Raw genomic sequence first — 469,197 nt, forward strand, 5'->3', positions numbered from 1 at the left:
AAAAAGTTGCTACCAAGAATACTTGGCAAAGTTGTCTTTCAGAAATGAAAGCAAAATAAAGGCTTTACAAACAAACAAAAACTGAGGAGGTTCATCACCACTAGACCTGCAAGAAGTAATTAAAGGAGTTCTTCAAACTGATATAAAAGGATTCTAATTATTAGCATGAAAATATATAACACACTGTTAAAGGCAAGTAAGTATATAGTCAGATTCAGAATATTTTAATACTGTACTATGGTGGTTTGTTAACCACTTAACTCTAGAATAAAGGCTAGAGAACAAAAGTATTGGAAATAGGTATAGTTACAATAATTTATTAATGGATACACAATGTAAAAAGATGTAAATTCTGACATCGAAAACATAAAATGGAGGGGAATAGTAAAAAGGTAGAGATTTTGTATATGGTTGAAGTTGTCACCAAGTTAAAATAGATATTATACATATAAGATAGTTCAAATAAGCCTCAAAGTAACCATAAAACAAAAACAGATGAGATAAAGATACAGATACAGATACAGATGAGCTAAAGACAAGGGAATCAAAATATACCACTATGGAAAATCACCAATTCACAAAAGAAGGGAGCAAAAAGAGAAGAAATAACAAAAGAACTCCAAAAAACAATAATTAGATAGGAATAGTAAGTCCTTACCTATCAGTAATTATTTAAATGGAAATAAATAAAATTCTCTAATCAAAAGGCACAGAATGGCTGAATAGATTTTTAAAGATTTTATTTATTTATTTGAGAAGGAGAGAGAGAGTACAAATGGGGCAGGGAGAAGCAGAGGAAGAGGGAGAAGTAGACTCCGAGCCCAATGTGGGGCTTGAGCCAGGGATCATGACCTGAGCTGAAGGCAGACACTGAACTGACTGAGCCATCCAAATGCTCCTGAATAGATTTTTAAAACCCAATTATATCAGCCTACAAAAGACTTGCTTCAGCTTCAAGGTCACATGTAAGCTCAAAGTGAAGGGATGGAAAGAGATGTTCCATGCAAATGGAAACCAAAAGAGAGCAGGGATAGCTGTACTGATATTAGACAAAATAGACTTAAATCAAAAACTGTAACAAGAGGGGCACCTGGACAGCTCTATTGGTTAACTGTCTGACTCTTGCTTTTGGCTCAGATCATGATCTCAGGGTCATGAGATCAATCCCCTCCTGGGACTCCACACTGGGCATGGAGCCTGCTTCAGATTCTCTCTCTTCCCCTGTCCCTCCCACTCACTCACTCACTCTATATCCAATACTGGAACACCTAAATATATGAAGCAATTGTTAACAGATATGAAGAGAGAAACAGATAAGGATACAATAGTGATAGGAAACTCCAGTACCACATTTTCAACAATGGAACGATCATCCAAACAGAAAAATAATAAGGAGACGTTGGACTTGAACTATACTTTACACCAAATGGATCTAACAGGCATATACAAAACATTCCACCTAATAGCAGTAGAACACACATTGTTCTCAAGAGCACATAGAACATTTTCCAGGAGAGATCATATGTTAGGTCATAAAACAAGTCTTAGTGGGGTATCTGGATGGCTCAGTCAGTTGCAAGTCTGCCTTTGGCTCAGGTCATGATCCCAAGGTCCTGGGATAGAGCCCTGTGTCAGGCTCCCTGCTCAGTGAGGAGCCTGTTTCTACTACTACACCTGCTTGTGGTCTCTCACTCTCTCTCTCTCAAATAAATATATAAAAATCCTAAAAAAATTTTCTTAAAAAAAAAAAAGTCTTAACAATTTAAAAAGATTGAAATCTTACCAAGTATCTTTTCTAACCACAGTGGTATGAAGCTAGAAATCAATAACAAGAGGAAAACTGGAAAATTCACAAATATGTGAAAATTAAACAACACACTCCTGAACAACTAATGGGTCAAATATGAAATCAAAATGGAAGTAAAAAAATACCTTGAGACAATGAAAATGGAAACACAATATACCAAAATTTATGGCATAAGCTGTGATAAGAAGGAATTTTATAATGATAAATGCCTATGTTAAGAAAAAGAAGAAAGATCTCAAATAAACAGCAGATTTTTTTTTTAAGATTTTACTTATTAATTTGACAGACAGAGATCACAAGTAGGCAGAGAGGCAGGCGGAGAGAGAGGGGGAAGCAGGCTCCCTGCTGAGCAGAGAGCCCAATGTGGGGCTTGATCCCAGGACCCTGAGATCATGACCTGAGCCAAAGGCAGAGGCTTAACCCACTGAGCCACCATGGCACCCCTAAACAACATAATTTTACATCCAAAAGAACTAGAAAAAGAAGCACAAACTAAGCCCAAAGTCAGCAGAATGAAGGTAATAACAAAGATCAGGGCAGATACAAATGAAATAGCAGAAAAATAATAGAAAAGATCAATAAAACTAAGAGTTTTTGAAAAGATACCAAAATCAACAAACCTTAGCTAGTTTACCAAGAGAAAGAGAGAGGATTCAAATAAAATTATAAATGAAAGAGGAGACTTTAAAACTGATGTCAAAGAAATACAAAGAATCAAAAGAGACTACTATGAAAAATTACTTGTCAACAAATTGGAAAACCAAGGAAAAATGGACACATTCCTAAAAATATTTAAGCTACCAAGACTGAATCATGGAGAAATAGAAAATCTGAGCAGACTAAAAAGAGACTGAATCCATTATCGAATCCTCCCAATAAAGAAAAGCAATTAATAAATGAAAAAGTAACCTAAAAAATAGGATGAATATTTGCCAACCTTATATCTGATAAGGGGTTACTATCTAAAATATATAAGGAACTCATACAACTCAGTAGCAAAAAAAAAAAAAAACCCCAAATAATCCAATTAAAAATGATCAAGGAAGTGAAGTCACTATCTTGATATCTGCACTCCCATGTCCATTGCAGCTTTATTCAGAGTAGCCAAGACACGGAAACAACCTAAGTGTTCATCAACATATGACTGGGTAAAGAAAATGTGTATGCACACACATACACAACTATATAAAATATTACTCAGCCACAAAAAAATTCTGCCATTTACAACAACATAGATGAATACTTAGTGATAGATAAAGACAAATACTGCATGATCTCACTTATATGTGAAATCTAAAAACATCAGTGTCATAGACATAGAGAATAGACTGATGGTTGCCAGGGGCTGGAGTGATAAAGGCATGGGAAAATGTTAGTCAAAGCATAAGAACTTTTTTTTTTTAAAGATTTTATTTATTAATTTGTCAGAGAGAGAGAGAGAGAGATTGAGCACACAAGCAAGGGAAGCAGTAGTCAGAGGGAGAAGGCGGCTCCCTGCTAAGCAAGGAGCCCAATGTGGGATTTGATCCCAGAACCCAAGGATCATGACCTGAGCCAAAGGCAGATGCCTAACTGACTGAGACACCCAGGCATCCTGCAACGGGTACAAATTTGTAACTATAAGATGAATTAGTGGGGCACCTGGGTGGCTCAGTGGGTTAAGCCTCTGTCTTCGGCTCAGGTCATGATCTCAGGGTCCTGGGGTTGAGCCCCGCATCAGGCTCTCTGCTCAGCAGGGAGTCTGCTTCCCCTCTCCCTCTGCCTGCCTCTCTGCCTACTTGTGATCTCTCTCTGTCAAATAAGTAAATAAAATCTTTAAAAAAAAGTGAATTAGTTCCAAGGACTAATTCCAAGTTTCCAAGGACAAGTTCCAAGGACAAGTACAGCATGGTGACCATAGTTAACAATACAGTATTGTATACTTGAAAGGTGCAGTGAGAATAAATCTTAAATGTTCTCATCAAAAGAACAACATGGAACCATAGATAAAATGAAAAGGCAAACTACTGAATGGAGAAGATAGTTACAAATGATATATCCAAGAAGGGGTTAATAACCAAAACATGTAAAGAACTTTTACAACTCAACACCAAAATAACAAATAATCCAATTAAAAAATGGGCAGAGGACTTGAATAGACATTTTTCCAAAGAGAACTACAAATGGCCAGCAGACCCATGAAAAGATTCTTAACATCACTAATTATCAGGGAAATGTAAATCAAAACCACAATGAAATACCACCTTATGCCTGTGAGAATGGCTAGAATAAAAAAGATAAGAAATAACAAGCATTGGTGAGGATGTGGAGAAAAGAGACCTCTCATGCACTATTGGTGGGAGTGTACATTGGTATAGCCGCTGTGGAAAACATTATAGAGATTCCTCAAAAAATTAAAAATAGAAATACCATATAACTGGGGAACCTGGGTGGCTCAGTGGTTTAAAGCCTCTGCCTTCAGCTCAGGTCATGATCCCAGGGTCCTGGGATCGAGCCCCGGGTCGGGCTCTCTACTCAGTGGGGAGCCTGCTTCCTCCTCTCTCTCTGCCTGCCTCTCTGCCTACTTGTGATCTCTCTTTGTCAAATAAATAAATAAAATCTTTAAAAAAAATACCATATAACCTAGTAATTCCACTACTATTTACCAAAAGAAAACAAAAACACTAATTCAAAAAGATACATGAACCTGTATGTTTATTGCAGCAATATTTACAAGAGCCAAGCTATAGAAGCAAGCCAAGCATCCATGCATAGATGAATGGATAAAGAAGATGGTGTGTGTGTGTGTGTGTATGTGTGTGTATGTATACACACACACATACCATACATATATACATATACATATATACACATATGCACACACACACATATACATATATACATGTACACACACACACACACACACACACACACACTGGACTATTACTCAGCCATTAAAAGGATGAGACCTTGCCATGTGTGGCAACATGGATGGATCTAGACACTATTATGCTAAGTAAAATAAGTCAGACAGGAAAAAACAAATACCATATGATTTCACTTACATGTGAATTTAAAAAACAAAATAGAAGCAGAAACAGACCCTTAAATACAAAGAACAAAATGAAAAAGCTGATGGTTGCCAGAGGGCAGGGAAATGGGGATGGGCAAAATGGGTGAAGGAGATTGAGAGATACAGACTTTCAGTTATGGAATGAGTAAGTCACGGGGATAAAACATACAGCATAGAGAAAACTGTCAATGATATTGTAATAGCACTGCATAGTGATAGATGGTAGCTATACTTGTGGTGAGCATAACGTAATGTATAAACTTGTCACATCACTAAGTTGTATACCTGAAATTAATGTGATATTGTGTGTCAACTATATTTTAACAAACAACAACAACAAAAACAGTAAATATGTAAGGCAAAGGATGTGTTATTGTGGTACACATTTTGCAATATGCATGTATATCAAAGATCAAATTGTACATCTTACATTTACACAATGTTTTATGTCAATTCTATCTCAATAAAGCAGAAAAAATACAATTAAGAATTTAAAACCATAAACAAAGTTTATGTGGAAAGGCAAAAATCCAGAGTAGTCAATACAATATTGAAGGAGTAGAACAAAGAGAACTGACATTACCCAACTTCAATACCTAAGAGTACAACTACAGTAATCAAGACAGTGTGATATTGGCAAAAGAAAGACAAATAGGTCAGAATAGAGAGGCCAGAAATAGATGCTCATATAGTCAAATGATCTTTGACATGAAGTATTGGTGGTATAATAAACAAAATATAGTCTTTCCAATAAATGGTTCTGGAACAATTGGACATCTACAGGACAAAAAATCATCTAGACATCGATCTTACATCTTTCACAAATAATTAAGTCAACATGGATCATAGACCTAAATATGAAATGCGAAAGTATAAAACTCCTAGATGTTAACAGAGGAGAAAACCTAGATAACCCTAGGTGTAGTGATGTCTTTTTAGATACAAAACCAAAGATACAATCCAAGAAAGAAATAATTGATAAGCTGGAATTCATTAAGATTAAAAACTTCTGTTTTGCAAAAGCAATGTCAAAAGAAGACGAGCCACAGACTGGGAGAAAATACTTGCAAAAGACACATCTGATAAAGGACTGTTCTCCAAAATATACAAAGAATTCTTAAAATGCAACAGTAACTAAACAAACAACACAAATTAAAAAAATGGGCCAAAGACCTTAACAGATATCTCACCAAAGAAGATATATAGTGGCAAACAAGCATCAGAAAAGATGTCACCAGCGAAACGCAAACTGAAACAGCAATGAGATACCACTACATACCTAGCGGTATGGCCAAAATCCTGAACACTGACAATACCAAATGCTGACAAGGATGTGGAGCAATAGGAACCCTCATACATTGCTGGTTAGAATGCAAAATGGTTCAGCCACTTTGGAAGACAATTTGGCAGTTTCTTACAAAACTAAATATATTCTTACCATATGATCCAGCAATCACACACTCCTTGGTATTTATCCAAATGAGTTGAAAACTTATGTTCAGAAAAAAATACCTTCATAGGAATGCTTATAGCAGCTTCATTCATAATTTCCAAAACCTGGAAGCAACCGAGATATCCCTCAGTAGATGAATGGATAAGTAAATTGTGGTACATCCAGACAATGGATTATTATTCAGCACTAAAAAACCATGAACAATCAAGTCATGAAAAGACATGGAGGACTCTCTGCTCAGCAGGGAGCCTGCTTCCCTCTCTCTCTCTCTGCCTGCCTCTGTCTACTGTGATCTCTCTCTGTCAAATAAATAAATAAAAATATTTAAAAAAAAAAGAAAAGAAAAGACATGGAGGAAGCTTAAAGCATATTATTGAGTGAAAGAAGCCGATCTAAAGGCGACATACTGTATGATTACAATTATATGACATTCTGGAAAAGACAAACTATGGAGACAATAAAAAGATCAGTGGTTGCCAGAGGCTGCCAGAGGTCAGGAAGAAGGAAGGATGAGTATACACAGCACAGATTTTTTGGACAATGAAAATACTAGTATGTTATTATAATGATGGATATATATATATATCATATAAATATATCATTATACATTTGTCCATACCAGCAGAATATAAATCATCAAGAGTGAACCCTAAGGTAAACTATGTAGTTTGGGTGTTTATGATGTGTCAATATAGGTTCATCTTTGGTAACAAATATATCATTCTGGTGAGTAATATTGATAATGGGGAAGGAGGCCATGCATGTTGTGGGCAGGGGTTATAAGGGAAATCTCCATTCTTTCCTCCTTCCATACCTTCCTTTATTGTACCTAAAACTGCTCTAAAACCATAAAATCATTAAAATAAAAAGAGACTTCCATGAAAGGAACACCATCATTATCATTATGAGAACAAGTTGGCTGAATATCTTTCACTACAAGCAGAACTTAAAGGTCAATAGGATAATTCTGAAATCTTATTTGTGCTAAAATTATCCAAACTGGAAAAAGACAAATTTTAAAGTTAATTTGTCATCTAAATAGTCACAAACTGGGGGTACCTGGCTGACTGTCAGTAGAGCATGTCACTTTTAATCTCGGAGTCACGAGTTTGAGCCCACACTGGGTGTAGAGATTACTTAAATAAATAAATAGATCTTTTATAAATAAATAAGTAAATAGTCACCAACTAGCTTTTTGTATTATAAGGCAAAGTTCTTCATGGTATTCATTAATAAATGTTAACCATTTATTCTTCAATGCATTTATATTACACTTACAATACATTGATGTATAACTCTGCAAATGCAATTTTTAAATATATAATACTAAATATCTACTTTTGTACCAGGTTGGCTAAGAAACTGAGTTGAAATAAAACTAATGGGTATGTGTCTTCCTTTTTAGACATCTAACCCATTAAGAATGAAACTTCAAATTGGCCAAGGCTCATTTCAGATCATTTGAAATGAGCAATGAAGTAGAATACCAAAGTCAATAAGAAATGTGGACTAAGCAAATGGTTGCTCTACCAATACTATAATTCCCTATCCTAAGTAATTAAAAAAAAAAAATTTTTTTTTTTAAGTCAGATCCATGCCCAGTGTGGAGTCACCATGGGCCTTGAACTCACAATCCTGAGATCAAGACCTGAGCTGAGATCAATAGTCAGAAGCTTAATCCACTGAGCCACCCAGGGACCCCTACCTTAAATAATATTTAAGAATCTTGAGCTACTATCCACACTAGTTTCAGACATTGCTTTTGATATTTTGTTCATACCTATGGCTTGAAGCTGTTCATGAAAATTGTGGTATTTGAAAATCTTTGCCAAGAATTTTGGAATCTTAAGAATTTCACAAATGCAGAGGCTCCTGGAAGATGTGTGATTACATAATAAAGTCAACACATTATGATAACCATTACTTTATTTTACCAAATAGCTAAACTTTAAATGTACCTATTGTTTGTATTTATGATTTTTCAGACTAAATCAACTAATATGAAGAATTTGTGAAGAAAGATACAGAAATTGGAAAAAGATCAAGTCATTTCTTGCATACCATTAAGTATTTTTGATTATATTTTATAAACTATAGGAATACAGAAAGCTTTTGTGCGTTTTTTTTAGGGTGGTGAATGAAAGACAAAGACTTTCTAGAAGGCTATTATACTTGTTATGGTGGAGTCAAGCCTAGTCTTACAATTTAGAACATAGGACACTAGGTAATTATTTATAAACATCAGCTTAACTATTGAGTCAAGTGAGAGGGCAAAATAAAGAAAATTTTAGATTTCTCTAAACTCAGAAAGTTGACTACTCTGTGCCCTTGGATATTTTAAAAAATTGCTAAAAAGTTCTTAGCAAGATAAAAATAACACGGCAATAATACCAATGGCATTTCTATATAATTGTTAATTTGTTTAATACTCACAGTGACTCTATGAGATAGGTACCATTGTTTTTTCCAACGATTGAGGAAACTGAGGCACAAAGAGAGTTGTCCAAGGTCACACAGGTTTCTAGAGCAGTATTGTTTCAAATTCCTTGTTCTTAATTACTACAGAGATTACAATGTTAAGAGAAATGAGGAAATCTGAATTTTAAGAAAGCATTATTTTAAATGTTTAAATTTTAAGCTGGAGCTTCCTGGCAAGTAAGTGGAACATGAGGAATCTTAGCTGAGGAAAAATCAGAAACAGTAATTTTGGGAGACTTTTAAAGTGCAAGAATGTGGTCGAGGACAGTTAGGAGTTGAACTGTGGGATGAAGAAGAGGAGCTAGCAAAGGAATAAAACCAGTAAACCAGGTAGGTTGTAGAAATCAGGAATTGTCCTTAAATAAAGGGAAGTAGGATTTTAAGAAGGGTCTAGGGGTTGGATATGCCAAGAAAATGAAGAAGGAGAAAATGGTTAGAAATTATAACTGTCAATCTTAAATTGTAAGTTCATTTTGTTGTTATGAAGTCTGATTAAGCTAAGGAATAAAGTGCAAATGAAGGCGGTGACTGCTTCTTTTCAGAAATATGTGTGAAAGAAAGGTTGATAATACAGTACCTGGAGAGAATAGTAGCACTGGAATTTAAAAAAAAAGACAGCGGTAATGGTGTGTTGAAAAGCAAAAAGTTAGAAGCTGGTGGGTAAGGACATTGAAGAGACAAGACCTGACAAAAGTAGTGGTGGAGGGAAGTGAGAAGGGATGGCTTACACAGTCCAAGGAAGACTGGCTTTGGAAAAAAGAGAACAGGTTGATTTGGTGAGAATTTTTGAGATCAGGAACACAATGTGACTACAGTTACTTCAAGATGGAGAGAATATCAAACTGGAGAATTTATAATCCCATTGCTTTGATCCCTGGAAACTAAATGAAGTTATCTTTTAGTATAGACTGCGCCTGGCACCTTTAATAACAAGGAAAGCTGTAAACAGTCTTTGCAAAGAATATAAAAGAAATCAACCAGAGATTAGTGCGTGTGCCTGTGTTGTGTTTAGGTCGGTTGCGACTTCCTCCAGTCAAAGAGCCACACACTTTGTGCCCTTTTCGGAAAGAAACCAGAAATTGGGGTAATTTACTGGAGATTGGCTCTGAGGACTATAAAGGAATTGAGCGATTCTAAGGCAATATTAAAACAGAGCTGGCTCTAGCAACAGAGAATTTAGTCACAAATTGGGTTGATGAGCTGGGAGATTAAGGATTCACTTTTGTACTGAAAAGTTGTGAGCAGGTAAAAGATAGGAGCCACCGTCACGAAACGCGCGGGTAGGAAGAGGCGACGTTCAAGGGCGTATTTTGATCACGATCTCACGTTAGTCAATTCTCACGTCCATTTCAGAGGCACTGAAAATATCTTGTGGGAAGAGAAATCGCATTCCAAAGCTGAGGCTGTATTTTCCCGGTCTAGCTACATTCCTTTTTCACTAACTAGCCAATGCTGCCGCCTTATGCAAAGCCAGCACTAAGGAGTGGATCTGCTTTACAGAGGCAGGGACGACGCCAATCGGCCTGGAGCAGGCACTGTAGCGTCTAGATTGTCACGGGAGGGCCTGAACAGTTCTCGAAACCTTTTCACCCTTACTCGAGAAAGCGCCTTGCCAACAGTCAACAATAAATATAGCTAACACAATGCTAAGCTCAGAGACCCTCTTCAAACCCAGGAGAGGCGGGAGAAGGCTTTCGCTCCTTTACTCCTTCCCATTTCCGCAACGGGCGACCCAACGTCGGACGCGGACAGCACGACTCAAGCGGAGCGTTAGAGAAGCAGTCTCGAGACCTGGGGAGGGGCCTCAGTGAAGGGGCCGGGGGCGGGTCTCCCTCCCAGGTCTCAGAAAAGCTCCAAAAATGGCGGGCGGCAACTTGGCTAGCGGGGCGCGCAGGCGCCACGGTGGCCGTCCTTCCGCCAGCCTCAGGCGGCCCAAGAACCATCTACAACGTCCTCACCGAGAGGTATCCGCTAATTGCGATTGGCTGAGCTAGGCTACCGCTCTGCGCGGGGGCGGGGTCTCCACGCAGCGGCCACGTTTCCCGTCCCGCTGGTGCGCGTGCGTGCAATCCCCACAGGAAAGCGTTTGCGCGCGTCCCCGCCACGGCCCCCAGCTCGCGCCTCAGCTCCCTCCCTTTTCCGGGCAGGCCCGTCCCGTCAGCTAGGCAGTAAGCGTCGCGGCCAGCAGAGGGCGGTCCGGACCCAAGTCTGCAGCGGCGCCATTGGCGTGTGGAAAATGCCACCAGATGGCGGGTTAGGATTGCAGCTCCGTTGAAGGCGCGGCCCCCGCTCCCGAACCCCCGGCGACCACCCCGTAACAACCCCCCCACATCGGGAATAACACACCGGAGACTTTTGGGGGGAAACTAGGTCGACGGCCAGCGGCGCCCGGATGGGCAGCTGAGGTGAGTGCGGGCGGCGGCGACGGCGGCGGGGGGCGGGAAAGGGGGAATGCGGCGGCAGCGGCGCGGGGGCTGGAAGCGCGGATCCAAGATGGAGGCCGGGCGAGAGCGAGAGAGCGAGGGAGCGCGGGCGAGGAGCGGGCGGGCGGGCCGGGCGCGGGCCCCGCGCGGGGGAGGGAGGCCGCGCGGGCCTGTGCGGGGCGCGGCAGTCGCTGGTTGTCCGGGCGCCCCGGGGGGCGCCTGTGGGCGCGGCGGGCACCCCGGAGCCCTCGTTCCTCCCCACCCCTCCCGCGGGCCCGAAAATTCTGCCCCCGCCTGCTCGGGCACTACAGCGACGGGCGCGGAAGCCTTTGTGGCGCGCTCGGGCCCGCCGCCAAGCCAGCCCTCCGCCCTCCCTCCCCCTCCCCCGCCCGGACTCTCGGGACTCGTCCGCGCCCGACGGGGCCGGGCCGAGGCGGGCTAGTGCGAATGCCGTCCGCCGCCCGCCGCCCTGCGTTTCTGCGGTGTTTTAGCGGCGTCGTCGTCACATGACAACGAGCTCGCCTCCGCGGAGGGGCCTGGGGGTCGCTCGGCGTGGCGGCCGGCCGAGGCTGCTGTTTGGTGGGGTGGGGCAGGGGGTTGGCGACTGGGGAAGAAGGGGCGTCGAAGCCGGGCTTTCCCGCTATCTGCCTTCCCCGCCCCCGACGGAGGCCTCCCTGTGAAACGTGTTCAGGCCAGAGCACTGCCCCGCTAGTTTGCCAATTCCCCGGGAGAAGAGGCCAATAAAAGTTGTTTTCCCTCCTTTCTCGGGGTGGGGGCGGGGTGAAGAGCTGGGAAACTGGATTGCCTGGAGTTGGACCTGGGCCTTGATTGGAGGGTCTGAACTGGGTGCTTCATGTGTGCTCTAGGGACTGAAAAAAAATTTCAGGTCTTAGGATTGTCACGTCACCCTTTCTACCCACATTTGAAATGTTATCGATTCTCTTCACATTGCAGAGAATCGTGCCCGGGGCGTATAAATCGTGGGATGGTTTCGGAAGCTTATAGACCCAAAACAATGCTGTGTGTATGTGACGATAGCGAATTATTTGCTGTTAAAGTTCTTGTTAAGATGATGAATATAGTTTATTCCTAATTGTGGTCGTGACTAGAAAGGAGTATATTTTGCATCTTAGGAAATACAGTGTAAAAGTATTTGAATTCGTATAGAGAAAGTTCAGTGATTTGTGATTTATGTGGAATTTGAGTATGACTCTAGCTTTTAGTTTTCCGTGTGTTTTTAAGAAAACTGCAAATTTTGATGGTGATATACCTAGGAAAGTACACACAACAGTGAAACTAAAAACGATTTATTTATTGTATACATATTGTACTGTATTTTCATATTTATAGTGATAATATTAGATTTTTAAAAAATTGCAGAAGGGGGGATATATTGAAAGATCCGGAAAGGTTGTCTGTTTGCTTTTGATTTTACAACTTACAACATAACTTACACTTACAACACAAATTTTTTGTTTTCTAAATAAAGTTCTGGAAAACCTACAGGTGTTCTAATTTTTTTTCTTTATATTTTTTAGAATGTATTTTAAATTTATTTAAGTGGTTTACCAGTGGTCGTTTTTACAACCCAACAAGCTACTGTGAGTGGAAATTTCTTAGTATCCACTTTAGTTTTTGATGTTCTGACAGCTAGGAGATACTGAAATAGATGGGAAATATGGGAAATTATGTTACTTGGATTCCTTCCGTTGAAGACAGTGATACAATTACTGTTGATTCGAATGGCTCTTTCAAAGCCTTAGGAAGGGCTGTGGTGTAGGGGAAAGAGCCCTGGACTAAAGTTACTTTAATAAACATTCCCTAAGTTTGTCATCTTTTGCATCTTTTGGGGTGTCACTCTTTGAGCTTTACTTTCCTCATCACTAAAATGAAGGTGTTAAATTATATGATAGTTTAACAAGATCTGTATGAAAAAGCCTTTTTTTAGTAGTTAAAACTTCAAACATTTTATGCAGTTTTTACCTTTTCCCCTTGATTCTGGATCTGTATATCTTCATAATCAGTGCTGTGAGGGAGGTCTAATGCAAAAAAATGCATTTGTTTTTAGCCTGGGTTTAGGGGTACAAGAGCATCTGGCTCTAGGGGTCCCAAACAGACTAGGTCCAGGCACTTCCTGCTGACAAAATCCAAAGGCTGAGAGACAAAAGGTGGTGAAACAAGTTTATTTCAGTGAGGCAAACACTGGGAGAACTGTTTCTCCCGAATGCTAAAACTTCCAGGTTTCTGTAAGGAAAATGTGAATCAAAGGTGGGTGGGTACATGCAGGGGGGACAGTGAAGGTCAAGTCAGTCATTGTCCTAGAGTTCCTCACATGGGGTCTTGGTGGCCCAGGGCAGTCCTTATTGGTTGTGGGTGTAGTTTGGTTCTTATCAGGGGATGCTTTGCTGGTTTAAGAGAGGAGCCAGAAAGAAGAGCTTAATTAATAAGAAAGTACAGACTGAGGCAAAATGGAGGTCAAAATGGAGGCAGCTGAAGTCCTGTTTCATCTTCCCCGTTTTTCCTTTGCTGCTTGGTCCTGTACTGAGGGAGTGTATTCATTTTCTTTTGATGTATAGCATTGTACAACTAATTTAGCAGCTTAAACAACATCCAGTTACTGTATCACAGTTTCTATAGGTGAGCAATCTGGGTAGTGGTAGCTGGACTTAGTAGCTGGAGATGTAAAACATCTCACCAGATCATCTCATCAAGATGTCAGCTGTGGCTACAGTTTTTATCTGAGGTTTAGAGTGTTTTTGCAGGCTCAGTACGTGTTGGTACAGTTAATTTCCTTGAGGCTGTAAGGCCCTCTTTTTGCCACCTTTTGGTTAGTTTACCACTAGTCCACATAAGCAGTTCCCATATGATTATGGTTACTTTTATTCAGACAAGCAGGAGCCAATCTCCTTGACTTCCTCCATCTGACCTCTAAACTCTCCTTTCAGACCCTTTTTTAAAGCTCATCTGGTCCAGTCAGACCCACCCAGGATAATTTCCTTTTGGGCCATTCCACTGATCAGGAACCTTAAATACATATGCAAAATCTATTTGCCTTATAACAACCACTGGAGTGATGGTATCCCATTATATTTACAGGTCTCCCCACAGTCAAAGGGAGTGGAATTTATAGGGTGTGGGTCATTGAGGGTTCTTAAAATTTTGTCTGCCATTGGGAAAGAAGTGTTTTTACTTTTGCCTTTTTAGAATCTGGATATACGTAGGAGCAGAGCACAGAAGGAGAGCAATAACTGATGTGATGAGTTTACTTATATGTCTTTAAACCTTTCCTTCCCATATTTCCTGGTATCTCACTTTAAGTGTCTCTATGAAAACATTTTATTGCATTTAGAGGAAATTAAAAACTACAATTATAGTAAACTTTAGGTAATAAGAAAGGCAATAGGAGATTATGTAATTGTCATTATTCCTTGATACCTATTGTTTTAGCCATTTAGAGATGAGATTGAGTCTCATAAGGTAAGAGATTTTAAAGCTCAAGATAACACTCCTATTAAGTGACAGGTAGATTCACACTCATTGCACCAGGCAATTGTTGTGGTATGATTAGTCCACAGTTTGTGAGGAAGAAATTCTTATGAAAAAGAATAGTTATTTGAAAGGGTTAGAGTAGGGATACTATTGGTTGAACAGAGAAGATAGCAGAAGTTGGGTCATGGTATGTGGGATGGTTTGAGTCTAAGAAAAATATTTTCAAGAGGAGGCGATTAGTTTTAGTTAAGGATATCAAGCTTTAATAAATATAACAAGGATGAGGTAGGTGCCTGGGAGGCTCAGTCGTTAAGCGTCTACCTTTGGCTCAGGTCATGATCCCAGGGATCTGGGATCAGCCTTGCATCGGCTCCCTGCTCCACAGGATGCCTGCTTCTCCCTCTCCCATTCTCCCTGCTTGTGTTCCCTCTCTCATTGTGTCTTTCTCTCTCTGTCCAATAAATAAATAATCTTTAAGAATATAACAAGGAGTTGGGGCGCCTGGGTGGCTCAGTGGGTTAAGCCGCTGTCTTCGGCTCAGGTCATGATCCCAGGTCCTGGGTTCGAGCCCCGCGTCGGGCTTTCTGCTCAGCAGGGAGCCTGCTTCCTCCTCTCTCTCTGCCTGCCTCTCTGCTTACTTGTGATTTCTCTCTGTCAAATAAATAAATAAAATCTTAAAAAAAAAAAAAGAATATAACAAGGAGTTAAAATTGTGAGGGAGATACAACTTAATTTCTTAATAGAGAGGGGATGGATATATTAGGGGCTTGGTAAATCTTTGTTAACTGAATAAACATATAAGTCTTTGGAATTAAGATGTCTCTAGTTACTGCGACACTCCTTAGGGAAGAGTAGAAAGCAGAGACCTAAAAGAATACTGTTGTATGAGGCCTAGAATGAGATGAATCTTGAGATGGGAATTATGTCTCAGGAGAAGGAGGGGTCAGTTTTCTGTCACTTCAATAGTTAAGAAAGGATAGGATCCCAGCTTTCTGTCTTAGTGCTAAGAGAAACCTTGTTTATTGAGAAAATGTGATTATTTTTAAGTGAGCTTTAAGTAGGTCATAGATCGGTTGGTTTTGTAGAATCTTTTCTCCATATAATTCACTCCTTATTGCTTCCCTCAAGTTTTTTTCTTTTCCCTCTTCTGATTCTGTTTTTGCCAGTTTATGCTGGAAGGACATCTCAGGTCCTATTTTCATAAAATACATTCCTTTGTGTCATGGTCTGAATGGTGCCCTAATAAGTTGCCCAGATGTCTCTATAGAGTTTTGCTATAAAGAAACAGCTATAAAAATGACTCAACTTGCTAGAAGCATACAGTTAACAAAAATAATTTATATTGTGACCCAGTATAAGCATATACACAATGGAAATAGAAGTTTCACGAAATAACATTTAACCTTTATGCAGTGCCCTCTGATATTTTCTCATTTTGTTTTTTAAATTAAGAATGTTGGTTGCAACTCACCTAAGTGATACCATGAGTCAGAGTTGGAAAAGCATTGAACTTTGGTAATCAGAATAGTACAGAGGAAAACCACAAGAAGAAATAGTTTCACTTTTATCAAATTGGTAAACATTAAGGATTCTGATAATATCAAGTGTTGCTGAAATCTGGAGAAATTATACTCCCATTTTTGGCAGGAGTATAGATTGACAGCCATTTTGCAGAAAAATTTGATTTATCTAATAAGTTGAAGATAACATGTGAATAAAAATGTTCACAGTAACTTTGCTCGCAGTAGCCAAAATTTACTTTTTGTTTATTTCTGAAGATTTAGTTTATTTATTTGTCAGGGAGAGTGTGAGAGAGTGCGTGTGCATATGGCACACAAGCGGGGGGTGGGGTGGTGGTGGCAGGCAGAGGGAAAAACAGTGGGACTGTAGCTCAGAACCCTGGAGTCATGACCAAAGGCAGATGGTTAACCGACTGAGCCACCCAGGTGTCCTACTAGCCAAAATGGTGGTAGAATGAATAAAGAAATGGTGGTTTTCAAGAGTCAAAATAACCTTGATTCCTAGGTTAATTTCATGTTGTCACAGAGTATTATCTTTTTTATATTTAATATTAGGGATTTGGGATATTCATGAGGGATATTGTTTTGTAGTTTTTTTTGTAATGTCTTTGTCAGATTTCAGTGTAATGATTATGATGGTCTCAAAAAATAGGTTGGGAGGTGTTCCTTTATTTATTGAAAGAATTTGTTTAGCATTGATATTCTTAATTGAATGTTTGTTAGAATTCATTGATACTGTCGAGACTTGGAATTTTTCTTTGTGGGACGGTTTTTGGTAGTAGTCCAATTCAGTTTTATTATTAGACGTATGGCTATTTAGGTTTTGTTTCATCTTGTCAGTTTTGGTAAGTTGTATTTTTAAAGATGTTTGTTTATCTCCTTTCATTTATTGAATAATTGTTTATAAGATTCCATTGTAATCCTTCTAATGCCTGTAGGCTCTGTAGTGATAGCTCTTCTTTAATTTCTTGTGTTGTTAGTACACTTTTTTTCTTGACCAGTATCATTCTTAGTTTACCAGTATTGTTACCTTTTCAAGTAATGACATTGCTAGTTTTCTCTATCTTCTCTATCTCATTTGTTCTTTTCCTTATAATTTTCTGTCTTCCACATTTTTGCTCTTTTTTTCTAGCTTTTTTTTTTTTTTTAAAGATTTATTTATTTATTTATTTCACAGAGAGAGAGAGAGAACAAGTAGGCAGAGAGGCAGGCAGAGAGAGAGGAGGAAGCAGGCTCTCCGCGGAGCAGAGAGCCCGATGCGGGACTCGATCCCAGGACCCTGAGATCATGACCTGAGCCGAAGGCAGCGGCTTAACCCACTGAGCCACCCAGGCGCCCTTTTTCTAGCTTCTTAAAGTGGAATCTTAAGTTATATATTTTAGACGTTTCTTGTTTTTGTTTTTTAATTTAAGCATTCAAAACTATCACTTTTCCTGTAAGCATTGCTGTATTCCACAAATTTTGATATGTTGTATTTTTTGTTATCAATTTGAAATAATTTCCAATTTGCTTTGTAATTTCTTCTTTGACATGTGGGTTACTTAAACGTGTATGTAATTTTCAAATATTTGGGATGATTTTAGGTATCTTATTGATTTCTAACTTAATCTCCTTTTGAGGTCAGATAATATATTCTGTATGATTTTAATCCCTTTAAATTTATTGAATCTTGTTTTATGTTCTGTCTTGGTAAATGAACTTTTTACAGTTGAAAAGAATGTATTGTGCAGTTGTTGGGTGTAGTATTCTGTACACATCAATTAGTTTAAGGTGTTTTGCTGGCCTTTTCAAATCATTTCTGTATTTGCTGTTTTTTTTTTTTTTTTTTTTTTTTTGGGAAGGGGTTATCGTTTTATCAGTGGCTGAGAGGTTAAAATATCCAATTTCTGTTTCATGCAGTTGTCTTTTCCGCCTTTAATTCTGTCAATTTTTGGCTTGTGTTTTGAAGCTGTGTTATTAAGCACATACAATATATAATATGTCTTCCTGATGAATTGATCTTTTTATCATTTGAAATATTTATCTTTCTCTTTGGTGATACTTTGTTTTTGGGTCTACTTTATGTACAACTACTTCAATTTTCTTGAGCTTACTATTCCCATTATATATCTTTATTCACTGATTTACTTAAAAACTTTTTTTCTTTGTGTTTCACTTGTATCTCTTTAAGGCAGCAAAAACAGTTGTTTTTCTCTTTTCCTTCTTTCTTTCTTTCTTTTTTTTTTTTTTAAGGTTTTATTTTTCATTTGACAGAGACACAGAGAGAGAGGGAACACAAGTAGGAAGGGAGAGAGACAGAGAAGCAGGCTTCCCCCTGAGCAGGGAGCCAGATGTGGGCCCAGTCCCAGGACTTTGGGATTATGACCTGAGCCAAAGGCAGACATTAATGACTGAGCCACCCAGGCAGTCCTCTCCTTTTTTTTTTTTTTTTTCTTAAAGATTTTATTTATTTACTAGAGAGAAAGCAGAGGCAGGGGAAAAGGAAGACAGAGGGAGAAGCAGGCTACCCATTGAGCAAGGAGCCCAATGTAGATGCAGGACTTGATCCCAGGACCCTGGAACATGACCTGAGCAGAAGGCAGATGCTTAACCAACCCAGCCACCTAAGCATCCCATGTTTTGCTTTTTTCTGATAATGTGGAAGTAGAATCTCTTTTTCGTTTATAGTAAACATTGATTATGTGCTAATGCCTGTCATGGATGGTCAGAGGCCTGAGATTTTATTGTACTTGAAGGCTAACAAGTTAACCTGCCACAGTGTAATGGATACGGGGATGAGGGGGAGGCTCCTTGGTCAAAGAGAGCAGTGCACTACAGCAATAGCAGTAGTGGTAAGTGGTGGTGGTCATACTGCATAGTATCCTTTAGTGTTGTAGACTAATTGTCTCAAGACCATGCAGCTAATAAATGACAGAATCAGCATTTGCATCCGATCTCTGAGCCCCAGTTTGCACACACTATGGTAGTGTAAAGATAGGACATCTGCACATGCATTGGGTTGGGTTACAGGAGATGAATCTTAAGCCTAGGAAAACTTGAGTCTTTATAATGGATAGTAAGCATGGTTCCCCTTTTCTCTGGAGATGCTATTTCTCTTTCCAAGACTGTTCACTATATAGATAATCTTGAAAAGTTTGGGACACAGGCATTTAGTGCCTCTGTTTTCAAGACATCCAGAAAAGTGAGAGACCCATGGAGAACTGTCTCCCAGAACTGCCTGATGAATTTTCTTAATTTTCCCTGTGTTGTTTGGGATTAAGTTTTCCTCGTATTTCTCACATGGCTGCAGTTTGGCTTTTCAGCCCTTTATCTGTACTGTGCTTCTCTTTGAGTTTTATGCTTACAGGAAGTTGGATTACATACTTGTATCCTAGCCCATCTCCCCATGTCTTTGTTCTGGTGTTAATAAGTGTAAAAGAAAATACTCACTGAGTATTTACTATGTACCAGTAAACATCTTACAATAATAAAGCAACAAAACAAACTAATAGGAATAACGTGTGAAATGCTATGGAGGGGGTTAGGTTCAAGATACTTCCGAAGCTTAACTTGCAAAATTAAGGGGAGATGGCTTTCTCCCTGTCAGTTCACTCCAAATAGTAAATACATTATGTTTTGGAAGTGATAAGAGTCAGAAGAGTTCTTTCGCAGAGTCCCTTTCTGATCAAAGTAACATTAATAATTACATATTACCCTTACTGTTTTTAGGCTCTCTGGCAAAATTTCTCTTCATAGTTGTTGAATTCTGTAAAGGCCCAGGTAGATGTTTGAGACACCATTGCCTATCTTCTCAATCTTAGGCAGACAGTGTGCTTTATACATAGTCAAGCATGAACATGACCTTATTGTCTCTTTTGAGGTACTTGATTCCTTCTTTTATTCTAAAGCTCTGTTGACCCTTATTGTATCAGGTTAGTATTTTTCCTATCTCATTTACAGCACTGAGAGGTAGGCTTCTTCTGTTCTCTGGTAGCGATAGTATAAAGTAGCAAATATGCAGAAATTTTTATGACATAAGGCAAGATATAAAAGCTAAAATTGCATAAGTTGTGTTCTACTTTATTGTTCAAACTTAAATTACATTTTGGGAAGAAAATGTTTTACCGTGTATCTTGCGTTGCTGAGGGTAGTGAAAAAGTTCATATGTTTACACCTGAAGGAAGCACTGTCACATGATGAATGACTAAGAAAGACATTGTTCAAGAGAGTTCCTGGCACCTGAGTCACACTGCCTGTGTTAAATTCTAATGCAGCCCCTTCCTAGGTATGTAAACTTGGGTGAGTTCTTTCTTTTCTTTTCTTTTTTTTTTTTTTTTAAAGATTTTATTTATTTATTTGACAGAGACAGTGAGAGAGAGGGAACACAAGCAGGGGGAGTGGGAAAGGGAGAAGCAGGCTTAGTAGCCCAATGTGGGGTTTGATCCCAGGATCCTAGGATCATGACCTGAGCCGAAGGCAGACACTTAACGGAGCCATCCAGGGGCCCCACTTGGGTGAGTTTTTTAATAACCTCTCTTACCTTCAGTTTTCTCATCTCTAAAATGGGAATAAAAGTATACTTCTGTCATGGGTTGTTGTAGAAGTTAAAGAGTTAGCTTTAGACTAATAGACTATTGCATTGCACATAAATTATAAGTTCAGTAATCTTAAATTTAAAAGGTGAATAAAATTATAGGTAAATAAGGAGGTTACTTTCCTGAAGGAAAGCATTTTAATTAATGGTTCTTATCGGCACATAGAACTAGCAGTAGATTAAAAGTTTATTTCATTTTTTAAAAGATTTTATTTATTTATTTGACGGAGACTGAGATCACAAGTAAGCAGAGAGGCAGGCAGAGAGAGGAGGAAGCAGGCACCCTACTGAGCAGAGAGCTGGATGCCGGGCTCAATTCCAGGACCCTGAGATCATGACCTGAGCTGAAGGCAGAGGCTTTAACCCACTGAGTCACCCAGGTGCCCCAGATTAAAACTTTATTAATGAGAATGGTCAGAGGATGAGATATTATGGTTAATTGAGATGAGGGTTATAGCCAGAGTTTTCTGCTTATTGTTAAACATATTTCAAAAGTTGAGCTCTTTTTTCTTTCTTGAGAATGTACTGCATCCTGGAAAGATATTGTAATGTCTTTTTGATAATTGCGAAATTTTGTTGGCTGTATCAGGATTATTATCTATAAATATTGGTTTTGCATATATAATTTTGCAAGTAAAGTCTAGGAATGAATTTTATCAAGAGCAGAATATATGTTTAAAGTTACCTCTTTGAGTAAGTTCCTAGATAAAATGACAAATGACTGATTTTTCCTCTCATAAAAATGGGGTTACAGAGTACAAAACCCTGGTTAATCTACATTTTTAAGTTATGGATATTTAGTATTTTTACTTTTTAATAGGCTCCATGCCCATGTGGGGCTTGAACTTAGGACCCTTAGATCAAGACCTGAGGTGAGATCAAGAGTCAGACACTTAACTGAGTTACCCAAGCGCCCTATTTAGTATTTTACTTTATAAATGTAAAGGAAGCATGGGGTAGGAGAGAGAAAACTAGTGAAGGGCTAGAGACCTGAGTTTTAATTATGGTTCTACCACTAATTAGCTATGTGTCTTTGAATCATTACATCTCTGGACCTCAGTTTCTTCATTGTAAACTTAGTGTCTTGGACCTAGTTTCCAAAATTCCTTTAAGTTTTTTAGTACCTACTGAAATAATCAGGAAATCAGCTCTGATCAGATAATGCAGATGTTTTTATTTGAAAGTCTTTAATTTTGAAAAACCCAAGTGCATTTTCAGCAGGCTTCTTTTGCCTTTGATCTCCCATTGGTTATTAGAAAAATTTGTGTTTTCTTCTAGCTGATAAGTATACAGACCAAAATGTTAATATTTAGGTAGTGTTTATAGTTTTTGGTGCCAGCTGTTGGTGTGTGTTTGCTTCTTTATTTGTTGAGAAAGAGGTAGATTAGCAAGTGGTTTTGTATAAATTTATGGAGAGTCATTCATAATTTATTGAAATCTACAGTAAGCCATACACTGTATATATGAAGACATTGTTGCTCTGTGTACAGAGAAAGCAATTTATGATTCAGAACTTAGGTGATACTTTCTCCACAAGTCCTTTCTTGATAACCTGATTCCTCATTCTTTCCTCTTCCTCCTTTCCTGATAGTCAGGATTGGTTTGAGTGCTCTTCCTTTGTGTTTTATTAGTAATGCTGTGCCAGGGCTATTATGACTGTGGAATTGGTGCTCTACATAAAGGTACCTGGCAAAAAGGGTAGGTGGCAGCTGAAATCCAGATTTTATTCTGCTTGACAGACTCCCCTTTTGCTTTTCACTTTTTAAAAAATTCACCTGTCTAGAGGAGGCCTTTTTCCCTAATTCCTATGAAAGAGTCTGTGTATGCTAGCGTTAGTGTACCACTAAGACCACTAAGAACATTCTGTAGTTTTTTTTTTTTTCTAGCGAAGTTTTATAGTAGATAATAAGTGCCTTGAGGTGGTTTGTTGAAGTGAGCAAATACTTCCTGAAGGTGAATTTTGGAAGAAGAGTGAAAGTTAGCTAGTCAAGAATGGTACGGTGGAGATAGGAATGCCATTTTAGGTGACTATAAAGGAAGCAGGTTGTGATCTAGTGTGGACCAGTGGGTTCTCCAAGTGTGGTCCATGCACCAGCAGTGTCACTGTTATCTGGGAGCTTGTTAAGAAATGCATGTTCTGGGGCTCCTGGTTGGCTCAGAGGGTCAAGCCTCTGCTTTCAGCTCGGGTCATGGTCTCAGGGTTCTGGGATCGAGCCCCGCATCGGGCTCTCTGCTCAGCAGGGAGCCTGCTTCCCTCTCTCTCTGCCTGCCTCTCTGTCTACTTATGATCTCGCTCTCTCTGTCAAATAATTTAAAAAACAAAAATTCTTAAAAAAAAAATGCACGTTCTTGGACCTCTCCCCAGTCCAGCTGAATTAGAAATTTTGCAGAGACCAGCAAATTTTAACAGGTCCTTCTGGTGTCTCTGATATAGGCTGATGTTTGAGAGGCACTACTATAGCCCACTTGTTGATGAAGCATTAGTTTAGTGTGTGTTCAGAGCATTGGTTACCTATGGAGGAGTGATTAAAATACAGAGCTGTAAGTAGTGATGAGAGTTCCTAGTGTGCCAAACTGAAGAGTTTGAACTTTGTCTGTAGGCCACTGGCTGCATATTAGAATCACCTGAGAGCTTTAAAAATTTAACAGTGGCTTGGATCTATCCCAGATCAGCTCACACCAAATCTCTCAGTTTCTGATGCATAGCAAGGTTGGGTACTATGTAATTGTCAGATTTGGTTACTGATTATAATAGTTTATACGTTTATTGAGGATATGTCAAATACTCTGTTAAGTAGTATAAAGTAATTAAATAGCACAGCAGTCTTACTTTGGTATGTTCCCATTTCACAGATGAAGTAGAGAGGTTAAGTACCTTTTCCCAGTATTACTTAGCTGGAAAGTGGTAGGTTTGAGTCCAGTGTTTTGTGACTCTAAAGTCTAATCTCCTAAAGCAAATCTTTTTAAATTTTTAAATTTAATTTAATTTTTTATTTTTTAAAGATTTATTTATTAATTTGAGAGAGAGAGAGAGAGAGAGAGAACGAGCAGGAGGGGCAGAGGGAGAGAAAGAATCCCAAGCAGACTCTGTGCTGAATACGGAGCTGGCTGCAGGGCTTGATCCCATGACCCTGACCCTGAGATCCCTATCTGAGCTGAAACCAAGAGTTGGAGACCCAACTGACTGTGCCATCTTGGTGCCCCCAAAGCAGATCTTTTTAAAAACCAGGGTTCATGAACTTAGATTGGAAAATATCACATCCTTATCTTCACTAACCTATAAGTGAGATTTGGCATTTTGTTTGATTTTGTATGTGAGCAGCAAATCACAATTGTGCTATCAATACCTTTGATTTTGTTATCAATAGAAATAAATATTTTCATATGAAATTACAGATGTCTCAGATGTTCCCAAAACCAGTTATAATCTGTACTTTAAAATGAGGCTGATTGTTAGATGCAGCTGTAGATCTTTTATTTATTGTGTTAGAGAAGCTTATATTCCTATGTCACAAATTTGCTTTTTTAATTTGTTAATAATTAACTAATACAAAATGATTAATAGTTAATTCCTTTTCTAAGGGTGGTACCATTTGCTGAGAGTTTAGTGGGTAGTGATGTGTAGGGTGGAGAGGGAATGAGAAAATCCATTTGTTTGGTTGTCTCTCAGAAAGAGATCCTCAGAGGCCCCCGGATGGCTCAGTGGGTTGGACCTCTGCCTTCGGCTCGGGTCATGGTCTCAGGGTCCTGGGATCGAGCCCCACATCAAGCTTTCTTCTCAGTGGGGAGCCTGCTTCTCCGTCTTCCTTTGCCTGCCTCTCCCCCAGTTTCTGCTCTCTGTCAAATAAATAAATAAAATAAAATAAAAAAAGAGATCCTCAGAGATACTCTCTTCTTTCCCACTCTTTTTTGACTTATTAAATAGGACTGAACCTCAAGTTCTTCATTACACATCAGAGTTAAAAGATTAAAAAATGCTTTGGGCCTAGAATGCTTTTTTTCTAAGAACTGATTAAAAAAATTAGAGAAGAAAATGATACGCATTATCTTACCAGGCATTTTTTTTTTTTTTAAGATTTTATTTATTTTTGAGAGAGAGAGAGAACGCACGTGCGCATGTGCATGCATGTGCACATGTGGGGGGTGGGGGGAGGAGCAGGGGGAGAAGCAGACTGCCTGCCAAGCAGGGGGCCTGATGCATGACTCAATCCTAAGACCTTGGGATCATAACCTGAGCCAAATGGAGATGCTTAAGGGACTGAGCCACCCAGGCACCCTCACCAGGCACTCTGACTTCCTGTGGTCTGATAGTGTTGTTCAGTAGAGCTTTTTGCAGTGATGTATATGTTTTGTATGTGTGCTATCTGGTATGTTAGTTATTAATGAAAGTGATGCAAAGAAGCAAAATAGTATAATAGTAGTTAACAGCAATGTAGTAATACTAAGTAATAGCTACTAGGTTTTCTTACATATCAGACACTGTTCTAAGCATATTCATATGTTATGTAATTCTTAAAGGTAACTGTGAAGTGGGTACTACTGTTAAGTCTCAGCTTGTAGATGAGGAAACCGAAGCACAGAGAAGTTCATTTTTTTTTTTCAAAGGTCACATAGCTAGTAATAGCAGAAGTAGGGTTCAGATCTTGGCAGTTTGGCTTCCTTTGTGTTCCTTGTAATATATTCCTTTATCACTTTCCTCAAACTCCCAGACGCAAATACAGAATACTGTCAGAAACAGATGTTAGAAGGAATTTAAGATAAATAATTTTGTTCAAAATATTGTGTAATATTTTATAGTACTTTGCCCTTCATTATTGAGTCTAATCATGAAGTGAATTTACTATTTTATTTGCTATAAGTAGACTTGTGTTAGATGTAGTAGTAGGTTATTTTTAGTTAAAGGACACTGTTAAACAGCAATTTAGATCCCCCCCCCCCAGGTTAATTTAAAGCTAGGTTCAAAAATGAATATTAATATGGTTATTCTATTTACCGACACTAATTGCAGTGTATTTCGGAGGTCATTTTGTGATGAATTTTGGTTTTGTTCAGTGGATATTTGGCTTTCTCTAGTCAGTGTGTATGAATAACTTAAGCTATGTTACACCCAGTATGTTGTCTGTGGAGGTCCAGAATGGGGAAGGTATCTTTTAGGGACAGAGTTCTCTTCTGAACCATATTCAGAGCAAACTGGTGGTAAAGTGAGATTAAAAGGGGCAAGAGATGTGGCTTTTTTTTGTGGTGCCTGACTGGTTCAGTCAGTAGAGCATGGGACTCTTGATCTCAGGGTTGTGAGTTCAAGCCCCACATTGGGCATGGAGCATCCTTAAATTGACAACAAAATGAAGTGGCATTTTTCATTTCTCTGCTATAGGCATTGTGCTTGGTGCTCTACATACATAGCCATCATTTATTGAATACGGGCTGTTTATCACACCTTTCTAGTGCTTTAGGTTTATTACATATGACATTTAACCTGTACATAATCCTATCATATCAGAGAATATGTTGGTAAAGATATTTTACAAATGAGGGCTTTGTTAGGTTCTTTCTTTCCCTTCCATTCTCCTCCCCTCCACTTCAAGGGGAAACGATGGTAAATACAGGTGGGGAATGAGATGGAAGTGGTGCTGAAATTATCATTGATGTCAACTCACTTGGTTCTTAAGGTTCTCCAGTTATAAATTTGTTCATTTCATTTTGGCTAGGTATTAGAAATAAGATAAGGTGTTTGTCTCTTGTGAGAGACAGTCAGTAATCAGGTAAACATAATCATATACTGATTATGCTATATTGATGCATATATTAATAAATGCTATAAAGGGAATATATTAGCTACTGTGATGGGTAATAATGAGATACATACATACATTTAGTCAGGAAAGGCATTTTCCAGGACGTGAAATTTAAGTTGAGACATGCACAGAACTGGGGAAGAGTGGTCCAGGCACAAGGAAGAGCAAAAGCAAAATTTCTATAGCAGAAAGGGCTGTGGTATTTTAGGAAGTGAGAGAAGGCCATAGTGACTAGAGGGAGCATAATGCGGGGTGTTAGTGGCATCACATGAGGCTTGAGAGGTAGACCAGAGTCTGGATTATGTAGGGTGTATTTGAGTTAGTAAGGGCTCTAATGAGTGCAGATTTTGTTGTAGGTGAGAAACTATTGGAGAGTTTTCAGCTGGGGAACCACTAGAGAACCACTCTAGTTCAGTGGTTCTCAACATGTATTTTGTTTCCCAGAGGTTATTTGGCAACATCTGCAGACAGTTCTGGTTGTTAACAATGGGGGGTGATGGTGTATGCTGCTAGCATTAGTGGGTAGAGGCCAGGGATGCTGCTAAACATTCCCCAGTGCACAGGATGGCCCCCTACAATAAGGAATTATTACCCCAAAATGTTAATAGGTTGAGGAGTTATGCTCCAGCTGCTGTGTGAATATTAGATTGCAGTGGGGGTTGAATGGAGAGGAGAGGGTTAGGTTGTATTGGTGTCCAGATGACAGGTGATAATGCCTTGGACTAAGGTTGTAATAGGGATAATGATGACATGTGTTCTGATTCCCTATGTGTTGTGGGGGTAGAGTAGGTGATGAGGGAAAGGGAGGCGTCAAGAATGATTTCCAAGTTTCTGACTTCAATAATTGAGCAAATGGTGGTGCTATCCTAAGATGCAGAAAATTGGAGGGAAGACCAAGAATGAAGAGTTGTGATTTTTAAAATCTTATTTCACAGAATCTGAGTTACCATTAATAGAAGACACAACACTATTTTACATACAATGAAAAAGAAACATATGCCATAATGCCTGTACAGCCTATAATTGGTCCCAGCAACCACTCATTTGTTGAAAATTTTTATCTATTCTCAGAGATTTGACAGTTTCTTTTGCTTTTGCCTTCATTTGCACTGCTTGGCATGTGATAGCTTGTCCTTTTGTATATATTTTGCAGCAAAATATAATCAGGTTCATCTTCTTGCGGCTGTTCTCATATCCCGTAATTCACTTCATTGTTGCATTACAAGAAAACATGGACTTGGGATTGCTGCTAGCAATAATGAATGTTTGATTTGATCATCTATTTTTGTACTTTTGTACATACTGACTGTTCATTTCAATGCCAAATTATAGAATATTTTTAAAGACGTTTTAAAGGTATTTAAAGTCAACATGCATGAAACAGTGCACATAACTTAGTTGATGTCATGGTGGACATCTATGACGAAGTTCATGGTTGAGCAATGACAACTGTGTTTAATTACTATCTGTCTAGCACAATTATAAAATGCTGTTGATGATGAGATGTATCTTTACCTGAAAAATGTTAAAATAAGGGGAAAAATGTACACGTAGAAGGGCGCCTGGGTGGCTCAGTGGGTTAAGCCGCTGCCTTCCGCTCAGGTCATGATCTCAGGGTCCTGGGATCGAGTCCCACATCGGGCTCTCTGCTCAGCAAGAAGCCTGCTTCCCTCTCTCTCTCTCTCTGCCTTCCTCTCCGTCTTAAAAAAAAAAAAAAAATGTACACGTAGAATGGGTGAAATATACAAGATGGTGTGAAACTTCCTATACCAATCCATTTTACATATGATATGGGTAGAAATGGATGAGTTGCTATTGTTAATAGTGTTATAGTGTTAATAGTATGAATGGTTTTTGTATAATGAAAGCTTAATTTATAAGGAAATCATTGGGAGTTGAAAATTTGCATTTGCAGTGAACTATTCACTGTTGGAATTTGTTGAATGGGTAAAGAGGTCAGCAAGTAAGAAATAGTTCTTAGGCAATATTGTGTAAGCTAACAATTAGTACAGAGAAAAGTTGTAGGAGGCAAACGTATCTTAATTTTGGCCAGAGAACCTAACTGCCATTTTTTCACACCACGCTTTCAAGTTCTAGTTTAATTACATAGCTTTGAAAAACGAATTTGCTAATATTTTTGCTGCATTATGTTAAAAGGATGGTAATCATCACGAAAACAAAAATACTTAAGTTTTATTAACCAAAGCAAAGTTCCTATACGTAAAATGGTGCATGCATGCATGTGCTGGGCAAAGTAATAGACATTGAATAAATAGTACTTAGATTCAACCAAATTGAGAGATTTAGATTTCTACGAAGACTCTGCTTGATTGTTATACTTTAAACCTTTTATTTAAAAATATATTTTTTAAAGAGTGCATGAGTGAGGGAAGGGGCAGCTGGAGAGGGACAAGCAGATCCCTTGCTGAGGGGGGAGCCTGTTGGTGGGGAGCTTGATCCCAGGATTCTGAGATGATGACCTTAGCTGAAGTCAGATGTTTAGCTGACTGAGACACTCAGGCACCCCTACTTTAAACCTTTTAATTAGAGATAATTACATTATAGCTCCAGATATGCTGATACCATTTTTTCCCGAGATTCTTTTATTGTGCTATTTGTTTCTAAATCGTTTCAGTCATCTTTTCTCTCCTTCCTTCCTTCGTTATGTGTTGTTACTGACCAGTTTCATTCTAACTTGGAAACTTGGACAGAACTTGGAAATAGGAAATAATTTTGTCATACGATCTCACTTACACATGCACAAATTCTTCTCTATCAAAGGATATTATATTGATGTGTGGGGCGACTGATTTGATTATAGTAAGGGTTTTGGTAAAGGTTCACTGGGTCACTAAAAATTTGGAAGCTTTTGGGCACCTGGGTGGCTCAGACGAAAGCATGTGCTTTCCTGGGATTGAGCCCACTGTCAGGCTCCCTACTCAATGGGAAACCTGCCTCTCCCTCTATCCTTCTCCTTCTGCCCCTCTCCCCTGCTCATGCTCTTGCTGTCTCTCTCAAAATGAATAAATAACAAAAATCTTTAAAAAAAATTGGAAGCTTCCTTTGTTGATTCAGAATATCATTGGATTTACATAGAAATGTTGAGGAACTATAGATTTGCAATTATAATACTTTAAACATTTGAACCTTTTTCCGTTTGGAAACCTTTCTAGTTCTCTCAAAAAAGGAAATTTGAAGAAGCATTTCATTTTCTAAAATAATAATAAGAAATAGTACTTCGCTATGAAAGACCTCTTAATGAATTTTTGTATATGTTGGACTTCTTGAAAAATTTTTAAAATTTATTTATTTTAGAGAGGTGCATGTGCCGGAGAGGGGGGTGGGGGATGGGCAGAGGGACAGAATCTCAAGCAGGCTCACTGCTGATCCTGGAGTACAAGGTGTGGAAGGGGGCTCTATCTCATGACCCTGAGATCATGAACTGAGCCGAAATCAAAGAGTTGGGTGCTTAACCAACTGAGCCACATAGGTGCCCCTTGAATTTTTTTTTTAAACGTGGATACTGATAGTTTCTTTTCAGTCTCCTAGAGTCTTTTAGTCCTTTGATAGCTTTTGTCCCCCTTCTGCCTTCATTTTCTTATCTAGCCTGGAACCTTATTTAGCTTTTGAAATATGTTGAGCTGCTTTGCACTTTTGTCTCTTTATTGCATTTGTCTTATAGCCAAAGATCAGTTCATCTTTCTTATTTCGGTGTACCTCCTTCGGCGTTACTAAGGACACCTGGAGGAAATCACAACTTTGCAGACTGGAGCCACTAAATATTCATGCTCTCCAATCTTAATTGGACCCCTCAGCATACCCAGTAATCCTTTTTTATTCCTAGTTCTTTCTCATTTCTCATAGCATTTATTAAAAAATTTTTACTCTGTTATAGCACCTTTACTTCATTTCCGTTTCTTAGTAGATGACCGTTATCTGTTCGTTGAGAAACTTGAATTATTATTTTAGTTCTGGACGATGTTGAAATGATTGAAATGAGGCTAGATAGAGATAATCCTGACGTTTGCTATGCCCATCCTATGGAGGCATACAGCCAACCAAAGTATAAATTTTAGAACAAAATTTGAAATATCTATCTTTGGGGTAATTTTGGTTGACTCTACTGTGGGCTAATTTTAGTATAAAATCACTTTTTCAATTACAGTTACATTCAGTAACTGTAATTCAGTTTCAGATTAAAGGAAGTTCTATGTTGTGTAAGAGGTCCCAAACAAACATCTTATGCTAACTTTTTAAAATTACAGTAGAAAAGAAAAATCTTAAAAAAAAAAAAAGGGGGCGCCTGGGTGGCTCAGTGGGTTAAGCCGCTGCCTTCGGCTCAGGTCATGATCTCGGAGTCCTGGGATCGAGCCCCGCATCGGGTTCTCTGCTCTCTTGGGGAGCCTTCTTCCTCCTCTTTCTCTGCCTGCCTCTCTGCCTGCTTGTGATCTGTCAAAAAAAAAAAAATCTCAAAATTACAGTAGAATGTATTAATACATAAAGTACACTGCTTATAAGCTTGATGAGTTTTTAACTGTGTAATTTCCTAGATGAAGATATAAAAAATTTCCAGCACTCCAGGAAGTTTTCTGTCTCTTCTCAGTTATCTCCCCCCAATCCCCCATTCCTATTCCAACTTTTGTAGCCACCAGTTAAGTTTGTACTTTGTCTAGCTTATTTTGCTTTAACATGATTTTTGTGCAATTCATCCAAATTGTGGCATGTATTACCAGTTCCCATTTTATTCCTATATAGTAGTCTGTATGAATATACCGAAATGAATTAATTTATTCTTTTGTGCATGGACATTTGGGCTATTTTCCTTTTTTGGCTATTGTGATAAAGCTGTTGTGAACATTCTTGTTCGAGTTTCTTGGTCAACATAAACCCACATGTCTTTTGGATAGTGATATCTAGAATGGAATGCTGAATTGTAGTATACTTCTCTCTCTCTCTTTTTTTTTTTTTTAAGATTTTATTTATTTATTTGACAGAGATCACAAGTAGAGAGGCAGGCAAGGGAGGGAAGCAGGCTCCCTGCTGAGCAGAGAGCCCGATGCGGGACTCGATCCTAGGACCCTGAGATCATGACCTGAGCCGAAGGCAGCGGCTTAAACCACTGAGCCACCCAGGCGCCCCTGTAGTATACTTCTCAATACCACTTTTAGAGTAGAACCAATCATTAGCTTCACCCTACCTCTCTATAAGCAGTGTTATTCCTTTTGCTAAAGAATACAAAAAGAGCTTTAAATAGATTTTGTAGCAAGATTCTGAAAGAAGGCACTTCTTTGTTTTCATTTACTTATGAAATTAAAATTTTTCATTTGGTTCTAAATTAAATTATTTCCATTAGTACTTCCTTAAGTATTACTTATAAATCTTTTATTCCTTTATTCAAATTTGACATTTTTCTCTGTTATGGTCTGTTCTGATCCCTGTAAGATTGTCTTTTTCTTAGTTCTCAGAGGATTTCTCTGACTGCTCAAAAAACCAGAAAATAATCATTGGTTTTCTTGACAGAAACATAGGCCTTTTTGGTTTAATTGTGTTGGCCTTTTAGAAACTTGAAGTGAATGAAGTAGAAGAATTACTGGATCCAAAAACTAAAGACCTGGATTTTAATCCAGGTCACTGTGTTTATTAGCAGCATGTCCTTTTGTAAATTACTATTACCTCAACTCCTCACTGTATTGGGAATAAATATGTATGTCCTGGTCATTTCAGAGGATGTTGGCTAGTAAATGAGGTAGGTTCTGTAAACTGTGAAATATGAGTATAAACAGTTGTCATTTGAGGGGAATGGTTTGTACATTTGCAGATTTCCAAGCAGCATTCATCCAGTTTGTAAAACAAAATACAAGTTGGGGCGCCTGGGTGGCTCAGTGGGTTAAAGCCGCTGCCTTCGGCTCAGGTCATGATCTGAGAGTCCTGGGATCGAGTCCCGCGTCGGGCTCTCTGCTCAGCGGGGAGCCTGCTTCCTCCTGTCTCTCTGCCTGCCTCTCTGCCTGCTTGTGATCTCTCTCTGTCAAATAAATAAATAAAATCTTAAAAAAAAAAAAACAAAATACAAGTTTCAGTTTTAAGAGGAATGGAGCAGGGCAGTAAGGGTGTCTCTTGGGAAGTTCTAAGTGTGGCAGGTACTGACGAACTATGTACCAAATTCTGGTTCTTGACATTGATAGGTATTATTTATATCTAGGAGTGATGTAGATTTCAGGTGATTTCAAGTCCAAAGAATAAACCAGGGTATCATATTACTGATATGCATTGAGAAATGTAACTTTCCAGTGAAATAGTTCACCTGAGCTCACCTATTAGTGCCTTCTCTTGTAGGAAGGCCTGTATCAGACACAGATTATAATCTGAAGATTGACCAGTAAACCTGGAATGAACCCAGAGCAAGTTGGGTCATTTTAGTTGTCAGTGTTACTGAGCTGTGATAGCCTGACAAATCTGCCTGCACTATAGCAGATCTAGGTCACTACACTCTATCCAGGGACAGTGTTGGAGAGAGACTGCCAAATTTAATTTGTTTGAACACTCCTCACTATTCAGTGAATTTAGTTTCAGCTTTCATAAAGTCATGGATAAGATCTGGATCCTGATTCCCATCATGCCACTTTCTTCGGATTTTGTGTATTTCCTTTATACCTTCTGCAGATGATTTATGTTTAAGTCTTCCTAATTTAATTCTCACCATAACTTTATTTCAGTTTAAGGGAACCTTTTCTGTGTGTCCATATACTGCTTTACTTCACATTCAGTACTTGCAGATTGAATGTATTCTTGCAAAGTTGAGTGATGTACGTTGCTTCTAATGCACTCTTCTGGATGTAGGAAGAATATGGATTTTGTAATCAAGCCTGGATTTCAGTATTGGCTCTGCCATCTATTTTGCTGAGACTTTGGTCAAGTTACTTCTTTAAGATCCTTCAATCTGTTCATCTGTCATCCTAGAGGCACTGTAATCCTCCTCCTCTCAGTGCCTCTTTCCACTTCTCTATTACAGTTATGTAGTTAACATAACATGCAGTACTCTCATTTTTAAATACACAATTTAGAGATTTTTAGTTAATTTGCAAAACTATGCAGTCATCACCACAGTTAACTTTTATAATATTTCCATCACCCCGAAGAGAAATGACACCATTTGCAGTCACTTTCCTACTAAGCTATTTTTTGTATCTATAAATTGCCTTCTTGGGACAGTTCATATAGATGGAATTATACAATATGTAGTCTTGTGTTTGGCTTCTTTAATTTGACATTGTTTTTAAGGATGATCCATGTTATATCATGTTTCAGGACTTTTTATTGCTGAAGAGTATTCTATTTGTTTATTCACCAACTGACAGATATTTGAGCTTCCACTTTTTGGCTGTTGGAAGAAATGGTGCTATGACCATTTGTATACAAGTCGTGGAGTAGACATACTTCATTTCTCTTCCCTTGATATCTAGGAGTGGAAGGAATTGCTGGATAATACAGTAAATTTATTTATATTTGGTGTTTAAGAAATTACCAAAGTTTTTTTTTTTTTTTAATATTTATTTGTCAGAGATGGAGCACGCGGGCACAAGCAGGCAGAGTGGCAGGCAGAGGCAGAGAGAGAACAGGCTTCCTGCCAAGCAAGGAGCCTGATGCGGGACTTGATCCCAGGACCCCGGGATCATGACCCGAGCCGAAGGCAGCGGCTTAACCGATTGAGCCACCTAGGCATCCCAAGAAATTACCAAAGTTTTAAAAATGGTTCTATCACTTTACATTCCTGCTTATCAATGTATGAGGATTTCAGCTTTCCTGTTCTTTTTATTAGAATATTTAGGATGTCTCTTTGATTAGAGTTCAGTATCACACATGACAATAACTGTTATCAGTGAACAAGAATCATAGCATCACAGGATTTTACTCTTCCAGCTAGAAGAAAACCCCCTAAAATTCTGCTTATATCAAATAGAAAAATATAATGCTGAGTATTTGAAAACCTAGATTTTCTACTAGGTGAATGTGAGTACTTTAAAAATTTCAATACAGGAAGAAAAATTTCAATAAAGAACTCCATAAAACAGTGGTCAAGGGCACCTGGGTGGCTCAGTTGGTTAGGCAACTTCCTTTGGCTCAGGTCATGATCGGATCGAATCCCGCATTGGGCTTCCAGCTCCACAGAGAGTCTGCTTCTCCTTCTGACCTCTCCCCTCTCATGCTGTCTCTCAAATAAATAAATAATATCTTAAAAAAAAAAAAAACCAAACACCCAGTGGTCAGAACTTATCACTTTGTTAAAAACAACTTTCTAAAAAAAAAAATTATTTATTTATTTTAATAAACATATAACGTATTTTTATCCCCAGGGGTACAGGTCTGTGAATCGCCAGGTTTACACATTTCACAGCACTCATCATAGCACATACCCTCCCCAATGTCCATATCCCCACCACCCTCTCCTGTCCCCACTCCCCCCAGCAGCCCTCAGTCTGTTTTTTGAGATTGAGTCTTTTATGGTTTGTCTTCCTCCCAATCCCATCTTCTTCCATTTTTTCTTTTCCTAGCCCCCAACCGCCCCCTCCCCACATTGCATTTCCACTTCCTCATATCAGGGACATCGTATGATAGTTGTCTTTCTCTGATTGGCTTATTTCGCTAAGCATAATACCCTCTAGTTCCATCCACGTCGTCGCAAATGGCAAGATTTCATTTCTTTTGATGGCTGCATAGTATTCCATTGTATATATATACCACATCTTCTTTATCCATTCATCTGTTGATGGACATCTAGGTTCTTTCCATAGTTTGGCTATTCTGGACATTGCTGCTATAAAAATTCGGGTGTACGTGCTCCTTCGGAGCACCATGTTTGTATCTTTAGGATATATACCCAGTAGTGCAATTGCTGGGTCATAGGGTAGCTCTATTTTCAGTTTTTTGAGGAACCTCCACAGTTTTCCACAGTTTTCCTGTTTTCCAAGCTTGGTTGCACAAGTTTGCTTTCCCACCAACAGTGCAGGAGAGTTCCCCTCTCTCCGCATCCTCGCCAGCATCTGTCATTTCCTGACTTGTTAATTTGTTAATTTTAGCCATTCTGACTGGTGTGAGGTGGTATCTCATTATGGTTTTGATTTATATTTCCCTGATGCCAAGTGATGTGGAGCACTTTTTCATGTGTCTGTTGGCCATCTGGATGTCTTCTTTGCAGAAATGTCTGTTCATGTCCTCTGCCCATTTCTTGATTGGATTCTTTGTTCTTTGGGTGTTGAGTTTGCTAAGTTCTTTATAGATTTTGGACACTAGCCCCTTATCTGATATGTCGTTTGCAAATATCTTCTCCCATTCTGTCAGTTGCCTTTTGGTTTTGTTAACTGTTTCCTTTGCTGTGCAAAAGCTTTTGATCTTGATGAGATCCCAATAGTTCATTTTTGCCCTTGCTTCCCTTGCCTTTGGCGATGTTCCTAGGAAGATGTTGCTGCATTGAGGTCGAAGAGGTTGCTGCCTGTGTTCTCCTCGAGGATTTTGATGGATTCCTTTCTCACATTGAGTCATCCATTTTGAGTCTATTTTCGTGTGTGGTGTAAGGAAATGGTCCAGTTTCATTTTTCTGCATGTGGCTGTCCAATTTTCCCAGCACCATTTGTTGAAAAGGCTGTCTTTTTTCCATTGGACATTCTTTCCTGCTTTGTCGAAGATTAGTTGACCATAGAGTTGAGGGTCCATTTCTGGGCTCTCTATTCTGTTCCATTGATCTTTGTGTCTGTTTCTGTGCCGGTACCATACTGTCTTGATGAAGACAGCTTTGTAATATAGAGCTTGAAGTCCGGAATTGTGATGCCACCAACTTTGGCTTTCTTTGTCAACATTGCTCTGGCTGTTCAGGGTCTTTTCTGGTTCCATATAAATTTTAGGATTATTTGTTCCATTTCTTTGGAAAAAATGGATGGTATTCTGGGGGGGATTGCATTAGACATGTAGATTGCTTTAGGTAGCATAGACATTTTCACAGTATTTGTTCTTCCAATTCATGAGCATGGAACATTTTTCCATTTCTTTGTGTCTTCCCCCATTTCTTTCATGAGTACTTTATAGTTTTCTGAGTACAGAGTCTTTGCCTCTTTGGTTAGGTTTATTCCTAGGTATCTTATGGTTTTGGGTGCAATTGTAAATGGGATTGACTGCTTAATTTCTCTTTCTTCTCTCTTGTTGTTTGTGTATAGAAATGCAACTGGTTTCTGTGCATTGATTTTATATCCTGACATGTAAGTGAATTCCTATATGAGTTCTGGCATTTTTGGAGTGGAGTATTTTGGGTTTTCCACATAAAGTATTGTATCATTTGCAAAGAGTGAGAGTTTGACTTCTTCCTTGCCTCTTCAGATGCCTTTAATTTCTTTTTGTTGTCTGATTGCTGAGGCTAGGACTTCTAGTACTATGTTGAATAGCAGTGGTGATAGTGGACATTCCTGCCGTGTTCCTGACCTTAGGGGAAAAGCTCTCAGTTTTCCCCCATTGAGAATGATATTCGACATGGGTTTTTCATAGATGGCTTTGATGATATTGAGGTATGTGCCCTCTATCCCTACACTCTGAAGAGTTTCGATCAAGAAGGGATGCTGTACTTTGTCAAATGCTTTTTCAGTATCTATTGAGAGTATCATATGGTTCTTATTCTTTCTTTTATTAATGTATTGTATCACATTGATTTGCAGATGTTGAACCAACCCTGCAGCCCTGGAATAAGTCCCACTTGGGGTGAATAATCCTTTTAATGTACTGTTGAATCCTATTGGCCAGTATTTTGGTGAGAATTTTCGCATCTGTGTTCATCAAGGATATTGGTCTGTAGTTCTCTTTTTTGATGGGATCCTTGTCTGGTTTTGGGATCAAGGTGATGGCTGGCCTCATAAAATGAGTTTGGAAGTTTTCCTTCCATTTTTATTTTTTTGAACAGTTTCAGGGGAATAGGAATTAATTCTTCTTTAAGTGTTTTGTAGAATTCCCCTAGGAAGCCGTCTGGCCCTGGACTTTTGTTTGTTTGGAGATTTTTGATGACTGTTTCAATCTCCTTACTGGTTATGGGTCTGTTCAGGTTTTCTATTTCTTCCTGGTTCAGTTGTGGTAGTTTATATGTCTCTAGAAATGTATTCATTTCTTCCAGATTGTCAAATTTGTTGGCGTAGAGTTGCTCATAGTATGTTCTTAAAATTATTTGTATTTCTTTGGTGTTGGTTGTGATCTCTCCTCTTTCATTCATGATTTTATTTATTTGGGTCCTTTCTCTTTTCTTTTTGATAAGTCTGGCCAGGGGTTTGTCAATCTTATTAATTATTTCAAAGAACCAGCTCCTAGTTTCGTTGATTTGTTCTATTGTTTTTTTTTTTTTTTTTTTTTTTTTTTAGTTTCTATGTCATTGATTTCTGCTCTGATCTTTATGATTTCTCTTCTCCTGCTGAGTTTAGGGTTCTTTCTTGTTCTTTCTCCAGCTCCTTTAGGTGTAGGGTTAGGTTGTGTATTTGAGACCTTTCTTGTTTCTTGAGGAAGGCTTGTACTGCTATATATTTTCCTCTCAGGACTGCCTTTGTTGTGTCCCACAGATTTTGAACTGTTGTGTTTTCATTATCATTTGTTTGCATGAATTTTTTCAATTCTTCTTTAATTTCCTGATTGACCCATTCATTTTTTAGAAGGATGCTGTTTAGTCTCCATGTATTTGGGTTCTTTCCATATTTTCTCTTGTGATTGAGTTCTAGTTCCAGAGCATTGTGGTCTGAAAATATGCAGGGAATGATCCCAATCTTTTTTTTTTTTTTTAAAGATTTTTTTTTTAAAATTTATTTATTTGACAGAGAGAAATCACAAGTAAGCAGAGAGGCAGGCAGAGAGAGAGGAGGAAGCAGGCTCCCTGCTGAGTAGAAAGCCCGATGTGGGGCTCGAACCAAGGACCTGGGATCATGACCTGAGCCGAAGGCAGCGGCTTAACCCACTGAGCCACCCAGGCGCCCCAATCCCAATCTTTTGATACCAGTTGAGACCTGATTTAGGACCCAGGATGTGGTCTATTCTGGAGAATGTTCCATGTGCACTAGAGAAGAATGTGTATTCTGTTGCTTTGGGATGGAATGTTCTGAATATATCTGCGATGTCCATCTGGTCCAGTGTGTCATTTAAGGCCTTTATTTCCTTGTTGATCTTTTGCTTGGATGATCTGTCCATTTCAGTGAGGGGAGTGTTAAAGCCCCATACTATTATTGTATTATTGTCAATGTGTTTCTTTGATTTTGTTATTAATTGGTTTATATAGCTGACTGCTCCCATGTTAGGGGCATAGATATTTAAAATTGTTAGATCTTCTTGTTGGACAGATGCTTTAAGTATGATATAGTGTCCTTCTTCATCTCTTATTATAGTTTTTGGCTTAAAATCTAATTGATCTGATATAAGGATTGCCACCCCAGCTTTCTTCTGATGTCCATTAACATGGTAAATTCTTTTCCACCCCCTCACTTTAAATCTGGAGGTGTCTTCGGGTCTAAAATTGAGTTTCTTGTAGGCAGCATATTGATGGGTTTTGTTTTTTTATCCATTCTGATACCCTGTGTCTTTTGATTGGGGCATTTAGCCCATTAACATTCAGGGTAACTTGAGAGATATGAATTTAGTACCATTGTATTGCCTGTAAGGTGACTGTTACTGTATATTGTCTGTTTCTTTCTGATCTACTACTTTTAGGGTCTCTCTTTGCTTAGAGGACCCCTTTCAATATTTCCTGTAGAGCTGGTTTGGTGTTTGCAAATTCTTTCAGTTTTTGTTTGTCCTGGAAGCTTTTTATCTCTCCTTCTATTTTCAATGATAGCCTAGCTGGATATAGTATTCTTGGCTGAATGTTTTTCTCGTTTAGTGCTCTGAATATATCATGCCAGTTCTTTCTGGCCTGCCAGGTCTCTGTGGATAGGTCCCTTGCCAATCTAATGTTTTTACCCTTGTATGTTACAGACTTCTTTTCCCGGGCTGCTTTCAGGATTTTCTCTTTGTCGCTAAGACTTGTAAATTTTACTATCAGGTGATGAGGTGTGGACCTATTTTTATTGATTTTGAGGGGCATTCTTAGCATCTCTTGGATTTTGATGTTTGTTCCCTTTGCCATATTAGGGAAATTCTCTACAATAATTCTTTCCAGTATACCTTCTGCTCCCCTCTCTCTTTCTTCTTCTCCTGGAATCCCAATAATTCTAATGTTGTGTCGTCTTATGGTGTCACGTATCTCTTGAATTCTCTCCTCATGGTCTAGTATTTGTTTGTCTCTCTTTTGCTCAGCTTCTTTATTCTCTGTCATATGGTCTTCCGTGTCACTAATTCTTTCTTCTGCCTCATTTATCCTAGCAGTAAGAGCTTCCATTTTTGATTGCATCTCATTAGTAGCTTTTTTGATTTCAACTTGGTTAGATTTTAGTTCTTTTATTTCTCCGGAAAGGGCTTTTATCTCTCCGGAGAGTGTTTCTCTAATATCTTCTATGCCTTGTTAAAAACAACTTTTAAAAAAACTTTTTTTAAAAACAGTTTTCAGTTACAGAAAACTTAAAACATGCAGATGAAGATAGAAGAGTTCAGGGATTCCTCACATAATCATCATCTAGCTTCATAGTTGTTCTCATGTCCAATCTTGTTTCATCTATACCCATATCAGCAACCCACTCCCCCATATTTTTCGAAGCAAATCCTAGACATTTTAAACATTGCCATTGTCATATATAAAGCTATTAGTAATTCTTTATTAGTAAGAATTCATTACATTTGAGGGGCACCTGGGTGGCTCAGTGGGTTGGGCCTCTGCCTTCGGCTCAGGTCATGATCTCGGTCCTGGGATTGGGCCCTGCCTCAAGCTCTCTGTTCGGTGGGGAGCCTGCCTCCCCTTCTCTGCCTGCCTACTTGTGATCTCTCTCTCTCTGTCAAATAAATAAATAAAATCTTTAAAAAAATGAATTTATTACATTTGAAGAGTGAAAAGGAGAGGGAAAAATTTAAATATGTCTATATTTAAAAACAGAAACACTTAAAAATAGATTTCTAAAAAAAATAGACTTCCAATCTCAGGGATTGGAATGCTTTTTATATAAATCCATGAGGTGTTTTTTTTTTTTTTTTTTTTAAGAAATATCTTCCTTTTTAGGGGATTTTTAGGTTGTGTTTCTTCCTCTCCTCTTCCAGAGGAAAAAATCATAAAGTTTTGAGGGAGGCTTGGTTATATTATCATTTACATGAGAATGAATATCTTTGGCACATGGGGTGAGGTTGGAAGGAGTTTTGCCACTATTTGTTTGTTTGTTTATTTAGTAGATGCCACACTGGGCATCGGGCTTGACCTCACTGCTGACTCTGAGGTCAAGAGTCATATACTCTACTGACTGAGCCAGCCAGGTGCCCTGAAATATGCCATTTCTAAGAGGAATTAATTTTATTGCTGCTTTAGGGGAATTTTTATCATTTACATTCAAAGTTCAGTTGCCTTATTTTTTTAAAATTTTTTAAAGATTTTATTAATTTATTTGACAGATCACAAGTAGACAGAGAGGCAGGCAGGCAGAGAGAGAGGGGGAAGCAGGCTCCCTGTTGAGCAGAGAGCTCCATGCGGGGCTTGATCTCAGGACCCTGAGATCATGACCTGAGCTAAGGCAGAGGCTTAATAAACCCACTGAGCCACCCAGGTGCTCCAAAATGCAATTGCTTTAAAAAATAAAATTTTCTTTTTTTCAGATTTTATTTATTTATTTGTCAGAGAGAGAGAGAGCGAGCGCGAGAGAGCAAGCACAAGTAGGGAGAGCCACAGGCAGAGGGAGCAGCAGGTTTCCTGCTGAGCAAGAAGCCCTCATGTAGGACTCCATCCGATGACCCTGGTATCATGACAGGAGCCAACGGCAGACACTTAACTGACTGAGCCACCCAGACTTCCCTAAAAATTAGATTCTTAAGTATTAATTTCTATAGCATGATTCCTGATTTAGATTATAGATTGGCCTGATACTCTCAAAATCAAGGTCTGTTTTTTTGGTTTGAAAATGCTACAGTTTTTCTTTTCCTGATATGTAGAATTGATTCTTATTAGTAATGAAGTGTCTATAACATCATAGTCAGTGGTACCTATTTATGGTAAATGTGGCTTTGATTTTAGTTTCACTCTTGACCCAAATGGGCTACTCTATAGTTTTTTGAGCCTCAGTTGACTTGTGACATGGAGATACTATAATATCTGTTCTTTATTTACTCATGATTGTTCAAAAGTTAAAATAAAAAGTTAACTAAATGCATGTGGATTATTTTTTGGGTGTAGTTGTTAGGTTAGGATTAACAATACTGTGTAGCTTTATGTTCCATGCATTTACAAAAAAGAGCAGTGCGAAGTGGAGACAGAGTGCAGCTATTTATTAAGTGCCTGTTACGTACATTTGTGATAAGCCATTTAAACCAATTCCTCCTTAATCCATAGGACGATGCTGGAAGGGATATATTATCTTCCTTCCAAACCAAAGCTCAGAAATGTGAAATAATTTGGGGAAGGTATATATTATTTCTTCACTTTATATATGAGGAAACTAAAGCTTGGAAAAGTGTAATAATTTGGATAAGGTCTTACAACTAGTTAGTGTCAGAATTTGAGCCCACAGCAGCTTTAATTTGGAAGTTTATGCTTCTTTATACTATGGACAGTTGTATAGGAGGGAGAGAATGAACAGATGTTTTTGTCCCCCCTCCCCGACCACGCACCTTAAGTGTTGAAATGTTAAAAGCCGCTGTGGCTAGTTAGTTAGCTATAATAGCTGTAATATAGCCATGTTTGTGGGTGGTCAGTAATTTATTTCGGCTTTCTAGAAGAGTAGAACTTGTTTATGTTTTACCTATGTGGCTAAATTGGGCTTGTAGGATAAGAATCATAGAAGTACATGATCAAAGCTATGGGTCAGAGCAGTATTTTCAGAACTTCAGTTATTCAGGTACAGAGGTCATCAGTTCTGCAGTATGTTATTTACTACTGTTGCTGTTATTTACTTAGTTTCTTCTTAGGTTATAGTTTTCCCCCTGAGTTCATTTCAAAGGGAAACTAGAGTGTGTTTTATAGTGAGTTGGAGACTAGTGTCACTTACCATAAATAGAAAGTAACTGTTAGGGGTGCCTGGGTGGCTCAGTGGGTTAAGCCTCTGCCTTTGGCTCGGGTCCTGATCTTGGGGTACTGGGATCGAGCCCCACATCGGGCTCTCTGCTCAGTAGGGAGCCTGCTTCCTCCTCTCTCTCTGCCTGCCTCTCTGCCTGCTTGTGATCTCTGTCTGTCAAATAAATAAAATAAAAAAAGTAACTGTTAAAATCAATAAATAGCTGTAACATTAAAAATTTGGTTAGTGTAGCACCTGAAGCTATTTTACTTAGCTACCAGGGGTTTGGATTATTGCTCTTGGGAAAACTCAGATTTGAATGATTTAACGTTAAGAATTTTATCATTTTACAAGAAAAAACAAGCTGTCAGGCATTCATACTGTAGCAGATTCAAGCAATGGTCAAGAAAGAATTGTTGAGACATTGTATGGTGCAACTTAGTGAGTTTATTTAAATAGCATGGGGAGAGGGCCCATAAGCAGAAAAGGCTGTACTTTGTGCTGTATGAAGCTGGTGGTTATATGCTTATTGCTCAAGGGGGAGGGGATGTTCAGGGAGTATTAAATCATAAATGTTTCTTCAATTTTCTCCTGATAAAACTACTTTTAGTAAGATTTCTCTGGTGCTTATCATTCAGTTTGATATTAACTATTGGTGAGATATAGAGGAAGTCATGAAATGCTTTAAGGATGTAGCAGCCAGCATGTATTTGATCTTTATTAAAACTTGCAGGTTATAGTTCAGCCTTCCAGGCTAAAGGTGAATATTTCTTTACTTCCATTACTCATCAGTACTAAGCAAGAGGAAGACCAGAGCAGAAGCCATTTGTGACTAGACCAAAAGGGACCTTTTTAAGTGATGGAACTATCATAAGTGGTTCATGTCAACTCATATGCCTTTCATATATTTTTTACCTATGGTAATTGTCTGAAATGTTTAGTAGACTTTACACATTTATATGCCTTTGAGAAGAGCTTTTAATTGTGAAATAAAGCACATAAAGTGGGTCAAACATAAATGTATTTATTTTATTTTATTTTTATTTTTACTTTTTAAAAAGATTTTATTTATTTGTCAGAGAGAGTGAGCACAGGCAGAGTGGCAGGCAGAGGCAGAGGGAGAAGCAGGCTCCCCACTGAGCAAGGAGCCCGATGTGGGACTCAATCCCTGGCACTGGGACCGAAGGCAGCTGCTCAACCAACTGAGCCACCCAGGTGTCCCTAAATGTACTATTAAATAACACATGAAATTCTAATTTGTTCAAGGACCAGAACATTGTCAGCACTGAGGAAGCTCCTCCACTGCTTGCTTATTTGCATTAAAGCTCCATTTCTTTCTCCTAAATGAACCATTAGCCTGACTTTTATGGTTATAATTTTCTAGTTTTGAAAAAACATTTCTACCTCCTAAGTCTATATCTCTAAATGCTATATAGTTTGGCTTTGTCTGTTCTTGAGTTTCATGTAGATAGAACCACTCTCTATTGTTTACGTATTGTTTCTTTCATTCAGTAGCACATTTGTAAGATCTGTGGATCTATAGTTCATTTTTATTACTTTAGTATTAAATTGTGATTTTTACCACAGTTTATCCATTTTACTGTTGATGTTTATTAGATAATTTTCAGTTTCTGACCATTACAAATAATGCTTCTTAAAACACTGCTATGTTTAACACATGTTTTTAATGCACATGTGTAGCCATTTCTGTTGGATCTGTGTCTAGGAATAAAATATCCTGGTCCTAAGGTGTGTCATCGGTAGAAAATGCCAAGTAGTTTCCCAAGTGGTTTTACCAAACTTTATTTTATTTTATGTTTTAAAATTTATTCTAGAGAGGGAATGTGCGCATGAATGAGAGCACAAGCTTGAGGTGGGGTGGGGAGGGAGGGTCAAAAGGAGAGGGAGAAGCAGACCCCCTACCAAGTAGGGTCCCCAAGGGCACAGGGCTCCATCCCAGCATGACCTGAGGTGAAGCCACCCAGGCTGCCCAGTTTTACCAAACCTTAAATCTGCCAGCAGTATTTGAGAATTCCCCTTTCTTCATATTCTCCTCAGCTTATTGCCAGTCTTTTAAATATTTAGCGATTTTTGACCATTTTTATTTGAATTTTTATTGGCTATTAATGATGTTGAGTACCTCAACTTTGGCCATTTTGATATCCTGTTTTGTGGAGTAATTGTTGTCACTTGTCCAGTTTTCTTTTGGATTGTCTGTATTTTGATTTATCGGGGTTCTTTATTTTGAATATGAGTGCTTTGTCAGTTTCAGTAGATTACTAACATCTTCCATTCTGTAGTTGCCTAAGGTGCCTTTTTAAATGCTAACTTTTGGTGCAGAGACGATCTTATATATTTACATGTATCAATCTTTCCTTTTATACTTAGTCCTTTTTCTTGCCGTGTTTAAAAATTTTTTTCCCTACTTGGAGATCATGAAGTTATTCTATGTCATCAAGAAGTATTTTTACCTTTCCCATTTAGGTATGTACTTTACCTGGAAATGATTTTTGAGTGTGTGTGGTGTTAGGTCAAGTTTTAACTTTTTTCCCCATATGGATGGATATCCATTTGTCCCAGCACCATTTACGAATAATGAAACACAATATCAGAAAGCTTTCCTATTGCTGCTGCAGTATTGTCTTTTTTTTTTTTTTTAAGATTTTATTTATTCATTTGACAGAGATGACAAGCAGGCAGAGAGGCATGCAGAGAGAGAGGCAGAGAAAGAGGCAGGGAAGCAGGCTCCCTGCTAAGCAGAGAGCCCAAAGCGGGGCTCAGTCCCAGGACCCTGAGATCAGGATGCCTGAGCCAAAGGCAGAGGCTTTAACCCACTGAGCCACCCAGGCACCCCAATAATACATGTCCATATATGCATGGTCTGTCTCAAGGCCTCCATATTGTTACAGTAATCTATCCTTGCCTTATTTATTGAGGTTAATGATAAGGATGATTGTTCTATAAAGCAAGTCTTCCTGTCCTGTTCTTTTTCAAGAATTCCTAGTCTGTTCTTCTGCATTTCAGTGTGCATTTTAGAATCACCCTATCAGCCCCCCCCCCCCCCCAACAAACCAAATAAAAAACCCCAGCCCAACTACAAAACCTTTTTGGATTTTGACTGGGGAGAAATGATATCCTTTATAGCTTTCTGAATAGAAGTTATCCATATCTTTTGTTAGATTTATTCTTGTATATTTGTTTTTTTTTTATTTTAAAGATTTTATTTATTTGACAGACAGAGATCACAAGTAGAGAGGCAGGCAGAGAGAGAGGGGGAAGCAGGCTCCCTGCTGAGCAGAAAGCCCGATGTGGGGCTCGATCCCAGGACCCTGGGATCATGACCTGAGCCAAAGGCGGAGGCTTTAGCCCACTGAGCCACCCAGGTGCCCCTTGGATATTTGATTTTTTAAAAAAAGATTTTATTTATTTATTTGACAGCACAAATGAGCACAAGCGGGGAGTGGCAGGCTGAGGGAGAGGGAGAAACAGGCTCCCTGAAGAGCAAGGGAAGCCCGATGTGGGTGGGACTCAATCCCAGGACCCTGGGATCATGACCTGAGCCAAAGGCACATGCTTAACCAACTGAGCCACCCAGGCGCCCAGATATTTGATTTTTTAAAATACCATTTTAAGTGCTATCTTTAGTGTTTTTAAGTAGGTTAATAGGGATTAAAAAAAAACTGGGATACTTTATTTTTTAAAGATTTATTTGTCAGAGAACGAGAGAGAGATCATGTGCGTGCACACAAGCAGGGGGAGCTTTAGGCAGTGGGGGATGCAGGCTCCCTGCTGAGCAAGGAGCCCAGTATGGGATTCATCCCAGGATCCTGAAATCATGACCTGAGCTGAAGGCAGACACTTAAACTGACAGAACCACCTAGGCATCCTGAAATTGAGATCCTTTAATCAGGAGTTTTAAAACAAAATTTTTGTGAGCAAAATTATTTGTGAACAAAATTTCATTCTCGGTCCAAGTCAAACTATCCAAGTTGCTCCAGCATTTGTAAAGCCCGAGAGATCCAAGATGCTGCACAAAATAATTGTTTTTGGTACTGTCATTTTTTTTTTTTTTTTTTTTTGGGTTTTCAAAGAAGCTGGACAGTGATGGTTGTGTATTCGAATAGAAACATATTTCACATGGCCATTTCACTTATTTCAGCTTGGTAGAGTTGATTGTATTTTTCTGTATTTGACTTTTAATTGTATTTACGTTTTTAAGCTATTATAAAAATAGTTTAAGCTTAAATAATGTTTATTTACTAATTTTTAGTTTTCTTGGTAAACTTCACTTTGCATTAGTTTCTTCTGGTTCATGGTTACAATGGGGTAAGGGCTATGAGCGAAATAAACATTAAAATGAAATACATGATGTAAATCGGTAGGCTTATTGCAGTGGATAGGAAAATATAAAAAGACTTTGAAATATAAAAAGACTTCGACATTCTAGGACTGTGGAAAGGAAACACAATATAGTAGAGGCTTAATTTTACGTAGTAGTGTGTGTGAGAGAGAGAAAACAATTTGACGTGAACACTGGAATTGGAGCACTAGAATAGAGAGTAGGGAGAAAAGGATCAGAAAATGGAGGGAAAATGAAATATCTTGGAGAAGGGAATGACAAAAATATTTTAATAGCTTAGTTTTTGGAAAACCGTTATGAGTTCATTATTTCAATCGTATAAGAAAATTGATTCCTTAGAAGTAAACATTTTTATAAAAACATTGGAATTTTGTGTGGGGGATCTTTTCTATGCCTTAGAGATTATATTCAGTGAGAAAGGAAAAAAAACAAAACCCCACATATGTGAGTTTACATGTATGTATGTATGTGTGTGTGTATATATATATATATATATGCCAAAAAATGTGTTATGTTTTATCAGTAAATTCTGTGAGACTTATCTGGAGTTCTCAAACCCTTTTTTAATTAGGGGAAAGTTTGTTTAAATGGACAGAAATAACCACATTTTATCTGTGTAAATCATACTGTAATCTGAGTTCCCTAGATCATAAATTCTCCATCAGGTTGGTTATAGAGAAAGTGTAGTGATTTTACACATGATTAAAATAATTGTGATGATTCACCACACTTTTCAAAGAGACTTTTCAAAGTCTCTTTACTACACATTTTGGGGGGGCTTGTATGGGTGAATTAACAATAATATAAATACCAATAGAGGAAACAGTGAAACTATTTATTTCATATTAGTGTTTGATAGTTTGTATTTGTTTCCCAGCAATTAAAAAAAATAGGTGAAATTCATACAACAAACATGCAGTTACCTATCTTAAAGAATACACTTCCCTGGTGTTTAGTATAGTGGTACTGTTGTAGAACCACTGATTTTTTCTAGTTTCAAAATGTTTCCATCACACCAGAAGAATACCCCCATAATTCATTAAGAAATCATTTCATATTCCCCCATATCTTGTCAAAAACCAATCTTCTTGCATCCGCTTACCTGCTTTCTCTATGGATTTGCTTATTCATGATACTTTATATAAATTGAATCATTTATTTTTTTTTAATTTTTTTAAAGATTGTATTTATTTATTTGACAGACAGAGATCACAAGTAGGCAGAGAAGCAGCCAGAGAGAGAGAGGGAAGCAGGCTATCTGCTGAGCAGAGAGCCCAATGTGGGGCTCGATCCTAGGACCCTGGCATCACGACCCGAGCCGAAGGCAGAGGCTTTAACCCACTGAGCCACCCAGGCACCCCTATAAATTGAATCATTTAATATGTATCTGGCTTCTTTCACTTAGTATAATGTTTTTGAGATTCATCCAAGTTGTCATTTATATCAGTATTCCTTTTCCTGGTTGAATGATACTTCATCATATGTATATACCACAATTTTATTTGTTCATCTGATGTACATTTTTGCTATCATCAGTGATACTGTGGTAAATATTTGTGTACAAATTTCTGTGTGAACATTATTTTTTCACTTCTCCTGTGTATATACTCAGAATTGGAATTGCTGGATCATATTATTAATTCTGTGTTTAGTTTTTGAGGAACTGCCAACGATTCTAGAGTGCACCATTTTACATTTTTGCCAGCAATGTAGGAATTGTATTCCTCCTCATCATTGGCAAAACATGTCATTTTTATTGTTTTGATGAGACAAAAAGAAAAAAATCACTGTTTTGATTATATAGTTATATAGTAAGTTTTCGAAGTTGAGACATGAGCCCTCCAATTTTTTCTTTTTAAATATTGCTTTGACTGTTTGGGGCCCTTGCAATTCCATATGAATTTGAGGATTGATTTTTTTTTTTTCCCTACTTCCTTATCCTAGTTGATGTGACATACTATCTCATTGTAGTTTTGACTTGGATTTTCATAATGCCCACTGAGGTTGAGTACTCTGCCATGTGTTTGTTGGCTAGTTGTCTATCATTTTTGGGAAAAAAAATGTCTTTTCAAATCCAATGCTCATTTTAAAAATTTGAGTTTTTTGTCTTTTTGTTGTTGACTTAAACTCTTTTTCTGGGCACTGGGCCCTTCTCAGATACATGATTTGCAAATATTTTCTCCATTTCTGTGAGTTATCTTTTAATGTGCTTTGTAGTTTCTAAAGTTTTTAAGTTTCATGAGGTACAGTTAATCTTTTTTTTTCTTTTAAGTGCTTGTGCTTTTGCTGTCGTATCTGAAAAACAGTTGCTAACTTCAGGGTCATAGATTGCCCTTCTGTATTCTTCTAAGAGTTTCATAGTTTTAGCTCCTATGTTTAGGTCTTTGAACTATTTTGAGTTAAATTTTATATATGGTGTGAAGTAAGAGTCCACCTTCATTCTGTTCCATGTGGATATCAAATTGTCCCAAAATCTTTTGTTGAAGAGACTGCCAGGAAGCTTCCTTTTATTCCTAGGTTTCTTAGTGTTGATTTTAGCATGATAGAATATTGAACTTTGCCCAGTGTTTTTTTGGGCAAATGGTCATTTGGAATCCGCCCCCCCAAACCTTTTGTTCTGTTAACTTGGTTTATTACATTGGTGATACATTGTGTTGAACCATTCTGGCATTCCTGGGATAAATCTCACTTGGTCATGGTATATAATTCTTTCAATATGCTATTGTATTTGGTTTGTTAATATCTTGTTGAGGGTTTTTGCATGTATATTTGTATACTATATAATATACTTATGCATGTATATTATGTTTTTACATTTTGTATTTATAAAGAACATTGGCTTATAGTGTGTGTGTGTGTGTATGTTTGGTGTCTTTGTCTAGATTTGTTATCAGGATAATGTTGCTCTCTTAGAATGTGTTAGAGAGTATTATTTCCTATTGTAATTTATGGAAGAGCATGGATAGGATTGGTATTAGCTCTTTTTTAATTTTTCAAATTTATTAATTTTCTATTGACGTATCATTGACATTAACATATATTAACATAGGTGTACAAAATGATTAGACATTTGTATAGATTGTAAAGTAATTATCATGGTAGGTCTGGCTACTATCTATTACCATACAAAGTTAAAAAATTTTTTTCTTGTGATGGGAACTTCTAAGGTTTACTTTTTTATCATCATTTAAATTTGCAAATAGTATTATTGACTGTAGTCATTATGCTGTGCATTATATCCCCATGTCTTATTTTAAAATCGGAAGTTTGTACCTGTTGATCTCCTACACCCACTTTGTTTATCCCCAACATCCCTTGCCTCTGGAATCCACCAGTCTGTTTTCTATATGTACGAGTTTTGCTTTGTTTTGTTTCGTTTTTAGATTCCACCTATGAGTGAACTCATATGGTGTTTGTTTTTCTCTGACTTAACTTAGCATAATAACCCACAAGGTCCCATCCGTGTTGTCACAAATGGCAAGATTCCATTCTTTCTGTAGCTGAGCAGTATTCCATTGTGTGTATCCACATTTTGTTATTTATTACTTATTTCTTTATATAATGTTATTTCTGTATTTTTTTTTGTGAGGGGGAGGGCCAGAGGGACAGAGAGAATCTTAAGCAGGCTCCATGCGCAGGTGGAGCCCCATGCAGGGCTTGATCTCACAATCCTGGGATAACGACCGGAGCCGAAATCAGGAGTTGTAATTTAACAGCCTCAGCCACCCAGGTACTCCTATATCACATTTTCTTTATCCATTCATCCACCTGTGGACATTTAGGTTGCTTCCGTATCTTGGCTGTTGTAAATAATGCTGCAGTGAACATAGGAATGCATTTATCTTTTCCAGTTAGAATTTTCATTATCTTGAAAGATAATGAAAGAAATGAAAGATAAATATCCTTCATTATCGTCCACAGAAGTAGAATTACTGGATTGTATGGTAGTTCTATTTTTAACTTTTTAAGGAACCTCTATACTATTTTACATAATGACTGTACTGGTTGGATTTCCTCAGCAGTGGACGAGGGTTCGCTTTTCTTCTCACCAACCCTTGTTATTTCTTGTCCTCTTAATAACAGCCATTCTGACAAGTGTACGGTGATATCTCATTGTAGTATTTTTGTTTTGTTTCATTTTACCATTTTAACAGGTCACTTGTATTAAAATGATATGCACCTTGTGTTGTAACTGATCTTCAGAACCTTTTTCATCTAGCAAAATTAAAACTGTACACATTAAACAACAGTGTCCCCTTTTCCTATTCCCAATTCGTGGTAACAACCACTACTCTATTTTCTCTGATTTTGACCACTCTAGGTACTTCATATAGGTATAATCGTGTAGTATTTGCCTTTTGTTTTAAGCCAGCATAGTAGCCTCAAGGTTGATCCAGGTTGTAGCATATGACAGGATTTCCTTCATTTTTAAGAATGGATATGATTCCATTGTGTGTATATGCCAGATTTTCTTTTTGTAAAGTTTTATATATTTTTTTTAAAGTAATCTCTACACCCAGCATGGGGCTCAAACTCATGACTTCAAGTTCAAAAGTCAGATGTCTCTCGACTCAGCCAGCCAGCCAGCCAGCCAGCCACCACATACCAGATTTTCTTTATTCATTTGTTGTTGGGTATTTAGATTGATTCCTGCTTTTGGTTCTTCTGAATCATGTTGCAGTCAACATTGGTGTGCAAATATGCTTTGTAGTTTTGATTTGTATTTGCCTAATAATGAGTGATGTCTTGAGCAGGTTTTTCTGTGCCTTTTAGCCATCTTTATGTCTTCTTTAGAAGATGTCTCCTTAGCTCCTCTACCCATTTTTATTTTTAAATAAAAGTTTTTTTTTTATTTAAAGATTTTCATTTATTTATTTGAGGGAGGGAGAAAGAGAGTGACTGCATAAGCAGGGGGAGAGGCAGAATGAGAAGCAGTTTCCCCTCTGAGCAAGGAGCCTGATGGAGAGATAGATCCCAGGACGCCAAGATCATGACCTGAGCTGAAGGCAGCCACTTAACTGACTGAACCACCCAGGTGCCCCCATGTCCATTTTTTTTTTTCTCAAAGATTTTATTTATTTATTTGAGAGAGAGACAGTGAGAGAGAGCATGAGCAAGGAGAAGGTCAGAGGGAGAAGCAGACTCCCCATGGAGCTGGGAGCCCGATGTGGGACGACTCGATCCCGGGACCCCGGGATCATGACCTGAGCTGAAGGCAGTCGTCCAACCAACTGAGCCACCCAGGCGTCCCCCATGTCCATTTTTAAATCAAATTGTTGTTATTTAGTTGTTTGGGTCCTTTAAGGTATTAATCCCTTTATCAGATACATGATTTGCAAATATCTTCTCTAGATCAGTAGTTACCCTTTTTATTTTGTTGATGATTTTCTTCGCTATGCAGATGTATTTTATTTTGATATAGTCCTGCTTGTGTATTTTTGCTTTTGTTGCCATTGCCTTTGGAGTCAGGTAAAAAAATATTGGCAAGATTGATATCAAGGAGAGCTTAAAGACCTATCCCTTTTTTTATGGTATTATGGTTTTTAATCTTAATCCACGTGAGTTAATTTTTGATTATAATGTAAGGTAGTAGTCCAGTTGCAGTCCTTTGGCAAGTAGCTGTCCAGTTTTTCCAGCTACATTTATTGAAGAGATTTGTATCTTCGCCATTGTATATTCTTATCTACTTTATCTTAAATTAATAGACCATATATGTATAGGTTGATTTTTGGGCTTTCTTTTCTGTTCCATTGCTCTAATGTCTATTTTTACATGAACACCATACTATTTTGGTTACCATAGCTTTGTAATATAGTTTGAATTCAGGGACTATGGTGCCTCTAGCTTTGTCCTTGTTTCTCAAGATTGCTTTGGCTATTTAGAATCTTTGTGGTTCTATACAAATTTTAGGATTTTTTATTCTGTTTCTGTGGAAAATGTCATGGGAATTTTGATGGGGATGTACTGAATCTATAGATTGCTTTGCATAGTGTCGACATTTTAACAGTATTCTTGCAGTCCATGAGCATGAACCATGTTTCCATTTATTTGTGTTTTCTTTAGTTTCTTTCACTGTATGTGTTTTTCATCTCTTGTGTAAATTTATTTCTACCTATTTTATTCTTTTTTATATAATTGTAAATGGAATTTTTTCCTTAATTTCTCTTTCTGGTAATTTGTTGGTGTATAAAAATGCGACCTGTATGTGCCCTGCAGTGTTATTGAATTCACTTATTAATTCTGGCAGTTTTTTGGTGGAATCTTCAGGGTTGTTTTTTTTTTCCCCCCAAGATTTTATTAATTTATTTGAGGGAGGGAGGCGGGGGGAGAGAGAGAGCACGAACGTGAGCCAGGTGAGGGGCAGAAGGTGAGAGAAGCATACCCCCTTCCCCCACTCAGTGGGCAGCCCAATGTGGGACTCAATCCTAGGACTCTGGGATCATGACCTGAGCCAAAGGCAGCAGCTTAACAGACTAAGCCTCCCAGTCACCCCTTTAGGGTTTTCTTTCTTTCTTTTTTTTTTTTTATTTGACAGAGAGATATCACAAGTAGGCAGAGAGGCAGGCAGAGAGAGAGAGAGGAGGAAGCAGGCTCCCTGTGGAGCAGAGAGCCCGATGTGGGGCTCGATTCCAGGACTCTGGGATCATGACCTGAGCCAAAGGCAGAGGCTCAACCCACTGAGCCACCCAAGCGCCCCCCTTTAGGGTTTTCTATATATGAAGTGTTTGCAAATGGTTACAGTTTCATTTTCCAATTTGGATGACCTTTATTTCTTTCTCACATGTAATTGCTCTGGCCAGAACTTCCAGTACTAGTGGTGATTGGGCATCATTGTGTTTCTCATCTTTCTTTTTTTAAAAAAGATTTTATTTATTTATTTATTTATTTTTTAAAGTTTTTTTTTTTTTTTTTTTTTTTGGTTTTTTTTTTAAATTTGACAGATCACAAGTAGGCAGAGAAGAGGCAGGCAGAGAGAGACAGGAGGAGGAGGCAGGCTCCCTGCTGAGCAGAGAGCTCGATGCGGGACTCCATCCCAGGACCCTGAGATCATGACCTGAGCCGAAGGCAGAGGCTTTAACCACTGAGCCACCCAGGCGCCCCAAGATTTTATTTGTTTTAGAGCAAGAGAAGGAGAATAGAGCACAGAGGGAGAGGGACAAGGAGAGGGAGAAGCAGACTCCCCACTGAGTAGAGAGCCTGATGAAGGGTTCAATCCTAAGACCCCGAGACCATGACCTGAGCTGGAGGCAGACACTTAACTCACTGAGCCACCCAAGTACCCCCTTCTTTTAAAAAAGATTTATTTATTTATTTTAGAGAGTGAGAGCACGAGCTGGGGAAGGGGCAGAGAGAGAGGAAGAGAATTTCAAGCAGACTCTCAGCCAAGCACAGAGCCAAACATAGGGCTCCAGCTCATTACTCCAAGATTATAACTTGAACCCAAATTAGGAGTTGGACACTTTACTGAGCCATGTAGTCACTCTATATTCCTCATGTTAAAAAAATCAGCTTTTTGCTGTTGAGTATGATGTTAACTGTGGGCTTGTCGTATATATGGCCTTTATCGTGTGCAACTATGTTCCCTCTGTACACACTTTGTTAAAAGTTCTTATGAATGGATGTTGAATTTGTCAAATACTTATCTGCATCTATTGAGAAGATCATAATATTTTTATCCTTCATTTTGCTAGTAACGGTGTCTCTCATTGTTTTGGGAATGTTGAACAATCTTTGCATCCCTGGAATAAAATCCCACTTAATCATGGTGTATGATTATTTTAACATGTTGTTGAATTTGTTTTGCTAATATTTTATTGAGGATTTCTACATCTGTCTTCACCAGGGATATTGGCTGGGTTTTTCTTTTTGTTTGTGTGGTGTTCTTGTCTAGTTTTGGTATTAAAAATGAGTTTGGAAATGTTCCCTCCTTTTCAGTTTTTTGGGAAATGTGTGAGAAGGGTAGATATTAAATCTTTGAATGTTTGCTAGAATTCACCAGTGAAGTTGTCTGGCCCTGCCTGGACTTTGGTTTGTTAGGAGGTTTTTGATTACTAATTCAATCTCCTTACCCATAATTAGTCTGTTCAGATTTTCTGTTTCTTCTTGATTCAGTCTTGGAAGGTTTTATGTTTTTAGGAATTTATGCATTTCTTCTAGGATGTCCAGTTTGTTGGTGTGTAATTGTTCACAGTGGTCTCTAATGATCCTTTTTATATCCTTGGTATCAGTTATAAGTCCTCTTTCATTTCTGACTTTATTTGAGCCCTCTTTTTTTTTGTTGGTAAGTCTGGCTAAAGTTTGTGAATTTTATCTTTTCAGATATACTATATTCTTCTGTTGGATGGCATTTTCTGTATATGTTAACAAGTTTTTGTGAACTGATGTGTTAAAGCCATTGTTTTCTTACTGATTTTTTGACTGGATGATCTATCCATTGATGTAAGTGGGGCATTAAAGTCTCCCACTATTGCACTGCTATCAATTTTTCCACTTAGTTATTTTTATTTTTATTAAATAGATTTTACTTACTTGAGAGAGAGCGTGTGAATGAGACTGATAGGAGAGCATGAACGGGGGCAGGGAGGGAGCAGAGAGAGAGGGAGAAGCGGACTCCCTGCTGAGCAGGAAATCCCATGCTGGGCTCTATCCCAGAAACCTGGGATCATGACTTGAGCCAAAGGCAGCTGCTTAACTGACTGAGCCACCCAGGTGCCCCTCAGTTTTTCCATTTAGATAATGTTAATATTTGCTCTCTATATTTAGGTGTTCCTATGTTGTGTTTGTGAATATTTACAAATTTTGTAAATATTTCTTCTTGCTGGGTAGACTCCTTTATCCTTATGTACTACCTAACTTTGTCTTTTATTGCAGTCTTTGTTTTAAAATCTGTTTTGTCTGATAGAAGTAATAACTATCCCAGCTTTTTGTTTGTTTGTTTGTTTCCATTTGCATGAAGCACCCTTCTTCATTGTTTTATTTTCAGTTTGCATCCTTTTCCATTTCTTTGCTTTCAGTTGGTGTGTGTCCTCACATCTGAAGTGAGTCTCCCTTAGGCAGCATATAGATGGGTCTTATTGTTGTTGTTTTTAAAGATTTATTTATTTATTTTAGAGAGAGGGAAAGAAAGCAGGGAGAGGGACAGAGAAAGAGGGAGAGAATCCCCAGCAGAACATCCCACCCCCAGCACAGAGCCTGATGCAGGGCTTGATCCCAGTACCCTGAGATCATGACCTGATCTGAAACCAGGAATCTGATGCTTAGCCAAGTGAGCCCCCCCAGCCTGGCTGCCCTGAGTGCCCTGAGTGCCCTGGGTCTTATTGTTTTGAATTTATTCAGGCACTTTGTGTCTTTTAAAGTATTTAGTTTTTTTACATTTAAACTAGTTATTAGTAGGTGTGTACTTACTGCCATTTTGTTGTTTCTCTCTGTTTTGTGGTTCCTCTCTATTCCTTCTCTTGTTTTCTTCCCTTTTGGTTTGATGACTCTCTACTTAAGGCTAGCAAGTTAATTTTCTACTTTCGACATAATGATAGTTAAATTTGAATACATTCTAAAGCTCAGTGTTTTTACTCTTTTCCCCCCATTTTATGGTTTAAATGTAATATGTTAGATTTAAAAATTTTGTATCTCAGCTATTATAATTACAGTTTTTACAACTTCTGCTTTTTAGTTAGCATACTGGCTTTATAAGTGATTAATCCACTATCTTATCTTATATGTACCTTTATCAGAGATATTTTTACTGTTACACTTTTTTTCCTTTTAAAAAAAAAAGATTTATTTATTTATTTGAGAAAGAGAGTGCACAAATCAGGGGGAGGGGCAGTGGGAGAGGGAGAAGTAGAGCCCCTGGCAGGGAGCTCAGTACTAGGACCCTGAGGTACTGACCTGAGCCAAAGGCAGATGTGCTTAACCAACTGAGCTACGCAGGTGCTGCTCCTCATATGTCTTTTTCTTTTTTTTTTTTTTTAAAGATTTTTATTTATTTATTTGACAGAGAGAGATCACAAGCAGGCAGAGAAGCAGGTAGAGAGAGAGAGGAGGAAGCAGGCTCCCTGCCGAGCAGAGAGCCCGATGCGGGGCTCGATCCCAGGACCCTGAGATCATGACCTGAGCCAAAGGCAGCGGCTTAACCCACTGAGCCACCCAGGCGCCCCTCATATGTCTTTTTCTTACAGTGTTTTTTTTTTTTTTTTTGACTTGAAGAAATGCCTTTAACTATTCTTGTAGGGCGTGGCTGTTTCAGTTGTGGTGTACTCCTCAGTTTTTGTTTGTCAGGACAGCCTTTCATCTCTCTTTCAATTCTGAAAGTAAACTTTTTAAAAGAGATTTTATATCTTTAAGTAATTTCCTCACTCACTGTGGGGCTCGAACTTATAACCCTGAGATCAAAAGTCACCTGCTCTACTGACTGAGCCAACTAGAAAACCCCTTCCCCTTCAGTTCTGAATGGTAACTTTGTGGGGAGAATATTCCTTTTTTTTTTTTCTTCATTTTATTTTATTTATTTTCAGTGTTCCAGAAAGTGGGGAGAATATTCTTGTTGGAAGTTTTTCCCCATCAGTGCTTTGAATATATTACGCATCTCCCTTTTGGTATGCAAAGATTCTGCTGAGAAATGTGATAATAGTCTTATGGAGGTTCCCTTGTATATAACAGATTGTTGTTTTTACTGCTTTTAATATTCTCTGTTTTGTGGTTTCTCTCTGGACATTTTAATTGTAATGTGTTGTGGTGTGGGTCTCTGTTGGATTTAATCTTTTGGAACTCTGGGCTTTCTGGATCTGGGTATTTGTTTTCTTCCACAGGTTGGGAAGTTTTTAGCTATTTCTTTCTTTCTTTCTTTTTTTTTTTTTAATTTTATTTATTTATTTGACAGACAGAGATCACAAGTAGGCAGAGAGAGAGGAAGGGAAGCAGGCTCCTGGCCAAGCAGAGAGCCTGATGCGGGGCTTGATCCCAGGACCCCGAAATTATGACCTGAGCCGAAGGCAGAGGCCCAACCCACTGAGCCACCCCGGTGCCCCTAGCTATTTCTTAAAATAAATGTTCTGGCCCTTTCTCTCTTCTTTCTGGAAAGAAAGAAATGTGAATGTTATTCTACCTAATATTGTATAGGTCCCTTAAGCTAGCTAGCTTCACTTTTTAAAGTTAATTTTTTTGTTCTGTTTTCGTGAACAAAACAAAGATTTTTTGCTTTTTATTTCTGCCTTGTCTTCCAGATCATGGATTGCTTCTTCACCTTCATCTAGTCTGCTGTTGAACCCCTCTGCTGTAGTTTTCAGTTTGCTTATTGTATTCTTCAGATTTGGGACTTTGGTATTTTCTTATATTTTCTGTCTCTTGGTGAAGTTTTTGCTGTGTTCATTGATTCTTCTCAGTTCAGCGAGCATCATTATGATCATTATTTTGGACTCTAAATCAGGTAAATTACTTATCTCCATTTCATTAATGTTTTCCTCTGGTTTTTTAATCTTGTTCTTTTGTTTGGAACATATTCCTTTGTATCCTCCCATTGTCTGACTCTCCATGTTTGTGTCTGGGTATTAAGCAAAACAGCTATCTCTTCCAGGCAAGGAGTGACCTCGTGTAGGAGATGAACCTTATCCTTTAAACAAACCTGCTCTAGCGCTTGGCTTTCTCTTTAGTCTTTGTAATTGTCTAGGCAGCCTGATTTATTCTTCATAGGTCCAGTTGTTGAGGAAGTGCCAAGATCTGTGAGTATTCCAGAGGAAGGGATTTCATTCTGCCACTAGTTTCAGGCTAATTAGAAGCTAGACCTGTAGGCAGCAGCTTTTAATTTATCAGAGAGATATACAGTCCAGTGGGATGGCATTCACAAATCATGCTGTACTCTATCCAGACCAGGCAATCTGGTTGTGTCCCCTTGGTGACAGTTGCAAAATCAGGGCTGCTAGAGAGTATGAGCTCTTGTGGGAGATACTGGCAAGCTGTAGCAAGGCTGAGGGAGAATGCAAAGGTGGCATCCACTGGCCTACATTCTCTAAGAGCACTTTTGCAGCCTCTTTGAGTGGTAATTCTGAGTCATTCTCTTTAGGCTGAAGCTTCAGTACAAGTAAATAGACCTCTGCATATAGAGACTGAAGATATGTTTTGTTCTGCTGTCTCTGCACTGCCCTGTGGGTAGTACAGTGCTAAGAACGTGTCTCTGATTGTTTCAGACCCATTGAGGCCAGAAGCACAATCCTTCCAGACCATGAAGGCAAGGCATTAAAGGGCATATCCTGTGTGGAGTATGCACAACCACTGTCTTTGGCAGGGTAGTGAGGGTAATGTGGGAGCAGAGTGCACTTATAAATGTTAGAATGCAAATATGGCTCCTGTGGGAACTGGTGCTAGCAAGGTATGAGGACTGTGCAAAAATGGTGCCTGTCACTGCCTCTGTCCCTAAAGGGAGTTCTAACAGGCTCCTGCTCCTCTGGCAGGTGCTTTACTATTAGCAAGTGAATCATCAGTTATGCTCTAGGAGCTTTTCAAACTGCCTCTTTTGTGATGGCCCCCAGGGCAAGTGAGTCCTTGTGTGAGCCCTTTAATAGTGAATTCTCTGTTCCCTACAACCCCTGTGGTCTTCTTGGATATAAGCCTCATTGGTTTCAGATGACATTTTGGGGGCTTACCTCTGGTGGAGGTCTCAAGAGTTGAGGTGCTTGATGTGGATCACAAATGCCTTGTTACTCAGAGAGAACCTGTTAGATCCTTCCTGATTGTATTTTGTCATGCTCATGGTAGGATTTTTGAGGAGACTCTGCCAAGCCTTCTGGTCTTGATGTAGCCCTTTTATCCTTTGTTGTGGAGGAGCTATTCAGCCAGTTTTTGGATCTTTTTCAGGGGTGATTTTATATGTAGATGTATATTTTTTGTGTCTGTGGGAGGAGGTGAGTTCAGATCTTCCCACACTGCCATCTTGAACCACCTCCAGTATTGTTTTTAAAATATTTGGTAGAATTCACCAGTGAAGTCATCTAGACCAAGCTTTTCTTTGTTGGGAAGTTTTTGATTATTGATTTTCCTGTTGCAGGCATGTTGAGGTTTTTTTCTTCTTGAGATAGTTTAGTAATTTCTGTTTTTACACATTTGTCCCCTTCATTTAGATTATTTAGTTTGTAAACGTATAATAATTCATAGTGTTCTCTTATAGTTTTTTTTTTTTAAGATTTTATTTATTTATTTGTCAGAGAGAGCGAGCACAGGCAGAGAGAGTAGGAGGCAGAGGCAGAGGGAGAAGCAGGCTCCCTGCTGAGCAAGGAGCCCATGTGGGACTTGATCGCAGGACACTGAGATCATGACCTGAGCCGAAGGCAGCCGCCTAACCAACTGAGCCACTCAGGCGTCCCTCTTACAGTTCTTTTATATTCTGTGAGATTGGTAGTATAGTAGTTCTTTGTTCCTTCTTATCCATGGGGATGCATTCCTAGACCTCCAGTGGCTGCCGGAAATTACAGATAATTCCCAACCCTGCATATAGTATGTTTTTTCTCATACATTCACAGCTGAGATATTCCTAGTTTATAAATTAGACACAGTAAGAGATTAACAACACTAAATGCAAAATAAGGCAATTATAGCAATTTACTCTAATGAAAGGTACGAGAATGTGGACTTTCAGAATATATTATTGTATTATGCTCACCTTTTTTCTTGTGATGATGTGAAATGATAAAATGCCTATGTGACGAGACGAAGTAAGGTGAATGACGTAGGTGTAATGATGTAGCATTAGCTATTATTTATCTTCTGATAAGTCAGAAGGAGGATCACCTGCTTTTGGACCATGGTTCACCACAGGTAATTGAAACAGCAGAGAGCAATAAGGATATGCAGGCTGGGGAACTATTGTAATGTCCTTACTTTTCATTTCTGATCTTATTTAATTACATTTGTCTGTTTTTTTCATAGTCTAGTTAAGTATTTGTTAATTTAAAAAATAACTAATTTTTAGTTTCATTGATTCTATTTTCCTATTCTCTGTTAACCTTTGCTTTAGTTTCTTTTTTTTTTTTAAGATTTTATTTTTTTATTTGACAGAGATCACAGGTAGGCAGAGAGGCAGGCAGAGAGAGAGGAGGAAGCAGGCTCCCCGCTGAGCAGAGAGCCCAATGCGGGGCTCGATCCGAGGACCCTGGGATCATGACCTGAGCTAAATAAAGGCAGAGGCTTTAACCCCCTGAGCCACCCAGGCGCCCCTGCTTTAGTTTTTATTATGTCTTTTTTTATGGTGGCTCTGGGCTTAGTTTGCTCTTTTTCTACTTTCTTTAAGTATAAAGTTAGACTGTTGATTTGAGATAGTTCTTCATTTTTAATGTAGGCATTTATAGCTATAAATTATTTTCTGAGTACTGCTTTTGTTGCATTCTAATGTTTTGGTAACGTTTGTATTTTCATTTTCATTAGCTTCAAGTTGTTTTCTAATTTTCCTTGTGATTTATGACTTTGTATTAATGATTTTTTTTGTAAGTATGATTTTTTAATATTTTCTTTTTCCTAGTTTTTATTATAAGAATACAGTATACAGTAAAAAAGCATAAAAATATGTATTAGTTGACTGTCTATGTTATTGGTAAAGCGTCTCATCAGTTGTAGGCTGTTAGTAGTTAAGTTTTGGGGGAGTTAAAGTTATATGTGGATGGTTGGCTATACTGGTAGGTGCCCCAACCCCCATGTTGTTGAGGGATCAGCTGTATTGACATTTTATTTAAACAATTTGCTGGCCAAAGTCTGTGAATGAACCTGAATAATTGAAGTGAATTTTAAGTTTAATTTTAGGTGAGCATATAACTGAATTTATAAAGTTATATTTGCTGATTTTAACTTAACATTTAACTTAATATTGGCCAGTACCAGCTGGAAATAATTTTAACTATTAGTGATTTTTATTTTAAATAAATGTAAAAGAATAGCCACATTAGGTTTGAATCAACAAAATCTACCTTGGATAGTAAAATTATGAGGGTAAGGAAATGGTACTTCATATTTTATGATGTTAATAGACTTCATTTGAAGTTTCAGTTGGTAAAACGAATGGATTTGTAAAATGATGAAAGCTACTTTGTCTTGAGCTACTGCTGTATTCTTAGAACACCAAAAGATGCAGTTAGGTGATCTGTTTTTATCCTTATATCATCCCCACAAAGTAGGTCTTTTATCTTTCTGGTTGAGAAAGTTGATGCCTAGGGAAGTTAAGTGTATCTTTTTGGTGGGGTAAAGGGGTGGGAGCAGCATACCAGGTGTTAAGTCATAGAGGTAGGAAACAAGTTCAGGTGTTTCTGGGTTTTTGTACTTTACTGAGCTGTTTTTGATAATGGTATATAACGACTTTTAGGACTTCTCAGAAAAACTAGAACGAGAACTATTTATTGTGTGTAGGACAGTTTTCCTATAATGAGATATTAGGTACTGATGTTTTCATTGAAGTAGTGATTCTTTTTTTTGCTGAGTTTTTTTTTTTTTTTTTTTTAAACACAGTTGACTTTTGAACAACATAGGTTTGAACTGCATAGGTACATTTCTATACTGATTTTTTTTTTTCCAATACAGATACTGGAAAAATTTTTTAGAGATTTGCAACAATTAAAAAAAAAAACTTGTTCACAAACCACAAGCCTAGAATTATTGAAAAAGCTAAGCAAAGATATGACATACCTTGAGAAAGGTCTGTCATGAATGCATAAATTATACATAGATACCCATCTATTTTATCGTTTGCCACCATAAAATATTCACAGATCTATTACAAAAAGTTAAAATTTGTCAAAACTTGTGTATACAAATACTTACAGACCATACTTGGTGCCATTTGCAGGCAAGAGAAATGTAAATAAACATAAAAATGGAGTATTAAGTCATAACTGCATAAAATTAACTGTGGTACATAAGACTACTCTTGTAATAATTTCATAATGCCCTCATGTTGCTACTGTGGTGAACTCAAGTGTTGTATCTACTTAACTTAAAACAGCGGGTGACATTAATCATCTCTGCGTGATCAGTTCATCTTTCCAGTAAATTGCATATTGCAGTAAAAAGTGATCTTTTGAGGTTCTCATGTGTTTTTCATTGTGTTTAGTGCAAGTGCTGTAAACTTTGAATAACACCATGGGACCCATATGAAGTGCAACTAGTGATGTTGGAAGTGCCCCCAAGAAGCAGAGAAGAGTCATTGTGTTACAAAAAATTCTTGAATTGCTTGATGTGTACTGTGGATTGAGGTCTGCAGCTGGGTTGCCCACCATTTCAATATAAATGATTCTAGCATAAGGGCCATTGTTTCTAAAAAAAGAAAAAACGAAATTCATGAAGTTGTAGTTACGCCACCAGGCATGAAAACCTTTCACTTTTTGCAATTTTCGTATTGAAAATGCAGCTTTTATGAGGGTGTGTGACTGCTGTAAGGATGGTATACCAATATAGCCTCTAATATGACTTAAGAAAAAGTGAAGTCATGACATCCTTAAGCAAAAGGAAGGCAAAGGCTCTGACATTGGAGAATTTAATACCAGCAAAGGATGGTTTGATAATTTTAGAAAGTGATTTGCTTTAAAAAATGTCAAGAAAATAGGAGAAGCAGCTTCTGTTGACCAAGAGACGGCAAACAAGTTTCAGATGCATTAAAAAAAATCATTGAGGAATAAGGATATCTATCTGCCTGAATAGGTTTTTTTTTTTTTTTTTTAAAGATTTTATTTATTTATTTGACAGAGAGAAATCACAAGTAGGCAGAGAGGCAAGCAGAGAGAGAGGAGGAAGCAGGCTCCCCGCCGAGCGGAAAGCCCGATGTGGGGCTTGAACCCAGGACCTGGGATCATGACCTGAGCCGAAGGCAGCGGCTTAACCCACTGAGCCACCCAGGCGCCCCCTGAATAGGTTTTTAATGCAGACAGAAATGCCTTATTCTGGGGTGAGGGGTGGTGGGAAGCCACAAAGGACATTTATGAGTAAGGAAAGCAGTGAGCACCAGAATTTAAGGCAGGAAGGGATAAACTAATTTAACTGCTCAGGACTGTCCTTCTCTGTAAAATCACTAACACCCAAGCCTTAAAGGGAAAAGAGGTACCAGCTGCCAGTCTTGGTTGTACAGCAAGAAGACCTGGATACTGAGAATCCTTTTTCTGGATTGGTTTCATCAGTGCTTTGTCCCTGAAGTCAGGAAGTACCTTTGCCAGTAAGGGACTGCCTTCAAAAGTTCTTTTAATATTGGGCATTGCCCTTGGCAGTCCAGGATGCCATGACTTGAACACCAGTGGTGTTGGAGTGATCTCCTTGTTCCCAAACACATCTCTAATGCAACCTCTAGATCAGGGGGTCATAAGGACCTTTAAAGCTTATTATACACAGCACTTTGTGGAAAGAATCATCAATATTGTGGAAGAGAACCCTGAAAGAGAACATGAGTCTAGAAGGACTTCACCATTACTCAGAAAACTATAAAGTACTCATGAAAGAAATTGTGGAAGATGCAAAGAAATGGAAAAACGTTCCATGCTCCTGGATTGGTAGATGGACTACACCATTGAAAATGGATGGCAAGAACTGTGTGAGATGCTTTTCATCATTATCATTGCCTAAGTATTCACTGTGTAGAACATTGTGTGCAAGATTTGTATAGAAGTGGGTAGCCTATCCTTACATAGGTATAAGGTGAGTGATATTTAATATTAAATTAGTAATGTGGTTTTTTCCCCACTGTTTTAAAACTTTGCTTTTGAAGAATTACATAACTGTAAAATAACGCTTCTCTTGTAATTGGAAAAATCGTGTGTCAGCCTATCATCACAGGTGTTTTTTTTTTTTTTAAAGTAACTATTTTTCCAGTGCTGTGTTAGGGACATGACTAATACTATATGTCATAACAGTTTTGTAATGATTTATTTGTTAGTATATAGGCTAGGGTACCATGAAACAATTGCCCTGATTATGCTAGGCTATCATAAAGAAATCATATTGTTGCTGCTTTGTTATCAATGATGAATTGTTATATCTGTAAATAAATATGAATTTCTTTTTCACATTATCTTTTCATTTTTGATGTCTAGTATTAATACGTAAAACATTTATAGCGTTTTGTCTCATATAAGACAGTATTGATTTAGGTACTGACAGATGATTCATCTTGTGAACAGATGACATAAACTTACAGATGACATAAACTTACAGTATCGATTAATACAGTATAGTATTATGAATGTATTTTCTCTTCCTTACGATTTTCTTAACATTTTCTTTTCTCTAGCTTAGTTTATCATAAGACTAGAGTATGTAATACATATAATGTATGAAATATGTATCAATCAACTGTTTATATTACCAGGAAAGCTTATTAACAGTTCAGTAGGGCATATGTGGATATTTGTGGGAGGAGGGTGAAATGTTTGCTGCCTCTAACTCCTGTATTGTTCAGGGGTCAACTGTATACATAGACATTTGAGGATAAACTGTTGGTGGTGGTTTGTCACCTAGAGGTGAGGATTTAATCAGGAACCAAAGAGTTAAAGAATAAAGAATCAGTTTTTGGGAAAAGTTTAATATACTTTTTTCCAGACAAATTGAATATTTTATTTTATTTTTTTTTAAAGATTTTATTTATTTATTTGACAGACAGAGATCACAAGTAGGTAGAGAGGCAGGCAGAGAGAGAGAGAGGAGGAAGCAGGCTCCCTGCTGAGCAGAGAGCCCGATGCGGGACTCGATCCCAGGACTCTGAGATCATGACCTGAGCCGAAGGCAGCGGCTTAACCCACTGAGCCACCCAGGCGCCCCCAAATTGAATATTTTAAAAATAAAGTATACTTAAACCTTTTTTTGAAGAAGTAGTCACTCAGGATAGGGACTGTTATATCTACTTAAAATATTTGAGATAACATATTTATTTATTTATTTATTTATTTATTTTTACTTTTTCTTGAGAGACCTTGTTTCAATTTCTTGCTCATATCCTGTTATAAATAACAGAATCATTGGCTCATATAGTCCATAGCTGGAAGGGACTTTTGAAATAATTTAGTCCTGTATGCCCATTTTACAGATGAGAAAACTGAGTTTGAAATTCAGTTGAAGGGGTGCCTGCATGGTTCAGTTGTTAAGTGTATGCTTTTGGCTCAAGTCATGATCCCAGAGTCCTGCTCCTTGCTTTGGGCTCCGTGTTCAGTGGGAAGCCTGCTTTTCCCTCTCCCATTCCCACTACTTGTATTCCTTCACTTACTGTCTCTCTCTCTGTTAAATAAATAAATAAAATCTTTAAAAAAAAAAAAAAGAAACTCAGTTGAAAACTGAATTCATTGAGGTTAGAAACCCACAGATCCTTTTCCTTAAGTCCTCTAAATTGCTCAAGGTTAGGAATGGAGGATAGCACACATACCTATAATCATTTTCTGTAAACAATTCTAGTCAGAGCTTTCTAGACAGAGGAAAAAATAGTTTGGCGAGTATACCAGAAACAACAACATTGTCATAGGCATATGGGAGAACATAGTGGCATATCTGAGAAAGGGAAGAATAAACGGTTCCTTTTAAACAACAGTGCACATTTCAGTATTCCAGAGTAGATTTATAGGTATTAGCAGGTAAGAAGAAGAATGTAGGAGGATGTAACGTGGTAGCAAGCATAACATTTTGAGGTAGGTCATATGTAGACATGGTGTGGCTGCTTGGTAGGTTCCTAATTATTTCTTAGGAGTAATCAAACCTATTTGCTATTAATTTCTTACTGGTTCCTCTGAAAATATTTTTCATTTAGAAAAACCTGAATGTAAAGATTTAAAGATCATGAATCAGAAGCTGTAGTTGTTATTTTGTATGTTTTAATTTAGTGGTTGTCAGTCTAGTGGTTGGGGTTTATTACATCAAAAGTGTCTGTAGAATGCAAGCTGGTGCAACCACTCTGGAAAACAGCATGGAGGTTCCTCAAAATGTTGAAAATAGAACTACCCTATGACCCAGCAATTGCACTGCTGGGTATTTACCCTAAAGATACAAACGTAGTGATTTGAAGGGGCACGTGCACCCGAATGTTTATAGCAGCAATGTCTACAATAGCCAAACTATGGAAAGAACCTAGATGTCCATCAACAGACGAATGGATAAAGAAGATGTGGTATATATACACAATGGAATACTATGTAGCCATCAAAAGAAATGAAATCTTGCCATTTGCGAAGACATGGATGGAACTAGGGGGTATTGTTCTAAGTGAAATAAGTCAATCGGAGAAAGACAACTATCACATGATCTCCCTGATATGAGGGAGAGGAGATGCAACAGGGGGGGTTAAGGGGGTAGGAGAAGAGTAAATGAAACAAGATGGGATTGGGAGGGAGAGAAACCATAAGTGACTCTTAATCTCACAAAACCAACTGAGGGTTGATGGGGGGAGGGGGCTTGGGAGAGGGGGGGTGGGATTATGGACATTGGGGAGGGTATGTGCTATGGTGAGTGCTGTGAAGTGTGTAAACCTGGCGATTCACAGACCTGTACCCCTGGGGATAAAAATATATGTTTATAAAAAATAAAATTTAAAAAAAAAGTAAAAAAAAATGTCTGTAGAGAGTTTTTTTTGTTTGTTTTTTTTTTTTGGAAAAGCATATATCCGTTTATGTTACCCTCTGGTAAATCAGTATATTAAATGTGTATGGTCAGAGTAGAGAGGAAGATACAATTTATGTTTTGTAAAAAAAAAAAACTACCCAGGGAACTTATTCTGCATCAGCTTTCTACCTCCTTATAAAAAAAAAAAAAAAAGGTTAAAAAAGTAAAAGAAAAAAGAATCAAACTGAAGTCTTCCATGGAGAAATGAACAAACAAACAAAAATTAGAAACAGACCTATGGAGAACAAACTGAGAGTTGCCAGATGGGAGGGGTGTGGGGAGATGGGCAGAATTGGTGAATGGGAGTGGGAGATACCGGCTTTCAGTTATGGAATGAATAAGTCATGGGGATAAAAGGTACAGCATAAGGAATGTAGTTAATGGTATTGTAATAGTGTTGTATGGTGACAGATGGTGGCTACACTTGTAGTGACCATAGCAAAAGGTATAGACTTGTCATATCACTCTGAAATTAATGAAACTAGTGTACCAACTTGTAATTCAATTAAAAAATTAAATTATTTGGTATAGTCACTTTACTCATTAAAGTATTTAATATAAAAAATCTTAAATAGAAGAGAGTAATTTGGCTGGATTCTGATTGAGCATGAGAGCTTTTGAATAAGGATGGAGGATGGGAGCTTTAAAATATGTTTACTTAAAACTGAAATGGAATGTTGTTTTGGAGAGGAGACATGGAATGATGTGACATGGAATGATGTATTGTAGAGAAGTTGTCCAGTTACCTTTAGGAAAAAAAATAGAAGTGGTCAGTGAATCTTACAGGTACATAGAAGTGAAATTTGGGTAGCGAACAAACTACAAAAGATAGAATGAGGAATGACCTTTTTATTTTAAAAAGTTTTTAAATTAAAAAATTGATTCAAATATGTGTTTACCAAGTGACAGGCTGTGTAGTAGGTAAATCAGTAAACAAGGCAAAGATCTCTATCCTAATGGAAGTTACATTGCAGGTTGGGGAGGAGGGCACAGTATAAACAATAGGTAAGCATAAATAAATGAGAATTGATAAATATTCTTGCGAACGAAAAAAGTAGAGCAAGGTAAGAAATTGAGAGGGTTGTTGGGTGGTGGAAGGTTGCAAAATTTGATTACAGTGGTAAGAATAAACGTATTGAGAACCAAAAACCTGAAAGAGTAAATATGTAGATATTTGGTGGTAAGGAAAGAGCATCTGATAGTGATGTCACTGTAGGAAGTTGCATAATACAAACCAAGAGTTCAGGAAAGATTTCTAGGCTAGAGATACAAAATTGAGATCATCATTTTAGATGATATTGAAAACTGTTAAGACTAGGGTTATCTGTAGGGATTGAATGTAGATATTAAAAACACCATGGTTTTTTTTACGCTGGGGAATGTACTCCAATTTTAAGTGGTTGAAGGGGGCAGGGGGTGGGTGCGAGGCGCTGGGAGAAGAGGATCACCTTAAGTTGGTAGCCCCAAAGGAGCACAGCTAAGAAGAAATGAAAGCCAACAGATGTGTTTAGTTCTGACTATATTGCTGATAGGTAAAGTTAAAATGAGGAATGGGTATTTACCATTGGGTTTAGCAAGAAGTTAATGGTATCCTCACTAGCTTTTTTTGGCGCCGTAGTGGGGAAAATGCCTGAGAGTAGTGAGATTAAGAGGGAATGGGATGACATATGTTGGAGATAGCGAGTGTAAACAGTTCTTTTGAGGCATTTTGTTGTGAATAGGATCAAATAAATAGGGTAATATCCTCAAATACAAAAAGGGCTTTAGAGACTTTTTTATTCTCTTTTTTTCTAAATTGAAGTAGGCTCCATGCTCACACAGAGCCCGGTGTGGGGCTTGAACTCCTGACCCTAAGATAAGACCAGAACTGAGATCATTGTTTGGCTGCTCAACTGACTGAGCTACCCAGGTGCCTCACCAGAGGAGGTTTTGAAAAGAAATTGAAATTGTGTTTGTATACTGAGGTGAATTATTGAGTAGTGAATGAAAAACTGATGTAGTACAAAGATTGAGAAATTGTGGGGACACATATTTCCAAGGTGATGAGAGGAGAGGCAAAGGATGTAAGTGTAGATGCTTGTGTGTGGGTAGGTGTGGGATTTTTGTTTGTGGAACTTTCCTAATGCTTTCAGTTTTCTCAGTGAAGCAGAAGCTGAGCAAAGTTGGGAAAATTTGTAGGATTGGAGAGAGAATTTAATGTGGTGAAATTGTTGTCTAGGACAATGGGAAAGTAAATGGTCATCCCCCCCCCCAGAGGTATATAAAATAGAATATGAGATTCACTTTATTCTCTTTATTACCTCCGTTCTGAAGAGGCAGCTACTGTTAATGGCTTTCTCTGTATTCTTCCAAACTAATTTTTCTAGCTACTTACAAATATATGCTTACACATATATATAGTTAAAAACAAAATATAACTGGGTTGTGTAGGGTTGAATATGTTTAAGTCCTAACTTCTGGAACCTTGAATGTGATTTTTGGAGAAGGGGTCTTTGTACATATAATTGAGGATTTCAAGATAAGGTCATCTTGGCTTAGAGTGGGCACCAAATCCAATGACAAGTGGCTTTAGAGAAGACACAGAGAAGCAGGCCATGTGATGACAATAGACATGGGGAGAAGGTGGTGTGAAGATGAAAGCAGAGATTAAAATTAAACAGGCTACAAGCCAAGGAACACTTGGAGCCAACAGGAACTGGAAGAGGCAAGGAAGGACTTTCCTGTAGAGCCTTTGGAGATAGCACGGCCCTGCCAAACCTTGATTTTGGACTTCTTCCCTCCAGAACTGAGAAAAATAAATTTCTTTTGTTTTAAGTCACCAAATTTGTGATCATTTGTTATGGCAGCCCTAGGGAACTAATAAAAGTTCATACGATACATCTTTATCTACACCTTTTTAACTTTCTGTCTTGAGCATCTTTCATGTTACTGTATATGAATAGAATTTTTTTTTTAAGATGTTGTTCTTATATAACAATTGCATTGTATATCCATAGGATCGATCTATTATGCATGGCATGTCCATGCATTGTGTAGCATGGACATTTAGTTTATTTCTGATTTCTAATCCTTCAGTATACAGTGTTGGTGTGGCTTTGTGTTGCTCAAGTGTATTTCTGTCAAAATCCCAGATGTGCCAAATATGCCCTCATAAAAGACTGTTTGAATTTATATTCCCACCTTTTTTTTTTTTTTAAAGATTTTATTTACTTATTTGACAGAGAGAGATCACAAGTAGGCAGAGAGGCAGGCAGAGAGAGAGGAAGGGAAGCAGGCTTCCTGCTGAGCAGAGAGCTCGATGCGGGGCTCGATCCCAGGACCCTGAGATCATGACCTGAGCCGAAGGCAGCGGCTTAACCCACTGAGCCACCCAGGCGCCCCTATATTCCCACCTTTAGTATGAGTGTTGCCAACACTGAATATTATGAATCTTTAATATATCTGATGGCTAAAATATAGTACATTACTGTTTTCTTTAGCTTACCTTTAATTGCTATTGAAATTAAATATTTTGTCACTCTTGACTATTTGCAAAGCTTCCCCAAAATGAACTTCATTGTTTAAAATACCAGTTACTTAATAGACTTTAAGTGTATTTTTAAAAGACATGAGTAACTTTTCTTTGCAGTTGACAGTTACCTTCCTTTATTAGTTTAATCAAATTCAAGGATAAGCCCTACTCTAACATAAAATGCTGGGGGGGGGGGGAAGAGCTTTGTAACCTAATAAGACAAAAGTAGAACTTGAGAATGTAGTTTGACTTGTTGGACTTAAAATACCAGGGAGTCTTGCAATGATAAAATTGTTTACCTCACAGAAGACTGGCACTTTGTGACCATCAGAAAACCACTTTTGGCATGAACTGCAGCTCTACCACTTAAAATCATGAGTTCTAGATGCAGCTTTCTCACACCACTCTTTGGACCTTATGCCTAGATTTCTGATTTTCTTTCTCTTCCTCCTCTCTCTCTCTCTCTCTCTCTCTCTTTTTTTTTTTTTTTTTTTTTTTTTTGTATTTCAAACTCCACTCTTGTATGTGTGTGTAAATTTAATAGCTGAAAGATAACCTTTTATCTGTTTCTCACAATGTTGGAAAATTATATCTTTTCTTCAGAAAAATTATGGCTTAGTTTATCAATGAAAGGATGGATGTAAACCATGACAGGGACCTTTCATGATAAAAATCCTGTATCTTGTGAAAGTAAAAGAAATCATCATAGTGATCTTAATTAACAAAATGTATTCAGGGCATCTTAGATTATTTTAAATGAGGATAACTGAGGAAGAAAACTTATTGTTCCTATCTGTAAGAATAGATTTAACAGAAAATATGGGTACTGAATTGAGTTTCCACTTGATACCCACTTTGAAACTAAGTAATGAGTTACTTAAGAAATTTCTGTATAAACTATTTCTTCCAACACTGAGGATTTGATTTGTCCCATGGCTTTTTTTTTTTTTTTAAAGATTTTATTCATTTATTTGACAGATCACAAGCAGGCAGAGAGGCAGGCAGAGAGAGAGGAGGAAGCAGGCTCCCTGCTGAGCAGAGAGCCCGATGCGGGGCTCGATCCCAGGACTCTGAGACCATGACCTGAGCCGAAGGCAGTGGCTTAACCCACTGAGCCACCCAGGCGCCCGCATGGCTTTTCTTTTAAAGTCTCTTGTGATAGGCTGATGTCTGTTGATTTGTAGGTCTTTGAAAGATGGCCCAGAATTAGTGTGTTCTTTCTAAAACTATTCTGATATATTTATTTAACTTAGAATACTTAGTAAGTTTTATGAACTTCATTCAAATTTACAAAAATTTTTTATCCTTATTTATTTCTACTTTTTCTTAGGTCTTCCAGAGGAAATAAGGTGAAAAATGGCAAATTTTCATAAAGCTAGGAAAGGCTAAATATAAATAGCATTTTGGGGGCACCTGGGTGGCTCAGTGGGTTAAGCCTCTGCCTTCGGCTCGGGTCATGATCCCGGGGTTCTGGGATAGAGTCCTGCATCGGGCTCTCCGCTCAGCGGGGAGAGCCTGCTTCTCCGTCTCTCTTTGCCTGCCTCTCTTCCTACTTGTGATCTCTCTCTCTCTGTCAAATAAATAAAATCTTTAAAAAAAAATAGCATTTTGGAAATGGGACATGAGGAGGCAAGTCAACAGCCTTTAGGAATGAACATGAATGAAAGAGCTTTGAAGATTCTTGTTAAATGTGAACATAGTTATGAAGGACACTTAAAAACACTGAGGGAAGTGAAGTGCATCAGGCCAGTATAGTCAGAGTAAGACGAGAAAGTGCAATTGACTAATTCTTTAAAAAGGAGCAATTATATGGTTTATTCTCTGCAGTAAGACAAATGGTTAGCAAACCTAGAGGCTGTGAAAACTGTAAGCACCACTAGACAAAGTATTTTTTTTTTTTTTAGGATTTTATTTATTTGACAGACAGAGATCACAAGTAGGCAGAGAGGGAGGCACAGAGGGGGGGAAGCAGGCTCCCCGCTGAGCAGAGAGCTCGATCCCAGGACTCTGAGATCATGATCCAAGCCAAAGGCAGAGGTTTAACTCACTGAGCCACCCAGGCGCCCGTAGACAAAGTATTTTCTAAAATAGGTAGTTCACTTCTGTTCATATGTTTTGGTGAACAAATTAGGAAACAGCTTGATTCTTCAGTAAAGCTCGTGTAATTGAGTTGTTAAATACAGAGGTTCAGGAATGAAGATTTTTTTGCCTAGGTCTCCATGGGACCAACATCTTTGCCAACATTTATTATTCTCAAACCTTCTAAAATGTTCCCTCACAACAGATTTTTACAAAGAGGAACCCCAGTTTTATAGGAGACTCTATATTTCCTGAAGCAATGATTTCCATGCTTGATGTAGGTTAAAATAACAAGAGGAAAAGTGTGTTCTCCACAAACTTAATTTTCTATTTTATGATATGAAAATACATTCCAAGAAGAGAAAATGATATCTTTTTTTTTTTTTTTTTTTTTTTAATTTTTTTTTGAGAAAATGATATCTTCAGGAAGTAAAGGATTACCTTAAGAATTATGTTGCAAGTTTTATTCCAGGAATAAGTCTTAAAGTGGGGGGGGGGGGTCAGTCACTGGTCTTTAGAGATTAATAAAATAGCATTGGAAGGTAGGAGGCTATACGCTTAAGGCTTGACTTTGTTGCTTTTTATTCGATTTTTGAGCACATTATCTTGCTTCTTTAGTTTCCTGTTCTGTAAATTGATTAGTGATGCATGTTAATAGGGCTAAGAGAATGTATCTGAAAGTGATTTGTAAATTATCAAGTGATACCTATGTAAAAATGCTTTGTTACATATACATATATAGCCCACTTTTAAAGATTCTGAATGGAAAGCCAGGGGGCAGTAGAAAAAAAGGAAAAGAAATGTTTAGGGGCACCTGGGTGGCTCATATGGTTAAGCATTGATTTTTGGCTCAGGCCTTGGTCTCAGGGTCATGAGATTGACCTCAAGTCCAACTCTACGCTGCATGTAGAGTCTACTTAAGATTTTCTCTCCCCCTCTGCCCCTCCCCCCTCTTAAAAAAAGGTTTAAAAGTGGAATCTTATACTAAAATTTCAAGTAAAATTTTATCTTAGTTTTTAAGTTTTACAAACAGTAATGCCAAGATGAGCTATTTATAGCAAAAGTTGGCATTTGGCTCAATGATCATTTACTTTTCTTCAACAAATGTTTAAAAAAATCAAACAAAACCCATATTAGTGCTAAATGTCTAATGATTATTGCTGTAGTTAAGTGTATATTCTAAAAGAGTATATATGACTGCAGATATCTGACTTGTGCTAAATGTATCTCATGTTTATTTAAACATTTTCTATTTAGTAATTTCTATAAATATATGCTATAACTTCTGTTAAACAAGATACACATCCAGGGAATGCAGTCAAACTCAGGAAGTTTTTGTCCCTTCATTTTCTATTTCTCTTAGTTGCATAATTCACATTTTAAAATGTCTAGGTTAGGTTGGGTCTAATTTCAAAGAGTTCATGTTGATGTAGTTTACCATAGTAGTGAAAAAAGTACAGTGCATTGTGGTAGCAGGTGGGAGTCAGTATTTGTGATTAAATGCTTATTTTTCAAACCAGAGGTCCTTGGGTTACTGACATTAGAAACAATTGGCGTGCTTGTTAAAAATCTCTGATGCCTGTCTAAGACTTACTGAATGAAAATCAACCTTGGTTATACTTTGGAATTATCTGGAGAATTTAAAGATTTTATTTATTTATTTATTTGTTTGTTTGTTTGTTTGTTTGTTTGACAGAGATAGCAAGTAGGCATAGAGGCAGGCAGAGAGAGAGGGGGAAGCAGGTTCCCTGCTGAGCAGAGAGCCCAACGTGGGACTCGATCCGAGGACCCTGGGATCATGACCTGAGCCGAAGGCAGAGGCTTTAACCCACTGAGCCACCCAGGTGCCCCCTATCTGGAGAATTTAAAAAATACTTTTAAAAAATACTCCTGGGGTGGGTTCAAGCCCACCCCGAGAGAATTTGATTTAATTGGTCTGGGTTGTGGGTTGTGTTTCTTTCTTTCTTTCTTTCTTTCTTTCTTTCTTTCTTTCTTTCTTTCTTTTTTTTGTGGGTTGTGTTTCTTATTAAGCTGTACTAAAATTACTTGGAGAGCTTTTTTTTTTTAATTAAATTTTTAAAATTTTTTATAAACATATTATGTATTTTTATCCCCAGGGGTACAGGTCTGTGAATTGCCAGGTTTACACACTTCACAGCACTCACCATAGCACATACCCTCCCCAATGTCCATAACCCCACCCCGCTCTTCTGGCCCCCCTCCCCCCCAGCAACCCTCAGTTTGTTTTGTGAGATTAAGAGTCACTTATGGTTTGTCTCCCTCCCAATCCCATCTTGTTTCATTTACTCTTCTCCTCCCCCCCAACCCCCCACGTTGCATCTCCACTTCCTCATATCAGGGAGATCATATGATAGTTGTCTTTCTCCGATTGACTTATTTCACTTAGAACAATACCCCCTAGTTCCATCCACGTCATTGCAAATGGCAAGATTTCATTTCTTTTGATGGCTGCATAGTATTCCATTGTGTATATATACCACATCTTCTTTATCCATTCGTCTGTTGATGGACATCTAGGTTCTTTCCATAGTTTGGCTATTGTAGACATTGCTGCTATAAACATTCGGGTGCACGTGCCCCTTCAGATCACTACGTTTGTATCTTTAGGGTAAATATCCAGTAGTGCAATTGCTGGGTCATAGGGTAGTTCTATTTTCAACATTTTGAGGAACCTCCATGCTGTTTTCCAGAGTGGTTGCACCAGCTTGCATTCCCACCAACAGTGTAGGAGGGTTCCCCTTTCTCCACATCCTCACCAGCGTCTTTCGTTTCCTGACTTGTTAATTTTAGCCATTCTGACTGGTGTGAGGTGGTATCTCATTGTGGTTTTGATTTGTATTTCCCTGATGCCGAGTGATGTGGAGCACTTTTTCATGTGTCTGTTGGCCATCTGGATGTCTTCTTTGCAGAAATATCTGTTCATGTCTTCTGCCCATTTCTTGATTGGATTATTTGTTCTTATTATTATATTGTTCTTTGGGTGTTGAGTTTGCTAAGCACTTGGAGGGCTTCTTAAATGGAGATTGTTGGGCTCCAAACTGAGAGTTTGTGATTCAGTTGGTCAGAGATGGGGCCTGAGAATTTTGCAATTCTAATAAGTAAGTTGCCAGGTGATGTTGTTACTAATCCTAGTTGTTGATGTTGTTACTGATCCACACTTTGAGAACTGTACTCTGAGGAGGTAAACCACCTGTTTAATTTGGAGACTATGTAACATTAAAGGAAGAAAGTCATACATTCACAAGGAATGTAGGAAATGTAATAGATTTCAAAGTAAAAACTTAAGTTTAGTAAACTCTTAATTTATAAAGCAAGTGCATTACTGTATTCATAAGTCTAAAATCTTTAGAGTTCATTTATAATGAAAAATCCCGAATATCAGAACCAATAACTTAGCAAAAAGAATATCTTCAGAGATGTTAAAGAAAACAGATGTTATCTCTGTCAAGTTTATGGATTTAAACATACAATAAAATTTACTCTTTCATGAGTTTTCACAAATGGGTCAATTGTGCAACTATCAACAGAATTGAAATGTAGGAATTCTAACAATTCTGTCATGTCCCTGTGTGGTCAGCTCCTTCTCTAACCTCAGTTTCTGGCAGTCCCTGATATCTTTTCTCACTTTAATAGTTCTCCCTCTTCCAGGATGTCATAAAAATGGAATCATCTAATATATAACCTTTTTATTTTGGCTTCTTTAAGCATAATGCATTTGAGATTCATTCATGTTGTTTTTCAGTCCACCTATCCTTCTATCCTTCCCTTCCTCCTTTCTTCACTTCCTTCCCACCCTCCACAATGTAGATTCATAGCAAAATTGAGGTGAAAGTGCAGAGTTCACATACAGCACCTACCCTCATACATACCTGGCCTTGTCATTAGCAGCAGTGGTTCATTGTTTCTAATCAATGAACCTATGCTGACGTGTCATTTTCACCCAAAGTCCATAGTTTAGGTTAGGATGAATCTTAGTTCCTTCTTGCTATTGTACATTATATGGGTTTTGACAAAATTATAAGGGTATGAATCCACCCTTACAGTATCATATACAATAGTTTCACTTCCCTAAAAATCTGTGATTTGCATATTCATCCCTTCTACTCCTTTAATCCCTGACAACCACTAATCTTTTTAATGTTCTCCATAGTTTTGTCTCTACCAGAATGCCATACAGTTGGAATCACAATATGTAGTGTTTTCCATTTGGTGTTTTGTTTTTCTCTTAGTAATATGCATTTAAGCTTCCTCCGTATCTTTTCATGACTTAACTCATTTCTTTTTATTGTTGAATAATACCTCAGTTCATTCACCTGTTGAGGGACATTTTGGTTACTTACAAGACGTAGCAGTTATGAATAAAGCTGCTATAAACATCCATGTGTAGGTTTTTATATGAACATACATTTTCAGTTCATTTGGATAACTTTCAGTTGCTGGATTATATGGTAAAGTATGTTTAGTTTTGTAGGAAACTGCCAAATTGTCTTCCAAAGTGGCTGTATCATTTTGCATTCCTGCTAGCAGTATAAGAGAGTTCATATTGCTCTACATTCTCATCAGCATTTGGTATTGTCAGTGTTTTAGATTTTGGCTATTACAATACATGTGTTAGTATCTGGTTTTATGTGACATTCAGTATCTTGTCATATGCTTATATGCTACCTGTGTATCTTTTATGAGGTGTCTGCTTAGATCTTTTGCACAATTTTTAATTAGATTATTTTTCTTACTGTTGAGTTTTGGGAATTTTTTTTTGTATATTTGCAAATATTTTCTACCAGTCTTGGCTTTGCTTATTTTCTTGACACTGTCTTATGCAAAGTAGAAGTTTTAAATTTAACAGAATCCAGCTTACTGTTTTTTTCCCTGAATTGTGCCTTTGGTACTGTATCTAAAATGTCATCTCCAAACCTAAAGTCATTAAATTTTTTCCAGTGTTAACTTTGGAGAGTTTTATACTTTGGTTATTTTACATTTAGGCCTGTGATCTATTTTGAGTTAATTTTTGCAAAGGCTGTGATTGTCTAGATTCTGTGTGTAACTGTTTGTGCACCTGTATTAATTTATTCCAGTACCGTTTGTTGAAAAGATTCATGTTTTCTCCATTGTATCACCTTTACTCCTTTGTTAAAGTTTGGTTATTTGTTGGTCAGTTTCTGGAGTCTCTGTATTGTTTTATTAACCTAGTTGACTGTTCTTTTGCCAATATTATACTGTCTTGGTTAGTGTGGATATATATTTTCTTAAAGGAGGATACTGTCATTCTCTTGAGTTTATTCTTTTTTTTTATTAAAAGATTTTATTTATTTATTTGACAGAGAGAGAGAGAGAGAGACAGCACAAACGGGGAGCTGCAGGCAGAGGGAGAGGGAGCAGCAGGCCTCCCCCTGAGCAGAGAGCCTGATGTGGGGCTCCATCCCAGGACACTGGGATCATGACCTGAGCCGAAGGCGGATGCTCAACCAACTGAGCCACCCAGGCACCCCGAGTTTATTCTCTTTTTAATGTTCTTGGTTATTCAGAATCTTTGGCCTACCTATTGAGAATTTAGAACTAGTTTGTGGTATACTTGCCAAATTACTTGCTGGGATTTTGGTTGGGGTTGTGTTGAATTTCTAGATTAAATTGGGAAGAGCTGACATCGTGACAATATTGAGTTTTCTTATCCATGAACATGGAATAATTCTTCATTTATTTCATTCTTGGTGTTCTTTCTTCAGAGTTTTATAGTTTTCTTCATATAATGTCTTGTCTGTAGTTTTTAAAGCTGTATACCCAAGTCTCTCTTTGTGTATGTGTGTGTGTGTGTGTGTGTGCGCGCTGATGTAAATGGTATTGTGTTATTAATTTATAATTCTGCTTGCTCATTGCTGGCATATGGGAAGGTGATTGGCTTTTGAATATTAACCTTGTATCCTACAACCTTGCTGTAACTGCTTATTAGGGGTTTTTCTGTTCTTTCAAGTTTGCTACATAGTCATGAAATCTGCAGATAAAGACATTTGTTTTATTTTTCCTATTCTATATACTTTTAATTTCCTTTTGTTGCTGTTGTTAACTGCATTAATCAGGACATCTGGTACACTGTTGAGAAAGAGTGATGAGAAGGGACATTCCTGTCTTGTCCTGATTTTGGCAGGAGAACTTCCAGTTTCTCACCATTAAGTATGTGTTTAGTTACAGGGTTTTTTTTTTGTGTGTGTTAAACATGTAACAAAAATGGATAAGAAAACTCAATATTGTCACGATGTCAGCTCTTCCCAATTTAATCTAGAAATTCAACACAACCCCAACCAAAATCCCAGCAATTTTTTGTTTTATCACTTAAATTTTTCATTTAAATTTTAAATTTATCATTTAAATTGTTAAATGTAAAAATACTAAATACTTCTGCAGTGCACATTCTTGTAAAACCAATGCACATTCTTGTAAAACCAGTCCCAATTCTTTTCATATTGTAAAACTGAAACTATGCCTAAAACAGCTCCCTGTTTTCTTCTCCCCACAGCCATTGGCAGCCACATCCTTTCTGCCTCTATGAATTTGACTAGTCTAGGTATCTTATATAAGTAGAACCATATAATATTTGTATTTTTTGAGATTGGTTTATTTCACCTAGCGTAATGTCCTTAAGGTTGGTCCATGTTGCAGCATGTGTAGTTCATTCCTTTTTAGGGGTGAATAATATTCCACTGAATGTTTATACCACATTGTTATCCATTTATCCATCCATTTGGGTTGCTTCCACATTTTGCTGTTGTGAATAATGCTGCTCTGAATGTGGGGGTACAGGTACCTCTTTGTTACCCTGTTTTTAGTTCTTTTGGGTATATACTCAAACATGGAATTGCTGGATATTTTATGCCATCTTTAATTTCTTCCAATAGCATTTTGTAGTTTTTAGTGTACAAGTCTTTTGCCTCCTTTATTACATTTATTCTTAAATATTTTATTCTTTTTGATGATATAAATAAAATTGTCAGTTTAATTTCAAATTATTCATATTTAGTGTATGAAAACACAACTGGTATTTCTGTATTGATACTGTATCATACAACTTAACTAATTTTTTTTTTTAGTGCTAAAATTTTTTGAGTGTGAAATCTAGGATTTTCTACATATAATATGTCATCTACAAATAGAGGCAGTTTTAATTCTTTTCCAACTTGGATGCCATTTATTTCTTTTTCTTGCCTAATTGCTGTGGCTTCTACTACTTAGGACTTCTAGTGTGGTGTTGAATAGAAGTGGTGAAAGTGTAGTCATCCTTAACCCCTTCCAGGTTGTAGGAAAAACTTGCCTTTCACTATTGAGTGTGAAGTTAGCTATGGGTTTTTTTCATATAAGGTCTTTTAATGTTAATGTATTTCTTTCTATTCCTTCTTATTGAATGTTTTTAATCATGAAAGGATGTTGAATTTTTAAAAATTCTTTAACTGCATCAGTTGGTATGGTCATGTAATTTTTTCCTTTCATCCTGTTAATGGATGGGCACATGGCTGACTCACTACATTGTGTGACTCTTGATCCCAGGTTGTGATTTCAAGTCCCATGTTGGGTATAGAGATTGCTTTCTCTTAGTGTGATGCACTACATTGGTTTTCATATGTTGAACCATCTTTGCTTTCCTAGGAGTAAATCCTATTTTGTTATGGTGTATAGTTCTTTTAATATGCTCTTGAGTTTAATTTGGTAATGTTTAGTTGAGTCTTGAAACATTTAATTTTTTTTATTAAAAAATTTTTTTAAACATTTTGTTTGTCAGGGAGAGCACATGCATGCTCAGAATTAGGGGGGAGTGGCAGGCAGAGGGAGGAGCAGGCTCCCTGCTGAGTGAGGAGTTCATTGTGGGCCTCCATCCCAGGACCATGGACTGAGCCAAAGGCAGACGCTTAACTGGCTGAGCCACCCAGGTGTCACAAGTCTTGAAACATTTTTAAAAATAAAGTTATTTTGGTTGATACAATCCAGTCATAGTCAATGCCAGGGGTTATGTTCATTTTTTATTTTTTTTTTATTTATTTATTTTTTATTTTTTTATTTTTTATTTATTTATTTGACAGAGAGAGATCACAAGTAGACGGAGAGGAAGGCAGAGAGAGAGAGAGAGGGAAGCAGGCTTCTTGCTGAGCAGAGAGCCCGATGTGGGACTCGATCCCAGGACCCTGAGATCATGACCCGAGCCAAAGGCAGCGGCTTAACCCACTGAGCCACCCAGGCGCCCCTATGTTCATTTTTTAAATGGAGAGTTTGTATTGCATGGTATTGCTTATATATCATCTCATGCTTATAAACCGCCTTATTTGGATTATGCCTGAGTTAAGTGAGTTTATGGTTACCCTAAAGCTACAGGCAGGTCCATAATATAACTGAAAGGCTTAATTTCACATTTGAGCAACAGAGATTAATTTCACATATGCTAGTTTAAATCATACAATTAAATATTGGTGAGTTTGATATAGTTTTCAGTTCTAGTATGTAAAATGCGTATTCTAGGGCACCTGGGTAGCCCAGTTGGTTAAGAGTCTGCCTTCGGCTCATGTCATGATCCCAGGGTCTTGGGATCTAGCCCCATGTCTGGCTCCTTGCTCAGTGGAGAGCCAGCTTCTCCTTCTCCTTCTACCTGCTGCTCCCCCTGCTTGTGCTCTCTCTCCAATCAATCAATCTTTAAAAAAAAAAAAAAAGTGTATTCTGCAACTAGAGCATAGGTAAGTTGTCAAAACATTCTGAGTTATTAGATTAACATAATTTTAGTCTCAGGTACTATTATTTGAAATAGCAATTTCTTGTTATAATTCAGTTGATACTTCATTTTTAGCATTATGTATTCTTAACACTAAATTTTTAGTGTGTGTGCTACAACAACCAATGTTTAGTGTTTCTTTAGAATTATTTATGAGTATATTTCTTTCATTTTTATATTTGACAAAATTTATATCTTGATATATCTACTTAAGATGGAAACATATTAGTTTATAATTTTACATAAAGACATAAATGAGAATTTATCCCCTGTGCCATTCTTTTTGGATTGGTTCTCAACTTTTGCTTCCCACTGTATCAGCTCCATCCCCACCTCAAACTAAATCTGGTAAATAGTGTAGTATTCTGTATTGCTCCATATATTTATCTCTCTGCTCATATAATCTTATATAAATAATTGTATTCCCAGTTACGTATATAGGCTTGTTGTCCCAATGAGTTTGGGGAAAAAAAAAATGGGATCATTATACATACTAGTTTGCAACTTTCTGTTTTTATTAATACCTCAGAGAAATCCGCCATCTAAGATGTAATTCTGCTGTTCATCTAATGTATAAGTCTAATTATATTATTTTTATGACTCCATAATGAATGCTTCGTGGTGTGTTGTGTAAAATTTATTTAAGCATTCCCACATTTACAGGAATATTGTTTCCGGTTCTTTGGTATTTTAAACAAGGATGCAGCTTTGAATATGTTCTTAACTTCCAGATGCTTGTATTTCTGTGGGATAGATTTGCAGAAGTAGAATTGCTGTGTTGAAGGTAGGTGTTGCCAAATAGCTCTCAAAAAAATTTTCTAGTAGCAATGTGTGAGAATACTTTTTTTTCCATATGTCTCTGCCAGATACTGGGCTATAGTTTTTAAAACATTTGCCAGTCTAATAGGTGTGATGTTACATTTTAAATCAGAATTTTCCTGATTATTAATGATTTTGAACCTCTTTTCTTGTGTTTGTAGACATTTGTGAATGCTCTTTTCTGAATCATTGTTTTCATATCCTTTGCCCAAATTCTGTTGTTTGTCTTTTTCAAATTGTAGGTGCTCACTGTGTATAAAACATTGATACCCTTTACCTGTGTTGCAAATATTTTTATTTTTCCCCAGAAATGAAACTTTTAATTTATATGAATTACTTTATACTTCTTAGTTTTGAGTTGTGAATAAGATGTTGCCCATACTCTTCTCCCACAGATTTTTATTGTCTTTTCTTTACAATTCATGTTCATCTTGTGTGTATTTTTTTAAGTCTTACAGCCTTAGGGCACCCAGGTTTTTTCCTACAAGATTACTAGCACTTTCTGAAAAATTAAATGGGTCATTCATTTTCCACTGATTTGAGTGACTGCCCTTACTTCTTTCAAAATTTTCATTTTTATGGTATTCTTTTAACTATTTTATTGATAGTATTCTGTTTGTATATTAATACTATGTTGAGTTTTCTTTGATGACCTGTTTTGATACTTTGAAGCAGGTTCAACTTAACTTTTTCATCTTTGGTTGGTCTGTTAGCATTAGTTCTTAAATATAAATGTGGTAATTTCTTCCTTAAAAATACAACAAAACCCTTTGGGTTCTAATTTGAATTACATGAAATTTGTTAGTATAGGGGACAACTGACATTCCTATGATAGTTCTTTCCAAATATATCATAGTGTTTATGCCTTTTAATAAGAATGTATAGGGGTGCCTGGATGGTGCAGTTGATTGAGTGTCTGACTCTTGGTTACATCTTAGGTCATGATCTCAGGGTCCTTTGATGGAGCCCCACCTCAGGGTCCACACTCAGCACAGAGTCTGTTGGAGATTTCTCTCTTCCTGTCCCGTTAACGCACATGTGCGTTCTCTTTCTCAAATCCTTGGAAAAAAGGATTATATATATGAGTGCCAAATTATTTAATCCTTCAAAAGTATTATATAGGTCTTGTTGTTGTAAGAACATTTTAATTTCACTTTAATTTCAATGATTTTTTTTCCTCCAGTATAAAAGCTATCGATTTTGTATATTGCTCTTTTCTCCAGCCTTCAATTAGTGAATGAATAAACAAAATATGGTATATTCATATGATGAAATGTCATTTAATCATAAAAAGAAATGTATATTGATTCATGCTGTAGTGTGGATAGAACTTCAAAGGCATTAATGCTAAGTGAAAGAAGCCAAACCCAGAAGTCACATAATGTATAATTCCATTTATATAAAATGTTGAGAGTAGGTAAATCCAAGGATACAGAAAGTAAATTAGTGACTGAAAGATTAATATATTAGTGATTTGGGATGATGAAAATATTCTGGAATTAGATAGTGGTGATGATTATAGAACTCTGAATAAACTAAAAATTACTGATTTGTATACTTTAAAAGGATATTATGGTATGTGAATTATATCTCAACTTTTAGAAAAAAGTAGTGACTAATTTATGTTAGGGTTGCATTTGGTGTTAGATAACAGAAAACCAGATGACACTGGCTTGATAAAATAAGACTTTATTTTTCTTACATAATTGTTATTATTGATTCATTAATACAGTGATTGATAATAGGACAGATATTTCCATGAATAAATCTTGGCCTCTCTTTCATGTTTGCATATTACTTTTAAGGCTCCAGGGACTGGATTATAGAGGAAAATTACAGACGAAAGGAAGCAACGGTGACTGTACCAGGAACTCCAAAGTCGTTCTTTATGTCTCTTTGGCTAGACTTTTTAAATGATCACTGGTGGCTGGAAGTTGGTTGGGGAAAAGATGGTGGAGAATGAGATTTAGGTCAGAAACTTCCTGGTACAGTGAGCTTTCCTGTCTAGATCCTTATTTTGACTAATATTTAACAGTTGAAAAGGACATTTGTTGTTGGTTTCATAGTCTCAGTTTAAGTGGTTTTCCCAGCTCAAGTTTCTTCTTTTTTAAAGTTATCTACATTTTTAGTGTTTGTCTGTAGCAATTTATTTATGAAAAAGGGAAGAGGGAACTAATTATTCAAGACTCCATTTAGTTTTTTTAAGTTTTATTGAATTAGAATTGACATCCCATAAAGTGTACATATTTACGGTGTATAATTTATTAAGTTTTGACATAAGTGTATACATATAAAACATCCATCACCCCAATCAAGATACTTTTTAAAAAATTAGTGTCCTCTTTTAAATTGAAGTATAATTAACATATAACAATGTTAGTTTCAGATATGTATGTAATGATTTGATATTTCTTTTTTTTTTATTTGATATTTCTATATATTGTGAAATGATCACCATAGTAAGTCTAGTTAACATCATCTTTTTTTTTTTTGATAAGAACTTTTAAAAATTACTCTCAACTTTCAGATATGCAATATAGTAGTATTAACTGTAGTCATATATGTAGCTGTATATTACATCCCCAGACCTTAATTACTTGATAATGGGAAGTTTGTTCCTTTTGATTGCCTTACCTGTTTTACCCACCCCTACACCCTGCCTCTGGCAACCACCAATCCACTCTCCGTATTTATGAGTTCATAGTTTTTTTCATTGTTGTTTGTTTTTGCTTTTGCTTTTGTTTTGAAGATTCCATATTTAGGTGAGATCATGCAGTATGTATCTTTTTCTGTCTTACTTCCCTTAGTGTAATGCCCTCAGGGTCCATCTGTGTTGTTACAAATGGCAAAATTTCATTCTTTTTTTTTTTTGAATTTCATTCTTTTTAATGCCTGAACAATTGTGTGTGAGTGCATGTGCTTGCACACATATGTGCATGTGTCTCTGATTTTTTAAAAATCCCTTCACCTGTTGATGGAGATATCTTAGCTATTGTAAACAATGCTGCAGTGAACATGGAAATGCCGATATCTCTTGGAGATAGTGTTTGTTTCCTTTAGATAAATAACCAGAAGTTGAATTGCTTGATCCTATGGTAGTTCTACCTTTAGCTTTTTGAGGATACTGTTTTCCATAATGGTTACATCATATATATTCTACCAGCAGTGCACAAGGGTTCCCTTTTCTTCCCCTCCTTGCCCGCAGTTGTTACTTCTAGTCTTCTAGTCTAGTCTTCTAGTCTTTTTGATAGTAGACATTCTAACAGGTGTGAGATGATAGAACTCATTATGGTTTTGATTTGCATTTCCCTGATGATTTTTGATGTTGAGTATTTTTTTTAATGTGTCTGTTGGCCATCTGTTTGTCTTCTTTGGAAAAATGTCTCCTCAGATCCTCTGGGCATTTTTATTTTGATTTTTTTTTTTTTTTTTAAAGATTTTATTTATTTATCTGACAGAGAGAGATCACAAGTAGACGGAGAGGCAGGCAGAGAGAGAGAGAGAGGGAAGCAGGCTCCCCGCTGAGCAGAGAGCCCGATGTGGGACTCGATCCCAGGACCCTGAGATCATGACCTGAGCCGAAGGCAGCGGCCCAACCCGCTGAGCCACCCAGGCGCCCCCCTCTGGGCATTTTTAAATCAAACTATATTTTGCTATTGAGTTGTATAAGTTCTTTATAGGTATTGGATGTTAATCTCTCATCAGATATATGATTTATAAATACTCTCCACTATTCACTAGGTTGCCTTTTCATTTTTTTTCCTTTGCTGTGCAGAAGCTTTTTAATTTGATATAATCTGAGTTTTTTACTTTTGCTTTTGTTGCCAAATCAAAAAATTGTCAGCAAGACCTCAGTCAAGTAGCTTACTTGCCAATGTTTTCTTCTAGGAGTTTTATGGTTTCTGGTCTTAGATTCAAGTCTTTAATCCATTTTTATTTAATTTTTGTTTGTGGTGTAAGGTAGTGGTCCAGTTTCATTCTTTTGCATGTGGCTGTCCTGTTTTCCCAGCACTATTTATTGAGGATACTCTTTTTTCCCTTATTGTATATTCTTGGCTTTTTTGTTGTAAGTCAATTAAATATATATATATATATATATATATATATATATATATATATGGGTTTATTTCTGAACTCTACTCTGTTTCATTGATCTGTGTGTTTGTTTTTATGCCAGTGCCATTTTGTTTGATTTCTGTATCTTCATAATAACAGTTTTAAATTGGGAAGGGTGGTGCCTCCTGGTTTTTTCTTTTTTTCTTTGGCTATTTGGGGTGTTTTGTGGTTCAATACAAATTTTAGGATTGTTTGTTCTTTTTCTGTGAAAAATGTTGTTGGAATTTTGATAGGGATAGCGTTGAATCTGTAGGTTGATTTGGATAGTATGTACATTTTAATAATACTCATTCATACATGAACATGGGATATCCTTGCATTAATTGCATCTTCTTCAGTTTCATTTATTAGTGTCTTGTAGTTTTGAGCGTGCAGACCTTTCACTTTCTTGGTTAAATTTGTTCATAGGTATTTTACTCCTTCTAATGTAGTTATGAGTGGTATTCCTCTCTTAATACTTCTTATAGTCAGTTTTATTAGGGAAATAATGTTGTACAGTGTGTGTATTTTAAGTGTATGGTTTTTTGTTTTTATTTTTTAGTATATTTGATGCGCAATGTTACATTAGTTTCAGGTGTACATGTATAATTTTAGTTTTGACAACTGTATGCATTTTTAGAACCACAACCAGCATGGTCAGATAAAACATTACCAGTACTCCAGAAAGTTTCCTCATGCTCCTTCCCAGTCCTTTACCCCACCATTACCCTTGTCTTTGCCAACCACAGTCTGCTTTCTCTCACTATATAGGACAGAATTTCTAAATAGAATTTCATTTAGATAGAATCATATTGTGTGTACTGTTTTGGCTTCTTTTGGTGAGACAGTGTGTTTTAGTCATGCATGTTTGTTGCATTTATCAGTAGTTCATTCTTTCTTTATTGGTGTATAGCATTCCCTTGTGTGGATATACTCAGTCTGTTATTCATTCACATGTTGTTGGACATTTAGGTTGTTATCAATTTAGGCCTATTTTGCATAAATCTCTTCTTTTTTTTTTATTTAAAAATTTTATTTATTTATTTGACAGACAGAGATCACAAGTAAGCAGAGAGGCAGGCAGAGAGAGAAGGGAGGGGGGAAGCAGGCTCCCTGCTGAGCAGAGAGCCCAATGCGGGGCTCGATCCCAGGACCCTGGAATCATGACCTGAGCCAAAGGCAGAGGCTTTAACCCACTGAGCCACCCAGGTGCCCTGAATAAATCTCTTCTTGAACAGTTGTATATAGGCCTTTGTGTGGATGTTAAGTTTTTATTTCCACAAATAACCTCTGTCTACATTACCTAAAATGGGTCTGTATGACTATATTATCATTATTATATTAGGAAGATCACAGTAATTTTTTACTGTAATATTTATTCCATATTCATATTTACCCAGTTGATTCCAGAAGTCTCTCATAGTGCCCTCCCCCACTTGTGTGTGTGGATAATGGACTATGTCAAGGTCCATAGTTGTTATGTGTTTGTTTTCTTTTGGTATAGAATAACTTCCTCTCTTTTTCCTTTAAAATATTGACTTTTTATTTTTATTTTTTAAAGATTTATTTTTTTAGAGAGAGAGAACAAGAGTGTGCTCAAGTGGTGGGGGGCAGAGGGAGAGGGAGAAAGAGGAATTCTCAAAGGGAGCTCTATCTCATGACCCTGAGATCATGACGCAAGCCAAAATCAAGAGGCAGATGTTTAACTGACTGAGCCAGTGGCCCCAAGATACTGGCTTTTAAAATAGATAAACGATGAGAGACTGTGGACTCTGAGAAACAAACTGAGGGTTTTGGAAGGGAGGGGAGTGAGGGGTTGGGTGAGCTGGGTGGTGGGTATTATGGAGGGGGGCACGTATTGCATGGAGCACTGGGTACGGTGCATAAACAACGAATTCTGGAACACTGAAAAGAAATAAAATAAGACAAAATGGAAAAAAAATAGATAAGGTGGCTTATTTTTAAAATGTCCTAACTTGTTTTTTTTTTTGTTTGTTTGTTTTGTTTTGTTTTTAAGAATGAGGAATTTTTTTTTTTCCTGAAGATTTTATTTGTTTATTTGAGAGAAAGAGAGCATGAGCTGGGGTGAGGGGCAGAGGAAAAGGGAGAAGCAGGGTCTCCACTGAACAGGGAGCCGATACAGGGCTTGATCCCTGCACCCTGGGATCATGACCTTAGCCAAAGGCAGATGCTTAACCGACTGAGCCACCCAGGCACCTCTGTCCTAACTTGTTTTTAATTTTTTCTTTAATGTTGCATAGGTGTTCTTTAACTTGTTCTTTTATCTCTGTATTTCTGCTGAGCTGAAAATTAATTTCAGCCTAAATCCTTGATTGATTTATGGTCAGACATTTTTCTTTTTGCAGAGATAGTTTATGGATGATGTAGTGTGCTTTATATTCTGTCACTTCAGAGGAACATAAAGTCAGTATTTTCCCACTGTGATGATGTATCTGATCACTTATTTAATAAGATGGCAAGATTTGCCAGATCTTCCCCTTTGCAGTTTGTAAAGTGATACTGTTACTGATGATATCTTTCCTGTAGTATTAGAATCCATGGATGATTCTACCTGAATCAGTTACTTCATTGAGGAATGAAAAATTATAATTTTCTACTTCTTTTATTTTGCCTACATTTATTGGCAGCTTTTTTTTTTTTTTTTTTTTAATTAAAAAGAATTTTCCTTCTACAACCAGGGGTGAATAATAGCTCTGTCTAAACATGCAGGGGATATGGTTAATTCTTTACCTTTAATTAATACTTTCTTCAGAATAAGTTTTTCTTTTGTACATTCTTATATCAAATCAGTTTCTCTTTGTCTTTCTTGAGTATCTTTGTGGACTTATTTACATTTTCTATGATCAGTTATGGTTATTACTTTTGATGTTAAAATTACTTGAAAGTTAGCCATTGGGTTTCTTTTATGCATGGATACAACAAAATTGGAGACCAAGAAGCAGTGTCATCTAATGCGGAGGCTTTGAAATAAAAACTTTTCTCTCTTCCTAGATATTGGTTATGATAAAAGATAGTACTCTTTTTTTTTTTAAGGATTTTATTTATTTGTTTGACAGAGAGAGAGGGCACACAAGTAGGCAGAGCAGCAAGCAGACAGAGAGGGAGAAGCAGGCTCCCCATGGAGCAGGGAGCTGGATGTGGGGCTTGATCCTGGGACTGTGGGATCATGACCTGAGCTGAAGCCAGATGCTCTACTGACTGAGCCACCCAGGTGCCCCAAAAGATGGAACTATTGAGATAGTAACATTATAGGGTATACATACAACATACTGTAGGGTTCTTGGGCCCAATCCTATTACAGTTTTCTAAACTTTACATCAAGCAGTAATTTCTGATGACCTAAATTCATTTTTATATAACCTTCAACATTTTTTTTATGTCTTATCACTTGTGTGTTCTGTTTGTATTTAGTACCCCTTTTTCCTCCCCAAAATAAAATATAAAATAAGAAAGGAACTTTATATTCATCCTGGGCTCAGTACATACTCAGCTTTATCACAGAGTGAAGAGATTTTAAGGTAAAAACTAGCTAGGACTAAGAATCTTTAGTTAACACAGTCATTTGGTCTGTTTGAAAGCTAGTATTAGTTTTATTGCATCTTATCTTTTTGCATTTATTACAGTTATTTATAATATATAAATAGATGCAATATATTTATTGTAGCATTACATTTCTCTGTTTATTGTCTAAGCCTTTGGTACTTTACTAACTCTTGAGACCCCCCCCCCCCCCACCCCATTTCTGATAGCCCACTTGTGCAGCTTTAACTGGTCTAAATATAATTTTGCTATTTTTAGAAACTTAAGAATAAACTGGTTCACCCTCTGTCTTTAAGGTCACCCTCTATCTTGTTATCTTCCTAATTCTGCTTTACAATTTGGTGGAAAATAGCTATCTCTTCTTTGGGATATACCATCTATTAGGATAATGCTCAAGGTGTAATGCTCAATACCAGTAGTGAATAGATAAGAATAGATAACATCATGTTATGATTTTGGGAGTCATGTGTTCTTCCATCATCTTTCTTTTGGGTTGATGAGCTTGAATACTACATGTTGGTATGCTCTGGGTAGTCTGTTATTTTTCTTAATATCTCAACTACCAGTTTAGGTCACCTCTTTACTATGACCTTTGTCTAACAATATACTTGTTTTTCAAGATCTCAAGTTTACCTGCTATACTAATTCTCTTTGTATCTTATGGTGACTGGCTTGTGGGTGTGTGGGCATGTGTAAATATGTGTGTGTGTGTGTTGGGGTTGAGATGGAGTGGTTGGTACATTTGCTAAATGCTTACCTTGTTCCACGTTCTCTAGTTTTTTATTTTTACATCATGATGCAATGCTTTCTTAATTTCTGGGTTTCACTGTAAACTTCCAGTGGATATGTGTGGATGTCAAAAATACAAAATAGCAAGATTTTGTTGTAGTCTTTTTCTTTCTCAGAATTGTATTGTTTTAAAAATGTACATCCAATATATACATATACACCTGTGTAGGCATGTAATACATCTGGAAAGATACAGACAAAATTGGTCACAGTGGGTCCATTTGGCCTCTGGGGTCAAGGATTGTTAAAGTCTTATTTTTCACTGTATATCCTTATTTACCTTTTAACCCCCATTCCCCAAATTTAAGATCTTCTGTCATGTCAAAGCACACACATCCATTTAAAATGCTGTTTCCACTTTAACTAATTCATTGTAGCTAGAGCAGTAATTTTGTAGGTTTTATTTTTGTGGGATGGTCTAAATTCTCATGACATTTCTGTTATTCTAGTTGGGCACATGTGTGTTGTTTACATTACCAGCTATAGCTTAAGGGAATCCTTGCTTTGGTAAGCAACAACAACAACAAATAGAGAAGTATTTCTGAATATTTATGTGAGTGAAACTGTAGAGAAGTGTTTTGTTGGTGAATGGGTTATGTGAGTCAGCACATATTTCAGCAGCTCAACTTAACTAGAACCTTTTAAGTCAGTCACTCAGGTGGGAACATTAATTTATTCCTTTCTTCGTTTCTGTACGTAAATCAGTGATTTCATTTATATATGTTATTTATATCTGCTCATTTCAGTGTATTTCTTTCTCATTAAAGTCCTTCTTAAGATTCCTATTTTTTAAGTCTTTCTCATTTTATCTTTACATTTTTCTTAATGCTATCAAAGTAGTATCTAGAGATGTGTTAGGTCCAGACTTTAACTTCTAGCCTTTATTTTCTGTGTGCATTTGTGAAGATAGTAGGTTGTATTGAGAACCAAATGCATTATGAGTTACAGTGCCTGTCCTAGGTATAAAAAGCATCTGGAAGAGAAAAAAGATATTAGCTATATGGTATATATACGTTTTTTTTGGTAATTTATTTTAAAGAGAAAAAAATCTCATTAAAAATCAAGAGTTTCTTTGTTTTTGTGTTGTTTCTGGCATAATCTTTATAGGTGTAAATAAAAACATAAAAAATCCACCAAGAGCTGGAAAATGCATCCATTATTGAAACCCTTTACTATGGGTCAATTAACATTTATGCCAGCATGTATTGCTATGTGTGATTTTTCTTGAAAATACAGGTTGATTCAAAAAATTGAGAAATTTTTTTAGCTCTTCAAAGTGAATGTACTTTTGTTCTGGTAAATTTACATTAGTGTCTTAGTAGAATGTGTGAATTTTGCAGTATCATCTAAAACTCACTTAATTATGAATCAGTGTTTTTCCCTGGCTTTGCTACTTATTCTCTTGGTGACTTTGATCTCATACATCACATTCTCCGTTTATTAAATGGTAATACTAGAAGCTTTCTTGGCTACAAGGTTGGGAAAACTAAGAAATAATGCGTAATTATGTGCTTTTAACCATAGTGATGATAATTTTGAATGATTCTATAAAGCTGAAATGATTAGTGAATAATTTGTAAATTATTGCTGACATTTATATATAGAAATCATTGAAAATTTCCTGAAAATTATGGGATATGTTTTGTTATTTTTGTGCCAAGTGCTGTGATTTCATTAGTCAAATGTAAAGATGTTATATGGAATAAAGCATATATTGTGTCTTTTTTTTTTAAGGTTTTATTTATTTATTTGGCAGAGAGAGAGCACAAGTAGGCAGAGAGGCAGGCAGAAAGAGAGGGGAAAGCAGGCTCCCCGCTGAGCAGAGAGCCCAGCCCGATGTGGGGCTCGATCCCAGGACCCTGAGATCATGACCTGAGCTGAAGGCAGAGGCTCACCCGTCATAGCCACCCAAGCACCCCCATATATTGTGTCTTAACAAAGAGAGTGCTCTTTGAAGTAAATGTTATGATTTGTAAATATGATTTTGTTGTTGTTGTTGTTGTTACTAGTTAATAAGAAACTTAAGTAATTTTCTGTAGTAATACAGCTCTGAAGTTTTGAGAGGAATCAATTTGTCAGTTTGGGGCCTTTAAAAAATTTTAATTAATTAAATTAATATAAAGATATATTTATTTATTTTAGAGAGCGTGAATGGGAGGGGCAGAGGAAGAGGGAGAGAGAATCTCAAGAAGACCCCACACTGAGCATGGAGCCAGATGAGCGGCTTGATCTTAGGATACTGGGATCACAACCCCAGCCGCCAAGAGTCAGTGGCTTAACCAACTGTGCAACCCAGGTGCCTTGGCCTTTTTTTTTTTTTAATGTAAATTTTTAAGAGAGTTTTATTTTCCTAATTACCAGAATCTCATAATGTGAGTTGTAAATAGTACAGAAAATACAAGTAAGCAAACAGAAAAAGTAGTTAAGCTCTTAACCACCAGTAGGTAGCCATTATTAAAACATTTTGATGTTTATCCTTTTAAACTTTTTGGTGTATGTTGCAGGCTCAGGCTTATACACAAACACAAAAGTTAATTCTAAACATGTTTGTTACTTTTTTCATTTAAAAGTTACTTTTTGAGGGGTGCCTGGGTGGTTCAGTGGTTAAGCATCTGCCTTTGGCCCAGGTCATGATCCCAGGGTCCTGGGATCAAGCCTGGCATTGGGCTTCCTGCTCAGGGAGGAGGAGTCTGCTGCTCTCTCTCCCTCTGACTGCTGCTCTCCCTGCTTGTGCTCACTGTCTGTCAAGTAAATAAATAAAATCATTTAAAAAAAAAGTTACTTTTTGTGACAGATGATTTTTGGATTCTTGTTAAGCATTACAGTCCTCAGTTCAAACAGATCTTAGGGAGAAATGCGGTAAATGAAACGGATAAATGTGGATCTGCTTTGGTTGAAGGCAGCATGGAAATACAAAGCCTCAGTGTTTGGCTTTCTTCACTAGCCCAAAGAGTCTGCCTTGGAGGTACCTCTTCTGAAGAACTCTATGCTTCCTATGGGATGCATAGTTGAAAACTTCTGCTAGATACTTCTAATAGCTGCAGAGTATTCCTTTCTATGGCACCTGTGTTTCTTGAAGGAAACCTGCTTTGATGAATATCATTAGCTGATACAATCCAGCTAGAGAGCCTTTGGGATTTGGTGCTGCACTGAGCCATGCCACATTCTTCCTGGGCAGCTCCTTGCCAGTAACTGAGCATAGCATACTAAGGGTGTAGCCATTTCTTCTGAACTTGGGACTTCTGTATGGGCAGTCTTTGCATCTGAATCCCCTGTTGGGCTGGCAGACAGAGCTGCAGTGATCTGAGGCTTGACCAAGTGATCAGACCTGCATTGCAGCCAGATGGCTTTCTCTGCTTATTCAACTTAATTCTTCCTTTCATTCTTCATAGGTATTTCTGACAAAGAAGTTCTTACACTTCTAACTCCATTTTGGTTCTACTTCCCAGACAGCCTGACCTGACACACATCCATGTGTATGTGTGGTTTTTTTTTTTTTAATACACATTTTTAAGAGTTCTAGATAATAATGTTGATGGTTTTAAAAAACAGACAAGGGCACAAAATGAAAATTGCAATACATCCTTTCTCCCAATCCTCTTTTTTATACCTGTGCCATATTCTCACATCATTATTTCCTGATTATCATCTTTAGGTAGTATCTATTTTCTTACTTTTCTGAAATATAAAGGGATTCGTGTATCTAGCATTTCTTTTATCTTCCCTCCCCCATCTTTTTCTTTTTTTAATCTTGTCAAGGCTTTGTTTATATTTAATATCTATAACTTGGACTTTGACTATAATTTGACTTTAAAAATTGAAGATCAGCAATAATATTAGCCATATTATAATTACTTAAATGTAATTCAATCCTGAACCAAGTGATTTGGTTGAAACTATAATGGAGGAATGTAAATCCATCTATCTTAGCTCTGCCAAGGAAAATCTTCAGATTTTATTCTAGATGCTTAACTATTTCAAAATGTTCCTTTTGTTCATACTGTCGTCTTTAGTGGGTTCAAAAACCAAGTCATACTGCTTGGGGTTGAATCCCAGCATCAACAGTTACTGGTAATATGATCTTGAATAAGTTAATTAGGCTCTCTGTATTAAGATTTTTGATTGTAAAATTGGTGTAACAGTTCTTGTATTAGTTTTCTGTTACCATTGTAGCAAATTACTGCAACTTAGCATCTTTCGATGTTTGTATGCCAGAAATTCAGTGGGTTTGGCTGAGTCTCTAAAGTCTTACAAGGCCGAAATCTGTTGGTAGGCCTGGTTCCTTTTTGGAAACTTTAGGAGAGAAACTTTCCTTGATCATTCAGATGGTTGGCAGAATTGATTTCTAAGAAGTTACAGGACTGAACTCCCATTTCTTTGTTCACTGTCAACATGAGGAGGGGAGTCATTCTCAGCTTCTAGAGACTGCTCACATTCTTTGGCTTATGGTGCCCTTCATCCCTCAATCAGCCATAAAGGGTTGAGTTTCTCTTAAGCTTCAGATTTGTCTGGCCTCATCTGCTGATCCTTGAAATTCTGCCTTCCTCTTTTACTTTTAAAAAAGGACTCATATGATTATATTTGGGTTTACCTGTGTAAATTATGATAATTTCCCTATTTATTTTTGTTTTTTTTTTTAAACATTTAAAAATTTTATTTGACACAGAGACGGGGAGAGCAAGCACAAGCTGGGGTAGGCAGGGGAAAAGCAGGCTCCTCACTGAGCAAGGAGTACGATTTGGGGTCAGTCCCAGGACCCTGGGATCATGACCTGAGCCAAAGGCAGCAGCTTAACTGAGCCACCCAGGTGCCCCTAATCTCCCTATTTTTAAGTTCCCAATTCTTTTGCCATATAACAAGACATACACAAGAATAAAAGCGGAAAGAGAAGATCATGGTGGAGACAACATCTTGTCTACCACAGTCCCCCCCTCAGGCCTCTCTGATCCATATCTGTCTCATAAAAAAATATGTTAATCTCATCTCAACCCATGGTTTCCAAAGGTCTTAACCTATTATAGTATCAATTCAGAGTTTAAAAATCTCATCTAAATCTTATCAGCTCCTAAGTCCCAAGTCTTGTATCTAAATCAACTCTGGGGGAAACTTTCTGTCAACTTATGTATGAAGCTAAAGAAACTATTTCCCCCCAAAATACAATGGTGGGACAACTTAAGGAAGACAGTTATAGATAATTTGGTTTAGAAAGGGAGAGAATAGAAAAAAGGACTCAAGTTTCTAGTAATTTTAAGGACCAGCTGGGAAACAATACTTGATTTCAAGACCTGGGAATAATGCTCTGAAGTTTGCAGCTTTAAAATTCTGGGCTTACCCTCTCTGGTTATTTTTGTAGGTTTTCATCTTTTGTTTTTCCTCAGATTTGTTAATTCTTGGTTGTCTGTGCATATTAATAAAAGATTAAGTTGGTTAGTTTAGGGTAATTGGCATGAGTTTGCTGCAGGTTTGTTTCATAGGTCTCTTTCTAGACTGTGGCATGTGGTAGGTTTATTTACTCTAAGACATGCATTCTCAAAGGGGTAAAAATTGGTTGGGGGGGTAAATTTTCTTTTATGGATAAGCCACAGATATACATATGGTATGCAAACAGATACACAGTGTATCTGTGGTACTAAAATTTCATGAAGGATATGTTTGGAGAGGGGGAGGGGTATATGTCTAAAAAAACTTCCTGAAGGTCAATAATGGAAAGAAAGGTGGGAAATGGTGCTTATCTGATTGAGGAGGAGGCAGTGTGTTATGTACCTATAATTGTCAAACTAATCATGGCTTATTTGGGAGAATGGGAGTGCTTTAGTGTCTCTAGTGCTACTCTGCTTTTCTTTCAGGCTTCAACATCCAACCTAGGAGCCCTCCACTGAATTGCATACTGTATATAGATCCTTAGCCTTCTAACGTTAAAAACTCTGATCCATAGTATAAAATGATTTACGTTGTTAATGTAGTACACACATATATATGAATTAATAAATGAGCAGATTTTCAGGAAATTATATATTCTAACATTGTATTTTCTGTTCTATTCTAGATTGTTAAATTGCTAGTTTTACCCACCAAAAATATTTCCAACCTACAGACTGAAGAGCATTTTAGATTATTACTTGAGCTTAATCTTGAGGCTGACAGCCATTGCTCTCAGCTCTGACTTTAAGCAGGGAAAGGAGGAGAGATCTAGTTAACTAAGTCATTTGGAACGCAGTTCCTTAATTACTGATATACGTAGTTATATCCTTGATGAAATCCCATGCCCACCTCTTATTATATTTTAAGCTTACAGGCTCTCTTTGGCTTTGTTGGGAAGACCTAAACTACTATCTTGGTTATAATTTATTTGTCACTTTTTCATTTTATTAACACATAATGTATTATTTGCGCCAGGGGTACATGTCTGTGAATCATCAGGCTTACATACTTACCAGCACTCAGTATAGCACATACCCTCCCCAATTTCCATAACGCAACCACCCTCTCCATGCCCCCCTCACCTCGGCAACCCTCAGTTTGTTTTCTGAGATTAAGAGTCTCTTATGGTTTGTCTCCCCGCCGATCCCATCTTGTTTCATTTTTTTCCCTGCCCTTCGCCCTCAAATTCCTCATATCAGAGATCATATGATAATTGTCTTTCTCTGATTGACTTATTTCACTCTGCATATTACCCCCTAGTTCCATCCACGTCGTTGCAAATGGCAAGATTTCATATCTTTTGGTGGCTGCACAGTATTCCATTGTGTATATATACCACATCTTTATCCATTCATCTGTTGATGGACATCTAGGTTCTTTGAATTGTTTGGCCATTGTGGACATTGCTGCTATAAACATATAGTGTGATTGCTGGGTCGTAGGGTAGCTCTATTTTCAACTTTTTGAGGAACCTGCTTGCTGTTTTCCAGAGTGGATGCACCAGCCTGCATTCCCACCAACAGTGTAGGAGGGTTCCCTTTTCTCTGCATCCCCGCCAGCATCTGTCGTTTCCTGACTTGTTCATTTTAGCCATTCTGACTGGTGTAAGGTGGTATCTCATTGTGATTTTGATGTGTATTTCTCTGACGCCGAGTGGTGCAGAGCACTTTTTCATGTGTCTGTTGGCCATCTGCCATCTGGATGTCTTCTTTGTAGAAATGTCTGTTCATGTCTTCTGCCCATTTCTTGATTGGTTATTTGTTCTTTGGGTGTTGAGATTGATAAGTTCTTTATAGATTTTGGATACTAGCCCTTTATCTGCTGTGTCATTTGCGAATATCTTCTCCTATTTTGTCGGTTGTCTTTTGGTTTTGTTGACTGTTTCCTTTACTGTGCGAAAGCTGTTGATCTTGAAGTCCCAATAGTTCATTTTGCCCTTGCTTCCCTTGCCTTTGGCAATATTACTAGGAAGAAGTTGCTGCGGCTGAGGTCGAAGAGGTTGCTGCCTATGCTCGCCTCAAGGATTTTGACGGATTCCTGTTCTCACATTGAGGTCTTTCATCCATTTTGAGTCAATTTTTGTGTGTGGTGTAAGGAAATGGTCCAGTTTCATTCTTCTTCATGTGGCTGTCCGGTTTTCCCAACACCATTTGTTGGAGAGACTGTCTTTTTTCCATTTCCATTTCGTGCTTTGTCAAAGATTATTTCACCATAGAGTTGAGGGTCTATTCCTGGGCTCTCTGTTGAGTTCCATTGATCTATGTGTCTGTTTCTGTGCCGGTACCATACTGTCTTGATGAAGACAGCTTTGTAATATAGAGCTTGAAGTCTGGAATTGTGATGCCACCAACTTTGGCTTTCTTTGTCAACATTGCTCTGGCTGTTCAGGGTCTTTTCTGGTTCCATATAAATTTTAGGATTATTTGTTCCATTTCTTTGGAAAAAATGGATGGTATTCTGGGGGGGATTGCATTAGACATGTAGATTGCTTTAGGTAGCATAGACATTTTCACAGTATTTGTTCTTCCAATTCATGAGCATGGAACATTTTTCCATTTCTTTGTGTCTTCCCCCATTTCTTTCATGAGTACTTTATAGTTTTCTGAGTACAGAGTCTTTGCCTCTTTGGTTAGGTTTATTCCTAGGTATCTTATGGTTTTGGGTGCAATTGTAAATGGGATTGACTGCTTAATTTCTCTTTCTTCTCTCTTGTTGTTTGTGTATAGAAATGCAACTGGTTTCTGTGCATTGATTTTATATCCTGACATGTAAGTGAATTCCTATATGAGTTCTGGCATTTTTGGAGTGGAGTATTTTGGGTTTTCCACATAAAGTATTGTATCATTTGCAAAGAGTGAGAGTTTGACTTCTTCCTTGCCTGTTCAGATGCCTTTAATTTCTTTTTGTTGTCTGATTGCTGAGGCTAGGACTTCTAGTACTATGTTGAATAGCAGTGGTGATAGTGGACATTCCTGCCGTGTTCCTGACCTTAGGGGAAAAGCTCTCAGTTTCCCCCCATTGAGAATGATATTCGACATGGGTTTTTCATAGATGGCTTTGATGATATTGAGGTATGTGCCCTCTATCCCTACACTCTGAAGAGTTTCGATCAAGAAGGGATGCTGTACTTTGTCAAATGCTTTTTCAGCATCTGTTGAGAGTATCATACGGTTCTTGTTCTTTCTTTTATTAATGTACTGTATCACATTGATTGAGTTGTAGGATGTTGAACCAACCTTGCAGCCCTGGAATAAATCCCACTTGGTCGGGGTGAATAATCCTTTTAATGTACTGTTGGAGCCTATTGGCTAGTATTTTGATGAGAATTTTTGCATCCGTGTTCATCAAGGATATTGGTCTGTAATTCTCTTTTTTGGTGGGGTCTTTGTCTGGTTTTGGGATCAAGGTAGTGCTGACCTCATAAAACGAGTTTGGAAGTTTTCCTTCCATTTCCATTTTTTGGGAACAGTTTAGGAGAATAGGTATTAATTCTTCTTTAAATGCTTGGTAGCATTCCCCTGGGAAGCCGTCTGGCCCTGGGCTCTTGTTTGTTGGGAGATTTTTGATGACTGCTTCAATCTCCTTACTGGTTATGGGTCTGTTCAGGTTTTCTTTGTCTTCCTGGTTCAGTTTTGTTAGTTTATATGTCTCTAGGAATGCACCCATTTCTTCCAGATTGTCAAATTTGCTGGCGTATAGTTGCTCATAGTACGTTCTTAAAATTGTTTGTATTTCTTTGGTGTTGGTTGTGATCTCTCCTCTTTCATTCACGATTTTATTAATTTGGGTCCTTTCTCTTTGCTTTTGCAGAAGTCTGGCCGGGGGTGTGTATCAATCTTACTAATTCTTTCAGAGAACCAGCTCCTAGTTTCATTGATTTGTTCTACTGTTCTTTGGCTTCTGTTTCATTGATTTCTGTTCTGATGTTGATTATTTCTCTTCTCCTGCTGGGTTTAGGCTTTCTTCGCTGTTCTTTTTCCAGCTCCTTTAGGTGTAGGGTTAGGTTGTGTACTTGAGACCTTTCTTCTTTCTTGAGAAAGGCTTGTATCGCTATATACTTTCCTCTCAGGACTGCCTTTGCTGTGTCCCACAGATTTTGAGCAGTTGTGTTTTCATTTTCATTTCTTTCCTGAATTTTTTCAGTTCTTTAATTTCCTGGTTGACCCATTCATTCTTTAGTAGGATGCTCTTTAGCCTCCGTGTATTTCTGTTCTTTCCAGCTTTCCTCTTGTGATTGAGTTCTCGCTTCAGAGCTAGAACATTGTGGTCTGAAAATATTCAGGGAACGATCCCATCTTTGGTACTGGTTAAGACGTGATTTTGTGAGCCAGGATGTGATCTATTCTGAAGCACGTCCCATGTGCACTAGAGAAGAATGTGTATTCTGTTGCTTTCGGATGGAACGTTCTGAATATATCTGTGATGTCCGTGTAGTCCAGTGTGTCATTTAAAGCCTTTATTTCCTTGTTGATCTTTGGCTTAGATGATCTGTCCGTTTCTGTGAGGGAGGTGTTAAAGTCCCCTACTGTAATTGTATTATTGTCAATGTGTTTCTTTGATTTTGTTATTAATTGGTTTATATAATTGGCCACTCCCAGGTTAGGGGCATAGACATTTAAAACTGTTACATCTTCTTGTTGGACAGACCCTTTAAGTATGATAGGGTGTCCTTCCTCATCTCTTGTTATAGTCTTTGGCTTAACGTGTAATTTATCTGATATAAGGATTGCCACCCCAGCTTTCTTTTGATGTCCATTAGCATGGTAAATTATTTTCTACCCCCTCACTTTCAAATGGAGGTGTCTTTGGGTCTAAAATGAGTTTCTTGTAGACAGCATATCGATGGGTCTTGTTTTTTTTTAATACATTCTGATACCCTGTGTCTTTTGATTGGGGCATTTATCCCATTCACATTCAGGGTAACTATTGGGAGATGTGAATTCAGTGCCATCGTATTGCCTGTAAGGTGACTGTTACAGTATATTGTCTCCGTTCCCTTGTGGTCTGTTACTTTTAGGCTCTCTCTTCGCTTGGAGGACCCCTTTCAATATTTTTTGTATGGCTGGTTTGATGTTTGCAAATTTTCTTAATTTTTGTTTGTCCCGGAAGCTTTTTATCTCTCCTATTTTCAGTGACAGCCTACCTGGATATAGTATCCTTGGCTGGATATTTTTCTCGTTTACTCCTCTGAATATATCATGCCAGTCCTTTCTGGCCTGCCAGGTCTCTGTGGATAGGTCTGCTGCCAATCTATTATTTCTGCCATTGTATGTTATAGACTTCTTGTCCTGAGCTGCTTTCTGGATTCTCTCTTTGTCACTGAGACTTGTAAGTTTTACTAGTAGATGATGGGGTGTGGACCTATTTTTACTAATTTTGAGGGGCGGTTCTCTGTGCCTCCTGGATTTTGATGCTTGTTCCTTTTCCATATTAGGGAAATTCTCCACTATAATTCGCTCCAGTATACCTTCTGCACCTCCCCCCCCTTTCTTCTGGAATCCTGTTATTCTAATACTGTTTTGTCTTATGGTATCACTTATCTCTGGATATTCTCCCCTCGTGGTCCAGTAGTTGTTTGTCTCTCTTGCTCAGCTTCTTTATTCTCCATCATTTGCTCTTCTGTATCACTACTTCTGTCTTCTGCCTCATTTGTCCTAGCAGTTAGAGCCTCCATTTTTTTATTGCACCTCATCAATAGCTTTTTAAATTTCAGCTTGGTTAGATTTCAGTTCCTTTATTTCTCCAGACAGTGTCTCTAATAATCTTCCAAGCCTTTTTCGAGTCCAGCTAGCACCTGGAGAATCATTATTCTGAACTCTAGATCTGACATATTACCAGTGTCCGTATTGATTAGGTCCCTAGCCATTGGTACTGCCTCTTGTTCTTTTTTTTGTGGTGATTTTTTCCGTCATTTTATCCAGATAAGAATAGTGGAACGAGAGAATAAAATACTAAAAGGGTGGCAAAGACCCAGAAAAATATGCGCTAATCAAGTCTGAGGAGACCTGAAACTGGGGGAAGAGAAAAAGGGGGAAATAAAAAAATTAGACAAAAAAATATATATCTTAGACTGGTGAATAGAACAGATCCACCCACTTGACTTCGGGTATATTCTGTTCACTTAGAAGAAACTTCCTCTGAAAATTTTAAAGAAAGAAAAACCTACATATATATATGTACACAAAAATAAGGGTAAACATGATGAAAGAATGGAATGAGTGTAAAGATGAATATTTTAAAAGTTTCTGAAAAAGGAATTGATACGATAAGTTGTTTGGAAAAAGAAAATAAAAGTGGAGACCATGTGATCAGGCTGGAGACTAGCATAACGCCACATGTTATATTTATGGTATATTTTGATCTGTTAGACAAAATTTCATCCCAAAATTTTAAGGAAAAAAACTGTATATGTATTCAAAAAATAAGGTTAAATGCAGTGAAGGTATAAAATAATAGTATAACAATGAAAAATTAAATTATTTTTAAAATAGAATTTCATAAGATAAATAGTTATAAAATGTTGAAAGAGGAAAAGTTAAAGTAGAATAAAATAAAATAAAATAGTTTAAATTTGAAAGAGGAAAGTATCATGGGATAAATCCATGAATTCTTTGTGTTTCTTTTCCCTAGCTCTGGAGTTCCATGAATCTCATTGATTGGTGAACTTGGTCTTGGCTGAATGTTCTTGCTGATCTTTCGGAGGGGGCCTCTTGCAGTGATTCTCAGACTCCTTTTCCTGAGGCATAATTGCACTGCCCTTGCCAGGGGGTAGGCTAAGTAATATGTTAGGGTTTGCTCTCGGTTGCTTTTGTTCCCTGAATGTTTTCTGTAGGGCTTTGGAGGATGGGAGTCACGATGGTGGCCTCAAATCTCCTGCCCGAGTAGCCGAGAGCTTAGGGTCCCACTACTCATTTTGCTGTCAGAGAAAAGTAGTCAAGTGCTCTCATCTCCCTCGTTTCTGGCAGCACTCCGTGCTCACCTGGCCTGTGACCGAGTGTTTCTCTCTCTGGCGCATGGCCCCTTTTGGAGTCTCCAAACCAAGCAGATTTTTGCTGCGTGCTCCCGAGCTGCTGCTCTTGGAGGAGTAAGGAGAGGGTCTCTCTGGAGTTGCCACTTGGGGGGCCCTGCTTGAAGAGCATTGGTCCGACTGTGCCTTGGATCACGGTTTAAGGTAACCCTGAGCTGAGAGTGCACTCCTCAGCTCCGTCTCTGTAGCCAGCTTCCCTGCTCCAATACGTGGCAGCTCTGCTACACTCAGAAACCCCCTTTTTGTGACCCCGAATGTCCTGAGACCACCCTGTCCCCCTGAGGGCTCCACCCCTGCTTAGCCTCTGGAGCTATGTCCCTCAGTGGAGCAGACCTCTAAAAGTTCTGATTTTGTGCTCTGATGCTTTGGTGCTTGCTGGGAGTCAGCCCCTCCTCCTGTAGTCTCTTTCCTCGCTTGGGATTCACTTCTCTGCCTGTCCTACCTTCGGAAAGTGGTGGATTTTTTGTTCGTAGAATTGCCGTTCTTTTCTTCTGTCGCATGTTGGGTTTTTAGGTGTTCAGAATGGTTTGATAACTGTCTAGCTGAACTCCTGGGACCTGATATTTTAGTCTACTACTCTTCTGCCATCTTGCTTTCTCCTCCTCTAGTCGCTTTTTCTTGATCTGGTCTCATTCATTGTATTTTCATGGTATTACCCAAAATTTCTAATCTGTTGATAGAATGCTTTTTCTCTCATACGTTTATGATTCGAATTGTTTTCTTTCTGAGTTTGTTAAAAATAGGACAAAACAACTTCCTGTTGTTATCTGAATACCAGGAGTGGGAGAAAAGACATTTGTGTGCTCAGTCTGCTATCTTGAATTGGAAGTCCTGTAGGTATTTAGCAGTTCTCAAGTGTTTAATTTTGTTTTCCAGTTTTTCTAAAGCTTATTATTACTAAAGTGGATGCATAGCCATGATTATTTTTAGGAATGATTATAGTATGTTGACTACCTGTATGACATATATCTAGTTACATGTAAAATCTAATTCCTCTTTTCCTTGGTTCTAATTGGTTTGGTCATGGTTAAGGTTTTTCTGGTGATGCTGTCAGAGGTGTTTTGAATTTCACTTCTTCCACTTACTAGCTCTTTGCCTTTAGGCAAATTACCTCATTTCTCTGTAGCTGTTTGCTTATTGTAAAGCAAGGATAACTGTATGGACTTCATAGGGTTGTGAGAATTAAATGTTAGGGCATGTGAAGAAAGTTCTTAGCACAGTGCTTATCATGTAGGAAGCATTTAATAATTGTTACTTGTCTATATCAACATCCTAGCCATACTCGTCCATACACATATATATCCTTTTGCTTAAAATGAAAATCACATATATTTTATCCTCTAGAACATTTTTCATCTAGCTTCATAGGTGAGCTAGTTGTTCCTTTGTTTTCAACCTACTTGATTTTCATTAAAAAATAGTTATTTTTTGTTTCGCTGGAATTATTAAGCTAGGATATTGGTCTAAGAATGAATTGGCTACGCTAAGGGTGAGATGTAACTAGAGAAACATGAGTTTGTTGGGATGAAGCATTGGAGATTGCAAACTATATTCACTTAGATGGGCTTCATAGATAATAGTTAATGGAAAGGGATATATAGTCAGAGTGGGTTAGAACATTGATCGTACTACAACTTACTGGCCATATGACCTTGGGTATGTTTTCTGTGTCTCAGTTTCACCACCTTTAAAGTGGAGAAAGTAAGGGATATTGTGAATATCCCATGAATTAACACATGCAGGTTGCTTAGTTGTACTTAGCTGTTAGTAGTGTTAACATTTTGTGAGAATTTTGAATTCAGTGTTTGGCTGTGTTTAGAGTTTGTATAAGTATTAGGAATGTGGGGTTGAAATAAAGGGTGAGATTTTTATATGGAAAAGAGGAATTTACTATGTACTTTAACTCTAGAGATGGACTAGAATTTAGGACAAAGGAAATACCTAGGTTAAAAAATACTTCATTAATATAATAATACTTAAAGTCATTGGGCCTTCTAGGGTTGTTTGGAGGACTTAGGAGCCATACCTGATTATTGCTATGGTGACTTGTTGCTAGTTCTCTCACTTAACAGCCTTTCAATCAATTTCTGTCTTTCATCCATGTTATACCTTATTTTCTGAATTTCTGCTTTAGTTAAGAGGAGTAGTACTCAGTTTTTTTTAATCCTTCAAAGTTATACAAAATTTGAAGTTAAAATAGATAAGAAATAGTATCTTATGTTTGTTTCTTTAAAAAGAAGTTTATTAGTGGAAATATTTTCCTTTCCAGCTCTTGAGTATTACATAGGTTAGTAGCCATTTCAGTATGCTTTATCTAGTAATCCTATTTGTAGCAATTTCTTCTGAATCACATAACACTCTAATACTTTTTATGCGTTTACTTACATGAGTAGGTGTTTGAGTATAGTTTAAGAAAAGATTTCTCAAGACTGCTTAGTTTTGTTTACTACTTTTCCCTTTAATTATGGACATTCATTTAGTACTAATTGAGGTTACTTTACAGAGAGAAGGTGTTTTTTGGAAAGTTTTCTATTGCAGAATTGCACACTGTTCAAATGACTTGGTTAACCCTGGCTAACTGTGCCATATCTTTATGAGAAGGAATTCCCCCAGGATAATCTTAGAATAAGAGAGATGTCTATCTCTGATAAATTGCTAAAATGATGATTTTTCTTGAAAAAAGTAGAATTTTGTGTTTCATACCTGTCTGTACATCTTTTCATTACCTGTGAAATATGTGTTTCACACACACACACACACACACACACACACACACACACCATATGTACGTTGAAAAACATTTTGGTCTACCACATTTAGGGCCAACTTTTTCATTAGTAAAATTGCATGAAAATTTGGCAGTTTATTACAGCATATGGTCGTTCATTCATTACTCTTGATGGTCCATTGCCAAATGTAGTTCTGATCATTCTTCTTTACTGTATCAGTTTTGTACATTACTAAACATGGTATTCAATCATTCTGTTATTAATTGTAGGCTTGGTTTTGAAATTTACAACTGCAATAGCACTTGGTTCAAGAATATCAAATATCCCTTTTGTTATGAAGTAGTTGCCCTGTTATGGTAGTTGAGTTTTTTGTTTCATTTGAGTAATATGCTATGTTGAGCTTTGGTTGTTAATTGATAGATGTGGTATCCTCTCTGTGAGAGCTTTTAAAATGCATAACACGTATTTCGGAAAGCAGCTGTTGCTATGGCAACTCTCGGGTCACTTGCAGCTCAGCTTACATGATTGGCTGTTAATGGAGTCTAATATGCTTGAGAAGAGAATTGAGCAAATGAAAGAGGGTTTTGAAGGAATCCCCTTAAACCTCTTGAAGTTTAACTGAAAAGCACCTGAAAATTTAACACTTATATTTCTGTTTTATACAACTGCACTGGAAGTAGTTTTATGAATAATGAAGGTGAGAGAGAAGAAATTTTTGGAAAAAATAATTTTCTGAACCCTTTGAAGAATGTTGAAAGCTTGTGCTGTTACTTTTTTTCATTTTACTATTATTTAAAGAAATGTTCTCAATAGCTTTCAGTTACATTTTGTATTCTACCCTCTCTAGCACCTACCTCAGAGGAGTTAATTAGAATGAATCATGAGAAGGTTGTTAATTGTGCAAGGTCAGAACGAATGGTAAACTCAGGAATCATGTCTAAATCCACTCTGGTTATGTGAGTTAGAGTTTGCTCTGACTTGAATTCTTAAGGTAGTCTCATGAACCTGCCTCTCTTTAGGCATGTGAATGGTGTGAAAAGGGGTGGTGGTGGTATGTACTTTGGATTTTGAGGGCTATAAAGTAAGTAAAATGAAGTCTAATTGAGAACTGCCAATGTTAAAATTAATAAGAGCCATGCAGAATGACATAGTAATATGTGCCTTGTTAAATGATGGACTTTTCATCAGTATCTACCACCTCCTTTGTAACTGTGGTACTAATTTTGGCAGTTAAATAACATCAAATGTAATTAAACTGTATTATGAATTTTAAGGTTTAGATTAAATGCATTAAAATAGTAAATTAACATCACGTTAGAGTGATTTTACTTTGTAAAACGCATGTCAGCTGGCCAGTTCAGCAAGCGTAGGAAATAGGACTAGGGCATGTAGATTATTTTAAGTATCTGCTATTTCTAATTTATATTAGGGTTTAAGAAATACTGATTATGGTGATAGTGTTGAAACTGATATACCAAATAAGTTATAGCTATTAGTGTGTATGATTCTATTAGATTTTCTGATTTTGCTAGCAAAAATAACTGGTGATAAAAAATTAATCAGCACTTAATAACACCCTAAATTACCTTTGATTTATTATTTTCTTTATTAAAGAAATACTTTGGAATAGTAAAGATAAACTTTTCATAATAGACTACATATATAAGTATAGAATACCTTCAATTCTATTTTGATAGAACACTTTAGAAGTTCATTAAACACCTTCTAGACACTAAAATCTAGGTTCATCCTCACTGTGACCTTTGGAAATATTTTTAAAAATAATTTTGTTTTTAAATGCCTGGTGACTATAGGTCCTGGTCTGCCTTAGGCAGTTCTGGTAGTACTGGATTAGTCTGTTCCTAATGTAATTCTTGATAGTGGTAGCATTTTATATTTATCAGGAACTAAAAGAAAAGTAGAGAAAGTCACATATAAATCTGTAATTCATAGGTTTCTGCTGTCAACTGTGACATTTCCTTTTCAATCTTTTTGTGCATATGAGCATATATAAAACTTACATAGTAGAGGCCATCCTTTACATGTTTTCCTTTTTAAACAGCTCATTAATTTTCTACAAATACTGTTTTTAGTGATATATAAAAATATTTCATAAGTAAATGCTCTCCATTTGTAGGGCTTAGGTTCTTTCAAGGTTTTCTTTTTTGTTTTTCTAGTTCAGGACAGTTAAACACCTTTACTACATGTAGATATGTTTACTTTTTTTTTAATTTTCGGGTAGAATGATAGCAATCACTGAATCAAAGATTATAGAATTGTAAGGGTTTCAATATGTGTTACTTGGTTTGTAGATGAACTTTTAATATTTTTGACTTTGAAGTTTCTTAAAAATTTAGTTGTTGTGGCGCCTGGGTGGCTCAGTCGTTAAGCGTCTGCCTTCGGCTCAGGTCACGGTCCCAAGGTCCTGGGATCGAGCCCCACATGGGGCTCCCTGCTTGGCGGGAAGCCTGCTTCTCCCTCTCCCACTCTCCCTGCTTGTGTTCCCTCTCTCACTGTGTCTCTCTCTATCAAATAAATAAAATAAAATCTTGAAAAAAATTTAATTGTTGGATTTCAGGTGCAGAGGGTTGAATTAATCTTGTCCTCAGTTCATGAAACATGGTAATTTTTTTTTTTTTTTTAAATTTATTTAACAGAGAGAGAGAGATCGTAAGTAGGCAGAGAGGCAGGCAGAGAGAAGGCTGGGGAAGCAGGCTCCCTGCTGTGCAGAGAGCCTGATGTAAGGCTTGATTTCAGAACCCTGAGATCGTGACCTCTGCCGAAGGCAGAGGCTTAACACACTGAGCCATGAGGCGCCCAAACATGGTAATTCTTGACTTGTTCAAGGTGTTGCTTTCATTTTATTTTTTATCTGCATTATCCACTCTTTTTTATCTTCTCCCATATGTATTCATTTAATACGTTTGATATATATACATTTATTTTTATGCATTCTTACAAAACATGTGTGCATTTTTTTTCAAGTTCTTGTTCATTGAATCTAATGGCTTCCATAGTGTGCATTAGTATTCCATAGTATGCATCTGCCATATTTCACTGAGCCATTACCCCAGTGCAGTAATGAACACTGTGATGCCTCCAGCTTCCTGTATTGTAGACAGTTCTGAATAAGAGCATCCTCATATCATCCCTTCATGGATATGTATTATCCAACTGAGTTAGATATATATATATATATATCCATCCAGTTTCACTAAATACTTCCATATTACTCTTCTGAATAGTTGTACCAGTCTTTACTCCCAGTAGGGGTATATGAGAATTCTTTTATTTCTACTACAGATAAATCCCAATACCAGTATGGTGTGTCCTATCAAAATTTGTAGGAAAGGTAGGCAGAAATTTTTCCATCTTACTGCTTACCTCCAGGTTCCAGAAGTGTAACTGTTCTCCAGTAACTTCTTTTTAATTCCAGGCTTGTATCATTGCAGTGTTTTGTTAAGTAGAATAGTGAAGTGGTTAAGAGCATGTACTCTGGATCCAGTCAGCTTGGAGTTGAATCCTGGCTCTGTTGTTAGTAATTGTGTAACCCTGGGCTTTGCATAGGGTTGCCTCAGTTTTGTAATTTGTAAAATGAAGTTAGGAGTTTTCCTGCCTTTGTGAATATATGTATAATGTTAGAATAGTGGCAGGGGCACACAGTAAATGCTTTATAAGTAGGTTACTGTTACCAAGTTAAAAAATCCAGCTGAAATTTAGAATGGAATTGCATTGAATCGATATATTTGAGGGAGAAATCACATCATAAGTTGTCCCATCCAACAGCATGGAATAGCTCTCTGTCAATCAAAACTTTCTATGTATTTTAGTGAAATTAGATTGTCTTTTGTTTCTTCATGGTACTCATTCTTGATCACTAATTCTTTTTTTTTTTTTTTAAAGATTTTATTTATTTATTTGAGAGAGAGACAGTGAGAGAGAGCATGAGCGAGAAGGTCAGAGAGAGAAGCAGACTCCCCATGGAGCTGGGAGCCCGATGCGGGACTCGATCCTGGGACTCCAGGATCATGACCTGAGCTGAAGGCAGTTGTCCAACCAACTGAGCCACCCAGGCATCCCTTGATCACTAATTCTTAATCACTAGTTCTTAATTTTATCTCGGGGTGGGGACAAAATTTGATGTTTTGGATTTGATCTTGTCTAAAGATACTTTAGGTTGTCAGAGCTTGGGAGATGCTATTGCATCTAGTGGGTGGAAGCCAGGGATGTTGCTAAACATCCTGTAGTGCATAGGCTAGCCTCCAGTTATCCAGCTCAATGTTAATAATGCTGAGGTTAGAAATCCTATTTAAGTATATGGTTTTGCTGCTGTTGTGAATGGTGTTCATTTTATTTTCTAATTGGTTATTGCTGTTTGGGAAATGTTATGGATTTTTCTGTTAAACTTTTGTCTGGCAGTCTAGCCAAACTTTTTCTCATTGTCTGTAGATTCTGATAATATTTCTGTGTAGATGATAATGGTCTCTTCTAATTTCTCTACTTTTCTTTCCTTTTCCTCCATCTTTCTTCTCATAGTATTGACAAAGACCTTTACTGTTATGGCTATTCTCACTGCTACCATTTAACATATTTGTATTGTTCCCAACTTTGTGGAATTAGTTTAAAGTTTCTTAACACTAAGTAACACCAGAAAAAAAGGGTATCAATCTCATTTTATCTTGCCATTATTATTACCACTTACAGTGAGTTCTTGAGGGAAAAATGCTTAACTGCACTATTGAACAAAGAAATGCAATAAAGCAATAATCAAATGGTATACTGTATTTCACTAGTGATAACCCAAGAATTTTTCTACAAGCACTTTAGTCATTTTTCCTCTGTATCTTTGTTTTTCATCAGTTTTTGTTTGTTTGTTTCAGTGGTTTTGTAAGTTATGACTTACTCAAATGTTAACACTTTGGTTTTTTTTTTTTTTGTAGTTTTAGCTTGCTTGTTTGTTTTGATGCTCAGAAATTTAATTTTTAATGAAGTCTAACCTTAAGATCTTTTATTGCTTTTAGGCACAAGAAGATCCTTAATTTACTGAAATTTTCTTCTGTCTGTGACATTTTCCCTAGTTAAACAAGGGTATACTTATCAATCCTTTTTCCTTTGTTCTAAATCATTCACTCACCTGACTTCCGGTGTTACTTTTTCTTCTGAAATGCTAGATTTCCCTGTTCCATGCCCATTGGTTTACATAGAGCTCTGGAATTTTTGGAGGTACCTCAGGTACCATTGGAAATATGGCACTCAGGTTTGGGCTTGATAAATGAACAGGGCTCCATACTTTCTACCCAGATTATTTTTGTGTTGGACATTTATGACTGAATGATCCACGGTTAACTTCCTCTTCTAAGAATGAGCCTATTATCTTCACCCTTTCTCCTGCGGAGGTGCTTCCTTCCCTAATTCTTTCTTCTTCGTCCTTTTTCTTTCCTCCTCCTGTGTTCTTTCACCATTCTCTCATGTGTAGAATTTGAAATATATTGCTTTCAGTGGTACTTTTTGATCCACCTCATCCAGTTCAAGGCTAAGGGTTACCAGTTTGGTCTTTTATATTGGAGGAAATAGTTTGGGCAAAATAGTTTGAGCAAAGGCATGAACGTATGAAATAGAAAGGTGCTTACAGTGAACTACAAGTGGTTAGGCATTACCAGAGACATAAATTAAAAATTAGGGAGAGACTAGGAGTAAGGCTAGGAAGAGCCAGATTGTTAAGATTTTTGCTTCCTGTCTTTAGGAACTTGAATTTTATTCTAGAAGTGATGGGGAGCTATTTGAAATATTTTAAACAGGGATGTTGTTGATTAATATTTCAAATAATCCAGTCAGGTTATAGGATGGAGGATTGAATGGAGGGAAACAAAACTAGGAGATTATGGAATACTGGGAGCCTTTATTAGTGCAGTGTGAGTAGGATTAGAGAGGAAGGGATAGATTTTAGGGTGCATTTTATTGGTTAAAAGTGGGCAAAATTCAAGGGAGTCAAGGATCTCGGGGTTTCTGATTTTCTAGCTTCTGTGACAAGATAGTGAAATGAATAATCAAAAATACATAATTTTAAATTTAATTTTACTGAATTATTTTTTTGAAGGGAGGTGAGGTACTATTCAGAAGAAAAACTCAGTTGATGGCATGTCATGAAAAAAGTCTTAATTTTGCAGCTAAAAATGTACATATGAAGCAGTAGTAAAATCATATCTGAAAAAAAGATTTTTCAGTTTAATTACTTTACAACTTAGCATTAGCAACCTTTTTAAAAAAAGTAATCTCTGCATGCAGTGTGGGGCTGGAACTTTGTAACCCAAGCTCAAGAGTGGCATCCTCCAGCAACTGAGCCAGCCACGTGCCCCACATCAACAACCCTTTTAACTGCCTAACATACCTAAATAATTCATTACATTCACATCCCATTATGTTGCCAGGGCAAGTGTTGGAGAATATTTGGGAGGTTGGAAGAGGGGCCTGCTTCCTCAACCCAGGTGACTTAGTGACTTCAAAGGGTTAAAAACTATGGTCTACAAACAAACAGATCCTTAAATATAGAGTACTTGTTGTTGCCAGAGAGAGGCGGGTAGGGAAATGGGTGAAATAAGTGAAGGGGATTAAGAGGTACAAAATTTCAGTTATAAAATAAATGAATTATGGGCACCTGGGTGGTTTAGTCAGTTAGGTGTCTGCCTTCAGCTCAGGTCATGATCTCTGGGGCCTGGGACAGAGTCCTCTCAGGCTCTGCACTCAGTGGGAAGTCTGCCCTCCCCTGTTAAATAAGTAAATAAATCTTTAAAAAATGAGTTATGGAGATGAAAAGTACAGCATAGAAAATATAGTCCATAATACTGTAATAATGTTTTATGGTGACTGCACTTATTGTGGTGAGCTTTGAGTAACATATAGAATTGATGAGTCAATATGCTATAAGCCTGAAACTAATAGAAAATTGTATATCACTTATAATTTAATAAACATATCTTACAATGTAGAAACAAACCATGGTGTAGTTTAAAGGGATACTGTGATAAAGGTAGAGATCTGTTTTTTATTATCATGCATGTATTAAGGCAGATTTCAAGCATATACAAAAGTAGATGGAATTGTATAGTGAACTACTATGTAACTATTACCCAGCTTCAGTATTTATAAACTGAGCATTTTTTCATGTGTACACTTCCAGTTCTTGATTCATTTGAAGCAAATTGACATCATACCATTTCATATGTAAATAATTTAGTTGGTATCTATAAAAGATAGTAACTTCAGGAAACATAAAAGCATCAATAATAGTTTTATAATACCATAAAATATTTCCTAGTGATTTTCTTGTAAAGGTAGTTTCAGCAGAGAATTAGAGGTAACATAAGATTTTTTAATTTTACAGTGTTTTTGTTTTTTGAGAGAGAGAGCACGCAAGCTGAGGGAAGGGTTTGGGCAGAGGGACAGGGAGAGAGAGAGACTCCTAAGCAGGCTTAGTGCCCAGCATGGAGCCTGATGAGGGGCTCAATCTCATGACTTAAGCGGGATGCTTAACTGACTGAGCCACCCAAGTGCCCCAAGATTATTTTAAACTAGGGGACGGAATGAGAAAATCTGCCTTTCTAGGAAGGAAAACATGGAGTGTGGTACTGACAAGGATAGGGGGCTACAGTCTTTATGTTTTAAGTGATAGGGGACACTTGAATGGTTTGTAGGCTTGGGGAAAGAGACAGTGGAAAATGAAATTTTGACAAGGGGGGATGGAACAAGAACAAGAGGAAGGATATCTTATTTATTGTGATAACATTGAAGGACAAAGAATAAGTGAGGGAGAGGCAAAAAGTTGAGCAGATAGTTCATAACTTATGACTTTTTTTTTTTTTTTAATAAACTTCAGGGAGGGTGGAGGTTGGTCTTAGGAAAGGGTCTTAAGATTAGTGAAAATTTGTAATAGTTGTTGAAGAGAAGGGGAGAGGGAGTCCATCATAGACAAATAAAAGATTGCTTTAGAAGGTTAAGATTCCACCTGAAATTGGAGATCAGAATTTAGAGTAGTATAAATTTTCATGTCTCTGTGATCCTTTTTCCGACACCACTCAGTCTCTTGATTGTTTAAGAGTAGATAGTTCATGAGGGTTATTTTAGGCTTAGACTTTTACATGACAAGCCCTACAGAAGAACCCAGGGGTAAAGTATATTGGTGAGGAAGTGATTTAGGAGATTATTCATGTACATATACATGAATAATATGCTTACTAAGGAAAGGACATGACAAAGGGACAAGTGGACAATGTAAGGAGTGTATGAAATCGAGGAGCAGATACAGGGATTATGTGGGCACAAGAAAGTTATACATATTGGAGGATGGTGTCAGATTGGTGAAGTGTTTGGCTGTGAAAGTTCATAGATGAAGTCCAAAGGCTGTGTGAAGTCTTCAGAATTGATAAGGTTCAGGAGTCTTGAGACTTGGGTTTTAGGTGGTTCTCATGGTGGTAGGACATATTGTAGGACAGAAATCTGACCAAGATGCAGACATCTTCAGTGAATATGAAGAGCAGTGCTAGGTGGTCAGGAAGTGAGTAGATGACACTGGTGAGGAAGATTAGAAGGTATGCAGATAGAGAGTGGGAGTGATAATGGTTTAGGAGAGATGGTGGATAACTAAGAGAATTCAGAGTGTGGGATAATATTTGTCTTAGTTTTCAGCTGTGTTTGAGATGGCTAAGATTTTTCTTTATGAAGATGTCTGCAACCTTTCGCTTACCATAAAGTTCAGAATAGTCATGTGTAAATATAAAACAGGGCAATTTTGTAAGTAATTGCCATGACTGCCATGGTCAGTAAAATTCTAGGAAACTTCTTAAGATTTATCACTTTATTCTGTGACTGTAACATTTGAAATGTTAAAGAGATACAGAAAAATGCAAGAAGAGGGAAATGTGATGATACAGGTGAAATGGAGGTAGGGAGTGGTATGAGCACAGGAAATTGGGGCTGAAGACAACAAAACTCACCACTTTACCTATGATGGAGCATGTGGGTAGGGGTAGTTGGAGAAGAAAGTACATACTAGCACCAAAAAACCTACCTTCATATGTTTAGCCTTTTCACTAGATTGTCTAAGTAACACCTTGCTTTCTCATAAAAGAATATCCCTTATAGACCTTTTGGGGGTGGGGAGATATAACAGTGTTCCTCTGAACAGTGAAATCAAGGGATACTTTAGTATAATTTAGGTTTGCCATTCAGTATGCTTAAGTGTTTAGGGAATTAATGTAAAATATCAGATTTCCTAGATACTTATACATGAAATAATTCATACTCTGCAGATCCTAGTTAGTAGAGGTTTTTCTGTAGTCTCTGGAATACCTAATGTTTAATAAGAGCATGTGACTGAAATATTTCCCGTTTGTAAGAAATGAGTCTGGTAAACTGGTAATGAAATATAATAGCGTGCATTAAACCTGATCATTGTGTTAAACTTTATTAAGCTATAACAATGACAATATCCTAGAATTTTGTCCTTAGTACTGTAGTTTTTGTACCTTCACTAAGTCCCTGAATCACTATCATAGGTAGTAGTAAGCTTGGCACTGGGGAATGCTAGAGAAATAAAGAGAAGAAACCTGACCAGAGTCATCCCTGGAGTATATTTAATCAAGATGATTGCCTAGGGCAACTGGCAGGCATGGTGCTCCAGTGAGTAGTGATAAAAGTGTATAGTTATGATTGTTCTGAGACTTTTATACATATACATCACCTAACTTTCTGCTGTACCCTCAATTTTATAATCAGTGGGATTCTGAAGAGCTTTCTGTTGGAATGCTTCAACCTCCTTGTAAGTTTTTTTTCTCAGGTTAATTTTCTCCTAATAGTGAGCATAGTATTTACTTCAGAGTAAATATACAACTCTATAATCTATGGTTTCATATCATAACAGTACATTATCTTGACTTAGCTTACAATTACTAAGTTAGTGTCATTTGTAACTATGATTTGTGATCAGCAAACTGATAGGATTATGGGCTATCCAAATTTAAATTATCCACAATAAATTAGCATAATATAAAAATTAAGGGTCTAACATTTTGATGTACAAAAATTTTTTTTTTATTTTAATTTTTTATTTTTTTTTCAGCATAACAGTATTCATTATTTTTGCACCACACCCAGTGCTCCATGCAATCCGTGCCCTCTACAATACCCACCACCTGGTGCCCCTAACCTCCCACCCCCCACCCCTTCAAAATTCTCAGATTGTTTTTCAGAGTCCATAGTCTCTCATGGTTCACCTCCCCTTCCAATTACAAAAATTTTTTTTTGGAAGATTTTATTTATTCATGAGAGACAGAGAGGCAGAGGTAGCAGGAGAAGCAGGCTTCCCATGGAGCAGGGAGCCTGATTCAGGGCTCGAGACCTGAGCCGAAAGCAGATGGTTAACTGACTGAGACACCCAGGTGCCCCAGATGTGCAAAATTTGATAGAAGATTCTCTTTAAGTAAAGAAAAGAAGTTCTTTAAGAGTCACATAATTTCCAAGTTGTTATATGTAAATAAATTGTCAGCTCTCTGCACCATTGGCACTTGGCCGAATTACTTAAGTAAACAAATACCTTCATTGTCAAGAATAATCTCTACCCCAACCTGCTACCTTGGCCATTACACTTGTACATCCTTCAAGTCACTCCAGTATTACCACCTTAGAGTGTTTCTGAGACCTCCCTTTAAGATTTTTATTTATTTTTTTATTTTTTATTTATTTATTTGACACAGAGAGAGAACAAGCAGGCAGAGAGGCAGGTAGAGAGGGAGGAGGAAGCAGGCTCCCTGCTGAGCAGAGAGCCCTATGCGGGGCTTGATCCCAGGACCCTGAGATCATGACCTGAGCCGAAGGCAGCGGCTTAACCCACTGAGCCACCCAGGCGCCCCTGAGACCTCCCTTTAAAGTGCTTTATAACCTTATATCACTTCTTACATCTGAAATTGTCATGTATATCCTTTCATTTATTGTCTGATTCTGTGAACTAGAAATACCATCTTCTTAAAGACTGGGATTTCATCTAATTTATTTACCATTCTGTTTAGCACTTAGGATGTTGCATAGCATATAGGAGTTGCTCAGCAAATATTTTAAAGTGGTTTTGAGTTAAGTAATTTCTAAATAACTCGTAAGGAACAGAGGAGTGTTATGGCCTAATTTGTGGTGCCCCCAAAAGTATGTTGAAGTCCTGTGAATGTGCCCATATTTGGAAATAGGGTCTTTACAGATATAATTAACATGAAGTCATTCTCAGGGTGGGCCCCAATCCAGTAGACTGGTATTCCTGTAAAAAGAGAAAATGGAGACATGGAGGAGAACTATGTGAAGACATAGAAACACACAGACATGGGGGAAGACAACCATTTGAAGATGGAGGCAGATTGGAGTTATGCATGCAGCAAGCCAAGAAATTCCTGAGGCTATCAAAAGCTGGAAGAGGCAAGGAAGGAATCTCCCCTAGAGGCTACCAAGGGGAACATGGCGCTACCACCATCTTGATTTTGGACTTCTAGCCTCCGGAATGTGAAATAATAAATTTCTGTTGTTTAAAGATGTGCAGTTTATGGTACTTTGTTATGGCAACCCTAAGGAATGGATATAAGGGAAGGGCTTTCAGAATGCAAAATACAAGCATAAAGGACAAAATAACATACACCTATTGTTGAAGTCTCTGGCTTTTAGCATTCTTTGGTTAGTAATATTTCTAATGGGTTTGAACACTTTGGCATTTTGAGGCATGTAAAAATATCATTGGATTTATCAGATGGTTTCTTTTTTTCCCTGCAAGGATTTATTGAAATTCCATTTGTTCCACATAATAGTCTCATGGAACTCTATGGAATATGAAAATAGTTTTAAGTATGATAATTTGATTATAATTAGGAAAAATAGTTATCATAATCTCAATATTCAAGAGGTAGAGACCAAATTGAGTAAGGGAGAGGAGGAGGAACCTACATAGCACCAGTGCCCAGTTTTTGGTAAGTGAATTAGTAAGAATAAACAGATGTTTTGAACCTGGGGAGAAAGTGGGAAGATCAGTTGTTAAAATGTGTTACCTGGTTTTCCTTCATGTTCTTGGATGTTTTAATGTGTTGCATTTTAGTATACAGTTTGGCAGTTTGGATTTTTATTCTTCCCTCCAGAAATAATTTTAGTCTCTAGGTTGCAAAAATAATACAGAAGTTTCTCCTCTCTATCCTTCACCCTGCTTCCCCAAATGCCAGTATCTTTCATAACCACAGTATAATAATCAAAAACAGAAAATTAACCAATACCATACTGTTAGTGAATATGCAGACCTTATTAATATTGTATCAGTTGACCTACTGATCTCCGTTTTCTGATCCAGGATCCAAGCTAGGATTACAAATTGCATTTAGTTATCCTTTCTCTTCTCTAACATAGCACAGTTCCTTAGCATTTTTAAGTCTTTCATGACCTTGACACTTCAGGAGAATACAGGCCTGTAATTTTGTAGCATGCCCCTCAGTTTGGGTTTATGTGAGTATCCTGTGATTAAATGCAAGTTTTTCTTTTTTTGTCAAGAATACCACAGAACTGAAGTTGTGCCCTTGTTTGTTCATTATATTAATGGGAGTGTCTGCTGATATATCTCAATTATTATTATTATTTTTTAATTTGATATATCTCAATTATTAGTGGTGTTAACTATGATCCCTTGGTTAAAGAGGGGTTTGTCAGCTTTCTCCACTGTAATATTACTATTTTCTTCTTTGTAATTAGTTATCTTGTGGGGACATACTTTAAGACTGTGTGTAAGTTTCTTATTATACTTTTGCCTATCAGTTTTAGTATCTCTTTAATGATTTCTGCCTGAAAAAATTAGGTTTATCAAGTATAAATCTTTAAAATAAATCTTTAAAATTATACTTGTTGGTGGATCAGTAGATTTGAAGAGAAGTTACAACCCTGGGAAACAAAATGAGGGTTTCACATAGCTCTCCTTGGATGTAAAGTAACAATACAAAATTATATACCTTATTATTCATTAACCAGTATTTGTTCAGATTTTCTAATTGTAAATGAACTTTCTAAACCAATCCACAAAGTAATAAACCACTGCAATTTCCTTTCTTTCATCTGGTTTGGACCTCACTTCCTTAAAGTTCATTTAGTCATAGGGATTAATTAAGAACCTGTTTCTTCCTAATCATGGTCCCATAGAATTTGTTTTTACACTGCTTCATCAAACTTAATAAGCATATATTCTTTCTCCATGGAATTTAGAATCTACCTATTGTGGTCTCTGGGTATTTTTTCTCTCTTTCTGAACTTGAAGTTCTTTAAGAGTGGGCACCATAATTTAAACATTTTTGGGATACTAACATTGTGTAACATCAACTTATATTTAATAGATTTTAAGTACCGGGGAGGTTATGGAATGGAGGACTCCAAAACAAGATGGTCTTGGCTTTTTAAGTTTGTGGGAGTTTTTCCCCATGAAACTAAGCATATAGAAAACTATTTCAGAATATCTCGTGAAGACTATAGCTTCATCTCTAGCCAGAAAACAGAAATGTGCATGCTGCAGTGAGAAAGGTTTATCATGTTGTTCTTGTTTCAAAATTAGAATTAGTATTATAGAGCCTGCTTTGCAGATTAATGTTGTACAGAGTTAATAAAAATGGAGACAGTGATTATACAGAAAAAGAATGGATTAGATAAGGCATTAAACTTGAGATATACATTATGGTTCAGATTTTAATTTTTAACTTTTGTTTATTTAAAGTTTTATTTACTGGACTAATAGATTCACATATTTTAAGGGGAGTTGAAAAAAAAAAGTTTGGCTTTTAGTGATGTTTTCTTCATCAGATTAAAAATAATAACCATTTGTGCTTTTGTTAAATCTTAAAATTTTTTCTTAGAGCTGTAGTAAGACAGTGGTACTTTCAACACTTGAAATAATTATTTTAAAGACTTATTTATTTTAGAGAGCGCATGTGAGAGCACAAGCGGGGTGGTTGCAGAAGGAGAGAACTTCAATCTGGCTACCTGCGGAGTGCAGAGTCTGAATAAGGGCTCTGTCCCAAGACCTTGAGATGATGACCTGAGCCAAAATCAAGAGTCAGATGCTTAACTGACTGAGCCACCCAGGTGCCCCAACTTGAAATAATTTTTATACGAAAATCATGGGGCTCTACAAGTTAATTATTTTGATAAGATTTTTTAAGAAGTTTTTTTGTCTTTGTGGAAATTTCTTTAACAATGGATGTTTATTTGTTTTAGCTAGAGGACATATTTGAAATATTTTTATTGTTCCCCATCTGGAGTAACTAAAATGGTGATATATACTGTTTCACATAATGAAGTTGTTAGTTGTCAGACAGTTCTTATTTGTATGAGTCAGTGTATATCCATTAGGAAAATATTTAAATGAATGTAATTTTTTGCTGGGGAGAAGTTAAATGGTGGTGGTTGAATTTTAGAAAAACTTTAATTTTAAAGGATCACAATGCAGTTTTCATATAAAGCACATGGAAATATAAATTTCAGTAATTTTGACAAACAGGTTGTCAGTTTTCTATTCAGTTTTCTGTTTGCACATATTGTTTCTTACATGTATGGTGCAGTGTGATTTAGTGTGAGGCAACTTTATTTTCTTGGAGTTCCTTTTGACTTGCTGCTTATTTGAAAGGCTGGTGGTACTTTTTTTTTTTTTTTAAGTTTTTATTTTAATCATCTGGTGCTCATCTCTGTCAGGGTATGCCTTAACCTCCATCCATCACCTGTTTCACCTATCCCTTTGCCTACCTCTCCTCTGATAACTATTAGTTACAGTTAAGAGTCTATTTCTTGATTTGTCTTTCTTTTTTTTTTTTTTCTGTTTTGTTTCTTAAATTTCATGGTTTGAAATCATATAGTATTTGTCTTCATCTGACTTATTTCACTTAGCCTTATACTTTTCCAACTCCATGTTACAAATGGCAAGATTTCATCATTCCTTATGGCTGTGTTATATTCCATTGTGTATATATAACACATCTTCTTTATCCACATCAATCCATGTTCATTTGGGCTCCTTACTATGTTGGCTATTGTAAATAATGCTGCTATAAACATAGAGGTGTATGTATTGCTTTGAATTAGTGTTCATTGTATTTTTTTCGGTAAATACCCAGTAATGTGATCATTAGATCATAGGGTAGTTCTATTTTTAAGTTTATGAGGAACTTTCATACTGTTTTCCTCAATGGCTGTACCAGTTTGCATTCCCACCAACAGTGCATGAGGGTTCCTTTTTCTCCACATTCTTGCCAGCACCTCTTTTTTACTTTAGCCATTCAGACAGGTGTGAGGTGATACCTGCTGTAGTTTTGATTTGCATTTACCTGATGATGATTGATGTTCAGTATGTTTTCCTTTGTCTATTGGCCCTCTGTATGTCTTCTTTGGAGAAATGTCTGTTCATGTCTTCTAACTCCATTTAATTGGATTATTCATTTTTGGGGTGTTGAGTTTTACAAGTTAATTATATATTTTAGATACTAACCCTTTATTGTTTATATCATTTGCAAATATCTTCTCCCATTTTTTAGGTTGCCTTTTAGTTTCATTGATTGTTTCTCTTTGGCATGCAGAAGATTTTTATTTTGATGAAGTCCTGATAGTTTATTTTTGTTTTTATATCCCTTGCTTGAGGGAGCCTGTCTAGAAAGAAATTCCTATGGCCACTGTCAGAAAAATTACTACCTGTGTTCTCTTCTAGTAGTTTTACATTTTCAGGTTTCACATTTAAGCTTTTAATCCATTTTGAATTTATTTTTATGTATAGTGTAGGAAAGTGATCCAGTTTCATTCTTTTGCATGTTGTTTTCGACTTTTCCCAACATTCTTTGTTGAAGAGACTGGTCCCTCCCCCCGCCCCCCAATTGGATATTCATTCTTGCTTTGTTGAAAATTAATTGACCATTAATTGTGGGTTTATTTTTGGATTTTCTATTCTGTTCTTTGATATATGTGTGTGTGTTTGTACCAGTACCATACTGTTTTGATTACTACATCTTTGTAATATAACTTGAAGTCCAGAATTGTGAAGCCTCCAGCTTTGGTTTTTTCTTTCAAGATTGCTTTGGCTAGTTGGGGTCTTTCATGGTTCCATACAAATTTTAGGATTTTTTTTTCTGTGAAAAATGCTGTTGGTATTTTGATAAGGATTTCATTAAAAGTGTAGATTGCTTTGCATAGTAGAAACATTTTAACAGTATTTGTTCTTCCAATCCATGAGTATGGAATGTGTTCTCATTTCTTTGTGTTGTCTTCGGTTTCTTTCATTAGTGCTTTATAGTTTTCGGAGTGCAGGTATTTCTTTGGTTAGGTTTATTCCTAGGTATCTTACTATTTTGGGGGCAGTGATATAATTTTCTTAATTAAAGATCATTAAATGAGACAATTAAATGAGAATTTTCTGGATTTCTATTTCTGCTTCATTATCAGTGTATAGAAATGCAACGAATTTCTTTACACTGATTTTGTATCCTGCGACTTTACTGAATTTGTTTACCAGTTCTAGCAGTTTTTTGTGAAGTCTTTCAAATTTTCTATATATAATATTGTGTCAGTTGCTTATAGTGAGTTTTACTTCTTCCTTACTGATTTAGGTGTCTATTACTCTTTCTCTTTTTGTTGTCTGATTACTGAGACTAGGACTTTATGTTAAATAAAAGTGGTGAGAATGGACAACTTTGTCTTGTTCCTTACCTTAGGGGAAAGGATCTCAATTTTTCCCTGTTACGGATAATGTTAGATGTGGAATTTTCATATATGGCCTTTATTATTTTGAGGTGTATTCTTTCTAAACCTACTTTGTTGAGGGTTTTTATTATGAGTGTATGTTGTACTTTGTCAGATGTTTTTTCTCCATCTTGTGAAATGATTATATGGTTCTTATTCTCTTGTTGATATGATATATCATGTTATTTGATTTATGAATAATGAACCACCATTGCAACCTAGGAATAAAACACACTTGATCATGGTGAATGATTTTTTTAAAATTTTATTTATTTACTTGAGTGAGAGGGAGAGAGCATGAGAGGGGAGAGGGTCAGAGAGAGAAGCAGACTCCCTGTTGAGCCGGGAGCCCAATGTGGGATTCAATCACTTTCTCGATTCCTTTCTACTGAAGGAGTTCCCTTTAATATTTCTTGCAGGACTTGTTTAGTGATCATGAATTCCTTTAGTTTTTATTTATCAGGAAACTCTTTATCACTTCTTCTAATTGCTGGGTATTCTTTGTTGTTGTTTTTTGCCCTTTCAGCACTTTGAGTTTATCAAGCTACTCCTTTCTGATCTGGAATTTCTGCTGAAAAATCTGCTGGTATCCTTATGGGGTTTCCTTTAAATGTAACTGTCTTTTTTTTTTTTCTTTTTTTCTTTAGTAGTGTATTTTCCTTCTTAATTTACAATATGTTTTGGTGTATAGATCTGCTTTTGTTGGCAGTTTTCTATGCCTTCTGGATCTGGATATCTATTTCCTTCCCCAAATGAGGAAATTTTTAGCTACTATTTTTTCAAATAAATTCTCCTCCTCCCTTCCTCCTTCTTCTGGGACTTTTGTAATATGAATATTATTATCTTTGATGAAGTCACCGAGTTCCCTAAGTCTATTCTTATATTGCCTAAGTCCCTTTTCTCTTTTTTGTTCAGCTTGAGTACTTTCCATTATACTGTCTTCTAGGTTATTAATTCATTCCTCTGCTTCTTTTAGCCTGTTGCTCGTTACAAGTGTGTTTTTCATTTTGTTTTTTTGGACGCTTTATCTCTGTATTATTCCTTATCTTCCTGTTAATGGTCTCATTGATGATCTCCACTCTGTTTTCAAGTCCAGTGAGTATCCTTATGATTATTCCTTTAAATTCTCCATTAAGTATATTATTTACATTTGTTTTGCTTAGATGTCTGTCTGTGGCCTTGTTCTCTTCTAACATTTGGAAGAAATTCCTCTGTCTTTTCATTTCATTTACATCTCTGGGCCTGTTTCTCTCTGTTACGTAAGTCTGTTGTATTTCCTATTCTTGAGCATAATGACCTTATGAAGAAGCGGTCCTGTAGTGCCCTGCATTGTAGTGTCCCCTGTTCTCTAGGGCACTCCAGTGCGTTCTGACTGCTTTATCCTTCAGGCCTATCCTCTGCAGGGGTTTCCTCAGCCTGTTGTGTGCAGTGTTTAGTTCCTGGCCTAAATGTGGTTTAACTATATGTACTCTGATCTGCTTGTGAAATGAGACCTGTGCTGCTGCCACTGGAATGGAGGCTTCATAGAACTCCCAGACTGGGAGATGTGGTGTTGGTAGGGGTTTGGGCCAGTCTCCTGGAGGAGTGAGCCCACTGTGCTGGGACTGAGGCAAGTGTGACTGGGAATGGTAGTTCTTCCACAGTGCTGCGGGGTGGGGCTTGGTGTAATCCAGTTATATAGCAAGTGTCCATGCTATGCTAGTTCCCACAGCATGGCCTTGTGTTTTTGCTGCGGGATGAAGGGCAGGAAATGAATGGCACCTGCCAGTTTTTTGGTTATTTTGTTTTTTCTCTCTCCAGAGGGTTCTTCTCAGGGACACATTTGGAGATGAGCAACTAACCTCCCGTCTATTTCCATACCGTAAGACCATTGGCTGTTTACCCCTGCCTTTTCTCCAAGAGCAGCACGATACCCATAGAACTTTCTCAGGGCCAAGCCCAATGACCTTTAAAACTCCAGTCTTTAAGCCCTGCAGACTGTCAGAATTTGTGAAATTTGGGTCCTCTCACTTTCCAAGCCAGTTGTTACAGGAATTCATTTTCCCCATGTACGCCTCTGTGTGCTAATTTGTCTCTCTTCCTTCCTGCCCGCTTTAGCAGTCACAGTCCATTTCTCTCCCAAGACATGTCTCCACACTTCCCACCTTCTTTGATGAGTCTTCTTCTCTACCTTTAGTTGTAGAGTTTCTTCTGCCCGTCTTCAGGTAGATTACTGGGATATTCAGGATTATTTGATAGTTACCTAGTTGTATTAGTGGGAGTAGTTGAACCCAGAGTCCTCCTACTCCTCTGCAACCATCTTACCCTCTGTCTGAAGAAAAAGTCTGATGGCATTTTTAATGCTCTTTAAATTTAGAGCATGCCAGTCAATGATGTATTTATTTGTGATCATTATTTGTATGCTTTAACATGGTATAAGATAACTTTGGAAGCTTTATATTTAAGTTTACATTTAAATTATGTTTAAATATACATTTATTTAAGTTAAAATTTTTCTTTTACAAATGCTAGTGAATACATATTTATAAATGGTTTCTTAAATTTTGATTGAGTTGGATTAATAATAGAGATACGAGTGAATGTTGAATCTGCCACAGATCTGCCCCTACAGTCTAAACTTTCATTCTTTCCAACCTGCTCTGGTGTTTGATACAGTCCATTTGATTCTTTTCTTTTGCTTCCACTTTGTGTTTATAATTTTACCCCCCCCTTTAAAAAAAAAAGTTTCATTTACTTATTTGAGAGAATGTGAGAGTGAGAGGGCACAAGCCAGGGGGAGCCTCAAAGGGAGCAGGAAAGGGAGAGGGAGAAGCAGGCTGTTTGCTGATCAAGAAGCCTGATACCACCTCAGTCCCAGGATTTTGGCTGGCCTCATGACTTGACCCAAAGGCAGATGTTTAACTGATTGAGCCCGCAGGTGCCCCCAGTTTTACTCCTGTCTGTTAGATTCGTTATTTTGTATCTCACTTTTAATTCTTCATCAAAGCTGTAGTTTGGGTCTATCTAGTTGATGTTCTTAGATTTTTCTGCCTTTTTCACATAGTATACCTGCCCTAATTGTATTCCTGAATCCCAGCTCATTACCTTGGCCAGATGCAGTATTCTGTAGAAAGAAAAGAGGTATGGATCTTGCCAGAACCTGACTTCCTTTTATGGTTCCAGTGTTTTACAGATTTCTGGAAGTCAGAAATTTCAGTTAGATTAAATGGTAAGTTATGTAATAACTATGTAACCAGTTAGAAATCATAATAAAAAAAAAAAAACCATGCACAGTAGCATTAAGAACAGACTTACTAATGAATTGGTATATCTTTATGTTTTACAGTTGTTAATTATTAAGCCCCCTTTCTGGGTGCCAAGTACTATACAATTAATTCTTTAAGAACAGAAAGTGAGGATAATTCTAAAAGTTCACAAATCAAAAAAAAAAGATCATAAATCTTCTGAAGAGGTAGAAATACCAATGATTCACTAAAAATATGTGGAAAATTGCTGTGAACTTGAAACTATTCTTTAAAAAAAGTTTATTAATTAAAAAAAAAGACTAACAGAGTGATAAATGTAAAGAACTGGGGACACTTGGGTGGCTCAGTTGGTTAAGCATCTGCCTTTGGCCCAGGTCATGATCCCAGGGTCCTGGGAATGAGCCCCACATCCGGCTGCCTGCCCAATGGGCAGTCTGCTTCTCCCTCTCTCTGCCCCTCCCCCTGCTCCTGGGTGTGTGCCTGCTCTCTTGCTGTCTCTTTCTTTGTCTCAAATAAATAAAACCTTTTTTAAGAAGGTAGAGAATGGAATAAAATTTGTAACACTCCTAATTACAAAATAATACATGGACACATACAAAATATGTGGCAAAAAGTACTCTCAGTTGTATGTACAAAGTGGTGTGAAAATTTATGAGACCTAACTCTGCCTGGGTTTCAAGGTAAGAGCTTCCCAGTTTACTTCAGGAAGAGTGGGTTGTGTAGCATGAGGTAATATGTACACATGCACAGAAACAAGAGAGTGATCTTACAAGAGAAGTAATAAGCACTTTGGAATTAAGACTAGAGTAATCGAGGAGGAACACCAGAGTTGAGATGTTAGGAGAGTGTTAAGGTTCTTGGTGAAATTTCATGGCTTTGGAGTATAAGAAGATAAAATTAGGGGAATACTAAAAGGGAAAATGTGGGTAGATAAGGAGAAGATGTGGAGGCAGCATTTTTGGGAAAGAAGTTGAATACGTTTATTCATGGGATTGCATTTTCAGAGCTTAATGTATAAAGCTTTTGGGGGAGACTGGTGAATATGGAAAAAATTAAAAGCTTGTTATTTTCTATTAATCCAGAGACATTTCATCTGAGTTGTGGGATTTTTATCTGTATCTAAGATCATTTGTAGGGGCTTTTTCAAACATAACCTTCTGATGTTCTTATGTTCTAATCTTCCATTCTGATGTACCCTACTCTTTGGTCTCATCCTCTAGCTTCTGCTTGGTCTCCCACTTTCCTACTCTACCAGTTTTAGGTGTCACTGCTAAATGAGTTAACTGAGAATTCAACCCTGACCTACCTGTTCTTTTCAGTTTCCTTTTTCTTTTAAAGAAAAATCTCCTATCTTTGGTTAGTTTGTTAACTGAGAGTTCTCCTCACGTCCAGTTTTGCACTCTCTGCTTTAAAAAAAAAAAAAAAAAAAAAAAAAATATATATATATATATATATATATATATATATATATATAGACACACATGGACGCACACATACACATGTATATGCATACACACTTCTTGTTAATTCAACAAATAATTAGTAAGCTTTAGGCATTAAGACTATGGCAGCGAAGAAAAGAAAAGGAAAAAAAAAATAGTTGCACTTATTAACATTCCTTTATATTTTTATTTGCTCCTTTCTCCTGTAGCTATGAGTTAATATTTATTGAAGAGTTACGGGCATTCTGATTACTCCTCTTAACAATCATTTGAAGTTTTCTTCTTTTATTATTCCTCTTTGAGAAATAGGAATATTGAGGCAGAGTAAGTTACAGTTAGAAAGCCTATCTGTTAGAAGCCCAAACTCTTAAACCATTCTGCTACATTCCTTTTGATTTGTAAGGTTATATTACTCAGAAATGCTAAGAAGTATAGCTTTTTGTAATATGTTATTAGAAGAGAAAGCAGACTAATGAACCAGCTTGCTCTTACTAGTGAACCTATCTCTCTGCCATTGAGCATATAATTCAATTTTGGTGTAAATTATCCTTCTGCCTCTTTAGCATTTGAAATTGTTAGGTTAATATTTTCAGAAGTTTACCACTTTGCCATTTCTTGTGTCTTAATGCTACATATTTCCTATTTGGGCCTTGTAGGGTGAATGGATATTATCTTGGAGTATTAATTCTATTTTGGCATTCTTTTTAGTCAATTAAAAGAGGTAGAAAATCTTTCTCGTTTATGGTTGAACTCTAAAAACAACATGGGAGTTAGGGGTGCAACTCCTCTCATAGTTGAAAATCTGCGTATAACTTTGACCACCCCAGTACTTAACTACTATTAACCTTCTGCTGACCAGAATCTTTACCAGTAAGATAGTCTGTTAACACAAATTTTGTGTGTTATATGTTTTCTGTACTATATTCTTACAGTAAAGTAAACTAGAGAAAATAAAGTGTTATTAGGAAAATCATGAGAAGATAAATTTATAGTACTGTGCTGTATTTATGGCAAAAATCCATCCGTAAATGGACTTGTGCGTTTCATACCTGTGTTGGTCAAGGGTCAGCTGTATAATACAGCTAAATTTTACTGGGAAGAGGGTTAAGAACTTTGTTTTCTTGAATAAATGCTACTTAAATTCTGTATAGTATGAAATATACATGTGTTAATACTGGACAAAATATTTTCTTAATATCTTTTATTTGCTTTTATAAAGAATGGGAACAATCATAAATCCAGTAAAAATAGTAAATGAACATATTCCTTCTATTTTGGTACAGGGCAGTAAACTGTTTGTTGAAAAACAGTTTTAGAAATAATATAATTGTCATTTTAATCATTGCTTTGTAAATCATGTGTATGTGTGTATGCATGCGGATATATATACATGCACATTCACTGTTAAGAGATTTTTCTCTTTAAAAAGATTTTGTTTGTGCGTGCATGAGAGAGACAGGGAAAGAGACAAGTAGACTCTGTGCTAAGCATGAATCCTGGTGTGGGGTTCAATCCCACGACCCTGAGATCATGACTTGATCTGAAATCAAGAGTCGGATGCTTAATCTACTGAATCATCCATTCCCCCACTGCTAAGAGATTCTTTAGGACAACTTAGATAAATAATTAGGAATGATAAAAGAAGGGCCTGAATTAATTAGATTGTATTATATGTCTTTACAGAATGATTCTTCTGATTAAAGAATAGAATCTTGTACTATACAGATGAAAATGCATGTAATTGGAAAGAAACTACAGCTATTTCTCTAACCTTTGTTCTTCATTCAGGTAATAAGAATTGATAAAAGACTTTTATGCTAGGAACTGAACAGAGTAGCAGTTATATTCTTCGTTTCCTTTCTCTCATCATTTGTGGCAGTGAGTGCATGACAAACAGATGGAGATACCAAATGTTTAAGAAAGGGCATTGTTCCTCTTATCTGTGTGTACACATGCACTCTTGAATACATGTGCTTAAATCCACATAAAATTATAAGATTGTCCAGAGAAAAAGATATTACAGCATATGGACATAAATTAGCATCTGTTGAAAACATTAAACTATTTATAAGCTATTTACTTTTTTTTTCTTTTTAAGGACACTTTGTTTTTAAGAGCAGTTTTAGGGTCATAGCAAAATTGAGCAAAAGACGCATGAACTTCCTATACCTTTTGTCCCCACATATATACAGCCTCCCCACTATCAGTGTCTTGCCACCAGAATGGTACATCTCTTCAGTACCTCACTGACACATCATTATCCTCCAAAGTCCGTAGTTTGTGTTAGGTTTCACTCTTGGTGTTGTATATTCTGTGGGTTTTGATAAATGTATAATGACCTGTCCATCTTTATGATATTATATAAAAACTTTCACTGACCTAATATTCCTCTGTGCTCTTTTCTTCCCTTCTGCCCCCTAACTTCTGGCAAATCTAAAATTTTTACTGTTTTCATAGTCTTGCCTTTTCCAGAACGCTATGTTGCTGAAATCATATAATATGTAGCAGTTTCAGATTGGCTTCTTTCCATTAGTAACATACATTTAATGTTCCTCCATGTCTTTTTCATGGCTTGATAGCCATTTCTTTTTAGGGCTGAGTAATATTTCATTGCCTGCATATACCAGTTTGTTTATTCACCTCCTGAAAGACAGCTTGTTTGCTCCATGTTTTGACAGTTACTAAAGAAGCTGCTGAAAACATCTATATGCAGGTTTTTGTATGGAGATGTTTTCATTTCCTTTGGATAAATATCTTAGGAGCATGATTGCTGGATTATGGGCATTTTTTTTTTAAGGTTTTATTTATTTGACACACAGAGAGAGAACACAAATAGAGAAGGCAACAGGCCGAGAGAGAGGGGGAAGCAGGCTCCCCGCTGAGCAGAGAGCCTGATGAGGGGCTCGATTGCAGGACTCTGAGATCATGATCTGAGCTGAGGGCAGAGGCTTAACCCCCTGAGCCACCCAGGTGAACCGCTGGATCATATTTTAAGAGTATGTTTAGTTTTATAAGAAGCTGCCAAATTGTCTTCTAAAGTTGCTGTATCATTTTATATTCCTGTTGCTTCACATCCTCACCAGCATTTGGTTTTGTCAGTGTTCTGGAGTTTTGCCATGCTAGTTGGTGTGTAAAGGTAGCTCACTTTTTTTTTTTTTTTTAATTTGCAGTTTCCTAGTGACATAAGATGTTTGAGTATGTTTTCTTGTTTTTCTGCCGTGTATCTTCTTCATTGAGGTATTGATTTAGAAATTATGTCCATATTTTAATAGGTTGGTTTTTTTTTTATTGTTGGGGTTTTAAGAATTTTTTGATACTTCAGAAGTTAGAAAGACAAAATGCTTTTGCAAATATTATTTCCCAGTTTGTGAGTTGTTTTATCATTCTTTTGCGGAGGAGAATTTTAAAATTCTAATGAAGTCCAGTTTGTCAAAAGATTTTTTCATAGCTTTACCTTTGGTGTTGTATCTAAAAACTCATGATCATACCCAAGGTCATCTAGATTTTCTCCTGTGTTACTTTCTAAGGGTTTTATACCTTCTTTTTTTTTTTAAGGTTTTATTTATTTATTTATTTGACAGAGAGAGAGAGAGAGAGCGCGTGAGATCACAAGTAGGCCGAGAGGCAGGCAGAAAGTGAGGGGGAAGCAGACTTCCTGCTGAGCAGAGACCTCGATGCGGGACTCAATCCCACGACCCCGAGATCATGACCTGAGCTGAAGGTAGAGGGTTAACCCACTGAGCCACCCAGGTGTCCTGGGTTTTATACTTTGGAGTTTACATTTAGATCTGATCCATTTTGAGTTAACTTTGTGATGAATGTAAGATCTGTGTTTAAGGGTTTTTGTTCTCGATGTTAGTTTTTTTGTTTGTTGACATCTAGTTTCCTGTGTTGAAAACACTGTCTTTTATCTGTGGTATTATCTTTCCTCCTTTGACAAAGATTGGTTGACTGTATTTGTGTGAGTGTATTTCCAGTCTGTCTTTTCTGTTTATTGATCTACTTTGGATTTTGGTATAGTCTTGATTACTTTAGTTTTATAGTAAGTTGGGTAGTGTCATTCTTCTAACTTTGTTCTCTCTCAGTACTGTGTTGATTATTCTGGGTCTTTTTGCCTTCCCTGTAAACTTTAGCGTCAGTTTGTGATATACACAAAATAACTTGCTGGGATTTTAATTGGGATTGTGTTGAATCTCTAGATCAATTTGGGAAGGACTAATGTCTTGACAATATTGAATCATCTTATCTGGGAACGTGAAATTGGTATCCATTTATTCAGTTCTTAGATTTTGTTCATCAGAGTTTTACAGTTTTTCTTATACAGGTCTTGTGCATATTTTGTTGAATTTATACCTGTTTCCTCTCCTTTTTTGGTGCCAAGGTAAATGTCATTGTATTGTTAATTTCAAATTCCAGTTATTCATTGTTTGCTTATATGAAAGGTATTTTATATATTAACCTTATATCCTGCAACCCTACTATAATTGCTTATCAGTTCCAAGAGGGTGGGGTTTTTCTGGGGGAGGGGTGTCTTGTCTTTTAGATTTTCTGCATAGACAGTTGTGTAGTATGTGTACAAAGAAGGTTTGATTTCTCCTTTCCCAGTTTGTGTACCTTTTATTTCCTTTTCTTGTCTTAACTGCGTTTGCTTGAACTTCAGGATAGTGTTGAAAAGGAATGGTAAGAAGGAGTTGTCCTTGTTTTTTTCCTGTTCTTAGTGGGAAAGTTTCTAGTTTCTCACAGTTATATCGGTTGTTAGCTGTAGGATTTTTTTTTTTTTTTAAAGATTTTATTTATTTATTTGACAGAGAGAGATCACAAGTAGACAGAGAGGCAGGCAGAGAGAGAGAGAGAGAGAGGGAAGCAGGCTCCCTGCTGAGCAGAGAGCCCGATGCGGGACTCGATCCCAGGACCCTGAGATCATGACCTGAGCCGAAGGCAGCGGCTTAACCCACTGAGCCACCCAGGCGCCCAGCTGTAGGATTTTTATAGATGTTCTTTATCAAGTTGAGGAAGTTCTCCTTTATTTTACTTGCTGAGAGTTTTATTAAAATCACAGACGTGTGTTGGATTTTGTGAAAATGCTTTCTGTTCATTTATTGATACTACCACATGATTTTTCTTCTTTGCCTCTTGTATGATAGGTTTCATTACTTGATTTTCATATGTTAAGTAGTTGTGCATACCTAGGGTAAATCCCTCTTAGTTGTGGTAAGTTCTTTCAGTACATTTAAAATTCTTGATTTGCTAATATTTTTTTGAGGATTTTTACATCTTTGTGAGAGATACTGCTCTGCGGTTTTCTTGTAATGTCTTTGTCTGGTCTTGGTATTAGGGTGATGCCCTCATAGATTAAGTTAGGAAGTATTTCCTCTATTTATGTCTTCTGGAAGATGTTGTACAAAATTTGTGTAGCTTCTTCCCTAAATGTTTGGTACAATTCATTAGTGAACCCATCTGGGTCTAGTGGTTTTTTTGTCTTGGAAGGTTATTAGTTATTAATTAAGTTTCTTAAAATAGAACTATTCATGTTTTTTATAGGTAGTGTCTTTCAGGGACTTGGTCTGTTTCCTCTAAGTTATCAAATTTCTGGGAATAGTTCACCATATATACCCTTTTATCCTTTTAATGTCCTCGGATTCTGTAATGATATTTCTTCTTTGATTTCTCATTTTAGTAATTTGTGTCTTATCTCTTTTTTTCTTAATTAGCATGCCTAGAGGTTATTGATTTTTTGATCTTTTTGAAAAAAAAACTTTTACTTTTGTTTATTTTCATTGTTGATTCACTGTTTTCAACTTCTTTGATTTCTCCTCTAATCTGCTGCTTGCTTTTGCTCTTTTTCTAGTTTCGTAAGATGAAAGCTTATTAAATGATTGATTTTAGATTTTCTCTTTTCTATTGTAGGCATGCAATGCTATAAATTTTTCTCTAAGCACTGCTTTTGCTGCACCTATAAATTTTATTAAGTTGTATTTTAGTATTCATTTATCTCAAAATATTTTAACATTTCTCTTGAAATTTCTTTCACTTGTTTTACTTAGAAGTGTGTTTTTGATCTCCAAGTATTTTAGGATTTTCAGCTTTCCTTTTGGTGATGTTTCTAATTTCATTGTAGTGTGAAGTATATACTGTATGATTTTTTTTTTTTTAAAGATTTTACTTATTTATTTGACAGACAGAGATCACAAGTAGGCAGAGAGGCAGGCAAAGAGAGGAGGAAGGAGGCTCTCTCTGAGCAGAGAGTCCAATGCAGGGCTTGATTCCAGACTCTGGGATCACGACCCCAACCAAAGGCAGAGGCTTTAACCCACTGTGCCACCCAGGTGCCCCTACACTGTATGATTTTTATTTTTTCAGATTGTTAATGTGTATTTAATGGCTCATAATATGGTCAGTCTGATCAGTGCTGTGAGGTTGAGAAGAATGTGAATTCTGCTGTTAATAGATGAAGTAGTCTATTGATGTCAGTTATATCCAATTGGTGAAGTTACTGAGTTTACCTAGGTCCTTACTGATGTTCTGCCTGATATTTTCTAGTTTTGCCATTAAAAAAAAAATCTCTTATAATTTTGACAAAATAAGGGAAACTGCTCTTTGTACTTTATTTTGAGAGTGAGAACTGATTGGAGAAATGGAAGTAGTAATCAGGTCAGCATAGAGAAAAAAATTCTTCATCATGAGAAGTATACTTAGATACTAGAAAAAATGCCAGAGAGAGGTGGGGGTGGGGGCAGGAGGAAGGGATGTTCTTTTATGTAGGGTATTTTTGAAACCAAGCTAACTCTGAAAAAATGGGGAATTTTCATTCTTGAAAATAAAATTTAACACAATGCCTAGCATGTAGGTACTACTTAGTAGATACTTATTTAATTAATGTTGGGTGTCCTCAGTAGTAAGGAAAAAAAGACAGTCTGGTTACAACCAGTTTAAAGAAGATGACCTGTAAAAACAGAATAGATTCATATGTGGCCAAGGAGGATTTATAAAATTAATAGAACTTTAGAATAATGTTAGGATGGCTTCTGAAAAATACTAAGTATAAACAAGGCTTTTAAAACTATAGTTAGAACAAAATAATTAGATTAAGGGTTGGCATAATGTTAAGGGGAAGGCTGGAACTCATCATTTATTTATATCTTCTCCACTGAGGGAAATAGTTCTAAAGCTGTACAGAGTACACAAGGCAAAATGTACAGATTTCTAAGACAGAGTTGGATGTGCTCAGTAAAATGAGACACTCAATGAAAACAGTGAGTAGAGGATAAGAATGCACCGGATTATTGTTCTTAAGTAAAATACTCCATGAATTCAAATTTTCAAAATCTTGCAAATGTCCCCCAAATCGTCATTAGACATCTTGGTATATGATCTGAAAGCCTAGGGTAGACTTTCTTTTCAGAGCAAGGTGGTTACAGAGCGGGAAAGGTGTACTGATATGTTTTTCCTTTAAAGGTGTATTGGTATAAAGCTAAATCTGTGGTACTTTAAATAAGCTTCAATATATAGTGAGTATATTTTTATATTTAACTAATTCAACATATACTGGTGAGAGGAGTGTATATTGGTACAGTATTTTTAGAGGGAAATTTGGCAGTAAAAAATTGTATGAATGTTTTATAAATGTTCATCACAAGGAATCTGTCCTACAAATAACGTTTGTGTAGTTGAGAAAGGATAGATGACAGTATTGTATATGGTGGTAAAAAATTAGAGACATGCTAAATTTTCACTGAAAAATGGCTTAAATACTTTTACAGAATCATTTTAAAACATATACGTATTAAGAAATAATTAAAACAAATGAGGTAGAGTGCCCACAGTGCTTTCCTTAGTGAAAAATGCAGATTGCATGGCAATATATAAAACATTCCATTTTTGTGTTTCTTACGTAAAATTTTGTAAGCTTGTATGTTTATAGGAATTAGGTAAAATGAATCTTCTGATTTTGTTCTTTTTCCAGGTTTTGGTTCTTATAGTTCCTTTTTCTTTTCCTATTTATTTGAGAATAATTTCAGTAATTTCAGTAAAAATTCTGGTTGGATTTTAAAGAAAAGTGTTAATTTGTATGCAGCATATACCCCCACTTTCTCTTAAGCTGTCTCTTTTTAGTTAGTCGTCTTCTCCCCCAACCTCTGACAGCCATTGATCTGTTCTCTGTACTTTTCTATAATATCTCATAAGTGGAATTATATAGTGTGGAGATAGTCTATGCACTTGAAATTCATTAATGTTGTGGCATGTTTCAGTCAGTAGCAGTCTTCCTTTTAATTGTATGGTAGTATTTTTTAAAAAGATTTTTAAAATTTATTTGATGAGGGAGCAAGCACAGAAGCAGGGGAAGCAGCAGAGAGAGAGGGAGAGAGTGAGTGAGCGAGAAGCAGGCTTTCCACTAATAAGGGAGCCTATGCTGAGCTGGATCCCAGAACCCTGGGATCATGACCTGAGCCAAAGGCAGATGCTTAACCAGCTAAGCCAACCAGGCGCCCCTGTATGATAGTATTTCATTGTATAGATGTACCATATTATATATCCAATCACTTGCTTTAGGCCATTTGGGAGATGTTTCCAGTTTTGGGGAATTAAGAATAAAGCTGCTATAAACATTTGAATGTATGTTTTTGTATGAATGTAAGCTTTCTTTTTACTTTGACAAATACCTAGGAGAGAGATTTTCTCGGTCATGGTTAATGTATATATAACTTGTTAAGGAATGGCCAACCTTCAATTTTTCATTCCCTTTAGCCATATGTGAAATTTCCTGTTGTTCTGTCCCCTCACCAACACTTGAAATGGTCTTTTTAATTTTAGTCATTCTCACCTCTCACACGACCCTGAGATCACGACCTGAGCTGAAACCAAGAGTCAGAGGCTTTAATTGACTGTGCCACTGGGTGCCCCTCTTTTGCTTTCTTCTTTACTCTCTTGGTAGTGTCCTTTGATGCACAGAAATTTTTGATTTTTTTTTAAACATTTATTTGAGAGGAAGCATGCATGCACTTGTGACCAGGGGAGGGGTAGAGGGAGAGGAGACAGAATCCCAAGTGGACTCTTCGCTGAGTGCGGAGCCTACTGGGGGCTTGATCCCATGACCCATGAGATCATGACCTGGACCAAAACCAAGAGCCAGACTCTCATCCAGTGGACCCACCCAGGTGCCCCCACAAGTTTCTGATTTTGATGAAGTCTGTCTTACCTGTTTTTTCTCTTGCTGCTTGTGCTCTTCGTGTCATATATAAGAAATTAGTGTCACATAGAGTGTCATGAAGTTTTTGCTCTGTGTTTTCTGAAAAAGTTTGATAGTTTTAGCTTTTACATTTAGATGTTTGATCTATTTTGAGTTAATTTTTGTATATGGTGTCTGGTCAGCGTACAGCTTCATTCATTTGTATGTGAAAGTCTACTCTTTCTAGTATCATTTGTTCAAAAGACTGTCCTTTCCATGTTGTATGGTCTTAGCACCTTTGTGAAAATTCATTTGACAGTGTATGTGAGGGTTTATTTCTGGGATCTTTTTCATTGTTCTTTGTCTTTATGCCAGAAACACAGTATTGATTATTGTCACTTTGTGGTTAAGTTTTGAAATCAGGAAGTATGACCTCCAACTGTGGTCTTCTTTTTCAATATTGTTTTGGCTTTTAGGAGTCTCTTCCTTGAGATTCCATATAAATTTTGGATGGAATTTTCTATTTCTGCAGAAATGTAATTGGGATATTGATAGCAATTGCATTGAATTTGTACATTGTTTTGGATAGTGTTGACCTCTTAACAATAATAAGTTTTCCCATTCATGAACGGTGGATATCTTTCCATTTACTGGTGTCTTCTTTCATTTCTTTCAGCAGTGTTTTGTAGTTTTCAGTGTACAGGTCTTTCACCCTGGTTGTTTATTTTTTATTACTATGTTTTTAAACAATTATTTTTTTAAGATTTATTTATTTAATTGAGAGAGAGTGAGAGAAAGGGCAAGGGGAGGGGCAGAGGGAGAGGAAAAAGCAGACTCCTCGCTGAACAGGGAGCCTAATGCCAGACTTGATCCCGGGACTCTGGGGTCATAACCTGAGCCCAAGGCAGACGCTTAACTGACTGAGCCACCCAGGGGACTTGGTTGTTTTTTTTTTTAATTATTTTATTCTTTCTGATAGTATTACAAATCGAATTTTTCCTTTCTTGCCTTCTTGATTTGTTCATTGTTAGTGTACAAAAAAAAAAAACCAACCAAATTGTTCATAGTAATTTTTGTATCCTGCACCATTGGTACATTATTCAGTTCTAATAAACGCAGTGGCTTTTTGTATGTTATTTGTACCCTGCAACTTTTCTTTACTAGTATTTTATTGCTGTTGATTCTCTGAGATTTTCTGTATATAAACTATTATGATGCCATTTGTGAATGCAGATAACTTAATTCTTTTCTGTTTAGGTGTAATTCTTATCTCTTTCTTGACTAATTGTCTCTTGTCTCTTGCTAAAACGTATAGTGGTACATTTTTAAAGGTGTGGTGAAAATGGACATTATTGTTTTCTTCCTGATTTTAGGGGGAATGCTTTCATTTTAGTCTTTCACTATTGATGAAGCTACCAATGTATTCTTCATAAGTGGCCTTTATCATATTAAGAAAGTTCCTTTTTTAGTTTTTTAAAATGTTTTTATTATGAAAGAATATTTGGCTTTTTGGTTTCCCTTGAGATTATGCCAGATGCTTTCTTTCGTAATTTGAGATGGTCATGTAGCTAATTTTTCTTTCTATTAATGTATTAAATTGACCACTGTTTTTAAGTTGAATCACTCTTGCATTCCTGGAATAAATCCCACTTGCCCATGGCATATATTACATTGAATATGTAGTTGGATTCTGTTTGCCAGATTTTTTGTTTTGTTTTGTTTTTAGGATTTTTACATCAGTATGTCTGTTCAGATTTTCTATTTTTCTTGGGCTAGTTTTGGCAGTTTTTATATTTCTAGGAATTTGTCTGTTTAACAATGGGTTATGTGATTTATTGGCATACAACTGTCCATTCTAATAATCTTTTTATTTTCTGTAAGGTGGATAGCAATATCCCACTTTCACCTGTGAGGTGATAGATATGTTAATTAATTTGATGAGAAGGAGTCCTTCACAATGTATATGCATATCAAATCATCATGTATGCTTTAAATATCATGCAATTTTATTTGTCAGTTATACCTCAGTAAGCTGGAAATAAAATAATTTTCTTTCTTTTTCTTTTTTTTAATAACAGGATTGGCTTTGAGGTTATTTAAAAAGTTTTGAGTTGGACAGCATTTGGTTCTTTTGCTGCATTGTGGAAAGACCTCTTCAGCAATGATTACTTCAGAGTTACCAGTGTTACAGTAAGTATTACAGTTTTCTTATTTTTAAAAAAAATACCACATTTTTGTATATGAAATGCTTTTTTAAATGACACACTTCAGATAGGTTCTCTGATAGTTGAGCAGTATGTCTGAAATCAAACAACTGTTAGATTGTGTAATTACCATATCTGTGCATGACCCTTGCTGTAGTAATATCCGTATTTTTGTGTTATTGAGCAAAGATGTTACTCTCCTTATCAGGAGTTAGCATACTATGACCCATGGACCAAGGCTGGCATGTTGCCTGATTTTTATAAAAATTTTTTATAAATTTTTATAAATTTGTACAGAGCCATTCTTACTCTTTTATAGATTGTTTAACTGCTTTTGTGCTACAAGTTGTGATAGAGAATGAAGCGCCTGCAAAGTATAAATATTTTTTTGGACCATTTTGTTGGACCATTCATTATATACAGAAGTGTATAAACTCCTATCCTGTATCATACTGTTTCTCTAACACATACCCTTCCACCTCCCCCACCTTCCTTTGCTGAGATTGTGATTGTTGGGCCATTCCGGTTGCATTGGCATTTTTAGTAGTATCTCATTAGATGTGTTGGAATTGTAGGATGGATCTAGAATTGGGTCTTATTTTGTATTCTTTGGGAAATACAATTAGTGTAGTAGCAGATACTTTCTCTTTTGTAGGTTTCATCAGGATACAAATTAGGAACCTGCATACTGTGATCCTGTATGATAACAGTGGTTTAGATATAATGAGAGTGAACAACGGTTTATGTAATTATTTATATTTTTATTGTCCTGGTTCATTTATATATCTCTTTACTAAGAGATTATAGGCACCTTTTACTTCATTTTCTGGCTTTGTGTTTTTCCTTCAGGTATCTAAGACAAAAAGGTGTCTAAATGTCTTTACCTGCTTGAATAACTATCCATATCTATCTTCCTTTTTCCCCCCAAATACAGGAGATAAAATTTAAGCCCTTTCTAAGTATTTAACTCATGTCTTAATACTTCTTAACATAAAGATTTTTGGAGGTCTCCACATAATATTTTCTTTCTTTTTTTAAATCTTTGTCCTGCCAGCAGTTCTACTTAACTCTGTTCTTACCTGGCAAGCTCACTAATACTATAGGTCTTAGCTGATGTGTCATGCCTCCAGCAAAACTCTTCTTTCCCCTCAGAGTTGGGGTAGGTGTCCTCCTGTGGTTTTGTAATGTTCTTTGCTTTTCTTCTAGTACCATACTTTAACATAATGTTTTATAATCCTTGTTTCTGCCTAAACTGCACTTTTTTATCTTATACTATTAGTTATTAGGTAGGCCCAATAGAAATACGTCTGATTAAATATGGAACAGAGATTGTATGTATGTATGTATGTATTTATTTTTTTGTTTATTTATTTATTTATTTAAAGATTTTATTTATTTATTTGAGAGAGAGACAGTGAGAGAGAGCATGAGCTAGGAGAAGGTCAGAGGGAGAAGCAGACTCCCCATGTTGCTGGGAGCCTGATGCGGGACTCGATCCCGGGATTCCGGGATCATGACCTGAGCCGAAGGCAGTCGTCCAACCAACTGAGCCACCCAGGCGTCCCCAGAGATTGTATTTAAATACATGTTGCTTTTAAGGAGAAGTTACATTGACACAATAGTATTTAACATCATTTTTTTGGTGAGTAACTGAATTTTTTTCATTAAAATGTAAGCCTGTATAATGATTATGGGTAGTGGATAGTGGTGATCTTTTAAGTGGATAAATGAACTTTGCTTTCAGTCTGTCAGTGGGAGATTGTACTCTTGGTCAAGTTGAGATCTAAGGAACATATGTTGGGGGCATACAGTTCTCTGAGTATTTTGACAGATATTATAACAGCAATATGTTACCTTCTTTATTCCAGCCAGCCAGCAATACCATGTCTGCATTGTAAGTGAAAGGAAATATATTTCTTAGTATTTGTAAACTTCAGTTTCCATCATTTGTAAAGTGAAGACAGTATATTAGAAATTGATCTTGGGGTGCCTGGGTGGCTCAGTCGGTTGGAGTGTCTGACTTTTGATCTCATAATTTTGAGTGCAAGCCCCATGTTGGGCTCCATGCCATCTTTTTAAAAAAAGAGGGAGAAAAAAAATGATCTCTAATGATCTCCTCAAAAACAAAAATATTTCGACCCAGTAGTTCTTAATGTTTAGTTCAGTAATGATTTTTTTAAGTATACACGAGAACCAGTGAATGACCTTTTAAAAAAAATTTTTTTGTGACCTTGTTATTTCTTAGCTTATTTAGATAATGTTATCACTGATGAATTTGTCACCTTTGTGGTGTTTACTGTTAGGCATTGTGAAATATTACCAGTTACCACATATTTTTATATTCTGCTACATAGTACAGTATCTGAAGGTATGTTAGGTTCTTGAGAGAAAGAGCATGTAGTAGAGATTCAGTCCATATTTTCATGAAACTTATATAAATAGGCATTAGTGAAGTAATCACAAATATATAGATCTGCCATTGAGGTGCTAGGACGATAAATTAGAGAATTTTGTGAGAATTTTACCACGAGCCTTGATTTAGTCTACTCTTCTCTGGAAAAGAGTTGAGCTTAACTCTGAAGCAGAGGAAAGGTTTGGGAAGAAGAAGAGATCAGAGTATTAATTTCGGATTGAAGGAATGGCATGTACAGAGACCCTGAGTTAGGAGGACTCATGGTATGTTTGAGAGACTGAAATAAAGCTCTTCTTTCTCTTTTTTCTTTTTTTTCAGGGTTGGGGATGGAGATTGACATGAGATTAAGGCTTGTGAGTAGAGTGGGGCTATATCATACAGGGACCTGCTTAAATGATATTCGGAATTTTGAATTTTTCTTTTTAGGGACAGTAAGAAGTCAGTTTAGGATTTTAAGCATGGAAGAGATGCATGGGATAGATTTAGAAAATCACTCTTGGGTAGTATAGTGATTATTTGGGAGGGACAACAGTAGAAGCAAGGAGACCTTTTAAGAGGAGGGTATTGCAGTATGCAAGCCAGTTATATTGACAACTTGAAGTGGTTACGGTGCAAATGAAGAGAGGTAGACAGAATTTAGAGTTTTAGGGAATAAAAATTCATTTTTATAAGATTTAATCTGGTTCTTCCATTCTCTTAACTTCTGTCTAGTAGTAGTATAAATGTGAACATTAAACATTGGCACGGTGTTTGTAGGTTTTTTGCAGCAGTTGGTCAAAGTTTGAATTTTTGATCAAGGATTCTGTGCCTGTCCTAGAGAGCAATTTGTTACTATATAATGAGAGTTAACTGTACAAGATAATTGTTTCAGCTCTTTAGTAGTTTAAAACTAGAGACAGTCTGAGTGCTCACGGATAGGGAAATAATTAAATAAATTTCATATGTATTATGAAGCGTACTGTATTATGAAGCATACTATTCCGGAATTCTGTTTACTTGCATGGAAGATTCCTATTAATTAAAAAATTTAAAACAAATATAGTTAGAAGGAGAAAATAAAACAATGAAATAAATTGTATTTTGATGTGTATTTATATATGCAAAATCATAAATATTTATGGCAGGGTAGTAGTCAAACTGTTATTCTTCAGTTTGGGATTCAGAGTTAGGGAAACTCTTCCTTGTATTCTTATATCCTCACTATTGCTTGAAGTAAAAAAAATTATATATGTATTCTTGTATATTCTAATAAACACACATATACACATATACTAATTGGAATGTATTAGTAATTTTTTTTCTTTTTTTTTTTTTGGAATCTATTAGTAATTTGTTGATAATAGCTATCATCTTTTAAACTGGCTGCAGTTGGCAGAATTAGAAAATATATTGTACCTTTCTCTTTTATCGGTAAAGTGTAGTGCTCAAGGATAAATTATTTTCACTAATGGGTTATGTATTATATGCTAGAACAGACATGTTCCTATAGTTGCTTTCTGATTTAAAGCATCAAAAGCACTAGTAGATTCTGTCCACACAAGAGAAAAAGAAAACACAATATTTGCAGTCTAGTATGCTAGACATAGAGATAGAGAATTCAGGTTTACCTAGAGATCTAAATATACTGTGCCACATACTAGGTATGTGACTATAAACAAGATAATCACATTTTCAGATCTTTCATTTCTTTGTCTGTATTGATATAATGTGTTTTCTTACAAGGTTTTTGTACATGTTTGTTGCAGATAATGTATATAAATAGCACACAGTATATGTAAACATAATCTTTTTGGTCTGTATTGAGGAAAATGCAGTATGATTTATTATTTTTTAGTGGCGATGAATAAGATGAGCTAGATCAGGAATTGACTACTGCTAGTGGCTCAGAGTTCTGTTTTTATGAATATTATTGGACTACAGACTGGTCCATTCACTTACATATTATATGTGGCTGCATTCAGGCTATGATGACAGACTTTAAGACCCTGAAGTGTTACATATTTACTATGTAGTCCTGGATTAGATCAATATTATTTATAATTTTAATTTTATTTTTTAAAAAGTTAAAAAAAAAAAAAACTTTCATTCCAGTATAATGAATATACATTGTTATAGTAGTTTCAGGGTAAAATACAGGGATTCAGTGCTTTTGTGAATCCCTTCACTGACTTCTATAGACATACTTATTTTTACTGCTTCCTACTTTTCCTACTCTTGCTTTATGGTATTTCCCTCCATTTAAAAAGTCCCTTTTAACATTTTTTGTAAAGCTGGTTTAGTAGTCATGAATTCCTTTAATTTGTGTGTGTCTGGGGAACTATTTCTCCTTTTATTTTGAATAATAGCCTTGCTGGATCGAGTATTTGTGGTTGCAGGTCTTTTCCCTTCTGCACTTCCTTTCAGTGACAATATATCATGCTACTCTCTTTTGGTCTGCAAAGTTTCTGCTGAAAAATCAGCTCATTGCCTGATGGAGTTTTCCTTGTATATAATTGTTTCCTTTTCTCTTGCTACTTTTAAAATGCTCTCTTTATCACTACTTTTTGCCATTTTAATTATTACGTGTCTTGGTAGACACCTCCTTGGATTGATTTGCGGGGGAGAGGGCTTTCTCTACCTCCTGAATATGGATTTCTTGTTTCCTTTCCCATATTCAGGAAGCTTTCCACCATATTTCTTCAGATAAATTTTATTCCCCGTTTTCTCTCCTTTCTTTTTCGGGGTTCCCTATAATGCAAATGTTATGCTTATTGGTGTCACTGAGTTCCTTAAGTCTATTTTTTTTTCAAAGATTTTATTTATTTATCTATCTATCTATCTATCTATCTGTCAGGGACAGAGAGAGTAAGAGCGCACAAACAGGGGGAGCAGCAGGCAGAGGGAGAAGCAGGCTGTCCGCTGAGCAAGGAGCCTGATGTGGGACTCCATCCCAGGGCCTGAGGATCATGACCTGAACCGAAGGCAGATGCTTACCAACTGAACCATCCAGGCATCCTGCTTGAGTCTGTTTCCATTTATTATTATTATTATTATTTATTTTTCTTTCTCTCTCTCTCCTGTTCAGCTTCGTTGTTTTTCATTAGTCTGTCCTCCAGGTTGCTGATACATTCTTCTGATTCCTCTTGTCTACTATTTATTCCCTCTAGTGTATTTTTAATTTTAGTTATTGAGTTTTTCATCTCTGAATGGTTCTTTTTTATATTTTCTACCTCTTTGTTAAGGCTCTCTTTGAGTTCCTGTACTCTTTTTTCAAATCCAGTGAGATCTGTTACTTTAAATCTTCTAGGTCTCTAGCTGTGATTTTTGTCCTGTTCTTTTATTTGGGACACATTCCTCTGTCTCCTCATTTGTGTCTTATGTTTTATCTCTTATGTTTTAGAAAAGTTAGCTACATCTCCTCCTATTGAAAGTAATGGCCTTATGAATAAGATGTCCTCTAGTTCCCTACAGTGCATTGTCCCCTAATTATCCAAACCTTTGGTTTCAGGGGTGTCTTCTATGAATGTTGTATGCACTTTGCTGTTGTGGGTGAGCTGTATTTGCCTTCAGTTTGGTCCTCTGTAATGGTTCTTCCTGCCTGTTGTGGGCAGAGTTTAGTTCTTTGTTATTAGTGTGCCTGTCTGGGTGGCCTTGGGATTGAGTTAGGTTAGACCAGGCATTTGCCAGAGCTCCAGTAGCATCAGACTGCAGGTACTATCCCTGTGTTGACCCATGAGAAGCTTTCATTGGTGGGAAGTGCCTGCAGGGACTTCCAGGGACTGCAGGTGGGAAGTGCCTGTAGTCAGATCAGCTGTCTGCCCCAAGTCCATTGCCTGTGCTGCAGTCAAACTGGTATGTGTGGTTTTCTTCCCCTTTACCTAGGGCAAGAGTCACTTTGCCTTGTTCCTAGTCCCTGCTGGGGCTGTTAGCACAATTCCATACCTATGATACAGCTTTGTGTAGACTCCTTTGGAGGTGGGCCTTGAGGGGGCAGGTCCACAGGAAAGCATGGGGGTAAGGGTGCTGTTAGCAAGCTAGATGGAGAGTGTGTTCATACTGGTTCTGTATATGTCCATGTATCTAGGCTGAGTAAGAGGGAGGGAAATGGCGCCTGCCAGCTCTTCTGTTCTTGGAGGAGTCTCCCAAACATCCGTACCCCTTCAGCATATTCACTGAGATTAGAAAACAAATCTCCCTTCCTTAACCCAAGTCATTTTTCAGACTGCTGCTTCTGCTCTGTATCTCCCTGGAGCTGTTTGTTACTGCTATTTCATGTGCCCCCCCCCCCCCCCTCCTTTAAGGGCAAGGACTCTGTTTCCCATTGCCCTCCAGCTCTCCCAGAGGCAGCCTGCTAATTTTTAAAGTTTCTGGTATTAAGCCCTGGTGATGGTGAGAACTTGCAAAGTTAAGCCCCTCTGGTTTTTAAAGCCAAATGTTACGGTGATTAGTCTTCCTAGTATGGGTCCTCCATGCATGGGGTGCCTTATGTGCTTGGTGTGGTAGCTATTCTACTCTCCTGTCTGTGCTGGTGGCTTCCTGACCTCCCTTAGACAGCCCTGTGGGTCTGTTTGGCTCCCAGCAAATCTTTGCCTTTCCTATTGTCTTTGATGTGGCCTCTTCTCTAAATTTGCCTGTGGGGAGTCTGTTGTAATAGTCTTTTGGTCGTTTTCTGGGTTATGTAATCTTGATGTGGGTGGTTTCTAGGTGTATCTGTGGGTTGATGTGAGCCTAGGATCTTCCTACTCTCCATCTTCCTCAGAAATCTCAGTCTTTTTTCTTTTTGCAGTTTTAAAGAATTTATTTTTATTTATTTATTTGACAGAGATCACAAGTAGGCAGAGAGGCAGGCAGAGAGAGGAGGAAGGAGGCTCCCTGCTGAGCAGAGAGCCAGATGTGGGGCTTGATCCCAAGACCCTAGGATCATGACCTGAGCTGAAAGCAGAGGCTTTAACCCACTGAGCCACCCAGGCACCCCTCTTTTTACAGTTTTAAATACCAGATCACCTTTGAAGATTTGCAAATAAGGAAATACTGCAATGTTAAGAATCTTACTTGGCAATACGTCATGTAGAATGCCTTGCATGAGGGAACTAGAAGTAGTTAAGTTGAAATTAATTCAGGGTATTATTATTCATGATTATTGTGGTAATAATCATGGAAAGAATTGGAGAATTATTATATGGGGGGATGTCATGGGAACACTTGTTAGCTAATGGCACAAGAGGAAGATTGATATGATTCTAGGAGTATGAGTAAGACAGGATAATGATGACCATGATAAATTTGCATAACAACTTAAAGTACACTTATGCATTAACTAAATAAATCAGTTAATTATATTGCCTTGAGCAGAGAGCTAGAAATAAGTTAGTGTTGCACTTAATTTTATATGTGGTATTTGGTAAATTTGATGTAGCATTCAAAGAAGCATGTTACATGTGACTTAAAAATCTTGAATTATAGATGATCAGATCTGTTTTTAAAACCTTTTAAAATTTAAATTCAATTTAATTAACATATAGTGTATCATTAGTTTCAGGGGTAGACTTTTTGATTCATCACTTGCATATAACACCCAGTGCTCATTACATCAAGCACCCTCCTTAATGCCCATCACCCAGTTACCCCATCCCACCACCCATCTCCCCTCCAGCAGCCCTCCTTTGTTTCCCGTAGTTAGGAGTCTCTTATGGTTTGCCTTCCTCTCTGTTTTTATCTTATCTTTCCTTCCCTTCTCCTATGATCCTCTGTTTTGTTTCTTAAATTTCACATTTGAGTGAAATATATGTATTTGTCTTTCACTGACTGACTTATTTCACTTAGCATAACACCCTATAGTTCCATCCATGTCATTGCAAATGGCAAGGTTTCATTCTTTTTGATGGCTAAGTAATACTCCATTGTGTGTGTGTGTGTGTGTGTGTGTGTGTGTGTGTGTGTGTGTGTACACACATACATACATATACCACATCCTCTTTATCCACTCATCTGTTGATGGACATCTGGGCTCTTTCCATACTTTCGCTATTGTGGACATTGCTGCTATGAACATTCAGGTGCATGTGCCCCTTCAAATCAGTGTTTTTGTATTCTTTTCGTAAATACCTAGTAGTACAATTGCTGAGTCATAGGGTAGTTCTATTTTTAACTTTTTTGGGGAACCTCCCTGTTGTTTTCTAGAGTGGCTGCATGTTTGCATTCCCACCAACAGTGAAAGAGGGCTCCCCTTTCTCCGCATCCTCTCCAACATCTGTTATTTTCTAAGTTGTTAATTTTAGCCATTCTGACTTGTGTGAGGTGGTATCTCATTGATTTTGATTTGTATTTTTCTGATGTTGAGTGACGCTGAGCATTTTTTTCATATGTCTGTTAGCCCTTTGTCGTCTTTGGAGAAATGAGAAATGGGTGATCAGGTCTATTGATAATGTACTGAAGTGATAGAAGTTATACATCAAGTGGGTGAGATCTCCCATTGAGTGTGATATAAAGGGAAGAGTAGCAGACAGTAAAGAATTAAGCTTTAGGCACCCGACACAAAGAGGAAATGATACTGAGAGCATTCAGTGAAGCAGATGGAGAAATAATAGATTGTATGTTGGACTCCCCTTTGCTGTATTCCTTTTATTGTATTTGCAGTTTTATGCATATCCTTTATACTGTTAGTAACATAAAATTTAATGAAGAAGTTGTTCATACTATATATATCTTTTCAGTGGTATGCTAGAGCCAGCCTGTACTGTCTTGGAGAGTTAAATATTAAATTTACAGGAATTTTGTGACCCAGTGAAATTAACATTGTCATTATAAAAAGTTAAGCTTTATGTACTTAAAATTAAATAAATCATATTAAAAATAAATGTAACAAATCCTCAAATTCACCACTTTCTAATTATTTTACATATTACTATTTTATATGTTATTGAAGTTTTTATTTACACCTATTGTATTTTTATGGTAGAAATACTTTTTAGTGGTGTACTATTACTGTTTATTACTTCTCAAGTCTGTTGATACCATTTTGGCAATTTGAAATTGTGGTAGGAGTATTTACATTGCGAAAAGCAGCAAACACTACAGATCAGGTCTCAATTTATTATTTTGTCATTTGTCTGTAGACCTAATGTGATGAAGTTATTGTTAAGAATGTAGGTTAAATTTAAAGGTATACCAGGTTTATAGCCATTATGTTATGATAACACTCATAGTGAGAAGTTTTCTTCTAGTATTTGAGAACTGTTACTTATTCAGTAAAGAAGTTGTGATCTTTCATGTCAGAACTGTGTTTGTTCATCATTTGCAACCAAAGGTTAGGTATGGATACAAGAGTGGTAAAACTATCATTTTATGTGAACGGATTAGCTATATGGAATTTATAATAAAAATATTGTGTATTTTTTTGTCAGTAAATTGTTATATATCCTTTATATTAGTAACATTTTTAATCATATTTTTTTGAAGAGGCAGTTAAACTTTTACTAGCACACTATTGACTTTCCTGATTTTACAGAATGAACAAAATTCCTCTTAAGAGTTAGTTTTTTTGTGTTGATGAATTCATCTTCTACAACTGAATTTTCATTTATATTTTGTATAGCAGCTGCCGTTTCCACAATCATTTCCTTCTCTTTGTTTATCTATTAATTTGGAGATTCATGTCACTCAGAGTTATGGGATACAGACAGGAAGTATAACATTTTCAGTTTCCTAAAGATTTTTTCTGGAAGTGGAAGAAAAAACACTTCTTATCAGCCATATTTCAGGAGGTAAGGAAAGTAGTGGAACAGAACTGCATTGTATATATGAATTAATTTGTTTGCTAAAATAATATATCACGTTTTCTAGGGATTCAACTAATGAAACTACTGCCCATTCTGATGCTGGCAGCGAACTTGAAGAGACAGAGATCAAAGGAAAAAGAAAAAGGGGTCGTCCTGGTCGGCCTCCAGTATGTATTATACTTGTCTTTGTTCTTGTAATCGTTACTGAGTAAAGGGACTTGATACAAGCTGTTTGTTAATTAGTTCTGTTAATACATATTAGAGATTCTTGGAAACTTTGCTTCATGAATTGGATTGACAGTGATCAGGAAAGTAATTTGATTTTAGTATCTTTTTTGCTCTCCATGCTTTGCTTGTAAATAAATTATGATCCATGTAAAGACATGGAGAAGATGATTAATATGAAATGAGATGTAGTTAGTTATGACCTCCTTGCATTTTAGGTGCAGCTCTGATGTGACCTCTTAAGTGTGCATTTTGGTAGTATTATTTGGGATTTTGGCCTAGTGTGAGAATATATTTTCATTGATATATGATTGAGAAGTTTAGAAGTATTCCGGATATCTGTACTTCGAGGGGATATATTTATTTATATATATATTTTATTTGTTTGTTTGTTCTAAGGTTTTATTTATTTATTTGACAGAGATTACAAGTAGGCAGAGAGGCAGGAGGGGCGGGGTGGGGGGGAAGCAGGCTCCCCGCTGAGCAGAGAACCCGATGTGGGGCTCGATCCCAGAACCCTGGGATCATGACCTGAGCTGAAGGCAGAGGCTTAACCCACTGAGCCACCCAGGTGCCCCTCTTTATATATTTTTTGAGTGCACCAGTCAACATTCGGTTTAAGGTAGCCTAAGTCTCAGAGACAGTATCACTCACCATGTCAAGGTTTAAGGTTTGTACTATTCTGCACTCATTTTTATATGATTTGGTATTAGCAATTTTTTCTCTATTTTATGAAAGTTCTTATTATGGAACATTTCACTCTCCTTTTGTGAGAGGCATAATATAATGAACTCTCCATATAACCATTACCCAGCAATAGCAGCTATCAAGTCATGGCTTTTTCATTTCTCCACCCCTTATTTCCTTCCTGTTTTATTTTCAAGTTCATATAGACATCATTCCATCTGTAGATATTTCAGAATCCATTTCTAAAAGATACGAGCTTGCTTTTTCTTTTTAAAATTTTTATTATTGAAGTATAGTTGACATACAATGTTTTATTAGTTTCAGGTATACAACATAGTGATTTGACCATTCGATATATGATGCAGTGGTCACCATGATAAGTGTAATTACCACCTGTCACTGTACAGTGTTAGTACAATATTATTGACTATATTCCCTAAGCTGTATTTTTTATCCTTATGACTAATCTAGTTTATAACTGGAAGTTTGAATCCTGTAGTCCCCTTTACGTGTTTTGTTCATCCAACCCCCCAGACTCTTCCCCTGCCCCTTTGGCAACTACTACTTTTTTCTCTATATTTATGAATCTCTTTGTCTTCTTTGTTTTGTTTTTTTAGATTTCACATATAAATGAAATCATGTGGTATTTGTCTTTCTCCATCTAACTTATTATCAGTGGACAGTTTAGCTTTTTTCCTGTATCTTAGCTATTTTAAATAATGCTGCAATTAACATAGGGGTGCATATATCTTTTTGAATTAGTCTTTTCATTTTCTTCGGCTAAATACCCACCAGTGGAATTACTAGGTCATATGGCATTTCTATTTTTTAATTTTTTGAGACTGGTTTTCATAGTAGCTGTACCAGTTACATTTCCCACTAACAGTACATGAAAGTTCCCTTTCTCCACATCTCTGCTTAGCACTTGTTATTTCTTGTTTTTTTGATACTAGAATTCTAATGGGTGTGATGTGATACCTTATTGTGGTTTTGATTTGCCTTTCCTTTATTATTATTAATGTTCAGCATCTTTTCATGTGTCTCTTGGTCATCTGTAAGTCTTCTTAGGGAAAGTGTCTGTTTAGGTCCCCTGCTCAGGACTTGATTATCTTTATTTAACAACAAATATCATTAGCATATCTCAAGATAAAAATGTTGTGTAAAATCACCAAATAATGACCTTAAAGTTTATAATCATTTCATAAATACGATTTTATAGTTTGTTGGTTTGAATTATGCAAATGAAATTTACTTGTTGCAGTTGATGGTAATATTAATGGCAATATTAACCAGTTATTATAAATATGTCCTTGTGACTTTTTATGTTATTACTATTCTATTCATGTTTCTTAGCCTCAGTTTTTAATTAGCTTCAATGAATCTTTATAACCTTTCATTTTTTAGCACAGTCTTAAATTTGAAGGTTAGAGGGATGACTTGTACTATTTTCTCTACATGCTTACATTCCATCTTTATTTAAAAGGAAAAAATTGGGGGCACCTGGGTGGCTCAGTGGGTTAAGCCGCTGCCTTCGGCTCAGGTCATGATCTCAGGGTCCTGGGATCGAGTCCCACATCGGGCTCTCTGCTCAGCGGGGAGCCTGCTTCCCTCTCTCTCTCTGCCTGCCTCTCTACCTATGATCTCTGTCTGTCAAATAAATAAAATCTAGAAAAAAAAAAAAAAAAGGAAAAAATTGCGGTGGAAAAGGCATAATATTAAAATCACTCTTTATATTACTTACCAGTTTTGTTAGAATATTTGGTGGTATAATATCCATTATGAAAGCATTTTGGGAAAAGAAAAAGAGTTTCATACTCAGATGCTGGAGACTGTCTCGTTCTCCTTACTCTGATTTTTCTGAGGCTATAGGTATGTTACATTGTTTTCACTAGGATTCATGAGTTATAGGTGCAAATTGGAAGTAAGACTAAACTTGCTTGAAGGTAGGAGAATGAACTGCCTATATGATTACTTATCTGAATTTGTTTTCCTCCAGTTGAAGTTCTTAACTTCCTAAGATTCAGATTAAGTGCTTCCTTCTTCAAGAATGCCCTTTTTTCCCCTAAAGAGAATTTATCACCCCTAATAGCGAGCTATTATGTTGTTATTATAGAATGTGTCTTAATTTTGATGTGTCTGTAGCTGCATCCCTATAACATTTTTGCTTTTCTTGTTGAAAAGGTGTTTGCATATCCAGATTTAGCTCCTTGTGGTTAGAAATATGATTTAATTTTTACTAAAATTAAATTTACTAAAATTACTAAAATTTCTATACCATAATCTAATAGATAAATAGTACATTTTCATCTCATGTTTATAGAATTGAAAAAGAGTTTGGAGGGTAGGATAGTGCATTCTGGAAACTTGTGTTAGATTTTAGTCCATATTTTCATACTCCTTAGTTCACATGGGTATCTGTACTTACTTCCACCTGCCTCAAGTCCATTTCTTGATCTTGGAAACAACACAACTTTCCGAATTTCTACCCTGGCTTTTTTGCACTAGGCTGATGCTATTTATGTCATTTAATTGTGATGTCAGTACTATGAAATAGTCTTTTTTTTTTCTTTTAAGATTTTATTTATTTATTTATGAGAGAGTGCGTGTAAGCCCAAGCAAGGGGAGAGGCAGGCAGAGGGAGTAGCAGGCTCTCTGCTGCGGCACTTGATCCTAGGATCATGACAAGAGCGGAAGGCTGAGGCTCCACTGACTGAATCACTCAGGCATACCTGAAATAGTCTTAGATGTAGTTTACAAAGCAGAAAACAAAAGTATGAAGTGGTAATTTGCTGAGGTCCCACACAGCATATAAGTGGCAAAGCTAGGTTTTATTTTTATTATTTTTAAGATTTTTATTTATGTATTTATTTGACAGAGAGAGAGATCACAAGTAGGTAGAAAGACAGGCAGAGAGAGGGAGGGAGAAGCAGGCTTCCCGCTGAGCAGAGAGCCTGATCCTGAGATCCTGAGATCATGACCTGAGGCAAAAGCAGAGGCTTAGCTCGCTGAGCCACCCAGGCACCCCCAAAGCTTGGTTTTAAACTTGTATCTTAAACTCCCGAAGTCTTTCTGTCAAGAATGCCAAAATGCCAACCCATTAATTTATATTGAGAGGTGTCTTTGTCAGATTGATCAGATTTGCATATGCTCCAGTACCTGTTCTGAAGATTGCTTCAGACAGTTTTAGTCAGTTGGCTCCATTTTGGACAATTTTGAGTTTCGATTGATAAATGCTTTGTTTAGCTATTATAATAATACTGTTTACATTTTCTAAGACTTCATGATCTCTGATTTTGTTTGTTTACTCAGCCATATGAAAACAAATAGTGTAAGGATTTTCTGTTATGGGTAGTATTTTTTTCATTTTTAAATTCTTACAGAGCATCACATTATTGGTATTTCTTTTTGGTATACTATTAGGTGTTATTAAACCACTCTTATATTTTAGTTGTCCTAATTCATATTTGTAATTGTAGCTCTCTATTCAAATGATTAGCGGTCTCTAAACAAACACTGTATCATGTTTATACTAATCCTATGATTATATTAACAGATTAAAAAACATCATTTCCTTTGTCAACTGACCCACTACTTCTTTGGTGATCACATCCAGTCTCTTGACTTTAAATACCATATATAAGTTTATGTCTCCCAGATTTATGTCTCCAGGCTGGACTTTACCCTAGACTCCAGAGTTATTCAAATGTCTATTGAGTTCCTTCCTTTAGAAATTTAATGGGGCCACAATGTTTAAAAAGCCAAACTCCCAAGCTGCCTATCCCCCGCCCACCTCTTTTCCATAACCCTGTCTTCCACCCTTTAGTTGCTCAGGCATTAAAGCCGTAGTCATCTTTGATGTTTTCTTTCTCCCCTGTATTCAGTATATCAGCATATCCTGTCTAATCAATTTTCAAATAGAGTCAGTAATTTTTTACTACAAAACTGGCTTAAGCCACCATCATATACTTTTGCTGAATTCTGTTAGGCTTGCACCTTATATTAAGGCCCTGTCTCATCTTCTTGTTGTCACATCCCTTATAGGTGGTATTTTAAATTGCAAATCCTCACTCCTACCAAGGAGACTTATACACTTGGAAGAAGGTGATTGTGTGTGTGTGTGTTCCCCTCTTTCCACAATACTTGATTTCTAACATAATATACATTTTACTTATGTATTTATTGTCTGTCTCTACCTGGTAGAAGATAAGGTAGGGATTTTTATCTGCTTTGTTTACTGCTATGTACTAGTGTCAGACTTTCAGTAAGTATGAATATATGAATGTTAATTTTGTTAAATTATCACTTTTTTTCCCCCTGGTGTTTAAAATTCTTTTATTTTGAAATAATTTCAGATGGAGAAAATTTGCAAGAATTTTACAAAATTTTCTATGCAGATTCTTCATACAGATTGTCTACATATTAGCATTTTGCTATGTTTGTTTTATCCTATTTTTTCCTCTCTCTATATACATATACATGTAAGTATATATTTTTATATATGTAAGCCTGTACAGTATCTCTCCCCCTTATCTACAGGGGAGCCCCCAGTGGATGCCTGAAACTGCGGATTGGAACAAATAGTATATATACTATTCTTTTCCTATATATACATATCTAGGATAAAGTTTAGTTTTCTTTATTTAGTTATTGAGACAGAGCATGTGTGCACGGAAGTGAGGGTGAGGAGCAGAGGGAGGAGGGAGAGAGAGGATCTCAAGCAGGTTCCATGCTCAGAGCAGAGCCCTACACTCTGATCAGTCTCATGACCCTGAGATCATGACCTGAGCTGAAATCAAGAGTTGGATGTTTAACTGACTGAGCCACCCAGGCACCACAGTAAAGTTTAATTTATAAGTTAGGCATATTAAGAGATTAATAACAAAAACAACCAAAAACAATTAAAATAATTTTCTATAATAAAAGTTATATGAATCTCTCACAGAATATCTCATTGTAATATACTCACATTCTTGTGATGATATGAGATGAGAAAATACCTACATGATGTGATGAAGCAAGGTGAATGATGTAGATATTGTTTTACAGTGTTAACCTACTATTGATATTCTGATGATAAGTCAGAAGGAGGATCACCTGCTTCTGAACTGGGCTTGACTGCAAGTAACTCAAACTGAGGAACGTAAACTATGGATAAAGGGAGTCTATTATATTATTTATCTATAATTACTTTTGAAGTGTTTGAGAGGAACAGACATGGTGCCACATTACTCCCAGTGCTTTTGTATGAATTTCCTTAAAATCAAGGACACTCTTTTATACAACCACAGCACAATTATGAAAATGAGGAAAATAATATTGATATAACACTGTTATCTGTACATTTCGTTCAGTTTTTACTGGTTGTCTTAGTAATACCCTAAGGAAAGAAAAAAAAATGTTTCTTCCTGGGTCAGAAATCAGTCCAGGATTTCATTTTGCTGTTAGTTGTCATGTAAATCAACACATCTGTAACATAACCTATCTTTAGTCTCTGGTTTAATGTTTTATTAAGGATTTTGTTTTCTTTGTTCTATTTAAGTGACAGCCTGAACTTGTTCTCAGAATTATTGACTTTAATATTTGCCTTGACTGAAAAGGAAAGGTAACTAAAGTTTTTTTTTTTGTTTTTTTTTTTTAAATTTTTTTATTTTTTCAGCATAACAGTATTCATTATTTTTGCACCACACCCAGTGCTCCATGCAATCTGTGCCCTCCACAATACCCACCACCTGGTGCCCCAACCTCCCACCCCCCACCCCTTCAAAATTCCCAGATCGTTTTTCAGAGTCCATAGTCTCTCATGGTTCACCTCCCCTTCCAATTTCCCTCAACTCCCCTCTCCATCTCCCCTTGTCCTCCATGCTATTTGTTATGCTCCACAAATAAGTGAAACCATATGATAATTGACTCTCTCTGCTTGACTTATTTCACTCAGCATAATCTCTTCCAGTCCCGTCCATGTTGCTACAAAACTTGGGTATTCATCCTTTCTTTCTTTCTTTCTTTTTTTTTTTTTTTTTTTTTTTACAGCTTTATAAACATATATTTTTATCCCCAGGGGTACAGGTATGCGAATCGCCAGGTTTACACACTTCACAACCATAGCACATACCCTCCCCAATATCCATAACCCCACGCCCTCTCCCAACCCCCTCCCCCCATCAACCCTCAGTTTGTTTTGTGAGATTAAGAGTCACTTATGGTTTGTCTCCCTCCCAATCCCATCTTGTTTCATTTACTCTTCTCCTACCCCCTCAACCCCCCATGTTGCATCTCCTCTCCCTCATATCAGGGAGATCATATGATAGTTGTCTTTCTCCGATTGACTTATTTCGCTAAGCATGATACCCTCTAGTTCCATCCACGTCGTCGCAAATGGCAAGATTTCATTTCTTTTGATGGCTGCATAGTATTCCATTGTGTATATATACCACATCTTCTTTATCCATTCGTCTGTAGATGGACATCTAGGTTCTTTCCATAGTTTGGCTATTGTAGACATTGCTGCTATAAACATTCGGGTGCACGTGCCCCTTCGGATCACTACGTTTGTATCTTTAGGGTAAATACCCAGCAGTACAATTGCTGGGTCATAGGATAGTTCTATTTTCAACATTTTGAGGAACCTCCATGCCGTTTTCCAGAGTGGTTGCACCAGCTTGCATTCCCACCAACAGTGTAGGAGGGTTCCCCTTTCTCCGCATCCTCGCCAGCATCTGTCATTTCCTGTCTTGTTAATTTTAGCCATTCTGACTGGTGTGAGGTGATATCTCATGGTGGTTTTGATTTGTATTTCCCTGATGCCGAGTGATATGGAGCACTTTTTCATGTGTCTGTTGGCCATCTGGATGTCTTCTTTGCAGAAATGTCTGTTCATGTCCTCTGCCCATTTCTTGATTGGATTATTTGTTCTTTGGGTGTTGAGTTTGCTAAGTTCTTTATAGATTTTGGACACTAGCCCTTTATCTGATATGTCATTTGCAAATATCTTCTCCCATTCTGTCAGTTGTCTTTTGGTTTTGTTCACTGTTTCCTTTGCTGTGCAAAAGCTTTTGATCTTGATAAAATCCCAAAAGTTCATTTTTGCCCTTGCTTCCCTTGCCTTTGGTGATGTTCCTAGGAAGATGTTGCTGCGGCTGACGTCGAAGAGGTTGCTGCCTGTGTTCTCCTCGAGGATTTTGATGGATTCCTTTCTCACATTGAGATCCTTCATCCATTTTGAGTCTATTTTCGTGTGTGGTGTAAGGAAATGATCCAATTTCATTTTTCTGCATGTGGCTGTCCAATTTTCCCAACACCATTTATTGAAGAGGCTGTCTTTGTTCCATTGGACATTCTTTCCTGCTTTGTCGAAGATGAGTTGACCATAGAGTTGAGGGTCCATTTCTGGGCTCTCTATTCTGTTCCATTGATCTATGTGTCTGTTTTTGTGCCAGTACCATGCTGTCTTGATGATGACAGCTTTGTAATAGAGCTTGAAGTCCGGAATTGTGATGCCACCAACTTTGGCTTTCTTTTTCAATATTCCTTTGGCTATTCGAGGTCTTTTCTGGTTCCATATAAATTTTAGGATTATTTGTTCCATTTCTTTGAAAAAAATGGATGTTACTTTGATAGGAATTGCATTAAATGTGTAGATTGCTTTAGGTAGCATAGACATTTTCACAATATTTATTCTTCCAATCCAGGAGCATGGAACATTTTTCCATTTCTTTGTGTCTTCCTCAATTTCTTTCATGAGTACTTTATAGTTTTCTGAGTATAGATTCTTAGTCTCTTTGGTTAGGTTTATTCCTAAGTATCTTATAGTTTTGGGTGCAATTGTAAATGGGATGGACTCCTTAATTTCTCTTTCTTCTGTCTTGTTGTTGGTGTAGAGAAATGCAACTGATTTCTGTGCATTGATTTTATATCCTGACACTTTACTGAATTCCTGAACAAGTTCTAGCAGTTTTGGAGTGGAGTCTTTTGGGTTTTCCACATAGAGTATCATATCATCTGCGAAGAGTGATAGTTTGACTTCTTCTTTGCCGATTTGGATGCCTTTAATTTCCTTTTGTTGTCTGATTGCTGAGGCTAGGACTTCTAGTACTATGTTGAATAGCAGTGGTGATAACGGACATCCCTGCCGTGTTCCTGACCTTAGCGGAAAAGCTTTCAGTTTTTCTCCATTGAGAATGATATTTGCGGTGGGTTTTTCATAGATGGCTTTGATAATATTGAGGTATGTGCCGTCTATCCCTACACTTTGAAGAGTTTTGATCAGGAAGGGATGCTGTACTTTGTCAAATGCTTTTTCAGCATCTATGGAGAGGATCATATGGTTCTTGTTCTTTCTTTTATTAATGTGTTGTATCACATTGATTGATTTGCGGATGTTGAACCAGCCTTGCAGCCCTGGAATAAATCCCACTTGGTCGTGGTGAATAATCCTTTTAATGTACTGTTGAATCCTATTGGCTAGTATTTTGGCGAGAATTTTTGCATCTGTGTTCATCAAGGATATTGGTCTGTAGTTCTCTTTTTTGTTGGGATCCTTGTCTGGTTTTGGGATCAAGGTGATGCTGGCCTCATAAAATGAGTTTGGAAGTTTTCCTTCTATTTCTATTTTGTGGAACAGTTTCAGGAGAATAGGAATTAGTTCTTCTTTAAATGTTTGGTAGAATTCCCCCGGGAAGCCGTCTGGCCCTGGGCTTTTGTTTGTTTGGAGATTTTTGATGACTGTTTCAATCTCCTTACTGCTTATGGGTCTGTTCAGGCTTTCTATTTCTTCCTGGTTCAGTTGTGGTAGTTTATATGTCTCTAGGAATGCATCCATTTCTTCCAGATTGTCAAATTTGTTGGCGTAGAGTTGCTCATAGTATGTTCTTATTAGAAAGAAAAAAAAAAAAGAAACTATTAAAAAAAAGAAAGCCGATAAAGAAAAAATATAAAAAGAGGAAAAAAATATATATATTAGATAAACTATTTAAAAAACGTTAAAAAAAGAAAACGGTAAAAGTTAAAAAAAATTCAGCAGAAGAAGAGAAAAAGAAAAAAAAATTGAAAAAGAAAAAAAAATTAAATTAACTGCAAGGCTAAAAAATCATGGGGAGAAAGCCATGAGTTCCGTGCTTTGCTTTCTTCTCCTCTGGAATTCCGCCGCTCTCCTTGGTAGGTGAACTTGGTCCTGGCTGGGTTTCCCGTTGATCTTCTTGCAGAAAGTGGTTGATTTTCTGTTTCTGGAATTGCTGTTCTTCTTCTCTTCAATTTCCCGTTGGATTTGTAGGTGTTTACAATCTTTAGATAAGCTATTTAGCTGATCTCCCGCTACCCGAAGTAGTCTCAGCCTGCTACTTCTCCGCCATCTTGACTCCTCCTCCGGTAACTAAAGTTTTTACTTTAATTTCTATATATTCATACACATGGAAAATGGGAGAATATATAGGAAAATATTAACAAGCATCAGAAGAACAGGGTTAATAGGTAAATTTGTAAGAGTTGGATCTTCTAAATTACTTGGTACTTTTATGTAGAATATTACAAATTTCATGACATTTAAATATTTTACATAATTTTTAATGGCTTTGTGGTATTTTGTACCAAATTATTTAAACCCCTATCATCAAACATTTATATTAAAAGTCCTTCATTAATCTAACCCATACTGATGGAAACTATCTCACAAATACATTTTCCATGCTGATATAAACTGTCTCCCAAATAAAATTTGCTAGATGTTTTGATCTTTTTTTAATCCTAAATTCTTAAAATTGGAGTTGGTCAGTCAGAAAGATATGCCATGTTTTGAAAGCTTTGGATGTGTATTACAGGTTGGCCTTTCACACAGCAAAATACACAGCATTGCCCATCTTACTGTTGATTATACTGATTACTAAAACTTTACATATTTCCGAGTGGTGTAAACTTTTAACAATATGTTTTGAAATATTGATCATTTGTGTTTCTTTTCCAAATTGCCTATTTGCCATTTTCTATAGGTCTTCTCTTTTTATTTTTCTAAGAAACAGTAATCTCTTTATAATACGACTTTTGTCGCTTAAGCCTACACACTTGATCACATTCTGAAATGTACTCATCGTTTGGACTTGTATCTCCTTTTTCAAACTAGCTTTGTTACCTATTTTTAATTTTTCATGTAATATTTCTCCTGTTGACTGGTTTTTAGTTTGGACTTCCTTCAGTTTATTAAAACTAGCTCAGTTCTTCCAAGAACTCACAATTAAAACGTGAATCACCATTGAGTTTCTTCATCCTCCCTTCCTTTCCCTCTCTCCAATATCTAATTAGAGTCTCATCTGATAAAATTTTATTTCACAGTGTCTTCTATATCTGTCTCTTCTTTTCCTTTCCCCAATTTCATTTTTTTATGTTTCACTTTATATGGGGTTTGAACTGTTACATTCCTACTTTTAGTAGGAAGTCTTTTCCCTTTTCAGTTCCATTTTAAAAAATATTGTCAAGTTGACCTTTAAAAAAGATTTTACTTATTAATTTATTTGACAAAGAGAGATATCACAAGTAGGCAGAGGAGCAGGTGGGAGTGGGGGAGAAGCAGGCCCCCTGCTGAGCAGAGAGCCCTATATGGGGCTCAATTCCAGGGCCCTGAGATCATGACCTGAGCCGAAGGCAGAGGCTTAACCCACTGAGCCACCCAGGTGCCCCATGTTGACCTTTTTAAAAACTTGTTCAAATAACAAGAAGTGCCTTTTTGTTTGACTTAGGTTCTTCTAACTTAAAACCTACTATTTTATTGTTTCCTTATTCATAACCTTTCTTTCAGTCATATACATTTCTTTGTCCTTCTCTATGTGTAGGTGTCTTGTGCTTTCCCACTTCTGTGCATTAGCTCGTGGTGTTTGCTCTTTGTGGAATCCTTGCTTTCTAAATTCTGGTCATGATAGTTGTACCAATTTTACTGATCCATTAAGTCCCAACTGGCAGCTCATCTCTTCTGTGAAACTCTCTGGTTACCTGTTACTGGAAAGTATTTGTCCTTTCATAGAACCCTTCCAGCATTTGCCTTAAACCAAATTGCCATGAAGTGTTTCTTATATGTATTATGTATTTATATGTATTATGTTACAGTTATTTGTGTTCCTTGTTTTCTTTTAATTATTTGTATATAATTTTGTATTGTTATTCTAAGTATGTTTTATATACACTTTTGTGAAAGGGTAGTTATTATTGTACATTTGGTGCTTATGAGCAAATTCAGGTAAGGCATAAAGCTAATTTAAAACAGTTAGCTTTCAGTTACTGTTAGTTGCTGTCTTTAAAAAGTTTTACCAGAATTGTAGGTATGCATTTAGGTTAAGTAACAGATACTTTCAATAAAGCAATTTCTGATATATGATTACATCATCTTCACAAACATGTAGTGAAGGTTGTGTAGGTTTATGACTTCATGAGCATATTTTCTGTGAAAGTTGTTACTTAGTAATTTAGTCAGGCTTTGTTTCCGATAGTTTTGATTTCCTACATGTAATCATTACCATCTTTTCCCCCCACTCTGTTTCTGGAATGTCCAGCAGTGAAAACATGACTCTAGTTTCCTTTATTATTAACCCTATGGACCATGACATCTCTTACTTACACTATTTTTTAAAATTGTTTTTATTAACGTACATTGTATTATTTGCGCCAGGGGTACATGTCTGTGAATCATCAGGCTTACATACTTACCAGCACTCAGTATAGCACATACCCTCCCCAATTTCCATAACGCAACCACCCTCTCCATGCCCCCCTCACCTCGGCAACCCTCAGTTTGTTTTCTGAGATTAAGAGTCTCTTATGGTTTGTCTCCCCGCCGATCCCATCTTGTTTCATTTTTTTCCCTGCCCTTCGCCCTCAAATTCCTCATATCAGAGATCATATGATAATTGTCTTTCTCTGATTGACTTATTTCACTCTGCATATTACCCCCTAGTTCCATCCACGTCGTTGCAAATGGCAAGATTTCATATCTTTTGGTGGCTGCACAGTATTCCATTGTGTATATATACCACATCTTTATCCATTCATCTGTTGATGGACATCTAGGTTCTTTGCATTGTTTGGCCATTGTGGACATTGCTGCTATAAACATATAGTGTGATTGCTGGGTCGTAGGGTAGCTCTATTTTCAACTTTTTGAGGAACCTGCTTGCTGTTTTCCAGAGTGGATGCACCAGCCTGCATTCCCACCAACAGTGTAGGAGGGTTCCCTTTTCTCTGCATCCCCGCCAGCATCTGTCGTTTCCTGACTTGTTCATTTTAGCCATTCTGACTGGTGTAAGGTGGTATCTCATTGTGATTTTGATGTGTATTTCTCTGACGCCGAGTGGTGCAGAGCACTTTTTCATGTGTCTGTTGGCCATCTGCCATCTGGATGTCTTCTTTGTAGAAATGTCTGTTCATGTCTTCTGCCCATTTCTTGATTGGTTATTTGTTCTTTGGGTGTTGAGATTGATAAGTTCTTTATAGATTTTGGATACTAGCCCTTTATCTGCTGTGTCATTTGCGAATATCTTCTCCTATTTTGTCGGTTGTCTTTTGGTTTTGTTGACTGTTTCCTTTACTGTGCGAAAGCTGTTGATCTTGAAGTCCCAATAGTTCATTTTGCCCTTGCTTCCCTTGCCTTTGGCAATATTACTAGGAAGAAGTTGCTGCGGCTGAGGTCGAAGAGGTTGCTGCCTATGCTCGCCTCAAGGATTTTGACGGATTCCTGTTCTCACATTGAGGTCTTTCATCCATTTTGAGTCAATTTTTGTGTGTGGTGTAAGGAAATGGTCCAGTTTCATTCTTCTTCATGTGGCTGTCCGGTTTTCCCAACACCATTTGTTGGAGAGACTGTCTTTTTTCCATTTCCATTTCGTGCTTTGTCAAAGATTATTTCACCATAGAGTTGAGGGTCTATTCCTGGGCTCTCTGTTGAGTTCCATTGATCTATGTGTCTGTTTCTGTGCCGGTACCATACTGTCTTGATGAAGACAGCTTTGTAATATAGAGCTTGAAGTCTGGAATTGTGATGCCACCAACTTTGGCTTTCTTTGTCAACATTGCTCTGGCTGTTCAGGGTCTTTTCTGGTTCCATATAAATTTTAGGATTATTTGTTCCATTTCTTTGGAAAAAATGGATGGTATTCTGGGGGGGATTGCATTAGACATGTAGATTGCTTTAGGTAGCATAGACATTTTCACAGTATTTGTTCTTCCAATTCATGAGCATGGAACATTTTTCCATTTCTTTGTGTCTTCCCCCATTTCTTTCATGAGTACTTTATAGTTTTCTGAGTACAGAGTCTTTGCCTCTTTGGTTAGGTTTATTCCTAGGTATCTTATGGTTTTGGGTGCAATTGTAAATGGGATTGACTGCTTAATTTCTCTTTCTTCTCTCTTGTTGTTTGTGTATAGAAATGCAACTGGTTTCTGTGCATTGATTTTATATCCTGACATGTAAGTGAATTCCTATATGAGTTCTGGCATTTTTGGAGTGGAGTATTTTGGGTTTTCCACATAAAGTATTGTATCATTTGCAAAGAGTGAGAGTTTGACTTCTTCCTTGCCTGTTCAGATGCCTTTAATTTCTTTTTGTTGTCTGATTGCTGAGGCTAGGACTTCTAGTACTATGTTGAATAGCAGTGGTGATAGTGGACATTCCTGCCGTGTTCCTGACCTTAGGGGAAAAGCTCTCAGTTTCCCCCCATTGAGAATGATATTCGACATGGGTTTTTCATAGATGGCTTTGATGATATTGAGGTATGTGCCCTCTATCCCTACACTCTGAAGAGTTTCGATCAAGAAGGGATGCTGTACTTTGTCAAATGCTTTTTCAGCATCTGTTGAGAGTATCATACGGTTCTTGTTCTTTCTTTTATTAATGTACTGTATCACATTGATTGAGTTGTAGGATGTTGAACCAACCTTGCAGCCCTGGAATAAATCCCACTTGGTCGGGGTGAATAATCCTTTTAATGTACTGTTGGAGCCTATTGGCTAGTATTTTGATGAGAATTTTTGCATCCGTGTTCATCAAGGATATTGGTCTGTAATTCTCTTTTTTGGTGGGGTCTTTGTCTGGTTTTGGGATCAAGGTAGTGCTGACCTCATAAAACGAGTTTGGAAGTTTTCCTTCCATTTCCATTTTTTGGGAACAGTTTAGGAGAATAGGTATTAATTCTTCTTTAAATGCTTGGTAGCATTCCCCTGGGAAGCCGTCTGGCCCTGGGCTCTTGTTTGTTGGGAGATTTTTGATGACTGCTTCAATCTCCTTACTGGTTATGGGTCTGTTCAGGTTTTCTTTGTCTTCCTGGTTCAGTTTTGTTAGTTTATATGTCTCTAGGAATGCACCCATTTCTTCCAGATTGTCAAATTTGCTGGCGTATAGTTGCTCATAGTACGTTCTTAAAATTGTTTGTATTTCTTTGGTGTTGGTTGTGATCTCTCCTCTTTCATTCACGATTTTATTAATTTGGGTCCTTTCTCTTTGCTTTTGCAGAAGTCTGGCCGGGGGTGTGTATCAATCTTACTAATTCTTTCAGAGAACCAGCTCCTAGTTTCATTGATTTGTTCTACTGTTCTTTGGCTTCTGTTTCATTGATTTCTGTTCTGATGTTGATTATTTCTCTTCTCCTGCTGGGTTTAGGCTTTCTTCGCTGTTCTTTTTCCAGCTCCTTTAGGTGTAGGGTTAGGTTGTGTACTTGAGACCTTTCTTCTTTCTTGAGAAAGGCTTGTATCGCTATATACTTTCCTCTCAGGACTGCCTTTGCTGTGTCCCACAGATTTTGAGCAGTTGTGTTTTCATTTTCATTTCTTTCCTGAATTTTTTCAGTTCTTTAATTTCCTGGTTGACCCATTCATTCTTTAGTAGGATGCTCTTTAGCCTCCGTGTATTTCTGTTCTTTCCAGCTTTCCTCTTGTGATTGAGTTCTCGCTTCAGAGCTAGAACATTGTGGTCTGAAAATATTCAGGGAACGATCCCATCTTTGGTACTGGTTAAGACGTGATTTTGTGAGCCAGGATGTGATCTATTCTGAAGCACGTCCCATGTGCACTAGAGAAGAATGTGTATTCTGTTGCTTTCGGATGGAACGTTCTGAATATATCTGTGATGTCCGTGTAGTCCAGTGTGTCATTTAAAGCCTTTATTTCCTTGTTGATCTTTGGCTTAGATGATCTGTCCGTTTCTGTGAGGGAGGTGTTAAAGTCCCCTACTGTAATTGTATTATTGTCAATGTGTTTCTTTGATTTTGTTATTAATTGGTTTATATAATTGGCCACTCCCAGGTTAGGGGCATAGACATTTAAAACTGTTACATCTTCTTGTTGGACAGACCCTTTAAGTATGATAGGGTGTCCTTCCTCATCTCTTGTTATAGTCTTTGGCTTAACGTGTAATTTATCTGATATAAGGATTGCCACCCCAGCTTTCTTTTGATGTCCATTAGCATGGTAAATTATTTTCTACCCCCTCACTTTCAAATGGAGGTGTCTTTGGGTCTAAAATGAGTTTCTTGTAGACAGCATATCGATGGGTCTTGTTTTTTTTTAATACATTCTGATACCCTGTGTCTTTTGATTGGGGCATTTATCCCATTCACATTCAGGGTAACTATTGGGAGATGTGAATTCAGTGCCATCGTATTGCCTGTAAGGTGACTGTTACAGTATATTGTCTCCGTTCCCTTGTGGTCTGTTACTTTTAGGCTCTCTCTTCGCTTGGAGGACCCCTTTCAATATTTTTTGTATGGCTGGTTTGATGTTTGCAAATTTTCTTAATTTTTGTTTGTCCCGGAAGCTTTTTATCTCTCCTATTTTCAGTGACAGCCTACCTGGATATAGTATCCTTGGCTGGATATTTTTCTCGTTTACTCCTCTGAATATATCATGCCAGTCCTTTCTGGCCTGCCAGGTCTCTGTGGATAGGTCTGCTGCCAATCTATTATTTCTGCCATTGTATGTTATAGACTTCTTGTCCTGAGCTGCTTTCTGGATTCTCTCTTTGTCACTGAGACTTGTAAGTTTTACTAGTAGATGATGGGGTGTGGACCTATTTTTACTAATTTTGAGGGGCGGTTCTCTGTGCCTCCTGGATTTTGATGCTTGTTCCTTTTCCATATTAGGGAAATTCTCCACTATAATTCGCTCCAGTATACCTTCTGCACCTCCCCCCCCCTTTCTTCTGGAATCCTGTTATTCTAATACTGTTTTGTCTTATGGTATCACTTATCTCTGGATATTCTCCCCTCGTGGTCCAGCAGTTGTTTGTCTCTCTTTTGCTCAGCTTCTTTATTCTCTATCATTTGCTCTTCTGTATCACTACTTCTGTCTTCTGCCTCATTTGTCCTAGCAGTTAGAGCCTCCATTTTTTTATTGCACCTCATCAATAGCTTTTTAAATCAGCTTGGTTAGATTTCAGTTCTTTTATTTCTCCAGACAGTGTCTCTAATAATCTTCCAAGCCTTTTTCGAGTCCAGCTAGCACCTGGAGAATCATTATTCTGAACTCTAGATCTGACATATTACCAGTGTCCGTATTGATTAGGTCCCTAGCCATTGGTACTGCCTCTTGTTCTTTTTTTTGTGGTGATTTTTTCCATCATTTTATCCAGATAAGAATAGTGGAACGAGAGAATAAAATACTAAAAGGGTGGCAAAGACTCAGAAAAATATGCGCTAATCAAGTCTGAGGAGACCTGAAACTGGGGGAAGAGAAAAAGGGGGAAATAAAAAAATTAGACAAAAAAATATATATCTTAGACTGGTGAATAGAACAGATCCACCCACTTGACTTCGGGTATATTCTGTTCACTTAGATGAAACTACCTCCTAAAATTTTAAAGAAAGTAAAACTTATATATATACAAAAATAAGGGTAAACGTGATGAAGGGATGGAATATGAGTGTAAAGATGAAGATTAAAAACGATTGTAAAAAAGGCACTGAGAAGATAAATTGTTTGGAAAAAGAAAAAAAAAAGAGCATACATGATATGGCTGGAGACTAGAAGAAAGCCATGTGTTAGATTTAGAGTATAGTTTGGTCTATTAGAAGAAATTGTATCCCAAAATTTCAAAGAAAGAAACCTATATGTATACAAAAAATAAAGTTAAATAGAATGAAGTGATAAAATAGGAGTATGACAATGGTAATATAAAAAGACTTTTTAAAAAAGCTATTATTAAGATAAAGTAGTTTGAAACTGTTAAACGAGGAAAGAGGAAATTTAAAAAAATTGAATAAGAAAAAAAAATTTAACTTTGGATGACTAAAGGAGTATGGGGTAAACACCATGAATTACTTTCCCTTAGCTCTAGAATTCTACAGTTCTTGTTGATTGGTGAACTTGGTCTTGGCTGAATGTTCTTGTTGATCTTCTGGGGGACGTGCCTGTTGGAGTGATTCTCAGATGTCTTTGCCTGAGGCAGAATTGCATCAACCTTGCCGGGGTCCAGGCTAAGTAATCTGCTCTAGTTTGTGCTCGGTACCTTTTGTTCCCGGAACGCTTTTGTAAGGCTTTGGAGCACAGGAATGAAAATGGCGGCCTTCCAGTCTCCGTCCCGGAGGAGCCAAGTGGTCGGGTCTCCAGTTCTCATTGCGCCTTCAGAGAAAAGCAGTCAATCCCTCCTGTCTCCCTGGTTTCCGGCCCGCTCTCTGTGGACACCTTGCCTGCAACTGCATGTTTCTGTCCGTGGCCCATGGCCCCATTTGGAGTCTCCAAATTTAGCAGATTCCTGGCACTCTTCTCGGGGGAGCTAGTAGGGGGTCTCACCATATGTGCCATTTGTAGGGTCCCTGCTCAAAGAGCAGTGGTCTGACTGTGCCTTGGATCATGGTTTAAGGTAACCCCAAACTGAGAACTTACTCCTCTGCAGTCAACTTTCCCACTCCAATACCTCGCTGCTCTCCTACACTCAGACACCTCCAGACTTTTTATGACCTTGCAGGTCCTGAGACCACATTGCCCCTGTGCGGTCTCCAACTCTGGTTAGCCTCTGGAATGATGTCTCTCAGTGGACCAGACGTCTGAGAGTTCTGATTTTGTGCTCTGATCCTCTACCACTTTTTGGGAGCTGGTCCCCCCGACCAATCTTCCCATTGCTTTGGATTCACTTCTCCACTTGTATTACCTTCCAGAAAGTGGTCGATTTTTTCTTCCTAGCATTTCCTTTCTTCTTCTTTGCTACCTCTGATGAGTTTGTACGTGTTCGGAATGGTTTGATAACTAACTAGCTGAGCTCCTGCGACCTGATGATATTTCAGTCTCCTACTCCTCCGCCATCTTGCTTACTCCACACTTACACTATTTTTAATGGAATTGGAAGCATGATTAGTTCTCCATCACCAACTGACAACAGTGTAATGGGATGTTGGAAAGTACATCTTAAGTAGTAAAAGTTACTTGAAAACCGTGTGTGGTAGTGTATGGAAGGAGCAAATTTTTTTTATGTATCTGATACATAGTAACTGCATGACAAATAAAGAAGTAAGAGTTGTGTTGAACTGTGAAAAAAAAATCCTTTCTCTTACCTTGTGTTATGTAGATTGGATCAGTTTGATTTTTTTCTTTGCTCATGGTTAGGTTCTAGTTCTGCATATTTGGCAGTAATACCACATAAATGTCACTTGAGGTCTTAAGCAGAACTCTGAAAGGTAGAGTAGGTGAGACTCAATAAAACAAGACGTAGAAACTAGACATGCCTGCTAAGTTGAGGCAGGTATTTGGGAAGAGATTTACTTGCTATTAATTCAAGAAAGATTTCCTAGCCAAGAAATTGTTGGGGTAAATGAAATAAGTGGATCTTGTTCCATCAGGGAGACTGTGTGTGTTCAGGATTAGTAAGTGTTTACAGATGTCTTCTGAACTAGATCTTTGCCATCTATGTGGTCTGGCAGCCTCTTGTGGGAGACCCACTTAATGGCGTGGGATCAAGGAAAGGCCTTCAGTCCCTGGGATAGACTGATAATGGTAGAGCAGGATTCTAGCTTCATAGGAACCAGTTTACTGGCTGGGTTACTTAGGTATAAGTAATTTCTAAATTTAGGCAAGCTTAGTTTATAAGATGGCACAGTGTCAGATCTGAAACAATGAAGGAAAGTTGGTCATGGGACATCATCAATTTCTTTCATTTGAGAGCACCTTGGATCCTTGTTTAGGAATGAGAATACAGCTGTATGTCACCTCACGTATATGGCAGAAACGTGTAGGGAAGGGAGCCTTTCAAGTCACAAGTAATTAAAGGGTTATGTATATATTATCACCCTTTAAAATAACTGTCAAAATTCTTAATTTTAAAATTCCCCCTACTCTTCTGCCCATCCCCCACCCCCTGGCCAAACTCCAGAGAAACGTGAAATTTGAGTGGGACAGTTGTAGTTACATGTCTGAGATGGGGATTGTTTTCAGAACTGCAAAATTGTATTCTTTGGGTATAACCTAAAGATTGTATGTATCCTGTTGTATTATTATATTCTCTGTTCTTACTCTTTTTATTAGGGTCAGTTTTTCTGAACATCTTTTCTGATTTTTAGTTTCTGGATTCAGTATATGGCAAGGTCACTCTTGGGATAGTGGAGATAAAAGCGATAGAACCTTAGATAAGATCAAATGGATTTTTATGTTTTTATCCACCCCCCCCCCCCATCATGACCTGTGCTAAAGGTTCCCATGTATGAGATTTCTGGTTTATTTCTTCTGTATTTATGGAATTTAGTTCATACTGTCTATATTCTATTTGTGTGTGTGTTACACACAGACATTTCTACACATATGCAGGCTTGTCATGGTGTTATTTTTAATTGTAAAGGATCCAGAATAAAGTAAATATAAGTCATTGGCTTAGTGTCTAAAAAAATTATGTCCATCAGTTCAATGCAACACTGCAGCTTTCAGAAAAGAAATAAAGTATTCTCTAGGACATACTATAGATTGAAAATATGTGAAAGTAGAATGGTGCAGAGCTGTGCATAAGTAACATAAAACATTATAGATACATGGAAATATATATGCATTTAGGTTTTTTCCAATTTTTCTTTTTAATTTTTGTGAAATACACCTAAGGTTTGCCAACTTAACCATTTTTACCTGTATAGTTCAGTTGTATTAAATACATTCATGATATTGTGCAGTCATTACCACCATCTCTAGAACTTTATTCATATTTTAAAACTAACTCTAAGAAAAATAATACATGGATATGCAGTGTTGGGCATAGAAAATATAGCTGTTAATACTGTAAAAACTTTGTACAGTGACAGATGATAGATTTATTGTGGTGATCACTTTGTAAAGTGATCGCCAAAATACAAATATGTACTCATTATTTTGTACACCTGAAACTATTATAAAATTGCTATACTTCATTAAAAAGAAAAACATAAATTCTACCCATTAAACAATAACTCCCTACTTCTTTTTTCCCTAGCCTCTGGCAACCACTTTCTGTCTCTATGATTTTGACTAAGTACCTTATTTAAGTGGAGTGATTTAGTACTTTTTTGTTATTGGCTTCTTTCACTTAGCATGATATTCTCAAGGTTCATCCATATTGTAGATTATTTTAGAATTTCCTTCCTTTTTAAGGCTGAATAATATTCTGTTGTGTGTATATACCACATTTTTTCATCCATTAATTCAACAATGGATACTTGGGTTGCTTCCATGTTTGAGCTCTTAATGAATAATGTTGCTGTTATGATTGCTATACAAATAACTTTTTGAGAACCTGGTTTCAGTTCTTTTGGGTATATATATATAGTTGGTTGATCATATGGTAATTCTATTTTTATATTTTTGAGGAACTGACATACTGTTTCCCACAATGGCTATACCATTTTACATTTCCATCAACAGTGCACAAGAGTTCTAATGTCTCCACATCCTCTCTAAGAATTGTTTTCTCTTTTTTTGATAGTAGCCATAGTAATAGGTGTGGGGCTCCATCTCATTGTAGTTTTGATGTGCATTTCCCTAATGATTACTGACATTGAGCATCTCTTCTGTGCTTAATGGTCATTTGCATATCTTCTTCGGAGAAATGTCTATTTAGATTATTTTCCAATTTTCAAATCCGGTTATTTGTTGAGTTTTAGTAGTTCTTTATGAATTTTGGATATTAATCTTTTATCAGATACATGATTTGTAAATATTATTTTCCATTCTGTGTGTTGCCTTTTGCTCTTTACCCATTGTGTGGATTTGTCAAAATCATTAAACCATATATGTGAGGATTTGTTTTTTGGGCTCTTTATTATATTCCACTGCTTTGTATGTTTGCTTTCATGCCAGCACCACACTGTTTTTATAGTGTAGCTTTGCAATAAGTTTTCAAGTCAAGAAGTGTGTCTTCCATTGTTGTTGCTTTTCAAGATTATTCTGGTCGTTTGAGATACTTTTGAGAGTCACTATTACTTATAGAATGGGTTTTTCCATTTCTGCAAAATATGTCATTTGGATTTTGATAGAGATTACATTGAATCTGTAGGTTGCTTTGGGGAGTATTGTCATTTTAATAAAATTAACTCTTGCAATCCATGAACATAGAGTGGGTTTCCATTTATTTATTTCTTCTTTTATTCCATATGTATTTCTTTGTTTATATGACATATAAGGAAAGAGTAGTAGTGTTTGTCTCTTAGGAAGGTAGATTGTGGATTGAGGGCAGGGGTGTGCAAGTTTTCATTGTAGAACTTTAATCACCTTTTGAGTTTTAGACCAAGTGAATGTATTACTTATTTAATAAAGAAATATATTTTCCCACCTGTTTTCAGACACATACACACAGTTGTGTGTAGAGACACTTGTGTGCTTGCACAATACTGAGAAAATACCTGTTCCTCTGAAAAGTGAGCACAGAGACAAGTCTTACTAGGGGCCAAAATCAAGAGTCCAGCTGTAAAGAATGAAAGCATGAAACAATGATGTTTTTAAGCAACTTTAAATGTATCAGCCTGTAAAGAGGGATCTGGTGTGGTAGATGACTGAACAGGTGGTAAATGATAGTCTTAGTTGCTATGCTTAGGAGTTTGGATTTTAAATTGATGGTTAATTAGGGTCACCAAAGATCAGAGATTAAACAAGGAAGTAATGGGATTATGTTACATTATAAGAGTTACTGTGATTATAGAATTAGGATAGTGTGGGATCATTTAATAGAAATAGGATGTGAGCCACATCTGCAGCTTAATATTGTCTAAGTTTCAAAAAATGGGTAATGAAATTAATTTTTGTATATCTAAAGTTATTTCATCATGTAATCACTATAACATTATAAGTGAGAGATTTTGTACGCTATTTTTCATTCTGAACTTCATGTCTTCACAATCTTGTGGATATTTTATGCCTATTGCAAATTTTGTTTTTGACTAGCCATATTTCATACGCTCAGTTAGCTTCATGAGAGTAGTGCTATCATGTTAGATAGTACCAATATAGAGAGTCAGGATGTAGTCAGGAGACAATATTCTAGTAATTGCAGTAGAAAATTTTAATTTGATGAAGAATTGTTAATTATTAAAAATTCGTTAATTATTATTTAGGAATTGCAAATTAAGACAACAATAGAATAACAACTGTATACCTATTAAAATGGCTGAAATCCAAATACATGACAAGGTTATAAAGCTGTCAAGGTTACAGAGCATCAGGAGCTCTTATTCATCACTGGAGGGAATACAAAATGTTATATCTACTTTGGAAGATTATTTGGCAGTTTTTTTTACAGAGCTAAACATAGTTTTATCATATGATTGAATAATCATCCTCCTAGATGTTTACACAATTCATTTGGAAATTATGCCTGCACAAAATGCTACATGTGAATGTGTATTGCAGCTTTATTCCTAACGGCCAAGAAATGGTGACCAAGATGTCCATCATTAGGTTAGTGGATGACAAAATGTGATACATTCATACAATGAAATATTACTTAGAAATAAAAAAAATTAGCTAGTCAGCACTAAAAGACATGGATGAATCTTTTTATATATTGTTAAAGTGAGAGATGCAGTCTAACGAGGCTGCATACTATGTGATTTAATTATATGACTGTGAAAGCCAAAGCTATAGTAATGATAAAAGAATTCATTGTTTGCTGAAGAGAAGTGGGAGGTTTGAATGGGAGAAGCACAGGGATTTTTTTAAGGTGATGAGATACCAGATTGTACATACATGACACTGCATTTGTTAAAACCCATTGAACTTAACAGAAAAAGTGAATTTTAGAAGTACAGATTTTATAAAGTCATGTAAGAGGTTAGGTGGATACCAGAAGGGAATGTAGAATGTAAGAAAGCAGTCTACCTCTGTTTGAAGTGTTTGAAACAATGTTATTGAAGGGAATTGGGCAGGAAGTTGCTGACTTAAATAACTTTTGAAATTAATCTGTAAGACTAAAATCAAAGAAACTACATTGTATATGTAAGCAATGGAACCTAGTTAATTGTTTCTGCTGGGGTGTGATTGAACAGTTTTTTTATGTTATACAGTTAGCCACTGTATAGTACATAATTAGTTTTTGATGTAGTACTCAGTGCTTCATTAGTTAAGTGTAACACCCAGTGCTCATCACAGCACATAAATAGTTCTATTACTGCTATACATGTATACTAGTGGGTGTCAGGTTTGTCACTGTTGGGTTGTGACCATATGGATTAGTAAGGGGGACGATGCATTCATATGGTAATGGTTAGAGTTGGAGATAACTAGTATGAACTTATCTTAATATGGATAATAAATTGTTACATGTAGCAGTACTTACACTCAGTATCAAGGAGCAAAACCAAGTGCCCAGATCTTCATCTTTAATATCATTCTTCAGTAAAAGGAACCAGAGCTCCTTGGAGTATTGGCTAGTTCCAAAAATTGAGGAAGGGAGCATACAAGATAAGCCTGCAGAATATTGTGCTGCCAGAAGGTAACCAGTAAGACCCACACATACACACACACACACAGATGGAAATATGTGAAATGGATGCAGGAGCCAACTAAAAGATCTCCCTACGGCCAGAGCTGAAACAGGTTGAAGAACAGAACTGTGTTGAATTATAACTCAAAGTATAAAGTAAGTTTGGATGAGTCCACATTAGTTTAAGTGATCGAATTGAGAACAGATAAATCTCCCTTACTAAAAAATTCTAGATATGTGTAAATACTCCCCCATGAAAGAGGTGGAGAATAACACCCCACCCCATAAATGTGTAGTGGGATGTATGTAGTGTCTTTCTTCCAGAAATACAGAATGGAAAGGGGTGGAAAAGTAACTTTACAGTTGAGAAACATGACAGACACCACCTCAGTCAACTGATTAAGGTCAGCATCCTCAGTGATAAATCATGTTGTTACTGTATACCTTTGATACAAGGTGGAAAAAAAGTAAAACTTTATCTCTTACATCTTCCTCTCCAAACCCTTAATCCCAGTGTAGTGATAAGAAAAACCCATCAGACAAAACCCAGTTGAGAAACATTCTATAAAACACTAGGCCAGAAATCCTCACAACAGTCAGGGTCACCAGAAAGCCTGTCAAAGCCAAGAGGAGTTTAGAGGCACATGACATAAATGTAATAGGGTGTCCTGAATGGGGTCCTGGAACAGAAAATGGCCATTAGGCAAAGCTAAGAAAATCTGAATTAAGTGGGGACTTTTTGTTAATCTCTCAATATTGGTTCACTAACTGTAGCAAATGTACCATACAACTGGTAAGGAGTTAATAATAGGGTAAGTGAATGTGATATATGTGGGAATTTTCTGTACTGTCTTCACAGTTTTTTGGTAAATCTAGAACTGTTATAAAAATAATTTACTTAAAAATAAATAAGTTTATTACATATTAATCTACACACAGAAATGATTGTAAGATTTTTTTTTTTTTAAAGATTTTATTTATTTATTTGACAGAGAGAGATCACAAGCAGGCAGAGAGGCAGGCAGAGAGACAGGAGGAAGCAGGCTCCCTGCTGAGCAGAGAGCCCGATGCGGGACTCGATCCCAGGACTCTGAGACCATGACCTGAGCCGAAGGCAGCGGCTTAACCCACTGAGCCACCCAGGCGCCCTGATTGTAAGATTGTTAACCAAGAAGAGTTGAAAGAGTACTATGAAGAACAGAAGAATAGAAAGTGAAGGGAACAGGTGCAATAAGTTGGGAGGGAAGCCCCTACATACCATATTTTGTAGTATTCCTCCCATGTCCTTTAGTTAAAAAACTGAACACTGTAGCAGATAACAAAAAAGTTTACAGGTCCGGCTCCAGGATCATAATGTGGGACAAACAAGGGTAGATGTGAAGATGAGGAATAAATTGGGAAGGGAAAAGATATCTGAAAGGAAAGGATGAAATCATGTGGCCTATTGATAGGGTTTCAAAACATGTCTATTACATTTAGCAACACTATTTTCATTGGTAAGTTTGGTAAAGCAGTAACTGTGATGAGTTTATATATGAATGAAATTTATGTGAATAATAATAGTGACTCGTAGGCGATTCTGTCAAATTATCCTTGGCTCAAGGGTTAGACATAGATAAGGTGGTAGCTGGTGTTGACTTTTTTTTTTTTTTTTAAGATTTTTATTTATTTATTTGTCAGGGACAGAGGGAGAGAGAGCGAGCGAGCACAGGCAGACAGAGAGGCAGGCAGAGGCAGAGGGAGAAGCAGGTTCCCTGCCCAGCAAGGAGCCCGATGTGGGACTCGATCCCAGGACGCTGGGATCATGACCTGAGCCGAAGGCAGCCGCTTAACCAACTGAGCCACCCAGGCGTCCCAGGTGTTGACTTTTTAAAAAAAATTGGGGACATGGGCTGGGATGTTAATTGAAGAAAGTAAATTCCATCAGAGGCAAGAATGTTTGTTTATTGTTAGTATTTTTAGTACCTAGAACAGTCTTAAATATGTTCAACATATATTGGTTGCATGACTGGATAAAAAAAAATACTCGAGGACTTCTATAGAGAGAGAAGTTGAATAAGCAACATTTCCAAGTAATGCTTTATTGAATAAGGTTTCTGAGGGAATAGTATCGGGAAGGTATAAAGATGGAGATGTCAAAGGGGACATGGTTAAAATATTCAGCATTTGCATTATTGTTGTGTAAAACATTTTTTTAAATTTTCATGTCTTATATAAATTACACTTTGCTGTTTGCAGTTATTACTGAAAACAAATTGTAAAGCTTCCTTTGCTCAGAAATTACACCTCTTAACCTGTAGTAGTGCTAAGTACTTTCCACAGGATGAAACATAATTGTGGTATTCTGCATAAGCAAAGTGTACCTGTATTTAATTTAATTTTTTCCTCATCTTTTTATTCAGTCTACAAATAAGAAACCTCGAAAATCTCCAGGAGAGAAGAGTAGAATTGAAGCTACCATTAGAGGGACGGGCCGTGGAAGAGCAAATGGGCACCCTCAACAGAATGGTGAAGGGGAGCCTGTCACACTATTTGAAGTGGTGAAATTGGGGAAAAGTGCAATGCAGGTAAATTTTAAGTGTTTTTATTTTATTTATAAAGCAGTACTGTCAGTAATCTATGTGGAACCTATTAAGTGGTATTTATATATTTTTGCTGATTGTATAATGAAGTTTATCTTTAAAAATTTTCTTTGTTTTACTTAGTTGCATCAGGAAAGACATTTTGTTTAATGGTAAAATGCACTTTAGATTACAGCGTACTGAGTTAAATGACTTGTATATAATAGCTGCCTGAGAGAATTTTTATTGCCTTACTATATATTTTTAGAATCTGACTTAGTATAAGTAACATATGTGTACTGAAGAATATTTCAAAGAAGAAAGGGTATAAAAAAAGGATTCTTAAGTAGTGAGCTAGGAATAACCACAATTAATATTCATGGTTATTTGGTGTGTGCATGTGATCTTTTATAACATTCCTATTCTCTCTTCTCTCACCTCATTCACTTAACAAACATTATTAAATATTCTGTAAGAGCATATAATTATTGGCTTCTTACTAATTGGCTATAAGGATAAATCACAGTTATTTTACTGTTCTTTTAGTGTATCTTTTCATTTTTTCAGTTACAGAGTTTATTCATTATTCGTGTTTACCTCTTTACCTCTTTTTTTTTTTTTTTTTTTTTTTTTTTTTTTTTTTTTTTCATTTAAAACACTAGAGTTAGGGGCACTTCAGTGACTCAGTTGGTAAGTGTCTGCCTTCACTTCAGGTGGTGATGCCAGTGTCCTGGGATCGAGCCCCGCTTTGCTTCTCCCTCACCAGCTCTCCCTGGTTGTGTTTTCTGTCTCTTAACTATCTCTATCTATCAAATAAAAAAAAATAATATCTTTAAAAAAAAATACACTAGGGCGAAATTTTTTGGTGAAAGGGTATTTCTTAACTTTGTGATACATAAATATATTACTCTCCAAAAAATTTCACTAATCTGTCTTTCACTAGAAGTGTGCCTAGCAACTGGATACTTTATAGTTAGGAATCAATTGATAATATATTGAAAAATGAAAAATTGAAAAATGATAATATATTGAAAAATAATATATTGAAAATATATTGACATTTATTTATTTATGATTGATTGATTGATTGCTTTATTGGGTGGGGGACGATCAGAGGGAGAGTGAGAGAGAAATCCAAGCAGACTCCACACTGATCATGTAGCCCGACTCAGCTCTTGATCTCACAGTTCTGAGATCACCACCTGAGCTGAAACCAAGAATTGGAGGCTCAACAGACTGCATCACCTAGGCACCCCTGTAATTTATTATTCTAATATGCATTTCTTTGATCACCAATGATTGATAAAAGTCAGATATTTGCATTCTCTATTTATTTGCTCATTTTTGATAGTTCCTTTTTAGTTTCTTTAAAATTAAGGTAATTTATGAAACAGGTTTACTTTTAGAAATTTTCATTGTTTAACCTGTATTTCCTTTTGTATTTCTTAAGGGAGTTCAGCTTTTACTGATTTTTTTGTATATTAACAGATTGATAGGTTCAGGGATCTTGGAATTTGTGTGGGAGGAGAGGTGGGGCAGTGTGATAATGCCAATGGTAAAAGAAATAGAAATTTCCAATTATTTGAAGCAGTGGACAGACTGTAAGTTACATAAATATGATTTTAAAATAATGACCCTTAGCCACAAAGCTTGATAGTTTCCTTATTATACTTTAGTAGAAAAATTGTTACCAAGTTATAAGTATCTTATTTTTGAGGTCTACTTTATGGTTTTCCACATTTAAGTGGAAACACAAGCAGAAAATTGAAGAAAATTTATGTTTTACTATTATTTTATTATATTTTTAAAGGATTTATTTATTTTAGAGAGAGAGAAAGAGAGCATGCTAGTGTGAGCCCAGGGAGGGACAGAGGAAGAGAATCTTCAAGCAGACTGCCTATTGAGTGCACAGCCAGATATGGGGCTTGATCCCAGGATCCTGAGATTGTGACCTGGTCTGAAACCATGGGTCAGACACTTAACCAACTGAGCCACTCAGGAACCCCAAGGAAATTTATTTTTATGTATAAATTTAAACTTTGCATTTCAGTATTTTGCTTTCATTTTTTTCATGTAAAATTTTTTGTAAGATATTTGTGTATATAAAAATAATTTTAATGTATACTGTATTAAAGCTCAATCCAGCTTTTTATTTTTTTAAAATATTTCATTTATTTATTTGACAGAGAGAGAGAGATCACAAATAGGCAGAGATGCAAGCAGAGAGAGGGGGAAGCAGGCTCCCTGCATAGCAGAGAGCCTGATGTGGGACTTGATCCCAGGACTCTGAGATCATGACCTGAGCTGAAGGCAGAGGCTTTAACCCACTGTGCCACCCAGGCACCCTCAATCCAGCTTTTTAAAAATATGAAAAATATCTTTAATATGAACAAAATCTAGTATAGTATTTGAAACAAAACAGTGACTAATAGAAGTTTTTTCTTTTTCATCCACTGTATTCTCTATTCTTCATTCAGATTAGTCTTCCCGAATGCTATTTCATACTATCATTCCTTGCTTAAATTCTTTGGGATCCACATTTTGTGAAAGGTTAAAATAAGTAGTTCAGCCCCTAGTGCTTTCCGTTATTTGGTTTTAATCCACCTTTTCAACTTTTTCTCTCTATTCTTCTGCTTTTCTCTATTCTTGTGTCCCATTTTCTACTTCACTATAATTTTTTGTTAGTCATGTTACATTTTTATTTCCTACCTATATTCACATCTACAAACTTCTGTATATATATATATATATTTCATTGAGCATTCTATTATGGGCATTTTTCCTGTGACATTACCTTATTGTTTCGTAACATGCCTGGGCCATAACTTATTTATATAGTTTTTACTTGGGCTCCTTTGTTCTTAAAAGAAGTAAGATATAAACTACACTACTAAAACTAGTTTACTATTCATGTAAACTAGATTAGTTTTATTCTATTAAAAATAGCACTTCTTTGAGTATTCAGATATCCATCTAAAATGTGTATGTGGGAATGATTTTGTAACATAAATTCCTGAAAGTAGTTGCTGAGTAAAGGGAATGCATGTTTAAAAAAATTGGTGTTTCTTTTATTGAAGGTGGCACACTAATGTCACTGTTTATTACCTCCTCATTTCAAACATAAAGTAATAATAAAATATTAAAAAGAGAATACAGACAGTGAGTTTAAAAACTAAACCTTTCTGTGTTTAAAGTCTAAGATAATCTACAGTGATGAAGAGGATTGGGTTTAGCATAGAGAAGCGGGTCCTTGTAGGCAAGAGTTTGCTTCTTGTATGTTAAAAGGACTAAAACTGGGCGCCTGGGTGGCTTGGTCATTAAGCATCTGCTTTTGGCTCTGGTCATGATCCCAGGGTCCTGGGATCGAGTCCCACATTGGGCTCCCTGGTCAGCAGGAGGTCTGCTTCTCCCTGTCCCACTCTCCCTACTTGTGTTCCCTCTCTCTCTCTCTCAAATAAATAAATAAATATTTTTAAAAAGGCTAAAACTGCTTCATGAAACATAGAGGAAGAGAGTCAGGCTTATACCTACATGAAGCCAGGGCCTAACATTAGTCTCCATGCTTGTAAAGGAGACTGAAGAAAGCCACTGATCACTGCTGCATTAGCTAAAGCTTATGTTTAGGGTGATCATATATCTCAGGTTACGTTTGAGACTCCCAGTTTATGCTTTTTTTTAAATGTAGTTATTAATAGAGACTCTGTTAATACCCAAGAGGGTCCTTGTTTGGATAATAACAATCTAAAACCTCATTTATGGGAAATCAAGGGCTGAGGAAAGGGAGAAGACAGACATAGTTCTTAAAACCAGGACCTGAAATGAGATGTCTTCTTAACTAAGTTGGTGACTGGGTCTATAAAAATTCAAAATATTATCTTAGAGCAAGAAGTTCTAAACCTGAATTATATGATCTAGTTCTACAATGGGGTGACAGGAAAAGCAGAGATAATCACAAAACTTTAGATGGGGAGGGATGAATAATAAATAAATAGCATATTTAAGGTGCCAGAGAGATGAAAGAATAAATTGTATCTGGTACCAAAAAGGGGGATAAATTTAGTAAATTTGTTCTACCAAGGGAAAGAAACTATAGTAGATGTCATCAAAGGGAGAACTTAAGACTTGACATTCATTAGGCATTCATTTAGAATGTAGTCCAGAGAAATAAAGAAGTAATTATGAAAGAGCAATTGCATGAGTTTGGTATGGATTAAAGGGTTCCAAAATATGTCAGAGGAAGATATCAAAGGGAATAGAAGAAACATTGTTTTGAAGAGATAATTTTGGAAAAATTTCTCAGGCACATTTCTTCAGATCCCAAGTTTGTTCTCAGAAGTGAGCAGATAAGTAAAAATAATTACCTAGGTTTTAATAGTAGAGTATAACTGTAGAACATGGAAGATTAAAAGAAAATCTTAAAATATTTCATCAAGGAATACTTGATCCTATTGTCTGACCATAGTGATAGTTGAAATGATGTTGAAATACACAAAATAAATTCCTCTTCTGAATTATACTTAAAAGTATCAGAAGGTCCTTTAATGATGTGATAAAGAGGAAATACACAGGGTTGACATGTGAATGCTAGTGAAAGTACTGTTAGTAAAAATACTGGAGCTAGCTAAAGCACTACTTGGATAAATACACAGTCTTAAATATATTAGTATTAGCAAAAGCAGTAGAAACTAGAAAAAGAGCAGCCTAAATTAATTAGGAAGAAAGAACAGTAATTAGGAAGAAAGGGATAATTAAAGTAGAAATGGAAATTACAAAGAGAAAGAAATTGTAGAAAAGGTCAGCTAAATAAAAATATTAGTGATTAGGGGGTCAATACATTTTTAAGACCTAGAGGTTTTTATCTGGATAAAGGAGGTTTACTATCCAAGGATAGTTTACTATTAACAAATATTTTACTATAATATACCAGATAGTCATGTTATGGTATGGGGAAAACCCATCCTTATCTGAAATTATGTGAAGTGTTTAGAAAAGTCATTTGATAGAGTTTAGGTGATAATTGTGATGAACAGTACTCTTGGTGAATTAGGAACAAGTGGGAAGTTCCTTCGTTTGGTAAGGAAGATAACAAAATTATCCACATTTACAGAATATATAATTGTCTTTGTGGAATTTTCAGGATATAAACTATTAGAACCAATAAAAGTGTTCTGCAAAATTCCTAGAGAGAAAATAGACATTAAAAGAAAAATCAACCTTAAAAAAAATGATCAGCCCTCTGTATAGCAGTAATAGTCTATTAGAACAATGTAATAGGAGATAAGAGCCCATTCAAATAAAGTGCTAAAGATGAAATAATAAAACTTTGGCTGTAACACTGTAAAATACTGTGTCTTACTCATCAGAGTGAATAACATTAAAATGGTGGATGAAGGGCACCTGGGAGGCTTAGTGGGTTAAAGCCTCTGCCTTCAGCTCAGGTCATGATCTCAGGTTCCTGGAATGGAGCCCTGCATTGGGCTCTCTGCTCAGTGGGGAACATGCTTTCCCCCTCCCCCTCTGCCTGCTTCTCTGCCTCCTTGTGATCTCTCTGTCAAATAAACAAATAAAATCTTCAAAAAAAATTGGTGTATGATACTAAGTCAGTAAGACTGTAGGGTGCCAACTATTGGAAGTACAAATCTGTTCTAACCCCTTCAGAAAAAAAATTTGGCAGTATTAAGAAAAATTGAATGACCTGTTCATTTTTCATTCATTTGGAAAATATTTAACGAATGCTACATTGTAAAAGTGACCTTCGTTCTTTTTTTCTTCGTTGTTTTTCTTTGGTTTTCTTTCTTTCTTTTTTTTTTTTACTGAGAATACTTTGAAGAAAAGCAATTCAGTTCCTAGATGTAACCTCTAGAGAGATTTTCGTGTATATAAAGGAGGCAAATACAATAATTTTTATATCTGTTTTGTTTATAATAGCAACAAAATAAAGAAGAGCCTAAATGTGTATGAATAAGATAATTGATAAATGTGGTATATTGAAACACTTAAATTTTCTGTAGTGATTGAAATTGCATGAACTAGAGCTTTAGATACTATTATGAGTATATTTCAGGAATGCAGTTTAAAGGACAAAGCAAGCTTCAGAACGATACATAATACATTGTACCACTTATATAAAGTATAAATACATAAGATAACTTGAAATCAAGTTTATGATATTGTTTACTTAGAGAATGGGATCAGAGAGGGGTATGTGGGGTATGACAATGAAAACTGAAAAAGAAGCAAAAAGAAACAAGTTTGGTTGTAAAATATTAACTGTTGTTGAAGCTGGGTGCCCTTTACCTTGTCTGTCTTGTTTAGTTTATTATCTGAAGTAGAGATAGATAGGTGTTTGTGAAATGCTTCCCCAAACGAAGTCTTTAGTCAGTATGTTTGGGAAATGACTACATCCCTTCCCATTTGGAAAGGTACAAAATGTGAAGGCTTTGATAAGGTTTGTATTAAAGAACCTGATTTCTTGTTTATTGAGCATCCCATAAACCGTTGATTCCTACAACTATTTATGGCTTTCTGTCTTGTCTTCTCTCCCTATCAGAATTGTAAAGAATCCGTTCACTAGCTAAAATAGGTGCTTATGCATCTCCTATAATCAGAGGCTTTATATTCAGAGCTAAAACCACAGTGTCCTCACGGAATATAGTGTCATGGGAAACAGATGTTGTAGAATACTTTAGTAAGACGATATACAGGGTGGTTTGAAAACATGAAAAATTCACTTAGGCCTGTCTAGAGAACAGGGTCATGGAAGGCTTGCTGAATAGATAAAACTTGAACTGAGACTTGAAAGATGAGTGGGAATTAGCTAGGCAGCAGTGAAGCATTTCTTACTGTGGAAACAAGACATATAAAGATAAGATTATACCTTTTATTGTAGAGGGCATATGATACTGTGGTAAAAACAGAGCTCAGAGAAAGGTTATGTTTTGAACATTGAGTGTTCTGATAGGGAAGAAAGACAAAAAGAGCCATAAATAATTGTGGGATGTTTAATAAAAGAAATCAGGTTCTTTAATACAAATCTTATCAAAGGCTTCACATTTTCTCTCTCTTGAAAGGAGAAGAGATATAGTCATTTTATAAACATATTGACTACAGAAGACCTTTTTGTGAAATTGATGGCATTTTAGAAAGAAAAGATGATTATTAGTATTGGATGAGTATTAGATGAGTATTAATTAGCATTTTTAGAACTACTTTTCTGGATGCAGTTTAGATAATAATTTGGAGGTTGTAATGATTTGGAATCAGACTTCTTTCACTGATTCAGTTTTTTACTGATCCAATTAGGAAGAAACACATGTTTAAATTTATAGAGTATCAGGATGAAGAGGAAGTGACAGAGTCTACAAATACTAAGGCTATGAAGTGATTCTGAAAGATAAGAGGAAGGAATCTAAACTCATTGCTAGTTTGACTTGCTGATGTTCACCAAAAGAAAATTTTGCATGAGCATTGGTGTTGGAGGATGGATATGGAAATAATTTGGTTTGGACATTTTGACTTTTAGATACATGACACTGAATACATGTTGAATTTTGGAACATTTATGTTATTTACTTAATCTGTTATTTATTGTTGTAGTTATGGGCTTAGTAAGCATTTAAATGAACTAATCATTGGCATTTGAATTTTGTACCCTCAGGTATCGACTGAAAAAGTTGGATTATAGTTTATTCATTCAAAAATTCATTAAAGCCTATTGTTTAGGCATTGGGTTAGGTGTAAGAGATGTAGATGAACTAAACTTCCCTGATCCCTTGAATTCATAGACTATCTAATCATGGGAGGGAAAGGAAAACCTCGATAGTGATCAAATAATCTGTTAATATGCCATCACAAACCAATGATTAATACTAATTGTCTTAGTATGCTACTACTAATTATAAGTTCTGTGAATAGAAATTGGAATTAGAGCATAAATGAGGTATATCTAATGACAGAATTTAGTCTTATGTTGGCTTTTGACAGGTGACTCTGAAGGGAAAACTGGTTTTGTCCTTTTAATATGATTGGAAAAAGATACAGGTATCTTAGAGGATAGGATAGTCTGTGATGAGTCATTCTCTCTCCCTTAGAGAGGAAGCTTTGTTCTTTTGTAAAGAAAACTTGAACTTTTAAAGGACATTGATTTCTTCTAGTCCCTAGCTTACAAATGGGGTTGTTGCCAAATCTGAACATAAAAAATACAGAGGAATTCTTCCTCAAGATTTAGCTGGGTGCATTTTACTCTGTGACTACAGCAAAGAAAGTGAAAAAGCACCTGTGACTTTATTTAAATCTCACCTGTTAACTTGTGTTTGAACTCATATTATGACTTGTCAGAAATTACATACATTACTAAGTCACTGATAAAATGGATAAAAGTGTTTCATAATAACATTTGAATTTCTACATGTTCATTGCAAAGCTTAAAAGGTTTACTAAGTATTAAAATGGCTGAAGAATATCTAAGAAGTATGAGTAATTGTGAAAATTCTAAGGAGATATTGGGGAAAGAACAAGTATATCATTGACTGAAATGAATATGACAAAGATAGCCAGAAAATAGGAAATAATACAATGAAGATGAGGAGTGTGGAGTAAAACTTTACAGAATTGAGCAGATATAAATACTTGAGTAGAATTAATCAACATATGAGTGTAATGCAAGAAATATGTCTTTATAGCTGTACCCACTACAGTGTAAGATTTTGGGTGTACAGGATTTAAAATCATATAATAAAACACTAAAACGTTTATTCTGATTTTTAACATAATGAAAAATTTAAATTTAACAAACAGATTAAGTTTAGCTGAAGTAGACGGCTAAATAGTAGGTGTTTAAACAAGACTGAAGTTTATTTCTCCTAAAATATCATAGATCGTGTAATCTTTTCCATGGTGACAGGCAGTTGTCAAATAATTGAAATTGTTAATTTTTTAACAGTCAAAATGTACATAATCACAGCTTCAACAGCTGTGTATTTCAGTGTCACTCAGAAATGAAATTTGTACATAGGAAGAAGCTACAGGCAGCACAGTTGTAGACACTCATCCATGCAGCAGACAGAGCTTGGGTCCTTTCAAAGCCCTATGAGTATCTTTCTATGCTGCCAGTTCTCATTCCTCTGTTCTGATCCTGGTGGGGAGTCTGGACTAATGGTGACAGTCAGTCACATATATTTCACATGTCCCATGAATAAGTTGATCATTTAGGGGTGGGGGTAGAAGTGGAGGAGCGCTACTGGTGCCAGGCACTGTGCTCTCGAGGTGAACACTCCATTCTGGAGCTCTTAGTTCCTAAGAAAGGCATGTATGAGTGGCCACAAGAGTGGCTAGAGCCTGGTAATACCTAGCCAAGTGTATGTTTGTTGACATTAATAACCTGTGCAACCCCAGATGTGACAGAAATGGTGGTTGAAGGCCCACTGGTACAACCAAATGTTCTTGTGCTGGTGGATGAACCTGATGGGCATCCATGATTTGGAAAATGAAGACCTGATCCTACAGTACAACACTCTTGTTGCAAAAGCATCACTACCAAGATGCCTTTGCTTTTGAAAATCGGACTGGGAAGCTGAACTGTAGTGGCTCTTTTGTGACTGTGACTTGATAATATTCCATGTACAGGCTGGTGGTACACTCACTATAGGCAGCTAACTCTCTATATTAAGCAATAGTAGAACACTTCTTGGAAGATCCTTGATGCTAGCTCTGCCTATTTTAAAAGGGGGGTTAGGGATGAATTACTCTCCCAGGATGATAGCCTTCCCAGTATGCACTTCCGTGTAGGTAATCCCCTGCTGGTAATTTTTACATGGATAAGAAATCCACTCCCACCCACCATGGACATTTAACAACTAGCCCCAGTGTTGTCATTGTGGTGGTCCTAGTGGTCATTGTTGATAACATTGAAATCCTGGTGATCACGATCAGTAAGAAGAAGGGGAAGGATTCAAGGAATTGAATGGATTTCCTTGGAAATCAAGGAATCAAGGATTGGGGAGTTAAATATATAGTCCAGCATAGGTCCCCTTTGGGGGTAGGTAAGAGGATAAGACTCAGGACCACTTCATGCTAAAACATGATTCTTGGCCCAAGGCAGGTACTCCTCTACTATTCTTCCCTCTCCCCGTCTCCTCCATCTGAAGAGTTGTGGTCCCAGGACCATCTCTCTTTCTGCCTTTATGTCCCCTCCTCTTTTGAAGTATTATTCTAACATTCCTTTTTCTTCTTGGTCCAGAGAAATGTAATCTGACTCTAAAGGTAGACACAAGAGGTTTTTATTGAATGGTATATTTATGTTTAAAATAAAAAGCTAACATGATATCCAGGATCATTTAAAAATGATAGAATACCTTTGAAGGCTTAAATGAAATTAGGTGAGGAAGAGTGTTTTCCCTTTTTGAGTTTAAGTTACTTTTATTGGCTATATCTCATTACAGCGGAAAGATTAACAGCTTAATCCTGAACTATCTACTAGTTCATTGTAGCCTTATTGGTGAGCAGAAAATTTGGCTTTGTTTGGACTTGCATGATAGCCATATTACTCTCTGTTACACCACCACCAAATGTGCTTCTCGCTTAAAGGGAATCTTATTTTAGTGGCCTAAACACCTTTTTTTTTTTTTTTTCTTTTAGAACAGACTATCCAGAAACTGTTAGTGTTTATTTTTTACCTCACCCTTATTACAGTTGATACTAGTAATATCTTATTATGTAAAAATGTTTGTACATGTTTGGTCTTTGGCAATTTGGGGGACTTTCTTAATATAACAGATTTAATGGAATTTAATAAAATATGAAGAAAACATAAGGCAAAAGAAAGAATTGAATTTGTGCCAGATTACCCCCCCCCAACTTAAACAGCTTGGTTTATTTTGATCCTCAAGGAGGATGTACATAAGAAGCAGGTAAAATAAATAGAACTTTACAAATACTAATTGAATGAAAGAGATAGTTATATCAGTCAAGGTATCATCAAACCAAGGCACATACCTTAGAATTGTATCTTAATTTGATCTTTAGAAATGTTCAGATTTTATAGCCATGATTTTTGGTAGAAATGATTATATTTTATACAGTAATCATTGTTGATCCCTTTTAGCTATTTAGCTGAATTACCTTTAAACTCCTTTACGTCTCATCATATGCATATTTTAAATTGAGATTAGGAACTGGTCCAGGATATTTCACAGTCAGCTTAGTGCCTAATTTGAGAAGAGTAAGGAAGTTCTAAACATAAACTTCATTTCTCCCATTTTTTTGTGTTTGATTATATAGTATTTGAATTATTAAGTTTTTAAAAAACAGTTTAGCCCTGATTTCTTCCACTTTCTTAGAATGAAAAGTAATATATAGAATACACAGAATGTTTTAGGACAGAAGATATAAACCGCTCATTTTATTGCATAATTATTTGAAAATCCTCAAATGATAGGTTAGTATTTACTTAGAAGTGGGTTTTGGGCTTTCTTTGTTTGAGGTTTTTACATAATTTCAGTGTCTCTCTGAAATTAACTTTGTGGATGTTTTAACCTGTTCTCAAAAATTCTAGCAACTACATAGAGTAGCTATAAAAATTAAATTTCAAATACAGTGGCTTATCATGATAGACATTAATTTCTTATTGTCTAACCAATCTGTACCAGAATTAGTGGTACCCATCTTCCTTTCATATGATTCAGGGATCATGCTCCTTCCATTATCTGGTCCTTTTTTCCTCTAGAGCCTCAGTGTTGTTTGCATTCAGTGGGTGGAAGGGGAGAGAGAATGGAGCAGTACCTACTTCTTAGAAGCTTTTGACTCCTTTGTTTACATTCCATTGATGGGAATTTACTGCATACTGAGGTGATCTGGGTAATGTAGTCTATGGCTGGGTACTTGCTTTCCCATTTTAGCACATACTGTGAAAAGGAGAACACAGATTTGCATGCCAAAGTTACTTTTAGATAATTAGAGCAAAGATATGTGGTACATATTTTAATTTTTTCAGAAGACAGTACACGATAAAAGCTGCTGGTTAGTGCTAGGATAAGAGCATTGACTGCCTAAAACTGTAGTCCTCAAGGAAGCTGGGAACTCAGGAATTTTCACAGTCTCTATTCAGTTATATCCGGAGGTAACTACTATTTTTCACATGTTTAGCTTTAGGAAAAATACATTGCTGTATTGTTCTAGTCCTTGTTGATGTCAAGCTGTGGCTTTAACTTGGGTGTTTCAGATATTACTAATTTTCTTCATGATACCCTCTAATCTTCCAAAGGCATCATCCAGTTATATCATCTTTTATACAGATGTTCAAGGGCTGATCAAGTAAGTAAAGATATGACTGTTACTATCTGTATGTATGTGTTTGATTATATATATCAACATAATTTTATGAAGTCATTTTTAGGAAAAATGGCCTTTATGTATATACTTGTTTATATTTGTGTTACTGTTTATAACTGTTTAAATACATGTAATTTGGTGTTTTCTACTAGTTTTATTACCTTTATTTACCACCATTACCATAAATTTGGATTGTACAATTTCTTACTCTGTATCCTAACTTTAATCATATGTAAAGCAGAATCCTTTCCCCCATGACCAAAAAAATTTTTAAATTTCTTTTCAAACTGCTGAAGAAAATTATGTACATGTTGATATAATTCTTTACTTGATAGGCTTTGGTCCTAAGTCTTTGAGATAGGAGGACAGAGGAGATTTGTTTCCCTCTGGTGAGGACCTTTGATCCTCGTACAGGATTTCTTAACCTAGAGTCAGTGCTAGAATTTTTGGCAGGCATGAATATAAATGAGGAGAGTTGTGAACGATTTGGAATTTATTTTAAAGAAATAAGAGGATGCCAATCTAGGATATTTAAAAGGATTGTTAATGACATTGAAGACTAAATTTGTAGCAATATCACTTCATGTATCTGTTGATTTTCCTCCTGGAGCTCTGTAACGAAATATTAGGAATACAAATTTACTGTTCAGTAAACAGAACAAAAACATAAGCTGTGATTAGGGTAGGGAACTGTTTTTCAGTAGTTATAGTCCTTTGAGGTTCTGAATTAGTTGAAGCAAGACAAAGAATGATCTGGCATGGATAATCTTAGAAAATATTTGTGGATGTTTTGCTCTTTTCAACATAATTAGGTAGGATATGAATGTCTCTTCACTGGCTGCAGAAAGGACTCACCCTAACATACTTCAAGAAAGATAAAAACCCCATATCCCCTCTTAGAACTCCAACATTCACCCATCACTCAGAGATACTTACCTTGTTGTATTCTTTGCTAGCGTCTTATAAATTCTATCATCTTGTGACATTAAAACTTGATTGTGCGTAGGTCTTTTCATTCATTTTGAATAGATGTGAAAAATATTTTTTAAAGTTTATTTTTTTTTTTAGAAATTTTTGTTTATTTGCCAGAGAGAGAGATAGAGATAGAGAGAGAGAGAGGACACGCACAAGCATGGGAAACGTCAGGCGGAGGGAGAAGCAGGCACCCCCCTGATCAAGGAATCTGATGCTGGACCCTATCCTAGGTTTCTGGGATCATGACCTGAGCTGAAGGCAGATGCTTAACCAACTGAGCCACCCAGATGTCCCAGATCTGACAAATATTAACCTGTATTTTTACTAGGAAATAAATAAATATATAAAGATTGATTTTATTTATTTACTTATTTAGAGAAAGAGAGCACAAGCAGGAGGAGGGCCAGAGGGAGAGGGAGAGAGAGAATCCTAAGCAGACTTTGTGCTGAGCACAGAGCCTTACATGGGGCTTGATCCCATGACCCTGAGATCATGACCTGAGCCAGAATCAAGTATCAGACACTTAACTGATTGAGCCACCCAGTTGCCCCTATTTTATTCCACATTTCAACAAGGAAGAGTATGGTTAACAGGACTGAACGGGGTTACTGTGTGTGATATTATAAAAACTCATTTACTTATTATAACCACAGCCTAATTTTGTTTTTCATGAATGTAGCAGTATTTTGTAATTGCGGTATCTTGATCTCAGATAACACATTAAAGAGAAATACTCAGATTTTGCCAACTTTATGATAATAACTCATGTACTAACAGCAAGATAAGCACATTTACACTACAGTTGTCATAATAATCTGTGCCATCATATCCACACATATTTCCTTCTTAAAAAATTTTTTTTGTTTAAATTTAGTTAACTTAACATACTGTATTATTAGTTTCAGAGGTAGTATTCAGTTATTCATCAGTTGTATACAACAGCCAGTGCTCATTACTTCATGTGCCCTCCTTAGCCCATCACCCAGTTACCCCATCCTGCTACCCAACTATCCTCCAGCATCCCTCCCCTCAGTTTGTTCCCTATAGTTAAGAGTCTCTAATGGTTTGCCTCCCTCTCTGTTTTCCTTTTATTTTATTTTTTGTACCTTTCCCCTATGTTTGTCTGTTTTGTTTGTTAATTCCACATACGAATGCAATCATATGGTATTTATCTTTCTCTGACTAACTTATTTCGCTTAGCATAATACCCTCTAGTTCCATCCACCTTGTTGGAAATGGCAAGATTGCATTCTTTCTGATGGCTGAAGAATACTCCTTTCTCTCTCTCTCCACACACACACACACACACACACACACACACACACACACACACACACAGCTTCTTAATCCATTCATCTGTTGATGGACATCTGGGTTCTTCCCATATTTTGGCTATTGTTGCTGCAAACACTGGGGTGAATGTGTCCTCTTCGAATCATTATATTTATATCTTTTGGATAAATAGTAGTGCAGTTGCTGGGTTGTCCAGTGGCTCTATTTTTAATTTTTTGAGGAGCCTCCCTACTGTTTCCAGAGTGGCTGCACCAGCTTGCATTCCCACCAGCGGTGTAAGACCTCCCTTTCTCCACATTCTCACCAACATCTGTTGTTTCCTAAGTTGTTAATTTTAACTTGACTGGTGTGAGGTGGTAGCTCATTGTGGTTTTGATCTGTATTTCTGTGATGCCAAGTGATGTTGAGCATTTTTTCATATCTCTTGTCCATTTGGATGTCTTTGGAGAAATGTCCATGTCTTCTGCCCATTTCTTACCCGGATATTTTGTTTATTTGTTTTTTGGGTGTTGAGTTTGCTAAGTTCTTTATAAATTTTAGATGCCAGCCTTTATCTGATAAGACATTTGCAAATATTTTCTCCCATTCTGTCAGTTGTCTTTTGGTTTCATCGACTGTTTCTTTTGCTGTGCAAAAGCTTTTTATCTTGGTGAAGTCCCCGTAGTTCATTTTTGCTTTTGTTTTCCTTGCCTTTGACGACTTGTCTATTGGGAAGATACTGTGGTGAACATCCAATAGGTTATTGCCTTTGTTCTCCTCTAGGATTTGTATGCATTCCTGGCTCACATTTAGGTCTTTCATCCATTTGTGTTTATTTTTGTATATGGTGTAAGAAAATGGTCCGGTTTCATTCTTCAGCATGTGGCTGTCCAGTTTTCCTAACACCATTTGTTGAAGAGACTGTCTTTTATCCATTGAATATTCTTTCCTGCTTTGTGGAAGATTAGTTGGCCATACAGTTGAGGGTCCATTTCTGGGTTCTCTGTTCTTTTCCATTGATCTGTGTGTCCTTTTTTGTCCCAAAACCATATTATCTTGATGATTATACCTTTCAGTATAGCTTGAAATCCGGAATTGTGATGTCACCAGCTTTGGTTTTCTTTTTCAACATTCCTTTGGCTATTTGGGGTCTTTTCTGGTTCCATAAAAATTTCTGGATTATTTGTTCCAACTTTTTGGAAAAAGTTGATGGTATTTTGATAGGGATTGCATTGAATGTGTAGATTTCTTTGGCCAGCATAGACATTTTAGCTGTATTTGAACTTCCAGTCCATGAGTGTGAAATGTTTTTCCATTTCTTTATGTCTTCCTCAATTTCCTTCATAATCTCTAGTTTTGAGTACAGATCCTTTACTTCTTTGGTAAGGTTTATTCTCGGTATCATACGGTTTTTGGTGCAATTTTAAATAGGATCGATTCCTTAATTTCTCTTTCTTCTGCCTCAGTGTTAATGTATAGAAATGCAGCTGATCTCTCTGCATTGGTTTTTATATCCTGTGACTTTGCTGAATTCCTATATGACTTGTAGCAATTTTGGGATGGCGTCTTGGGTTTTCCTCATAGAATAACATGTCATCTGCGAAGAGTGAAAGTTTGATTTCTTCTTAGCCGATTTGGATGCCTTTTATTTCTTTTTGTTATCTGATTGTGGAGGGTAGGACTTCTAGTACTGTGTCAAACAAAAGTGCACAGGATGGGCATTCCTGTTGTATTCCCAACTGTAGGTGATAAGTTATCAGTTTTTCCCTGTTGAGGATGATATTTGTTGTGGGTTTTTAACATACAGCTTTTATGATATTGAAGTACATTTTCCCATCCCTACACTGCGCAGTTTTAATCAAGAAAGGATGCTATATTTTGTCAAATGTTCTTTTTCTGTATCTATTGAGATGCTCATATGGTTATTGTCCTTTATTTTATTAATGTAGTCCATCACATTGATTGATTTGCATATGTTGAACCACTTTTGCAGCCCAAGAATAAATCCAACTTTGTTGTGGTGAATAATCCTTTCAGTGTACTGTTGGATGTTGTTAGTTAGTATCTTGGTAAGAATTTTTGCATCCATGTTCATCAGGGATATTGCTCTGTAATTCTCCTTTTTGGTGATTCTCCTTTTGGTCTTTGGTTTTAAGGTCAAGGTAATGCTCATAGAAAGAGCTTGGAAGTTTTACTTCTATTTCTGTTTCTTGAAACATGTTCAGAAGAAGAGGTATTAATTCTTCTTTAAATGTTTGGTGGAGGAATGCCTGGTTGGCTCAGTCGGTTAAGTGCCTTGACTTAGGTCATGATTCCAGGGTCCTGGGATTTAGTCCCACATCTGGCTCCTTGCTCAGCAGAGAGCCTGCTTCTCACTCTGCCTGCCACTCTTCCTGCTTGTGTTCTCTCTCTGACAAATAAATAAAGTCTTTAAAAAAAAAAATGTAGGGGTGCCTGGGTGGCTCAGTGAGTTAAAGCCTCTGCCTTCAGCTCAGGTCATGATCCCAGGGTCCTGGGATCAAGCCCTGTATCGGGCTCTCTGCTCTGTGGAGAGCCTGCTTCCTCCCCTCTCTCTGCCTGCCTCCCTGCCTACTTGTGATCTCTGTCTGTCAAATAAATAAAATCTTTTATTAAATAAATAAATAAATAAATGTAGAATTTGGTGGGAGGCATCTGGTCCTGGACCCTTTGTTTGTTGGGATATTTTTATTTCTGCTTCAATTTCTTTGCTGGTTATGGCTCTGTTCCAGTTTTCTGTTTCTTCCTGTTTTAGTTTTGGTAGTTTATGTTTCTAGGAAGGTGTCCATTTCTTCTAGATAGCCCAATTTGTTGGCATATAATTGCTCATAATATGCTCTTTTATTTCTTCGTTGTCAGTTGTGATCTCACCTTTTTCATTCATGATTTTATTTATTTTGGTCCTTTCTCTTTGCTTTCTGGTAAGTCTGACTAGAGATTTATCAATCTTGTTAATTCTTTCAAAGATCCAGCTCCTAATTCCTTTGATCCATTATATTCTTGATTTCCTTTTCATTGATTTCTGCTCTGATCTTTATTCTCCTTCTGCTGGTTTTAGGCTTTATTTGCTGTTCTTTCTATAGCTCCTATAGGTGTAAGGTTAGGTTGTGTATTTGTGGCTTTTCTTGTTCCTTGAGAAAGACCTATATTGCTGTATATGTTCCTCATGGGTCCAACTTTGCTGCCTCCCAAAGGTTCGGAACAGTTGTGTTTTTATTTTGTTTCCATGAATTTTTTAATAGTGTTCCTCAATTTTCGGGTTGGCGCATTCATTCTTTAGTAGGATGCTCTTTAACTTCCATGTGTTTGTGTTCCTTCTAAATTTTCTCTTGTGATTGAGTTGAAGTTTTAAAAATCTAGTCTGAGGGGCACCTTGATGCCTCAGTTGGTTAAACATCTGCCTTCGGCTCAGGTCATGATCCCAGGATCCTGGGATCAAGCCCCACATCAGGCTCCCTGCTCAATAGGGAGTCTGCTTTTCCTTCTCCCATTGTGCACCCTCTCTCTCTTTGTCAAATAAATCTTCAAAAAAAAAAAAAAACCAACAAAAAACTGGGCCGAAAATATGTAGGGAATCATCAGTCTTTTGGTACTGGTTGAGACCCTGTGTGTGGTATATTCTGGAGAATATTCCATATGCACTTGGAAAAATGTGTATTCTGTAGTTTTAGGATGAAATGTTTTGATATATCTGTGAAGTCCATCTGGTAGAGTGTGTCAAAGTCTTTGTTTCCTTTTTGATCTTCTGCTTAGATGATCTGTCCATTTATTGTAAGTAGAGTGTTAAAGTCCTTTACTCTTACTGTATTATTATCAGTGTGTTTCTTTAATTTTGTTATTAATTGGTTCATATAATTTGCTGGTCCCATGTTACAAGCATAAACATTCACAATTGTTAGATCTTTTTGTTGGATAGATCCCTTTATTATGGTACAGTGTTCTTTGTGTCTTATTACAGTCCTTGATTTAAAACCTAGTTTGTCAGATATAAAGATTGCTACCCCAGCTTTTTTTTTATATCCATGAGCTTGATAAATGGATCCCCACCCCATCACGTTCAGTTTGGGTATGAATTTGGGTCTAAAATGTGTCCCTTGTAGACAGCATATCAACAGGTCTTGTTTTTTTGTTTTTTGTTTTTTTTTTAATCTAACCTGATACCCTGTGTCTTTTGATTGGAGCATTCAGTTCATTTACATTCAGTGTTATTATTGAAAGATAGGGAATTTAGCTATACCTAAATTTTATTACCTAATAATGTCACTGTTTCTCTGTTGTCTCTATTCCTTTTCTGGTCTTACTTTTAGGCTCTCTTTGCTCAAAGGATCCCCTTTAATATTTCATGCAAGGCTGGTTTAGTGATCATAAATTCTTTTAGTTTCTGTTTGTCCTAGAATATCTTTATCTCTCCTTTTATTCTTAATGATAGCCCTGCTGGGTAAAGTATTTTTGGCTGCATATTTTTCTCATTTAACACATTGAATATATCATGCCAGTCCTTTCTGGCCTGCCAGGTCTCTGTGGACAGGTTTCCTGCCAGCCTTATGTTTCTACCCTTACAGGTTAAGGACCTCTTGTCCCGAGCTGCTTTCAGGATTTTCTCTTGATGAAATTTGCAAACTTCACTATATGTCAAGTTGTTGACCGATTTTTATTGATTTTGAGGGGTGTTCTCTTCATCTCCTGAACTTGTGGGCCTTTTTTTCTTCCCCACATTAGGAAAGTTTGGGAAGTTTCAGGTATAATTTTTTCAAATAAACCTTCTGTCCCTCTTTCTGCTTCCTCTTCCTCTGGAACCCAGTTATTCTCATATTGTTTTGCTTTATCATATTGCTCATCTCTTGATTCCTTCCTTTAGAATCCAGTAGTTGTTTATCTCTTTTTCTCAGCTTCCTTATTCTCCATCATTTTGTCTCCTGTATAACTGACTCTTTTGCCTCGTTTATCCTAGCATTAGGGCCTCCATTTTTTTATTGCGTTTCAATAACAGCCCTTTTTAGTTCAGCCTAATTAGATTTTAGTTCTTTTATTTCTCCAGTAAGTGATTCTCTAATGTCTTCTGTGTCTTCCACAACCACAGCAATTCATCCTACTCTTAGATCTCTGGTTAACTTCATAGGTATTCAGAATGATTTGATAATTATTTAACTGAATTCTAGGGACCAGATGAAATTAGGTTTGCCTACTCTTCTTCCACCATCTGAATTCTTCCCTTGAAAATATCTATTTTGGAATGCCAACAAATTTGACAAGATAGAAGAAATGGAGAAATTCCTTGAAACATTAAACCTTGAAAACTGAATCTGGAAGAAATAAGAAAATGTGAACAGATTGATTGCCAGTGATAAAATTGAATCAGTGATAAACAAACAAACAAACAGAAAATAACTCCCACCACTAATAAAAAGTCCACGACCAGATAGTGTCTCAGGCAAATTCTACCAGACATGCAAAGAAGAGTTAATAACTATACTTCTCAAACCATTCCAAAAAAACAGATGAGAAAAAAAGCTCCCAAATTCATTCTGTGAAGCTAGCATTACTCTGATTCTCAAATTAGATAAAGATACAAAAAAAAAAAAAAAGTGGGGGAACATTGTATTCCAGTATTTCTGAGGAACATAGATGCAAAAATCCTCAACAAAATGTTAACAAGACAAGTCTAATAATATATTAAAAAATTCATTCACCATGATCAAGTGGGATTTATTCCCATGATGCAGAGTGACTCAGTATTCACAAACCAATGAATGTGATACATTGCTTTAATAACAAAAAAGATAAAAACCATATAATCTCTACAAATGCCAAAAAAGCATTTGACTAAGTAAAATATCCAGTCATGATAAAAACCCTAAGAAATGTAGGTTTAGAGGGAACATATTTTAACAAAATAAAGCCATGTGTGAATAACCCATAGCTAACATAATACTCAGTGGTGAAAACTGAGGCCCTTGCCTTTATGATAAACAGGACACGAATGTCCAGTCTCACCACGTTCATTCCACTCTCACCACTTTTATACTGGAAGTCCTAGCCAGAGCAATCAGTCAAGAAAAAGAAATAAAAGGTATTTATATTCATAAAGAAATAAAACTTCCAGTATTTGCAGATGACGTGATTCTATATATAGAAAACCCTAAAGACCACCCCAAACTACCAGAATGGATAAGTGAACTCAGTCAAGTCCTCAAATAAAAAATTAGTATGCAGGGGCGCCTGGGTGGCTCAGTGGGTTAAGCTGCTGCCTTCGGCTCAGGTCATGATCCCAGCTCCTGGGTTCAAGCCCCGCATCGGGCTTTCTGCTCAGCGGGGAGCCTGCTTCCTCCTCTCTCTCTGCCTGCCTCTCTACCTACTTGTGATTTCTCTCTGTCAAATAAATAAATAAAATATTAAAAAAAAAAAGAAGAGTAAGATCTTGCCATTTGCGACAACATGGATGGACCTAGGATGTAATGCTATGTGAAATACAGAGAAAAACAAAACTACATTTCACTTGTGTAGTATTTATGAAATAAAACAAGTTAACAAAGAATGGTAAAGAAATAGAATTTAAAAAGACTCAAAAACAGAGAGTAAACCAGTGGTTGCCAGAGGGGAGTTAAGTTGCATCAGTGATGTGAAATCGATACAGGGGATTAAGTGTACACTTACCTTGATGAGCACTGAGAAATGTATAAAATTGTTGAATCGTTATATTTTACACCTGAAACTAATAAAATACTTTGTTAATTTTACTTGAATTAAAAAGAAAAGAACTTATGTATTTTCCAAAGGCTTGGTAACACTAAGAATTAATAATTTTTAAACTTTTAAAATTTGTCATATTGATAGACAAAAATGGTGGCATTTTGAATTCTCAGGAATTTGTTTCCCTGATTAGGAGTAACTCAGGTTACATTTTTTCTGAAATATTTATTGTCCATTTACATTTCCTTTAAAAGTCTTTTAAAATTTATTTATGTATATAATGCAGAAACAATAAAAGTTTTAGAGATTGTTTTTGGTATTGCTAAAGTGAAGTACAGATTTAATTAGGTAAGAAAATCCTAAAAATGAATCATGAGGGGCTCACTTTACTAATTGGTAGACTGTATCATAAAGCTACAGAAAATGTTAATGTATGTCATTGGTTCATCTGCTGGCAGATGGATCAGTTGAACAAAAGCAGACCCAAGTATATATAATAATTAATGTTAAAAATTATGTTCTGCCTCTTTCTTTCTATTCACAATTGACAACTGATTAACAACTTGAAAAAAAGTATGTTACATCATACTGTACCCCAACGTCTAGATGTAATAAAGTATTAAGTAATAATAATAAAATAAAACAATTAGAAAAAAATGTAGATGAAATACTGTTGGAGTTGAGAATTCTAAATCCACAAAAGCAGACTTAAAGTAAATACTTAATATTTACTTTATTTCACATAGCATTATATCCTAGGTCCAAATATTTCTGTATTTCACATAGCATTACATCCTAGTTCCAATATTTACTTGCTTAAATACCATGAATACTTAACCTTTTACCATTATAAATCTTTATTTCCTGTTTAGTGCTTATCTTTCATGTCAATTTGATGTCAATATTGCCACTTTAGCATTTCTATTTCTGTTTATCTTTTGATCTACATCTTTATTTTCTTCTTTTTATAAACCATATTTTATTTTTATCTAAACAATACATGCACATGATTTTTTAAAAAGGCAAAATGGTACAGTGACCAAAATAGCAGCCCCTCCCTTTTCTTGCCCACCCCCAATCCTGCTTTTTAAATTTTTCATTTCTTTTCATTGTTTTCTTCTGGTATTTACATAATTTTATTTCTGACAGCATTGTGCTAATTCAGTAGGATGGTCAGGAAGTAGCAGATACATTTAAAGCTTTATTAAGATATATGCAAAGTAGAGGTTGAGAGATAACCCCTTAAAAATCTGGGGTCCAGTGGCTATCTCACTAAAGTATCTGCCCATTCAGTGGTCCTGGGCATGTCATCAAAATAGTGGAGAAGGATCATGTTTTCTGGAATGTAGAGATGATGAAGATGTCTGTAGATTTTTGTGGTGGACAGATTTCAAGTGTGGCCCCTAATGACTGCTACTTCCTGGTATTCATGCTCTTGACCCCTTCCTTTGAGTGAAACCCGTGGCTTGCTTCTAATCATCAGTTATAGCCATGATGCTATAGGGCTCTTTTGTGATTTCGTTATGTTATGTAGATGCTGTCTTGCTAGCACACTTGCTTTAGGGTTTTTTCTTGTTGGTTATACAAAAAGTAAGTGATGTTGGGGAAGCCTGTGTGTCGAGGAACTTTTCATATCTTTTTGGATTGGAGAGTTGTCTTCAGCCACTTGCTAGCATGAGGTCAGGGCCCTCGGTTCTACAGCCAGTCACAAGGAAATAAATACTTCCAACAATATAAGTTAGCTTAGAAGTGGATTCTTTTCCATTTGAGCCTCCAAATAAGAATATAGAGCAGTAAATACCTTGATTGCAGGCCTGTGAGACCCTAAACAGATTTAGGTGAGCTGTGTTTGGACTCCTGATGTTCAGAAATTGTGCAATAATAGATGGCCAAAACAACTACATTATGGCAGGGATTAGGAGCATTAACATAGTGCAGAAGCAACAGTGGGAAGGTATCCTTATTTGTGATCCTTATACTTTATACACAATAACACCTTACTTTGAGAGGGCCTTTTTATTTGAAGAAAAAAGCATTAGCATGGTTAGTAGCACCACATCAAGTGTTACAAATGCAGTTAAAGTGAAAGTCACCACCTGATTAAGTTTATGATAATCCATAGTAGTTTTCCAGGTTTTTTTTAGTTGCTTTTTTTTAAACTTTTCACTTTGAAATACTAACAAGTATTTTTTTTTTAATTTTATTTTTTATAAACATATAATATATTTTTATCCCCAGGGGTACAGGTCTGTGAATCGCCAGGTTTACACATTTCACAGCACTCACCATAGCACATACCCTCCCCAATGTCCATAATCCCACCCCCCCAACCCCCCTCCCCCCATCAACCCTCAGTTGGTTTTGTGAGATTAAGAGTCACTTATGGTTTGTCTCCCTCCCAATCCCATCTTGTTTCATTTACTCTTCTCCTACCCCCTTAACCCCCCATGTTGCATCTCCTCTCCCTCATATCAGGGAGATCATATGATAGTTGTCTTTCTCCGACTGACTTATTTCGCTAAGCATGATACCCTCTAGTTCCATCCACGTCATCGCAAATGGCAAGATTTCATTTCTTTTGATGGCTGCATAGTATTCCATTGTGTATATATACCACATCTTCTTTATCCATTCGTCTGTTGATGGACATCTAGGTTCTTTCCATAGTTTGGCTATTGTAGACATTGCTGCTATAAACATTCGGGTGCACGTGCCCCTTCGGATCACTACGTTTGTATCTTTAGGGTAAATACCCAGCAGTGCAATTGCTGGGTCATAGGGTAGCTCTATTTTCAACTTTTTGAGGAACCTCCATGCTGTTTTCCAGAGTGGTTGCACCAGCTTGCATTCCCACCAACAGTGTAGGAGGGTTCCCCTTTCTCCGCATCCTCGCCAGCATCTGTCCTTTCCTGACTTGTTCATTTTAGCCATTCTGACTGGTGTGAGGTGATATCTCATTGTGGTTTTGAATTGTATTTCCCTGATGCCGAGTGATGTGGAGCACTTTTTCATGTGTCTGTTGGCCATCTGGATGCCTTCTTTGCAGAAATGTCTGTTCATGTCCTCTGCCCATTTCATAATTGGGTTCTTTGTTCTTTGGGTGTTGAGTTTGCTAAGTTCTTTATAGATTTTGGACACTAGCCCTTTATCTGATATGTCGTTTGCAAATATCTTCTCCCATTCTGTCAGTTGTCTTTTGGTTTTGTTAACTGTTTCCTTTGCTGTGCAAAAGCTTTTGATCTTGATAAAATCCCAATAGTTCAATTTGCCCTTGCTTCCCTTGCCTTTGGCGATGTTCCTAGGAAGATGTTGCTGCGGCTGAGGTCGAAGACGTTGCTGCCTGTGTTCTCCTCAAGGATTTTGATGGATTCCTTTCTCACATTGAGATCCTTCATCCATTTTGAGTCTGTTTTCGTGTGTGGTGTAAGGAAATGATCCAATTTCATTTTTCTGCATGTGGCTGTCCAATTTTCCCAACACCATTTATTGAAGAGGCTGTCTTTTTTCCATTGGACATTCTTTTCTGCTTTGTCGAAGATGAGTCGCCCATAGAGTTGAGGGTCCATTTCTGGGCTCTCTCTTCTGTTCCATTGATCTATGTGTCTGTTTTTGTGCCAGTACCATGCTGTCTTGATGATGAGAGCTTTGTAATAGAGCTTGAAGTCCGGAATTGTGATGCCACCAACTTTGGCTTTCTTTTTCAATATTGCTTTGGCTATTCGAGGTCTTTTCTGGTTCCATATACATTTTAGGATTATTTGTTCCATTTCTTTGAAAACAATGGATGGTACTTTGATAGGAATTGCATTATATGTGTAGATTGCTTTAGGTAGCATAGACATTTTCACGATATTTATTCTTCCAGTCGAGGAGCATGGAATATTTTTCCATTTCTTTGTGTCTTCCTCAATTTCTTTCATGAGTACTTTATAGTTTTCTGTGTATAGATTCTTTTTTTTTTTTTAAGATTTTATTTATTTATTTGACAGAGGGAGAGAGGTCACAAGTATGCAGAGCAGCAGAAGAGAGAGAGGAGGAAGCAGGCTCCCTGCTGAGCAGAGAGCCCGATGTGGGGCTTGATCCCAGGACCCTGAGATCATGACCTGGGCTGAAGGCAGAGGCTTAACCCACTGAGCCACCCAGGTGCCCCCTGTGTATAGATTCTTAGTCTCTTTGGTTAGGTTATTCCTAGGTATCTTATATTTTTGGGTGCAATTGTAAATGGGATGGACTCCTTAATTTCTCTTTCTTCTGTCTTGTTGTTGGTGTAAAGAAATGCATTGATTTTATATCCTGACACTTAACTTAATTCCTGTACAAGTTCTAGCAGTTTTGGAGTGGAGTCTTTGGGTTTTCAACATATAGTATCATATCATCTGCGAAGAGTGATAGTTTGATTTCTTCTTTGCCGATTTGGATGCCTTTAATTTCCTTTTGTTGTCTGATTGCTGATGCTAGGACTTCTAGTACTATGTTGAATAGCAGTGGTGATAACGGACATCCCTGCCGTGTTCCTGACCTTAGCGGAAAAGCTTTCAGTTTTTCTCCATTGAGAATGATATTTGCGGTGGGTTTTTCATAGATGGCTTTGATAATATTGAGGTATGTGCCGTCTATCCCTACACTTTGAAGAGTTTTAATCAGGAAGGGATGCTGTACTTTGTCAAATGCTTTTTCAGCATCTATGGAGAGTATCATATTGTTCTTGTTCTTTCTTTTATTAATGTGTTGTATCGTATTGATTGATTTGCGGATTTTGAACCAACCTTGCAGCCCTGGAATAAATCCCACTTGGTCGTGGTGAATAATCCTTTTAATGTACTGTTGAATCCTATTGGCTAGTATTTTGGCGAGAATTTTTGCATCTGTGTTCATCAAGGATATTGGTGTGTAGTTCTCTTTTTTGATGGGATCCTTGTCTGGTTTTGGGATCAAGGTGATGCTGGCCTCATAAAATGAGTTTGGAAGTTTTCCTTCTATTTCTATTTTTTGGAACAGTTTCAGGAGAATAGGAATTAGTTCTTCTTTAAATGTTTGGTAGAATTCCCCCGGGAAGCCGTCTGGCCCTGGGCTTTTGTTTGTTTGGAGATTTTGGATGACTGTTTCAATCTCCTTACTGGTTATGGGTCTGTTCAGGCTTTCTATTTCTTCCTGGTTCAGTTGTGGTAGTTTATATGTCTCTAGGAATGCATCCATTTCTTCCAGATTGTCAAATTTGTTGGCGTAGAGTTGCTCATAGTATGTTCTTATAATTGTCTGTATTTCTTTGGTGTTCGTTGTGATCTCTCCTCTTTCATTCATGATTTTATTTATTTGGGTCCTTTCTCTTTTCTTTTTGATAAGTCTGGCCAGGGGTTCATCCATCTTATTAATTCTTTCAAAGAACCAGCTCCTAGTTTCGTTGATTTGTTCTATTGTTTTTTTGGTTTCTATTTCATTGATTTCTGCTCTGATCTTTATGATTTCTCTTCTCCTGCTGGGTTTAGGGTTTCTTTCTTGTTCTTTCTCCAGCTCCTTTAGGTGTAGGGTTAGGTTGTGTACCTGAGACCTTTCTTCTTTCTTGAGAAATGCTTGTACCACTATATATTTTCCTCTCAGGACTGCCTTTGTTGTGTCCCACAGATTTTGAACCATTGTGTTTTCATTATCATTTGTTTCCGTGACTTTTTTCAATTGTTCTTTAATTTCCTGGTTGACCAATTCATTCTTTAGAAGGATGCTGTGTAGTCTCCATGTATTTGGGTTCTTTTCAAATTTCCTCTTGTGATTGAGTTCTAGCATCAGAGCATTTTGGTCTCAGAATATGCAGGGAATGATTCCAATCTTTTGATAACGATTGAGACCTGATTTAGGACCCAGGATGTGATCGATTCTGGAGAATTTTCCATGTCCACTAGAGAAGAATGTGTATTCTGTTGCTTTGGGATGAAATGTTCTGAATGTATCTGTGATGTCCATCTGGTCCAGTGTGTCATTTAAGGCCTTGATTTCCTTGTTGATCTTTTGCTTGGATGATCTGTCCATTTCAGTGAGGGGAGTGTTAAAGTCCCCTACTATTATTGTATTATTGTCGATGTGTTTCTTTGGTTTTGTTATTAATTGGTTTATATAGTTGGCTGCTCCCACGTTAGGGGCATAGATATTTAAAATTGTTAGATCTTCTTGTTGGACAGTTCCTTTGAGTATGATATAGTGTCCTTCCTCATCTCTTATTGTAGTCTTTGGCTTAGAATCTAATTGATCTGATATAAGGATTGCCATTCCTGCTTTCTTCTGATGTCCATTAGCATGGTAAATTATTTTCCACCCCCTCACTTTAAATCTGGAGGTGTCTTCGGGTTTAAAATGCGTTTCTTGTAGGCAACATATAGATGGGTTTTGTTTTTTTATCCATTCTGATACCCTGTGTCTTTTGATTGGGGCATTTAGCCCATTACCATTCAGGGTAAGTATTGAGAGATATGAATTTAGTGCCATTGTATTGCCTGTAAGGTGACTGTTATTGTATATTGTCTCTGTTTCTTTCTGATCTACTACTTTGAGGGTCTCTCTTTGCTTAGAGGACCCCTTTCCATATTTCCTGTAGACCTGGTTTGGTATTTGCAAATTCTTTCAGTTTTTGTTTGTCCTGGAAGCTTTTAATCTCTCCTTCTATTTCCAATGATAGCCTAGCTGGATATAGTATTCTTGGCTGCATGTTTTTCTCGTTTAGTCCTCTGAATATATCATGCCAGCTCTTTCTGGCCTGCCAGGTCTCTGTGGATAAGTCTGCTGCCAATCTAATATTTTTTTACCATTGTACGTTACAGACTTCTTTTCCCGGGCTGCTTTCAGGATCATCTCTTTGTCACTAAGCCTTGTAAATTTTACTATTAGGTGACGGGGTGTGGACCTCTTCTTATTGATTTTGAGGGGGGTTCTCTGAACCTCCTGGATTTTGATGCTTGTTCCCTTTGCCATATTGGGGAAATTCTCTCCAATAATTCTCTCCAATATACCTTCTGCTCCCCTCTCTGTTTCCTCTTCTTCTGGAATCCCAATTATTCTAATGTTGTTTCGTCTTGTGGTGTCACTTATCTCTCGAATTCTCCCCTCGTGGTCCAGTAGCTGTTTGTTCCACTTTTGCTCAGCTTCTTTATTCTCTGTCATTTGGTGTTCTATATCGCTAATTCTTTCTTCTGCCTCATTTATCCTAGCAGGGAGAGTCTCCATTTTTTATTGCACCTCATTAATAGCTTTTTTGATTTCAACTTGGTTAGATTTTAGTTCTTTTATTTCTCCAGAAAGGGCTTTTATATCTACTGAGAGGGTTTCTCTGATATCTTCCATGCCTTTTTCGAGCCCGGCTAGAACCTTGAGAATCGTCATTCTGAGCTCTAGATCTGACATATTACTAATGTCTGTATTGATTAGGTCCCTAGTCTTTGGTACTGCCTCTTGTTCTTTTTTTTGTTGTGAACTTTTCCGCCTTGTCATTTTGTCCAGATCAGAGTATATGAAGGAGCAAGTAAAATACTAAAAGGATGACAACAACCCCAGGAAAATATGCTTTAGCCAAATCAGAAGAGATCCTAAATCGTGCGGGGGGAGAAAGGGGATAAAAAGAGGTTCAGAAAGAGAAAAACAAAACAAAACAAAACAAAACAAAAAAAACAAAAAACAAATCAATTAAAGGAAACCAATTAAAAATATAAAAAGGAAAACAATATATATATTACATAAACTAGTTAAAAAACGTTAAAATAGCAAAGGGTAAAAGTTAAGAAAAATTTAGCAGAAGAAGAAAAGAAAATTGAAAAAGAAAAAATTAAATTAACTGCAAGGATAAAGAATCATGGGGAGAAAGCCATGAGTTCCGTGCTTTGCTTTCTCTTCCTCTTGAATTCTGCCGCCCTCCTTGGTATTGAAACAACACTCCTTGGTAGGTGAACTTGGTCCTGGCTGGGTTTCTTGTTGATCTTCTGGGGGAGGGGCCTGTTGTAGTGATTCTCAAGTGTCTTTGCCCCAGGCAGAGTTGCGCTGGGCTGAGTAATCCGCTCGGGTTTGCTTTCTGGAGCTTATGTTCCCTGAGCGCTTTCCGTAGAGTTCCGGAAGGCGGGAATGAAGATGGCGGCCTAGGGGTCTCCGGCCCGGAGGAGCGGAGAGCCTGGGGCCCCACTCCTCAGTGCACCCTCAGAGAACAGCGCCCAATTACTCCTGTCAACCTGGCCTTGGGCCGCGCTCCGAGCTGACCGAGCCTGCGACCGGTTTAAGTTAACCCTGAGTTTAGAGCTCACTCCTCGGCTCTGTCTCTGTAGCCGGCTTTCCCGTTCTAATACCTGTAAGCTCTGCGACACTCAGACACCCCCGATCCTTCTGTGACCCTGCGGGACCTGAGGCCACGCTGACCCTGCATGGGCTTCACCTCGGTTAAGCCTCTGGAGCGATGTCCCTCAGCGGAACAGACTTTTAAAATTCCTGATTTTGTGCTCCGTTGCTCCACCGTTTGCCGGCAGCCACCCCCTCCCCCCCCCCCCCCCCGGTCTATCTTCCCGTTGCTTTGGATTCACTTCTCCGTCAGTCCTACCTTTCAGAAAGTGGTTGATTTTCTGTTTCTAGAGTTGCTGTTCTTCTTCTCTTCGATCTCATGTTGGATTTGTATGTGTTTGCAAACTTTAGATAAGCTATCTAGTTGATCTCCTGCTTCCTGAAGTAGTCTCAGCCTGCTACTTCTCTGCCATCTTGACTCCTCCAGTTTTCCAGTTTTTACGTAGGCCAAACTGGTGAGTTTATTGGGGATATAGTAGTTTTCCCCACCTGTTTTTTGAAGTCTGATTAAACTCTGCACCTACTTCAGAGATGTAGCATTGTTTCTAGTTTACAGTTTTGATAAGGAGAGGAAATTCCATGAACTTTAGACATTCGTACCATTTATGCCCCTTACCTCATGGGTCAGAAAATCCAAATGGGGTTCTACCAGTTGCAAATATGTCTTTCCCAAGTGTATATATAGGAACCAAGGAAATAACCACAGAGTGGGTCCCTGATCTATTTATGTTCACTATCAGTTAGACTTGATTTACAAATGCATGTATCACCTGACTACCGTAAGTCCCTAATTTAACTGGTGGACCACAGTAACATTTTGGATCCCTAGAAATTAAGTTCAGTTCAGAGACGGTGTCTATTTATACATGAAATGTCTAGATAATTCCTTTTCACAGCACATCATACCTCCAATTAATAGCCGCAAATCTCTGAGGAAGGATTAAAGAATGTATGGTATGTGATTGTAATAGTTACTCAAGGTGTTTCTTCAAGGGACGTACCTGGTCTCCATACCCTTTAATGGTCTCTGAGTCTGTGAACTAACTCAGGATTGTCAACTAGCGAACGCTTTAACTCTCCACCATGTTGATTGATACAAGTTAGACTTCTGGCTGTCAGATCTAGATTTTTTTCTGTTATATAAATCAGACAGTATTATGGTAGGCTTTTACCTATTTTATTCCCAGGGGTATTCTAATCATTACCTATTGTCAAAGATCTCTGTAGGGCAAGGCATTCTGATTACCAGTACATCCTTACTGCCCTTAACACATAATGTTCCTACCTTGTCTTTTATTAGGTGTGGCCACTTGGGCTGTTACCTTGGATGCTCTTATCTCCCTTGAAACTGGGAGGTTTTCTTAATGGCCACATACCCTATACTCACACCATGGGAGACTAATCACAGACCTTTACAAGGATGTAGATTCTGCTTTTACCAGTATGGTTCTCATTGTTTTCTGGACTCTCTTGTAGAACACAGTTGAGGAGGAGTAGGGGTATGAAATTCTTACATGATAAATCCAGTTCCATATTCCTAAATCACTGGATTCTTTACTCCCTCCATATCAATGCCAGGGAAGCTTGTTCATCTCAACCTTTAAAGGCAACTTTTAGCTCACACACCAGATAAGGTATTACACTCATTTCTAGCTACATGAACTAATATCTTAAATCTGGAGTCTATAGTTAAGTGTGCTCCTACCCATTAGTTTGGTCTGACATAGCATTATATTTCATTCCCCTTGGTCAGTTGCTTCTAGAACCCACTCTCACATGTGGCCCTTGAGTTTCTGTTGGGTATTTAAGCTTTTTCCTCTTGGGTCATTGTGTATACTTGTCTTCCTGGAGTATATTGAGATTTTACCCTAGTTATGGATCTAGAGGTCATAGGATGGTTGTGGATCTTTTTTTTTTTTTTAAATCATTTTTTTTTTTAAGATTTTATTTATTTATTTATTTGACAGACAGAGATCATAAGCAGGCAGAGAGGCAGGCAGAGAGAGAGGAGGAAGCAGGCTCCCTGCTGAGCAGAGAGCCCGATGCGGGGCTCGATCCCAGGACCCTGAGATCATGACCTGAGCCGAAGACAGCGGCTTAACCCATTGAGCCACCCAGGGGCCCCTGGTTGTGGATCTTAATGAGCATTCCTCTTCAAGGTATCTGCCCCCATGAGATTATCAGAGATTTTTCAAGCCAGAGAAGGCTAGTGTTCTCAGACACTGGAAAGCAAGCTACTTTCACTGGTATTGGAGCCTCCCAGCTATGAGTGGTGTTTACAGAGGGGGGAATAGGGACAGGTTCAAAATTATTAAATTTCATGTAGGACAAACCAGGTATCTCTGTTCCCAGTTTCAGGATCCCATTCTTTTCCTGATCCAGGCCCTAATTTTCAAATGAGAAACTTGATGAGACTGAATTAAACTGTTGTTGTAATTCAGAAACCTATCCAATTAGATTTTTGCCTTGAATTTCAGCAGTGCCAGCCCCACATCTACAAGAAAGAAGAGAATTCTTCTTGGGGAATTCTAGAAGCTCTCTAGTTCTCTCATTGTGGACTGAGTTTGTCATTTTCTAAGTGCTCAAGTATGTACAAAAGGATCTGTCTTATACCACTCTTCTTACAGTTATCATTACTGCCATAATGGCAAATGCAGCAGCCACTTAAACTTTCAAAGATACGCTTGAGTTGTTGCTTCATCGCAGGTGATAGCTTGATTGGTTTTTTGAAACTACTGCATGCCATAGATTACTAGTATCCCTTTTCCTTGGCAAGGAGCTCAGCCCTGTGCTTAATCCCCAAAGCATTATCAAACCAATCCCCAAATCTAATCTTTACTGGTTTATCTTCTTTAACTACTAGTGGGACCAGTTCCAAACCAATCTGTATTTAACCCAGAGTCAGAAACCACACAGTTATTTGAATTGGTAAAATTATATGTAGTTGATAAATTATGGTAAAGGAATAATTGTAAAGATGTAGAGTAGATGTAAATGAGACTCTAGGGTTCAAAGACATTTCTCAAGGGAAGAAGGACTTGGATGAACCGGTTCTCTTCCTGAGACCTGGGTTTGGGCCTTATTGGAGAAGGTGGGTTTGCAGCCTGTTGAGTGACAGAGAGGTTCACTGGATTGCCTTAGCCAGAACTGGTTCACATTTGCTAGGCAGCAGGAAACTATATTCTGAGATAGAGTCGTGTTGCTGTGGTAGACCGTATTACAGTGGAAGATGAGGCACTGCTGCCAGATGTGACTTGGAGCATGCCAGTGTCTGTGTTAGGAGGGCTACATAAAGAGGGTAATCAGTCCCAGGCTGGGGCACAAGATACCAAAGAACTGCACACTCTTAGCGTGAGGATGAGATAGACCATCTCTGGTGGATTATGCAGCAAGAGTAAAAAAACACAAAACTCTAACATCAAAACCAGGAAGAGAAGTCCCCCTTCCTTGAGTATCTTTTCAGAGCACTTTGCTAATAAAGCTTAGCATAGTGTTTACTTTGAAGGAGAAGTGCTTGTAAAGTCTAGTCCATTATTATGGAGCAGATACTGGTGCTAAGGCACAGTACATTGGTAATTGCTGTGCAGAGCTTTTGCTCAGATCTCTGGTGTTTGCAGCTATTTGCTTATCTTAAGAGAGAAGCATTGAATGCAGATGGATGCTTTGTATGTGGAAGTAGAGTTTGTATATGTTGTGTTTAATTGCATCCCGATATTGATGAGATTTTCTCTTTTCCTTGGAATTCATGAATTTTACCTGGCTATGCTTATTTGTGTCATTTTCCCATTCTGGCAGGAACTAGATAAGCCATGTTTATGTTCAGACTCAAATCTTTTATTGATTAGGTACCTCTTGAAATGATCAACTTAATTGTGTTTTTCATTCCTTGTTAAACACTTGTGTATGTTATATCTCCTAAATAACATCTGCCAAGAATTTTACCCCTTTCCTTATGAATTGTTTGTATATTTTTCTTTTATCATGAGATCCCCCCCCCCCCCCCGCACTGAACTTCCAGGACATTAAATTCATTTTCCATAGTGATTATTTTTTTTTTATTTATTTTTTTAAAGATTTTATTTATTTATTTGACAGACAGAGATCACAAGTAGGCAGAGAGGCAGGCAGAGGGAGAGGACGGGAAGCAGGCTCCCTGCTGAGCAGAGAGCCCGATGTGGGACTCGATCCCAGGACCCTGAGATCATGACCTGAGCCGAAGGCAGCGGCTTAACCCACTGAGCCACCCAGGCGCCCCATAGTGATTATTCTTTCATTGAACCAATGAGTATTTAAATTTGAAAGTTTTTTATTTTTTATTTTTTTAACTTTGAGAATGTCCTTTCCATTCTCTAAATTTCCCATTTGCTTAAATATACCCATCTTGGCTGATGAGTGAGTCTTTTAGGCATATTATTTTGCTTTGACTTCTTAAGGCGCTCTTCAATTTGGATGGTCAAGTCAAATTATTAGGATCCCTCCTTTGGCACAAATTCATGTATACTAGATGTTATGGTCTCCATTCCTGTGAGTATCACATAATTAATAATTATGCTAATTGGATGGTACTTTTCCAGCCTTAGGAATAGGAGGGAACTCAGCTTACCCTAGTGGTCCCCTGCAGTTCCTCTGAGGCCATGAATTTATAGCACGCCTTCCTAGGACCACATATCTCAGGTCTTCTACTATCCTAAAGAAGATAAAGTAATCTTTGAAGGCTCTAGTTTTTGAAGGAAGAAGAAGTAGCATTCTTTGCAGGCTTTTGTTTTTTGTTTTTTGGGGGGGGGATTTTGGCTAGTATCCACCTATCTCTTGCTTAGCTCAGAAAAGTACTTAATTTTGTGCTCTTTCTTTCTCTGACAACCCCTGCAAGAATCCATAGCCTTGCTTGTATCCTGCAGGCTTTACTACCTTGCTTGCCCTAGCAGTTGTTTTGTCCTGAATGGAAGTGTGATGACCAGTATATCAGGAACTCATATTCAGGCTGTCATCTGAAAAATTCCTCACATGAGAACCTCTGCAAGATAAATATCACAAGTGCAAAGACATGTTACCAGAAAGAAATATTATAAAAGCTTGACATTAAGAAGGATGCTATTTAAAAAGTGTCATTTTAATTTTTCTATACCATTTTATTTAGACATCATTTTTATAGTATTCAGGCTTATTTACTTGTCAGTACTGTCTTTCTCTTTCAAAAGCAAATACTAACAAAACACAAGAGAAAACTAAGATGAATATCCAGTGAAATTATGAAATATGCTGTGTATGGAACTTTATGTTTATTTGTCTGAAAAATGGCATTGAAGTGATACTATAATCTGTGATTCCATTCCTAACTATGGAATAAAATCTGGCCTATCACTGAAGGGTCATACCATTTATCTGAGCTTAAAAATGAATTTGTACTTATGCAATAGTATTGTATAAAAGGGCAGTGATGGGATCACATTGGCCAGAAACTGCAGTTAGTTAATATAGTAGGAATAGGAGTAGCAGTGAAAGAAATAACATGTGTAGGATCAATCTGTTTTTTTCACCCTTGAAGTTTAAAAAAAAAAAAAAAAAAAGTCTTTGGAGAGCTCTGAAAACCGAAGAACATTTTAGCTTATACCTGAGGGTTAAGTAACAGTCTAGTCTCATGGCGTAATAAAGAACTGTCAGTCTACCTGGATAGTTATTTACATTTACATTCACGGAAAACCTGTATATGATATTGCTAAGAGCTACATGGAAAAATCATCTAAATATTAATTATTATATAGTCATTCTCCGTTTGGAAGAGGGAGGGCCCTTCATTTAAGATTTCTATTAGGGTCTTTAGTTTATAATGTAGTGTGTTATTTTTGCCATCTGCTTGTCTTCCTCTGAAGCAAATGAATCTCTCTTAAGCAACACTACAGAATACTAATTCTCTGTGTCCTTGTCTGCTTAACCAAGGTCTAATCAAATGGCCTGCTGAAAGAGGAATATTTATCTACTAGAATTTGAAGAATATGCACTTAGTGTACTGTACAGAGACCCAGATTGAATTGATTGACCTTTCTTTTAGGTTTAGCTTATAAAAAGCTTAGAAGAAGATTTAAAACTCATTTTTAACTACAACATTGACTATTTGTATTTTCTCCTTGAACCCTGACTTTTTTGCTTTTGTTTTAGTTTTTCTTTCCCAATTTTTAAAATGTTATTTTTCTAAATACCTCAAATTCTTTATTATACTCTCCTCTATTAGAATATGATAAAATCTTACAGCAAATGCAATGATTTTTTCTCCTTTTACTGTAAACTGATTCAAATGCTGCATATGGTTTTCTTATTGAGGATCTGTGGCTAAGTTCTTAGAGTTTTTTTTTTTGTAGTGAAGTCTTATATTTAAATGTTTTGAGAGGAATTGAGGACAAGCCTATCAGTGTCACAGTTTGAAGTTTTCATACCTTTTTCTATGTGATATATATGTGTGTGTATATGATATAACTTATTTTAAATTTAGAGTCATATACCTATTTTTTTACTTAGTATGTCATAAACAACCTTTATATCATTAGTGTTAACTTACAGATACAGCTCATTTGTATTAATAGCTATATTTTGTTTAACTGTGTGTGTATATATATATATATATATATACACACACCATAATTTAGTGAAACATTTCTTTGCAGACATTTAGATTGCTTAGCTTTTTTGCTCCAGTAAATAGAATTAACAATATTCATGCAGGTGAGTATTTCTTCTGAGGGAAGAAGCCTGCATATAAATAGCTTAAGCCAGAGGGGCAGCTTTTGGCAGACATGAATGGCCACTTACCAAAAATTTATCTTTTCCTTTTCATAGCAGAGAAAGTTTAAGGAGAGTACTGGAGATTGTGTCTCCACTCCCCTTGCACTGAGATGTGGCTGGTTAACAAGTTCTTGCCAATGAAGTATTACCAAAAGTGATAATGTGTGACTACCAAGTCTGAATTACAAAAATCTGCCATGTATTTCTGTGATTTCCTCTTGATCAGCTGGGTATTGGTTTTCCAGGTCAACATTGGAAGCCTTTTATAGGTGATCATAGAGCTTCTGTCAGCTTAGGTCCTTGCGAGATCCTGTGACTTTAACTTACAATTCAGATACTTGAAAGCTGTGACCTTCTCTTTGAGAGACTGTAGGTTTGTTACCAGAAGTGTTTTTTGTGGGGTGCCTGGTTGCTCAGTCAGTAGAGCATTTGAATCTTGATTTTGGGATTGTAAGTTTGAGTCCCATGTTGGGTGTAGAGATTACTTAAAAAAAAAAAAAATCTTCTTACTGATAATCTTGAAATTGTATTGCTTATCTTTCCCTACTCCCTAATGAGGGCAACTCATATTAAAATGTAATAGAGTTTCTTTTTATTGAATTTTTAAAATATTTTTCTTTATTTATTGTTTTATTGACATATAATGTATTATTTGCCCCAGGGGTACTGGTCTGTGAATCATCAGGCTTACATACTTACCAGCACTCAGTATAGCACATACCCTCCCCAATTTCCATAACGCAACCACCCTCTCCATGCCCCCCTCACCTCGGCAACCCTCAGTTTGTTTTCTGAGATTGAGAGTCTCTTATGGTTTGTCTCCCCGCCGATCCCATCTTGTTTCATTTTTTTCCCTGCCCTTCGCCCTCAAATTCCTCATATCAGAGATCATAGATAATTGTCTTTCTCTGATTGACTTATTTCACTCTGCATATTACCCCCTAGTTCCATCCACGTCGTTGCAAATGGCAAGATTTCATATCTTTTGGTGGCTGCACAGTATTCCATTGTGTATATATACCACATCTTTATCCATTCATCTGTTGATGGACATCTAGGTTCTTTGCATTGTTTGGCCATTGTGGACATTGCTGCTATAAACATATAGTGTGATTGCTGGGTCGTAGGGTAGCTCTATTTTCAACTTTTTGAGGAACCTGCTTGCTGTTTTCCAGAGTGGATGCACCAGCCTGCATTCCCACCAACAGTGTAGGAGGGTTCCCTTTTCTCTGCATCCCCGCCAGCATCTGTCGTTTCCTGACTTGTTCATTTTAGCCATTCTGACTGGTGTAAGGTGGTATCTCATTGTGATTTTGATGTGTATTTCTCTGACGCCGAGTGGTGCAGAGCACTTTTTCATGTGTCTGTTGGCCATCTGCCATCTGGATGTCTTCTTTGTAGAAATGTCTGTTCATGTCTTCTGCCCATTTCTTGATTGGTTATTTGTTCTTTGGGTGTTGAGATTGATAAGTTCTTTATAGATTTTGGATACTAGCCCTTTATCTGCTGTGTCATTTGCGAATATCTTCTCCTATTTTGTCGGTTGTCTTTTGGTTTTGTTGACTGTTTCCTTTACTGTGCGAAAGCTGTTGATCTTGAAGTCCCAATAGTTCATTTTGCCCTTGCTTCCCTTGCCTTTGGCAATATTACTAGGAAGAAGTTGCTGCGGCTGAGGTCGAAGAGGTTGCTGCCTATGCTCGCCTCAAGGATTTTGACGGATTCCTGTTCTCACATTGAGGTCTTTCATCCATTTTGAGTCAATTTTTGTGTGTGGTGTAAGGAAATGGTCCAGTTTCATTCTTCTTCATGTGGCTGTCCGGTTTTCCCAACACCATTTGTTGGAGAGACTGTCTTTTTTCCATTTCCATTTCGTGCTTTGTCAAAGATTATTTCACCATAGAGTTGAGGGTCTATTCCTGGGCTCTCTGTTGAGTTCCATTGATCTATGTGTCTGTTTCTGTGCCGGTACCATACTGTCTTGATGAAGACAGCTTTGTAATATAGAGCTTGAAGTCTGGAATTGTGATGCCACCAACTTTGGCTTTCTTTGTCAACATTGCTCTGGCTGTTCAGGGTCTTTTCTGGTTCCATATAAATTTTAGGATTATTTGTTCCATTTCTTTGGAAAAAATGGATGGTATTCTGGGGGGGATTGCATTAGACATGTAGATTGCTTTAGGTAGCATAGACATTTTCACAGTATTTGTTCTTCCAATTCATGAGCATGGAACATTTTTCCATTTCTTTGTGTCTTCCCCCATTTCTTTCATGAGTACTTTATAGTTTTCTGAGTACAGAGTCTTTGCCTCTTTGGTTAGGTTTATTCCTAGGTATCTTATGGTTTTGGGTGCAATTGTAAATGGGATTGACTGCTTAATTTCTCTTTCTTCTCTCTTGTTGTTTGTGTATAGAAATGCAACTGGTTTCTGTGCATTGATTTTATATCCTGACATGTAAGTGAATTCCTATATGAGTTCTGGCATTTTTGGAGTGGAGTATTTTGGGTTTTCCACATAAAGTATTGTATCATTTGCAAAGAGTGAGAGTTTGACTTCTTCCTTGCCTGTTCAGATGCCTTTAATTTCTTTTTGTTGTCTGATTGCTGAGGCTAGGACTTCTAGTACTATGTTGAATAGCAGTGGTGATAGTGGACATTCCTGCCGTGTTCCTGACCTTAGGGGAAAAGCTCTCAGTTTCCCCCCATTGAGAATGATATTCGACATGGGTTTTTCATAGATGGCTTTGATGATATTGAGGTATGTGCCCTCTATCCCTACACTCTGAAGAGTTTCGATCAAGAAGGGATGCTGTACTTTGTCAAATGCTTTTTCAGCATCTGTTGAGAGTATCATACGGTTCTTGTTCTTTCTTTTATTAATGTACTGTATCACATTGATTGAGTTGTAGGATGTTGAACCAACCTTGCAGCCCTGGAATAAATCCCACTTGGTCGGGGTGAATAATCCTTTTAATGTACTGTTGGAGCCTATTGGCTAGTATTTTGATGAGAATTTTTGCATCCGTGTTCATCAAGGATATTGGTCTGTAATTCTCTTTTTTGGTGGGGTCTTTGTCTGGTTTTGGGATCAAGGTAGTGCTGACCTCATAAAACGAGTTTGGAAGTTTTCCTTCCATTTCCATTTTTTGGGAACAGTTTAGGAGAATAGGTATTAATTCTTCTTTAAATGCTTGGTAGCATTCCCCTGGGAAGCCGTCTGGCCCTGGGCTCTTGTTTGTTGGGAGATTTTTGATGACTGCTTCAATCTCCTTACTGGTTATGGGTCTGTTCAGGTTTTCTTTGTCTTCCTGGTTCAGTTTTGTTAGTTTATATGTCTCTAGGAATGCACCCATTTCTTCCAGATTGTCAAATTTGCTGGCGTATAGTTGCTCATAGTACGTTCTTAAAATTGTTTGTATTTCTTTGGTGTTGGTTGTGATCTCTCCTCTTTCATTCACGATTTTATTAATTTGGGTCCTTTCTCTTTGCTTTTGCAGAAGTCTGGCCGGGGGTGTGTATCAATCTTACTAATTCTTTCAGAGAACCAGCTCCTAGTTTCATTGATTTGTTCTACTGTTCTTTGGCTTCTGTTTCATTGATTTCTGTTCTGATGTTGATTATTTCTCTTCTCCTGCTGGGTTTAGGCTTTCTTCGCTGTTCTTTTTCCAGCTCCTTTAGGTGTAGGGTTAGGTTGTGTACTTGAGACCTTTCTTCTTTCTTGAGAAAGGCTTGTATCGCTATATACTTTCCTCTCAGGACTGCCTTTGCTGTGTCCCACAGATTTTGAGCAGTTGTGTTTTCATTTTCATTTCTTTCCTGAATTTTTTCAGTTCTTTAATTTCCTGGTTGACCCATTCATTCTTTAGTAGGATGCTCTTTAGCCTCCGTGTATTTCTGTTCTTTCCAGCTTTCCTCTTGTGATTGAGTTCTCGCTTCAGAGCTAGAACATTGTGGTCTGAAAATATTCAGGGAACGATCCCATCTTTGGTACTGGTTAAGACGTGATTTTGTGAGCCAGGATGTGATCTATTCTGAAGCACGTCCCATGTGCACTAGAGAAGAATGTGTATTCTGTTGCTTTCGGATGGAACGTTCTGAATATATCTGTGATGTCCGTGTAGTCCAGTGTGTCATTTAAAGCCTTTATTTCCTTGTTGATCTTTGGCTTAGATGATCTGTCCGTTTCTGTGAGGGAGGTGTTAAAGTCCCCTACTGTAATTGTATTATTGTCAATGTGTTTCTTTGATTTTGTTATTAATTGGTTTATATAATTGGCCACTCCCAGGTTAGGGGCATAGACATTTAAAACTGTTACATCTTCTTGTTGGACAGACCCTTTAAGTATGATAGGGTGTCCTTCCTCATCTCTTGTTATAGTCTTTGGCTTAACGTGTAATTTATCTGATATAAGGATTGCCACCCCAGCTTTCTTTTGATGTCCATTAGCATGGTAAATTATTTTCTACCCCCTCACTTTCAAATGGAGGTGTCTTTGGGTCTAAAATGAGTTTCTTGTAGACAGCATATCGATGGGTCTTGTTTTTTTTTAATACATTCTGATACCCTGTGTCTTTTGATTGGGGCATTTATCCCATTCACATTCAGGGTAACTATTGGGAGATGTGAATTCAGTGCCATCGTATTGCCTGTAAGGTGACTGTTACAGTATATTGTCTCCGTTCCCTTGTGGTCTGTTACTTTTAGGCTCTCTCTTCGCTTGGAGGACCCCTTTCAATATTTTTTGTATGGCTGGTTTGATGTTTGCAAATTTTCTTAATTTTTGTTTGTCCCGGAAGCTTTTTATCTCTCCTATTTTCAGTGACAGCCTACCTGGATATAGTATCCTTGGCTGGATATTTTTCTCGTTTACTCCTCTGAATATATCATGCCAGTCCTTTCTGGCCTGCCAGGTCTCTGTGGATAGGTCTGCTGCCAATCTATTATTTCTGCCATTGTATGTTATAGACTTCTTGTCCTGAGCTGCTTTCTGGATTCTCTCTTTGTCACTGAGACTTGTAAGTTTTACTAGTAGATGATGGGGTGTGGACCTATTTTTACTAATTTTGAGGGGCGGTTCTCTGTGCCTCCTGGATTTTGATGCTTGTTCCTTTTCCATATTAGGGAAATTCTCCACTATAATTCGCTCCAGTATACCTTCTGCACCTCCCCCCCCCTTTCTTCTGGAATCCTGTTATTCTAATACTGTTTTGTCTTATGGTATCACTTATCTCTGGATATTCTCCCCTCGTGGTCCAGCAGTTGTTTGTCTCTCTTTTGCCCAGCTTCTTTATTCTCCATCATTTTCTCTTCTGTATCACTACTTCTTTCTTCTGCCTCATTTGTCCTAGCAGTTAGAGCCTCCATATTTGATTGCATGTCATCAATAGCTTTTTAAATTTCAGCCTGGTTAGATTTTAGTTCTTTTATTATCCAGAATGCGCCTTTATTTCTCCAGACAGGTTTTCTCTAATAATCTTTCATGCCTTTTTCGAGTCCAGCTAACACTTTGAGAATTGTTATTCTGAACTCTAGATCTGACATTTTACCAGTGTCCGTATTGATTAGGTCCCTAGCCATCGGTACTGCCTCTTGTTCTTTTTTTTGTGGTGAGTTTTTCTGTCATTTTATCCAGATAAGAATAGTTGAATGAGAGAATAAAATACTAAAAGGGTGGGAAAGACCCCAGAACAATGTATGTTAACCAAATCAGAAGAGACCCCCAATTGCGGGGTAGAAAAAAGGGTTCTAAAAATGAAAAAAATATGTATGTATTAGATTGGTGAATAGAACAGTTCCACACACTTGATTTTGGGTATATTTTGGTGTCTTAGAAGAAACTACCTCCCAAACTCTTAAAGAAAGGAAAACTTATATGTACACCAAAATAAGAGTAAATATGGTGAAGGGATGGAATATGACTATAAAGATGAATTTTTTTTTAAAGATTTTATTTATTTATTTGAGTGAGAGACAGTGAGAGAGAGCATGAGCGTGGAGAAGGTCAGAGGGAGAAGCAGCCTCCCCATGGAGCTGGGAGTTCGAAGTGGGACTCAATCCTGGCAATCCGGGATCATGACCTGAGCCAACTGAGCCACGAAGGCGTCCCAAGATGCAAAGTTTTAAAAAAAATCTAAAAAAGGAATTGATAAGTTGGTTGGAAAAAGAAAGAAAAAGAACGTGGAGAGAATTTGATCAGTCTGGAGACTAGAACAAAGCCCTGTGCTGGATTTAGGGTATATTTTGATCTGTTGAAAGAAATTGTATCCCAGAATTTTTTTATAAGGAAAAAACCTATATATATACAAAAAATAAAGTTAGATACTATGAAGATAAAATATGACTATGATAATGAAGGTTTAGAATGATTTTTTAGAAAGTTATTGTTAAGATAAACTAGTTAAAAAACATTAAAAGAGGAAAAATTTTTAAAAATTTGAATAAGAAAAAAATAAAATTAAAATAATTAACTTTGGAAGACCAAAGTATCATGGGGAGAAAGCCATGAATTCCATGCTTTTCTTTCTCCTCTTCTGGAATTCCGTTTTTCTCCTTGATCAGTGAGCGTGGTCTTGGCTGGATGTTCTTGTTGGTCTTCTGGGGGAGGGGCCTGTTGCAGTGATTCTCAAATGGTTTTGCCGGAGGCGGTATTGCACCGCCCTTGCCAGGGGCCGGGCTAAGTAATCTGCTAAGGTTTGCTCTTGGGAGTTTTTGTTCCTTGAAAGCTTTCCTTAAAGCTCTGTAGGAGGGAAATGAAAATGGTGGCCTCCCATCCTCCACCCGGAGGAGCCAAGAGTTAGGGCCCCACTTCTCACTGCGCCCTCAGAGAAAATTGGTTAATCTCTCCTGTATTCCTGGTCTCCAGCCGTATTCTGGGCTCACCCGGTCCCACGTGTTTGTGTCTCTGGTGCACAGCCCCATTTGGAGTCTCCAAACCAAGCAGATGTCTGCCTTCCGACAAGGAAGGTGAATCTCCCCAGACATGCCACTTGTGGGGTCCCTGCTCAATGAGCAGTGGCCCAGCTATTCCGTGGATCACAGTTTAAGGTAACCCCGAGCTGAGAGCACACTCCTCGGCTCCATCTCTGTAGTTGGCTTACCAGCTGTGATACATGCAAGCTCTGCTCTACTCAGACAGCCTCGATCCTTTTGTGACTGCAGGAGACCTGAGGCACCATGTCCCCGTGAGTGCTCCATTCCCGCTTAGCTTCTGGAGCGATGTCCCTCAGTGGAGCAGACTTCTAAAAGTTCAGATTTTGTGGTAGCTGCTCCACTGCATGCCAGCAGCCGGCCCCTCCCACCGTGAGCCAGCCTCTCCCCCCGCAGTTTATATTCCTGTCCCTTCGGATTTGCTTCTCTGCACATCCTACCTTTCAGAAAGTGGTTGATTTTCTGTTCCTAGAATTGCTCCTCTTCTTCTCTTTGCTGCCCTGTGGGGTTTGTAGGTGTTCGGAATGGTTTGATAACTATCTAGCTGAACTCCTTTGTCTGGATGTCATCTCAGCCTGCTACTTCTCTGTCATCTTGTCTCTTCTCTCTGTAACATAGTTTCTTAAGGTGGACATTTAAATCATTGAATTAGACCTTTCTTTTATAAATATTTAAATATTTATATTTAAATAAATATATATATAAATATATATAAATAAATATTTTATATATATTTTTCTCTAAACACTGTTTTAGCTGTATTCTATAGCTTTTAATAATGTGTTTTCTTCATAATGTGTATCTTCATAATGAATTTACCCCTTTATTATTATAAAATCATTCTTTTAATATTTGTAAAACTCCTTGTCTTAATTTTTTCTTTTATCTGATATAAGTATGTCATAACAGCTTTTTATAGTTAAGGTTTGCATGATACATATTTTTTTCATTCTTTCAGTAGAACCTATTTAAGCTCATTCTGTATGTAAAGTGTGTCTCTTGTAGATATCGTGTGATTGGGTTCTTTTATCCAGTCTAAATGGTCTTTGTCTTTGAAGAGGAATGTTAGTCCATTTCCTTGGTTTTGTTTTAGTTTTCTTAGTCTGAAAAGTTTTTATCTTGCTTTTTTTTTGGGTACATTTAAAGTGTATAACTTTGATATATTTGTATGTTGCAAAATGATTACCATTATAGCATTAGCTAATAACATCCCATCCCCTTGTATTATTTTTTTTTTTTTTTTTTTTTTGTGGTGAGACATTTAAGATTATAGCATACAGTGTGATTAGCTATAATCCTCATTCTGTACATTGCCCCCCCAAACTTTTTAATCTTATAATTGGGAGTTTATATCCTTTGACAGATTCCTTCCCATTTCCCCTATCTCCCAGTCCCTGGTAACTACCACTCTATGTCTGTTTCTCTGGATTTGCCTTTTTTTTTAAAAATTCCCTGTATAAGGGAAATCATGGCAGTATATTTTTTTCTCTTACTTATTTCACTTAGCATTACGACTTGAAGGTTCATCCAGTTGTCACAATGACAGGATTTCCTTCTTTGTGTTGGCTGAAAAGTATTCCAGTGTATAGATACTGCATTTTCCTCATTCATTCATCCGTTGTTTGGCACTTAGGTTGTTTCTGTATTTTGGCCTTTGTGAAAAATGATGCGGTGAACATGAGCATGCAGATATCTCTACAAGATTCCCCTCAGTCTGATGTTTATGTTTCTGATGTCACATTTACATTTTCTATATTGTGTATTTATTAAAGTTAAAGTAATAACTAGTTTTAATATTTAATATTTTAATGTTTTTGTCCTTTATCCTTTATACTAAAGTAATTAACACACTACCATATTATAATACTAGGGATTCTGAGTCTGACTGTGTGCTTACGTTTATAGTGTGTCCTGTATTGTCATTTTTTTTTTTTAAGATTTTATTTATTGGGGAGAGAGAGAGTCAAGTGGGGGCAGGAGGAGAGGGTGAGGCAGACTCCTCCCTGAGCAGGGAGCCCGATGTAGGGCTCAATCCTGGGACTCCAGGCTCATGACCTAAGCCAAAGCCATATTCTTTTTTTTTTTTTAAGACTTTATTTATTTATTTGACAGACAGAGATCACAAGTAGGCAGAGGGGGAAGCAGGCTCCCCGCTGAGCAGAGAGCCCGAGCAGAGAGCGGGTTTTGATCCCAGGACCCTGGGATCATGACCTGAGCCGAAGGCAGAGGCTTAGCCCTCTGAGCCACCCAGGCGCCCCTCGAAGGCAGATTCTTAACCAATAGCCACCCAGGTGTTCTGTATTTTGTCATGTTTTCATGTTACGAACAATGTCCTTTTTTTTCTGTTTAAATCTCTTCTCAGCATTTCTTGTAATGCAGGTTTTGTGGTGATGAAGTCCCTCAACTTTTGTTTAGCGAAGTTGTTTATTTCACTTGTCAGTTTTGAAGGACAACATTACTAGGTGAAGTATTCTTGATTGATAGTTTATTTTTGCATTTTGAATTTATCTTTCCATTTTCTCCTGTCTGCATGGTATCTTTATCTTGTTTTGGTATCAGGGTAATGCTTTCCTCATAGAGTGAGTTTGGTAAAGTTCCCTTCTCTTCTGTTAGAAGGGATTTTTATTAATCCTAATTTGAATGTTTGGTAGAATTCTTCAGTGAAGCTGACTTGTGTACTGTTTTTTGTTAGGAGGCTTTTCATAACTTACTTAGCCGCCTTACTAGTACATGTTCAGGTTTTCAATTAGATAATGGTTTGGTCTTGGCAGGTTTATTTGCTAAGAATTTATCCATTTCTTCTAAGTTGTCCATTTTCTTAGCATATGGTTATTCATAGTATTATGATCATTTCTATTTCTGTGGTATCAGTCATAACGTCTTTTATGTCTGATTTTGAGTTGTCTTTCTTCTAGACGAGTTCTAAGGTTTGTCAGTTTTGCTTAACTTTTAGGAGAAGCAGCTCTTAGTTTCATTAATCTTTTCTGTTATCTTTAGTTTCTATTTCACTTATTTCTACTCTCATCTTTATTATTTCCTTCTAACTTTGGGCTTTATTCTTTTTTCTTTTCTCCCTAGTTCCTTTAGGTATATAGTTAGGTTATTTATTTGAGGTTGAGGTTTTTATCGTTTCTTTATGGAAGCATTTATCATTGTGAACTTCCCTCTTAGAATTGCTTTTGCCCCACCCCATAAATTTTGGTATGTTAAATTTCCATTTTCCTGTTTTTTAAGCTAAGAAGAAAATAATAGAGAAGAACTACAAAGATTTAGGGAGGAGATAATTAAGAAAATGGCATTAAGTACCTAGTTATCATTAATTACTTTAAAATATAGATGGACTAAATTTGCAAATCAGAAGACGGTGAAGAGACTGAATGGATAACAAAAAGAAAATCCATCTACATGGTGAGAGACTCTACTTAGATATAAGGACTCTCATGCCTTAAATCAAAGAGAAGGAGACAGGTATCCCATGCAAATGAAAACTATAAGAAAGCTGGATTAGCTCTGTTTATACCAGCCAAAGTAGATTTTAAAAACAAGGATTGTAATTTGAGATAACAGATCATGTTACATAATGATAAAGGAGTCAATCCAATAAGGTAATGTAGCATTTGTAAATATTTATACACCCAACATAGGAGCACCTAAATATATAAAGAAAATACTAATAGACCTAAAGGGAGAAATGTATAGCAATCCAATAATTGTGGGGGACTTTAATACGCCACTTACATCAATTCGTAGATCATTTATACAGAGTAAGTAAGGAAACCTTAAATGACAGGTTAGGCCAAATTAATAGTCCTAACAGATATTTACAGGATATTCCATCCAAAAGAACAGAATACACATTCTTCTCAAGTTCACATGGAACTATTTTCCAAGATAGATCATATGCTAGGCCAGAAAACAAATCTTAATGATGATTAAATTCATATCAAGCATATTTATTTTATGTCCACAATAGTATGAAACTAGAAATTAATTACATGAAGAAAACTGAAAATCCATACATTTGTGGAGATAAAACATGCTATTGAACAGTGTTTCAAAAGAAATCAAAAGAGAAATAAAATAATTTGATCCATTATTTTTTAAAATAAGCTTTCTACATTTTCTTCTCCTTTTCCCTTTGGGACTTCAGTGATGTATATCTTATTTCTCAGTATGCCACAAAGCCCATACGCTGTCTTCATTCCTTCTCACTCTTCATTTTGCTCTTATGTTTAGATATTTTATTTGATCTGTGTTCTAGCTTACTGATTCTCTCTTCAGTTTATTCAAGTTCATTGTTGAAAATCTTATTTAATTCTTTTATTATAGTCATTGTATTCTTTAGTTCCAAAATTTCTGTTGTTCTTTGTTTTCTTTTTCTTGTTAAACTTCTAATTTTGTTATTATATAGTTTTTCTGATATCTTTATCTTTGTTGTCTTATAGCTCTCTGACTAGGTGTATAATTTTTTTTTTTTTAATATGGAATGCTTAATGAGTTTGCATGCCATCTTCGCATAGGGACCATGGTAATCTCTGTGTCATTTCAGTTTAGTATATGTGCTACAGAAGCAAGCACAAAAAACTATTTTGAATTTTTTGTCCAACAGTTTCTGGATCTGGACTTCTTTGGGCCTTTACTGGAGGTGTACTGCATTCCTTTTGTGGAGACCTATTTCCTTGATTCTTTATAATCCTGAAGCTGTGTTTTCATGTCTGTGCATGAAGAAGCAGTTACCTCTTCCATAAGGGGAGCCTTTTACCTGTGTGTGAGGGCACACTTAATCATGCAGTGACCTTGTTCTGCTGGTGTAGGGTGAGAAATGTGGCATGTGGTGGCACTCGGTCCAGGAAGGCATGATGTCTTTTTGGTTCAGGCCACCATGTTCCACTGCATTGACAACTGCGTAGATTTTAGGGGGAACTGTGGAAGATCTGTACTGGCTGCAAGGGCTGTTTGGGTTCTAAGTAACACCTTCAGGTTTGGTATCTAGGGACTTAGGCAGACAGTGATCGTGGCCAGAGCCAGTGGTGTGCATACACTCAGCCGTGGTGGGTAGCTGCAGTTGTCTATGCAGTGGAAGAGACCTGCCTCAGACACAGTTATAGTAATAAGTATCAGTGCAGGTCGCAAGGGCTAGAGCCAAATGTGGACTCACTGGTAGCTGTAGAGGCCCTGGCTGGCAGTGTGGTCTCCTGTGGTTGCATACTCCTTCCAGGCACTCACACTGTGGGAGGCCATGGATGGGGCTTGGGCTGGGGGAGAGGGGTTGTGGGAACATGGTACCAGACAGTGACAGAAGGCAGGGTCTGATCTGAGCCTACCAGTAGCTACAGGGTTTCTTGGCTTTTGGTACACTCACCAGTGGCTGCATATTTCTCTAGCCTTGGGCATTCATGCTGCAGTGGAGACCAGTGATGAGTGTTAGGCCAGTGGTACATAGCTAGAGAGGCTACCTCTGAGAGTGGGAACAGCGCTGAATAATGGGAAGTGGCACTAGGCTGGTGTCTTATACTCACCTAGCTGATGCTCAGATTGGCTGCATATGTGGTTCCTTGGCTCCCATTGGACTGCAGAGGGACTCAGGTGACTGGCCTCTTACACTTCTGCAGCCATAGAGATCCTGCATGGCTGTGGGGCATATCTGGTGGTGGCAAGAGAAAGTTTCAGGGAGAGACTCAGGTAGCTGATTTTGGCTAACAGAAATATCTGTGGGGAGAAATCTGGCAAGATCCACTGGAGTCCACAGTGGCTGTGCCAACGTTTGGCTTTGCCGGTAGTAAAATATGCGGAGTTTGTCTGCAGAGTAGATCTCTGTGAACCGTGATTGCTCTTGGTGCTTGTCTGGTATTAATAGGTTTTGCTTTTATTCTTTGTTCTTAGCTAGCTCAGTACATCTATGGGTTGCTGATCTACGGGTGAAACCAAAGCTAGACTTCTGCACACTGCCCTACAAGGCTGGGGGAGCTGGATGTTCACCACATTCTTCCTCTCCTAGCACACAAACTCTTTTTAGTTGGGAAGTTCCTTCTGAGCACCGTGAAGGGGTGTTAGTTTGGGAGATGGGATTATGCATGCAAAATGAAGTTGCCTTCCTTCTTGTGTGATGATTTCTCACTTTTCTTGTTGTTTAAACGTTCTAAATGGACTCTAGGTATCTCCTGGAGTTGTTTGTGGACTGCTGTCCAGTTATTGATCTTTGTGGGATTACGGGAAGCTGGGTTTTTTCACCAAATGATGGGCAGTTTTTTTTCTTTCAGTATTTAAATACGTCTTTCCATTATCCCTTGGCTTTTATTCTTTTATTCTTTTTGATGAAATGTGTGCCATATTTCTTAGCCTTTTGTCCCCTGTATGTACCATATGGCTACTTAAAAATTATTTTCTCTAGTGAAGATTCCCCACAATTTAATTTTGATGTGTCTTATGTAGTTTTCTGTTTTATTCTGTCCCCTAGACCAAGCCAAGGCCTTATATATTGTGAAATGCTATGTAATCTACCAACCTATGCCCATACTTGGCATTGCCTCTGAAAACCACCAATGTCTGCTAATTCAAGAAGGATTTATCTCTCTGGAGTTTAGTTCTTAAGATTCTTTGGCTTTTACCCCTCTCTGATAACTTTTAAAATCTTTCCTTTCAGAAGCATTAACCAATTATACCAGAATCATTTATTAAATTAACCACTCCTTTTCCTCAAAAATTAAAGTATCTCTTTTGTCACAGCTTTAAGTTCTGTATATACCTGGATTTATTTCTGCACTCTATTTTCTTATGTTTTCTAGTCCTGTATTACATGCTGTCTATGTTGTTTTTAATATCTTTGTGTTAAATTTTACTACTTTAAGTACTTAACAGGACTTTAAGTCCCTGTTTACTCGTTTTATTCAGAATGTTTTTGGACTCCTCACATATAACTGATAGGATTATCCATTCATACTGTCACTTTGGGAATTAAAATGTGTTCACCATGTTCAGAGTGTTTTCGCAATTATGGGCCTCATGTAGAAGTAGAGAAATGGCTTCCTCTTTAGCTTTGTGCCATACTTCCTTACCTTGGTCAGAAAGCATTTCTGCTTGGGTTGTGAGTCTTAAAATCACTTGACCTGCTTTATCCATTCTTTATCCTCACCACCATTATTAGCCAATGTGTCCTTGACACGTTATTCAGGAGAGCTGAACCTTGAACAGATTTCATGGTAGCCTCTTTTTCTTTGTATCCTCTTCTACAGCTGTAATATTCTCTCTGATTTTCTCTTTACTTTTAAAGTAAAACCTTGCAGACACTAATGTGATGAGACAGAGAAACAGAGTGTTGTATACATTAGCAATTAAAAAAAGTCCTCTCTTTCACATGGAAAAAGGGAATGTGGTTGCTCCTCAGTAGTAAGAAGTCATTAAAGAAGGCATATGCTCAGAGTGGTTAAATTAATAGTATTGATGACACATAGTATTGGTGAGGATGTGGAACACCCAGTCTCATACATTGATAGATTTCATAAATTGCTGATGGAAGTATAACTTAGTACACTTGTTTTGGAAAATTGTATAGCATTATCTACCAACCATCTATACACATGTATTCTATGTGTTAATAAGTTTGCTACAAAGTTTATGCCCGTCAAAATACGTACAATCATGTTTATGGCAATTTTATTCATGATAGCCTTAAAATGGAAACAGTAGTGTGTCCTTAAATAGTAAAATGGATAGTAAATTATGGTATGTTAATACAATCAAATGCTACCCAGCAATGCAAAAAAAAAAAAAAAAACTAATACACATAACAACTGATACAGCTTTGATTAAAATAAATCAAACATAAAAAATGATACTATTTATATGAATTTCAAAAACATGTCCACTGTTGGGGAATAATAGTTAAACCCTTTGAGCTGGGAATGTTTTTTAACTGGAAGGGAGCATCAGGGAGCCATTTCCGTTTTGGAAATGTCTTATATTTTCATGATGATTAGGATTACCCAGGTGTATGTATTTGTAAAATTTCATCAAGGTGTAACTGAAGTTTCATACATTTTACTGTATATAATTGTATGTTCATATAGAAGTAAAAATATAAGAGTGTTTAAAAATTGCTGTCACACATTTTCTCTGATACTCTATACCCACCAAAGGAAACCTCAAACAGTATTGCCTACAAGTATGCTATATGGAATCAGTATAAATTTGCCTAACAGTTTAGGAAGACTTTATTGATAGACCTATAAGGCTTTTATTTTTTTAACTCCATATATGAAACTTATTTAGGTGGTTTCCCATATCCTTTGAGTTTCCATAATTTTCTGCAATAACATTTATACCTTTCTTGAATTTATTCCTAGATAATTGTAGTTGTGAACAGGCTGCTCATCCGTTTATATTTCTTACATATTGCTAATATCTAAAAGTTGTTTTATACATTTATCTTTTATCACCTGTCTTGTCAGATTTTTTCCATTGTAAATCTTTTTAGTCATTTTAGTAGAGACTGTTAGGTAATTTTTTCAAAATTCAAAAGGGAGAATTTTCTTTAATACTATTTTACTAATTTTTGTTTTAACTAAAATCTTAAAACATCCTTGCCTTGTTCCTTTTTGAGTTGAAATGTCTTGAGCAATTCAACAAATATATCTTAATCTTTGTCTTTACCTTGTTTGTATATTAATTTCATCTAACTAGTTTTTCTAGGAGTTGTTTACTAAGCTTGGTTGCATAATTTTATCAGATACCATTTTGAAATCTAGTAATATGATCATTTAATTTCTCTCCTTTACTTCATAAATTGAATTATTTGATTTCCTACTACTGACTCATTCTTGCATTCCAGACAAAAATTCATTTGGTTATATATGGTGTGTATTCTTTTTATGCAGTACTAATGAAATAGGTTTTTTTTTTTGATACTTAGAAAATTTCTATCTATGTATAAGTGTACTTAGTGTAGCTTTTGTGTTATTTTCACAGTATGGTTTGAATATTGGTATCTATAGTTGCTTAGTAATAGACTTGTCATATATATATTGTGGTCTAAACAAATTTTTGAAACCTAGTAACTCATATTTTTAATTACCTTTAAAAATAAAGGAATCTTTAGTTTTATTTAGCTACAGAGAAAGATTAAGTAGACACACACAGATAAAAATCACAAACTTTTAAAAAAATTTATTTGCTGTAATATCAATTATTTTGAAGTTTTCATTTTTATATATTTTTTTTCTACAGTCCGTGGTGGATGACTGGATTGAATCATATAAGCAAGACAGGGACATCGCACTTCTGGATTTAATCAACTTTTTTATCCAGTGTTCAGGATGTCGAGGTACATAATGTTGGGATAAATAATTACATTGAATCTGTCAGTCCAACAGTGTTAAATTTACTTCATCTTTCTTTAGTTATGTATAATCCATCCTATAACTATGACCTGATCTTTTTCTGATAAGAAAAGTTATTCTTATTTAAGGATATTTCATCTTGTTTTTGTTCAGTTTTGCTATGAAATAACAAGAGTTCTAAAAATTTATGAAAATTTGAAGGAAATCTAAAATTTGTTTCAATTTGTGAACTGACTTTTTAGATCACAAGCTTTTATAATTAATATTTACTGATCTTATTTGTACTTATGCTCCACATTAGGAATTTTGCTATCTGCTAATATTCATTACTTTATATCCTTGTTAATATTTTGGTCCTCAATGTATAGATGAAGTACTTGAAGCTTAATAATTTGCTTTAAGTAACATAAGTACCAGAATCAGGTTTCTTAAGTTATTCATCCATTGGGAATCTGTAGACAGTTTTTAAAAAATAAAATGTAATTTTATTTTTATCATATTGATAGATATTTTTCTTCTCGCGAATAGATAAATCTTAACAGATTATAATGTGTTACATGGGGGAAATCAGCTGGTAAATTAGCATTCTTTGCTTTTCAGCACAGAAAGTACAGTGATCTTAAGATCACTAATACAGTTGATAGCTTGAAGGCTTTTTTACTTCTGTTTGTCACTCACAGTATTGACACAAATAGTTTATCAAATATTTACAGAACACCTATCCTGTATTAAGCACTCTCCCAGAGTATACTCAAGACAGTCTCTGCAGTATTAGAGTACGTGTAGTTTTCAAAGGAGGTTTTATTACAAGGAGCAGAGAGGAAAATATACCAATAGTGCCTTCTTAAGAATAACAACACTGGTTACAGTTTAATGACAATATGTGTTTGGCTTTGTGTTTTACAAGAATTTGCTCATTTAATATATTATTTAATAGTCAGATCAGGCAGTTATGATTTTATAGATCACGAAACTGAGATTAAAGGGTTGATGTGAGTTTTTGGATATCATACAGTTAGTTTAAGTGCCAAACTCAAGATTCAGAGTCAGGCTTGTCTCAGTCTGGTCTCTGTGTCTCTAAAGACAAGACACTATGGTAATTACAAAGAGAGACTTCTGATTTAGCCCAGGCTTTGTATCTCTGTGTATGTGTAAATGTTAGAATATTTGTAAGAAAGTGCATCTCAGAGAAAGAAACTCCATGGTGAGACTGAGGCTGAGAAAAAGAAAGTTAAAGGGGATGAGAAAGGTCCAAGTTAACACATTATGTATAACTGCCTTAAGACAAGAAAACAAGGTACACTCTTAGGCATAAATAGAGGTTGAACCTTAATCTGAGAGCATTGAGATTGGTGAAGAGTGGCAGGAGATTATGCTATTTGGAAGAAGGTGACTTTGTTAATTTTGTAGTTTTAAAGGCAATAACTGAGTGATAAAGTAGTTTAAGTGTATTATGTAATCTGTGGTAAGTGTTCTGTTTGATTTGGATTTGATTTTAAATCAACTGGCAGTCTTTACATTTTTTCCTTTTTTAAAATTTTTTTTTCCTTTTTTAATTCATTCCCAGTTTTCAAAAGACCAAAAAGCTTTAGAATATATGAAACAAAAAGTCTTACCACCTCCTGCCTTCCCATCTATCTCCATAGAGTTAACTGCGTTTAACTACTTTGTATATTCAGTTATCTGTCTGTTGGCATTATTTATCTAATTTCTGTATGTTTAAGTAGGAATATATATTCTTTCCTTCTCCACCACTGTTACACAAAAGATACTCATGTATAAGGAGCTTTTTTAATATAGCATCATAGCATTCTTTTGTGTGTATGTACAATAATTTAACTGGTTTTCTATTAAAACCCATTGCATTATTTGTAGTCTTTTGCTATTACAAACAGTACTGTAATGAATTAATTTGTGTATACCTTATTTGCTCTTTGTGGAAGAATGTAGAAAAATGTGTTTGTAAAATTATATCAGATATTGCCTAACTTCTATAGGAATTGTACCTATTTTTATTCCCATTAGTAATACATGAGAATGTTTCTTCTTAGTTTCTTCAGCAATGTTTTTATCAAATTTTGGGATCAGCCTTATGAAAGATGTAAAAATGATGTGCCGATGTGATTTTTTTTAATTGAGGTGAAATTCACTTAACATACATTAGCCTATTTATTTATTTATTTATTTATTATAATTAACCATTTAAAATTGTACAGTTCAGCTACTTTTACCATGTTCACAATGTTGAATGTTGAGCAACAACTTCTCTCTGGTATCAAAACGTTTCATCAGACCAGGAGTGTACCTCATATTTATTAAGTTACTCATTCCCATTCTCCTCTCCTCCTTCAGCCCTTGGCAAATTCTAATCTCCTTTCTGTTCCTATAGATCTGCCTGTTTTGGCCATCCTATATAAAAGTAGTTCTACAACATCTGACCTTCTGTGTCTGATTTCTTTTACTTAACCGTAATGTCTTCAAGGTTTATCAAGGTAGTGCCATGTATCTATAATTCATTCCTTTTAATGGCTGAATAACATTGTGATATAGATCACAATTTTTAAAATTTATTCATCTGTTGGTGGACATTTGGATTATTTCCACAACTATAAACATTTATGAAAAAATTCTGTTTGAGTACTTGTTTCTTGATTTTGGGGGTTAAATACATAGGAATGGAATTGCTGGATCCTATGGTAATTCTATTTTCCTTTTATAGGGAACCATCAAATTGTTTTCCACGGCAGCTGTAGCATTTTATATTCCTGTAAAAAATGTTAAAAGGATTCTTATTTCTTCACCTCCTGTCCATATTGTTTACCTCAGTGGCTGCCCCAGTTTACGTGCCCACCAACCGTGCTCTAGGGTTCCCTTTTCTCCATGTCCTTGCCAACACTTGCTATTTTCCAATTTTTTTTATTTTAAGTGTCCCTAGTGGGTTTAGAGTGGTATCTCGTTGTGGCTTTGATTTGTGTTTCCTCAACTATCAGTGATCTTGAACAGATTTTCATGTGTCTATTGGCCTTCTGTATATCTTTTTTTAAGAAATGTGTATTCAGTCACTTCTCGGCCTTTTGGCTAAGATCAAGTGAAGAAATGTGTATTCAAGTCATCTGTTCATTTCTAAATTAGTATTCCTTTTATTGTGCATTGTTAAGAGTTCTCTGTATATTCTGAATACTAAGCCCTTATCAGATATATAACTTGGAACTACTTTCTTCCCATTTTGTAGCTTGTCTTTTCACTTTCTTAAAGATATCCTTTTGTGCTCATTTTAAATTTTAATTTAGTCCATTTCATCTTTTTTTAAAAATTTTTTGCTCATGCTTTTAGATTCATAAACCTAAGAATCCATTACTAAATAAAAGAGCATGAAGATTTATCCTTTTTTTTGTTTTCAAATAAAGACAGTCCCCAACTTACTATGGTTCAGCTTGTGATTTTTTAAAAATCTATTTTTAAAGATTTATTTATTTATTTTAGAGAGAGGTGGCGGAGAGGGGCAAAGAGATGAGGGATAGACAGTCTTATGCAGGCTCGACGCTGAGTATGGAGCCCAGGGTGGAGCTTGATCTCATGACACCGAGGTCACGACCCTAACTGAAACCCAAGAGTCCCATGCTTAATTGACTATGCCACCCAGATGCCCCTCAACTTGTGATTTTTTTAACTCTGTGATGTTGCAAAAATAACATGCATTCAATGGAAACTGTACTTTGAATTTTGTATTTTGACCTTTTCTTGGGCTTAGAGATAGGTGATAGGATGCTATCTCCTGATACTGAGCAGAAGCAGTGAGCCACACCTCCTAGTCAGTCAGGTAATAACTGGTGGTAAACAACCAATACACTCATAACCATTCTTTACCTCTACGATCATTCTGCTTTTCACTTTCAGTACAGCATTCAGTAAATTACATGAGGTATTCAACACTGTATTATAAAAATAGTCTTTGTATTAGAAAGTTGTACCCAACTGTAGGCTAATGAAGTGTTCTGAGCACAGTTAAGGGAGGCTAGACTAAGCTATGATATTCAGTGGGTTGGAAGTATTAAGTGCATTTTTGACTTAATATTTTCAACTTATGTATGTTGGGCTTATCAGGTTGTAACCCCATCATAAGTGAAGGAAAATCTGTATTATAGTTACAGCTTTATATTTAGGTTGTTGATTGTGGTTAATTTTTGTATATGGATGATTTTAATTTGTATTTCTCTTTTGAGTGAGACTTGAGAGCTATTTCTATTACTTTTTCTTTGAATTCTCTGTTTCCACCCCTTGCCAATTTTCCTATCTAGTATCTTCTTGGTTTCTGAAGAGGCATTTGAAAAAATGGATTTTAGAACATTTTGATAAAAGTCATAGAATGATCTTAATATGATTAATGAAGAAAGCACACTGTCTTTCTCATCAGTGGAATATAATAAAAATCCAGAAATATACCCAAATACTAATGAAAATTTAGTAAGCATATCTTAAAACATAGGAAAGAAGAGAAAGGCAAATGACATCTACACTGAGATTCACCTATCAGATTGATAAATTTGAAAATTACAATACTCTGTTGGTTAAGCTATTAGAAAATAGACATTGTTACATTGTTCCTTGGAATAAAAATTGATACATCTCTGATGGAAAGAGATTTGGCAATAGCTACCAAAACTACATTTGTTTTTATCCAGCCAGTCATCCTACTTCTGTAAATTTGCCATGAAGATACACCTCCAGAATTAAGAAAATAAAGGCACATTGTTACTTAATATAATATTATTTGCTATGGCAAAATGTTGGGAACAACTTAAATACTCATATATGGGAGAGTGATAAAGTAAATTGTCATGGAGGTATACAATGGAATTTTGTAAAATTCCACTGTAAAAAAGATTGAGGAAGATCTCCATGGACTGATGTAGGGAGATTTTCAGGATACATTTTTAAGGGCGAAATGCAAAGTGCAAGAGTGTCTACAGTGTGCAACTTTCTTTGGAAGAAAGGGGAAAATGGAATACATATATGTACCTTCTCTAGAGCAAATGGAAACAGGAAAGACCAAACAGAATATTGACTGGCTACCTGCAGGGTGTAGTGTGTGTATGTAAATGAGGTGGAAAGTCTAGAGGGAATTGGGGTGAAAGGATGACACTTAATTTGAATATACGTTCTTTTAAATTGAAGTGTAGTTGATATACAATATTAATTTCAGGTGTATGACATAATGGTTTCACATTGATATACACTATGAAATGTTCCTCATGATAAATGTAGTTCTCTCTCACCTATACAAAGTTATTACAGTATTATTGACTACATTTTCTATGCTGTATTTTTCATTCCTGTGACTTATTTATTTTATAACTAGAAGTTTATACGTCTTAATCCCCTTCTCCTATTTCACCTAATTCCTCCCTCCACCCCTTTGGCAACCGTCAGTTCTCCATATTTACAAGTCTGTTTCTGTTTTCTTTGTTCATTTGTTTTATTTCTTAGGTTCCACCTGTATGTGAAAACATAGGGTATTTCTCTTTGTCTGACTTGTTTCACATAGCATTATACCCTCTAGATCCAACCATGTCATATGGATGTCCATCAGTTTGCCATGCTGATGGCAAGATTTCATTCTTTTTTATGGCTGAGTAATACTCTGTTGAGCATGTGCACATGTCTGTGTTTGTGTGTGTGTGTGTACACATATACCACACACACACACACACACACACACACACACTCTCTTTACCTGTTCATCTATTGATTGATGTTTAGGTTGCTCCTATATCTTGGCTATTATAAATAATGCTGCAGTAAACATAGGTGTGCATATCTTTTCAAATTAGTGTTTTCATTTTCTTCAGGTAAATACCCAGAAGTGGAATTACTGGATCATAAGGTATTTCTATTATTAATCTTTTGAGGACCCTTCACAGTATTTTCCTTAGTGGCTCACCAGTTTATATTCTCACAGTGCAATGCGGCTTCTTTTTTCTCCACACTCTTGCCAATACTTGTTATTGCTTATCTTTTTGATATTGGCCATTCTGGCTGGCGTGAAGTGATACCTCATTGTGGTTCTGATTTGCATTTCCCTGGTGATTAGTGTTGAGCATCTTTTCATGTTCCTTATGTATTCAAGGGAAAAGTGTCTATTCACGTTCTCTGCCCATTTTTAAATCAGATTATTTGGGGATTAAATTTTGTAAGTTCTTTATATATTTTGGACATTAATCCCTCATCAGATATATAATTGCAAATATTTTCTCCTATTTGTTACACTGCCTTTTTGTTTAATTGCTGGTTTGCTTCAATGTGCAAAAGCTTTTTAGTTTGATGTAGTCCCAGTTTATTTTGCTTTTGTTGCCCTTACCCAAAGAGATAGAATCCAAAAAGTACTGCTAAGACTGGTGTTCAGGGGTTTACTGCTTATGTTTTCTTTTATGAGTTTTATGTTTTCAGGTCTTACATTTAGGTCTTTAATTCATTTTGACTTTATTTTTTATATGGTGAAAGAAAGTAGTCCAGCTTTCTCTCTCTCTCTCTCTCTCTCTCTCTCAGCTAAGTAAATCTTTAAAAAATCTTTAAACAGAGAAAGTGGTCCAGTTTTATTCTTCTGCATGTAGCTGCCCAGTTTTGTCAACATGGTTTATTGAAGACTGTCTTTTCACCATTGTATATTCTTACTTCCTTTGTCATAGATTGATTGACCATATATGCATCAGTTTATTTCTGTACTCTTTGTTCTCTTCTGTCGATGTGTGTATATGTTTTTGTGCCAGTACTATACTGTTTTGGTTACTGTTGCTTTGCAGTATAGTTTGAAATCAGGAATTCTGATAACGTTTGCCTTTGTTCTTCTTTCTCAAGTTTGCTTTGGCTATTTGGAGTTATTTATGGTTCCATATGAATTTTAGGGTTATTCTAGTTCTGTAAAAAAAAAATGCTATTTATATTTTGATAGGGATTGTATTGAATCTGTGGATTGCTTTGGGTTGTATGGACATTTTAACAATATTAAATCTTTGTATCTTTTCATTTGTTTGTGTTGTCTTCAGTTTCTTTCCTCAGTGTCTTATTGGTTTTCAGGGTACAGGTCTTTCACCTCCTTTGGTTAGATCTATTCCTAAGTATTTTATCCTTTTTGCTGCAGTTATAAATTTCTCTTTCTGCTAGTTACTTATTAGTGTATACAAACATAACTGATTGTTTATATTAATTTTGTATCCTGCAACATTACTGATTTTATTTATTCTAATAGTTTCTGGATGGAATCTTTAGGTTTTCTATATATAGTGTCATGTCATCTGCAAATAATAACAGCTTAACTCCATCCTTAACAATTTGGATTAACAAATTAACAATTTTCCTTCTTTTTGTTGTCTGATTGCTGTGGCTAGGATTTACAGTGAGAGTGGAGATCCTTGTGTTGTGCCTGATCTTGAAGGAAAAGCTTTCAGCTGTTTACCATTGTGATGTTAACTGATTTATTATATATGACCTTTATTATGTTGAGGAGTGTTTATTCTGTATTCTCTTCAGAGTTTTTATCGTGAGTGGAGTTTGAATTTTGCCAAATCCTATTTCTGCATTTCTTGAGAGGATCATAAAGGTTTTTAACCTTTTATTTTGTTAATGTGGCTTATCACATTGATTGATTTGCAGATATTGAACCATCACTTGCATCCCTGGAATAAATTCCACTTGATTATAGTGAATGATCCTTTTAATACATTATTGAATTAAGTTTGCTAATATTTTGTTCAGGATTTTTACATATATATCCATCAGGGATATTGGCATATAATTTTCTTTAGTTTCTTTGTCTGGTTTTGGTATATATGTAATGCTGGTCTTGGAGAATGAATTTAGAAACATTATTTTCCTCCTGAACTTTTTGGAATAATTTGGGAAGGGTAGGTATTAACTCTTTTTTAAAATGTTTGGTGGAATTCATTTGTGAAGCTATCTGATTCTGGCCTTTGGTTTTTGGGGAATTTTTGATTACTGATTCAGTTTCATTGCTAGTAATTACTGATTCAGTTTCATTACTACTAATTGGCCCAGATTTTCTTTTTCATTCCCAAGTCATTCTTGGAAAATTTTGTGTTTCTAGAAATTTATCCATTGCTTTTAGGTAGTCCAATTTGTTGGTATATAGTGTTTTGAAGCAGTCTCTTACTTTTTGTATTTCTATGATGTTAGCTGTAATTTCTTTCATTTCTGGTTTTTAAAAAGTCCTCTTTCTTTTGATGAATATGACTAAAAGTTTATCAGTTTTCTTGATCTTTTCAAAGAACCAGATCTTAGTTTTATTGATCTTTTCTATTATTTATTTTGTTTGTAATTAAGTTTTTTCCATTCTTGTTCTTATTTTTTCTTTTTATTAACTTTGTGCTTAAAATTGTTCTTTTTCTGTTTCCTCTTGGTGTAAGTTTAGATTATTTGAGCTTTTTTGTTGTTTGTTTCTTGAGGTAGGTTTGTGTTGCTATAAACTTCTCTAGCACAACTGGTTTTTCTTTTCCAAATATTTTGAACTGTTCTGTTTCTAATTTCAATTATGTCAGTTTATTTTCTGATGTACTTTTTGATTTCTTTCTTGACCCATTGGTTGTTTAGTAGAATGTTTAGAAATGTCTAGGTGTTTGTGTTTTTTTCAAGTTTTTTTTCATAGTGTTGTGATTGGAAAAGATGCTTGATAAGATTTCAGTCTTCTTAAATTTACTGAGACTTGTTTTGTGGCCTATCATGTAATCTATCCTGGAGAATCTTTTATTTTGCACTCAGAAACTGTATTCTGCTAAATTTTGATGGAGTGTTCTGTATATAACTGTTCAGTCTGTCTCATCTATTATTGTGCTGTTCAGAGACAGAATTTCCTTATTGAATTTCTGGTTGAATGATTTATCCAGTGATATAAGTGAGGTGTTAAAGTCCTCTACTATTATTGTATCAATGTCAGTTTCTCCTTTTATGCCTCTAAATATTTACTTAATGTATCAAGGTATTCCCATGTTCAGTACATAGATATTTAAAATTGTTATATTTTCTTGCTGGATTTATCCCCTTACCGTTAGGTATTGTCTGTCTTTGTTGTTTTAGTCTTTGTTTTGAAGTCTGTTTTGTTTGATCTAAATATTGCTATCACAGCTTTTTTTTGGGGGGGGGTCTTCTATTTGCATAGAATATCTTTTTCTCTTTATTCACTTTCAGTGTGTAGCTGTTCTTAGGTCTGAAGTGAGTTTCTTGTAGTCACCCTGTAGATGGGTCTTTTTTTAGTTTACATTTGCCCTTTTGGTTAGATCATTTCAGTCCATTTATGTTTAATGTGTGGTTATTGATATGTATGTACTTAATGTTGCTTTGTTAACTGTTTCCTGATTGTTTTGTACTTCTTTTTTTTCCAGATTTTTCTTTTTTATTATTATGTTCTGTTAGTCATTATATAGTACTTCATTAGTTTTTGATGTAGTGTTCCATTATTGTTTACATATAACACCCAGTACTTCCTGTAGTACGTGCCCTCCTTTTTTTTTTTTTTTTTTTTTTAAAGAGTTCATTTATTTGACAGAGAGAGAGACAGCCAGAGAGGGAACACAAGCAGGAGGAGTGGGAGAAGGAGAAGCAGGCTTGCCACAGAGCAAGGAACCTGACGTGGGGCTCGATCCCAAGACCCTGGGATCATGACCTGAGCCAAAGGCTGATGCTTAACGACTGAGCCACCCAAGCGCCCCATGTGCTCTCCTTAATACCCATCATTGGGCTAACCCATCCTCCCACCTACCCCTCTGAAACTCTCAGTCTGTTTCTCAGAGTCCATAGTGTCTCATGGTTTGTCACCCCTTCTCATTTCCCCTGCTTCCTTTTTCCCTTCCTTCCCCTAATGTTCTCCGTGCTACTCCTTATGTTCCACGTATAAGTAAAACCATATGATAATTGTTTTTCTCTGTGTGACTTATTTCACTTAGCATAATCCCCTCCAGTTCCATCCATGTCAAGATGCAAATGGTGGGTATTCATCCTTTCTGATGGCTGAGTCATTGTATGTATGATTCCATTGTATGTATGGACCACATAATCTTTATTCATTTGTCTAATGAAGCATCTTGGTTTCTTCCACAGTTTGGCTGTTGTGGACATTGGTGCTATGAACACTGGCATGTATGTGCTCCTTCATTTCATTACATCTATATCTTTGGGGTAGATACCCCGTAGTGCAGTTTCTGGATCATAGGGTATCTCTGTTTTTAACTTTTTGAGGAAACTCCCTATTGTTTTCCAGAGCAGCTGTACTAACTTTCATTCCCACCAGCAGTATAAGAGGGTTCCCCTTTTTCCACATCCTCTCTAACATTTGTTGTTTCCTGCCTTGTTGATTTTTGCCATTCCAACTAGTGTAAGGTGGTATCTCAGTGTGGTTTTGATTTGAATTTCTCTGATGGCTAATGATGTTGAACCATCTTAGCTATTTGTATGTCTTCTTTGGAGAAGTGTCTGCTCATGTCTTCTGCTCATTTTTTGACTTGATTATTTGTTTTTGGGTGTTGAGTTTGAGAAGTTCTTTATAGATCTTGGTACCAGCCCTTTGTAGTGTCATTTGCAAATAGCTTCTCCCATTCCGTGGGTTGCCTCTTTGTTCTTCTGACTGTTTCCTTTGCTGTGCAGAAGCTTTTTGTTTTAATGTTAAGTCCCAAAAGTTCATTTTCGCTTTTGTTTTCCTTGCCTCTGGAGACCTGTCTTGAAAGAAGTGGCCGATGTCAAAGAGGTTACAGCCTATGTTCTCCTCTAGGATTTTGTAGTTCTGCTTTGTACCTGTCTTCTCTTACTCTCTTGCCTTTTGGTTTGATGACTTTCTTAGCATTATGCTTTTTTTCTTTCTCTTTATTTTTTATATTTGTTATAGGTTTGGTTTGTGGTTGTCATGACGTTCATATATAACATCTTATGTATATAACTGCTTATTTTATGTTGATGGTTGCTTAAGTTTGAACACATTCTAAAAGCATTACATTTTTACTCCCTTTCCATGTTTTATGTATACGATGTCATATTTTATTATCTTTGTATTTTGTGTATTCCTTGATGAATTATTGTAGGTAAAGTTGATTTTAGTATTTTTGTCTTTTAACCCTCATGTTAGCTTGATAAGTGTTTATCTACTTCATTTACCATGTTTTTACTTGTACCAGTGAGATCTTTTCACAGTTTTTTTTTTTTTACTTCTAATAATAGTTTTTTTCTTTTCCAGTTAACAAAGTTCTTCTAGAATTTTAAAGCCCATTTAGTGATGAGGAACTCCTTTAAACTTTTATCTGGGAAACTCTTTATCTTTCTTTCAGTTTTGAATGATAATCTTACCAGGTGGTATACTCTTGGTTGTAGGTTTTTTTTCTTATCAGCACTTTGATTATATCACACAACTTCTTTTGGCTTGTGAAGGTTTTTTTTGAAAAATCAGTTTATGGTCTTGTTGGCGTGTCCTTGTATGTAACTAATTGCTTTTCTCTTATTCCTTTTAGGATTTTCTTTAAATTTTGCATTTTAGTTATTTGTCTTGCTGTGGATCTCTTTGGGTTCGTTGTGTATGGGCTCTCTTTTCTGTCTACCTAGATGTCTGTTTCCTTCTCCAGGTTAGGAGGTTTTCAGCCATTAATTTTCAAATAATCTTTTTGCCTTTTTCTGTTTTCTTTTGGAATACTTATAATGTGAATGTTGGTACTCTTGATGTCTCCCAGAGTTCCCTTAATTTATTCTCATTTTCTAATTTGGATGTCTTCCAGATCACTGATCCATTCTAAATCTTCTAATCTGTTGTTGATAATCTCTGGTGTATTTTTCATTTCAGTTATTGTATTCTTTGGCTTTGATTGGTTCTTTTTTATATTTTCTCTCTTTGTTGAAGTTCTCACAGAGTTCATCCACTCTTATCTCAAGTCTGGTGAGAATCTTTATGATTGTTATTTTGAATTCCTTACCAGGGAGATTGTTTATCACCATTTCATCTAGTTGTTTTTCTGAGATGTTGTCTTGTTTTTTCGTTTTTCTGTCTCTTCATTTTGTCTTATTCTGTGTGTTTGTTTCTATGTATTAGGTAGGTCAGGTACAGCTCCTGGTCTTGGAAGTAGTGACCTTACGTACAGGTATTCTGTGGGGTTTATTAACTCAATTTCCCGAGGTCACCAAAACTAGGAAATTCAGGGTTTACCCTACATGGATTGTGTGCGCCTTCCTGTTGTGACTGTGCTGCGTCTGCTGTGGTTGTGCTGTTTTGGTGTGGCTGGTCTCTAGCCCAACTGGCTGTAATGAGCATTTTTAGCTACTGTGGGCACACTAGTGGACAGGGATGTCCCTTGACTTGGTGGGCTTGGTGTTCTGGCTGCAGCTTTAGAAGTTGTTTTGTTGGATGTGGTTAGCCCCCAGCCACAGCTGGCTGAGAGACTTAGCTGCAGCTTTTGTGCTGGTAGTGGTGGTGGTGGTGGGGTGGCTCTTTAACCCCTCCCAGGGCAGGAGCTGCTTTGGAAGAGTGCCAGTCCTGGCCAGGGCTGTCTGTCAAGTATGACAGGGCAGTAGCCACTTTGGGGGAACACTGGTTTCAATTGAGGTTGGCTGCTGGGTGTGACTGACCAAGAGGAGCTTTGCTGGATGCCAGCTGGTGCCAGTCCCCAAAGGATCACCAGGGCATGACAAGGGGTGCCAGCAAGACAGATGGCTAACATCAGAACTGTCTTTTGTCATCTCATTGGTCTACCTAGGCTGAAGGAGAGCAAGAAAAATGGTGCCTGTCAGCACTTCACTTCTGAAGAAGGTTCACAGATTCCTGCTGTTTTGGCACATGCCCTAAAATTAGTCAGCATGTCATCTTTGTTAGGGCACCAGGGTGGCTCAGTGGGTTCAGCCTCTATCTTCGGCTCAGGTCATGATCTTAGGGTGCTTGGGCTCAAGCCCTGCATTGTGCTCTCTGCCCAGCGGGGGGTGCCCCCCACCTCTCCGCCTACTTGTGATCTGTCTGTCTGTCAAGTAAATAAATAAAATCTTAAAAAAAAAAAAGTCGTCTTTGCAATACAGGTGCTTTGCAAACTGCTATCTCAGGGCTGGCTCTCAGAATGAGTGATACTGTGTACTATCCCATTAGAGCATTTTCTCAATTTCCTGTAGCACTCTTGCTCTTCTTGCAGTTAAGCCCTGTTGATTTTCAAAGCCGGACACTAATGGGGCCTTATCTTTCTTGTGTAGAGGACCAGGGTGGTGATGGTGCCTGGTATGGGGCTTGATCCACTCACTCCTCAGGTAATCTATCTGTTTCTGTGATATCTTTCTTGCTTGTTGGGCAGTTCCACTATGTTTTTTGTTTGTTTGTTTTTTGTTGTTGTTTGTTTCTGATTGGTTCTCTGCCCCTCCTACCCTTCCTAAGGTGACTTTTTCTTTATTTCTTTAGCTCTGGAATAGCTGTTCAGGCTTCAGGTTTTTTTCCAGAGTGAGTTATAGTATATACAGTTGTAACCTTGGTATGTCTGTAGGATGAAGTTATCTCAGGGTCCTCATACTTTTGCATCTTCCCAAGCTCCCGAAATGTACTTTGAGATAGTCCTAACTTCTGGAATTACCTTAATGCTTCACATTTTCAGAAAAACCAAAAAACAAAGTTGTAAGAAAAATCCTAAATTGTTTGCAAATGAAATATACAAAACCATTTACCATGCCATACCATAAATAACATACCCAAACTGAAGAGTGTAAAAAGTACTAAGTAAAGTAACTTTTGAATTCAGTTGTTGGGCTTTAAAACTAGTAGGACAATGCTTGAGGTAGAACACAGTATTTGCCTAGTTTCAGAATGTCTTCTTGCAAGATGTCTATTATTTATAACAGGTAAAAGAGTAACCTTATAGTATGTAAATATAGATTTGACCATAATCAAATGATGAAAGCAAATATTTCCAGTTATTTACCTAGTTGGTAGCATGTGCTTCCCAGAGTGCACTTACAAGAATTCAACGTCATTCTTTTCCATAGTTTTCTTGCCCAAAGTGCAGAGCATAAATCTATTCATGGGGAAACATCAGGCAAGCTCAGATTGAGGTATATTCTTTAAAATAACTGTTCTGTACACCTTAAAAAGTTAGTTGTGACGTACGACTTACTCAGAAACTTTTCTAGATTAAAGACTGAAGAAACATGGCAACTCAATGCAGTGTGCAATACTAGATTTTTTCTTTTGACACAACAGATATTATTGAGACAAATACCGAAATCAAATTAGTTCTGTGGATTAGAACATATGTATTTTACATCAGTGATAATTTTATGATTATGGGATGGTTGTGTAAGAAATTGTTTTTGTTGGGGGAATTATACACTGAAATATTAAAGAATAAAGATACATGAGGAGTGAAAGGATGAATCAGATACTTACATATGGGAATTTAGAAATTCTTTGTATCCTTCTTAAACCTTTTGTGTAAAGTCTGAAAGTAAAATTAAAAAAAAAAAAAAGAAGGGAAAAAGTTTTTTAATCATAAAACCAACATTATGTTCCGGGGAAACTGCTAGAGTCATTTTCACAAAGTCAAAGGAGGCAAAGTAGCCCACTCTCACAACTCTTTAATATTATTTTGGTGATACAAGTCAACACATTTAGACAAGGAAATGAAGTAAGTATGATATCTAATTCAAAATACTACCGAATGTTTAGAAGGTTCAGGAGACCAACAGTAAAATAATTACGTAAATTATTAGGCTTATAGAGTCAATATAGATAAATTAAAATGTTTAGTTTATATAAGAATAGTCAGTTAGATAATGGAATAAAAGACCTCCCCCCCTTTCTTCTTAAGATTTTATTTATTAGATAGAGAGAGAGAGAGAAAGCAAGAGAGTGAATACAAGCACGGGGAATGGGGGAGGGAAAAGCAGGCTTCCCACTGAGTGGGAGCCTGATGCAGGGCTCAATTCCAGGACCCCAGGATCATGGTCTGAGCCAAAGTCAGACGCTTAATGACTGAGCCACCCAGGCACCCCAAGACCTCCCCCTTTTTAAGTTTTTATTTAAATTCCAGTTAATATGCAGCATAATACGAGTTTCTGATGTATAATATAGTGACTCAACACTTCCATACAACACCCAGTGCTTATCACGTTAAGTGTACTCCTTTAATCCTCATCACTTATTTCATGCACACACACCCCCCTCACTTCATAACCATCAGTTCTCTGTAGTTAGGAGTCTGTTTTTTGGTTTACCCCCTCTCTCTTTTCTTTACCTTTTGCTTGTTTGTTTTGTTTCTTAAATTCCATGTATGAATTAAATTATGTGGTATTTGTCTTTCTTTGACTGACTTGTTTTGGTTATTATAATACTCTCTGGCTCCATTCCATGTTGTTGCAAATGGCAAGATTTAATTCCTTTTTATAGCTGAGTAATATTCCATTGTATATATAGTATCACATCTTCTTTATCCATTTATCAGTTGATAGACACTTGGGCGGTTTCCATAATTTGGCTATTGTAGAAAATGGTGCTGTAAACAAATGGGTGCATATATCCCTTTGAATTTGCATTTTTGTATTCTTTGGGTAAATCCCTAATAGCGTAATTCCTGGATCCTTAGGGTAGTTTTATTTTTAACTTTTTGAAAACCCTCCATCTGTTTTCCAGAGTGGCTACACCAGTTGCATTCCTACCAACAGTTCAAGAGGGTTCACCTTTCTCCACATCCTCGCCAATACCAGTTGTTTCTTTCTTTTTGTTTTGTTTTTTTTTTTTAAGATTTTATTTATTTATTTGACAGAGAGGTTGAGAGAGTGCACAAGTAGGAAGAGCGACAGGCAGAGGAAGGGAGAAGCAGGCTCTCTGCTGAGCAGGGAGCCTGATGCGGGACTCGATCCCAGGACCCTGGGATCATGACCTGAGCCGAAGGCAGCCACCTAACCCACTGAGCCAGCCAAGGCGCCCCTGTTGTTTCTTCTGTTGCTGGTTTTAGCCATTCTGACATGTGTGAGATGGTATCTCACTGTAGTTTTGATTTGTATTTCCCTGATAAGGAATGATGTTAAGAATCTTTTCATGTATCTTTTGGTCATCTGCATGTCTTTCTTTTGGAAGATGTCTGTTGTCCATTTTTTAAATTGGATTATTTATTGGGGTATTGAGCTTTATAAGTTCTGTATATATTTTGGTTGCTAACTCTTTATCTGGTATGTCATTTGCAAATATTTTTCACCATTCCATAGTTGCCTTTTAGTCTGATTGTTTCCTTTTCTGTGCAGAAGCTTTTTATTTTGATGAAGTCCCACTAGTTTATTTTTACTCTTGTTTCCCTTACCTTAGGAGACATACCTAGAAAGAAGTTGCTATGGCTGATGTCAAGAGGTTATTGCTTGTGTTCCCTAGGATTTTGATGGTTTCCTGTCTCACATTTTAGGTCTTTCATCTAGCTTGATTTTATTTTTTTGTATAGTGTGAGAAAGTGGTCCAGTTTCACTCTTTTGCATGTTGCTGTCCAGTTTTCCTAAAACCCATTTCCATTGAATATTCCTTCCTGTTTTTTGAAAATTAATTCACCATATAGTTGTGGGTTCATTTTTCTGGGTTTTCTATTCTGTTTCGCTGATCTGTGTGTTTCTTTTTGTGCTTGTACCATACTGTTTTAATTACTAAAGTTTTGTAATATAGCTTAAAGTCCAAAATTGTGTTGCTTCTAGCTTTGTTTTTCATTTTCAAGATTGCTTTGGCTATTTGGGGTCTTTTGTGTTTCCATACAAATTTTAGGATTGTTTTCATTCTGTGAAAAATGCTGTTGGTATTTTGTTAGGGATTGTGTTAAATGTGTGGATTCTTTGGGTAGCATAGACATTGTAATATTTGTTCTTCCAATCCATAAACATGGAATGTCTTTCCATTTATGTCATCTTCAGTTTCTTTCATTAGTGTTTTATACTTTTCAAAGTACAAGTAATAGAATCTGACACACACACACTTTTTAAGGATGTTTTTTATTTGAGAGAGAGCGGGAGAAAAAGAGTGCACACACAAGTGTGGTGGTGGGCAAAGGGAGAGGGACAAGCAAGCAGACTTCCTCTTGAGCAGGGAGCCTGACTTAGGGCTATCCCATGACCCCAAGATCACAACCTGAGCCAAAGTCAGACACTTAACTGAATTTGCCACCCAGGTGCCCCTAAACTCCCTTTTTAAGATAAAAATGAGGAAAGTGTTGAAAATGAGTCCGTTACATTCCTCACTTGATTGTATATATGAGGATGAATTCCCAGTGCATCAACAATTAAAAAAATCAACAAGTAGCAAAAACAAAGACAGAAACAATAAATACCAGTAAGAAAGAAGGAAAACACCAGAAGGAAACATGGAAGAATTCCTTTATTAAGTGGGAAAATATTTTATTAATGTGACTCAAAATTAATTTTGCCTCAAAATCTGTTAAAAAAACTATATATAAAAATATATAAATAAAAATTGGCAATATAAAAGAACACTAAAAAATATACTGCAGACTTTACATGGAGGGCACAGTATAGGGAAGGTCAAAAGATAGAACAAATGGGGAAAAACTGTTTTTTATTACCAAAGCCAATTACTTTGTTATTATATATTTGAAGTAAGGCTTGTGTTGAAATCCTTTTGTTGGACTTCTTGTATTGAAAAGGGCTTCACAAATCTAGATTGGTATTCTGTTGCATCAGCCCATTTTTTTCCTAAAGCTATGGTGTCTAGTGAATGTTATTGGCTTCCTACTTTAGGTATCTTAAGTTGCATCAGCACCCCTATTTGTTTCCTTAATTCTGCCCACAGATCTGTAGTCTCCTTGTTAAAAATCTTCATTTGAACCATCTGGAGTGAAGTGTATTTATTGCTGGGAATCCTCAGAATATAGTGACTAATTCAGTGTGTAATAATAGGATGTATTCAGTACCAGTGGAGTAGGAAGGATGGGTTTGGAATAGTTGATTTAAATAATATTGACTTAGGGGCACCTAGGGGCTCAGTGGTTAAGCATCCTACTATTGATTTTGGCTCGGATCACAATCTCAGGGTCATGAGATGGAGCCCCACATTGGGCTCCAGGCTCAGCAGAGTCTTCTTGTCTCTTTCTCTCTGTTCCAACCCCCATCCCCCTGGTCACACACCTGTGCACGTGCTCTCTCTCTCTCAAATATTAAGTGAATGAATGAATGAATATATAAGTAATACTGACTTAGGATTGCATTTTAATGCTGTAAAACTATAAACTTCATAGGAATAAATTCTGAGGAAGCTAAGACAACACAGATTGATGGGACATATTCATGATATCATGCATGACAAAGTAAAGATAGCCCTATATTTAGAATACTATTTTGTAATTTATCTTTGGTATAGGATATGTATTCAGGTATATGCTAATGCCAGTATATAACATATTTCAGAAATATACCAGGGATATTGATAGTTTTTTTTTTTTTCACAAATGTGCTTATTTTTACTTAAAAAATAGTACATTTATGAAATTGTGATGTGTTGGTTAGAAGTACCTTCTTTCGGGCACCTGGGTGGCTCAGTGAGTTAAGCTGCTGCCTTCGGCTCAGGTCATGATCCCAGGGTCCTGGGATCGAGCCCCGCATTGGGCTCTCTGCTCTGCAGGGAGCCTGCCTCCACCTCTCTCCCTGCCTGCCTCTCTGCCTACTTGTGATCTCTGTCTGTCAAATAAATAAATAAAATCTTTAAAAAAAAAAAAAAAAAAGAAGTACCTTCTTTCATTGTTGCTTATAACAAGTAATGGCTCCATTTTGTAGTGTTTTTACCTGCCAGTGGGCTTCCAAATGCATGAGGGTCTTCTAAGAGTGCAAGATTGCTAGAGAATTACCAGGGATCGCCTCCTAAGGTCCAGTGATCCTGAAGTTCTTGAACTTTACCGTTTTGTGGGCCAGTTAGTGTCTCAGTAATATTTTCATGGTATCTGTACCCAAAAGAAATACCTAACAATTCCTTTTTGAGGTAGTTCGTTCCAACCAATTTACGTCCTAACAACTTAGGAGCTAGTTGGTAAAATAAATATAATGGAAATAATAAGAAAAATACTATCCTTAACCATGGTTACTTACTAAAGGATATAGGTACCCAATGGGCACTGTACAGTTTCTTAAATGTTCGAATCACTCTCCTTTTTTGTTCTGTATTGTTTTTCCAGCAGTATTTGTAAGATCTCAAAGATAGAATATGGTTATAACGAATAAAGTGTGATCTGATATTGAAACTTTAATTTCCTCATGCTAATAGTTTCTGTCATGCTTGACAAATAATTTGATTTGCTGTATTTCCCTTTGAAAATTTAAAATACCCCACAGTTCTATCTGAGTCTTCTTCAGTGACCAAGGGCATCTCAGTACACAATTTGGGCACTATAGCTTTAACCATTGTCTGCCTGAGAGGTGGTGTATAGATACCGCAACTCCTTTGCCCCTCAGGTGTGATAACTTTAAAGTACATGGCCTTCTCAGACTTTGAGAGTTTCCCAAGGTGTTTAATTAGGTTTCAGTTATCCATGGTAGTGATTGGCTAAATAACACACTTCTTACTGTCTGCCTTTCTTAATTTGTTTCATTTTCCCATTCCATTATCAGTATTATAGGGGATCTCTTCCCCAAGTTATTTTTACTGGTTTCCTAAGTCTCAGTCTCTTTACAAGATAGGAACCAGTGTTTGTTATATATTAATCAAAATGCCGTTTCAAAGTCTGCTTTAATGAATTTTGTCTCCTTCTATGCACAGTGTATATAGATAGATCAGTACTGTTTCTCTTAAATCCTTTTTAATTGTGACATCCTGTATATACAAATGGGTAAATAAACTGTAGATACACAGGTTAAATAATAATTTATATTATGAATCCCAGTGTTACCAGTACTCAGCTCAAGGAGTATAACTTCAGAAGACTCCTCATATGTGGCCCTCCTCTATCACAACCACATCCATTTTCCACAGAGTAAGAATACTGCTTTAATTTTGTGATAATTATTTCCTTGCTTTTCTTTGTAGTTTTACCACTAGTGGATCTATCCTTAAAACAGTTTAGTTTTGCCTATCTTTTTTAGATAATTAACTGTACACAATGCTAACTACTCTTTTTCTGCCCAAATATTCATTCTATTTTTGAGATTCATTTATGTTTCCTGTACCATATTTCATTTATTTTCATTGATGTAAAGCAAACAATTCATTGGTGTGGTGGGCTTTCCTGTGCATTGTAGCATGTTTAACAGCATCTCTGGCCTCTACCCATTAGATGCCAGTTGCACGTACCTGTCTCTCCTCCCATACCTGCTTCTCTTGTTTTGACAACCAAAAATGTTTACAGACAGTGGTAAATGTCCCCATGGGTGCAAAATTTCTGTCCTATGAGAACTGTCCTAAAGTATTTACTATGTGAAAATACTAGTTTATTTAAATTTACCACACTTGAAGGACATTGGGTTGTTTCCAGCTTTTGGATATGATGAACAGTGCTACTCTAAGCTCTCTTTGACAGATATTAATTCAGTGTCCATGTATACAAGATGCTTTGTGTACTGAGAAGTGAAATTGCTGGAGTGTAAGGATGCAACTTTTCGAGGTAATGCCAGACTATTGTCTGAAGTGGTTGTAGAAATTGCTTGTCCTTTTGTATTTTCATGTGTATTTTAGAATTAGATTGCCAAGTTCTACTTAAAAAAAAAAAACACACAAAAAACCCAAACTTGGAGTTTTGAATAGAATTAAAATTAATTTGTGTAACAGATTTCTCAAACTCCATCATAATGTTGACATTGGGGCTGGATAGTTATTTATTGGGGGAAGCTTTCTTGCATTGTAGAATATTTACCAGGATCTCTGGCTTCTACCCTTGAATGACATTAGCATCCCACCCTAACCTTCAGTTATTCATATCTGTGGGGAGTGGGAAGCAAAAGTTGAGAACTACTGCTGTATAGAAGGAGGATGAATAACGTCTTTATAAAAGCAAGTCTTCGGAGCACCTGGGTGGCTCCGTTAGTTAGCCTCTGCCTTCAGCTCAGGTCATGATCCCAGGGTTCTGGATGGAGGCCCACATTGGAGTCTCTGCTCAGCGGGGAGCCTGCTTCCCCCTCTCTCTCTGCCTTCCTCTCTGCCTGCTTGTGATCTCTGTCAAATAAATAAATAAAATCTTAAAAAAAAAAAAAAGCAAGTCTTCAAATTGATGATCATTTCATATATTTATTTATTTAGATCTTTATTTTTTTCAATATTTCAGAGGGTATTTTTATACATGAGTGAAAAGGTTTTATATATCTGTTATTAAAATCTGTATTTTTGGACTTAAACCTTTTAAAAAATTATTATAAATAGTATCTTTTGAGTAGGCTTTTTTAAAAGAGGACTTTCAGATTTACATAAAAATTGAGCTAAAACTATGCAGTGTTCTCTATTCTCTCTGCTAGTGTCCCCTATTATTAACATCTTATATTAACTTGATACATTAGTTAAAATTGGTAAACCAATTTTGATACATTATTAACTAAAGTTCATAGTTTACAATAGGGTTGTCTCTTCGTGCTTCAAATTTCTAGGGTTTTTACAAACGTATGATGTTATGTATCCACTATTACGGTATCAAATGAATAGTCTCATTGCCCTAAAAATCCCCACTGTGCTCCTTCTGAACATCTCTATCCACCCCAAGTCTCCACCCCTCATTCCTAGGGTCCCCCTGATTTTTTTAATGTTAAATCTAACATGCCTTTCTGAAATGAATTCACCTTGATTGTGATATATCTTATTTATTAAATTATTGGTTGGTTTGGTCGGCTAATAATTTGTTTAGGATTTTTTTTATATTTGTATTCATTGATGAGATTGACCTGCAGTTTTCCCTTGCCATTCTTTCCATCTCAGGTTTTATTATCAAGGCTTTGCTAACCTCATAAAATGGATGGTAGAGAATACCTTTTTTGTTTTGTTTTGTTTTGTTTTCCTAGAAGAGTATAACATTTCGTAGAATTTGCTATTGAAATTATATGGGCCTGAATTATTTTTGTTTCTTTGTTTTTGTTGGAATATTTTAAACTACTGATTCAATTTCTTTAGCTGATTTAGCACTGTTCAGGTTTATTTGTTTTTAACAAGCTGTATTTTATAGGAAATTACCATTTCATTTGAATTTTCAAATTTATTTAATATGGTTCTTTTTAATAGCATCTTATATTTTTAATGTGCATAACTTCTTGTGATATTCCTTTTCATTAGATCAAAATGTTTTCTTTTTTGATTATTTATTTTCAGTTAGCCAGCATATAGTACTCATTAGTTTTTGATGTAATGTTCAACTTCATCACTTATTAGTTGCGTGTAACACCGAGTACTCATCACATGTGCCCTCCTTAATACCCATTACCCGGTTACCCCATCCTCCTACTCCCCTTCCCTTCTGTAATCCTATCCTCAGTTTTTTCCCCAGAGTCTAGAGTGTCTCATGGTTTGTCTCTCTCTCTGATTTCTTTCCATTCAGTTTTCCCTCCCTTCCCCTGTGGTCCTCTGCGCTGTTCCTTGTATTGCTGGTATGAGCAAAACCATTTGACAATTGTCTTTCTCTGCTTGACTTGTTTCACTTAGCATAATCCCCTGAAGTTCATCCATGTCAGTGCAGATGGTAGGTATTCATCCTTTCTGATAGCTGAGTAATATTCCATTATGAACAACATCTTCTTTATCCATTTGTCTGTTTAAGGACATCTTGGCTTCTTCCATAGTTCCGCTTCCATAGTTCATTTTCTAAATGCGTTTGTGTCCATCAGGTTAAGGTTTTTTTATAATTGTGTTAAAATATTTTACATTTGTTTTATCTTTACCTTTCTAGCAGTTACTGAGAGAAAAAAAATCCACATCAAGATTATAGATTTACATATTTCTTCTTGATTTCTCCTGGAAGACTTTTCTCTTCCCTCATCCTCTTTTTCATGTCACATGCCTCATTAGGTGCATATAAATATGTATTTCTTATAACTAAAATATTTTACATTTATTTAATGATCCACTTTATCTCTAGCAGTGATTTTTCAATTTTTTTAATTTAAACTTTATTTTTTCAGTGTTCCGAGATTCATTGTTTATGCATCACACCCAGTGCTCCATGCAATATGTGCCCTCCTTAATACTCACCCCAGGCTCAACCAGTTCCCCAGTCCCCTCCCCTCCAAAACCCTCAGTTTGTTTCTCAGAGTACACAGTCTCTCATGGTTTGTCTCCCCCTCCGATTTCCCCCAACTCCCTTCTCCTCTCCTCCCAATGTCCTCCTTGTTATTCCTTATGCTCCACAAGTAAGTGAGACCATGTGATAACTGACTGTCTCTGCTTGACTTATTTTACTCAACATAATCTCCTCCAGTTCCATCCATGTCAGTAAAAGAGTTGAGTATTCATCCTTTCTGATGGAGGCATAATACTCCATTGTATATATGTACCATATCTTCTATATCCATTTGTTTGATGAAGGGCATCTTGGCTCCTTCCACAGTTTGGCAACTGTGGCCATTGCTGCTATGAACATTGGGGTGCAGATGGCCCTTCTTTTCATTACATCTGTATCTTTGGGGTAAATACCCAGTAGTACAATTGCAGGGTCATAGGATAGCTCTATTTTTAATTTTTTGAGGAATCTCCATACTGTTTCCCAAAGTGGCTGCACCAGCTTGCATTCCCACCAACAGTGTAGGAGGGTTCCCTTTTCTCTACATCCTCTCCAACACTTGTTTCCTGTCCTGTTGATTTTGGCCATTCTAACTGGTATAAGGTGGTGTCAGTGTGGTTTTGACTTGAATCTCCCTGATGGCTAATGATGATAAACATTTTTTCATGTGTCTGTTAGCCATTTGTATGTTTTCTTCGGAGAAGTTTCTGTTCATGTCTTCTGTCCATTTTTTGACGTGATTATCTGATTTTTGATTGTTGAGTTTGAGGAGTTCTTTATAGATCTTGGAGATTAGCCCTTTGTTTGTAGTGTCACTTGCGAATATCTTCTCCCATTCCTTGAGTTGCCTCTTTGTTTTGTTGATTGTTTCCTTTGCTGTGCATAAAGTTTTGATCTTGATCGGGTCCCAAAAGTTCATTTTCACTTTTATTTCCTTTGCCTTTGGAGATATGTTTTGAAAGAAGTTGCTGTGGCTGATGTCGAAGAGATTACTGGCTATGTTCTCCTCTAGGATTTTGATAGATTCCTGCCTCACGTTGAGGTCTTTTATCCATTTTGAGTTTATCTTTGTGTATGGTGTAAGAGAGTGGTCAAGCTTCATTCTTCTATACATAACTGTCCCAATTTTCCCAGCACCATTTATTGAAGAGACTGTCTTTTTCCCACTGGATAGTTTTTCCTGCTTTGTTGAAGATTATTTGACCATAGAGTTGAGGGTCCATACCTGGACTCTATTCTGTTCCACTGGTCTATGTGTCTGTTTCTCTGCCAGTATCATGCTGTCTTGGTGATCATAGCTTTGTAATAAAGCTTGAAATCAGGCAATGTGATGCCCCCAGCTTCGTTTTTCTTTTTTAGCATTTCCTTAGTGATTCAGGGTCTTTTCTGGTTCCATACAAATTTTAGGATTGTTTGCTCCAGCATTTTGAAAAATGCCAGTGGAATTTTGATCAGGATGGCATTGAAAGTATAGATTGCTCTAGCCAGTATAGACATTTTAACAATGTTTATTCTTCCAATCCATGAGCATGGACTGCTTTTCCATCTTTTTGTGTCTTCTTCAATTTCTTTCGTGAGTGTTCTGTAGTTCTTCAAGTACAGATCCTTTACCTCTTTGGTTAGGATTATTCCCAGGTTATCTTATGGTTCTTGGTGGTATAGTAAATGGAATCGATTCTTAATTTCCCTTTCTATATTTTCATTTTTAGTGTATAAGAAAGCAACTGATTTCTGTGCATTTGGTTTTGTATCCTGCCACATTATGAATTGCTGTATGAATTCTAGTAATTAGGGGGTGAGCCTTTTGGGTTTTCCATTTAAAGTATCATGTCTTCTGGCAGTGCTTTTTCTCTGAAAAATTTTTTTTTACTTGAATTTAATGAAGCTCCTTCTATGTTTTTTGTGGCCTAACTTTTTCTCTTCTCTTTTCATTGTTTTTGAATCCTCGGCACTTAGATGCCTTTTGTAAACAACATATGGACAGTAGTTTTTCATTCAGTTGGAAAACTATTTTAATTGTATCACTTAATCTTTTTCACAATTAATGTAAACATTTGATGTTTGAATTTATATTGAACTAGTGTTTGTTGTTTGTCGTGACTGCTCTGTATGTTTTCTTTTTTTTTTCCTTCTTGCCTTTAGATTCTTTGAATTCAAAAGAATTCATTTTCTCCCCTCTACTTATTTGGACATTTTTATACTCTTTACATGTATTTAATGGTTACCCTGAGGATTGTAAAAGTCACACTTTCGTGTGTATAATGTAGTGGGTATAAAGTAGCACATTTTTTGTGTGTATAAAGTAGCACATTTTTTATGTGTATAATGTAGCACATTTTTGTGTGTATAATGTAGCACAATCCAAAAGTAATTACCACCTCCATCCTTTTCCCAGACAGGACAAGGATCTAGAACTGTAAATATATTTACTTCCTTCCTTCTGTTGTAATTCAAGTCTATTTCATTTTCCTGTAGTCATTAGTATTTCAAATAATTAAATTATTATTGTTTTAGCTTTACCTATAAACACACTACTTTATTTGTTCTTTTTTTTAACATGTTATATATATCTGAGGTGACTTCTGCCTAAAGTGCAGCACTTAGAAATTCCAGTGAGGTTCTGTTGGAGATTCTGTAGACTCTGTTGGACTTTGTCTGAAGATTTGTTTAACTTGTCTTTATTTTTTTAAATATATTTCGATGAGTATATTGTATAATATTGGCAGTTTTTTACATTTAGCACATTGCAGATATTTCACTGTCTTCTGGCTTGTATTGTTGTTGAGAACTGGGAATTATAGTTTTCTTCTCTTTCAATACTAGTTTTCCCAACGTTTAAGGTTTCTCTTTGTTTCTGGTATTCTCTAGTCTGTCTATATTATGTTCTATAGAACGTATTTCTTTAGATTGGTGTTTTCATCAGTTACCCTTCTAAAATATTGTGCTTCTCATTTTATTTCTCTTCTGTTTCAGTAACTTTGTTTAAATCTTGAATATTGTTTTCTATATACCTATTTGCATTTTTAACTTCTGTGCTGCATATATCTGTACAGAATATATACAATATATTGTGTGTGTGTGTGTGTGTGTGTGTATATCATAAGAGAGTGTCTGTACAATATATCCCCTATCTTCATTTACTTACTTTTTTTTTCATCTGTGGCAGTCTATTTCAGTTACTGTTCTGGTCTTTCTAGAAATTATAATTAACATGGGTCTCTCTTTAAATATTATTTATTTGAGAGAGAGAGGGAGAGAGAGAGAGAGAAAGAGAGCACAAGCAGGGGGAAGGAGCAGAGGGAGAGGTAGAAGCAGACTCCCAGTTAAGCAGGGAGTCAGATGCAGGGCTCCATCCCAGGATGCAGAGATCAAGACCTGAGCTGAAGGCACACACTTAACTGACTGAGTACTGAGCCACCCAGACACCCCATGTGGCTCTCTTTTTTACAGAAAAAGAAGTCCATGGACTTGTTCCCTATCGATATTCATTCAGTTTTGTATTTTCCTTTTTTAACATGGAGAATTTTTTTTCACAATCTATATCTAATACTTTAAGTCTTAGTGAGTTTATTTCTGGGGTCTTTCTTTTTTGCTTGTTCATGTCACCTTTCTTGTTGATAGTTTAGTTACTTTTTATTCCCAGCTCTACATTTCCTCTCATGTTTATTTGAAGCATAGGATAAAGGTATTTTTCCTATAGAGAAGATTTAAGATTTGCTTGACAGGTGCCCAACAGCACTTCCAGTTGAGGACTGTTTCCAACTAAGTTCCATCTGAAGTTTTCTGTATCAGATTTTAGGATATTTGTGAGAGCACTAGTGTTTGATTACTACCTCTCAGGTATCTGTCTCCTTCTACACAGTATTAAAAAAGCTTTCTTTATAGACCACAGAATATGAGGTGTTAGATTTACTGCTGGTTTAATCTTAACTTACAGATGAAATCCTTTAAGCCCCCACTTCATAAAAGAGTTGTTCTTTTAGACCCTTTACCTAGGAAGTCCCAGCTTGTGCATTGTATTTTAGTCCCAGTAAATATTATCAGAGAAGTGATTTTAGTGCTCTTTTTGTATTTTGGTTTCTACTTTTAGTTTGTTTTTACCCTACTAATTCCCACTACTTCATAAGGGTTCAGATTCTTTTCAAAGTGTTTTTCGTATTTTCATTAACATTTAGGAAGAGGGTTTATATAAAAATACTGTTTATAATACTACCCTAATCAAAAGTTTTGTGTGGTTTTTTTTAAGATTTTTTTTTTTTTTGAGATAGAGAATGAGTGAGAGAGAGCCTAAGAGAGGGGAAGGTCAGAGGGAGAAGTAGACTCCCCAAGGAGCTGGGAGCCCGATGCGGGACTCGATCCTGGAAGTCTGGGATCATGACCTGAGCCGAAGGGAGTTGCTCAACCAACTGAGCCACCCATGCGCCCTCTAATCAAAAGTTTTATATGCCAATTTAAAGTGATTTCTTCCTTTGGGTAACTGTGTGTGTGTGTGTGTGTGTGTGTGTGTGTGTGTGTGTGTAAATGTAATTCATAATTTTGAAACTTCCACACTTAGGACATATTTTGCTTATTTATGTTTTATATTGTTATAAGATAATTTCTACATTCATGGACTTCTAAACTCTTGGGATTAAAGTCTCAATTTCTCATTATTAGGGTTTTAGAAGAGCTTTCAAATGTAGAGACACATAGCTACTATTTTAAGGAAGAGTGCAGTGAAAACCACGGATAATCCTGATGGGCTCATCATTTAGGAAAAACTGTTGGATGTGTGGAGTATAAGATAAAAATTATTAAAATAAGAGAATGGAACATGAAATATTTTGGTATATTTTATCTTCCTTTTTCTAGGTCTAGTGGATTTCTGAGGAGTTGTGTGTGTGTGTGTGTGTGTCTGTGTAAAATTTATGTACCCTAAATTATTCTTTAAAAATAATATAATCACATAAATATAGTCAACTGTGTTTTTTTTTTTTTTAAAGATTTTATTCATTTAACAGACTGTGATCGCAAGGAGAGGGAGGGGAAGCAAGCTCCCCTCTGAGCAAAGAGCCCAATGCGGGGCTCGATCCCAGGACCCTGGGATCATGACCTGAGCTGAAGGCCGAGGCCTTAACCCACTGAGCCACCCAGGCGCCCCTGATTTTTTTTTTCTATGAAGCTACAAAGGCAATTAAATAGAGAAATAATCATCTTTTCAACAAATCATACATGAACAATTAGATATCAATGTGGAAAAAATTAACTTAAGCATAGATCTTACCCCTTTGCACAAAACTTAACTCATGTAAAATGTAAAATTCTAATTTCTAAAATAAAACATAAAGTCTTTGTGACCTTAAGTTTAGTGATGAAGTTTTTATTTTTTTTATTTTTATATATTTTTAAGATTTTATTTATTTATTTGACACAGAGAGAGAGATCACAAGTAGGCAGAGAGGCAGGCAGAGAGAGAGGGGGAAGCAGGCTTCCTGCTGAGCAGAGAACCTAATGCCGGGGCTCGATCCCAGGACCCAGAGACCATGACCTGAGCCGAAGGCAGAGGCTTAACCCACTGAGCCACCCAGGTGTCCCGGTTTTGAGGTTTTTAAAGTTGTAACAGCCAAGAGCACGATCCATGAAAGAAGCACTTGGGAATTTGGACCTTACTGAAATTAAAATTTTTTATGCTCTGCAAAAGATATTGTTAAGAAAATTAGAAGAAAAGTCACAGACTGGGAAAATATATTTCCAAGACACATGTATGATAAAGGACTTGTAGTCAGAATATACAAAGAGCTCTAAAAACTGAATGATAAGAAGTAAATACCTCAATAAAAAAGTGGGCAAAGACCTGAACAGATAATTCAGCAGCAAGGTATACAGCAGCAAGATGGCATATAGATATGTAAAAAGATGCTCAACATGATTTGTCGTAAGGGAAGTGCAAATTAAAACAATAAAAAGATATTACTACACAGCAGTTAGAATGGCTAAAATACAAAAAACTGGCAATACCATTCACTGTCAAGGATGTGAAGCTATAGAAAATCATGATTGGTGGAAATGCAAAATGGTATAGCCACTTTGGAAGACAGTCTGACAGTTTCTTACAAAAATAAACATAGCCTTACTGTAAAATACAACAAAAATAAAGTATTTACTAATTGACTTGAAATATGTCCACACAAAAATCTGCATGTATTTATAGTAATTATATTCATTATTTACCCAAAACTAGAAGCAATCTAGATGCCCTTCAGTAGATGAAATGGATAAACTGCTACATCCATACCGTGGAATACTATTGGTGATAGAAGGAATGAGCACTCATGCCATGCAAAAAGCATAGATGAATCTTAATAGGTATTGTGGAGTGAAAAGCTAGTCTGAAAAGGCTACATACTGTAATTCAGTTTATGTCACTTTCTGGAAAAGGGTAAATTGTACAGATGTTAAACATACCAGTGTTTGCCAGGGTTTTAGGGAGGAAGGAGAGTTGAATCACAGGGCATTAGGGTGGTGAAACTCTTCTGTAAGATTATCCAGCTATAATGCTGGATATGTGATATTATGAGTTTCTCAAACCCATAGAACTTCTAGCACTAAGAATGAACATTGATGTTTGCAAATTAAAAAAAAAAAAAAAAAATCCCAGGTCACCTGGGTGGCTCAGTGGGTTAAAGTCTCTGCCTTTGGCTCAGGTCATGATCCCAGGATTCTGGGATCGAGCCCCGCATCAGACTCTCTGCTCAGCGGGGAGACTGCTTCCTCCTCTCTCTCTGCCTGCCTCTCTGCCTACTTGTGATTTCTGTCTGTCAAATAAATAAATAAATAAATAAATCTTAAAAAAAAAAAAATCCCTAATGAGGTCATTCTGGGATGAATTCAGACTGTAACAAAAGAATCAAACTGTATTACAAATACGTGAAAGAACCTTGATGAAGAGGTTTGGGGAAAAGTGCTGTCCTAAATAACTGAAGAGTGGAAACTCTAAAACTAAAGGCAAAAGGAATTGTATAAAAAGCATGGTACTCTAATTGTAGTTATTTTCCACTGGGATATGTGCTGCCAATTCTGAAGTCATGTTATACACGTATACCAGAATTGAAAATTTTAATAAATAGGTGGTTGATGGTGAGAACCAGAGTTTTCACTGTAGGAAATCATGGAGAAAAGCAAGGAAAGGGGAGGACTCTAGAATATTCCATGTGGTAATACAGTTAAAAGATATATGTATAACTTATTTATAGCTTAATATAGATACATATGGCTACATATAGAAATAGCTATGTTTGTATACACACATATATACTTACCATTCTTTAAACTGAGAAGGCTTAAAAGAAATTACATTCCACCAGCAGTAATACACTTAACACATAGATCTTGGTTTCTAATTCCATTCTCTAATAAGGAACTATTCTTTACTGTCACCATTTAATTTTTCTCTTCAGTTCTCTAAGACTAAAACTCTTTGGCTGATATTTATCCTCTAATGTGTAGTTTTTACCTTTTGAAGTTCTCAAAGTCCTTTAATAAAAGCCTGAAAATTTGGGTCTTCACAAAAGTGCATAGACCTAAATTTTCAGTTTCAAAAGGTCCATAGATATTTAACAATCTATATGCCACAGATTAAGAAGCCCTGCTCCTCTTGAATCATGTTAGTAGTAGTTCCCTGAGGTAGCAGATGGATGTTTTAAAAAGTAAATCTATTTTTTCTCTTTGACCTTTCCTTTAATTCTTGTCTTTTGTGGACTGAAGATGAGATTATTTTAATAGTTTTTGAAGATTGGTGAAAGTGGTCTGAAAAATTAAAGCCCTAGGACAATGCTTGCTTTTGGCCCTTGGCTATACTAGCGTGGTTCAACCAAGCTCTAAATTTGAAATTAAAAAAAAAAAAAAGATTTTATTTATTTATTTGACAGACAGAGATAACAAGTAGACAGAGAGGCAGGCAGAGAGGAAGGGAAGCAGGCTTCCTGCTGAGCAGAGAGTCCTATGCAGAGCCTGATCCCTGGACCCTGGGACCATGACCTGAGCCAAAGGCAGAGGCTTTAACCTACTGAGCCACCCAGGCGCCCCTTGAAATTCTAATATGTAGTAAATTTATCTGTTCTTGAAATGGATGAAATGTACGTTATGCCATCTTGAAAGACTAGTCAGTTGGTACTCCTATATCATGTGCCAAAATGTGAGTTTTCTTTTTGGAACAGTTAGTTTGATATTTCACCTATCTTTTGTTTTTACAGAGGAAGAAGTATACAAGCTTTTTAATAAGGAATGTTACCAAGTGCAGTTTGCCATTTAGAGACAGACTCATCACTGGAGATAAAATCACAACAATTTCTTTTTTTTATTTGTGCAGGGTATCTGTGGAAGCCTATAATTTCATATATATATATATATATATATATATTTGAAATATAATTTCAACATTTTTTTTTAAGTAGGCCCCACACCCATTGTGGAGCCCAGCATGGGCCTTGAACTCATAAACCTGAGATCAAGAATCAGATAACCAACTGAGCCATCCAGGTGCCCCAGCAATTTCTATTTTAATATATTCTGAAAGATCTGTTTCCCAACATGTATATTTACAATAACCTATGAGGTTATTTTTTCCCACTTGTGTGCATACTACCTAGATAGACAGCATGTATCAAAATATATTTATAATTAAGCTTAAAATGCTCATTAAAAAGCAACCAAAGTATCTGTCTCTTTCTATTCCTTTCTGTCATCCTTCTCCTCGAATCTTGAGAAAGATGTATGCAGTCACTGAATCTTAGGTAACTGCTAAGTTCTGTTTTCTGGTATGTAATGTTTCTTTAGTAAATACTTCTGAATTTGAGTAGCCTCAGCATTTCTTCTCCTTTTCTGACTTAGACTTTCTCTAGTAATTTACGCATATTTATTTTCAGTTTTTCTCCACTTTATTTTGATATAAAATCTGCTGTCTAGTACTTAAAGTAAAAATGAAACAGAAAATAAGGATACCAAAAATTGTCCTGTTACATGCTTGGATTTTCTCTCATTCATCACCAGATTAGATCTTATTTATAAATAAATTTTATAAATAAATTAAATATTTATTTATTTATAAATATATTTATAGACTTTATAATCCACTCTTTAAAAGAAAATCCTTAAAATAGAAAGTTGTTTTCTGTATGGAACAGCTAGTCAGAAGCCTCTGAGGAAGGTTCTCTGCTAAGTGCTCGTAGGCAGTGTTAGTATATTTCACCTATAATGAGGCTCACTAATTTTGAAGGTGACAGAATGTTACTGTGTCATAGAAGGTAAAAACCCAAAAGGGCCTTCTGTTGTTTTTTGGATAAATTGATTTGTCACTAAATAAAGTCTTGTATGCTTTCAGTTTTCTCTTCTGTCTGCTTCTGTATCTAGTTGGAAGGATACAGAGAAGGCTAGAGTTCTTGCTTTGGCATTAAAAAATGAGGAGGATGAGGTGAGACAGTTCTCTAAACCATGTGGTTCATGTAAAATGGGGTTAAGAGTTCGTGGGTTCCTACTTCTTTGACAGTGACTTTTTTATCACCTTAACTCATCTCTCTGGTGGGTTTTAGTCATTTTGGACAGAGATGTTTAGTGTTTATGTAATTGTTTCCACTCTGGAAGTGGAGGCTTTGGTCTGGTTGACGGGGAAACTGCTGGAATTACTTTGCCTGGTTCTTGAATAAAAGATTACTGGTCTCATTCTTCAGATGGCATTAACCTGGTAACATGTGCAGTTAGGAGTCTGGCTTTCAGTAGAGCTCAACTAAGAAACTAGAGGTTTTAGCTTCCCTCTAAAATGGGCAGGCTAATCTACTAAAATAATGAATGCTCAAAGTAGGTGAGCATCTTACCTGCTCCAAGTATAATATGTTACCTTATTTTGTTTTCATATCCTTAGATGTTTAACAAACATTTTTTTCAGTGCCTCCTATGTACTAAGCACTATTCCAAGCACTACAAATTATGGCATTGAACAAAAAAAAAGATTCCTAGGGGTGCCTCGGTGGCTCAGTGGGTTAAAGCCTCTGTCTTCCGCTCTGGTCATGATCCCAGAGTCCTGGGATTGAGCCCCGCATCAGGCTCTCTGCTCAGCAGGGAGCCTGCTTCCTCCTCTCTCTCTCTCTCTCTGCCTGCCTCTCTGCCTACTTGTGATCTCTGTCAAATAAATAAACAAATCTTAAAAAAAAAAAAAATCCTACACTGAAGTGTGGTATTCTCACCATTTTAATAGAAGTCTGAATTTCATAGAGAACAATTGATTTTTTTTTTTCAGTGTCCTATAGCTTGGTAACTCGTGGAACTGAGATTTAAATCCTACTATGTCTGATGCCAAAGATTTTAAACGACCTAGAATGACTTCTTGAGGGTTTTGTTAAATGTATTGGTTACTATAACCATGATTACAGCTTCTTTTCATTGTTGTCCATAACACTAATTATGCCAGGGGTATGTTCTCCAGCCCTATTTTCAACTCCATTTTTTTGTATTCTGTAATAGCTGGGAAGAAAAACATAAAATTTTCCATTTTGGGCAAGCTTATGTCAAGCATTCTTAGCTTACCCTCCAATGAGTGCATATTGGTAGTGACTACACAAATGCTTGATAGGCAGAGTTTAATAGCATTCTGTCTTTCAGTTTAGTTTTTAACATTTTATTTTTTATCGGAAATGTATTAATTCCTTATTTTGAGTAATCATATAGTTCAAATTTCAAGAAATGCAAAGGGTATGCAATATAATATCTCCAGTATATCCCTAAATCTCAACCACATATTTCTCTTTCCCTGAGATAACCAATTTTGCTAGATACTTGTGTATCTTTCCATAATATCTTAAAGCATATACAATCGGGCGCCTGGGTGGCTCAGTGGGTTGGGCCACTGCCTTCGGCTCAGGTCATGATCCCAGGTCCTGGGTTCGAGCCCCGCATTGGGCTTTCTGCTCAGCAGGGAGCCTGCTTTCTCCTCTCTCTCTTACTGCCTCTCGCTGCCTACTTGTGATTTCTCTCTGTCAAATAAATAAATAAAATCTTAAAAAAAAATAAAGCATATACAATCAAATACATACATGTTCCTTTTGTCATGTATGAATATGTCCTGCAGATCTTTCCATATCCAACACAGATCTGTTTATTGTTTTAGATAGCTCCAGGATCCCATTGATTTTAGTCAGTTAAGAGTAGTGGTTAGTCATGGACCCTCTAGCCAGACTATGCATATAGACCACAAATCTACTGGGAAACCCCTTTTTCAGGTTGCTAGGTGCCTCAATTTCTCTTCTGTAAAATGAGAGAAAAATTGTATATTCTTCATAGGTATTGTTGTGAAGATTAAATATGTTAACTTCCAGGGCTTATTTCTTAGAACAATGCCTGGCAGATAATGAGCATCCCAGTGTTAGTTGCTACCACCATTATTATTATCATCAGCACTTTTAGTTATTAATCAGAATCTTATTTATGGGTATACATATTTTTCCTTTTGCCTTTGCAAACAGTGCTTCAGGGAATAATGTCATACCTTCATTATTTCATGTGTGTGAGTTTATGGATGCTTTGCAACAAGTACAATATCAAGGCCAAGGAGTATATGAGTTTGTAATTTCAGTAAACAATTTCCAAACTGCATACCATAGGGATTGTTTAAAGTTATGTTCCTCCAGCAGTTTGACATAATTTAAATGATTGAGAACTTGATGGTTGCTTTCTGATGTTATTGTTTCTGGAATTATTCATGGTTACCAATGACAATTTTGAAAGTTCTTCCTTCACATTAGAAGTATAATCCTGTCAGGAGGGCCTGCTTAAAGAACTTTTTTTTTAAGAAAATATAAAATATATATGTGAGGAATCTCACAGATAGTGTTTCAGAGAGTGGAAGATAATCTTTTTTTTTCATTCTTGAAATAGTTATGTTTCTGTGAATCTGAATTATTTCAGTTCTTTATGTTTATTATCCTTTGTCAAAGAAAGCTTAAAATAGGAGAGAGAAGACTTAAGATGTCAGACATTTTTTTGAGAAACTGGGCTAAATAACAAAGATTAATAAGTTGTAGTCTCTGCTAAACTTTTATCTAGTGGGAGAGATAGGTGGGGGCCATATGCAGAGAAACTGGGCTAAATAACAAAGATTAATAAGTAGTAGTCTCTGCTATACTTTTATCTAGTGGGAGAGGTAGGTGGGGGCCATATGCAGGCTCAGAAATGTAGAATGGGACAAAGAAAAATGTGTTGGACAGAACTTTGGAAATTACCTGTATTTATTCAGGTAAATGACTAAAAGCAAGTAAAAGAAATCAAAGTAAGTCATCAGAGAATACAGTATAAGGATATAGTGTTAACAGAAACCAGTATCATGAGGAAATGTTTTAAATAGAATAGGTCGGGTATTACTAAAGAAAGACTTTGGTGTAACAATCAGCAGATAATAGGTGTGAGGAAGCAGTTGGAGTAGAGTTGTGGGACTGGGCTGAAGAAGAATGAACAGTTAACTGTAAGTAAATAGGCTAGTGTTTTGAATAGTCATTGTGGCAGCAGCAGGATTTTCTTCTTTTAAAAAACCTTAGTGACAAGCTTCTGTTCATTTTCAAAGTTATAGCTTTAAATATCTGATTTTATTTTATTAATAATTGTTACTTATATATGCTAGTCATTTTTAGAGATGCTAAGCATGCAGCTGGTTTTTATTTTGCTTTTAAGACTAGTTACTGTTTTGTTGTCTTTCACTTTATGATACTAAATAGAGCAAAAACAGTCCTCTGTTTATGAGCTAGTTGCTAGTCCATTGGAATTACAGTTAAGACTCCACTGTATATGAAAACTGCTATGTCAGTCATGGAAATAGAATTGAACTTTATTTATACTCATATTTAACAATGACACATGTAACTTTTTAAGTAATCTCTAAACCCCTGTGGAGCTTGAACCTACAATTCTGAGATGAGAGTCGCATGCTCTACATACTGAGTCTGCCAGGCACTCTTTGACGTTTGTAATTTTTTACTGAACGACTATGATTAGCATTGTCCTTTTTCTTGATTTTTTAAAAATCAATTTTACCAAGATACCAAGTTTCCAAATGCACACATTTTAAGTGTACAGATAAATGACTTTTGAGAAATGCATATAGCCATTTAATATAAATGCTACTCTGTGCAAAATATAAAATATTCCCATCTCTCCAAGAACAACTGATTCTTCTCGTGTTTAATAACTTAAAAATCTAATTTTATTTCTTTTGCTTGATTAGTACTTAAAGAAAATAATTTTGCTTATCAAGAGTACTGTGAAACAACTTCTAAAATTACATGCTTTTTATATATGGGACTCTATTTCAGGTGGACAAAATGCTTGATAATCCAAGCAAGGTTAAAACAGTTAAAACAGTTTTGTGTAATTTGAGTGATTTTTATTTATTCATTTATTTTTGAGGAATGGGTAGGGGCAGAGGGAGAGAGATAATCCCAAGCAGGCTCTATACTTGGTGAGGAGCTGGATGTGGGGCTCGATCTGAGGACTCTGAGATCATAACTCAAGCCAAAATCTAGAGTTGGACACTAAACTGACTGAGCCACCCAGGCGTTCCTAATTTGAGTGATTTTTTAAAAATTAATTAGTTTAATTATTTGTTTCAGGGGTACAGGTCTATGATTCATCAGTCTTACACAATTCATAGCACTCACCACAACACATACCCTCCCCAGTGTCCATCCCCCAGCCACACCATCCCTCTACCCCTCTCCCTTCCAGCAACCCTCAATTTATTTCCTGAGATAAGAGTCTCTTTCGGTTTGTCTCCCTCTCTGATTTCATCTTGTTTCATTTTCCCCCTCCCTTCCCCTATCCTCTGTCTTACTTCTCAGATTCCTTGTGAGATCAGTGAGATCATATGATACTTGTCTCTCTCTGATTGACTTTATTTCACTTAGCATAATACCCTCTAGTTCCATCCACATTGTTGCAAATGGGTAAGATTGCATTTCTTTTGATGGCTGCATAGTATTCCATCATATGTGTATACATGCAGGTGCACATGGCCATTCGGATCACTACATTTGTATCTTTAGGGTAAATACCTAGTAGTCCAATTACTGGGTCATAGGGTGGCTCTGTTCTTAACATTATTATTATTACTATTATTTTATTTCTTTTCAGCATAACAGAATTCATTGTTGATGCACCACACCCAGTGCTCCATGCAATACATGCCCTCCTTAATACCCACCACCTGGCTTCCCCAACCTCCCACCCCCCTGCCCCTTCAAAACCCTCAGGTTGTTTTTCAGAGTCCATAGTCTCTCATGGTTCACCTTCCCTTCCAATTTCCCTCAACTCCCTTGTCCTCTCCATCTCCCCTTGTCCTCCATGCTATTTGCTATGCTCCACAAATAAGTGAAACCATATGATAATTGACTCTCTCTGCTTGCTATTTTACTCAGCATAATCTCTTCCAGTCCCGTCCATGTTGCTACAAAAGTTGGGTATTCATCCTTTCTGATGGAGGCATAATACTCCATAGTGTATATGGACCACATCTTCCTTATGCATTCGTCCGTTGAAGGGCATCTTGGTTCTTTCCACAGTTTGGCAACCGTGGCCATTGCTGCTATAAACATTGGGGTACAGATGGCCCTTCTTTTCACTACATCTGTATCTTTGGGGTAAATACCCAGTAGTGCAATTGCAGGGTCATAGGGAAGCTCTATTTTTAATTTCTTGAGGAATCTCCACACTGTTTTCCAAAGTGGCTGCACCAACTTGCATTCCCACCAGCAGTGTAAGAGGGTTCCCCTTTCTCTACATCTCTCCAACACACGTTGTTTCCTATCTTGCTAATTTTGGCCATTCTAACTGGTGTAAGGTGGTATCTCAATGTGGTTTTAATTTGAATCTCCCTGATGGCTAGTGATGATGAACATTTTTTCATGTGTCTGGTAGCCATTTGTATGTCTTCATTGGAGAAGTGTTTGTTCATATCTTGAGGAACCTCCATACAGTTTTATTTTGAATGATTTTTAAAGAATGTTGGACAGAGCGTTACTTTTACTTGAGATAATTTATAGTTAGCAATTCAATGCATTTTTTATTTATTTTTTTTTAAAAATTCTGAAAATAATGGCTGTATTGTAGTGCATAAGCAAGCTGCCTACAATGCTTTTAAATACTGTCTGTGATACTGTTTTTCCCATAAAAAAATAAAATCACGGTGTAAAAATTTCCCATTGTGTTTAGGAAATTGCCAGTTGGGGAGGAACTCTAAAAATACTTTCCCTTCTCATTCAGCTTCCAATCTAGATTCTCATCTCTATAACTGGGTGTATGTGATACCTGTTGGTGGTACTAAATGAATTCAGCATCCTGAAAATGAACAAGAGAGCTGTACATCAAGTAATTAAAACATGCTTAGAAATGGTTGTGATTAAAAAGATGAGGGAGATACCATTTTTCTCATTTATATTAATAAAAACTAAGTCAAATTAAGTTTGATATGCCAAATGTGCCACTGCAGTTTTTTATTAGCCCTCTCAATTAAGAGTGTACTTGACTTTTAGTGACTCTCTACTGCTTTATACTGTTTCCTGTAAGAGTACAGTACACTTCAGAGAATTTTTCCTCTTGTATACCTAAATGTGATTTGAGTAGGAGCTGGTAATCACTGGCGAGGAACCTGTTAAAGGTTATAAAATATTTTCTTATTGATTCATTGAGTCTTATTCTTGTGATTTTTTTTTTTTAAGATTTTATTTATTTGTCAGAGAGAGAGGAGAGCGAGCGAGCACAGGCAGACAGAATGGCAGGCAGAGGCAGAGGGAGAAGCAGGCTCCCCGCCAAGCAAGGAGCCCGATGTGGGACTCGATCCCAGGACGCTGGGATCATGACCTGAGCCGAAGGCAGCTGCTTAACCAACTGAGCCACCCAGGCGTCCCTTATTCTTGTGATTTTTAACTTGGATATTTTACATGTGTACAGTTGAAACTGAACCTTGTGTAATTATTAGACCAGTATTCTCTGTAACTCCAGATTGATTTTGAACCTTATTTTGAACCTTATTCAACCTTTGTGAGTGGTTCAAACCTTATTTGAACCTTATTTTACTTAAATTATGTTAATTTTTAATGCATTTTTGATATAAACTCTTACTACTTTTAGAGTGATAATATTTATGTAATCATGATTGAGATAAAAATTATGTTGCTAATAATGGTAGTACTAAAGAATGGAATGAGAAAGGGGGTTAACTTTTTCTTTCTTTGATGCTTATGTTGAAGTTACCAAGCTATTTTTCAGGTTCAAATAAAACAATCTAATCGACAGGTGTCACTAGATTAAGGAACATTTACTTTTAATTTATAGAAAAATATTCTGTTGATAACAAATATCAGAAAAAGGCATGAAGAGAAATAATATTCTCTATGCTTGGTTGTTTTTCATACTAAGGCAGTCAGCTGTATGCCTGAATAGCGCCAGTCAATCCTTAGGGCCCTCCAAACAATCTAAATTTATTATTTTATGACTCCCATCTTTTCCCTCCCTAACACTCCTCGCAGTTTTTTTCCTCATACTTATCTAATTCACAGAATATTTGGGTTTTTAGTCTACGGCCATACCACCCTGAACGCGCCCGATCTCGTCTGATCTCAGAAGAATATTCGGGTTTTTAAAAAATGTCTAAAGAACTTTGAAGTTCTTAAACAAGGGATTCCTTTAGGTAGGAGTTCAGGGGAAGAAAAAACTCCAAACACTTTGATATAAAATTTTTCAAACGTAAATTTTTCAAACAGTGGTCAGGTTATATTTAATGTTAAGGATGGGATAGGAAAAGATTAACGGTAAAATCTGTTGTTCCACAGGTACTGTGAGAATAGAGATGTTTCGAAATATGCAGAATGCAGAAATCATCAGAAAAATGACTGAAGAATTTGATGAGGTATAACATTTCAGTATTTATACAAATTGCCTAATTATACTTTAAAAATGGTAAATATGTTGACTATTTCAAGTTTTATTTTGATTTGGTGTTTAAGAGAAGATACACTTTTTCTTCATTTATATATTAACCCATGTTACTAATTCTAAAGGTAACAATCTTTGTCAATTTCATTTCATTGCATGGAGATATGAGTGGTAAGTGATAAGGATAATAAAATCAGTGATATGAAGTAGAAGTTGATTTTTGACATTCATTCTTGAAGACCACCTAAATTCCCAAATTTATAAATGCATCTCCAGTAGTTTTATGTTCTGCAGAATCAGTCATGTTAAATCCTTTGGAGAAAAAAGGGTTTAGAGGTCAAATAAGTGTGAGTAGGCTGCATATTATGTTTGTTTTAGAGATTGTCAAAGCACATTATCTTATTTAAGGTTCTTAGAAATCCTGATGGAAAAATAACCTGCTTAACTTCGTTTAATCCAGCATTCCTGAAATTTTGTTATGTGCATCTCTCCCTACTACCCCCTCCCCAACCCCACCCCCATTTTGTTTGTTTGTGTAAAACTTAAAACTTCTATTTGGGACAGTCTACCTGAGAATATTCTGATTTCTACTTAGAATACATGTTTTCTTTGCTAGTCTTCATAAATTAATCAGCTTTACACTGATTGTACGTGTTGAAACACCTTCACAATTTTATTTATGTATTCTGTTTATGGTAAATTCATTTTATGTCATGCTTTAGACCACCATTAATTTTAGTTTTAATATTCTGCCTTTTGATTTAAATAAGATTTCTATCTCTTTTCTGGACTTTCAACACTAACAACAAAGATTGTTTGTGGGGTTTTTTGTTTTGTTTTGTTTTATTAATATATAATGTATTATTTGTTTCAGGGGTACAGGTCTGTGAATCATCAGTCTTACACCATTCACAGCACTCACCATAGAACATACCCACCCCAATATCCATCACCCAGCAACCCTATCCCTCCCCACCCCTCCAGCAGCCCTCAGTTTGTTTCCTGAGATTAAGAGTCTCTTATGGTTTGTTTCCCTTCCAATCCCATCTTGTTTCATTTTCCCCTCCCTTCCCCCCCCAAACCTCTACCCTGTCTCTCAAATTCCTCATATCAGAGAGCTCAGATAATTGTCTTTCTCTGATTGACTTATTTCAGTTAACATAATACCCTCTAGTTCCATCCACATCATTGCAAATGGCAAGATTTCGTTTTTACAACAAAGATGTCTTTTTTTCCCCAGGTCCACTCTTTCAGTGGGGTGGGCTTAGATTTTTCTTTTTTTATTAGTAGTAGTAGGAGTATCTATATTTAATTGAAAAAAGTACTACAGATACATCATAAAACATACACATGTTGCAATACTATGTATCTTTTTCACCACGTGTTCACCTTTATTCTAATGGCACACACCAAAACATTTTCATAAGCATCTTTTTTTTTTTTTTTTAAGATTTTATTTATTTATTTTTGAGAGAGAGAGAGAAGAAAACATGAGCAGGGAGCCTGACGTGGGGCTTGATCCCAGGACTCTTGATTATGGCCAAGCTGAAGGCAGAGGCTTAACTGACTGAGCCACCCAGGCGCCCCTCATGAGCATTTTTACAGAAACATTCTGTCAGTGGCTTTCAGACTATTTAGTCACATTCCATGGGAGGTAGGGGGAGACCTTGCATTGTGACCCATGTATATAATGCCATAATTACTTATTTTCATTTCTGTAATCCAAAACATTCTGAAATTCCAAAGGACTTCCCCCCCACCCCCAATTTAATGGTGGCACAACTGGCCCAGCTAACCTCAAGCTATTAAAATTTTTATTTATCTCAGTCATTGCGAATATTTACATGTCTTTCTGGTGAAATATTAATGTTCTTGATGACAGGGGGCTGCCCCAGATTCTCTTGGATTGTGATGGGATATAAAGTATATGCACTATATTAACTTCTAAAAAAATTTCTGTATTCTGAAACATTTCTATGAAATTACTTTTCATTAAAAAAAGGGTTTTTGTTACAACTTCATGAGTTTATATGTGACAAATAGAAGATAATGAAGCCAAATTAAGGGGAAAGTGGTGGGTTTACTCACCAACTACTATACTAACTACCATGCCAGGCTTGCAATACTGGTGATTGAGATCACAGATTAAAAAATAGTATGCATCTTGGAACTTCAGGAACTACTAAGAGTTTAGGACAGGAGTTCCCAAACCTTGCTGCATATTAATATCACCTAGGGATATTTAAAAACTAATGCCTGACTCTCTTCCTTATCCCCAGACCTTCTGATTTAATTTGTAAGGCATGTAACCTGAACTTGGGATTTTTAAAAGTTCAGCAGGTGACTCCCATGTATAGACAAGGTTGGGAGAAACTTTGAGAGAAAATGAGATTTAAGCTATAAAAACACTTTATATAGGAGAACAGAATGAGAGGAAATACAATTTGGATACACATGAAATTTCAAAACAGGATATCATTGCTTTGTAGTAAGATTCTGAGATAAATACAAGATGAGGAATTCAGCAAAATGAAGATCATGATGTATCTGAGAAAATAGTCCTATGAATATTGTCAAATATTCAGGTATATTACAAGAATAGAAAACTGTTACCAAAAGTGATAATGACTTAAATGTAGCAAATGAAAATTTTTCAAAAGGCATTTATTTCATAATCTAATATTCTAATCCTGATACGTGAGAAAACTGATTAAATCAAAAAAGAATGTTTTGAAAACCACCATTTTTTGAATAAGTCATGAGGATAAAAGATACAGACAGCATAGGGAATATAGTCAGTGGTATTGTAATAGTGTTATAGATCTGACACTTGTGATGAGCATAGCATAATGTCTGAACTTGTTGAATCACTGTATTGTACACCTGAAACTAATGTAACCTTGTGTATCAACTGTTCTTCAAATAAAGAAAGAAAATATTCTAAGGGAAAACATTCCTTTTTTCCTCTTTGACAGAACAACTAACAGTTTTATTATTAGAATACATTCATTTAAGGCAGAATTACATTAATTATTTTCTAAGGCTATTTTATCTTAAGCATTTTAGCAAAAAACTGGATTTACATGCTTACCTATTGTTGAATATATATAGTATCTTAATTGTTTTTGTTTCTTCAAAATACTTTGTGGGTCTTTTAGTCCCCAGAAGTGGAGGGAGGTTACTTTTGGTAAATTGTATTTTGTGGCAAAATTCAGAAAGATGTGATGATAGGATCCATTGGATCCCAAGAGTTTAGAACAATATCTGGTTTATAGGGAATAGCCAGTAGATATATTTAGTTTCTGTTGGAGCCAGGCCCTGGTACCTAAAGCAAAATGTAATAGTATCTCTTCCCCAGGTTATTAGAATCACATCTCCAAATGTAAACTCTTAAGTATGTTTTCCAAAGGTCAGTTTGGATAGTTTTCATATCATATATTGAAATGTGATATCTATTTGGGGAAGCTTTGCAGCACAGTACATATAATGTATTCACTTAGTGCCTTTTTAATTATGGTCTATATTATTTTGTATTGCTCACAACTATAGAGTTTTATACATTGTGCTCTTCTGTATGTGCTTCTATGAATTTGTTTATTTATACTGAAGTATAGAACTTCTCATTTGTTTATCCATTTGAGCATTTATTAATCATAGGATTAAAAATTTAAGAAAAGTAAAAATAGTTAAATATTGTACAAACTGAGAAAATATGAAGAAAATGCAAAAAAATGGTAGAAGAAAACTCAAATTATCTCATCCCAAATTAAAGTTTAAATTTATATTCCATCAATAAGACATTTTTTAGCCTATTTTCTTCATAGTGATTACCTATGATAAAGCTAAAAAATTACTCTCTTTTTTTCCTCTCCCCCAATGTCCTTCTCAGAAGGCAGGAGTTCTTATCTTATGGGGAGAATGCTTAAGAAGTAACTGCCTGGTGATTGTTTCACACTTTCTTAGTTTTAAACTAAGTCTTATTTTCTAAGTATGTGATAAATAAAAATAGACAAAAGGCTTTTTTTCCTTCTACCTTTGGTAATCAGACCAAATAATAAATCAGATAAATAAATAACCACTTATTATGTTACATTTATGTATTATGTTCTTTATATATTTATTCATACTTATAATACTTGATTACATTTATTATCTGACTGTAGTTTGTAGCATATGTTTATTTACAGCTTAAATGTATACATAACTCGATCAGTTTCTTCTCAGATGTCATTAGATCATCATGGCTTTAACTTAGTGGTCTAAGATGAGCTTGTGCAAGAAGTGTTAGTGCCTCCATATTTATTATTCACTTGTGATTACATACTCAGATTTTTCTTTTTGTTTCTGTTTTTCCTCAAAATCTTTCTGTTAACATTTAGTGACGAGTTAAAAATAAATATTTTAAAATATATTTAAATCTATTGCATTAATCATATGCAACTTACAAAATGAATAAACCAGTGAAGAATGCCATTTTTTAATATCAGCCCCTTGAGCATTGAGCTCTTCTGATTGTTCTCTTGGGATACCTCAGATACTCTTTGTGATATAATACAATCTGAAATATGGACCTAGTGAGGGCATACAAAGCTTATTCTACATACTAAATATTACTAATAACTTATTTTTTAATTTAATTAAAAATAAAGAGAAGTTTTAATATTTTTTTGTAGGACACCACTCAGTTGGTGTTGTAAATATTGCTTTGGAAACTTTCACATTGCAGATGTAAACAGAATATTAAAGAAAGGAAGCAAAGTTGGAAGTAAGAAGTACCGAGGACAAGGGATTAATCACATAGAAAAACTCATGAAGACTCAAGAAACTGTAATCATTTTGTATTTGTAATGTGAAAAGGTACAAAATAGAAATAATATTACAGCTGTGTACTTTGCAGTGCAAAATATTAGAGGCAAGGGGAAACATGTTGAAGGATAATAATAAATACTTGTCTTTACTGTGTGCCAGGCTATTGCACATTCTTCACATATATCTAATACTCATGACATTTCTATGAGGTAGGTCTTTTATATTATTATTATCTCCATTTTACAGATGAGAAAATGGAGACAAAGAGGGTTAAGAAACTTGCTTGAGGTCACATAATTAGTAAATGATAAAGTCAGGAATGAAGCCCAGAACATCTGGCTCCTGAGTTCATACTCATAACCACTACCCTGTTTACCTCATACACAACTGCAAGTGTATAATCTGAAGTAGCTTAAAAAGAGTTACTCAGGTAACAGTTGTACTCTATCCACTTAGACAACTTCAGTCATATAATAAATTTCTGGCTATTTTTATTACCAAATGTCTTACAGCTGACCAAACAAGTTATGGAATTAAATTAGTATCTTTTTGAAAGGACCAATTATATTCCATTGATATATATTGAATCTTTCTAGAGTTAATCCATTCCATTATATTGTTTAAGACATTTACTCTCATTATGAGAAATGCTTAAATGAGATAAGCCAACAATAACATTTATATCTCTGGGCACTGGGTTAAATCCCCATGTGATTTTGATTAGATATGATGAACTACATATTTAAGATGTAATTACACCCTGGTCATTTCAAGATTTTTATTTTTCAGTTTTAAAATATATCTATAGGGCACTGGGTGGCTCAGTCGTTGGGCATCTGCCTTCGGCTCAGGTCACGATCTTGGGATGAAGTCCTGCATCGGGCTCCCTGCTCAGCGAGGAGTCTGCTTCTCCCACTCCTACTCCCCTGCTTGTGTTCCCTCTCTTGCGCTCTCTGTCTCTCTCAAATAAATAAAACCCAATAAATAAATAAATAAAAATTCTATAAAACATGCTTTTATAGTGATATGGAATCACATTTATATTTGCTAATCATTATGAAGACCTTTTAAATTATTTAGCTAAAGCTAGGTATTAATTCTGTATCTTTTATGGATTTTAGGTGTAACTTTTTTATTATAAAAACTGTCAAATGAACTGTTGTCTTTTTTTTTTTTTTTTTTTTTAAAGATTTTACTTACTTGAGAGAGAGCAAGAGAGCACAAGCAGCGGGAGGAGCAGAGTGGGAGGGAGAAGCTGGCTCCCTGTTTAGCAGCAGGGCTCTATCCCAGGACCCTATGATTATGACCTGGGCGGAAGACAGCAGCCTAACCGACTAGGCTACCCAGGTGTCCTGAACTGTTTAGTTTTTCAAAGGATTATTTGTGTTTATTCAGTAAACGTTTATTGAACACTTAATATTTGTCTAACTTTCAGTTAGGAAGTATATACTTAGAGATTAACAAGGTTATAGCTCTAGAAAATGATTTTGTGTTCTAAATGGGGAAAGAATTTGTGAACTGATAGCAATAGTACCTTGACAAGTTCAATAGTTAGGAAATACAAGACCTTATGAGAACCCAAAGGGTGAGGTTAATTATTTGAGATGTGAGAGCTTCACAAATTATTTAGCCCTAAAACTAGTTTTTAAAAATGAATAGAAGTTCACCAGAAAAACCAGGAAGGAGTTTATAGGGAAGATGGAGTTTAGGATGTATAGGAGAAAACATAAAGGTACAAAGCTAGAGAAATTAGACTAGATAATTGATTTAATACAAGTAAGCCATCCCAAAACCATTGTTGTCCTCCTAAGCATACCAGACAGTGTTCTAGATGGATGCTGGAGATACAGACATAAGATAGGGGGTTGAAAAATGTGACACAATTTTTATAGCATTGACTTGTGGAATTTTTCTTTCCAAATGTATTTTTATATTACTTCTTTAATTGATGTATATATGCCAGTTGAATTTCCTGATACTTTAAGGCTGAGGTTTGTCAGAGTTGAAAAGGTTACCTTAGACTTAATTAGCAGAGGTCTGATAATAAACAGCATTTTCTCTTTAATGCCTTATGACAGCCAGCCAAAATAATCTATGACATAATTAATCTTTATGGCTATTTTAACTTAAAAACAAAAGTTCAAACAATATATTTAATAATAAATTTTATTTAGCTCACTCAGAATTTGGTTTTTAAAAATGGATCTTTCAGTGGATCTTTCCAAGAATAAGGAATATTGTTTTCTTTGTTCCCTTGACACACGGTTCTTATGCATTCTGACTTTTTGAGGGAAAATAGAAATGAAAAACTCTTCAGTCACTGTGATATAGAAATGCATAGATGTGATTTTACATCTTAAGTACTGACTATAATATTTTTAGATAATGGTATTTCAGAATTTGGAATTTCTTTTAATGATTGCAGGAACTTGGTATTCTCAAGGATGTAAATTTGGTAGTTTCAGATACTTTTTAGTATACTTTTTAATATACTCATTAAAAAAATCATGTGCCATTTGATAGAACAAAGCATATATGTAACATATATGGATATGTATATAACTCCCCAACTTAAGAACTGAAATGCTTGTGTGTTCTTCCACTCTCCCATTCTAATCCTTCTCCTGAGAGGTAATCGATATCTTGAATTTTGTGAACTTTTCTTTTATTAATAAACTATTTACCACTCTTAATGAAATGTTTGTGAAGGTTCATGGATGAGTAGGAACCAGACATTTTATGGTACTCTATAACTTACTGATGCCAATTTAGAGGAGAACATATTTAAAAGGACTGATTGGCAGTCCCGTTGCTGCTTTGACCTCACATATTCTCATTTCTATTTGTGGCTAAGGAAACAAATATTGTCAAAATTTATGATCGATTAAGGAGAAAACTATAGGGATCATTTAGATATCCTTCCCATTATTTCTGACCCTTATTGACAGTATCATTTTTGTAATGACTCATTTCATTTGATGAAGAAATAGTTGAGTGTTAAACATTCCAAGCATTGAGGGCAAAGCACTGAATAAACCAACCAAAAATTCCTTCCCCCATGGGATTTACATTTTAGCTGGGAGAGAAAGCCAATGAATAAAATACATAGGCAAAATATTGTAGTATGGTAAATGACAATAAATTAAATAAATGACAATAATGAATAAAGAAAAATAAAGCAGAGAAGGGGGGGAAGAGATTGGGAGTGAAAGGATGATTTTAAATTGGATGGTCAAGAAAACCTCTCTAAGAATGTGAGCTTAAGTAAACACTTGAAAGAGGTGATGGAGCAGCCTTGCGTATATCTAGAAGAAGAGAAAATTTGAACTGCACAAATGACCCTTAGATAGAAATACACCTAGGGTATTAGACAACAAAGAAGCCAAGGTGGCTAAAGCACACTGGTTTATATATTGGCCTTTGATTGTTCTGTTGTCAGTAGTTTTTCAAAATATAAAACACTTCCTCGACATTCTTTTCTTTGCATGACATTAACTTTTAGTTGACAACAACCTAGTTGTCTTATAAAGTATCCCACATTTTTGTTTCTCTTTCTTCCTCATGGTTATCATTTAGCTTATTCCTAAATCTCCTGTATTTTGTAACTGAAAGTTAGGTCTAATGGCTTCCTTCTATTACATTTACATATTTTTTGCAAGGAAATTTCATAAGTGATGCTGTGTACTTCATATTGTATCACAGTAGATAGTACATAATGGCAGGTTGTCTGTTTATTAGTGATGCTACAATAGATCACTTACAGTGTGATGATCATTGAACCTTTTTGTGAAAGTAGTTTTCCCTTTGCACGTATCAAATAATTTGGTACGTTGTTAACATTCTGCTTATGCCACTCAACTTGCTATTCAGTGGTTTAAATATCTATTGATTATCTGTTTCTGAAAATTTGAATTTATTTTGAATGTAGAAGCCAGTGTGGCCTGAAGTCTGGAAATAGGATATTCTATACCAATCATTTATGAGTTAAAGGGTGTTGGTCTCTTATGGGAAATAGTAATTAAGCATCCCTAAACAAAAGGAGTTAGGCCTCAAGAGAGTGATGGGCAAACATTTTTTTTGTTTTTTGTTTTTTGTTGTGAGTAAATCCACCAGTAAATCAAGCCAGAAATAAGTCATTTTTGTCCAGTAGTTACGTCAGTAGATTTTATTTTTTCAATATTTGAGTATACATCATATCTCCTGTTTTGTCCATCGTCATCATTACTATCTTAGTTAGGCGCTCTCTGCATTCCCCCTTCATTTTTGGATCCATTGCAGTGATAAGTCTCCTTGCTCCATTTCCTTTGCCTTTACCTCTGATTATTCTCCGTGGTAGAACCAGAAATATTTTTTATTTTATTTTGTTAAAGATTTCATTTATTTATTTGACAGAGAGAGATCACAAGTCGGCAGAGAGGTAGGCAGAGAGAGAGAGGAGAAATCAGGCTCCCCGCTGAGCAGAGAGCCTGATGTGGGCCTCAATCCCAGGACCCTGAGACCATGACCTGAGCTGAAGGCAGAGGCTTAACCCACTGAGCCACCCAGGCACTCCAGAAATATTTTTAAACCTCTCATCTGTTTATGATCCTTACTTGCTCAAAAATTTTCAGTGGCTACCCGTTGCCTCCAGAATAAAGCTTGGCTTTATTTTAATGAAGACTTTATATGAAAAGAAGGTGCCCTATAATCTGGCCCATCTTTTCTCTTGGTTACCACCGCAAAATCTGGTTTAGGTTGCCAAACTTAAAGCAGTTCTATACTCTCTTTCTATCTTTGTTTTATAGGAATTTGCTAATCTTACTGCTTAGAGTGCTGTAGACCCTATTTCTCTTGCCCAGTTGCCCCTTCAGAAAACTGGCATTCCTTCCTAAGTAGTACTGTCTACCCTCATAACGTTCCTATCATTGTACTTAATTCACTTGTTTATTTTTTATACGTCCTTCTTTTCAACTAGAAGTTCTTTGGATGATGGGGGAAATGGGAAGAAATTGTCTAAAGAGTATAAACTTCCAATTATAAGATGAATAAGTTCTAAGGATCTAGTGTACAGAATGGTGTTTATAGTTAATAGTACTGTGTTATATACATGAAAGTTGTTAAGAGAGTAGATCTTTAGTGTTTTCACCAAAAAATAAGAAATGGGTAATATAATGTGCTGGGATGTGTTAAGCTAATGCTCTGGTGTTAATCATTTTGCAATATATAAGTGTATTAAATAAACTTACACAGTATTATGTATCAATTAAATCTCAGTAAGTCTGAAAAAAATAAAGTAGGAGTTTTTAGAAGCAGATTCTTGGTGTGCTCATCTTTGTATGCTAGAACTAGTGCCTGGATCATATTTATTGCCCAGTAAATATATGAATACATGAATGGTTGAGTGGGTGGATACTTTCTCCAAATAAGTATTTACAGATCTCTGGTAATAGTAGTATAGCAATAGTAGTATATATCCTTGGGTATATCTATTGAAATTAGGTAACCAAAAGCCAGTGTTTCATCAAAAATAGGTAATTTTGTGTGTGTGTGTGTGTGTGTGTGTGTGTGTGTGTGTGTGACATTGTCCATCAGTTGAGTTAAACAATTCTCTTGGATTTTCTCTTAAAGAGTATTTTATCTCTTTTGATATCTGTAGTTTGTGACCAGATGGGGTTCCCAAATATCAAATGCTTAGGAATTATGCAGTTAGCCTTCCACCTCTGTCACCTGCATGAGCTCTACCTTGCAGTGGACCTGTTATAAGATTGTTCTCATTTTAGAAGCTCTAAATTTTGTAGTTTTTGTTGATGGCTCTTATCTCTGAACCTTTTTTTTTTTTTTTAAAGATTTTATTTATTTATTTGACAGACAGAGATCACAAGTAGACAGAGAGGCAGGCAGAGAGAGAGAGAGGGAAGCAGGCTCCCTGCTGAGCAGCGAGCCTGATGCGGGACTCGATCCCAGGACCCTGAGATCATGACCTGAGCCGAAGGCAGTGGCTTAACCCACTGAGCCACCCAGGCGCCCTCTCTGAACCTTTGTATCCTTTACCTTTTATTCTTCCGTCAGTGTCCCCAAAACTTCTAAAATAAATTTTTCTATTAGTTGCTTGTCAATGCATTTGGGAACAGAACCCCAAAGTTCTTCCTTGGAAGAACATTCACTAGACTCTACTGTCCTCCAGGGTTCCTGTAGTAAACCATTATAGAGTTAAGAATTCATGGACTTGTGACGCCTGGGTGGCTCAGGGGTTAAGCTACTGCCTTCGGCTCGGGTCATGATCCCAGGGTCCTGGGATCAAGTCCTACATCAGGCTCCTTGCTCGGCAGGGGGCCTGCTTCTCTCTCCGCCTCTGCCTGGTTGTGTGCTCTCTCTCTCTCTCTCTCTCTCTCTCTCTGTTTCTCTGTCTCTCTCTCTCTGACAAATAAATAAATAAAATCTTAAAAAAGGAATATACTTAAAAAAAAAAAAAAAAAGAATTCATGGACTTTACAATCCCAGAACCAGAACCCTGTCAGTGGATGAGTGGATAAAGAAAATGTGGCATATATGTATGATACAATAGAAAATATATAAAAGTATAAATACACACACACACACACACACACACGATACACACAACGGAATATTACTCAGCCATTAAAAAAGAAAGGAAATCTTGCCATTATGACAACATGGATGGACCTTGATGGTATTATCCTAAGTGAAATAAGACAGAAAAGGACAAATACCATATGCTTTCACTTATATGGGGAATCCAAAACAAACAAACGAACAAACAGACTCACTCCACGGAACTCACATAAAGGATTAGTGATTGCCAGTGTAGGAGGTTTGGGGGCAGGCAAATGGGTCAAAGGTACAAACTTCCAGTTATAAAATATGTAAGTCATAGGGATATAAAGTACAGCATTATGACTGTAGTTCATCATGCTGTTTTGCATATTTAAAAATTGCTAAGAGAATAGCTCTTTAAAGTTTTAATCACAAGAAAAAATTTCTGGACTGTATGGTGAGAGATGTTAATTAGATTTATTGTGGTGATCATTTCACAGTATATACAAATACTAAATCATTATATTGTATACCTGAAACTAATAAAATGTTATATGTGAATTATACCTCAAAAAATAAATCGATAAATAAAATATTGTAGTTCCTTCGAATTTTTTAAAATTTTGATTGGTTTTGTGCTACATTTGAATCTTTTGAAGTATACTTAGTTTTCTTTTATTTACTTCTAAGTGCTTATTTTTCTGCCTTTTCTTTTGCTGTTGGGTTATTTAGATAAATTACGTTCTTTGATGTTGTGGAGGAGTACTACATGGCTGAATCTCACAGTTGGTATAAAGCATGAGAAGCTCTACCCTAATGAGCTTTTATGATATAGAAGCAGCAGCAGCCTCTTGAGATACCTTTGAGAAGAAGCTCTCACTTTTCTTTTACACTCTCCCGTCTAGCCCTGACACTCCTAATCTCAAGGACTAGGAAGATTCAGCCAGCCCCATCAGTTCCTTTTTTATCTTTTTGAGGCTTAGTAACCCCCTAACACTCATATAGCACCAAAATTTTAACTACCTTTTGTGGTATTTGATCTAGTGCTAAGAGCTCTTACCTATCTCTGCTTTCTGTTGTGTTTTCTGCTATTCTAAGTATTACACTAATTCTCTTTTCTAAGATACCAGCACAGCCCAAGCCTTCCCTCATAACCAATTTTGTAGCAGCAGTTTGATCTAGAAGAAACAAACAGCCATAAATTGAGAATATTCAGATACTGCGTTCACAGAAGTTCTCACTCTCTCACTTGTGAATTTGTATTTCTCCACCAAAATGTTTTAGGCTAGAGTAGGAAACTTCTAACTAATTGGGTTCAGTGTGATTTTCATGTTGTTTTTTTTTGTTTGTTTTGTCTTATTTCAATTCAAATAGTTAACATACAGTGTGTTATTAATTTCAGGGTAGAATTTAGTGTTTGGCCTGTTGCATATAACACCCAATGCTCATTATATCATCTGCCCTCCTTATTGCCCATCATCCATTACCCCATCAAGTTTATGTTTTTAAACAAGATGACACAAGCTGGTAATACCAAGAGCCCATATTAGATTTCTTTTCTTTGCAAAGTTAATAAATTTGCTCTATAAAACAGAGTTAATAGAACATTTATAGTAAAATTGGAAGAAATAGGGTTGCAGTTTCAGTGTAAGGAATAGTTTTGGACTTCTTAATGAAGTATTTTTGAAATTCTCATTTCTTAAAAATTCTATTTTAAAGAATTGGAAGATGCTATGTGATACCGAAATCCTGATTAGTTTGATCTGAATTCAATCACAAATATCATTTCCAGTCTTAACTTTCATTTTTTTTTGTTTTTACTTCAAATTATCTCAACTAAGACCCAAATGTAACAACATGGGAACTGGTTTTTTTTTTAATGTCGGTTTAGAATAATGAATTAAATAGTTGTTCTAAATAACAGATTTGAGCACATCATGAATTATTTAGTTGTGAAAGATCAAAAGAAACAAACAATAAATATAAAGCTATCAGTGTATCTGTGTAAGTCACTTTCAATATCTGTCCACATCTACTTCTGAGAAGAAAATGTTCCTTTATAGGTAAGAAAGAAAACTTGGATTAAATTGCTATTATATGTCAAATTTAATATGTTCTTTTTATTCCTTTTAGGACAGTGGTGATTATCCCCTTACCATGCCTGGACCTCAGTGGAAAAAATTTCGTTCAAACTTTTGTGAATTTATTGGAGTCCTGATTCGACAGTGTCAGTATAGCATAATTTATGATGAGTATATGATGGACACAGTAATCTCCCTTTTGACTGGTTTGTCAGACTCCCAGGTCAGAGCTTTTAGGCATACAAGTACCCTTGCTGGTAAGTAACCAACATTTTATTCCTTTTCATTTAGTTTTGTTAAATATGTTCTATTGCTGTTTAAGTGTATTTAGATTAAGTATTTAATTACTGTGCTCCTGAAAAAATACCATCCTTCCCCTCCCCCAAATTCATCTGAATGGCTTCTATTATCTGTTTAGGTAAGATGTATGTCAATTTAGTAACTGGCATTTGATTGCCTTGATTCAATGGAAATTGAAAATTTTTTTTAGGCTAGCTGATCTGAAGAATTGAAGGCTTAGTTTTCACTCTTATTTAGAGAACTTCTCAGCCAAATGTATTTATTTTTTCTTGTTTCTTCATAATAAGGCAATTTCATTAATTTAGCAATTGTTCTGTTTTCCCTCAATTACTTTAACTATGCTTACCTAAAATGATCGTTTTTTTTTCATCGGTGATATAGAGCATAAACACATGTGTGTAAATAATCCCAGATTATATCCTTTTTCGTAGCAGTAACTTTGTATTCATCTTACACAATTATATTGACGAACACCAGATTTAATTTCATTAATTGCATTTCATCTTCCATTTAATTAAATTTATTATTTATTGAATATATTTAAATCATTGGTTTTCAAACTTTTGCATGCATCAGAATAATCTACAGGGCTTATTGAAGCAGCTTGCATGGTCTTACCCCCAGAGTTTCAGAGATTTTGGTTATGCTGATGCTGATACTTTGGGGAATATACGTTGCAAATGCGTGATTTAAAATCTTGTCATTTTCTGGCTTAATTTGTTGCCTGAAGCCAAAATGATAATATTATCTAGAGTCATCCATATTTTTTCCCCACTCCTTTTTTTTTCATTCCTCCCCCCCATTTAATATAGTTGATCTATATTAGTGTCCATTATTCTCTGAGTTACATGTCTATATGAAACAAACATGAAACACAGTTTTTCGAGAGTAACATTTTCCTTATTATTAGGAAAAGAGGAAGATTATCCAATTTTATCTTTTTTTATAAAGGTAAAATAAAAATATACTTTATTGCTGAAAAAAATTTCTGTACAGAACAAACACCAAACAGTTTAAATTCTGTGTTTTGAGATATCTTCTTCCTCATTATTGGGAAGAAGAAGAGATCTTTTAAAAGGTAGTACAAATACACTATTTATTCTTTTTAAATTATCTGATCATTATACCTTTCTTTCTAATTTCATGACTTTTAGTATCTTAATTTTTTTTTCTTTCTCTTTATATATTCCATTTAGTGTTCATCTTATTTTCCTCCATGTACAGTAATGCCCATTTAGCTGGTTGTTAGATGCATAGTAAATGCAGCAGTTTGAAATAAACAGAACTTAAACATGAGATAGAAATTGCTTCTGAATAGCCAAACTTGCTCTCATAAAAAGTTAATTTTTGTTTCATAAGACTAGAAGAGAAAGGGAAACAACAAGTGAATGAAGGGCAAATATGAAATGCTCTCCTGCTTTTAGAATTATGAAATAACAACTCATACCAAAAAGAAGACAAAAAATTTTGCTTACAATGTCAAGAAAGAACAATGTAGGGCTTCTCTGCTGGGACAGGATACTTTATTTTTCAGAGTACTTCTCTTTAATCCAGAAATCTGTGTGCATTCTATGTAAAAGATTAAACATATGCCACATACTGTGTTTAAGTACACAAGGGAAAGAATGATATAGAAATAAGCAGAATACTTTTACTTTTAAAATGTCTCAGTTGCCTAAAAAATGCACTTTAAAACATTTGCATTTGTCCCCACTGCCATGTAAATGAAGTATTACTGTATTTTACTGACCTCACAGTATATTTTACTGACTTCATTTCACCTCCTAACCATTGGCCCATTTTCAGTGGCTTTATTATTATATTGTTTCTCTATATTTATCCTTCTGGCAATCTATATTTGCTAGTTTTACATTTACTTAAATATATTTTAATTATAGCTTTTCTCCTATTCCTTTTGAGTTGTGTAGCTTCCTGTTCCTTCCAGTGCCTTTCTGCTTTTCTTTTCCCAGTTTACCTGTGATCATGATAGCTTTTAAACTGCTTGATAAATGTCATTTTGTTTTCACTTATACTCTTTGTATATCATCATCTAGTCTATATGAATCTGAAGTTATTTTTAAAAATTAGATACCAAGAAAAATGGAAAGAAATCAACATTATGTTTATTCTGATTTTTTAGAAATGATAACTTATTTTTCAGGTCATTTTAAATTTACTTCAAAATATTACTATAATTGCTATGTGTATTATATTCATGATCGTATCTTCCAAGGCTCAGTTTCATCAAATGTGGGACTTACCAGTCACCTGCCCTTCAACTAAACACAGAGATCTTGCTGAGTACTTAAGTCCAGACTAGATAATAACTATCCATATTTTCAAGGTTTTTTTTTTTTCTCATCTTTGCCCTCCTGTTTTTTTTTTTTTTTAATGGTATGTATACAAGGGGTAGATTAAAAGATAATCATTTTTATTCACTTTGCAGGACGAGTCTTGGGGACTAGATAAAATGGGCAGGAACATTTAATCCTCTGCTTCAAAGACTATGTGCATGGACAGTTACAAGGCAGTTATGGCCAGATATGATTATCGGCTTTGGAATAAAATGCTCCTTCACATTGCTTATATCTTAGCTGAGAAGAGAGACAATCAGGTTAGTTGTTCTGTAGGGTACAGATGTGATGAGTTCCAGAGCTTCATAAGTCATCAGAGTGGTCTTATCAGTAGTACTTTTAATTGGTTTTCCAAATAACTCATTTTCTTATTCAGTTATATAATGTATCCCTGTTGTCAGTGTTTATGCATTGCATTTAATTGTGTACTTTTACCATATTTTTATTACAAATTCATTATTCAGTAGTTTTTATAGGACTGTTTATTCTACAGTTAATAGTAGTCTCATTTTCCACTGGAGGTAAACTGTGTTTTCCCCTTTTTTTGGAATTCTTTTTTTTTCATTAAACTGAAACAGACTGTTAGTTGTTACATTTTATATTTTCCTTATTTTATTTTTTCTGTTCCCTTATTTGGAATTTTAAAACATACTCTCCCATTTGTTTGACCTTGTGTTTCACATTGTAGTACAATTTTCATTAACTATTAATCTTTAGAATTAAAAACCCATATTTCTGTTCTGAATAGTTATCTCAGTTGGACATATTGTGAATATAATTAAATAAGTAACATTTTGTCATTATTTTGGTATATTTAGAATCTGAGACTGAGCATATTTTACTGCCCATTTTGATGAAATATTCTTGAGGAAATAGTCTCTGTTTTTCCCCAAGGTCAAAATTAGATAGGATTCCCTTTGTTCTACCATTTTGTTGTTTGGTATAATGAAGACCATTCTACTCTCAAAGAGTCTATTTTTTAAATCTGTAGTTAAATTATTTTTTAATGTGTTTTTTTAAGATTTTATTTATTTGACAAAGAGAAAGAGATCACAAGTAGGCAGAGAGAGAAAGGGGGAAGTAGGCTTCCCGCTGAGCAGAGAGCTCCATGCGGGGCTCCATCCCAGAACCCTGAGATCATGACCTGAGCCAAAGGGAGAGGCTTAACCTACTGAGCCACCAAGGTGCCCCTATAGTTAAATTTTTTTAGACATTTGATTTAAAAATGTATGCCAGTACTTTACAGAGTGTTAATTTTAAATTTCTGTTAGATGGCAATGTGCAAGATAAGTAATGTTGATTTAACTTTCTTATTTTTTGCTGTTTTCTCACCTATATAATTTTCTATGTTACAAATAGATTAATAGTGACTGCCACTCACTATTAAGGTGGAAATACTAATTTGAACAAAGGGGGATTAAGAATACAAAAATTGTATTAATAGTGCGGTGATTGACTTTAATTTTTTCTAAGTGAATTCTGAGAAAATTCGAAAATGTGGTTAAGGTCATCATGTGACAGTAAGGTGGCCTCAGTATGCCAGTAAGCCAGTTTTCATCATAGTTAATTATAGGTCACTCTCAGACTCTTAAGGTAGTAAACATTTCTTTATACATTATTGTTTAACATTATCATGTTTACATATGGCTGTGTTTATATTGATATATGATTCATTGTTGATTAATATTTCTAATCAAGTCAGAACCTCTGGACTTTTTTAGTCTGAGGAAAGATACTGTATATGAAATTGTTTTGTTCTCCAGCCGTAGACTGAAAATCATTTTGCTTTAGTAAATTGGCATCTTTTCTTTGGCTCTCAGTTGCTAAAACCATAAAATAAGTGGTTCCAAAAAATGGATTCTGTGCCAAACTATCCAGATCCATATCCTTTACTTGCCTTTTATTAGTTGCGTAATTTGAACAAATCCTTAATTTACCCGGCCTCATTTTATGTACATGCAAAGGGAGGAAGATCATGATAGCTATCTCATGAAGAGAGCATGGACTAGTATCTGACATTTAGTAAGCTGCCCCTATTATTCTGTAATGACAAGAAGAGCTAATAGTGTTGCATTGTTTCACTTCATTCATGTTTTTACTCAGAATATATTGAGCACCTACTCTATTTTAGTAATAAAAGACATTACAAGTGGGGAAATAAGAAACAAATTAGATGTTTCAACAACTACTATTAAGAAAACTAATAGCATGTGTTTTCATTTTACTTATTTTTTAGCTCATAGGTCCCACATTCTATTAATTCAATTAAATATTTTGTAACTCTTGACAGAATATTTTTGGTTTCTGTGGTTAGGGCTTGAAAAATTCAGATCAATCTGGCATCATCAAAAAAAAGGACTATAAAGTGTAGATAATCTCTTCTCCATTTTTTTTCTTGTTTCTTTTTAAAAAATTCTTCTAAAGTCTTTCTTATTGCTTTATACTATTACTGTTGCTTTTTTTTTGTTTTTCTCTATCACTTTTGTTTTTCGTACTTCTCCTCTAGAGATAACACTTTGCAGTTTTCCAGGATTTGTACAGAGTAGACTTGAGGGTTCTCATGGGATTAATGCCCAATAATTACCAAATTCATGAGTGCCATCTATAACTTTACCTATAAAATGCAATTATGTAAATTTTAAAATATTTATTTCCAATATGTAAATGTAGGTATCTATAGAAATTTAAGTTTTTCTTGTTTAAAGAACCTTCTTTTTTTTTTTTTTTTAGATTTATCTCTTTCTTTATCAAGTATGATAATTAGCTTTCTTTTGGGGGCCTGCTTTTATAAAGAAATCATGATTTTAAAATCACTGTACAAACATTGCATATCTTTTATTCATTAGCTTGTTGAGCTTAGACAAATAACTTCTGTGCCTCACTTTTTTCATCTGTATACTATTAATACTAATAGTCCTGTCACATAGGAATATAAAGCTTCAATGAGTTCATGTTAAATGCTTAACATTTACAAATCACTTAGTAATTGTTTGATATTCTAACTAAAATAGAATGACAAAGCTTACTTTGCTTAGTTCTAAAGAAGGCAGAGAAATTGAGAAAATTTTTTGTATGCTTTTCACTAACATATCCATATTGTACATTAAACATTTTCTGTGCATATAAAATTGCTATACTGACTATATAGTATTGAGAAAAGGAGAAAAGTACAAAAATAAAAATTAGCCATAATTATACCACCTCATCATTGTGCCCAGAACGTGTTATTTCTTTTAAGTTTTTTTCTCATATGCATATTCATGAGGATTTTTTAAATTTTAAAACAAATAATAGTATCAATTTTGTAGCATGCATTTTTTGTGCTTTTGATTATTTATAATCATGTCTGATATGGCAGGTTCATTTTCTACAATCAAGATGTCCTTTAAATTATTTAACTTTTCTACCATCGTTTGGATCCTTTGTCTTTTTTTGGAGTCCCTTTCATCTTTTGCTTTCTTTCTTAATTTATTCTCTCCTTTTTAGTTAGCTTATTCTTTGATAAAGGGTTTGGGGGAAGTATGTATTTGAGATTTTACATGCCTGAAAAGTAATTACATCCTCATGCTTAATTTTCTTCAAAGGTTTTCCTCTAGTTTCCAGTGTTTTCTCCTGAGAAGTCCAATGCTGTTTCAACTTCTGATTCTGATCCTGTTGCTTGTCTTTGGATGCTTTTAAATTTTTCTCTCTTCTTGGTGTTCTGAAATATCATGGTGATATACCCTGATGTGTATATACATTTTTTTTCCCGTTCATTATGCTTGGCGCTCTTTGTTGAATATCAGTTGCTTGGTTGTTAGTCTCTTGAGGTTGGTCTTTTTTTAAACATTGTTTCATGGATTTAATGTCTTCTCTTATCTCTTTGATAATTATTACTCTGAAGTTTTTTTCAGCTCCCTACTCTTCTGATCTGTGCTCTTATCCTTCTCTTTCATACTGGAAACTTACCTCAAATATCTGTTTCTTGGTTCTCTACTCTTGCTGAGTGAGAAACTGAAAAGGTAGTTACCAGAGAAGGGAGGACGTGGGACACGGGGCGGTAGAGAGGAGAGTGTTGTGTTTGACAGGATGCAGTGGGTCTGTGTCTTTTTTGGTGAGCTTCGCTGTAAGACAGTCCTGTCATCAGCTATAGTTCCTTTAGTAACTATAATTTTCATTGTAAAAACTATAGTTTTCCTTGTAAAAACTAAAGTTTTCATTATAGACCCTTAACTGTTGCTATTCATAGTTATTTTCCCTGGGGAAGTTTACCTTCTTTGAAGAAAGATCTTTCAATCTGCTTAAGTTTAGTTGCTCTTTACCATTCGGGAGTTGGGCAGGGTGAAACAGCATCCAGCGCAGTCGGTACTTCACATGTATCCATCTTCTGTATCTGATAATTCCAAGTTTCTGGCTCATTTTATTGAGGGAGTAAACTTTCTGGGCTTCCAAGATTGGTGTGTGGTGGAAAAATTCCTTGACTGCCTAAGTAGGAGTAGAGGCTTAAGGTTTTAATTACTTATTGTACAAACATTGAAATAATACTCTTTTCAGACCTTACCTCCCTCCATCTTCTGTGGAACCTATTATTTGTAATTCCTGAACACTTCTGGGTTCTGCAGAGCAAAATCGGTTTTTTATTTTTCTTTTAAATACACATAGTTGTAATTCCTTTTTTGATAATTTGGTTTGATTTGTACGCTCTGCTCATCCTTCTGCTTACCATGAACTTATATTAATATATTGTGGTTTGGGTTTACGAGTATTTTTCTTAATTTATTGAAGATGAAATTTGTTTTTTCTTTGTTATTTTGGTTGGGTTTTTAAGAGATAGAGGGGTTGGTTAAATCTCTGTTGTTTTTGGGTACTGGATGGCTCAGTCAGTAGAGCATGCGACTCTTGATCTCGGGGTTTGAGCTCAAGCCGCATATTGGGCACAGAGTTTACTTAAAAATAAAATTAAAAATTTTTAAAAACCCTCGATCATTTGGAAAGTGGATGTCTGTTACAATCCTTTGTATTTGTGAAAATAAGCTTTTTAAAACTAAAGGAATAGAATCACCCCTCTTTTAAAAACATAGTTTGTCCCATTATCAAACATAGTTCTATGGAGTATAGTGATGGTTTTCAAAAGTATACTAATTATCTTAAATATCAATGAAGTTTTTTAGTTTTAACTTTTATATTTAGGAACACATAAATGTAAATTGTTGGATGTTGATTAAAAGAGTCTACAATCTTAACTTCAACCATTCCATTTGCCAGTAACCACTTCTTTTTGTTTCAGTGTTTTTCTTTTATGTTCCCAATTCCAGAATAGTTTTTCTTCTGTTGGGACTTTCAGTCCTTTGATACTATATTTTTAGTGTTCTTCACACCCTTCATATCTTCACTTCCTGCACTTTCCTAGCTTAGATCCTTTCATCCCGATTTATTATAATCATGTCCTTCTTCATACCCTGAATATTCTTGTTTCTTTTTTCCCTCCATCATACCTCCTTGGAAAACCCTATCCTCCCCATACTGCTCCATACCTGCACCAGAGCATCTGAAAGTGACTGAAGAAAAACACATAATCATATTGGCTAGACTTTAGATTTTTCTCATAAGTGGGATTTTAATGTTGCCTAGCAGTCCTGTTATTCTACTACATAGATATTCCTACTTTGTTACAAAATTATTTCATACCTTCTTCTCAAACTTGTAACACCTCCTGTTCTCTTTTTTTCCACACTTAGCTGATTGTTTTTGCTTCCTTAATAGAGACAACAGAAAATTCTTCAAGGATTAAACCTACTTGTCCAGGTGCAGCTGTACCCCTATACTCTACTTTTTCTATTACCTCTAAGGTTGGTCCTTACTCTTGTCTAATAGATCTGACCCCTGGTCTCCACCTCAAGAACGTTGCTCTTCAGATTGTTTTCTGTCTACTGACTTCAGTTTCCCCACTTTTATGAGATAATTCTTACCATTATACTAATATACTCTGTTAGCTCTTATCTTTTAGAAACATTCTCTCTTGATTAAGGCTCTCCAGAGACACAGAACCAATAGGAGATATACTTACTTCCTGATACACACACACATACATACCAAGATATGTCTATCTTGTATATATGTATATACCAAGATATATTTGAGGAGAGGGAGTTTTATTTCAAGGAGTTGGCTCACACAATTGTGGGAGCTGGCAAATTTGAAATCTGAAGGGTAGAACAGCAGGCTAGAAATAGGCTGGAATTGTGCAGTCCTGAGGCAGAAATTGCTTCTCCAGGAAACTTCAGTATTTTGTTCTTAAAGTAGTCAAGTAACTAGATGAAACCCACCACATTGAGGGTAATTTCCTCTGCTTAAAACCAACTGATTGTAGATGGTAACCATGTCTACAAAATACCTTCACATTAACACCTGGATTAGCATTTGGTTAAATAACTGGGTACTGTAGCCCAGCCAGGTTGACATATAAGGTTGACGATTGCAACCTCCCTTGTTTCCTCATGCCCTTCTAGCTACATTCCCTACATTTTCTTTATGATAAATCTCAACTGTTTCTATTCACTGTCTTACTCTCCTCCTATTCTGTTTAAAACCCACTCCAATCAGTTTTCTGTTTCTGCCATATCCCTGTCTCTGCTCTTGATTTGTCAGCAATTACCTTCTTACTGTCCAAATCACAGGGAATCTCCCAGATGTCATCTTTTTTCTCTCAGTAGACATAGATACTTCTTCCTTCTTGAATCACTATCTTCACTTGTTTCTGGAATATACACTGTCATAGTGGATCTTAGAAAGCTAAACTGTAAATATTGAACTATCTCAAAACTCAATTTTTAGACCCTTTAATCTTTTCTGTCTTTATTCACTCCTTAGTGTGTAAAGTAAAAACCTATTCCATAGTTTTATTATTTTTATTAAAAAATAATGATAGTGGAAGTGGTAATATAGTCATATGATTTAAAATTCAAAATAAAAAACTATGGTAAAATGTCATTTTTCCACCCATGGCTCTCAGCCATCAAATTCTCTTCCTTGAAGACAACCAGTTGCCAGTGTCATATAATTTTTCTGAAGATTATGAATATAATAGCACATACATACTCAGTGAGAGGCAGTATGGTGTAGTGCCTAAGAACTTGGGACTATGGAGCACGACTGCCTATAATCAAATTCTGTCTCTGCGAGTTACTGGCTATGTAACTGGCAAGTCTCATAGCTGATCTGGGACTCAGTTTTCTTCTATGTACGAAAGGAACATTTAAAATATACTTGACAGAGTTGTGAGGTATATGATAAGTATGTGTAAAGAGCTTAGAAGAATGACTGATACATAAATAGTACATTCCTTTTTGCATAAATGATAGCATGATATACATACTGACAGGCATCTTGCTTTTTTTTTTTTTAACATTTTATTTATTTATTTGAGAGAGAGAGAGAGACAGAGAGAGCATGAGCGAGGAGAAGGTCAGAGGGAGAAGCAGACTCCCCGTGGAGCTGGGAGCCTGATGCGGGACTCGATCCTGGGACTCCAGGATCATGACCTGAGCCGAAGGCAGTTGCCCAACCAACTGAGCCACCCAGGCGCCCTTGCTTTTTTTTTTAATCAACAAATATCTTGGTGGGCTTTTCTTTTCAGTACAAAAATTATGCCTCATTTTTTCTAATGGCTGAATAGTTATTCATTGGGTGGATGTACTGTCTAGTTTTAAGTCTCTAAATAATAATGTCTGATGATGGCTTCCATATGTATAGCTATTGGATACTTCCACTTAGATACCTAATAAGCACAAAGCTTTTTAATTACTCTTGCCTTTTCTTTTTATCTTATTTCCTACATTATAATGTATCATGGTTTGTTTTTTTTTTTTAACTCTATCTTCAGAATCTCTCTACCTATTGCAATCACTTTAATCTCAGCCAGCATTGCTGTAGTGAGTTGCTCAAATCCAACAACTTGAGAATCATCATTGTAAACTTCTGGCAAAATATTTTCAGCTTTCAGTGTTCTTCCATGTGGTCGCCTTTCTTCCACTTTTACTCTTCTGTAATCTGTTCACACAGCAGTTTTAAATCTAAATCAGACTGTTTGCCATTCACACCATATTTTCCAGTGGATCTTTCCTCATTTAAATTTAATTCCTGAGTTCTAACTAGATTCTAGTGGAACTCTTATAACCTGGCCTCTTGATTTCTTCCTTACCCTTACTTCCTGCCTCTACCTGTTTCTGTGTTTCAGCCACACTAAATTCCTTGCTCTTTTATGAGTGCTCTCCTTATAACATTTTATCTCATAACCTCTGTACCTTTTACTCCCTCTACCTGGAGCACTGTTCTGTCATATGATCACATGCTCATTCCCTCACTTAATCTCATATGTGAGCTCTGCAAAGTCACAGTCACAACCTGCCTGACTACCCTTTTTATTCTCTAACGTTTTAATCATATTTTTTATGATTTTTTATCATACTTTAAATATGATTTTAAAATCATTTTTATGATTTTTTAAAATCATATTTTAACGTTTTAATCATATTTTTAAAAAATCATACTGTATTTTTCTTTATAGACTTTTCATTAACTTTTTTCATTTGTATATTCTACATTTGTTTGCTGTCGCTCTACACTAGAATGTAATAATTATGAGGGTAGGTACTCTCTGTCTCATTCACTTTTGTACTTCTAATATGTAGAACAGTGCTAAGTACATATTGGATTGATAAATGACTGAAGAAGCACTAAATAAGTGTTTATTGAACTCTCTGTGGTAAAAGACTAGTTTTTTAATTACCAGTCTGTCACAACCTAATAGTTTTGTGAACTGCAATAAAATGAAGTATATGTTTCTCAGTGTCATTTTAATATTAAAGTCAATAGACATAAGATCACTGTCAGATTGTTATAAAAGTTTCTAAAAGCTTACTTTCATGTTTGTACTGATAATAAGCTCTTAACTGACTATTCGTTGTCTGCACCCATTTGTGGACCATAATATGGGTAGCACAACACTAAAACAAGTTTGCCATTCTGTAGCTGGCATTTAAAATTCGAAACCTAAAGGAAGTATTTTTCTCTTTGGTAAACAAGGAGAAGCTGCTTCAAAGACAGTGGCACAGAATCCAGGCAGAATTCTTGTAGGATTATTAATTTTTAAAATAGTTCCTTTAGTAATATCAGTAGAATTAAACTGGTACTCCCTCTATGCTGGAGGGAGTCTTTTTCACTAGACTCAGACATCACAATTCCGATTTTACGTCTCTGGCATTAAATTAGAAGTCTCGGGGCACCTGGGTGGCTCAGGCATTAAGCATCTGCCTTTGGCTCAGGTCATGATCCCAGGGTTCTGGGATCGAGCCCCACGTCAGGTTCCCCACTCAGCGGGAAGCCTACTTCTCCTTCTACTCCACCTGCTTGTGTTCCCTCTCTGGTGCTCGCTCTCTCTCTCTCTCTGTCTGTCTGTCTGTCTACATACATACATACATACATACATAAACACATAAATAAATAAATATAAATAAATAAATCTGTCTTTAAAATAATTTTTTAGAATTCCCTCTTCAGTAACTTTAATTGCTAAAATGTTGGTATGTGAAATGAAAATTCAGCAAAGTTTAAGTTTTTACAGATCAATAAGCAGTGCTTTATCCTATCTAATACTTATGTGAAATTTATGGATCATTTGCTTTTCTGTTTTAGTATGTTGATTTTTTATGTTTATATATCTAGGATGGGAGGAGGTTAATTACAATGGCCGTTGAAGTTTGGGATTTGGGTTCACAAGGAGATATATAGCTAAAAGCAGAAGTCCCTTTGTTTAAAAAAAAAGATTTCATTTATCTGGGAGAGAGAAAGAGTGCCCATGCATGTGAAAGTTGGGAGGAGGGGCAAAGGGAGAAGGAGAAGCAGACTGCCAGCTGAGCAGAGAGCCCAATGCAGGGTTTGATCCCAGGACCCCAAGATCATGACCTTAGCCAAAAGCAGACACTTAACCAACTGAGCCACCCAGTCTCTGCAAAAGCAAAGGTCTTTAAATTGAATAAAACCTGTGTCTTGGCTTCCACTAGTTAATTCCAACCAGCTTGGTATTAATCTTAATGCTTTCTGACTCCTTAATTTACAAGTCATTTTGTTTGGGGATTTAGAAGTATGTACTGAATTAAGCTCCATTGGGTATGATTTTGTATGCTCAGGGAAAACTCTGTTACACTATTATCCCTAACTTGGGTAAGGTGAATGCTGTATATCCCTCCTATCTTTGACCTATTCTCCTTTTTTATACAGATTAATTTAAAAAGTACTTTTAACTTTCATAGTAGCATCAGATATCCTATTGACAATGTATAAAACATTGTAAAATCATTATCCTGTATTTTGAAAGACTATTTCTTAGTTTACTATATTGAGACATTGTATATTAAGAAAAAATTTTTTTATTAAGTGTATTTTTAAGTCTGCACTAACTTAAATACATTTGTTTACATCTTGTTTTACATTTTAGCTTAAAGGCAGTAATCACTATTAATATGGAGTTGGCAAATTCAGATAGTTTCAGGTTGGCAAATTGTATGTGTGTATAGATGATAGATATAGATAGTATTCTGTATATTTATGTGTGTAATTAAAGGGAAATAGTGAAGTTTTAAGAGAAATGCATGTTCATATATAGTTATGGATATGTTTGCAGATAAGTAGATCAGTATTCCAAAACACTGATCATTTCATTTTTTATTAATGTACATTCATTCATATTTGCAGATAAATAAATAACCTAGAAGAAAAAAAAGGGAAGTTGCTTTACCTGCACAAACTCTTATTCCTTTACCGATATTTTCTACACTATCACCATTTCAATAATGAAAATAAATATGAATAGAGAAAAGTTTAAGGTTTGTGTCATACCTGTTTCTCAGATGACTTGAAATAGAAGTTTGAAAATATTTAAAGATTTGCAAATATAGGTGAACATTTAAAAGTACATTGACACTGTGGGAAAAATAGGTCAACCAGAAGTTCACAGTGTACATTTTTAATTAATGAGTTTGGTAGGATCTGTATTTCAGAGTTTGGAGGTTATGCCGTTCATTGAGGTGAGGAACAGCAGGCAGAGAGCCATCTTTCTGGGTAAAGATCATGAATTGATTGTAAACATCGAAGGCGTCTTTGAAGTGTCTGAGTTAAAGGTATTAAAGAAGCAATTGTATATACACAGAATTTGTGGTCAGAATAGAGTTCTAATAGGCTTGGTCAGTATGTCCTCACTAAAGTAAGCATGTTTGAGGGTGGAGAAGAGGGGTTGTTAAATCTTTCTTGCTGATAGTTTGAGGCTGTTTTTAAGTGGGAAATGCCAATGAAACAAGCTATAGAGACACTGAGGCACAGAAAATTATCTTGCAGCCTAAGATGATGACTTTATTTCTATAAAATAAGTTTCTTTTTTTTATTGTGACTGAGTTGTAAACAAAGAAACTGACTAGTTTCTTTCCTTCATCCGTTTCCATTATAAATTTGTAATCTTACGGATGAAGATCTGATTAATGGGTGAATACCATAATATTCCTTTATTTCATAGCCATGAAGCTCATGACTGCTTTGGTGAATGTTGCCTTAAACCTCAGTATTCATCAGGATAATACACAAAGACAATATGAAGCTGAGAGAAATAAAATGATTGGGAAGAGAGCCAACGAAAGGTTGGAGTTACTTCTTCAGAAACGCAAAGAGGTAGGTTTCATGTTTCGTATTCTTTATAAAAAGGTGTATGTGTATTTTTAATCTTATTTATTTAAGTTAGATTTTGTAATCTCATACTTTTCAAATTAACCTGGAACGTCAGCCAGTGATTATCTGAGTGCTGTCTGAGTGCTTTGTCCATGACTTTCATGTGTGTCTGTCTCTGTATTTATTCTTTCTTTAAAGACACCAATCATATTGGATTTGGAGCCCACCTTACTCCAGAATGACCCCATCTTAACTAATTATATCTGCAGAAGAAAATCCTAAAACAGTCCTCCTTTCAAAAGAAGATAGTCTGGGGGTTAGGTAACTGAGGATTATCAGACTATGAGTTCAGGAAACATAAATACTAAGGTCAGAGCTGGGGATCAGCGAAGCTGCATTTCCAAAAGAAAGCCAAAGACTGCTTATTAGTTAATAAATAAGGCATTCCTGTGAATAAGGTTGGTTCTAGGTTTACACTGAAATTTCCATATATATGCTGAAAGTGTTTCAAACTGGCTTTTTAGTAGGTAACAATTTTATTTGCCCATTAGGAAATAAAATTTTAAATCTAGAGTATTAGTCTGTATTTTAACTTGAAAAAAGAATAATACTATATTGCTGCATATAAATTATCAATGAATAATGGGTTATAATAGACATCAGGAAGCAGCAAACTTACGCCTAAATTATTGCCCATACTGTATGAGGGTGTTAAGATTGCTATCACAGATACCACAAACTGAGTGGCTTACAGAACAGAAATTTATAGTCTCACAGTTTTGTAAACTAGAAGTTGAAGATAACTCCAGTTTCTCCATGATTTTATGTGTGTTTGTCTCTAAATTTCTCCTTTCTATAAAGATACCAATCATCTTGGATTGGAGGCCCACCCTACTCTAGAATGACACCATCTTAACTAATTACTTTTGCCACAATCCTATTTTCAAGTAAGGTTTGAGGTGTACTGGGGCATCAGGACTTCCATCATACAGATATTTAAGGAACACAGTTAAAATCATAAATACCACACTTGAAATATTGTGAAAGTAAATTTTGGAATTGTGCATCAGTAAGTACTACTAACCAAACTGTATGCCTCTTATGAATTAATTTTTTATGTAATAAATACAGCAGTGGGGCACCTGGGTGGCTCAGTGGGTTAAGCCGCTGTCTTCGGCTCAGGTCATGATCTCAGGGTCCTGGGATCGAGCCCCGCATCGGGCTCTCTGCTCAGCGGGGAGCCTGCTTCCTCCTCTCTTTCTGACTGCCTCTCTGCCTGCTTGTGATCTCTCTCTGTCAAATAAATAAATAAAATATTTTAAAAAATAAAATAAATACAGCGAAAGTAATTTTTAAAACTTACAGTATGGTACAGTAATTTGATGGTTTAATATGTAAGTATTCCCAATCTTATTTCCATAAACCTAAAATAAAGCATACAGCAAAAGAATAAGTCAGAAAGTATTTTATTCTCACATTCTTATATGTAATAAAAGCAAATATTTCCTTTTTTGTTGTTGTTTTTTAAAGATTTGTTTATTTATTTGACAGAGAAAGAGCACAAGTGGGCAGAGCAGCAGGGAGAGGGAGAAGCAGGCTCTCCGCTGAGCAGGGAGCCCGGTGCAGGACTGGATCCCAGGACCCTGGGATCATGACCCAAGCCAAAGGCAGCCACTTAACTGACTGAGACACCCAGGCGTGCCTAAAAGCAAATATTTCACTGAGTATTACCGCAGAACAAAGTATAATAAGAAATACCACTTGGGATATAATTTTGTATCAGTGCTATTATTCCTGTTGAGCAATGAATAGGCTCAAGCTTTAATTCTAATCAGTAGTATTGCCTGAATTTTTTATCATTGCTGAACTGTTTAATTGTGTTGCTGCATTCCACCACTAATGGCAAAGATCCTTCCTATCTTCTGCTATGCCATCTATATTGGGAACTTGGTCTACTCTCAGTTATGGACAAAACAGTTGGAGAGTATTATTTGGATACTTCAGATAGAATAGTAAGTTTCTTTTACAGTGGCAAATATCATAATTAAGGCTGACCTATTACCAAGAGAGGCAAAACAAGCCAGGGACCTGACTTTGTTGGAAGAGGTATAGAAATTGAAGCTTCTTCCCAAAGCAGGTCATATTTTGGGGATTGGAATCTGGCCACAGTTAGCCACACCACTCCTTGTTAGTCACTGCATGTATATGTAAAGAGAGACAAAGAGGTTCTAAAGTCAGTATAGTAAAGCTGTTGAATTAATACAAGAGTACTCGTAATTTCTGACATCTGTTGAATAATAAGTTAGAAAAAGCATTGATAATTACCAAGAATCAGAAGAACCAGGAATTAAAAATAACTGAAACTGTACATTTCAGATAAAATCAGGATTTAATTTTTTTCTTTTCATTTCAGCTACAGGAAAACCAGGATGAAATTGAAAATATGATGAACTCTATTTTTAAGGGTATATTTGTTCATAGATACCGGTAAGGAATTTTATAAATCACTTTAGATTTTTCACCTAAATAATTGATTGCTTCTTTATAGTCCTAGGTAATTATAAAAATATGAAACTCCCTAATTACTTGCTTTGTTTTCTGATAAATAGTTTTGTCTATAAAGGCTAAATAAATATCATACTGTTGTTGTGAAGGAAATTGTATCACTACCACACTCTTGCAAATTAGAACATATACAGAGGCATTCAGTGTACTTACATTTGTACTAATGGAATAGTAATTAATATGATATTATAAAGTTAATATGGCCTTGGGAAAATGTGATTGTCTTGGTATTTGAAAAAAAAATTAATACCCTACTTCCTGCCTGTGATACTCATCTTATTCTGTGGTCAGATTAACCCAACAGTCTTTTAAAAATACCTCTGTGACAGAAAAGGGCACCTCTGGAAATAATCAAGAGCTCTTCTGTACCTTCAGCTATACAGATGAAAATAGAAACAAAGCATTTACAAAGTATTCTTGTCATATTCCATGACAAACAAGTTTAGTTTATCTTTCTCTGAACTTTAAGATTACTAATACATTATTGAACAGCATATTTCACAATGAATGAATCATATACATATACTCGTTACTTTCTGTTAATTAGGCATGATATGATATATGTTTAGGTAGATACAGACACAGATAGTAGAAGAACTATTTTTAGATAGTTTTTTAAAATTTGAGATTTTAACTGGCAGTTAATTTGAAGTTAGTTAAAACAAGGAAATCTATTTTTTTAAAAAGAAAAATGTAATTTTGATATTTTAACTTTTTTTTTTAATTCAAAACATAAAAAGATGTTTTGATCTTCTTGGTATTGATTCAAAGAAAAACAAAACAATAACTCAAAAAGATATACGCATCCCTGTGTTCTTTGCAGCATTATTTATTACAGACAAGATATACAAACAACCAATAGATGGATGATTGGATAAAGAAATTGTATATGTGGGGCGCCTGGGTGGCTCAGTGGGTTAAGCCGCTGCCTTCGGCTCAGGTCATGATCTCAGGGTCCTGGGATCGAGCCCCGCATCAGGCTCTCTGCTCAGCAGGGAGCCTGCTTCCTCCTCTCTCTCTGCCTGCCTCTCTGCCTACTTGTGATCTCTCTCTGTCAAATAAATAAATAAAATCTTTAAAAAAAAAAAAAGAAAGAAATTGTATATGTGCTTGTGTATATACAATGGAATATTATTCAGCCATTAAAAAATAATGAGATCTTGGGCGCCTGGGTGGCTCGGTTGAGCGACTGCCTTTGGCTCAGGTCATGATCCCGGACTTCCAAGATCGAGTCCCGCATCGGGCTCCCAGTTCCTTGGGGAGTCTGCTTCTCCCTCCAACCTTCTCCTCTCTCATGCTCTCTCTCACTCATTCTCTCAAATAAGTAAATAAAATTAAAAAAAAAAAAAAAATGAGATCTTGCCATTTGCAACAATACGGATGGACCTGAAGAGCATTATGCTAAGTAAAATAAGTCAGGCAGAAAAAGATAAATATTGTGATATATATATGGACTCTTGAAACAAAAAACCAAGCTCATAGATACAGAGAACAGATTGGTGCTTGCCCGAGTCACGATGGGTGGGAGAAATGGGTGAAGAGGGTCAAAAAGCAAGAAGAAAAAAAATATGGTGCACTACTCAACAACCCAGAAAATAGTTGATTTTTATCTAGTAATTTGTGGTTATCTTCTATATTATTAGGGAATTTAGGCAAGTTTAATAAACTTGCACTGAACTTCCTTAATGGGTAATGGAACTTTTAGAAAAAAACCTGGAAGATGAAAATACACCGGGAAATTCTGTTCAATAACTGATTAAAAAAAGATACTGAGACTGTACAACCTGATAGGGACACATAACTTCCCCCCCCCCGCCCCCAACACACACACACACACACACACGTCCTAAAGTTGGAGATATCTGCAATTTGGGGAACTATTTCAACCAATTAAAAAAGTAAAAACCACCTGTCTTTTTAGGAAACTTAAAAATAAGAAAACAGAACTGTTTATATTTACAAATTTACCATATTCAGCTCTCATACTTGAGTTTCTGTTACCATTTTACTTCAGCCTGTTCTAATTTTTGTTTATCTGAAAACTACTTTATTTCACCTAAAAAAAAAAAAATAGAGCCAACGCCTTTACTTCGAGTATGGAATGTTTAGAGTTTCATATCCTCTTTTTTGCATAAACTATACATTCTATGAATTATTGAAAAATTAATTTTTTTGAATTAAAAAAAAAACTTTAATTATTTTTGAGAGAGAGTGAGTGTACATAAGCAGTAGAGAGAGGGGAGAGGTAGAAGCAGACTGCCTGTTGAGCAGGGAACCTGATGCCAGGACCCTGAGATCATGACCTGAGCCAAAGGCAGACACTTACTGCCTGAGCCACCCAGGTGCCCCCTGAAAAATTAATTTTTAAAAATACAAGTTCTTCCACATACCCGTCATGCAGTCTTTTTTTTTTTTTTAATTATAACTTGGTAGAGGTTTAATTTACATAAAACAAATTACACGATGTGATATAGTGATTTATAAGAAATACATATTTGGTCATTTGGAACTTTCAGTCCTATCCCCAGGCTCTGAGGAGTAGAGGAGGGCTGGAGATTGAATCAGCTATTTGCAGTGACATAGTTAATAATGAATATGCACTGAAGCCTCCATAAAAACCCATAAGATTGGGTTCAGAGAGCTTCTGGGTTGTTGAACACATGGAGATGCGAGGAGAATAACACACCTGAAGAGGGCTTAAAAGTTCTGTTCCCCTTTCCCGTGCATTGCCTTATGTATCCCTTAATCTGGCTGTTGATTCAAATTCTTTATCATATCCTTTAATGAATCGGTAAATGTGACTAATTGTTTCCCTGAGTTCTGTGAGCCACTCTAGCATATTAAGAATCTAAGGAGAGGTTGCCTGGGTGGCATAGTTGGTTAAGCATCTGACTCTTGGTTTTGGTTCAGGGTGATCTCAGAGAGGTGAGATTGAGTTGGGCTCCATAGTCAGCACAGAGTCCACTGGTAATTTTCTCTCCCTTCTCCTTGCTCTTGTGTTCTCTCTGTCTTTCCCTCTCAAATAAATCTTAAAAAAACAAAAACAAACCTAAGGAGCAGGTGGTTGGAACCTCCAGTCTGTAGCCCATGAGTCAGAAGGATAGGTAACAAAAGCCTGGGGCTTCAGACTGCCATCTAAATTGGGGGAGTAGAGGATAGTCTTGTAGGACTGAGCCCTTTATCTGTAGAACCTGATACTGTGTTCAGGTAGAGAGTGTCAGAATTGAGCTGAATTCTCAGAAACTAGCAGGAACTATTGGGGTGTGTGTGTGTGTGAGTAAATGTGTGTGTGCGTGAATGAGTGTGTGTATGTGCGCGCAGGGGAAACCCATGCCCCGTATTCAAATTGGGCCCAGAAATACAAAAAGAGTTGGTATCAGACAACAGTTAAGTGCATAAGTTGATGAGTTTTGACATATATATATATAGTTTTAGAACTACTACAGGCAAAATAATGAATATATCCATCATCCTCAGAAATTTTCTCTTACCATTTTGTAATTCCTCTCAACCTTGCCAGTCTCCCCCACTTCCATCCTCAAGCAGTTCTTGATTTGCTAACTGATTTGTTTACACTTTTAAGGATTTCATAAAAATGGAATTGTACAATATGTGCTCCTGATTTTTGTTATTTTTGTCTTTATCTGACTTTTTTCACTAAGCAAAATTAGTCTTTCGGGACGCCTGGGTGGCTCAGTTGGTTAAGCAGCTGCCTTCGGCTCAGGTCATGATCCCAGGGTCCTGGGATCGAGTCCCACATCGGGCTCCTTGCTCGGCAGGGAGCCTGCTTCTCCCTCTGCCTCTGCCTGCCTCTCTGTCTGCCTGTGCTCGCTTGCTCTCTCTCCCTCTGTCCCTGACAAATAAATAAATAAAACCTTTAAAAAAAAAATTAGTCTTTCATCAAGACGGTTAAATGTAAGTTTTCATAGATGCCCTTTGTCAGGTTGAGGAAATTTCCCTTCTATTCTTTTTCTGAGGTTTTTAGTTAGAAATGGGTCTTGAATTTTGTCAGATGCTTTTTTACATCTGTTGAGATTAGTATATGCAGGTTTTCTTCTGTAAGACTATTAATATGAATTGAGTTAGTTGAATTTCAAATGTTAGCCTTAAATTCTTGAGATAAATTCCTCATAGTCCTGTTATATTATTCTTTCTATATATTGTTGCATATGATTTCCTGAATTTTCCTAAGAATTTTGCTTCTTTGCTCAAGAGAGATATATCTCTTAACTTTTTTGTTTTTGTTTTTGTTTTTTTTTTAAGATTTTATTTATTTATTTGACAGACAGAGATCACAAGTAGGCAGAGAGGCAGGTAGAGAGAGAGAGAGAGAGGGAAGTAGGCTCCCCGCTGAGCAGAGAACCCGATGCGGGGCTCGATCCCAGGACCCTGAGATCATGACCTGAGCTGAAGGCAGAGGCTTTAACCCACTGAGCCACCCAGGCGCCCCTTAACTTTTTTGTTTTTATCAAATGTCTCTGACTGCTTTTGAACCACGGTAATGCTGGCTTTTTTGAACAATTTGCAGTGTATTTTCTCCTTTTTAATTTTCTGGAAGAGTTTAATAGTATTGTTACTATTTTTCTTCAGATAGGTGTCATACCATTGGGGCCTAGAATTTTCATTGTAGGGATGTTTTTAAGTGCAAATTAAATTTCTTTAATAGATACAAGGCTCATACAAGGCTGTTCATTTTATATCTTAAAAGAAAATGATACATTGATCTAAGTTATTAAATTATATCCCACAACTGTCAGCATAAAGTTGTTCATAATATTTGTGGTTTCACATCTCTTGTATCAATAGTATTTATTTTTCTTAAAAATTGAGATTTGGGGAGGAAGAGTTAAGGTGGTGGAGGAATAGGGGAACCTTAAGCTTGCCTCCTCCCTTGAACACAGATAGATAAATATCAAATCATTATGAACACCCAAGAAATTAATCTGAGGACTGAGAGAACAAAACTGCAAGTCTTGTCTTACAAGTAGAATCGTGGAATGTAGGAACTCTGAAGAGTTGATTTGGGGGATATAAGAACTATGCGTGTGGCAGAGGGGAGGGATCCCTGCTTATGGAGACTACTACAAGGTATTATAAGCAGCAGAGCGTAAAATCTGAAGTTTTAGAAGCCTGTTATCACAGGAGTCATGCCTGCCTTAGTGGTGCTCCTGTGGGGAGGGAGGGCAGAGACCCATGAGTAGGCAGCATAATCTGAGGATACCCTAGGTCACACAGAGAGAAAGTTTCCCTACTTGGAGTGCATTTGGTACAGGTGCCATTGATCTGCCCTCTTCCCCAACATAGGAACAAAGATACCAGATCAGAGCAACAAACCTTGGCTCCAAGTTTGTGCTCCAGTTTACAATAAACTCCTAAGTACTGCATGGTCAGCTGACTATTTTCTGGGACCAGCCAGCACTGGCCACATCACAATAATACCCTCCTCCAGATCAGCACAGGTCCCTGCCTGGGGGAGGGAGGGTGGTCTCTGAAGTTTGGGTTTTTAAAACACAACTTCACCTGAGGTAAAACACAAGAGTGCGGTGCCAGCTGACATGTGGAGAGCTCAGGCACAGAGAGGCTGAAGGGATCTGATGGAAGCTGGGGACACAGGAGGGGTGATTGTTTGCTCCTCTGTAAGGGCTTTCTGAGGATTGGCTGGCTTGAGTTCTGCTCTCCTCAAACGAGACAGCAGGGTAATGCCATTTCCACCCCACTCCCACAAGCACTAACCAACCTCAGTGAGAAAAACAGTGCCACCAAGGGGAGCCTGAGTCATGTAAACTAAATCCTGCACCCCGCCCCCCTACCGCCCCCACCCCAATTCTACAAGTGCATCTTCACTAGGTCAAGTCCCCCTGAGAATCCAGAGTATCGAGCCCCTCCTTGAAAAGACCAGCACAAACCCCTACCCATATGAAGTCTGTTGATCATAGAGTGTTAGAAAGCTTTAGCTTTGGGAGAAAGAGGATCTAGCTTCCTTTTTTTTGTTTGTTGAAATTCAATTAATTAACATGCAGTGTATTATTAATTTCAAAGGTAGAGTTCATTGATTCTTCAGTCTTACGTGCTCATTATATCATGTGCCTTCCTTAATGTCCATCACCTAGTTACCCCATTCCCCCCCACCTCCTCCTCTCCACCAACCCTCAGCTTGTTTCCTTTTGGTAAAGAGAGTCTTATGGTTTGTACCCGTCTCTAATTTCTTCTTATATTTTTTCCTTTCTTCCTCTATGATCCTCTGTTTTGTTTCTTAAGTTCCATATATGAGTGAGGTTATATGAGAATTGCCTTTCTCTGATTGACTTATTTCATTTAGCATAATACCCTCTAGTTCTATCCACGTCATCGCAGATGGCAAGATTTCATCCTTTTGATGGCTGAGTAGTATTCCATAGATATAGATATAGATATAGATATAGATATAGATATAGATATAGATTCCATTCATTGGGGCACCTGGGTGGCTCAGTGGGTTAAGCCGCTGCCTTCGGCTCAGGTCATGATCTCAGGGTCCTGGGATCGAGCCCCGCATCGGGCTCTCTGCTCAGCAGGGAGCCTGCTTCCTCCTCTCTCTCTACCTGCCTCTCTGCCTGCTTGTGATCTCTCTCTGTCAAATAAATAAAATCTTAAAAAAAAAAAGATATTCCATTCATATATATATGTATATGAGTGTGTGTGTGTGTGTGTGTGTGTGTGTATCCATGTGTCTTCTTTATTCATTCATCAATTGTTGACACGTGGCCTGTTTCCATAGTTTGGCTACTGTAGACACTGGTGCTGTAAACATTAGGGTGCAGGTACCCCTTCAGATCATTACATTTCTGTCTTTTGGGTAAATACCAAGTAGTGCAATTGTTCAACTAGGGTAGGTAAGCTCTATTTTCAGCTTTTTGAAGAACCTCCATACCTTTTTCCAGAATGGCTACACCAGCTTGCATTACCTTCCATAGTGTACGAGATTTCCCCTTTCTCTGTATCCTTGCCAACATCTGTCCTTTCCTGACTTGTTAATTTTGGCCATTCTGACCGGTATGAGATAGTATCTCATTGATTTTGATTTGTATTTTTCTTTCTTTTTTTTTTTTAATATTTATTTATTTGACAGAGAGAGATCACAAGCAGGCAGAGAGGCAGGCGGAGAGAGAGGGGGAAGCAGGCTCCCCGCTGAACAGAGAGCCTGATGTGGGGCTCAATCCCAGGACCCTGAGATCATGACCTGAGCCGAAGGCAGAGGCTTAACCCACTGAGCCACCCAGGCACCCCTGTATTTTTCTAATGTGGAGTGATGTTGACCCATTTTTTATGTGTCTCTTGGCCATTTGTATTGTCTTCTTTGGAGAAATGTTTTATGCCCATTTCTCGATTAGATTATTTGTTCTTTGGTTGTCGAGTTTGAGAAATTCTTCATAGATTTTGGTTACTAGCCCTTTATCTGATAGGACATTTGCAGATATCTTCTCCCATTCTGTTGGATGTCTTTTGGTTTGTTAGAACACTCATGAAGGAAATTGAGGAAGACACAAAGTAATGGAAAAACATTCCATGCTCATGGATTGGAAGAACAAATATTGTTAAAATGTTTTTGCTGCCTAGAGCAATGTACACATACAACCAAAATACCATCAAGTTTTTTACAAAGCTGGAACAAATAATCCTAAAATTTGTATGGAACCAGAAAAAAATCCAAATAGCCAGAGGAATATTGAAAAACAAAACCAAACCTGGTGGCATCACAATTCTGGACTTTGAGGAAAGCTATAATCAACAAGACAGTATAGTACTGGCACAAAAACAGGCACATAGATCATCAGAACCCAGAAGTGGACCCTCAACTCTGTGGTCAACTAACCTTCAACAAAGCAGGAAAGACTATCCAGTAGAAAAAGGACAGTCTCTTCAACAAATGGTGTTGGGAAAACTGGACAGCAACATGCAGAAGAATGAAACTGGACCATATTTTTACACCATATACAAAAATAGACTCAAAATGAACGAAAGACCTATTTTTAAAATTTTCTTAATTTAATCTTTTTAATTTGCATTTAAAAAATTTTTTTAAATGTTTTTTCTTGCGATGAAAACTTTTTTCTTAAGATTTTATTTATTTGAGGGGCACCTGGGTGGCTCAGTGGGTTAAAGCCTCTGCTTTGGGCTCAGGTCATGATCCCAGGGTCCTGGGATCGAGCCCCACATCGGGCTCTCTACTCCGCAGAGAGCCTGCTTCCTCCTCTCTCTCCCTGCCTGCCTCTCTTGCCTACTTGTAATCTCTGTCAAATAAATAAGTAAAATCTTAAAAAAAAAAAAAAGATTTTACTTATTTGAGAGAGCGTGAGTAGGATTGAGGGGCAGAGGGAGAGGGAAAATTAGACTCCCCCACTGAGCAGAGAGTCCAGTGCAGGGCTTGGTCCTAGGACCCTGAGATCATAACCTGAGCTGAAGTCAGACGTTTAACCAATTGAGCCACTCAGGCACCCATATTTTTGTATGTATATTAATTTTATCTTTTGGATCTAGCTTTCTTTAACAAAGCAGGATCTAGATTTGTTTTCCTGAACAAAATGACAAGATGGAGGAATTCACCCAAAAAGAAAGAACAGGAAATAGAAGTAATGGCCAGGGATTTAATTAATACAGGTACAAATAATATTTGAACTAGAATTTAAAACAACAATTATAAGGATACTAGCTCAGCTTGAAAAAAGTATAGAAGACACTAGAGAATCACTTACTGCAGAGATAAACAACCGAAGATCTAGTCAAGCCAAAATTAAAAATGCTATAACCGATGTGCAAACCCAAATAGATGTCATAACAATGAGGATGGATGAATCAAGAGGACTAAATCAGTGATATAAAAGATAAAATTATGGAAAATAATGAAACTGAAGTGATGAGGGAAAGAAAGGTATTAGATCACAAAGGAAGACTCAGGAAACTAAGTGACTTCTTAAAATGTAATGGCATTCATATCATAGATGTCCCAGAAGGTGAAGAAAGAGATAAAAGGGGCAGAAGGTTTATTTGAGCAAATTATAGCTGAAAACTTCCCTAATCTGAGGAATGACACAGACATCAAAATCCAAGAAGCACAGAGAAGTCTTATTAAATTCAACAAAAGCTGGTCATCACTTAGATATATCATAGCTAAATTCACAAAATACACATACAAAGACAGAGTCCTGAAAGCAGCACGGTAAAAATATCCTTAACCTACAAGGGAAGACATGTTAGGTTTGAAGCACATCTGTCCGCAGGACTTTGGCAGGCCAGGGGAGAATGGCAGGATATATTCAGTATACTGAATTCAGTTCAGTATACTGAATCTTACACCTAAGGGGAAAATATGCAGCCAAAAATAATGTATTCAGCAAGGCTATCACTCAGAGTAGAATGAGAGATAAAGAGTCTCCTAGACAAACAAGAACTAAAGGAGTTTGTGGCCCCTAAACCAGTCTTACAAGAAATATTAGAGAGGAATCTCTTAGTGGGGGGAGAAAGAACAAAAGTAACAGACTAGAAAGGAACAGAACATCAGCAGAAACACCATCTTTACAAATAATAGAATAGAATACAAATAAACTAAATTCATATCTTTCAGTAATCACTCTGAATGTAAATAGACTAAATTCTCCAATTAAAAGACAAAGGATACCAGATAAAAAATAAGACCCATCTATATGCCACCTACAAGAAATGCATTTTAGGGGGCACCTGGGTGGCTCAGTCATTTGAGCATCTGACTCTTAATTTCACAATTGTGAGTGCAAGTCCTGTGTTGGGCTGTACCCTGGGTGTGGACCATACTTGAAAAAAAGATAGAGATTCACACCTAAAGACATCTGCAGGTTGAAAGTGAGGGGAGGGAGAATAATCTGTCATGCTGATGGACATAAAAAGAAAACCTGAGTAGCCATATTTATATCAGATAAACCAGATTTTAAAGCAAAGTCTGTAAGAAGAGATAAAGAAGGGCATTGTTTCATAAGGGGTCTGTCCATCAAGAAGATCTAAAAATTATATGTATATATGCTTTCAACTTGGGAGCATGCAAATATATCAATCAACTTGATAATAATACACTAATGGTAGGGGGCTTCAAGACCCTACTTACAGCAGTGGGGTGTTAGATGAACAGATCATCTAAGCAGAAAATCAATAAGGAAACAAGGGCTTTGAAAGACACACTCTACCAGATGGACTTAACAGATACATTCAGAACACTTAATCCTAGAGCAGCAGAACACATTTTTTTAGAGTGCACTTACAACATTCTCTAGGATAGATCACATACTGGATCACAAATCAGCTCTCAGTAAGTACAAAAGGATCATGAACATTCTATGCATATTTTCAGACCAAAATACTATGAAACTTGAAGTCAAACACAAGAAAAAAATTGGAAAGACCACAAATACGTGGAGATTGAAGAACATCCTACTAAGGAATGAATGAGTTAATCAGGAAATTAAGAAATTTTAAAAAGTGCTTGAAAAGAAATGAAAATGAAAACATAACAGTCGAAAATCTTTGGGTTGCAGCAAAGTCAGTCCTAAGAGTGAAGTATACTGCAACACAAGCCTACATCAAAAAGCAAGAAAATTCTCAAATATACAACCTAACCTTACACATAAAGGTGCTAGAAGAGGAACAGCAAATAAAGCCCAAAGCCAGCAGAAGTAGAGAAATAGTAAAGATTGGAGCAGAAATAAATGATAGAGAAACAAAAAATACAGTAGAACAGATCAACAGAACTAAGAGCTGATTTTTTCAAAAAATTAATAAAATTGATAAACTCCTAGCCAGACTTACAAAACGGAAAAGACAATACACCCAAATAAAATCACAAATGAAGGAGGAAAGATCGCAACCAACACCACAGAAATACAAATAATCATTAGAGAATATTATGAAAAATTATATGCTAACAAACTGGGCAATCTGGAAGAAATGGACAAATTCCTAGAAACATACAAATTACCAAAACTGAAAAAGGAAGAATTGGAAAATTTGAACATAACAAGCAAGGAAATTGAATCAGTAATTAAAAATCTCCCAAAACAAAAGTCTAGCACCAGATACCTTCACAGGGGAATTCTACCATACATTTAAAGAAGAGTTTAATACCTATTCTTCTCAAGTTATTACAAAAAATAGAAATGGAAGGCGCAGCTATGTGGCTCAGTTGGTTAAACATCTGACTTAGTTTTGGTTCAGGTCATGATCTCAGGTACCTGGGATTGAGCCTGGCATCAGGCTCCACACTCAGCGAGGAGTATGCTTTTTCTCTCCTTCTCTCTGTCCTTCCCCCTCACTCATGTGCTTGCTCGCTCTTTCTCTAAAATAAATAAATCTTTAGAAAAAAATAGAAATGGAAGGAAAACTTCCAAACTCCTTCTGTGAGGCCAGCATTACCTTCATTCAAAAACCAGACAAAGACCCCATTAAAAAGGAGAATTACAGGCCAATATGCCTGATTAACATGGATACAAAAATTCTAAAGATACTAGCAAATCACATCTAAACTACATCAAAATAATTATTCACCTATTTCATGATCAAATATGATTTATTCTTGGGCTCCAAAAGTGATTCAGTATTCATAATCCACTGACATGATATACCACATTAGTAAAAGAAAGCATAAAAACCATATGATCATATCAGTAGATGTAGAAAAAGCATTTGACAAAATAAAGCATCCATTCTTTTTTTTTTTTTAAGATTTTTAATTTATTTGCGAGAACATGTTAGCATGAGAGGGGGAGGGGCAGAGGGAGAGGGGAAAGCAGGCTCTCGATGAGTAAGGAGCCCCATACAAGGTTTGATCCCAGGACCCTGAGATCATGACCTGAGCCTAAGGCAGTCACTTAACTGACTAAGCCACCAAGGCACCCCAACAGCATCCGTTCTTGAGAAAAACCCTCAATAAGGGGTGCCTGGTTGGCTCATTCGATTAAGCATCTGCCTTCAATTCAGGTCAAGATCCCAGAGTCCTGGGATCAAGCCCCGCGTTGCCCTCCTTAGTGGGGAGTCTGCTTCACCCTAGCCCTCTGCCACTGTCTCCGCTCATGTCCTCTCTCTCTCTCTCTCTCTTCCCCTTTCAAATAAATAAAATTGGAAAAAGTAGGGATAGATGGAACATACCTCAGCATTATAAAGGCCATATACAAAAGACCCACAGCTAATATGTCAATGGGGAAGAACTGAGAGCTTTTCTTGTATAGTTAGGAACGAGAGAGAGGAATGTCCACTCTCACCATTACTATTGAACACAGTACTAGAAGTCTTAGCCTCAGTAGTCAGACAACAAAAAAGAAATAAAAGGCATACAAATGGCAAGGAAGAAGACAAACTCTTTGCAAATGATGTGATACTCTATATAGCCTGAAGGACCCCCCCCCCCAAATTGTTAGAACTGATACACAAATTTAGCAAAGTCACAGGATATAAAATCAACATACAGAAATCTGTTGCATTTCTATACACCAATAATGAAGACACAGAAAAAGAAATCAAGGAATCAATTCCATTTACAGTTGCACAAAAGACAGTAAGATACCTAGGAATAAACCTAATTGAAGAGGTAAAAGATGTACATTCTTAAAACTATAGAACACTTATGAAAGAGATTGAAGAGCACACAAAGAAATGGAAAAATATTCCAGGCTCATGGATTGGAAGAAGAAACATTGTTAAAATGTCTGTACTATCCAAAGCAAGCTACACATTTAATGCAATCCCTGTTACTATACCAGCAGCATTTTTCCAGAACTAAAACAATCCTAAAATGTGTATGGAACCACAGAAGACCCCTAATAGCCAAAAAGCAGTCTTGGAAAAGAAAAGAAAAGCCAGAGGCATCATGATTCCAGACTTCAAGCTGTATTACAAAGTTGTAGTCATCAAGATAGTATGGTACTGGCACAAAATAGACATATAGATCAATGGAACAGAATAGAAAACCGAGAAATGGACCTACAGCTATATGGTCAATTAATGTTTGACAAAGCAGAAAGAATATATCCAATGGATAAAAGTCTCTTCAACAAATTTTGTTGGGAAAACTGGGCAGCAACCTGCAAAAAAATGAAACCAGACCACTTTTTTATACCATACTCAAACATAAACTTAAAATGGATGAAAGCCCTAAATGTAAGACAGGATACCATCAAAATCATAGAGGAAAACACAGGCAGCAACCTCTTTGGTCTCAGCTTTAGCAGCTTTTTACTAGACATATTTCAGGAGGCAAGAGAAACAAAAGCATAAGATGAACTATTGGGACTTCATCAAGATAAAAATCTGCCTGGTGGCAGAAACAACAAAACTAAAAGGCAGCCTATCAAATGGGAGAAGGTATTTGCAAATGACATATCTGATAAAAGGGTAGTATCCAAAATCTAGGAAAAAACTTAACAAGCTCAACACCCAAAAACCAGATAACCCAGTTAAGAAATGAGCAGAAGACATGAATAAACACTTTTTCAAAAAAGACATCCAGATGACTAACAGACACATGAAAAGATGCTCAACATCACTCATCATCAGGGAAATACAAATGAAAACTGTCATGATATATGACCTTACACCTGTCAGAGTGACTAAAATTAACAACACAAGAAACAACAGATGTTGATTAGGATGCAAATAAAGGAGAACTCTCTTGCACTGTTGGTGGGAATGCAAACTGGTGCAGCTGTTCTGAAGAGCAGTATGGAGGTTCCTCAAAAAGTTAAAAATAGAACTCCCGGGGCGCCTGAGTGGCTCAGTGGGTTAAAGCCTCTGTCTTCGGCTCAGGTCATGATCCCAGGGTCCTGGGATCGAGCCCCACATCTGGCTCTCTGCTCAGCAGGGAGCCTGCTTCCTCCTCTCTGCCTACCTCTCTGCCTGCCTCTCTGCCTACTTGTGATCTCTATCTATCAAATAAATAAATAAATAAAAATCTCAAAAAAAAAAAAAAAAAAACCTTAAAAAAAAAAAAAAGAACTCCCTACAATCCAGCAATTGTACTTCTAGGTATTTAACCAAAGGTTACAAAAATACAGATTCGAAGGGGTTCATGTAACCAACCTATGGGCAGAGCCCAAATGTCTATTGATTAATGAAGGGATAAAAAAAATGTGGTATGTATATATACAATGGAATATTACTCGGGCATAAAAAGAATGAAATCTTGTCATTGGCAAGGATATGGATGGAGCTAGAGTATATTGTACTAATGAAATAAGTCCAAAAAAGACAAATACCATATGATCTCACTCTTATGTTGAGTTCAAGAAACAAAACAGAGGAATATATGGGCGGGGGGAAAATAGAAAAAGAGATGGAAACAAGCCATAAGAGACTCTAAGAGAGCAAGCTGAAGGTTGATGGATGGAGGTGGGGGAAGAATGGGCTAGATTAGTGATGGGTATTAGGAAGGTGCTTGTTATGATGAGCACTGTTTGTTATATGTTAATAGATGCACCACTGAATTCTACTCCTGAAACCAATATTGCGCTGTATGATAACTAGAATTTACATAAAAATTTGAAAAGAAAAAAAATGAGATTTTGGTTACAGTGAACTTTTCTATTTTTCTGTTTTCTGTTACATTGATTTTTGATCTATTATTTCCTTTTTAATTCTTAATTTGGGTTTCATTTTCTCTGCTTTTCTCAAGGTGAAAAGTGAGACAATGATTTAAGGCCTATTTTCTAATATTGGAATTTATTCCTATAAATCTCTCTGTTAGTACTGCATTAGCTGTATCCCCTTAATTTTAGTATGTTGTGTTTCCATTTTCATTCATCTCAAAATGCTTTCTAATTTCCTTTTTGACTTGTTTCTTTGACCTATGGTTTATTTAGAAGTGTAGTATTTAGTTTACAAATATCTGAGATCTTTCTGTTACTGATTTCTGATTTAATTCCATTGTAGTCAGAGAATATACTGTGTATAATTTGAATGGTTTTAAATTTGTTAAGATTTGTTTTATGACCCATATTGTAGTCTAGATAAGTGTTCTATTTACTCAGACAAAAATACATATTGTGCTTTTGATTTTAGGTCAAAATCATTTGGTAGTGTTCAGGTCTTTTCTATCCTTTACTGATTTTATCTATTCTTAATCATTAATGAGAGGGTTTTTGTAGGAGTACTTTTTATGCTTGATGCAAGTTATTGTTACATAAATAATTTGAAGTTTTCTTATGCCTTTGGCTTTGTTTTCATTTTCTTAATGATACCTTTTGAAAAACAAAAGTTTTCAATTGTAATGAAGTCTTTTATTCATTTTTCTTTTCTGTACGTGCTTTTGATCTATCTGTGAACATTTTGCCTAACCCCAGATTTTCTTCTGTGTTTTATTCTAGAAGTTTAATAGCTTAGTATTTTAAGTAAAAGTATATGGACCATTGTTTGAGTTAACTTTTGTGTATGTTGTGTTACAAGGTGTACCTCTGCTTTATACATATAGGTATTCATGTGTCCAAGCACCATTTGGTGAAAGTCTCCCTTCCTCCAGTTGAGTTTCCTTGGAGTTTTTTTAAATGGGCTCTAGGGTGGCATGGAGCCCAACAAGGGTCTTTGACTCCCAAGCCTGAGATCAACACCTGAGCCGAGATCAACAGTTGGACATTTAACTGAACCACCTAGGCACCCCCCTTTTTCTTAAGTGATCACTACGTCCAATGTGGGGCTCAAACTCACAACCCATAGATTAAGAGTCCCATGTTCTACCAACTGACCCAATAAGGTACTCCTCCTTGGAGCTTTTCTTTAAAACCAAATGAACACAAATGGAAAGATTAATTTATAGCATTTCTAATCTGTCTATCCTTAAACCTATACCATCCATATTGCTTATAGTAGCTTTAGAATAAATTTTTTTTTTAGGTTTTGAGTAATTGATGTAGAATATGTGAGTTTAAATTTTACAGTGTGATGGTTTGATTTGCATATTTCGTGAAGTTACTGTTACAAGGTTTCCTAACACCTCAGTCATCTCACCTAAATACCTTTTTTTTTCTTGTGGTGGTTTTGATTATATTTAAGCTTACTCTCTTAGCAACTTCCAAGTGTGTAATAAATACAATTTTATTAACTGTAGTCACAATGCTGTACATTAGATCTCCAGAATTTATTCATCTTATAAGCAGAAGTTTCTACTCTTTAACATCTCTTCATTTCTCTCACCTCCCCCAGGCTCTGGCAACCACCATTCTACTATATTTCTATGAGCTTGGCTTTTTTAGATTCCACATATAAGTAGATGTACAGTATTTGTCTTTTAGAGTATGCTTTTAAAATTAGGTTGCGCTAAATCCTCCTACTTTGTTCTTTTTCAGAATTGTGACAATTATAGATTCTTTGTGTTTCTGTATAAATTTTAGGGTCAGCTTGTCAATTTTTACATAAATGTTTGCTGAAATTCTGATGAATATAATGACTCTGTAGACAAATTTGGAGAAAATTGAATTCTTCACAGTATTAAATCTTCCAGCCTATGAATATAGATTGTTATCTCAATTTGTTTAGATATTCTTTAATTTCTCTTAGCTGTTTTTTATGATTTTCAAGGTACAAGTCTTGCATTACTTTTGTTAAATTTCTAAGCGTTTTCATTTTTTATTCTACTGTAAATGAAATTGTTTTCTTAATTTCTGTTCTAGATTCTTCCTTATTAATATATTAAAATGCAGTTCTTTTTAACATTCCTCCAGAATTACAAGATACTTTCGTTTGTTATACCATTTTGAGATTTTGTTTGTTTTACAGGTTATTTAAGATTTTGCACATACAGATCATATGTGAATAAAGACCATTTTTATTCTTACTTTCTCAGTCTAAAGACTTTTTCTGTGTCTTTACTTTCTTTTTTTTACCCTCATTGCATTGGCTATAGAATCTCTAGTACAGTACTGAATAAAAGTAGTAAGAGAGGACAGCTTTCCATTTTTTCTGATCCTAAAGGGAAAACCATCAGTCTTTAATGCCATTAGCTTTTAAGTTTTACATTGTTATCCTTCAGCAGGATGAGTAAATTCCCCTCTAGCCTAATTTTGTTTGTTGTTTTTATCATGATTGATTGATTTGATTGTTTTGTTTCAGTTAAGATGAAAAAACACTTTTTCCTTTATTCTGTTCTATTAATTGATCTTCAGATATTAGGCCAGGTTTGCATTCTGGGAGAAATTCTGCATGATCATGATACATAATCTTTTTATTTTTTTTTAATGCTCCTGGATTCAGTTTGCTAATTTATATTAAGGAATTTTGTGTCTACAATCATAATCTAGTTACTGGCCTTATAAAATATTCTGGGAAGTGTTCCCCTCAGCTCTATTTTCTGAAAGAGTTTATGAAAGATTGGTATTATTTCTTTTTTATAATTTGATAGGATTCACCAGTGAAGCATTTTAAACCTAGGGGCTTTTGGGGGTGACCGTTTTCAATTTCTGATTAAATCTTTTGTTATAGATCTATCCTAGTTTTTCTATTTGTTCATTTTGGTAATTTGTGTCTTTTAGACTATCTGTCCATTTCATGTATACTGCAGATTTGATGGCATAGCTTGCTCATGGTATTTCCTTACAATCCTTTTCATTTCTTCTTTTTTAAGATATTTATTTATTTATTTATTTATTTATTTGAGAGAGAGAGAGAGAGAGAGAGAGAGCATGCATGAGCAGGGGAAAGGGCAAAGGGAGAGAAAATCTGAAGCACACTCTGCACCATGCACGGAGTCTGCCATGGGACTCAGTCTCAGGACCACAAGATTAAAACTTGAGCTGAAACCATGAGGTGGACACTTAACCAACTAAGCTGCCCAGGCACCCCATGATCCTCTTCATTTCTATAGGATTGGCAGTGATGTTTGTTTATTTCTTGTTTGTAATTTGTGTCGTCTTTCTTCTTGTCTTGGTCACTCTAGCTAAGTGTTTATCAGTTTTATTACTCTTTTTTAAAGATTGAACATTTGGTTTCATTAACATTATTTTTAATTTTTTTTGCTTAATCTTTTTTATTTCCTTCTTTCCGATTGCTATAATTTTAATTTATTCATCTCTTTCTGGTTTCTTAAGATAGAAACTCAGGTTACTAATCTTATATTCTTCTTCCTTAGCTAGAATTTTAAGCTGTGAATTTCCCACAAAGCAGTGCTTTTACAACATCCCAGGACTATTGATATGCTGTATTTTAATTCTTATTCTGTATAAATTATTTCCTTATTTCTTTATGGTGATTTCTTCTTTGATGCATGGCTTATTAATATTAAATCTTTTATTTTCAGATATTTGGAGGTTTCCGTTAATTTCTCTTCTTAATTTCTAATTTAATTTTATTATGATTACTAAATATACTTTGAAGGATTTCAGTCATTTCACATTTAATGGGACTTAGTTTTCCCCCAATTAATTGAATCATTGAAAAAAACAATTTCTGTGCCAGAAAGCCATAGATTTCTCCTGTTTTAGAGAAAGGTTAATAACTTTCTATGACTAAATGCATCTCATTTATTTTTGGTTGATTATCAGAAAACTAAAATGATTGTTTTTGTCTTAGTTGTTTCTTTGGTGGAGAACATTTAACAACCACTTAACTCTCCCATTGCCTCATCTTCATTTCTTTTTTTTTTTTTCCTTTAAGATTTTATTTATTTATTTGACAGAGAGAGATCACAAATAGGCAGAGAGGAAGGCAGGGAGAGAGAGGAGGAAGCAGGCTCTCCTCGCAGCAGAGAGCCTGATGTGGGGCTTGATCCCAGGATCCTGGGAATTATGACCTGAGCTGAAGGGAGAGGCTCTAACCCACTGAGCCACCCAGGCGCCCCGCCTCATCTTCATTTCTGAAAGATGTTTTCTCTTGGTATGGAATTTTAGTTTGACATTTTTTGTTTTTTTTTAGGACTTTTAAAGGAATTGATTCACTCACTGTGGTTTCCTTGTTTCTAACTAGAAAGAAATTTTATATATAAGATTATATACAAAGGCTCTGCCTAGGTTCCTGTGCCAGTACTGCTACCTGGCAGGCACCAATTTGGTGCAGTCTTAAGAATTACCTTCTTTGTCTTTTTTTTTTTTTAAGATTTTATTTACTTTTTATTTATTTCAAAGAGACCACAGTGGGGTATGAAGAGGGAGAAGCAGCCTCCCCGCTGAGCAGGGAGGGAGCCCAACACAGGGCTCTATCATAGGAAGGTGAGCCACGATCAGACACTGACTGAGCCACCCAAGTGCTCACGAGTATAATCTTTATTTGTCTTAAGAATTACCTTATTAGGGGTGCCAGGGTGGCTCAGTGGGTTAAAGCCTCTGCTTTCGGCTCAGGTCATGATCCCAGGGTCCTGGGATTGAGCCCTGCATCAGGCTCTCCAACCAGCGGGGAGACTGCTTCCCCGCCGCCTGCCTCTCTGTCTACTTGTGATCTCTAACAAATAAATTAATAAAATCTTTAAAAAAAGAATTACCTTTTTACCTCTCAAAGATTACTTTCCTTCTCTGCCATCTAAACACCATTATTTTATGTTTTATGCGGTTTTTTAAGTGGAAACTTAAATTCTGTCCATCATGACTCAGCCATGCAGTCTTGAGTGCAGAATACGTATTATTACTATTTTACTTTGGTCTTTCAGCACTAAAATAATGTGGTTTTTGTTTTAGAGATTCACCCTTATTGAGTCTTGCCAAAGTATCAACCTGTTATCCTCATAGAAACAACAATTTTTAAATTTTCTGTTATCTTACTGCTTTTTTTTTAATGAGGCCTTAAATAATCTAGTGTTGGATCTGTCACAGCTTACTTTTGATACATTAAAATTTCAGCTGCTCATAACAGGATTGAAACAGTTGAGAATGTGACCTGCCTTCCAGAGTTATCAGTAGAGATACCAATCATTGATTTTTCCAGAAGTATTACTTAATGTACTGATTAAGGGACGATGTTACTGCATATACATACTAGAGATGTTGTGCAGTGATGGCACTTTAACACTCCGAGTTTTACCTGCCACCTTAATGTCAAATAAATACTGAATATTAATCTATACAATGCTAGATGTAACTACTCATTTATAGGAAATATGAAAAATAGAAGAGCCTTTTATTTGACTCAGTCTTCATGGTATTGTTTTAGTCCAGAATGTGATAAATCATATAGACTGTAATTGACCCAGTTCCTTTAACAATTAAATGGCATATAGTAAGAACAAGTGGATATAAAAATAGAATTTAAAATACTGGTTATGAAAAACATATTCACGATAAATACATAGGTAAATATTTAGTGAACAAGATACACTCTTAGACTGTTGAAGGAACATTTAGTGAATTAGAATATAATATTGAGGAATTAAGCCAGTCAAAGGAGATATGTAAAAATGTTTCTAATACATGGGGGATTGTTTGAGAGGCTTCAGAAGTCCTTCACATAGGATTTCAAAAGAAAAGAGAAGTATTGGAAAATAGTATGATTGAGATAACTGAAATTTTATAAAATTGGTTTAAAAAATAGAATTGTCAGATTGGAAAGACTTAACAAGTGTTGAGGGTAAGAAAAATATTTCATGTCTAACCATAATCAGAGTACATAACACCAAAGATTATGAGAAAGTCTTAAAAGCTACCAAAAATGAAAGAGTGTCTATTATTTCAGTGATGGTAAAGAGTTAAAAAGTTATTAGGCCTTAAGAATGAATAATGGAGGGCGCCTGGGTGGCTCAGTGGGTTAAGGCCTCTGCCTTTGGCTCAGGTCATGATCCCAGGGTCCTGGGATCGAGCCCCACATCGGGCTCTCTGCTCTGTGGGGAGCCTGCTTCCTCTTCTCTCTCTCTCTGCCTGCCTCTCTGCCTACTTGTGATCTCTGTCTGTTGAATAAATAAATAAAAATCTTAAAAAAAAAAGAATAATGGAAAAGGAGGTAACTTCGGAAAGATTTCAACAATTTTGAAAAAATGAAAAGTGGATGTCTGTTTTCTAGTGGTCTTTCATTTTATACTATGATGAAACATTTTAAAATAATGTCTTCAGAGCAATTCTTACACAATACTGTGGTATGATTTATTCTGAGCAAATGGCCATTTTTTTAAATGTAGTTGTCTTCCTAATATTTCATTTTTGACCTAACCTATATGTCAGATTGATAGTTAAAATGCGATATAAGTTAAAGATATTGTTCTTTAAAATGTAATGTATTCTTGACATTCAACTCTTAATCTTATGCCTAAACTTCTGTTAATAGTAAAATATTAAGGAGTTATGCAGGGTAGCAGACAGCCATGTCACCTGCTCTATATGATTCTCAGTGATGCAATGCTTTTCTGTGTATTTTGTCACTATTTTCACTAATAGATAATGCTGCAAAATTGAGATGGAAAACATTTCCAACTTTTTATTATAAAGCTATTACATTTCTAGTGCATTTTAAGTAACTCTGATCATCCTGAAATAATTAAGTAAAAGATACAGATTTAACTAGCAAACAGGAAAGTTTCAGCTTTTCAGTTCTTTTAAACATTGCTGCCTCCTAGAAGCCTTCTTTGACCCCATCTTGTCCCTCCCATCAATTTATGTGCTTCTGTGTTCCCTGTACTGTCCTTTACTAACATTTAACATTTGCTAAAGGTGATAATTATTTTAATCATCTTTCTGTAAATTAAGGTCTTTATTCTTAAGTTCTTGTTTTCAGTCTAATAAAGGACACAGTGTATCTTTTCACTAGTTCTTCAGCTGTTCTTTTCTCTCTTGGGCTATTGTTTTTTTATTCTCTCTAGTTCTGTTTTGGAAAATATAATTTTTTTAGCCAAATATTAGTGACAGAGAATTGGTTGAGACATGAATTCATTTTGTGCTAAAATTTAGATAGCAGCCGTCTTGGCACTTGTAATTGTTTCTCACTCTAGAGCTCTTGTGAGATTCCTTGTACATGAGGGATAATTTTAAGTGTCAAAACGCCCATATTAGCCAAGAGTTATTCTCCAAAATTTATATTGCAGTCATTTTAATTTAGTCTACTTCCTTACTGAGAAAGCATCTATAAGAGTAGTACAAGAAACATTTCACTAAAATTCACTAGAGTTAAATTTCATTTTGTTGTACGCAGAAAATAATTTGAATTCCATCTGCCAGGAAAGTAATCCAAAATGAAAATGTAAAGTCCAGATATTAAATTAAAGGGTTACATCTCCCCAAAAGGCACACTAACTCTGAGGATCAGTAAATTAGATAAGTTTTTCATTGAATGAACATAATCATTTTTTATGCTATAAAATAGAGTTACAACAAAGGATGAATTACTACAGAATTATTATTTTCTAGGTTTTCTTTTTCTTTTTGGGTTCAAAAGTAGTATATCCTGACTTCAATCTTAGTTATTCATTTCAAGGCCCATACACTAGAATTAGGAAAATTAGTTCATCTTATGATTGCCTTTATACCTTCCCCTGTTGTACCTTTTTCCCCCTACTTTAATCCTTGCTTTGGAAACTCCCAGATATCTGCAGGTTAAACATTACTTTTCTAAATGGACTGAGGCTGGTGGAAATAGAGATTTAGGTGTTAAAAAGAAATTTTATATGAAAATCAAGGTTTAGAGGAATATTTCAGAACATACTGCATTTTTATTTTACACTTCATCTACTGAAATAGACTCTTACTTCATAGAGGGCAGAAAAGCTATATCTGGTAATAAAAGGATATGACAGAACTAACACCACAGGAGCTTAAAAGAATAATCACTGTTTGTATTTAGAGCAAAATGAAGGCAGTGTAAGCATAGAGATGACCACAGATACATAGATACTGATGCACTTGAACTCTTTGGACTAAGAACTCATTCATAGACCACACTAGAAGTTTAGTTATTGGTATGGATCTTTAATAAAGTAGAAAGTAAGAATATCTTTTGCTATGTAACAAATTATTACAAAATTTGGCAAAACAAAACAACAAACAGTTACTACCTCATAATTTCTATGGGTCGGGAATTTAGGAACAGCCTACCTATGTGTTTTTAGCATAAGTTATCCCATTGGATTGCAGTCAAGACTTTGGTCCAGACTACAGGCCTTTAAAAGTTTGTATAGGGTTGGAGTACTTGCTTGTAAGATGCCTTACTCACATGGCTGTTGGTAGAAGACCCCAGTTACTCATGATGTGGAGTTCTCTGTAGGGCAGCTAGAATGTCCTCAGGACATGGCTTCGAGAGAGTGATCCAAGAGAGAGAACAAAGCACAAGTAAGTCACAGTCTCTTACTTGACCTAACCTCAAGAGTCAAAAATCCATCATTTCTACCACATCATGTTTGTTAGAAACAAATTACTAAGTACACCCACATTTTAAAAAAATAAGAATTTGTCTCCATAAAAACTATTAATAAAGAGTGCGTGGACATATTTTAAAGCTACCACAAAGGAGTTCTACTTTTGTGTATTATCTTTGATTACATAATATAATTACCTGTAGAGAATGATTAATCTCGCAGGACTATATCAAAAGCAAAGTGGGTTGGAGTTTTAGAACCTAAACAGGAGACAGATTACCTAGGGATTTTTAATAGTAGCAGAATGTGTTATCTGACCACATTCAGTCAAATTGTAAATCTAGAAGGAATACTAAAAATTTTAAAGTTAAGGTGGGAGGGGTCAGACTAGCATCTGAAACAAAGAATATGATTCCAAAAAAGACAAGTTGTATCAGAATGTTGGCAGTGCATACAGAGGATTTGTGTTCTAAGAGCAGAGCCTTTAAAAGTCTAGTAAACAAGATTAAAAGTCGTTAGAAATTAGGCTTAGACATAGAGGTGATTATAAAAGATTTTGAACAGTATTTCTCTACTGAAAGCTAAGCCTTTATATTCTCTAGCCTTAGGAATTAGACACTCAATAATCTCAATTCCAATAGTAATGGTATTTGTAATGGTAATATAAGTGGTAATGAGTAGAATGATTGAACTGTCTTTATATGCACTTACCATAGTTAGTAGTCTCTGTAGGTTTGTTGTTTTTCTTTTTTTGTTTGTTTTTGTTTTTGTTTTAAAGGTTTTATTTATTTGCCAGAGAGTGAGTGTGCGTGCACAAGCAGGGAGAGCAGCAGACAGAGAGGGAGGAGCAGGCTTGCCACTAAGCAAGGAGCCCAATTCCAGGATTGATCCCAGGACTCTGGGACCTGAGCTGAAGGCAGACGCTTAACTGACGGAGCCACTTAGTCAGTTAATAAAAGGAAAAATATGGAAATAACTTAAATGTCTGCGAGAGAGAATATATAAGTGGTTTATAATTTCTCTGTATACAGATAGGAAAACTATACATCAGTTAAAATTAATTAATGGCTCTGGAGCTATATAAATCAGTCTGTATGAATTGCAAAACATGGTTTGTGAAAACAAGTTGGAGAGGATATCTACAAGACATTATTTATGTAAAGTTTTAAAATATGTATAACTGTACATAAGAAGTTCAAGCATAAAGGTACAGAAGACAGTGGTAGCCATTGAACCAAGAATAGTCCTATGCTCTTTGGGAGGGAGATTGTCAGTAAGAGGTATACAGGAAGTTTCAACTATAATATTTTATTTCTTAACTGAATAGTGGATACACATATATTCACTATATTGTCTTCTGTATATTCAATGTTATAATCGTCTAGGAACATTCTCTCACAGTTGTAGTAAAGCAGTTTTTTCTGCATTATCTGTAAATGTTTAGATTGATGACACTTAAGAGATTATAATTGTAAACATTTATGGAAGATTTAGTAGGTGCTAGGCATAATTTTGAGTATTTTACTTTTATTACGTGATTTCATCTCTGTGAGCACTAGGCTAGGTACAGTTTTATTCCATATATTATTCCGTATATTATTATTAACAAAATCTAAGAAAGGGAAGTAACTTGCCTAAAGCTACACAGCTTGTAATTAGTTGAACTAGGATTTGAACTTAGTATGTTTTGCTCCAGAGCCGTTAGCCTCGATGCTGTAGAATCTCTCCCTAAGAAGAAGGTATTGGGCGCCTGTGTGGTTTAATCAGTTTAAGCCTCTAACTCTTGATGGACTTCCGCATCAGGCTCCCTGCTTCTCCCTCTTCCTCTGCTGCTCCCCCTGCTTGTGCTCTCTCACTCTCTGTCAGATAAATTAAAAAAAAAAAAGCTTCTGACTCTTGATTTCAGCTTAGGTCATGATCTCAGGGTCATGAGATTGAGCCGTTCATCGGGTTCCATGCTCTTTAAAAAAAAAAAAAAAAGGTATTAAAAAATGTAGGAAATCTAAAAATTGTGATTTAGTAGTATGACTTTGAAAATTCCTTACATTTTTATTCTTGAGCAATGACAGGGACTTAGAAGAAACTGAGATTTTATTATTAGAAATATTAGAGGATTAAATACCAGAATGCTAGCGCCTTACCTATTTTGTCACAAAAGAGAAACTAAGAAAAGCTCCTTAATTAACATTAAAATTCTAGCTAAATTATTGCCAGATTAACAATTTAATTGACAGATGATTGCCTTATATAAATTGGAGAGTTAAGAATTACCTAAAATTTTAAATCATTTATGTATGGTAAATCAGAAACCTTGAAGATCCATCTACAAAAGGAAGTTAAGATTTAACACCATATTTAATAGGATTTTTTAAAAGCTTAATAACCAGTTGAAAGATTAGGTAAAAATAATAAAATTGTATTTGTTCATGTTTCACAGATTTTAGAGTAAGAAAATCATCCAAGGAGGGTTATATTAGATGCTTATAGTGAGACGAAAAGCCATCTGGGCATGGTGCCAAAAATCTGACTTTTGGTACATTTCACAGTATAGTCACCAAGATTGTTCCCATTGTGACTAATTGTGAATTATTAGTATAATTACTTTGAGGTTTTCATTTTGTAACTGTTGTATATTTTCAAATATAGGCTTCTGTCATTTTCCCTTGTAGATACTAATTTGTGTTCCGGTCATATTTTCTCTTAATTCAGTAGATGTATACTAATTTAAATTCACAATTAGAGAAACAATTTTTAAGTTCTGTGTTATTCTGTGGTATGGTGGTATGCTGGTTTCCTCAGATTTAACATGTTTGTTGACTCCATAATAGTTGGGAGGCTTTCAGAAAGGTCCAAGTACCATTTCCTACTCCAGTGAAAATAAAGTGAAAGATTATTTCCAGAATTGTTTTTCAGTTTGATACTGATAATTTTTATTTTATAGAAAACATCTAGGGGCACCTGGGTGGCTCAGTCGGTTAAGCGTCTGCCTTTGCTCAGGTCATGATCCCAGCATCCTGGGATCAAGCCCTGCATCAGACTCCCTGCTCACCAGAGCTCCCTGCTCCCTCTTCTCTGCCCCTCTTCCTTGCTTGTGCTCTCTCTCTCAAATAAATAAATAAAATCTTAAAGAAAAAAGAAAACATTTAAAAAAATAGACGATACTCAAATTGTAGGACTTTTGAGAGTATATTGGATATAATATTTATTACTTGCTGAACATTTGTATGAAGTACATTCTAGTTTGGGATGTTAATCTGAGGTTTGTCTGTTTTTTGTTGTTGTTGTTTTGTTCTCTCCTCTAGTGATGCTATTGCTGAGATTAGAGCCATTTGTATTGAAGAAATTGGAGTATGGATGAAAATGTATAGTGATGCCTTCCTAAATGACAGTTACCTAAAATATGTTGGCTGGACTCTTCATGATAGGGTAAGTTACTCTCTTCCAGACTTTCATAAAAGATATGCTTGTACAAGGTACTAGAATGCTAGGAATTAAGATGGCAGTGGTTGGTTTTTTAGGAGTTGTAATAATAATGGAAAATTTAAGATGATAGATTCATTTGATGGCCATGACAAAACTTGAGACATTGGCCCACATGAAAACTCTGTCTTACTTAGTTGTAATACTGTCTTAAACCAGGTTGACAACATGGTACATCTAAAGTTTTAAGAGATTATAGCATCCTAAGAAACTAATTATAATCCTTTTCTAGTTTGGAGTCAAAAGGAATTCTTTGTTTCTCTTAATATGTAACAATAAAACTTTTCTTTTGAATTTATTAAGGCCATACCATAGTAGAGTGTTTTATCAGAGTTGAATAGATTTATTCGACTTTAAAATATTTGATCTAAAAATCTTTTTATTTCTATGCCTTTACAAAAGGTTCTGATTTTAAAAGGAATCCCACATTATCAAATCCTGAATAAGTAATCCTCAAAATAACCAAGGGTAGGAGTGACAAATTATTGGAATTTTTATATTGAATGACCTGACATTCTATTACTTGAATTGCCAGATATTCACAAATACAGAAATACTACAGTTCATTTTAAACTATTATCATCTATTATTTGAATTGTTAGAAGTATCATAGCTATTAGAAGACATTTTTTAATGCACTTACATCGTTAGACTTTTAAGTCAATTTTGGTAATATTCTAAGACTTATTTTCTATGTATCATTGTTAACAGCCTGTAGAGCATTTACTTTTTTTTTTTTTTTAAAGATTTTATTTATCTATTTGACAGACAGAGATCACAAGTAGGCAGAGAGGCAGGCAGAGAGAGAGGAGGAAGCAGGCTCCCCACTGAGCAGAGAGCCCGATGCGGGGCTCAATCCCAGGACCTTGGGATCATGACCTGAGCCAAAGGCAGAGGCTTTAACCCACTGAGCCACCCAGGCGCCCCGAGCATTTACTTTTTAAATAGCCCCATGATGGGGCACCTGAGTGGCTCAGTCGGTTGAGTATCTGACTCTTGATTTCGGCTGGGGTCATGATCTCAGGGTTTTGAGAAGTAAACCCCTGTCAGCCTCAGTGCTAGGCAGGGACTCTGCGTGAGATTCTCTCTCTCCCCTGACCTCTGCCCCTTCTCTCAGCCCCCCTCACGAGCACGCCCTCTCTCCCTAAAATTAATAAACAAATCTTCCTAAAATAAATAGCAGCATGCTAAGTATTATCAAAGACATTTTGAAAACCACAAAATTACATATATTATAATAAAACAGCCCTTGGGAATTTTACAGGCCATTTTTGCTCTAAGAGTTCAGAGTATAGGGGCACCTGAGTGGCTCAGTGGGTAAGGGCTTCTGCCTTCAGCTCAGGTCATGATTCAAGTGTCCTAGGATCAAGCCCCACATCGGGCTCTCTGCTCAGCAGGGAGCCTGCTTCCTTCCTCTCTCTCTGCCTCTCTGCCTACTGTGATCTCTGTCTGTCAAATAAATAAATAAATAAAATCTTTAAAAAAAAAAGAGTTCAGAGTATAGGGAGATCATCACAAGATGGCTGTTTAACTTCACAATTATTTTTTATTTTTTCAGTATTCCAAGATTCACTGTTTATGCACCACACCCAGTGCTCAATGCAATATGTGCCCTCCTTAATACCCACCACCAGGCTAATCCATTCCCCCAGCCCCCTGCCTTCCAAAACCCTCAGATTGTTTCTTAGAGTCCATAGTCTCTCGTGCTTCATCTCCCCCTCTGATTTACCCGAATTCACGTTTCCTTTCCTTCTCCTAATGTCTCCATGGTATTCCTTATGCTCCACAAGTAAGTGAAACCATATCATAATGTCTCCTTATTTCACTCAGCATAATCTCCTCCAGTCCCATCCATGTTGACACAAAAGTTGGGTATTCATCCTCTGATGGAGGCGTAACATTCCATTGTGTATATGGACCAAATCTTTATCCATTCGTCTGTTGAAGGGCATCTTGGCTCTTTCTACAGTTTGGCAATTGTGGCCGTTGCTGCTATGAACATTGGGGTACAAATGGCCATTCTTTTCACTATATCTGTATCTTTGGGATAAATACCCAGTAGTGCAATTGCGAGGTCATAGGGAAGCCCTATTTTTAATTTCTTAAGGAATCTCCACACTGTTCTCCAAAGTGGCTACACCAACTTGGATTCCCACCAACAGTGTAAGAGGGTTCCTCTTTCTCCACATCTTCTCCAACACTTGTCGTTTCCTGTCTTGCTAATTTTGGCCATTCTAACTGGTGTAAGGTGGTATCTCAGTGAGGTTTTGATTTGAATTTCCCTGATGGCTAATGATGATGAACATTTTTTCATGTGTCTGTTAGCCATTTGTTTGTCTTCTTTGGAGAAGTGTCTGTTCATGTCTTCTGCCCATTTTTTGACGTGATTATCTGTTTTGGGGGGGTTGAGTTTGTGAAGTTCTTTATATAGATTTTGGATATCAGCCCTTTGTCTGTAGTGTCATTTGAATATGTGTTCTCCCATTCCGTGGGTTCCCTCTTTGTTTTGTTGACTGTTTCCTTTGCTGTGCAGAAGCTTTTGATCTTGATGAAGTCCCAAAAGTTCATTTTCACTTCTGTTTCCTTTGCCTTTGGAGACATGTTTTAAAAGAAGTTGCTGTATCTGATGTCAAAGATTACTGGCTATGTTCTCCTCTAGGATTTTGATAGATTCCTGCCTCACATTGAGGTCTTTTATCCATTTCGAGTTTATCTTTATGAATTTTTTTAACAAATTGACTCTGCTGACCGACCATTCTTCTATACATAGCTGTCCAATTTTCCCAGTACCATTTATTGAAGAGGCCGTCTTTTTTCAACACTGGGTAGTTTTTCCTGCTTTGTCGAAGATTATTTGACCATAGAGTTGAGGGTCCATATCTAGACTTTGTTCTGTTCCACTGGTCTATGTGTCTGTTTCTCTGCCAGTACCATGCTGTCTTGGTGATCATAGCTTTGTAATAAAGCTTGAAATCAGGCAGTGTGATGCCCCCAGCTTCCTTTTTCTTTTTTAGCATTTCCTTAGTGATTCAGGGTCTTTTCTGGTTCCATACAAATTTTAGGATTGTTTGCTCCAGCATTTTGAAAAATGCCAGTGGAATTTTGATCAGGATGGCATTGAAAGTATAGATTGCTCTAGCCAGTATGGACATTTTAACAATGCTTATTCTTCCAATCCATGAGCATGAACTGCTTTTCCATCTTTTTGTGTCTTCTTCAATATCTTTCATGAGTGTTCTGTAGTTCTTCGAGTACAGATCCTTTACCTCTTTGGTTAGGATTATTCCCAGGTTATCTTATGGTTCTTGGTGATATAGTAAATGGAATCAATTCTCTAATTTCCCTTTCTATATTTTCATTTTTAGTGTATAAGAAAGCAACTGATTTCTGTGCATTGGTTTTGTATCCTGCCACATTATGAATTGCTGTATGAGTTCTAGTAGTTTGGGGTGGAGTCTTTTGGGTTTTCCATTTTAAGTATTATGCTATCTGTGAAGAGAGGGGGTTTGATTTCTTCTTTGCCAATTGGAATATGGTTTGTTTCTGTTTGTTGTCTGATTGCTGTTGCTAGGACTTCTAGTACTATATGTGGTGAGAGTGGGCATCCTTGTCGTGTTCCTGATCTCAGTGGGAAGGCTCTCAGCTTTTCCCAATTGAGAATGATACTGTGGGTTTTTCATAGATAGATTTATGAAGTTGAGGAATGTTCCCTCTATCCCTATACTTTGAAGAGTTTTAATCAGGAACAGATGCTCTATCTTGTCAAATGCTTTTTCTGAATCAGTTGAGAGAACCATGTAGTCTTCTCTCTTCTCCTATTGATTTGTTCTGTCACACTGATTGATTTGTGAATGTTGAACCATCCTTGCATCCCCAGGGTAAATCCCAACTGGTCATGGGGGATAATTTTTTAGTGTACTGTTGGATCCTGTTAGCTAGGATCTTGTTGAGAATCTTGGCATCCATATTCATCAGGTTTAGGGATCGGGGTAATACTGGCTTCATAAAAAGAGTCTGCAAATTTTCCTTCTGTTTCTTTTTTCTTTTTAAATTTTTATTAATTTTATTTTTTATAAACATATAATATATTTTTATCCCCAGGGGTACAGGTCTGTGAATCACCAGGTTTACACACTTCACAGCACTCACCATAGCACATACCCTCCCCAGTGTCCATAAACCCACCCCCCTCCCAACCCCCCTCCCCCCATCAACCCTCAGTTTGTTTTGTGAGATTAAGAGTCACTTATGGTTTGTCTCCCTCCCAATTCCATCTTGTTTCATTTACTCTTCTCCAATCCCCTTAACCCCCCATGTTGCATCTCCTATCCCTCATATCAGGGAGTTCATATGATAGTTGTCTTTCTCCGACTGACTTATTTCGCTAAGCATGATACCCTCTAGTTCCATCCATGTCGTCGCAAATGGCAAGATTTCATTTCTTTTGATGGCTGCATAATATTCCATTGTGTATATATACCACATCTTCTTTATCCCTTTGTCTGTTGATGGACATCTAGGTTCTCTCCATAGTTTGGCTATTGTAGACATTGCTGCTATAGACATTCGGGTGCACGTGCCCCTTCGGATCACTACGTTTGTATCTTTAGGGTAAATACCCAGCAGTGCAATTGCTGGGTCATAGGGTAGTTCTATTTTCAACATTTTGAGGAACCTCCATGCTGTTTTCCAGAGTGGTTGCACCAGCTTGCATTCCCACCAACAGTGTAGGAGGGTTCCCCTTTCTCCGCATCCTCGCCAGCATCTGTCATTTCCTGACTTGTTCATTTTAGCCATTCTGACTGGTGCGAGGTGATATCTCATGGTGGTTTTGATTTGTATTTCCCTGATGCCGAGTGATATGGAGCACTTTTTCATGTGTCTGTTGGCCATCTGGATGTCTTCTTTGCAGAAATGTCTGTTCATGTCCTCTGCCCATTTCTTGATTGGATTATTTGTTCTTTGGGTGTTGAGTTTGCTAAGTTCTTTATAGATTTTGGACACTAGCCCTTTATCTGATATGTCATTTGCAAATATCTTCTCCCATTCTGTCAGTTGTCTTTTGGTTTTGTTAACCAAAAGTCTTTTGGTTTTCCTTTGCTGTGCAAAAGCTTTTGATCTTGATAAAATCCCAATAGTTCATTTTTGCCCTTGCTTCCCTTGCCTTTGGTGATGTTCCTAGGAAGATGTTGCTGCGGCTGAGGTCGAAGAGGTTGCTGCCTGTGTTCTCCTCAAGGATTTTGATGGATTCCTTTCTCACATTGAGATCCTTCATCCATTTTGAGTCTGTTTTCGTGTGTGGTGTAAGGAAATGATCCAATTTCATTTTTCTGCATGTGGCTGTCCAATTTTCCCAACACCATTTATTGAAGAGGCTGTCTTTTTTCCATTGGACATTCTTTCCTGCTTTGTCGAAGATGAGTTGACCATAGAGTTGAGGGTCTATTTCTGGGCTCTCTATTCTGTTCCATTGATCTATGTGTCTGTTTTTGTGCCAGTACCATGCTGTCTTGATGATGACAGCTTTGTAATAGAGCTTGAAGTCCGGAATTGTGATGCCACCAACTTTGGCTTTCTTTTTCAATATTCCTTTGGCTATTCGAGGTCTTTTCTGGTTCCATATAAATTTTAGGATTATTTGTTCCATTTCTTTGAAAAAAAGGGATGGTACTTTGATAGGAATTGCATTAAATGTGTAGATTGCTTTAGGTAGCATAGACATTTTCACAATATTTATTCTTCCAATCCAGGAGCATGGAACATTTTTCCATTTCTTTGTGTCTTCCTCAATTTCTTTCATGAGTATTTTATAGTTTTCTGTGTATAGATTCTTAGTCTCTTTGGTTAGGTTTATTCCTAGGTATCTTATAGTTTTGGGTGCAATTGTAAATGGGATGGACTCCTTAATTTCTCTTTCTTCTGTCTTGTTGGTGTAGAGAAATGCAACTGATTTCTGTGCATTGATTTTATATCCTGACACATTACTGAATTCCTGTACAAGTTCTAGCAGTTTTGGAGTGGAATCTTTTGGGTTTTCCACATATAGTATCATACCATCTGCCAAGAGTGATAGTTTGACTTCTTCTTTGCCGATTTGGATGCCTTTAATTTCCTTTTGTTGTCTGATTGCTGAGGCTAGGACTTCTAGTACTATGTTGAATAGCAGTGGTGATAACGGACATCCCTGCCGTGTTCCTGACCTTAGCGGAAAAGCTTTCAGTTTTCCTTCATTGAGAATGATATTTGCGGTGGGTTTTTCATAGATGGCTTTGATAATGTTGAGGTATGTGCCACCTATCCCTACACTTTGAAGAGTTTTGATCAGGAAGGGATGCTGTACTTTGTCAAATGCTTTTTCAGCATCTATGGAGAGTATCATATGGTTCTTGGTCTTTCTTTTATTAATGTGTTGTATCCCATTGATTGATTTGCGGATGTTGAACCAACCTTGCAGCCCTGGAATAAATCCCACTTGGTCGTGGTGAATAATCCTTTTAATGTACTGTTGAATCCTATTGGCTAGTATTTTGGCGAGAATTTTTGCATCTGTGTTTATCAAGGATATTGGTCTGTAGTTCTCCTTTTTGATGGGATCCTTTTCTGGTTTTGGGATCAAGGTGATGCTGGCCTCATAAAATGAGTTTGGAAGTTTTCCTTCCATTTCTATTTTTTGGAACAGTTTCAGGAGAATAGGAATTAGTTCTTCTTTAAATGTTTGGTAGAATTCCCCCGGGAAGCCGTCTGGCCCTGGGCTTTTGTTTGTTTGGAGATTTTGGATGACTGTTTCAATCTCCTTACTGCTTATGGGTCTGTTGAGGCTTTCTATTTCTTCCTGGTTCAGTTGTGGTAATTTATATGTCTCTAGGAATGCATCCATTTCTTCCAGATTGTCAAATTTGTTGGCGTAGAGTTGCTCATAGTATGTTCTTATAATTGTCTGTATTTCTTTGGTGTTCGTTGTGATCTCTCCTCTTTCATTCATGATTTTATTTATTTGGGTCCTTTCTCTTTTCTTTTTGATAATTCTGGCCAGGGGTTTATCAATCTTATAATTCTTTCAATGAACCAGCTCCTCGTTTCGTTGATTTGTTCTATTGTTTTTTTAGTTTCTATTTCATTGATTTCTGCTCTGATCTTTATGATTTCTCTTCTCCTGCTGGGTTTAGGGTTTCTTTCTTGTTCTTTCTCCAGCTCCTTTAGGTGTAGGGTTAGGTTGTGTACCTGAGACCTTTCTTGTTTCTTGAGAAAGGCTTGTACCGCTATATATTTTCCTCTCAGGACTGCCTTTGTTGTGTCCCACAGATTCTGAACCGTTGTGTTTTCATTATCATTTGTTTCCATGAATTTTTTTCAATTCTTCTTTAATTTCCTGGTTGACCCATTCATTCTTTAGAAGGATGCTGTTTAGTCTCCATGTATTTGGGTTCTTTCCAAATTTCCTCTTGTGATTGAGTTCTAGCTTCAGAGCATTGTGGTCTGAAAATATGCAGGGAATGATCCCAATCTTTTGATACCGGTTGAGACTTGATTTAGGACCAAGAATGTGATCTATTCTGGAGAATGTTCCATGTGCACTAGAGAAGAATGTGTATTCTGTTGCTTTGGGATGAAAAGTTCTGAATATATCTGTGATGTCCATCTGGTCCAGTGTGTCATTTAAGGCCTTGATTTCCTTGTTGATCTTTTGCTTGGATGATCTGTCCATTTCAGTGAGGGGAGTGTTAAAGTCCCCTACTATTATTGTATTATTGTCGATATGTTTCTTTGATTTTGTTATTAATTGGTTTATATAGTTGGCTGCTCCCACGTTAGGGGCATAGATATTTAAAATTGTTAGATCTTCTTGTTGGATAGTTCCTTTGAGTATGATATAGTGTCCTTCCTCATCTCTTATTGTAGTCTTTGGCTTAAAATCTAATTGATCTGATATAAGGATTGCCACTCCTGCTTTCTTCTGATATCCATTAGCATGGTAAATTCTTTTCCACCCCCTCACTTTAAATCTGGAGGTGTCTTCAGGTTTAAGATGAGTTTCTTGTAGGCAACATATAGATGGGTTTTGTTTTTTGATCCATTCTGATACCCTGTGTCTTTTGATTGGGGCATTTAGCCCATTAACATTCAGGGTAAGTATTGAGAGATATGAATTTAGTGCCATTGTATTGCCTGTAAGGTGACTGTTATTGTATATTGTCTCTGTTTCTTTCTGATCTACTTCTTTTAGGGTCTCTCTTTGCTTAGAGGACCCCTTTCAATATTTCCTGTAGAGCTGGTTTGGTATTTGCAAATTCTTTCAGTTTTTGTTTGTCCTGGAAGCTTTTAATCTCTCCTTCTATTTCCAGTGATAGCCTAGCTGGATATAGTATTCTTGGCTGCATGTTTTTCTCATTTAGTCCTCTGAATATATCATGCCAGCTCTTTCTGGCCTGCCAGTTCTCTGTGGATAAATCTGCTGCCAATCTAATATTTTTACCATTGTCCGTTACAGACTTCTTTTCCCGGGCTGCTTTCAGGATCTTCTCTTTGTCACTAAGACTTGTCAATTTTCCTCTTAGGTGACGGGGTGTGGACCTATTCTTACTGATCTTGAGGGGGGTTCTCTGAACCTCCTGGATTTTGATGCTTGTTCCCTTTGCCATATTGGGGAAATTCTCTCCAATAATTCTCTCCAATATACCTTCTGCTCCCCTCTCTGTTTCCTCTTCTTCTGGAATCCCAATTATTCTAATGTTGTTTCGTCTTATGGTGTCAGTTATCTCTCGAATTCTCCCCTCGTGATCCAGTAGCTGTTTGTCCCTCTTTTGCTCAGCTTCTTTATTCCTTGTCATTTGGTCTTCTATATCGCTAATTCTTTCTTCTGCCTCCTTTATCCTAGCCGTCAGAGCCTCCATTTTTGTTTGCACCTCATTAATAGCTATTTTGATTTTAACTTGGTTAGATTTTAGTTCTTTTATTTCTCCAGAAAAGGCTTTTATATCTCCCGAGAGGGTTTCTCTAATATCTTCCATGCCTTTTTCGAGCCCAGGTAGAACCTTGAGAATCGTCATTCTGAACTCTGGATCTGACATATTACCAATGTCTGTATTGATTAGGTCTCTAGCCTTTGGTACTGCCTTTTGTTCTTTTTTTTGTGGTGAATTTTTCCGCCTTGTCATTTTGTCCAGATAAGAGTATATGAAAGAGCAAGTAAAATACTAAAAGGGTGGCAACAACCTCAGGAAAATATGCTTTAGCCAAATCAGAAGAGATCCCAAATTGTGAGGGGGGAGAAAGGGGAAAAAAGTGGTTCAGAAAGAAAGAAAAAAAAAAATAAAAAAAGAAAACCAATAAAGAAAAAGTATAAAAAGGAAAAATAATATATATATATATATATAGTAGATAAACTAGTTAAAAAATGTTAAAAAAGAAAAGGGTAAAAGTTAAAAAAATTTAGCAGAAGAAGAAAAAAAATTGTAAAAGAAAAGAAAAAAACATTAAATTAACTGCAAGGCTAAAGAATCATGGGGAGAAAGCCATGATTTCCGTGCTTTGCTTTCTCCTCCTCTGGAATTCCGCCGCTCTCCTTGGTATTGAAACTACACTCCTTCGTAGGTAAACTTGTCCTGGCTGGGTTTCTTGCTGATCTTCTGGGGGAGGGGCCTGTTGTAGTGATTCTCAAGCGTCTTTTCCCAGGCGGAGTTGCACCGCCCTTACCCAGGGCCGCGCTGAGTAATCCGCTCGGGTTAGCTTTCGGGAGCTTTTGTTCCCTGAGCGCTTTCCGTAGAGTTCTGGAGGACGGGAATGAAGATGGCGGCCTCCCGGTGTCCGGCCCGGAGGAGCCGATAGCCCGGGGCCCCACTCCTCAGTGCGCCCCCAGAAAACAGCGCCCAATGACTCCCGCCACCCTGGCCTCCGGCTGCGCTCCGAGCTGACCGAGCCTGCAACCGGTTCAAGGTAACCCCGAGCTGAGAGTCACTCCTCGGCTCTGTCTCTGTAGCCGGCTTCCCCGTTCTAATACCTGTGAGCTCTGCGACACTCAGCCACCCCCGATCCTTCTGTGACCCTGCGGGACCTGAGGCCACGCTGACCCCGCCTGGGCTTCACCCCGGTTAAGCCTCTGGAGCGATGTCCCTCAGCGGAACAGACTTTTAAAAGTCCCGATTTTGTGCTCCGTTGCTCCACCGCTAGCCGGGAGCCGGCCCCTCCCCCCGCGGTCTATCTTCCCGTCGCTTTGGATTCACTTCTCCGCCAGTCCTACCTTGCAGAAAGTGGTTGATTTTCTGTTTTTATAGTTGCTGTTCTTCTTCTCTTCGATCTCCCGTTGGATTTGTAGGTGTTTGTAATCTTTAGATAAGCTATCTAGCTGATCTCCCGCTACCTGAAGTAGTCTCAGCCTGCTACTTCTCCGCCATCTTGACTCCTCCCCTGTTTCTATTTTTTGAAACAGCTTCAGGAGAATAGATATTATTTCTTCTTCGAATGTTTGGTATAATTCCCCAAGGAATCCATCAGCTCTTGAGGTCTTGTTTTTTTGGGAGGTTTTTGATCACTCCTTCAATCCTATTACTACATATCAGTCTATTCCTGTTGTCAGTTTCTTCCTGTTTCAGTCTTGAAAGTTTATATGTTTCCAAGAATGCATTTATTTTTTCTTGCTTGCTTAGCATATTGGCATATAGCTGTTGATAATAATTTCTGATGATTGTTTCTATTTCCTTGGTGTCAGTCATGATCTTTCCCCTTTCATTCATGATTTTATTGATTTGGGTCCTCTCTCTTTCTTTTGGATTAGTTTGGCCAGTGTTTTATCGATCTTACTAATTCTTTTAAAGAACCAGCTTCTAGTTTCATTGATGTATTCTACTGTAGCTCTAGTTTCTAATTCATTGATCTCTGCCCTAATCTTAATTATTCCCTTCTTGTGCTTAGGGTTGGCTTAATCTGTTGTTGATTTTCCAGTTCCTTAAGGTGTAAAGAGAGTTGGTGTATTCAGGATTTTTCAGTTTTTTTTGTGTGACGCTTGGATGGCTATCTATTTCCCCCTTAGGACCGCTTTTGCTGTATCCCATAGGTTTTGGACCGAAGTGTCTTCATTCTCATTTGTTTCCATGAATTGTTTAAGTTCTTCCTTGATTTCCTGGTTGATCCAAACATTCTTGAGCAGGATGTCTTTAGCCTCCAAGTGTTTGAAATCCTTCCAAACTTTTTCTTGCGATTGAGTTCCAGTTTCAAAGCATTGTGGTCTGAGAATATGCAAGGAATAATCTCGGTCTTTTGGTATCCGTTGAACCCTGATTTGTGACCCAGTATGTGGTCTATTCTGAGAAAGTTCCATGTGCACTTGAGAAGAATGAGTATTCTGTTGTCTGGTCCAATGTGTCATTCAAAGCTCTGGTTACTTTGTTGATTTTCTGCTTAGAAGATCTGTCTGTTGCTGAGTAGCATGTTAAGATCCCCTACAATTAATGTATTCATATCAGTATGACTCTTTATTTTTATTAACAGGTGGCTTGTGTAGTTGGCTGCTCCCATATTGGGGGCATAAATATTTACAATTGCTAGATCTTCTTGGTGGATAGACCCTTTAAGAATGATGTAGTGTCCTTCTGTATCTCTGACTTAAGTGTTTTGCTTAAAATCTAGTTTATCTGGTATGAGAATCACTACCCTATCTTTCTTTTGAGGCCCGTTGGCCTGAAAGATGGTTCTTCATCCCCTCACTTTCAGTCTGGGTGTATCTTTAGGTTCAAAATGCGTCTGTTGTAGACAGCATATGAACGGGTCCTGTCGTTTTATCCAGTCTGCAACCCTGTGCTGTTTATGGCAGCATTTAGGCCGTTCACGTTGAGAGTGATTTTTTAAAGATAAGTCTTTATGGATATCATGTTGCCTGTGAAGTCCTTGTTTCTATAGATTGTCTATGTAGATTTCTATTCTATGTCATTCTTGGATTCTTCTTCTTACTTATTTTTAATTAATGATTAAAAGGGGCTCTTAATCCCATACTTAATTTGGAGGAATAGTCAGTTGGTACATAGTGAATTTTTTCCTGAATATTTATCTTCCCTAGCATTTCAAAATTATTTTCTCTATACTAATAAACCCCAAGCATAATCCTAGGTTTTCTTTTTCTAATCCTCATGTGGAATTCGGGACTTGCACAGCAAAGCCTCATCTCAGGTTTATACAATTAAATTTTATACATTGTGAGAGAAAGAATTACACAGCATGTCCTTACAGATGTACACACATGGCTAAATCAACAAGACAAACTTTTTAGTAGGAATACATCTAAAGTTCTGCATTTTATTCCCTAGCACTACCCTACCCACTACTTCCTCTGGGAAAAACACTTTTTTTTGGTGGCTTACCAAGAAACAAAACATTATTTTAAAATAAATCATTAAACTCTGTAAAAGCTTTCTGGCCAGATAAAGGAAGAAGGAGGGAGGTTTTATTTATTGTTGATAAAATGACATAAGGATACTGTTTTCAGTAAAATGTTTTTTAAACCTCTTTTACAATCTCCCATTACTTAATTTAGAAAAGCTATAAGCATTAATCCCTTCTCAGCTTTCCTTTTTGTCATTCTAATATCACTGTAATCATATACTATTTTTTTTCCCTGAGGAGTCTAGTCATTTGCTTTTTCTTCTTTTATTTTTTTTTTAAGATTTTATTTATTTATTTGACAGAGAGAGATCACAAGTAGACAGAGAGGCAGGCAGAGAGAGAGAGAGAGAGAGAGAGAGGGAAGCAGGCTCCCTGCTGAGCAGAGAGCCCAATGCAGGACTCAATCCCAGGACCCTGAGATCATGACCTGAGCCGAAGGCAGCGGCTTAACCCACTGAGCCACCCAGGCGCCCATGCTTTTTCTTCTTTTAATCATCAGTTTGAAACTGCTTATTCTATAGACCAAGGCCTGTGCCTTCATACTGTCCTGTGTCTTTTCAAATGAGCTGATAAAATTCCTCTTTTTTCTAAAGTTTACATTGTAATTGTAAATTGCATTTTTTCAGTTTTATGGAGATACAATTGACATACATAACAGTATAGTAGTTTAAGGTGTACAACAAGGATTTGATACTCCTGTGTCTTGATTTTAGAATATCAGTCTACCCTTCTCAGTAAGACATTTTTTGATACTGCCAGTTTATATAAATTTTTATATGTTTTAGTCAGTAGAAAGACAGCAATTTCTAACAACTAAAGGAGTTATTTTTTAGAAATTCAGTTTGTCTTTCTGTTAACCAAAACTTATTTCTAAATTCTCTACCCATTGGTTTTTGGTTCTTTCATTGTTGGTGACACAGAATAGGTCTAATTTAAACACAACAATAGTAATCTCTGTGTTCTAGACCAAATATCTTAGTTTTTTTATTATTTATGCTCATGACACTAGATTACCTTTCTCTTAACTTTATAGTTTGTTGCTATTGCTCTGTATTGCTTTCACTTTTCACTTGGCTTAGGAGTATAGTTCTACTTTTTAAATTTTCGTTTATTTGTGGGGGGCGGGGGCAGAGGAAGAGAGAGACTCTTAAGCAGGCTCCACACCCAGCGTGGAGCCTGACACAGGGCTCAGTCTTAGAGCCCGGAGATCATGACCTGAGCCGAAATCACGAGTTGGACACTTAATAGACTCAGCCACCCAGGCGCCCCCAGTCCTTCTACTTTCTTATATGTGCTTGATTCCTCATATCAAAATCTTTTAGAGCTTGGGTGGGGTTTATTTTCTGTTAGTTCACCCCATTTCATCTTCTCTGTGTTGACTTATCCCATATCCTGTTTCTTTCAAGTTCCCTAAAACCTTTTTAGCTCTGTATTTGCCAAGCAAATGATACCTGATGCCTATCATCAGAGGTAGAAGTTCTAACATTTGTGCCCACTCAATCTTGATATTAGGTTCACCGAGGAAAACACAACACAGTCAAGCACTAGATGACACAATACTTTACTCATATACGATAGGGCAGAGCAAGACTGGTTTCACTAGTGGGCATTGGTCCCCCAGGGACAGCAGTCAACACAGGACACTTTCCCTGCATGCACCTCTCTTATGCTACAGAGCTAAGGACCTTGTCCCCTCCCCTCAGGAGATAGATTTAGTAGTGAGTTTGGCCAGGTGCCATATGACTTAAAATATGTGAGCAGGACAAGAGAGCCCACACTGAGTCTGAAATAGGAAACATATTCCCACACAAGGCAGTTACCCCAGCCATGAATGCAAAAGCTCATTTCTTGATAATGAAATGTTCCAGTCCCATAGCCCATTCTTAGCAGCCAGGTAGAAGTCAAAAAGACTGTATATAGAAGACTGCCTTTCCCAACAGTCCATACCTCACCCCTGCTTGGCCCCTGAAGTGGCGGATAAAGCATATCAAATCCTGTAGGACCATTGCCCACCCCAAACTTGGAGCCAGAATTGGGTCCAGTAGGGTCCTTGAACAACCTATATGGATGTGGATTTCTCATAAAGCTTCCCTGTCATTTGGATGGCACTTCACCAGGATGATTAAGAGAGCCAGACCCAGGAGGATGATTAGGCTTCTTTTGAGAATTATCTTCAAGTAGGAACCTCAGGTGTCTGGAGTAAGCCAACTAAAAAGGTTAAAAACTGAGTCTGAGGGGATTGTGAATGTACTGCTAATAACTATCCCACCTGTGTGTGGGTATTTACCAGCTTATGTTTTAACTTACCTGAATTGTTGACATATACACAGCAGAAAATGCTGGCAGTCACACAAACATCACCCTCTTCTGCCACCATATGATTGAGGGCTATCTATCACCATGTAGGCTGGTGAGTTCACTGAGTCTCTTTGATCTTGTATGGCTTAGACTGTAGCATTAACTACTTCTGCCCATGGTTAAGGACATAATGCCATTTTTTTCTAGGTTATATACCATTTTTTCTAGTGGCCGTACACCTGTACCCAGTATTTGAATTTGGATAATTGAATGAAACCAGTGGTTAATTTGTCTTCCTGGGAGAGAACTGTGTACCACTCTGTAGTGTGTTAGCAAAGTGGGTCCTTTCCACCCCTCTGTGCAGTTCTTGACATGGATAATGAGGCAATAAAATCTTTCCCTTGGAGGCGTAAATTTTGTTGTCCATTAGAGTCCACAGAGAAATATATAACCCAGAGGGATGCAGGTGACATCTGTCAGGGATTTGTTCTCATAATACTAGTTCTCATAATACTAGTTCAGTTATATACAGTCCCAGCCTGTTTTTGCCTTGTGATTGCAGAGAGAGAAAAGTTATGTATTGGACTTCCAATTCCAGAATGTCCGTATAGATCAGTAATAACCATTCTGGTACAGGGGTCTTTTTCTGTCACATCATAGATATTATTAAAGCAGGAGACTCGAGTATGCCTGCATCTGGATCTGTATTGAAGGACTCACCTGGTGATTTGACCCATTGATAGCTTGAGGAACGTCTGAGTTGTTGGGTATTAATCACGTCCATTACAGTGGGAGTGTAGGATAAGAGGAACTTTATTCGGAATGACAAATCCAGCATTGGTTAAGTTTGCCTTCATTCACTATGGATGTACTGATTTTTATCAAGGTGTTGTTATACCAGGCATTCTGTAGAAGAGGATACTGTAGAAATGAGAAGAAAGAATATTATTCCCACCCGTTTTTCACTCCATGAACCTTCTGAGGCCTGAAATGACCTAGTCTACTATTTGGTGTGCTAGTTGCCTGGGTATTGCAACCCATGCTATCTGTCCCAATCCTAATGGTACTTACTGCCTTTTTGAGCACCCAGTGTATTGTTGCTTGACCCAGACTTGTTCTCCTCAGTTGGCCAATCCCAAAAGGGAGGCCATGTGCTGCATAATCTTGACTTGTCCAGTAATGTCACCCACCTGATTTGAAGGGTCAAATGTTCCCAACACTACTAGAAGGACCCTAGCACCATGATACTTCTTGGTTTTGTCTCCCACCCTTGTGGTTTCCCATAGAAGGAAGGTGCGCAAAGGAGGAAACATCACATCCAGATTAGAATCAGGAGGCCATGTCTGGCGTGCTATGACAGCAGAACTGTAAACCACCCCAAAGACATACATTCCCAAGTGACAAAAGGAATGATTTGGTATACTGAAATTGGGATTTTGCAGGCAGTCTAAACACATATCTGTCTACTCTACCCTCACCCCATCCAAGTTCAGTATTTCCCAGTATGCATTGTAGGGCCACGTTTCCCTTGCACTACAGTGCATTGTTGAGTAGCCATACAGCCCTACTCAGATGAGGGTACCAATCCACTAGTAGGCTGTCTTGGTATTCTTTCTTTAGTTGGTGTGTACATCAATCATTTATTCATTTAGTGGCTCTATTGGCATGCTGGTGATAGTGTGCATGGAAAGTACATTTCCATGGGATTATGCCCGTTTGTGGTCTCACTTGGTAATGAAGGATATTCCTCGGTCAGAGTGAAGTCTTACAGGGTGTCCAAAAATACGACATAAGTTTTATTCAGCTGTGAGAATTTCAGCCAGCATTCAAATGTCAGATTGGAATAGTAGTACTGTAGCCTGAGAATGGCCATGAGGCATCATCTGTGTGCATGGCTGTGGTTTGGGGGTACATTGTGATCAATCTCCCAGACCGAGGTTGGTCCCAGTCCTTGATTAATATGTCCCTGTTCTCCTAGATGATATGAGTATATTGAGAAGAATCACAAGATTGCACTGCATCATTAGTCTTGGTGTTTTCCAGGGTCATCTGTTGGGCTTTATCACATTTTTTGGGTGTAGGGGGAGCTATATCACATTTTTTGCATTGGAAAAGACTCCCATGTCCAGTTCACAGATGTACTCACTGGGAGATTGTTGCAGCCTGCAGGCACAAGCTGGTTTGGCACAAGAGTGCTGTTTATGTTTTTATTTTAAAAGGTCTTTTCCCATGAGTATCCACATGAGTGACATACATGTTTTCATCCCAGACAGCAAGCTGCTGCCTTAGTTATTTTCCACACACAGGACATCCCTTAATAGTCCAGTCCTTTAGTTGCCATTCTCCTGACCATTGGTAACAGCCCATGAGTTGGTGAAAATGGATCAGGGAATGGTGGTAGGGGCGACCTTCATGGCCATCACCATAGCATAGGTCTTGGCCCGTTGGGTAGAATGTCCATATCTTGTCTCAGTCAAAAGATGACCATCCATTGGCCAAATGGCATCTGCAACTCTGCAGACCCTATCTGCTTTAGTTTCACAGAGTGGTCAGTAAACCATGGTTTATTGCACATTTTTTAATCTTGTGCCCCAGGTAGCCCTAGGAGGGGCCAAAGCATTCACTGTGAGTTGTTTGTGCCTTTCTGATAAGCTGGCTATTTGCTTTTGGAGCCTGCTAGTCCTTTGGGATGTTAGCCAGGCCTGATCTTGGAAGTACCATTTCCATTTTTATGATTGAACTTTATTGAGCCCTTTTAATTTTATTGGTAGGCTTTGTCATCACCCAAGTGAAAATGGGTAGTTCAGGTTGCAGTGTCCTATGTGGCATTCTAGATGTATAATGCCCCATCTTTTTTAGTACCCAAGAGCAAGCAAAGAAATGTCATTCAAAAGGGGTATATTGCGGGGCTCCTGGGTAACTCGGTCGATTAAGCATCTGACTCTTGGTTTCAGCTCAGGTCTCCACCTCATGGGTTGTGGGATCAAGCCCCACATTGGGCTCTGTGCTCAGTGGGGAGTCTGCTTGAAGATTCTCTCCCTCTTCTCCCCCCAAATAAATAAACCTTTGCAGGGGGTGGTAGCTTCTAGAGGGTTTCAGATTCAGGGTCCATGAGAACAGTGCACCCCAGTGACAATTTCCTGCTGCCACAGACCAATCAGTATGTAGAGGGGTTGTGGAAACCTGCAGTTCCATCAGACTAACAAGTTTCAAAGGTTCCAAAAGCTGTGCCTGGCCCATGGCTTGTTGAACAGCTTCTAAGGCCTGCTGCTGCAAAAGACTTCATTTAAAATTGACTACTCTGCGGGTCATCTCAATGAAAGGAGCCAAGAAAGCACCCTGGTGGGACACATGCTATTTAAACTACCCAAAGAGGCCCTCTAGCAGTTGCGCTTCCTTTTTATTAGTGGGTGCTGCTAGGGCCTGTATTGTTTCATTGTTTCTGGGATACTTCTTTGGTTTCCTACCCAAGTGGCCCCTAGGAATTGCACCTGCTTTGCCAGGCTCAGGACTTTGTCTAGTTTTATATTCAAATTGGCACTAATCATTCTATCAGTGACCAAGTACAGCACTATAGCCACATATTTTTCATCAAGCCCATTCAATAATGGCATATTACAGGCTGTTTTGTATGAATGCAAATTGGTCCTGATCCTCATCCTGCAAAGGAACCAAGTAAAAATCATTAGCCAGAGCAGTAACAGTGTACAAGTTTTCCATATGGATTGCCACCATGAAGTAATGGTGATAATGTCAGGGGCCCAAGCAGGAACTTCCATGTTTAACGTGTGATAATCTGTCAGCCTCTGAGGTCCAGAGGCCTTCTTGACTGGCCAGACTGGGCTATTAAATTTTGACAGGGTGGTTAATAGCACCTCTATCTTAAGTGTTGAATTAACAGAATAATGTCCTTTTTTAGTATTTTTGTTGAACAGTGTGCCATGCTTTGGGCATGGTGTTGGTAAGGAATGTACCTTGTCCATAATGCTTGAGTCTGCCCTTATTGTGGTGCCCACCCCTTGAGGTGGTGATGGTGTTCAGTAGCACACACAGTCAAAATGTTAATACCTATTCATGTACTCAGTGGTGGGAACCACAATCATTAGCATCCAAAATGGTCCAAAGAACCCCATCTAGAAGCTCATGTGGACTTATCTATCATAAGTAACTACATCCTCCTCAAAACTACCCACAGCCATTGTTTTAATTATTGTCATTGGGGCACTAATACCCAAGGGACCCAAAATAAATAAGTAAAAATTGTTAAAAAATTAGTTATTGAGGAGCAGGTATGTGGTAGGCGCTATGTTAAGCAGTATTCACATTTCAGTCGGATTTTGTGTAATGGAAAAACAACAAAGCTTTTAGATGGTATAATAGAAATAACTTGCAGAATATAGTTGAGCCCCAGAATAGAGCAGTTACCTAAAAGGCAACTGGAGTTTTCATATCAGTTATTACACAGTTTTCTGAAGTACTGTCATGGGTACCATCTTATTTAAGTTCCTGTAGTGTAGGCAGGGCATGTTACAGATAAAGAACCAAGATTTAGGAAGAGAGGTAGTTGACCAGGAGGCATCACTGGACAAAGTAGAGATAAAATTCAGTTAATGTCTCTTCTCTACTTATAATTGGGTGTGTGAACTTAGGTAGATGGACTTATTTCATCTTTGATGGCCTTATTTTCAAATCTGTAATTGGAGAGAAGTGAGGAAACTATTTACATGCTATCTTAGATCTGGGGTTGTGATTTTATGTTGGGACAGCTGTCCTTAGGCTTTTGCTCACCCATTGTTGATTTCTTGTAAGTATATGTATCATGTAGTACTTTTGTTGGCTTCCCCCCTATTTTGCCTCCTGGAAGACCATGTCCTGTGAGCCATTTCCATAGATCTCTGTGGACTGCCCTCTGACTTTGCTGTCTATTAAAGTTATTATGCCTCCCCTCCCCCAACCAGCATCTACTAGTTATGAGAATTCTACCTTGTCTATGCTACTCTGTGCTCATATCTCCATTGCTATCAGAAGCTAAAATTAAAAAAAAAAAAAACAAACTAAAATTTTTTTAATGTCTTCTGTCAGCCTTAAACTATAGAACACACTTACTGTGAATTTTCTCAGGAAGGATTATGCCTGTATCACTAGTAGTTTCCTTTAAACAGAGTATTCTCAGAGCCCTTATGAGGAACATATTCAACTGGTAGGTCTTCTGAGTTTAATAATAAATCCTTTCTGGCATGCTTTCCTGTGTCTTTAAATTCCTTCCTTCACAGTCTGCCACAATGATTTTGTCATCTCTATGTCATTTAATGTGCACCATTGCTTTTTCCTAGAGCTACCCAGTAAGATGTTAGGCCATTCCAAAGGCCCTTACAGAGCCTTACATCCTGTTTCAGAGGAGAGTGCCCTGTATCCAAGAACTGTCCCATATCTTGTTTTCTCTAACCACACCCTCAGCAACCACCAGCATATTTTCCTGGTTCTTGCTGGCCTATTCCTGCAGCACTCTGTAGCATATATTTAATTACTGATTTCATATTAAAAGGTTATCTTAGAGGTTGTCCTGCCCTGAAACAAGGAGGTTAGGCTGTTTTATCCTCTATCATTCTCCACTTGCTATGGGCCTCATCCTAGAGGGAGGGAAAGGGTGTAGACAGGGCAGTGTGCAGCGTAACCTCCCAGGAATCTCTGCCAGGTGATTGTTTTCAACCCTGGGCAGATCTCCAGAGAAAAGTGTGGGTATGAACCATTAGCAAGTCAACACAGGAGCAAGCGGGAAGATTAGCCTTGTATAGTAGAATATGGGAATCCAGTTTGGCCATCAAGAGCATCTACTACAAGTATCCCAGGTACCTCCTATGTCCTAGTGACTTTACCAACAAACATCATCTCATGCAGTAATGCACTAGAGAACACTTGATCAGGTTGCAAGAGAGTTATTATGCACATCCCTTTGCAAATACGAGTTCAATAACATTTCATTGGTAGCTCAAAATTGGGGATGGAGTGTTTACATCACAGAAATATGCAAACGCAACAATTCAGGGCCCCACCCCTCAGAACTTGTTAAACTTTGACCAGCACGGGATCTGGCTTAGTCACTCAAGTGTCTGACTTTGATTTTGGCTCAGGGTCATAAGATCGAGCTCCTCCCCCACTCAGGTTCCTTGCTGGGTATGGAGCCTGCTTAAGATTCTCTCCCTCTGCCCCCTCCTTCCTCTCTAAAAAAATAAAATAAAATAATAGAGATGCCTGGGTAGGTCAGTCAGTTAAGTGTCTGCTTTCAGCTCAGGTAATGATCCTAGGGTCCTGGAATGGAGTCCCACATCTGGGTTTTTGCTCAGCAGGAAGCCTGCTTCTCCCTTTGCTTGCCACTCCCACTGCTTGTGTGCTCTGTCCCTCTCTTTCTCTCTCTCTTTCAAAAATAAATAAAATCTTTAAAAAATAATAATAGTAATAATAATCCCTGACCAGCATACATCTGCAGTAATCCTTGCTTATGAAATTGGTTACCATCATTTTATAAATGAGAAACTGAATATCAGAGTGATTAATATACTTGTCATCTTTCTTGTTGCTAATAAGCTGTGTTATTGGAAATAAAATCTAGTTTTGTTTGCTTCTAGGACTTTGACTTCTGTTATAGCACTTTCTTTTTTTTTTTTTTTTAAAGAATTTCCAGTGTCCTTTGAATATGTTGAGCGAATTGGCTAAATTTCTAATAATCGTGATTTCTCATGATCTTCACCAACATTTTCTACTCCAGGTTAATGACTTTATTAAAGATAATCCACTAATAAATAGCAGCCTCACTATTTCTCTCTATCCGTTTGCCTCTGTTCTAAATATAAGAATATTTACCTGTTTTCTTAACTCTCCTCTTCCTAGGTTGTAAAAAGAACCCAGAAAATATTTGTTAAATGATAAATGATGATCCTATAATATGAAATTAGTTTTTCCTACAGGATTTTAGTAGTTATATAAAGGGCAAATCAGCATAGCCTTCTGAAATTAAAATCATAGGTTAAAAATTTTCTTAGAATGTGACAGTACAACATAGGAAATACTCAATATTGAGTCAGAGTTAATAAATATTTGAAAAAGTTGTAGCTTACTCTCAAGGGGTTTTCAGTGCATTTTTAATTAAATAGAAGTACAACACAGACTGTACAATTGCTAAGTTCTACCGTTTGTTGAATTACAGTATGATGTAAATTAAATGGATAAGCTGATAATTAGTCTTCACATAGGCTTAAATCTTTTCAACTTCTTTGGCATGGAATTGACTACTTCTGTTGTGTTTTTATTTGTATTCCTGAAGCAAGGAGAAGTCAGACTGAAATGTTTGAAAGCTCTACAGAGTCTATATACCAATAGAGAATTATTCCCCAAATTGGAGTTATTCACTAACCGATTCAAGGTAAGCATCATGAATGCTTATTTTGTTTTTTATTTTTAAAATGCTAGTTAAAGATAGTTTAGCAAATAACATTACTATAACAAGTGTTTAGTACATATTCTTTACTAGATATTCTTTAAATAAACCTGTCTTAAATAGATGAATGAGTTTCTCCTTTACAAAAGTTATTGCCAACATGAGTTTTTATTTATTGCCTTCAACGGAAGGTTCTCCTGCTTAAAAGAACATTTTCTTTATAAACAGCTTTTTATAGTTAAAATATTTTGCACATTAAGGTTTATTTGTCTTAGTGTTAGGGAGTGCTAGATGATGAGAATGATTTTAGATTATGAACATTTATACTACCACCTCCTTTGTATGACAGTGGTAATAAGGGTTTAAGAGTAAAGCTTTCCATTTAATGTACCATTAATCTTGCATGTACTTCCCAAAGATATTGCCTTAGGTCTGTCCCATCTTATTTTCTGCTCATGTTTGGTTTGATTTTTAATTTTTTTTTCAGGATCGCATTGTATCAATGACACTTGATAAGGAATATGATGTTGCTGTTGAAGCTATTCGACTGGTTACTCTGATACTTCAGTAAGTATAATATTTGTTAATAATTTAATATTGGGAGCACCTGGGTGGCTCAGTCAATTAGGTGTCAAACTCTTGATGTCAGCTCAGGTCTTGATCTCCGTGTCATAATTTCAAGCCCTGAACTGGGCTCCATGCTGGGAGCGAGCCTACTTGGAAAAAAAAAATTTGTTTTCAATAATTTAATCTTGGTATTTTAATGTCTTTTTCTTGGTATTATTGATGTACTTCACATATATAACACTAATGTATGTCTTATCACTTTAGGTTCTACTTTTACACTTAAGGTTAGGTTTGAAACAAACTGTTTACTATTTTTCTCTTTTTCTGTTTTTTATTTTGACTGTTCCATGTAAAAGTTCTCTTATGCAGTCCAGAGAAAATACCAGCAAAGTAACGTATCTTTCTGTTTAAAAAGAGGGAGAGAGAGAAGACCTCAAAAGGGATAGGTTTTTCAAACAGGCTCCTTTGGTATGGTATAGACCTATGAGAAAGGAAATAAGGCATTTAAACTGTGTCATTCAAATAATAGAAAAAGTTAAATAGCAGTAATTATCTATAGAGCTTTGACTAAAAACTGGGAAGAATGAATGTGACAGAATGTAGGTCTTAGTCTTAGCAAAGTCATTACAAATCCTCATCCCAGTTTGTTACACTGTATCTATCACATTCCAAATAACCATTTTTCAGGCTGTTGTTTTGATCTTTTTTTTTTACCTCTTTCTGATCTAGTACCTAATCTTTATCATTATAGCTTTATAATACAGTATATGACATAAATAAGCCCTCCTCTTTTTGGTTGATTCCTTCTTCTTTGCCTTTCTTTTTAAAATCCACTAGCCACTTTTGGATTACTTTTCTTCTGTATGAACTTTTTTTTTTAAGTATATCTGTCTAATTCCTCAAAAACTATGGCTGGGATTTTAAATATTAGGACTGCATTTGTTACTAAAAGATCTGTCTTAACCGCTAACTCAGGAAACAAATGGGCAAGCCTTTGTGTGCCAAACTACTCCTTCCGGGGAATAATGAAAGGGCTGGGCAAATCGAAAACATAGCTCCTAGCTAGGCTTGCCAACACTGTTGCCAAACCAATTCAGATAAACTCATAGCAAGAGAGGCCATTAACTCTCAAGAGATGAAGGTTTGGAAAAGAGAAAGGGAGCGGGGGACATGGTAGTCTCAGGTCTTAACAACCAACCTCACCAGCAAGTGGAAACCTAGAATTCTGTAAAGAGAGGTTCAGGGGTGTATGTGCAAGAGAGCAGACAGAGAGCACACAGTCATTGTTGAGGGTCAGTATGTGTTTAGCCCACATAATGAGCAGGGAAGGGGATGTGAGGGATGTGGTTTTCCAGGCATTCTTTTGCTACCAGAGCTTTTTTGGTTTGCCTATAAGGGATGTTCTGGTCACTACAAAAACACCTTCATCAGTGCCTGAAGAAAGTGTAATAATTCAGCCCATTATGTGGGCTAAACACATACTGATCCTCACCCGTGATTATGTGCTGTCTGCCTGCTCTTTTGAACGTTTGGTTAGATTTAAGCTCTCTTGTCTTGTTTCTGGTTTTAACTGTTGGGGTCTGTGGTTGAGGAACAGGACTCTCTAATAAAACATTGAATTTTATGATAGATTTAGGAAAGAATTCAATTCTTTATATGTCACTTATGTATATAAATGATACATTTCTCTATTCATATCTCATTAGGTATTCTACACAAGGTTTAATTTTTTTCATATGTTAGATTAATAATTAAATACTTTATGGTTTTATAATGTAATTTTGTAATGTAACGTAATGTGATTTATTAAATACTTTATGGTTTTGTAATGTGATTTTGTAATGTGAAGTTTTTAGTGTTAAAGATTACATATTCTGATGGTTTGTTGATTCTCTTGGATTTACTATGTAAATTATTATATATCACCAACAAACAGTTTCAGTTTTGTCTCTTTTTTTAACCTTAAAATTTTTGTTTCATTCTCTTGTTTCATTGCGTTAAGCAGGACTTTTAGCACTATAAATTTACCACTGAGAGTGGATCTTTTTGTTCTTGTTCTAGGAAAGTATTTAAAGTTCTTTGTTGCTGTAATTTCTGAGATAGATTTTTTGATATGATAGAAATTGCATTGTATTCTCAGTTTTCTGGGAATTTCTTTTCAAATCTTGATGAGCCTGAATGAAATTGATATTGTCTAATAGTATACCACCCATGTATTTCTAGAATAAGTCCTGTTTGAACATAATACATTTGGTTTTATTGTGTTTTGCTTGAATACAGTGTTATATATAAGATCTTATTTAGGATTTTCTCATCTGTGTTTATGTGTAAATTTCACAGAATATTTTTTGTCCTTTATCCCACTTTAAAATCAAGGTTATACTTTCTTTGTAAAATTTGTCTTTGGTAGTTTCTTGCCCTTCTGTTTTGAAACCATTTTTTCTGTGGCAGAGATTAATTCTTCCTTGAAATTTGAGAGAATTCTCTTGTTAAAGCCATGTTAGTTTTGAATTTCTTTTAAGGAAAAGGTCTTTGATTACCAATTTTAATTTAGTGTTTATCTAACTTTTATTTCTTACTGTAGTAATTTTGGCTTTTTATAAACTTTCTAAAGTCTTTAAATTTTGAAGTTGATATTTTTATCCTTTTTATTTGTTTTATATTTTTATCTATTTATTTAAAAAGGAGAGAATGAGAGAGAGCTTGAGAGGTGGGAGGGTCGGTCAGAAGGAAGAAGCAGACTCCCTCCCAAGCAGGGAGCATGACCAGGTCCTCCTTGATCCTGGAACTTCAGGATCATGACTGAGCCGAAGGCAGTTACTTAACCATCTGAGCCACCAAGTCGCCCTGTAGTTGATACTTTTATTACTTCATAAAATTGTGCTATTACTTAATAATTTCTCTTCATCCTTTATTTTATTTGTATCTTTTTCTGGATCATCATGTCAGATTTTTGTCTATCTCGTTATTCCTTTTAAAGTACTATCTTCTTTTGCTTCATTTGTTTCTTGTTTTCTAATAATTATACTTAAAGTAGTAAATATACTTTAAAGCACTACTTTACTACTTTCCAAAAATTTTGAATATAAAATATTTTCATAGATACTCAGTGATAAATATTTTCATTACACTTATGATTACTGGTTTAATTATGCATTATTCAGTAGTATGTTTCTGTTCTTTCCAAATCAGATTTTTTTTAAGCTGTCATTTTTTTTTTTTTAATTTTTTTTTTTTTATAAACATATATTTTTATCCCCAGGGGTACAGGTCTGTGAATCACCAGGTTTACACACTTCACAGCACTCACCATAGCACATACCCTCCCCAATATCCATAACCCCACCCCCCCTCTCCCAACCCCCCTCCCCCCATCAACCCTCAGTTTGTTTTGTGAGATTAAGAGTCACTCATGGTTTGTCTCCCTCCCAATCCCATCTTGTTTCATTTATTCTTCTCCTACCCCCTTAACCCCCCATGTTGCATCTCCTCTCCCTCATATCAGGGAGATCATATGATAGTTGTCTTTCTCCGATTGACTTATTTCACTAAGCATGATACCCTCTAGTTCCATCCACGTCGTCGCAAATGGCAAGATTTCATTTCTTTTAATGGCTGCATAGTATTCCATTGTGTATATATACCACATCTTCTTTATCCCTTCGTCTGTTGATGGACATCTAGGTTCTCTCCATAGTTTGGCTATTGTAGACATTGCTGCTGTAGACATTCGGGTGCACGTGCCCCTTCGGATCACTACGTTTGTATCTTTAGGGTAAATACCCAGCAGTGCAATTGCTGGGTCATAGGGTAGTTCTATTTTCAACATTTTGAGGAACCTCCATGCTGTTTTCCAGAGTGGTTGCACCAGCTTGCATTCCCACCAACAGTGTAGGAGGGTTCCCCTTTCTCCGCATCCTCGCCAGCATCTGTCATTTCCTGACTTGTTCATTTTAGCCATTCTGACTGGTGCGAGGTGATATCTCATGGTGGTTTTGATTTGTATTTCCCTGATGCCGAGTGATATGGAGCACTTTTTCATGTGTCTGTTGGCCATCTGGATGTCTTCTTTGCAGAAATGTCTGTTCATGTCCTCTGCCCATTTCTTGATTGGATTATTTGTTCTTTGGGTGTTGAGTTTGCTAAGTTCTTTATAGATTTTGGACACTAGCCCTTTATCTGATATGTCATTTGCAAATATCTTCTCCCATTCTGTCAGTTGTCTTTTGGTTTTGTTAACCAAAAGTCTTTTGGTTTTCCTTTGCTGTGCAAAAGCTTTTGATCTTGATAAAATCCCAATAGTTCATTTTTGCCCTTGCTTCCCTTGCCTTTGGTGATGTTCCTAGGAAGATGTTGCTGCGGCTGAGGTCGAAGAGGTTGCTGCCTGTGTTCTCCTCAAGGATTTTGATGGATTCCTTTCTCACATTGAGATCCTTCATCTATTTTGAGTCTGTTTTCGTGTGTGGTGTAAGGAAATGATCCAATTTCATTTTTCTGCATGTGGCTGTCCAATTTTCCCAACACCATTTATTGAAGAGGCTGTCTTTTTTCCATTGGACATTCTTTCCTGCTTTGTCGAAGATGAGTTGACCATAGAGTTGAGGGTCTATTTCTGGGCTCTCTATTCTGTTCCATTGATCTATGTGTCTGTTTTTGTGCCAGTACCATGCTGTCTTGATGATGACAGCTTTGTAATAGAGCTTGAAGTCCGGAATTGTGATGCCACCAACTTTGGCTTTCTTTTTCAATATTCCTTTGGCTATTCGAGGTCTTTTCTGGTTCCATATAAATTTTAGGATTATTTGTTCCATTTCTTTGAAAAAAAGGGATGGTACTTTGATAGGAATTGCATTAAATGTGTAGATTGCTTTAGGTAGCATAGACATTTTCACAATATTTATTCTTCCAATCCAGGAGCATGGAACATTTTTCCATTTCTTTGTGTCTTCCTCAATTTCTTTCATGAGTATTTTATAGTTTTCTGTGTATAGATTCTTAGTCTCTTTGGTTAGGTTTATTCCTAGGTATCTTATAGTTTTGGGTGCAATTGTAAATGGGATGGACTCCTTAATTTCTCTTTCTTCTGTCTTGTTGGTGTAGAGAAATGCAACTGATTTCTGTGCATTGATTTTATATCCTGACACATTACTGAATTCCTGTACAAGTTCTAGCAGTTTTGGAGTGGAATCTTTTGGGTTTTCCACATATAGTATCATACCATCTGCCAAGAGTGATAGTTTGACTTCTTCTTTGCCGATTTGGATGCCTTTAATTTCCTTTTGTTGTCTGATTGCTGAGGCTAGGACTTCTAGTACTATGTTGAATAGCAGTGGTGATAATGGACATCCCTGCCGTGTTCCTGACCTTAGCGGAAAAGCTTTCAGTTTTTCTCCATTGAGAATGATATTTGCGGTGGGTTTTTCATAGATGGCTTTGATAATATTGAGGTATGTGCCGTCTATCCCTACACTTTGAAGAGTTTTGATCAGGAAGGGATGCTGTACTTTGTCAAATGCTTTTTCAGCATCTATGGAGAGTATCATATGGTTCTTGGTCTTTCTTTTATTAATGTGTTGTATCCCATTGATTGATTTGCGGATGTTGAACCAACCTTGCAGCCCTGGAATAAATCCCACTTGGTCGTGGTGAATAATCCTTTTAATGTACTGTTGAATCCTATTGGCTAGTATTTTGGCGAGAATTTTTGCATCTGTGTTTATCAAGGATATTGGTCTGTAGTTCTCTTTTTTGATGGGATCCTTGTCTGGTTTTGGGATCAAGGTGATGCTGGCCTCATAAAATGAGTTTGGAAGTTTTCCTTCCATTTCTATTTTTTGGAACAGTTTCAGGAGAATAGGAATTAGTTCTTCTTTAAATGTTTGGTAGAATTCCCCCGGGAAGCCGTCTGGCCCTGGGCTTTTGTTTGTTTGGAGATTTTGGATGACTGTTTCAATCTCCTTACTGGTTATGGGTCTGTTCAGGCTTTCTATTTCTTCCTGGTTCAGTTGTGGTAGTTTATATGTCTCTAGGAATGCATCCATTTCTTCCAGATTGTCAAATTTGTTAGCGTAGAGTTGCTCATAGTATGTTCTTATAATTGTCTGTATTTCTTTGGTGTTCGTTGTGATCTCTCCTCTTTCATTCATGATTTTATTTATTTGGGTCCTTTCTCTTTTCTTTTTGATAAGTCTGGCCAGGGGTTTATCAATCTTATTAATTCTTTCAAAGAACCAGCTCCTAGTTTCATTGATTTGTTCTATTGTTTTTTTGGTTTCTATTTCATTGATTTCTGCTCTGATCTTTATGATTTCTCTTCTCCTGCTGGGTTTAGGGTTTCTTTCTTGTTCTTTCTCCAGCTCCTTTAGGTGTAGGGTTAGGTTGTGTACCTGAGACCTTTCTTGTTTCTTGAGAAAGGCTTGTACCGCTATATATTTTCCTCTCAGGACTGCCTTTGTTGTGTCCCACAGATTCTGAACCGTTGTGTTTTCATTATCATTTGTTTCCATGAATTTTTTTCAATTCTTCTTTAATTTCCTGGTTGACCCATTCATTCTTTAGAAGGATGCTGTTTAGTCTCCATGTATTTGGGTTCTTTCCAAATTTCCTCTTGTGATTGAGTTCTAGCTTCAGAGCATTGTGGTCTGAAAATATGCAGGGAATGATCCCAATCTTTTGATACCGGTTGAGACTTGATTTAGGACCAAGAATGTGATCTATTCTGGAGAATGTTCCATGTGCACTAGAGAAGAATGTGTATTCTGTTGCTTTGGGATGAAATGTTCTGAATATATCTGTGATGTCCATCTGGTCCAGTGTGTCATTTAAGGCCTTTATTTCCCTGTTGATCTTTTGCTTGGATGATCTGTCCATTTCAGTGAGGAGAGTGTTAAAATCCCCTACTATTATTGTATTCTTGTCGATGTGTTTCTTTGATTTTGTTATTAATTGGTTTATATAGTTGGCTGCTCCCACGTTAGGGGCATAGATATTTAAAATTGTTAGATCTTCTTGTTGGACAGATCCTTTGAGTATGATATAGTGTCCTTCCTCATCTCTTATTATAGTCTTTGGCTTAAAATCTAATTGATCTGATATAAGGATTGCCACTCCTGCTTTCTTCTGATGTCCATTAGCATGGTAAATTCTTTTCCGCCCCCTCACTTTAAACCTGGAGGTGTCTTCGGGTTTAAGATGAGTTTCTTGTAGGCAACATATAGATGGGTTTTGTTTTTTTATCCATTCTGATACCCTATGTCTTTTGATTGGGGCATTTAGCCCATTAACATTCAGGGTAAGTATTGAGAGATATGAATTTAGTGCCATTGTATTGCCTGTAAGGTGACTGTTATTGTATATTGTCTCTGTTTCTTTCTGATCTACTTCTTTTAGGGTCTCTCTTTGCTTAGAGGACCCCTTTCAATATTTCCTGTAGAGCTGGTTTGGTATTTGCAAATTCTTTCAGTTTTTGTTTGTCCTGGAAGCTTTTAATCTCTCCTTCTATTTTCAGTGATAGCCTAGCTGGATATAGTATTCTTGGCTGCATGTTTTTCTCATTTAGTACTCTGAATATATCATGCCAGTTCTTTCTGGCCTGCCAGGTCTCTGTGGATAAGTCTGCTGCCAATCTAATAATTTTACCATTGTACGTTACAGACTTCTTTTCCCGGGCTGCTTTCAGGATCTTTTCTTTGTCACTAAGACTTGTCAATTTTACTATTAGGTGACGGGGTGTGGACCTATTCTTATTGATTTTGAGGGGGGTTCTCTGAACCTCCTGAATTTTGATGCTTGTTCCCTTTGCCATATTGGGGAAATTCTCTCCAATAATTCTCTCCAATATACCTTCTGCTCCCCTCTCTGTTTCCTCTTCTTAATCCCAATTATTCTAATGTTGTTTCGTCTTATGGTGTCACTTATCTCTCGAATTCTCCCCTCGTGGTCCAGTAGCTGTTTGTCCCTCTTTTGCTCAGCTTCTTTATTCTCTGTCATTTGGTCTTCTATATCGCTAATTCTTTCTTCTGCCTCATTTATCCTAGAAGTGAGAGCCTCCATTTTTGATTGCACCTCATTAATAGCTTTTTTGATTTCAACTTGGTTAGATTTTAGTTCTTTTATTTCTCCAGAAAGGGCTTTTATATCTTACTTTAATAACGTCCATGCCTTTTTCAAGCCCGGCTAGAACCTTGAGAATCGTCATTCTGAACTCTATATCTGACATATTACCAATGTCTGTATTGATTAGGTCCCTAGCCTTTGGTACTGCCTCTTGTTCTTTTTTTTTGTTGTGGAATTTTCCGCCTTGTCATTTTGTCCAGATAAGAGTTTATGAAGGAGCAAGTAAAATATTAAAAGGGTGGCAACAACCCCAGGAAAATATGCTTTAGCCAAATCAGAAGAGATCCCAAATTGTGAGGGGGGAGAAAGGGGATAAAAAGGTGTTCAGAAAGAAAAAAAAAAGAAACTATTAAAAAAAGAAAGCCGATAAGGAAAAAATATAAAAAGAGGAAATATATATATATATATATATCTTAGATAAACTATTTAGAAAACGTTAAAAAAGAAAACAGTAAAAGTTAAAAAAAATTTAGCAGAAGAAGAGAAAAAGAAAAAAAAATTAAATTAACTGCAAGGCTAAAAAATCATGGGGAGAAAGCCATGAGTTCCGTGCTTTGCTTTCTTCTCCTCTGGAAATCCGCCACTCTCCTTGGTATTGAAACTGTACTCCTGGGTAGGTGAACTTGGTCCTGGCTGGGTTTCCCGTTGATCTTCTGGGGGAGGGGCCTGTTGTAGTGATTCTCAAGTGTCTTTGCCCCAGGTGGAGTTGCACCGCCCTTACCCAGGGCCGGGCTGAGTAATCCGCTCTGGTTGCTGGGTTTGCTTTCGGGAGCTTTTGTTCCCTGAGCGCTTTCCGTAGAGTTCCGGAGCACGGGAATGAAGATGGGGGCCTCCCGGTCGGCCCGGAGGAGCCCAGAGCCCGGGGCCCCACTCCTCAGTGGGCCCTCAGAGAACAGCGCCCAATGACTCCGTCACCCTGGCCTCCGGCCGCGCTCCGAGCTGACCGAGCCTGCGACCGGTTTAAGTTAACCCTGAGTTTAGAGCTCACTCCTCGGCTCTGTCTCTGTAGCCAGCTTCCCCATTCTAATACCGGTAAGCTCTGCGACACTCAGACACCCCCGATCCTTCTGCGACCCTGCGGGACCTGAGGCCGCGCTGACCCCGCCTGGGCTTCACCCCAGTTAAGCCTCTGGAGCGATGTCCCTCATTGGAACAGACTTTTAAAGTCCTGATTTTGCTCCGTTGCTCCGCCACTCGCCGGGAGCCGGCCCCTCCCCCTGCAATCTATCTTCCCGTCGCTTTGGATTCACTTCTCCGCCAGTCCTACCTTGCAGATAGTGGTTGATTTTCTGTTTCTAGAATTGCTGTTCTTCTTCTCTTCAATCTCCCGTTGGATTTGTAGGTGTTTGCAATCTTTAGATATGTTATTTAGCTGATCTCCCGCTACCCGAAGTAGTTCAGCCTGCTACTTCTCCGCCATCTTGACTCCGTCTCCTAAGCTGTCATTTTTGTATTGTATTGTCTGAGAATGTGTTCTGAGTGGTTTGGTCAATTTCTGAGTTTTCTAAATATGTTTAAGAATAACTACCTAGGGGTGCCTGGGTAGCACAGTTCATTAAGCCTCCACCTCTTGGTTTTTGCTCAGATTGTAATCTCAGGAGTTTGGGAGATTGAGCCCTGCGTTGGGCTCTCTGCTCAGTGCAGAGTCTGATTGAGATTCTCCCTTACCCCCTGTCCCTCCTACTCATGAGCTCAAGCTCTCTTTTTCTGTCTCAAATAAATAAATCTTTAAAAACACCTCTATAATTGCGTATATAGTTCTTTATTTACATTCATTACTTTGAATTTATTTAAATTACCTATTCCTTTGAAGTGTTTTCCTTTTCAAGTCTGTTTTTAAAATATTTGACCCCCAGTTACTCTTTCCTTGTAAATTTCACAAACTTACCAGGATCTTTCCCTTCAAACAAACAAGCAAACAAGCAAGACACTTTACCACCTGTTTTGTTGGAAGTATCTGAAGTTTAAGATCTCTATTGTTAATGATACACCTGTGTGTCCTTGTTTATTTCATAAATCATTAGTTTTTGATGTAGTGTTCAGTGATTCATTAGTTGCATATAACACTCAGTGCTCATCACAACATGTGCCTTCCTTAATACCCATCACCCATTTACCCCGTCCCCCCAAACCCCCTCCCTTCTGTAATCCTCAGTTTGTTTCCCGGAGTCCAGAGTCTCTCATGGTTTGTCTCTCTCTCTGATTTCTTCCCATTCAGTTTTCCCTCCCTTCCCCTGTGGTCCTCCACACTTTTCCTAATGTTCCACATATGAATGAAACCGTAGGATAATTGTCTTCTCTGCTTGACTTATTTCACTTTAGCATAATCCCCTCCAGTTCCATCCATGTCGATGCAAATGGTGGATATTCATCTTTTCTGAGGGCTGAGTAGTATTGCATTATATAGGGGCCCCTGGGTGGCTCAGTGGGTTAAAGCCTCTGCCTTTGGCTCAGGTCATGATTCCAGGGTCCTGGGATTGAGCCCCGCATGGGGCTTTCTGCTAAGCAGGGAGCCTGCATCCTCCTCTCTCTGTGCCTCCCTCTCTGCCTACTTGTGACCTGTCTGTCAAATAAATAAAATCTTTAAAAATAAATAAATAAATAAAATATTTTTAAAATTCCCCTATATATATGAACCACATCTTCTTTATCCATTCATTTGTTGAAAGGTACAGCAGCAGTGTCCACAATACCCCTTTGCTTCTTAATTTACTATCATGGGTTGCTCCAGTCAGCTTTTCACATTTATACTTTTTTAAGCTCTGTACCAGGTACCATTTCCTAAACCTCCTCACAGTTGTAAGGGATGCTTATAAAATTTTTATAGTGGTTTTCTGAAACTTTGTGCTCCAATTTCACTTGGGGAGGTTTAAGAGTTACACAGTACTCTGACATTTTTCTCTGGAAACATACTCTCTCTTCCATTGTAATGCTCAGTCCCCTAATTTATACATTATTTTGGTAAGTAAAGAGCTAAGGATCACAAAACCAGCTTTCTAGTCTTCTACTGCATTTGCATCATATGATCTGGCCTTGTTTCTTTTGGCTTATGGGATCTTTATCAGAACAACAGATAAAGTCACGTGTAACATCCTGTTAAAGCGCCTTAAATTCTTTTTCTGTCTACGTGCTAATTTCCTTCTTTTGGCATAGATTATTTTCACTTATAAGTTTGGATTCCTAAGATATCTTGTTAAATTTTGTTTCCTGTGAGTTTAACTTTCTCCTGAGGGTTATTAGGTAGTTTAGCTGATGATGTATAATTGGGTGGAGTAAAACTTCGGCCTTAGCTTTGTGCCCCTCCTTGTAATTTAGGGGTATGAGTTGGGCATGGACAAAGAACCCTTCTGCTTTAGGACAGAAAGCCTGTGGTTATAATTTGTAACTGTTCCTCAGCAATCTTAAAACTGTGTCCTTCAGGGGCACCTGGGTGGTTCAGTCAGTTAAGTGTCTGCCTTTGGCTTAGGTCATGATCCCAGGGGTCCTGCTCGGTAGGGAGTCTGCGTCTCTTTCTTCCTCCACCCTTCCATGTGTTTGTGCTAGCTCTTTCTTGCTCTCTCTCAGTAAATAAACAAACAAACAAACAAACAAAATCTTTGGGGGAAAAAAAACCCTGCCTCCTTCAGTGGTAATTTCATGACCCTCAGGATATGGAAGGAAAATACAGGGACAGTGTAGGTCATGGGCTAGCCAATCTACCTACACTTATTGTTAATTTCTCAGTGCTTCTAGGTTCCAGCACAACCCCAATGATAACCTCTCACATTATGTTTGGATACTGTTTTTGCTTCACAGTAGAATTTGAATAGACATTGTTGAGGTGTTAGGGGATCCATGTACTTTAAAAAAGTGCTCTAAACTGTGTCCTAGCCTTGACAACCAGCTCTTTTTTATTCAGAACTATAGTCCCTTACACTGATGGCAACTATCTTCTTTTGCTGCATAGATCACTCTGATTTTATGTTTCTGTGAGATCCCTCAACCTCCTGAGGCATCTCTAGGATTGAATTCTGAGGAATGAACTTATACCCATCCCTTCATCTTGTTAGGCCCAAGAATTCTATACTTTAGTCATTGTTAATTTCTAATCATATGAGACATTTTTAAGCATATTAATAAGAAATAGATGTTCCTTTGGGGAAGAAAAAAACAACACATTCTGCCAAAGTAAGAAATGATTCAAACTTTAAGAATAAATGAGTGACTGGGATGCTTGGGTGGCTCATTTGGTTATGTATCTGCCTTTGGCTCCGGTCATGATCCCAGGATCCTGGGATCAAGCCCCAGTTGGGCTCCCTGTTCAGTGGGGAGCCTGCTTCTCCCTCACCCTCTGCTTGCCTTTCTGCCTACTTGTGCTCTCGCTCTCTCTCTCTGTCAAATAAATAAATAAAATCTTAAAAAAAAAAATACATGAGTGGAAAGATAGGAAATTTGTGTTAGTAAAGAAATGGTATGACCTCTGAATCCACTTTATTCAGAAAGAAGAAGCAGTATTGTAAGTATGATGATAAAATTAATTTAAAACGGACATTTCTCTGGGGGCTGGCTCAGTTGGTGGAACATGTGACTCTTGATCTGGGGTCGTGAGTTTAAGCCCCACATTGGGCATAGAACTTACTTACAAATAAATAAATTAAAATAAAATAGACAATTCTATAAAGAAGAATAATGTACTATAATAATTTAACTGTGAAACAGATATATTCCCAGTGCGTATCAACAAAGATGTTACACATCTTTAAAGAAATTGAGTTGATTTGGGCTATGTATATAATCCGAGGGTACCATGGGTATCCTTTGTGTTGGAAAAAATGTGGACATTTTATTTCCTTATCTGTATTTCCTGAATTTTATTTAATGATTATAATGATTAGGTATCTGTTACAATTAAAGAAATGTCACTTTCAAAGTAAGATTAAAAAGAGATAAAAAATCAATATGCCTTGAGCTTTTATAATGAACCTTACAAAATTTAAATAAAGATAGAACTGAAAATAAATATTTATTTTGGCTCAAATGTTGCTTTGTGAATTTTTCAGTGGAAGTGAAGAAGCTCTTTCCAATGAAGACTGTGAAAATGTTTACCACTTGGTGTACTCAGCACATCGCCCTGTTGCTGTGGCAGCTGGAGAATTCCTTCATAAAAAGTGAGTTAATTATCTTTGAAACCAGATTCTACTTTTGTATTTTTGTTTTATTGTTGTTTTATAATTAGTAGAAGAGAGTAATAGTGAGTAAAAACAGTGTTGGAAGTGGCCACTTCAAATTCTGGAGGTCGTAATATCCTTTCAGCCTATGTGCACATCATGAATCAAATCCCGAGAATGATGTCCCTTCTGACATACTCCTTTTTCCTGAAATCTAAAAGGATGGTTCCCCACTAGGGTGTGAGTGGAGATTGGAGAAGTACATGAATTGTATAAAAGCTTCTGCAAAAATTTGTATTTCATTTAACCAGGTATTTTTCCTTTTAAAATTCTTAGTTCTCATCTTACATTCTCAACATTTGTAATCTAAAATCACTTTCAAAATGCCTTCCAACCTTTCATGGTGGTTGTTGTTTTTTTTTTTTTAACAACTCTTCCTATGGGGGTTGAGGATTATTTTAATCAGTAATCTGTAGTGATTCTAAAAGCTATATATAAAGTCGCAATTTAATTAAAAAGCAAAGCTTCATCTTTTTTTTGATAAAACATAAAAGCTAATAAGAGTTTATGAATATAATTAAGTATTCTTATGAAATACATTTTGATGTTGGTCTTCTGTATGATCTATAATTTATTAGTAAGTAAATTCATTCTTAAAGTTTAAAAATATCTGGGGAGTTTTTTACTGTTTTACTTTGTTTTTGTTTGTTTGTTTGTTTATAGATTTAACTTAGTGACTCTGATTGTTGGCAGGTAAACCCAGAAGTCTACTACATGTAGTCATTTGTGATTATACTAAGCACAGTTATAAGTCATGCATTGGGCAACTGTTGTGCATGGGTGTTAACTTTGATAATGGCCTGGCCCTTCATTTAGCATCTGCATCTCAGTGCTGCAGCAACAAACTGGCTTTACTTGGTGATACCTCTCAAAGTGGGAAAAGTTGTTTCTATGTGAAATATCTTTCTTTAAGAAGGAAGTTGGCTACTAGTGAGTACTGTTAATGAAAGTAAGGAAGAAAGTCAGGATTTTTAGGCATGACTTTTTTAACATAATGTATTGAATTTGCCACTGACGCTGACATCTATGGCTAATAGAATAGTGTTATTTCCATATTTATCTTGAGGTGTTGACTGTCACAGATATCAAGGGGGTACTGTAGTCTTAACGTCTCTTCCTTTTCCAGGACTGTTATAGTCTAGTTAGTCTCTGTTCTTTACTTAAGTTTTCAAAAAGCTTTGTGTTTTTAGAATTTATTGCTTTTATAGTTTCAGTGAAAAAGTAGATTACAGAGGGTGGTTCTCTACATAAACTGGCAGCACTTGCATCAGAAAGGTGCTTGGATATATCTTACTTTATCTGCATTGTATTTTTCTAAGTTTGAAATACTTGCTAAAAAGTTTAAAATTGGAATGTTTTAAATAACAAGCCACAAATACAGGCCTTTGGTATTTCTTTGTGAAAATGAAGCCAACTTCTATTCAAATGGAAGTTTCACTCCATAAGCTTGTTTTATGCCCTTGCCCTGGAGATACTCACAGTTTGAGAACTTTTGATTTCTAATGTCTGAGCATTCTTATCATTTAATATTGTGATCTTTTCAAATCTTAACAAGTAAGCCTTGGTATAGCCTCAGGAGTTCTATGATTAAAAGAAAAACATGCAAGTGTGCACATGCACACTTAGTCTGTTTTGTAGTCTAATTCTAAGCTATTCATAAGCTTAACCACCTGTCTATAAAATAATAAATGTATCTGAAATGAGTATGTTAATAGTCATCAAAAATCTACAGTTTAGTTTTAGAAAAATTAAAATTAAGAAAAATTAAAAATTAAGTTGATTCCTCTTACATTTATATGCAGTAAATGTGATTATCCAATTCTGTACATTTCAGTAATAAAAGACTGTCATTTTTTCCCATTTGTTCCTTCTCTGAAAGCCATCCAAATAAAATTTTCTCTTAAACCAGTCTAATAGCTATGCTGATACAGCTTCAATTGCTCTAATCTTCTTCCCTTGCCATATAGTTTCCCCTGCCCCCAGAATAATCAATTATTCTGTATTCATTTTCTGCTTGAGATTGGCTTATTTTTATGTGACATGAAATTATTCTTACTTTATTCAGTTATTTAGCCTCTCACCTGAAGGGCCCACTGTAATTTCCATATCTAAACCAGCACATACTATATCCCTAGTCCTACTTCTTTGTTTTTCCTTACAACACCTGAGATATAGTACATATTTATCTACTATTTATTTCTGTCCATTAGAGTGAGAGCTCAATGAGAATAGGGATTTTGTCTTTGTTTACTGTTATATCCCATTTACCTAGAGCAATACCTGGGAATAAGACACTTATAGCAGTCCTTAAAATTTTTTAGAATAAATCCTCTTAGCAAATTAAAATTTCCAAGTCATGTCTTTGTCATATTTTAGAAGTTTTGTCACTAAATGATATTTTTAAAAATTTAATGTTTTTGTCACTTTATTCTGTACTGGTTAGTGAGTACTGTTTTTAGGTAATAAGCTGAAAATGCTAGAAGTAAACATTAAAAGTATGAATTTTTATAACCCTTTTTAAGATTCTCTTTATTTATTTGAGAGAGAGAGAGAGAGAAAAGGAGCAGGAGGAGGGGCAGAGGGAGAAGTAGACTCCCTGCTGAACAGGGTGCCAGACATTTAACCTACTGATCCACCCAGGTGCCCCACTTTCTTTAAAACATATGGTTAAATTCTTTAATTACTTCACTCTGAAATTAGTATTTAAGAAAATAGAACTCTTTTTAAAATTATATATGTTCTAGCATCTATCATATAAGATAAAAAGTTTATATTTTTCGTGAATATTTGAACACTGATTAGTCAAAAAGCTTCCTTTTACATTGTATGATTGAATTGTACAAAATTGTTTAGATCTAACCATTTTTAACCTATAAGAACATCAGTTGCATGGTTTGAAATAAATCAGTAACCTGATATCTGATACTGCCTTTTAAATACTAAAATAATTTGTACAATGAAGGAAAAGACTAAAATTCGTATCCATGCAAATTCATAATGCTCTGGTTTTGTTACTTATTTCTAGGCTGTTTAGCAGACATGACCCACAAGCAGAAGAAGCATTAGCAAAGAGGAGAGGAAGGAACAGTCCAAATGGGAACCTCATTAGGATGCTGGTTCTTTTCTTTCTTGAAAGTGAGGTATGGTTTCACTTATTTGTGGAACATAAGGAATAGCATGGAGGACATTAGGAGAAGGAAGGGAAAAATGAAGAGGGGGAAATCGGAGTGGGAGATGAACCATGAGAGACTATGGACTCTGGGAAACAAACTGAGGGTTTTAGAAGGGAGTGGTGGAGGATGGGTGAGCCTGGTGGTGGGTATGTATTTCATGGAGCACTGGGTGTTATAAGCAAACAATGAATCATGGAACACTACATCAAAGACTAATAATTTACTGTATGGTGACTAACATAACATTATAAAAAAATTTTAAAATAATACAATAAGAAAAGAAAGTGAGGTAAATTTTAACATAACTATTTTTTGTATTCAATTACATTTTAAATAAAATTATTATTTAATTCATTGTAATTGATATTTTTTAATCCTATGAAAATAAGCCTGTTTCTTACAAAATTGCCTGCATGGATTGTCTGATTATTGAATCTGTATTCTGCCTTTTGTGGGAGTATTTTTGCAGGTATAGGTCCACACTGAATATAGGCTAGCAATTTTTAAACTTCAATAGTATCATAGTACTACCTAATTGTTTGTTGTTGCTTTTTTCCTTGAATTTTGTGTGTAGATTTTAAATTATATAAAGATCTTGTAAAAGTTGTGAAGGTGTTAAAACCATTAGTTCTAACTTATTTAAAAATTACATTTTTAAGGAGAAATAAATAGGAATTTAAATGTTTTAATTAGTAGATGTACAGTCTCCATTAACAGTATTTTCATGTGACATTTTGATGTCATTTATCACTTAAATGTTTTTGTAATTAACATTCATAATACAGTATCTATCAAAATTTGCTTGCACGAGTGAACTTTGGTTTGCCCAAAAAAATCTAGAGATCTTGGACCCTGAATTAGACTCAGGAAAAGATTTTTGGTTTATGTTGGAATGTCCAGGAAGGTGAAAAACTTCAATGATTCTGATTGCTCAAATTTGAAAATCCTAGAGAAACTCTGTAGGAATGAGAAGTAGACAAACAGGCAGCCTATAGGGAAATTGCAATCAGAGAATTAGGAACTTTGTCAGTAGAATGAGTGGAATTAGGACAAAGCAGAGCAGATGACTTACTGATATTTCTTAGGCAAATTGGAAAGAACAGAGAACGAATAAATCAGAAACAAAACCGTCTGCGGAGTTGCATTTGAATAAAGGATATATGTTTAGGAAGTGTTTTAAATATGTATACAGATTACATGGGGATCTTGTTAAATAACATGCCAGTTCTAATTCAGTAGGTCTGAGGTGTAGTCAGAATGTGCTGCATTTCTAAATGCTCCTAGATGCATTTTGTAATGTTTCTGCCTCCAGTCCAGGGACCGACCACACTTTATGTTTTGAGGGTTTAAAACAATAATTTCTTAAAAAGCAAGTGTGGATTTATTACGGAATAAAATACAGAGTACTTGTGAGGTTTAAGATAAAACATTAATCATTAAATCTCACACTTGTGATAGACCATTTCAAGTATACCTTTAGCTCCTTAGGTTTTAAAGGAATAGGATTAAAAGTATTATGCAAATGTAACTTTAATAGCAAAAATAGTTTCAAAATTTGATAGAGATTAGACATTTAAATATTTAAAAATATTTGTTGAAAACTTTAAGAAATATGATGATCTAGACTAATTGAGTTTGGTTGTTCATTGGAGGAAAATTTTTTGGATCTCTGAAACCCTGAGGACTTTTCTTTTTGATATATTAAAAGACTGTAAGTAGTTAGTTTTACACAGTTCCATCTTTTAATTAAAGCAGTAATTTGTAATGTGTATGCAACTCTATTTTCAGGTGGTATTACTATATTTTTGTGTTTGCTGCTGTGTACTAAAGTGTTAGGAGAACATTAAGATGTATTTCCCAGTTCTCTATGACATTCTTGTCAGATACAGAAGCAACTGTAAATCGTGTTTAAAAGGTTTTAGTAGGTTTGTGATAATAATGTTTTCTATAGTCTCCTGTGTTTCACAAGAAACATCTTTGTTAAAATCTCTTTTCTTATCCTGTAAAACTAGTGTACACCTGGAACTGAAAGCTTATTAAAGCTGTATTCTTATGGTGGGATTCTCATTGTGTTTTACTCTGAATTCCTCTTTATATTACTACAACACATATTAATTACTAATATTTTAGTAATAGACTCATAAAAAATTGAATTGCAAGAGACCTTAGAGGTCATAATGTGGAACAAATCCAGTTTACAGATAAATTACTAATCAGTAGGATTAACTGAAGTAATTATCATCTTTTTTTCTTTGTTTCACTGGGTTTTAACACTAACATTTCAGTAATAGAATTCTGAAATACTGAGATTTATAGTCAAAAGAGGAGTTTACCTCTTTTATATATGAATTACATGTGAAATAATGGAGATTAAGAGATATGTCTAAACTAGTTAATTTTCTTCTTGTACCAAAAAGTGACATTTTAAAGCCATCACAACCTTTATAGCAGTCACTGATTTCAGTAAAAAAAAAACCTTGTGTGCTTTAGATGTGTGACAATTGGTAGGAAAATGGTACTTTAATGTGATGAGTCCAGATTTCCCTATATCTGATGTGACCATAGAACTTACTGTATAAACGGATAGTTTTTAGAGTAACAAAGATACTACTAATAATTATTTAAAACCATTAAGCATAACCCAAAACATTGCTGATGATGTAGAAATATGGTCACCCTCCTTCTAGGCATATGAAATGAAGAAGTTAATTATCACAGTCATATAATATGGAAGATTAATAGACATTATTGACATATCCAAGGAATCTGCCCATAATGCTCATGAATGATAGCTTTTTTTCTTATTTGTTTTTATATGTTCTTTAAGATTCACTGTCAACTGGCTGTGTTTCAACAGAGAATAAAACCCAGTATAGGAGTATTTAGAATTTTAAACTTAGTAACTTGAGGTGATTATTTGCATTGTAAATGATTTTTCATAAAAAGAATCAAAGTAAGGTTTCATTATACAGTCAGCTCCATTCATGTATTTGACTGCTTGATGGAGAAGTCAGCAGGCAGAGAAAACATGTAAAATACTATGAGTAATTTTGAAGCCAATTAAAGATGAATCAGAATGTACCCAGAAAATTGTAATTAAGGTCACCAGAAAAATGAACTTAATTTGCCTTATATACAAGTTTAGGGGACATCCTATGAAATAAGTTACACTTAGATATAGCAGAGTAAAATCCACCTAGATATAAATAAAATTTTATATATAATTTTAATCTATATGTTTTATATAATTTGTAAATAAGTTTAAATCTAATTTCAATTACCTATTTTGTATACAGTGACTCTTTATCTATTGAGTTACCTTTTTTCATCTAATTCCTGGAGAATGCTTGCAAATAACTAATTTTCATGCTGTTTTTATAATATTATGATGCCAAAAACTCCTCTTAGAAAATTTTTGTTTTATTTTTAGGGTTCCAGGTCCTTTTCAGTCCCGGGATTTTCTATAGCCATTGAGAATGCCTCAGGACCTTCCTTCCTATAGTTTTATCTTTCACTACCAATAGAAGGTCATTGGTATAAAGTGTCTGAAAGACAATTATAACCTTTTACCCTTACTGGCCATATTTGAATTTTTTTTTCTCCAACATGGATTTACATGGCATTATTACAGAGATTTGAGACTAGCAAGTTATGTGGTCATCACGTATGCCCCAAGACAGGAAGACTATATCATAAATATTACATCAAGCTAATTTCTGACTAACCATGTTATAATGATTGTTGTTATTTATACTGGTGAATTTGAAACAGAAAATGGGCCAACACGTTCTCATGTCCTTCTGGTATACACATTGAGTTTGAAAAAACCGGTTACTGGTGTTAAAAGAATGGATTCTACTAAGTCACCACCTTAACTAATCAAAAAGATGAGGAAATTGTCAAAGAAGTTAGCATCTACATTGAGAATACTGGCTATCATACAAAAAAAATTTTGGAACAATGACAAAATGCTTGAGCTGAATTTCAATATGCCTTGTTCAAGGCATAGAGAAGTCATCTTTAAATTGTGCCAACAATTCTTTTCACTCACCTGAAAGAAAACCTCATGCTGAATAAGTCAGGATGAAAGAGAACTGTAAGGAATTTGTGGAAGCTATAAAATTAATGATTAATTCTATTAGAGTTAAATAACCCATAGCCATATACAAGGCAACGAAGAGCACGAAAATTTTTTAGATTTCTGTTAGAAATCTGAAATAAACCAAAGATGTGAGCAGCACAGACTGGTGAAAGGATTAAATTATGGGTAGTAATTAAGTGGCTGCCTTAGCTGAGCTTATTCTTCCCTTTAGAAACGTATTTGGGATGTGCGCATTGTTCTGAGAAACAAAGGAGTGGATGAGTGCCCCAGATTATTTATGGCCGTCAGGAGGGACAGGGAACTTTGGCATTCAAAAGAACTTCCATACCTACATTTTAGAGGAAAAGCCTGCCTGATTATAGTTTCCGTCTTTCCACTTCATGCACAATGTAGGAACCAAGGACGTTGCAATCGGACTTAAGAAAGGCATTCTTATTACCAGTATTTTTGAGTTCAGAATATTAACATTATCGGAACTACTAACCAAGAATCACTGAAACTTGAAGCACAAAACCCAGCATTGGTGAAAAAATTTGATTAATTCCCCTGGATATAAAAAGAAGCTATTATGAAAGAGGAGGGGCGTTCATAGAAATTAGAAACATGATTTCCAAAATTTAGGAGTGAAGCAGATCGTTAAATGGCCTGAAGGGACATAACCAAGGATTGGCTGTAGATTAAACCAAGGGACTTTTTCCAGAAGGTAGTACATAAGTAATGTGAGAAGACATACTGGTGAGAACTCATCAGTATGAGTAACAGCAATCATTATAACATGGTTAGTCAGAAATTAGCTTGACGTAATATTTATGGTATAGTCTTCCTGTCTTGGGGCATACGTGATGACCACAAAGTAAAAGACGGGAAGTACACATTATTGTCTGTAGGAGTTCTGTAAAGAGAACAGAGAATAGAGAGGAAGAACTGGTCAAAGGGCATGCAGTTAAAATATTTACCACCTATGTATTCTATATAGAAATTATTATTTGAGGTTGTTTTCTAGCAAAATAAAAAATGGATGCAGTAAAAGGAAAACAAGGAATATAAGTAACATTGGTGAGCAAATAAATCTGAAAAAGACATAAAACTAAGCCTGCATACTATGGCTGTGAAGCTTAAGGCAAATACCTAAAAATTATTCTTAAAATGTAGGAGTGCAATGTAAAATTAAATGAAGTAAATAAATGTGTTAGGAACCTTAGTGATAGAAAAATACATTAGAAAATAAACTGAAGAAACCACGGGTAAGACAAGAAAATATCAGTAGAGCATAGAGAATCAGAATCCAGGAATATTTCCAGTATCAGTTATACAAATTTATAAAAGGTAGATTGTCATTTAGGGTAAAATAAACAGATGAAAAATGTTTATAAAACAAATCAATCAAAACACAGGAAGTTTATACACAGAAAATAAACAATCTGGATAAAGGCTAGATATAATTAACAAATGCTTACAGAAAGTTGAGACAGTACCATATAAGATAAGACAGAATTGAGGGCCAAAAATATTAAGAGAAACAGAGAAGGGATATTAAAATATAATTATGAACCTTTTTACACCTATTTTATGGACATACTTAACATGTACACAGAGTCAGGCATAAAAGCAAGTTTATTTAATATTTAACATAGGAGTTTATTGTGGTGAAATAGACATAGCAAAATCTGTCATTTTAACTTTTTAAAAATACATCGTTCATTCCATTAAATTAAATTACATGGCTGTGCAACAGTCAATGCTGTTCATCTCTAGAACTTTTTAAAAACCTTCCTAACCTGAAACACTATACCCTTTAAATAATAATTTCATTCTAGCATGGGTTTTAATAGCTCCAACTTTGAAACTGTTTTTCTGTTTTCTGCTGCTAATTTCCATTTTTGAAACCAGGTGGTATACTACTTATAGCTATCATTGGAATGATGTTAGTGAAAACCTGGGAATAGTTTCCTAGGATATGTAAATTTGGAAAGTTAGAATGTACCTTGCTATAAACTTTTTCTTGGGTTCTTTCTAAGTAGAGATGCTAATCCATATTATCTACTCTGGAGAAAATCATTGGAAAACTCTCTGTGTGTGCATATATATGTGTGTGTGGTTTTCCTGAGGCACTTGAGGAGCTAGAATGTAAGATTTGAAATGCAGTGGAAATGAAGTATAGAATTAAGGAGTCCAAATGAAGCAGAGCTTTCAATTGATCATCAAAATGCACATAGAAGAATTAATGATAGAATTAAGAATGAGGAAGAAAACTCACTCACTTACCAAATATGTCGTTATATCAGTAAACAACCAGTAGGTCTAGAAAGGAGATTTGCATACATTTGGGGGCCACTATTCATGATGTGAAAAGTATTTTGTCTCACAAGTGGAAGCACATATAACTGAAATAAGAGTTCTATGAAGTAGTACTTAACTTTCTATGTGCCATGTAGGCTTTTCTGTTTTGTTTCATTTCTTTAACTTGGGTCACAATGTATTAAATTATTAGTTCAACAACTAATGAATGGGTTGAAATATATAGTTTGAAAAACTCTGATCTAGAAACTGGTTTATCTGGATGTCATGTGCCTCAAAGGAGGAAGAACTTTTATATAAGGATGGAGAAGTTAGTTGTAGTAGCAGAAACTAGAAACAATGCCAACATCTCTACTTACCTTCTCTGAAGAGCTTTTTGAATAATATTCTAAATACTACCACTTGTAGTAGAAAATTTGGTCTGAAGTGTTTGATGAAGAACATGAGAGTGTTTGTTACTGTGGGAACATGGATTCCAAAGAAAATTGTCAAGAGTAATAAGCAGCAAAAAGGTGAGGGGTGGGATGGGGTGGAATAGGGAATGCAATGAATTAAATGGAAATGAGAATACAAAAGAGAAGAAATAGAGTAACTTAACATTTTGACCTTGACCAAGATGACAGACATAGAAATTACGTAGTACTAGTACCAATTTTTCAAAGGAATTCTGGGAGAAAGGAAGTGATTCCTTTAAAAAAAAAAAAAAAAAAAGCTATTTTAGAAACAAACCAAGAATAATGAAAAGGGACCATGATCCAATTTGTAATTTCAGAAATTCCATTAACTAGTTATACTCTCAGTTTCCTTATCTATAAATAATGTGGTTGGACTGGGAGAGCCTTAACTTCACTACTGCAAAAAAGTAAATTTTTTATTAAGTCTACATATTGCATCCTCATTATTTACAATGGCATAGAAATATATTTGTTGTTTTTGAAGTGGCTCCTGGAATTGTTGTGACCAGGCCATCTCAGTTATAAAGAAAGTGGCTTATTAAATTGAAATAGTATTGGTTTCTTCATTAAATATTCTTCAGTCATAATTGATTTGTTATTTTTAGTTACACGAACATGCAGCCTACTTGGTGGACAGTTTGTGGGAGAGCTCTCAAGAACTGTTAAAAGACTGGGAATGTATGACAGAGTTGCTTTTAGAAGAACCTATTCAAGGAGAGGAAGGTATAGTATTTTGACAAGATGATTTCATGTTATTTTGGATTTCCATAAATAATCATAGTACCCTGTATAGGTCACCTCTTTATAAATATATGTAAATATGCTGTGTGTCTTTCTGTAAAGAGAACAGTTTGTTTCCTCTAATAAGTAAGGATGTGTCTATAGTTCAAAACATCTTTCTGGATTAAGACTGCTACCATGCTGTACAAGTTTTTAAAATTTATACATATTGTATAGTACTCAAAAAAGTTTTCTTTATGCTGATTTGAGACACAAAATACTGATGTACTAAATGTAAAAAATAATGTGCACCCAGAATTTTATTACATTTATGTGTTAGTATGGAAAAGCCTTTGACACTCAAGGATTTAATTAGACCATAACCATCCCCTTTTGTTATGTTTCTTAATTATTAAAACCAGGAAATAAAAAATAAATTCATTTACTGAGCTTCAAAAAATGAGAATTAATTGTTATATGATGACTTATGAGTATGTATCTTATTACATGTTACATAATAACATGAGCAGCAAAATGGATATGTATGTTTAATAAAATGCTTATATGCTAATTCTAAAAGTTTGTATGAAAATGAGTCCTTAAAACAAAAAATGCTTTTCCCTAAATGGTTTGTTTTTCAAACTAACCCTAGTAGTACTTTAAAGAAATGCTATTTCACTTAACCCATGCAACAGACTTGGAATATAGATACTTTGATGTAAGCGACAATTGTGAACTAAACCTGGACTTCAGAATCGAAAGAAATACATTCACATTTTTAACTCTCTATCCTTTGTAACTGGTATCCTCATTTTTCTGATCCTTAGCTTCTTTTTCTTTATGCTATAAAGGTTATTTTCGTTACATAGCTTACATAGTTTTTGTGAAGATTAAATAAGATATTATACTGTTGATTCCCTCCTCTGTTTCCTCTACTTTACTTTGTGATTCAACCCCCTGGTATATAAGAACAGATGAGCCATCCCCTGCAATAGACTTCCCAAACAGGTCACTGTAGGAGAGAGATCATCCCCCAGTGTTCCTTCCAAGCAGAGATGCTAATTGGTATTATCTACTGTGGCTTTGACAAATTCAATGAGAGAAACAACAGGTATGTATCATACACAAATATACCAGGAAAGTGGCCCAAATTGTGTATTTTATTTTTTTACTCATTAATTCATTTTTTAAAATTATTTAATAAATTAACATATATTATTTGTTTCAGGGGTACAGGTCTGTGATTCACCAGTCTTAAACAATACACATCGCTCGCCACACGCATACCCTCCCCAGTGTCCATCACCCAGCCACACCATCCCCCCACCCCCACCCCTCTAGCAACCCTCAACTTGTTTCCTAATAGTAAGAGTCTCTTACAGATTGTCTCCCTCTCTGGTTTCATCTTGTTTCATTTTTCCCTCCCTTCCCCTATGATCCTGTTTTGTTTCTTAAATTCCACATGAGTGAAATCATATAATTGCCTTTCTCTGATTTATGTCGCTTAGCATAATAGCCCCTAGTTCCATCCATGTCGTTGCTAATGTCAAGATTTGGGGGGTTTTGATGCTGCATAATATACCATTGTATATATGTACCGTATCTTCTTTATCCATTCATCTGTTGATAAACATCCAGGCTCTTTCCATAGTTTGACTATTGTGGACATTGCTGCTTTAAATATTGGGGTGCACGTGTCCCTTCGGATCACATTTGCATCTTTAGGGTAAATACCCAATAGTGCAATTGCTGGCTTATAGGTTGGTTCTATTTTCAACTTTTTGAGGAACCTCCAAGCTGTTTTCTAGAGTGGCTGCACCAGCTTGCATTCCCACCTTTCTCTGCATCCTTGCCAACATCTACCATTTCCTGGCTTGTTAATTTTAGCCATTCTGACTGGTGTGAGGTGGTATCTCCTTGTGATTTTGATTTGTATTTCCCTAATGCTGAGTGATGTTGAGCACTTTCTCATGTCTTTTGGCCATTTGGATGTCTTCTTTGCAAAAATGTCTGTTCATGTCTTCTGCCCATTTCTTGATTGGATTATTTGTTCTCTGGGTGTTGAGTTTTATAAGTTCTTTATAGATTTTGGATAACTAGCCCTTTATGATACGTCATTTGCAAATATCTTCTCCCATTCTGTCGGTTGTCTTTTGGTTTTGCTGTTTCCTTTGCTGTTCAAAAGCTTTTTTTTTTTTTTTTAGATTTTTTTTTTTTTTTTTTTTTTTTTTTTTTTGGACAGAGAGAAATCACAAGTAAGCAGAGAGGCAGGCAGAGAGAGAGAGAGGAGGAAGCAGACTCCCTGCTGAGCAGAAAGCCCGATGTGGGGCTCGAACCCAGGACCTGGGATCATGACCTGAGCCGAAGGCAGCAGCCTAACCCACTGAGCCACCCAGGCGCCCCCAAAAGCTTTTGATCTTGATGAAGTCCCAGTAGTTCATTTTTGCCTTTATTTCAGTCGCCTTTGGATATGTGTCTAGCAAGAAGTTGCTGCGGCCAAGGTTGAGGTTGCTTCCTATGTGTTCTCCTGTAGGATTTTGATGGATTCCTAGCTCACATTTAGATCTTTCATTCATTTTGAGTCTGTATTTGTGTGTGGTATAAGGTAATGGTTCATATTCATTCTGCATGTGGCTATCCAATTTTCCCAACACCATTTGTTGAAGAGACTGTCTTTTTTCCATTGTATATTCTTTCCTTTTGGAAAGCTTTGTGGAAGATTAGTTGACCGTAGAAGTTGAGGGTCCATTTCTGGGTTTTCTGTTCTGTTCCATTGATCTATGTGTTTTTGTGCCAGTACCATACTGTTTTGATAATGACAGCTTTGTAATCAAGCTTGAAGTCTGGAATTGTGATGCCACCAGCTTTGGTTTTCTTTTTCAACATTTCTTCAGCTATTAAGGGTCTTTTCTGGGTCCATACCAATTTTAGGGTTATTTGTTCCAGTTCTGTGAAAAAAGTTGATGGTATTTTGATAGGGATTGTATTGAATGTGTAGATTGCTCTACATAGCATAAACATTTTAACAGTATTTGTCCTTCCAGTCCATGAGCATGGAATGCTTTTCCATTTTTTTGTGTCTTCCTCAACTTCTTTCATGAGTGTAGTTTTCTGAGTATGTAGATCCTTTGCATCTTTGGTTAGATTTATTCCTAGGTATCTTACAGTTTTGGGTGCAGTTGTAAATGGAATCAACTCCTTAAATTCTCTTTCTTCTGTCTCATTGTTGATATATAGAAATGCAACTGATTTCTGTGCATTGAGTTTATATTCTGCCACTTTACTGAATTCCTGTAAGAATTCTAGCAATTTTGGGGTGGAGTCTTTGGGGTTTTCCACATCAATTATTGTGTCATTTGCGAAGAGTGAGAGTTTGACAAAATTGCCTGTTTTAAACTCAAAATATTTGCCTTATAACCTCATTCTTAATCTGTAACAGAAATCCTTCCCCAGATTTTCCCAGACCTTCTCTTAAAGGTAGCTGTGATTATAGTATATTTAATCCCACATTATCATTTTCTCTTTTTGCATGTGTTTTTTCCACTGGATATCCTTGGTAAGAAGTCAGGTCTATTACTAAGTTGATGGGGCCTTCTGCTCACTAGGTCAAACTCTCAACATTACTCCAAATCTTTTTTCCCTTTTGTGATCACAGGAAGAACATACATTCTTCATTTTCTCCTTATTTTACTTATATACATTCACAGCTAAATTCACTGACTTTATGCATTCTGTTTCTATTTGAATCTCAGTATTTTCAGTTTCAATAAAATCAATTCCCCTTCCAATCAGTACAGCCCAGGGAACACTTGTGCAAAGTGTCTGGCATAGTATTTAGGAGTACATTCCATTTTTTTTTTTTTTACCCTTGACCATCACCGTAGAATCAGCATATTATTAAAGCTTGTTGTCATGTTTCCATGCCATTTTCTTTTTGTCATTCCATGCTCTGTAAGGTTATTTCCAAGAATAATCTCCCAAGAAGGGAGGCAGGGATGCAGAGTAAGGGAAGAAGAGCCAAAGTGCTGTGCTTTGGTATTTTTTACTCATTTAAGTAAGATGTGCCAGTCAGTAGATAGTAATCACTAAGTCTGTCAGTTGTCAGTGTATTTTGCATGAATTTACTGTGTTGAAATAACTGTGTATTATTAGGTATTTCGTATGATTTAAATTAAGTTGACATTGGGGTTTAACTTCAGTTAAGTTAGTTTGGTTTGGTTTGGTTGCTTTGATTTTAGTTAGATAAGTGTTATAAAATGGGAAGAAGTTCTTAAGTGAACCACAGTTTTAGGATATGAAAGAATCTGGGAACCAAGGCTGAGGAAATTATTCATAACAAGTACAGAACTGTAGTTGTATCATGACTCTACTTTTTACACACATTTGTTCATATGTGTACTGTTAACTCTGGCATGGAATGGCATCCAATGCAATTTTCTGTGCTATTATTTTGCTGTATTTTATGGTAGCAAAATGCCACCAATAACTTTATTTTTCAGACTGATTAAAAATTAAGTTATATTTTATGTAGGTGGAGTATAAAAGATGTTCCAGTGGATGAAAGTTTAGTTAGCAGTTGGAAACAGGACTAAAATTTGGGGAAACACATTGTCAAAGACTTATCAGTATCAATTTAAATCACAGTAGTCTAAGACTGCCTCATAGTGTTTTCAAAGAACAGGGTTTTTTGTCAGTGGTGGTAGTGGTGTTGATTGTGTGTATGTGATATAGAAAAATGTTTAGAATAATATGAGGGCCTTGGTAATAGGTAACCAGGTAACAAGAGCATAAGTAAGTCATTTAATTTATGTGGTCTCTTCTGCTTCATCTGTAAAAAAGAAAATCCCCCAAATTTAATGTGGATAATCTTCTGTGGTCATTTCTATTGGTAGAAATCTATAATCCAGATACTGAATAAAGTAAATGTGGATAAATGGAATTCTTCAAAGCAGGGAATCATTACCGTATTTATAATCTAAAAATATTTATTGATCTCCTTTTAAATGCTAAGTATTCACACTTAGCACTTAGTGTAGTGTCCTAAACAAGTTGAGCTCACTGCCCATATGAAGATTACATTCTCATGGGGAAGGCAGATCAAAACCAAGTAAACAGGATAATTTCAAGGGTGATGTGATGGATGATAATAAGGAGGGGTCTGTCTTCGGATTGAATCCTTAAAGGAAGATTTCTCTGAGGAGGCCACCTATGAGCCAAGAATCTGAAGGATGAGGGAGCTAGCCAAGAAAGTGTCAAAAGAGAGCCATCTAGGTAGAGTAGATAGCAGTTGCAAAGATCTGAAGCATGAATGATATTGTTATGTTCCAGGAGCTGCAATAGCTAGAGTACAGTGAACTAGTAGCACAAGATGAGATAGAGGCAGAAGCCAGATAATGTAGAACATTTTAGTTTGTAAGTAGATTTATTTAGTTCATTCTAAGTAGTAGGGGAACATGGAAGGATTTTAAACGGGAGTGATATGATCCAATTCATATTTTAAGAAAAGTGCTATTGTAAACATGGCTTGGGATAGGCAGAAGACCAGTTAGATAACTGTGGCAATGCTCTCTATGGGAAATGACAATAAAAATATGGAGGAGCAGCAACCAGACCTGGAATAGCCAATCTTGGAGCAACCACTCCTGGAACAGCCAGTCTTGGAGCAACCACTCCTGGACCAGTCAGACCTGGTGCCCCCAAGCTTGGAACAGCCAGCTCCACAATTGTGGAGAGGAATCCCTGCAGCCCCAGATCCAGTTCCAGCAAAATTCTGTCAGCGATTTGGAGTCCCTCTTAGAAACTTCTGGGGAAAGCTATAGTGTAATACAGCAGTCCGCTAAGTATTTTAGTACCCAGCAAATCATGGATTTGTTCCCAAATTACTCTGTGAACATCCAGCCTGAAGATGTGTGACGACGAGTATTACTCGATCTTGGTTTGGGCGATGGCTGTGGCTGTTTCACGTCTCCTAGGCTTTGTTTTTTAGAGTCCTGTATCTTTGCCTTAATATTGTATTTCCCATTATTCTTACTGTATCTATTGAGGGGGTACGATTGGAGTCAAAGCTCTCAGTAGCGTTGGCTGTGCACAACATGGAACAGGTGTTTCTGGCTGTAGCTAACTGGATACAGTCCTACTGTGACTATCTTCAGGCTCTAGAATCTAACCTCAAGAATAGGAAGTAAAGATAGAAAGACATGTGATGAAGGATAATGGTATCTTCTGAGATTGTGAGGCTTTCTTGTTAACAACCTTAGTTTTTAATGGTGAAGGGTAAAACTACAATGTGCTTCATTGATTTCCTCTGCCCCTTGTGAGGTTTTACTAGAACTGTTAATTCTGTAGAAAGATGTTTTGTATTTTAACGTATGATAATAGTACCAGTTTGGCTGGTTGGTGGATAGGTTTAAGTACAAATAAATAAAAATACCCACTTTACCCTTAAAAAAAAAAAAATATGGAGGAGGAAGATGGATTATAAAGAAAGAGCCCATAGTCATGTTTTAAAGATTATGGATAGGAGACAAAAGCAGGAAGAACAAGAGAGAATAAGAGCCTCTAGCAGACTATATAAAAAAGATGGTAAGAAATAATTATACCTTATAGAAGCTCAATAAAGAGGATGTTCAGGAGCTCTATGGCTAATAATATCATATACTGCAGAGGAGAAGAATTGCAAAGATTATTAACTTTAGTGATGATTTAGATTTTTGGTGACTTTGAAGCATTTCTTTTCATTGATAGGCAAAGAGAGAATCCACAGTTCAAGGTGATGTGAATAGGATCAATAGTGAGGAAATGGAGATGATGTGCAAAGAGGTTTGTGAAGGTTTAGAAAGTTGTGTAGTTACCTGATAATTCCTAGTGTGGACAGCTACCCATTTCTTTCTGTCGCTGTTGCTATTCGTCTCTTGTCTGTGACTTACAGCTTGTTTTGCTTTCAATTTTATTACTTGGTTTTGCTCTCATATCTTAAAGGGGATTTCAACTAAATTTCAGCTGTTTTGAAATTTAGTATTTACCATGTCTAAATAGATGTTTCACAATTATAAAATAACAAAATTAATGGCATTGGACACTATATGAGGTTTGGTTATTCTTCAACACTAAGAAGGGTTTTAGAGCAGGGAAAAGCTTCCATACTTGATAAGTTGTTCTCTCTCCTCACTTTCTGTAGAGCAAGATTTTCTTCATAAATAAAAGAAATGCATTTAGTTCATAGACAAACTTGTCATTCCTTTATCTGCAGTGAAATGTGAAAAATTATGAAATCCTAGAATCATAAAAATAGAGACTTAGTTTTATTGAGTGGGACACTTTTTCCTTTTAGGCTCTGGATCGAGGAGTATAAATGAAAAAACAAACTTTCATGTGGCTTTCCTAAGACAGGCTGACGTTCATGTGTTTTTCTTAAGATAATCAAAATGTTAAAACCAAAGAACTGATTAAGAAGAACATACATATTCTTATACAGAATGATTTTAGAATAAAAAGGACAAGATTTTATTATGTCTTTGTCTTTTCATTGCTGTTGCCCAGTTTTTTTAAATAATACAAACTTCTGAAGCTTAATCTCTTTCATTTATATCAAAGTTTGTCTCTATAATCCCCACATCTGTTGGCCTTTAACATAAATAAATATACAGAGAAAGGGGTAGAGACAGAGATAGAATTAAGCTATTCAAATTAGCACTAAAAATCTGTCTTTAAAAATATGTAAGAGTAAATTCAACAAGGAAAGTACAAAACAGTGTGAAGAAAACCGTAACATTTTCTTAAATGACATAGGATAAGATCTCAAAATTAAAAGGCTATGTTATGTTCCAGGCTGAAAAATGTTACTAAAATGTTCTTCCCATGTAATGAGTAACTTTTTAAAAATACCAGTTTGAGGGATGTCTGGGTGGGTCAGTCAGTTAAGTATCTGACTCTTGATTTCAACTCAGGTCATGATTTCAGGGTTATGAAATCAGCCCCATGTCAGGCTCCATGCTGGTCATGGAGGCTGCTTAAGATTCTATGTCTCCTTCTCCCTCTCCCCACCTGCCTTTGTGCTCACTTGCTCTCTCTCTTTCTCTCAGAAAATCAATGAATTAAGAAAAATAAAATAAAAATAAATAAAATACCAGTTCGAATCCAGTGGGTTTGAGAGAGTTCCAGGAGGTGAGATAAGAGGAAGAACTAAGCAAAATGATTTCAAAGTTTAGGGAGAATTCTTTTCCTCTGTTTAAAAGGCGGTATAGCATAGTCCTTAAGAGACCAGACTATGGATCAGACTACCTGGGTTCATTTCTTGACTTTACCACTAGCTGAATACTCAACCCCTCTGTGGCTCATTTTCCCTGTCTATAAAGCCTGAAGATATTAGCTTCTATCTCTTGGAATTGTTTTGAGGATAAAACAAGTTAATACATAGAAATATCTTAGAACATTACCTTACACATAAAAAATGCTTAATTGGTATTAGCATTATAGAAATTAGAAAATATTTAGGAAAAGGACTGGGTAAATGTGTCTTGTTCCACTAAATGTTCAAATTAGTTGAATTAAGTTACATATTAAAGTACATTATAGTATATTTTAAAGCAGCTATCATCAAAACAGTATGGCATTATAATAGGAATAGATCTATAGATTAGTGAAACTAAATAAAGAATCCTATATATGAGAGCCTAAAACATTTTTAAAATGTTTAAATGTGACATTTAAATTCAGCAGGGAAAGCTGGTTTACTTAGCAGTGGTGGAGGCCTAATTGGCTGTTCATTTGGTGGGAAATAAATAGGCCCATGCTTCATGCTATCAGCAGAAATAAATTCCAGACAGATTAAAGATGTAAAAGCTAGAGAGAAGAAAATGAACTAGAAAATACATTTCTCTAATCTCTAGGATAAGGAGATTGTTGAAAGCAATACAAGAAACCCAGAAGACTTTTTATATCTATATGAGATGATGGATGTTAGTTAACTTTTTTTTTTTTAAGTTTTTATTTATTTATTTGACACAGAGAGACACAGCAAGAGAGGGAACACAAGCAAGGAGAGCATGAGAGGAAGAAGCTGGCTTCCCACTGAGTAGGGAGCCTAGTGCGGTGCTCAATCCCAGGACCCTGGGATCATGACCTGAGCTGAAGGCAGACACTTAATGGCTGAGCCACCCAGGCATCCCAGATATTAGTTAACTTTGTTATAATCATTTTACGATATATATGTCAGATCATTATACCGTACAACTTAAACTTATACTATCTATCTATCTATCTATATATCTCTCTCAAGTCAAATATATCTCCTTAATACTGGAAAGAAAAAAAAGCCACAAGCCATAAAACAGATCAGTACAGATATGACTTATAAAAACTAACAATTTCTATTAAAAAGAATTTCTGTCTGAGAAAAGATACCATGAAGAGTCTGACATCAAAAGGACAAAGTGGGAGAAAATAGCTGCCTCATTCAAAAGACAAAGTTAATACTTCTTATTTACAGGAATTCAAGAAAGGTGAATAACAGTAGAAAAAATAGGCAAAGAATAGACAAATCTCAGAAAAAAATTCTAAGCCAATGAACAAAATATATTTCACTAATTAGTAGGAAGGAAGAAGCAAAATGACAATGAAATGCCTTATTTCAGTCACTGAATTGGCAAATATTGAAAGGATTTATGCCATCTAGTGCTAGCCACGGATATGAGGAACCAAACATCATTATTGCAGTTGGAGATTTGGATTGCAGTAAATAACCTTATGTTTATCAGTATCAAGATTTTAATCTTTGACCCATTACCCTCTTGGGAATTTATTCTACAGAAATTAATATCAGTTACATAAATATATGTGTGTTAATGATATTTATTACTGTATTATTTATAGTAATAAAAACTTGGAAACAATTTGAGTAAAGAGTAGAGGTGTAATACTGTTATGCTGAAAAAAATAAAAAAATTTAAAAAAAAAAAAAGAGTAGAGGTGTGATTAAATTGTGGAACACTCATGTAATAACTTGTAATTATTTAAGAAAATTATCTATACATATATGTAGTGACTTGAAAGATAATCAAAATCTATTGTTACTTTTTAAAAATATGTGTAGCACTTTTTTTATTTAGAAAAAGATACCCTATTTTATGAGCTTTAAAATGATCTGCAAGGAAATACAGTAAAATTTTGGCATTGCCTTATTCAGAAATAAGATCCTAGAAGAGACTAGGTAGTAGAAGAAACCAAAGTGTACTCTGTTTTTCTTTACTTTCTACATCTCTTTCTTGTTTGACTTATGGTAAGCATGTATTACTTCATAAAAAAGGAGAGAGAGAATATAGAGCTTAACTTCAGTCTTTAAAATAACCAGTAATAGAGTATGTATGTTTGCAGTTTTTAATAATTGTGTTCTCTTTAATACATGGTTATTGCAAAACTATCTACTCATACTAATGCATTTTGTTTCACTTTAGCAATGTCTGACCGTCAAGAGAGTGCTCTTATAGAGCTGATGGTTTGTACAATTCGTCAAGCTGCTGAGGCACATCCTCCAGTGGGAAGGGGTACTGGCAAGAGAGTAAGTTACATTAGTGAGAAATCTACAGAAAGACTTTTAATGTGTTTAACTATCTTAAATATTTGAAAATCTTAGTGGTATATTTAAACATAAAAACATGGTATTTTTATAAATGATACATGCTGTGGTGCTTTGTCTTTATATCCTATCTACTAATTACACTTAGGTTTCAGAAATAGATTCTTTTCTTTCATGTTCTCAAAGCACCTGTACCTGCTTCTCTTCTAGTATTTTAATAATTTTCACATTCATATCTGTTAAAAATGCAGAAGGCTTTGAAAGAAAATGCCTGTTTTTACTCCTCCCTTTAGCAATTGTTTAATCTTTGGATAGTTGATTATTTTCTTTGTGTGTTAATTCCCTTATTTGTTATATGAGGCTAATAGGTTTTAGTGGTATTAAAGATGAATTGAGATAATCACTGATAGACAAGCTCTGTTGGTATGCAGAGATAGGTAATTCTTATCTGCACCAAAAAGAAAGCAAGAAAGGAAAGAGAGGAAGGGAGGGAGGGAAAAAAGGAAGGGAGGGACAGAAAGGAAAAAATATAAAACTGCAGAATTTGTCCAAAAACCTTATCAAAGGGTTCTGGGAATTCACCAAAGATAGAAGACAAATTGAGAAGCATATATTTTTGAAAATCTGCCAAAGGTTAAGGTAAAAGCAACAGGAGTCTGCTGCATTTTTGCCTGGTATTATAATTCACAAACCCATAGCCATAAACTTGATACAGTTTTACCAGAGTGGTACATGTGTAAAAACCAGCAGCTTTGCTCTCAGAGGGGAGAGACTTATGGTACAGATGGCAAAAGTCCAGAGCTTTTTGAGCCAGAAATGGCAAACATGGTAGAAACAAATAAGGAAAAACCCACAGCTGTGGTATTCAGAGGTTGTAGTCCCAGATGGGAAGAACAGTTAACTGACCAAGAATCTAACTAAAAAATCCTGAAAATGTGAAAGCCATGAAAAGGATTAGATGAGCTCTCCATATATTACTGACTGACTGAGAAACCTGAGATAACCCAATGGACAATAAAAGTCAAAGCAGACTTAAGAACTGGCTGGACTTTGTTTTTTTTCTTTTTCTTTGTTATGTTTTTATTTTTTATTTTAATTCTAGTATAGTTAACACATACTGTTGTATTAGTTTTTTATGTATCCTATCATGATTCAAAAATTCTGTACATTACTCAGTGCTCCATCATGAGTAGGTGTACTCTTAATCCCTTCACCTACTTTATCCATCCCATACCCACTTCCCCTCTGATGACCATCAGTTTGTTCTCTATAGTTTAGTCTGTTTCTTGGTTTTTATATGTGTATGTGTCTCTTTTTTCTTTCCCTTTGCCCGTCTGTTTCTTAAATTCCACAGATGATTAAGATCATATGCATTTTGTCTTTCTCTGACTTATTTCACTTAGCATTATACTCTTTAGCTCCATCTACATCATTACACATGGCAAGATTTCATTCCTTTCTATGGTTGAATAATATTCTATTGTGTATGTGTGTGTTACACACACACACACACACACACACTCCCCACATCTATTGATGGGCACTGCACTGCTTCCGTAATTTGACAATTCTAATAATGCTGCAATAAACATAGAGGTGCATGTATCCATTTGAATTAGTGCTTTTGTGTTTTTTTTTAATTGTACCTAGTAGTGTAATTACTGGATTGTAGCGTAGTTCTATTTTTAACTTTTTGAGGAAACACTTTACTGTTTTCCACAGTGGTTCCACCAGTTTGTATTCCCACCAACAACATATGAGGGTTGCTTTTTCTTCACATCCTCGCCAACACTTCTTGTTTCTTGAAGAACAGGCTGAACTTTGAATATGCTTTCTAACCCAGGTCTCAGAGGGGTGAACCCTTACAGATTTGAAGTTTAAGTTGAAGATTACTTTTTTAAATGTAAAAATTAGAAAAATAAGTTAAAAGCCCATAGTTACTACAGTGTATTACCTTAAAATGTTGACTTTTCCAGAAAAATTTCAGCCAAGCAAAGAAACAATAAAACATGACCATATTTGGGCGGGGGGTGGGGGGGAAGCAGACAATAGAAATGGCTTCTCAGTAGGCCTAATTGTTGAACTTAGCAAATACTTCAGAGTCCTTTTTATAAATATGTTGAGAGAATCAAGGGAAAATATTTCCAAAGAATTACAGGACAATATGGTAACAGAAATAAGGAAAACTTAATGGAAATTCTAGAGTTGAAAAGTAGCAAATTTGAGATGACAAGAAAGAAACATTGAACATGGAGGTAGATTAATAAAAATCATTCATTCTGAAGAACAGAGAAGATTGAAGAAAAATGAACAGAGCCCAAGAAATGTGTGAAACATTAGGTGCATCAAATTTTTATAATGAGAATTCCAGAAAGAAAGGAGTAGGAGAAAGAGACAGGAAAGAAAAACATTGAAAGAGGGGCCCCTCGGTGGCTCAGAGGGTTAAGCCTCTGTCTTCAGTTCAGGTCATGGTCTCAGGGTTCTGGGATCAAGCCCCACGTCAGGCTCCCTGCTTGGCAGGGAGCCTGTTTCTCCCTCTCTCTCTCTGCCTGCCTCTCTGCCTACTTGTGATCTCTATGTCAAATAAATAAATAAAATCTTAAACAAACAAACAAAAACATTCAAAGAAATATTTGCCAAAAACTTGCCAAATGTGATGAAAAACATTAATCCAAAGAACAGGAAGCTTAATGTAATATAAACACAAGTAATGTAAACACAAAAAATTCATTTCCAGATAGGATAGTCACTATCAAAAGCCAAAAACAAAAAACCTTGAAAGCAACAAGAGAAAAACGGGAGTCATCATTTAGAGACCAATTGTAATAAGATTAGCAATTAATTTTTTATCAGAGATAGTGGAGGCCAGAAGACTGACAGAATGACATATACACTGTAAGAAAACAAAATTGCCTACCAAGAATTCTAAATCCAATAAAACTATCTTTGAAATATGAAGGTGAATTAAAAACATTCCCAGGAAAACAAAGATTGACAGACCTGTTTCTTGAAGACCTGCCTTAGAAGAAATACTAAAAGAAGTCCTCTAAGCTGTAAAGAATAATACCAAATGGTAGAATTCTAATCCAGAAAAAGGAATGAACAGAACCAAAAATGGTGAATATGTGGGTGGATAAAAAAGGCTGTGTATATTATATATTTTTTCCTTTTTTTCTCTTTTTTACTTTAAAGGGACGTGAGATTATTTAAAACAGTAATTACAGCACTAAAGTACTAAGATTATAAGATATATAGATATATGTGACAGTAATAACATAAAGAAGGGTAAAGGAAATGGAATTTTATTGGAGCAAAATTGCTTTATTTTGCTATAATTAAATAAAAGCCTGAAGTTGATTATTATAAATGAAAGAGTTTATTAGAACCATCAAAGAAGGTGGCAAAGAAGAAACAAAGAAAAAGACATAATATGTATAGATAGTAGAATGGCTGGCCTAAATTTAATATCAAAACTTAATTTAATATGAAAATACAGAGGCGTGCCTGGATGGCTCAGTCAGTTAACCATCCAATTCTTGATTTTGGCTCAGGTCATGATCTCAGAGTCCTGGAATCAAGCTCCATGCTTAACAGGGAATCTGCTTCTCTCTATACTTTGCTTTCTGCCCCTCCTCCCACTTGTACACACTCTCTCTCTCTCTAAAAAATATGTATAGTCTGTGTTTATAAATATGAAGAAATCCAAAGCATAAAAATTAAGAAAACTGTGGACTGGGTATAAAAAGATCCTAAGAAGTTGTTGTTTCATTTTGTTGGGAGATGGCAAGTTTTATTGTTCTTAAGTCTTCACTGTTAAAAACATACGCTTAAATATTTATGGGTGAGGTAAAATGATATACTAAGAATTCACCTTAAAATGTTACAGAAAAATAAACCTCATGGGAATTAATGAGGCAATAATACAAATGAGTGGTTTTTAGATTTTTTCAAAATAAAAGTCTTAAAAATATGTGTTGTCCCAACTTTGAGATGAGAGCCTATTACTGGCTAAACATTTCTAACCTTTTTGACATATCGTAATCATTTTTTGTATACTTTCTTGCTTTCTTTCTCATAAAGTTTGCTCTTTATCTTTACTGTTTATATTAGTTAACTATTGCCATGTAAAAATTACTTTAAAACTTAGAAGATTAAAACAGTAAGCCTTCATTATCTCAGTTTTTGTGGGTCAGAAACTTGGGAGTGTCTTAGCTGGTTGATTTTGACTAAAGGTTCTCATTGGATTGCATTTAAGATGTTAACAAGGGCTTTAGTGCCAACTCTGAAGATTTGGTTGTTAATTTACTACTTCCATAATGTCTTACTTACATGACTGGCAGGTTAGTTTTGATTGTTAGTGGGAAGCTTTAGCACCTCACCTTACCAACCACTCAGTAGGACTGCTTGAATGTTTTCATGACATGGTTGCTGCCCCTTCCCCCCCGTCCTTAGAGTGAATTATCCAAGAAAGAATAAAGCAGAATGAATGATCCAAAGGAGAGTAAGGTGGACTGCTGTGTCTTTTATGAACTAGTTCTCAGAAGTCACATAACATTTCCATAATCTCCTATTGGTTAACAAATGTCAACCTTAGTCATTGTGGGAAGAGACAATAAGAGCATGATACCAGGAGGTAGTGGTTACTGGAAGGCACTTTGAAGGCTGATTCTTAAATTATTCTACCACAGGAATCTCCAACAAGCCATGGTGCCTTTACTAGAATAGTTTAAATACTATTATTACTTAACTATTAAGTTAAAATCTTGTCACTAAGGGTATTCATTGTCAATTGATTATTATTTCTCGTAGACACTTTGAGTACACAGCTAAGAAATATATGTATATATTTGTATATATCCATATATAAATTACATAGTCATATTGATATTGATTATTTAATTTAGCATAACAAGGTTTTTACCTCTTTGATTTTGTATGTTTTTTTCTCATTTTTATTTTTTGGAAATATGTAAAACATGTACATAGTTAAAAGGTCATAACCTTGTAAAAATATACATTCAGAGAAATCTTTTATATATTTATATCTCCCTTTACATCCATTCCTACTAATAACCATTTTTATTTGTTTTCAGAATATCCTTCCAGTGCTTCAAGTATAGATAAATGTATGCACTCCATCCTCCTCCCTCTCCTTCAAAAGACAGCATATTGGTGTGCCTGGGTGGCTCAGTGGGTTAGGCCTCTGCCTTCGGCTCAGGTCATGATCCCAGGGTCCTGGGATCGAGCCCCACATTGGGCTCTCTGCTCGGTGGGGAGTCTGCTTCCCCTCTCTCTCTGCCTGCCTCTCTGCCTACTTGTGATCTCTCTCTGTCAAGTAAATTAAAAAAAAAAAAAAATCTTAAAAAAAAAAAGACAGAATATTTTGTACAGTGTTCTGTACCTTACATTTTTATTTAGCAGTGTATCCTAGATATCACTCTGTACCTTTATTTAAAGATCTTCATTTTCTTATGGCTGCATAGTGTCCATTATGTGGATACACGGTTGAGAGTCTTTTAGGTTGTTGCCAGTCTTTTACTATTAGAAATAGTGTTCTGTTAGAAATAACTCACTATGCAGCGAATAATATTGTGCATTTCACACTTGTATCTTGTGTGTTGGTGGGGTAGATTGCTTAAAAGTAGGATTATTAGGTCAGAGGAAAAATGTGTATACAATTTTGTTAGATACTGGCAAGTTTCTCCTTCATAGGTAATATGCCATTTTTACCATTCCCATCAGAGGTTTTGAGGATTGAGTAGTTCATGCATATAGACTACCTACCATAATGATCACTTAATCAAATCACTATTTCTCCAAAATCAGTATCTTTAGACCTCTCATACAATGTGAGATGAATTTCATGACTTCTCAATATCCTGAAAGCATTCCTAGACGTATATTCCACATAATATGTAGTCCCTTATATTACTTTGTGCAGAACTAACCACAATACTCCAAAGTGATTATTTTGTATTTTAAGATGTTGAAAAGCAATAAAGTTCTGGGAGAGGAACCAGATAGGAGATCTTATTACTTCTTTCACATATCATCAAACATCTGCTGTGAGAATGAAGACCACTCTCAGCACTCAGACTATTGACAATTCCAGGAAATGTCAACATCACTCTGAAGGGATGCACTATTATTGTGAAGGGGCCCAGAGGAACCCTGGGAAGGAACTCCATTTCCTTAGAAAAAGAAGAGGTGCCAACTTGAGAGAAATAGAAAAGAAATGGATATTGTTTGCACTCTGTAGTCATATATAAAACATGATGAAGGGCATTAGACTGGGCTTCTGTTACAAGATGAGGTCTTTGTATGCTCACTTCCTCATCAGTGTTGTTGTTCAGGACAGTGGTTCTCTTTTGAAATCCAAGATTTCTTGGGTGAAAAAATGCAACCACAGAGTTCGGATGAGGCCAGGTATTGCTTGTTCAGTATCTCAAACCCAGAAAGATAAGCTGATTTTTGAAGGAAATGACAATGAACTTGTATTGAACTCAGCTACTTTTGGGTTCAGCAAACTGTGACAGTTAAAAACAAGACTATCAGAAAATTTTGGGTGGTATGTTTGTGAAAAAGAAACAGTTTAGCAGGTGATGAATAAGATCTAAGTTGTCCAGTTACAGAAACAGCAAGATGCTGGATGATTTTTCAGAGTTATTTGTGATATTTTAAAGATGCAATAAAAGCTGTATTGATGTAAAAAAAAAAATGGGGGGTTTACATTTATAAAGTGGTAATTTATATTGGAATGTTTATATTGGAAACATTCAGCCATTCAACATTAGGGTAATAAGTGCCTTGAAGATAATTACAAAATACCTTGGGGAAATTATCTTTCTTTTTTAAGGCATGAAAAAACATTAACTTCCTTTATTTTGAGAAATATTGCATTACATTTTACTCCCTCTTAGATAAGCAACCTTGGTTGAGTAAATTCCTTTATAAACAGTTACCATTTATTAAGTGCATGTTCTACAAAAGGCACTGGCCTAGCCTGGCACTTAGCAGGCTTATTGTTTCTCTGATGCTAACAGACACCAGACCATGTATGATTCTTAGCAATGGACCCAACCATGCTCAATCTAGAACTTCTACTAACAGAAATAGTGATAAAATGGTCATTTTTACAGAAATGAGACTAAGATTGTGACCTCTGAGACTGTCAAACCTTGAGGAAATTATCTTAATAGAACTTGCATTTTAATATTTTATTTTTGGAACCTTTTATGGTTTAACTAGTTGAATATGGGACAGGGTGATGGGCTTTAACAGCTTCAGTTGGTTCAGTGATGACAGGCTGTACCCCTATGTCTTGATTATTGCCTAACAGACTTAGGACTTAGAAGGACAACTAAATATAACTGAGTCCAGAAACATTCTTAGTATATGCTTTAAAAAATATGTAAAAATTTATGAGCTGCTGATAGTAAAAGAAACATTACTTTTTAAAGTATTTTTAGAAAAGTGTGTTTAATGTATGGGAGATTACTGTTATTAACATACTGAGGTTAAAACTGGAAAAATTATTTCCCTGTTGCAGTATTTTTATATTCGTAACTGGTTTTATAGAAATGTTTATTTTTTTATTTAATCTGAACAAGTAGTAATTTATCTAAACTTTAGTGATTCTTAAGTAGCTATTTAATAAAGCAGTACTGCATATTAACTAGAAATAAGCATAAAACTAGAGACACTTGTTTTAGTAATTAGTTTATTAACCTCCTCAGAAAATTCTTGGGTACATTATCTGCCAATGCTTCATCATTCTGTGTAACTTTCTAGAGTTATAAATAATTATGTGACATTATATTATTTGCCCATTTCAATTTATTTCTAGGTGCTAACTGCCAAAGAAAGAAAAACTCAAATTGATGATAGAAACAAATTGACTGAGCATTTTATTATCACACTTCCTATGTTGCTATCAAAGGTATAATTTCATTTACATTTTTGTGATAATATGCCACTGAGTTTGCTTATTACAATGAACTATTAAAGTAGTTACTTCTTTTTTCTTTGCTTCTCTTTCTAGTATTCTGCAGATGCAGAGAAGGTAGCAAACTTGCTACAAATCCCACAGTATTTTGATCTAGAAATTTATAGCACAGGTAGAATGGAAAAGGTAAGACACTATGAAATCAAAATTCTGTTAGTTTAAATAACTGGGTTATTTTATGCTCATGTAATCTATAGCCTTACTATTTGACAGATGCTTATTTTTATTAATCTAAATATCATTAGTTATTCTTTTTTTCCTCCTCAGCATCTGGATGCTTTATTAAAACAGATTAAGTTTGTTGTGGAGAAACATGTAGAATCAGATGTTTTAGAAGCCTGCAGTAAAACCTATAGCATCTTATGCAGTGAAGAGTATACCATCCAAAACAGAGTTGACATAGCTCGAAGTCAGCTGATCGATGAATTTGTAGATCGATTCAATCATTCTGTGGAAGATCTACTGCAAGAGGTCTGTTTTAAAGTAAACATAATGTATGTGATAATTTTGGCTAATATTAAAAGTTGAATGTGCAAATCATTTCCATTTTAAAATAAAATCTAGTGGAATTCTCTTTCTCCAGATCTTAGCAGCATTATTGCAACTGTTCATCCTGTAAACATTAACCTTGGTTATACCTTATTTTAAAGACCTACTTTGGTGTGCCTGGGTTATTCAGTTAAGTGTCCAACTCTTGATTTCAACTGAGGTCATGATCTCAGGATTGCGAGATCGAGCCCCACATCAGGCTCCACACAGGGCATGGAGCCTGCTTAAGATTCTCTCTCTCACTCTTCCCCATTCCCCCCTTTAAAAAAAAAAATGCAAAAAAAAAAAAACTTGTTTCATAAAAGCTAATTTCTTTTTTTTTTTTTTTAAAGATTTTATTTATTTATTTGACAGAGAGAAATCACAAGTAAGCAGAGAGGCAGGCAGAGAGAGAGGAGGAAGCAGGCTCCCCACTGAGCAGAAAGCCCAATGTGGGGCTCGAACCCAGGACCTGGGATCATGACCTGAGCCGAAGGCAGCGGCTTAACCCACTGAGCCACCCAGGCGCCCCTAATTTCTTTTTTCTTTAAAGAAAAACCTTATTAAGGTCTGGCTTTTCTTAATTCATTTTTTCACTTTCCCTGGAGCCTAATTTACATTTTAATATTATTGAACTATTACAATGTGGTAATGAATAGAAAATAAAAATTAAGTGTGCTTGTAAGGGACAACCACTTACCAGTGGTACGCCCAGGATAACAGCAAACTTCTCCAGCTGGTTATTTTGTAATTATTTTTATGATTCCTGCCTCTTGCCTTCTCCTTCCAAACAGTATAATCAGTTTGGAACCCATACAGTTTTCTATGATCTCATGATCAGGCTAATAGGATTTTCTTTTTAATCCATGTAACCAAATTTTTTCCTACTTTTAACTCTTAATTTTTTCCAACCATTTTTTATTTTTCATTGTAATTTTGAACTACAAAAGTAACTGATAATAAAATCTGAAATAACAATTAAAATCTTTAAAATACATACCTTTTCACTCAGTTTCAGTGAGTTTATCCTTAAGTATTAATCAGAAAAGCATACTATGTTAATGTTTACAATATTGTTTAAAATGCAAAAATGGTTCTGAGTGTTAGAGTTATGGGTGTTCTTTATTTTTTGTTTTTTTGCTCATTTGTACTTTCTTATTTATCAACAGTGAATATGTACTCTTTATATAATAAAAAAGAATTCCTTTAGGCAGTAAGTATTAATATACTTCATGTGAATTTCAGGATAAGTAAAGTTATAGTAATGAAACAATGTCTTTTATTTTTAGGGAGAAGAAGCTGATGATGATGATATTTACAATGTTCTTTCCACATTAAAGCGCTTAACCTCTTTTCATAAGTATGTCATTTTATTTAGATTTGGTTAATAACATATTAGCCAACATAAAATAGTCTGTTTTTCTAATACTTAACATCCTTATAACAATGGAAAATTTTAGACAAATATAGAGATGTGATATTTTTCTTTATTATTCATATTTTCTTCAGATACATTATGTATTTTTATTATCATTTGATTACTTAAGGAGTAAAATTTATCATTCAGTATAACAAATATATACTGTACACTGTACAACCTTGTTAATCAGTATCATTACTGGGCTTACTCTATAAGGTGGAGTTTAGAGGTATAATTTTCATTTGGTGGTTTTTAGAAATCTTACTAAATAAGAAAAAAGATTTTGAGGGAGACATGAAAGTTATTTCTGTGAGCTTTTTTTCCTGAATTGTTCTTGTTTGTCTATTTATTATTGTACTCTTGCTGTATAGACAGAATAGCTGGACCTGAATAAGGAAAAAAAGGCTCTGACTAATGAAATAAGTATTATTTTTAAATTGTAATTTATATGTCCCTTTTTAATGAGGTATGCTTATCTTTTCCACAAAGAAAGGAAAATAGAGATCTTGTTAAAAGAATGTTTAGATGTAGCCCTTACATTAATGAATACTTCAGATTTCAAAAACTGTGTCTAAAATCTAAGACATTTCCTTATACACAAGTACACTGTTTGGAATTCTATGGAGAAATAAACTCTTAGTTTTAAAAATATTTTGACATTTGAAAATAAAAGTTGACAACTAATGTCAAAACTCCTTATTTAAAAAATATTTTGATGTTTCAAAATAAAAGTTAAAAGGCATTCATCTACTATTTTAGTAGCAGAACTCATGAGAAAATAAAATGTCTACATTATTTCAATTAAGAAGCCTAAAGCTACACTAAAGTTTTCGAGCTTTGACATATTTACTTTCCCCTGGTTTTGTCTTCTTGTGAATACAAATCTCTTTCAAAAATATGCATGTATTTATATTTTGAAATTGTAAATGGATTTGTTAAAATGTATTTTAAAATATGCTAAGAAGAATGAAATGGAATACAGGCTTAGATTGACTGTGTAGTAGTAATCTTCATTTAAAGGTATGACTTTTTATTGCTAATTGGTTTCTTTTCTTTTTTTAATTTTATTTTTTCAGTGTTCCTTTTAATTAATTCCTAGTGTCAGCTTAAGTATTATCTGTCTCCACTCCCTGTCTCAGTTTCCTTGTCTCTCTTTCCCTTTTCCCCGTTTTCTTTCTTCGTTTTTCCTTCCTTCCTTCCTTCCATTGTCTTTCCTTATTTCTTTCTAAGTTTGAATACTTGAATATTTATCAGTCTTTTTCAATTCTGTAAGAAATTGAAGTTATTTTATACTTCCACCCACTGAAACTGAGCTCAAATTTAAATTTTCTTCCACTCTAGAATAAATTTAATGCATTTTTGTTTATTTTAGTGCTCATGATCTCACAAAATGGGATCTATTTGGTAATTGCTACAGATTATTGAAGACTGGAATTGAACATGGAGCGATGCCAGAACAGGTGGGAGTTTATTGCTATTCCTTCTTTGTCATTTTAGAAAGCTACCATTCTCTGAAATCACACAGGATTATCAAAAGCCTGACGTAGAAAGTGACTGCTGATTCTTAAATGCAGCTGCTTCCTTTGAGAATTATTGCCATAGTGATTAAATATTACTAATAGATGTTAGTGATTGAATGTTACCAATAGGTGTATTATAACTTCAGTTTTGAGCAGGAAAAAAAGAGAAAATTTGCTATAAAGTATTTCAAACATTCAATGCTAAAGTAAATATTATTACTCTTTTAGGAAAAATAATTACTATAGTAGCAATTTCAGAACTTGATTAATTCACTTTGATGAAAATTCCTAATTATGGTTGTATTCTAGGCACTGTTCTAGATATTGATAATATAAGCTTAGATATGGCTTACTTTTTTGTAATAGAACCATAATTAAGTAAGCTTGAGACCTTTAGCAGATTTTAGACCTTTTTGCATTCATATATAAGTTGGAATAGAAAGAAGATTTCACCAAATTTCTATAATCTGGAAGAGATTGGAAATAGTTGATTTAATTCTACGTAAGAATTGAGTTGTTAATTAATTGTTACTTAATTATAATTATTACAGTTATTAGTGGGTACATTTATTACAGTTAATTTTAATTGACACATATAATTATTGTTACTTAGCAATAATAATCTTTTGTAAGAATTATTTTGTATACTGCATATACTCATTCATTAAACCAAGATATCAACCCATAGTTAGGTATAGGAGGTGTTTAGAGGTGGTCTCATCTTTTCCCATTTGATAATACAGACATTTATTATACTAAATGACACTTTATTATACAAGCAGTAAGAATTTCAACAGATATAACAGTTATGATCTATGATTATATGATCTATTGAAAGTTAATCACAGAAAAAGTGCTTTACCATTGCTCTGATTAATTCTTTTAAGTTGTTTTAATGCAAGGCCACTCTTAATTACAAGTGTCCTTGATTATGATTATGATTATAGGTGTTTATCCTAGTTTGTGTAAAGAAGCTAAATATTTAACTTTGTTGTTTTACTTCATTTATTGCCGACTCTTCAAATTCCATCCTGTCTTCATCTCAGACTTTTCAGTAGCCTAAATACTATTCACTAATAATCCCAAGCTGTTCTTCAGACTTGAAAGGGAATGATAAAGATACTCCTTGTTTTGGTTTCCTCAAGAAAATAATGAAGATTGCTCACCTGTGTTCCATCTGCAGATTCTAACTATGTCAAAATCTCTTTTTTAATTCACTACACTACTTATTGTCATAGAACTTGTGACAACTTCACATCGTTGTCTTCTTTGGTTATCTTGGTTTTCTGTTATTTATTTTCACTGCATATGTATTATTTCTCCCATTTTATTTTAGTTTCTTTGAGTACAAGAACAGTTACATGTGACATTTGCTTAAAATTTGTTAATCTTAGACATGCACTCTTTTTTTTTTTTTAACTTTACTATAGTTAATATGTACTGTTAGTTTAAGGTTTACAGTGTAGTGATTCAGCAATTCTATACATTACTTAGGGCTTATCATGATAAGTATACTCTTAATCACCTTCACCTGTTTCACTCATTTCCCCATTCATTATCAGTTCTCTGTAGTTAAAGAGAGTCTGTTTTTTGGTTTGTCTCTTTCTTGTTCATATGTTTTGTTCCTTAAATTCTACATTATATGGTATTTGTCTTTTTCTTACTGTTTTATTTGTCATAGAATTCTACTCTGTGGCTCCATCCATGTTGCTGCAAATAGCAAGATTTCATTCTTCTTTGTGGTTAAGTAATATTACATTGTGGACACATACATACATATATATCACCTCTTCATTATCCATTTATCCTATCAATGGACACAGGCTGCATCCATAATTTGGCTATAGTAAATAGTGCTGCAATAAACATAGGGGTGCACATATCCTTTTGAGTTACTATTTTTGTATTCTTTGGGTAAATACCCAGTAGGAGAACTACTGGATCATTTTAGTTTTTTGAGGAACCTCCATACTGTCTTCCACAGTGTCTACACTACTTTGTATTCCCACCAACAGTGCACAAGGGGTTCTTTTTCTCCACATCCATACCAACGCTTGTTTTGTGTTTTTGGATTTAGCTAATCTGACAAGTGTGAGGTGGTATCTTAATGTACTATTGATTTGCATTTCCCTGATGGTAGTAATAATGAGCATCTTTTCGTGTATCTTTTGACCATCTCTGTTTTCTCTGGAGAAATGTCTGTTCCTGTCTTCTGCCCAGTTTTTAATTATTTGTTTTTTAGGTGTTGAGTTGTATCAGTTCTTTATTATATTTTGTTTACTAACCCTTTATCAGATATGTCATTTGCAAATTACTTCTCCCATTCAGTGGGTTGCTCTTTAGTTTTATTGATTGTTTTCTTCACTGTGCAGAAGCTTTTTATTTTGATGTAGTCCGAATTTTTCTTTTGTTTCCCTTGCCTCAGGAGACCTATCTAGAAAAATTTTGCTATGGCTGGTGTCAGAGAAATTATTGCCTGTGCTCTTTTCTAGGAATTTTATGGTTTCCTGTCTTACATTTAGGTCTTTAATCCATTTGAGGGTTTTTTTGTGTGTGATATAAGAAAGTGGTCCAGTTTCATTCTTTTGCACCTTGCTGTTCAGTTTTCCCAGCACCATTAGTTGAAGAAACTTTTTCCCATTGCATGTTCTTGCCTTCTTTATTGAAGATTAAACCCAATTTTGGGTTTGCTTTTGGGCTTTTCTGTTCTGTTCTATATATCTGTTTTTGTGCCAGTACCGTAGTGTTTCAATTACTATAGCATTGTAGTGTATCTTGAAATCTGAGACTGTGGTACCTCCAGTTTTGTTCTTTTTTTTTTTTTTTCCTCCAAGACTGCTTTGGCTTCGAGATCTTTTGTGGTTTCACACAGATTTTAGAATTGTTCCAGTTCTGTGAAAAATGCTCTTGGTATTTTGATAGGCATTGCATAATTTGTAGCTTTCTTTGGGTGGTATGGACATTAATGGTGTTTGGTCTTACAGTCCATGATCATGGATTATCTTACTATTTGTATCATTAGACACATTCTTAAAACTGAAATCATGTGTATAAAGTTCTAGTGCATCACTACTAGATTATACTCTTGTTTGTTTTAGCAACTAGAAACTATTTCACATTAAGCAGCTCCTAGAAATATGTCTTTAGATACCCAGTATTAAAAATCTGAAAAGTATACAGGATTCGACCAATTCTTCATAGACCATGGAAGCTCACTCTTTTAGATGGCCATTCTGTACTTTAAATTAAAATTCAAAGAAAATAGCCTTTTAGAGCAGGTATATTAAAATTTGTCTAGAGGTCTAATTTTATTGTCCGTATGCTTTTTACTCTTTGTTTTCCATGGTAACTATTTAACTAGAATTTTCTTTGTCTCACTCTTCAGAGTTAACTGACTTCTTTTTTTTTTTCCCTCTTCTGCTGATCTGTCTTTTCTCATGTTAGTACTGTTTTAACCACTTTAGTTTTAGAATGTGATTGAAGTTTAAAAGAATTTACCTTTTTTAATAATTTTTAAAGTCAAATTACAGAAAAATAATAGTAGAAAAAATAACACTTACCCCTCACCTGATTCATCTACTATCACAGTAATTTTCCATAGCTGCATACTTGCATCCTTTTTCTCTATATATGTGTTTTTATTTTTATATAAATATGCATATATAAAACATTAATAATGTTCTTTATAGCAGGTTTTTCCCAGCCCAGGTATTTAGTTATGTCCTTTTTTTTTTCTTTTGTCTCTTTTGATCTAGAATGCTTTCTTATCCTTTTCTTTGATGATGTTGACATTTTGAAGAGTACAGGCCAGTTATTTTATAGAATGTACTCAACTTAGTTTTGTCTAACCTACATGTTTAGATTCATCCATATAATGAATTCTTGGTAGGAATGCTACAATAACTGATAATTTGTCTTTAGTGTATCACATCAGGAGGCACTTGATACAGTCTGTTCACTATTGATGATATTAACTTTGATCACTTTAGTAAGATGGAGTTTGCCAAGTCTGTCCTCCCTAGTTTCCATTTTCATTTTTAGTGTGGAAAGATTCCTTAAGACTAAATATTCCTCTTTCTTATCAAACTTTGATATAATGTTAGCATCTATTTATGATTCTTGTCTGAGTCATTTATTTCTCTCATGGTCACAAAATGGTAAATGGTGATTTTCTAACTGTCATTTACTTATGTCATTTATTTGTTGGCCCTCTGCTATAATGCCTCTCTCCATTCATTCATTCATTTTTTAAAAAATTCATATGAACTCATGGATTGCTACTTTATTCTTATTGTGTCCAGCTGGTTAAAATTGAGTCCTTTTGTTATTTATTTTGGTGCTCAGATTGTTGCAGAATTAGCCAGAGGGAAATTCTTTAAAACATCCTCCTGTGTACTTTTTGATAATTTTTTGAGCATTTCCATTCATTCTGGAATAAGACTATAGCATAAGGCATCTGTTTGTGCCCTCCCATATGCTAATGAATTTTTAACCTACGATAAGTATTAAAAGTTACTACAATACCTTAACACAGAAATTATTAGCTGGTAAACAACCCACATTTCAGAATGTATTATAGTTTTTCTTCATACAATTTTCTGTGGAATAAAGACAATATTTAAATTATCCTTATTTTGTTTTGTGATTTTGTGCCTATTTCCTGTTGGTATTCTTATTTGGAAGTTTTATACCTTGTCTTAGGTAACATCTAAGAAAAATAAATATTAAACTTCTGGAAGTTATATATTAAAGTAGGATTGTGTGAATTGATTCTAAAAATTGAAAGTCAATGAAGAATATAAATTGTTTTGGTGAATATTTGCTTTATAACAAAACAGTGTCAATAAACCCATAAAGAGGGAATTGTGATCATTTATCACTAACTTTGGGCCTCTCAAGGCATTAGTAATAAAAAAAACTTCTGTTTTTACTTACTATGTATGAGGTAATATTTTAAGTCTTTGAGTCTTTGTATTTATTTGCTTAAACTTTAGGACAGCCCCTAAAAATGTGTCATTATTCTTTTTTATTGATGATGAAATTGAAACTTAGGGGTAGTAAATAACTTGTCTAATGTCATATAGTTATTGCATACCCACTCAGACCAAACTTTTCAATTCTGTTCAGTGTCTCTTCACATTTTTTGTACTAATTTGCTACTGCTCTCTATGATATCCCATCCTTCTGATATTTGCCCCGTGTCAAACTCTTTTTTTTTTTTTTTTTTTTTTTTTTTGGTATTTTTTTCTAACCATCTTTTGTATTTCTTCAGTGAGAATTGTGGGGAGAGATTAAATACTGGTACTTAATCTGCTATCATGAACTACAAATTAACACAGTTCTTTAAACTGAACATAATACAGGGGTTGAGTTTGACTTCAGTCGCATTATTGCTCTTGGATTGGTTATGACTTCTTGTGTTAATAGTGCAGTCATACTTACCTTTGGAAGCATGTTGATGCTTTCCTTAGAAGACTATATACGTATTTCCTTGACTAAACTTAGAAATATTTCAGTTACCCACTTCTGACTCTTCCTTGGGCATGCCATATCAGAATTTTGTCACCACTCACACACACATCCAGACTGCCACCTACCTATTCATTATTGACCAAAAATGTGTTTGAGGGTCAGATCCTGAGGACATAGGGGTATATTTTAGAAGCAGTCCTTAATCTCAAGATGTTTTTAAGTTTTTTTAAAATGCTACCTCTTCAATGTCTCTTTTGCCACTATTCTTTTTAGCCCTATCATTTCCTTAGTTTAACCTTCATATTTTCTCTTGTAAATCACATTAGTAGTTACCTCTTTTGTCTTAGTAACCTTAGTTCCAGCCTCTTTCTAGTCTAGGTTCTGTTCCAGTGATTTTCAACTGTTTTATATGTATCTTAAAACCTTACAGAGTTGTTGGTTTTTTGTTTTTAAATACTGACATACTTTCAGATACCATTGTCAGAATAAATTGGTATAATCATTTAAGAAGGTTGTCAGTTTATCAGAAGTAAAAGTAGACCTGTCCTTAACTGACATTTATAATCTAGGAATTTAGACTACAGAATTATACTTGGACATTTCTAAAAGGATGTAGGTACAAAGATGTTCATCGTAGCATTATTCATAAAAACTTAAAACTTAAAGAAATCTAGATATCGATCAGTAGAGGACCAGTTAGCTTTGGTAGGATAGTTTTGATTCTGTGCACTGCTTTGTAACTATAAAATTAAAAATAAGGTTAATATTATTGATGTTAAATATTCTGTGTGAAAGGAAATTTAATGAAAAAAACAAGGAGCAGAGTGGTATATAAATTTAAAGGGGTGATAAAATCTCCATATGTGGACATTTATTAGTTGATATTATTTCTGGAATGATACATGAGGAAACTGTTCAACAATGACTTTCTCAGTGGAAAACAAGATCTGTAGTGCTCAAGAAGCTTACTTTGAATAGAATACCATTATACTGTTGCATATTTTACTATGTACATCTCTTGCTTTTTAAATTTAAAAATCACTTGCTTAGTAACTGGAAATTGAGATTTTAAGAGCATGTGCCATTTACAGTAGCACGAAAAAATATTTAATACTTAGGTATAAATCTAAGAATATGTGCAAGATCTGTATGCTGGAAACGACAAAACACTAATGAAAGAAACTGAAGATCTTAATAAATGAGGATTTATCATATTCATGAATTAGAAGACTCAATATTGTTAAGATGTCAGTTTCCCCTAAACTGATCTTAGATGAACACAGGTCCATTTAAATCTGCACGATTTCTTGCAAAAATTGACAGCATGATTCATAAACTTTATATGAAAGGACAAAAGAAATAAAATAACCAAAGAATTTTGAAAAAGAACAACAAACTTGAATTTACACTATGTGATTTCAAGACTAAACAGTAAACTTTATAGTATGGTACTGAAGAAAGGATAAACATATAGATCAAAGGAGCAGCATAGAGAATCCAGAAAGAAATACACTCGCATTTATTTGGTCAGTTGATTTTTGACAGAGGTGCCAGGACAGTTCTTTGGGGAAAAGATAATCTATTTAATAACTGTGCTAAAATAGTTGAATATATATATATGAAAAAAAATCTCATTTCACACTTCACACCATATACAAAACTAACTCGAAGTAGGCCATTTAGACTATAAACCTAAGTGCAAAACCTATGAGTATAAAACATCTAAAAAAGAGCACAGGAATTAAAATCTCTGTGACCTTTAAGTTAGTCAAAGATTTCTCAAATACATCAGAAGCATGATCCATAATTTAAAAATTTCAAAACTACACATCAGCAAAATTAAGCACTTCTGCTTTTCAAAAATAGTACCAAGAGAATTGAAAAGACAATCATATAAGACTAGGAAATAATTATAAATCACATATCTGATAACAGACTTGATTCCAAAAGATTAAGATCTTTCAAAATTCAGTAGTAAGAAAAGCAACCAATACTTCACCGAAGAAGATAGAGGACAAACACATGAAAAACAACTTATTATTGTCATTAGAGAAATGCACATTAAAAGCACAATAAAAAAAAAAAGGCACAGGGAGATAATACTACAAATCATTTCAAGAGCAGTGGAACTCATACATTGCTGGTGGAAATGCAAAATGGTACATTTACTTCCGAAAGCAGTTTGGGTTTCTTTTAAAGTTACATAGACACTTTTCTGACCCAGCAGTTCTTCTCCTGAGTGTTTATCCAAGAGAAATGGAAACTTCAGTTCACATAAAAACCTATTCTGGAGGGGCGCCTAGGTAGCTCAGTTGGTTAAGCTTCCAAATCTTGATTTCAACTCAGATCATGATCTCCCGGTCTTGAGATCAAGCCCTGCACTTAGCTCTGTGCTTAGCAGGGAACCTGCGTAAGATTCTCTTTCTACCTCTTCCTCTGCCCTTCACCCTGTTTGTGCTCTGTGTCTCTCTAAAATAAATAAAATCTTTAAAAAAAAAACCACCAAAAATCTATACCAGAATGTGTATAGCAGCTGTATTCAAAATTGCCCAAAACTGCAAACAACTCAAATGTTCAACTGGTAAAGGTATAAAAACAAACTGTTATCATCCATACAGTAGAATAATTCTCAGCAATAAAATGGAAGGTGCTAACATAGAGTCAAAGAAACCAGATATACAAAACCACATGCTGTACAATTTTATTATACATTCTGGAAAAGGCAAAACTGTAGGGTCCGAAAACATATCCAGAGTGGGACAAGGGACTTACACAGAAGGACATGAGGGAATTTGAGGGTTGATAGAGCTCTTCTATTTCTTGATTGTTTTAATGGTTACCTGGCTATATCTTTGTCAGAATTGTATGTTGATAGTAGTAGATTTTTCTTGATATATAAATTATACTTTTGTTTTATCCAGATGCAAAGGATAAAAATAAGAGTAATTATTTCTCATGCTTAATGAAGGCTATTTCAAAGCCTGACCAATATATATTTTGAGTTTTAGAAAGCCCCAGACGAAACACAAGAACAAAACAAAACGTTTATCACATGGTGGAGATTTCAGAACTAGGAGCCATAGATTGATACAGTCTTTATTTTTATTTTTCAGCTCTCTAGCAAAATTACATAGAATGGTTGTAAATATTATTTAAGTTAACTTCAGTTATTTAAAAAGGCTGTGGAATTGTTTCTGTTAGCTCTAAATCATCAGAAGTGGAGCATGAAAATTTGTTTTTGTGTTTTTTAATCTTTATAGATCCTTCAGAGGCATGGCGATGGTGAAGTATATCTTTCCTCAAACAACAACATACAGTGTAACACCATTTTTGAAAAGCTCAAAAACTAGAAAGATTGAAGTGTATTTGTCCAGTGATATGTGTATATAATAAAACTGTATTTTTTTGAGAGCCAGGACATGATATACATGAAATTTAGTAGAAAAGTTTGTCAGCCCTAAGGAATAGGGGAACAGATCATAGGTGGATACGAAGTTATTGGTATCATACTAGTTCTTAAATTTGGTTGTCTCTTAATAGGTTAATCTTATTATTACACTTTATACATCTGTTTTGAAGCATCAAATACTACTTTAAAAAATCTTAAAAAGAAGCACTTCTCTTTGCTGTTGTGAATGGGATATTTTTGAAACACCTGATCGTGTTAACTTTTCTGTTCAAATAGGAACATGTTACTATCTGTGCATTACCTAGTATTTCTAGGATAACGTCCAGATTCTTTTGTCATAGTGAGGTGTCCTTGTTAACTGTCCAAACAAGTGTTCTTCTGAAAGTGGAAGGAGGGGGGTGCTACTCTTAATTATTTCAAGACATCGGCATAAAGCAGGATATATAGTCACCCTCTTAATAAGGCCCTCTGTGATTTGGTTTCTGCTGATCTAGCTTCAGTATATGCTTATACTTATACTGTCCCAGCGTTTTGAGTTTGTTGGTGAAGCTTTTTTTGAAATTTCTGTTCCTTCAACCTACACTTGCCCTTTGTTGCCACATTAAATCTTACATATTTCTTTAAAGATTTAGTCTACACTTTTGCTTCTCTATAAAGTTTTTCTAACCATTATCACTTTTCCTCGTTAAGACAGAGTCCTTCTTCTTGCCCCTCAGTATCTGCTCCTGTTTGTGTATTCTTAGTCACACTAATTACTAAATTGTTACAGTTGGTATTTATGTTCCCATTAGATTCTTCTCTGAGACCCAGGAAATATATTTGTTTTAAGCTCTTATTTTAGCAGAAGACTTGGCTACTGAGTAAACATCTATTTGAAAAATTGAGTTCACATAGTGAACATTTGGTAACTGTTACTTTTTCAGATTACTGTTTTAAAGTCTTGTTCAGGGGTGCCTGGGTGGCTCAGTGGGTTAAGCCTCTGCCTTCGGCTCGGGTCATGATCTCAGGGTCCTGGGATCGAGCCCCATATCGGGCTCTCTGCTCAGAGGGAGACTGCTTCTCTCTCTCTGCCTTCCTCTCTGCCTTCTTGTGATCTCTGTCTGTCAAATAAATAAAACACTTAAATAAATAAATTCTCATACAGTTATATCTCTGATTATTGCTTATATACCTCTGTAAAATTACCTTTCTTTATGTTTCCCCATCTTTTTGTTGTGTTATATTTTTTTGTTGTAGTAAACACATGAGATCTACTCTCTTAACAAATTTTTAAGCATACAATACGATATTGTTAGCTGTTACACAATGTTGTACAGCAGATCTATAGTTCATTTTAATGTATAAGCTTTTTTCCATATTAATGTTCTTAGTGTTATGTCATTTGTTGCAATAATTCATCGGTGGGAATCTTTTTAATTTTAGATATCTTGATGCCTGGATTATAAATGTTCTTTATATAATCACAATTATTAGTTGTTTTCTGTTGTTTTCTCTCTTTGTTGTCTTACTTGGAAGGCCTTTCCCCACATATTCAAGTCATCTAAGTATTCACTTTTTTCTTCTTGTATTTTAATAGTCTTATTTATTACATTTAAATGTTTGGAATCTGTTTGCATAAACCATTCGTTTCACTTTGAATATGTCTTTAAGTGACTGTTCTTTCGGAATTATGGATGTTCCCTACTTTCACCTTTTCATAAGGACATTATTCTGTCTCCACTAAGAATTATGTTATGGCTTCTTAATGATTTCTGAATGGTTGTGATGCTGTATATGTTGCTTACATGGCTGTTTGCCTGTATTACTGTAGCATTTCAAGGTCATAAGCAGAAATTGTTCATTTAGTCTTTTAAGCAGATCATTGAGATGGAAAGTGGCAAGATCTTTTTTGATGTTACAGCCTACACTGTTTGGAGAAAAAAGGCTAGTACACATGAACTGTTTAAGAGTAGGCCTAAGGTGGTATGATGTTAACACCTGTTCTAGTATGGCTTTCCACTATATACAGAGATATCACTAAAAAAGGCTATAATATTTCACACTGGACTTACTGTTGATGCAACACATTTTTCTTTACACTCTTCCTTCTTTTAAATACTGCTTGGAATTCATGAGAAAGCTTAACAGCAAAATTCCAGGGTCCAAAACTATTAATGATTAATGTGTATTAGCTTACTGTGTAGTCCATTCCTTGGGAAATCTGAATTTTTGAGTTACAGAAGTTAACTTTAAACTACTTCAATTTTTTACCTCTTTTTTTTTTTACCCTTCTAATTATTTTTTTAAAAATTTATAGTATAGTATGCCCATTGGCAATACAACACATTGGATGACCCTTCATTACCAAAGCACATGTAGAATTTAGGAATATTTCTTCTTTATTAAAAATTGTTACTTCTTTATCACTATGATTTGCCTTGATGTTTGTACTTTTCTTAGCATTTGCTTAAGAAAAATATTAACTGTACCGCTGCCTTCAGCTCAGGTCATGATCTCGGGGTCCTGGGATCGAGTCCCACATCAGGCTCTCTGCTCAGCAGGGAGCCTGCTTTGCTTCCCTTCCTCTCTCTCTGCCTGCCTCTCTGCCTACTTGTGATCTCTCTCTGTCAAATAAATAAATAAAATCTTTAAAAAAAAAAAAAGAAAAATAACTATAAACTCTGTTCTTCACCATATTACTGTTTTTAAATTATTATCCAGTAAAATTTACTTACTTTCCTTTTATGTAGAATTATGAATTTTAACGTATGTCTAGATTTATGTAATCACCACCACTATCAAGATGCAGAACATCAAGACGCCTCACATCATTTCTGTTTAAAATATCCCCTTTCCTCATCCCTCTTAAAATATCCCCTATAAAAAAAGAAAACCTTTTTCTTCATATTGTCCCTTTTTTCTTCATGTTGTCCCTTTATAGTTAGATGCTTGCCCCACCTACATTTCCTGGAAGCCACCACTCTGTTTTCCATCACCATGGTTTTTGTCTTTTTGAGATTTCCAAATAAATGGAATCATAAAGTATGTAAACCTTTAGGGCATTAAGTCTTTGGGTAAGCATAATGTCTTCACTGACCATAATGCCTTTGAAATTAATCCAAGTTGTTTGAATCAATAGTTGGCGCATTTTTAAATAAATAGTTGGGTCAGTTCTCCTCTGTTGTGTGGATATACCAGTTTGTTTATTGACAGGCATTTGGGTTGTTTCCATCTTTTGGCTCTCACAACTGAAGCTCTGTGAACATGTGTGTACAGCTTTCTGTTTGAAAATAAGTATTCATTTTTCTGAAGTAAATGCTCAGGAGGACAATTATAGGTATTGGGGTATAAGTGTGTATTTAACTTTATTAGAAATTGCCAAACCACTGTTCAGAGTGTCTTTATCATTCTGCATTCCTCCCAGTTGTTCCACATTCTCATCAACACTTGATGTTGTTAGTTGTTTTTAGTTTAGCCAACGTAGTATGTATGCAGTTGTATCTCATTGCTCTTTTAATGTATGTTTCCTTAATGCTAATGATATTGACCATCTTTTCTTGTGCTTATTTGTCAGCCTTACATTCTTTTTGGTAAGCCTTGCTGATCATGAATTTGCATCTAAAGGTTTTTTTTTTTTAAAAGGGGATATTAATTGTCACTCATATTAACCTACTCTATATATGATAGACCAGTATTGGATATGAAAAACAGATAAGTTTATTTCATTCTTTTGTCTTGTACTTATTCACTAAAAAATTTGATCCTCCATTTCCTTAAAGTCTCTTGCAAACAGAAAAGTGAAAGAGCCCCAATTTATCCCACAGCTATTATGTAGATTCTCAGTACTTTAAACATATCCTATATATGTAGATGTGTATCTACACATATATATTACATATGCATAATCATTTTTCCTTATTCTCTAGTCCTATTTTCCATGAAAATTCAGTTTTTCTAAACATAAACATCCTAGGAGCTTATCCTTTGGACTTTTTTTTAATTAACATATAATGTATTATTTGTTTCAGGGGTACAGGTCTGTGTATCATCAGTCTTACACAGCACTCACCATAGCACATACTGCCCCCAGTGTCCTTTGGACTTTATTTACATATAATACTACAATCTTGTTTCTGTAGTGTAGTGGTTATCACGTTCGCCTCACATGTAATACTACAGTTCATTTTCAAGATGTGTGATATCTTTAGCCTGATCTATTAATCCAAGATAGAGAGCTCTGGTTCCTTTAAATAGGTAAAAGTAATTATTAGGAGAAAGGACTAATAACCATTTTTATATTGATTAAGGTAATGCTAACTGCTATAATAGGTTAATCTCAATATTTCAGTGACTTAACACAATAGAAATTTATTTCTCATGCCCATACCTATAAAGTGCAGTTAAGGGACGTGGGATATCACTGCACCACCGACTTATTCAAGGACCCAAGATCTCCTGGGTCATTGATATCCTGCAGGCAGGTAGGAGAATAGAAGATGGAAAAGACACTCCTGCTTCTTAACTACTTTTGCTCGGAAATGTTCAGTACACATTACCGTGTTCTCCCAGGAACAGTGTTAGCTAAGGGAAACAGGAGGACGGAAGGGTAGGGTTGGAAGAAATTCTTTGTCATCAGCGCAGTACTTGCTGTAATTATTCAAAGATCCTCTCTAGGGTCAGGGTATTAATCAAGAAAAGGCAGAAGGACTGTGGTCCTCATTGGTTAAAACAGTTCTCTTTTGGCTTTTTCAGTTAGTTTGTCCTTGTTTGATCTATCTATACTACAGAAAGATGAAATTGCTGAATAAATGACCTCTGGACAAGTTGGAATCGCATTGCTTAGTATGGAGGATAAAATATCAGTATGACTGATGTGTAAAGCCTAGAAAGAAGGGTTCTAAATTTTCTTTTGAAATGTGATCAGTTATATTGTTATATAATTATACCTGAGAGAAGGCAAAATGCTTCCTAGTCAATGAAAAGTGAGCTTTTTATTTTAAAATAATGCAGTGGATCCCTTAAAGTAAATGCATGATGAACACTAGTATATGAAACATTAAAATGGGGATACTGTGTTTGAAATATGTATTGGAGTGATCAAGTGTCTCCATCCCACATAACCACCTCTACAAACTTCTGCAAAACTTTGGAACAGTTTGAATAATTTCCTAGTATATAGGTCAGTAAAAATGTATAAGGAAAGGAAATTAAATTTGTGATGATTAGGAGAAATGGTAACTAAAATTAAGCAATTCTTCAACATTACTTTTTTCTGTATCTTAATTTCTCATTGATAATGTTAATTTGTATGTTACTTTTTTAGTAATTTAACAATTCAGGTTGTTTCAAACTAAAGAGATTTTTTTTTTCATATTCTCTTTTCCTTCCACAAATACCAGCTTATCAATGTGTACCTTATATTCTAAGTTAGAGGTTATCAAAATTTGTCTCAGGACTAGTACATGGACTATACTGAGCATCTTCTAAGTATAGTAAGGTGATTTCTTTAGCATTAAAATTTATAACTTGACAGTGTTTCTATAATCTTGTTTCTGGCATTCTCACTTGAGTCAGTCATTTAATTACTATTATGTTTGATAAAACCCTGACATCATCTCACTGGTGTTGTATCAAAAGTAGGACTACTCATTCTTCTAATTCTGATGATTTATTTTTAGTGCGGAGTAGGGGCATTGGAGATATAATTCTTAATCAATTTTATTTTCCTGAATTCTGTTATTTTATTTGTCTCTGAAAAATAGGGACAAATTTTCACAAAACAAGAATTTTGTGCCAATAAAAAATGAAAACCTGCCCATCTCCATTAGTAAGAGAGAAATATAAGTTAATGTAAGTTAATACTACATTAAAATAGTGCTCTTGGGGATGCGTGGGTGGCTCAGATGGTTAATAAGCATCTGCTTTCGGCTTAAGTCCTGATGTCTGGGGTCCTGGGCTTGAGCACCACATTAGGCTCCTGCCTCAGCAGGCAGTTTACTTCTTCCTCTGCCTCTTCCCCCTGCTCATGCTTTCTCTCTCTCTCTCTGTCTCTTGTCTCTCAAGTGAATAAGTAAAATCTTTAGTAAATAAATAAGTAAATAAATCCATAAAGTTAAACATACACGTACTGTGTAATCCAGCAATTCTGTTCCTCGAGCAGTAACCCTCAGAGTATAGTTTGGAGAGCCCTGGTGTTTTCCAGGGCACACCTATGAAGTCAGGCTATTTTCATAAGAAGAGGAAGATGTTACTTGCTTTTTTCATTCTCATTCTCTCACAAATGTACATTGTATTATTGGTGTAGTGTTAAAGAATATCCACATTTACCTGCAAAGACTGTTAAAATATACCTTCCTTTTCCAGCTAATCAGCGACACTGGATTTCTTCATATACTTGAATCGAAACAACATATTTTAATAAAATGCAGAGGCACATTTGAAACCTGTTTTTTATTAAGTCAGACATTAAAGAGATTTATAAACATGTAAAACTATCATTCTTCCTATTAAATGTTTTTCATTTGAGAAGATTCAGTTCTTTTTCAAAAATATAAATTCTTTATTATACAATTATTTTAATTTTTAAACGAATTAATACATATTTGAAACATTTATTTTAATTTCTAATATGATAAATCTGTTAAACAATTTTGGTTTTTTGAGAGTAATTTTTAGTAATTTTTAAGAGAGAGGTCCTGAAAACTAAAAACTTCAAGAACCTCTGAGCTAGACAAATGCATGCATGGACACCAGGAGACATATATAAGAAAGTTTGTGGCAGCATTTTTCATAACAGCCTAAAACCAGAAACATTATAAAAGCTAATCAACAATAGAATGAATAAAGAAGATATTCTAAATATAGTTCAAGACTGAAAAATAATGAACTACAGCTACATGCCACAGTATATATAAATCTTAACTATAAATGTTTAAAGAAGTCAGATTCCAAGTAATTCATATTGCATGATCCATTTATGTAATGTTCACAACCAGGTGTAATAAATTCAGTATTTAGAAATGCAGACTTAGGTAGTTAAAATATAGTGACTGACTGATAAGTTAAAATTACTGTTACCATCAGAGGGAAAAAAAGACACTTTATTGGGAGAAGTGTTAGCAATGTTCTATTTCTTGATTTGGATGTGGTGGTTACAAAGGTATTTTTCTTTATATTAATTTATCAAATGTCTTATGCACATTTCTGTATAAATGTTCTATTTCATAGTAAAAATGCTTTAAAATAATCATTTAATTATAAAATCTGGATAAAAATGATTTCTTCAATCTCCCTTTAAAAATATAAGCAAAATATTTTAACATTTTTATGCACAGATTTAAAGCACAGTGTTATTTGGGTCCATATTTATCAACATACATTATATCTTAATTCTCTAGACTGATAGGTTGGTTTATCTTTTTTTTAACCAAGTATTACTTTACACATTCTTATTCTACAAAAATTTAGACTTGAAACCATATTATAAGAAAAAACTATGATAAACATTGTTCTCTTAATACTATGCAAACATAAATTATGTCTCATTTGTTTGAATTTTTTTATTTGATACAGATAGTCGTACAGGCACTGCAGTGTTCCCATTACTCGATTCTTTGGCAGTTGGTGAAAATTACTGATGGTTCTCCTTCCAAAGTAAGTAAGAGTTTCTGAAGGCAGAAGAGTTGTGACTAAAATAAATAATCTTGCTTAAATCAGTATTTAACAATTTATTGTTACCAGTTATTTTAATAAATTATAATTTAATGAAATATATAGTAATTATTGTTATCAACTCTTGCTTTATCCTATGAATGAATATATTTTAGCTCTCTGAAGAATAACCAGTTCTTCAAGCAATAGATATAGAGTTGTATAGATACACAAAGTTAAAAGTCTTAAAGAAATAACTGTAGGGGCGCCTGGGTGGCTCAGTGGATTAAGCCTCTGCCTTCGGCTCAGGTCATGATCTCAGGGTCCTGGGATCGAGCCCCGCATCGGGCTCTCTGCTTGGCAGTGAGCCTGCTTCCTCCTCTCTCTGTCTGCCTCTCTGCCTACTTGTGATCTCTCTCTCTCTCTCTGTCAAATAAATAAATAAAAATCTTTAAAAAAAAAAAAGAAAAAAGAAATAACTGTAGTAGAAATCACAGGATCTCTAGCAGGTGACATGCTATTAAAAAGAGAATAACATTGAAGGTAATGCTGTGTAGCTCTTGGGGAATTATGGCACCTTGGGGCCCAAACTGAATAACACTCTCGTTAAAAACAAATTGTTAGATAATTTTTTTAAATTTTAATCTATCCATGACCATTCGAAACAAAAAGGAAAATACAAATCAAAGATCAAATGAAAGTAGGATCCAAGAGAGTGAAGCGGAGCCTAAAGCCTACTATCCTTGAGGATATCGTCCAAGGCCCTTCAGGGGTGGAATACCATGTAGGTAGCATATCTCTAAGTTGGGATACTAAAGATCTGCTTCCAGCAGGAAGGATAAATTAGCACAAGGATAAATTAGAAATAAACCTACAACAGCTCCATTTATGGGGGAATATAAGGGAAATAGCCTGTCTTAAAATTTGTCATTGAATAAAGGAGAGAAAATAGATCTTTCCTAGAAATTTATAACCATGAGCAGGCTTTCATGTAGGTTTCCACTCTAAATTCATACTACTTCAGTGGTCCATTAAAAAATTTAAAAAGCAAGTAAAGATTTTGATTTAAAATATTCTGTATTGATGGTATCTCACAATGTTTACATATCCTCATCTTAACAAAACAGAGGCTGTTTAACCAGTAAAAAAGGTTAATACATTATAGAACCAACAGCATGATATGGAGCATTCTTTCTTTGCTGATTAATAATTTGAGGATTTCTCTGCCTTTAGAAAGTAATTGGGGTTTTTATTTATTTTCAGTTAGAGCAACAGTAATGTATTGGTTAGCCTCCTGGTTTTTATATTCTGTTGACAGTTTCAGTCTTGAAACACAAAAATCAAAGTTCACCTTTTATTAGTAACTAAAGTCACTTTAAAGTTTATTACAGTTTTGTGTTTTTGAAATGTTCCTTAATATGGTAAAATTAAAGGATATTGAATATATAGAAGTTAAAATTTGATAGCAAGAGTTTATATATTACACATAATTACTTTTATTTTGATTTTTTCGTCTGGTTGATTTTGCTATTCCTTTTTTTTTCTGAGATCATTTAGGTTATCTGAGCTATTTGTTTTTTGGCTGAATATTGATTCTTGCATTTATTAAATTTGGAATGTATCCATGCCCCCCAAATTAGCATAATTAATTAATTACTCTATTAAATTTAATTTTAATTTTGTTCTTTGCAATTATATTCCATAATTGGAGTGAGAATCTCTATTCTTGAATCCACTTCTTTGAATATTTTCTATATTTTTAGCCCTCTTATAGTAGAATTATTTTGAAATTTCTTAGCTTTCTGTTTAATTTTGGTCTGACTCATTCTTCTAATAAAAGATACCTTCATTTTTTATCATTTCTCATAATACAGATTTCATAGTTGTCCTTGCCACACTGACAGTGCAGCTTTTGTGGTTAACACTGATTTTCTTTATGCCAGAAAATGCAGCATCTTTTAAATGCCCTCTTATTCAGTTGATGTCTATATAAAGTTTTGTGTGCATTTATATCCTATGTGAAATTCTTCTTACTAAAGTGTCTCTCAAATTATTACTTCTCATTTTGGAGTTGTTGGTAATTTTTTTTAACCAAAGTATATTCAATAATCATCATGTGCTAGTTATATCTGTCATTGAAAAGTGGTTCTCTAAATGATAATCTTGAAAAGCATGAATCTGTAAGACTCAAGCAAACTTTAAAAATTAATCTCTCATTGCTAAGGTTTCTCCTTTTAAAACATTTATTTTAATGACTCTCTATATAATAATTACTAGATCAGTAATTGCCAATCTTTCTGATCCCTTATGTGATACAGGATATCTTTGAAAATTTAAGATCCATATGCATAAGCTTTGTATGCATTTAATCTATATTATTCCTATCCCCCCTGATAAGATATCAACTTCCTAACTGTAGTTCCAGCCACATCATTAGCTTTTTGTATAAATAACCTTAAGGCAAGTCACTTGAATAATTTTAAAACAGATAAGGTATGTCAAAGCATTTTATCTATTGTGAAATATATTCCAGATATTAATAACAACTAAAATACCCACTTATCTATGTCAGGTTACTTATTTCTAAAATCGAAAGTTGTATTGGGCCAATCATTTCTACCTCTAAAATTCTTCAATCTGCTAAGGTTAATAACTGCTATAACTGCATGTATGTGGATAGATACACGAGAATCTTAACAGTAGGTTAACTCTGGGAAAGAGATTCTTCGGGAGCAAGCATAAGAAGGAGAGAAATTCATTTTTGCTTTATGCCTTTTGATACTGTCTGAGGGGGTGTTTTTGTTGATGATGATATCTAACAGTGATAATAATTTCATCACAAAAATTTCAAAAATAACTTGATTCTCCCATCCTACTCTTAGGTTTTGACTTATCACACATAACTTGAGCTTGGATGAATATTAGAAAAAAGCCTAGTGTCCTGTATCTTATTTGCTGTAGCAGTATTATTCTGTTGTTTATAAATGTGATATTAAAGCTATAAGGAAATTTGGGAGTGATTTGATGAGACCTGTTTGTTTTAGATAAGGCCTAGAAGGGGACATTGTTGTTAATATTACCTTGTTAGTATTTTACATTTTGTAAATCACTTTAATTAAATGCTTTAACTTAATTAAAGCTTCCTCATAATTCTATAAAGTGGATTTATGATAATCCCATTGTACGGAAAAGGAACCTGATACTTAGAAACATTGGAATATGATTAAGATCTGAAACTTAAGAGCTCTAGTCTTTTGAATCTCAATCTAGTTTTTCTGTTAACACTTTTGAATTCTTCCATTGTTAAGCTTTTAATACAGCTAGTTCTAGAGAGTTTTGTTGTTGTTTCTAAACAAAATTCCTAAAGGCACATTGGTTGACTCCTTGCTGAATACAAGCTAACAATGTCTGTTAATCAGTTGTGTACTGACAAATTATGTAAGTTATGTCACAAGTCAGGTTTTTTTTCATCATTCGGTATCCCCAATGGGATACATTTAATGAGAAATTACTGTGATTTTAAATACCTCAGTTTGTAATGCCAGTGAGTTACAGTTGAAGTATATAGAGGACTTTAGTAATGTACTCTATCCTTTTTTTCTTTTATTTTCTGAAAATTAAATTTAATACAGTAGCCTCCTGGGGTCTATATATTTAACGTGAGTAATGTTCAGCATTTAGAGACAACTTGAGAGTGTTCTTACATGAATTATTTTTTATTTTGTTGTTGAACAATTAATATGTTAATGTGAAATGAACCATTTTGCTAGTGAGAAATTAGACAGCTAACCACTGTTTTTCTCTACTCACTATTATATTTATAGAAATTCATTTAAATCTCTGAGGAGTCACTTACATTTTTAACTAATAAATTATACTTACTAGTTTGGGTGTAAAATATAAATAGATTGGTTTTCATAAATTCAGGCTCTCTTACTTGAGCACTTGTTCATTGTAAAAAATATATAAATAAAATTTCTGAATCTTACCACCTGTGGATTAACTACTGTTAACATTATGGTATATTTTCGTGCAGTACTTTTTTCTAACTTATTTCAGTCTCATCACAATATATTTACGGGTGCTTTACAAAATTTTGTGTCTCATCTTCAGTCAACATGTTCTTCAGTTACTAATACCTGTTGGTAGATAGTATTTTTAATGTATGCATGATAGTCCATTGTATAGATATACCATAATTTCTTTTACCACTCTTATCTCTTGGATATTTAGGTTGTTTAAACATGTTAATAAATAAAATTAATGCCATGATGGGCATTTGGGTGCAAATCTTGTTCTGTATTACATTGTTTCATCTCATGTTATATTCTTAGAAATGGAACTGCTGGGTCAAAGATGGTACATACTTTTAAGGCTTGATATATATTGCCAAATTGCTTTTAGAGAGTACTTTCTAAAATTTATTTTTCTTCCCTTTTGTCATGAACACTGTCATTCAGAAAGTTATGAATGGTAGTTATATTTGGTTTAAATTCAAGTTATAATTAACAGTGAAAACTTTCATAAAATAAAATATATGAAAAGACTATATCAAGAACAGGATTAGATCTTTATTTGAATTGGAAGTGCATTGGGTTTTACCAATGGGTATTTCCTCTGTTCCCCCTAATTTCCAGAGTTGAAGCTCTTTGGCAGTCACACAGGTCATGCTCAGTATACTTTGCTCCGGTGCCCCCTAGTGCTGGTCCTGTAGAAGCAGCCTTCAGTTTCTCTTCTCTAACAGAAAACATCCTTCTTCCTTCAGCTCCTTCTGGACATATACAAAGACATTTAAAGAGCCAGGTAAATAAGAGTTAGGGCTAATATAATGCCCCTATTGCCGTTTTTGGCCTGGGGAGCTAGAATTTAACTTCAGTATTTTTTTTCCTCCTGGGAGGAGCTGTCCTAATCTCTATAATCTTAAATTTGTAGCTCTCTGCCTTACCCTGCATGTTCCTATTGTAGATAGCAGTAGGGAGGGCCTGGGGCAAACATCTCTGCCTTCTGGACCCTGGCCCTATTCCTAGTCTTCTAAGTTAAAATCAACATCCCTTGGGTGCAAGTCATAGAAGTACCTCATACAAATACCTCAATTATTATTGAGGTATTTAGCTGCAAAATTTATTCCTCCATTTCCGTCTTGACTAAAGGGTATCCTCTGAAAATTCCAACTTGTTTACTTACAAAAAGACTGAGGAAAGGAAGAGTTAAAATGAAGATGGGACTGATGGTGGCCAAACCCAGTGAAGAGATATGTATAACCTTACTATTCTTCCTAAAAATGTACATTTTTAGAAGTGTACTAGAAAAAGACTCAAATGTGTAAAAGTCTACAGGCTGCTTTCTACACCTGTTTCTTTTCTCTTCCCTTCCCAGTCCTTTAATAACAATGAATAAGAAAGATAGCTCACTTGGGACCTTGCCCCAAATTCCTGTAGTAACAAAATACAGATAGTACCTCTCCATCTGCAGATTTAACTGCTTTGTAGGGAAAGGGAGTGGTGCCAAGAGCAGGAAATAATAGCTGTCCTCTAGGAACAAATTTTTAGTAGTGTATAACCATTTTACTTTATCTTTTTCTTCTTGAATGTTTCCCCCTACCTTTTATTTCCTGAGAATTCTATCCTGAGTAACTATGCAGTTAATTTAAAGCCCTTCCTTTTGATTGTCCATGACTTCAGAGTCATTCTTTGATAGCTGTGTTTCTATTAATACTATGTCCTATCTCAAGTGCCTGATTGGTTGGTCTAGGAAAGTTAGGGGAGAAAGAGACAGGTCTTGTTTAAATCCATTTCTTGTTCAGGCCTCAGAATATTCCTTTAAAAAAAAAAAAAATCTGGAATACTGAAGTAGATAGCTGTTTATACCAAATTCTAAGCTTCTCCAAAATTTTATCTAATTCTAACATTCTAAAAACCTCTGAAAACCAAAAGTTAAATATGTTCAATTTAGAAAAGAACTTAGAAGTCATGAGTCATTAAGAATTGCATGTTGTGGGGTGCCTGGGTGGCTCAGTGGGTTAAGCCTCTGCCTTCGACTCAGGTCTTGATCTCAGGGTCCTGGCATCGAGCCCCACATTGGGCACTCACATCGGGCTCTCTGCTCAGCAGGGAGCCTACTTCCCCCTCTTGCTCTTCCTACTTGTGATCTCTCTCTCTCTCTCTCACTCTCTGTCAAATAAATAAATAAAATCTTAAAAAAAAAAGAAAGAAAGAATTGCATGTTGTTTGCAACTCTATTCCTGGGATTCCAATTTTAAAAATTGCTGTCTGGTTGGGAATGACAGAATATGGCTTCTTCAGCTTTACTAGCCTATTCGGATGCTGTTTTTACTTACCCAGGGATAGTGGTCTTTAAAGGACTCACTGAAACTCCTGAACATATTTAATAATTTATGATATTAAAAAATAAGCCAGGACTGAGAAAATCTATTCTAAGGAACAATTATTATAATTTAAGAGTGTGTTTAAACTGAGCTTATCAGAGGTCTAAAGCAACCGTAAGAATATTTAAACAAACATAACACTTCCACTTTCTAGTACAGAAATTGGAGACTTGCCTCACCATAATTAATGATAAAAGTTTACTTTCTTGTCCATTTATTTAATAGGAAATGGGTGGTCCATATTGTACTTAATATTCTCTGATATCATAATGCTTTTTCCTTCCTAAAGTAGGTTTTTTGTTTAAAAAAATGTTTTCCAGCAGCTATTGTAAAAATCACTAGGTATTTGTTAAATGAATTCTTCTTAGAAACCCAATTTATAAATATAAGAAGCTCCTAGCTAATAAATAGGGTGTATTTCCAACATTTTTTGTGTTGGAGCATGATCTTTGGAGTTAAATCTAAGTTCAGATTTTGTTGCCATTTTTACCATGAATGGCAAAGAAAAGCAAGTTACTTCTTCTTTGGAAGAACTTCAGTTTCCTAATGTATATGTGATATTTACTGTTAGATAAGGTTTTGAAGAAGATTGAATTGAAGGAAATGTTTTAGCAGGCCACAGCTATTGTTTTGATAGCATTAAATTACAGTCCTAGTCTGTGCTTTCCTAATCTTCCCTTTCCAAACCAAGAATTGATACTAAATGAATTGTTATCTAAGGTGGTGGGAGTGTGTAAACATGCTCAGTAGCTAGTGTAGGTTTGAGAAAGAGCCTGGTAGATTTTTGTTCTCCATCTGTATCTTGGAATAGTTCGGGAATTCAGGTCTCTCAGTTTGGTCCTAACAGGCATTACTTTTCCCCTGCCCCTCTGACTCCTCCTCTAACTTCCTTCATCTTTGTACCCTATAGGAAATAAGTCAGATGCTTTGGAACTATAGTGGGCAGCTTAAGGGTTCCTGGATCCTAAGTAGATTTAGTCTGAGGCAAAGGCATGAGTCAGCAGATGGGGATTCAAACTCAAAGCAACAAAATTGAAAACTAGGTATTATGTTTGGGGTTTAAATATTCAGTAGTTATTTTAATGTGTATTCAAAAAAGTGGCACACCCTCTCCCCACCCCCAAAAGAGAAGCTAGTAGCAGCAATTCATACAAGAAAGCAATATTAAAGGTATTACATAGGGTTTACCCCATCACAGTGGTGATGCTTTTTACTACGTCTTTTGCTCACTGATGTGTCCCAAGTAAATGAATTTAGTTCCATTTGTTTTTATCATATTTAATGTGGACAGTGACTTAGTTGGGCTGAAAAATAATGTAATGAGCCTCATTATATGTTAGTAATGGTGTTGAAAACAGGTAAAATAACACAGTTTATGCTCCAAAGAGCTGTATAGCCCAGTATAGCCCATGAGCCAAATTTGGCCTGACCTCTGTTTTTATAATAAAGTATTAATGAAACAGCCATGCTCATTCCTTTATGTTCTGTCTAGGGCTCTTTTATACTACAGTGACAAAGTAGTTGGGACAGAGACTGTATGACCCATGAAGCCTAAAATATTACTGTCTGACCTTTTACACAAAAAGTTTGCTAATCCCTGGCCTCACAAGGTAGCCACCTGCTCTTATTACCAGACTTTGTCAGTAATTCTATTTGTCTCTTCTGGGTAACTAGTTTTGTGCCCTTTCTTTATCATGAACATTGATCACTAATTCATCACAGGCTTTATTTTCATATTCTGACACCTTTGACCTAGTCTTGGTCCTTATTTTACAACTTTTCTGTTCTATTCCTCCCATTCTTAAAATGTGTATTTGTCAGATAATGTTGAACTAGTTTATGTGTGTACTATTAGTTTTTCTATGGCTTCAATATCCAACTGTGATTATCTTAATGGTATTTCATAGTTGTAGATAAAAAGACAGCTAAATTTTGGTCTTTCTCTAGACACATAATATTGTGATACATAATAAAAATGTACAAAGATGAAGTTAAAGGACAAGTCAGCGGTACAGGGGGAAAATAGTGACTGTTATGACCAACTTGACTTACCTCATCACTCCAAAATACAGATAGAGCACAAAATCTGCCATGCTGTATCTCAGACCTACACTAGATACATATTTGTGTGTGTGTGTGTGTGTGTGTATAGGAACTAAACTCTGACCTTTCTTCATTGATTATAGTCATATTGAGATTCTTGGTTCTTAAGGGGCAGTTTACACTTAAGATCTGTTTTTCTTCTCAAGATGTTAGAGTGAGTCAACTTTGAGCCTTTGTGCCTTTTGAGAAAACTTCTATGTGGCTTATATGATAAATTCACCATCTTAATTATGCCAGCCTTATTCAGGGTTTTTCTTTTTTTTTTTTTTTTTAAAGATTTTATTTATTTATTTGTCATAGAGAGAGAAGCGAGAGTGAGCACAGGCAGACAGGGTGGCAGGCAGAGGCAGAGGGAGAAGCAGGCTCCCTGCCAAGCAAGGAGCCCGATGTGGGACTCGATCCCAGGACGCTGGGATCATGACCTGAGCCGAAGGCAGCTGCTTAACCAACTGAGCCACCCAGGCGTCCCATTCAGGGTTTTTCATTGTGAGATTTTGCCATCCACTTGTAAAACATCTTAATTCCTTAAAATTCTTGGTTTCAGTAGATCTACCAGAAAGAAAAAAACAGAAAAAGCAAAAAACTTTGGCCAATCTAGTGAAACAACTTCCAGAATGGATACAAAAGAATCTAGCCCCAAGATATTATAACTTAAATCTTGGGAAAATCTTACCACCTGACCCATTGAAATTCCTTTCCACAGCTACCTGGGAAAAGTGTTCGTGATATCAAGCTGCTTTCTGAAAAGAAGAGAAAACACTGGTTTCATTTAGGAAAAAGCATTTGAAAAGAAGTACCATATAGTTAGTTCATATATAGCTTGTACTTACCTAAGAGAGAATAGTAAATTACTCTTTTTTTCAGTCTGTGTCTTTAGTTCTCACCTCTACAATTTAGGTACTCTGGCTAGAAAGGGGATTTGTAAGTAAAATAAGTATTTAGAGTTGTAGAGGTTCTCCCTAAACATTCTAGTTTCTTAAAATTGCAGTCTGGATAATCAGCATACCTTGTTCTTGGCTTGTGTCCAGTGGGTTAATGAGCTTTTTTGTTTATATATATATATATAAACAAAATTTTTTGTATATATATTATTTATATATAAATAATATATATTATTTATATTATTATATAATAATATACTTTAATATTATAATATTAAAGTATAAATATAATATATATTATATTATATATAATGCATTATATATTATTATATTATATTATTTATATATATAATATATTTGACTAATTTGAGTTTCAAATTTCTTATCTCCATAATGTCTTTCCTAAACATATTAATTTTCTCACTTCGTAGTAAAGAGTCATTATAGCAAAATGGTTAAGAGCACAGACTAGAGGCAAACTGCTTGGTCTTTGGGGCTGCATTTAACATCTCTGTGCCTATTTCTTTGTATGTAAAAATGGAGAGATAATAATATCAGTACCCATCACAGTTATGAGGATTAGTTAATTCACAAAAAACTTAGAGTAGTGCTTGGTACACAGTAAGTGCCAGCAGATGTTAACTTTATTTTAATTGAATTCTAGCCCAGAAAAAAGCTACATATAAAAATGTTCGTTTTATTCAATGTACGTTAAGCATATTTAATTTTTTCATAATTACTACAGCTATTACAGCAGGAGAGAATGTTTTTCATTCCAGAATATACAGAATGTAACAAGTTTTCTCAATTTTAAAATAACCAATGGTTTATATTTAAAGGAGTTCAGGTAAATGTACTAACTTTTAGTGGTTTAAACTAAGCTCTTGTTATTGGCCCTGTTTAAAATGTTTTTATATTTCTTTTTCTATCATTTTGAGTATCATCTGTTACTGTTTTTCAAAGGACATTAAGAATAAAGCCCACTTTATGAAACTTACCTTAATACTGGAGTTTTAAACTTGCAAACCCCAAGCCTCTTTTAAATTTTTGATTTAACATCCGGAAAATTTCTGAAGATATTTACTACCCTGAATCCCATAATGGCTGCCTGCCTTAACTTGAGCACAATCACAGTCTTGGGAATCATGATGCCAGCTATTTAAATCAAATGAAATATAGTAAGATGCCCACAAAATGAACTGGGAAATTGAAGAGTGAATAAAAGTACTGTATTCTGAAATCCACAAGAACCTAAATTCTGTTCCTGGCTGTTTAAAGGGATTTATCATGTAAGATTAGTTAAAATATATAGTATCTCTGCCCATTTACCTTAATCTTTTGGTATTTATGTTTCTTTTAATGGAATCTAATTGACTACAATAAAACTTTCTTGAGCACTCAAATAATATTTAAATTTTTATCCAAATCTAATCCAAACTTTACTGTTAAAGGCCTTTAGCTTCTGTTTCTTGATTACTTCCCATTTCCAGTTTCTTCTTAAAATAGTTCTGATTAGTCATCAGTAGGTTGCTTACTTAGTTGCAATGTTCAGTTTACAACTCTTCAAATGAATTGGCAAGTTGTCATTTTTTATCTGCTTTATGATTGACCCTTAAAGGAATACTTTGCCTCAACTCCAAAGATAGCTGGTTCCCTAGACTGCTTCTTTGCACACTGAGAAATTTAAGGACATAAAGGATCATTAATACCTCCTAGCATCATTTTTTTTAAAACTCCGTTCATAGTTTGATAAAATGAATATATGACACATTTGACCCTAGAATTGTAGTATCATCTGTATTATTTATACTGACATTTCATTCAGTAAATATTAATTAAACACCTGCCATGTGCCAACACTATTCTAGGTACTAGCAAGGGAACAATGAACATTCATCCTTTGAATACTTAGAAGTTTTACCAGTTAGCACCTATCTGTTCCCATCTGAGTATCTAGGAGTTAATTCAGGAGAATCACAGAATGCCATAGAACCTCATAGTTAAGATTCAGTTACAGATTTTTAAACACTGTAATCCTGAGACATAAAATTAATTTTCTAAGGTCACACTGCTGGTCAGTAGCCTGGCTTGCTCTTTGTTTTTTGTTCAATTATTGATTCAACAAAATTCTCAAAATTTTTCTGTTAAAAAGATCAGTAGGGGTGCCCGGGTAGACTCAGTCAGTTAAGCATCTGCCATCATGATTCTGGGGTCCTGGGATCAGAGGGCATCGGCCTCTCTGCTTAGTGAGGAGTCTATTCTTCCTTCTCCGTCAGCCCGCCCCCCCAGCTCATGTTCACTCTGTCTCACACTCTCAGATAATAAAATCTTAAGAAAAAAAAAAGATCAAAAAAAGACCCCCCCCCCCAAAATCCTCCATCAATCTCAAAAGACTCTCTAGAAGTCATCCTATTTTTTTGACTCTTGGTAAACTTTTTTGAGAGTTGCCTTCTTCTTTTTCTTCCTTTGAACCCACCGCTGTCTGATTCAGCCCTTTTTATTCCACTAAAAGTGTTCTCCCCACGGTCACTCACAACCTTACCATTGCTTTAAATGGGATAGTTTCTTTTTTTTTTTCCTAATTTTTTTTTTAGCTTGTCTTTTCTCTTGTGACATTTGTGAATTACTGTATCCATTTTTTAAATTTTTTCCTTAACATTTTTTAATGTTTTCTTTCCAAAAGATGCCGTATTCTTCTGGTTTTTATTCCTACTCAGACCATTTCTTAGACTTCTTCACATGCTCTTCTTTCTTAGCCATCTGTTATATATTAGTGTTCCCCAAGATACTTTTGTCCCCCTTATCTGCATATCTTCCTTGAGTAATCTCATTTACTTCCATCTCTTCTGTTGCCATCTAAATGCCGAGGATTCCCAGGTATTTATTCCTACTCAAATTTTTTCCCATGGGCTTTGAACTCTTATATTGAACTGCCTACTACACATCTCCAGTAGGATATTTTTCAGGGATCTCAGATCATCATCTCCAAAGTTGAACTGTTGTTAGCATTTTTGTATGTGTTAACTATTTCAGTGACTTACACCATCATACATCTAGTAGGTGACTACCTAAAAACTTAAGGATGAATCAACAGCCCCCATTCTGATTAGTTTGTAAATTTTGTCCTGCTGCTTTAATTTCTCTTCAGTCTCTTCACATCTTTATTGCCAACATTTTATTTTCAGGCCCTCATTCTAAATTATTCCTGTGACCTTTGTTTATATGTAAGGAAACATAGAATAATGATTAAGAGCATGGACTTTAGAGTCAGAAGAGTCAGATAACCCCATATTTGGATCTTTACTCTATCACTTAGAATGTATGGGTATTCTGAAGTTCAGTTTCCTCATCCGTGGAAAAGGAATATTAACACTTACTTCATACAATGGTTGTGAAATTTAAATTTATGGCCCTTAGAACATAGTACTGGGTACATAATAAGCATTCAGCAGAAGATTATATTTACCATTAACTAGCCTCCCTATTCCACATCATTCTCCATCTGCTTAGAATATGATTCTTGAAAACAAAATTTTAGCACTCTTCTGATAAAAATTCTTCTGCAGTAGTTCCTTATTGCCATTAGGTTAATATCCAGATGATTTAACATGGAATTTTAAATGATCTTCCATTTAAATGGAAATGTATCCTGTTTTCCTTTTCAGCTTTCTCTCTTGCTCTCTCCTCCCTATTTGTGCCCCAGGTGCAGTAAGTTAACAGTCTCTCAAAAGCAAGATCAGGCTTTTGAACATTTCGTGCCCTCTGGGTACCTTTTCCTATAGCTAGATAATTTTTAGCTGTTCAAAACTCAACTTACATGTTATCTTTTTGGGAACTCTTCTGTGACTACTTTTGACTCTGGATTAAGCTTTCCCACATAGTACTCCTTACATTCTGTTGCAGCTGCCTGTTCTCTTGTCTATTTCCCCTAATGTATAATTAATCTTTGAAATTAGAGAAGGTCAAAGAATGTTGAGTTTTGGTTATTAGATGTTCATCTGCAGGAACAATAAAGTTTTCAAGACAGTGTTTTTACTGTTCTGCACAAAATGAGCTTATTCTTTCTTCCAAATACTACACTGGTGTTAGTAAAAGGAAATGTGCATACTTTTTTAAGTTTATCTTTATTTGGGATGTGAAGATCCCAGAAAGGAATAAGTGTTGTCATCTGTTAAAAAAAAAAAAAAAAAAAAAAAAAAAAAAGTAGCTTCAAGAACTTTAATAAAGTACTTTTTAAAAGTGATTTCTACATCGTCAGCCTTTGCTAATTTGATAACTCTTCAGTACTATCTTAAATATCAGTGTAATACTGAATTATCTTCATGTGTCTTCCTCATTAGTGAGAATATGACCTCTGATGTCAGACAGTAATGGTTTCAGACCCTTGCTAATAATGACTACTTCTGATCGATATAAATACTAAATTATGTAGCAGTATGCCCTCAAACCAGTACCTGACACATTTAGGTGCTTGATAAATTTAAATTTCCTTTTATACTTTTCAGATGTTTCACAATGAATGTTATGTGGCCATCTAATTAAATCCTGTTCACTCAATTTTAAAAAGGCTATCCTATTCTGAAGGTCCCTCCAGCTCAGCTCTCTCTGCTACAGTTAGAGTTATTACAAAAAAATTTGAACACTTGTTTACTCTGATTGGCCTAATTCCTTGCTAGGATGTTAACTCTTTGAGGGCATAGACACAGTCTTAAAATTATTTTTCTTCCCTTGACATTTTACAGAGTGCTGAGAATATGGCAGAAATTCAGTACATATTTGTTGCTTAATTGATCTTTTTCGGTGTGCTGCTGTGCTCCCTCACCTTATTACCAACAAGCATTTATTTAGGAAGATTAATAATATCAACCCAAGTAAACCAAATTTATAAAGGAAAATATATTGGAGGAAATCATACTGAGCATTCCATAGCTAAATAGAATTGAGTGTTTGGGATTACCAGTTTTGCTGCCCCTTCCATTAGGATAACTAGGAAATAACTATATAATTTGGTTCTCAAAAGTAAGTTTGGTTTTATGAATTTCCTTAACAATAAGCCAGTTGTCTATTTTCCATTTATTTTTTCTTTTGCATTAGTGTTCTATGATATTTTAATTCATGTTTACAAATTTGAATGTGTCTTATAGGAGGATTTGTTGGTATTGAGGAAAACAGTGAAATCCTTCTTGGCTGTTTGCCAGCAATGCCTATCTAATGTTAATACTCCAGTGAAGGAACAGGTAAGAAATTATCAGTTAAGAGCTCTCAATAAAAAATTACTAAATACATTGAAGAACAATGAGATTCTGAGGTAATTTTTTATGGCAGTTCTTAGCATACAGATCAATCCTCAACATTTATGGAATGTGGGACAAGAGTACAGATATCTGAATATATAATATAACAGAGCAAGCTAACTAACTTGTTACAGGTCTTTTACCTAGACAAATACACTGCCATAATGACCTGGTTCCATAATTCCTGATTCCTAAGAATTCTTTCCTAAAACTGGGAGGGTTGGAGAGCTGGCCTGTGGTCCAACCTCTTCTTATCACACCAGGAAGAACTTTTAACACACACGTGTGTAAACACTCCAGCCCATATGTCCAAACTCTTGTCAGTGTTATAGCCTCAAACATCCGTCCTGGGACCTAGGAGTATGCACACAGGTGATATGCCTAGGGAGGAGCCAGTGCAGCCTTTTGTAGCAGAATCAGTTTTCTTAGGGCAAGGAATCCTTGAGTCCCTGCATAGTCCCTGAATAGTAGGGGTGCAAGTGGGTATATCACATTGGTTCAACAGACTGTCCTCACTCCTTGGGTTGGGGCAGCATAGTCCAAGGCAATAACATTTCCATGAGGTGATTTTGTAAACTATTTATTTCTACTATTCTATTGGGAATAGGTACTTTATTTAGGTACTTACCTAAAAGTACTATATACTAGTACTATAGAAAAGTACCTATATAAAACAGGTCCTTTTTTCCATACTGGTTTTATTTTTATAATCATAATGTTGGACTAGAAAATATCTAGTTAGTCTAGTTAAAGAGTACTGTAGTACTTATTACCCTTTGCTCTCCCTTTTTTACAAGTAGGTTGTCACAGTTGTCTATTAAAATTATCAGTACCTAACTTAAAATGGGAACAGAGATGGTCTTCCCTAAACCTTACTCACTAAACCTTCTGAACCCCATCAGTGCTGTCTAAAAGTACCTGGCTCAGGACATTTAAACCAAATTAAACCAAACCAATTCATTGTTTCTGCATAATCACTGGTGATACCTAAAACTGTGTCCTCAATAAAAAATATATATATTTCCCCCTGGGTTCCCTTTATGCTCCCCTTTTCAAGTGGCTCTTTCTAAATATATTTATGTAATTCATGATTGTGTAATCAGAGCATGAACTGCCATGATTCTTGCTGGAGGTAGATAGCCAAGTATATAAGCCATCGCCAAATGCATACCAAAATTATGTTTTCCCAAAGAAATCAATATTTAGAAGAGGGTAAGTGAATTGTTTTGAGTTACCAGAGGCCTCAGTTATCCCACAACAAGATCATTCAGTTACAGTAAACTGCTGACACAGGATTATTTCATACTATCCATTAAATAGGACAAATTTGACAACATTAACTATTATACTTTCTCTTTAGGGAAATGTATTGAAGGTTCCCTTATGTGATTAAATTTGTTGGCAAGCTTTCAGATACTGATTTTTATGTGAATGGTCTTAAATTCAATTTTAAATCTATTGTTAGGGTTTGTTTGTTTTTTGTGGTTTTTTTGCATTAAATTTTTTAAAGAAGAATCCTAAGTAGTAGCTTTAAGGTTTAGAGTACTGCATTGTAATTTGTTGGATAATACAGTTTGTGTTAAGATAAGCAGTATATAGTTGATTTCTAACCTCTATCATAATTTATTATACTAATTTCATATTTCCAGAGTTGGCTTTAAGTCTTTTTTTTTAAGTTAAGTCAAAATCTCTTAATTGTTTTGGATTAATACGGCCAAGTAAAAGAAATAGATTATATTTAGGGGGAAAAAGTCTTAAATGGGACTAGTTAATGAAGAAAAGTAATTTCATTAAGTTTGGAAATTAAAACTAAGTAATTTAAATTTAAATATTCAGTTTGTGTCATGGTATTGTTATTAAAGTGCATTTAATTTAGTATGTTTTCATTAACATTGATCCGTAACTGTAGTTATATATTACTGATGAATTCCCTCTGCATTGCAGGCATTCATGTTACTCTGTGATCTTCTGATGATATTTAGCCACCAGTTAATGACAGGTGGCAGGGAAGGCCTTCAGCCTTTGGTGTTTAATCCAGATACTGGACTCCAATCTGAACTCCTCAGTTTTGTGATGGATCATGTTTTCATTGACCAAGACGAGGAGAACCAGAGCATGGGTATTTGTAGCTACTATCTTGTCAATATTGATGTTTTTTTATTCTTTTTTAAGACTTTATGTATTTATTTGAGAGGGTGAGAGAGAGAGAGCATGAATGGGGCAGAAGGCGTAGAGGGAGAGAGAGGGAGAAGCAGGCTCCCCACTTAGCAGAGAGTCCGACAAAGGGCTCAGTCCCAGGATCCTGGAATCCTGACTTGAGCTGAAGGCAGATGATTAATTAACTGAGCCACACAGGCACCCCAGTGTTGATCTTTTATTTACCAACCCCAAAATATATTAGGAAATAATTCAAATTCAGTCCTAAAAAGTAGTAGGATTTTTTAAAACAGTTATGAAGTACCTGGGTACTCAGTTGGCTAAGTGTTTGACTCTTGATTTTGGCTCTGGTCATGATCCCAGGGTCGTGAGATGGAGCAGCAAGTTGGACTCCATGCTGGAACCCACTTAAGATTCTCTCTCCCAGCTGCCCCTCCTCCCACTTTCACATGCTCTCTCTCTCTCAAAATAAAAATAAAAAGAATTAATACATTCATGTAGTTCAGAAACCAACAAGAAGAAAAATGTACACAGTGACATCTCCCTCCTTTAGAATAATACCATAGAGGTCTTTCCCTAGCACTACATATAGAGTTTCTTTATTCTTTGCCAAGAGATACAAAGTATTTCATTGTTTATAGCTCATTTTATATTATCCATCTCCTATTGATATTTGGCTCATTACCAATCTTCTGTTATAAATTTTGCTATAATAAATGTGTACATTTGTCATTTCCCACATGTATAAAATATATATGTAGGATGGATGTGTTTCTAATTGAACTATGTCCAAGTTCACAATTTTTCTAAAGGAAAGCCCCAAGTTCCTTTCTATTCCTGAATTGTCATCATGTATTACTTACATTAACAAAATGTTATACTATAAGAGACTAAGTGTTAAAAGACTGTTAACAAACCTCACCAGTTAGGGTGCCTCAGTGGCTCAGTCAGTTAAGCCTCTGCCCTCCACTCAGGTTGGGATAGAGTCCTGTACAGGGAACCTACTTCTCCCTCTCCTTCTCACTATCTCTGTTGCTATCTTTGTCTCTCTCTCTCAAATAAATAAATAAAATCTTAAAAAAAAAAAAAACCCTGACCAGGCAAAATTTTGCTCAGCCTGCATAATGATAATGTGTAACAGAATTAGACCAATATAAATAATTGTAATAAGTGATAGGTTATTTGTGAAATAGATGATTTAAGGTCTGTAGCATATCTGATCTGTGGATCTGTTTGGTGCTGTTAAAGTAGGTTTTTTTTACTTAACAGAACATTTTAGTAAATACTAAATTGTAAAATAAAGTCTCTGTTTAGCGTCCATTTTAATCCCAGGAGATAAAATTTACTTACTATTTCTCTTAAGCAAAAAGATTTCCAACTTCTCAAAGCATTGGTGCTTCACAGCAGGACCAGTTAGCAAAAGGGGAAGAGAGAAGTTGAGTAAGTTCTTTCATGGAAAAAAAAAAAAAAAATATATATATATATATATATACACACATGTGTATATATATTATACATATATATAAATAAAAATAAATATAAAACAGATATGTGTATGTGTGTATATATAGATATATATGTGTGTATATATATACACATATATAGATAGATACACATATATATATATGAAAAGAAAGAACACTTCCTTACTAAGGGCAGGCAAAAACCTGAGAGAGTCAGTACAGAGCCTAAAACAAATGTGTCAACATCTGGAGCCTTGTGAAGAAATTTTTTCTAGGATTAAAAAAAAGACAAGCCGGTGGAGACTGAGAATTAAAAAATTGAGGAAGAAATACTACTTGTTTTGAAAGTATTCAATAGCAGGCTTTGTTTTAAGAATTGTGTATGTGTAGAGGTGCCTGGGTGACTCAGTCAGTTAAGTGTCCGGCTCTTGATTTCAGCGTAGGTCTTGATCTCAGGATCATGAGTTAAAGCCCCATGTTGGACTCCACACAGGGCATGGAGCCTACATTTAAAAAGAAAATGTATATGAGCATAAACAGTTTGCAAAATATATTTAATGCTGATAATGTTACCATTTTTAAGATGAGCACTGAAACCTAACCTCTCCATATATTTCCATTTCTCCCTATATATGTCTTTCTAAAAGGCTTTTCCCTATGTCTTAAAAATTTCCAGAAATTTCTTCTCTGTTGAAATATAGCTAATAGGATATAAAAAATATTGAAATGAGAAGAGATGGCATTTTTAAGGTAAACAGACAGAAGTATTATGACAGAAATATCAGAAAAAAATTTATGTATGATTTGCTTATCTTACCCAATCTTTGCTATGACAGTTTCCTAAAGGTAGGAACCTTGGTAACTACTAAATATTTAATAAGCATATGACTAAATACAGCACCCTAAAGTAATCAGTGTCATTAATAGTTTTTATCTTACCTAAAATTGAATTATATTATTTATAAAGTTATAAGTTGGTATTTAATTATACAGATTGTCTACATTGTTTTACCTTGGATAAAGGGTCAAAGTTCATAACCAATTTATTTTCTGTGGTAGAGGGTGATGAAGAAGATGAAGCTAATAAAATTGAGGCCTTACATAAAAGAAGGAATCTACTTGCTGCCTTCAGCAAACTTATCATTTATGATATTGTTGACATGCATGCAGCTGCAGACATCTTTAAACACTACATGAAGGTATAGTTTCATAGTCTTATTTTTCTCTATCTAAGTGGCAGAGAAATTTGCACTGAAAAATGAAAAGATAACAGAAGCTAAACTGCCAGGTAACTATGTATTATTGATAATTTTTCTGATATTTAAGATTTCTTTCCTTTATAGAATTATAAGCTTTTTGTCACTCTGTACCATTGTATTAACCCCATAAAGTAGGAGTTCTCACATTATTGAAAGAACACCTTATTTTCATGTGATTTATAGACTCTTTTGATTGACATGGAAGAAACCTAATCTCTCTTCCTTATGACATCTCTTTAAGACATTTTTGTAAGTATGCCTGCTGGGTACTATGCTACCTGCCAGGCACTAAAGTTACAAATATCTTTTAAATTCCTGCTCTTGGTGCAGTTGGTTAAGTGTCCAAATCTTAGTTTTGGCTCAGGTCATGATCTCTTAGGTCCTGGGGTCAAGCCCTGTGCTTGGCAGGGAATCTGCTCAAAGATTCTCTCCCTCTGCCCCTCCCCCTACTTGTGCACTCTCTCAAATAAATACATCTTTAATAAATAATATTCTTGCTCTAAAGTAGTCTAAAGCTGAAAACTGTCAACAATTAGACAATTGCACTGTATAATATAATGGTATGTATAGGGGTTCCTGGAAATACATGAAACAGACACCCAACTCTAAAGAAATATGAGGGTTAATGGAAGCTGCATAGTAGTGACTTCTGGACTAAGATGATAAACATAAATTAATAAGCGAAGAAGTAGCAGGAGGACTTGGGGGCAGATTGAACTTGATGTACAGAGACACAAAAGAATGTGAATTCTTTGGGGGAAATGCAAGTAATTTGATGTAACAACATAGATTGCTTATGAGAATGGAGCCAGAGGTAAGATTTAAAGAAGGTATCACTAGTAATTATATGCTGTGAGATACCTGGATTTTTTTCCTGAGGGAGGTAAGGAGATTTTGAAGGGTTTCATTCTTTATATGGCAGGATTTGATAGGTACTCCCCTTTCTTGCTGTTTACTCTGCTTTCCTTAAGCTCCATTGTGTTTCTGACCTTCTATAAAAGCAGTGCTCAGAAGCCTTTATGACAGGCATACTTCTCAGTTTGTGTGTTTTACCTTGTTCTCTTGTCAGAGATAGTGTTTTGTTTTGCCAATGTTCAGAATATTATGTGTGCCATTGATCCACTTGTGTCTTTATCCATGTTTAGTTATGATCCAATTCTAGTTATGACATAGTAACTAATTATTTTGCTAAACAACTGCAGTGTGAGTACTGTGCTATAGTCAAGAGATTTAAATAAAACATGATTTCTATACTAAGGAGCTTATAGTTTAATAAACTAAAATGCCAGCATAATATGTAGCATGGTAATAGTGGTTGTCTGTTCTGTGCCATTTATATTTGAGACACTGTTCTAAGGCTTTTACATATGTTTGTTGATTAAAGTAATCCTCTGAGGTAGGAAATACATCATTTACAGATAAGGTAATTAAGGCTCAGAGAAGTTAAGTAACTTTAAAAGGTCATATAACTCTTGGAAGTAGCAAAAACTGGAATTTGATTCTAGGTTTGTCTAGCTTCAAAGCTTAGCTCTTCACATTAGATTATAAAGCCTCAGCATGATTATTGTAGTGATAGCTGTATCAATTACAAAGCAAACATGGAATAGAAAGAGAGACTTAGTGACAGGAACCCAAGACAGCTTCCTAAAGTAATGTCTAAACACAGTTTGAATAGATGAATATGAGCCTACCATGGTTTTTTCCTTTTCATCTCTTAACAGTACCGTATTGGTTTTATGAAATGAGCCTTAACCAAAACATGCTACCATCCTTAGCAATTTTTGCACCTTTGCTCGTTCTAAGCTTTAATTTTTTTTGAGAATATGTTAATAGTTACTTGCTACTCTTTATTTAAATACCTCAGTTATGTGGCTTTTTGCCCCAGTTCCCTATGTAACTGTTACAAATACGAATTCATTGGAGATCTGCTTATTGAACCACTTTAGTATATTAATATATCTTTCTCTTTTTTTCATCTCATATCATTGAAGCATGAAATTCTAATTGCTATGCTCATAATACTCACTTCTTCACATAGGTCATAGGTTTTTAGGCATTAGCTTAGAAATAACATCCAAATTTAGCGGTTTTAAATTTAGCGGTTCTCAGAAGGAAAATTCTTGAAATCCTGTGTCCAGAAAACTTGAATTATTAAAGAAGTCAATGTTTTTGTTCTTTATATTACAATAGGAAAGTATAAACATGTTGGGGGAGCAGGAAATGTCCTAGTACAAAAGTACTAAATGAAAGGTCTATTACCCTAATCTTCCCTTCCCCCTTATTTAGGCCCACTCCCCAGAGGTAAGTGATTTTAACTGTTTTGGTTTTAGTTCTCTGTGAAGTTTCTGCCAAAGTTCTGTTTCTTGATTTGTCACCTTTTAAGTGGTGTCTATTACAAAGAATAAGGAATTTCATTTACCTGTGTCACTTCATCTCCTAGAATTTCCAGTTTTTAATTAACATTAGTTATTTCATAATTTTAAATGTGTATTCCTTTATCTTTAGAAAATATCTTTTATCTCTCATTATAAGATGAAGAAATTAAACTCTCTTAAACTCCCTTTTCCATTTCTTTTACCAGTCCACAGTTTGTCTCATGAAATTTCAGTAACTTTAAAGCTATGTTTTCTCTTTTTCTCACAGTATTACAATGACTATGGTGATATTATTAAGGAAACACTGAGTAAAACCAGGCAGATTGATAAAATTCAGTGTGCCAAGACCCTCATTCTCAGTTTGCAGCAGGTAAGAAATCTGAAAGCAAAGAGATAAAGAGTAGAATTAATGTTATTGAACTTTTATGTGCTAAGTATGTACTAGGTATATCATTCCTCATTTAAACTAGGTCACTGTATCAGTACATTAGTATGCATACTTTCTGATACAAAGACATGTTGTATGACTTCTCTTTTAGAAAATAATCTTATAGTTCACATTTCAAATATATGAAATCCTAAGGTGATCTACTCTTGGACCAGATGAAATGCCAAACAGACATTTAAAAAGTAATCATTTAAAAAGAAAAATATGAAGATATATTTTTTAAAAATTTAATGAAGACAGGGCTAGAATAGTACTCAAATAAGAAAATAAGTCACATATGGCGGCACCTGGGTGGCTCAACTGGTTAAGCAGCTGTCTTCAGCTCAGGTCATGATCCCAGTGTTCTGGGATCACGTCTCCTGTAAGGCTTCCTGCTCAGTGTGGAGTCGGCTTCTCCCTCTCCCTCCCACAGCTCATGCTCTCTCTCTCTCTCTCTCTCTCACTCTCAAATAAAATATTTTTTTAAAGTCACGTTTTATATATATATATATATATATATGCGTTCTGAATTGATAAATGCTTACTGAATGCTGAGATTTCAGGGGGTGAGTGGGGCTGTAGGTATGTGTATATAAACTTAAATACAGGGGCGCCTGGGTGGCTCAGTGGGTTAAAGCCTCTGCCTTCAGCTCAGGTCATGATCCCAGGGTGCTGGGATCAAGCCCCGCATCAGGCTCTCTGCTCGACAAGGAGCCTGCTTCCTCCTCTCTCTCTCTGTCTGCCTCTCTGCCTACTTGTGATCTCTCTCTGTCAAGTAAATGAATAAAATCTTAAAAAAAAAAAAAAATAAACTTAAATACATTTATACATCAACCAGCATCCTAAACAAAGTTTAAACAAATGACAGGTTCAGGGAAATATTTTCAACCATACATAACAAATCCTACAATCAGTAACAAAGATAAATCCCATAGAAAAGTGGATAAGGGCTATGAAAAGCCACTTTTCAGAAGAGGAAATCTAAAAAACCAATAAGATATGAAAAGAGGCTTAATTTCATTAATAATTAATGAAGTACCAATTGAAACAAAGAAGTGTTTATCACTGATGGGCAGATTAGCATGAATTTAAGTGATGGTTAATACCAATGATTGATAAAGCTGTGGAGAAAAAGGCCCCTTGTAAAAGAAATTGTGTTGCCTTCTTGAAGAAAGATATTTTAAAGGTCACTGTTTTTGCTGCTAGGTATCTACGTTTGTACATGCAGGTACACACAAAGATATTTATGTAAAAGATGTTTATTGCAGCAAGTCTGTAATACTGAAAAATTGAAGATCGTCTAATTATCCCATCAGCAGAGGAATGGTTAAAGTGTGCGAGTCTGAAGTAGCTAAAAGATTTTTAAGACAAAATATTAAGTGAAAAATAGCAAGTTTCAGAGAAAGGGCACCCTCTTACACTGTTGGTGGGAATACAAACTGGTGCAGCCACTCTGGAAAACAATATGGATGTTCCTCAAGAAGTTAAAAATAGAACTACTCTATGATCCAGCAATTGTACTAGTAGGTATTTCACCCAAAGGATACAAAAACACTGATTCAAAGGGATACATGTACCCCAGTATTTATATTCTGTATATTAAATGTTATTATCAACAGTCAAATTATTGAAAGAACCCAAATATCCATCGCTGATGAATGGATAAATATGTGATGTGTGGGAGGAATATTGTTCAGCTTAAAAAAGAATGAAATATTACCATTTGCAAGGATGTAAATGGAGCTAGAGATTATTATGCTAAGTGAAATAAGTCAAAAAAAAGACAAATACCATATGATTGCTCTCATATGTGGAATTTAAGGAAAAAAAGATGAACATAGAGGGAGAAAAAGGAAAAAAGTGGGGCAAACCAGAAAATGTACTCTTAACAATAGAGAACAAATAGGGTTACTGGAGGGGAAATGGCAGGGGGATAGGCTAAACAGGTAATGGGTATTAAGGAAGGCACTTGTGATGAACACTGGATGTTTTAGGTACGTGATGAATCACTAAATTCTATAACTAATACTAATATTACACTCTACATTAACTATCTGCAATTTAAATAAAAACTTGAGAAAGAAAAAAAGAAAAATAGCAAGTTTCAGGACAAACTACATAGTATAGTGTCATTTATGTTAAAAGTTTTCTATATGTAATACATTAATGTGTCTAACCTGGTCTAGAAAACCTTGAAACTTTAACATTGATTATCTTTGGAGAGAAGAATGATATTCAGTGGGAAAGAGGAAGGAGAACTTTTATTTTTATATTCCTTGAATTTTGCACAGAGATATATTTGTATTTAAGCATAAGTTTTAAAATTTAAGGCAATTGTGTATAGCCATCTCTGAAAACATTTTGAAGTTCAAGAATTTATAAATAATTACGTGTGGATACATTTGAAAAATGTTTGGAAGAACTGCTGTTTCTAGTTACGGCACTGTAAGTAGTTCAAACCAATGTGTTGCTGAAGATGAAGAAAAGTAAAAAGATGAACAACAAAATTTATTGAAGTGATACAAGTGCTATTTCAGTGGGATGGTATGATAAGCGTGAACTGAGAGATGGGTGAGGAAGTGAAGAAAAATAAATGTAAACAATACCATTCTGGATCTTTGCCAAAAAGGAGAATCAAAACAATGTATTGATAGCTGGCATAGAAGATTGAGTTAAGAAGTTAATGGCTTTTATATTTTGGGGTTTTAAGATGCATATATCTTAACTATTGTTAAGGATGCAGCACAGAGTGCTAAGTGTAGGAGCAAAATTGCTAAATAGGTAAAGTGGAGTGAGATCTCTAGTACATAAGGAGGGAGTGGCTTTAGATGAAAGCCTGGACTATTCATTTCTCATAATAAGAGGGAAGACAGATGTGTACGATAAATTTAAGTTTCTAACCTTGGTGGTAGAATGATGATAGCTTTTATATTCTTTAGTATTTCAGGTTTATTTGGTTGTTATTTTGATACAACATATGTAATGTATGTGTGATTTATAAAAGCCCTCTATCCAGCTTAAGAACTTTATTGTATATTTTGTTGTTGGGTGGTAAATATCACCCCATATATCCAAATGTCTTCTTTTACTTAATGTTCTTATCTAAGATATAATAAGTGAAAAAAACAAAGTTCTGAACCCTATATTTAATATATTGTCATCCCTATTAAAACAACAAAAAGAACACATAGATGTTTATGAATACAAATATATATCTATAAACATGTTTCCTTTCCCTAGCCCAAAATATATCATTTTTTTGTTAAAAAGAAGTAAATTCCTGGGGCGCCTGGGTGGCTCAGTGGGTTGGGCCGCTGCCTTCGGCTCAGGTCGTGATCCCAGGTCCTGGGTTCAAGCCCCACATCGGGCTTTCTGCTCAGCAGGGAGCCTGCTTCCTCCTCTCTCTCTGCCTGCCTCTCTGCCTACTTGTGATTTCTCTCTGTCAAATAAATAAATAAAATCTTTAAAAAAAAAAAAAGTAAATTCCTGTCTTCATTTAATCACAAAACTAGCATGAAAATGAGCTCAAGAAATTAGTACTAGTAGATGACTTGGAGAAGGGGAATAATGTGGCTACAGTTCAATGGAAGGAAGGAAATACATATTTTACCATGTGCCTTTTAAATATTTTAAAATTGTATTACCTATTCTAATAATAAATAAGATAAACAAATTTTTCTTAGCTGTAGGTTTTTTCCTGTTTTTTTCTTTCAACCAGTTGTTTAATGAACTTGTTCAAGAGCAAGGTCCCAACCTCGATAGGACATCTGCCCACGTCAGTGGCATTAAAGAATTGGCACGTCGCTTTGCCCTTACATTTGGACTGGATCAGATCAAGACACGAGAAGCAGTTGCCACACTTCACAAGTGAGTGAGCTAAATAAATACTTTCTGTTAATCAGAATCTGGTTTACTGGAGTTTAACTGAAATGACTGTTATTTGACCCATTTTTAAAGTGATAAATGATTGAATTTTCAAGTTAAAAGAACTTTAGAGATTGTGTAGTGTAGTGAATCTCAACTAGGAGGAACTTTTTAATTTGAAAAATAATCCAACTGCCCGTTTTTTCAACTTGTAAGTATAAAAAGTAAAGTTTCACAAAATATTCTTGTCTGTCAGTGAGAAGATGTTACAGGAGACATGGTTTAAAAACACTGTGCAATGCTGATTTGGTCAACCTTCATAACTGAAAACTGACTGGCAGAATTTCATAACTGAAAACTGAGTGACACACAGCTGCTTGATACCATGACCAACTCTGAGAACCAAGTTTTCTGACAATCTAGTTATCTTCTTAGGGTATTGTGCTACCCCTACAAGATACACATAGAAATTTAGCTTTGTTTCACAACTTAGAGAGTTTTATACTGTAAATATTAAGCATATATGTCATACAGATTAACATTGTTTTATGCTTCGAATTTATCAGATTTTACTACATTTAGTGATGATTATCCTGCCTTTCCGAATACTTTCAAATTCTAGCCCACTGAGAGAACTATACTCCCTAGCTGGAAAAATAAGGTAATACTTTCTTTTACTTCAGGGATGGCATAGAATTTGCCTTTAAATACCAAAATCAGAAAGGACAAGAATATCCACCTCCTAATCTGGCTTTCCTGGAAGTACTAAGTGAATTTTCTTCTAAACTCCTTCGACAGGACAAAAAGACTGTGTAAGTTGCTTTTATCATAATACGCCTGTAATTTTAAATTTTATTTTTTAGAAAAATGTTAATCATCTAGATATAATTACTGTTGATAACATAAGCTCTGATAGCTTGTTTTAAAGAACTGCAGTTTTCTATCAAGCATTTATATAGTTCTTTCCCTGCTTGCTTTTAGTACTTTGGAATTAAGTGGGAAATGATTTCTTATTCCACAATTCAAAGAAGTAGGGACATTGGCTTTGCCATTCTTTTTTCCTTTTATATTAATTGTATTTTAGTTTTACAGATGGCCCTTGAACAACACAGTTTAGGGGCATCGACCCCCTCACAAAAATTTTGTATAACTTTTTTTTTTTTTTTAATTTAAAATACCAGACATTCTTTTCTACTTCATTTTTAAAATTTTTATTGTAGTTGAGATGCAGTATTATATTAGTTTCAGGTGTACAACAGTGACTCAACAAGTCTATACATGATTCAGTGCTCACTGTGATAAGTATAGTAACTGTCTTTCACATAGAACATTATTACAGTATTATTGACTATATCCTCTATGCTGTACTACATATAAGTTTTGATTCTCCAAAAACTTAACTATTAATAGCCACCTATTGACTGGAAGCCTTACTGATACCAGCCAATTAACATATTTCATATGTTACATGTATTATATGCTGTATTCTTAGAATAAAGCAAGCTAAAGAAAAGAAAATGTTAAGAAAGTCATAAGGAAGAAAAAATATATTTAGACTGTTGTGGTGTATTTATTGAAAGAAATCCAGGGACACCTGGGTGGCTCAGTCAGTTAAGCATCTATCTGCCTTTGGCTCAGGTCATGATCCTAGGGTACTGGAATGGAGTTCCACATGGGGCTCCCTGCTCAGTGGGGAGCCTGCTTCTCCCTCTGCCTGCCATTCCCCCTGCTTGTGCTTGTGCTCTCGCTCACTCTCTCTTTGACCAATCAATCAATCTTTAGAAAAAGAAAGAAAAGAAATGCACATATAAGTAGACCTGCACAATTCAAATCCATGTTTAAAGGTGAACTGCATTTTTTATTTGAGTTAGTTCAAGAAGAGTGATTTCTTTTTCTAAAGTTTAAAGAAATAATATATGCAATTTTCATAAAAAAATATTGATGGGATCCCGAATTTTATAAATTGCTAGGAAGGTGTGTCAGTTGTAATAATAGGTTAAATGAACAGAAATATGGAAAGACAGTTAAAATTTTTATTAATTTGGTTTTAAGGGAAGATACTGACTTTGTGTTGGTCAGAAAAAAAAATTTTTTTTAAAGATTTTATTTATTTGTCAGAGAGAGAGCACAAGCACGGGGAGAGACAGGCAGAGGGAGAAGCAGGCTCCCCACTGAGCCGGGAGCCCGATGTGGGACTTGATCCCGGGACCCTGGGATCATGACCTGAGCTGAAGGCAGATGCTTAACTGACTGAGCCACCCAGGCATCCTGATCAGAAAATATTTATTAAGCTCATAATCTGGTTAGGTAATGTTCTACAGCTATTGTTCTAGTATGGCCAGGCAGTGAACAACACAGAGTTTCTGCCCCCAGAAAGCTTTTGTTTTAATGCAGGGAGACACAACATAAACACAGGAACAAGAGTCTGAGGCACTGAAATAGAGTAATATGATAGAGAATAGTAGTGTTGGGTATTTGTGGGGGTGGGGTGGTTTGAAAACACTTATTATAGGCATTTACAGGTATACATTTTCCTTCAAGTTCTACTTTAGCTACATCTCATAGATTCTGGTAGCTTGCATTTTTGTTTTCATTCATCTCAAAGTATTTTTTTTATTTCCCTTGTGATGTATTCTTTTATCTTTTGGTTGTTAGGAGTATTTTGTTTAATTTCCACATACTTGTGAATTTCCAAATTTTACTTCCATTATTGATTTTTAATTTCATTCCACTGTGGTTAGTGAACATACTTTGTATAATTTCAGTCCTTTCAAATATATTGAGGCTTGTTTAACAGACCAACATATGGTGTATTCTAGAGAATGTTCTATGTATACTTGAGGAGAATATGCATTCTTCTGCTGGTGTTGGGTGGTGTTGAGATAGCTGTTAGGTCACATGGCTTATAGGGTTGTTTTGGGGGTTTTTTAGTAGTGTTTTAAAAAAAAAACAACAGTGTTTTTCAAGTCGTCTGTTTCTTTGTTGATATTTTGCCTAGTTGTTCTGTCCATTATTTAAAGTGGGGTATTGGAGTCTCCCCAACTATTATTGCTGAATTGTTATTTTTCCTTTCAGTTTTGTCACTTTTTACTTCATGTATTTTGGAGCTAGGTATACATGTTTATCATTGTTATGTCTTCCTGATGGATTAACTCTTAGATATCATTATAAAATATTCTCCGTCTGAAGTAACTTTTGTCCTAAAATCTGTTTTGTCTGATATATTACAACTGCTCCAGCTGTATTTTAGTTATTGTTCTCATGGTATACCTTTTTCCTATCCTTTCACTTTCTGCCTTTTTTATCTTTGAACCTAAAGTGTGTTTCTTAGAGATGACATGTAGTTGGATCATGTTTTGTTTATAAGAATTGGATGTTTTTCTAGTGTAACATTTCACTTTCTTCAAAAATACTTAATTATACATTTTTAGTTATTTCCTTAGTGGTGTTTTGTTTTGTTTTGGTAGGCCTTAAAATACGCATCTTACCAAAATTTCTTCAAATTTATTCTAAGGAAATATGAAAACTTTACTCCTATGTAGCTCCATTTCTATTCTCCCCCTTTGGTGCCTTTATTGTTACACATACTGCATCTAAATATGTTACAATCCAACAATACATTATTATAATTATTACTTGATGTAATTGTATGTCTTTTAAATACCCATAGAGGGGAAATGGAGCTTATATATTTATTATAGAGTTTGTTTTAATAGCCTTATTTACCATTTCTGGTTCTCTTCATTTCTTCTTGTGGATTGAAAAATACCATCTGGCATCATTTCCTTACACTAATAAATCTTTACTTCCACCTACTTCTTTTGTTCTATTATCAAATGTATATATATGTGTGTGTGCGTGCGTGCGTGTGTGTGTACACATTTTATTTATTTATTTATTTATTTATTTATTTATTTATTTATTTATTTATTTATTTATTTATTTATTTGACAGAGATCACAAATAGGCAGAGAGGCAGGCTGAGAGAGAGGAAGGGAAGCAGGCTCCCCACCAAGCAGAGAGCCCGATGCGGGGCTCGATCCCAGAACCCTGGGATCATGACCCAAGCCGAAAGCAGAGGCTTTAACCCACTGAGCCACCTACGCATCCCATATTATCAAATATATTATATTTCTATCTTATTGACACAGCAGTACGGTAATACACATTTTTATACAATTGCTGTTTAAATCATTAAAATATGTATATGTATATATATGCAGTTATATTTTTTTTTCTAACTACCTATTAATTATCTTTCAGCTCTCTTTGTTTCTTCATGTGTAGATTATTCTCTGGAATCATTTGCTTTCAGCCTAAAGAACATCTTTTATTTCTTGTAAGGGAGGTCAGCCAGCAACAAATTGTTTTTATTCCATCTGGGAGTGTGTTTATTTTATATTTAGCTTTGGAATATAGTTTTGCTAGATAAAACATTCTTGTTTGATAATGTGTTATTTTCAGTACATTGACTGTGTTATCCCACTGCCTGCACCTCCATTGTGTCTAATGAGAAGTCATTGGAGTTTAAACTTAATGGAGCTCCCTTGTATATAATGAGTTACTTTCTATTCTCTCAAGATTTTTTTCTCTGTCTTTGACTTTTAGCTAAAATTTTGCCTGTGATGCATCTAGGTATGGATCTTCCTGCATTTATTTGCTTGGACTTTGTTGAGCCTTGAGAATGTGTAGATTAATTTTTTTTTCATCAAATTTGGAAGCAATTAACCATTATTTCCCTAAGTTTATTTCTACTCCTTCTCCTGGTACTCCCATTACACCTACTAGTGCACTTAATGATATCCTACATTTCTGTGATGCTCTGTTCATTTTTCTTCTTTTTCTCTGCTCCTCAGAATCCATAATCTCTGATATATTTTCAAGATTAATGATTATTCTGCCAGCTCAAATCTGTAGAGCCCCTGTGGAGAACTTTTAATTTTTGTTATTGTATTTTCCAGCTGCAGAATTTCCATCGGTTCTTTTTTAATCATTTCTTTTTTTAAGATTTATTTATTTATTTATTTATTTATTTATTTATTTATTTGAGAGAGAGAGAGAGAGAGAGAGTACAGGGGTGGGCTGAGACAGAAGGAGAGGGAGAAATAATCCCAAGGAGACTCCCTGCTAAGCACAGACCCACCCACCCCCAACACGGGGCTCAGTCTCAGGACCCTGAGATGACGACCTGAGCCAAAACCCAAGAATTGGATGCTCAACTCACTGAGCCACCCAAGCACCCCTATCATTTCTTTTTATTCATATTCTCTATTTCCAGAGGTAGTGACATCATATTTTTCATTCTTTATATATATATATTTTTTTTAGTTCTTTGAACATTTTTTAATAATAGCTTTGCAGTATTTGTGGGCCACTGTTTTTATTGCTCACTTTTTTACTGCTGTATGTAGGTCACATTTCCCTGTTTCTTTGCATGTCTCATAATTTTTTGTTGAAACTGAACAGTTTAGATAATAATGTTGCAATTATGATACATAATGAAATAACTTAGCTACTCTTGATACTGATTCACTACACCCCTATATATTCATTTTGTTTGGTCATTTGTTTAGCGTCTTGGATGAACAAACTCTGTGAAGTCTGTTTCTCTTGGAGTATGCAGCCTCTGCTTTCCCTACTCAGATTTTTCCCCCTTTTGTTTTTTATCATTTGACTTGAATACCTGGGAGTCACCCCTGTATCAGCATTAGACTCATTAATCAAAGATTGTGCTTATACCTCCTTGGCCATTTAGATTTTTACTTATTACTATTTGATGTGTGTGTGGCTTGAAGGCTGCTATCACAGTACAGGGGGTTTACTCTGTCCCACGGTCAGCCAGAGGACTAGCAGCTTGGAAGTTCCCTCTCTGATTGCTCCTGAGAAGGGCAGCCTTGGTTATGTGCAGTTTTCCAGACTAACAGAAGTATGTGATTTAGTTTAATTTAATTCAGTTTGATTTTATTTGATTTAGCTTAATTTTTAAAAATATTTTATTTATTTGACAGAGAGAAATCACAACTAGGCAGAGAGGCAAGCAGAGAGAGAGGAGGAAGCAGGCTCCCTGTGGAGCAAAGAGCCCGATGTGGGTCTTGATCCCAGGACCCTGGGACCATGACCTGAGCCGAAGGCAGAGGCCCTAACCCAGTGAGCCACCCAGGCACCCCTGATTTAGCTTAATTTTTAAAGAAGTTTTGGTTCATGCCAAACTTGAGGGAAAGGTACAGAGAATCCCATATATATCCTCCTGCCCTTATACATGCAGTCTCCCCATTATCAGCATCTACCACCAAAGTGATACAGTTGTTATAATTGATGAATCTACCTTGACATACCATAATCACCAAAGTTATATTATAGTTCACTCTTGATGTTGTACATTCTGTGGGTTTAGACAAATGTATAATGACATCCATCTATCATTACGGTATCATACAGAGTATTTTTTTCACTTCCCTAAAAATCCTGTGTTCTGCTTGTTCATCCTTCCTCTCCTCCCCCAACCCCTAGCAACCACTGATCATTTCACTGTTTCCATAGTTTTGCCTTTTCCAGAATGTTACATAGTTGGAATCATAGGATATGTAGCCTTTTCAGATAATCTTCTGTCACTTAGTAATATGCATTTAAAGTTCTTCTATGTCTTTTCATTGCTTGATAGCTCATTTCTTCTTCATGTTGAGTAATATTTCATTGTGTAGAAATACCACAAATGATTTAGCCATTCACCTGCTGAAGGACATCTTGGTTGCTTCCTAGTTTTGGCAGTTACGAATAAACATTCCCGCATAAGTAATTGTGAGGACTTAAATTGCTAAGTCTATGGGTAAATACTAAGGTGTGTGATTGCTGGGATCACATGGTAGGAGTATGTTTAGTTTTTAAGAAATTGCCTGTCTTCCCAAGTTGCTATACCATTTTCTGTTCCCACCAGTAATGTATGAGAGTTTCTATTCTGCATCCTCACCAGGATTTGGTGTTGTCAGTGTTCCGGATTTTGGCCATTCTAATAGGTGCATAGTGGTATCTCATTTTAATTTGCATTTCCCTGATGACATATGATGTGATGCATCTTTTCATGCTTATTTGCCATCTGTATATTTTCTTTGGTGGGATGTCTATTCAGATCTGAAGCCCATTTTTTAATCAGATTGTTTGTTTTCTTATTGTTGAGTTTTAAGAGTTCTTTGATTATGTTAGATAGCAGTTCCATTAGGAGATGTATATTTTGCAAATATTTTCTCCCAGTCTCTTCTTACTCTCTAGACAGTGTCTTTCACAGAGCAGAAGTTTTTAATTTTAATGAACTCTGCCTCAACAATTATTATTCCAGGGACCTTGCCTTTGGTGTTGTATCTAAAAAGTCATTGCCATATCCTGGTTTTTCTTCTGTATTATTTTCTAGGAGTTTTATATTTTACATTTAGGTCTGTGATCTAGTTTGAGTTGATATTTGTGAAAGATCAGGGTCTGTGTCTTAGACTAATTTATTTGCATATGGCTATCCAGTTGTTCCAGCACTACTTACTGAAGAGACTGCCTTTGCTCCTTTGTCAAGGATCAGTTGACTATATTTGAGTCTATTTCTGGGCTCTCTTTTCTGTTCCATTGGTCTGCATGTCTGATCACTTGACAGTACCATACTGTCTTAATTACTATAGACTTTTCTTTATTTTTCCAGCCTTACTGAGATAAATTTGACATATAGCATTGTGTGTTTAAGATGTACAGTGTGTGATGATTTGATATACATGTATATTGCAAAATGATTATACTGTAGCTTTTTAATATTTTATTTATTTATTTGACACACAGAGAGAGATCATAAGTAGGGAGAGAGGCAGGCAGAAGCAGGCTCCCTGCTGAGCAGAGAGCCCGATGTGGGACTCAATCCTAGGACCCTGAGATCATGACCTGTGCCGAAGGCAGAGGCTTAACCCACTGAGCCACCCAGGCACCCTATACTGTAGCTTTATAATAAGTTTTCTAGTTGGATAGTGTCAGTCCTCCAACCTTGTTTTTCTCCTTCGGTATGGTATTGGCTATTCTGAGTCTTCTGCCTTTGCTTATAAACCTTAAAATCCACTTGTCACTATCTACAAAATAACTTGTTGAGATCTGGGTTGGAATTGCATTGAATATAGATCAAGTCAGAAAGAACTGACTTAGCAATACTGTCTTTGTAAGCATGAAGGTGGAATATGTCTCCATGTATTTAATTATTTTATTTCATTCATCAGAGCTTTGTAAAAGTTTTCCTCATATATAGATCTTGTATATTTTTTGGCAGATTTACACCTTAATTCATTTTAAGGGGTGCAAATGTAAATGACATTGTTTTGAATTTCAAATCCACTTGTAATTTTGTATCCTGCAAACTTGGTACAATTGCATGTTCATTCCAAAAGAGATTTTTCTGTCAGTTCCTTTGGATTTTCAACATAGATAATCATGTCATCTGCAAACAGTAACAGTGATTTCTTCCTCCCCAATCTCTGTACTTTTTATTTCCTTTTTTATCTCATTGAATTAACTAAAATTCCCAGTATGGTATTGAAAAGAAGTGGTGAGCAGGGACATTCTTGCCTTATACCTGATTTGTTGGGTTATCTTCAGGTTTTTCACCATTAAGTATGTTAGCTGTACAGTTTTTTGTAGATGGTCTTTATCAGATTGAGAAAAATCCCCTTTTATTTCTAGTTTACTGAGAGTTTTTATCAAGAATAAGTGTTAGATTTTGTCAAATGCTTTTTCTATATTTATTGATGTGATACTTGATTTTTCTTTTTTAGGCTGTTGTGATGGAATATATGAATTAATTTTCAGATGTTGAACCAGCCCTGCATACCTGGGTTACATCCCACTCGATCATGCTGTATATACTTCTTTTTCTGTTTTTCTAATATTTTGTTGAGGATTTTTGCTTTATATTCATGAATTATTAGTCTGTAGTTTTCTTATAATCTGTCTGTCTGGTTTTGGTATTAGGGTATTACTGGCCTTACAGAATAATGTAGAAAGTATTGCTTCTCCTTCTGTCCTCTGAAAGAAATTGTAGAGAATTGGTAGCTTTCTTCCTTAAATAACCAGTTAACTCATTTGAGCCTGGTGCTTCCTGTTTTGGAAGGTTATTATTTATTGAATCAATTTATTTAATAGATACAAGCCTCTTCAGATTATTTCTTCTTCTGGGAGATTTGACAGTTTGTGTTTAAAGGAATTAGTCTCTTTCACCAGGATTATCAAATATGTGGGCATAAAGTTGTTTATAGTATTCCTTTATTTTCCTGTTAATGTCCATAGGATCTGTAATAATGTGTTCTTTTTAATTTCTGGTATTAATAATTTGTATCCTCTGTTCCCCCAACCCCTGCTCCCCTTAGGCTGGCTAGAAACTAATCAATTTTATTGTTCTGTTCAAAGAACCAGCTTTTAATTTTGCTGATTTTCTTTATTGCTTTCTGTTTTTAATTTCATCGATTGCTACTCTAATTTTTATTTTTTTCTTTCACTTTGGATTTAATTTGGTCATCTTTTTCTAGTCTTCTAAGGTGGAAGCTTAGATTGTTGATTTTGGATCTTCTTTTCTGATTTGTGCATTCAATGCTGTAACTTCCTTCTAACCACTGCTCTTACTGCATTGCACAAATTTTGATGTGCTGTTTTCATTTAGTTCAAGATACTTTTAAATTTCCCTTGGGAGTGCTTCTTTGTCTCATGTGTTTAAAGCATATTATTTAATCTCTGTGTATCTTTCTGATAATGATTTCTGATTAAATTTCTAATTAATCTTAATTTAAGAGCAGACGTTATATGATTTCTCTAATTTTAAATTTGTTAAGATGTGTTTTATTACCTAGAATGTGAACTCTTGACGTTACAGGTAAGCTTCAGAAAAACATATATTTTGGTTTTGGATGAAGTCAGTCTGTAGATACTAATTCTATCCAGTTGATTGATGCTGTAGTTGAGTTCAGCTATGTCCTTACTGATTTTCTGGCTGCTGAATCTGTCCATTTTTTAAAGGTTTTATTTATTTATTGGAGAGAGTGAGTGAGAGAGCACAAGCCTCGCGGGGGTGAGGGGAGGCAGAGGGAGAAGCAGACCGCTCGATGTGGGACTCAATCCTAGGACCCTGACATCATGAACTGAGCAGAAGGCAGATGCCTAACCAAGTGAGCCACCAGGCACCCCTGAATCTGTCCATTTCTGATACAGGAGTGTTGAAGTCTCCCAACTAACTGTAGTTTCTATTTGCAGCTAGTTTTTGCTTCATACAGTTTGATGCTCTGTTGTAAGGGACATACATGGTAAGGATTATTATGTTTCTTCGAGAATTGGCTCCTGTATGATTGTGTAATGCCCTTCTTTATTCCTGTTAACTTTCCTTACTTTAAAGTCTGCTTTGTCTGAAATTGATGTAATTACTTCTGCTTTCTTTTGATAACTTTTACCATCTATTTATTCACTTTTAGTTTATGTGTGTCTTTACGCTTAAAGTAGATTTCTTATAGATAGCCATACTTGGGTCTTGTTTTTTGATCCACTCTGGCAATCTTTTACTTGGTACCATTGATGTTCAAATTGATTATTGATGTAGTTGGACTAATACCTACCATATCCCTTGTCATTTCTGTTTGTTGCCCTCGTTCTTTGTTTTTGTCTTCCACTCTTTTTTCTGCTTTTTATAAAAAGTTTTAATTGAGCATTTTATGAACCATTTGCTCTTTTTTCTTAGCATATTGTTACTCTTTTTTTTAAGTGGTTGCCTTAGAGTTTGCAATATATATTTACAGCTAATCCAAGTCCATATTTAAATAATGCTGTATCACTTCACAGGTATGAGTACCTTATAATAACAGGTATGAGTACCTTATAACAAACTAATCCCAGTTTATCCCTCCTTCTCTTGCATCATTGGTGTCATTTATTTCACTTATATATAAACATATATAATCAAATAGATATATGCATATATGTGATATATATAAGCATACATAATCAGATACATTGTTGGTATTATTTTGAACAAAAATTTGTTTTGCCAGATCAATTAAGAAAAATTAAAGTTTTTCTTTTACTTATTCCTTCTTCAGTGCCTTTTTTTTTTTTAAAAGATTTTATTTATTTATTTATTTATTTGACAGAGAGATCACAAGTAGGCAGAGAGGAAGGCAGGAGGGGGTTGTGGGGGGAAGTAGGCTCCCCACCGAGCAGAAAGCCCAATGTGGGCCTCAATCCCAGGACCCTGAGATCATGACCAGAGCTGAAAGCAGAGGCTTAACCCCCTGAGCCACCCAGGCACCCTTTAGTGCTCTTCTTACTTTATGTACATTCATGTCTCTGACCTATATTATTTTCCTTCTCTCTAAAATACTTCTTTTTAACGATTTTATTTATTTATTTGAGATAGAGAGAGTGCAGGTGTGGGGGAAGGGGCAGAGGGAGAGGGTGAGGGAGAGCATCTCAAGCAGACTCCATGCAGTGCATAGAGCTCAACACGGGGCTCAGTCTGCGACCCTGAGGTCATGACCTGAGCCAAAACCAGGAGTCAGATACTTAACTGAACTGAACCACCACCCAGGCACCCCTCTAAAGCAGTTTTGCAAAATTCTCTCAATTTTTAGTCTGAGAAAGTCTTTATTTTTCCTTCACCTTTGAAGGATAATTTTGCAGCACACAGAATTCTAGCCGGGGGGTGGGGGGATTCTCTTAACACTTTACTCCACTCTCTTCTTGCTTGCATGGTGTTTTGAGAAGTTAGACATAATTCTTATCATTATTCCTCTATAGATAAAGTATTTTCCCCCTCTGGCTTCTTTCAGGATTTTTTTCCTTCATCTTGGATTTTTTGTAGTTTGAAAATAATGTGCTTAAATGTAGCTCTTTTGTCATTTTGTCCCGCTTGGTGTTCTCTGAGTTTCCTGAATCTATGGTTTGGTATCTGATGTTAATTTGGGAAAATTCACTATCATTTCTGTTTTAAATTATTGTTATTATTGTCTCACTTCTCCTTCTCATATTCCCATTATATTAACACCTTTTGTAGTTGTATTATAGTTAGATACTGTTTTTTCTCCGTCTATAATCTCTTTGCTTTTTTTTTTTTTTTAAGATTTTGTTTATTTATTTGACAGAGAGAGAGAGATCACAAGTAGGCAGAGAGGCAGGCAGAGAGAGGGGGAAGCAGGCTGGCTCCCTGCTGAGCAGAGAGCCCATTGCGCAGGGCTTGATCCCAGGACCCCGAGATCATGACCTGAGCCGAAGGCAGAGGCTTAACCCACTAAGCCACCCAGGCGCCCCATCAATCTCTTTTGCTTTTCAATTTGGATTTCAATCAAGGATTCTCTTGCTGTGTCCCTAGAGCAGAGGTTTTTCCTCACCTGAGTCCAGTCTACTAAGAAGCTCATCAGAAGCATTCTTTATTTCTTTTACAGTTTTTATCTCTAGCATTTCTTTTTGTTTCTTAGGATTTCCATCTATCTGCTTTCGTTGCTCATCTGTTCTTGTGTGCTATCTACTTTTTCCATTAGAGCCCTTATCATATTGGTCATAGTTGTTTTATTTTTTTTTAAGATTTTATTTATTTATTTGTCAGAGAGAGACAGCACACAAGCCGGGGGAGGGGCAGGCAATGGGAGAAGCAGGCTCCTTGCCTGCCAAATGGGGCTCAATCCCAGGACCCTGGGATCATAACCTGAGCTGAAGGCAGACACTTAACTAACTGAGCCACCCAGGTGTCCTGACCATAGTTGTTTTAAATTGCCAGTCTGGTAATTCTAATATTTCTGTCATGTCTGATTCTAATGTTTGCTCTGTCCTTCACATTGTGTTTTTGCCTTTTGGTATGCCTTACAACTTTTTCTTGATAACCAAACATGATGTACTAGATAGAAGGAACTGCTATAAATTACCTTTAGTATTATGGTGATGAGGTATGGGAGGAGGGGAAGCATTCTATAGTCCTATGATTATAGGTCTCAGTCTTTTAATGAGTCCATGCCTCTGGATTGTAAACTTCCCAAGTGTTTCTCAGTTGTTTTCTTTACCCATGGTTGGGACAAAATGGGTAGAGTGGGCTGGAGTTGGGTATTTCTCTTACCCCGGGTGGATTAGGTTCTGATAATATCCCAGCAAGTTGTGCTCTGCTTAACCAGTTTCTCCTGAGGAGAGGCTTTGTTAAGAATAATATACTCTGGCAGATTCTGGGATGGTTCCTTTTCCTCTCCCTCTGCCAATAGAACAGGGGAGTTTGCTCTAATATTTTACTGTGGAAACCCAGGTGAGCTTCTGGAGGTAAATCTCACAATATTATGGAGAGGTCACCCTATGACTGGATCCCTCTGAGTTTTGAACTCTGATTGGTCACAGTGAACTTCCAACAATTTGTGAATTATGGCTTAGGTTTTCCTACCCCAGCAATGGTTCTCAAGGTGGTTTTTGCTTCTGAGTCTGCTCCAATAAACTGTTCTCCTGTGTCTTGTAGTCTTGGGGACAGCTATTTTCCTCTCTATGGATCCAGGAAGTTGTTAATTTTTTTAGTCTGTTGAGCTCTACTTGTTAGGATGCAGCAACAACTTCCAAGCTCACAGGCAGAACTGGAAACCAGTCTACTGTGATTTTATATTTAAGCTTTCTAGAAGTTGCTCTTGGGTCAGAGCAGCTTATTTATTTTTTTTTTTAAAGATTTTATTTATTTACTTGACAGAGGTCACAAGTAGATGGAGAGGCAGGCAGAGAGAGAGAGGGAAGCAGGATCTCCGCCGAGCAGAGAACCCAATGCGGGACTCGATCCCAGGACCCTGAGATCATGACCTGAGCCGAAGGCAGCGGCTCAACCCACCGAGCCACCCAGGCGCCCCAGAGCAGCTTATTTTTTAACTAGTGTTGGTACTTAAGCCTCTTGTGCCAGTGAGGCTTCCTCCCTGTGTTGATAGATCAGTGTAGAGCATGGTGAATGGTAACAAAATGCCCTCATCCCCTGTTCTTTTTGCCCATGAGTGGATGCAACTTAAGCATATGTGAGGAGCCTTGCCAACTTGTATGTACATCTGTGATCCCAGGAGGGCTCTTCTTAGCTGTCTTTTCCCCCCTGTTCTGTTAAATTTCTGTCTGCTGTACTCTTCTTTGGTTGCTGGGCAGGACTTTTATGCCACTGAACAGGATCTGGGTGGGACAGCATCCCTCTGCTCCCAGCGTAACACCCCTTTATTGTGAGCAGGGAGCCACGGGTAACCCATAGTTTTCAGCTTGTCCCTCCAGGTGGTCTTAGCCTGCTGTGCCTGGGAGAGAGTTACTACCTGACAAGTAGGGGATGAAGAAGGGAGCCTTCTTCCTCCCAGCTACTGTCCAGAATAGAGATTCCGCAACCCACCAATGGCCTGCCTCTTCCAAGGTAGCTCTAGATGAGGACCTAGAGAAGGAGCTCCTCCATGTCTGCCCAGAATAGAGGTCCTAGAGTAGTGGTGGTGGGGGAGAGGGGACAGGGAAAAGGATCAGGTCATGGTTCAAATGCTACAAACTCTCACTGTTTTACTGAGATTTAGATTTTCTTGAATAAATGTTTCTCCATTTGCTGTATGCCCTTAGGACAATTTCTGAAGACTTTAAATGATTGTCTTTTATCAATTTTACCAGTTAAAAAGTTGTTTTGCCAAGCTCCTCCCTTCACCATTATAGAAATCCTGCCCAGGTTTGAACAGTTAAAAAGAAAATTCAGTCACCTTTTAAGCTAAACTTCTGATTTTTTTTTTTTTAACATTGATAGAGGAAGCAACACACACACTCAAACACACACACAGACACACATACAGGCTTAGTAATACATTCACCTATTTAAAAGCATTGCAGGAAAAAAAAATAAAAGCATTGCAGGGCTTGCTTCAGCAGCACATAGACTAAAATCAGAATAGTAATAAGCATTCCAGAAATATGTGAAGCAAAACCTTACATTCTCCTCCCTCTTTTTCCAAAGGTAATCACTGTTAACAGTATAATTTGTGTCCTAGGGGATTCTTCAGAACTTTCAGAGAGAGCACCTCACTTTATGAAACAAGTGATACATGAAGTGCTTCCATGAAAATCACTGTTCTCTTCTATTGTGTTTCTAGTCATTCATACCTAGAGAAATTCCTTACGGAGCAGATGATGGAAAGGAGAGAAGATGTATGGCTTCCACTCATTTCCTATAGAAATTCGCTAGTCACTGGAGGTGAAGATGATAGAATGTCTGTGAACAGTGGAAGTAGCAGCAGTAAAACATCCTCAGTAAGGAATAAGAAAGGACGACCCCCACTTCACAAAAAACGCGTAGAAGGTAAGTCTGCCTTTACCCTATGAGACAAGTAATTTGCTTACTATTGCAGAGGTAAAGTGGCAAATGTTGAAGCAAGGTAGTACTGTTAAGTATATTATTTCCTTGTAGATTTGACACATACTGAGAGGTTAAGGCAAAGAGGTTGGAGTAGACAAAGTGGAACAGAAAAGGGTCAAAGAAAAAGAAGTTGGAAGAGCATGAAACACAGAGGAAGATGGTGCAGAGAAAAAGAAGAAACAGTTATAAAGGTTTATAAAATTGATCCATACATTAAAATTTAAAATAAGGTAGTCATAATGTCAATTATCAAAATTCATCCTAATGTAGAAAATATTCCGATATGTTGAAGGTAGACCTCTGCAGCAAACTGAATATACCAAAACAACTTTCCATTTCTACCCCATGGATGGATAATTCATTTTTGTGCAATAAAATAATGATAGCCAACTCTGGTTTTATAACCCCCATGGACTGTGGGAACCAGGGAGTTGAACTGCCATGAAAATGTGATCATTGGTAGTTAACTCATGTATCCAAAAGACTAAAAATTACTTTATTAGAGCATTACTCTTAAACTAAGACAATTCAAAGTAAAAATGTTTATTTCCTCAAATAACCTTCCCCCATCTCCATGCTTTTCCTAATAAATATTCTCCAAACCAAGAGAGAGGAAAGCAGTGATCTGAATCCTGCTCCTCTGCTGCTTTTTACAACTTTCTATTTCCCTTTCAGAATCTCACCTCCACTGCCTAAAAACTAGTGACTCATGAAAGATTTTGCTACAACCTGTAGCAAAATTAATTAGAATTTAAATCTGTTTCTGACATCATTGGGGAGGCAGTATTAACTATTGGTGAAAAGCACACACTCTAAAACTAGAGTTCTAGAATTCACACCTGGCTTTCTAGTTTTAAACCATGTGACTTTTGAGCATGTTATTTAACCTCTCAGCCTCATTCAGTGATCACATAAAGGATGATCAGAGTACCTATCCTGTCAGCTATTGTAAATATTAAATGACATACTGTACACATAGAGGTTACTTATTAGCACAGAGCTTAGCACATAGGTACGTGCAGTATATGTTAGCTGCTGTTGTCAGAATGTCACTATTTCAAAGGAAATAAAAGATATGAAAATATTTACAGCATTAATATTAAAGATTTTCTTTCGGTTTTTATCTGTGAGACTTAAAATCTTTTTGGTCCAGAAAATGAAAATACTAAATCTTATCTTTGGAGTGTAGGATCCTAAACTTTTCTCTAAATAATAACTGCAGTCACCTCCTTTTTAAAATGTCTTCTAGAGCAGCCTCTATCAGGATGCCTACCCCCCACATTACATCTTTCCATCCATCTATCCAGTCTGTCTGTCTAGATATAGACAGATATGTAGATACAGACTAGATATATAGATATTTTTACTTAACAGCTTTTCTTACATGTAATATTCATATTAGCCAACATTCATTAAATTCTTGCTGTGTACCAGAAGTGTGCATTATTAGCATTTAATCATTTACTAACATTTGTAAAGCACTTAGGTTTGTATGTGGCACAGAGTGAGTGCTGTGTAAATGTTTTATAAATGAACTCTGAGTTGAACATTACGTGTATTTCACACAGAAGAAACTAAAGCTTAGAGAATTTAAATAACCATATATAATTCCGTCACTAATGGGGTAATCAGTATTATCTCCAGGATGAAGAAAAGCATACATGAACCAGATAATTTGTTGTTAAATTGCAAAAAGGAAAACTTGCTGTGTGTCAGTTTGAAATTTACCAAGACACTAAGGTAGGTCATGTGCCAGGCATTCTTAGGAAGCAGCTTCATCTGTTTGGAATAAAGATGAGAAAGCTTCACCAGTAGTGTTTTTATTGCGGAATCCTTACGGGTTAGGAGGATCTCTTCAAGAAGAGTGAATTCTTCCTGAAGTTATTAAGTCTTTACCACATACTTTTCTAAGAACTCTGTGAAATGCTGGAGATTAGGTATTAATAAAAATGCTCATAGTACATATGGGAAGACAGAGAAGCAAGCAATTTTAGTTCCACATGGGAAGTGCTCTAATGGGCCAAAAAATGTTTTCTGGAAACATAAAGGGAGTGATCAGACTTAATGAATCAGGAAAGATTTTCTGGAAAAGATGACATGTAGTAAAACTGAAAGATGGATTTACTAGGTTAAGAACCTAAATGATATCATTCTTACCATAAAATTTTAAGTGCAGCAAAAAACAAAAGTTAGGAATTAAGTGTTGAATGGAAAGTGGTATGAATAAAAGAAAATGAAACCTCTTTTTGCTGGTTAGGTAAAGAAAAGATTATTGAATAGTGAGCTGCAGATCAGTGCAATGACCTTAACAAGGCAATAGCTAAATATTTCCAGGAACTAAAAAGCTGATCTAGAATGAACACATGTATCTGATAATTTTTGAAAACACGGAAAGATGGAATGTTTCGTAGCAAGTGAGGAACCTAACATGCTGCACAAATGTGAGACTTCATGGAGGAAGAAAAACAATGGGATTCATACTGTGTACTTTGTGATTTAAATTTTTTTTTCATTTAAATTCTTCAGAAGGGAAAGCATAACAGTAATACTTTTAAGTCTCCCCATATTAAGAAAATAACTTAGAATGTTTATAGTAGAAACTTCATAATTATGTAACATTATATCAGCCTATAGTTTAGATACATACATGCTTTAATCTGCTCACATCTTTGTAAGTGATCTTCAGAAGAAGGAAGAAACACTCCTGATCCCTTGAAGAAATTTAATTCTAATTACAGAGATAACATATACACTTGACAAATCAGCTACCAGTGCAGGCCAGTGTATAATTAAATCCTAAGTACGTAGGAATGATTTTGTTTCCTCTAGAAGTTAAAAGAGAATGGGAAGTGGGGGCTGGGTAGGGTGATTATGGAGGGCTTCCCTAAAGAGGCATGAAAACAGTGAGCCTCTTAACTGGATGGCCCCACACATAATGCACATACAACCTGGCAAAAAGAGTTATTTCTCTAGTGACCAGTTGTGCAGTGGGATTTGTTGATTTCTCAGTAGAGACCTGCCAAACTTAAAGTGCTGCTATCTGGGGCCCCTTGAAGGCCCAGCAACTAGGCCCTTTGTTGCTTGAGTAAAGGAAGGTTACAGGGGTCTCTGGCTGGCCTAATTCTTCCCCTTCTGCCGTGAATTGATCCTTAGAGATGGAGGGACTTTGAAGAGAGGATAAGGTAAGGATAACTGACATTTGATGGTTACATCCATTACCTCATTGATCCTTAAAGCTCCTTGAGGTTGGGTATTGATATCCTCATTTTGTATATGAGAAACATGAATTTTTAAGTTCAGTAACTTACAGAAAGTCACAAGTGAGTCGTATAGGTGGGATTCAAGCTAGGCAGTCTAAGCCAGGAACCATGCTCTGCAAGTCTGTGCTATAACTTCTACCAGAGTTCACTCCACTCATGACATTTTATGACTCTAACTGGAATTTTACAGATGAAAGTCTGGATAATACATGGCTAAACAGGACTGACACCATGATTCAGACTCCTGGCCCCCTTCCAACACCACAGCTCACTTCCACTGTACTTCGGGAGAATACCCGGCCCATGGGAGAGCAGATCCAGGAACCTGAATCTGAACATGGTACTGAACCTGACTTTTTACACAAGTAAGTAGTAAAAATTCATGTTCTTGGTATAAAACCTTTAATTGTTAAAGAAAGAAAAGCTTATATCAAATAAAAACTTTGTTAAAACATATTATTGGTTAGTTCATGAGAAAAAAGCCACAAGCAGAGATAAATAATTGATATTAGAAAATATATAGTAAGTCTGCCAACACTTGTTAGATATCAGTTAATCGAAGTCCAGAGAACTTTAAAGCATAGTATCTCACTAAGTGCTGATCTCAGTTGAAGTTTACGGATTCACTGGGCAGGTCTGTTTATTCTCAGGGACTTGAGAAAAAGATATCTGGTTCACTTCCTTGGAAAGAAAGTCTATTATAAGAGTCTCTGCTAAGGTTCTTACTAGTCTGAACACCGAATAAATAGACTACGCCTTTTATCAATCCATTTAATTAATAGTACTTTGTCTTGGTCAAGTTTATATTTTAAACTTAATCTGTTATGGATTAAGATATTTGTCAGGATACTGGATAAATTCTGAGAACAGTTGCCCTTTCTCTAAGAGAGAATCAAAGCCCCTTACTTTTTCCCACACTAGTAATTAATGTTTTCTAGTACCAGGGCCCCCAAAATTTTGGAAAAGGCAGGATGATGGTATGACTTTTGCTATTAAAAAAAACTTAACATTCTCTTTTTTTTTTTTTTAAGATTTTTATTTATTTGACAGAGAACACAAGTAGGCAGAGAGGCAGGCAGAGAGAGAGGAGGAAGCAGGCTCCCCGCTGAGCAGAGACCCCGATGCGGGACTCGATCCCAGGACCCTAGGATCATGACCTGAGCCGAAGGCAGAGGCTTTAATCCCCTGAGCCACCCAGGAGCCCCAAAAACTTAACATTTTCTTTGTTATTTTCCATTCAGCTTTGAAGTTGTCCTAGTTCTTTGTGTTTCTGTTCATACTGGGGTAATGTTCATAACTGGAATTATTCTAATGGTTGAGAGAAATCTCATTTGAACTCAACAAATGTAGCAGGTTGAAAAAGGAAAGAAGCAGTGTTAGAATTATTCAGATCCTTGGTTTTCATAAAGCATCTTTGCCCAGAGGATCTGCCTTTCTTCAAAGCTAAAAGGATAATTGTTGTCAGCCACTGCATAACAGCATTCATAGAGGGTAGTCCGCGTTATGATCAGCACTCCTGCCCTTCTTCCTAGGGGATGAATTCTTCCTTATTTGAGCAGCCTGTCTTACTTCCCTGACTTTACCACTTGTTAGTTACTCCCCTCTGTGGTCTGCTTTTCCCTGCTGTAGGTTTATCAATTTAATCAAGGTGGTAGCCCTACATGATTCAAAGATAGCTGCTCAGAGAGAACTTCATGCAACAGATGTAATCTATTAAAAACCATTAAGGTTTACATCCTGTAAAATCCCCAAGAGGCAAGTTTATGCAAGTGTCCATGTGCCAGTAAGTGTACAGGGCAGGTGCAAATTAGCCCAACATGCACCTGACTCCAGATCTCTTCAGAAGGACTAAGAAAAAAATGTGTTAATACCTTTTCTTGTTCAACTCTGGAGAGCTCTGAGCCACAAGACCAGCATCATTTCTGCCCCTTAGGGGACTGGTTGTCCAGTAGGAACACTTGTGAGCAGGGCAGCAGAGGTCTCAGAAGCACTCTTGTTTGACAGAGACTTGGGGAACAAAGCTGATAAATTAAGCACCTATAAGGGGAGGGAAAGGTTTTACCCCACCCTCTTAAGATCCTTGACTGGGTCTGAAAATTTAAACGGACACATTTTATTGAATTCTTTACATGTACATGGGAGCTTTTACCCATAGAATGAAGACCTGAAGAAGTTACCAAAGCAGGGAGCTTTTATACCTTTTAGACAAAGAATAAATTTGTGAAGAATAGACAAGACAAAGGGATTTGGACTAGGAGTAGTGGATCCGAGACTATGTAGTCCATAGCATCCTTAATTAGGAAGATAAGGGTTAGTTTAACAAGGTGTGTTTGTAGTTTCCTCTGGTGCCATCTCTGGATTGGTAAGAGACTGTCTCCCATAAAATGAGAATTTATTTCCTGCCTTTAGGCAGAAAAGGAGGAGCTTTTTCTTTGTTCCCTGCTTCTTAATTGCCTTCAGCTCAAAATAACCTTTATCTCAGAGGCAGTATTTTGGGGTGACATGCTTCGGTTTCCTTTACACCTACCAACCAACCCTTGGAGACTTAGGCATCTCTTTGGACAACTTACTGACATTTCTGCAAAGATAGATCCTTCGATAATGATCTGTCTCTCCCTTAACTCTCTAATAAATCCAGCTAATTCCCCATACATGGGGATTAGGCCAACCAACGATGGCCTTCTTGGCATGGGACTGATTAGCTAAATTCATCTTTCGCCAGAAAATGAATAATGTATTCTCTTAGTCCTCAGATGCAGATCTCTTGGTTAGGCCAACCAAAATTAGAAGATTTAAATCGGAAGGACAGAACAGGAATGAACTACATGAAAGTGAGAACTGGAGTAAGGCATGCCGTGTAAGTGTTACATCAAGTATCACAAGAACATAATGACTATGTGATGCTGTTCATTTTGTGGAATGATGGCTCTCCTCTGACATTTGGTCTCAGAAGAGGAGTTAAGATCATAGTCATAATTCAGGATATGCTGTGCAATGTAGGGTAGAAATAGAGGGTGTGGACTTCTGAGGCTTTTGCCATTTAAATCCTAATGCTGCCACTTGCCAGCTCTGTGGCTTTGGGCGGGCTCTAAACCTCAGTGCCTCAGGTTCTTCATTTGTAAATTTGGGATAATAGTACCAGTCACATAGAGTCTTGTGGGAATTGATACATAGCTAAGTAATGTTAACTTCTGTTGTTACTGCATTTAAATTATGCTTCCTTTTGCTAAGTGGAGACAAAATCTTGAATGAAACAAATGAATGATCCTTAATTTAGGAGTTCAGGATCATAATCTGTGGAGCCTATGGGTTGTGACTGGAACATGTGCTTTCATTGGTTAGAAGAGCTACTGTAAGAAAGAGCCAGGACTCCAAATTTGATGAGTCTGAACAGCATCTGATCATGCTTTTTCCTTATCAGTCGGGGCCTAATGGAGGAAGATGCTGAGCCCATCTTTGAAGATGTGATGATGTCATCCCGGAGTCAGTTAGAAGATATGAATGAAGAATTTGAAGACACAATGGTTATTGATCTGGTAAGGAAATTTCAGTACATTTTCTTCTGTTAAAATAAGTGAAAGTGTTGGTGTAAGATGATGCTCTTGTTTTCAGAACCCCATGAAAAGGAGAGGTGTAGAGGTTGTAAATGTAGCAGCAGGAAGGACCAGTATAATCCTTTAGCACATCTGGATGAGCTTGTATTTTTCAAGCCTGCTTTTCTAAGCAGTCAGATTTTAAATTCTGGCAATAACAGGAACTGGTTCCTTATTACCTTCTTGAGAAGGGGCTCACACTAGATCTCTCTCTTAGTATAGTGTGTACATTTGGTCTCAAACTAACTTGGGAGTCTGATGATACATAGAGTGTTTTCCAGCATAGCAACCAAACACAGAATATGGACCGTAATTGTTTGGTGTGAAATAAGAAATTATTGACTTTGTCAGGAATAGTAATGCATGGGGGTTATATTTTTTGTTTTTTAATTTCTATCAAATACATTTTGAAACAGTTACAGGTGAAATAACCAAAAAAAAAAAAAAAAAAAGGAGACTCACTGAAATAAGATTGGCCAAAGGTTTGACAGTTGAAGCTAGGTGATGGGTATATGGGAGTTCATTGAACTACTTTATGTATTTGCTGGGGCTGCTATACAAGTACCACTGACTGGTAGCTTAAACGATAGAAATTTTCTCACATTTCTGGAGGCTAGAAGTTGAGATCATGGTGTCAGGGAGACTGATTTCATTCTGAGGCTTCTCTCCTTAACTTGTAGATGGTCATCCTCTCCCTTTACCTTCATATGATCTTTCCTTTGTGTCTCCTTTTCTTATAAGGATATGAGTCCACCCACATGACCTCATTTTACCTCAGTTATTACCTTTTTATAGGTCCTGTCTCCAAATTAACAGTCACATTCTGAGATACTGGGGTTTAGGTCTTCAATATATGAATTTAGGGGGACATAGTTTAGCCCATAACATTCTGCTTAGTAACTTTTCTAAGAAATGTAAAGGAGATCATGTCACTCCAGTCTCTCCCCTCCCATCAATAGCTTTCCATCTACGTGCTTTGGGAAATGTAGGAATGAATTTTATAATCATTCCATGATTCAAAGGCATGTTCTATATTTATATGCCCCAAAATTATTTATATGCATTTCCATATTCAGTGTATTCACTGTAATTTGAAATCTTTTTTTTAAGTGTATGCTCCATGTAAAAGCCACATTCTTTTCCTTTTAAAATTAGATCCTCAACAGCTCTATTTTGTGGTACCTTCAGAAATATTAGCTGCTTACCATCTTAATGTATCTCAAGAAAACATTTTCACTTCTCTTTCCAGCCCCCATCAAGAAATCGGCGAGAGAGAGCTGAGCTGAGGCCAGATTTCTTTGATTCCGCAGCTATCATAGAAGACGATTCAGTAAATGTTAAACTATTACTGCTTTTTATTTATGATTTCTGGGTCTTGTTATACACGAAGTTAATTGTGTTTCTCATTTTTCTAGGGATTTGGAATGCCTATGTTCTGAAGTCTGAAGAAAATTTACAAATATGGAACTCTATTATTTAGAGCTAGAGGCCTATATACTGTGATAGCTTGTATGGGGGAAAAAACACTTTTGATGTGATCTGATTTGTTTTTTAATCAAATGATTGAGGTCAATCCCTTTTTGCAGTGGCAGAAGAGGAGCATGTAAATTACCCAAGGGAATGTTGGTGAAAGTCACCTCAGAAAGACTGACCTGAAAAATCATTTGTGTCCTAATATTGGACTTATCCCAATACAGATGTGTGTGTTTTTCTGGAAAGAGGAAAAATTTTAAATTTTTAAAACAGCTGTCAAGATAAACACTGTTATACACCTGTTTTATGAAAACAGCATTGAGTAAAAAAAAAAAAAAAAAATATTTTTAACTTTATTTTCCTGTTGTACAATTTAAAAACCGTTTTAACATTTTGCCTTTTTATGTTTTAAAAGCTAACCATTTTTATTAAACCTATGAGTAAGCAGCTCATCCTAATTGCCGAAGAGTGTTTTGGAGCTCACTGGATTTGGTTGACCTTGTGGAACACAGAAATACGGAGGAGCAGAATATTGACAAGCTAAGATGAAATTCTGACAGTGCATCTCTGCCAAAAACCACACATCCTCTGTGGATATGGATTCCCAGATTTTATATACTCTTGAATAAAAAGGTTTATTTTTATTTATAAGGGGGCATAAAATAAGAAATGTCCATGCAGCCATTTTCCAACAAATGCTGTACACCATTCATTTTATATAGAATAGGGAGATTCAAATACAGTACATTTTCTATTGGTATTTGTTCTGTGCATTTTTAGCAACTTCTACCAGCAAATAAAGTATTCTCAGAAAAACAAAAATGGTTCTCAAGTTATCGGTTTGCTGTTTTTACTACTTATTTCATGCCCTGCCAAATTCAAGTTACATAGATTCCGTTTTCTTAAAAAGATAATCATGAAGAACAACTTTGCCATTCAAAAGTAATTTTAAGTGTAACATAACTGTGTCTACTTCCCATGCACTTAATACCTTATGCGCTGATTTTGTGAATTAAGTTTACCAATTATAGAAGTATGTGCTGCATAGAAGTCTGTGCTTAGAGGGTGAAGTTCCTAAGCTTACCTTGAAATACAGCTACATTTCAGTGTTAAATGTGCATTTTAATTATTTTGGGGAAAGAAATTATGAATCTTCAGGACAGCCTTCAGTGGTTTAGTTATGTTCTGCTTAGACTTTTATGACTTGCTGCTATTGTTTTTAAAAGCCCACTTAGTTTCTATCTTCCTGATTTTTTAAAGTAAGCCTCAATTACAAACCAATCCATCCACAGCTGCTTGTGGGCTGGTTTTTAAAGTAACTGCAACAGAATCATGAGGCTTTCCCTTCTTACCAAAAATGAAAAGCATTTTTTCACTAATCTGTGCACCCAATGATTATTTTTTGTTGGGAAAGCAAATGGATTATTCATTCTTTTAGTAAACACAGAACAGATTTTTCTCAATGTTTGTACAGTTCTGAAAAAACCTGGTCACCAAAAATGTTATATCTGCTAATTTAGCAATTCCTAGGCTCCAGTTTGAGGGGCTGGGGTCTCGCTTTCTTCCAGGAATGTGGGCCTCACTGGACATGAAGGGGCAGGAATACCTGGACTGTCCACTACTGCCAGCCCTGCCTACAGTTCTGGCCAAGGAGGAAGCTGGGAAGTGCCCTGGCACATGCACAGAGTGATCCTTTGCTTGACAGTTTCATACGGAAAACAGATGCTGACTTAGAATTGTAGACTACCATGCAACAAGAAAAAAGGCTTAATATCTACTCCAATGGGTTTGCAGTTCAGTTTGAAGTCAATCGAATTTTTGTATTTTCAGTGTCTCCTTGATTGGTTTTGCTAGTAATTCTGTAAATTGTACATTTGCAATATGAGGTTTTTTTCCTTTTGTACAATTTGAAACTGATGCTTCACCTTTCCTTTAATAAACTATTCAAAATCAGGCTTGTGGTAGTTGTCCTATTCTTACTAGGTAAAGTTTTAAAGAGATGATTTTCTGCTCTGGAGAATTTGTTCAAAGTTTGCACATTCTGATAATTAACTATCAGTGAGTTTTGTTTGGTTTTGTTGTTGTTCTAGGAAAAGAAATTTAGGACGAGTTCATTCATTTTCTTTCATTCCCTGGAGAAGTCTGTGGTTCAAGAGGAGATCTCTCACAGGCTGAGTTTTCAAGGAGGCATTCAGGGTTTGTAGCCTGGATCCTTCCCCTGCCTAAAATCCAGCCCCTAGGCTTATGCATGATTGCCACCTAACAGCAACCTATTAAAGATCATTTGGATTCTACAGGGCTGTGTGAGAGTTTCACTTGATACGGGTGCCAGATATCACTCTTTAAAAACTGATGCCCTACACTTAATTTTCCTGGCCTTGTTCTCTGGGCTGTGTTCATTATGTGGCCTAAGATGTTAGTGCAGGAAACCCAGGGATGCAAGGGCTAAATCAGCAGGTGGACTCTCCAGGCAGCCACATAGGAAGTAGTAAGGAAGAGTCTCTGTGGCAGCTCATCTTTGGAATTAAAAGCTTAGGAAACTAGACCAGAGCTTTACCCAGTGTGACTCTACCTTGTGACAAACCTGAAACCTCCCAGATGTGACTTGACTGTGACTCTCTATTGGGCCCTGCTTCCAGAAGAGAATCCATCAAATAAGGAACAGTGTCTTCATGGAAAATAAAGACTTAGTGCCCCCACCTCAGGCTTTTGATACCAAACCAAACTCAAGTAAGGTTCCATTCCTGCCTCCTTAAGTGCCTTGCTCCATTGGGGTCTTTATTACACATCACTTTTTGCAGTCAGATGCTTCAGCACTGAGCTATACCCTCATATGTCATTTTTGAAGGACAGTTTTGTGCTCCCAAGGACACTAAAGGAGGTATTACTCACCATCCAGGAGAGTAGGTACATAGAACCTCCTTACTACGGCTGCCAACATCTACCCAGATGTGCTGGCTGGATTCCACAGAGGCCCCAAACTGAGGCTTTGCCCATTCAGTGGCCATAGCTCCTGTTTGGCATGGTGGAGATTCCATGCCTACAGAGGTACAACAGCATGAGGACCAGTGGTTCTCCCTAAGAAAATAAAACCACAGCTCTCTAGAAATCCTTTAGATTCAGAAAGACATAAAATGTATGTTAAACAGGTGAAGTTTAGGCTGGTCCAACAACTCCATTAAAAGTGTTAACTCAGGGGCGCCTGGGTGGCTCAGTGGGTTAAGCCTCTGCCTTCAGCTCAGGTCATGATCTCAGGGTCCTGAGATCGAGCCCCGCATCAGGCTCTCTGCTCAGCAGGGAGCCTGCTTCTCCCTCTCTCTGTCTCTCTGCCTACTTGTGATCTCTCTCTGTCAAATAAATAAATAAAATCTTAAAAAAAAAAAAAAAGTGTTAACTCAGGGGCGCCTGGGTGGCTCAGTGGGTTAAAGCCTCTGCCTTCAGCTTGGTCATGATCCCGGGCTCTCTGCTCAGTGGGGAGCCTGCTTCCCCCCTCTCTCTCTGCCTGCCTCTGCCTACTTAATGATCTCTGTCAAATAAAAAAAATCTTCAAAAAAATGAAATTTTTTTTTTTTAAAGTGTTAACTCAGTGTATGGGTGAGTGTCCTTCACAGGCTTCTCTGACTGGAGAGACCATATCTAAAGCACCAGCAGCAGCCAAAGCGTCCGTGCATCCAGAGGCAGAGAACTCACTGAGGAAACCAAGACATGGTGAGAAGAGAAGCTGGAAGAACTTCCTGTGAACACAAGCAACTGGAAGGCTTCATTGTGAATGTGCTCCCCATTATTCTAGCAATTCAAAAAGAGGACTGACAGGTCATCATGCATGAGGTAGGAAAGCTTTCCAAATTTAGTAGCTCTGGGTTGAAATAATCCCAGTGGTGCCAACTATGACCTTTCTCACTCCACCCTTAGGAGTTCATCCCACCTACTTCATCAACTGAGAAGCAGTGCTCTGAATAGTTAGAAGACAGCCTTAGAGTTCAGACAAATCTGGCTGGGTTCCAATCACAGCTTCACCACTCTAGCTGTGGCTCAGAAAGAATTAGTTTACTTAAGGCAAAAGGAACAGGGACAGGTCCAATAGGACACTTGCAGTACCTCTTAAACTTTACCTCAATTCTCACCATATTACCTGCTTTCAGTCTAAAGACAGACACATGGCACTACTGCTCTTCTCTGCTCAGTACACCCAATTCTCTGGCTGCAACTCTACAGTTTTCTTTTTCCCCTTAAGGACAGAATACCAGATGGGAAAGGCATTCTTAAACAGTAGCCACTGGAGAATACTCTGCCATCATTCTTAAGGCATTCTGTCATCCATAGATGCTGGTCTACTTGCAAGGTCTTGCAGCTTTGTGTTTCCTTGGCCAGCAGGCTTGGGTCATTGGATGGGATTTTCTCCACCATCTCCACTCCAAGGCTGCTCAGAAGCCTTTTGTCCAAATGCGTATGGGGCTGCTTCCTCCACCTCTTCGAGCAGGCTGAAAACAAGCCCTTCTCAGTGTCCAGATTTCACAACCTGGTAAAACACATCTTGGACCCCCTTCCTCAAAAAGGAAAAAAGCACATAAGCTTGTATATGTATTATTTTCAAATGTACTATAGCAGTCATCCTCCAAATAGTCCAAATCTTAGGTTAGTTGACCCCAGAAACTGGAACTAGCCAAGAAATTTAAGCTATTTGAGCCACATGCTAACCAACCTGCATAACTTCGTAAGAGGCCTGTAAAAGCCCAGGAGTCAACTGTTACTTCTTTTCCATGTTTTGTAGTCTTTCGGCTGGTACTGAACGGGTATAAAGAACCTCTGGCCAAACAGTCTTTACCCCTAGAAAGTCACCATCTACTCACGAAGACAAAAATATGTATACAGAAAAAAAAAAAAAATGCATGATCAGATGCTTTAGAAACACCTGTAATAAGCAAAATAAGTTCAAGCTTGCAGGTCAAGATAAACCAAGTCAGGTCCTTTCGTAAGCATACGCAAATTGGAGCTATTCAACAAGAGGGTGTTCCAAGGGGTAATGACGGGGCTGTAGGCTTAAACTCAGTTGGCAAGCAAGGGAGGGACACAGAACCTGTGTGGGCTGAAGATTTTGGAGACCAGGGTACTATGCACTGGAAGTGTAGGCAGAAGAATGCAACCAAATCTGGACCTAGAATTAGTCTATTAGCTCAACAAGATTTCTGGCTTTAAGGGTAGGCCATAAAGAAACGAGATGTGCACTTAGAGCCTGGCTACCTGGAATGATGGGGTGTGGCTGGTAGAAATGGGAAAAGTAGGTAAGATAGTCACATACTGATTTAGCTCAAGTTGAGCTCTAAATGATAGAACATTCAAGCTCCTTTGGTGCTCAGGATCTGGGACAAGGGAAAGTCATCAGTGGTGGGAAGACCTAGGGCTCTCACCACAGAGAAAAGCACACCGCATGGGGCATTCTGAAACAGCACTCCATAGTTGTTGGCCTTTATGCTGAAACCACTTAAAATCTCCATTTCTAATAATGCTCTACATACTCGGACAAATAGAGCCAACAAAGATGGGTGGGGGGGACTAAAATGGTCCACAAACATAAGAAGAAAAGGACTCTCTTTCAACTAGATAACATAAATACAAATAACTTACCATGTACCTTCAGGTTAAAGCAAAAGAACTGCAAGAGAATCTTGAACTTAAAACTTAAAAGTTCTCAAACTTTTTGTATTTAGTGTAAGATTGAGCAAATGAGGAAATTATACTGAAGATAATGGGACCCAGTTATACCACTGTGAGATAAATACATAAATACAGAATAGGGGAACCCAAAGAAGAAACTGTATGTTGATTGGGAAGTTCCAGTATGAACTAATGATTTTAAATATATATGTAATAAATATATAATATATACACATGGTCCCCACATACCTTTATATTAATAAATTTGTATAAATATTTCCTAGTCTGCTGAAAATACCTAGAAGCAATGACACCCCAGCATCAATGTAAGCATCTGCCAATTTTAGCTTCTAAATGACATCTACTAAAAGAAACCAGGACTTGGGAGAAATCATTGAATCCAGGGGTAGGCAAGGAAAATAAAAGATGAGCCTGGTACATTATTCTGTGTCAAAAAAAATAAGGAAGTATGCTAAAAATTATTGGGACATATAAAAAAAGATCAAAGAGCCAGCTTTAAAGAAGCTCCTGTTGAAATTTTAAGTGTCAAAATGAGTAACACCTTAAATTTTAAAAGAATTCATGAGTTCTTTGTTTGATATAGTAAGCCACTAAAATAAACATTTATGAGGCACCTACTATATACCAAACAAATTTCAACTATAATAGATGCTTCCCAATCTCCTCTCTCAGGGGTGGAGTTAGGGATGGAGCAGGGAGAAAAATGTAATGAACTATTAAAATACATGTTTGGAAATTTGACAGGGTGGTAGCATAATAAGAAAAGTTATTTCAGGAAAATGTTTTTAAAAAAAGAATGAGTCTCGGGACGCCTGGGTGGCTCAGTTGGTTAAGCAGCTGCCTTCGGCTCAGGTCATGATCCCAGCGTCCTGGGATCGAGTCCCACATCGGGCTCCTTGTTTGGCGGGGAGCCTGCTTCTCCCTCTGCCTGCCATTCTGTCTGCCTGTGCTCGCTCGCTCTCCTCTCTCTCTGACAAATAAATAAAAAAAAATCTTAAAAAAAAAAAAAAAAAAGAATGAGTCTAAACAGATACTGAAGAAATTAAGAAAGCTCTTCCAGGAGACTAACAAACAAATGCAGACATAATGATAGGGTTAGAAATGCAACATTTTAGAATCAACACAGGATAGCTGATTGAGGCAAGAATCATCAATGGATACTAAAAGTACTGGATGAAAGTTTGTTGACAGGCTTAAAGAATGTCCCCAGATCAGTTATTAATTACAAAGAAAAAATGGTAACCTTTGTAGTCACCACCATAACCAAGTGATGAGTCAATTTCATCAATAATGGGGAAAAAACTAGCATAGTGTGCTTCCTAATGTGATACAGAGAACATTCTTGTGTATAACTCTGTTTCTAGATGTGCAGATCTAGGTAAATCAGACAAACCCAAATTGAGGGACACTCTACAAAATAATTGGTAACTACTCTTCCAAAATGTCAATGTAATGAAAGACTGTAAGACAATGAACCTTGGTTCCTAGGAAATAAACACTGATGTTTGGTGCTGCAAGGGGATGAAGTGTCATGATTCTGCAAATTACTCTCAAATGGGTCAATAAAAATAGTAAGTAATAATTATATGTTTATGGAAGGGATGTACCAAATGTAGATAATTAACTGATAATCAAGGTGAAAGGTATACAAATACCACTCCTGCAACATTT

The 469,197-nt window shown here is 36.2% G+C and overlaps 1 protein-coding gene and 1 non-coding gene across 4 annotated transcripts; one reads left to right on the forward strand and one right to left on the reverse strand.

The window, feature by feature from the left end:
• Positions 1–10,915: 10,915 nt before the first annotated feature.
• Positions 10,916–463,804, forward strand: STAG1 (stromal antigen 1). Of its 3 annotated transcripts, XM_047736238.1 has the most exons (35): positions 10,916–11,195; positions 129,620–129,724; positions 139,181–139,292; positions 149,541–149,643; positions 176,678–176,842; positions 229,350–229,446; positions 269,484–269,560; positions 283,063–283,267; positions 297,210–297,361; positions 299,772–299,845; positions 326,468–326,591; positions 348,637–348,735; positions 349,238–349,317; positions 362,472–362,579; positions 365,665–365,779; positions 373,273–373,390; positions 383,839–383,942; positions 391,807–391,899; positions 392,002–392,091; positions 392,233–392,436; positions 393,783–393,853; positions 395,286–395,373; positions 411,866–411,946; positions 426,457–426,549; positions 428,551–428,725; positions 431,286–431,425; positions 434,129–434,230; positions 438,006–438,154; positions 438,835–438,963; positions 453,262–453,467; positions 456,975–457,149; positions 459,531–459,641; positions 460,206–460,320; positions 461,627–461,707; positions 461,793–463,804. In XM_047736238.1, exons 3-35 carry the CDS (start codon positions 139,264–139,266, stop codon positions 461,814–461,816), a joined length of 3,777 nt encoding a protein of 1,258 aa, XP_047592194.1. In that variant the 5' UTR covers positions 10,916–11,195; positions 129,620–129,724; positions 139,181–139,263; the 3' UTR covers positions 461,817–463,804. The 3 variants fall into 3 exon arrangements, with proteins under 3 accessions (XP_047592194.1, XP_047592184.1, XP_047592202.1); XM_047736228.1 differs by lacking the exon at positions 129,620–129,724; XM_047736246.1 differs by lacking the exons at positions 129,620–129,724; positions 411,866–411,946.
• LOC125089952 (U6 spliceosomal RNA) lies at positions 224,603–224,705 on the reverse strand. Its single transcript, XR_007124108.1, has one exon. It is a non-coding gene; the product is annotated as a U6 spliceosomal RNA (small nuclear RNA).
• Positions 463,805–469,197: the final 5,393 nt, after the last annotated feature.

This window comes from Lutra lutra, chromosome 1 (genome assembly GCF_902655055.1).
Source record: "Lutra lutra chromosome 1, mLutLut1.2, whole genome shotgun sequence".
Taxonomy (NCBI): Eukaryota; Metazoa; Chordata; class Mammalia; order Carnivora; family Mustelidae; genus Lutra; species Lutra lutra.

What these genes read in the sequence shown, in the direction of transcription:
- STAG1 (XM_047736238.1), top strand. Translation starts at nt 139,264, where the DNA reads ATGATTACTTCAGAGTTACCAGTGTTACA. An exon ending in TGGGGAAAAGTGCAATGCAG is followed by an intron (nt 176,843 to 229,349) that starts GTAAATTTTAAG and finishes TTTTTTCTACAG; the next exon opens with TCCGTGGTGGATGACTGGAT. An exon ending in GAAGGGGTACTGGCAAGAGA is followed by an intron (nt 383,943 to 391,806) that starts GTAAGTTACATT and finishes ATTTATTTCTAG; the next exon opens with GTGCTAACTGCCAAAGAAAG.